Source organism: Microtus oregoni, unplaced genomic scaffold (genome assembly GCF_018167655.1).
Source record: "Microtus oregoni isolate MIOR12 unplaced genomic scaffold, Mior012 000001F_ref0000356, whole genome shotgun sequence".
NCBI lineage: Eukaryota > Metazoa > Chordata > Mammalia > Rodentia > Cricetidae > Microtus > Microtus oregoni.
The window spans coordinates 93,749,048-94,325,763 of NW_024543060.1; the positions used below are offsets into that span (position 1 = coordinate 93,749,048).

Consider the following 576,716-nt stretch of genomic DNA (forward strand, 5'->3'; position numbering starts at 1 on the left):
TGATTTATCAGTCCTCACACACCTGTGAGCCTTTGTCAATTCTCCCAGTGTGTGTGTGTGTGTGTGTGTGTGTGTGTGTGTGTGTGTGTAATCTCTTATTCCCATTCCTGCATTCAGTCACCCATCCACAGACTACTGGGTGAATTCATTCTCCCGGGTCAGCTCCTCTTTCCTCTGTGACAATATCCTCTTCTCTGCCTTTCATGCATGCATGGTTCATCACACCTCCCTGCCACACTTTCATAATGAATGTGTCTTAGTCAAGGTTTCTTTCTCTGTGATAAAACATCATAATTAGCCCTGTACCTCCAGACCCAATCCACAGGGTCATCCTTAGCACTGCTGTGGGATAATGGTCTGTACCCTGCCACTTGTATTTTAATAAAACGCTGACTGGCCAGTAGCCAGGCAGGAAGTATAGGTGGGGCAACTAGGCAGGAAGTAGAGGCAGGGCAATGAGAACAGGGGAATTCTGGGAAGAGAAAGGATGAAGTCTACACTCATCACCCAGATGCAGAGGAAGCAACTTGAGAACACCTCACTGAAAAAGGTACCAAGCCACATGGCTAACACAGACAAGAATTATGGGCTAATATAAGATATAATTGTTAATAAGAAGCCTGAGATAATTGGCCAACCAGTTTATGATTAATGTAGACCTCTATATGTTTCTTTGGGACTGAATGGCTGCGGGACCAGGCGAGAATAATGCTGCATAGAACACCAGTGGCAACCTCCCCTCCCCCATCCCCACACTTTCTATGGATCCCACAGACACCCCCCCCCATGCTCCCTCCTCCCACCCTATTGTTGCTGTGTCCCAGTGCCCAACTTGGGTTGACACTCCCTTCTCAACCACAGGCCACTTGAGATCAAGGGGCTACAAGTTGGAAAGGAAAAAGTCAAAGTATCATTATTTGCAGATGATATAATAGTATACATAAGTGACCCCAAAAATTCTACCAAGGAACTCCCTCAGCTGATAAACACTTTCAGAAAAGTGGATGGATACAAGACTAACTCACAAATATCAGTACCCCTCATATATACAAATAACAGATTGATATAGAAATCATGGAAACAATACCTTTCACAATGAACTCAAATATTATAAAACATCTTGGGGTAACTCTAACCAAACAAGTGAAAGACCTCTATGACAAGAACTTCAAGTCATTAATGAAGGAAATTGAAGAGGATATCAGAAGATGAAAAGATCTCCCATGTTCATGGATCAGTTGAATTAACATTGTAGAAATGGCAAACCTACCAAAAATAACCTACAGATTCAGTGCCCAGCACAATTCTTTACAGACTTTGAAAGGACAATGCTCAACTTTAAATTGAAGAACAAAAAACCCAAAATAGCAAAATGATCCTAAACAACTAAAGAAATGCTGGAGGTCTCACCATCCCTTATTTCAAGCTCTACTACTGAACTATAGTAATAAAAACTGCATGATATTGGCATAAAAGCAGAAACTTTGACCAATGAAAGTGAATTGAAGAACCAGACACAAATCCATATATGAACATCAGATTTTTTTTATAAAGAAGTCATAAATACACACTGGGAAAAAAAAGACAACATCTTTAACAAAAGGTGCTGGTCAAGCTGCATATTTTCATGTAGAAGTAGACAAATGATCCATATTTATCACCCCACACAAAACTTAAGTCCACGTTGATCAAAGACTTCAATATGAAACCAGATACCCTGACCCTGATGGAAGAGAAAGTAGGGAATAGCCTTGAATGTATTGGCACAAGAGACAATTTACTGAACAGAATATCGATAGCTCAGGCACTAAGAGTAACAATTAATTAATGGGACCTCATGAAACTGAGAACTTTCTGTAAGGCAAAGGACACCATCAATAGGACAAAATGACAACCTACAGAAAGGGAAAAGATTTTTATTATCTCCACATCTGAAAGAGGACTGATCTCCAGAATACACAAAGAACTTAAGAAATTAGACATCAAAATAAACCAAATAATCCAATCAAAACATGGGATGCAGAGCTAAAAAGAGAATTTTCAATAGAGGAATCTCAAACAGCTGATAACACTTAGTCAACATCCTAGCCACCAGGGAAATGCAAATCAAAACTGCTTTGAGATTCCATCTTATACCTGTCAGAATGGCTAAGATCAATAACACAAGTGACAGCTTGTGTTGGAGAGGATATGGAACAAGGGGAACACTCCTGCATTGCTGGTGGGAGTGCAAACTTGTATAGACACTATGGAAAACAATATGACAATTCTTCAGAAAATTTGGAATCAATTTACCTCAAGATCCAGCTATACCACTTTTGGTTATATATCCAAAGGATGCCCAGTCTTACCACAAGGACAATTGCTCAACTATGTTTATTACAGTTTTATTCATAATTGTCATAAACTGGAAACAACCTACGAGTCCCCCAACAGAAGAAAGGATAAAGAAAATGTGGTACATTTACCCAATGGAGTATGACTCAGCTATTTAAAAGAATGACATCATGAAATTTTTAGGCAACTAGATAGAACTAGAAAAAATATTCCTGAGTGAGGTAACCCACACTCAAAAGACAAATATGGTATGTACTCACTTATAATTTGATATTAGCCGTTAAACAAATCATAGTCAATTTACAATCCACAAACCCAGAAAAAAATTAAGTAAAGAGGATGGCTATAGGGAGTATTCATGGATCTCCCTGGGAAGGGGAAATAGAATAGAATTTATGGGTGGACTGAGGGCAGGTGAAGATAGAAGTAGGAGGAATCAGGTGGGGAGATGGGATGGAGGGAGAGAGTTCGGGGAGACAGCAGGAATTGGGGGGCATTTGGGAGTGATATGGAAACCTAGTACAGTGGAAACTCCCTGGAATCTATGAGGGTAACCCTAGTAAAGACTCTTAGCAATGGATGATAAGAAGTCTGAACTGGCCATTTTTTGCGGTTATAAAAGCCTTCCAAAGGTATGACGAGGTTGGATTTGGTTGAGTTGTTGGCCAAAGGAATCCCATGGAGACCCCCAAACAATCCAGGCTGGTGCCTGGACAGAAGGTCTTTCTCTAAAAACTGAAAACAGGGCCCCAGTTTCTGAGGACAGCATCCACACAACTCATTGGATGTAGAAAAGGTTGCAAATGTTTCTTAACTTCTACATCAGTTATGAGACCTCATATGGAGTTGTAACCCTTAGCTTAAGAAGCTATAACCTAATCAATATTTAGTTACCGATTTACTGTTGTTGTCTTCTTCTTACTGGACATTTTTTTGGCTTCACAAGGAATGACTTTGTCATGCCAGCACTTCTGATAGCAACTGACGCAGGGCAGGCAGTGCGTAAATATTGAATGATTGATTGGATGAATGATTCACTGTCTCCTTCACAGGCTATGAATTGGGTCACATATTCCTTACAGGATCCTACTTAACTCGGGACAGTCCTGAGACCTTGGTATGTGATACACATGGCCCTGCATTGCGATTGCCTCTTTGCTTCTCTGTCCCTTCATCAAGGGGGTGTTTTACTTCTGAAACTTCAGAGTCTAGCACAAGGCTTAGCTCAACGTAGACGTCCAGAAATACCTTGTTGAGACAAACATACTCTCCAAGGAAGGAAAACATTGTACTCATTGCTATGTCACCTATGTTTGGGATGTAGAAGTAACTAATTGTTTGCTTGTTGAATTGATGCCACCCCGTTTTCCTCGTGGCTGAATCACAGATGCCAATCGCAGCAGTGGTGTAGACTTATTTCAATGACAGCCAAACTAATACACACTCTGACTCTTGTTTGGGGTGCTTACAATCTGAATTCACAAAACCACATGAATTTAGAACAAATCCAGCAAGGTGACTTTTTGGAGGTGGTCAAGATGGAGGCACTTGTGAGAGCCCTGTGCTCAGACAGAAGGAAGGACCTGGCCAGATAAGGGTTAGACCTTGGGAGCACTCTGAGTGAAGAGAAAGAGGTGGGGGTGCTTGGTTAATGGAGCTGAAAGTCTGGTTGGTGGTTTGTAGGTTTAGCGGTGAGATTGTGGACCTGGGGTGATGCAGGCAAGTCATCCTGGGAATAGCTTGTACAGGACAGAATAGGGTGATTAGGAATTGAAGGCCCCCAAAAACAGTGTGATAGGGAAGGAGGGGCCCCCAAGGCTGTTGCGACTCTTTCTTGGGCCTTTGGGTAAAAAGGAAAAAGATGTCCCTGGTTGGAACCATGTGGTGTTAGTGGAGAGCATATTAGAAAAAGAGAATAATACCGTATGGTTTGGGGGGAGTGAGGGCTACCTCACCTTTCCTTTGAGCTAGTGATTTTTCTCTAGCGCATAAACCACCAAACCCACATAGCGGGTCTGTGCTTGGACTGGAATTTCCTGGAGGGCCATGAGGGTTGGAAAATGACTCTTGACTTATCGCCTAAGTCCATCTTCAGGTGTAAACCTACCCAGTTTGGCCAACCTGCTTGCATCTCTCACCCAGTTTCCCAGGAGCCTCCTCTGTGCATCTAACATCCAACCACAGCGGACCCCCCAGTCCCTAAACATGTGGATAATGTCCATCTAACCCCACTGCTCATGCTGTTCTTTACCTAGGCTGCTGAAACTGTTCCCTAGAGGTCTGCTCTGTTTTATTATTTTTGCTTGTTTGGATATGTATTTGCGGTGTGTATGAAGGTGAGTATACATTGCCACAGGTGTGGGTGCGTGTATGTGTGCACTTGTATGTACAGGACCAAAGTGATATCAAGTGTGTTCTTCTCCACTTTATTTACTTATCATGTTCAGCTCGCCCAGACAGGGAATCCTGCCTCTCAAATGTCGGGATTACAGGTAGCCACTGCACCTGCCCAGCTTTCTTTCTTTCTTTCTTTCTTTCTTTTTCTATAACATTAGGGTGTGTGTGTGTGAGTGAGAGAGAGAGAGAGAGAGAGAGACAGAGACAGAGACAGAGACAGAGACAGAGGAGAACAGTTTATTGGATTGGAGTTGATTTTCCTTCCATCGTGTGCGTTCTGGGGATTGAACTCAGGTCCTCAGGTTTGGGAGCAAGTGCCTTTATTCACTGAGTCACCTCACCATCCCCTGCCTAGTCTTTTCATAGACTTGAGGGATCCGAACTCTGGCCCTCCCACTCGTTGTGCTTTATTTACTGAGCCATCTTCACAACCCCCTGAAGGTCCAAGTTGAACATGTCCTTTCTGAAGCCATTTCTGACTTCCTTAAGCGAATCTCATTCCTTGGTGAACTATACATGAAAAAGTATATTTATTTTTGTGCCTATGCTTACTTTCTTGAAAAGCGTCTGCCTCTCCTACCAGAATGCAAGCACATAGTTCAAACGCTCCAGACCTGGGACACAGTGGTTGATTGATAAGTGTGGGAGAACGGATCAATGAGTGAATAAAGGAAGTGATAGCTCTTATCTCATTCTGGATTGTAACAGTCCATGACAGAGATGAGTAGCCTAGCATTATAAACCAGTAGAGTACAGACACCCATCAGATGTTGGGTGCAGTCTTGCAACAGGGGCCAGGAGATTAGGTCTGGGTCACAGGGAGGATGGGACAATTTGGAATAGTGACACTGTCAGGGCACAGAGTGGTGGTTCTATTAGACTCTGAGACTAATAGACTTTTTGCTGTTTTATACTGGTACGGTCTTGTGAATCTAGTTTATGTTGCAGTCCTGCATAGCTGGTTTTGATTCTGCAGAGCGATCCTTAGGAGGAGCAGGACGGAGACTGAGAGGAGATGGTGATAGGATGAAAGGGAGATCCAGCTGATGGGAAGGCCTCTGGCCAAGCAAGGGGTTATCTGATGGTCTGAGGAACCGTGAGGAGGGATAAACGGGTGCCAAGCTTTCATATAGTGGGGAGCAGGGGACATTAACAGCATCCTCTACTCAGGATGTAGGCAGACCCAGTGACTTTCTGATCTTCCAGGCTTTCTAATCCTGCAATTGTCCTGGTGGTTGGGTGGCCAAGGGATCCTGGAGAGCTGGGAGCATGGAGCATTGGGTACAATGTTTGCTATGCAAACACAAGGACCTGAGCTTGGATGCTTAGCTCCCCCATGAAAGTCAAGTGTGACAGTGTACATCTGTACTCCCAGTGCTTACGAGGAGATGTTGTGTGTACAGTAGAAGCAGGAGGATCCAAGTGTAGCTGAAATGTGAACTCCAGATCAGTGAGAGACTCTACCCAAAAAGTTAGGTGGAGAGAGATAGGAAATACCCAACCTGTTACCTCCAAAAGATAGGAACACAAGGGTGAGAGAGCACACCCATACATATACACAGCATAGCGCATGCATGCACACACACACACACACACACACACACACACACACACACACACACACGGGAGAGAGAGGGGATGGAGAGGGAGAGGGAGAGGGAGAGAGATTGATTGATCGAGCAATTGATTGATTGATTCTGGAGTGGAGATTATCCCCAGAGGGATGGGACGATGAGAATGTAAAGGATGTCTCAAGACCTCAGGTTGGTAGCCATTTACCAACTGGTACAGGATATTTCCATGTCTTACCAGTTGGAGGGGTCATATTGCTGGTGATCACATTAATATCACTGAAGGCCAAGACTAAAGCGGAAATATCAGTCTGAAATGGGCACCAGAGGGATTTTTGTCAAAGAGCAAATAATTTTTCATAGCAGTGAGAAGCCATAAGAGCCTAAACCAACGTGACTGTATGAAAAGGAGGGAACAGGACCTCAGTAAGATTTTACTTAGATAAAAGAGGCTCTAGAAAAGATTGGAACAAAAGAATAAACAAGCTATGCATACATACACACACACACACACACACACACACACACACAGAGAGAGAGAGAGAGAGAGAGAGAGAGAGAGAGAGAGAACATTTGTATGTGCACTTATGTAGATATTGCCATGTAAAACATCTACATGTCTCAGTATCTAACAGGGATAAAAATAGTGACAAATGAGTGTATTTTTAAAAACCAATCACAGAATTCACAAGGTAGATACTGTTTCATCTCCAATTTAAATGCATGGAGATGGAGATTTATAAGGTTTGAATGACTTATTCACCCCATGTGCATCTGAGGATCAAGTCTTGTTCTTCTGGTTCCTAATTCTAGTGTTATTAATTTCTTTTTTTAATCAAATGAGCTGATAAATGCTAGATTTTCATTTTTATCCAGAGATTTTTTTTTTTTAGGTGAGAATTCCTAGGTGACATCTTCAGTGTGGAGAAGCTCAACCAGCACCAGGAGGTTTTCAAGCATTTCTGAGCAACTCTCTCTTATTTTTCCTTGGGCACAAATGGAGTTTTAAGTCCTCATCCAGAGGTAAAACAGTAAAAGCTGTTTTGCCCCCTTGGTTAAAGTAAGTGTCTGAATCGGTGTACTTGGATGGTGATTCAGGAACTCAAATTGTGTGTAGAAAAGCATATTTCCCCTCCAGACATCTTAGGAGAGAATTAAATTACTGAAGTAGAAAGGGCTGGACTGTCCATAACTTTCAGTTGACTTGTTTGTCTGGGATGATGATTTATGGGCAGAGGAGGATAGCAACCCTGTCAGGCAAAGCGATGACTCTGGAGAGGCTAAGTAATTTGTCTGACAAGTAAGGGCAGGATGAGCTGCCTGCTCAAGAAAATGACCCAAGAGCGCTCACAAGCCCTCCCAGCCAGTAGCCTATTTTGCTTCTCAGGAACTGTTCCTTTCTAAGACTCAGAGCATATTTCCATAGCAATATTTCCTTGCCAACACACAGAGAGAAAAATGCCCCTAGATTAAATGGTGTTATTCCCTAACACCAGGAGCAATAAAACACCAGTACACTTAAAAAAAAAATTCTGGATGCTCACAGCTCAGCTTCTCATTGCTATTATTGGCAGGAACCATGACGGATGTGGAAACCGTGATTAGGGGAGCGAGGAGTGAGCCAAACACAACATTCTCAACAGAGGCACACGTTGAAAACTTGAGTTCAATGGGTTGGAAGATGTCTCCACTAGGGTATCCCAACATCTGGGTTAAGAGAAAGGAAGACTGTTTTTAAAAGTGTAAAAGAAATATAGGCAGAGTTGGTGGATCTTTCAAGGGATTCTATCCTTACATCCATAGTATAGCAAGATTTCCAGGAACAGGGGGCGCTGAAATTTTCTGCCAAGTTGTTCCTTTCTAAACACGGAGTTTCACACAGACAAGTTTTAGGGTTCAGACGAGTGGGAGGGCAGGTTTGTGGTAACAGGATCCAGGTCGCCAGTGTGGTTTGAAACACCGCACCAAAGCACAAAAACCAGAATGGCTCCTTAGTCCTAACCACAATGACGAGGGACAAGAGAATTTTCTGCCGCTTGCTAGATTCCTCTCTGAAATGGAGGATAAAACAAACAACCAAAAAACCCAAACTCCGTATCACTATGAACCAAATCAAGTTAGACCTGTAGTCCAGATCGACTCTTTCCTATTCCTAGGGCCCTTCAGTCTTCACTAACCCTCACCCCTAGGAGGGATCCGGGAAAACAGGTATGACAAACACAGCATGAGAAACTCTAGGCAGACACCAGTAAGAATTCAGAAAGCATGACAGCTGACTACTCAAGTCATGTCTGCATTGAAGGTCCCCGTCCTGAGTTCCTGGGCTAGCAGAGACCTGAAGTTTTGTTTGAGATTCTTACCTCAAGCTCCAGAAGTGTCCAAAGTTGGGGCGTACCTTCGCTTCCCTTCGGCTTCGAAACAGGAGTGTTCTCTACCTTGAGCCTTGATCGCCGCTGCCGAAACGTCAAGATAATTAAGTCTGAGTCACCCCAGCCATAAACTTTTTTTTTCTTTCAGATGACTCTTTCAAAATGTGATACGTAATTGCTTCACTATGATTACCCAATGGCATGAATGAATACTACAGTCTCTATCTAGATGAATAGACAAGGCCACCCATGCAATCATCACCTTCCTATAACACATGTGTGTTCACACGCCAAATACACACACGGCATACTAATGAAAGTGTTGGGCTATTTTAACCAGAAAGATTAAGAAACGACTTCTAATGTATTTTTAAAAGGTGTTTATACTTGTTGAACTGACTCAGGATGTAGCTCAGTAGCAGAGCGCTTACCCAGTGTGTCCAAAGCCCCGGGTTCTACCCCCAGTATCTGGGGAAAACATGATAATACTGAGAAGGAAGACGGGGAAGAATCTCCTTTGGTGTGACAATAAGCCAGGTGGGGGGCCGGCTCCACTACATAGGATATTGTGTGGTGATCATGAGATTCGGTCTGAAAGCATGTGACTTGATAACCAGTCTGGCCTAGCTAGCGTCTTTATCATTCAAGGCAAGACCACAGATGGCATCTCCAAGGGTTTGCTCCCTTTCAAATGCCACAATGACTTCCTGTCCCAGCATTTCTTTGATGCAAGCTGTATCTGGTTATCAGCCGCTGTATCGCTGTGGTTTACGTGACTTAGCCAATGTATTTGCTTTTTTCTTTCTTGTAACAGATCTCCGTGTAGCCCAGGCTGGCCTCAAATTTACGATACTTTCCCAAGCGTGAGAACTACAGGTGTGCATCACCACACTTTGCTAGTCAGCGCGTTTTGAATGACTAGGGATTGGATTGCATGATATGTAATAATTTATTCACATTAAAAGTTTTTTTGGGCAAGATAGGTTTACCGTCTCAGTTTTTCCAGGATGTGTGCTTTCAGTATTAAAGTAAGGACAGCTTGGGCCAAATCCAGATGTTTAGTTTCTCCAGAGAGAACAGCAGGCACATTCATTTAGCAATATCCCCACTATTGATGAGTTTCCAGGTTTATCATAAAAATTACCTTGAGTTCTAGTTACCTCCTTAACTTGATTTTTTTTTAACCCTGGTAAAATGTGGTTCTGCCTGAACCAACTCTGTATATCAATAGGGAACACCTGCAACATGATAATATGCTGTTAATGCGATAAAATTTTAGTGGCCTTGCCAATGGTAACATAAACCTGGAGACAGTCATCATAGACGAATCTACAGATGAATCTACTTATTCAGTCAAAGAACATTTGTCAAGGACTTATGGTAGGAATGAGCTTCTTAGGAGAAAAGACAAGCAGAGCCCTGGCTATGATGCAGACACCTTCTAGCAGACAGGAAACAAAATGATTAAGAGACCAATAAAAGCGAAACTGTACAGATGGTAGCATGTACTATTCTATGGTTTGCATGCTGAATGTCCCCTCTGAGGCCCGTGTATTAAAGACTGAGTTGTCAGGTGGCGTTATGGGGAAATGCTGGAATTTCTGAGTGGTGGGACCTCATAGGAAATTCTTAGGCTATTGGAGGTACGCCTTTGGAGAGGACTGGGGACCTGGGATTCTCCCCCTTATGTCCTTCTAATTTTCTTCTACCACAAACTCCTACCATGTCACAGGCCCAAGTCAACGGTGTCAAACTGTCACAGACAGGAACCTGTAAAACGGTGAGTCAAATACACCTGTATTCTCTATAACGTAATTGTCTCAGGTAATTTTTTTATAGTGATGGAAAGTTGACTAACGTACATTATGAAGGAAATAAGGGCACGTAGCCGGTGAGGTAACCTTATAATTGGCAGAGTGATGTAGCTGCAGGAGGCCAGTTTGTCGGGATGGTCCAGGCTGGCTTCTCTGAGGAGGTAACACGTGAACTGAGCTGACTATTAAAGTCATTGAAGGGAAATAGTGAAAGGGGAGGGGGCAAAAAAGTGAGCCAGGGGAGTGACGTGAGGATGGACAGAGTGGTAGGCATAGTAATGGTGGTGAGAGATGTGTGTGTAGTTTGAGTTCAGGGGAGAGGTCTCTGGAGTCATCACCCAGAAGTGAAGGACATCATCTTGGCATAGGGTCCTGTGATGCATAATGGGAGAAAATGCCAGGCGCCACACAGATAAGCACACGAAACTGTACTGTGGCCCTTTTTAATGCATTAGAAAAAAAATGCAGTAACTGGGTATCAAGATGTAGAAGAATCCAAATAGATCCATATCTATTGCCAAGTACAAAACTCAAGCCCAAATGGATTAAAGACCTCAACACAAAACTAACCACACTGAACCTCATAGAAGAGAAAGTGGGACATACACTTGAATGCATTGGCATAGGAGATCACTTCCTAAATATAACCCCAGTAGCATAGACACTGAGAGCAACAATTCATAAATGGGACCTCCTGAAACTGAGAAGCTTCTGTAAAGCAAAGGACACGGTCAACAAGACAAAATGGCAGCTTACAGAATGGGAAAAGATCTTCACCCACCCTACAGCAGACAGAGGTCTTATCTCTAAAATATACAAAGAACTCAAAAAACTTAACATCAAAAGAACAAACAATCCAATAAAAATGGGGTACAGACCTAAACAGAGAATTCTCAATAGACAAATCTCAAATGGCTGAAAGACACTTAAAGAGATGCTCAACATCCTTAGCCACCAGAGACATGCAAATCAAAACAATTCTGAGATTCCATCTTACACCTGTAAGAATGGCCAACATCAAAAACACTGATGACAACTTATGCTGGAGACGTTGTGGTGAAAAGGGAACACTCCTGCATTGCTGGTGGGAATGCAAGCTGGTACAGTCCCTTTAGATATCAGTGTGGCAATTTCTCAGAAAATTAGGAAACAACCTTCCTCAAGACCCAGTAATACCACTTTTGGGTATATATCCAAAGGATGTTCAATCATGCCACAAGGACATGTGCTCAACTATGTTCATAGCAGCATTATTTGTCATAGCCAGAACCTGGAAACAACTTAGATGGCCCTCACCATGGATAAAGAAATTGCGGTACATTTACAAAATGGAGTACTACACAGCAGTATAAAATAATGACATCTTGAAATTTGCATGCAAATGGATGGATCTAGGAAAAAAAAAACATATTGAGTGAGGTAACCAAGACCCAGAAAGACAAATATAATATGTATTCACTCATTTGGCTTCTAGACTTAAAGCAAAGAAAAAAAACCAACCTACAGTCCACAACCCCAGAGAACCTATACAACAAAGAGGACCCTAAGAGAGACAAACATGGATCTACATAGAAAGGAGAAAAATACAAGATCTCCTGAGTAAACTGGTTGCATGGGGTCACAGGAGAGGATAGAAGGTGAGAGGGGAGAAAGGGAGGGGAGTGGAGAAAAATGTATAGCTCAATAAATACAATAAAAAGTGCAGAAACAGACATGAAGGATGAAAGATGTCACATATCCTAAGGAAAAAATTCATAAAATGTCTTTAATCATTTCTGCTCTCTCTTCTGCATCTTCCTAGACTGGCACCGACAGTTTCTTGTTCCACCTCTCCCTCTTGAAGAGGAATGCAAATTTGTCTCCATGGTTACAGTCATTCCCTCCGTGTCTCTGGGGTATTGGCTCCAAATGCCCTGCGGTCCCCAAATCTGCAGATGTTTAAATACCTTCTATCCAGCAGGATAGCATTTCACATAATCCAACCACATCCTTCTGTGTTCCTTAAATTATCCCTGGATGCCATGGACCTCAAAAGAGCAACGTAAATAGTTGCTCTCCTGTGTCGCTATGGCGACAGTGAAAGCAAAAGTCAGGGCAGGTGATGTTTTTTTCCCAATTATCTTTGAACTAATAGAAGCGGAAACACAGATAAGGAGGGCCACATGCACTTTTTATAGCTATCCTTAATTTGACAATCAACAGATGCTTTCTTTTTATGTGACATTTCCCTCTTAAATAAATTTGGAAACATCTTAAGTAACAACTATTGGGGGTTGCAGACCCCTAGCCCCTTGACTGTCTTTGCCTGTCTCAGATCCTTTGCCTGCTGGAGTGAACTGAGCAAAACAACTTGTCTACCTGTGTCTGCAGCTGCTCTGAGCACGAGACCCTGATGGCAGGGAAGTGGGTTCAGGTGAGGCCTTTGACTGAAAGATCAGGAGAGCTAGGGTGTGGCCAGAGCCCTGTATAAGCTGCCTCTGAGCACAATAAGGTTGGCATTCTTGGCATTCTTGTATCAAGGATGATTCGTGTCCCCGTGTCTCTGCCTGTCTGTGTGTGTATGTGTTGAAATCTCCATCCTGGTTCCCGGCTTGTGTACCGTAGAGGATAGAACAGGAGTTGTGTTTTACAAACAACAGCCCTGGCTGTCCTGGAACTCACCCTGTAGACCAGGCTGGTCTTGAACTCACAGACATTTACCTGCCTCTACTTCTCTAGTGTTGGTATTAAAGGCATGGGCCACTACCATCAAGCTATAAATAACAAGTTTTAAAAGGTCTAAGAAAGAAAGAAATTAGTTTCACTGCTTTTGGAAAGGACATTTGAGATCTTGTTTGGAGGTTCTAGCAGGGGAGCGCAGCTACTTGTATACTCTTGACTGAGGATGGGTCCTCCTCTATTGGGGTGAAAGACCCTACAGACCCCCTCCTCAAAACCCGCAGCTAGCATGCTCCCGGGGGAACGTCCTGTTTGTTTTAAACAAATCTCCGGATCAGCAGCCAGCCTGCTCCCGTAAGAACATCCCATGTGCCTGAGAGAACAGGAGATAGAGATAGGAAGACTGCAAGGCAAGATGTCAATAAGATAGGATGTCAACAAAGCAGGTTAGCTATAAGATAGGAACAGGATGATTGTTGCCAGGCATCCATGCTGAGAGAGGAAACCTTTCATGCCCCCCCCCCCCCCCCGCCCTGCCGCATTCCGATAACCACGCTTTTGCTTCTGTAAACTTGCTTCTTGCTGACACCCATGCTGAGAGAGGAAACCATTCATGCCCCCGCCTCATTCCGGTTGATCGATAACCACGCTCTTGCTTCTGTAAACTTGCTTTTTGCTCTTCCCTATAAAAAGCCCGCCCTCCAGTTGGCAGGTGCGCAAATCTTCCGAGAGATCTTGCTGCCCACAGGTACCTGTGTGTACTCAATAAACCTCTTGCGATTTGCATCCGTGTGGTCTCGGTCTGTTCCTTGGCGTTGGGGAGGTCTCCTCCCGAAAAGAGGTCCTCGTCGAGGGTCTTTCAGGGGTAAGGTTGTCCTCTTTGACCAAGCATGTAGCTTTGGGAGGGATGCAGTGAGGGAGGAAGGGGGCACCCGCCTAGCCAGCCAGATCAGCTGAATCAACCCTGGCGATCAATGGGGTGACAGATGTTGCAGCCAGATTGCCTTCACTTCCAGAAAGGACATCTGAAATCGGCTCAACTAGTTTTCTACTCTCTTCAAGGAATCATTTTAAGGCAAAGCTTCCAAATTCATCAAGAAAACAGCAAAAGCCAACAGCATTCCATCCAATTCCTCCCCCCACACATTTAAATGAAAAATTTACTGGTAATTCCTGCTTATTCAGAATACTGATGTTTGTAATTTAAAACACCATTGTTGACAGGACTTGGTCTTTTTAGATCGCAGGAGACTTTGAATTGAAGCTCCAGAAGGAAGACAGTAATTAACTATGTAGAAGTAATCATTCATTAAAGAAAGACGCCGAGATCCAGTTAGAAGGAATTAAGCATGCCTGTCCCTTGTTCCTAGGTTATATAGCATATCGAATTTGGTGCTCTGAGCAAAGCAACCAGCATCATTATCAGATCAGCTGTGCGTGCTCGCAAGAATGCATCTGTTTGAGGCCAGCCTGGTCTACAAGAGCTAGTTCTAGGACTGGCACCAAAGCTACAGAGAAACCCTGTCTCGGAAGACAAAGACAAAACAAAACAACAAAAAAAGAATGCCTCTGTTAACTGTTCCCTCAGAGAAGGGAGTTGGAGAAGGTCACTGGACCTTCACTTGAGGTCCCAACTGTCCATCAGGACATCTGTATGTAGCTAGCTAAGTTGTGCTTACCTGGTAGCCTTAGGGTCTCAGGAGGTATGGAATATATAGGTTGGGCAAGACCCATGCTCTGTAAGAAAGCTTCATAAACTCATTGTTTGCCCAGGGTGAACACTGGCTTCTTCTGAGGACCGGTAGACATGTTTTGTGTTGACTTAAGGAAGGAATTATATTTCTGTTTAGAAGGAAACGGTGCAAACTGTTTATTAACATATTTTTTTGGATTATTAACATAATTTTTATTGGGTCTTTTGGAATCTCACATCGTGCACCCCAATCCCACTCATTTCCCAGTCTTTCCATATTTGTCCTCCACCCTGTAACTCCCCCCCCAAAAGAAAATAAAGAATAAAAATTAGAAAAGAAGCAAAAAAAAAAAAAAAAACCCACCCACCCAACCAACCAAATAAGCATAAAACTGGAATACCATCTCACAGACCCCTCTGGAGACCGGCCTGCTGCTCTAGCGACCACAGCCTTCAGTGTATGGATCATTCTGCTCCTCATTCTTTTCTGCCTCTCCATCACATAGTCTATCGTCGTAGTGGCATTGAAAGCTGCAGTGTATCGCGCAATACACCCCTTTGTCCAAACAGCTTTACTTGTGAATATTCATTGCAATGAGTTATTAGTTATTAACGTTCACAGCCTCTGCCTTCTGCTACCTCTTTAATACTAGACCCTCACAGAGACTCTTGGATATCCTGCTGTTTCCCTGAGTCATGGAGATCCCGTGGCTATGGATCTACAGACTGGCCTCTTCATGCCCTCCAGTAACTCATAGATGGGGAGGGAAGATGTTGGGGTGTGTTCGCTCAAAACTCTGGAAATGGGTCTGGGTGATAGTCAGCCTGCCAGCTCTCCCACCCACACCATGGGGAGGGCGGCAGCTGGTGAGGAGTGGGACCAGCACTCTCTCACCCTCACCACCAAGGACCACTATCCCAGGCCACCTAAGTGAGGGGCAGGACTAACTCTCTCAGGCCCATGGGTCCACGGGTGCCGGGTGCCGCCACGTGGTGGCTACGAGAGGAGGAGCCAGCTCAGTGGGGTCCTCAGGCCGCTGTACAGATCCGCCGACACTAGCATAGCCTTTGTGCTGGCACCAGCCACGGACATCAACACAGACCCAGGACCACGGACCCAGACAGGGCTTTCGGTGGCAGTAGCCGCATAAGCCTGGGCATCTCCATGGTCTCAGGTGGCAGTGCACGCCTCTCACATCAGGCTGTTCCTCACTGTTGTAGTGTTTCCAGTTCTGTCTCTCTTCCATCTCTTTACCACATACTTGCTTGCTTCCTGGAGGCATCCACCCAGCGATGCCTGGGTGAGGCCCAGAGTCTCAACACTTCCTAGATTTTTTTTTTTTAACTTGAAGACAAATCACACTGTTTTATGGGATGGGACAGGGTTATATGTATATGGGGTAGGAGTGAGCCAAAATGGCCAGTTTGGAGGCAAAAGGCAGTTCCAGCTTTGCTCCCTGTTTCCCCACACCTGTGCTAATGAAGTCTGATTAAAAGGGAACCCCAAAAAGAGACATAGGAGATATATGAAGTGTGACCTATTATTTATTGTGTATTTGTTATATTTTGGGCACTTCTTATATATGAGCTTCCTAAACCTCTGTCAATGTGAGGAACAAAGACGATCTCCATGCTATAAATGAAGACCTTGAGGACAAGGACCGATGGGAGATTTTTGAAACCTGTTAAAAAAATTAAACATTTTTTAATATGTAATTTTACCACATTAAAGTTAAAAACCTTCCTTTTAATTTAAACAGAAGCTGGGCGGTGGTGGCGCACGCCTTTAATCCCAGCACTCGGGAGGCAGAGGCAGGCGGATCTCTGTGAGTTCGAGACCAGCCTGGTCTACAAGAGCTAGTTCCAGGACAGGCTCCAAAGCTACAGAGAAACCCTGTCTCGAACCCCCCCCCCCCAAAAAAATAATAATTTAAACAGAAAAGGGGAGGCGATGTGGGATTTCCCTCTGTATGCTGGGATTACCATTGGTTAATAAAGGAACTGCTTTGGGCCTATAGAAGAGCTATAGGGGAACAGAGCTAGGTGGGAAAAACTAAACTGAATTCTGGAAAAAAGAAGGGCAGAGCCAGAGAGAAGCCTTGTAGCCCTGCTGGAGACAGACACCAGAAGTTTATCTGGTAAGCCACAGCCACATGGTGATACATAGATTAATGGAAATGGGTTAAATTAATATGTAAAAGTTAGCCATTAAGAAGCTAGAGCTAATGGGCCAAGCAGTGATATAATTAATAGAGTTACTGTGTGATTATTTTGGTTCTGGGCACCTGGGACGAACAAGCAAAGAGCAGCCGGGAACCAACAAGCGGCCTCCCTCCAACAAAGGGCTGTGTTGAAGCTTGGCATCAGTGCTTACATTCAAGACATAGGTGTCTGTTACACTATGCGGGCATTTTAGGAAGGTCACTGAAGGGCAACCCACAGTTCAGGGCATGGGGAAGGCGGGGGAGAGAGGAGGATGCTGTTACTTGGTAACCCTTCTTGTTTCCCCACCAGCTAATTGAATTTGTGTGAGTAATACAGATTTGTGTTTTAAATTACTACCAGAGGAAGTTGCCTGGAATTTGTTTGGCTCTTAAGAGAGATGGATGAGTCTACAGTCTGGGTGAATGAATGATCTTGCTGCCTGGCATTATCTCCACCTTTCCTCCATGTTTTGTTTTATAGGTCACAAGTGTTTGAAATAACATAAGTGAAGGGTTTTGGGGAGAAAAGGTACAGACTTTACCTGTGGGAATATACAGAGTCTGTAAGCGTAAAGGCAGCGAGAATTGTAGGCCAACGGGGCATTCTAGTTAACTTTCAGGGTATGGGCTAATAATTCTGAAGACACTATGCATGTATGGCAGAACAATTAGGCAATAAAGTAAACAGATGGCAGATAATTGTAGCCGGTTCTCTTATAGTTGGACTGGGAAGTTGGAGATAAGCAGGGAAGGATGCTGCTATACAGAAGGCTGGTCCAGCTCTCAAGGGAAGATGCTGCTATACAGGAGGCTGGTCCAGCCCTCAAGGGAGGATGCTGCTATACAGAAGGCTGGCCCAGCTCTCAAGGGGGGATGCTGCTATACAGAAGGCTGGTCCAGCTTTCAGGGGCAAACCATAATTAAAGGACATCCTGTGACTCAGTTAATCCTCTCCTTGTTGTTCATCTCTGTGAAAACTGCAGGGCCATCTGATACCCAGAAGGAAAGTGCCTCAGGTAGCTATGACTGCTAAAACTCTAGTGAAGAAAGCCTGATACTCCCAGAAATGCAGTAACCCCACTCCGCCCTTTAAATATGCCAAACTGGAAAAGAAAGCTGTTTTCTCTTCCAAGTAAAAGAAACCCAGAGACCGTGTGACCCGTGCATGTGCCATTGTTCTGCTCTGCCAGGAACTCCAAGTTTTAGCCTGTGCTACACTGGCTGCGGCAGGAGGAGGCTGTGATTCACATGTGAACGGATCAGAGTTGGATCTATCATAATATGTATGGTTACATATAGAAATACATATTCTATTATGGAAATAAGATATAACCTTGTTCAGTTAGCCAGGAAGGCTCAGAAGCAAAGACGCTCCATTAACAGTGAGTATAATTATTACCCAGATCTTGGTGTCAAATGCCGTTCTCCAAACAAACAAACAAACAAACAAACAAAAAATGAAAGTAGGTAGGGATTCTCAGAAAAACAAATTGCTGGTTTTGGTCCTAGGGCAGAAAATATACAAAATTATCCCATTGCACCTCATAGCTACAGGAAGTAAGAAAATACTCAAAAATGGAATTGAATAAAATAAATGAAGGAAAAATACAGAGATGGAAAAACGAATACAAGAACCAATGGAAGACTCATCTTCCAGTGGACAGAGCTGGGCAGCAGCAATGAAAAATTAATTTTAGACTATGATAAATTATGTAAAGTAAGTATTTAATTCACACTAGTACAATTGATTGGATAAAAAAAAATAAACAAGCCCTCTCTCTTTCTCTCCACCCCCTCACCCCTTTCTCCCCTTTCTCCTTCCCCTCCATAACCCGTCTAATAAATATCTATTCTAAAAAGAAAAGAAAAAACAAACAAATGTGCTATGTAGACCAAGCCAGTGCAAAATGATTGATTGATTGATTTTTGAGACAGAAGCTTTCTATGTAGTTTCTGCTGGTCTGGAATGTAGATCAGGCTGGCCTCGAACTCACAGAGGTGATCCTGCCGCTGCTTCCTGAGTGCTGGGATTAAAGGCATGCACCACTATGCCTGGCTACTATTTATATGAGGATCACGCAACCCAGACTGATGGGCTTGCTAAGTAGCCAGGGATGACCTTGAACTCTTGATTTTTCTACATCTCCCAAGTGCTGGGACTACAGGCATGCACCATTATACTTAGATTGTGCGATGCTATTGATCAAACATGGGGCTTTGTGAATGTGTGGCGAGCACTTTGTAAGTGAGGGCACAGGAAAGAAATAACTGAAATGGCTGCTCCATGACTGGGGTAAGGCTTTTCATTGTGAATAAGAGAGAGAGAGAGACTATCCAGAGACATTTGGAAGAGTCCAAAGCAGAGAGAAAAAGAAGTAGATGGGACATGTCCAGGGCTAGGGAAGTGGAGCATGGAAAAGCCATGTGTGTTACATGGAGGATGAGTAGTTTTGGTGAGGGAACCTTGTGAACTGGAGCAGCCTGGGATGTTAGGGTAGAGGACATGGTGAGAAGAGCTAGTGTAGTTGGAAATTTCTGTACTGCCTGGTCCCTCAGCTGTTCAGTCCCAAAGAAACACACAGAGTCTTATATTAATTATAAACTGTTTGTTCTATTAGCTCAGGCTTATTATTAACTAGCTCTTACAACTTAAATTAACCCATAATCCTTGTTTATGTTTAGTCACGTGGCTTGGTACATTTTCTCAGTGAAGCATTCTCATCTTGCTTTCTCTGCATCTGGCAGGTGACTGCATCTCTGCCTTTCTTCTTTCCCGAATTCAACTAGTCCAGTTGCCCTGCCTATACTTCCTGCCTGGCCATTGGCCAATCAGCATTTTATTAAATCAATACAAGCGACAAGTCTTTACAGTGTACAAGAACATTAGCCCACAGCATTCCCGGATGCTAGTGTGGATTTTTAAATGCATAGCAAGTGTGTGTGAACAGGGACTCAAGGAGACAGAAGGACAGTGTGTGCTTTGATAAGCAACCACAAGTTAATGTGGCAGGACAAATGGAGAGCCATTTGTCCCCTTGCCAGAGTCAAGGGACTATAATGGAAATGACTCATTTTGGCATACAGAAACCTGTTTCACAAGTTCCTGAGGAATGCTAAAAGTATCTGCCAGCAATCCTATGATTGCTAAGCCAGCATGAGCCTCATGAGTCAAGATGATCATTTTGGACCAAGTCAATAGGCCTGCTCTTTTGGGGTGCTTGTGGTTTTCCTTTGGACCTAACATTTACCAACTGAACTATATCCCCAGATTAAGTCTGAACAATCTATACAGATACCCCACCTGCAACGCGTTAGAAAACAGCCCCTATTTTAAAGTTTAAAAAATATTAAGTGCATGAGTGTTTTGTCTGCATATCTGTGGACTATATAGTTTTCTGGTGTCCACAGAAGGCAGAAGGGCACATTGGATCCTCTGGAACTGAAGTTACAGATGGCTGTGAGCTGCCATGTGGATGCTGAACATTAAATCCATGTCCGCCAGAAAAGCAGTCCGTCCTCTTAACCACTGAGATATCTCTATAGCCCTACAGGGTGTCAAGCCCCCATTCCCCCCATACCTTTTTATGGGAAATCACACATTTCAGGTCAGAGCACGGCGCTAGAGTGCACCTGCCAAATTCAGGGTTTCTTATCAATATTTGGACAGCCTTCCTTATGCTTCTGGGAAATTCTAATAAGCTCTGCCTCCCCAAAGAAAGTCAGATTCTAATTTTCAATCTCTTTTGTGGTCAGGATTCAGGAATGGGGCCCAAACTTCCATAGAGCACACCCCTATAAACTCTTGATTGGAAAGAAAAGTGAGGAAACAGAATCTTTTTTAGAAGTGTCATTTTGTTGATGCAGGAAAAAGCAAACAAAAAAAAACCAAACAAATAAAAACAAAACAAAAAATCACAAGGTGTCTGCTAATAGCAGAGACGGTTTCAGCCACACCCCTGTGTTCTCTAGCAGTGGTGACAACAGTTTTGTCCAGTAGTCCCAACTTTGGTACCTTTCTTATCAGGCAAGGTCTTAGGTGTGGTTATGAGTTTTCTCCAATTCTCCCTAAATCCCTTGGGCCATATAGTATCCTTTTCATTCCTTCCTTCCTGGGTAGTTGCCCCCAAAGTCAATTTCCACTGGCTAGAATTGAAGACCTTGATATTAAAGACTCTCTTACAACTCTTCAATGGCTTCTCATGTATTCTAGAATTTGTCTTAAACCCTTTGCCTAGGCCAAGACTATATCTTTCATAAAAACTGGTTTTCTATTACAATCAGTCTCAAATCAAGATCAATATATATTTATAATGAATATCAATATTCATGCTTTTGGTTTGATATTCTTATACTGAAATGTTGGCTTGTAGCCAAAAAAATGATAGAAAAAAACATTACTTTTGAGGCTGGGTCATAAAAGACTTATTCATAGCTTCTGTCTTGGTTATTCTTGGGTCACTTACTCTGAGGGAATTAGCTATCATGTTATGTGGACATGCAAGCAGATCTCTGAAAAACTGAGGCAATAGGTTGAATAATGCTTGTAGTTGAATCTTCAGGCAGACCTGGCAGGAGAGCCCGAGAAAGAATCACCTATCCATACTACCCCCAAGTTCCCAATCTACAGAACCTATGGAGAAACAAATGTTTTATTTATGTAGGCTAGTAAGCTTTGGGGGGCAATTGTTAGGCATCAAGAGGTTACTAAGACACTGTGCAACAAAGACCAGCAACTACAAGCTGCTTTAAATTTTGCTGAAGCTTGAGGGAGGTAAAGAAGGTGGCTTCAACTTCAAGTATCTAAGAGCAGTGCCAAGGAAGAAATGGGACAGGGATTATTAATTCCACAGAAAAAAATGTTAACCCCACAGATTAAAGGAGAAAGACCACCAGTCCAACTCATGATGGCCAAATTAATTAAAGCAAGCTTTTTTTTTTTTTGGTTCCTGTACATGGGTCTCTCTCCCTAAGGGCAAGGTCCAAGAGACCAGCATTGGACATGGGTACGAAAAAAGTTGTTAGGGGGTAGGGGCTTTCCAAATGGGGGATTTGGCAGGCAAGCAGGTGGGGTTATAGGAGAGAACACAGGGATAACACGTTGGCCATAACAATCTTCTTAAACAACAACAACAACAACAACAAAATGGTTGCAAGTGGTCATAATAACCCTCTGAAACAAAGACATGATTGCAAGTCCTGGCACAGGCAGTACAGAACCAGTTATAGTTATGGTTACAGGTAGGGACATAGCCTAATCCTCGAGAAACAGAGATTTAATCATAAACAAGAATGAGCCTAGTTTGTCTTTACTATAAGATGGCTTTCAGACCTAAGATGGAGGCAGGCTGGTTTACCAGGATTTGCCCTGGGAAGTGAAGAGCTATACTGTTGATGTGGCGTTTCAATGCTCTGGGAGAAACCAAAGACTTAGGCTCAGTTCAAATTTATATTAAATGAATGTGTTCTTGGGGCTAGTAGGACGGCAGCCATAGAGCTAAAACAGCCTGTGTGTGGAAAGAAGGTAAAGGTGGGATTTTAAAACTGAAGTCAGAAAGGTGTGCATTACAATCATTCATGGAACTTACAGCTGGGCGGGAAAATTGTTTTACTTCCCCCAGTTTGTCTTACTTCCCCACTATATAGTAATAAAAAGACCACAGCGGTAAACAAGTTTTACAGAAGCAAAGGCAGCTGTTAATAACACCTCACAGCCCATTATCCTATTCTTATCTCAACTGAAGGCCACTAAGGTCGCCCAGGCACTCCAGACCCAAATGGCCCTTAAGGGATGCCAGCTTCCATGCTAAGGTTCTTTAGACAGCACAGGAAACCTGTGTCAGGTTTGAGCACTCTAAAGACTGGGATAGAGCAGTTCATTTCGGGGCCTGCAAAAACACAGCGCCACCAGGTTAGAACTGGTAGTCAGGTCCTCGCACAGTGGGCAGCGGCCCTCGCAGAGATCCTGCAAGCAGGGAAGCGCGCAGGTTATCTACGCGCCTAAGCGACTCAGCGCTTGCGCCGTGGGCATCTCGCTCCCAGGGGGCGCCGTCGTGCGCCGAGCCACCGATGGGAAGGAAGCGAAGGCGCTCGGCGCTCCACTCGCGAACTGGGCAGTAGGGGGCGTAGTCGAGAGCGAGCGAGGCGAACGCTTTCGGTTTCTCCTCCGCTCTGGTAGCCGCTGCCGCCGCCCGAGGCTGGCGGTCCTGTCGCCATGAAGCTGCGCGTGCGGCTTCAGAAGCGGACCCAGCCGCTGGAGGTGCCGGAGCCGGAGCCGACGCTCGGCCATCTGCGCGCGCACCTCCGTCAGAGTCTGCTGCCCACGTGGGGGTTCAGGTGAGCGGGGTCCCCGATCGCGGGCCTCGGGGACAGAGGAGGGGCGGGGGGGGGGGTGGTTTTGGGCGCGCCTGGCTGTCACGTGAGGTCGCCTGCCGGGTCACCTGTGACTGTGGCGACCGGCTGCTGGGCTGGGTGCTTGCGGGGTTCCAGCTCAGGGAGACCATGGCCCAGCCTCCCCGGGCTGCCGCTGTCGTCCCCGGTGAGTGTCACTTCCGGGTTTGCCCCCCCCCCCCCCCCCCAGTCACCGGGAAGGCGGGAAGCGCTAGCTGCGGTCGGGAGTGGGGAGCCTGCGTTACACCCTCCCGATGAGAACCGACGGAGCTTGAATTCAGTGGCTAAATTGGAAAAGCATCGCGCCTGAAGTGATGAACTTCTTGCACCCTAGGCCGCTGTCCTTAGTGCCACTGCTTAGGGCAACAGTAACTAAAAGCATTGCTGAGCTTGCCTATGCCAGACTGCTGTAACTTTCTCACTGCAACATTTTAGGAAGTACGCGTGCTTCTAAAATAGAGGCATGACCCCAGAAAAGTTTCAGTTTGGTGGCAAGTTGAAAAAGGATTAAGTTCTATTTCTGATTTTTGGTATTGCCGATGAAGCTTCTATGTTTCTGAAGCTATTTTTAGGTCATAGACAAGTATATGAACGAGTCACTTCAAGTGGTGAGCTAGAAATTTGAACTCGGGAATAAAATGTTTTAAAAAGATAAACTCTGGCCCTTTCCGTTAGTTGCATTTTTAATAGCCTTTCACTTTATTTGTAGGAACTTGAGTAAAATGAGGTCCTAGACTGATTTCCCGTCCTCTCACCTCGCCCTCACCCCAGATTAAGATCTTGTTAGATTAAAAGTGAGCCTGAGCTCTGGCTATTCCTAGCACTCAGAAGGCATAGGCAAGGGGATCTCTTTGAGTTCAACACCAGCCTGGTCTACATAGCAAGTTCCAGACCAGCCTGGGTTACATAGTGAGACCCCAACAAATAAAATAAAATAAAAATGTTAGCCCAAACATTAAAGAGCCATTTTCACATTAAAAGGATTAAACAACATATTGTTGTATTTCCACATAATGATGACTTACACTACATCCTGGTGTAAAACTGAGTGTTTTATGTGTTGGTAACAGTTACCCCTTCACACATGTTGAGACTCCTATGTTTAAGGTATTTATAAATTGTATCACTCTTCAGTTAAGTAGGGTCATCTTGAAAAGCTGTGAACCCAAGAGCCCCACCCAGCTAGTTTCTCTTTCAGGCTTGTTTTCAAAGTTGAGGTTGATTAGTTGGATGGAATTTAGGCCTAGGCAGATTGTGAAAGTAAATTCATTCCTTTGAAATTTTGTTTATTTGGGGAACAAAAGGGAAGCTTTCATTTGTGTCCATATGATACAGGTGTATTCCTGTAGAGCATTTTCTAACTCAGCAGACCAAAGATTGACATAAAATAGACTTTGTAAAGCTTGGATTTCTGCAGTCGCACTTTTTGGGTGAAATGCATCCATCAGCCCCATAACTTGAGAAAATAAGACCTTGAAAGCGCTTTAGAAAAGCAGGAGGGAAAACTGGCATTTCTTATGTTCTCTACAAAATGATTGTTTGTTTGGGGAGTTTTTCCCTTTCTCTTCCAAAATGGTGCTTTCAAGGGCAGCTGGCAGATTTTCAACTTTCTGTTTATCAGAGCATTTGCAGGCAGCAGCGGAGCGGCTGATTGTCTAAGGAGGGAAAATGCTTTTGACTCCAGTAGTGTCTCATAGGTGTGCGTAAGAAAAAAGAACCGGGCTGGGGAGTTGCTAACGCACAGCCGCACAAGCCTAACACCCTGAGTTTGAATTCCCAGCTCATCTGAAGCTGGAAGTAAAGCTGTGGATTAAATTGATGTGTTAGGCTTAGGAAGCACTTCAACTTTAAAGCTGTTGAAATACTGAAAACTGCATTCTTTAGAATCAGTGAAAATGTAGGTTAATGATAAGTACTACATACCGCTGGCTAAACTTATAGAAACCTATTATTATTATTAAACTTATTAGAAACCTATGACCTGGGCATTGGATGAGAAGAACAAGGAATTTAGTCCCCTGCTTTTATTATTATTATTATTATTATTATTACTTAGTGCTTTTGGGTACACAGCATGTAGTTTAGTGTATTCCAAATGTATTGTTTGGAATAGTGGAGTAGGTAGCTCTTACTGTGCTCATCCATCTTTCTTGGCAGTTCTGATACCCGATTTGCAATTACATTGAACAACAAGGATGCCCTCACTGGAGATGAAGAAACCTTGGCTTCATATGGGATTGTTTCTGGGGACTTGATATGTTTGGTTCTTGAAGATGACTTGCCGGCACCTAACTTACCTTCATCTACAGATTCAGAACCTTCCTCACTCCAGGATACTGACCAATCTTCTCAGGCTGCCAGCTCATGTCAGGCTAGCATCCCCGATGAACGGCGGAGCGACTCTTCCCATGCACAGGCCACCCAGTTTGATGCCTGGAGTGCTGACAGTGTGGTGGGTACTTTACACAAACTTACAGTCATGGAGGGATGCAGCACAGTGTGGCAGGTGCAGTAATAAAGGCCGTGGCATCCCTTGGGTCTGTTGAAGTGGGAATGCTGCAGCGGGTAGGGAAGGGTTGGTAGTGAACAGATGGAGAGCCAGGGAACAGGTAATGGGGGGCCTTATATGCCTAGGCATTTGGACTTATGTTCTAGGCCTGCGCTCCTCAGTCTGTTTCTAAAAAACTTGTTCTGTGAATCTGTAGTAAGTGTAGCAGAGATGCTAAGTGAAGAAGGAGAATGCATTGGTTAATTGCACACATTGCGGCTGTTAGAAGTTTCGGGACTTTTCTGAGGTTAATGCTGGGTCCTGTGAATGTAGGTTCAGTTAGACAAACATAGCTGCAGTATTTCCTCACTAGACTGAGCTGACTTTCCCCTAAGAGCATATCAGGGACACAGTCTTACGGTACAATTGTGGGAAATATCGTCTGTCTTGAGGAAATCCTGGTACGTCTTAAACTGGGGCATAAGACATGATTGGATTCTCAATTTCCAGGGAAACTGGCAGGAGTGTATGGTGTATATGAGACGGGGGCGGGGGGGAGTCAGGCACTTTGAGGGGGTGCTGTTCCTTGAAGTCGGGACACATAGAGGGGTCTGAAGCACCTATGGCATAGGAAACACAGCTTTAGAGAAATGATAGTAGTTGGAGCTGTGAAGACACCACATTTAGGTACTGTTTTGCAAGTGTGGAGACTTAGAGATGAGTTCCAGGTTTCTAGCCTGTCAGCACAGAGGGAGTTAGGGATCCAGGATGGGGGTGCAGGCTGCAGTCTCCTTTATCTACGAGAGCTTCCTTAAGATGGTGCCTTTTCCTGAACCTCATGCTGTGCTTTGGTTTAGAGCACTATTTGCTTAGTTTAGGATATAGAATGTCCTGTGTAAAATTAATGAATTTATTATTGCCATCCTTTTTAGGAAGGGCCTAGTCAAAATGTTGAGGCTGTGTCAATTGAGGATGCCGTGGATATGGAAGAGGATTCTGGTTTCCATCCATTGGAACCAATGCTGTGTAGTGAAGTGGAGGATGGCCAGGTGCCACATTCACTGGAGACTCTGTACCAGTCAGCTGGCTGCTCCAGCATCAGTGATGCCTTGGTAGTGCTGGTGCATCTCCTCATGCTCGAGTCGGGCTACATACCCCAGGTAAGCCCCACCCAGGTGCCTTGTGAGGTCTCCCTGGACACCTGAGTCGGTCTTGTGGAGGTCCTCCTTCCTTTATTAAACGTGGTTGGTTGTTGAATGTAAAATGCCAGGCACAGGAATGTTGTCATAGGTACTCTGTAAATATGCCCTTTCCCTTTTCAGCCTTCATTTCTTTTGTTAGCGTTTAGTATCACAGAGGTAATAGTCACTGGCTTTAAAAAAGACAAAGGTTTATATATGCTAACATTCAGATAAAATGAGCTGGTGTGGACCGAGTATGACCAAATGCTGACTAAGAGGCTGTTTCATGTTAATGGCTTTGTGCTGTGGTTGCTTATTTCATTCAGCATGTGTTTGCTAAGCATCTACTCCTGCCAGTCGTTTTTTTCTCCCTGTTTCAGGTCTTTGTTCTCAAGTTACCTTTAGTCTGAGATTAGACAAGAATTAGACCATTATAGTATATCATGTAAGAGTCCCAGGGAAGCTCAGAGAACAGTTAGCACTAAGCATGACTTAGGATCTTGTCAGAGTGCAGGTTCTGCACTGGTAAACTAGGATGGAGCAGAGCCTTTTGCACACTCCTGCGTAGCCCCTGTACTGCTGTCCTGTACACATTCCCTGGGGAACACGCGGGCTACAAAGTTAAAAACAAGATCATCGTATGCCTGTGCCAGAAACTAACACACCAGATACTGTCCTTGTCCTCAGAGTTCTCAAATGGGTAAGGAAGACAAGAGAAATACCACATACTAAATAACAGTGTAAACTGATGAAAAGCCTAACAATGTGCAGTGACAGAAGTGTGAATAGTGTTAGTAAATAGCAGTGTTTTCCAAAGTGGGCTGTGTGGAAGAAGTGACACTCAACCCGGGATCGTGAATAATGGCATGGCTTTGCTCGACAGAAATATGAGCCTTAGAACAGAAAAACTAATCCTTATTTCTATGATGATATTTTATCTATTAAAACAATTTTTTATAGAAAAATATTACAACATACTATTCTCCGATAGTAGCAGTATTAATGATGTGCACATTCTGTTAAGGAGGCTGTGCATTTTTTTAAAAACGTGTGGGATGATGTGTGTATGTGGGGCGTGTGCATACCATACTATATGTGTGTGGTGTGTGCCTGTGGGGCGTGTGCATACCATACTGCATGTGTGTGGTGTGTGCCTGTGGGGCGTGTGCATACCATACTATATGTGTGTGGTGTGTGCATGTGGGGCGTGTGCATACCATACTGCATGTGTGTGGTGTGTGCCTGTGGGGCGTGTGCATACCATACTATATGTGTGTGGTGTGTGCCTGTGGGGCGTGTGCATACCATACTGCATGTGTGTGGTGTGTGCATGTGGGGCGTGTGCATACCATACTGCATGTGTGGCATGTGAGAGCACAGTTCCGAGGAGCTGGTTCTCCACTTTCACCTTTATGAGCGTTCCATGGCTTCTGTGCAAGCACTGTGCCTACTGAGCCATATCAGTGGTCCATGGGGGCTCTAAAGCTTGGTAAGACAGAGGTGTTTCTGATTTCCAGGTTTTTTAGTATAGCACCTTTTAAAATAATTTTTCCTTTCATTTCATTCCTCAGGGCACTGAAGCCAAAGCAGCATCAATGCCTGAGAAGTGGAAGTCAAGTGGCGTGTACAAGCTGCAGTACACACACCCTCTCTGTGAGGAGGGAGCTGCTGTGCTCACCTGTGTGCCTTTGGAAAGCCTCATTATTATAAATGGTAATGCAGCCCTGCAGTCATGCTTGCTGGCTTATGAATTACATACATCGTGTCTTTTAGATGTCTTATAACCGCATTAGTGACTGACTGCCAAGAAATAGTTACGGGTCATTCATAACTTAACTCCTCTACCACTGGTGACGTGCCTGGAAGGATTAAAAATGTGAGGTTGATGTTGGTTTAGGACATCACCCTTTACTCTTGTGCTGGCCCCCTTTCTTTTAAAACATTTATTTGTTGTGTGTGTTTGACCTGCATGCGTCTGCACCACATGCAGGCAGTACCTTCAGAAGCCAAAAGAGGGCATCAGATTTCCTGGAACTGGAGTTGCAGATGGCTGTTAGCTGCTATGTGGGTGCTGGGAATTGAACCAGGCTCCTCTGGAAGAACAGTCAGTGCCTGTAGCTAACTGCGGAGCCACCTCCCCAGTCCCAGCCCTTCCTTTCAATGTCTGTCTTGAATCCTTCATTCTGTGAGAGCTGTGATGATAAGAATGAAATGAGTGTATAAACTATAAGGATGGCGTTTTGTGCATATCTGTGAATTCTTTTTATTTAAGTCTTGATCTGGGTTTATGAGATCTGAGGTTCCTGTTTATCCAGTTTGGCATCTCTGTGACTGTCAATACACAGACATGCTACTGAGATTTTTGAGGCCTTAGTATATGCATAACTTAGCTGCCCGTCCTCAGAAAGTGCCCTGAATAAATAACCTCTCTGCTTTCCTCTCTTCTTCAGTGAGGTGGATTTCATTTTAGCTGAGATGTCACACAGGCCCTTCCTAACCACTGCTGGTCTCTGGAATGTTCTCAAGGTCTCACATATTGGAGATCCATTTGGGTGACCATGTTCTTATATTTCGATTTTTGTTTTATTTTTTATATTTTTGAAATAGGGTCTTAGGTTGCTCAAACTGGCCTTCAACTTCTGTTCCTTCAGGATTGTGTGAGGACCACTCCACCGGGCTAACACTGTTTAGCTTTTGAGTTATCTTTTCGGCTACTTAGAATGTAATGTTGGTATAACAGGTTGTATTGCTCTGCTGCCCCAGGTCAGCAGTGTTCTGTGTCCTGCAGCTCCTTGCTTTTGCTGAGGTGGTGTAAGGTAGAGTCCTGCCCCACAGAAAACTTACCTGTTTTGTTTATTGAGGTTCTGTGTTAGAAAATAAGCTTTCTACTGAAAGTTGTTTTGGAAGCTAACATGGCATTTTTTATTTTAGAAGTAGATATTTCTCTTCGGTGCCTCAGCATTTCAGCTTTAACAGCTGGTGGTCCTGCACATTTGTCAGGATGTGAGTGTGATGGCGTGAAGGCCAAGTGACGTCTCTGTCAGCTCTTCACTGGTAGCTTATAGAGCTTGTAGTGTGCGTTCTGTGCTCAGAGCGGTGTTAATTTCTGATTTATGGGTCACAACTTGGAAGATGGACGTTACCAAACATAAATAGTCTGACCTCAGTTTCATAGAAAGGTACTGATGAGATGCATCTCATCCCCTCTCTTCACCAAATATTTTGATGATTTCTTAATTTCTGCTGTTGTACTCTTTAATTCTTTTCAGATCAGTGACCTGCAGGCTCTCTCAGTCACTGGTCATCCAGGCTCAAATCTTTGAAAAGGGGCAGTGTCTCTAAACCTTCCACCCAGGGCTTGACTTGGTGCACATGTGCACTAGGCCATCACTAGCTCTTTCATGAGCTGAGATGAAGTGTGCCTTTGTACACAGAACTGAACTTGAACCCTCTGGTGATGTCAAGAATATTGGTCTTTGGGTCTAGACAGCGACGGTGCTGTGAAAACTGGCAGGATCCTGTTAATGAACAGGATTGGCTGTTGCCACGGGTTAAGAAGAAATGAATGGTGCTTTAGTGACTTCACTGGAAATAATGGCCTTCTGTGCTGGCCTGCCCTGCCTCCTGTTGACCTGTTGCAGACCTGTCGATAACTAGTTAGCCACTGTTGGTGGTGCTGAGCGGACTGTGTGTGAAGATGCTCACTGTAGTCTCTGAAGGTGGTGTGGAATGCTGATTTCTTCATGGCAGGTTTAGACTTCTGACCTTGCTTAGAGAGGAAGAATGTGCTCAGAACAGTCTGTGTGGAATAGTCTGTCTTTAGTCTACAGAGGCGAGGAAATGAAGGCCTGCACTACAAAGGGAAGTGACAGACTGCTTTACCATCTTTTCTTTTATTTACAGCTACAGTAAAAATCAGTGGTGGGATTAAAAACGCGAAGTCAGTGCAGCTGCAGCCAAGATCCTACGTGTGTGGAGTGGAACCAGGTGATGTAACCACGACTTAACTTTGGAAGGAAGCTTTGGGAGGCACTGAAAACACAGAGCCCAAAAGATTATGTTGAAAAGGATGGCCATTTCTAAATGAGATTAGAGCAAATTCCAAAACAATGTTGCTTCTAAGGATTCAGATGGGTAGGGCTTAGGGATGTAGCTCAGTGGTAGAGCAGTTGCCTAGCATATACAAGGCCCTGGGTGCTACTCTGCACCACAGATACAAAGGAAAGAAAGAGGAAGGTTTATTACAGTCTGAAGAATTTGTTTCTTTATTATAATTCTTCTGGTCTTTGAATACAAAACTATATTTGTAGCTTTAGAGGTTCCCTCCTAGTTTCTTGTGTTAACCCTTGGAGATCTTTCTACTGTTGTGTAACTGATACAGAGAAGATCTATGTTTCATGGAAGTAATTCAGTGTGGCTTCGTTATTGAGTATTAATGGAAAAAACCTGTTTGAATATTTTTACTATACACTTGACATACATGCTACTTCTTAATGAGATTAGAATTTTCCTAAAATTGTGGTTCCAAGTATGGCTTTGCCTATATTCCATAAAATTATTAATAGATGCAAAAAGGTCCAATTTCTCTGTTTACTGTTTCTGGTTAAACCTTAACTGAGAGACCAGGTGATCAACAGGAGTGGTGGGTGGAGAGGAATGAATGGATCTTCCTTTCTATTTTGTGCTGAGCACGTACCATCCCTGTAGTCTGGGAGGCCGATGGGAGGAAGGAGTACGGCGTGTTCTTTAGCTCTGGCTGATGCACACCAAGATGGTGGCTTTAGGCCAGTCTCTGGTCAGCCTGTCACTTCCTTTACCGCCGCTCCTCTGTGGGCTCCTCGCCCCCTTGTCCTCTGCCGTACAGTCACACTTTCCTGTGAAGTTTTAGTACCACACACACACACACACACACACACACACACCGTCCTTAAATACTGTAGCCCTTTTGATTCTACACTTGGGTTCAATTAGTACTCTCCAAGAACCAATTTTTGCTACCATTGGGATGATCTTGTCGCTACCGAGAATGAATTGAGAATGTGTGCTACAGTCACGAGTGTGTAAATGCGCGTTCTATCATGATCAGAAGCTTAAACGTTCCTCAGCACTGTTTATCCCCACCCTAGGGAGGGCCTTGCTCTGAGTATTTCGTACCCCAGCACAGGCTTTATGCTCAGATTACAGATAAGGAAATAGTCCCTGAGAGGGCTAAATCATTTCAGTGGCCGAGACCTAAGTAGTAGAGGAAATCAGGATTGGAGTAGATTGTCTGACCATTAAGTTTTTAAAAATCTAACCTTATCTAGGGGTCTAGAGCTCAGATTCCTGTTCTTGATCTGGTATATATGAAACAAAGAAGCAAAAGGGAGGGAGAAAGTTTGTTTCTCTGGAAAAGTTTATAGACTTCAGTGAAGTACTTTTGTTGTAGCTCCTAAGTTTAGACCCCTGTCACAGGCTTTTTCCTTTGAGCCACCAACCAACCAGCTACCAAATCATGACACAGAGACTTATTATTTGTTAGGAATGCTTGGCCTCATGTTAGCTCTTAGTTTAATTTGTTTCTTTTTATGTTTTGCCTGGGGTTTTTAATGTTTCTTTCTGTATATTCTACTTTTTTGCTTCTTGTGATCTTTAATTAGATTCCATTGATGAGTGTTTCTGTTTTTATGCCAGTGCCATGAGGTTTTTATTATTATAGCTCTGTAGTACAACTTGAAATAAGGGATAGTGAGACCTCCACCACTTCTTTTATTGTTCAGGATTGGTTTCTTTGTTTGTTTTCGAGACAGTCTTTCTCTGTCTCAAAACCCTAGCTGTCCTGGAACCAGCTCTGTAGGTCAGGCTGGGGCCTGGTACTCCTGCCTCTGCCTCCTGAGTGCTGGGATTAAAGGTTCAGGATTGTTTTAGCTGTCTTGGGTTTTTTGTTGTTGTTTGCTTGTTTTTGGTTTTTCCATATGAAGTTGAGAATTGTTCTTGCTAGGTCTGTAAATAATTGTGTTGGGATTTTGTATTGCATTGAATCTATAGATTGCTTTTAGTAGGATGGCCATTTTCACTATGTTAATTCTACTGAGATTTGCTGGTCAGCTGCGTGACGTCACCTATTAATGTTTGCACCTGAGATGGGCTGGTCAGCCGTGTGCTGTTCCTCATCTTCTAGGGATTCCGATTCCCTTTATCTGTGGGGGAGTTACTCCTGAATGTTTAATACTTGGATCTTGTTTGACACCACTTCAGGGTTGTGTGTTGACTTGTACTTTGTAAACACACTCCAGGGGAAAGTGCAGTCAAAGTGTACAAAGATCTTAAGAAGCTCTCTCGACTCTTCAAAGACCAGCTGGTGTACCCTCTTCTGGCCTTCACACGACAAGGTGAGAGATGGGGGTCACAGGAGGGAGAGGGTAGAAGGGGAGCGGGAGGAAGGGAGGGGAGTGGAGAAAAATGTATAGCTCAATAAAAACATAAAAAGTACAGTTTCAGATAAAGCTGATGATCAAGACCTATCACCTTCTGAGAGAGAGGCAGTGACAGCTTTTGATGAGCATGTGGGGAAACCTAGATGTTCTGTACTCAGTAACTCCCGTTGCTGCTGTTCCCCATCTAGTACTGAACCTTCCAGATGTATTTGGACTGGTCGTCCTTCCGCTGGAGCTGAAACTGCGCATCTTCCGACTCTTGGATGTTCAGTCTGTCCTGGCTTTGTCTGCCGTCTGTCATGACCTCCAGATTGCATCAAACGACCCTCTGCTGTGGCGGTGTTTGTATCTGCGGGATTTTCGAGGTGATTTACATAACGACATGTTGATGGGAGAAAGGCTCCTTGTCACCGTGGTTGCCATGGTATTACTCAGCTGGCTAAAGTTTTTAAGTAGAGTTTTTTCCCCTGCTGTTCTGTTTATCTACAGCTTGTTAAAGGAGTAGCTTTTGAGAGAAGAAGCTCTGGCTTCCTAATGTTGGCCTGTGCCACAGATACTCTCTCTACTCCTTTCTTTCATATTTTCTGCAATACAACCCTTTGGCCCCAGTAAATTTATGTTAGGATACAAAATAGAAGACAGGTTTATTCCATCTGAAAGAGCATTTTCAGTCTCTGACTTAGAATAAACTGCACTTCTATACACTGCCTTATGGGACCAGGGTCAGCTCACAGCTGCTCACCTTTGGAGGACCAGGGTCAGCTCACAGCTGCTCACCTTTGGAATGCTGTTCTGGCTCTTTGTTTGTAGTGGTCGCATTTGTGACTAAATGGTCATTGCAGCAGTGGTCAGACATTAGATCTTGTACACCAGGATTTCCAGGTCAAGGCCAGAAAGAGCCTGACTGTGAGCTTCTCTTCTGCCAGTACTGACTTGTTAGTGTTTGAAGCTGTTGTTTTGAATGTAGGGTGGTCGAAAGTTGACTTAATGGGTTAGTTCACAAGGAACACCACCACCAAGGTAGAAAAAGAGAAATGAGCTACATCAAGTAGTATTTACTTGCTACGTGGTTTCTGTCAAAAGCGTTTTAATGAAAATGAATGCGTTGTTAACATACTACCTTAGCCGTGGAAATCTGGTGTGTAGACCCCCACTCCCCCTGACAGAATGTCATAGAGTCATTTAGATTCTTGAACTTTAAGAAGTGAGTGAATTAGATCCTTCCTTTTCTTTTTGGATCTTAAAGTCTTCATTTGACTTTGCTTAAAGCCCTTAGAAGTAAAACTTGAAGTGTTCCTTTGTGACAGTAGGCAGCAAGTGTGGTAACCAAAGAAATCACAGTTAATAGGAAGCACAGGGCCAGGGATGTGACTCAGTAGGTGGAGTGCTTGCCTAGCATGTACTGGGCCCTGGGTTCCATCCCCAGCAGTGCATAATCCAGGAATGGTGGGCATGTCTGTAATCCCAGCATGTGGGAGGCTAAAAGGCAAGAAGGTTTCTGTAATTCAAAGTTGGTCTGAGTTACCAAGTAAAACCTTATCTTAAAAAGAAAAAAAATCTGATGAACAAGTAGTTAAAAGACACAGTAATCTACACGGAACAGGTGACAAGGAAAGCTGACTACGGAGTAAAGTCACATGAGAGGAGCAGACGCCCGCTCACCTGCGTGTTTGACCATGGTGTGAAGTCATGTGAGAGGTGCAGACACCCGCTCACCTGCGTGTTTGACTATGGTGTGAATTCACGTGAGAGGTGCAGACGCCCGCTCACCTGTGTGTTTGACTATGGTGTAAAGTCACGTGAGAGGTGCAGACACCCGCTCACCTGTGTGTTTGACCATGGTGTGAAGTCACGTGAGAGGTGCAGACACCCGCTCACCTGTGTGTTTGACCATGGTGTGAAGTCACGTGAGAGGAGCAGACACCCACTCACCTGCGTGTTTAACTGCTGTTGGTCTGTGGTTCGTTCCTGACTGTGGTGTGCAATTGTATGGGAGTAGAGCAATGGTTCTCAGCCTTCCTAACACTGTGACCCTTTAACACAGTTGCCTGTGTTGTGGTGACCCCCAACTATAAAGTTATTTTCGTTGCTACTTCATAACTGTAATTGGCTACTGTTATGAATCATAATGTAAATATCTGTGTTTTCCAGTCGTCTTAGGTAACCCCTGTGAAAGGGTCATTCAACTCCCAAAGGGGTCATGGCTGCCATAGGTAGAAAACTCCTGGGCTAGAGAGCTTTCCTAAACTTCCAAGCTAGATAATAAGTTGTAGAGATGCCATGGGCAGGTTTTTCCTGAACTCCTCATTGGACTTGAAGTTGACTGATTTTTTTCCCCTCATTTCATATATTTTAAGTACATTTAAACCAGTTCTGTGTGTTATTGTCACACTCTTGGTAGTGAAGCCATGTAGAGACTGGCGGGAAGGAAGTATATACCCACTACAGAAGAAGGCCTGGTCAGTTAGACTTCAGTAATGAATGTGGGCTGTAATATATTTACTTAAGAGAGACTGCCAAGCTGAGCCGGTACTCCAGACATGTCTTAGGGGCAGCTGGCACAGCTGCATGGGCCTGCAGCCTGCAGCAGAAGACACTTATGGACGAATGAGTGGCTGTCCGCAGTGTCCCGAGGCATCTGCCTGAACTCATGGGGCAGTGCACAGGGCAGTGGTGAGCAGCTGACTGACGCACACTAGTGAGTGCAGTGCTCGTGTCCAGATGCCTCCTGTTCCTCCTCACTTGGTGGGCAAGTCCAGGTTCACTGTAATACTGGATGCATGAAGTGGTTTTAATTGTTTTTCTTTGGTTTTGGTTTGCAGATGGTACTGTCAGAGGTCCAGACACAGATTGGAAAGAAGTAGGTATTTTTAAATATGAAGACTAACGTTTATGACTCAAATAACTGAGTCAATAGAGAAAGGTGTCTTTTCACTTTTAATGTGATGTGATGAAATCAATTTAAATTTATTGTTAAATATTGCTACTGAAAATGTTTTCAATTTTAGGCTTAGTCCTTGTTTTCTTGGAACTACAAAGAAAAGTCTTAATAGTTTTTCATTGAAATAGGAAACAGGCTTATTTTTTTTTTCACAAAAATAATTCTGGCTGGGCAGCGGAAGTAAACGCCTTTAATCCCAGCACTTGGGAATCAGGTGGCGGATCTTTGTGAATTTGAGGCCAGCCTGGTCTACAAAGCGAGTTCCAGGAACAGAGAAAAGCCTGTCTTGAAAAACAAAACAAAAAAATCTGTCATTGTTGTGTTTAGGAAATCTAAAGCTGTTAGATAGCATGGTGAAAAGAATAAGAGACATGGTATTTTTTGTTTTGTTTTGCTTTTTGTTTTTCGGGACAGGGTTTCTCTGTAGCTTTGGAGCCTGCCCTAGAATTAGCTCTTATAGACCAGGCTGGCCTCGAACTCACATAGATCAGCCTGCCTCTGCCTCCCGAGTGCTGGGATTAAAGGGGCGCCACCATCGCCCAGTTAAGAGACAAGGTTTATCTGCAGATTTCGATTGTAAAAACCATTGCTAGGCCTGATAAAAAACTATTTGGGATGAAGGACTAAAGAAAATAATTGAATGAAAGTCCTTAGATGCTTGCAGAGTAGACAGAAGTGTTCTTGAGTGTGCGTCCTGCCCTTTAACAGATCCTCTTATTATGTTAAATTGAAATCCACTAGGGATGAGAAACATGAAATCGCCTGTAGTAGCTGACCACTCACATGTCTCCCCTCCCTTTTTTCTACAGCTGTACAGAAAGAGGCACATACAAAGAAAAGAGGCTCAGAGAATGCGACACGCAATGTTCCTGCCATCGTCCTCCCATTCTGTCCCATTCTGTCCCATTCCTGTCTACCCCAGGGTCACTTTTCCCCCTTCACTGCTTCCTCCAGGAATCATTGGCGGTGAATACGACACAAGACCTATCCTGCCCAGTGTTGGGGACCCTGCCGGCTCACTCATCCCAAGGCCAGGGGAGATACCTAACCCATTTCAGCCGCTCAGACCACGATTTGATCCTGTTGGCCCACTTCCAGGACCTGACCCCCTCTTCCCAGGAAGAGGTGGCCCCAACAACAGATTTCCCTTCAGACCCAGCAGAGGTCGACCGGCTGACAGCCAGCTACCATTCATGTGACCAATTTGGAGGCTTTGTTGAAACCACACTGCTGTTTCCTTGGACGGTGACCTTGGCTGTCAGTTTCTGGTTGTGGCACCAAGGACAAGGTTACTCAGAGCCGGGGTGACTTTGGGAAGATTGACTGCTGGTCCCTGCTCTGGAATCACCTCTGGGATGGAGCTTGTGGTACTGATTATATTCTGTGCTAGATTAATAAAAGTAAAAATTATATGGTGGTCTTGACTTTTGTTAAAGATACATTTAGTAGTCAAGCCTTATTCATACTGCTAATTTTTATATTTGAAAATTATCGGGGTGCTTCTGAGTGTGAGGAGGTGACTTATTACAGGTGGTATCTTTGTTTTGCAGAGATGTCAGTCGGGTGAAAGCTGAGCTTACACATCCTAATAAAAGCTGAACTAGTTTGCTTGAACTACCATTTCTTTTTGAGCAGCTTTTCTGGATTCTGTGAGGAACTTCTAAAGCTCTGAAGGCCATTGGGTTGGTACAGACTTGTTCCCAACTAGGATTTCCCTGTTGTGTTTGGTATCTGAGATCCTGGGTCTTGACAGCAGAGTTCTGCAGGCACTTTTACTGGAAGAATATTGTGCTTTTAAGACTTGAAATACTCAAAATTCAACATTTATTTATTCTACAAGAAAAGGCCCAAACACAAATGACTTTCACAAATAACTATAGGAACATGCTATAGTGACAAGTTTAAATCGAACTGCTGCACAGGGATAAATGCCATTAGCGTCTGCAGGAAATAGGACTAGTGCCACTGTCTTCTGATTTTAAAAACCTGTTTTGCATATGAGGAAATGGCTTAGAATGTATGCTGCAGGAATATTAGTCCTGTGTTCAAGTGAGACTTTGCTACACATGTGTTTCGAGTCTTTGCATCACAGTGAAGAAAATTCAGTCTGATATTTCTATAAGCTACGTGATCTTTAATGAAGAAGAGGATCTGGGCTGCTTAGGTTTCTGTGTTCTATAGGACAGTCTTCTTAATGCCCACCGAATACCATAGGCTTCATTTGCGTATGGTTGAAAGGGTCACCATGAAGATTCCACTTCAAAACACGTCTTTGTAGCTGGACGTTGTTGCCCCATGTAGTGTGTGTGCACGCGTGGCGTGGGAAACGGAAGACCAGAGCACCAAATGCAAGTTTTCAGAACACAGCCATTTCCAGATAGGCCCGGGAGCCCCTGATGGTGCCGGTCCACCCTCACTCAACTTGACTGGTAGATGTTGCAAGTTTGAGTTTAAGGTGCTGAAAGAGTGCTCTAAATCTAAACGTAGGCACCTCTCAAAAATTCTTATTAAAGAGTCCTCAAAGCATTTTCTCTTGACTAGCAGCTAATTTTATATTTAGAAGCTTAGAAAATCTTGCATCCTTGTCTTTAGACTGTGAGCTTTTGTGTATTGCTGATAACATAATGGGTGGAATCCTGACTTGGCAGCGGCTTCTTCGCTCTGCGGCTTTGTGATGCCATCTCCATGCATTGCAACGGGAGCAGGACAGCCTAGAAGCCTCTCGCAAGTGCTTGAGAATGGTGCAGCTCCAGTGCGTTGGCTTGTAGTAGCCTTCCATCTTTCTTGGCCTCTAAGTTCTCCTATAGTCACCTTTTAGTAATGGGAGCTTCTCCTCCCCTTACCACTATAAACAGAAAATGCCCATTGAGCATGGCTGGTAACTCAGTCCTGGCAAGAACCCTTTCCAACTCTTGACTCCCTGTGTAAAATCCTGAATTCTCTAGCTCTTTCCTTCCTTCTCAGTTTCCGAGGCCACTGTTTAACTTGATGGCTCCTTAATTCTTAACCAGTCGAACCAGATACTCCTCCCTTTCCTTCTTCTGTTCAGAGTTGGTTCCCAGGTCTGTTTTCCTCCTACTCTGCTGATTTGAGCCTTGGAGAAGAGCTGGGCAGGTGCTCTGCTGTGCCCTAGTGCGGGTAAGGCTCTGTCAATACTGTGCACAGATGAGATTATTGCAGTGTGCTAGGCAAGTCATGGAAAGATGTGTGTACACGTTTGTCCCCCTTGGCCTGCGGGAACTCTGTCTGCTCTACCTTTCTCTGCTTCCCCAGTGTTGAGATTACAAGTGCTCACCACCTTGCCCAGCTTTTCAGCATGGGTCGAATACAGGTCGTTGGGCTTGCACTGCAAACACTTGATTGAACTGTATCTCTCCAGCCCCTAAAGACTTAATTCAAGCTGACTTCTTGTTTTCTCTACTAGGAATCCCAAGTGAGTTATAACACTTATTTCTGTAGTAAAGTGCTGAGTGTAAGAGGTGTTAACTCGAGTCTTCTTGAGACTCAATGAAAAGTAGGCGGTTTTGTTTTTTTCCTCTGGGTCTACCAGTTAGATCTGATTATGAAGGCTGAGTGTGCATGTTTCTTCAATCTCAGCTCATGTTCTGTGGGAACACAAGAGAGCTTCTGTGTCCTTTACGCTCTGCGCTTGACAAATGGACCAATCAGCCTTGCTTGTTGTCCAACCTTCCCCTTTGTTTTCACTGCAGCCCAAAGTGCTGCTGCTTATGAAACTCTAAATATTAAAACAGTTTAATCAGCTGCTAAGGTCTAGGATCCAGCTTAGTTGTATCAGCCAGCGTGGCTCTGGGATAAACTAGAGATACATGAGCAAGGGTTCTCACAGTGAATGGGCTGGTCCCTGTGACAGTAATGTTACCACTTGTATGTGCAAAACTTGCTTAATCAACACCTGTCACTAACCTGCAGCCACTCACACTTCTGTTGACACAGAATGAACCACTAAGCTATAACAAAGGACAAGGTATTGACTGGCTGGTTGCTGGGAGCTGGTACACCCTGTCCGAGGACTTGTTTACAAAGCTGAGCTATGTTTGGTTGGTACAGTCCACACGGCTCTCATGTAGAGAGCCACTTTCTTTCCTTTGCTACATGAGTGCCGGCAGTATGGTCCTGGATGCCCACTGCCACCTCCTGTGACCCACGCTGACCTTGACAACTCTGGTCTCCAGGAAGTTGTGTACCCTAGGAATATGCTCCCCAGGGGCTAGTGTCTTCCTCTCAGTCTTTCTGTTACCCTTCCTGTCTAGATGCAGTGCAGAAGTCTTTGGGGATGGCGGGAGGGGAGAAAGAATCTCCAATCTTAATCTGTCATGTACATGTCACTGATTTCTTAACTTTGTAGGAGAGTCACTTGAGAGTCCTGAACACCTGTCACTGAACTGCACCAAGCTCCTGTGCCAGATCCCAGGTGCTCAGCCAGCTTGCTTCTTTGGGGCGTGTCATATATATTCACAAGAGAAATTCCCGGAGCAGCGGCTACTCCGCGACATGGAGTTTTTAGCTGATTTTTTTTTCTTTATGAACGTGAAGAACTGCCACTCTTGATACTCCAGGAATACAGTCATCTGCATCCTAGAAGTGAATACAGCAGCCAGGAGGCCTTGAGGGGTCATCTGGTCCTGGTGACAGGCAGCCTGGAGGAAGCGTGCCGTGGCTGTTTTGAGGTGTCCTTTGGGGCTGTGTTTGGAAGTCCCTGGTCACTGTATGTAAACTGAATGGGTCTTTGTTGTGTTTCAGCTTCCTTAAGTCAGCGTGGAGGGAAAATGCTCTTGTTTGGGTCAAAATTGTAAAAGCAAAACCCAATTCATATAACCTTTCAGAATCTATTTACAGTGACTTCTCCCCTTTCCTTTTGCCCTTATGCACCTCTAAATGTCATAATTATTGAAGGCTGAAGTTTTGGGAGCAACATGTACTAGCTTACGGGTGAAAACAATCCATTGGAGATGTGGCCGACATGGGACCTGTATATACCCTTTCCCTCTGTTTCCATTCCCAGGCCAGTTGGAAATCATTCGGAAGTGCTGGCTGCAATCTAGTGTTACACCAGGGTCTGGCTAGACATACCGGCTTGATGATAAAAATCAGAGTGTCCGGCCTGATGCAGATTTTGAAAGACATTTGTGTTACTGCAGTTGGGATTCTGGACGGATGCCATTGAATGCTGAGATGTTTTTAGGGGCAGAGTCAAAGTGGGGACATTTTGGCCACATGGTCATTTATGGAGCTGCTAGTTCTGTCTAGCAAAGGGGCAGGTCCCTAGCAGGGCTGGCAACTGAAGCATATCCATGTCTGCCCTGCTTAGGAACAGCAGCCCAGCCTCAGCTGGCCTCCAGAACACCCAGAAGCTGACCCAGCCGTAGGTTCTGAGCATTCTCACTACACGTTCATACTCCTGTTATCTGAAGCAAAGGTTCCTCTGCCTTTACACCTAGTTCTGTCCAGGGCCGTGGCTGTCACTTTGAGAAACTTCTTGCTGCCTGGTACCACTCCATGCCTGCAGCTGTGTTTTATTATTGAGACATGGGTGAGGCTACTATAGAGCGACGGCTGCCACAGGTGTTCCCCGTGTTCTTACCTGCCTAAAGCATGGCTTCTCCGTGATGTTATCTTAGCAGTACATCTCTCTTACCCTTTTCCAGAATGCAAGGTCACCCGCCAACACACTCACACATGTGTGAGGCTGTTAGACTATTACCAACTGGGGCAGAGCTTTCTATAGGAGCAACTTCAGCTATCTTTGTCAGGAGCAAAGGGCCCAAGCCCCTTACTTCTGTGAGGCTCTTGTACTGATTCCCTCCACATGGGCCTCATGAGTGAGCCCTGGCTTCTCAAGGTCTGATATAGAACAGCAGTCTTACTGAAGCAAGCCATCAGGGAATACTATGAAATTAGGTAATGGGGTTTTAAGATGTTACCTTTCCTTTTTCCATTCTTTCTCCCTTCACTTCCCTTACCTTCCTTTCTTTTTGTTTTTTGTTTTGGTTTTGTTTTTTTGAGACAGGGTTTTTCTATGTAGCCCTAGCTTTCCTGGAACTTGCAGAGTCTGGCTGGCCTCGAACTCAGAGATCCACCTGCCTCTGCCTCCGGATTGTTGGGATTAAAGGCATGTGCCACCATGCCTGGCAAGATGTTACATCTTAATGTGTTCATTTTGGTCATTAACCAGGCACGTGTATGTGTGTGTGTGTGTGTGTGTGTGTGTGTGTGTGTGTGTGTGAAGGAGGAGGGAGGAGGGTGCTGGGGGACCTGAAAAGGGCACTCACATCTCCTGGGGTAGACAATCAGAAAGCCAACATCCATCATCTTCTCTAGAACTCACTTTAGCAGACTATCTTTGACAGTCCTAGTCTTACCTCTGCCCCATCCTCCTTTCTACCTCACCTAGCTTTTTCCAGAGGTTCTAGAGAAAGATGCAAGAGCTAAATAAGAACAGAGGAGGAGCAGGAAGCAGCAGCAATATTCTGTGGATTCGTTGACTGACCTTTTTTTCTTCCTTTGGATAACCTACCTAAATCATGGCTGGGAGTGCTGGCCTCAAGACCTCCTCTTCCCTCATCAGGGAGTGGGTGAGGGACAGGAGAATCTGCTGACTGTTGTGCCAAGTGTCTTTCCTTGTTCTGGGTCATCATCCCCATCATCCTCGAGAAGAATTCTGGAAGCTTTTGCCAGCCTCTTTCTGTGATCGAAGAGCAGTTGAGCAAAATGAGGGCGAAGTGGGCAGGGTGGGTGTAGGCAAGCCCCAGGGACCGTCCTGCACACACACTGAATTTAGGAATAAAAGAGTTGGGCTTGGTTGGTACTGGGAAGTGCAGACCTCCAGCCGTTCATGCCTCACTTCACACCACAGGCTAGTCAGTTCCAACTAGGCGAAGCCCTGCAGTCTACAGCTCCAAACCATGGTCTCAGTAGTCTCTGGACCTTCACAATGTAGAATCACATCAGCTGTTTATTCCTCCAAACCAAGGATGTGGAAAGAGGCCAAGGAGGGCTTCTGAAATAACCAGCGTGCTTGCTCTTGATATTGACTTGATCATGAGGGAGGAGAAGGCAAGGAGGAAGAGGATGACCCTGAGGGCCAAATGGATCTCTGCAGCCAGGGCCAAAGCTGCCACTTTTGATGCTGAGCTGATCCCTTCTGGAAACCAGCTTGAAGATGCAATTCTGCAGAAATGCAGGGTTCTAAGTGAGCCAAGGCAGGAGAGGGTCTCTACCCTTGTCTTTGCTACTCCAATCTGGGCTGGGAGGACTAAGAAAAATGATGAATGCTTGCTGGATGTGGTGGTTCATTCAGGAAATCTCAGCACTTGGGAGGCTGATAAAGCAGAAGAGTCACCATGATTTTGAGACTTGCTTGGGCTACGTTCAGCCCGAGTTGCTGAATGAAACTCTGTTCCAAGAAAACAAGCAGAAAACTCCCCAGAGACCATAGTGGCTGCTTCTGTGTTCCTGGAGACCTGGAAAAACCTTAGATGATCACCAAGGCTATGCAGAACTTGAGCATAACCAGAAACTGCTCCCGTTAAAAACCCTTCCCTCCCTTGCAGCGTGCGGGGAAGACACACCTCAGGTGGCTGAGGGCGCTGTGCAGATCTGCATGGCTGTGTTCTGATATCCTGGGTCGTCTCGGGATCAGGATGCTGCTGCTGCAACCTACAGTGTTTCTAGCACCAGGTGCTTGGTGATGCGTTCCGGGAGCAGTCTGGTGCAGGGGAAGGAGCATACGCGCACTGGAAGGGGAGTCAGGACCACTTTGCCTAGCTCTGCAGCCAACCATCTGAGTCATAATGGCCGAGACCAGGTTGGAGTGGAACTTTTTCTGGAAGAGATTCCAAAAGGCTTCAATGTGTGTCCTGTGTTTTGTGTTCCACAAAGAGAAACACATGCACTGTTTCTGAAGGTTGTCCCACCAGACCTTTTGTAAACGCGGGGGCATTTACATTATTTACATTACTGACACCTTGTTCAGAGCAGGTAGAATGCTGAACCATATAGAACCCCTCACGATGTCTTCTCATGCAACAGGGAGCTACCCACTCCCTTTGGGTTCCCATCTAACCTTGAGGGAAAAGCAAATTCTGTGTGAGGTCAAAGAGACACAATCCTATGACCCTCTTCACAGGGGGCACAGGCTCTTCTCCTCTGGATTCCTGCTGTTGGCTCTAAGCCTGGGTAGCATTATGTGGGGGTCCCTCTACTCTGTTCTGAAAGGCCCCACTTGTTGCATAGGGTCTAGCTTCTTTCTTTCGGCATCAAGATCCCTAGGAGGTCCAGCTGCGATGGGGCCTTTGTCAGCCTACTCCCAGCAAGGATGGCACTAGCTTGCTCTGGGTGGGTAGTAGGCTCCTAGGCTGGGCTTCCCTATTTCTGTCTGCAAAAACACCATTAAAAAGTATTGCCTCTTGTGTTGCTGAGGTCCAACTACAATGTCTGCATTTGATGGAGGTAAGTCAAGGCTTCGAAGCGGGCCTCTGCCCAAAGGCAAGCAAAACACTAATAAGAATGCAAAACCAAGCCACACAGATATCTTACTGGGTACCGTCAGCAGGGGAGCAAGCATATGGTGGGTGTAGTGATGTCTTATCTGTCTAGAACGTCCGCCCTGAGGAGCCCAGTGGCTCTCAAGGCTACTGCTCAGTCAGGTGGCATTGGAATGTCACGGTCAAGGAGGTGGGAATGCGCGTAGATCATCAGTTCCTGGGTCAGAGGCATCTAGGAAGTGTGTTTCCACCAGGAACCGAGGCTGAGAAGGAAGGAGCCAGAGAAAGTCTCCAGTCATCGAGTCTTCCTGCCTTCCTGCTCTTCAGCCCGAGGAGGAAGCTAGTCGGAGAAGAGGCTGGCAAAGGACTTCCTCAGGTTGCGGATGGTCTCAGCCTTAGCCTCGTCTTCACTTGGGGTCCCTCGATGGGAGGCATCTGACGTACTGAGGCTGTTAGTCAGGGACTGAGATTTGCTGAAACAGAAAGCAAGAGTTTGGGGATGGTCATGGCTGGGACTCTCAAGGGAATGAGTCTGGAGCCAGCTGTAAAGTCATCAAAGGATGTTGAGACCTGAAATCAGGCATCACAGTGTGTATAGGATGCTAGCCTAGAATTTACAAGGTGGCGGGGGGTATCACATTCATTTTCTTAGGTCTAGAAATCGGGGTTTCCAGAGGCAAGTACGGCTTGGATAGACCTTCCAGCAAGAAGTAGGGAGCCCTTACAGCTTCCATTCTTTCCCCCATCCCAGGCTGCTCTCTAATTTGTCAGCCATAGTGGGCCATACCAGGTTCTAGTTATTCTCAGAGGTCCCAGCGTTAGCTGAGAAACCAGATAGTCCCTGTTCTAGATCCCCTGTCTCAGCTGAGGGATTTTCCAGATAGGAGAGGCCTGTGGTCCTGAACATGAGTATTGCATTGGTTGTTAATTGATATAGGAAGGCCCAGCCACCGTAAGTAGCGCCATTCCCTGGACAGGTGGCTTTGGGCTATGTGAGAAAACTAGCTAAGCAGGAGTCAGTGAGCAAGTCAGATGACAGCTTCTACTTCAAGGTCCAGTCTGAGTTCATTTCCTGATTTCTCTCAGTGATGAACTGACCTGGAAGCTGAAACAAATCCTTTCGTCTCCAAAGTTGTTTAGAAAAAAAAATTCAAGATTTTTATTTGTATTTTATGTGCATGGGTGCTTTGTCTGCATGTTTCTCTGTGCATTACATGCATGTTGGAACCCATAGAGGCCAGAAGAGGGTGTTGGATCTTCTGGAAATAGTTACAGATGGTTATTAGCCTCCATGTGGGTGCTGGGAACTGAACCCTGGTCCTCTGATTGAGCGCTCTTAACTACTGAGATACTTGTCCAGCTCCTCTAAAATTGTTTTTTTGTCAGAGTGTGTTATCACAGCAACAGGAAACCAGAATAACAGGAAAATGATTTTTTTTTCAGCTACATAAATTGACATTTGTTTGTTACACAGCAAATGGTGACCAATACAGGGATCATGAGGACGTGGTGGAGCCTAATCTGTACTCTCAAACTGCGTCCCTGCTACACAAATGCCACCCTATAGGTCCACTTTTGGACCTTGGATTCTCAGCCAGGCTGTGGTAGGTTCTTTGTTCCTGATCCTGAATCAGCTCATCTTTGGATATACTCTAACTCTCCTCGATATCCATTCAGACTCTCAGATACTTACTTGAGGTGGGGGTGAGGTGGTGCTGACTTTTGGGGCTCTTCTCCCTGCTGGGAGGTGCTGCGGCCCTGCACGGGTGGCCGGGGATATGGCTTGGTGGCCTGGTTTGGAGAAGTGCCACCAGATGCCCGGGATAACTGCGGAGAGCCTGGGGACCTCTGCTGCTGTGGAGATCCTGACTGAGGGCTCACAGGCTGCTGGCCTTGTGGGGAAAGCCTCTGTTGGGATGGACTTCTAGATCTGGGAGGCTGGGGAGACTGAGCTTGACGAGGACCCCCTAGAAGCCAAAGAAAGAGTTAAATTTTAATTTGTTTTGGGAATAAATGTAGCTGTGCACTTAACACACATGTTTTTATAGACAAGTTTTTCAATAACTGAAAACAACATAGATGCTAGATCTCAGGGAGGTGGTTAGGAATATCAAGAAACAGCTATATGGCAGGGGACATAGTTCACTTGGTAGAGTGCTTGTTTAGCATACACGAAGCCCTATAATTGATTCCCAGCATGGTTAGGCATGGTGGTGCCTGCCTGTAATTCCAGTATTCAGGAGGCAGAGGCAAGAAGATCAGGAGTTCAAAGTCATCCTTGATGATGTAGAGAATTCAAGGCCAGCATGGGGTACCTAAGACCCTGTGCCAGAACAAAAATACCCACAAGAAAGCATCTATATGGTGGCGTATGGGCTGATTGTCATGTGCTGTGTCAGGGTACCATTAACCGACCTCTTGACAGTATGTGCCACATGCACACCACTACACGGAAGGAGAAAAAGCCGTTTATAAGGTCGTGTGTATTTGTTTCTCATTGCGCACTAATGTATAGAGTAATGTAATAAAGAAACACTGGAAAGTTGCACATTAGAACAGGCAGGTCTTACATGTATGGATGGGTTTGTGGGGGCAACTGCAGCACGTTAGGGATTTGACGTGGTGTTATAGACAGAAACATGCTTTCTTAGATTCAAATGTTGATGCCCTAACCCTCAATGTGGCTGCATTTGGAGAGAGGGACTTTAGAGAGGTAATGAAGGTTAAAGGTCATAGGGTGAGGTTTTGATGCAGTGGGTATGGAGTCCTTATATGAAAAGGAAGAGGAAAGCAGGAAGATGTGGAGTCAAGTGTAGTGACTCAGGAGGTTTTGGCAGGAGGACTGTGTCAAGTTTGAGGCTAGCCTTGGCTACACAGCGAGTTTCATCTAGTCTGTTTAGAGTGGGACACTATCTGAGACACCAAAATGAATTCCCTCTTGGTATAAGACATAGATCTTGCTCTCTTTCTAAAGGGGGTAAACATAAGGAAAATACCGACGGACTCTTGTCTCTGGAAGGGAGGGAGGGAAGAGCAGGGCCCCAGGCAGATGGCAACAGCCCTTACTAACCACCAGGGGATACTGGGTAGGAACACAGTTGGGAGCTTTTCAGAGAGGCTAAAGATTGACCAGGAGTGGGGGTGGGAGACTTAAGATAAAATCCAGGCTTTAAGTAAAAGTGTCACGATTTTTGTACGCTTTTTTTTTGTTTTCTCCACCCAGTGCAAATCAAACAAAACATCTGATTTCTCCTTTTATCTTAAGCCCTCCATCCCCACCCCCAGTTGATGCTATCTTGGAAAATCTGTGTCCTTGTTCAATAACTCATTGAGTATTTCATGTGTTTCTACTTTACCACTGGGATCCATCGGGAGATACTTGGTTGTTTCTTACAGCTTTTTGGCAAAGCAATCAACTTAGTATTTTTTATTTGAGCATATACTATATATATGTATACATACATACATAAAGTTTCCTATGCACAGAATTGACCCTAAAAAGATAAAATTTATTAAAAGAAAACTTCATGTTTACTGAATTTGAAAATGAGTTCAAAACAAATTAATAATGTGATTCTAATTGTTATTTTTAGACATTGGTAAAACTCTCCAAGTAGTTTCATTGACAAACTGGCCTCAGAGATTTCCGCTATCTCCATCTCTCCATCTCTAGGATTACTCTGTCACACTCAGGTTTTATTTTATTTTATTTATTTATTTTATGTGGGTACCGGAGTTCAGAGCCATGTCTTCATGTTCAGAAGGCATGCACTTACCCACTGAGCTGCCTCCTCAGGCTCTTTTGAGACAGGATCTCACACTATAGTCCAGGCTGACCTGGCATTGAACTCAATTGATAGTCCAGAATAGCCTGAAACTCACAGCAATCCTCCTGCCTCAGTTTCTTTTGTGCTGAAACTCATCAGGTCAGGCCTTGTTTGTTATATTTCGAGAAGACTGACCACAGATACTGATGATTAAAACACCAACCTAACAGGTATTTTGACAAATACGGTAACTTTTAGTCCACAGTTAAATATAATTTTGATTATTGTATATGCATTTGGAGTATATTGGAGGGTTGTCAATTTCAAAGGCATTTATATGAGAAAGTAAACTCATCTGGAGGGTTATGTTAAGTATAGGAAGTAATGGGGAAAGTAAGGAAGGAGAGAGAAGGCTGAAAGGGAGGCAGGAGGGGGAGAGGAGGGGCCTCTTTCATCCAGAGCTGTGGAAGAGGAGGAGACCATCTGCTGCCCAAGGTCCACTGCTTCCCAGAAGCAATGAATCTCTAATAGATACGATTAGAAAGTCCAGGACAGGATGGAAACGCCTTCTGTCGAGATTGAGAGAAGGCAATCTCCATGCCAAACTGCTCTGAAACCCAAGCTGGCCCAGAGCAGCCAGGCTGAGCACACGGATCTCCTACAAGGGTCACGGTTGGCAGGTGCTCCCCTTGAGCCCGTGCGTGGGAAACCCTCTACACCTGACCTCCCTCCAGTAAATCTTTAGCTATTCTCACAATCCTTCCTCCTCTTGTTATCCAGCTGGGATTCACCCTCTGACAAACTGCAGCTTTGAGGAAAATGTCAGCAGCTGCGGGTATAATCTGGGTATCTTCCTTTTCTCTTTCTCACTCTGGCTGGTTGGCTCGTAAATGTATGCTCAGGCACCACTAGTGGCTACAAATAACATTTCCCAGAAGGTTTGAAAGTCCAGGCTTGTAAAGCTGCCATCTCCTCACTGTGCCTTCCTGGGCAAAGCTTCAATTTCCTACTTGGGAAAAGGGAGACACTGAGGCTTCCTCTGTAACGTGGCTGGGCGGATAGAAATGAGCACAGAAAGGAACGGCCCTAGCACAGGGCCCAGCACATTAAGTACTCGACAGTCCCAACAGTCCCGCTGTTCGCTCTTTCTAACTCCTTCCTGACCTTAAGGGGACAGCAGCCCTCCTAGCTTCCTCATCCTGCAGACGGAGGGAGTGTTCAAAGCTAGAAGATAAAGTGGGGTTATGAGTAACCCTTTCACCAGGGTCGCCTAAGACCATCAAAAACCACAGATAATTTATATTATGATTCATAACAGTAGCAAAATTACAATTATGAGGTAGCAACGAAAATAGTTTTATGGTTGGGGGTCACGACAACATGAGGAACTGTATTAAATCCGTAGCATTAGAAAGGCTGAGAGCCACTGCTCTGGATGGTCTCCAGCAACGTGTTTTTATTGGTTCAATTATTATTTAATTACTCTGTGCATCAGCACACACCCTTGGATGTGCAAGCAGAGTCAGAGGACCTTGCGTGTCTTCCTCTATTTCTTCCTAGATTACACCCCGTAGACCAGTGGTTCTCAACCTTCCTAACGCTGAGATCCTTTAACACAGTTCCTCATGTCGTGGCGACACCCCCCCCATAAAATTATTTCATTGCTGCTTCATAACTGTAATTTTTCTGCTGTTATGCACTGTAACGTATATGGCTGATATGCAGGATATCTGGTATGTGACCCCTTTGGGGGCCATGACCTACAGGCTAAGAACCACTGCTTTAGACGGCATCTGTTATTGAACTTGAAGCCTGCCATTTCTGCCAGACTAACCAAGAGCTGTCTGTTCCTCCCTTCCCCTAGTGCTGGAGCTACGGGCGTGTTTGGCTGTGCCTAGCTGATTTCCCCGAGTGCTTGGGATTTGAACTTAGGCCCTCACATCTGCACAGCAAATGTTCTTACCTGCTGAGCCCCCTCTCTAGTGTTCTGCCTGGCATTTCGACATTCACACTGATAGAATGTTTCTCAGTGGCTTCCCGAGTCTTACCTTGGGGAGGCGGCCTTGGCTGGGGCTGTCCTAGCTGAGGTCCCAGCTGGCCTTGCCCTGGAGATTTTGCAAGTTTAGTCTGTGGACCCTAGAGCAAGAGAAGAGAAGGGAAGCCTGTGATAACGGAATGTCTGGGTGGGAGTCGAGGCCTTATACAGTTTTTTTCAAAATAATCACTGATGTAAAACACATGATGTATGATTCTTCAGTGTATAGATTTTCAGCATAGCCATGGAGGATGCTGTTTACACCCCTGACCTCCTAGTAGCCAGCCCCTTGAGTTTAACTACTACTCCTGTGTTTATAAAGGGATGAGTTTCTATGGGATAAACAGGGATTGGGGTTGGGGGAGGATTTGAAACTAGCTTTTCCAGAAAGCTGGCAAGCTGGTAAATTCTGTGATGAATGGTTTGGTAGTCCCCAGTGGGGCCTATGCAGGGGAGGGGTAGGAGCTTGCTGGGTTCGGGGATGGAGAAGGAAGAGACACAATAGTCTTTATGGACTTGTGCCCTGAGAACACAGGATATATGTGTACATGCATTCTTGCATACACAGTTGCACACATCCAAGCTCAGGCCCAAGATAGAGACACAGAGATGAACACTGTCAACAGTATGGGCAAAGGCTCATGGAACTGGAGTTTTCTTCCCAGGACATAGGAGGTGGAAAGGAGACCCTGCACTCCTCTGTCCCCATCCCATTCTCCCCCATGATGCTTTCCTGGGGTTATCTCCAATAAACCCTGGGGGTTTTCATTCCATAACCTCCTTTGTTCTCAAGAGAACCTTACCCAAGGTCTCAGGGGTGAGGGCACCGTGCCCCCTGGCACCAGGAGTTGGCTCATCTTGGAGACAACAAGGTCGGCCATTAAATGCTTGTCCTCTTCGACATGCTCTCCAATCAGAGGCATTGAACTGTCCATGACCTAGGAGGAGGGAAAGGAGGCTGAATGACTCTGAGTTAAGATGGCTTGACCTGGCTTCCTGGTCTAGGAGTGTTGACTCTGGGCTCAGGAAGGAATGACCACTAGGTGGCAATGTCCTCCATGCAAACAGCCCAGCTGGCCCCTTCCTGTTGTCCAGTTCTGTTTCCTTCTCAACAGACTCCTGGATTCAGTTCAATTCAGCCTCCACATGCTGGAGTCCAGCAACGTGACCAGGGCCAGGGTAGCATGCCTGACCTTTTCTGTATTTTTCTTTGGGGGTTGGTCTCCGCCCCCTCATTTCCCACCCGAATTTCCTCCCAGGGTTGGGACTTGCCCCCTAAGGTTGAAGATGTCCTCAGAGCTGGAAACAGCAATGGTGGGGGCTCCATCACAACAACAACCAAAATTTTGACATAGGCTGAAAGTGACCCAGGGTTCATAGAGAAGACAGAAGAAGACAGAGGGTTGTTCCGGGGACCCTGCAGGATGCAGGCTCGAAGGGAAACACTCTTGAAACCAGGCTGTTTTTGGGAAGAGGGATGGCAGCCCTGGGAGTTCATGTTGGGCTCGTCTACTTTAGTGATAGATAGGAAACTGAGGTTCAGAGATGAGAGAGCCAGTGGACCAGCTGAACACTAGGCGCAGGCAGTTTGGCAGTCTTAAGGGAACACAAAGACTTTGTAGACCTGTGATAGAGCTGTGTTGGCCACCTGCAGGAGCCCAGTCTTCCTCTGTCACCTGCCTCACTCTGTAAAACCCTCTTTGGCCAGCTCTAGGGTAATCATACAGTCTCATTCCCAGATTCTGTACCCAACTTTCTGTACCTCCTCCCCACCTCAGTCACCTGGCTAACTCCTTATCCGTCATGAAACACCTAGTCAGCCCTTCCTTCTAGAAGCCCCTCAGGGACCACACAACTTCCTAGGAGCCCCTCTGTGCCTGGGTCTTTGCTGAACTCACGTAGCTGTCCCTTTAGAAAAATTAGTCTCAGAACTATCATTTGCCATCCCTAAGCCCATGAAGTCAGGAGTGGCCTGTGTCCTGGAGAAAGGGGTAAGCGTGTTCACCCTGGGAAGGCCCTGATAGTACAATTTCACTAAGCACTGATGATATATGATGATATATATTCTAAGAACCAGGTATAGATGACATCAGCTCTATCTCAGAGCAGCACTCTGCAGGGCTGGGCTTTTTGGTAAGATGCTTGGGGCCTTCACTTCCATCCCCAATACCTGCAATCCCAGCATTCAGAAGGTGGAGGCAGGGGCACGAGACGTTCAATGTCTTCCTACATATAGAAGTTGAGGGTAGCCTGGGCTACATGAGACCCTGTCTCACAACAACAGGTCTTTGAGGCTTATGGTTACTCTGATTATTCTCACCAGAGTGATGAGGGTCAGACGGGGAAGTTCTCACCAAGTATTGGATGGCTCAGTGGTGAGACTTCGGACATGGCAGTCGGGGTTCCAGGTCTGTGTTGTGCTATGGGTTTGCTTGGGTCTAGTGTCTGTCAACTGTAAACTAAGGGTTCCGGCAGCTGCTAAGACCCTCCTGGCTGCGGCTTTCAGTGGACGGTGGGTACAAGCACCCAGTGTGCCCCGGGGACTGAAAAGCAAACTAGGGCATGGGTGTGGGTCCCAGAAGGTCCTGCAAACTGTCCCCAAATGGAGCTCTCTGCGGTGGCTGTCCTGCCTGGGTCACAGGTAATCTCCATCACTGGTTTCCCCAAAGGTCCTGGGCTCCCAGCCTGGCCTGTCTCTCGTCCCTCACACCCTGCCCACTGCTTTCTGCCCTGGATGTCCCCCCACATTCTCTGCAGTGGAAAACAGACATGACAAGGAGCCAGAGGTCAGGAACTGGAGTCCCCACAGTGGACACAGCCAGAGGAAGTGGACACTCACTCTCCCCAGGGAAACATTTTTTCCCAGTGAGCAAGGTCATCCTCTGGGCCAGGTCAAAGAGGACGAGGTTCAGGGTGTTTCCCCTAAGCGCCCTCACTGAATGTGCCATGCAAGCCCTGTGCTCTCACGCAGAAGTGACTGGGAGACAGTGGATTTCTATTCCTAGGAACAGACTTCCTCTCTTCCTGATTCCATCCCAAACCTCAAAGGAAAACAATTCTCTAATGTTTCTAAGGGGGAAAAAGAATCCCAAATCTGAAAGCCATCTTTTTTTCTTTGTTTTATTGAGATTTTTCTGGAACATTTTTGAAGAGTTGTTTTCTTATGTTTAGAAGACCCAAATTGACTTTTTTGTTTGTTTGTTTTTAAATGTGAAGCATCTTTCATCCTTGACCTCATCCCTAACCCCAAGTGTCTGGAACTGGGGCCTCTGGGTATAGATTTTTGTGAAAGTGGAGGGATGTCAGAAGCTAGAGGTCATGTGTGTGTGTGTGTGTGTGTATGTTTGTGTATGTGCATATGTGTATGTATGTGTATGTGTACATGTGTATGTGTTTGTGTGTATATATTTGTATGTTTGTGCATGTGTATGTATTTATGTATGTGTGTATGTTTGTATGTGTGTGGTGTTAACTGAGAGAGGAGGGAAACAGTTTATATTTTTCTTCTCACTTTTTAAAGATTTATTTATTTTGTTTGTATGAGTGTTTTGCTTGCATGTATGTATGTACATACATATTCCAGATGGCTGTGAGCTACCATGTGGATGCTGAGAACCAAACCTAGGTTCCTCTGCAAGAGCAATAGGAGATCTTGGCCCTCATTCCTAACGGGATAGCAGCCCTTTCCTACTCCCCTGCCCCATCTGAGCCCTGTTCATTCGGCTTCAAGCCCGGTGCCCAGAGTGAAGAAATGAGTGTGTGTGAGCCCGAACCAGAGTCATGTCTAGCGTCCTAGGGAGGAAAGGTGATGCTGGGTGGTTTGCCAGGAGTTGCTAATGTCCCAGGTGAAGAGGACCTCCACTCACTTCTGTTCTGGGAATAGTCAGAGGAAGAGTATTCTCCAACTCGAGGCAAGGATGGGATTCTACATATAGATGCCACTTACTGGTGGTAGCATCCAGCCTTTCTGGTGGGCCAAGTAGTGAGACTGTCTCTAGCCCTGGGCTCTCGGCTTCCCCAACCCCCACTGCCAAGGCAGCCCTTCCATGACCTGCTGGTATGCCTTTCTAAGGTGCCATACTCCTACCCATTCAGTTACCCGATGCTCTTTGCCTGTTTGTTGGTCCTTGGGCAGTGGGACAGACATGAGGGACTAGAGGACTGACTGGCTACTGTGGTCATCCCAGCCATGTGCCTCTCAGAGCAGCCCACATAGCTGCAGGGGAAGGGTGGCTACGGGGCTCCCCTCACGTGTCTTGGCCTAGTGTCGGCCCATTCCTCCCTTGCCTCATGGGTTGAGAAGTGAGCCTCATGGAAGGAGTGGGCAGAAAGGACCACATATGACTGTCGAGCTGGTAGCTGAGATTGGAGGGGAGCCTTGAGGCCACCAGGGCGTTTCAGGTTAAAGCTGCAGAAGTGCTGGAGGCTGGGAGATGGAGGAGAGAGGAGAAGGAGCCCTTGAGGAGAGTAGGAAGGGGTTGTGGAGGGAAGAGGCTACTGTGGGATGGAGAGATGCATGGGCTGCAGAAGGGTCCTTAGAGCGGTTCTGGATCCCAGTGCCCACCTTTGAACATCTTACAATTCTATTTCTGGCAGTTGCATCTGTCCCTCCAGCTACACTCTGTACAATGGGTGACCTTTTGCTTAACAATGCTTTGCCATTTTTTTAAAAGTTATCTTCTCTTGCAGCTTGCTAATTTTGCTATGCTCAAAACTGTGTCTCAGAATTACCCAGTACCTGGCCTAAAGAATCCTCTGGGGCCCACGTTTGTTGAAAGAACTTAAGGATAGAACCTTGCATGGTGGTAAGGGAATTGCATTCATATCATGTCCTTGAACACTGAGGACACTGGACATGGGCACAGAATCATGTAGAGTCTTAGCCTGATAAGCTGGGAAAAACTGTGCCCCGAGTTCTGGACTCTGAGGTCAGAGTGCTGAGCAGGAAGGCTCCCAGTGTTGCTGAAGCTGAGGTGGGTGCATGAAGCACTCTGGGTGACTCCCTATGCCCTGAGCTATGTGCGGCAGGCCAGAGCTGGGGGTTGGTTAGCTAGGAACTTTTTCCTTCTGGGATGGTCCAGGCTGGACCCTCCCGCTCCATTCCTCACCTCGATGATATAATCTCTCCCATCCTTGCTGTGGACAGCCTTGACAGCACATATGTCTAGGCCGCCGAACATTTCTGAGCAGCTGTCCACCCATAGCCTGTACCTGCAAAGACAGACAGACTGACAGTGAGCATGGGGTAAGAAGCAAGGCAAGAGGTCAGAGGGAGACAGAGAAGGAAGACCAAGGAGTGGGGGCACTCAAGAAGCAGGGACAGAGGATGAAGAAGAGAAGGAATAAGAACCAGGAGGTCTCGGAGACCCATGGACACCCTTTGGCTGTTGTCCCCAGACCTCGACTCTGCAGCAGCAGGAAGCTTGCCTTGCCCCCATCCAGGGCCATCCTGACACCCAGCCACCCCTGCAGTCCTTTTCCCTTGGGAAAGCAGCTTGAAGGACTCTAAAAATCCCTCCAGGCTACTCTCCCTGCTCAGAGCCCCAGCCAGACAAGAGCCTGTGGGGGACAAAGGACCTCATTCTCCTGGAGTTGGGGTGGGAGGGATGTGGGGGCAGGGGAGCTCCTTCAGACAGCTCCTGACTTTCCTGGGGGCCTGGCCTTCTGGACCAATTGCTTTTGTTCCTATTCCCGTGACTGAAGGCTGCAGGGCCAGTTTGCTTTGCTGGGGACAGATCTGGGCTGTGAACTTTGACCCTGCGACAAGGGGTTGGTTGTATCTGGGGAGATCTTCTGGGCATGCACTTGGCTTTCCTTGTGGACTAGATTTGGTGGCCACAGGGGACTTTGTGTTAATGTCCTTGCTTCTCTCCTCACTCTCTGAGGTCATGCAGGACACTTGGCTCTCATATCTATTTGTGCATTTGAGCCACGTGACCTGGATGAGGAGGGAGCATGGCTGACAATTTCTAAGAACCCACTCTTTGATCGTATCCACCAGGGCCCACTGAGGCCTAGAGAGAAGGTCTCTTTCTGAGGTTATGCAGCAGGGCAGTAACATGGTCATGGTCACCTAGATCTCCAACTGGAACCCAACCCTAGTTAGAGAGATCCAACAGCAGCCAGGAGCGTGCTGGGAGTAAAAGGCAGGATAAAGACCCCTTACTGTGCCTGGCAGGCTAACTCCTCATTCTTTCTAATTCTAGCTCAAACTGATCAAGGAGGGAGGGTTGAACTCATTGCTTTCAGGAGAAGATGCTGAGGCTGAGAGAGTAATAACTAACAGTGTGGCTTCCAGTCCCAGATCGTGTCTGTGTCCAGGTTGTAAGCAAACCTCCTCCTTCCCTTCATTTGGAGCCTGCCACAGTGTGTCTGTTTTTACTTGACATGGAGGAACTGGGGAGAGAGAGAGAGAGACAGAGAGAGAGAAAGAGAGAGAGAGACAGACAGAGAGAGGGAGACAGAGAGAGACACAGGGAGAGAGAGACGAGAGAGAGACAGAGACAGAGAGAGAGACAGAGAGAGAGACAGACAGAGAGAGGGAGACAGAGAGAGACACAGGGAGAGAGGGAGACACAGAGAGAGAGAGAGAGAAAGAAAAAGAGAGAGAGAGAGAGAGAGAGAGAGAACACATATTGAGTAGGAGCACATGTATGCACAAATTGCACATATGGGTGGCAGGGCCCAAAGTGAACCTTGGGTGTTGTTCCTCAGGAGCCCCCTACCTTGATTTTTGAGGCAAGGTCTCCCACTCCATACGGAGCTCGCTGAACAGTGTAGCTGGCTGGCCAGAGAGCTCCAGTATCCTCTTGTTTCTCTCTCTCCCCAGTGTTGCATTCTGCCACACCCGCCTGGCTTTTTAAATGTGCAATCTGGGGATGGAACCCATGCCCTCATTCTTGTGTGGTAAGTGCTTTCTGGACTGACCTATCTCCCTGGCCTGTGCTATGAGTGTTTCTTATTAGTTTCTCGGTGATTTTGAACGAGCCTTTCCTTCCTGATGCCTCTGTTTCCTTCATTTGATGCTTCTTGTGCTTGGGGCTCCAAAGATAATGCAGATAAACGGGCAGCTTCTGGACTCTACCCTGCGTTATTGAGTGGTCTCTACCTATTCTCAATGCTGCATACAATGCTCTGACTGAAGCACAGCCACATTTGGCAACAACATTGATCCCTGGGGCTGTGAGAGGCTTCGGGAGCCAGGTGTTAGAGTTACTGTATTTGGTGTTGCCTCATGGGACACAACGTGCTCAAGGAGCACTGTGCCTGAGACACACTAATGAGTCAGGTTCTTCCCAAGAGAGATACAAGTCTAGACTTAGGACTGGAGGCAACTAGTTTCCAAAGGTTTTTTTTTTTTTCAAACAGTGGACATCTAAGTTACGTGTGTGCATCACCCTAGGGCCAGAAACCCCAGAGGCCAGGAAATATGGGAAAGGTCCTCCCTTCAACCAGGTAGACTAGCACTAATCAAACTGAATGAACTGTTCAGGAACCACGGAGGGCGTGGGTCTGCTTAAGGGGCTCCAGAGACTTTGGAAGTGTAGGAATGGGACCAGGGAGTTCTGCTCAGGCCATGGGCACAACTCACGACTGTCTGAGGGACAGTGCATGTTAGGCTGAGCAGACCCTGTCCTGTCTTCCAGGTTCCTGTTGGAGGGACCCTTGTGGCCTGAGACAGAGCAGAGCCACGGGATGGTGATGTGCTGGAGGTCCCCACCATAAACTTCGGAGGCCAGGGAGAGGGTAGGACTTCCTGACTGCGAGAGTCATGAAGAAGAGGGCACTGGCTGTCCATGAATGCCCCCGCCTGGGGGAGGGGTGTGCCAGGTACTTGGCACAACCTCACAAGATTAACTGGTACAAGGGAGTTCCCAGATGACAGCTAGCATCTCCAAACTGGGCCTGCTGAGAAAGGCAGGTATCCACCCTGGCAGGGTCCTCTGCCATGGTTAGCCTTTCTAACGGCATGCAGATTTACCTTCATTTTTCAGAACAAGTTCAGAACTGTCTGTTGGCTTATCTAGAAAGGGCAGAGGGTACCCACCTTGGTTCATCTGGCTTCCTGAGCTTATAGACCCTGAACTGGAGGTTCCACAGGGGCGGGGCTAATGTCTCTCTTCCCCACCACCTCCTCCAAGGCCGAGCTCTAAAACTAGTGCACAGTGACTGCTTGTGACATTGTTGTTGAGATGAAACAAAAGCTAGCTCCTTCAGGGGCCCACTCATTCAAGCTGGTACCTAGTCCTTCAGGAACCACGCTCTGGTCTCTCCTTCCCTAAATTTCACTGGGTGCCCCTTCTCCTCCTTTCTTCTCCAAGTGTTCGATGCTCACGCTGCCCTAACATTATTGTGTTCATTTGCGATTGTGTCATCCCTTAGACAAGCGGGGAAAGGTGGCTGTCTTTCACACAGGTGGGGCAATTACTTTCCTTCCTACTAAAGACTTCTCAGTGTGTGGCATTACATCCTTCCTGGGCCTCAGTCACTGTTGCTACAGAGGAAGGCTCCACTCCAGCCTCTAGAGTCGTAATTTGCCACAGGTTTACTCAAACACAATCCCACAGCCTTCTCAGCCCGTGATTGGCTTAGGGATGATCCTATGATCCCAAGCCTGGCTAAGCAGTCAATAAGGTTCCATTTCAGGCTTTGGATGAAATGACGGAAAAAGATGGTTTCTTTCTGTCGGACTTGACCCTGAGACTTTAAGCCTAGTGATGCTGTGAACCACGGTTGGAGAAGTTTGAACAGACACAACCGTGAAAGAAATGATCTCAACGGAGATGGGGTCTCAGGTCTCTCCCGAAAGCATGCCTCTTGAGTTTTCATCAACAAAAGCTACATCCCCAAAGCTCAAACTAATGAGCTATGTTCTGATGCTTACAGATGACCCCCATGGTTCTCAGAGGAGAGAATCGAGTCAGCGCCCTTTGCCGTGGCCGCTTTTCTGCTCAGGACACTGGCATGCAGTAGGCTCTCAGTGTTTACTGACCTTAGAGAGCATGCTCTGGCCACTACTGCTGCATGCTTGCAGGCAGTGTTCGGTGAACTCCTAGGGAAGGAGTGTGACTGGCTCAGAGAACAGATGCTCAGACCTCTCTCAACTGAAAAGGCTACACAGCAGTGCCCGACGGGACGAAGACCTATAAGTCCCTCAGCTACAGTGCACCCCAGAGTACACACAATTTATGGGGAACTGGCTTTTCCTTCTTCAGAAGGTCTGAGGAAGGCCCATATCCATATTTTGATGTTTTAATACAAATGTTTTCTCCCAGTTATTTGCAGGCAACTGGGGACTGATGAAGGCTTCAGTCTCTTACCTAGGCAGCAGAGCAGGACCCAGAAGGTCTCAGGACTTGAAGCCAGGATCTCAGTGTTCCTCTCTTACCTCTGGGACGCAGGGCAAACCACTTCCCTTCTCTGAAATCTTATCATCTGTAAGCATTATTTTGGCAGGTGCCCTGCTGTTGCTGCTGACCATAAGGGACAGCGAACTGGCAAATGGCTCTATGGGACACTGGTCGGAGGTTGGAGTGCCATTCTCATGGATGCTGGTGCCTCTCTCCACAGAACCTTTGTCTCTTACCTTTCCGTCATGGCCACCTGCTCCAGCATGGCAGAACCTGTGTTGGCCTTCCAGTTTCCAGAGATGGAGGTTCTCCTGGGTTAGAACAGATCACATTGAGGATATTAGGGATCTCTGCCACTAATCTGCTTTTCTTCTTCACTTTGGTGGTTAGCAGATGTTGTTTCAAACCTCTGGCCCATAATATACACAGCATTACTTTTGTATCTGTAGCCTGTCCTCAACCTGATTTTTCTTTCTGTAATTTCCATTAATGCTGACTGATTTATTTATTCCTGGATATTGTGTATTGTTTGCCAAATGTTTTTTAAATTTAAAGATTAAACTGTGTTTACTTATATTTTTGTTTATTTATTTTATGTTTTTGTGTGTGCTTTGTTTGCATGCTGTGTTCCATGTGTGTGTAATGCCCACAGAGCTTAGAAGAGAGATTCAGACCCACAGAAATTGGAGTTATGGAAGTCTATTATCCGCCATGTGGGTGCTGGGAAGCAAATCCTGGCTCTCTGTAAGAGTAATAAAATGCGTTTAACCGCTGAGCCATTTTCCAGCCCCCAGGATTAAAATTGAAATATAAAAAGGCTGCTCAGATAAAATGGCACAAACTTTGGTGCCTCAGTGTTCCCACTCCAGATCCCACATGGTAAGGCTTGACTTTTAGCATCTTGTGGTGCTATTGGGAGGTGTGGGAACCTTCAGCAAGTGATGCCTGGGAAAAGAATGTTAGGTCTTGGGGGGTCATGCCCTTGAAGGGACCTAAGTCCTTCTTGCCTCTTTCTTGGCTTCCTGACCACCATAATGTGAGCAGCCCCCTTGTTTGTTCTACCACAGACTCAAAACAATAGGCACAAGTAACCATGAGCTAAACCCTCTGAAACTGTGAATCTGAATAAACCTTTCTTCCTTTTAAGTTGATCATCTCAAGTATTTTATTACAATAATGGAAAAATGAGTAAGAGGCATGACCTCTTGCTTTTGAGGAGAACTAGGGCAGTGTACCACCTAGTGATTCTGGGATTTTTTTTTTAAATAGGTTTTTAAATGTAGGGAAAAAGATGATCTTAGGGAGGAAGTGATTACTTTCCCATGGTGAAGAGTTGGGAAGCCCTTGTGACCTCTGCCTGCTGTGCTGCTCTTCTCAGCTTCTTGTTTGGACTTTGTTCTCTTCAGCTATAACTGTCTTTCTTCTTATTGCTTGCCCATGTATGGCTTCTGTCCTACACACTCACTCTCCCCTTTGCCCCTTGTGGCCTTTATTACCACCTTTCCTTCCTAAGCCCTTGCTCATCTTTCAGGCTTCATTTGAATATGACTCCCTTGCAGCACACCTTCTTGTTCAGTCCTTATATGGCTGTCCATGCCCTGCCCTGCTTCCCACTCCTTTTCTCTCCCTGGCACTGTGCTCATCTAACTGTCCTGATGGGGGAGAAGCTCTAAAAACAGAACATGCTTTGCTCTGTCCTCTGGGCATACAGTTCCAACGGGACTCAGCATGTAGTAGGTGCCCCGTAGTTACTGACTGGGAGAGGGATGATGTATGCTGGGGAGAACCTCAGACACTTATGGATCCCTGTAAGCAGGTTCCCAATTAAATATTCTGTTTTATGGGTGTCTTCATGATATCTCTCCACAGCAATAGAACAGTAACCAAGACAGCTCATCTCTGAGAAAAGCCTAGGCAGGAGCTCAAGCAGGAAGCTGGGAAGAGGAACTGATGCAGAGATCACTGGGGATGCTGCTTACTGGTGTACTCTTTCAGTTCAATTGCCTTTCTCATACATCCCTGGCCCATCTGCCCAGAGATGGTGCCACCTACAGTAGGTAGGGTCCTCCTCCGTCAATCAGTAATCAAACAAACTCCACATATACACACTAACACGGCCAATCTGATGGAGGCCATTTCTCAACAGAGTCCTTCTTCTTAGGTATGCCTAGGTTTGTGTCAAGCTGACAAAAATTACAACAACAATGCTCACAGGGTCAGCCTACATCCTGGATATGGCTCAGTCGAAGAGTGTAAAACTGTACCCTGCTTAGGTTATTCCCTTCCTGCCTTTACTGGGTTTGAGCCAGAGGACTGCCATGGCGAATTAGCAATGGTTATGGGCTCCAGGGATGCAAAAGAAACCCCAGAGTCACTGGATGAGGCCCCAGAACCTACCTATCCATTGAGATCACCAAATGAGGCCCGAGAACCTGCCCACTGAACTATGTCTTGGCAGGTGAACAGCATTTGGCATAGCGAGTTGATGGTGGAAGAGGGTAAGAACTGAAGAACATTGTGGTGCTAACATTTCTAATAATATGCCACGGGCAGCATCTCCGAGTCTTTTAACTTCTTCCTTGGTAAAATGGGAATAACTGTAGACCTGAGTGGGGTCCTACGCGAATGAGAGGAAACATTCCCGTCAACCTCTCAGCACAAATGGCTGTGCTGTTATTTTTAGCAAGAAAAGATAAAGAAGAAGGCATTCCAAGGGCTGAAACAGCAGAAACTCAAGCCAGATTACTCTCATTCCAAAGAGGGCGATAACTGGGAGAGCTGATACCCAAGGACAGCTTTAGACATCCGAGCTGTGTATCCAAGGGCTTTATAAGTATCAGCTTGTATCAGCCCCACTGAAGGGGATGGCACCAGAGTTATCCTTCTCTCTTAACGGCAGATGCCCCAAAACTGCACTCCATAAACCCTTGACTCCATGCATAGCTCATGGAGTACATCACACATGTTTGGAAGGGCTCCTGTCCTTGACTTGAATGAGATGCAGCCAGTGGGATGTAGGATGAAATGGAGATTGTTGTTAAAGCATCCACCTTGGCTATAATCACCTTTATTTATTTGGGCTGATGTAAGGGAGGACCATTAGCTGTGTGATTTATAGACAATGACTCATTTCTTGTAGTCTGGAGGCATGGAAGTCCAGGTTCAAATTGCCTAAAGGTTCATGTTTGATGATGACCCATTTTTTAGTCTGTGCCTTCTTAGCATGTCTTCATGTAGCAGATGAAGCAAGGGGCCCTTCAGAGTTCTTTTTTTTTCCTAAGAACATTGCCTTAATTGTTAACTTGTTACAGCCTAGAATCACCTGAGAAAAGGCATCTCAGTTGAGAAACTGACCAGATTGGACCAGCCTGTGAGCATGTCAGTGGGGATTGCCTTATTGTTAATTAATATAGGAGGGCCCAGCCCACTGTGGGCGGCACTATTCCCTAGAGAGGTGGTCCTTGGCTGTATAAGAAAGCTAACCAAGCGTGGGTCTATAAGTCAGCCAGCAAATAGCATTCTTCCAGGGTCTCTGCTTCAAGTTTCTACTTGAGTTCCTGCCCTGACTTCCCTCAGTGATGGAAGGGAAGTTGAAATAAATTCTTTTCTTTTTCCCCTAAAGTTGCTTTTGTTCAGAGTGCTTTAGCACAGTAGCAGAATGGAACTAGAACAAGCACTGGTTGCTTTCTGGAAGGTTCTACCCTGATGATATAATCCCCTCTCTGACCCATTTTCCTAAGATAATCTAGAAGGGGTGGATTTTCAATATGAATTTGGGGAGAGGGTACTTAAGATCAAACATACAACCTTGGAGGTGGAGGAGAAGCTTCTGGCTGAGCAACTTTGGACAAGAGTGAAGACTGAACGTCATGATACTTTCTACAAGCCTGTGCTGGGGTTGGTAGAGTTGTTTCCCACTGTTTTAGGCACAGTTCACATGGATGGGAGTCAAGTGAGTGACAGACGGGGGAGAGTCAGCTTTTTCTTAACCGGCAGAGGAAGAATAGACAGCAATAAGGAAGGCACAACTGAGCCACATGGTACTGGATGAAAGTCCAGACAGCAGTATGACTTCATTAGAGGGTTATACATGCAGATGGATATATAGAGAAATAATCACAGATGCTTGTATCCAAGCGGGCAAATATGCATATGTATGTCCCGGCTGTGCATTAGGAGAATTTGCAAGCAGTGACACCTCTGTGTTAGCAAGCAGAGAGGCCTGAGTGCAGAGCAGGATGTGGGCCAGAGGAGGGTGAACGGTTATGGGCAGGGAGGACATTCGCTGCTCAAGTGTGGTATGAGCCCCATCCCTTGGCTGTGGACCAACCCAGGGTCCAAGAATCTCTGTAACCAATGACAAATTGGAGCTGTCAGGCCAGAAAGGTTCAAAGAATGCAGCAATGAGGTAATCCTCAGAAAAGAAACTGGGGCAAGGTGACATCAATGACAAATGCAAATTCTAACAAGGAAAGAAGGAAGGAAATGACACCACGGTGCCTCAAGAATGCCTGATTAGGGGCGGCGTGCGAGGGTGTGTGTGTGTGTGCATGCGCATGCGTGTATGTGTGTGTCTGTATGGGAGATCTAATCACTGAGACACTCCGAGAGAACATGTGAAAGCAGTAACAGCTCTGGCCTGCCCTCGGGGAAAGAACTGGGTGGTTGACTGATAGGATGGAAGAGAACTATCCCTTGGAAACTGGCTTTATCTCTTTTTTGGGACTGTGTCCTTATTGGTCAATTACATGTGTCTTTTCCAGTGTCTCAGGAAATGGTACAGTTGCCACCAAGGGCATGGGTCTCAAAGCCTAAAATCTCCCCTATCCATACACACACACACACACACTCTCTCTCTCTCTCTCTCTCTCTCTCTCTCTCTCTCTCTCTCTCTCTAATATATACATACATACATACACACACACACACACATATATACACTTATACATATATTGTACTTGTTGAGGCTGGGGGGAACCCTGGGTGTCATCCTCAGAAATCTGTTTCCTTTGCAACAAGGTCTTTAATTGGCCTGGAGATCACCAATTAGAATAGACTGACTGGTCAGGGAACCCCAGAGTGTTTGGATTACAAGAGCTTATGACCATACCTATTACTTTTGTGTTTTGAGAAAGGGCCTCACTATGCAACTCTGGTATCCTGAACCTACTATGTAGACCAGGCTGGCCTCCAACTCACAGAGATTCACTTGCCTACCAAATACTGAAACTGAAGGTGTTCACCACCACACCCGGCCTCATACCTCATACTTTTATGTGGGATCTGGAGATTGAACTCAGATTTTGGTGCTTGCAAACAAAATGCTTTACTCATTGAACCAACCCCACCCAGACCTATTTAAAATCACACACACACACACACACACACACACACACACACACACACACACACGTGAGTGAGCATGGAAACCAGACATCAATCTTGGTATTGTTCATCAGGAACCATTGACCTTGGTTTTTGAGACAGAGTCTCTCACTGTGACCTGGGGCTTGCTAACTATGTTAGACTGTCTGGGTAGTGAGCCACAGGGATCCTCCCCAAGGCTAGGATTATAATCATGCACCATCACATCTTTTTAGATGGATGCTGGGAATCGTACTCAGGTCTTTATGACCTATCTCCCTGGTCTCTACCTGGCTCTTTACACAAAGACATGTTTTTCCAATGGGCAATCCAGGTAGCAAAAGGTCATGGCAGACAATGCATTCGCAAATAGGCACAGCTTTGATTGACTTGACATCTTAACAGAAGCAGGTGACAGCTTGGCTTGCCCTCAGGATTCTCAGGCAAAAGCTATGCTGCACAGATAGACAACACATGGACAGACAGACTGTCCAACTGTCCATGGCTGATCACTGCAGTTTCCTGTTATGGAGCTGTGCTCACAGTCAGTGCTGCATAGAGCTGACTGTTGGGTCTCCTCGTCTGAAGTGGAACCAGGAACAACATTCCAAAGTGAGGGGCACAGAGACCCAGACACAGGTAAGACCTTTTCAAGAGACAGCCTTTCCTCCTGCTCTAGAGTCCCACTGAAACGGATGGCTTCAGTCCCAGGTTAGCTCTTCATTTGCCGACTCACCTTGAAGCAAATGCAGGGGGCTGCCTTTGTCACCTGGCATTCATAGCTCTTCCTTTAGAGGCAGCACCTCCACTTCTGCCCGGTCCTGATCTTGCTCAACTTGCCTGCCTTCCTGCTTGGATTTGCCATAGTGGTTTTCTGCCTCCAACCAAAATGGAAGCGACAGATCACACTCTGAGATAAGTGCTTCAAAAAGACTCTAGTGAATTCTTCATCCATCGGCCCCGTGAGCATCAACCACACACACTGCTATGTACATGGGGCTGCCCTGAATCCCAGTGCTTTCGAAATCATAAATTTAGCAGGATTTTGGTTTGTTTTTTTAAACTTTCCAATTACCCATGATTTTCTAGTGAATTTCCTTAAAAACAAAACATGTAGGATTCAGAAGCAGTTTTTGTTGCTTGCAACCAGAGAATTTGGCGTGACTTCCTAATGAGACTTGTAGGTTCCAGAAAATAACAGATTGCTTTTCCATACACACCAGGCCATGCAGCTTCATACCGAAGAGAATTCCAACCCTTCAGCAAGGACTCCTTGATTTGCACAAATCTACACACACACACACACACACACACACACACACACACACACACCTTTATAGAGAGGTCTATCAGGCTAAGTTGCAATAGAAGCAAAGGACAAACAAACACAGCATCATGGTAGAAGCAGGACACTCCCACCTTCCTCCCAGTCCCTGCCCACTGACTCACATGTATGCCTTGTAGTTGGATCCGATCTTCTGTATGCGGATGTCATACTTGGAGTCGATAAAGGCTTCAGTGGTGGCATAGGTTTTGGCCATGGCCACCACACTAGTGATGTCCTGGTAGGCATGCTGGTTTTCTACTTTGATCTGTGGGGTAAGGGGGATATGTGAGTGTGGCTGCCCAGGCCAGGACAAGGTGCTCCATCCAAGAGAAGGTCACCTGACTTGCAGGGACATAGACGCAGGAGGTGAACAATCCCACTACCTGCTTTCCCAAGGAACAGAAAAGGAAGGGGCTGGTTCCAGCTGGGAAGGCAGGGGCTCTTGAGAGAACAGGTGAGCTCTGAAGAGGTTCAGAATGATTAATACTTTTATTTTGCTTGGACAAAGGGTCTCTCTATTGAAGTCCAAATGTTCCCTATGTTGATTAGGTTGACCCCAAATTTGTGGAGATCCTCCTGTCTCTGCCTCCTGAGTGCTGTGCTGGATTAAAGGCATACACTACCATGAATATACATTCCGAATGTGTGGCTGACTGGCGATGTGGAGGGCGGGGTCATAGGGAACATTAGGGCCTCTAGGGAAGAATAGCTGGTCACCTGGTTGCTGGGGATAGGAAAGTGGGCACAATGGTTGGGTGGCATCCTAGGGAACAGGTCCTGCTAGCTTTGATCAGATGCGCAGGTTTCAGGCAGAAGGTCCAGATGCCACAGAAAGAGATCAGTATTTAAAGGAGCAAGTGCCTTAATTTGTGTTTTCAGAACAATCACTCAGTTGTGTAAGGGGTTGAATGGGGGAGTGTGGTAGGCAACAGAGAAACCAGTTAGAAAAACATGGTGTGTGTGTGTGCCTGTGTGCATGCATGTGCTGTGTTTGCATGTATTTAGTGGATGCTACATGTATAGTATGTTTTTGTACACTCATTGGTATTTACTGTGTTTATACCTGGTGTGTATAGAGTAGTGTGTACGAGTGTGTGTTTGGATATGTACATGCAGTGGACAGGTTGGCTTTGTAGTTCAGAAGCTTGTGGGAGACACTTGCCCTGTTTACTGGGTTGAGGCCAGGACCACAGAGTGGTGTCTCGAGGTAAGAAAAAAGTCTCAAGAGAGCTCCCAAGACCAAGGGCAGGGTAAAAGGTCAAGGCTCTGTGGCATCAAGACACTGCAGAAGCTGAATCTTAGAGTCTGTGAAAAACAGGGTGGAGTGCCCCTTCCAGGTGGCCACAGGGTGCTACTTGTCTAGACTGGTCTTCCTGGCTTCCTCACATTGTCAGTGGAACATTCCAATGCTGGATCAGAGGCAGGTAGAAGCCCCAGAGCGCTGAGCGCAATGGCAGTCTGTCTGGATGGAACAGGAGAAGAGTGGGACTGACCCTCAGGAGTACATTCTTCTTCTTTCCCATGCTCCCTGCTCTTTGCATCTCTGCTCTGAAAACACTATCGCTTCTACGGTATCTTCCATTCACATTTGTAACAAGTGTACAAAGGCACCTGCAGGGGCAAGGCACGCCAGCTACATATATGGTCTTTCTGCAGAGCTGAATCTTAGAGTCTGTGAAAAACAGGGTGGAGTGCCCCTTCCAGGTGGCCACCATGGTACGGACTGAGTTGTCTTTATCCAAAGTCAGTGCATCTGAGCGCGGTGCCTACAATTAAATCCTGACCCAAAGGCCCAGCTTTGTTACTAACCAGCTCAGGCCTTTGCAGGTACAGACTTTCTTTTCTCCATGAGGGATTCTAAATAAGCAAGCCTTGGCAAGCCTTCTTTCCTCTTCACCCTTGAAAAACACAGCCTTCCAGTAATGAAGCTCAGGCACATGTTGCAGAGAAAACAAGGTCAGCCAGGAAGATGTCCCTACGTACAACCCACTTTCCAGCTCACAGCCTCCCCTTCTCTTTCCAGCTGTAACAGGGGCAGAAGTGTACCTTGTTCCTTTGTCTTAGGTCTCCCGAGGCTCTGATGTCTGGCTGTCCCTACTCCTTTTAGCAATAGGACCCTTCAGTTTAAGCTGAGCATCTGGTCTCCAAGAAACAGATGCTTTCCTTCTAGTATCCTTTCCAAGTGGATGTGGTGAACTCTTTAAGTTCTAGCCAATGAAAATCAAGTAGCTGTGGTGTGAGTCACCTCTTAGTGGTCCCTGAATGTTGTATGGAGAGGTGGAGAGGGCCCCTTGTTTGTCCCCCCCCCCCCTGCTAGCTTACACCTGAAATAGCCACAGAGAAACTGTATTAATTAAAACACTGTTTGGCCATAAGCTCTAACTTCTTAATGGCTAACTCTTACATATTAGTTTAACTCATCTCCATTAATCTTTGTATCGCCACGTGGCAGTGGCTTACCAGAGATTCTAACCAGTGTCCCTCTCTGGTGGAGGATCCATGGCTTCTCTGACTCTGCCCTTCTTCCTCCCAGCATTCAGTTTTGTTTTCTCTGCCTACCTTAAGTTCTGCCCTATCAACTAGGCCAAGGCAGTTTCTTTATTCATTAACCAGTGAAAGCAACACACACACAGAAGGAACTCCTACACCACCTGAAGGTGAAGAGTCCTTCCTTTCCTCTTCCCTTCTTCCTTATGGCTGTGATACAGATGTGATAACGTGAGCAGCAGCAGTCACAGAAGTCATGTGTTGAGCGTGGTGGAGTGATAACATGGGGGGAACCTGGGTCCCCAGTGTTGTAAACCCCCCTCAGTACTTTGTACCGACAGAATCTTGCAGAGAGAGCAATGAACTTGGTTAAGATGCTGTTGCTTTGATTTCTGTTAAAGAAGCTGTCATTTCGTTTCAATCTCATGTTTGGTACATTTTTCATGATGGGACAAATCCAAAAAGGATCTGCCACCTGCTACTTGGCACTTTGGGTTCTCGCCACTCTCTCGGATGACTCTGGGTCTTTGTGGTCTTCTTCGCTCAAGCCATTGTCCTCAGGTCTAATTCTCTTCCATCACACCAACGTTGATTCAGCCTCTGTATTAGTTACTTGGAGCACTGCTATGTAAAAAACCAACAGAAGCAACCTGAAGAAGGAAGGGTAGGCTTATTTTGGCTCATAGTTTGAGGGAAGAGTCCATCCTGGCTGGGAAGTCATTGTGGAAGAAGCATGAGGCGGCCAAATCACATTCCCTCTACAGCCAGGAAGCAGAGTTCTGAATGCCGTTGTTCACCTTGCTTTCTCCTTTTTATCCAGCATGACAGTTAGGATAAATAGATGGATAAATTGAACCTCAATGAACCTCATCTAGATAATCCCTCATAGACACACCCAGAGGTTTATCTCTAAGATGATTATAGATCCCGCCAAGCTGATAAGCAACATAAACCACCCCACCTGCCTCGCTGGAGATCTGTAGAGTTCTTTGAGTTGCGTCCTGCTCTGGGTAGCATGAACTAGGAAAAGCTTTGAAGTTTGGTTTGCACACCACTGTTCTTTCCTTTCTGGTGCCTCCCTTACAGTTGACAGTGCCTTGTCTCCCTCCAGTGCCCTTTGGATGGTCTAGGGCTTCATCCTTAGTCAACGTGTGGGTTCAGGTGCAGGGATTCAAAGTTATCAGCATGAAAGATCCCAGGAGAGAGCTTGTTACAGGGAGGACCTGTAAAGCACAGCCATGCTTCCGTCACCAGTGGCTTTGGAAAGAATAGAGCTTCTGTTCCATGGCTTCCCAGACCACACAGGAGGCATGCATCGTAGGCTGCCTTGGAGAGGTCTGCTGTCCACAGCACCCTTTCTCTTCTGACCCGAAGACACATGGCCATCGGAATAAATACCGCACTTTCCCTTTCCCCAGCACCTTAGTGTGTCCGTGTGACAACATCTTGGTGCTTTTGTGTCATCAAAGAAGGGGGGGGGGGGTTGAACTGTAGGCCAGGGCTGGCTTTCCCCTCGCTCTTGTCCTTTTCCTGCTGGCTGGGATGTGGCCCACCATTGGCTTCATGGATAACAAGTGGATGATTCACATGGTGGAAGGAAACCGGTCCCTCGAAACCAGGGAGGCTCCATACCAACCCTGGGTTTCTTTTTACCCAGTTCCATTAGGGGAAACAGAAACTTCTAGTTTGTTTTGACAATTAGACTTTATCTCAATCACAATCTAAACCTTAAAGCGCACCTCGGATTTTGTTCATAGTGGGGACAAAGAGAACCAAAAGGGAAAGTGTCGATAATTATAGCTTCAACAGTGAGCCAGTGCGTCAGCCCACCTTCCTGTCTGAATAGTTGGGGAGAGGGGGAGTGTCACTCATTCTGCCCCCTCCAGAGCTGGCATAACTCTTTCTGGGTTCTTTCAAAAGAGTCAAATGTCCCTAGCAACAGGCTGATCTTTCTTTTCTTTGCTTTGCTTTTCTTTTTATTTCTTTTCTTTTTTCCTCTTCCTTTCTTTTTGTTACAGAGTGTTCCCTAGACTGTACAATGCTGGGGTTTCAAAAAATAAAAATCCTGGCCCTGCCCTGGGTCTTCTGTGCCTACCTCCCTTTAGATGCTGAGCTTCTCGGGGATGGACAATGATTTTTGTTCAAAGTCATAATATTCATGCGTGACACAGTGTCGGTGTTAAAAGGTGTTTTCTGGAAGGAATGTAAGAAGCTGGAGGGAGACTAGAACTTAGAGTTGGGAGAGTATCATGGCAGTGGAAGACATCCGTGAGTCAGAGAACGAAAGAAAGTGTGCTTTGGGGGTGTACATTTTTTCCATCAGGGATGTGTGTGTATCCACAGTTGGTGCTATGAAGCATCCTCAGTCATGGTCCACATTATTCACAGAAGTCTCTCAATCAAGTCAGAGCTCACCCACACAGCTAGTCTTGCTAGCCAACTTTCTCAGGGCTTTCCCATCTCTGCCTTCAAGGAGGAGCTCCTTGATGGAATTACAGGCAGGCTGCCACGCTCACCCACCACTTACAGGGGTTCTGGGGATCTGAACTCTAGTCCTCACGGTGAGGCCTTAACCATGGACCCATCTCCCCAGACCCACACTGTACAAGTATGTCTTTTTATAAAATGAAGTTTTTCGGATGTCTAGGCTGGATCGACCCTGTTAGAGGGTTATAGCTTCTGTTAGACATTCCTGGGGACGAAATGGAATCAGGGATCCTGGAGAGGACTGAGGGATGGTCCTTAGGCCGGGGATGGAGGGTGTTGAGGGCCATGAGAAGCACAGCTGTGGGAGGTAGAGCTGAGCCCCGAACAGGGAAACTTGGTACTCTGCCCAATTCACTGGCTGGAAAAGTCTCTGAGGGTTCCCAAAGATGTGATAAAAACAGGAAGGCCCAAATGAACTGTGATGCAAGGGGACCCATGTGCTGCACAGAGTGTGGGGCCAGAGAACAACTGCAGAGATGCAGCCTCCCCTCCCCCTCTCGCCTGCACCCCTGCTCTTGTCTCCCCTCCCTGCCTCTCTCTGCCTTCTCACGTCTTCCTTCCTCACCCCATCTTTTCTCCCCTCTGAACATCTTTCTCTCCCTCTGTTATCATGCTCCATCTTCTTGTCTAATTTGTTTCTTACGGTTGCTCCTTTCACCCCTTGCTCTCTTTCATCTTCAGCTTGTCTTTCCCTCTCTCATGGCTAGGCTCCCCCTGCTCTCTGTCTTCTATGACCTCTCTGGCTCTCCTGCACACCGTCTCCAGCACATTCATGCTCAGGGTTTCCCCTGCCTATCCCTGACTGCCTGTAAAAGTGCCTTTCTTCTCTCATGTGCATGTGTATATGTATATACATGTGCACACGTGTGTGCGTGTGAGCGTGTGCACACACACACGGCGTCTTGAGGAGAAACTAGGAAGGAAAGCATCCAAAGACAACAAGAGGAACTGCAGAAGGGCCAGGATTCCAGTCAGACTCTTCCAGCAGGAAGTCTGAAGACCTGAAACTCCAGCACGGGACAGGAGGATGATCTCCATCCCCAAAGGACTGTTCATCACACGCTCAGATATCTCCAACGAGTCTGGGGCTTGTGATGGTCCTGGCAGCTCTACTTCTTCTTCAAGAGCCTCTACCTTGTTTTACTATGTGTTGGCCCAAGAATGAATGAATGGTCCAAGTGGGTGGTCTTGACCTCTGCCTGTGTCTGCTCTTCATCTACGTGAGGATGATGACGGAGACGGATTGTGGTGCTGAGGTTTACAGGCTAAAAAAAAAGTTAACTCATCAAAAAAAAAAAACCCTAGAAAAGCAGTGATTCCCATGGTTACTTGAAATAATCCTGTGTGTAAGCCACCATGTGATATATTGTTGAGTCACTTCATTGTCAGTTTTTAGAGATTTGACTCATTTTACTTTTTAATTATGTGGTCATATGAATGAGTAAGTCTAATCGCCATCCAATCCTCAGGAGTATGCCTTTGGCTGTTTGCTTAGAGTAACGCGGTGTTTTGAAGAGGAAGTGTCCTCCCCACAAGCGCGTGTGTTTGCATCCTCAGTCTCCAGATAAGGTATGCAACTTAGCTGGCTGACATGAGGCTACAGTGGTCCAAGAACACAGTAGATGCTATTTAAATATGTAAACATATTTTTGCAGGGGTGAGACTAGAAAGTTTATAGCCAGTCCCCATGTGACCTGAGATCCCTACTCTCTAGTCCGTTACTGAGAAACTAGAGCAACAAGAAAAGACCAACAAATACTTATACAGATTTAAATAACATTTACTGTGATCTTGGACCTCTGCAATGAGCCTCAGCTTTCATGATTCTACACAGCAAAGAGGTGAAATGGGATTTGGATAAGTGTGGGGGAGGTAAGCTTGCAACTGGAGGAATGATGGTAGGAAATGAAGTGTTTATCTATGGTTCTACGCCAGCAAAACCCCTCAGCAACTATCCAATTAAAGTAAACCAACTTCTGTTGAGCCCCTAGAATGTGGTAGGCATTATGCTGGGGAAGTCCTTGGACAATTATTATAATTTAATTTAAAATCATAAACTTCTTACAACGTAGTTACTATCTCACATAAGAATTAAGAAAAGCAAAGTTCAGAGAAGTAACTTAAGGAGCGGCTGAAAGCCCGTCCGAGACAGGTCCACCAAGGTCAAGAGTGACGTAGAGCTGAGAGCAACGGTTAACGTTGGGAAGACGGATGAGAACACAGGAGCTAAACACTGACTGGGAAAATGCAAAACTGCCCTCTGGAACTGGAATAGTCAGTCATCCAAGTCCAAGGAGAGATGTGGACTTTCAGGATTTCATGTATGACAATGACCTGGAAGAATTATCTAGAGGCAGGTAGCTCCATATGGATCTCAGCAGGACAAATACTGTGTTAAGCTGCATTAGTAGAAGCAAGGCAGTTAACAGGTATCATGTCCCATAGATAACAACAGCCAGGCTCCTGCCTCTCTTGTACACCCATACTCCATCCCAGTACCTGTTGTCATAAACACTGTTATCCCCTCTAAGTTAAGGGTTTTGAGTCCTAATTTTAACCAACTGTAGCTTGAAAATATTTGGCCCAAAATTCTGTTCCTACTAAATACATAAAACCTTTTTTGTCATTATTCTTTAAACAACAACAATAATTTACCAAGTATATATCATCTTAGATATGAAAAGTAGAAGTGATTAAAAGTATGCAGGGGTGTATAAATGTGTGTGCTATGTGCCAGCATGAAAATATTTTAGTAATGTCTTAGTCTTCTTTCCTACTGATAAAATGCCCTGGCAGAGGCAACTTAAGGGAGAAAGGATTAACTCTGGCTCACGGTTCGAGGTACACAGTCCTGAGAAAGCAGCTGCTCAGGCCATGTCCATAGCCATACCTAGACAGCAATGGGCGCCTCTTAGCACTTAGCTTGCTTTCTCCTTACAGTTCAGGGTTCACTGCAGAGGGAATAACTCCACCCACCATTAAGATAGGGCTTCCCACATCAATAAACTTAATGGAAATAGCCCACCCAGCCATGCCCAGATATCCATCTTCCTGCGACCCTAGACTCTGTCAAGTTGACAGCATTAACCATCATGATGAAGAACGTGAGGAGCTATGAATTTGGTGTCTTTTGCTACAGAACCAATCCCTCATGGGTTCTTTCAAATACTATATATGTGTGTGTGTGTGTGTGTGTGTGTTAATTTAGTCATTAAACAATCAATTAACTCCCTGTTGTTCTCCCTGAATGGTTACAGATGTTTATAGCCATCAACTGAATCACAAATTTCACCAAAGATCCCTGTGTTAAAGGTTTCCTCCTCAGCCTAAGGTGCTATTGGGAGGTGGTAGGACCTTTATGACGTAGCCTGGTGGGAGGACTTTAGGTCACTGTGGTGTGTCATGGAAAGGATATTGGAATCCCAGCTCCTTCATTTCCCTGTGTGTTTCCCAGTGAAACCACAGTGTTTACCAGGTGAGTAGCTTTCTCTCGCATCCTCCTACCACAATGCACTGCTTCACTACAAGCCCAAACAGCCAAGGCCTGAAACATCCACAATTGTGAGGCAGAATGGCCTTTGCTCTTTTAAAGTTGATTATCTCAGAAATTTTTTTTGATAGTAACAGAAAGCTGACACACAGTGGTTTAAGCCAACCAACTGTTAGTGGCGTGATAGAAAACGGGGAGAGGATGTTGTGGAGTAAGATAAAGCAGGGTGCGGTGGATGAGGGATGCTGGGTGAGAAGAGGAACCACCCAGATGATGGATGAAGTCAAGTTTGAACAGAGGTCTGAGCGAAGTGTGTGTGTGGTGTGTGTGTGTGTGTGTGGTGAGCCATGCAGGCTAGGAACAGAACACTTGTTTGTACAGATGCATTCCCAATGGAGGGAGGGGCACAGAGCTACATCCAGAATATGCTGAGTGATTCTGGGGTCCATGGAGTCTGAGATGTTTTAAGGCACTAAAATGATCTAGAGGCAGCTTACATTTGGAGGACGTTAAAGAAGAAAATGCCATCTGCCTTGCTGCCTAATCAATAATTGGCACAAGGACATGGTTCATAGATATTTGTTTAACTTGAACAACAGCAATTTAACAGAGCAGAAACTGTATGTCCTTGGTGGAAGGTATGTAACACATTCTTAAAAAATGAATAAGGAATCTGTGTATGTATGTAGATGGATATTTAATGACTACATTGTGGGAATGATAATGGAAATGCTATTTGAAAAGCTCCAAGATAACAATAATGTCAGCATTATTAGGAGTCGAGATCCTCCCTTCCCCTCACTACCTCCTGCTATCCCTCCCTCTTTTCCTTTCCCCCTCCTTCCTCCTTCTTTTCCTGCTCCCATGTCTGCCAAGTGCTACACCACACAGTTATATCCCTAGCCCTAAGTGAAAAAGAAATACAATTTGAAAATCATAGAAATTAAATTAAATCTCTCATCTAAAATTTGAATTGAAAATGTCAGTGTAGATTTATGTTCTACTTTTTCCTATGCCCTCGAAAAGACCTAGAAGAAGTGGCCAGCAAAATAACAACAAACATGCTTAGCATTTTGATTATGGTCCTTAGAAAAATGTTGTTATCTTGAAAGGAGCCATGACTGACCCCAGGATTTAGGTAAAAATATGTGGTGAGCTGGAAGCATCTCATCATGGCAAGCAGAGAGAAGCAGTCAAATCAAGATCACGAGTCTTCCTGAACAATTTCTAGAAACCAAAGATGGATCATTTGAGTGCCAAAAAAATAACAAATTCAACAGATTTAAATACATCGAATTGTTAAAAATCCATGACTTAAAAATAAGTGATGGTCACCTTTGGAGTTAACTAAGGCACATCATTATTCTGAAAACTGGGCTAGTAAAAGGATGAAGAAATCTTCTTTTCTGATACTACATGGAGGGGTGAGGACCAAGGAGAGCATCCTTTGGCAAAGCCTAGCAACATTGCACCAGGGCAACAGTGGTAGATGCCCAGACTGTTCAGAAAGGATTTCTGGAAATGTCCTACGGTATGGGGCATGAAGACAAAACCTGAACTTACAGGTCAGCTTAACAAGAGAAAGAACTCCTCAGACAGGGCTGTGTCTCAGGTACGATGAAGGATAATGTCCTTACCCAATCAAGGAGTGTACTCTTTTCATCTCAGAACCTGACTTGCATGGCATCTCGGGATCTACCTGCCCAGCTCCCAGGGAAGACAGTGACATCTTCATGGGATGCTACCAGCTAAACTTGGAATGTAGGAAATGGTATAGAAAAAGTACCTGTTTTCCATCCAATAACTAAATGACATAGAAAAAAAAACCCCAGTAAGAACAGAGGAAGAGGGGCTGTTATAGTCATGCTGGGTGTGAGAATTCAGGCTTTGTTTGGCTACAGCCAGAGCAAGGGGGCTACAAACATGGTGGTGCCTGCCTGTCATCCCAGTACTTAGAAGTCTGAGGAAGAATTAAGGCCAAACTGGGCTGCGCAGTCAGTACCAGGTCAGTTAGGGTTACATAGCAAGATTCTTATTTAAAACAACAACGATAACAAAATTGGCCAAACAAAAGATCCAAATGAAAAGGGGAGCTTTTGAACACTGACTGTATGTTAAGATTGTGGATTATTAGGTTTTAGGTGTAATAGTGGCATTCAGCGATGCTACAGCAAAAAGGAGCCTTTATGTGTTAAAAATACATTCTGAGCTATTTCTGGATAAAATGACATGCTATCTGGGATTTGCTTTGAGACAATCCAGAGAGCCATAGACACAGAAAGAGGAAGGGTGGCTGCCAGGACCGAGGCGATGAGGGGAGGGGGGGTTGGTAGTGACTTCTGATGGGGGAGGAGCATGAAGATAGAGTTCCAGGGTGCTCACGGCTCCCCATTGAGCAAACACCAAGAACAAAGAAACTCCAGTGAATCGCATACTTTAGAAGGAGAAATTGTATGAGAATCAGATCTTGGGTTTTAAAAATGAAAAAGTATCTACTGTTTGAGAGGAAATGAGGGTGTGTCTGTGAAGCAAATTTGACCATGAAAGGGTTCTGGTGGAAGCTGAAGACTGATTATTTTCTCCTCTTCTGTGCGTGCTTGAGAACTTCTATAATAAAGATTTAAGAACAAGTAGGACGGAAAGAAGACAAAAGAGGTGAGGATATAAAATTATAGTCAGAAGGAGGTTAAAAGGGCAAATGGCCAAGTCTGGCAGCGGGTGTGGGCCCTTCTTTGTGTGTGGCAAACAACAGTTAAAAAAAAAAAAAAAGCAACTTGGGTCAAACATGATCCAGTTCATCTAGGATGTCTAGAGAAATCATAGCCGTTCCAGCAACACAAGCAAAATGACATCCTTCCATGTTTTCCCTGGGGGAGGGGCAGCTGTGCCTACCTCCCAGGGGTTCTCCAGTGACTTCAGTCTTACCCTGCAGACACCTCTGGTCCCTCTCTGTTCCAGTTGCCATAAGAGAACCTTGCGTATTATGGTCCAAAACAGGGCTGGCACGGCTGGTTCTGGTGAGGGCTTGCAGTTCCTTGCCTTCTTGCTGGGTTCTCACAGGAAGAGAGTGGGAACAGGCTCTCCAGTGGCTCCTCTTAAAGGAATACTAAACTCAGTAGGAGGGTCCTATCCTTCTACACTCAAGCAAACCTCTCAAAGGCCCCATCTTGCAGATACTATTATGTAGAGGCTACAGTTTCAGCGTGAGTCTGTTTGTGCATGCAAGTGTGCATGTGTGTGTGTGCATGTATGTGTGTATGAGTGTTTTTGGGTTTGTCTGTGTCTCTCTGTGCGTACATGCATGTGTTCATCAGTGTGGAGGTACACAGAGACTAGAAGACAGCTTCAGATATCCTTCCTCAACCTTGTTATTTTGAGAAGGAGTCTTTTCCTCTGGAACTCACCAGGTAGGTTGAGCTGGCTGGCCAGAGTTCCAGGGATCTGTCTGTCTCTAGATCTTCCCGGTGCTGAGGTCACAAACAGGCACTACCATACTTCACTTATTTATTATTATTTTTTAATGTGGGTTCCGGGGATTGAACTCAGATCCTCATGCTTGCAAAGCAAGCCCTTTGCTGACAGGGCTATCTTGCAGCTCAATGTGAGCTTTCTTTTTCCACGGCTCGTTCCAAAGCATCTCATATCCTCCTGTCTTTTCCTTAAAGCACCACTCAGGGAAAGCTGCTTTTAAGTGATCAAGGGAATGGAATTTTGTAACCACTTTGATCCACCTTTCAAAAGGTGCACTTCTGTAGTTGGAAATATATTACACATATATGATCGAACAAGGGCTACAATAGAAAAGAAAATCTGGAAAAAGATAAAGGTCTCCATCCTATGAGCCCAAAGCAGTCACCTGCTGGTAATATTTCTTTGCACGTCACTGGAAATAGAATATGAATATTCTCACTCAAGGAGATGAAAAGTGGGTCCCTCCCATCTCTGAGCTGAGCAGAGGAGACAAAGGTATCACCTCCCAGTGTGTGCTGGGACAGAGAGGGCTGTGTACCAAACAGGTACTTGGACAAGATGGCTCTGGAAGTGGGAGAGAAAAGACTATGCAGAGAACAAGGTGTGCTGCTTGGCCACCCCCACGGTTGCTGAGCGCTTCAGTGGGACCCCAGCAGAACTAAGGAGCTCTGTGCTGTGGGATGGGGCTTGTTGAACTGGTGTGGATCCCCCCAGGCCATCTGCAGAGGAGCAGAGGAGCCACTGGAAGTGGCCAGCACCACTGCGTATCTAGGCTCAAAAGGCAAAGCTCACATATTTTGATGGTGTCCTCCCATGGTTCATAGGTGGGCAGCCTGGTCCTCATTGTGCTACTAGGAAGGTATATGAGATGTGCAGCCTAGGAGGGGGTGATTGGGTCACTAGAGGAGATGCCCTGAAAGGGTTATGGTGGTCATGTGATCCGTGAACCAAAGGTTAGCATCTGGAGATGAGACTCTGCGGGACTGTTCCTTCAGATTCTGTAGGCAGGGGTTAATGCCCTTCTTTTGTGACTCTGGTTGGTTCTGGAAAGAACAGCAGGGGCCACTCCCTGCTCCCTAGCCATGAATTCCTCCCATCAGGAGTCATCAGCTCAGTATATGGCTTTTGAAGCCTTAGACTTGCAGTGACTTTTTATTTTAAACCAATTACCTAGCTACAGATATGTTGTACTGCAGTTGAGAAATGGATTCAGAGGTTGATCTCTGTCCTCCACATGTATGTGCACCTGTACATACATGAATATGTACAATCTCTCCCTTCTTCCTGTTACATAGGTTCCATGTAACATTACTGTCAGCCCATACTCTTACTTTAGCTCAGAATCAGTCCTTGAGCTTAGAAGACCCCAAAGCTTAGAAACCGAAAAGACCCCAAAGATCCAAAGCTAGGAGAGACATACAGGAGTTATAAAAGCCCTAAGTCAATGATTCCCAAACTTCTGGGTGTGTCTTAACCAATTTGGGCAGTTTTTAAAAAGCATTCTTTGACCAAAAGATATCAGTTTCATTTATGAAGGGATTAAAGCTAAGTAGTTTAACAATTATTTATATCTTGACTACCTGGTAACTATTCCAAGAAATCCCAATGAACATTATGCTTCATTTCTGAAGATCTTGCAATTGCTAACTTTTTCTACTAGACCACGGTCTGCACATCCATGACACAACACAGTATGCCCAATAAATAGTTACTGTTGAAGTGAAGGAAGAAAGGAGCGAGGGAGGGAGGGAGGGAGGGAGGAGAGAAGAAAGGACTAAATTGATGCCTTTCCTTTCTGGGGGATGGGAGAGTTAGGAACATAGGAGAAATTCTTCTCCCCTTCTACAAAGGTTACTGAAGGTTGGGACTTTGTGGGGTGGATCCGAGAAGGCTTCATAAAGGACTTGGGACTGGAAGATAGTATGTGTTCTCATGCTGTGAAGGAAAACCATCTCCCGTAAGCTCACGTGTTTATTTGAACACTTATTCCTCAGCTGGTGGCACTGTTTTGGGGGAGTCTCAGAAATTTTAGGAGATGGAGCCTAGATGGAGGATGTGGAACAGCTGGCTCCTCCTCTGAGCTCTCTCTGTCTCTTGACCCACTGAGATGTAACTGTGTGGTGAGTTCCACTGCTAAGGACTGAGCCTCAGCTGCCAAGCCTTTCCCACTGCGTGGTTTGAAGGAGAACGGCTCCTACAGGCTCATGTTATTGGAATGCTTGGTCCCCAGGGAGCAGAACTGTTTGAAAGGTTTAGGAGGCAGGGCCTTGTTGCAGGAGGAAGTGTGTCACTGGGGATAGGATTTGAGGACTCAAAGGGATGTAAGCTCTCAGCCCTGTTCTTGCATTCCTGGCACCATGCTTCCCACCATGATGACCACGGATTAACCTTTTGAAACCATCAGCCCGCTCTCGATGAAATGCTTTCTTTTATAAGAGCTGCCTTGGTCATGGTGTCTCTTCACAGCAATAGAATGGTAACTAAGACACCCACCATGACTGGGTGGTGGGGCAATTAACAGCGAGCTAAGACAAACCCATCCTCCCACAATGATTGAGGACAACTAAACTGAGCTAAAATAAACTCTCTTCCTGTAAGTTGCTTCTGTCAAACATTTTGTCACAGTAAGGGAAAAGGTAACCAAGGGCCATTTCTGCTCAGAAAATCCTGGTGGAACTGTGAAAGGGCCATGTTGTCCTTCACACGTCACAGACAAGGCCCAGACAAGCAAAGGGCTTATTTGAGGTCATACAGCTTGAATTCAGAGCCCTGTGACCTGTCTTCCATACTAGGACTCTAGCTTGAAGCAGGTTCTCAAAGGCAACTTTTCTCCTTCTTATCCCTCCCCCATTTACTCATCTGGCTCTTTTGCATGCTGCACTAGATAGGTTGAATGCTAGCACGGTGTTAGCATCTGAGAGCTTCATGGGGCAGGTGCCCAGTCTCTTCCTGGAAGGACCTAGGAGGTCAAACTCTGCCAGCCAAACTCCACTGCCAAAGCATCCTCCAGCTGGAATCACAGCCCTGATGACTCAACTCAAGGGCCCCTTGGCCAAGGCAGCCTGTGCCAGAGGACCCCAGTGTGGCTGAAGATCACCGCTGACTCATAGGGCAGGCTGCCACCATCCAAATCACCCACTCCACCTCTGGCTGGAGAGGAAGGCTGGGGAAACTGGGGTGGGACCCTGGGCTGGGGCATGTGACTCAGCCTCTGTATAAATAATAATAATGACAACGGTCATAATAACACCAATGATGGATGATGTGCTTGATGAGTGCTTTTCATGTGCCAGGCACAGTCTACAAGCCTTATAGTAATTCATTTCGTCTCCGTAAGAACTCTATGCGATTACTACAATTATTCCCATTTCGTACATTAAAAACCGTGTCCCAGCAAGGATGTTACCAGCTAAAGGACTCAGAGTTGGCACACAGAAGCACTGACATTCCAACTGAAGTCTGTCTGACTCTAAAGGCCTAGTTATTCACTGAACAAATATTTATGGAGCCCCAGTTGCGAGCCAGGTATTATTATAGGAACTGGGGGTGCAGTAGTGGGGCTGGGTGGGATGACCATCCATAAATAAATACACAGTAGTTAGGTGGAGATGAGCGTGGATTGGGTTGAGGTGAGTCAGAATGGGGCTATTTCATATGGAACTTGTCGGAGCACTCTCTAGTAAAGAGACATTGAGTCTTTGTATTGGGGAACTGAGTCCATTGCTTATAAGAGATATTAATGACTGATGATTGTTAATTCCTGTTATTTTGTTGTTGTTGTTGTTGGCAGTGGTGTGTACTTCCCTTCTTTTAGTTTTGCTGGTGGGAGATTATTTATTTCCTGTGTTTTCATAACTTGTGTAACCAAGCAAGACTTCCAGTGGTAGTACTGAAACATCAACCCAGCCACAAAACCTTCAACCTACAATTTGACTTGCCTGCAAGACGTGCTGGGGTAATGGTGGCACAGAACCTGTGGGAGTGGCTAACCAATGACTGATCCAACTAGTGGAAACTGACAGGCTCTTCATTATGGTGAAAAGGGTGACTTTGGTGTGAGAAGGCTAAATCAAGTGCCGAAGAGGAGGGAGATAGTTTAGAAAGCCAGCTTAATAATACAGGGAGAGACGACAGGGGCTTGAGCAAGGCCAGCCGGCCCTGGCACTATAGTGAAGAGGACCCAGAAGGGACTTGCTGATGGGCAGAAGGTGCGGCATGATACAAAGGCAGGTGTGAGGGATGATGCTACGTTTGGAGCTGGGGCAACCGGAAGGACAGATTTCCTCTCCCTCCCTTGGCTCTACTCCAGTGAGACAGGCCGTGGGAAGTACAGGTTTGGGGGAGAAGCCAAGTAAGCGTTTTTGTTTTGTTTTGTTTTGTTTTTACTGTTGAGGCCTGTATGGCCAGCTCTGTGTGAGAATCCATATTCTTCCAGCTCTTTTGGTCCTGGTAGATATGAATGAATGGAACCCATGTAGCTTACAATGTTGACATTAGCCAGCATAGCATAGAGGAAGCGTTCAAGAGTGCAGGTGTTCCTAAAGCCAGTGAGCTCAGATTAAATGAAACTAAAGCTTCAGTGACTTCCCGAGGCCCGAGAGCCCCAAGCTAGTTTCAGATGGAATTTCCTTTTTATTTTCTTTTCTCACTTCTTATCCACAGTGGCCTAGGACTCACTATGTAAGTCCAGGCTGGCTTCTAACTAATGGAAATCATCCTGCCTCAGACTGTGCTGGAATTAATGACATGAAGTCACCACATACCCAGTCTGGGATGATATTTCTTAGAGCCCAAGTAATCTTGTTTCTTATGGTCAAAATAATTGATCTAGGATGAGTGAATTCACTGGTTACTGGCTGTCAGGCCAGCTTTGCTGGCTTGTGAGTGTTCTTGTTGAAGTTCCTGTCTGCAGCAGAATGTTTCACTCTGGGGGAACTTGAGTACCCCAAGTCCGTTTCTTTGGGAGCTCAGTGCCTTTGAGTTGGGGAGGAGCCTTTGAGTGAGGAAAGAGATAACCAAGATAATCTTATTTCCAAATTCTTGCAGCCTCATTCATTGTGAGAGAACACTCACTTGCCTGCTACTTAATCCCACACACACTCAGAGGGGGAGCATTATTTTATTGATTGGAGGAACTTGAAGGAGAAACAGACAAGCACAGTTCAATCTAGTCTTCTACTCTTTCCTTTGGTATCTATCTTTCCCAAGGAGACCATGATATCTGTTTTCTTCCTCAGATTGATCTTGGGAAAATGAAGGCTGACATTGGCCAGGTAGAATACCATAATTATGGTAAAATGGAAAGTTTCAGGTAAAGAGACAACACTGTCATGGGCTATCAAGGTTTTTCTATAAAAAGTAGCTTTTACTTTTAGTCTTTGTAACTACCCTAACATTTGCACAACTACGTTCCTGTTGCAATGTGCTGCCAAGCTTAGCTGACCTCAAACTCACTCTAGACCTTCCTGTAGGTATTGGATGGGATCTGATCTCTTTGACACCTAGGGCAAATTATTACTTGATATAGCCTACCTACTTAACATCTATCTCTACTGACACATTTGTTGAATGTATTGATCTATGATTTTCTTTATTCTGTGGCTACATTTCATATAACCCCATCCAGAGTGGAACACACCACTCAGGGTTAGTTGAATTCATATTCTCGGGTCATCCTCATTTATATTTGCTTTGGATGACATGTTTCCTTTAAGTCAGACAATTTGGGCACCCAACATGGAAACCAAGCAACATTCATGCACATAAAAGGAGTTTCTGCGATCGAACCCAGATAATAGCAGAAGCTCATTTTGTTTCCTGAACACGATGCCCTCTCAGTGGACGCTGGAGGCTGTTTTCTGTGTCCTAACCTTCCCTTTATTTGGTTACTGGTCCTTGAGTTTATGGGGGTGGCTGTTGTTATCTGAATATCCTTTTGTTTCCAAACATTTACCAGAATCTTCGTTTGCCACCTAAAATTCCTTTTCCTGTTTCCTTCTCTTGTTTATTACAACATTGCCCATTTTAGCACAGAAATTCCATGAGTGCCTGCTCATAAAGACACTGACGGTAAGAGGTCTTCGTTTCCTCCAGATCAAGAGAGCATGAAAAGGCATGATTAGATGGCCAATTACTTCTTTGTATTTTGTGGGACAGCTGGAGCATGTTTATATTAGGTCTTTCCTGGAAGTTTGGTAGAATTCAGACGTGAACCTTGGATTGTAAAATGGTATATTCACCATGAAAAGCAGTTTGTATGTACATATATACAACACAAATGAGTAAATGAACATCATAATTAAAGACATTATGTTCTTTTTTAATCTTTTCTGACCCTAATATTTGTTAGAGTCAGGATGAAAATGTCATGGGAACAGCACTGTCAGAATTTAATTCAAACTCAACAAGGAGAGGAAGACTTGAAGGAATCCCTCCTTCCCTTGTGTGAGTTCTAGGGACTGAACTTGGTTTTCAGGCTAGGTGACTGGGGCCTATACTAGCTGAGTTATCTTGCTAGCCCAAGTAATTACCTTTAAATGCCTTTTCCCAGTTTGAGATCTCTTGGCCCTATTATCTAGCAAAGAGAAATGGCCCGTTTCTGTTGGTAGGACATTTCCCTCTAGCTACTAATTCCATTTCTCCTCCTAAAAGACTGTGCACTATGCGCAACACCCTGGCCCGGGACAGCTTCTCTGACCCTAAATGGAATCTGTTTCCTATCCTTACCCACTGCTCCCCTGTAACCACTCCTCCTCTTAGGACAGGAGGACAGCGGGCTCCATGAATGACTCCTCAGGGTGGGTTGTTCCTTCCTCAAAGCTATCCCGGTTCAATCTCCCCTCTCGTCTGAGAATCTGACCTTTGGCAAGGAATCACGTGCAGATTGGAGAGGTATCACTCACCCGTGAAATGAACCCTCTGGGATGGACCAGGTTCTCTTCTAGCCCTTGCCTGTCTGTCAGGTCTGGCGTGGGAGTGCCTGGCACTGGAACGACTGCTCCTTTCCAAGCCTTATTCACTCTGTTTCACATCCCTCCCTGTCTTGCCTGATGGGTGGGAGAACAAAGGTGACTCAGTGCCTCTTAGGCTGAATTCGGCTTGTTTGCAATAAAAACAGAAACAAGCAGAAGGTGGCAAAGACTGGTCTGTGTTTCATTTAGAACTTTTCATTGCCCCAGGTTACATCTCAAGGTGGCTTCCCTGGGCCATCAACTTGGGCTTTCCAGGAAAGGTCACAGAACCCTCCAGAATGAGAAAATAAACACTTACAACAAGAGGGCCCCTGGAAGGTGTGGGTCTCTCACAGCCTGGACTCTTAGAGCTAATCATAGCAGTTTAGGTGAGAAAAGTAAATAAAGAAGGTGAACTATTAAATACCTAGATCTGCAAGGACCTGACTTGATTACAAACACTAAAAAGAAGAAATTAGCCAAGTGTAGCTTCTAAAACCAGCTCACTTGTCTTTCATGAAATGAGGGAGTGGGTTTCTCCTCCATTTGTGGAGCGGTTGCCAGTGTCTACCTGAGGGGAAATGTAGGCCATGGGATCAGCGAAGCAAGCATGTGCAGTCCTTAGGGTGGGATTTAGTACATAGCATACAGCCAATAAACCCGGGCAGGGAAGGAGAGTCAGGTTAGAATGGTAACCACCAACTCTTCCAAATGGGACAATTTAAATTGGCATAAATCCTTGCAGAAAAAAAGTAATCCGAGTTAACCATATGTCAAACACCAGCAACTGTCCTATTGTTCCTGTTTCTGTATTCCTATCTTACAAGGTATTTAAAACAAATTTTTGCCCATGTGTGCATGTGTGTGTATGTTTATATATGTGCATGCTCATGTGTATGTATGTTCATACATGTGCATATTTGTGTTGTGCACGTGTGTGTATGTTTGTCTATGTGCATGCTCATGTGTATGTGTGTTCATATATGTACATATTTGTGGGGTGTGTGTGTGTGTGTGTGAAGGCTATAGGCTACCATCTGGGGTCATCCTTAGTAATGTCCTCTATCTCCTTTGAAACAAACTCCCTCATTTACCTGGTGCTCATCGATTCAACCTGGCTGGCTGACCTTGAACCTATTTTATAAAGACATTGTGTTAGCACATTTGTTGTTGTTGTTGTTGTTGTTACAAAATGCCTGGCAGAAGTGACTGAAAATGTAAGGTTTGTATCGGCTCATGGTTTCAAAGAGTCACAGTCCACCATGGTGGTGCAGACATGGAAGTGGGAACAGCTTGGTCTATGGCGAAGGCTTCTTTTTGTTCACATAGCATGTGCCAGGAAGCAAGGACTCTAGCCTATAGCTAAGGGCTCCACAACTTTCAGCAGAGCCCCACAAGCTGGAGTCCGAGAATCCCAAACACAAGCCTGTAGGGGACATTCTAGATTCAAACCACAGCAGCACTAATCCCATTCAGGATCCCTCAGAACCCAGGCACCTCTCAAATGCTCTCATTTCCCAGTACCTCGGAGGTGACATGGGGGGGGGTCACCAAATAAGCATCCAGACCACCTGCACATGGCAAGGTAGGTAAGTAGGTATCAGGCAGATAGCCTGCTAAAGGACAGGCCAGGAGAGAGTTGTTCCATCGCCCACTGCTAGCATGCTTAGTGATCTTCCAAAACCCATGAGTCAGGCCAGGTTGGGAAAACTGCACTTAATGCACACCGGGGCTTTACTAAACCACACCGTCTTCCCATCCAGTTGTAAGAAAGAAATCAGGTGAGACTTGCAGGCTCCAGGTGATGCTGACCTAGATTCAGATCTTAGCTTTCCCATTTAAATGCTGTAACCTGGGATGAGGCGCTCCCCCTCCCTCCTCCATCCCCCTCCTCACACACACAATCTCTGTATTTCTCCAAACTGGTGGTCATTATATGTATGAAAGTTTTAGAAAATATGGATTCTCCAAGACTGGAGGCATCAACATGAACATTGGTTTGGGCATCAGGTAACTGTACATTGTGCAGTGTGGGACACTGGGAACTTCCTCACTGATCCACACCTCACTTTCCCCATCTGCACGTGGAGTTTATCATTATAAACATGCCTCCGGAGTGACAAAGAAGATATAGTAAAACCAAATACGTCCACAAAACAACCAAGGCCAGCTGTATGTAACACGTCCATAATAAAGGTTCTCCAGTAGTTATTATTTATTTATTGTAAAGTCCAATCCACACTAATAGCATCTAAGCCATTTTCTGCACTGTCTTTATTGGCATGAGTTTCTCTCTTGTGTGCCCTTGTTTTGAATGTGGGTTGTGCTGAGGACGAGGTAGGTATAGCGATAGCTGGTACTACCTCACAGGGAAGCTTCTACTGTCAACTGAATATGGTAGTGTAGCCCTCCCTATGTGTTTCCCTGCCTTTCAGGGAGTTATTAAAAAGATACTGACTTGCTTTCAAAAATGGGAGTGCTTGTCTACAGCCAAAGATAGACAGAGGCGTGGGATTTCTCCTTGCCCGGCTGAACTGTGGAGATATTAAAGCCATGTAAACATTTTTGAAAAACAATACAAGTGTGTGTGTGTGATTCATTGCATAGAGTTAAGATAGTGATAATGCTTGGAAATTGGGAATCTATAGTCAACTGAACATCATAGTTAAGTCCTCCCTACATGTTTCCCTGCTTTTTGAGGAGTTGGTGAAAATATAGTGACTTGCCTAAAAAATCATTTCCCCTCCCTCTCTGATTTAAGAACTTCCTTTGAACTTAGAGCTGAAACTGCACAGGTTTCTCTCCCAGCTGGGGAGGGAAGAGACTTCAGCTGGTGCTGGGAGGAGAGGAGTGGGCAAGTGTTGTGGCTGAAATCGTGGGTGTCCTGCCTATAAAGGCAATGTAGGGAAGAGGCCCAGTGTGTGAGAAACTTTCGAAGGCATCAGGACAACTCTCACTTTTAGTAGATGGGGCAATGGACACACAGGTCAGACTAGGTGCCATACAGTGTCACTTTAAGCCAAGAATAAGGCAGGCATCACGTATGTTCAGGACCTGGGTACCAGCTCTCTTCTGCCAGTGGCCCTCAGTGCATGGTGCTGATAACCGCAGGGTGATGCAGATGGACACAAACCCACATATGACAGACTATTAGCCTGGCATGCATTTCCGCGTGCATTAGAAAATTGGATCGGGTTGGAAAACATAACCTATCTATTCACAGTGATGCACACCTTCAGATCCAGTTGTGTGGGAGGTTGAGCTGGTGGGGATGGCCTGAGTCCATCATCTGAGATCAGTCTAGACAGCATTGTGAGATCATGTCTCAAACATTCTAAACAAAATCCCTCCAGTACCTATGGTATTGTGTTTTAGTGGTGCTGAGGTTGGAGCCCAGATATTCATCCATGATTGACAGGATCTGGATCATGACTGTTGGGTGTGGTTGCGTATGCCTTTAATTTCAGCTATTGGGAGGCAGAAGCAGGTGGATCTCTGTGAGTTCAAGGTTAGCCTGGTCTACAGAGCATGATCTAGAGCAGCCAGGGCTACACAGTGAAATGCTGTTCTCCAGCCCTAATATGTCATTGAAATGTATCTTGGTGGTGGAGTGCTTCCCCAGTGATCAGGTAGCCTGTGGGGCATGGAAGCAAAAAACACAGTCAACAAAGACAAAACGACAGCCTACAGAATGGGAAAAGATCTTCACTAACCCCACATCAGATAGAGGTCTGATTTCCAAAATATACAAAGAACTCAAGAAATTGGTCATCATGATATGCAAGATATTCGTCAGTATTGCTCAAGGATAGGGTCATTTCAGGTTCCCTATCCTCAGCTGCCCAAGGAACTAACTGGGGACCTCGGCTTGGGCATTTGGGAGCCACTCTAGGTTCAAGTCTCTTGCCAACTCTAAGGTGGCTCCCTTAACTAAGAATTGTGCTTCCGTGCTCCCCTATCTAACCTTCCTTTATCCCAATCCTCCTTTTTCCCCAAGTTCCCCCCATTCTCCCCTTCTCCCTTTTCTCTCCATATCTTGCATATCATCATAGAACCTTCATCTGGTGATGGATGGAGATAGAGACAGAGACCCACACTGGAGCACTGGACTGAGCTCCCAAGGTCCCAAAGAGGAGAAGAAGGAGGGAGAACATGAGCAAAGAAGTCGGGACCACGAGGGGTGCACCCACCCACTGAGACAGTGGAGCTGATCTATTGGGAGCTCACCAAGGCCAGCTGGACTGTGACTGAAAAAGCATGGGATAAAACTGGACTCTCTGAGCATGGCGAACAATGAGGGCTGATGAGAAGCAATGGCACGGGGTTTTGAACCTACGTAATGTGCTGGCTTTGTGGGAGCCTAGCCAGTTTGGATGTTCACCTTCCTAGAAATGGACAGAGAGGGGAGGACCTAGGACTTACCACAGGGCAGGGAACCCTGACTGCTCTTTGGACTGGAGAGGGAGGGGGAGAGGAGTGGGGGGAGGGGGAGAAGGGTGGGAGGAGGGGGAGAAGGGTGGGAGGAGGGGGAGGGAAATGGGAGGCTGGGAGGAGGTGGAAACTTGTTTTTTTTTCTCCTTTTCTCAATAAAAAAAATGGAAAAAAAAGAAAGAAAAAAAAAAGAAATTGGTCATCAAAAGAACAAATAATCCAATAAAAAATGGAGTACAGACCTAAAGAGAGAACTCTCAACAGAGGAATCTAAAATGGCTAAAAGACACGTAAGGAAATGTTCAACATCATTAGTCATCAGAGAAATGCAAATCAAAACAACTCTGAGATTCCATCTTACACCTGTAAGAATATCCAAGATCAAAAACACTGATGGCAACTTATGCTGGAGAGGTTGTGGGGTAAAGGAAATACTTCTGCATTGCTGGTGGGAGTGCAAGCTGGTACAGCCCCTTTGGATGTCAGTGTGGTGATTTCTCAGAAAATTAGGAAACAACCTTCCTCAAGACCCAGCAATACCACTTTAGGGTATATATCCAAAGGATGCTCAATCGTGCCGCAAGGACATGTACTCAACTGTGTTCATAGCAGCATTGTTTGTCATAGCCAGAACTTGGAAACAACCTAAATGCCCCTCTATCAAAGAATGGATAAGGAAAATGTGGTACATTTACACAATGTAGTACTACACAGCAGAAAAAAAAATAATGACATCTTGAATTTTGCAGGAAAATAGATGGAGCTAGAAAACATCATTTTGAGTGAGGTAACCCAGACACAGAAAGACAATTATCACATGCACTCACTCATAAGTGGTGTTTAAACATAAAGCAAAGAAAACCAGCCTACAAATCGCAATCCCAGAGAACCCAGACAATAATGAGGACCCTAAAAGAGGCTTACATAGATCTAATCTACATGGGAAGTAGAAAAAGACAAAATTTCCTGAGTAAATTGGGAGCATGGGGACCTTGGGAGAGGGTTGAAGGGGAGAGAGAGGCAGGGAGGGGAGCAGAGAAAATGTATAGCTCAATAAAATCTATAAAAAAACCCAACAAAATGAAACCCACTAGCATAGATGACACCTTGCACATACCAAGGGCAGATGTGGGTCTGGGATACTTATCTCAGGGCAACAATAGCATCTTGGAATCATGTGGCAGGGAAAGATGTGTTACTTCTTGGGGTTTTTGCTACTAAATTTTTGAAATACAGAAGTATTGTATTAAGCCAGGGATTAGTAAACTTGTTTTGTAGCGTCCAATGGTAAATATTATAGAATTTTCTGGACACAAAAACTACTCAAGTATGAAATCACAGTGCAAAACCAAGCTCTCCATAATGTGCTTACCAAAAGTCATGGCCAAGTTACAATAAAACTTTATTAATAAAACCCACTGCATGTGAGAGCAAGATATGGATGCAGTAGAAGTTTGCTGAGCCTTGTGCCTACTAGAATTTGGATCCAAAATGCCTCCCACAGGCTCACATTTTGGATGCTCAGCCCCCATCTTATGGTGATATTTTGAAGGCTGTGGATCCCATAGACGGTGGGGTCTGGCTGTCAGAACAAAAGGTCACTAGGAGTCGGTCTTTGAAGATTCTAGTTCTTTCTGGTTTTGACTCACATCCTCAGCTGTCAGGTGAGGAGTATCTGACACAGGCTTCCACAGCTAATAACCCACTCTGTCTTGATGGACTGAGACCCTCTGACACCATGGATTTCCCCTCACAAACCTTCCTTCCCTTAAGCAGCTTGCCAGGTTTTTGTCACAGCTGCAAGAAAAATAACAAATATATTTGCAAAAATAGTCACTAAACATTTACTGGCTTCTCAGCTTAAAGTAAGTTGGACATCACATCTGTCAATATTTATTGGATACGTGCAAGAGGCCTACCTTATCCTTTTGGATTGCTATAACAAAATGTACTCACTCATATTTGGTTTCTAGCCATAAATAAAGGACATTGAGCTTATAATTCATGTTCCTAGAGAAGCTAAATAAGGTGAATCCAAAGACAAACACATAGGCATGCTCAGGAATATTAACCTTCATCAGGTGATGAAAGGAGACAGAGACAGAGACCCACACGGGAGCACCGGACAGAAATCTCAAGGTCCAAATCAGGAGCAGAAGGAGACGGAGCACGAGCAAGGAACTCAGGACCACGAGGGGTGCACCCACACACTAAGACAATGGGGATGTTCTATTGGGATCTCACCAAGGCCAGCTGGCCTAGGTCTGAAAAAGCATGGGATAAATCCGGACTAGCTGAACATAGCGGACAATGAGGAATACTGAGAATTCAAGAACAATTGCAGTGGGTTTTTGATCCTACTGCACGTACTGGCTTTGTGGGAGCCTAGGCAGTTTGAATGCTCACCTTACGAGACCTGGATAGAGGTGGACAGTCCTTGGGCTTCCCACAGGTCAGGGAACCCTGATTGCTCTTCGAGCAGATGAGGGAGGGGGACTTGATCGGGGGAGGGGGAGGGAAATGGGAAGCGGTTGTGGGGACGAGGCAGAAATCCTTAATAAATAAATAAATTAAAAAAAAAAAACAAAATACCTTTGGCTGTAAAATTGATGAACAGAAGTCCATGACTCACAATTCTGAGACAGGAATATCCAAGATCAAGACAAGGAGACTCAGTGTCCAATAAGGGTTTTATAGATGAGGCTTTTCCTGAGTCCACACACTGCAGGAGGGGAAAGGGCATTTCCCCTGCCTCTTTCATGACTCTATTCATGAGGGTGGTGCCTTCATGATCTAATCGCTTCCTAGAGGCCCTGCCTCTCCAGCGTTGCTTTGGGTATTGCATAAAGGCCTAACTTAGGACATTTGGAAGGATGCCGCCTTTCAGGCCTTCACAAGCCATTGGTCTCAAATCCTCAAAAGCCTCTGCACCTACTCTGAGTCTTCTGAAGTCCAGGGGCCAGAGATCAATGTCACACCCTGCTTCCAGGGGTGGGAAAAGGTGGGGGACCACCATGATGGGAAGATAATGGACCATGTGGGAGCTAATTGTCCTGCTTATCAGGTTGGGCTCCTTTCCTCTTTTCTCCTTAATAAATCAGATAACTGTGTGCTAGTGATGAGTGCCCGGGTCACCGATTCTTTGGGCCACATTTTTACTGCAAGTTGCTGACTGTAAGACTGAATGGAAGGGAAGGGAGTCACCGGACAAGTGTCAGCCCTGAGGGTTAACACCTCCTCCTCCCAGCTCCTGCCCATTGTGCAGGGTGAAGGACTGGTTTTCAACTGTCCAGGGCCCTGGACTAGGCAGGGAGAGAGCTGAAGAGGTAGTAGGGTAGGGTAGGGTAGGGTTTGTGTGTAGGTGTGTGGGGGGGTGCAGCTTATATGTCCTTGGCTTGTTATCTGACAGGTGGCAAAGACAATCAGTCTTAGAATTCAAGATGGTCTTGGACAGAGTTCTGGTAACTTATATCTGAGTGCTAAGACTGGCCTGTGGCCATTTTGATGCAATTCATGAGTTAAAGATGATGTCTATAAGCCCAGAGCAGTGGCATAAGACTCTGAAGAGTGGAGCAGGAGAATCACAAGTTTGATGCCGGCCTGAGATGAACACATACACACACATACATATATATACATACATATATATCATAACCTTGCCACAAAATAAAACAGGTAAAACAGAGATGGTGTTTACATTTTTAAATACTTGAAATAAATACAAAGATGGACAATATTCCATAATTTATGAAACTGAACATAAAATAAAAATTTCCTTGTATGTATGTGTATGTGTGTGGTATATGTGCACACACTGTGTGTATGAGGTTGGGTGGGTATGCATGCATGTGCTAAATGTGAGTATGTGTGTATGTGTTGGTTGTCCAGACACAGTTCACCATTTTTGTTTGTTTGTTGTTGTTGTTGGGATTACAAGTATGTGTGCTACCCTACATGGTTCTGGGGATAGCACCCAGGGCCTTGCTTCTGCAGCAAACACTATATGGATTGCACCATCTCCTGGCCCTGAAATTGAAATGTTAATGTCCACACATAAAGTTCTACTGGGAGACAGCTATACTTATTCACCCATATGTTATCCATGGCTGCTTAAGTCTACAAGGGTAGGGTGAGTAGCTGCAACAGAAGACACATGGTCACTGGAGAGGAATATGTAAGCAGCTGACCAAGATCGAGGACTAGAAGCATTGATATCACCTGTGGGCTTGCTGAAACATGAAAGCCCAGGCAGTACCCCACAACCCTACTCATGCTGCTGGCAGGCTCTGCATCTTAACTGATCCCCTGGTGATCTGCCTACCCAGGAAAGTTTGGGAAGCATCTCCAATCTAGAGGAGGCAAGCCAACATCTTTCTAAGAGTGCCTGTGGGATAACCCCTCATCCAGTTAGGGGGCTTATTAGGGTCATTCACAAGTGAGAAACAAAAAACGCCAAAGTCCAGTGCTTTCCCAAGGTTATCCACCTTAGAGGCATCTGAGCTGTGGCTTCACCTTGGGCTCTGCAGCCCTCAGCATAGTGAAGACAAATCCAAACTCCATGCCTATAATGTGAGACAATTGGAGGCATCAAGCTGGCAGCCTAAGATTAACAAGTGGGGAGCAGACATAATAAGAGAATGAGAAGGATCTGATGTCTACAGACTTCCTGGTCTCCCAGTCTTAACTGGCCAGAGTTGAGTTGTAACTGTCCTATCTGATGGCATGGCCTTTGGCTCTAGGTTGCCAATATCTTTGATTCACTGTGGAACTCCTGGTCCCTGAGCCATCTGGGATTGCATCCTATGGTCTATAACCACGGTCATGCACGTAAGCCATCTGGACGTCTTGTTAGGCTGTGATGCTGGTGGAGCATGGCTGGGGCGTTCTGCATTTGTGAGAGGCTCTAGTGTTGCTGCTGCTGCTGCTGCTGCTGGTGATGGTGGTCCTCCTATGAGGCACACTAAATTGACAGGGCTGTGGAAGAGCTTCAGAATCAGACACACCTAGCAGATGACATCATCCTGACAGATGCCAACACTGCTGACCCTTGTCTCTGAGGTGTCTGGAATCCCCAGATCCCTTCAGCTTCCAGTGGCATCTTTGTATTTACACCGCCACGTTCAAGTACCACGATGTGGAAAAGGCCGGGTAGCATTCATTATCTCAGAATTATCTTCTTTAGCATTTCAGGCCTCACCCTGGAAGGGGTGTTGGTGGGATAAATTCTTGGGCCTGAGACCAGAGGTCAGGACAACAGACACAGGTTCTACCATTGCTGCCCCAATTGTCAAGAGGCTTAGTGGAGTCTGAGAGTGAGAACAGGCTTTTCCTACTCCCAAACATGCACGTACAGACTCCCACACATAACAAGCCAACATTCTATCCTCCTGGCCTTCCTGGAAAAACAAAACCGCCAGCGTTCCCAAACTCCAGCTCTTTCCAAGAAACCAGAGATGTGACGGGTTTCCCTCCAGGAAGCTCACAGGGCAACTGTCTGTGCTGAGACGCCAGGAAGCCAGGTTGTCGTCTGAGGACATAGCTTCTCCTATGGGCTGATCATAAAACCAGGCTCTTCCTGACAGACACCAGGCTGTTCTGTATGGTTGGTAGAACTTCTGGAAGCTAGCCTCCTTGAGCATGGGCACCAGAGCACAAGGAAACAGTGTGGGCATGTCATGTGCAGGCCTTGTGAGAGTAACTTTTTGGTTTTAGTTTCTCTTACCTGTAAAAATAAGTTTTGATTTTGCTCTCTCTCTCGCTCTCTCTCTCTCTCTCTCTCTCTCTCTCTCTCTCTCTCTCTCTCTGTGTGTGTGTGTGTGTGTGTGTGTGTGTGTGTGTGTGTGTGTCTGTGGTACGGACATGCATTTATGTGTGTGGAGCCAGAGGTCAGCCTTAGAAACTTCCACCTTGTCTTCTGAGATAGGGTCTCTCGATAGTCTGGAAGCAAGATTCAACTAGACTTAGGTCAGGGAGCCACAGGGAGCTGCCTGCCTCTGTCTCCCTGAACTGGGATGACAAGTGTATGCCACCATACCTGGATTTAAAAACAAAAGCACAGATTCTTGATCCTCATGTGTGTAAGGCCAATGCTTTGCCAAGAGAGCTACCTCTCTAGCCCTGCATTCTACAGTCTCTCTAGTGTCTATGACTGTCTAATGGGGGGGGGGGGGAGGGTGGGAGCCAGTGTTCGTGTGGAACTCCTCTTTCTGAGGGCCCCAGAGAGAAAGGCTCCTGCTGACTTTTATTATACACAGTGTCCAGATATGCTGGCAGACACTGTCAGGAGAACAGAAACCAAAGAGGGAAATTTTATCTGCTTCAGTGTCCCGACTCTTCTCTGCTGCTAACCTGTGACCTCAGTAAGATGAACCTTGGGAACCCTGGGAACCTGTACACATCAGGGCTTAGATCTAATTCCCAGGAAGGTTTGGAGGCTCAAAGAATGCATCCTGGCACACAGATACGTTAATGCGCGCTTTCTCTCCTCCTTTGCTCACCACCAAAATCTGCTCTGCACTATCTCAGTGAGATCGAAGTCCTGGGAAGTTAAGACATTTTCTTAAGTTCCCAGAGATAGCAAATGGCAGAGGCAAGCTCACCACCAGGAATACTAGAGTCTGAAACCATGTCCCTCCTCAGCCTTCCTCTCCACATGCCATTTTCTGCTTTTGATGTTTTTTGCCTTATCAGCTCTTCAAGTGATGGGTAAGTAAAATCAAGGCTCATGCACATACAACAAAACAGCATTTATGTTTAAATAATTGGCCCAGAGGAACAGTGCTGGCCCTGGTGATGCAGGGGTCAGCAGGACAATCAGGGTTTCTTGAATCTAGGCTGAAGCTCTTTCCAGTGAACCAAAGATGATGCAAGGATGTGGGAAGTGGAAGATAAGATGCCGCAGAGGAAGACTGAAGCCTTGAATCCTAGGTTGGAAAATGAGCTCCCTCCTGATCTAGATGAATTTGTCTTCAACATGACACATACCAGGCTGACAGAGCATTAGAATCCCGTCCCTGTCCCGTCTAGGTCTGAGAGTTTAGAAGGGTAGTATTTTGCTGGGTGGTGGTGGCGGCGCACGCCTTTAATCCCAGCACTCGGGAGGCAGAGGCAGGTGGATCTCTGTGAGTTCGAGGCCAGCCTGGTCTACAAGAGCTAGTTCCAGGACAGGAACCAAAAAGCTACAGAGAACCCTGTCTCGAAAATAAAAAAAAAAAAAAAGAAAGAAAGAAAAGAAGGGTAGTATTTTAGTATCTAAAGGCAGAAATAAAAGTAAGGGTCTATAGGTTGTGCACATGGTCATGCATGAGATACATATGTGTATAAATCCTCCATGGATTCTCCTCATTCATGGAAGCAGGGCTCTGGTCTTTCTTCTGCATGGGGTGTCACTCAGCCTTACAGACTTCTGCTGACCACAGGTCATGGTTCTCCTTTCTGGCAGACTCCCGGTGGGAGAAGAATCTTTGGATTCCTTAACTGCTCCCCTGGACCCAGTTCCTCCCTCTCCAGCATGGAGTTCTAAGCCCACCTCCTCCCATCTTTAGAGCGACCATGCTGGGAAGGCTCACCGAAGGGAAGGGATCTGAGTCCAGGTTGCTCAGAGCTGATGATGGCAGCGAACTGGGGCAAGTGGGAGTGTGTGAGATGCTGGGGTTGCTGCAGGCACCTGGCTGTCCGGAACACACAGAACAGCTGCAGAGTGCATTAGCCTGTCACTCACTGCTTGGGGCTCCTTTAATAGCAGCAGCACTGCACATGCAAGGGAAGAGTTAGGTCTTCTAGTTCCCTATTGTCTGTTACCACCTCAGTGGCCACGCCCTCCACTCCCGAGCTCAGCCAGACTGCCCATGCCTCAATTTCCCCATCTGTAAAATGTTAGTCTCAATAGTACCTTCCTTACAGAAAATAGTCAATAAATGAATACAAAACCCATCTGTCTGTCTGTCTGTCTGTCTAATTGTTTAATGTCATCTATCACTTAGACTAGTTCTTGGACAGAATAAAATCAATATGACATTAGATTTTTTATTATCATTATTGTGATTATGATAGTCTTTCCTTACCCATAGTTTTGCTTCCCACGGCTATTTGTGAAATTTGAAAATATCAAATGGAAAATTTTAGGAATAAATAATTCCTAAGTTTTTGTCACATGCCATTCCGAGCGAAATGACGAAACTGTGTCCCAGCCTCCTCCCAGCTGCTTCTGGTGTGAGCCATCCCTCTGTGGCATTCCACGCAGTATATGCTACCTTCCCGTGAGAAATTCAGCAGTTCTCAGTTGTGAGAACTACGACTTAGGCTGATGGTTCTCAACCTGTGGGTTCCCACCCCTTTGGGGTTGGCCAATCCTTTCACAGGGGTTATCTAAGACCACCGGAAAATTGCAAAGTTACAGTGATGAAGTAGCAATGAAAATAACTTCATGGTTGGGGGTCACCACAACATGGGCAACTGTATTAAAGGGTCGTGGCATTAGGAAGGTTGAGGACCACTAGGTTGGGTACTACCATGCTTGGGGGTCAAGTGAACCTCATTCTACTTTATGATGACCATGAAATACACAAGAGTTATCAATTTGCATATGTCAAAGGGAAGTCATAAAAACTGTAGACATAGGGTTGGTACTTTTGTGATTTCAGGTCTCCATTGTGGGTGATAGGACATATCATTCCTGGATAAAGGAGACTTCTGCATTGTATTGCATTGCTATCACAATGACTACATATCTGTCTCAAAAGTATGAATGGGGCCAAATATCTCAACTTTCATTTCTTCTCACTTTGGGGGATATTCTATTGCTGTGTGGCCTGAGCAAGGTGTTGCTCCTCTCGGAGCCTCAGGTTCTTGTTTTCTGAGAGGAGTGCCAGAATTCAAGTTCAGACAGGGAGAAACTGGGAAAGTAAAATTTAAGGCAAGGCTAGGGTAGGACTAGCTCCTTGTGCTGGAAGCTGCTGCCTGTATTTTGACCCAGAATTTAATTAAATTCCTTCCCTTTTTGTTTGTTATGAGCAACTGCCTGTTTCAGCTCAGTAAGTGCTTAATCAAAATAATAGTTCATATTTGCTATGGACGTTGAAGCTCTCTTGCAGTAAGTGTATACCAGCTTTATCTGCCACCCTCCATAAATAATACATAAAATAAATACAAATTGATATATCAATTCTGGTGTCATTACAATCCAAGGTGGGACTTTACTGTCTCTGTGTTAGAGGAGTGGAAATTGAAGTACATGTAACCAGTGCATGGGAACTCCAGATTCAGGCCAGAACCTTGTGAAATACTCCACGTGTATTCCCCCATACCACCTTTGGGACTTAGACTCCACTCTTGGTTTGTTGAGGAAAAAAAAATCTCACTATGTTCCCTAGGCTCGCCTCTAATTCCTGAGCTCAACCCACCCATCTGCCTCAGCCTCTCCAATTGATGCCTTGAACTTGTTTTCCAATGTTGATGGTGTAATAGTTAATGTTCTCATTGCTGTGGCAAAATGACCGGCATAATCTACACCAGCAGGGAAGGGCTGATGCTGGCTCACAGCAGGGAGGTCACGGTCTCAGGAGCTTGACACAGCTGGTCACAGTCAGGAGGTGGAGAGAAATGGCTGCTTAATTGACTGTTTAATTGACTTCCTGCTTTTTATTCAGTGTGGGACCCCAGCCCAAGGGAAGGTGCACTCACTCCCAGGGGCGAGTCTCTGTCTCTAGGTAAACCTTTCTGGAGACCCCCCTCACAGACACATCTAGAGCTGTATTTTCCATGACAATTCTAAATCTCACCAAGCTGACAAGGAATATGAGCCATCATGGATGTGATACATTGTGCTATTCTTTTCAATTGATTAAAACTATAGAAATTCATCAGTGAACAATATAGGGCCATTTTTTGTTTGTTTCTGAGAAATGTCCCACTAAACAGACCAACTACGTATGCAGTAGGCTAAACTATGTAGTCTCTAACTTGTAGCGACCCTCCTGCTTCAGTATCCTGGGTTTGGGGATTATAGTCTTGAACCCTCATATTTGGGATTATGGTATCTACACTGGGAGTTACCTGTGAGACACAGAAACTATTTTCAAACTCTTTGCACCTACATATTAGTCTCAATCTTAGGGGTCCAGTGTCTGAGGTTAAGACACTGCCTGGGTAATGGTAAGAACCTTCTGTTGAAGAGGGAGGGCTTTCCAGTTTTCTGATATTGCTACAAAGTTGCTCCTTAAAGCCTGACTGACCTCTGTCTCTGCCTCAGCCTTCTGATTGCTACAAAGTTGCTCTTCGAAACCTGACCCTGTTCTCTGCTTCAGCCTTCTGATTGCTACAAAGTTGCTCCTTGAATCCTGTCCCTGGTTTCTGCCTCTGCCTTCTGATTGCTACAAAGTTGCTCCTTGAAGCCTGACGGTGCCTGTTCTCTGCCTTGCCTACTAGATGAATATAGCGTCCTCCAGGTCTAAGTGTCTTTGTCCATGCCCGATGCTTTAGAAAATGCTGCTTACAGTGCCCCTAGTCCTCCTAGACTAGACAGCTCTTCCTTTCATTAGTTGTTCATTACTGACCAACCTGTCAATATTCTAGCTGTGCGCTCATCCTTCACTCTGGAGATGATGGTTTATGTCTCTATCCTCCAAGCTGGTTATATTGTAAGACCTTATTCCAAAATGTAACATAACTATGGAAAAGGACACACAACACAAAGGGCAGTTCTGTGAGTAGTTACAAAACAAACATCCCTGTAGGATCAACCAAGTCAAGAATGGTGCCCATTTCTACCTCAGCTCAGACAGCACTTGTCTTCCACCCTGAAGGTAACTTCTACCCTGACTTTCTTTTTTGCAATGTTGGAGATGAACTGGGGCCTTGTGCAGGTTGGGTAAAGATTCAACTACCAATCTCCAGATCTGCCTTTTTTTGGGTTTCCTGGACGTTTTATCACCTGAAACTATCCCAGGGAACCTATAGCTCCCTGAAGGCTTTCAACTTCACGTGAGTGAAATTATCTAAATCAGCACCCCTTGGTTTCTGACTTAGTTCTGTCAGTGGTGTGTGCATGAGGTTCATGCATGCTGTATATGTAGTTTAGCTTGCTGGTATTGCCGAAACATCCTGCTTGCATGAACACACTGTGATTTTTGTCTACTGCTGACAGATGAGTTTTGGAAAATTAACATCAAAGCTACCATAAACTGCTTTGGTTTGTATATGATGCATTTAGAACTAGATACACCCAAAGAACTCCTTTGTCTTCGACTTTGTAGACAAGAGGTTCTGTGTCCTTGCCAACACTTGGTGTTATCAATTGTTTTGTTGTTAGCTACTCTGATGGTTATATATTTCATTTTCTCAACAGATGATAGAGTGAGTGTAACCCATGCATATTTGGCATTTGCTGATGGTTTTGGCAACTTGGCACTCATTTGACTCATCCTGAACTTGCAGCCAAGGGATAAGAACTTGTAGTCTCTGGAGCTGTTCAGTCATCTCTCTCCTGTTAACTTCAATTGGGTTTGGGGTCCTCAGAACAGGTCAAGAATCCTTCATTTTATGGACAGCTACTATCCACTAAGTGCTCCCTTGTCTATGCACTGAGATTCAACTTCAGAGTTTCTCCTAATCCTTACACTCAGCACGTGACATTATTTTCACTTTACAGAGAAAGGAACTATGGTGGGGAAGGCTAAATAAGGTAACTTACAGCATCTCAACTCACAAGCAGTGGAATCTAGGTTCAAATGAAGATCCTTAGCTGCTATGATGTGCTGCTTCCAAAGAGGAAAACATTGAAAACGTAACAATGTAAAGACTATAAAAATCTGCATCTGTGAATGCTCACATCCCTTATATAAAATGACACAGTAGCTGCACCTTCTGTATATCTACAATATGTAGCACCTATACACAGTTGCCACACATTTAGTAAACAATGGGATGAAAAATAGACATTTTCAGTACAGAGGCATTTTTTTTTCCTTTTGGTTTTTTTTTTTCAAGACAGGGTTTCTCTGTGTAGCCCTGGGCTGTCCTGAAACTTGCTCTGTAGACCAGGCTGCCCTAGGGTTTTTCTCTGTGTAGCCCTGGGCTGTCCTGAAACTTGCTCTGTAGACCAGGCTGGCCTGGTCTATATTCATTTCTGGTCTGTACTTAGCTGACTCCACAGTCCCAGATCCACTGACACGGAATCTCCTCTAGACTTTGAAACATGTCAGCCTCTACAATCACCACAGCACCACCTGGGCTCCAGGCTTGTAAAATTTCAACAGGGGAAACAAAATCATTTTTACCCAAATGAAACGATTTTTCCTTCCATTTGACACTGCTGATGTTCGGGGCTGTGTAGTTCTTCGAGGTGGGAAGCTATCTTGTGCCGTGTGGGGTCTTTATCAGTGCCCTGGCTTCCTCCTGGTAGGATCCAGAAGGACCTATGTTCTCCCAACTGTAACAACTAACATTGTTTCTAGACGTGGCCCAGTGTCCTTTGGGAAGTAGATCCTCAGCTGCTTATTTCCTCTGACTTATGGAAAGCCCACAGTGTACCCCACCCCATCCTAGTTCTCTTTCTGTTGATGTGATAAACACCATGCCCAACAGGAATTTTGGGAGGAAAAGGATTTTTGGCCTACATGTCTCAGTCACAGTCCATCACAGAGGGAAGTCAGGGCTGGAACCAGGAGGCAGAGACTACTAAGGAATGCTGCTTACTGGCTTTCTCCCCACTGCTTGCTCAGTTTACTTTCCATTACCACCCATGACCACCTGCCAAGGGATGGCACTGCCCACACAGATCATAATCAAGATGATGCCCCCTTGGACTTATCTATAGGCTATCTGATGGAGGCAATAATTTGGTGAAGGAGGTCCTTCTGTCTTTGTGTTTCTTTCATTGGTAAATAAAGAAACTGCTTTGGGCCTGTTGATAGGGCAGAACCTAGGTAGGCAGGGAAGACAGAACTGAATGCTGGGATAAAGAAGGGTGGAATCAGAGAGACGCTATGGACCCGTGGCTGGAGATAGATGTGCTGAGACTTTGCTGGTAGGCCACAACCTCGTGGTGATATACAAATTAATAGAAATGGGTTAAACTAATATGTAAGAGTTAGCCAATAAGAAGTTAGAGCTAATGGGCCAAGCAGTGATTTAATTAATACAGTTTCTGTGTGGTTATTTCGGGGCTAAGCTAGCCGGGTGGTGGGGACGAACAAGCAGCCCTCTCCTTAAAACATGTTAAGGCTTCTTCTTCCCAAACGACTTCAGGTGTGTCAAGCTGACAAATAAAGAACCCAAACCCACAAAACAAAAACTAGCCAGCACACCCATGATTTTACCCTGCTTGTCTAAGCACCCCCAAATTCAGTATTTCACTAGATTTTGATTTCTTTGCCCCATGGAAGAACCCATGTTCTTTGTTTTAATGCAAGGGAGTTAGCCCATCTCTATCTTATTTCTGGTTTATTGGGATTTTTGACCTCCCAGGTCCACCAGCCTTATACAGCTTTCCCATGCCATCTTGGCAGCTTGATTGTGTTCTTCTCAGTGGCACAGTCTTACTCATCACCACCATTGACCATTATTTACTTGACTTTTGACATCAAGTGTCAACTCATTCAGACGTCTTTCCCATGTGGTTTGGGAGGTGAATGGCTCGGGAGGGCTCTGATGTCATGAATGAATTAATCCACTTCTTGAATTTTTATGATCATGTTGTGCTCTACTCAGAACATTTCCATATTGTGTTAAAAAGGGTTCTTTCAGCTAGCCCCTGCCTGAGAGAATCCACTGTGGCAGGAGACTCCATGTGCTAGGTGGGATTGAGTTCTTCTTTAAGCTCTGCATTCTTTCCATCATACCCCATGTATAAATATTCTCTATTTATTTACTATTGAGATAGGCTCTCATTGGGCAGCTCAGGAAAGTCTTGCACTCATGACCCTACTACCTTAGCCTCCTGAGTACTTGAACTATAGGTGTCATCACACCTGACTTATTCCTTACTTACATATGAGATGGTTTCCACAATGTTTTGAGGGCAGGGACTGGGTCCTATTGGTTGTCTGACTCCCAGTGTAGAACAGGCAGAGGTCTGTGGTGTACCACACGAGTACATGCGCTTGAGGGTGGGTCAATGATTGCACCCATTGGGTCCTGAATGGGCTTTGCAAAACACCAGGGTCATTGATACCTCCTTACTAGGCGTCTTCAGAACATGCTTTTCCTGCTGGTCTCCAGCCACCCATCTCTCTTCTTATGAAAAGGTACAAAGACGAAAGGAGCTACGTGTTGTGTTCTTTACCCTCTCGGCATAGACATGACATCATCTGCTCAGTCAGCTTTCCCAGAGTGTTCTTTGCAACTTTTCTCATTTTACAACTACGGGGAAGAGCCCCCTTTCCTCCGTGTCAGCATTCTTGAAAACCCATGTTTACTTTGGTCTATGTCACCTTCTCAGTTTGGAGACTGACTTCCTGACCTTTGGGACATCCCTCTTATTGACGCATGACATTCAACTCTCTAGGCATTTCCTTATTTCCACTTGGTGCTTATTTTAAGCTTTAGTGATATAATTAAGTCCTTGGGAATCCTCTGACTTTACTAGAGTTGTTCAAGATGGTGATGGTGGACAGATGGCATGGGGCAACGAGAGAAACAGGCTCGGGTGACAAGAACTTGGTGGCTCTTTGGACATGGAGAAGGTGGAGATGACTCATGTTTCTGAGTTGTTTGTGCTGGAGATGGAAGATCACCCCGGGGCTGGGATGTGCTAGTCAAGCACTCTACCTCTGAGCTACCCTCACCCTTTGGTTTCGGTTTTGAGATAACGGAATGACAGGTTTCTGCTCCAGATATGGAAGTCACAGGAGAGGAGGAATAAGAATGGAGTGGGGGGGGGGAGATAATGGACATTGTTTGGGATGTTACCATGGAGACAAGGTAACAAAAGACAGGAGGTAATTGGAGATATAGGAAATATGACTCAGGAGGTATTGACGTGAGGGTGACAGCCGAAGCTGAGGGAGTGCTTATGGCGCGGCCATGGTCAGGGATGGCACAGGAGAGTTTGTCCTTTAAAGACACTGGAGACAGAATCATTGAAACTGAGGAAGAAAGCCAGGAGAAGAACCTGAATCAGAGGCCACTAGGGAAAAAGTCTGGGGATAAGAAGGGATGCTCAGAAAGCTTAAGTGATATAAAGACATCCGTTCAGGACAGAAGAATTAGCATGGATTAGCGTGAAGGCCATTGGGAACCATGGGGAGGGCACTTTCCACCCAGATGGTGGGTGAAGGAGTGGGCAAAGAAGGGATAGGCTTCTAGAGGAGGATCCACCCATCCACCGGGCCTCATTATTAACATTCAGACATTTACTCTGCCTTCTCCCAGAGACCTAGCAGGACAAGTCAGCAGCAGCAGCCAAGATGCTGTAGCTGTAGCTACCACAGTTACCAAGTAGAGCACTCTCCCTAAGTAATAAAAGGCAAGCCCTTCCTGACCCCCACTCCTCCTGCTCCCCCGTAAGAGGCCGGCCTCTGCGGGTCCCCAAATAAACTTCTGTTGCTTGCTGTGACCTTGTGGTGTCCCTCAGTTCCAACCGCCAAGGTTGCCTTCCTGCCGCCCTTAAATTATCCTGTGGATGTTCCAAGGAGTCTGGACAGAGGTACATGGTTTGGATATTAACCCCCCTCCCCAAACTCAAGTGTTAAGTGTGTGTCCCCACTGCAGCGATTTAGAAACAGAGGCTCAGGAGGGAAGATTGGGTCAGGAGGGCTCAGATCTCATCAGTGAATTCATAGCCTAAAGGGTTTGAAGGGCAGTAGCTTTGTTACTCTCATTCCTTTGGCTGCCTTGACAAGAACAGTTTTGAGACAACACACCCTCTGTGCTGTGGTAAACTGTATCAGCATAGGCCCCCAAACAGGGCCAAGTGGTCATGAATCAAAAACTCTGAAACAGGCAGAAATAGTCAGACAGACAGACAGACAGACAGACAGACAAACTTCCTAGAAGCTCATTTTCTTACACATTTTGTCACATGGACAGTAGGCTGATGCGCTCAGAAAGACTCACTTTAGAGGCTGTTCATTAGAACCATCATCTCACAGATGAAGAAGCCCGAAGGGGCTGGTTTAGAACTTGCCCCACCCTCCCCTGCCTCACCCTAAACCTTTGACCCTCTCCTTATGCCACCTGAATTTGAAGAGCACAGGTAGGAAGGGATCCGGGGGGCAGTCTGGCAGGTAGAGAAGAATATAGATATAAAGTGAAGAATTGTACAGCTGTCTGAGCTGGTCAAGGCAAGACCCCTCCCCTCCTTTGTCATTTAGTTCTTGCTGAGGCCCAAGAGGTATCTTGCTATAGCTCCCCACTGCATACAACCCTAGGATTGGATTTGGATTGGATTTTCCTCTTGTCTGGGGCCCACCCATCTCTCTCTCCTCTCACGGGAGATAGGTACACGAACCCAAGCTATCTCCCAGGGGATATGACGTTGAGAATAGAGACCTCAGTCAGGGGTCCAAAACCAAGTTTAGCTTTGAGACTTGCAACTGAGAGGCTGACTTAGAACAGCTGCCCTGGATGTCATCTGTGACTGTTTAAAGTACTTTGTTTAGTTTGGCAGAAGCCTGCTGACTCCAGGGCTCCTGCTGGGAGTCCTGTTTGCACTTCGGTGGTGCTAGCCCAGCAGGTGATAAAGGGACAAATAAGACAGGAGCTTATAGCACTAGAAGATGATAGCTACTTGACACAAAAGAGTCATGGTCAGCAAACGTTTTTCCTTCATGTCTCTTAAGTTATAACCGTGGAGAACTGTAAGTTATCAAATGAAGGTGATGTTCACAGCTCAGGCTGAGGAGAGAGGCAGTCAGTGTAAGCTCTGGGGAGTCAGCTGGGAGCAGAGGGAGGTGGATTGTAGATTACTTCTAATACTCTCTTCCGGAGACTGTGCCAGTGGGGAGGGGCAGCAGATAGTTTGGGGGAGCCCCGGGGGAACTACATCAGTGCAGGAGGAGCAGCAGGTAGTTTGGGGGTGTCCTAGGGGTCTGCATCAGTGGGGAGGGGCAGCAGACAGTCTGGGGGAGTCCTGAGGGCTGTACCAGTGGGAAAGGGGCATCAGGTAGTCTGGGGAGAGGTGGCTATATTGACTGAATGCAAAGCACTTCTCAAACCTTACCTTTCCCATGCCAGCATGGGCATGTCCCAGCTTGATCACCACGGGGAAGGGCGGGGCCGTGAGCTGAAAGACACAAGAGGAAATCACTCATTATTACTCTCAGAGCATTGCCATGGGGAGGCTCTGGGCTGTCTGTTCTGTAGGAAGGTTCACTCACAGAATGTTGTCAGGGATTCCCACAGAAAGCTCTGCAGGTGTTCAACCTGTGCTCCAGAACACCTGTGCGCACCTGGGCTCTCAGAACCAGCTTGCCTGGGAGCACCCAACAGTCTGTAGAGATAGAGGTGTTCCAGACAACTGATTTAAAATTCTGACTTGCCAGGCAGTGATGGTGCACACCTTTAATCCCAGCACCTGGGCGGCAGAGGCAGGAGGATCTCTGTGAGTTCGAGGACAGCTTGCTCTACAAGAACTAGTTCTAGGACAGGAACCAGAGCCACAGAGAAACCCTGACTCGAAAAAAAAATTAATAATAAAAATTAAAAAATAATAAAATTCTGGCTTTACCCTAGTGCAGCTGCATGCAAAACATGACATGGATCCACGCCCGTTTCCTCATTGGCAAAATGTAGACGATACCAGTGTTCACACATGGAATGGTCATGAAAATGACAGGAATTCTTTCCTAGTTTATGTTCATGGATGCTTTGCCCACATGTATGTATGTGTACCGCATGCGTGCCTGGAGCCCACAGAAGCCAGAAGAGAGCATTGGGTCCTGTAGAACTGTAGTTACAGATGTTTCTGGGTTGCCTTGTAGATGCTGGGAATCGAACCCAGGTCCTCCGGAAGAGCAGCCTATGCTCTTAACCACTGAGGCATCTCTTCCCATGTCGGGACTTCTAAAGCTTTGGATTCAGAGGATGGCAGCTTCATTTTCCTGGCACACTTCTGCCTCCCATAATACTCCAGTGCCTGGCAAGTCTCCTTACAACTCCTAGCTTTCTTCTGGGCACTGCAGGAGTTCAAGGCCACTTTGCTGCTAGCATTTATCAGTTATGTCCTATAGGCACTGTGCTACGTAGCCTCACCACAGTGGCTTCTTCGGAGCATTGCACTGTTTTCCAGGCAACTGTCCTCGCCTGCCTGGTGCCCTCTTATATTGCCGGTCTCTCAGACATTTCTAATGCCAACACAAGGCTGAATACAGAATCTGTGCTTCAATCTGTTCCGTCAGCATCATTTTCTGGAGGGGTGTGGTCCTCTCTCCCTCTGATAGAAATAAAGAGTGCCGGGAGGAGAGACCGAGAGGAAACCAATGCTCTCACATCTGCGCTTTGATTTGTTCCTTTCATGTCATTCCTATGTCGTCTGAAGAGTGTTTGCTTGGTTTGTAAGAGTCTATTCTGGTTTGCTTGAGGTCAAAGTTTATCTCTCCTTGCCACATAGCAATGATGTCAGTCTCTTCCTTTTGGATCATGCTGTCCCGCAACAGGGGCCATCACATCCCCTTCTCTAGGCTGTACAGATAGTCTGTCACCCTGTCCTGAGGTGTTCCCAGCAATGTCCCCTGGGAGCTCATCTTTTCCCTTTGGGTGTCTACGACACAATCTTGCCCAGTGGTCATCTGTGGGTCACAAAACCACTAAACGAACTTAGGTGCAAACTTGATTGTATTAAGACAAACCTAAGAGATGAATGGAGCACACTTCTGAGTGTGTTTGTGAGTGTTTCCAGAGGTGACTAGACCGTGAGACTTTGACCTAACGGATGATCTATGGTGGACTAATTGATCAAGGTCAATGGACGACCTTGGCGGACTCAAAGCAGGACAGCACTGCTGGGAGCTGGTAAAACATCAGTGTTGGGTTCTTGTTGGAGGACAACACCCTTGTTCTTGGGAACTACGTCCTGCCCCGGCCCCTTACTATCCCAGTGCCACTCTGTTCCCTCTCCACGATACTGGGAGCCATTGCAACACCCCCTCCCCACGATGGACTGACCCATAGGAAATGGTGAACCACAATAAATCCTTCCTCCATTATGTGTCTGTTTCAAGTATTTTGTACTAAGAATGAGAGAGGAAAAAAAAAAGCAAGGTATACATCATCTCATCATCTCCCACAATGCCTCTTGAGGCAATCTGAGGAGGCACTCAGTATTTTTACTATCCTGGGTTTTTTGTTTTTCCATATAAAGTTGATTATTGTCCTCTCAAGATCTGTAAAGAATTTTGATGGGACCTTGATGGGGATTGCATTGAATCTATAAATTGCCTTTGGTAGAATTGCCATTTTTACTATGTTGATCCTCCCAATCCAAGAGCAAGGGAGATCCTTCCATTTTCTGGTGTCCTCTTCAATTTCTTTCTTCAATGCCTTAAAGTTCTTGTCAAATAGATCTTTCACTTCCTTGGTTAGGGTTACCCCAAGATATTTTATGCTGTTTGTGGCTATCATGAAAGGTGATGCTTCTCTGATTTCCCTCTCTGCTTTCATTCAGTATTATTAATATTGTTGTTGTTGTTATTATTTAAGCATTTTACAGATAAGAAAATTTTGCCAGCCGAGAGCTGAGGACTTCAAGTGGGTTCAGTAATTCCCAAGCTCAGTTTGGATAATTTTCCCCCTATTTCAGCCTAAATATTACCATGCTCCTGTACTCAAGGTGATCCAGTTTGTCTTTTTAAATAAAGAAGTAACATTTGATTTTGATACCAAAAGCAATATTCAGTCAGTGGAAAAGTTTGGAAATAAATTGCAATAACTTATTAAGTATAAAAAAGGGCAATAACAGTTGTCCCAGACTTCTTGTCTGCTGGTCTGAGAAAAAAAAAGCCCAATAGTTGCTTTTTATTTGTTCTGTTTTTATGAAATTGAGAGCACAGTGCATATCCAATTTTATTTCCCACTCTTTGTACCCGATAATAAGCGGTGAGAACATTTCTGGTGGTTATTATTTGTTGGTTTAACAGTTATAAAGTAATTCCCATCTGAAAGAGACTTCAAGAGCAGCTTTGGGCCATCACGTTGATGAAACAAAACACTGCCCAAGCAATTGAAAACCATGATATGATTCTTTCCTTGATGTAAGCCATTCCCTCCCACCCTAGAGGGAACCAGTGCACGGATTCTGTGTTTATTCTTCCCCTGCATCTATTCATAACCTTAACATCATATAATTTCTAACAAACATTGTGCCTCTTTAAACTTCAGCTTTTCTGCTTTTTTTTTTTTGAGACAGGGTTTCTCTGTGGCTTTGGAGCCTGTCCTGGAACTAGCTCTGTAGACCAGGCTGGTCTCGAACACACAGAGATCCGCCTGCCTCTGCCTCCTGAGTGCTGGGATTAAAGGCGTGTGCCACCATCGCCTGGCCCAGCTTTTGTGCTTTAAAAACATATTCTTTTACAATTTCATCCACACATGTACCACATACACATGTGTGTGTGTGCACTTGCACTAACTCTGGGAGAAAGAGGGAGAGGTACAGGAAAACTGGGTGATGGAAAAGGAGATTAGAGGCTCTGGCTCCACAATGCCAGCTGATCTGGGCTGGGACAAGATGAAATCATAACCCAAGGGAATCATGACCACACCAGGAGGAACACTGTCTGGGAGCTCCAAGTTGGGTAATTCCAGTGTCAAGACTTTGTGATGGTTAGCCCTGGTAGTGAACTTGAATGGACTGAGAGACACCAAAGGAGTCAGTAAAGCACAGCTCTCTCTGATGTGTCTGTGAGGGCATTGTCAGTCAGTTAGATTGCAAGGGCTATGACCTAAGCAATGGTTAATCTATTGATGGATTCAGACTTTGAAAGATATAACCTAAAGGCAGCGCTATATTCTTATTGGCTAACTCTTACATATTAATTTAACCCATTTCTATTAATCTGTGTATTGCCATGTGGCTGTGGCTTACCAGGTAAAGTTCCATCTGGCTCCAGCAGGGCTACATGGCTTCTCTCTGACTCCGCCCTCTTCCTCCCAGCATTCAGTTTAGTTTTCCCCACCTAGCTTTGTTCCCCTATAGCTCTGTTATAGGCCCAAAGCAGTTTCTTTATTAACCAGTGGTATTTACAGCATACAGAGGGGAATCCCACATCATGCTTCCATTTCCCAGTGCTGGGACTACAGGCACCTGCTGCTACACTCAGGATTTTCTGTGGAGGATAGGGATCTGAGCTCAGTTTCTCAAGCTTATGCAGCAAGAACTTCACCATCTTCTCAGCCCATCTTTCTGCCTTTGTCATATATTTTTCTGGCATCTGTTATTCATGCCTTTTCTAGCTCAGATGGCCAATCTCACCTGCCTAGGTGCTTTTGCGTCTTGCTCACACATCTGTCTTTGTACATACTTGTTGCATATAAATAGTTGGCATTGTATTTATTTTTTCAAACATATCTCTTTCTCACTTGCTTTTCCAATGCTGGAGATGGAGCCCAACGGCCTGCTTTGCCACTGAACTACACCTCTGCCTACTCTTACAACTCTGCATATTATATCATGCACATGCCTTCCATCGTTACAGGCACAGTCCTAACACAGTCATTGCAATAGCTGCACCACATTCCATGTGCATCTGTGTTGTCTGAGGTTTCTGTCCTGTCTGGTTCCCGCAATCGTTAAGTCCCAAAGAAATCACAAAGAGGTCTACATTAGATATAAACTGATTGATCCATTAGCTCAGGCTTCTTATTAACTCTTATAACTTATATTAGCCCATTGTTCTTGTCTATGTTAGCCACGTGGCTTGGTACCTTATTTGGCGGGGCAGTCACATGTTGCTTCTTCTGTGGCTGGGTCAGGACTGCAGACCAAGCTTTCCTCTTCCCAGAATTCTCCTGTTCTCATTGACCTGCCTCTCCTTCCTGTCTGGTTGTCCCATCTATACGTCCTGCCTGGCTACTGGTTAATCAGCATTTATTTAAAATATAAGTGACTGAATACAGACCATTGTCCCACACCACATCTGTCCTGCAATACTTGAGCCACTTTCCTGGGGATGAACTAAGATGTGTATGGTTCTCTCTCTCCATCTCCTTCTCCTCTTCCTTCACTGCTACTTCAAACCAAATCCCACTAAACACTTTTGCTCACACGTCCTTTGAACTATATTTCATCTCCAAGGGGCTAGACTTGGAGCTTTTCAAGGAGAGATATGCAGAATTTAGAGACATTGTGATAGATTTCTGTAGCAAGTCATTTGATCTCCAGAAATGAAAGTTCTGAATCATGTAAAGAGTCTGCCCATGAAAATGACATCTCCCTGACTAAGATGGTTTTCCAGCCAGGAGTAGAACCAGGGACCACTTGTGTAATGTGCCTTAGCTTCTCTCCTTCCTCACCACTATAGATGGAGAACAAGCCACTCAGCCCTGGCCCATGGCTGCTCATTTCTTCTGCCATGTTCCTTCCCCTCCATACTGTGTCTATGGATCCCAAGGGCTGTTCCTATTTCCACCCATTTGCCACAAGTCAGCCCCTCCCCAAGCACAGACAGGTCACAGAGGACAGAAAACATCTTGTTGGCTAGGCTATTTTTTCTCTTCCCTTCACAACAATAGCTTTATTTAGTTTCCTTGGGGATGGCTTCTCAGGGACCCTTTTCCCGGTCCCATGGCCCCAGACACTCCAGAGTTCAGCACTGCCCCATGGCAAGAGGCCTGACATCCTGTTAGAAAGGGGACAGATCCATCTTTGAAAAGAGATTCTCCACCCTGATAAGGCCTTACTCAATAGTACCCAAATAAGCTAAAATAAGTGGGGCGGCCCTGTGTTCTTGCAGGGTGTTCCCTTGGGAAGATCGGAGTCCAACAGGCTTAGCCAAGGCCAGCATTCTATCGACGACATCCTCACGCTGAAGCTGGAACTCTACAGTGGGTGCTTGGGGATGGTCTATGCAGCTTCCTACCCAAGGCATTCCCTCTATACTCTGGGTAATGGAGATTTATGCATGTGAAGGTTTGCATCCTTGCTGAACATTGCTATGGCTTGAGTATGTCTCCAAGGGTTCATGGAGGAAGCCTGGTCTCTAGCTTTGTGTTGAGGCATCAGGACCTTTAAGAGGGGGTACCAAGTTGGTCTTTGGAGGGGGGTTTTAACTAGTTATGTGGGGCCTGGCTAGCTCTGCAAGGCGGGGTTGTGGAAGAGCTCAAACCAGGGCCTTCCCTGCTGCTTTAGCTCCCTCCCTCATCATATGATCACACACTGTTCTGGTTAGAGTCATGCAGGAAAGGGGAGCCACAACTGAGGAGTCTATGTCTGTTATCGATTGTGGTTGAGACCTGAAGACCGTCCTAAGGTACAGATCTGGCCCAAGAAGCCCAGCAGACACCTCAGACTTAACCTCATAGCCAGTGTTCTGACATCCAATCACAAACAGCAATCACAAACATCTCCAGTCACTTGTCCTGCCATGCACCTGGATGCCTAAGATAGGCATGGCACCTCCCCTGCCTTCCTTAATTCTAACACTAACCAGGTCCAGGGTTGGCACTCAGGAAGGCCTAGGAGGTGTTTGCTGAGTGCCTGTGGTCTCTCTGCTCTGATAATTCCACCTCTGTCTCACCCTACCTCCCACTGCTTTTAGTGTCTTGGAAAAATACTGGGAGAAAATTTGGAATAATTAAACTGATCATGCCTACCGACAAGCAAGCATTCCTTTCTCTTACATTTCCTGTTGCCCTGAGAAATGCAACGGCCAGAAGCAAACCCACAGGCTGGCAGCATCTGCCTGTGGACAAGCTCTCCTTGTTTTCTCACCTGTGTGAGCTTAGGGTTCACAGTAGGCTCAGGCTGCCAGGATATTACCCTTACCACCTCAGGGACTCTCTAGGTGCTGCTCACATGGAGAGGACATCCTCAGTGGAAGAGTTTGTCTGAGGGAGGAGCCAAATGATCCTGAAGGGGCAGGATACAGGAGACCACCTTCATGCTCCTGAAGATAGGCCGCCTCAGGATCCCCAAACTTCTGGGCTGCCCACGGCTCTTTCCTCTCCTTTCACCTTCTTCCTGTCCTATCCTTTTATTTATGTTTAAAATTTTTTTTTTTCTTTAGCCATGGTCTAACTATACCACATATGCACCCTATCTTCCCACAGGAGTCTCTTTGGGAAGGTTTTTTAGCTTCCTTGGTTGGTTTGAATAAAAATGGCCCCTCTAGGCTCTCTGGGAGTGGCACTATTAGGAGTGGTGGTCTTGTTGTATGTAGGAGGTGTGGCTTTGTTGGAGGAAGTGTGTCACTGGAGGTGGGCTTTGAGGTTTCCAATGCTCAAGCCAGGTCAGTGTGCCATTCTTTCTGCTGCCTGTGGATCAGATGAGGGACTCTCAGCTGCCTCTCCAGCACCATGTCTGCCTACACACCACAGTAATTCCCCTTCACATGATAATGGATTAACCCTCTGAATGTAAGCCAGCCCCAGGTACGTTTTTTTTTTTTTTTTAATAAGGGTCTCCATGGTCATGGATGTTTCATCACAGCAATAGTAACCCTAACTAAGACACCCCCTCACCTCCCAGGTGCTTTGTCTGTAAAAGGAATGAAGTGCACACCATTGTTGTGGGATCCGAGTCTGCATGTGAACCACACGTTTGGATTTGGACCCCACGTAGTTCTCTGTGGGCAACAGAAATGGCATTCCCTGAAAATCAACCCCCAATACCCTAACCTTACCATCCATTCCAGCTAATGGACATTGTTTTAAAGATTTATTTATTTATTTATTTATTTATTTATTTTTTACTCAAGCAGTCTTTAATGCAAACTGTATGAGACGCCCCTACTCCTGAATCTTCTCAATTGTTTCTTCCTTATATTTGCCCTTCTCCTTTCTTACTTGTCGAGACTTGGCTTTCCTTTCCAGGATCTTCTTTCGGTCTTTGTCCAGCTTTAGCCTGGTGATCACCACCTTGCTGGGGTGGATGCCCACGTGGACAGTTGTGCCATTAGCCTTTTCCCGCTGCACCCATTCAATGTAGATGACGTATTTCTTCCTGTACACTTGGACCACTTTGCCAATCTGCTGGCCTTTGTAGTGTCCCCGGACAACCTGAACTTCATCATCCTTTCGAATGGGCATAGAGCGAACATTGTACTTCTGTCTCGGCTCTTTGGAAATGGGGGAAGACATGATCTTCCTCCGAATGTGAGAAGGTGCATTGAAATGCCGTTTGCGGTTCTTGCTCCGGTCAGAGGTCACAAAGGGATTGAACTTCATTTTGGCGGCTGCAATCCAGCGATGGCCGAAGAGGAAAGAGCTAAAGTTTTATTTATTTTTCTTTTAGAGAAGGTCTCTGGGTCCCACTGAGGCCAGGTTGGCCTTGGACACCTCCTGCATCCATTTTCCCAGTCATGTAACATGCCTGGCTCAATATTTGGCCACGTTGAGGCTCAATTCAGGGATTTCATATATGCTAGGCAAGAATCTGCTGATGAGTTACAGTCCTGATGTAGGAAATCCTTCAGCAAGTAGCCTTCAAGTTACCCGCCCACTTGGGCGTGACCTCTTATACTATACATGCCGAGGTTACCTTTTAGTGTCTTTCATAGGGAAGAGACAACCGAGACCCAGGCAGAGGCTAGGGCCTGTGCTGAACGGTGAGACAGGTCTCCGGCTAATGAACGTTTTAAGAGGATGTCTGATTCGAGAAGCCATATCTGTTCTGCGTCTCCTGGTGGCCAGCTGTGTTTTGCTGCAGCCTTATAGTAGACACATCCCACTTAATTCCCATGAGCCTCATCACAGTGTTGCTACTTCTGACTCATGAACCAGAACCCTAAGACCTAATTAAACAATTGTTCAGCTGATGCTGAAGCCAAATCCATGCTTGAGGACTGAACTGTTTCTTACATTGGCCCTGAGTCATAGGGATGACCCAGACCCTACTCTATAGAGAATCATGGGATGAATGGAGCAGTGGATCACACAAGAATGATTTCAACTCAGCTGCGTAGTCCGGCTGGCTGCTTCAAGAGGAAAGGAGTATTGAAGAGGTTATCACAGACAACGAGCAAGATGGTATTTGGACTAGATTTTGCAGATAGAGTCAGTTTGCCTAATAAAGAAAGGGCCATTCCAGGCAGAGGTATCCATGAGGAAATGACATAAAAGTGAAACTTCAGAAGGTTCAGGAACCATCAGAGCCAACCATGGAAAAATCCTGCGAGGGAGAGGCTAGCCAGTATCTAAGCTCAGTGACGACCTCACTTTGTTACTGCTCTCTCTCTAAATGAGGGTAGACACATAGTCACTGAATTCTCTGCATGTTCAAGGGGTTTATGCTAAAAATATGAGTTTATAAAATGTACACATTTAAACCAAACCACAAATCTGGTTACTTTGTTTTGGCTGCCCGCCTCCCTGCCTACCCAAACCTAGAGTTTCCAAAAATGAAGTCTTCTCTTCTTCTTTCAGGAACACATGTTGAAGCGTTTTCAGATGAAAGGACAGAATGTCTTGAGCTTTCTTTAAAATAATCCCGTGCGGTCTGGATGGGGAAGTGAGTCTGGCGTGGTCACAGACGGGGTCTGAACTGGAGCTGAGCAGGGGCGCAGGCATAGTGCGGGGGCTACTTTGTGTTCATGTGTGTCTGACCATTTCCATTACAAGTCATTTTATGTGTGTATGTGTGTGTTCATGTTTGCACACATGTGTGCACATGGAAAGCATCTTCCTTAATCTTTCTCCACCTTATTTTTTGAGACACGGTCTCTCAATGAGTCTGGAACTCACAAATTTGGCCAGACTGGCTGGCCAGTGAGTATTAGGATCCTCCTGTCTCTGCATCCTCAACTCAAGCATTGTGTGTGCCGTCATGTTTAGCTTTTTTACAATGATGCTTGGAATCAGGTCCTTATGCATGTGTGGCGAGCATTGTACTAACTGAGCTACCACTCCACTCTCACAGACCATTTCTTTCAGGTTCTCTCTCACTCAGTGTGGACCCCCAGAGTCCCAGAATGAATATCATAGCTAGGTAGGAGTACAAGTGATGGAGTGGGTGAGCACAGGGCATGGAGCCAAACCAAAAAAAAATTGACTCAGTGGCTCAGGCTGCAACCTGCAGGTGGTAGGCACCAGACAGAGCTGATACTATTCAGTTTTCACTCAGGAAAGGGCACCCAGAATACTGATTAGCAGGAAGGTAGCAGTAATGGGTAGGAGTCAGGAAGGTCTGGGAACAGATGAAGAATACAGCTGAGGCCTGTAGGTTGAGTGTTGGCAGTTTGCTGTCTACTTCACATTGTCCCCAGGTTGTGCTGGGGTGGTGTCCACGGCTTAGGATGGAGGCATGAAGCTCCTAGTGTATCTTTACATCATCACGTCTCCAATATAAATAAATTTTAGAACAGGCAATTACCTACTGGACTTGAGGCTGTAGTCTTGTCCTCCTGGATACCTCTGAGATAGGACAATTACAGGTTCAAGGCTTGGAGTCTAGAGAATAGGTGATGCCTTGTGATGATAGGTTCATGAGAATTGCCCACTGGCCAGACCAAGTATGACATCTTGTCCTGCCTCTGAGCCCTTCCTCGTTCAGACAAGCTGCCTGATGGCAGCTGGCTCTCTATGAATAGAAAAACCCAGGGAAGCAGAGGCTTTCTCAACTGCCAAATGAATGAGCCAGCCCAGGTCTGACCCAGCCTAGAGCAGCCTCTCCATAACTGTCTACAGGCTGGAGGGAATGGAAGTGAGATCACACCAGTGTCTGAGGAGGAGGGGCGGGGGGCTCCGTTCTCCCCTAGGATAAAGCCATTTCCTCTTAGCTCCAAAGCTTCAGAGAGGCTTGGCTTCTGAATTAAATTCCAAGTGGAATAGGGCTGGGCAGAAACAAACCATTAATATGTCAACCCTTTCAACTTAGGTCTCCATCTTTCTCTTGGCTCCTTAGTGTGGGGTTTCCTCATTTTAGATGGATGGTGTGATTCCCTCCATTAGGGAAAAAAACCTTCTAGATGCCTTTAAATCAGGCAAATGAGTATGGGCTCCCTGTTTCATTTTGAAGATGTGGGACATGCCAAAAGGTTTCTGGACTGAATATTCAGTGACTGCATAATGGACCAAGGGATAATGGCCAAAGCCCCTAAATCACTCACCAGACAGGACAATCTCAGCCACTGGGACTTGGAGACCCCTGGCAGCACTGTGAGTGGAGTCCCCAACACATGGAAAGATGACTGGCAGTGGGAGATCTCAGCAAGAAAGTAGGCTCACACTCGAGGAACTGATGGCTCTGAATGGACCAGAATCCTTTAGCTCACCTATCTGAGTGCACTCAAAGATACCTCTATCTAACCTAGGGACAAAGGAAACTGAGGCCCCATCTGTAAAGTGTTGCGGGGGTGTGGATTCAATATTAGCACTTCCTTTCTGAAATTTAGTGTACCCACTGGTAAAACAGGTCTGAGTTGGAGAGTTTCAAAAACATGGTGTGGGGGGGATGGCCTGGTGATGGCCTGAGAATCGGTAGGTGGGCTATGTTTCCTCACTCACATCTTGTTTATTATTTCAGATATTCCTATTTTTGATAGCCTCTCTCTCGGCAGGACCATTCTCAGGAATGCCTGGGGTCTAGAGCTCTCTTTCTCTCTTGCTCTCTCTGTCCGTTTCTTTCTCCCCATTTGCATGTAAAGGTGTGTGCATATATGTCAGTGCATGAACTTGTAGAGGTCAGAAGTCAACCTCGAATGTCATTCCTCATTATCTGTCTGCCTTGTTTTTGGAGACAGTCTCTCCTTGACCTGGAGCTCCTCAGTTAGGATAAGCAGACTGGTCAGCAAGCCCCAGTTAGCTGCCTGCCTCTGCCTCTACAGTGCTAGGATTGCAAACCCTTAAAATGTGGATTCTGGGGTTTGAACTCAGGACCTGTTGTTGCATGGTGAGCATTTTCATGGCTGAGTTATCTCTAGCCTTAGATCTTTGCTTTTCAATGTGCAGTTGTAGAATCTGTAGATCATCAATCACATGTCTCATTTACACTCCAGATTGAGGGCTCAGGTCCTACATTTTAACAGGATGCTCAGCTGATGCAGGTGCAGGTTTGAGATTACTGGTCTACCTAACTATGTTGGTAGCTAAATCTTGTTACTTCTGAAATTGACCCATTTATAAAAGGAACGGGATTAATCTATTGACTTAGAGAATTAAATTCCTATGAAGATCAAAGCCTGTTAAGCCTGAGTGAAGGCTTACTTCCGAGCTTTGTTTTTTAAACTTGCACTTCCATTTTCTTATTTCCAAAGTGTTCTCTGCCTTTCCTTAAATCTTTCTAACAATAACTATGGAAGCACCGCGTGTGGAGATAAAGGATTTGAACTGGAAAGAGTGCCATGATCACAGCCTTGGGCCTCAGTTTTCTTCTCTAAGGAGATCATTGTGCAGACTGAAGCACATGAGTTCCTTCCCATGCCTGACCTTGGGTAGGAAAGGGTCACTTGCCATCAGGTCGGGCAGGGGACAGCTCTCAGCAGCTCTGTCTAACTGGAGGCCCAACAGTGCTGGAGTAACTTCTGTCTTTCTTCTCCAGCAAGCAGAGAGTCAGTCTCAGGGCATCTCTCTGTGCTTCCGGCTCACATTCATCCTGTGCACGCTTTAGGGTCTACTCACTCATCACACCCAGAGACTCATCAAGATCTCTACTAGGATAGCCAACTTAAGAGGATAGATCCGAGACCCAGAAAAATTGAGAAACTCAGAACAAAGATCCCGACTAAAGCCCTCACGAAGGTTCTAAGGCACCAGGACCTTGCAGGGGGAGTTGAGGGTGGTAATATTGGCTCCCACACCAGCTGCTTGCTTCAGACATTTCACTGACATCCCTACAAAAAGGCTGGACCAAACCCTGTACGCACATGGCTGGGATGGAGACAAACCTCATAAAAGGCCCTGTTTGCTTACACTCTGCACAGCTGGGCTGGATGAGTCCAGCTATGTCAATAGCTTTGGAAAATCAGCAGGCTGGAAAAGCCCGCTTTGTCTTGAAGAGTGCTCCCACTCAGACTTCCCAATGCCAAAGTCTCGAACTTGTGGCTTCAATAGAAAAAAATCATCACTTATAGAAATCTTTCTCAGTTCTCTGTGTAAAGACCCAACTGGGAAGGGTGTGGGGCTGGGTTTCCTCTTTCCTCTCTCATTCTCATTTTAGGGAGACCCACCTCTCCTAGCTGGGAGAATCAGATGAGCAGAAACAGCAAGGCTCTGACCACTGATGGCTCCTTGTTCTGGGATGCTGGGGGCTGTGTTCAGAGTACCCTCCGTATGAGAAGAGGTCTAGCTCAGGCAGGGTGGCTCCTTGGCTTCTGCTTCACTTCCTTTGCCATTCTTCTTCTCTTTCTGTTTTTCAGAAGTGAGTGCAGGGCCTCATGGGTGCTGAGCAAGTACACTGCCACTATCTAAGTTCTTCCTAAGTTACACAGCCTGGCCTTGAACTTTCAACCGTGCCTCCACTCCACAGTAGCTGGGATGAAGGCCTTCACTACTCTGCCAGTCTCTTTCTTAAAGTGAGCTGGGGTGTTCTTGTGGAAGATTTAGAGCATTGAAAAGTTTTTGTTTTTGCTCTGTTTTATGTTCAAGAGGAAACAGAACCATGGTCACTGCTGTGAGAAAGTTCAGCTTAGAGCATAGCAGAAAATCCCTACTCATGTGTTTTGGTCATCACTGACTGACTTTGCAACTAAGTGCCAGCGATTTAGTGGCTGTGAAGGAGACTTTCTTTCATGAGTGCCCTTCCCCAGAGTGGGACCTCTCTTCTGCCCTTCACTTTGGCCATGGAGCAATCGGTAAAGGCAGGGCTGGGCTGGGTATTTGGTGGAAGAAGGGTGAATGGAACCACAAGCAGAAGCCTGCCAAAGAGCAAATGCAAACATGCCCCCTCCAGCACACAGTGGCAGTCTGTCTAGAGATATGTCTCTCAAAGCTGGGCATTTGAGCACTTAAAAATCAGTTGGTGGCATTGTTTGGAGAGGTTCAGGTGGCGCAGCCTTGCTGGAGGAAGTATGTCACCAGGGCCAGGCTTTGAGACAAAAAATTTCTTGCCACTTCCCAGTTTGCTCTCTCTGCTTCATGCTCATGGCTGATATGTAAACTCCCAGCTTCCTGTCCCTTCTCCTACCACCATGCCTTCCAGCTGATGGCATGTTCGCTCTCCATCTTAGCTCTCTGGAATTGGAAGTCAAACAAACGCTTCCATAAGTTGCCTTGGTCGTGGTGTTTCATCACAACAATAGAATGGTAGCCAATACAAAGACCCTGTTGTTACCCCACTGCTCTGGTTTGATTTCTGCTGTGATTAAACACTGACCAGAACAACCTGGGGAGGAAAGGGTTTGTTTAGTTACATGTTCCAGTTCATCCTTGAGGGATGTCAGGGCAGGAACTCAAGTAGGAGCCATGGAGGAATGTGCTTACTGGTTTGCTTAACATAATTTGCTCACTTTCTTTCCCTCCCTCCCTTTCTTTCTTCCTTCCTTCCTCTTTTTCTTTCTCTTTTCCATTTTTTTAATTGAAAACATTTTAAAATTTAAATGTGTTGATCCTGTTCTTCCCTTTTCACAGGTCAATGCAGATCCTGTCCCCCTCCTTACCTACCCAACTCTAAATTCTTTCTCAAAACAAACAAGCAAACAAAGTAAAACTACAAGCCCTCAAAAACAAGGAAACAAAACAACACTCAAATAGAAAAAGAGCCCCCCCCAAATAAAAACCCCTGACCAAATTTTAATCAAATAAGAGCACACAATAACATGTAGTCCATTATTTGTCGGCTACACACTACTCCTGAACATGAGGCGACCCTGGAGTGGCTGATGTACCCAGTGTCACTCCACTGGAGAGAACCGGTTGTCCCCCGCCCAGCAGGTATAAACGACAGTTCAGTTGTTAACCTTTACCCTAGTAGCTAGGTTTTCATTCATCCATCTTTTAAAAATATAACAAAATAAGATAAAACAAAAGCTATCCCATAGTAACTGGATGGGACAAGGCAACAGTAAGAAAAGAGCCCGAGAGAAGGTACAAGAATCAGAGACCCACTCACTTGCATAACTTGGGAACCTCATAACAGTACTAAACTGGAAGCCATAATGTATACAAAGAGTCCAGACTCATGCAGCCCTGTGAACGCTGTTCCAGTCTCTGTGAGTTCATATGAGCTTTGCTCATTTTGATTTAGAGGGCCTTGTTTCCTCAGCATCCTCCATCCCCTCTAGTTCTTGAGCTCTCCCTGCCTCTTCTTCCACATGGTTCCCTGAGCCCTGAGGGGAGGGATTTGTTGGAGACATCCCATTTAGACTTGTGTGTTCCAAGGTCTCTCACTCTCTGTGCAATGTTTCTTGTGGGTCTCTATGTTTGTTCTCACCTGTTGCAGGAGGAAGCTTCTTTGATAATTCAGCCTGCTTTCTTATACAACCCAAGGCCACCCGCCAAGGGGTGGTACTGCCCACAGTGGTCTGGACCTGCGACATCAGTCATTAATCAAGAAAATGACCCCACAGATTTTCCCACGGGACCATCTGCTCGAGGCAACTCCTCAACTGAGGGTCTCTCTCTTCACGTGACTTTAGCTTATGTCAAGCTACTCGGCATACTCACCCAGCCTGGCTACCAGGCAGGCGCAGGTGAGAAACCAGGGTTCTTCTCTAGATCCCCGGAACCCACGTGTGCTACAGCCCCACCCATTGTTTCAGTTCACATTGATTGATCTCTCAGCTCAGTGCCAGGGATACATCAGTGACCTGGCCCTGCCTTTGTGGAACTTAGTCCAATAGAGAGACGCTGTGACATCCTTACACAGAGGGAGATACAGGGAGGCCAGATGTGCAGAGCATGGTGGGGGGACAGGGAAGGAGGCCCACCTGTCCTCAAGGGTTTCCCTCAACTCCCTGAGGAGATTCTGCTCAAAGTAATCATTTATGCCTTAGCACGAGTCCCACGATTCCTGACTTCAAGGACACTGCAGCCTTCTAGATCCTTAAAACTGCTATTTCTGTGAATGAAAGCTGCCCCCCCCCCTGAAGCTGCCCTTTCCATAATCAAGGCCAACTTCTTCCAAGACTGATGGTTGCATTTCTCAAGTACAGGGAGAGTGACATCATCGTTCCTTCCCCGGCTTGGGGATTTGATGGTCAGCATGAAGTCAAGGCTTGGAAAGGTGCCTGCTCATTGCAAACGACTAGGGGGAGGCCTGGAGTGGGTGTACTGGAGTGGAGCAAGCTGCTCTCTCTCTCTCTCTTTCTCTCTCTCTCTCTGTGTGTATGTCTCCTTCTCTCTCTCTCTCTCTCTGTGTGTGTCTCCCTCTCTCTCTGTCTTCTTTCTTTCTGTGTCTCCCTCTCTCTCTCTCCTCTCTCTCTGTCCTCTCTCTTTCTCTGTTCTCTCTCTCTCTCTCTCTCTCTCTCTCTCTCTCTCTCTGTGTGTGTGTCTCTCTCTCTCTTTCTGTGTCTCCTCTCTCTCTCTCTCTGTGTCTCTCTCTCTTTCTGTGTCTCCTCTCTCTCTCTCTCTCTCTCTCTCTCTCTCCTTGTCTCTCTCTCTCTCTCTTTCTGTGTCTCCTCTCTCTCTCTCTCTCTCTCTCTCTCTCTCTCTCTCTCTCTCTCTCTCTCTGTGTGTGTGTGTGCCCCCAAAAGCTGGGAGGGAGGCTTTCTCTCTAACTGTTACCCATACCTGGCAGTGCACAGAAAGGACACAGAACAGATATTCGGGAAATGTGTGGAAATGATTGAGATGCTGATGTCTATCTCTATCTGACCTGGAGAAATGATAAGGGAGGATACCTGGTTGGTAGGTATGAACTTCCAGGCAAACGTGCTGTTGTGGTGTGTGAATGCAGTTTGTCCTACCCAATGCCACGCTGAAATGTGTTTGTCACTGTGGCTGTGCTGGGAGTTTCTGAGAGGAGATTAAGTTTTTAGGGGATTAAAGTGTTTCTCTTGGGACTAGGTTAGTAACTGAGAGTCAGTTATAACATGAGCCACCATTAGCACCACCTCTTCAGCCCACTGGCCACACTCCCCTGGCCCACCTGCTTTCCAAGAAAGGGCAGGTGAGCACCAGACCCTTGCCTGGACTTCCCAGTTGCTATTGTTTAATGCAAGATGTCCCCCGTAGGCGCATATGCTTGAACAGCAGTGGCGCAACTCTTTAAGACGGTGGAACTGTTAGAAGGTGGGGCCTCGCTAGAGGATGTGGCTCTCTGGGGAGGGAGCGGGCCTTCCAGCAGAGGCCTGTCTGTGTTGGAGCCTGATGCTACCAACCTCTTCTGTCATGGCAGAAGCCACCATGTCTTCCCCACTGTGATGGATCATATCCCCTGGACTGTGAGTCAAAATCAATTCTTCTTCAGTAACTTGCTTCTATCAGATATTTTGTAACAACAACGAGTTAAGGAACTAATAGACCAGCCTCTGGATTAACCTGTTTACTTTATAAATCACCAGGTTTAACCTGTTTACTTTGTAAATCACCTCGTTTAACCTGTTTACTTTGTAAAATCACGTGGTCTCAGCCAGCCTATTCTGGCAACAGAAAAAGAGAGTGCATTTTCTCATTTACCTAGTTGGAGGAAGCCCTCAAAGGACACATCTGTGCCTCACGCAGGCTTCCCATTCCCATGGAAGGTGCGTCACTGACTCCTGGTTTGGGGCGCAGTGAGCGCGGCAGCTGCTCCTTGTTTCCGTCCTCTGGGGCATATTATATAAATGGGTGGTGGCAGCCAGTGGGCTGGTGGTTTCCTGCTACAGCAGCCAGGCTGGGTATCCAAGCTGCCAGCGTTCAAGTTCATCGCGGCCTTCCGAACATTTGGGAACACAGGAAGCGCTGCAATTTTTAAACTCTCTTTGTTTGCAAGAAGGGTCTGGAGCCCATTGGGAGGATGGAAAACAAAACCAGGAAAGCAGATGACCTGCTTTGCAGAGGCAGCGTGTACCTTCCCTTATGGCTTCTGTGAGCCCCACTGCACCCTTGCTCCTATCCATGCCTGTACATCTACATGCCGTACATTGTCACAGGTAAAATACAGCATCTCCTCCTTTTACCGTCCTTCATTAAGAGGGATACAGATTATATCTGATACAGAAAGACACAGAAGCATCACTGATGACAGAGGGACACCTGGACACACAGACAGGCAAATGCAAACACACATAGACGTGTGGAGCTAGCCATGTGCAGACAACCAGACATGCACCACCACACAATGACACACAGACAGACACAGAGACATGCTTAGACTGACATTCATTCCTGTGGAAAGAGTTACACACACACACACACACACACCACATTTTCCAAGGAGTCAGGCAGCCTGACTTGTCCTTGTTTTAGCCCTCAGGGGAGAGTAAAGAGGCAAGATAAAGTTTCCTCCATGTTCCATGGTAGACGAAGCAATGAAGTTTAAGACTTTTCTTTCTCCCCTCTATAGTGTTTATGTGTCTACCAGGTTCCATTCAATGTCTGCCCTTATTTAATTTACCAGCTTGAATTACTTTATGAGGCAAACAGCTTATGGTGAAACAGTGAGGGGAGGCCGGGTATAGTGGTGCACAATTGTAACTCTAGTACACAGGAGGCTGCTGCAGGAGGATTGACAGTTCCAGGCTGGCCTCAGCTACATGGCAAGGCCCTGTCTCAAACAAACAGACAGACAGACCAACAAATATAAAAAAGGCCCAGAGGATACTTCTACCTAGAAAGGACATTTATCCCCTAAACAAACACAAAACTCAAAACATTCCCGTAATATCCATCTTTAGCTCTGAGCTCAGATTGATTGTCTACTTTTGGTTTCTGGGAACATCTCTCTCTTTTAATGTGTTCTGAATTCTCTGAGGTGTGGCATCTTTCTCTTTTCGGAAAGAGAAGCTTAGGTCCTCCAGGTGAGCTGAAGGCTCTTAGGAGAGGGACAAAGACCTAGAAATCTATTCCCAGTTAGCAGGAATCATTCTGCTGTGCTCGAGCCTCGAATTCTCCAGGCAACAGAGGAAGGAGAAGGAGCTGGGAACCCAGGCAGAGGAAGGCAGAGCCCACACATTGCAAAGGGCCCTGTATGTTCCTTTTTCCCCCCAAGACAGGGTTTCTCTGTAGTTTTGGAGCCTGTCCTGGAATGCTTTTGTAGGCCCTGTATGTTCTTAAATCTGCAGTGAGGGGACCCAGACAGAGGACGACCAATTCCATCGCAAACTGCCCTGTATGCCCTTAAATCTGCAGTGACGTCATGCATTCAGGAATCACACAGAGTTTGGATGTAGAATGGGGGCGAGTGACGTAGGAACTGCTGTCCTGGAAGCCAGGATGAAGCCCTCCCCCTCCACTGGGAATTTTCTCAGACCTGAGGAGATTGTGAAATGAACAAAGGTCCCAGCAGCCACATCTAGATCTCAGGCAGGGGAGGAAGGACGCCTGGCTGTCATCTGGGCCATGTATGGGAATGAGTTAGCAAGCCCCACAGTGCTTGAGCAGCAGAGACTCTTCCCAACTCTGTAATATATCACAAGACTCATCAGTAAGTCTGTGCCAAACCACTGGATATGACATTAGAAGAGGCTCAAAACTGTGAACAACCCTGGGACCACCAGCTCAGGTCCTGTTTGAGCGGGTAGCACTGTGTGATGGGAGGATGCTGGTGGGCCAAGTGTATTTTCTGGACCAAGGAGCAGCCCGCCCTTCACTGCCTTTCCTGTCACCTCTGGATTGCTTTAGAGAATTTAAAAACTTTTTTCTTTATATTTTTTCTCAGAGTTACTCAGGGGAAATCTCTTTTCAATCTTCTTTTGTAGTCAGTTTCTAGTCAGAAGAATCTCTCTGCATATGCTCCATCCAGACTTCTTTGTACTGAGGGTGCCACTGGCTAAGAGAGGCCACCCAGGGGTGAGGAAGGCACATGCCCTGGAAGGACCAGAGCGGCTGGCTCAGTGTCAGGATCAAAGTAAGGAGGCTGAACACCTAGTCTGAAGAATACATGGAAGTGAAATGAAATAAAATGTAAGAAGATACCCCCAAACTCGCTAATGCACACCAGTCTCTCTCTTTCCTCCTTCTTCCCCCCTCCCTTTCCTTCCTTTCTGGCAGAATGTCAAATCGCCCACACTAGGCTCAAACTCCCCATGTACCCAAGGATGGCTTTGAATTTCTAACCCGCCCCTTCCAATGCTGAGAGTGAAGGCATGTGCCACCACACCTGACCAAATACATGTTTACTATGTCAACATCATATTTTTTTTCTTTTTCTTTTTTAAATTTATTTATTTATTAAGGATTTCTGCCTCGTCCCCGCAACCACTTCCCATTTCCCTCCCCCTCCCCCGATCAAGTCCCCCTCCTTCATCTGCTCGAAGAGCAATCAGGGTTCCCTGACCTGTGGGAAGCCCAAGGACTGCCCACCTCTATCCAGGTCTCGTAAGGTGAGCATCCAAACTGCCTAGGCTCCCACAAAGCCAGTACGTGCAGTAGGATCAAAAACCCACTGCAATTGTTCTTGAATTCTCCGTATTCCTCATTGTCCACTATGTTCAGCTATCACCATGCACAAAACTCAAGTCCAAATGGATTAAAGACCTCAATATCAGTCCGAACATACTGAACCTGATAGAAGAGAAAGTGGGAAGTACTCTACAGCACATGGGCACAGGAGACCACTTCCTACGTATAACCCCAGCAGCACAGACACTAAGGGCATCATCGAATAAATGGGACCTCCTGAGGCTGAGAAGCTTCTGTAAAGCAAAGGACACTGTCACTAAGACAAAAAGGCAACCCACTGACTGGGAGAAGATCTTCACCAACCCCGCAACTGACAAAGGTTTGATCTCAACATCATATTTTTAAAGGTGGAAATCGGTGCAAATTAATCCATGGTGGACCAAACAGCAATGTTTTTGAGTGACAGAATCTGATGCTTCTGTAGTGCTGTCCCAGCTCCTCGACTCCTCAAAATATTTTTCAGATTTGGATCTCAACAGTAACATGCACATAGCTAGAACGTACTGAGTGCTTCCCTACACTCACAGACTCCTACAGAAGAGGGGGCTCCCAAAAGAGCCAGGACAAATAGATCCGATCTTCACCTCGACAGCATCGAGAAGTCGCTGAAGAAATCTAAGCAAGACAGGTATTTCCACCAGAGCAGAAAGATCCCTTATAGGAACATCCCCCCCCTTCCCCTGCTTAGAAACTTGGTGGATGTTCGCTGTTGCCAAGGTGAAGATCAAACCTCTTTGTTATGCCTCGTGGGGGTCCCTACTCTTCCACAGGAAACCATATACAGGAGTGCTGGGCCTAAAGGCTCAATCTGTATAGTCCGTACAGTCCAGTGTCTCTTTGGGCTGACCTTGGCTTTGGATTTGATGACCCCCCTCAACTTCCCTCAATCCATTGCTAACCCAGTCATAGGGCATTGTCAAATGCCTTCAGAGCCCAGAGCATCAATTGTCCCCACAACCCACACCCCCAGCAAGGAAAAGAGAATAATTCAACACAGTAAACAAACTGCACAGGTTTTAATGCACTGTCTAGGACTCTGGGCTTTGGAGGATGGACAAGCCTGGGAGAACTGAATCTTCCCTGGTGTTGCTGTAGTTCATTTGCTTTTTCTTAAACAGTTACTATGTGTAGGGCACTATTATACCCAGTATCCCTTTTAATCCTCCTGGCATCCTGTGAGGTGAGTACTGTTAGGATGTATGTTTCACAGATGAAGAACTGAGGACGAGGAAAATGATGGATTTGCCCCAAACTATATAACAAGTGGCAGGCAGTTCAGTGCTGGACCCAGGGCAATCAGGTTCATCCCTTCCAGTGTAGAGGCTTATTTGTGTAAGCCAGAGTGCTTCCTTTTTTTAATGTCACCAAAGGCAAGCTATGAATATGAGGTGAGGAATGTGCTTTGTGCGCTTTGATTTATTCCCTAGGAAAACACGTCAGATATCTAAAGGTCATGTTTCTGTCGCCCCTTCTACTGGTTTGCCAGGCAGAGAGATGCTGGGGCCAGCAGATATGGAGAAGCTGCCCTGGGAAGATAAGGGTGTTGGGGCTGTTCTTGGACCAGTGGCTTTGTTGTATAATCCAGGAATACAGGAGGAGGGTGAGTGCCTGCCCCATATCACCAGACCCTGCATGTCCCAGCAGGACTGCCATAATCAAGACACGGCGTGAGTGTGCTGTGTTTGATAAGTCCCAGGTTAACAGGAAGCCGTTGTGTGATATTGGCTGACACACCTCCCCTTGGGGACCTTCGTTTTTTTCATCCTTGAACTAGTTGTGATGGGGCAGATGAATTCTGGAGTTCCTTCCTGCTACAAGTGCAATGACCAGGATTCTGTTGTTCTTTGTTCCAGGGTTTGGAGCAGGAAGAGTTTGGCTTAGCTGGAGCAGAAGCCCTTGGCAAACACCTTCCTCAATTGGTACCCTTTTATTTATTTCTCAGTATAACTCAGGGGTTGATTGCATTACTGGTAGAGAAATGAACCCCAAATCAAGGGAAATGACCATCCTTGTGTGTTTTCTTAATCTCATTTTCTACTGATGGATTGGTGTAATGCATACAGTGTTTTCAAGGCTCAGGGAGGCCGCTGCAGATAGGTTTGGCTCTCGTCAGGGGTTACAGACAATGCCTTAAAGCTCATCATCTGGCCAGCTCCTAAAACCTTCTATAGTGGTTCAGAGTGTTTCTTATGAAGTTACATCGTTTGAGTTCCAACCCAGCTTATTCTCAGAACGTTTTACGACTTCAGGTGAATCTCTACCCTGTATTTGTTTGCTCTTCTGGACAATGAGAGACATCATAGTGTCTCTCACACCAGACTGCTGTAGGGATGAGTTGACTTGACTTCCTCTGCACTCTGAGTGCTGGACCCAAACCAGAAGAGAAGCATCAGCCGAGGCTTTGGATGCTCATTTCTGTTCTAACCCCATGATTCCATCAGTTTGGTATCATTCCATAATTCTGGAGTGACTTGTCCCAGGCCAAATAGTAGGAGGCAGGTCACTCAGCTGCTGATGAGGGATTTCGCAAGCCAAGGCCAGGCTATTTTCCACTCTTCACGGCTACTTTCTACTGCTCCCTTAGGACCTCCTCTGGCATCACCTCCTCCCAGCAAACACTTCCTGGGTTCCCCCACACTGGGCTTCTATTTGTTGTAGTTTGAATACAGTTTTGAATGTGTAGTTTGAAGACTCCTGTCTTAGAATACTTGGTCCCCAGATGGTGGCACTGTTTGGGAAGTAGAGCCTTATTAGAGAAAGTGGATCACTGTGTATGGGCCTTGAGGCTTTAGAGCCTGACTCCATCTCTGTGGGGGCTGAAAAATGCAGGCCCATCCCCACCTTCTCTGACAGTCAGAGAGTTTGGAGATTGACAAGCATAGTTGTGACGTCCCAACTCAGGATGCTATTACTTGGTTCTTTGGAAATTAATTACTATAGCTCCATGCCATCCTGACAGGTGGTCAGGATATGCCAATGTACTTCTGCTCCTTCTTTTGTAACTGTGAGGTCACCTGGAGAGGGGCAATCTTCAGCATAGGTGAGCTAGAGCACCTTCGTTACCTAGACAACAGAATGCTAATGATTTGATGTCTCAGGGTGATAAAGTGATTGGCTGTGTGAGTTATCCTTTGTATTGTGTTAATAAAGTCCTTTGTTTCCCCCTCCCTCGTTTACATCGGGTATAAAAGCTGTGGAAAAATAATTGCACGAGGATTTCAGGATTTTAGTATTTCAGTCACTGGAATGCCCTCTTGATACTTTCTATGGTTTCTGTCTTATTATTTTTACGCGTCTTCATATTCTTTACTTATATTTCTTCAATTCCCATGCTCCTATCCTGGTAAGAAGTATTTTTGTCTGTCGAGGCCGGGCCTCAATACATCTCCTGTTATTCTCTGCTTTCTGAGTACAGATACAATGTGACGAGCGAGCCTTCTGCTCTCTCTACCATGCTTTTCCTGCCTGCTGCCAGGTCTTCCCCACCTTGGTGGACTGTGTCCCTGTAGAACTGCGAGCCACAATAAACCGTTCCTCCCTTAAGTTGCTCTTGCCATGATATTTTATCACGGCAACAGAAAAGCAATAGATACACTATTGAGTTATTTTTGCCCACCTCTATCTACTCTCCACTCTGAGTAGAGATGGTGTCTGTAAAGGAACAGTCATGATGTTTCCTACTCCTTACTGTTATCTATCATCTATCTATCTATCTATCTATCTATCTATCTATCTATCTATCTATCATCTATCTATCATCTATCTATCTATCTATCTATCTATCTATCTATCTATCTATCATCTATCATCTGTCTATCTATCATCTATCTTTCTATCTACCTACCTATCTATATCACCTACCATCTTTATAAATCTTTCAATCATTCAAATATCTATCATTTATCTATCTTCTATCTATCTATCTATCTATCATCTATCTACCATCTATCTATCTATCTACCATCTATCTATCTATCTATCTATCTATCTATCTATCTATCTATCTCTATCTAATCACCTACCATTTTTATAAATCTTTCAATCACTCAAATACCTATCAGCTGTCTATCATCAGTCATTTATCTATCATTTAGCTCATCTCCATCCATCCATTCATCTATCCATCCTGTTTATTGTCCATCGTCACAATCCGGTATCTCCATCATATATTTGGAGGCCCATTACATGGTAGATGAGAGAAATGAATCAGAATTCCCAGAGCCCAGGATAGAGGAAGCTATTTATTCATAGTGGACATGGGTCAATCACTGCCTTCACTTTCTCATCCCAAATCAGAACATGTCCACATGACAAATATTTGAAATAGGGACGCCCTGGAATATTGAAGCAAATATTTGACAGTTACTTTAAAAATACCTAGTGCAATCCTGGCTTCGGTGGCTATTGGATTTCCTGGAATCCGGCTCAGGAGCTTGGCTGGGGTGCTGAGGGGACACAGCAGTCTGCATGTTTATATGTTTCAAGTGCCAGGCCTGTAGCCTGCCCTGTTGCCATTTCAGGGATGCCCATTTGTCTCCACTGACTCCTGGGGATGCCTTTCCCCTTTCTAATGTTCATAGGGTAGCCTTCCCTCTTTGGTTGGGAGATGTCAGAATGTGCGGCTTAGTACTGCACTGAATGCTTTTTTAGTGTGACTTAAGGACCTGCCCCCTTCCCATTTGACCCTGAGCTACCTCTTGCATCTCACCCTTTCCAGTACCTCCTTTCTATGATCTGGGTGTTGTAGGGCCACAAAACCCATGGGTTCACCTCTAAACATGCAGCTTCTTCTTGCCTTTCTACCCTTGTGCCCATGGGTCCTCTGCCTGAAATGCTGTCTCTCTCCTTGCACTGTCTTCCAGTCTATCGAGGGCTCACCTCCTCCAGGAAGCCTTCCTTGGGATGCCCAGGCCCTGTAATCACATCCTTACAGCATTTATTCTAGATCTCGACATAAGAGGAGAAGCTCGGTCCTGCCTCACCTTGGTGTGCCATGCTTTGTGCAAGCCCATGGGAGGCCTGTTCTTTTCTGAATGGAGATGAAGGAGGAGTGGATAGGCAGTGGTTAGAGGAGAAAGAGGAGGTGACAGGAGGAGAGGAGGGAGGGGAAACTGGTTGGTATGTAAAATAAATGAAAAATTATTTAAATAAAATTTTAAAAGGGGGTGGGGGAAGAAACCACAGAAGGGTATAGCGGAGTGGGAGAGGGTCCCCCAATCTTCATAAACACTTTCGTATTTTTCAGGATGCTTGATTTTGGCTTTGGGTTAGAAAACAGTCTTAGACAGGGTGCTGGACAAGCACTGGGTTCTAGTCAGGAGGCTCTGATTTATCCCTCACTTCCATCTGGGGCTGCCGCACCCCTCTCTCTGCAGCAGCAGTAGCCACGACAGTTCTGTGGGCTGATTATTGAGGACTGCATGTGGTCAGGAGGCATCAAACATAGCAGAAATCACTGGGTAAACTGTGTCACTGTTGGTAATGCTGCTGGAATCACAGGCAGAGAGGCAGCCCACCTGCCCTTCAGAATCTCCAAGGAACTGAATGTCTATGCACTTCCCTGGGTCTCTTCCTAGGGTCTGATTTGAAGGGTCTAATCTGCATTTTATTCAGTCATTCTTGACCTAGAAGTTTGGCCCATAACTATCTCCTCAAAAACATGAAAATGCAATGTCTACATAGAACTTGTTCATGAATATTCACAAAGGCATTTTTTATATTAGTCAAAATATGGGGCCTGCCTAAATGTTCATTAACTGGTAAATGAATAGCCAAAAATACAGCTATCCATACAAGGGGTTTAAAAATGGTTGCGTGTTTCTGTGAACACACTAAACACAATTGCACTGCACAATTTACATGAGGCGGTGTGAATTATATCTTAACAAACCTCCTACAGAGAGCCTAAATGATTGCCCTCACACTCGGTGAAGAGACCTCATTATTGGAGCCTATTTTCAAGGATGCAGATTTTCCTTCCTTTGCTCTAAGGATAGGGACTCCCACTTCCAGAGCATGCCCACCAGAAATTCTCACGGTGTTGCTGGATAAGAACCCTCTCCATTTTCCAGAAGGGTTTTTATGAACACAAAACTGTGAAGGGATGTAACCAGGCAGGGTCCCATCCCAAGCCTTCTTGATCAAATGCCTTATCAAACAATAATGAGGATGTGTTTCAGCATATAAATATTTCTTAAAACACTTAAAACGGCATTTTTATGTTGATCCAAAACATGCAAGATGAAATGTGTGCAAATCACAATTATACAGGTTAGTTTAAGCTGGGCATGGGACTCATCTGTAATCCTAACACAGGGATGTTGAGGCTGGAGGATAATGAGTTCAAGGGCAGCCTGGACTGCCACAGGAAAATCACATCTCAAAACAAAAAAGCTCAAACCAAACAAGAAAAAGAAAAAAAATGAATGGTCTATGGGGATACCTTCTGTGCAAGAACAAGGACCCAAGTTCAAATCCCCAGGAGCAGATATAAAAATTCAAGCACAGCAGCATGCATCTGCAACCCCAGTGTTTGGGACGAGAGGTGGAGGGGCAATGGAGAGAGGAGTGTCCCTGCAGCACATTGGTCTGCTGACCTAGCTCATTTGGTGAGCTCTGGGTTCAGAGAGAGGCTCTGTGTTCAAAAGTAAGAGACCAATCAGAGAAATTATCTGACACTGACCTCTGACTTCTACACACATGTGCGCACACCCACATTAATAGGGAACTATAAAACACGCACATACACACACCATGGCAAGATGATCTTAAGTAAAAGTCATGGAGAAACTTGTCTCAAGGGATAAGAAGAACAGAGAAGAGTTTAGATAACTGGTCCTCATCCTTGCTTTCTTGCTGCCGGCACATCTTGGCCCCACAGTGGATTCATTGCAATCTTCTGCTCAGGGTCCATACATAGATCCTTGAGATCATGGATGGAGGAATGGGTGGCCATAATGGAAGGGGGGAGTATGGACAGGTATATGGGTGGGCATGAAAACCAAATAACAGAGAATAGATGGAGAGAATGGAAAGACACCAGGAAAAGCAAACAAACAAATAGCTCAGACCCCAAGATTCTAAATTTCCTACATTTTACTATCAGTGTGACTGTGACCTTGAGTTTAGCTTCCTTCTTTGCAGAATGGGAGTACCCACACTTTTCCTGCCACACTGCCAGGGCCACAAGACAATGCTCTCAGAGAGGACAGGTGGCAGGAGGGACATTAAAGGAAAGAGAGAGAAAATAGAAACCATTTTACAAAACATACTGCGTATCTACTGAATTCCAAGAACTTCAGGTAGGGACCAAGAGATGGAGTTTACCTTGAGTCTCCATGTCTTAAGGAGTCTCCAGTTCAGTGGGAGGGGTCAAGCCATACAAGCAACAGTCTAAGCACAAGGTCATGCATGTAGGACCAGAGGTCGATGGGGCAGAGAGGAAGCAGAGAGGGGCTAAGGAGGAGGGAGACTCTTACTCTATCCCTGCGGCCACAACTGAGAATAGGTTCTTCTAGGTGCCAGGTGGCAGCTGTCCTGCTTGCTGGGTCAGTGTCAGAGACAGTGGAGCTGCCTTTTCAGCAGGCCCTGACTCCATGGAGCCCTCTCCATGAACCTCTTCTAGCCCAAACAAGCATGGAGCTTGCCAGACAGGCTGGGGACAGGACAGACACACAGACACATGCACAGGAAACAGAGCCAATGGTCACAGATTATTTTTGTTTCTCCCTCTCCAGCGGCAGCAGAGCCATCAATAGCATTCCATTCCCTCCTAACAAACACAGTTTGTGTACTGGAGACTGCCAGGAAGTGAAGAAATTCCCTTTGGGACCCGCAGGGGCCTCCTTCCTCCCTCTATGCCCAAGCAGGAGGCGTGAAGCCTGTGGAGTTGCAGTCTTTGATGGCTTTCTCTGCTGTTTCTGACTGTTCCTGGGAAAGGGAGGGAATGGCCCAGAAAGTTGTTGAGGTCTTGTCATATATATATAGGGAACAGAATTCCAAGCTGGGGCCGAGGTAAAAACACAAAAGAAAACAAAATGAGTGTTTTATGATATTTCTTCCTTCAAGACATTTTTCTTAGAAAAATCAAGAAAAAGAAGCGAAAAAAGAAAAAGCAAACACAAAATAAAAAAAATACTACAGAACCAGGAAAAAAAGCTATAGCCCCCCTTAAAGTCAAAAAATAAAATGGAGATAAAGGGCTAGGGGTGACAGGAAATTCCCCATCTATCAAATTCAGTTGTGTAATCATTTACTCTGGAAGTCACGTGTGTGTGCGTGTGTTGTGTGTATATGTGCATGTATGTGTGTGTGCACGTATGCATGTGTGTGCATTGTGTATGCATTCATGTGTATGTGTGTGGATAGATGTATGTGCATGTATGTGTGTGTATGCATGTGTGTGCATTGTGTATGCATTCATGTGTATGTGTGTGGATAGATGTATGTGCATGTATGTGTGTGTATGCATGTGTGTGCATTGTGTATGCATTCATGTGTATGTGTGTGGGCAAATTGTGTGTGTATGTATGTATGTATGCATGTGTGCTGAACACTTGCAAAGCTGTTGGGTGACATTAGCTGGTTTGTGTTTTCACTCTGCAGTGCCCTTGTCTTTCCAGCACTGCTGCTGTCCTGTGGTCACTGTTTTGGGAAAGGTCTGTACCCCGTTGCTCTCCAGCTTTTGATTCAAAGACCCAGTTCCTTACAAAAAGTAAAGTAACTCTTGACACAACAGAGATTAGATTTGAGAGAAATGCTGATGCTGAGCAGAAGGCTTCTCACTTCTGGTATGGGAAAATAGCTCGTTGGCTGTGGGAAGGGAAGATGCACAGATTCCCATAAGAGGAGAGTTTGGGGTTAATTTGTGGGAGATGTAGCCTGGTTTAGGTTTCGTATAGATACAGTGAAGATCAAGTTCAGAGACTAGTGTAAACATTAAAGTGAGCAAGTGTGACCTCTCAATTACCACAAAGACACCCCTTTTACCGCCAAGGTCCTACACAAGTTATTGATCACCTATGCCAATAGGAAGACTGTAAGTTCTCTCTTTGGGGTGAGTTTGGTGGACATGATATGAAATGAAGAGGCCCAAGATTATGGAAGAGAGTTAGAAACAGAAACAGCTATTTCCTGGCCTATCCACTAGATCAACATCACAGCTCCTAACTCCTCACACCTATCTGCACACCATTTGCAAGGTGACTGCTCTGCTTGGAATACTGTTTGTTCCTCCTGTCCCATGCTGGAAGCTTGTATTAAATCTGAGGGGTAATGGAACCTTCAGGACGTCAGGCCTCAGAGCTGATTAGGCTCCTGTGGGTGCTGTCTGGGGTTGCCAAAAAGCAAATTTGTTTTTCTAGGTTTGTTCTCCTGCTTCATGTTTTGCCTTGTGACCTCTCTCTTATGAGCTTCTGTCCCATGATACCCTCTGTCTCATGGCCCTCCCCAGAAGCCATGTATGCTTTTGGTGTGTGACACCTCTTGAACTGTGTGTGACCTCAACAGACCTCTTTCCTTTATATCATCCCCAGTCTTGGGCATTTCATCACAGCTCCACAAAATGGATAAGACAGAGACTTTGCCATTTCTTCACTTGGAGTGTAGATCTCTCATTTTTAATTTGGGGCTTGGCTCTGTCCCTTGCTTGGGACCATGAGATGGAAACTGTGCTTTAAAATGTGATTTTGTATTTGGGCACGGTCCTCTCCTACTTCTACTGTTGACCTGCTGAAAGCATGTCCTGATGAGCTGCTGGTCCCCTTGGAGCCAAGCATAAAGTACCCAGTTACTGTCTAATCCATGGGAGCAAGGATAACGAGATGGCTGGGAAGATGAACCAGTTGGTAAAGCACTCGCTTTAGTTTTATCTGTAGAACCCATGTGAAAATCCAGGTGTGATGACGCATACCTGTAATTCCAACACCAGGGAAGTAGTGACAGTAGGACAGTGATGCTCACTGGCCAGTCAGCCTTGCCTAACTGGTCCAGGCCAGCGAGAGACTTGACTCAAAAGAGGTGGATTACATTTCTGAGGGTAACACTTGTGGTTACACATACACATTTATGCACACGTGTACACATGAATGCACACATGCAGACATACATGAAAAAGGAATATTTTAAGCTGCTGGAATTTGGGGTGGTTTGTTAAACATCAATATAATGACATATATACTTTTGACATACTTATGACAATAGATGTTAGAGCCTCCTACTTTGTTTCAGGCACAGGAATTTTGGTGTAGTCCAAGTTAATCTCTGTACTGGATATTTCTATGTCAGCTTGACGAGAACTAGAGTCATCAGAAAGGAGGGAGCTTCAATTGACAAGATGCAGAGGCCATAAGCAAGCCTATAGGTCATTTTCTTAATTAGTGATCGATGTGAGAGGCCCAGCCCATGGCTGGTGATGTCATCCCTGGGCTGGTGGTCCTGGGTTCTATAAGAAAGCTGAGCAAGTTGTGAGGAGCAAGCCAGTAAGCAGCACCCCTCCATGACATCTGCATCAGCTCCTGCTTCCAGGTTCCTGCCTGTTTGAGTTCCTGTCCTGACTTCCTTTGATGATGAACTGTGATAGGGAAATTTAAACCAAATAAACCCTTTCCTCACCAATTTGTTTTTTGGTCACGGTGTTTCATCACAGCAATAGAAATCCTAACTAAAACAATTTCCAAATATTCCTCTTTCCTAACGAGGAGGTTGAGGCTTTGAGCAGCCTCTCTGGTACAGGGTGATGCAGGGAGGAACCATCAAAACGTGGAGGTAGCCCTGTTATGCCTCCATTCTATCAGGGAGGAATGAGGCAACCAGAATGGAACACAATGAAAATAAGTCACAGCTGGGCTCTGGGCCAGACTCATCCATAGTCATCCCTGAGACCGCAGCAGCCACCATGACAAATCAGGACAGTGACATCACAGGGTGATTCAGGCTAGAGATGGCAGGACAGGGAAGCCCTGGAGAGAGCCCTGGTCAGCTATAAAACCTCAGTCTAAATAAGGACAGGGCGGTGACATGAGTAGACAGGGATGGGCCACAGAATTGGGTGGTTTGGGACAAATAATAACTTGAAACTTATTTTGGAAAAAATATTTTCCCAAGTGTCTCACCAGACCCTGTGGGAATGAGGAATTAGCAGGGAAAGCCAGGAGGGAAGGTTGACGGGGTTGAGAAAGGGGCTCCTGACCAGCTTTGATTTCATGAAGCACAGAGCAACAGATATTCTTGGGAACGAGGACTTACTCATCCACCCGGTTCTGTGAGTTATCCCTGTCTAAGGCTGACTCAGTCTGAAACCCCTCTACTCATCCCCAGTGGCGGTGACAACAATCCTTCACTTCACACGCACCAAGGGAGAGACACCCTTTTTAATGCTGTTCGTCTTTATTGACTCAATCCTTACAATGAGCTCAGGGTTAGCTACTCTTATGCTCTCTGATACAGCAATGAAAGAGAAAACAATGGCTCATAGATAGAACTGACATAGTAAAAATGGCAATCTTACCAAATGCAATCTACAGATTCAATGCAAGGCCCATCAAAATCCCAACAAAATTCTTCACAGAACTCGAAAGAACAGTACTCAACTTCATATGGAAAAGCAAAAACCCAAGGACAGCCAAGACAATCTTGTACAATAAAGGAACTTCTGGAGGCATCACAATCCCTGACTTCAAACTCTACTACAGAGCTACAGTACTGAAAACAGCCTGGTATTGGCATAAAAACAGACAGGAGGACCAACAGAACCGAATCGAAGACCCAGATATTAATCCACACACACACACACCTTTGAACATCTGATTTTTGACAAAGAAACAAAAAGTATCAAATGGAAAAAAGAAAGAATATTTAACAAATGGTGCTGGCATAACTGGATATCAACATGTAGAGGAATGAAAATAGATTCATGAATGAAAATAGATCCATATCTATTACCATGCACAAAACTCAAGTCCAAATGGATCAAAGACCTCAACATAAAGCCAACCACACTGAACCTCATAGAAGAGAAAGTCGGAAGTACACTTGAACACATTGGCACAGGGAACCACCATCTAAATATAACCCAGCAGCACAGACACTGAGAGTAACAATTAATAAATGGGACCTCTTGAAACTGAAAAGCTTCTGTAAAGCAAAGGACATAGTCAACAAGACAAAACAACAGCCTACAGAATAGAAAAAAATCTTCACTAACCCCACATCAGACAGAGGTCTGATCTCCGAAATACACAAAGAACTCAAGAAACTGATTATCAAAAGAACAAATAATTCAATAAAAAAAAATGGAGTACTGACCTAAACAGAGAACTCTCAACAGAGGAATCTAAAATGGCTGAACGATGCTTAAGGAGATGTTCAACATCCTTAGCCATCAGAGAAATGCAAATCAAAACAACTCTGAAATTCCACCTTACACCTGTAAGAATGGCCAAGATCAAAAACACTGATGGCAACTTATGCTGGAGAGGTTGTGGGGTAAAGGGAACACTCCTGCATTGCTGCTGGGAATGCAAGCTGGTACAGCCCCTTTGGATGTCAGTGTGGTGATTTCTCAGAAAATTAGGAAATGATTTTCCTCAAGACCCAGTAAAACCGCTTTTGGGTATATATCCAAAGAATGCTCAATCATGCCACGAGGACATGTGCTCTCAACTATGTTCATAGTAGCATTATTTGTCATAGCCAGAACCTGGAAACAACCTAAATGCCCCCTTCGACCGAAGAATGGATAAGGAAAATGTTACATTTACACAAAGGAGTACTACACAGCAGAAAAAAATAATGACATCTTGAATTTTGCAGGAAAATAGATGAAGCTAGAAAACATCATTTTTAGGGAGGTAGCCCAGACCCAGAAAGACAATTATCACATGCACTCACTCATAAGTGGTGTTTAAACATAAAGCAAAGAAAACCAGCCTACAAATCACAATCCCAGAGAACTTAGACACAATGAGAACACTAAGAGAGACATGCATAGATCTAATCTACCTGGGATGTAGAAAAAGACAAGATCTCCTGAGTAAACTGGGAGCATGGGGACCATGGGAGAGGGCTGAAGGGGAGGAGAGAAGCAGGGAGGGGAGCAGAGAAAAATGTAGGGCTCAATAAAAATCAATTAAAAAATATTCCTCCTTTCCCAGCCCCTGAATAGCTGGGATTATGACTTGGACCACCAAACATGGCTTGGGTTTATCTTGACAAGCAAAAGAGAACATTTTCATTTCCTCCCATTGCTTTATTGTGTGTGAGCATAGCTATATATCATCATCAAACAAAAAAATCATTTTATATCAGACTATTTCTACACATATTTGCAAAAGCAAAAGTAAACAAACAAATGGTGTCCATGGATGCCATCCAGGTTGACAGCTGAGACTGAGGGTTTAATGTTCCATTTCAAGTCCAGCAACAGGAAGGCTGCCTCGCGCTGAGTCCCCTCCCCCTACCTCACTGTGTGCACAGGCCTCTGAGTGTCTGACCCTAGCAATATGCTCCAGGAACTCCTGAAGTTGCTTCCCTTCTTAGCTCACTGGATGTGCTGTGTGCCCAGACTCAGGAGCGTGCTCTTCATGCTGTTCTATGCACTGGGCCATCCAAAGACAGTGACTTCAGCAGGGGTACCAGGATCTGCTATGTCCACCCTTGGCAAGGCTGACTCATCTACTGTGCTTCTGGAATTGTGGTTCCATCTGGGCCAAAGATTGCGTCTACCAGCCAGGCCTCCAAGTAAAGCTTGGGGGTGCAAGCAGGGCTGAGCAGCCACTAGGGAAGGAGGGACTGGTGGCTGTCTGTCCTGTCAAGGATACTGCACACTACATGGGGTGGGGACTGGTGGAAGTCTGTCCTGTCAGGATACGCTACATGGGGAGGCTGGTGGATGTCTGTCCTGTCAAAGGATATTGCACACTACATGGAAGGCTGGTGACTATCTGTCCTGGCAGGATATGACATACTTTGTCCTGGGCTTCTCACAATGCCCACAGACATCTTTAAATAAAAGATACAGAACCAAAGAAAGAAAGAAAAGGAAGGAAGGAAGGAAGGAAGGAAGAAAGAAAGAAAGAAAGAAAGAAGCAAGCTCTGCCTTTGACTCAGAGAGAATGTTTTGGACTACTGTGCTTTATGTTTTAGTGAATATCATTGTAATGACTCAGGCTCATCATTAAATGAGATAATGTTCACCAAGCACAGAGGCCATTGCCAAATAATTAAGAAGTGCTGTACTATCATCACAGTATTGAGCATTCTGCTACATGAAACACTCAAAGCAGGGTGACTTTTAAAGATAAGAGGTTAATTTTGCTTCATAATTCTGGTCCAAGGGTGAGGGGTTGCATGTGGTGCTAGTCTTACTATTGGATGCATACTGAGGTACCACAGGACACCGCATAAACAAAGACAGAGGCATGCATATTTCTGTGTCTTGCTTTGTTCTTTTAAAACTACCAGGATTCCATTATGATGACTTTATCTAACCATAATCTTCTCCCAAAGGCCTCATCTCTAACCACAATCAATTAAATTTCTATATTCGTAACAACAACTGACAGAGGGGATGAAATTTCAACACGGGAAGTCCTGGAGGGCACTTAATCCATATCTAAACCAGAGCGTTGTGATGTGGGAGTGACATATATCAATCTGTTGATTTCATTGGTTAAGTAATAAAGAAACTGCTTGGCCTCATAGGTTAAAACATAGGTGGGTGGAGTAAACAGAACAGAATGCTGGGAGGAAGAGGAAGTGAGCTCAGACTCGACAGCTCTGCTCTCTGGAGCAGACACCATGCTCCCCTCTCCCGGATAGACAAGATGTGGATGCGATAGCTCTGCTCTCTGAGGCACATGTGATGAAGCTCCGACCCAGGATGGACGTAGGCTAGAATCTTCCCGGTAAGCGCACCTTGGTGCTACACATTATTAGAAATGGGCTAGTCCAGGTGCGAGAGTTAGCTGAGAAGAGGCTAGATAGAAATGGGCCAAGCAGTGTTTAAATGAATACAGTTTGTGTGTTGTTATTTCGGGGCATAAGCTAGCAGGCAGCCTGGGTGCTGGGGACGCAGCCCCGCCACTCCTATTACAACAGCTTTGCATATTGTCTCACTGGCACACATCTTATTCCATTACCTTATGGGAACTCCTTCTGTGGCCCTGCTTAGGGAAGTCTTAGTGGAGAAAAATACTTTGGTTCACGATGAAACTAAAAGGTGAGTTCTTGAAGCCTTAGAGTCAGCTGGATTCAAAGTTTCACGGGTGTCCGGGGAAAAGAAACCAGGGCCATGGCCAATATCAAGGGGTTTAGGACAAGAAATAGAACAGAGAAGGCCAACAAGGTTTCTTCATTCGGAAGTGAGACCTCCTTCCCAGGGTCTCTCTAGAGGTACTGTATAGGCAAAACCCATCACGCTTGATAGAAGAGCCCTTTTGTGGCGGGGACATGAGAAGTGGGTACACCTGCCAACGGTGATATGCAGGGCTAGTAACCATGGGAACAAGTGACCCAATGGCAGAAGACTCAGGAGAAGTAGTGCCAACAGATGACTATCAAAAAAAATCTGAGAAGGGCCAATTTTTTTTTTTTCGTTTGTACCCTAAAATGTAAGGAGGTCTTCAGGTGACATCAGATCAGGATGCTTGTCATCATTACTATTTCACCGTCTATTGAGTATTGAAAGAATGGAATGCTGAGCGGGGTTAGCTTCTTCATGGCAGCTCCTCCAGGATCAGTTCAGCTTGGGAGCTTCTTGGATTACGGGAGGAAGAATCTCAGTGAGGATGACCACTGCCTACACGACGCCACCTGTGCTCTTCGTGATGCTTCTTGGGAAGGTGCTGTAGACTCTACAGTCTGTTCTGCCTGTGTCCTGTCCATGCCTTTCACCCCAGAAACTGGTCAATGTCTAGAGATGTTCTCGAGGACCGGCTACTGACATATCCTGGATCTAGGGTCAGGATTTCTAGGCATCCAATGATGTGACCACTGGAACATCAAAGAATTGCCTTGTGTAAAATGTTCACAGTGCCAAAGTGGAGATACTTGTTCCCTGGACTGCACGGTCTGTTGCCTTAGTCCTAAACACTGTCAAGGTTGAAATCTTATAAAACGATAGGGATAATTGATCTTTTATACACGTAGTCATCAAGACGGTTCCGTTGGGTCGGTAACTAGCATCTGGTATCTACATCCTCCTACACAAACTCAGTGCAGAAGAGATAGTCAGATTGCCTCACAGCTGGAAACAGAGCTATACACGCTTCAACCCTTGGGCAGGCCTGAGTCCGGGATGTGAGCATCTTCCCTGAAAGTGACTAATATTTTTGGCTTTAACTATCCCGCACCCTGGTAGCTTAGTTTTGAGGTATTATGCAATTGTCAATGCAAGCATGGAGAAGTAAATGAGATTTATACCCAAATCTGGTTTGACAAAAGCCACACTTGTTGAGTGGGTGGGGGGAACCACCATTCAAACCTGAGAAGCACAGTCTCTGGCTGACGGAATTCATGCCATAACAATCTATCGCACATGGACAGAACCTCAGAGCAGGAAGCGACGTCAGAGACTTTCTTGTCAAAATCCCCTTATTTTGCATTTGAGAACTTGAAGTCTGTGAGGGAGGAGAGACTACCCTAGAGTCACATCCTGGTTACTAGAAGGGAGGAAGTCGGAGCAGGACACCCCAAATACCTTGTCATCTCCACCATAATGGGGTTCCTTCCAGGTTAGAAGGCACAAGAAATACGGTTTCCTAGATTTTCAGTTTAAACTCCACGATGAACAAGAACTTGACTCTTAGAACCCACACATACACATGCTTGTCTTTTGTCCAGGCCCAGAGGCAATATTGAAATAATTCCCTCTGTGGTTGCCTCGCTCTGAACATAAACATATGCCTACCACACACACACACACACACACACACACACACACTTTTTATCCCTTTCCCGGAATGCCTTAATGATTTCCATGTAACCAATATGCTGCAGCTGCTGGCTTTCTCCAGCTAGGCCTTAGAAAACCATCTGTTATCAAATTGTCTTTCCATCCATTTTTTTTCCTCAACCCGGAAACATTTTGTTCTCTTTTACTTGGAAAAGGGAAAAGTAAGAGAGGCTAAGATGGTTCTCTTATACTCAAGAATTTTGTATCAATGGCAAAATGTCATACCTAGAATCCCTGCCATGGTATCAGATGAACCTTGATCTATGCTTTTCCAATTTAAAAACAACAACAACATCTGAACAGAGTATCAAAAGCACTAGAAAATATAAGAAAAGTGTGAGGGGGAATATTTTTTTTAAAAGTAAAAAGAAATTCCAGGACTCTATTTCCAACCAAAGATACGATGAGTGCCGGGTAAGATCTGGGGGGATCAGTATCTAGGGGTGGGGGAGGAAGGGGCTGAAAGAGGAGTCTACTTTGCTCACGCATGGTTGACAACATATGGTTGGGAGATACAGGAAATGAAGTGTTGGGAGGCAGTGCTCAGAGGTGGAAAGTGGGTTTAAAGAAGATGTCCAGTGGCCGAGGTCAAACGTCAGCTGCCATTTGCTCGTTTTGTGACCTTCAGAAAAGCGACGGGCCTCTGAGCTAATGTTTTAAATTTGCGGAGTACCTTCCCCTTGGGTGACCGAGGACTGGAATGGGTGATCATTACAGGCGTGTATTGGCTCCCTCCTTACTCCCTTTCCAGCCCCTTCTGTTCTGGCCCAGGGGATGTAAGAAGTGAGTGTGTTTTGTGAACACTGAATGTATTAGTTTCTTCTGTGCTGCTGTTAAAAAAAAATACCTGACAGAAACAACTTAAGGGAGAAAAGTTTAATTTGGCTTCAGTTTTAGAGGGATTTAGTTCACCATGGTGGGAGAAATATACAGCTCTGACCGACTCCATTTCCAACTTGGGGTAGTTTACCCCTCTTTAGGCAACCTTGCTCCTGGGAGGTTACTGTATTGATACTGATCTTAACAGACACCTGATCCACATAGCACACTACAGCCAAGAACTTTTGGACTTCAGAGATCTTCTTGCCTCAGTCTCCTGAGTAGCTGGGACTACTGGTATACAGGATCACACCAGACAGTATGAGCAGCTTTGTATGCCATAGTAGGGGAACGGGTCAGGATTCTTTTTTTTTTATATTTGTTTATTTATTATGTATACAATATTTCGTCTGAGTGTATGCCCGCAGGTCTGAAGAGGGCACTAGACCTCATTACAGATGGTTGTGAACCACCATGTGGTTGCTGGGAATTGAACTCAGGACCTTTGGAAGAGCAGGCAATGCTCTTAACCTCTGAGCCATCTCTCCAGCCCCCCCGGGTCAGGATTCTTAAACAGCAAGCAATCAGAAAGCAGGTCCCACCTTCTAAAGACTCTGCAGCCTTCAAAAGAATACTATACTTTGACGACCAAGGGCTGAGAACATGAGTACCTGTCCATCACTGTCCTGTCCTGGCTTGTGCTGTGAGGGACATTTCATATTCAAACCATAACAACTACACAGTACCATTGTTATCTCCTGGACTTTATTTATAAATAAGCCAGTCTCAAGTATTTTGTTACACCAGAGGAAATGCATTGAGATGAAAACCCAGCTCTGCCACTTGGTGGTTATCTGGGTAATAACTAACATCTTTACACCCAGCTGCTTACTCCACCCATATAATGGGGACAAGGGCAGTCAGGAGGACATGAGAACATGCTATCTGGAAGTAGCTGCTCTATGGATGATGTGCAAACATTGGACTCACTCCCTCTGGGAAGCAGATTTTTATTATCTAATAAGTACGGTGGTTTGGATGTGGTTTGAGTGTCCTCAGGGAATCATGTGTTAATGTTTTATCACTGTGTGGTATGAGGACAGGACAGCTTTAATTCACCAATGGCGTTTGGAGGTGGGGGTTCTGTGACATGAGTAGGCTTTGACAAGACATCAGGGCAGGGTCTACCACTGATTTCTAAGAAGAGAGAAAGAGACCAGAAGTCACACACCCACATTCCTGTCTCTTGCCGTGGGGTAACATGCTCTGCCTCAGGACTCGGCCAGTAAGCAATCATCAGATATGGGCCATTGATCTTTGACCAAAACCCTGAGCCAACATTGGGCTCTGGTCTTTGTAATGTACTCATCATGTGTTATCCCATTACAGCCACAGAAAACACAGCTCTACAAGGAAGATTCAGGAGCCTCAAGTTTCTGGAGGGCAAGTCCCACACCCTCTACAGCACAGCAGATATGAACCACACACACACACCTATCAGGGATCCAATCTGTCTCTCCTGTACTTGATGCTCGACTCTGACCAAAGAAGGCTTCATTTATTGGTTTGTAAAATGGATAGAGAGCAAAACCCACCTCACTGACTGTCGGAGGCTTAAAGGCAGCGTCATCTGTCAAGTATATGGGAAGAACTCAATAAACCTCAGGGGCTGTCACCAGGCTTGAGTGTTTTAAATCTGATGCAGGATTTTCTCGCCTTTGCATTTCCTGGGGTGGAAACTTGTGCTTTTCCTGGGGAAGATGACTATTGTGACAGCCATGGAAGATAGGACCAATGGCAGTTAACTGTTGACATTCAGAATTAGCATTTCCAACAAGATTTTATTTTATTTTATTTTTTTGAGATAGGGTTTCTCTGTAGCTTTGGACCCTGTCCTGGAACTAGTTCTTGTAGACCAGGCTGGCCTCGAACCTACAGAGATCCTCCTGCCTCTGCCTCCCGAGTACTGGGATTAAAGGTGTACGTCACCATCGCCCAGCTCAAGGTTTTATTCTTAATGTTTCTAAATGTGTTTGTGTGTGTGTGTGTGTGTGTGTACATAGAAGCAGAAGAGGGAACTGGATCCCTTGGGACTGGAGTGGTGGTTAGTTGTGAGTTCTAAAGTTTGTTTTTCCAGGATCCAACCACAGCTCAGTCCCTTCCAGCTGTGTCATGTTGAGGGAGTACCTCCGAGGACCTCTTTTTCACTAACTTGGTGGTACCAACGATTGTACCCTCACAAGCCAATGTGACTTAGCACACATCAGGCATTCAGAAGATGGGGCTGGAGAGACAGCTCAGCAGTCAAGCTATTGCAATAGACCCAGCCTTCACAACATTGTTCTCACGTGCACACACTCTCCCCTCACCCCCTACACCCTTGGAAATAACAAAAATAAATCTTATAAAATAAAACAACAAAAAATATCCAGAGGAGACTTGCTGCTGCGATCAATCCGGGGGGTCTGTTTTTGCTAGCATCCTTTCTCACTACGCCCTGGATGTCTGATCTGCAGAGATGTTGCACTGACTAAAATGAATGATGCCATTCATCCCAGTAGGCCGTGGGCTGAAGAACAAAGGAGAGATCCTGCAGTCTTGGGCATAAACAAAGACAGTCAGCGAAAGTGTTGTGTGGCCGGAGACAGCCCTCAGAACGTTTCTGCCTTAGTCCATCCAGCTGCTAAAGCAGCACCACAGACTTGGGAACAAGACAAGCTTATCTTTCACAGGCCCAGGGTTTGGGACTTCAGGGTCAAGAAGCTGGAGGATTCTCTGCATATCAGGGGCTGCTTCCTGGCTCATAGATTTGCAGATGGAGTCGCATCAGCATGTTTTCATGTGGCTGGAGTGTGTGTGTGTGTGTGTGTGTGTGTGTGTGTGTGAGAGAGAGAGAGAGAGAGAGAGAGAGAGAGAGAGAGAGACACAGATATATGAGTATGCTGGCTTCTGTGGAGGCCAAAGGTCAACATCAGGTGACATTCCTCAAGCTCTCCACCTGGATTTTTGAGAGTGGGTCTCATTAGCACCCAAGGTTTGTCAATTAGGCTTGCCAGTGAGCACCTGGGATCCTGGGTCTCACCAGTGCTGGGATTACAAATTTGCCCCGCCATGCCCAGCTTTTCCACATGGGTGCTGGGGACTGAGTTCAGATATTCATACTTCACAGACTGAACAATTTCCCCAGGTCTTCTTGGAGATTTTTTTTTATAAGGGCACTACTCCCATTCACAAGGGCCTCAGCCCTACATCTGAATCACTTTTCAAAGACCTTATCTCAAATTCCGTCTTTTTGGAGAGGAATAGGTGTCAATATATGTGTTTGGCAGGGACACAGCATCTGGTCTGCAACATCTTAAAGGATTCTGGCTCACACTCATCTTTGCATCCCATGGGTCTCCTGACCTACTGTGCACTGTGCTATGAGGGTCTGACCTGGGGAAAATGGTGTCTATTTTACTTGCTGTAAGTCAACGTTCTCTACTTCAGCGTGTCCTCTGTGGAGTGGAAACTACAGCAAAGCCCTGGCCAAGGCAGAGTGGTGGGGAATCCAGAGGACGGCTTTAGCACCTACCTCCGTCCTGCAACAGAGCAGAGCCTGGCCTCCTCCGCACCCCCACACCCCCAGGGCAGTGTTTGCAGCTTATTCATCCCGACCCTCCTATAACAGCGTGCAGAAAGTGTGTGGTCCTCCCAATACTTGATGGATGGATAAAATGTGAATTGCTTGTTAAAGTCCTTGAAAAGGATTTGAGGACTGTAAGGAAGGTGTGGGGGAGGAGGGAGAGAAAACAAGAAGGGGTAGGAGCTGAGAAAGGACCTTTCTGTTTTGATTTGCAAAGAGGGTCTGAAGAGAGGAGACAGAATAAAGGCAGGGACTAGGAGAGGGAAAGTAGAAGAAGCAGGGCTGAGGGTGGGGGCAAAGGGCTCTACGTGGGCTGGCTGGTTACTCCCTGAGCTCAACCACGTGACTTCCCTGAACTCCAGGTGGCTGAGTGGGTGAGGAATGGAGCTGTCAGCACCTGGGAAGTCTGAGGAATCCAGCAGTGCAGCAGAGCTGAGTTTGTGTTTGCAAAGTGAAAGGCAGCATCCTAAAGGCTATGGAGAAGAATTCAGCAAGGCAGAAGCCGGGCAGTTTCTACAATTGCAAAGTACCCATTCCTTCCTCAGGAAGAATCCAAGGCATTGCAATTTGTGCATTCTAACTGTGAAGTTGTCCATCTTAGGTATCCCACAACCAGCAGATGACAGTGCTCCCCTTTGACGGACAGGGGCATTAGGGGTGCCATTGAGAGATTGGGAGTGATATATTGGCTAAGAAGGAGACGGAGGGATGACTGGATATCATAGACTGATCTTCAAGACTGAGCTCCATTTGAGGAGGAGTAGAGAGAGATGTAGAAGAGGGAGAAAAGGGACATGGTGCATGGAGTGGCAGCTGCAGGGATTACTGCTAACACATGGCCAGCAGATTACTTGCTGGGTGCTATTTGGAGGACTTTGCATGCTGAATCTCAGAATTCTCACAGCAACACAGTCTGAGTGTGCTTTTGGGATCCTCCACTCATGGGAGAGGAAACACAGTCTGAGAGTGCTTTAGGGCTCCTCCACTTACGGCCCTGAGAGTTCAGTGTTTTCTTTAAGGTCCCAGAGATAATGAGTGGCAGCAGGCCTGAGACTGGAGAAGGAGAGCGGTAGTTAGGTCCATGCCCTCACTGGCGGAGATGCTCTGTAAAAAGCTCTCCCACAGGGTGTAACCTTAGGGGAAGGTCTGCTTCCTGTTTCCTGGCTGCTTTGCCATGCTTCTTACTTAAGCATTGGCTGACCCTGCATGGCAACCCTGGGCCAGTCAGTTGACCAATCCACCAGTCCTGGTTCTGAGAGGAGCCGTGTGACCCAGAAAAAGTCACCTTCGTAGGGACCCATGAGAAAAGAGAAGCTGCGCTGGGCAACATAGACAACATCTGCACTATTCCCCAGCTAGCAAATGCTTGCTCTTTCTAGAACCTTCCTTGTGTCTCCTTCAGTCACCAGTTCAGTGATGACTCATACAGCAAGGACAATTAGGGGTTAGGGATCTTAAGAGTAAGATGTGGCTCCTCTGTTAAACAAGCTGCTTCTCCAAATCGCCTTCTTTTCCAAAATTAATTAATTAATTGTATGTCCTGGCCACAGTTTCCCCCTCTTTCCTCTCCTCTCAGTTCCTCCCTCGTTCCCTCAGTTCCTACCCCCCCCCCCCAATCCACTCCTCCATTTCTGTGCAGAAAGGGCAGGACTCCCATGGATATCAACAAAACATGGCAAACCAAATTACAGTAAGCCTAAGCACTTCCCCAAATATGAAGGCTGGACAAAGTGACCCAGTATGAGAAGTGGGGTCCCAGAAGCCAGCAAAAGAGTTAGAGGTAGCCTCTGTTCCTACTGTTATGAGTCCTTCAAGAGGACCACGCTACACAACTGTCACATATATGCAGAGGGTCTAAGCCAGACCCATGTAGGCACTCTGATTGTTGATTCAGTCTCTGGGAACTCCGTTATCCCAGGTTAGTTGATTCTGTGAGTTTTCTTGTACTGTCCTTGACCCCTTTGGCTCCTACAATCCTTCCTTCCCCTCTGCTGCAGGATTCCCTGTGTTCTACCTAATGTTTGCTTGTGGGTGTCTGTTTCCATCAGTTGCTGGATAAAGCCTCTCTGATGACAACTGGGCGAGGCACCAATCTATGAGTGTAGCAGAATATCGTTAGGCATCGTTACATTGACTTTTTCCCCTTCAGTCATATGTTTTTGGGTCACCCTGCCTGTGGGTACTGATGTTCCATGCAGTATCAGGGGTGGGTTTATTCTCCTAGCATGGGTTTTAGGCTAGACCAGTCATTGGTTGGCCATCCTGGTGCTCCATGCATTATCAGGAGTGAGTTTATTCTCCTGGCATGGGTTTTAGGCTAGACCAGTCATTGGTTGGCCATCCTGGTGCTCCATGCATTATCAGGGGTGAGTTTATTCTCCTGGCATGGGTTTTAGGCTAGACCAGTCATTGGTTGGCCATCCTGGTGCTCCATGCAGTATCAGGGGTGAGTTTATTCTCCTGGCATGGGTTTTAGGCTAGACCAGTCATTGGTTGGCCATCCTGGTGCTCCATGCATTATCAGGGGTGAGTTTATTCTCCTGGCATGGGTTTTAGGCTAGACCAGTCATTGGTTGGCCATCCTGGTGCTCCATGCATTATCAGGGGTTGGTTTATTCTCCTGGCATGGGTTTTAGGCTAGACCAGTCATCCACTGGCCACTCGCTCAAACTCTAGGCAACCCTTATCCTAGCACATGGCTGGGTTGGTGTCCCAGTTCTTCTATTGGAAGCCTTGCCTGGTCACAGGAGATGGCCAGTTCAAACTACCATCTACTTTTGCTAGGAGACTTAGCTGGGGTTGTCCTTAAAGATTCCCTGTGCTCAGTTTTTATCTGACCCTGAAATGCCCCTCCTTTCCAGTAGTGTCTTTTAGTACTCTCTCCTTGCATATCCATCACCCTCCCTTATCATGTCCCATCCCCTCTTCCCTATCTGATCACTCATGTTCCCACCCCCACTCACCCCCAGTCCACTTACAAAGTCTATACTATTTCCCCTTCTCAGGGAGATGGGTGTTCCCTTGCTTGAATCCTCCTTGTTACCTAGTCTCTCTGGGTCTGTGGACTGTAGTTTGGTTATCCTTTATTTTACAGCCAATATCCTTTTATGAGTGACTACATACCATGCTTGTCTTTATGGGTCTGACTTACCCCACTCACAATTATTTTTTTTCTAGTTCCTTCCATTTGCCTGCAAACGTCATGATGTCATTGGTTTTAACAGCTGAGTAATACTCCATTGTGTAAATGTACCACATTTTTTATCCTTTTTTTTTTTTTTGGTTGAGGGACATCTAGGTTGTTTCCAAATTCTGGCTATTACAAATCAAGCTGCTATGAACATAGCTGAGCAAGCATCCTTGTGGTATAGTTGTACATCCTTTGGGATATGCCCAAGAGTGGTATTGCTGGGTCTTGTGGTAGATTGCAAAGCCACCTTCTTAAGGGGAGTCTACAGACAGTTGAAGACAGACAGGGGCTCCTTAGAAGTTTCTCTTTTCACCTTTTACCTATAACTACCAGCCAATGAGCAGGCACACCAGTACCAGTTTCTGTTTGGTACTGCTTCCAAGTCACCTCGTCTCTACTAAGTAGCCCAGAACAGTAGCTATGAACCGGACCTGACTCAACCTGGCCACCAGGTGGCAGCACTCCTGCACTTCCTCAACCTGCAGAGGTTGCTGGGAAACTTTACCCCCTGTCATCCTGGAGGAGAGACCCCACTTTACAACGTGGTAAGTCTCATCTCCGTGCAAGATAGAAACCTTCAGAGAAGTACATATGAGATGTGGGAGTAAGGATGGTATTAAGGAGGAAAGGAGTGATGTCTGGGCAGAGGAAAATGACATGACATGCTGCCTTATTCAACGCCACAAAACATTCTGGATGCCTTCCCTGGACTCTCCCCAGTCCCAGGTCTGCATTTATGATCCCCCTGTACCACCCCCTCATAACATTTGCCATACTCAATTTACATCATCCGCTTGTCTGTATCTCTTACAACTGGGATCACATCCATTTCCTCTTGGAAACACTGGTGCCAGCACAGAATCTGGCCCTGAGAAAGCATTAAAGTTCTTTGTTGAGTGAATGAAACTTACTCTACAGACAAATTCAAAACAGATTTCTTTGGGCACCAATGCCCTGGAGAGGAACTCCTGGACCACTTATACCCACATCCTCAGCCATGGAAATTTCATAGGAAACCGAGAGATGCCACTCAAGGTTCCTTAATGTGAACCATGGAAGGAGGAACCAGCATCAGATTCACATCTGAATCTGCCCCCAAAGATGCTCATGTTGCCTTTACCATACAGACTAACAAGGCAGAGAAGATGGTGATTCTGAACTCAGCTGAGCCTGGAAACCATTGTGAAGAAACATATAATCTGTGTTTTGTCTCAGTCCCATCTCTAACAAGGGAGAAGGGCACGAGTTTTAGAGTCCACCTGATGGAATAAGCAGCTACAACCTGCTTGTCTATCACCTTTATTCAGGTTCCTATTGTGCTGTCTGGACCTTCACCTTCTCACTGGAACCCTGGCAGGGAGGAAAGGTGAGGGCACTGCAGAGGGGCCCAACCTCCTTGCAATCCAGTCGGCTGAAGGCAGCCCCTCTTGAAGGAAATGATTCAGAAACCACGGTGGCCTGGCAGCCACTGTAATTCACAGTACATCAATAGGGGAATTATGTGCAGGACTGAGAATACCAAAGCTCATTTCTTTATTTCCTTTCTTTTTTTTAAAAAAATTTTTCCGTCTCCCTCTTTGGCTACATAGAGCAATTCCATGGCAGCCCAGAAACACGTGCTTCTCACCAGTGGTTTGGGTATTATTACCGTGGAAAAGAAAACAAGACAGAGGAGACTCAGGACATAAGGGGACTGCAGAAGGTACGCACTGGTGTGTGTGTGTGTGTGTGTCTCTCTCTCTGTGTGTATGTGTGTATTTTGACACATCTTTCTTGTCAATGCCTATATCCCCAGAAGACCTGGAATGGCCAAGGAGAAAATTTAGATCGGGAGAGAGGGTTGAGTATGCCACTTCCAACACCTTTGTCTATCAACAGGCAGAGTGAGGTCCTAAAGGGGATGAGACTGCCTTGTCCCATGCCCCGGTCAAGCCATACCTTGTATCTGGCTGAAGAAACCATTATACTTCAAATCTAAAATTTTAGATAAGGCATAATTCTTTCCCCATGAGTTGTAAAAATCAGATTTTATGTCTAGTTTGATACCCACTGACTGTCCTTTCCTTCTTGTTTTCTAGTGGAGAGAGACAGTTCTGTATGTAGTCACGGGTGCAGGCATCCGTACAGTCTAAAGCGGTTTTGTAGTTCTCTTCTGATTGGCTGTCTCTGTAGGGTATGACACGGGTGTCCTTTAGCTTCTGAGTACATCACTCTATTTCCCCTTTCTACTTCACCATCTTCTCATTTCTTGAATCTCTATCTCCTACATGGAGCTCTGTCCGGGCCCCCTATTCCCTGATCTTCATACTCCTGAGTTTATTGGTTCAGTGATCAGAAGTTAGTTCAAGTTTTCTAAACCTCTTCAGCAGCCTGCTGAGTCTCTTCTCTGAGAGTCACATGTGATCACACACCTGCACTGGATACATGAAACAGGATTTGCCAGTTCATCCCTCAAGCTTGTTGGCTACCTGAGTTTGTTGCTAAGCAGCCATGTGTACAGTATAGTGAGAGTTGGAAACGCCATAGACTCTGGGAGGGATGACAGTGCCCTAACTAAGTTACTCAACTCCCTGATTTCTTCATCTGCAATGGGGGAGAGTAAAAATACCTACATCTCAAGGCCTTCATTAAGAGGAAACAGGAAGATACCACACCGTGAGCAGAGCACACACACAGCACAGGCTCAGGGCATGCCGAGCTGCCTTTTTCACCATGCATGTGGGCACACCTCCCACTTGAGCGACACTTCTCACCATTTCCCATACACATCTAGGCGCAAACTCCTACTAAGTGCTGAGATGGAGGCCAGCTACTGCTTCTCTTAGAAGGCAAAAGAAGCTCCCCTTCTGGTTCTTAGGGAAAATGACGTTACTGCCCAGGGAGCTGATAGTACTGCATCCCGGCCACCCACCTCTCTAGTTTCAGCAATCCTACTCTACACCACCCGCACAGACCTGCTGAGAAGGTGATGCTGGCTTGGATCATGGTACTCTTTCATGTTTGCTCAGTCTTTCTGGGAGATCTGGTATCTGTAACTATTTGTATATCTATGTATGTATTTATGCATTTATCTATATATCTATCTATGTATCATCTATCTATTATCTATATATCATCTATCATCTATCTATCTATCTATCTATCTATCTATCTATCTACCTATCTATCATCTGTGTGAGTGTGTGTGTGTGTGTGTTTGTGTGTGTAGAACACTCACGTGCATGTGTGTGCATATGGTTAGAAGACCACCTTTTGTGGTCAAGACTCTTAGGCATGGACAATAACTGATTCATGTTAGATCATATTATCCCTGGAGACCAAGCATCTGTTGCCAGGAAACAAGACACATATTTAAAGAGCTGTGGTTACAGAATGCAAGCTTTAGACAGCCTGCATCGAATAGGGGTGGGTCACTTTTCTAAGGAGGGATGAGGTGAGTAGCTGGGGAGTGGGGAGCAAGGATACTTGGAGGGTGGGTGCACTTCCAGAAGAGAGATGCTGATATCCCACCCGCTAGGTGACCACTGACAGGTTTCCAGGAATGGTGAGACAGTTTGCTTGGCAACAGGGCAAAGAGTGGTGTGTGGGTGGAATCTTGAGGCTCATTTCCAGCCCTGGCACCATAAAGCTGTCAGGTGTGTCCTTTCCTCCAGTGGCGGCAGTTTCTACACTTGTCAAGAGAGGATGGAGTGAGTGGGTCAGCCCTTTTCAAGGGAGTCTCCCTCTGCTGAGGTTCTTGGGGTACCTGTTAGGATGCCAAGTATCCCACCAGGTCTCCCACTCCCTGGCAGATGCACCTTCTCTCAGGTACATTGACATACTCACGTCCACATTCATAATTGCTCTCACCCCACCTACGCTGGCTAACTTTATGTCAACTTGACACAAGCTAAAGGCATCTGAGAGACGGGAATCTCAGTTGAGAAAATGCCTCCATGAGATCAGGCTGCAGGCAAGCCTGTAAGGTATGTTCTGTTTTGTTTTGACTTTTTTTTTTTTTCGAAACAAGGTTTCTCTGTAGCTTTGGTGCCTGTCCTGGAACTAGCTCTTGAAGACCAGGCTGGCCTCGAACTCACAGAGATCCACCTGCCTCTGCCTCCCGAGTGCTGGGATTAAAGGCGTGACAGAGGGCCAGCCCATTGAAGGTGGGCTGGTGGTCCTCGGTTCTATAAGAAAAGCAGGCTGGACAAACCATGAGGAGCAAGCCAGTAAGCAAAACCCTCCATGGTCTCTGCATCAGCTCCTGCCTCCAGGCTCCTGCCTTGCTTGAGTTCCTGACCTGACTTCCTTTGGCGATGAACAGCAATATTGACGTGTAAGCCAAATAAACCCTTTCCTCCGCAAGTTGCTTTATACATGCATACACTCACATACATGTGCTCTCCCTCACACACACACACACATACACCAGCACACCCAGGGCATCACACACCCCACTCACGTGCACTCATTCTCACACAGATACCCACCTTCACTCACACATCTCATGGATTTTTTTATTTCCCAGGGTTTGAATGTCTTCAGTGTCCCTGACAATGGCTAAGCCTTTCTGCCCCCAGTCTTGATCTCATCGATGTGGCACCTTTAAATATATGTGGATTGGGGATAACATTTAGCCGTAGAATAGTTTTGGTGATGGTACTGTAGAGGTCCTGGGAAGGGCTCTTCTCAGGTCCATGAGGGGTAAGCCCCTTCTCTTCTAGGGCAGGTGTATGCTTGAGACTTGCCTGGCGCTTGGGTCATCCTTTCTGTCCCTCTGCCGCTTGGACTGTCCTTCACTGTCCCTCGAATCTCTCTGGAGGACACTGTGCCCTGCTGCCTCATGAGAAGCAGATTCTCCCAACACAAAGCCTGACTGTCTGGAGCTGGCACCTTCCTGTGTGGGAACCCAGAGGCACTTTCAACAGCCCTTTCTTTCTCCCTGAGGCCTGGGAGCTGGGGAGGCGCCAGCTGGGTGGCTCCCTATTAAGAAACTGGGTGGGGTTGGGGGAGCTTCGGTGAAGAAGCCAGGCTGGTCTCCTCCCTAAGAATTTCATATAATGTAGAAATGGCGAGAGAAAGAAAGCTTTGTGTAGCGGTGCCTCGCTTCCCATCAGGACATGGGCCAGCCAGCTAGGGACACTGGTCTGGGCAGAGAGAAGCACCTAGTTTGGCTGGCGCCTAAGTTCTCTCAAGGGCCACATGTGGTATGTGAAGGGGGACATGAATTCTATGGGGCATCTGGTGTGGCTTCCTTTATGGATAACTCAAAATCCCTGATAAACTCCCCCCTTCCATTTTCAAGAACATAATATTGATTTATCAAAGCAAACAAGATTTCTTGGGATGGGGATGGGAGTTGAGATATTTCTTGGCCAAAGGGCATGTTTTGAAATGGGGGTGCTCTTGCAGAGCTGGTAGGGGAGAACAGGTTTTTCTTTACATTTAGGGTGTTGTGTGGGTGACAGAGCAATATCATTCCTCATTGATATCTCCTGCAGGCAGGGACTCCACAGCATAGAGTCGCCCCAGTCACAGATGGTAAAACACAAATGGTCACATTTCTTATCATAAAGCACCAGTCCCTGTGCCATCTCACACTGAAGAAAGGGTCAGGTACAATCAACCAGAAATTTCCCTCTCAACTACAAAAATCTCACCCCAGCAGGGAAGGAGCCAAGCTATTAAGAAAATACACACAACCCCCCCCAAACAACAACAACAACAACAGCAACAACAGCAACAACAACAACAACAAAACACCCAGGAGGGAACATAGGTTCCTATCAAGTGAGCATGGCTTTCAGAAAGAAAGAGTTCCAGACGGACTGGGATTAGGATAGTCAACAAGAGAGGAATGGACCTGAGGAACTGTGTCTGCATAGCTGAGCTGCGAGGAAAGCGGCAGGAGTTCGAGAAACATAAGGCAGCTCAAGTTCCTATGTGTGTGAAAGGGAGAGAGGATGATGTCAGAGAAATGAGCTTGGTCCTGAACATGTGGACAGGGTTGAATTTGGTTCTGGTGAGGACCGAGCTCAGCAGTGGCAGGGCCAGGCATGAACTAGCCTAAGGAAGTGAGGCTAAAGGTGAAGACACCATTGCTGAGGCCCAGGGGAGAGATGAGAAGATGTGAGCATGGATTGTTACAGGGAAACAAACGGACTTGGATAGTGTGAGCATGTTTAGTGACAGAGATATGGTAGATACCAGAGGGCTAGGCAAGTATGGAGAGCAAGGGATGGGAAGAAGAGGCCTGAGGACTGTCAGGATTTTGGCTCAGTAACTGTGACTTGGATCATTCAAACCTGAATGGAGCCGGTTCTGCAGCCCATGTGCTCCCAAGGAAAAGCTGTCAAGTCATGGGGAGAGGCTATTCCAGAAGGACGGTGGCCTCAAAGAACTGGACTGTGGGTTTCATGTTTGTCAGTCACTTGCATTTTTACAGTGGGGCTTGTTCCATTGAGCAGAGATCTTACTTGAGTGGTTGCTAGTATACCCCAACTGCTAATGTCCAGGTTGGGCCACAGAAGAAACACGATAAACCTTTGCCACCAGTGAAGACTATAGAGGCTACAGATGCGAGAGGGTGGAGAGTCACCATTCCTTCATGGCCCAATGACCGCGTTATTGAAAAGTGACCAGGACAGTAGGTGGTAGAGGTGAGGATGGTGGCATGTGGAAGCACCTATAAATCCCTGGAGAGAAGTCGGAAGCTGGATCAGTGCCCAAGTGCCCTGCCGCATGAGGACCATGGCGGAATGTCCATAAAGAGAAAATACTTGTCTTCAATTCTGAGCTCAGCTGTCATTGCATTGCCATTGTGTGGTCATTTCCCTCTCAAGGCTTCGACGGAGCTCTGGGCCTCCAAAATGAACATTGCAGAGGGAGTGGTGGTGTGAAAATGGGGGATAAAATGGACCCTATTCTGACCACGATCTGACAGGAATCTCAGTGTGACCCATGTAAGACCTCCTCACGGGACCCTCTGCAGCCCTGTCCTGTTACATCCTATTAGAGGCCTCACTGTTCACAGTCCTTTATCAAGGCACCCGCCCGCCTTTGCAGTGCTGAGTGCTGGCTTGGGAAGGAGTTCCAGTGACGTCCACAGAGCTTGCCAACCAAGGTGTGTCATGGGAAGTGGAAGTCAGATTTTCCCATCAGCAAAGGCCTTGGGTATTTGGAAAAGCCTGGCAAGAGGCAACAGGGCTCAGACATTTTGGCACCAACAAGATATATCTGGAATTCTGTCAGAGAAGTGCCAACTTGTCCCAGGGAAGTTCCCTATCTGCAGAAGCCTGGAGGTACCCGGAGAGGCTCTGTGCCAACCTAACATCTCAGTTAGGTGTCTGTTTAAAGACATGTGCCAGCCGCAAACAGCTTCCATTTTCTGACGTTCCCTGTGTTGCAGGCCCCTTGCTTCAAGCTCTGCCTGATCTCATTTGGTGGCCCAGTATCCATACACAGGACAGGGATTAACCCCCCCCCCCCCATGCTTGCAGGCAAGAAAACTATCCCAGAAGTCAGTACGTGACAGAGTTGCAGTACTTCTAGTGTAACTGAATTCAATAAGTACATCTTGGCCACACTTGTATGACAAACACTGGTGGTGCACACACTGGGCTAGCCTTCAGTGACTCACTAGGAATTTCAAAATACCCTGAATAATGCTAAAGTATAGAGTTCAATGCGTGGGCTCAGAGGTTCAGAGGCTCAGGAAAGGAAGGGTGTTACGGTTTACTGTGGGGCGTTTCCTAAGGGCTCATGTGTTGGGAGCCTTGCTTCCAGTGCAACTGTGCGGAGGGGTGGACATTTCAAAAGAGCTGCCTCATGGGAGCTGACTGGGCTAGGACCACTTTGTGAAGGGACCAATGATGGTCTTGTGGGTTAAAGAGTGGAGCGTTCCCTTAGTAGGAGGTCATCATATACCAGAGGGCTTTATCTTTCCTGGTCTTGTGCATCTTCATGTACACATATGACCCTTCTGAATGTGTTCTTCTTCTTCTATTTTTCTATCAGCTTGTGACCAGTCAGGGAATCATGATGAAACATGGTTGCCCTGCTCTTTAGATTTTTCAGCCACTAGAATCATGAGCCAACTATTCATATGGTATTTATAAAATACTGTCTCAAGCATTCTATTATAGAAACAGAAAACTAAGAAAGACAGCGGCACAGACAAGAGAGCTGACCTTCCCCCTTATCATCTGCAGCACTCAGAAAAGTGGGCCCTACTCCTTGCCTAAACAGCACAGGAGAGCTAGCCCAGTGGTTGGAGGTGAGGGTGATCCAGCCCCGATGTTGTGAGCAAGGGAGAGCTGACCCCATTACTTATCATGGCAGCATGGGAGGAGGAGAGATAACCCCCCGCCACACACACACACACACACATAAACGCCCGAGACAGGTGGAAGAGCTGGCCATGGGGTCATAAGAGTGGGAGAGTTGTTCCAGCCCCTCACCAGCTGCAGCACTCAGGAGAGGGGCATAGGTCACAGGGGCAGCACAACAGTGCTAGCCCTGATGGTCTAGGTGTGGGAGAGTCAACCCCGAGGGCATGAAAGCAGAACTGGTCCCACTCTTCACTTATGGCTGAAAGAGTTGAATTAGCCAGGGCAACACTGTAGAGCTCACCCTGGTGGTGAGGAGACAGAGAATGGGCAGGTGGACCAGTCCTGCAGCTGCCCAGACTGGGATCCAGGGTTATGGCTTGGTCTGCCCCAACATCCACCCCATCTCTGATCTACTGGAGCACGTGAAGGAACCTGACTCGCAAACCCAAAGTTGCAGGATCTCCACAACACAGGGCAACTGATACCCAAGAAGAGTCCCAGTGTAGGTCCATTGATAGTGCAATAAAAACCACAGGCCTTGAACCAGACCAGTAACTCTTTGCAGTGAAGATTTGCAAGTAAATATTATGGACAGCAGGGTTTACTGTGTGACTTACTGTGCCACATTGCAGCTTCCATGACAAGATTTTTAATATTTTTCCTTTCTTCTTCTTCTTCTTCTTCTTCTTCTTCTTCTTCTTCTTCTTCTTCTTCTTCTTCTATTTCCCTTTATTTTTTGGGGGGGAGTGGTGCAGGGGCAAAGGGTGGATGTGAAGGAATGGGAAAATGAATGGGATCAAGATACATGACATAAAAGACACATAGAATAAATAAAAAGAAAGGGGAAAAGTATGACAGAGGCTTCCACTCTTGAAAACTAGTGGTAGTGGCTATTTTCAAAAGGAGGTGTACTTCAATTAGCTTCTGAATAATGAACAAGAATGTGCTGGGGAAGAGTCCTACAAGTGCACTAATGTACTAGGAGGAACAATATTCATACTCAAGTGTTTACTGCACCGTGTTCGTTATTGTACATCACATCAAATGTCCAAATGTTCATTAGTTGCAGAAATGACTGAATAAATCCAATTACATCAAGGAACAGAAATCACCAAAAGGAATGCATTATAGTTATATTAAACCCTAATCACTGTTCCCAATGCTCTGGAAATGTCCTAATGCCGTCCAAGCCACCAATCTCCTTATTCTTATTTTTCTCCTCAGAAGCATTTATCTTTGGTCATGCCCATTTTGACACCTCCTTGTTCACAAGTGCACCAGTTTTCCCTTCATTCTTTTATTTTCTTCCCCCATACCTCTTTTTCTTCCATTCATAAAGTCAGCAGCTACCTTAAGGGTACAAGGTGCCACTACTCTGGGACAGGCATGAACCGCCACACCTCGTTATTATCATGTGGGTTTTGAGAGATAAGAGTCACGTTTGCAAGGCAAGCACTTTACCGACTGACCCATTCTCCTAGCCCAAGTCCATCAGGTTTCCTCTAAGTGACACAGCACAGACCGGGCAGCTAATGACAAGGATTTGTTGTCTTATAGCACGGAAGGATGGAAGTCTAAAGCCATGAAACTGAGGAGGCCACAGTTAGAAGCTAGTAGGAGCATCCTTGCAGGAGCTTCTGCTGGGTTGCTGGTCACCTATGGCAACCCTTGGCTTGCATCATCTTCATTCAAATCTCCTGCTTTCAATGTCACATGGTGTTCTATGCTGTTACTGTCACATGACTCTTTGTCCTGGGAGTATAAGAGTCATAAGGGCTTAGGGGCCAATTTATTCCAGCCCAACCTCAATCTGCCATGATTCTGTTTCCAAGTAGGGTGACAGTCTGACATCAGACTTCAACACATACACAAACAGCTTTGGAGGTAGAAAACATAATTCTATCTAAAAAAAAATACCCTTCTCCATTTTTCACTCATGGTTTTTAAGTACATGTGTAAAACAAGATCTCACTTCAGTCTATGGAAAATGGATTTCTGGGTCCTCTTGTTTTGGGGTCTTTCAGTAAATATGCTGATGTAAGGGTTTTTTTTAATCCAAATTGTTTTTCTGCTTTTGTGGTCTTCAACCAGTATTCACTGATTTCTAAGGTTACACCCTTTCCCCTACCTATGGGACCCCAAGAAGACATCATCTATGATGCTCTTACCTCCTAAAAGTAGTAGTCAGTCAGAATGTTGCCTACATCTAGGTATAGTAACCAAGCCTATGGTGGATCATATGACCCAAGAAAGACAGTCAGCCTTCTATAAAATATTACGATGTGGCATCAAGAGAGTGAGGTCCCTTTATTTTGAACACAATTCAGTCTGGTAACATCCTTGTCATCTGTTGCATAAAATGAACTTCTCTAAAACCTGAGGCACATGAACAATCAGAGCAGAAAGCCCAGGGAATGAGAACATGTCAACGACATCATTTTAGCTTTTGGGTCTGGCCCCTTTCTAAAGCCATTGCTCTGATGCCGCTGAGATGCAGAAAACCAACAGATTTCTTTATTTTCACGCCACTACTTGGAATTGGAGTTTCTGTTTCTTTCAATTAAAGATTTTCTAATTCAGCTGCCTTCCGCCATCACCAAGTCCTTGCTGAAGGAACAATCATATTCCCAAGAAAAATCACACTTCAGATAAACTCTTCACAGTTCAAGGCTCTTTCCAAGGGGCTTTCCTGCTATCTAAGGGACTGGATCATGGTTCCTCCTCTCTGAACTAGATACCCTCAAGTGGATTACACACGGGGTCAAGCGTCTCGGACACTGTGGGCATCTGCTGAAATTTATGTGCCTCCTATGACTACAATGTAAGAAGAGAATCCTTAAAGTAGAAGTCAGAAGGCGTAGGCGTCTATGCCAGCGGTTCCAGTAATTAGCTGTGTGCCTGCAGACATGGAACTTGGGTTTTCCAAGCCTCAGTTTCCCTCTTGAACAGGCACACTAATTCCTGCCTCGCCTACCTCCCAAGATTACAGAGAGGATGAAATGAGAGTGTAAGTCAATAAACCATGAGTCAGGGGCCAGATAAACATTTTTTTTTAAAGTAAAGAACAAGCCTGGTCTCACTGGAACATGGCCACACTCCACTGCTGACAGACTGCCCACAGCTGCTTTTGCACAGTAACCAGGGTGGAGTTTCATCAGTGACTTTACGACCTGCAAGCAGAAACTAATGTCAAGGGCCTTTTCAATTCTGTTTACTATCCAGTTTGCAGTTAGTAACTCCTCTCTGAATGAGGACTCCATAAAAACAAGGCATAGCTTCTATGATCAGCAGGATTTTCTTGTGGGTCCCACTCTCTCCACCCAGAAAGCTTCCCAAAGTGGTCCCACCTGGTCTTGGCCATGTGTGATGGTTGATGCATGATGAAGATGGGAACAAACTTTCCGGAAAGCAATTTGACAGCGATTGTGGAAGACCTACATACACCATCCCCTTGACCTCATCATTGCACTTCACGAAGTTGTCTGAAGAAATGATCAGAGTTTAGATGTGTCTAGAAATCCAAGATGTGACAGTGGGGTGATTACATATATTATTCAGCAAATGATACCGCTATTCCAAACCCTGTTTCAAAGAATCCTTAATCGCCTGGAAAAGTACTCCTGCCGTAAAACTCGCACCAGAAAGGATAACTTTATTTAATATGATCAATTGTCAAAGCAAGTCTAGCAAAAAGCATACCCCAGTTTCATGGTGATTTTCTCTGTGTGGCAGAATTACAAGATACCTTCACGATGGTATTTTTCTGTCCATTTTCTTTTTAATCAGAGAAGGAATAATTTAGCAAATAATTCCTGGTTGGAGAACCTTGAGAGGCAGCTGAGGATGGATTAAGCAGGCATCTGTGTGAACTGAAAAGGGGAATAAATGGGCACCCAGGGGAGGGGGAATCTGCTTTCTTCCAAGTTCCAGCAGCCACTCAACTCCACTCACCCTGACCTTGTGCGGATTTGAGTTACTTGATGTACATGAACAGTTCTCCTAGTCACCCATCTGAACGCCTGCTCTTGGAGTGTTTCAAGAACTAAGGGGCTTAGGACCTGAATGGATGTTACTGACTGAGCTTGACCAACTGCTTTCCCTGATCTTTGTGAGCCATCAAACGAAATGCCAGAAATGGTATCTCCTGTGTACCATCAGCTCAACACCAGCAACACAGAAATGAGAAGGGGCTCAACTGACCACCTTGTTTCTCAGTCATGGATTCCCCTCCCCCCACTCACAATCCTTGCTCTCTCAAACTTTCCTGACCTCGGGAATAGGCACCAGAATTCCTCCATATGCCCAAGCCAGTGGATGGCATGGGTTTGATCCCTGGTACTCATCAAACATGAAGGTTCATGAAGTCTGCTCACTGTAGATTGTCTCCATCCTGTTTCTTTACATTGTTTCCATCTCGAGTCCATTGTCCTCAACTGGCTACCTTCCTGACCAATCTCTGATGGTGTGACTCTGCTTAAACCTTTCTTACCTTCCAAGACTTAAGACAAGATACTCAACCCCACTTCCCTCTTGACCTAATGCTCCATCTCTCTGCCTCTTGCTTCTGACCACTCATTCCCTCTAACCTCTAACCTGCTGTTCCTGTCCTCTGAAGGGCTTTGTCCATGGGATCCTACCTGGCTTCACATCTCTTTTCATTGTTAATCCAATCAAATTCTCAGAGTCTCAAAACAGTGCTGGCTCCACCCAAGTGCTCTACAGGAGCCAGGCATTGCTGTGCCTGTGTGTATATTGTGTGCATACATACAGAGGGCAGAGGTCAACCTCAGGTGCCACTCCTAAGAAGCAATCCACTTTATCTTTTTTAGATTAGGGCCTCTACCTGGGACCTGTGGTTCACTGATTAGATGAGGCTGACTGGTCAGTGATTCCCCAGGTGTTCGTCTCCCAAGAGCTGAGATTACGAGTGTGTACTAATGCCTAAATTTTTACGTGGGTGCTGGACATTGATTGAACTCAGCTCTTCAAGTATGCACAAGGTGTTTATTGACTGAGCTATCTCCCCAGGGCTCCAGTTACTGAGACTCTCACGGTCCTCATCTCAGTCCAGTGCCAGCGTCTGGAGGAATCCTTCTAGCAAGTATCCTGAGTTCTTCTTCATAACAGTTAGGGGGCCCTATAATGAGCTGCTCTTACTTTCCTCCTCTCCACTGCCTCTGGGAGACTTCAGGGTACCCCAAGGGCAGGCTGAATCCACAGAGAGTGTCAGAATGCAGACCATCATAACATACAATCAGTATTCATGGAATGGTCCAATGCTGACATCTATAACTGTGTCAACCATAAAATTTGGCACCTTTGTCCCTGCTAGCATATTGGGCATGTTACAGATGAGGCAACAGAGGGTCCTAGTCAATAAGCAATTCTATAGATTGTGACACTGGAGAGTATATAAATAAAACTCCAAGTCCTTAGCATGGCTCCTTTTCCAGTGTTTTTCCTCTGTTGTTTGGGTGGATGTTTTCTCGCTTTGGAATGGGTAAACATAAGTGTTTTTCAGCATGAATCTTGCCCCAGGGAAAAGTTGCTTGGTTAACCTCTTGGGAAAGAGAAATACTTTTGCCTTTGTTAGCTGGCTCTGGGCAGCTGAGAGCTCTTTATCCTCACTGTCTGATGCTGAGGACATAATGACCTGCCTCCAATCCCTTTTAATTATGGGATTTCTGATAGGAATTTGGAAAACAACTTCTAATTCCCGAGGCTTGGATGCTAGCTCATGGTTCAGTTCCAAGGTTCTTACCAAGCATTTTAAAAGACTTTTCTCACCTGCCCCTCTGGGGAAGAACCCCAACCTGCTCTCTTTCCTCCCAAATCCCCCACTGGGGGCTGCATACCCATGCTTGGATCATGGTCTCCTTGCTAGATAAAGGGTCCTCCTCCCTGCTGGGCTGCATCTCAGTGGTGGTGGCTGTACTGAAGCTGCTCTCAGCAGGGGAAATACCTGGGCTGGTGTCCAGGGACAGGCAGCCATGGGCGGGGCCCAGGAGTGAGCCAGGCCAGTTGGCTTGATCTTCTTGTATGAGTAGAGCCTTCAGTAACCAACCTAAGATCCTTAAGCATCAATTTCCTTAACCATCAAATGAGAGTAGTAGTGTTTACCTTTGGAATTTTTGTGGTGAAAACACCTAGCAAGCTATTAATAGACAAATTTTCCAGGCATTGGAGCACACACCTATAATCCTAGAACTTGAGATATAGAAACAGGAGGATCAGAAGTTCAATGTAGTCTTTGCTATATGGAGAGTTTGAGACCAGCCTAGGCCCTGTACAAGAACCTATGTCAAAAAGATCAAAATTCAATCCACCCTAAAACTGACCAACCAACAAAACACATAGACAATTATTTTCTTCTCTCCTCTCCTTTTTTTTTTTTTTTTGGCCAGGTTGGTGTAGCTCTCTCCCAGCCTTCACAGACACCTCTCTTTCACAGGCAAAGAAAACCTCATACATATAAAGTTTGGAAAAAGTGGTGGTTGGGGTTAGACAATTTTTACTTCAGCATAGGGCAGGGCTGAGCCCTTGTTGTATGGCTGTATAAGTATCTGTGGGCTGTGGGAGGGAGTGGCTTTGCACACTAGAGCCACACAGACATGCTTCCAAGCCCAGATCCTTCAGCTCTGTTAGTCACTAACAGCTAGCTGACAGTAAGGCAGGAACGGTGGTTCCCGTTTCACAGGCTCTTAGTAGGAAGCCCTTCCCTCTGCTCATCAGCCTCAGCTCTGGAATCTCCCACCATGAAGGGTCAAGGAGGGCCCTACCCTGGTACTGAGTATATTCCCAGGAGTCTCTTGGTGAAGCACAAGCAGGAACTAGAGGTCAATAATCTATTCTCCCCGCATCTTTTAACCTTCCGGATCCTGCGACCCTTTAACATAGTTCCTCATGTTGTGATGACCCCTAACCATAAAATTACTTTTGTTGCTACTTCATAACTATAACTTTGCTAGTTATGAATTATAATATAAATACCTGTGTTTTCTGATGATCTTGAGCAGCCCCGGTGAAAGGGTTATTCGAACCCCCACAGGTTGAGAACCACTGTTTTATTACAAAGTTCACAGTGGTTCTGAATATCTATCATCTATCTATCTATCTATCTATCTATCTATCTATCTATCTATCTATCATCTATCTATATATCATCTATCTATTCATCCATCTATCTGTTTATCTGTCTTGTACGGGAGGAGAGGACCAAATAGGAGTGGGGGCTACAACAGAGAGACAGACATTGGACACCTAGGGTTCAATATTAAGATGGAAATACACAGGCATACACATACACACAAATGAAAGATAATTATTTTTTTTTTAAAAAAAGATGGCCATGATAGATGGCACCTTGAAGTGCGAACGGCATTCTCCCCAAATCACCACCCCCACTGCTTATACCCTGCCTCTATCAGCATGCCAAGGTTTCCCTCCCTGGACTTCAGACCCCTTCCCATAGCCAAGATGACTAACATTAAGACCCTCATGATGGTCAGACTGTCTCTCATAAGAATTTATAACAAAACAGAAGAAATCTAGTTGAGTATGTCCTGCCAAGGGAATTGATACCACCTTAATGTGACTTTATTTTTTTCTCTATGACATAGAGAGGAAGACAGAGGTGCTCAGCAAAGGGTTCTTTAGGGAACAAGAGCATGCATGGAACCCCAAGTTGATTGCCCTTTGATTCAGAAGGTGCTGCAGACCCCTTGCCTACTCCTGAGGGAGGCAGGTCCACGGATGGAAAGCCAAGCCAAGCAGGATGTATGTGAGGTCCCCAGAATCCACCCTGTACCCTACCTACTGTGAGCTGGAGCTAGCGGGTGGCTAGGATAATAGCCTCTGGTCCTTCACACAGAAGCCTCTTTTTCTTCCTTCAGGGCATCTCAGCACACACTTAGGTCCTTCGAGGGGCACTAAGCCTGCAACTAACTCTCTCATATACCTTGCACGTACGTGTGCTCAAACTGTCCTGCAAGTACTCCTTCACTGTTGAACATGACCCTTACCTTTCTTCCCTACCTCAGAAAGAGGCGGGCATTCTGTAAGGTCCCCGTCATGTGTTTCCCACCCTCTGAAGCTCTTTCTAAAGCCCTCCTAACTAATTAGTCCTCCCACTTAGCACTCAAAGACCTCTGCTCATCTTGCCACTGACATGTATTTTGAGATTGTGCTATACTTACTTGATATTTAAGGTTACATTTCTAAAATCCATGGGTGATGGGACTTTGTATATTATACTGTTAATCGAAGAATAAAATCCTTCTGTCCCGCAGTTTTCCAAGCACCCATTCCTCAAACATAATCACGATTATCAATTTATTTGGCAGGCTTTTGGAAGTTTCTCTAAGTGGAAATCAGAATGTTTATATTGATAGTTATTTGACCCAAATGGGGTTACACTGAGTTAGTTACTTTTCTGCAAATTGTGGTTTCTAGTTTATTTTCACAGAAAAAGCATACCCATTATGTGAATGCTCTGTTGGATGTTTGTTCTAAAATTTTATTCTCTTCTTAAAAAGTAAATTGTTTACTTTGCTTTTTATTTATTTATTTATTTTTTGCCATTTGTTTCCCATGGTCTCCTTTGGTTTGGCTTGTGAGGCTTCCTTTGTCCTCCTTGTCCCTTCTCATGGTTGGAAGGTTATGGTCTGTCTGAGTAATTTACCCTTGTGTTTCAGACCGTGAACTCACCACCCTATTTCTTGATTTGTGTATTTCCTACCCACAGAGCTCCGCTAAGGCAGATGTAGAAGCTACAGCATGTCTCTTTCACTGCCCTTGCCCGCTTTTATGCCATTGTGGTTTGGGGCCATTTGCATTCTGCCTTGTTACCATAATCCCCACAGATGTTCAGCCTTTATATTCGTGAATACCATGTTTTCCATACATACTTATATTTCAGAAATTCGCTGAGATTCCTAATTTGATCTCATTGATGTATCTTGTGGGGGACTGTATGTTATTGTCAAGTCTTTGTTCCTCCACCTCCATCCTCGCATGAACTCTGCAGTGCTGTGTTTGGCTTCTCTGGACCTGGACTGGTAACGTTTAGGATATGGAGAAGTGTTTCTCAAAGGCCATTAGTAAGTAGTGGGATCTCTAAGAGATGGGAATAAGTGAGGGGTCCTTAGGTCATGGGGGATGTGTTCTTAAAAGGGACTGAGGCCTCCTGGCCTTTATCTTCCTACCCTCTCTCTCCTGCTTCCTGGCTTGCAATGTGAGCACTTTACTCTGGTAGTCTTCAGAACTGCCACATGGCACCTCCAACAGGGGCCTGAAATAGTGGATCTTCTCAATCTCATACCAGAACCTTGAGCCAAATAAGTCTTAGGTTTTTGTAAATTAATTATCTCAGGCATTTTTGTGATAGTACTATGAAAGTGACCTACACAGGGAAAGCCTGTCAACTATTTTCATACTTGAAGACAAGAAGGCTGCCAATCAATTCTCAGGATGTACTTATTACCAACAATGATTTACTGTTACCACATCTTTTAACGTTAAGGGATAATAAAGTCCTAAGAACAGTCAGAGATCAGCTTCATTTTTTCTTTAGGATGTCTTCCAATTTTAAGTTCTGATTATTCTTCATCAAAGTTCTACAATATATTAAGGTTACTTTTAATTCTGTCAATTCAGAAAAAAATTCTTCTATAGTATCTTTGAATATGTTTGTCTCTTCTTGTTCCATTGTTTTATTCAGGAGCAACTGGCACGCATATGTGAACTCACACTTTATAAGTATGGCTTTCTTACTGGTGACTTTCACTCTCTTTATTATCTCTCCCTTTATTTCATTTTAAAATTTCTTTATATTGCTATCTCTGTTTCCAAATAAACTCTATCTTACTGATGTTATTTTCCCTCTATAATTGTTATTTTCAATTGCTTTGTTTCTATGCTGGCTGATTGCTCACAGCTTTACTTTGGGAATACTTTTTGTTTGTTTGTTATTTCCTGAGATATATAACAGGCGTGAGCTGGAGCTGAAAGCCACTTCCCATTGGATCTGTCATCTTAGAATGTTACCAAGTACGCTCTGCCTCTAAAATTTGTTACCAAATATGTATCTCCCCAAGGTTTCAAGCATTACCAAACATGAAGTCAATGTGAGTCACAAAGATGGCCCCTGGAGCGCAGACCCTCTGATCACAATTAGTGGCTATACATCTCATGTGGTGATAAGCTGCAGGGCTGAGCTTGTTCTTCGTTCTCTTACATCTCACTTCCAAGACCTTTACGTAATGAGGACCTGGGCTGAAATAATAATACTAGCTATCCACACAGCCTGACCTTCATTCTTGCCTCTCTGTCCTCCTACTGAATGGAAATAAGTTGAGATGTGGCGACCTCACTCTTCCAAGGTCTACCTACATCTCTGTTCCTTCTCTAATACATGATTGTGTATTCATCTTTAAAGGATAGTGCTATTTTTTTCCTATCAAGAGAACCTAGCAGCCTACTTGACTTCTATTATCTTCCAAAGGTCTGGTGTATAGCAGATATGAATTCTACCCTGTCATACTTAGTGTGACATCAGAGTCTGTGAAAAACAACTCCATCTCCAAATGCCGATGGATTAACATGATACGAGCTCATTTATTACTATTGTATGAGCCTGTTGCAGTTGGTTCTGATCGTCAGGTGACTTAGCATATGCTGAATCAGAGGTCTGCAATTTTTGTTTTTCTTTCTTGTGTGTATGTGTGTGTGTGTGTGTGTGATCTCTTAGATCCAACTAAAGAAAGGAAGAGGTAAAGAGGGGAGGAGAAAGAGAGGATGAAATGTGAAGAGAGGAGAAGAGAAAAAAGAGAGGAGTAGGGAGGAGAGGCCCAGAAGTGACATCCATCACATCTGTTCTCATCTGCCTATGGGAACCCTTCACAAGCCTCAACTGATTGGAAATGGAAGGCTGGGAAAGGTGGCTCCCAACTGAACAGCTGCTCCCTATCCATTTTCCACTATGAAAAGACTCAAATGACCACTAGTGAGGACTTCACCATCTCAGCCTCATTGCCATCTTCACCTTCCTTTATTGAAGATGGTACAGTCTTCATTACTTTTACCCCTTTTGTTGTTTCAAGTGGATTTAGGAGTAAGCATCTTTTTAACTCATAAGTATGTCTCTCAATCATCTTTGATTTTTTTTTCTCTAAACCAGAAATGTTACATCGGTGTTTTTCAGCACTCAGCAAGATGGCTGATAGCAGCTATTAAACCAAGGTTTCTTGGATGAAAGAATGAGTAAGTGAAAGCTGCCCCCCCCCATGTGCCCCATTCTCAAGTTATTCTTTTTAGTCGCTCTTTCTTTAGCTCAGGAGAGTGATAGGAGAAGCAGTCAGGGCTGCCTCCTTCTCTTTCCCACTTGTCCCTCCCGTCCTTCTTTGACACAAGCCTTTCATCCTGTCTCATTGCACTGATGGACCCCACCCTAGAATGAAATCTGGCGGAGCCTGGCTCGAGGCTTAGCAGGGTTCCTGTTGCCAAACAAGTTGAACAGTGTGCCTCCCTGCAACTTGGCTGTAAGATTTGATACGGGGAGAAAAAGAAAACCTCTGGTCTGTCTGGGTAAACATTTTACTGGTGAGATGGCCAGGTGCTCTGCTGTTCCAGCTGGTGCTAAATGTCACAAGCATTACACAGGTCTGGGGTGTGGATCAAGTATGCATAAAGAAGTCTGCTTTGTCTGAACTCAATGGGTCACTATGTCAAAATCCCCTTTCCGGAGCCAGTTATTTTTGTAGAGTGGACAATACCCATGAAAGAACATCCACAGAGTCAGATTAGCAGGGAATAACTAGGAGCCTGACCCTGGAAACAGGTGGACTGTGTTGATCATACCTTATACTACCATTTGCCAGTCCCGTGACCTTTGGAAAATTGAGCAATTAGAGTTTCAATTTCTTCACCTATAATAATATCGAAATAACTATCCAATTTGTCTTGTTTTTAGCAAGCAGAATAAAAAAATCTTGGTGCAAAATATATATTTGGTATTTTACAACATGAATTCATCTAAACACCAAATGGACATAAAGCTTTCAGCCCCGAATCTAGTATATTCTGGGTGATCAGTGCAGGTTTGGTTATGTCAGTAACGACAGGCTAGCTTTGCTAGGTTGTTTGAATAAGAAAACTCCCCAAATCTTTTACCATGAGACAACGAAGGTTTGTTTCTCACTAATACTCCCTGTTGATAAAAGGGCAGCTGGGAACTCTGTTCTAGGTCATCCTCGGGCTGTTAGGACAGACACCACCACCTAGAATACTGTCAGTCAGTATCCATTGCAAGGCAAAATACATTCTTCCACTCTGTGATTCTGGGTTTGGTCATATGACTTCCTCTGACCAGTGTGCTGCTAACAGACTTAAAGCAAGTAGAGACCTGAACATACATTTGCATGTTCCTATTAGGGGTCTTCTAACTCTATAGCAACTTGAGAGCTTGCCTGAGCAAGCCTGCTGAAGTGAAAGAGATACATGGAACAGAGCTGAGATTCCCCAACTGCCCAGTCATGGCCATCCCAAATCAGCCAGACATGTGAGTGAGACAAATAAATACCGGAAGAGCCTCTCAGCCAACACCAACCACCTCTAGATTTATGAGCATCAAACACAGTTGTAGTAGAGGTTGTGTATTGTTATATAGAATAGATAACTAATACACTGTGTTTCAAGCTCCCCAGTATGTGTGTGCGCAAGTGTGTGTGTGTGTGTGTGTGTGTGTGTGTGTGTGTCTACACCTCCTCTGAGTCCTCAGAGGAAAATATACATGTTAGATTTTACTGAAGACCCCAACAGTAGGCCTGAAGGGGGCTGACATAACAGAAACTTACAAATCTCCATTTTTCTTGGACTCTTGTCTTTGTTTCTTAGGCCAATAGGTTCTGCACAGCTTCCCCTTCTTATTTACCTTACACAGTACATAATTCTGCCAGGTGCTATCTACCATTGCTCTTTACCGTAAAGTTTCTCAGCCTTTTTTTTTTTAATAAATTAATCCACTTGTCCCAGATAGTCAGTATCTACAGACTTGGAAAGCCCCTCAATTATGGGATCTACACTCAAGAGTAAATATTTATCCTTTGTGTACTTGAGGAAGATCTGGAACATTAGACTTCTGCAAATACTCACTGAGATCCCATGAGAAAGTGGATAATGTGTTTCGGGATGGCAAGGTGACAAGTTGTCTCCTTTTTTATTTACACAATGTCCTGAGGCCTGGACAGGTCATCAAGGCCCAAGGTCAGAAAGCTTATGAGAGGTCAACTGTCGACAAGCATCTGGAAGTCTTAATCTTCACTGGATCAGACACCCAGCCTTGGCACTAGCCACTCTGAAACTTGGCCTGGGTTTATACAAAGCTTGGCCCAGCATCTTCAGTGGCTTCATTGAGCTTGGCAGGACACATTGACAGAGTTGGGCCAGACAGGCTGCAAGACAACACCCATAACTGTTCCACAGGCAGTGGTGTCCTGACCACAGACCACTTGTCTTAGGGGCTTTACCTGGTGGAGAGCAGGGTGTGGGTTTGTTTCTGAGTTATGCAAACTGAAGTTGGTTGTGACAACATAGGGCTCCACACAGCCTGCTAGACTCCCTTGAGCTAATGCTTGCTGGGCTCTATTCAGAACTGCGATTGCCAATGGGTAGAGAGGTTTAGTATCCACCCCTGCTCTTTTAATTCCCTCTGTATAGGAGTGTCCTACCGTGGGGACAGCAGAGCAGAGACGGGTGGTGGTGCCAAGGGGAAAGGCTGGTGGAGAAACAGCTTTGACAGAGTTTCAGGTAGTTTGTGTGTGCATGCACATATGTGTAAGTCTGTGTGTTGACGACTTGTGGGTGTTGTGCCATGTAGCCCTGCTGTGTGATTTTGAATAAGTCGCATCCTCTCTTGGGATTCTATTTCATCTTCAAAGGATTTACAGAGAAAAAGAAATATGAAGCACATTTGAAGGAAGTAGGATTTTTGTTCTGGAGAAAAACAGAGGGCCAGTCTACCTTTCACTTCAATTCTAAGATTTTTAAGCACCTTGAGGAAGGCTCAAGACTATACTGCCCAGCATAGAATTTTTTTTTATTCTAACAAATGGAAGAGACCTTCAGGGTCATTTTCCCTACCATCCTCTCAGTTCCAGAAAGGGACTAGAGAAGAGAAGGTACTTCTCAGTCACACAGAGTGAATTTCAGACCAAGGACATGGATTCTCTAATCCACAGAATAAAGCTCTTTCCAGCACAAATGATATTTTCCACCTATAAAGTAAATACACTTTTTAAGCTCTGACACTTTTGGATGTTTTATCTTTTACAATAGAATTTGTTCTTTCCTTCTTCAAGCAACTTTTAAGGTTAACTCAGGGATTGACTATGGAAATTAAAGTCTTAGGTTCATGAGAAATCTGTGAAATTCCAAAGGCATAAATATCCTTTGGAAAGCCTAGAGATTCCTTTCAGCCCAAGCCTTGGACCAACAGTATTCCACTGAAATGGAGATGGCCTCCTACATAGTTGGTACCAATTTCAGCTCGAGGATGGAATATCTGAGTTGACATGATCCACCCCATTATGAAAAGGGAGAGTTATGACCCTCCCTACTGGTGACTAACACGCTAATGAGAAAAGTCTGCCTGGAACCCCAAAACCCAACAAGAACAATGAAACTTAAGACAATTCTTCAAACAGCCAGAAGGCAAATGGGAAACTTAGAGTATGGAATAAGGACTTGGAATGGAACCATGGAAACAGCCATTGTCTCATTGATAGACACTTGGTGAGTACCTACCAGGTGCCAATTCATGTGCCAAGTACTTGTGAGTTACAGGGAGGAAAGCATGGCAAACTGGCCCTCTGGGGACTCATAATTTCAAGAGATTAGGCAAATATCCCATGGATAATACTCTGGAACATTAAGTGAAAAGAAGTCCCACATAATATTGTTGAGCAGCCTAGTCCAGAAACTCCTTTGAGCTTCAATCCAGCAGCCTTGCAAGCATCAACTATCTGTATGTCTCACAGGCATGAGCACATCTTCAAAACGGAGCTCATGGTCTTTCACCCCAAATATCTATGATTCAGTTATTTTAACTGATACCATAATTTACTCAATTGTTCATTCCATCAGTCAAGGCAGGTCCTTGATAAGCACCTGCCAGCCAGCCACTGAATTTTGTAAAATTTAAATTCATTTCACACATGTCTCACTCTGTTCCTCTTCATTATGGCTTCCCCAAACAAGTCAACATCTTCTGTTGCTTCAGAAGATTCAGGTATGACCTTGATTGGTGCTTTCAATCCATTCTCTATGGAGTAACAAGTCTGTTTTCTTTAAATACACATCTGATTCGACCATACTTCCGTTTAAAACATCCCAGTTAGAATTTGTGATTCCACTGTGAATGGCAAACTGTTGTGGGACACCCTTCACCCCATACTTTGCAGACGCATACAAACGGAAAGCAAAGCAAACCACGTTTTTAGAACATAGACAACAGAGCACAAGACTGTGACTTCTGCACTTATCTTAGCAAAAGGCTGAGAAGGGATAGAATTGTGTTTTCTGAAAGTGAGAAAACAAAGACCTATGACTGTGTCAGTTCATTACTTGGGAATAGCTTCCAGGCTGTAGAATACAGGATGGAGGAGACAAAAGGAAGGTAACAAGGCAGCCAGGCAGCCTTATTGGACTAAGATGATGGAGACTTACACTGAGTCATTAGAACAGCTAGAGTTTCTGAGCAGAGTACTGGAGAGGAGGAGCTGCAAAGAAGGGAACAAAACAGATAAAGAGAAGGGAAGAGAGAGGAAAAGACACTACTAATATTTTCAGAGATGTCCCCTTCCTCTGAATACAGATTTGAGCACGCACAAAATGAAATTCCATGACTCCAAAGGAGGAAATAATTCTTTGGAGAGAAATAGGTCAAAGCAATGCCCAGGATCAATACAAGAATAAGAATAGCCAGGAAGTGGTGGTGCATGCCTTTAATCCCAGCACTCGGAAGGGAGATGCAGGGGATCTCTGTAGTTTGAGGCCAGCCTGGTCTACAAGAGCTAGTTCTAGGAAAACTAGGGCTGTTATACACAAAAACTCTGTCTTACAAAACCAAAAAAAGAAGAGGAACAGAGAGAGAGAGAGAGAGAGAGAGAGAGAGAGAGAGAGAGAGAATAATTTTGAATCCAATAGCCAGAATGGAGAAATCTTATAATTTCTAGGAATTGGGTAGCATCTTCAAAGGTGACACCTTAGTAATAATAATATATTACTTCTAAAATAAAGTCTGCTTTAAACATGTCATAACAAAGTTTTAAAAAAGTCTTCTAAAAGATAAAAGTAATCCAAAATTGCATAATTGATCATCAGAATAAAATTCAGTGCTCTTGAAATAAACAAAACAAATCTACCATTCATCAACATAAAAGTCATATTATCCAGTATCCAACCATCTGTGGTGATTTGAATAAGAATGGTCCCCATAGATTCATATTTGAATGCTTGATCATCAGGGAGTAGCACTATTTGAAAAGATTAGGATGTGTGGTCTTGTTGGATGAATTATGTCACTGGCAGTGGGCCTTGAGGTTTCAAGGACCCAATTCAGGCCTGGAGACTCTCTCTTTTCCTCCTGCCTGTAGATCCAAATGTAGATTTCTTAGCTTCTTCTCCAGCACCATACCTTCCTGCATGCCACCATGCTTCCTGCCATGATGAGAATGGACTAAACCTCTAAAACCATAAGTAAGCCCCAATTATATGTTTTCCCATGAACACTAAGACAACATCTATGTAAAAAAGAAGGAAAATAGGACTCAACTGAGAGGAAACTCAATCAAAAGAATTACACCTAGAGATGATAAAAATGATAACATCGGGCCAGGCAGTGGTAGCATATGCCTTTAATGCCAGGACTCAAGAAGCAGAGGCAGGAGAATCTCTGAGTCTGAGGCCAGATTGGTCTATAGAGTGAGTTCCAGGACAACCAGGGCTATGCATAGAAATTCTTTCTCAAAAGAAGAGTAATGTTCGCAGATATAGATTATTAGTTAGAAGTCTGTCATGAATCTTACAAGTATGTCTGAGGATACAAAATGTGTGAGAAAGAAAGAAATTGAAAATGTAAAAGACTGGACATGTGTACAAGTGGATGTGCACAGGTGTGTGTAGAGGCTGAAGTTGACATTGGGGGAAAAGAATAATATCTGTAATGAAAATTACCACCAGATTCTACACTGTAGAACAAAAGGCTATTGAACTTAAAACTATAGCTTGGGAATCTAATATCAAGTAATAGGAAAATGAAATAAAACAGGGTTGCCCTGAGATGTGGTGATGAACCAACCTGACTCCGTCTTAAGATCAGACGCCATCTTGTTACAGTGTTAAAATAAGTTCATTCTTGTTTCCTGTACAACTTGAGTTTGAGCATGTCTTGACCCATTTTCTGGAATTTGACATGTTCCACAATCTATATCCTAATCTCCACTTTGATAAGAGAAATGTTCTGCTAAATAATTTTGAGATGTTCTATTAAGTTCCTATATAACCAAAATCCCTCTGGAAATCCTCCAACCCCTTGAAAAGACCCCTTGTCTTGCAGTTCTTGTGCTATATAAATTTCACTTTCTCCCAAGTTCGATGCTGTTCTTTCAAACCCCACTTTAGGAAGACATCCCTGTCTGACTGAAAATAAAGCTTGCTTACTTCAACTAAAAGAATTTGGGTAATGGTCTTTACTCTCATTTGGCAGAATTAACAGCAAAATAAGAGGAAGCAGCCTAATATATATGAAACTGGAATACCAGAAGAAGAGGAGATTGGACAGAAAAGTTGTTGAAAATAATTAATTGAATTTTTTTCTTAAAATGAGGTAGAAAACTGAAGTCCCCAAAGCTCAATGAATGTCAAACAAACAATGACAATCATCAACAACTAAAACAACAAAAAAGGAAATCATGCTAAGGAACTTACTATCAATTTTTCGGAAAGAAAAAAAAATGACTAAAAGGAAAATTTAAAAGCAGCCAGAGGAAGCAACTGTGCCTGGAGTGGAGAAGAACAGAAACAAGACCAGGGGTAGACTTTTGGCTGGAAATCATGCAGGTGAGAACACACTATATTTTAAGAGCTGAGGCTGAGAATGGTCAAATTAGAATTCTGTGCTCAGCACTAATCCTTTAAAAAAATTTTAAGGAACAAAGAGACTTTCACACATCCTCAAAAACAGATAACTCATTTGTCACCATGTATGTATTGGGTGTTAAAGTGTATCTTCAGGAAGAAAGAATTGGAATAAAGACAGACTGAATAAATAGCAGAGCAGTGGTAAGGAGAGGGAGCAAGTAAGAGCAGCCAATCTGTTTTCACCAAGCTGCTTAGGAGCCCTTGAACCAAGGCTCATTTGGGTCCCTGACTCGCCACTCCCCTTTGAGCTTCACTGTTCCAGGAGAGTCCTACATCTGGTGCCAGACCTGATCCCCCTTCTGTCTGCTTCCAGATCTCTCACTTCACTGCTGACCTGTCCTCTTCTTCCCTAGCCACCGTCCTTCCCAAGACAGCTGGTATCTCTTGCATACTCAGCATTTTACTCCTTCTAGTTGTCTTCCCTGCACTGTGTCCTACTCCATATCAACCACCCAGAATGGAGGCTAGCTTGCCTTTAAGATGATCTTACTCTGCAGCCTAGTATTATTTATGCTCTATTTAGTTCGTACTTTTAAAAAATTTTTGCATAGGCACCTATTCCATCATTGTAATGATAATTATGATGTTGTTGATATCAGTTAAAACCTATGATGAGTAATGATTGCATAAACAAATACATAAGTGTCCCCAATATATTTCAAACAGCACAAGTTTTGATGAACTGTGATACGAGCATGTTCCTGGTCTCCCTGGAAGCGGCTGACCAGGGACTCATGTTCATGTAAGCTGGGAAAACCCAGGCCATATGTGAGAAGCCTTAGTCATCACATTCATCCAAGACCTCAACTAGGAACCACCACTGATTCTGAGAAGCGTGGGCTTCTGCATTTCTTTTCCCGAATACTCTTTCTCAGAAGCTCTGAAGCATTCCCTGACCCTCATCAACCACGCTGCCAATCCTCACCCTCACTCAGGACCGCTGTGGCGTGAAGAGGTCCAGCCAGAGGGTACTAGAGTTTACTTTTTGGCTATCCCCTTACGGATCCATGTCCTCTGAGACCTGGTGCCACTTCCTGTGATGTCTGCCTCTCGGGGCTTCTGAGAGACTCAAAAAAGATGAGAGGAAACCTAGCATGAAGTGGTCACATGTCCCCTTCTCTGCTGTTCCGATGACTTCTATGTATCAGTAGATTGGCCTGTTATCTCCTGATGATCTTTGGGAAAGTGTCCTTTCCCCATGTGTCTTTTCCCCCTCTACATGAGTATGTGTCTGCCTGCGTGTGGACTCACTTGTGTGAGCAGGTGCACATGCATATGTGAGTATGTGCTGCATCTATGTGTGGAGCCCTGAGGGTTGACATCAACTGTCTTCCTCAGTCACATTCTACTTAGGTTTTTGAGCCAGGGCCTCTTGCTGAACATGGAACTCACCAATTCCAACTAGCCACCTTGCTCTGGGGATCCCATCTCTGACTCGCAAACACAGGAATTTCAGGTGGCTGCCACATTTCCTTGGATTTTTTGTAAGTTTTTAGGAATCCGAAGACTGTGGGTAAGTGTTTTATCCCCTGTGCCATCTCCCCATCTCAAAGGACTGGCCACTGCAGGCTGGTGGAAGAGAAGGCCTATAGAAATGATGCCTCAGTTCTGCCAGTGCCCCTATGTTGGTTCCTTTAACCTTTCCAAGCCTCTGTGTCCTTATATTTTAAATGAGCATAGTTGTGCCTAATTTTTTAGCACCAGTGTGAAAATAAGGAGCAAATATGAAAAAATATTTTGTAACCTGCTCATGATCTGGTGAAATGAGAAACTCAGGCTTGAAGTCACTATATGATGTCTTTCACCTCCCTGTCTAGGGTATTGCAGCTAGTATCCACATCTGTAAACTGGATTACAACTGCATTGTATAATTGTTAATGTGTCTAATAACAAAAGGATGCTGGCTATCATCTGTGAAGCATGTAATCTGCAGCAGGCAATGCTGGACCCAGCAAGAGGTTGGGTGAAATGGTCGATACGGATGATAAAGAATATTTCTCACTAGTGCTGTTGGGATATGTTGGTGTGTGTGTGTGTGTGTGTGTGTGTGTGTGTGTGCGCGTGTGTGTGTGTATGTATGTATGTATGGTTAATAAAAAGCAGCCTGGATAGCAGTCAAATGTAGAATGATCTTAAATGATCTACAGACAATGCCGTCCTTCTTTCCTATGGCTACTTCAGGCAGCCTTTCCTCTCCACCCCAGTGCTGGTGGAAGGCGTTGTAGTGAGCATGAGACAATTCTCCACAGCTTGTGACTAAATAGGGATGCGGAGGTACACTCGATGGGATGTTCCGAGAGGGATACAGTCCCCAAAATATCCTCTTTACCTAATGGTCTCTGGTAAAGCACTGAGGAGCAGGAATCTCCCTGGGTCCTTTGGCGATCATGACTGGTAGTGGGTTGGGAAATGTGATGTCCTGACTTTTTCTTTTTTGGTAGTAACTTGTCTGAGCCGGAAACTCTGGGTCTGCTGTGGCCTTCTCATGCTGCCTCCCTCTCTCATCCTCACTTCTTTCAAGAGAAGAACTCCTAAAGTCTGGTGTGATGGTGCATGCTATGATCCCAGCACCACTGAGGCAGAAAGATACCATGAGTTCAAGACCGACTTGGGCTACATAGTAAGACCTCATTTCAAAAACAACCACCTCCCAATAAATAACAAATATAAAGAAAGGCATCACGTCCTCTCCACAGCCCAGGGCACACCTTAGAAACAAGAGGCATGTGTTGTGCTGGTGGGGAACTCTGGTGTCTGCCACTCAGGTGGCCTTTGAGCCAGTCATTTCTGGGTGTGCACGACTGCCAAGGGTGACTCCATGATGACGGAATTTTACTGCATGTTCTTTGGCCCGAATCGAATTTCTTGGGAAATGGTGCATGAACATTGCATCAGGAGGAAAGTGCCCCCAGGCTCAGTCAGGCAACGACAGGACATGGAGCCAGCTCCTGATTAGTGGCAACATGCTTTGGTTAGGAGCATCGAAGAGCTGATGCCCTGAAGCAACAGAGCTCTGACCTCCTGGAAATGTCCCAGCTGAGGCTTCATGCTGCACCCTAGAAAGAGGCCTCTTGTAGGACCTTCCAAGATGAAAGACATAGCATTTTCTGGATAATTAGGGCTCTCATTCTCTTCCCCTGCCTTCATTCCAGTTATTCAGGTTTACTGCGAGAATTCCCCAGAATGGCTTGAGGAGAACCGAGCAATGACTGGAGGATGAGAAGCAACCATTCCACCATCTGAATCTGGAACCAAGCCTCAACATTACTTTTCCATAAATACAATGTAAATGGAATCAGTCATCTTTTTTGCTTTTAGAAGAACACAACCCCAGCGGATCTTTTGGGGCCTAAATCCAAACCTCTACATGTTCTAAAATTAATGAACCAGAACAGAAGTAGGAAAAAAAAAACCCTTTTTGAATAAAAACACTATTTTATCTGGCTTGTTGGACCAGGATTTGTTTTCTGTCTCTTTAAAAATGGGAAACCATCCAAATGGGAAAATACCACTCAACACACAAAACACTAGTAAAAACATAAGTTCAAAGATGGATGTCACCTGTAGCTCCTACAGTGGGATATTCCGAGCTTTTTCTATAAATAATAATTTCATTTTTGTTTAATATAAGTATTCTATGGGACTATTTAATTACCTGTTTTTAGGACTATCTAATAGAAGAGTTCTATGTCAATATCCAGAAAGCTGTCTTATCCTTTTTAATGAGTCTTAGTAGTGACCAACATTTTATTGGTTAATGATAGTTTATCTTGATAATTATCTATTGATGGTTATCAGGTTCCCTCCATAATTTTACTTTGCCAAATAATGTTACTGTGAATATTTGAATTGGCGAGTTTGCTTTAGACTTGAAGTGTTTCTGAAACAAAGAGGATACTTATCTATCCCCTCCTCCGTGGAAAGTCATAATTTTATTTCTTGTCATTGGTGATAAAAATGCTATCTCTCCACACCCTGGTGTGCTAGTTGGCCAGCACCATAAATAAAACTCCTAACACAGGCCACTTAAGGAAGAAAAAGAGGGTTATTCAGGTCATAATTTTGGGGGTTTGGGGTGGGGTATGGCAGTGCCACCGACTGAGTTCTGGTGAGGACCTTGGGACTAATGGTGAAGGGGAGGAGTGAGAGCAGATGGCCATGCCTGCAGCCTGGAAGCAGAGCAGAAGGAAGACCAGAATTCCCTCTTCATAGCAGCTCTGCTACAAGACTACCAAGAGGTTTCCCGAGAACCATCTGCCATGCCAGGAGCATATTACCAGTGACTACCAGCCCCCCACTAGACTCACCTGCCCATATCCCTACCTGTGGAGACCACATCTGCCATCCCTGAACCTCTGAGTGGGTACAAACCACAGCACCTGACTCAAAATAACCTGTTAGAGTCGGGTTACTCTAATGGTCCTTCTACATCTCCAAAAAGAAAGACCCCACCCACAGTACATAGGGGAACCAACTGTCCCACTTGGATAAGTTTAGAGAAGGGGTCCTCAGACATGACAGCTTTAGTTTTAAAACAAGGAAAGTCCTGAGTAGGGTGGGACAAACTGGTCACCATGGGCAGTCCATGACTACACACGGCTGTGCACACAGGATCTCTGTGACTGCTGCACAGGCTCCACGCTGTCTGACACCTGGCCTGAGGTGGCTAGATTGGAGCCCATTACGTTCCTTCCCTTGAGAATTTGCTTTGAGAATAAAGAAATTGTTTCTCGGTAGCAGGAACTAGATTTGAAGTTTCAGTAACCCTAGGTGACGTAGAAGATTTAGTTAGTCAAGCACCAGCTACAGAGATGGGGAGAAGAAAGGGAGAAAAAAAAAGAAGGGAGCTGGTTGTTAAAGGGAGCAGGAACTTGAAATAACTGACTTCTCCATGCAGAAGCAAGACTCTTCAACGCCCCTATTCATCCTTCCTGTGGCCTCTCCATCCTACACTCTCCCTGTTTCCCTTGTTCTTGTGTGCACAGGTGCACAGAGGACCAAGTTCAACATCAGATATGAACAACGTGTCACATTGCAGCTTCCACGACGAGATTTTAAATTTTTTCCCTTTTTAAAAAAAATTCCTTTTCTCTCTTAAATTTATTGGGGGGAGGAACAGGGGTGGAGGACAGGTGGGAAGGGATGGGGAAATGAGTAGGATCAAGATACAAGATGTTAAATACATATAGAATAAATTTTAAAAATAAGTCTTCTTTGACTTCACTGGAGCAGAGTCTGAATTGCATGCAGAACCCTCTGATTCTTTTCCAGCAGGCAATTTTTCTCCTGGGATCCTACATCTCCTCCTAAATGCTGGACGTACAGATGGGCTACAACACTCGCCCAAAGTATATGTCAAATTCAAGCTCTGGCTCCTGCTTTTTGCATGACAAACTCTTCAACCACTGTGTTACCTCTCCATCCATCTTTTTTTCCCCTTTTTTAAGACATGAAGCTACTCTGTAGCCCAGGCTTGCCTCAGAGTCTCCTACTTCTGGCCTTTATAGTGCTGGGTTTACAGGTGTGAGGCCACACGCAGACCTAAGGCCTTTCCTGCTCTCTTTCTCTGGATGGCTGTGTGGCTCTTCACAGTAACTACTGATAACCCCCCTCCCTCCTGCTGTCATCTGAAGGAATCTCAGTTCTTAGTCAGCCTGTTCCATCCTCCAGTGTGTCATGCCAGGCACTGTTGCTCCTGCCAACAGATCAGTCCACAGATCAGAGCTCTCATGATCTGGCTAGCCTGACTGGTCCAGATGGGCTTCCTGTCTGATTTTGTTGGTGGTTGCATGTATTGAACACTGCCAAGCTGAACACTGTCTTAGAGTCTCTGGCTTCCAGGAGTCTATCTATCTCAGGCCAGGAGCAGGTGAAAAGGGGATCCTCTCATGGAGTGTCTGCTACACCCTCTTCATGAGTTTAGCTTGGCAACATGCCTTTCCTTGCCCTTCTGGCTTTTTAATGCTAGTCTGATAACCTTATCCAAATGTCTTGAGTGGGTAGGATTTCATCTCCATGCCTCAGTCAAGGCACTGGTCCAGGACTTTTTCCTCTGCCAGGGACTTACTGTCATTCCCCTCCACCCCCCAACAGGGGGATTCTCACCATTAGATTTTGGCAGCAACCCAGAGAGATCTACCTTATCATTTTCATATCATGTAACTGATTCTTTGCTCACATAGTTTCCACCTCTTCCCAACCCTCCTGTTCATCTTTATTCATAGCCTCACACTGATTTGTGTTTCCACTCTAGACTTACTGTTATTTAAATGTAAGATGCTACTACGCCTCATGTGTTTGAACTCTTAGTCTGATGATGTTATTTTTGGAGACTATAGAACCTTTTGGACTTGGGTCCTAACTGGTAGGTGATGCAAGCAGTAGGGTCTAAAATAGAGGGTGATACCCAGTCCCTTCAACCCTGGGTCCTTGCTTTCTGATCCACTGAGATGTAGCAGGTCATATCATAAGTTTCTGCCACCATGGCTGGTGCCCTAGCTGCCATCATGACTTCTCCATCACACACTTTTGAGTCAGAAAACCATTATTCCTTTGCTTCTTGTCAAGTGTTTAGTCACTGTGATAAGAAAACCAGGGCAGGCTGGACCTTACCGTTTTCATATCACGTAACTGATTGTGAGTGCTTCTTTCCCCTGCTAGACGTTGGTGTGCCTGCTTACTCTGCCTCTGTTGTCAGAAGACAATGTCTCTCAGCTGAGTTCTTCAAGTCTGGACTATCGTTTGCATCTGAGATTTCTTTTGGAGGCTTGGCTGCCAGCTGATGGGCTGACTGAAAAGTGATCCTGAAGGCTCATTTGGTCGACTCACTGAATAAGTCATCATCAATGGATTGATGTTTTCCTATAGAGTAATAATCTGATGTCATGTTTGAGATGGTAGAAATGTAAGGTGGCAGGGCCTAGTTGGAGGAACAGGCTTTGGGGGACTAAATCTTGTCATGGGTTCTTTTCCCCATCTGTCTCTCTACTTCCTGGATCCCTTGAGGTGAGCAGTTTTGCTTTGTTTCATATTTTCTTCTAAAACTTTGCCTACATCTCAGGCCCAAAGCAATGGGGCCAAGCAACCCTGGGCTGAAACTTCTGATACTGTAATCCAAAGCAAACCTTTCATTCCCTAGGTCATTTGCTTCAACAGTGAAAACCTATCAGTGAACTAATGATAGGGAAGACCCTTGATGCAGTGTAGGGGGCTTGGAGTCTTTCCATGGTTTTCCTGGGCTCACTACTGAGCTCGGCAGCTTACCAGATCACTGATTTGTGCTCCAGTTGTCCTGGGAAATATGACTTCCTGCAGGGCTTGACCTCTGTTGATCTTCTCAGTGTTGTCTTTTTCCTTTCGCTCCTCGAACTCATCTTCAACCCCACCAGGCTTCCCAGCATTCCTGAGTTAAGCCATCTCTGGGTCTTCATTCATGTTGGTCACTGTGCCTTTAATGTGCTTTCTTTTGTTTTGTCTGCAGCCAAGTGAAATCTCTGATGTGATTTTAAAGTACCTCCCAGGCTGGACTCGTATCATCCTCCCCTGTTCCTCCTTTGACACACATCTTCTAAGTGGCTCTTTGTTTGCTTGGATGCTCTTATGTCATGACTTCCTCCACTTGAAATCATTTTAATTCTCACTATCTTCAAAGATAACATCTTGGTCTATCTCTATACCCAGGAACCTAGTAATAGAGCCTAGGCGCACATTGCTGCAGCTGCTTTGTGCACGAATGCGGAGGATTGAACTTGGGTCTTCATGCGTGTGTAGTAAGATCTTTACCTACTGAGCCATTTCCTTGTCCCTTCCAGTGCCAGGTTACATTTAAGTATCACCTAGGCTCTATTACTAGGTTATTTTGACCCTCATTACTCATTCTAAAATATTCCATTAGACATATTTTAGGGAGCACCAAAATTAGGCACCAACACCAAATGAAATCATACCAGAGAGGAGAAGATGCTGATAGGTCATCCCTGTGGAGGTGATCTTCCTAGGCCCCGGCTGTTTGTCACTGGAGCAGAGGCACCTCCAGATAAGCACAAGGGACACAGAGGGAATGGTCTGACCTGGCTCCACACATGACTCGGGACAACGTTCTTCCAATGCAGAACATCTTTCCTCGATTTCAGTTGAAATCGCTTCCTTAAGACAACAAGGTCTGCGGATCTTTGTGTTTATTGAAAACAGCATTGCAGAACAGCTAAGGGACCCTGAAGAGACCACTTCCCTCTGGATCTGTCTCCCTACCTGTAAAATGAGAATTTGTCTGGATGATCTCTAAGGGCTCTTTTGTGTGTCAATGGTTCTTCATTTTGGCTGGGGATAGAATTGCCTTGGGGAAATGAAGGGGGTGGGAATCAGAGATTGGCATGTTTAAAGGTGCTTAAGAGGTTCAAATATATGGTATATCCAGGGCTCTCAGTATATGGAATATATATATGGGGGGAGAGAGAGAGAGAGAGAGAGAGAGAGAGAGAGAGAGAGAGAAGGAGAGAGCAATAGAGGATTATGGACCACCTAGGACTTTCAGTTCCTGTTCTTCTATTTTCTACAAGCACCTTTGACAACTCTAGATTACCAGACTATAGGAATAGCTCATGACTATCTGCTAATTGTTTGACAAGCCTTTCTGAAAGTGTTACTTAAATCTTGATGCCAAAACCACCACAAAAAAAATTGTAATGTCTGTTGGAAAAAGGCTTCATGCTGGCTGTAGGGTGGACATTTCTTTCATCTCTTCCCCAGTGAGGTCACACTTGTGCCTCTTCTGGTACTGGGGGAATGGCACAACATTACAACAGTAAACATAATGCACCCAGCATCATGCACGGTCATGACAAATGCCCAGTTACTACTCATCCCCACCCATGATTTATTAAAGTATCCTTGCAGAGAACAGCATTCCCCAAGTATCTTCTAAGGAACACGACTTCCTGCCCATGATGTTTCCCATAAGATGAGATTTAAAGGGATTTTATGGTTGAATACATTAGGAAAATTTTGAGTCCATACTGTTTTCTTGGGCTAGTGTTCAGTGACATGTGGGTAAACCAGCTCTCTGAAAACACGAAAATAAAGCCACAGATCTGTAGCATGCGCAGCTTTCCGTGATATAAATACTCCTACCGCAGCCGAGTTCAAGTTACCAAAGTTATAGCCCTGAGCTGTCCCAGCTGACTGGTAAAGTAGCTGCCGTGTGTCATAGTCTCCACGTGCTCTAGAATATCCTGCTTAGCTTTATTTAGTTCAGTTTTTCTGGAGAGTTTTTGACCACAGAACTCCCTCACCTCTGGATCCTCTCCTCTTATCCCACAGGACCAGTGTGTCCTGGGAAATAAATTTCAGAAGTGTTGGTAGGAAGTATCTTACTTTTCGCTTCTGAAAATGTTGATTTTCATTAAAACAGTGAAAATGTTTTTGCAAATTAGGGGCAGTGAGCAAGAAAAGGAATGCAGAGAAGACACAGCCCCCACCTTTATGTGGGGGTGACTGACACATGAAGTGAGCATAGAAGGACAGACTAGATCTAGAGATGGGGAACCTCTGAAGAGCTGTAGCTGTAGGGTGAGACCTTCGCAGGAAGTGGCTGTTGGGGCAGGGGAGAGCACGTGAGCTTTTGGAGAGAATCAGAGGGCAGAAAGAGCTACTACATGGGGGAGGAGCCTGAGCAAAGACCTGGACAATAAATATCTTCATTTCGTTGAGATTTTTCTTGGGGCAGATGGAGTGTCGTCTACACAGATCACAGCTTCCGGCTAACTTGCCTTGGCTCTTCATGTTTGCCCTCAGGCCCTGTCTCTGAAACTGGGCACATACCCCTGCATTCACCTGTGTGAGTCCAAGGCCTCCAATCACACAACTACATTCATGGGTGGTGGTACCTCTTGAGGACTTCAGAATTGAATTCTTTTGGGTGAGAAAAGTTAGAAGCTAGAGTCCAACATTGAACAAGAATGGTACTGTTCCTCCTCCTACTCAGCAACCTTTAGCCCTTACCCTTTAACCCAGAACCTTGTGAACAGCTGGGATACCTTGGAAGAAGCAATGAGAGATGCTCCTTTTTGGGGTGTTAATGCTGTTTTAAGTGGACAGTTACGCCACACTGTTCCTCACCCGCCATCACCATGTGGGATGAAGTTTCTTATCTCTCCAAATGAAAACTTAGCCCTCTCAAATACTTACACTCATTGACATTTTTGCTGTTATTTATACATCACGGTTTATGTCTGTATTCATTACTTTTCTTGTCTCTTGAACCAAATACCTGCCAAGATCCATGAAGGAAGGAGGTTTTTGTTTTGTTTTGTTTTTTGTTTTTGGCTCACAGTTTGAAGGAATACAATGCATCATATCAGGGAAGGCACGGTGTGGGGGACAGAAGGTAGTTGACCACATTGCACCCACAGTCAGGAAACACAAAGATGAAGGCTGATAATTGGCTTCCTCTCTCTATCTCTTTTCATTTAATGTGGGACTCCAATCCCTGTGGTGGCGCTCTTTACATTCAGGGTGCGTCTTCTCAGTAAAGCCTCTCTGGAGAGGCTTTCATAGGAAACCACTGCAGGTGTTCCTCATTAGTCCTATTAGTTTTTCTCCACCCAATCAAGCTGGTAGTTTAAGTTAACCATCATATGTTCACAGTTCTCAGTTAACATCAAAACACATCATTTCTAAAAGTGTCCCACCTTTTGAATTCCCTGATATACAGTGTCATTTGCAAAGTTCATGTTTGAGCATGGCATAACTGTGGTACAAAAAAATAGTCAAACTGACCTCCTAATGTTTCAGTAAGTTCTCGGTTTTGCGTTGGGCCTCATTCATAGCTGTCTTGGGGTACTTGTGGCACGAAGGCTCTGGGTTGCATAGCTCTACAAATTTAAGCCGTAAGATCTGAGCACTGGCTAGGCAGTGGTGGCACGCGCCTTTAATCCCAGCACTTGACAGGTGGATCTCTGTGAGTTCAAGGCCAGCCTGGTCTAAATAATTCCAGGATAGGCTCCAACGCTACAGGAAAACCCTGTCTCAAAAAACAAAAACAAAACATCAAAACCAAAACAAACCCAAACCAAACCAAACAAAAAAGATCATGAGCACTGTTCTAAGAAACTGATGTGTGTCAAGTTAGCTACTCCTGATATAAGCTTATGTGATAACTGTATCTACTTAGGAAGATACTGAAGCCAAGATGCCTAAAACTGTTGAGCTAGCAAGTAGTAGACTAGAAAATAAACTCAGATAGATCTAACTCTAGGCTCGCAATGTTCTATTCCTGTCTACTTTGGGGCAAAGACAAGTCTCAACAAGAGCGAACCCCTGGAAAACCCCATGGGGTTCCTGGTAGATGAAGGAACCCCTGGAAACCCCTTGGCTTCTGAGCTTAACATCATCTATGTTTCCCATTATGGTTGGAATATGAAATGCCCCCCTCCACCTGAAAAACTTATGCATCTGAAAACTTGGTCAAACATGGTGGGTTTTTTTTTTGCGGGGGAGGGTTGTTGACCCTTTAGGAGGTGAGGCCCCGTATCACTAATGTCTGCCTTCCTCCAGCATTTTGCTTTCTAGTACCGAGAGGTAAGGAATCTGAATCATATTCCCACTATCATAAACTCCACCTTGCTTTCTCTGTCACTATGAAGTGCGTCCTCCTAAACCATGAACTGAGAAGAAACCCTTTCTCCTTTAAGTTGCTTCAGTTGGGTGTTTTATCACAACAGTGAAAACCTTACTCCCTAGCAGAGTGCTTAGGATTGCCAGACATTGCGTGATGAAGCCTATGATGAGGCCCTTGCATGTGCTGGGGCTGGAGGTGGCGCTTCAATATCTGAAATGTTAGCTGGACATACCAAGAAGGGGTGGGACCAGATCTGACAGTCACAGACTCTGTAGTGGTGCTTTATCCTGGAGGTAATAAAGAGGGCACTAAGGATGGTGTAAGGCTTGGACAATATAAGGTCTTGGATACAAGACGTAGCTGACAAGACAAAGTCTTGGCAAAGAGAGCTCACTCTACTCACAACCCTAGAGCCATCTGAGCCACTGACAAGCATAGTCATGCTGGGGAGCGGGGACAAAGGTGAAGGTTCTTGGCAATAAAGACAGATATTTGGAATCTGACTGACAAGGCAAGTTGAAGACCCTTCACTAGAGAACTGAGATTAAAACACAAAGCTTTTGTCTTCATGTCTGTGTGGAGACCCCTAGTCACTGACATTCCTGTCTGTGCACACAGGCGTGTGTGAATCTGTGAACACTCACAACATTTACTGATGTTGCTCACTGTAGCTGTTCCAGATACACTCACTTCAACAAGCTCAGACAGAGACTAGAGGCAACTCATTTCAGTTGTTTCTTCAGCCTTCTTGGTGTGAGACTCACAGGGTTCATTTGTGTAGCATGAATGTGTTTCACTGCTGCAGCAGAGAAGAAGAGAAGGGATTGGACTGTGGGATGCCCTGTCTGGTTGTATCAATCACTACAGGGGTGTCCACACCTTTTCTGGTCCATGTTACCCTCATCTTGCTCTCAGAATCAGCCCAGATTCTTCCCCACCAAATAAGACCACTAGTCTCCTGGATCCTCCATACTCTTAGAAGGATCAATGATCTGCCCTTGATGCTCTGCCAAGGAAAAGACTGTAGAGTCTTTCTTCGAGCGAGGAATGGCTGCTGATGGGACCTGAGGCAGGGTGACCTAAAATAGCCAAACATACTATGAGAAAAAATTGAAATGGAAGTCTGGAAGACTAACTTGTTCCAGGTCTTGCATCAGGTTCATGATTTTGTCAAACAAATATTCATCATGTGTTTTTTTTTTAAGGGTGGGCCCCTTGTACCTTTATCCTCACAGGTGAGATATTATGAATATAGCCTAAAATCATGAGTCTCATGATTATTGCCATTTCATGAGGCAGTGGGTGTGCTGAGTGATGGGTGAACAGAGAATGAATTATGACAGGAAGGCTAAGTAGTGTCTCTGAGGAGATAACTTCCAAGGGAGGCTGCTCCAGGTAGGGGACAACTTGTACAAAGTTCCCATGGCGAGAAATAAGCTTGGCTTGAGAAACTGAAAGGGGGTTACTACAGAAAGCATAAGAGAGCAAGACGAAGGAATGAGATGAGCTCAACTGGCCCCATTCATCCTGTAGGGCCTAAAAACCAGGAGTTTAGTATAAATATTGACTCAGTAAAAAGCCATAGAGGTTTTAGGCTGGATACTGACATTAAGTGATTTCTATGAAGAGCTTTCTGGCCAAGTCAAGAATCTATCTAATGGAGTCAGGAGGCAGTGCACAGAGCAAGGCTGGCTAGAGACTTATGGGGTAAAGGAAGTAAAAGACGCTGGTGATACCTCCATCTGTCCCCTGACCATGATGGTGGCAGCACAGTGGACAGAGATGGCAGGGTCAGGGATTGTTTGGAACACAGGGAAGACTGACTGTATTCTGCCTGTGATCCTGGATATAGGCTGTGAAGAGGAAGGAGGGCTGGATGGTTTCGGCCTGAGTGGCCTGGGTCTATCCCCACGCCACTCATGAAAGGAGGAAGACCAGGGAAGAACAGAGCAGCTGCGACAGAGAAATCCAAAGGGCTGCCTGGAGTTCAACTAAAAAGGCTCTCTAGATACTCAGGTAGCTGCAGGCAGAGGTCTGAGAGAGTGGCCAGGGCATGTTTTTTTGTGGGTGTCACCAGTATGTAGCATCTGCATATAAACCACAGGGTCTGAGTGTGTGCTTCCTCTCCTGGGGCCAAGTTCTCTTGACAACCTAATTCAGTGCTGCTAGGACGGGTCTTTCTTGACCTCCACCCCACTTCCAGGCTAGAAAGAAGGCTCTGGAATTTTCATGATTCCAGTTAGGCCTGCCTTCTGGGACCACCCAGGGTTATGGGGTGGTGGTGGGCGGATGGGGGAGTGAATACTGAACTTCTGAAGGAATAGAAAGTCAGGACTCCCCAGAAGCAGGAAAAATTACATCTCTCATTCTTATTCCAGGATAAATACTTTGTGGGATTGGTACTCAAAGGGGATAATGGATTCCATATCCACGTTGCTCTTAGGGTGTCATGACTATAAGATGTGACATTGTTGTCATATAGCCATACCTGTGTGGTCATGGTAACAGCGTATATGACACAAGAGCAGGGAAGATGTGGTTACCTCTTGGCATGTTGATCTGACACCCCTCATGGCTCCACTCTCCCTGTCACATGTGCCTGGATCAGTCCTCACTTTCAGATATGAAGACTTAGGTTTTACAGCGGAAGGTTCTAGGGGAGTGACTTCTTAGGGAAACAGAAGATGCAAGAGGAGAAGATGCCATCTTTGAGTGACATCCTCAAAGGACAGGAGGCACTGAATGATTTTAGGATGACTGTAAGACCTTGGTACCAGCTAAATCAGCCTCTTCCAAGACCCCCACTCTTACACAGTCACTGCACAGGACCTCCTAAAGAAAATGTCTCCCAAAGGCTTTATCTAAACGCAAAATGATACTTAATTGCCGTTCTCTCTGGCTTCGACTCCCTATTTCCTGGACTCCAATAAAGGAATCACCAGCTCTGGCTCTCTCTCTGTTTCTTTATACCTAGACTCTTTCTGCCTCAGAGGTGTAGTCTACACCCAACACAGGCTAAGGAGCAACCCCTCCAGGCCTTTGCAGCAATAACTTCACGTAATTTGGCTCTAAGCTCACGCCTCACTTGCTCAGCTAGGCTGACCATTAGCATGTAGCTCTGCATGTTTTCCCTTTACCCAAATATCCACAAAGAAAACAAATATAGGTGGCTCATCTGTAAGATGATCTCAGGATACACGGCATCAGAATAGGGCAAAAGATACAGAGACAAGTGTGCTAACAGGAACCTGAAGCTCAGTCTCACTAGGAGCCACTGTGGTGACTAGAACAGGTATCAGAGTTGACCCACAGAGGTGGAAGTTAGAGCAAGTGGCCTTCATCCTTACACAGGCCAATTCACCCACCCCCCAATGATCCCCACACGTGTGCACACCAATCCATGTATGTTTCAGAAACATTCACTCAGCATAGATAAAGCTCTCAGAAGAAGGACGGGGAAGGAAGCAGGGGTGAAGGCCTAGGATCTGACTAAAGAGAGTACCAATGAACTCCAAAGAGGATTAGAAGAGCTGTGGGGTGGGGCTTCCCCATCCTGGCCAGTGCTTTTCCAACCAGCCTGTCTTCATTGTCCCTATTAAGTTCCTGTCTATGTCTGAAGTCTTCTTGCTAGTTAATTCAGCAACCTACTTGTTAACTTCATGTTTCCTACATCCCCAGGTACACTACCAGCTACACAACAACAGGAATCACACACTCTTCTCTCTTCAGGCCCTAGTACAAAGTGGATCCTCAATAAATATTAGTAGAATGAATGAATGAGTCAGTGAATTAATGTGTCAATGAATGAATGCAGTACTCTATTGACTAGAGACAGAAAACTGAGTGCAATTGGGTAGGAAGCTGACCTCAGACAGCGAGGTGGATGATGGACATGAGCAAGCAGAAGTAGACAAAAAGAACAAGAAGACTGTGTGGGAGGAAGGGGTGACAGACAGCTAGGAATAATTCCAACTGATACTTTGCTGCCCTCCTTTAATTTCTGTTATTGCAATAAAATACCCTGACCCAAAAACAACTTAGGGAAGAGAGAGTTTATTTTCACTCACAATTCTAGATTCTAGTCCACCATAACGGGAAAGCAATGCTCAACTCACCAGTCTAGGACCCAAGCTTAGGGTGTGGTGCCACCCACAGTGGGCTTGGACTTTTCACATCAATTAAGATAATCAAGACAGTTCCCACAGGGGCTAACCTGATCTAGACAATCCCTCATGGAGACTCTCGTCTCAGGTTATTCAAAACCGACAATTAAAATTAACCATCATGGTGTCTTTATGGAGGTGTCTTTGCGGGGGCCTTTCAAAACAACTAAGAAATGTATGGGGAATGAAGAATGAGATCCTACTACCAAATTTGGGAACTTTCAAGCCAAGAACCATTGCTTTATTAAGAATACTAGCTGAGCATGGTGGCTTACACCTGTAGTCTTAGAATTTGGGTAGTTAAGGTATGTTGTTATAAATTCAAGGCCAGACCGGGCTGCAATGTGAGAACCTGACTCAATAAGGCAAAAGGGGGAAGGGAGGGAGGGAGGGGGGGGAGAGAGAGGGCGGGAGGGGGGGGGAGAGAGAGAGAGAGAGAGAGAGAGAGAGAGAGAGAATATACTTAGGTACTGATATTTGTACAAGCACTTCTTTTAATGAATGAGAGTGGGCTCAAGGTCACCCTCATGACATCACTATTGCTGACTAATAATCCAATCTATTTTCCTGAGTGGGAGAGATGGATCTGAATTTACAGTCTGCACATACTCATTTTAACAGTGTTGCAGGGGGGCAATGTGCCGAACACCATGGCAATCCCTGCTTCTCCGCTCGCCTTAAAGAGCAACCTTGGGCAACTTATACTACATTTTGAGCCTTGGTTTCTTCTTTCTACAAAATGTGGGTGATATATTACTGTGGGCCTTAGTAGAGTTTAATAGTGTGCTGGCATTTAGGCAGTATTTCATAGATAATGACAACTTTTTATTATAATAGCATGAGCAATCATGGTATAGATGATAACTATAGAGACTTAGACCATCCAAGATGGCAATGCACCAGGCTCCACCTGGCTAGGTAATAATTGCCATTGTAATCATAGCACATTGGTATTATGCACATCATCTTGTCTAATACTCTTAACAATGGCATTGCCTCAGACAAAATATCCGTAATGATAGCTTCTATTACTATGTGCATATCTTGAATACATTTTCTCTCACTGGCCCAGCTGAACCTACTGTGAGCTGGCTGTATTATGTGGGTCTAGTTTGGTCCCATCAGACATTGCCCCTGAATGATTCTTTATCATTTTGATGCTTATTAAGTAGCCACCTGGGTGTGCTGTGTCTTCCATGTGTTTCAGAGAAAGGATGGTTTATACACACAGTGGCTAAAATTCTCCAACCTCAGCTGATTTTTTTTTTGTCAATCAATAGATTTGCATTCATTTCATCTTGATTTTTTGTCTTCCTTTTTTGGTGTGTGTGTGTGTGTGTGTGTGTGTGTGTGTGTGTGTGTGTGAGAGAGAGAGAGAGAGAGAGAGAGAGAGAGAGAGAGAGAGAGTAAGCATACACATGTATGGACATTTGTGTAAATACAAGTACATGTATGAGCATGGGTTCCAAGCGTGTAAGTGCACACGGAAGCCACTTGACAACCTTGAGTGTTGTTCTTTAGGTGTCATCTACCTTGTTTTATTTGAGACAGAGTCTCTCTCTCGGACCTAGAACCCACCAAGTTGGTGAAGCTAACTAGCCAGTTAGCTCTAGAGTCCACCTGTCTCTGCTTCTCGAGTACTCTGGTTATTAACACACTACCCTACACAGATACTTTTCACATGAGTTCTGGGGGATCACTTCACCAACTGAACTATCTCCTCAGACTATAACCCATATCTTAACTGGAGATGAGACACTGAAAATGTCTTAAGAGTATTCAGGTCAAAGTGTTAATTGTGAATCCAATGTTATCCTTAGACAATGATGTGAGTTTGACATTTACCATTAAATGGTGGGTTTGCTGATCAATTCTGGTTTGGGAATCTGCAGAACCTCAGAGCTGTGGTGTGATCCATGTGTATTTTCAAATGCAGCAGGTGGCCAGCAGGATGGATATTTCAGCTTAATTTCAGAGGTCTCAGTACTTGCTGGCCCAGGGCATTTGGGCCTGGAGTGAAACACACAAGGATGTGAAAGAGAGGAAGGGTCACACTATGTCCTTCAAGGGCATGCTCTTAGTGACATCACTTTCTTCTACTAGGTCTTCCTTTATCAAGGTTCTACCATCTCCTTGTCATGCCACAGTTCACCAACATACGGCCTCTATGAGACACTTAAACCATAACAAGCAGTGTCTCCACCTAGAGCACAGCTCCTGGCCTTCTCTCAGGAGACTCCTCCTACCCTTCATGTGTCCCCATCACCTTCCGGAATGGTCTTTTCTGACTCTTCCTCTCTGGCCTCAGAGATCTTTAGTTTTTTTTTTTTCCTTTTCTCACTCAGCGTGTTTGCACGTGTCTGTCTTCCCTACTCTAGTCTCCCAAACAGTACAGATCACATCTGATTTGTCTATTTTGCTCTTCCCAGTGCCTAGCATGAAGAGAGTTATCGAGAAACTGGGTCCACTGAGGGCTGGGGAGATAGATCTGTTGGTAAACTGCTAGGATGCCAGTTCAAGCTCCACAGCTCACATGAAAAAGAAAAGTTAGGCACAGCAGCACACGTGTGATCCCAGGACTGGAGAGTGGAGGCAGGTGGATGCCAGGCACTTGCTGACTAGCCAGCCTAGTTTACTTGAGGAGTTCTAGGCTAGTGAGAAATTCTGTCCCAAGAAAACAAGGTGGGTAGCACCCAAGGAACAAAAGCCAAGGTTGTGCCCTGGCCCCCACAATCACATGCACACTGGCATACACGCTAGGTGCATATGTATGCATATGTTCAGTGATGGTGCACACAGTCCCACGTGAGGTAGAGAGTCACGGAAAAGGCTGCGAACAAATGCCTCTCATCTGCCCCGTGCCTCTGTTAAGGCTTCCGATGACATCTTGGGGTTGGGATTCAGGAAATATGGGAGGATCTCTACGCATAACTCCACTGGGTGACCTTGAGAGTCATTTCCTGTTTCTGGCTGTCGCCAGCCCCACAATCTATAGATCTGGGATGAGGCTGCCAGCCAATGTTCTGAGGACATTGACTGAGGACAAGTGAGGTAATGCCCACTAGAGGTTCTCAGAAAGAAAGAGTTCCATAAAAGCCTGTGTCTGGACTTTCAGATTCAGGACACAGCCCAGGCTCTAGGCTTGGCCAACAGTGATGCAAAGCCTAGTGGTGAGGTAGCTTCCAAGGCAGGGGGTGGGGTGGGGTGGAAGAAGCTTGCCAGCAAATGTCATGGCACTCTGGATTTATATCTAAAGAAGGTGCAGATTCAAGACAAAGGGTAAACTCTTGTGGGCTAAACCCTTCACTGCCAATGATAAGGGCCTTGACAAGGTTTCCAGATGTTTCTAAATATATTTCTGAGATATAAGAACCCGTACAATGGTCAGAGGTAGCAGTGGCACCTTTATATGACCTCTCTGAACACAGTCAAGACAAAGCAAAACAAAACAAGGATAGCAGAAGGATAGCACCTAGTTTCCATTGCTCAACTCTATTATTAACAGCCTCTCTGGGTCTCAGTTTTCTTTTGTGTAAAATGGGTTCAGTTACAACCTGCATGGAGAAAAACCCTCCATAAATGTCAGTTGTCCTTACATTATAATTACTGTGTTGTCTGGCTTATATTAAGTCCCTCACCTGCCACCCCACCCCTGCCCCATTTTCAGGTTCTGGGTTTGTGGCTGAGTCACCCAATCGCCCCGTGTTTCCAATCCTTCCTATAAAGTGGGGGTCACGGTGGTGGCTCATCCTTTGAGATTGATCTTTGTGGGATGAGGCTGTTTCTCAGTGGTGAAACTATTTACTCATGACTGTGCATTTCCTGAGGGTGGGAATTGTATCCATCTATTTCACTTTCCAACTTGCTTAGGACATAGAAACAGGAGCCATGTTTACTGATCCTCTGCTAAGGGTCAGGCATGCACTTACCCTTACTCCACTACCCTCTTCCATGCCCCTCTCCCCAGATGATTCCCTCCCCTCCTGCATGTATTTCATTATCCAAATTCTTATCTTCTTTTAGATTTTTTCTGCCCCTTTCATGAGCCCTTTTATAGTTTCTTGACACCCCCATATACACACACATATATAACTTTAAATCTAGGTTCTACACATAAGAGAAAGTGAGGTATTTGTCTCTCCAAGTCTGGCCTACTTCATTTAACAAAGTAATCCCCAGTTGCATTCATTTTCCTGTAAATACCATGATTTCATTTTTCTCTATGGCTATACAAAGTACTGCATTTTCCTTGTCCATCCGTCTTGGTGGTTATCTAGGCTGGTTCGGTTTTCTGGCCGTTGTGAATAGTTCCACAATAAACATGGATATGCAAGTATCTCTGCTGAGACTGAAGTTCTAAAGTCATTTCCTGACATCTTAAATCATCCACTGAACACAGTCAAGAGAAAGCAAAACAAAACAAGAAAACAAAACAAGGTTCAGAGAGGTCATACAAATTACCCTGATTTCACTGCTGGGAACTGGCTCAAACTCACTTTTTCCGTTGCTCAACTATTAATTAACAGCCTCTCTGGGTCTCAGTTGAATATGGAAGACTGTCTCTCCCGGCTACAATAATGCCCTCCAGGAGAATTTGCACTACAATACTTGAGGAAAGGGTGGGTCCTTCGAGTGCCTGAGGGTAAGGAGGATCAGGGCACTGGCAACAAATGATACCCCATTTTCTTCAAAATCAAAGGCCACCGAAAGAATCTTGATAGACAGCTTGTATTGTAGCAGCATCAATACAACTTAATCTTGCCTGACCAGGATCTGTCAAGGGGGTGGGATGGGAAGAGAACAGCCATATTACACAATTATGATGACGCACAGGCCTTTCTTGGGCCTAAAATGCTTCCCGAGTCCTGAGGGGAGTCTCATCAATGCCTCATTGTGCCCACAGAGGAGGAAGCAACAAAGACTTCTTATCTTGCAGCTCGCCACGCCAGGACATTCTGGGCTGTTGTGCATTCACTTTTGGTGGGTTGGCTTCTGGTAGCTGGCTCTTGGTCGCTACTGAATGTTTAATATAGGAAGTCCAACTGCAGTTAAACCTTTGCCATGTCTGTGGCTTTCTTCAGGCGACATTCTCAGATCTGTACAGTTCTGTGTCCTGGCACCTGGTGTAGAGTTTGGTATGGAGCCTAAATTCTCAAAATGCTGAACCAAAGGCCAAAAGTTTGTCCAAGTATAAAATGAATGACCAAAGTCATGAGATGCTGCTGGAGTTATCAACATGGTTACACCCTATTGGTACTGCCAGGGTGATGATCTGTGGGACTTGGAGACTGGCCTTACGGGCACTGGGCAGTGGACTTCCTGAGGAAACTCTGGACAAGAGGGAGGCAGTATCGGGTCATAGGACCCAGCTCAGTCCAAGCCTTGTTGAGAGAACCAAGGACTGACAATGAGTCAAAAGGGCCAGAAGCCAGGATGGAGCAGAGTAAATTGCAAAAACACTGAAGAGATGTGATTGGAGTGAGAACAGGACCAGAAATAAATGAAAACTGTGTAGGGCCATTGCCTCCATGATTGGTAAGTGGAGAGAGAGAGAGAGAGAGAGAGAGAGAGAGAGAGAGAGAGAGACTGGTTCTGTTGCCTTAAATGGCCTGAGCTGGGTGAACAGATGCAATCCCCCGTCTGACGTCTGAGTGACAACAGCTCAAAGATGTCTCTGCATGTGGGAGCAATTTGAAAAATTCCTGAGACCAGATTAAGCTAGTTAGTTAACAATATGCATGGATATATATGTATGTGGGATCTGACTAGGGAAGGGTTTTCAGTCTTTGGGCCAACAACCCCTTCCCAAATTATCGTAGCCGCCTAGATTCACCTCTAATGCAGGGGATAGGTGGCAAAGCAGGGTGGCACCTCCCTTGTGTTCTTCACACACACCACAGGAAGGGAAGGGCTGCTGGCCCAACACCAGTTAAGTTTCCCTTGGAACTTGAGATTGGTGGACAGAAAGGGAGTCAGACAGACATAATGACAGGCATCCAGACAGTCTGAGCAGCTGGCCACGCAATGACAACCATGCTTCTGGCTGCCTGGTCTGAAAAGGAGAGGAAGCCTATCAGTAGAGAAATAGAAGCATGGAGCATATGTACAGAAAGGGATGGAGATCAGAGATGTAAGAAGGTGCCAACAGTACTTCCTGGTTCCAGGCTATTTCTGGACTGACTGCTGCCCCTGGATTCTATGAGACCCTTCCCATATGTATTGGGAGAAATCCTCTTTTAAAGATGCCTCCACTGGTCTCAACTAGTTAGTTATCCAGAGTCCTAACACCCTTCTCTTCCGAGACCTTTCATTTCTCCAGATAGATGGGGTTTTCTCTAGCCATTCTTCTCTACTTCTACGACAGTGCCTATCTCTCTGAAAGGACTAGGAAGAGCTCAAGGACTTCCTTGGAGTTGGGACTCTTGGTATGATTTACATTTCCTTGAGACAAAAGTGAAGGCCTCTCTAGCTGCCTTCACTGATACTACTGGGTTGTTTCTAGAGGTACTTGCTTCTGGCTGTGCTAGGCTGTGCTGCTCTGTGTGTGCTAGGCAGACAAAGGTATGAGGTATCTGCTTTCCACAGGGCCATGCCAGATGGACAGGGTTCAAATCCTAGCTCTGTCACTTCTAGTTCAGAGAGTTTGGGCAAGTGTCTTAACTTCAGCAGAGAGAGATGTGTTTTATTTTCATCATGCTGGCTTACAGTAAGGGCTAAGTGGATGCATCATCATCAGCTGACAGTCCACCACCTCCCACACTAATTCATGAATCATAGCCACCAGCCCCTCGAAGACAGAGAGGCCATCAATTCCCTGCAGCTTAGACTGTGCATGCCAACATTTGCATTCCACTGTGAGGTAATATGTGTGGCTCCCTCCCATTCATGCCTGGAATCTTGTACCCTTTCTGCCCACTCAATTCCTGGGTTTACTGACAAAGCAGAGGGGCCAAGCCAACTAGCTCAATGGCAGGAAACAGGGGCCAGAACGTGCACAGTTGTAGCAGATGCCCGGAGGAAAGGGACTAGAGCAAAGGGCTCTTGTACAGGATGTGCTATTGATAGGCAGGACAGGGGCATCTCTGGCAGCTTTCCAGAATCAGAGTTACAACTTGCCTCGTCCAACCTACTCATTGTCTTGTTTTTGTTCTTTGTTTCTATTTGCTAATTAATTGTACTTTACTCGGGTATAATTTACACGAAATAGGAGCACTGGTTGTGTGTGTGTGCATGCATACATGTGTGGTCCATGCAGGTCCATATGAGCTTTTATACATGTGCAAATGGAGGACAGAGGACAACTTCATGTGTCATTGCTCAGGAATGTTGCCCATTGTATTCTGAAAGAGACTCTCATTGACTTGCAATTCACCAAGTAGACGAGGCTGGTTGGCCAGCAAGTCCCAAAACTCTGGTTATCTCCATCCCTCCAATTCTGGGATTACAAATGTGTTCAGCCACATTCAGCGGCATACATAGGTTCTGGTGATAAGGCCCATGCTTATGAAGGCAAACACTGTGCAGACTGAACCATCTTCTCAGCCCCTGAAGCACTGATGTTAAGTACTTAGGTCCATGACTGACTATTGACAAGCAGGTATACTCATTGTCATTGAAGTAATCAAAATATGGAATATTTCTGTCACACACACACACACACACACACACACAATTTTTATATGCTCCAGATAACCCAAGCTTCAGGAAGCCACTAATCTGGCTTTTGGTTGCTATAAATTGTGTTATAGTTTCTAGATTTCATCTAAGTGGGATTATTTGCATCTGGCATATTTTTCTCAAGATAGAATTGTTGCTATTTGTTTTCTCCCTTTTAAAAAAAAGATTTATTTATTTATTAGGTATACAACATCCTCCCTCCATGTATGCCCACACACCAGAGGAGGGCACCAGATCTCATTACAGATGGTTGTGACCCACCATGTGGTTGCTGGGAACTGAACTCGGGACCTCAGGAAAAGCAGCTAGTGCTCTTAACCACTGAGCCATCTCTCCAGCCCTGTTTTCTCCCTTTTGCTGCTGACCATTATTCCATAGTAAAAGATAACACCTCCCATGTTAATGCCATTACCTAGCATTTTTGGACCAGTGTCAGATAATGCATTGCTAGTACTTGGAATAGGTTCTCTCCAAGTCCCCACAACAATCCTATGTGATGGGTACTGTCAGCACCCCCTTCCATCCTTCCACAGATAAGAAAACTGAGCATTAAGAGGGACAATGTAGGGGCTGGAGAGAGAGAGAGAGGGAGAGAGAGAGAGAGAGAGAGAGAGAGAGAGAGAGAGCGAGCGCTATTGTTAAGAGTGCTTATCTGAGTTTGGATTCCAACAACCACCTTAAAATCCTAGGTATGGCCCCCACTGGCCTGTAACTCCGGTGCTGTGTGGGGCAGAGACAGGCTCAACAAGCCTAGCTCCAGGTTCAGCGGAAGACCCTGCTCAAATGAATAAGTGAGAGAACAGGATACCTGACATCTTCCTCTGGCCTCCACTCTTTCAGGGCTACCACATACTCTCCATTCTCTAGAGGAAGTTAGGAACTGATATGTCTCCTTTATCTATCCCATGTCCCTATTCAGAGACAATGGAGCCTACACGTACAAGACGGACAGATGGAGGAGGACTTCTTGACCTATATCAGATGTTTCATGAGCACAGAATGAATCAGTAGTTTACCAAGTCCATTGCCATGTCAGGAAATTATAAGCTGTGCAGTAAGCTGTTAATTCTGTCTAATAATATAGTAATAATAACCACAGCTCCTCTATGTTATTTTAGGCTGGCTCTAGACCATGATGGATGAAACTGTGCTATCTTCATTTGTCAAGTCCTTGGATTTTGGCAGCTTATCTACAGACTTAAGTGGTAAATTGTCTCAAGTGGGTACCGGATTTGCTCACATCAGAGGATGGACAGGCCCTCTCTGGGAAGCAAGGTCCAGGAATTATGTTACCAAAGCTAGTACTTGAAGTGGTGTGTGTCTAACATATGTCTGTTCCCATGGGTGTGGACACTATGCCACTAAATAGAATCCACACTTATTTCAAGAAGCAGCAACACGGGCACAGAGAGAAAGCAGGCATTGAAAAGTGAGGCATAAAAGCTCCTCACAGGTGGAGTCCCTTTGCCTGGATCCGGTTGATACACTCAGAGGGCTAAATAGAATCTCTTACTGTCTGACTTTCCATGGAGATGAACCCCATCAAGTTAGAGCCCGCTGGCTTCCTGTGACCCTATGAGTCGGTGTTTAAGTTCACAGGCACAGCTAAGCTTTTAAGGAGGAGATGTTTGGGCCAAATATGAATATAGGAGGAGTAGCTGTCCAGAGAAAAGAAGATAGAATATTCCAGAACAAAAGAACAGCAGGCAAAGCTTCTCACAGGTAGAGTCCCTTTGCCTGGATCCAGTTGATACATGGGGTGTTCAGAAGATAGAACATGGTTAAAAATGGCCACAGGACACAGTGTAGTTGGAACATCCAGCAAGTAATGAGAAAAGGCTGAGACTTAGATGGGGACCATACTGTGGGGGTGTGGGTCATGGTGTAAGTGAAGCTTCTAACCTTTGTGTGGGATCTAATCTGGGTCGTCAAGGAGACTGTAACCTGCAGGTAAGCGGCAGGTCCCCCATCTAACTGTCCTGAGGTACTTAAGGACACACCCCCAGCAAGGCAGCTTACTCATTTTCCTTATTTCTTAATTGCTTATAATTTTTGTCAGGAAAGAGGGACATTACTTGTTGTGTCCTCTCAATGTCCCCAACAGCAAGCAGGTACTACTTTCAGCTCTGCTACCAAGATGAGGAGATCCATGCTATAAGATCTGGAAGTTTTAACTCTGGCCATATCCAGGATGGATACCTACCCAGTCCACACAGGGTCAGCCTCCCAGCTATGCACATATTCATGAGCTTCTATACTGCCAGCCAGTTAGCTGGTGCTCTCTGACTTCCTGCATGCCCTCTTCCCCTGTGATCCTTAACCATGAAGGATAACATCAAGTTCACTGGGGGCTTCTGGACCCCACCTGTGATTTGTAGCTGTTGGTTGGTTCCTGAAGCATGCCATTTGTTTAATAATTTAAATGTCAACACAAGTTATTTAGATGACGGGTAACAGAATTAGTTTGAATTTATGCTCAACAGAATCTTGGATTAGTTTCACAGCGAGAATAAGTGGGGAGCATTCCTGCATAAGGCTAACCATGTGGGCACCTTGCAATTAGTTTCAGAGGACACAGTTTGATAATAAATACTTGGAATTTACATAGAGAAGAGTGACAGGGATAAGGGGGACTTGAGACTGAACCATACTAGGAAAGACTGGTAGAATGAGGGATCAGGCAGAGGCTGCATCTCAGAGGCAGTATGTTTGTCTACCATAAGCAAAGCCTTTGGGCTCCATCTCCAGGGAACTGCTCCCAAATAAAATTAGGGATGTCAATTTGGAGAAGGGAGCATTCAGGGAACAGAAGAACTTCAAATGTGTGAAGAATGCCGCGTGAAAAGGCTAGACCCAGGAATGGAGCTAGCACCAGTGGGAGGGATTAGCTGTCAATGTGGCCATTGTGTGTTTACCTGTTCATTGGGGAAATGCCTTCTGGCTACCTCATTTATGCAGTTGGTAAACTGAGCCTAAGAGGAGCAGTGGGGAACAGAATAAGGAACTGTCACTCATATGGGAGGCAGACATAAAACTACATGATCACAATGAAAATTAGAGAGAGGTGTTGATGGATGGAGCTTTGGCATCCTTTGGGGGAGCTTGTCAAGCTCCTTAAGCAGAGGGTTTCGACTGGAGAATCTATGGGTGGCTGTCAGAGAAGAAAATATATGGAGAACAGCACAGGCAAAGTAGCCAAGTCGAAAACTAGGTGAGACCCAGGCTATGTATGGAAAGAAAGGTAGCTGACAGTGATGGAGGACCTCTTGACCTGAGAGGTCTTGAGAGTTTGTATGTGAGCCTGGAACAAGCAGAAACTGTGAAGACTAGCAAACAGAGATGATCAGTCAGGGGGTGCCTTTGCAGCTTTGGAGCAGTTAAGGGAGAATTTTGTTTGAATTAGAGACATTCAGAGTTGAGGTGGAGTCACCAGAGGCATTGGGGGGGGGGTACAGGGAGGATAACTTTGGAGATATCTTAGTGTCCAGAGTAATCACATAAAATGAACCACATGTTCTGTCCCAATCTGAACATCTCTGAGAGTTAAAGCTCACAGTTCTATGAGTAGCGGTCAAAGGGAACCAATGGAAATTTGGGGCACAGCAGTGGAGGCACTATAGATAAATACTTCAATTTGACTCTTGACTAATTTTATTTCTGGCAGCTGGGAACAAAGGAGACACCATCTTTCTATCCTGGACACGAAGAAAAGTTCCAAATGTCCTCTTTAAAAGCCCTAGAGTGGGGACAGAGTTTGTAACAGGCAGGCACCCCTTGACAAGAGCTGTCCTGAGCAAATCATCTTGGTGAGGCCATTTGGTTCTCATACAAGCATGTATAGTCTTAGATATTTGTTAGTCCAATTTTTACAGGTGGGGAAACGAGATACAGTTTAGCAGGCCACCATAAGTGTCAGAGCTAGGACTGACTCCTGAACAGCCTGACTGGGCATTCTGGTTTTTAATCATTGTATTACACTAGGGTCCCCCTTACTTCATGAGACAGGCTGTAAAAACCCATAAAGCACAATGCTTAGTATTAGTCCAGCTTTCTTTGACAACAGTTAAATTAGCATGAGACAGGTGTCACTTTATGGGTAGATTTTCCACATTGAAGCCAGAGCTTCCCAAGGCTCTGTTATTGATCACATAATGAAATGCTCCAAGCCAAAGGTTTCAAACTTGAACCCCATAACCAATAATTAAACTACCAAGAACTAAGAGAAAACAAATATGAAATCAGATTTTAAAGATACTCATGTGTCTAATTTTCTAACTAGAAAATTTTCATTTCACCAAACAGGAAGTTAGAATAGAGGGTCTTGGTCTCCTGATTCAGAATACTACTGGACCCCAGCTGGAACCTTCACAGATATTCATGGAAACATCTGGAAGAGTGAGGGGCAGAAGGAAAAAGATCTGTCCCAAATCAGAGCTTTATTAGCTCATTAGCTCAACAGTCAGGAAGGGATGGGAAGAGAGAGGATGTCCATCACCATGGCAACCATGGGAGTGCCTATTCTGTGGTGATACAGACATCTCTCATAATAGAGGATGAAACAGGATGGAAGAAGAAAAGCTATTCACTCAAAGTCACTGAGATAAGAAGCACAGAAGGTGTAATTTGTATGCAGGTCAACTTGAGTTTTGAGCCCGTGTCCCTCCAGTTAACTATATGTCTTCCTGTTTCACATTTGTGACCTGTTCCCTTATGTGCAATGTAAAAATTAGACTTCAAGTTACCCCCAGAGTACGTTGTGATTAAAAATAATCCATATCTCATCGAATCACAACATTAACAGCAATGGTAACAACAAAAGCAGTAACAGTGAACAAGGAGCTGGTTCCAGGACCTCGTCTAAGCATCTGATGCATTAGTCACCTGTAACACCCTGTCATGTGCAAACTCCATTGATAAGAGAGGAATCAAATAAATCAGTCATTTACCCAAAGCAACATGTTAATCACCCGTTCAACAGTGAATAAGAATAAGTCAAACTCTTCGAATGACCCAAAGACCTCTATAGTTGCTTGTAAGTTGGTCATTATGAGATGATCTAATTTTACACCAGATATTTCAGACATAAACACACACACACACACACACACGATATTTCAGACAGAAATACACACACAGCACAAATGTATAATTCATCAGAGACTTTGGGAATTATAGGAAACAGATAATAGATTCCTAAAGGTCCTGGGGAAGTGACTTGCCCATGTTGGAAGTCACAGTAGTAAGGTCCAATTGAATTCTGATACTGAATCTTCAGTGTGTCGACTACCCAGCAGTCAACCCTTGGCTAGCTCTGTAGACAATCCCAGGTCATTCTGTTACCATCACTCATCTAGTGACTGGAGTCTCTTCCGACAAGGGCAATGACCACAGGGCAGGTAACCTGTTACCCAGGGGGTTGCATGCAGCGCCCACAGCCAAGGAGAGCTAACAACGAGGCTCAACATGAACTTGTAGATTTACTTAAAACATCATAATGTTTTGTGGTGATTTAAAAATAAAAATTGGTACATAAACTTTGTAGATGACATATCCAAAGGTTGGACACACCTGCAAGAGGCCCCATGAGCATATCGTCAATGAACTAGGAACCTCTCTCTTCTTAAAGATGCCATCCCTCAATATTGCAATCTGAGGACTAAGCCTTTAAAACACGTGGATCCTTGGATGACACCTGAACCATATCCAAATCACAGCATCAAGGAAGTGATAAGACAAGAGATATAGAAAGCAGTCTGAATGCGAACCAGAGCAAAGGCCATAAATATGTGGGGGCTAGTGTCTGAAAGTAAGCCAGCCTGTCAGGGCACTAACTGGGACTATAAGGACCAGCTAAGGGCAGAGAGCAGTGGGTGAGAGAGCCCTGGGAGTGTGGGGTTGATGGAGGAAAACTTTCTGGGATGGGGACTTACGTTCACTGAGTTCCCAGTACCTGCCAAGCTCTGAGCTAGGCATCCCAGAGATTCATCTAATAAAATATTGTCATATCTCTGTGAGGACAGAGATGTCACAGCTATCAGACAATGAAGCTTCGAATCAGCACCCAGTGTAGGAAATCCAAGGGTCCATCAGGCATCTCTATGAGCCAAGAAGAGCTAGAATTTGAAGTCTACAGAAATGAGGGTCATATGTGGCGTTCTTCCTCTCCCTCTGAACTCTCAGCTTCTCCTGCTGCCTGAATAAACAGAGAGCTGGAGCTTGGCTTTTTGCTCTTACCGACTCTGTTCCCTCATGCACACCCTCCACATTCTTTGCTTCAGTGAACTATGTAATCACTGTCCATCTCTCCTGTTGCAGACCCCAGCCAGAGGGTGGGCTCCACTCCCTCACCCCAGATGCTCACAGAGAGCTTGGGAGGTGGGCTGCTGCCACCCAGCATCTCCTGTTTATTTTCTAGAAATCCTCATTCCTGTATTAATAAGGAGGTATGCACCTCAGTGGTTTTCCCCTATTGCTGCTTGGGAATATGGGGCTGGGAACTCAGCAGGAGCTGCAAGAGGCAGCCTGTATTAGCAGAGCAAAGGGTCCTGGTATCTCTGAATACCTTGAAGGGAAAGGGACACGGGAAGGACAAAAGGATGAGAGTCGGGGATGGAGATACACACAGACACGGGGGGGGGGGGGAGGGAGAGAGAGAGAGAGAGAGAGAGAGAGAGAGAGAGAGAGATCGGTAAGTGATAAAGAGAGATGGAAACAGGACAGGAAATGCTGCCAAGTGTTGTGGAGAGCTGGAGGAGAACAGAGACCAGGCAAAGACAGAAAAGAGACAGCCTCCAGCCATATGCCACCAGCAATCCCAGCATCTTCCAAGGAAATCTCAGAGAAGAAAAAAGAAGAGAGGGCCAGGAAGAAGTCAATGTACAGCCCTTAGCTCCCAAACAGACTCTGCAGTTTGTAAGCAGATCAAGATGCTAACCCAGGGTACTGTGACTTGTGGAGTCAATTTCTAGTTTCACAGTCACACCCCAAGGATTTGTGTCTGAACCTCAGTTTTCTTACCTATTAACCAGGCTAAGTGAAATCATTGTTTCACAGGATTTCTGAGAGGCCTGAGTGGGATATAGTACCTGGTGCAAACTGTGAAGGGCTGCACAAGGTCCACTCCGGCAGCCTAAGCAGCAGGCTAGGGGTTTGTGAGACCCCTCCCCCCCAGCTCACTGTGTTTTAAGAACAGTCTGTACCCTTTCTTGAAGGTTGGTCTGATTGGTAATGAGCACTCAGAAGAAACACCAATCCTCACACAAGCGTTGCCCAGTCAGGCCAGTCAGTCCAGCTGGGCATCTGTGAGAAATCACTTGAGCTTTCTGGCTCCCTTAAAGTGACAGATGCATTTCATATTTTAAGGACCCCATTAGCTTGTAGAAGGGGTCTTCAAATCTATGTTCCCTGGGATGATGAGACAATACAAGGTGCCCAAGGGTCCATCATGCAGTAAAGGCTTCATACTCAGACATGACTGAGTGAGGGTCAGGTCCTCCTCCCATGTTACCTCCTTCAGGAAGCCTTCTCTGTGCCTTTTCTAGGCTCCCGACATAAATACGCAATTTTGGGTCTATGCGATATGCCAGTTTCGTGGTTCCTGGGGGCAGAGACCACTTCACTTATTTCCAGGTACTCAATGTTCAAGTCCTGGCACCTGGCAGAGATTCAATTGGGTGTTCATACACTTGTATGGTACTGAATTTCAGCCTGCATTCTTTCCCATTAGGCTAGACATTTTCAAGGAGGAAGGGGTGGGGCCAGGCTCAGCTGCCTCGGGCTTTGGAAACAACCTTTGGACAATCTGTGCTGCGCTGAAGCCTTTTGGGGAGCCAAGTGAGATTCCAAGGCAGATGAGGGCCAAGAAACAAAGTGAGGGAGGCTTCCTGACTAGAGAGCGGCTGGGTGGGATGGGGGACAGGACCAGGGGACAATCCTAACATCACAGCTCATATTTCTCAGGTATTTAGGTTCCGTATATTTCCACGTGTTCTGTCGGAGTCTCATAAGAAAGCTAAGGGCAGGTTCAAATCTACTGTTTTCTCTTCGGTATGAGCAAGACAAGGCTGAGAAAGAAGTCGTTCAGCTGGATTTGAGGCCAGATCATTGGACTTCAGATCCGGTGTTGGGAAGTGCTGCCTGGAATGCTGGCTTCTTTCCTCTGCCTACTGTAGTAGTTCTTTGCCCAGATATTAAAAAACACACATCACTGGGGCTGATATTGATTTTTACCAAGCACTGTATCAAAGTGATTTCCTCTCATCTGACCTGTGATTCCATGAGATGTTCAATGAGTAACCCCATTTTACAGATGAGGGAAGTGAGGCTGAGAAGGGATGAAGCTTGGAAGATAACAGTCAGCAAGTAGACTCAACTTAAACCTAAGCACCCAGTCTGGAGTCAGTGTGTCCAGATGCCCAACATTCTGCTGAGTTATTCCTTGAAGGAGTCACTCATTGAGTAGCCCCCAGGGTTCAGTTATGAGTCCCTCGTCCACTGCCTAAGGAGATGTATGCTGCTCACTGCATCCCTCCACATTTGGAGATGCCCTGTCTTTGACCTTCTCTGCCCACTGGCTGCTGTGCTTTGTCTCTGGCTTGGCCACAGGAAGGGTGTACTAATGATTCCAGTGTATAAAGCTGGGGCAGACTGAAGCTAGCTGATTCAGGGCGGAAGACAGGACTTGCCCTCCCTAGTTGGTGCCCTTCGTTAGTAGTAAGACAGCCAGGAGAGTGACTTCTCGGGTCTTGAGAAAACTTGGCACTGGGTTCAAACAAAGCTAGAGTCTAACCCAGCACCAAAACTTAACATCTGAATGACCTAGATTAAGATTGGTGACCTCTGGAGAGGGGGAAGTGAACACCAAGCCCCATCCTTTACCAAGAAGCTACTTGCCATTGGTACCTGCTGGGAAAAGGGAAAATCAGTTTTCTCCAATGGAGTGACACATGATATACAAAACCCAGGACAGGCCCCATGCCCAGGAGTAATCGACCAAATCAAAATGGACTCCACATTTTGTGTGCTTTTTATTTTAGTTTGGTATTTTCTTTTGTCTTATTGGTTTTTTATGTTTTGAGTTTCATATATTGGTTTGGGGTTTTTATTTGGGAGAAACCATATATTTGTATTGGGTACATAAGGAGGTAGGGATATCTGGGAGAAGTCAAGGGAGGAGGAAGAATATTATCAAATATATGAAAAAAAATTATTTACTTTTTAGTTTTTGAGACAAGGTCTCTCTACATAGCCCTGGCTGATTTGGGACTCAGTATGTAGACTAGGCTGTCCTGTAGCTCACAGAGATCTGCCTACCTCTGCCTCTAGAGTGATGGCATTAAAGATACACCCAGCAAATTTTTTTAATAAAAGTATTTATAAAAAAAACATAGCTACAATGTTAAAAAAAAATAGGTGGACTCACTGAACCTTTGCTTCTCCATCTGTAGCAAGGGGATATAGTATGATTCTCAAAAGAGGATTAAATAGGACAATAGGTTGAAATGTTTAAGTGTAGAAGCCAGCCTTGATACTCAGTAATCTGCCATTCAGCAGAAGGTGGAACAGGAGAAGAGGCATGGGACTCCTCTCCTTGAAGAAGTGAATGAGATTCTCATTCGCCCAACATTTAACACTGCTCTGTCTGGATCATAGGAGTTGGTCATTGAAGCCATCATGAGGAGACCCTAGAATTCTCTGTCACTGAGGAGGTGACCAGCTGTCATAGATAAATCATGGTGCAGCTCTACACAATGGCCTCACTGGCGTCAGAGTGGACCAACTATGCACAGGTGGACTTGGGGCTTTTCTTGCACCAGGGTGGGGTAGTAACTGGGTGGCATGGGGTCAGTTTGCATGGAACATTAACATAAACCTAGTTTCTGTAGCATACAGCATCTGTGACTCCTGTCCCCATCAGTCTTTTATACTCATCTCGTGGCATGCCTCTAGCTTTGGGAACAAACTCAAACTCCATTATGGGTGACATGCTTGGGATCCCTTTCCTGGGCTTGGTTTGCTGAAACTTCTGTGATAGTTCTGTCCCTTCAGCCCACCTCATCTCTATGTATCTGTTTCTGCTCAGTTGTCTTGAACTATCACACGGTAAATGTCTTGGTTCAAAGTGCCACAAGATATGATCATAGGGTAGGTGGCTTATAAACAGAAGTACTGGAGTCTGGACAGAGCAGGCTAGATCACACTGCTTCTAGACTGCTGAGAGCTTCTTTCTGGCTCCTAGATGGCCATCTTCTTCCTGAACTACCTGGAGATCTCTTTGGGATCTTTCTTGTAAGAACATCAATATTGTTCCTGGGGGTACTGAGTTAGCTAGTGAACAGTAACAGATCAAAAGCCTTTGACATATTCAATACAAATGTGATAGTTTGTTTTCAGATACATTTGAACCTTGGTTAGTCAAATATTCTGTGGAGCTTGAAGACACAGAGGGTCATCGTATTGAAAGCAGGCAACGACAGAAACAGGACAGGGAGTTCGTGGGCAACTACTGAGCAGCTGAGAGATAGCTGAAGGCTGGGGAGGCTTTGTCAGGGGAACTATAAAACATAGTGGTGGGTTAGATTGGGGGCGAGGAGGAAGGTGAGATAAGGAGCATTCAAAAAGAACTCCAGAGTTTGAGACTGAGTGCACAGGTGCCTAAGCTAGCACTGAAGGAGAGGCTCAGGGGGAGGCAAGTGTAGGGGGAGGAAAGTTAAACTGTGGGTTGTTGTGCTGGAATGCTGATGAGAGGCCAAGGCAGACTGTGCACACAGCTTCAGATTTGGCTCTGACTTGCAAGGCCTTACACTGGTGAGAGGTGACGTTGGTGATGGTGCATCAGGATAGAGAAGGTATGACAAACATTGAGCACAGACTGCAGGCCTCAGCCTGGGTGAGGAAGTGGCAAAGAAACCTATAACCAGCACACCAAGGGTGAGAGATGCTTTGGTCTCTCACTTTTGGCCATTAGACTATGGAAATAAAGAACCCTCAAAACGGAATTACCCCCAAGAATTGCATTCTGGAAGAAGTGAAAGTCAAAAGCCTGGGCCATCCAGAGGGGAAGCGCACGAGAGAGATTGGCGACTTGTCAGACCACCAGTAGTTGACAGCCTCCTACAGAACATGCTTCAACTTCCGTAGGTACTCAATGAGTTGAACACCTTTACCCATTCAGTTTCAAGTGAGTGTATGAACACAACTTCCCTAGGCAGTGCACAGGAAGAGTTCTTCCTAGATGAATTCTTGCTGAGGGAACATCATAATAAACTTTTATTAAGCTATATGTTAAGTTTCAGGCTTCAAATTGGGTTTAAAAATTCCTGGCTATGCTGGGGCTGCTGTTTCTTGATTATCCACTAAGTTTAGAGCACACCCTTCTGTTTCCTCTCCAATCAGGTTCCCTCCTTGCTACTCAAATCTCACTACTATGTGAGCTCGCCTCTCCCATGGAGCCACAGTTGACAGAGTTTGTAGGATTCTGGGTCTAGCCTTCTTTCAAAACTTCCTAGTGCAAGTTTTCACGTTTCCATCCCTTATCTCCAGCCCCCTATGTTTCCACATTTTTTTCTCTACTATTTCTCTTTAACTCATTAAGTTGTGTAGACCACTAATCCTGCCACCATTCCTACTAACTTCCTGTTTTCTGGGCCCTACCATCTGCCAGTTCCCTGTTGTTCCTTTCAGCCAACTTCATCTAAAACCACACAGCCACCAGGCAGACAGGGTGCCTTATCACTCTGATATCAGCAGTCCGTACAAATGCCCATCATCTGTCCTCCCCTAGACCCCTGGTTTCTTTGTCAGTGGCTTCTGTGTCCAGGAGAGGCCCTGAGCAGAGGTGGCAGCAGGACAAGGCTGAAGTGCACACAAGAGGTAAGTGCCATGCTGTGCTTTGGAGAGAACACATGAGGAACACATGGGGGGATATGGAGGGAACACGTGAGGAGCTGACCCCTCTGGATGGCAATTGTGGGAAACAGAACTGGATGGAGAGTGAGGGGAAGATCTGGGACCCATTAAGGAAGAAACTGAACACTCTGGAGAAAGCTCTGGCTTCCCTTGGAGCCACTTAAGAATGAGAAGGGTCAGGTTAGCCTCAGACACCAACATTCCCTTGGGAGTAGGCCCTACCTCCGGGGAGCCAAGAGGCAGTTTGGCCAGGGTGAGACACCATGTGACAGGCCTTCCTACTTTGTCCCAGCCTGCATCTTCTCCAAGCAAATTTAACACTAGGGCCTGTTGAGACCGTGAGGTCGGGATGTGTGGGAGGAATGAAGGTCATTATCCTTTGGGGTCTCCCGGATGCTGACCATGTGACTCTAAATCAGGCAGGCAGGCTCTCCTACTCAGTCTCAGAAAACAACACCAAGGGGTCACCATTTGGCCACTTCCAAGAATTCCTAATTCTTGACGCAGGCTGTCTCCAGAGACCACAGCTGCCCTGTGATGATGACACATGGGAAGTTGCCTTAGGAAGGGTCCTAGGAAAGGTTCTTAGGCTAAAGGATTCCCCAACAAGGGCTTCTGCTGGACAACCAGGGACTTCCCAGGTTCACTGAGGTTCACTGGCTCCCCAGTTTTCAGAAAGAGTCCTAGCTTCCCGCATCGAAGGTTTCCAGCACCTTTCCATTCTCATTAGCTGGGTCATCTATGAGCCTCAAACATTAAAAACATCTTTATTCTTGAGCATTTACTTGTGTCAGACATGAATAGTGAATAAGTTATGTCCTCCTTTCACTTGTTTATTCAGCAAGTGGACAGAGGGGTCCCCAAGGCGAGGTGCTGCCCCTGGCCTTACCTATAAAGGAAAGAGCAAGAGCATGCATGAGCTGCCTTCTAGGAGCTTGCATTCCAGTACAGGACTACACTCCATTTTCTGCATGAGAAGCTGGAGGCCCAGAGAACACTGAAGGCAGCAGAGTGGTGACATAAGCAGATGTGTGTCTAACTCCTTTAAAAGCCAGCCCTTTAAGTCTTATCCCTTCTTGCCACCAGTTGAAGGTCATGAGCCATCCAGAACCTCTGAGACTTTCTGCAACTCTTTCCAGACCCTGGAAGCCTCCTCTTTCCTTTTCTTGAACTCGATTGAGGCTCTTGTTTTAATTTTTAAAATTTCCTCTCTCAGTTTTAGTAAGGTATGCTCAGTGAGCAAAAAATCTATATACATAAGGTATACAATGTGATGTTCTGACATGTGCACATATTTTGGAATGACCACCACCTTCAAGGTAATTAAGAGATCCAATACCCCACACAAGTGGTGAAAATATTTAAGATCTTTCTTGGTATGATGGTCAACCTTTATTGTCAATTTGACTGCATTTAGAATCACCTAGGAGACACAACTCTGGGTATCTGTGAGGGTGTTTCCAAAACAGTTTAACTAAGGAGGAAAGACCCATTCTGAGTGCCAGCAGCACCATCTCACAGGCTGAGCTGAGCACCAGCATGCGTGTCTTTCCACCTTCTGACTACAGATGCTACATGACCAGCTGCCTCACACTCCTGTCACAGTACTTTCCCTAGAATGACCAAGTATATCCTCAAATCATGAGACAAAAGAAGCTCTCCATCCTTACTTTCGTCAGGAGTGTGATCACAGCAATGAAAAACAGAACCAGTACACTCTGCAGATGTCGAGTTAGTGAGAAAACAGTCGTTCACTAACTGGTCACCTGGTAGGATAACAGGTGACCACATTGTACCGTATAACCATCAGGCTCTTTAAGGTCTTTTCATGGTCCTCTTCTCTGAGAAGCCCTGTCTGCTCCCTTCCTCCCAACGCTCTCAGGTTCATAGCCATTAATGGAGTTGCTTGACCCCTTCTTTGACAATCATCTTCTCTAGAATGTGGGTCCCGTGCACAGGACTGTATGTCCTTGGCTGTGAACGATCTATGTGTAGACAGCAAGCTGACCGTGCTTAGGTCCTGTTGGTCCAGTTTCCCTTTGGCCTAAGACAACTCTCTGAGGCTTAGCTGGGAAGAATGGGCAAAAACAGTCTTCTGAAGGCAAGTTTTGATTTCTGTTGACCTCAGTTATGGATGGGGTTCCCAGAGAGTCCTGAATGGGAAGGAGCTGGCAACTGAAGGCTCTGGAGTCAAGAGGGCCAACAAGTGGGCACTCTGGGAAGGGTTTGCCCCAAGACTATGACCTGTATCTACTCCCCATTTCCTGCTTTGCCAGTCATCAATTCTTGGACTATTGACATCTTGAAGTCACTGAATCACTTCTGAGAACACATTCCTCCACCCCTTAATGGTTTGGCTCAGGAACAAGATAAGCAAGGTGCTTTGGGATTCGTTTGTGTGGTGACTTTCCACATCCCCTCACTTTGATCTAGGTCACAAATTCCATCACATTGTCAAATGCAGACACTCAAACCATCAATGCATCTTCCTTGCTGGCTGAAAGGGAAGTTGATGGTACCCATGTGTCCTGGGCCAAGGCTTTGTCCTGTGACACTAGACTAAGAGATCACTTTCCTTGGCTTCCTAGTGAGTCAGGACCAGAGAAGCCTCCAGAAATTTTCACTGTTATAGTCATTTTTATCTTCACGAACCCCACAGCCGTCCCAGTAAGAGAAGTGGAAACTCCATTGTGTGGTCAGGAACTCCTAATCTCTGAGCAAGAACATTGTGGAAACTCAGGCTGATTCTATTTCTGTCTCTCCCCAGCCTCTAAGGGGATTGAAGATTAGGGAGCAGAACAGAGGGTGAGTCTACAGAAGCCAGAGAAGGTGGGGAGGGTGGAGGAAGAAAACCAACTTCTAGCATGTGCTGAGAACCACAGAGTTCTGGTATTTTTAGAAGTGTTACTCGCTAAGTCTAAAACCCCAATGATGTAAGATGTTTATAATTCTGATTTCACTATGGATAAATCTAAGGCTTAGAGAAATAAAATAACCTTCCCCAGAAGGCATCTTCCATTCACACCAATGGATACTCAAATCACTCTAATACCTAAGGCAGCAATTGCTTGAGAAGGAATCTAAGGATCCCAAAACACAGAGCTATAGATTGTTACACTGTAAATACCACTCCACCCCCACCCCCGCAGTTTTCATCTGAGGGGATCCCTTTGCAATGCAGAAATAAAGGACAGGGAGGTTTGCTTTGCTTTCAACATCAAGACATGGCAAGATCTGAACTCAGGTCTTTAGACTCCGCCTTCAAGGTACTATCCATTCACTCATTTACTTGAAAGACAAACCAGGAAATCACTCTCTAGGTCCATCCTAAATCCTTCAAGTACAGCTTCCACTCTTCTGACCTCAACAGAAGAACAGGGAGAAGCTTATCAGTCTGTTATGATCCCTCTTTGTGCACCATAGCAACCCAACCCTCATTTTACACCCCAGTGTCCCAGACAAGGAGTTCAGTAAAACAGTGCTTGGTTAGTGACAATTCAGGCAGCCAGATGCTTCTGTCATTTCTTACATTTTTTGGAAGTCACTTGCTTGTACTTCCTGCTTACTCAGTTAATATTATTTCCTTCTTGGGTCTCTGATGGAGTTAAAGACTAGACAGCTACAGTTACAGTTTTCCTTGTTTAACTGATGTGCAAAGCAAGTTATGATAGAAAGTAAATTAAGTACAAGACTTTGAACTCACCAAGACGGGATAGATATGAGTATTTTCTCTGAATGTGTCAAATGCAAATGGACTAGACATTGTTGATGTATTTATTGCCTATATATGTTGTATATAATTATTGTATTTATTTTATGTAGTTTTTCTTACATTAGTTATAGCCTCCTTTTATATTTTAGACAAAAGGGAGGAAATGTAGTGATATTTTACTTGTATTTTAATAAATAAAGCTTGCCTGAAGACCAGAATGCCAAACAGCCATACTAGCCAGTCATATAGGCCAGGCAGTGGTGGCACACACCTTTTAATCCCAGCAGCCACACTAGTTAGCCACAGAGGCCAAGTGGTGGTGGTGCACACCTTTAATCCCATCACTAGAGAGGAATACAAGACAGGATGAGACAGAAACTTGCTCTCTTTTAGTCTGAAGATTTCATGGAGGTAAGAGTTCTCTAATGGCTTGGCTGCTTTTCTGACCTTCAGGTTGAAGCCCAATATCTGTCTCTGGGTTTTTATTCATCTTGTTATATAGTGTGCTTGGAATTCCATCCTCAGTACCTAGAGGAAAATTCTACAAATCTCTTCTGATGCTTCATGAACTGTGTGAACTTCCCTTTACTGCAAGTAAAATCTACAGTTATCTGTATGTGCAATTTTGAATAAAAATAGCATACATTAACAGTGATAGGAGACATCAAATATGAAAAACATCATAATGTGAATAAAAATAACACACATTTCTATTTCTCAATACGTTCCCACAGTCCCACTGAAAGGCATACTGAAGGGGCCTCTGCTCGTATTTGTGGACAGAACAAATGTGCACCCATGGACAAATGTGGGTTGAGACAGTTCCTTGGTAGCTCACTTGCCAGAAGTAGAGATGTTACTAGTGATGTGAAACTTTTTAATTGATCAAAACTTTTTGGTAACTTTTAAGCAAACACAAAACAAAATTAAACAAAACAAACCAGAGTGTGGCCCTTCCTTTTATTCATATGGTGGCTGCATTGTGGGGAGGAAGTGGGTATTGGACATTTTGTGTTAAGTTTAATCCAATGTGAGGTTCTAGGCTCAGTGAATGGGGCTTTTCATCTGTAAAATCTAGAGGCCCCGCCCACGTCTCCATGGGGATAGGACAGGTCCTGGCTATGCACACTTATTGTGTATGTTCTTGGTCTCACCCTCCGAGTTTTCTCCATTATTCCGTTTTATGTCGCTATAACAAAAATCATTGAGACTGGCAATATGTCAACAAGTCTTGCTACCCAGATTGCTCTGGGATCTCCGTCTTTGCCTTCCAAGGCTCAAGTTATAGGCAGGTCATCAAGCCTGGCTGGCAGTGATGTGGGTTTCTGGGAATCTGAACTCTGGTCCTCACACTTGGGAGGCAAGCACTTTAACCACTAAGCCATCCCCCCAGCCCTCGGTTTTAGATTTGATTAATATTTTGATTTTTATAACTGTCATTACTAAGAATGCCACTTTTTAATAAATATGCGGTACAAAATGGCAGAAGAATTTTTATGGCCATTTCAGAAATTATTAGAAATTCTGGCCTAACCTCAAGGTAAAAAACCATTGGAATAATTTTTATGAAACTCATGTCAGTAATAATTTAAAAAAATCAAATGCTATAACAGAACACAATTAATTTGATGTTAATTTGATCCTTGCATGTTAGGGAACGAAGGAAGGAAAGTATTAAGTCCTTATTCTCTGAAATTAAACCATTATGTTTCTTCTATAAAAGAAAATAAAAAAGCTTTGTATTACAGTAAAAACACTGCAGCTCATACAGTGGTCTCAGACCTGAGCCGTGTGGGGTGTTCCAGATCGTGCCCATTAGCACTGCATGGTGTGATGGTGTCCATAGTGCGAGTGGCCCATGCTGTGCATCTGGAACCAAGACTGCAGTGAAGGAAGTCATGCAATGCAGCACAGGTGGGCACATCAGGTTTATTAAAGGATTTGAATTAATTTTTGAACACTGCATGCTCAGATACTTTTATGGCTATCATGTTTTTAAGTCTAAGAAGCTAGGAGTCAGTCTAAGCTAAATACTCTCCCCAATCTGAGACTGCTGCCTTGCATCTCCGGGGATGAAGGGAAGAAGCCAGGACTACCAAGCACTTTTCCCTAAGTGTTGCCATAAGGTGCTGTCCTCACAGCGGGCTGAGTTGTTAGGCAGATTCCCTGTGAGAGGAAATAAGGAAACAGGGTCTGGTATGATCAGCAACTCTCTGTGGGCCTTAGAGTGGATATGAAGTAGAAGTGATGTGTCCTTCTGCTGTGAAAGGACAGACTTATAGAAAGCACATTCAGGGATGGAGAGATGGTTCAGTGGTTAAGAGCACTGTCTACTCTTTCAGAGGTCCTGAGTTCAATTCCCAGCACCCACATGGTAGTGAATAACTGTCTGGAACTCCAAGATCTGACACCTTCACAGACAACCATGCAGGAAAAACACCAATGCACATAAAATAAAAATAAATAAATTATTTAAAGAAAGCACATTCAGGTCACCCTAGGGTACTACTAGGCTAGCTTGTCATGTCCACACCAGCTTCCGTCTCCATTGCTGAGGCTCAGTAGGCTTCAGGAATGAGCCTCTCATCACTGGGTAAGAGGGGCAGTGTTCAGACAGACAAGGAGAGAAGAGGAGGGAATGTGTCAGAATGGCTCAAATGTCATGAATTCTAGAATAGTTTGGACCTGAGACAATGGATGGATGTTGTGCTACTGAAGATCTTGAGTGGACTCCTTTCAGGGGATGACAGCTAAAGTGATGGGCCAGGAGACCTCAAAAATAGGTAGCTCATACAAGGGTCCAGGAAACCTGGTATTACCAATTTGAAGACTTTCTACAATGTTCCTCTCAATCTCCTATTACATCTCTCAACCCTTTCAGTCCAACAGGAGTGCCCTCAGGGTGTCTGGGGTTCAGGAGCTCAGCCATGCAAGGGCAGCACTTGAAGGTCAGGAGGTGGATGTTGGGTCTCAATTCAACTGCTGATGAAATACTTCAGGGAACAATGGGTCTCTGACTCTAGTCCTAACTCTTCCTTAAAGTTTCTATGTGTTCCGGGGCTGGTCTCTGCAGCTATCCCAACTCCATTTTCCATATCTGCCAAGTGAGGGGCTTGGACTCAGGAAATGGATGAGCTCTCTGTCATGTTCTTTGCACGGAGGGGAAGAGTCAAGCCAACATTGACGCAGAAGAGAGAATCAAGAGGCAGTCCGTGGAAACTACATGCTTAAAACACAAGAAGGAGTGTGGGTGAGTCCCAAAGGAAACCATGTAAATTCACAAGTTCACAGGCCCATGGGCATGACACGTCTTGTTCTACTTGAAAGGGAGGAGGAATCAAGGTTGATCTACCCAAGGAGCCTGGGATGTGAACAGCTTGTTCCTCAGCCCCTATCTAAGGGAAGGGGTGGATTCTACAGTGTGGGCGCCTCTGGAATGAACAGGCTGTCGACTCCTTGGTGATGGCAGCTGCTTTCTGTCAGAGGAGGAGGCAACATAATTCCTTTTGAGGAAGATTCCCTTCCTCCACTTATTTATTTACTTTTGCCGAGTGATTCAGTGATTCAACCTCAAAACCAGTCTCCAGAGGAAGGCAGGAAGAGCCCAGCCCTCAAACACCAGTGTCCTCGTGAGGTTTTGCTCTGTGGAACTTTCCTTAAAAATAACCACATCAGGAGACTGTCAGGGTGGGGGAACCCTCAAACCACCCTGTGGGGCTTATGAAAGACTCAGTAGCCTGGACTGGGTCTCTCAGGAGCCTGGCCCGAGCATGTTTTCTCCACAGAGAGCTTGAGTGGAGGTCTGAACATTTGAGTCACAATCTCAGATACCAAAGGGTGTCATCTGCCCAAAGAAAGAATGGCAGTGGACAGAGATGTGGCTGGAGTGCATAGTGTCATGATTACCCTTGAGGCCTAGGAACTGATACTCTTTGCCTCGTCCATGTTCTGTTTCTCCAGGCTGTAATTAATATACTCACTCCAATTCTCAGCATAATGGTATTGGCTCCATTATTTCTATGTGAACAGCAACCACCCAGAAATGGATCTCTTTGTTAGAATGCATCCAGATTGGAAATGGTTCAAGTAGACAAGAGGTTGTGATGAATGCAGTGCCAGACTGGAAATTACTTTAGCAGACCTGGGTTCTATCTCAGATTTGATGTGTTCAACTTTATAGACCTTCAATGGGTCACTTTTCTGAGGACATGAAGATTCCTAGTAAGGAAAGCCGGGTGCTGTAACCATGAAGTGAGAGAAGACCAAAGGAGAGATGGGCAGAGTAAGGATGCACCCACAGTCATAAGGACTGAAGGACATGATTTGGTCCTCCACCTCTTGGCTGGATGATCTAGGCTAAGCCAACTCTGTGTCTCTGAGCCTCCCTATGTTCATACAAAGTAAAGAAATGCTACTTATCTCTAGTGGCTACTGAAAGAAAGAGCGGTACTTGGTGAACTGGAAGGCTTGAGTCAAATGTGAGATACTCTCTTTCTGGACTCTTAGGAACAATGGCACTAACCCCATATTTACCAAACTGTTGGCTATTGTAGCAGCACTAATCATCAGCTCTGTCTTCAGTATTTTGAATGTGTGAACTTTATAAACTCAATCTTTATTTTAAAAGGCAAAAATGTATTTAGTAAATCAATAAAGTAATTAGTACTTTAGTCTTTTTATATATCGTGGGAGTTCATTAAATCATCACAATTACTCTACAGTGTTTACACCTGTGACGGCTACTGTTGGTTGGCAACATGGCAAACCTAGGAAAAGGACATCTCAATTGGAGAATTGCCTCCATCATATTGTCTTGTTAGCATGTCTATGGAGCATTTTCTTGATTTCTAATTGATTTGGAAGTACCAGTCCACTATGAGTAGCCTCATCCCTAGGCAGGTGAGCCTGGGCTGAATGGAAAAGGTAGCTGAATGTAAACCTGGGAGCAAGAACCAGTAAACAACATTCCTCCCTTGATTTCTGTTGCTAGATATCTGATTACACTGTGTAAAGATATATCACTGTGACTGGTTTAATAAAAATCTAAAGAGACAATAGCTAGGCAGGAGGCATAGTAGGGACTTCTGGACAGAGAGAGCTCTGGAAGGAGCAAGGTGGGGTTGCCAGATGGACTCAGATGGAGTAAGACATGCAGGAGAAGAGATGAAAGCCATCAGTCACGTAGCAGCACATTGACGAATAGAAATAGTTTAATTTAACCAGTGTGACAAGCCTAAGCTATTGACCAATCTTTCATAACTAAAAATAATTTCTGCGTCTTTTTTTGTGTGTGTGAGCTGGCAGTCCAAAGAACAATCCACCTATAGGTTTCTGCTGCAGGGTCCTATCATGAGTTCCTGCTTTGACTTCTTTCAAAGATGTACTGCAACCTATAAATTGAAATAAACTTTTTATGCCCCTGTTGTTATGATGGCTTTCACAACATAGAGCAAACTACGACATTCCCATTTACTGATGTGGAAACTGAGGCAGAGCCAGTACTCAAATTCAGATAGCCTGCTTGTGTGTCTTAGCTATGTAGCATTGTCTTGGGGACTCAGATCACTAAAGAGACTATCAGGAATGACCTAAAGTCTAACAGATCCACAGGAAACCAATGAACAGCTCTAAAATCTTTATTTCCTTGAGTAAAGAAAGCCCAGGATCTGAAAATGAAGACAAGAAAAAGGACAAAGAATGTCAAGGAAAATGGAGACAAACAGCATGGTATGGAAAAGCACCTCTAAAAGTAGGGCACATTTTTAAGAGGAGGGAAGTCACTACTGACGTCCAGGGAGGGTGTTTGATGTCCCTAAAATTGGAAGAAGAGGCCCCAGTTACTACTCAGCTTTCCTGAAGAACTAGCAGAGTGGGGGATGGAGAACAGAAAGAGGATTCTGGTTCTCTGTAACAAGCAGGTCCTCAGGCAGGAGCCTGGCAGGCGTGGTCACTCCCTCATGGACATCACTCCCACCCATTTCTTTTTTTGCAAAAGAAGCAGAGAACCCTCTGAGGAAATCAGCTTGGGTAGCGTCAGAGGGCAGCACCCAACAGCCAAATGCTGCAGCGGCTTTCAGGTCATAAGAAATGGAGGGGAAACAAGACAGAAGGTAACCTGGTGGCTTGGAAGAAGTCTGGCTGGAAGTCAGGAGCCTGAGCTTGCATCCTGGGTTAGGGTCTGAGTTGATGTTATCCCCCAGGAATACTCCAAACAGGGACAGTCACCATACATCTCTGAGTCCTGGTGTTGCCACTATGGAATTGCTGTCTATGTCTTCTATTAGAGACCCATGAGAATCTGAACTGAGATACTTGGATACCGTACAAATGGTGGGAACAGAGAGCAATGGGAGAAATCATTCTTATTCCTACTTCTTCACCTTTCCTCCCTCATGGTCCTTCCCTTTTCCTAAAGTCTTTCCCTGTTCACAGCTGATGCAGTAAACAGCATGCCCTTACTTGGGAAGCAGGAAGTTGCTCTCCACCCCTACTCTCTTTTGTCCTTTGGGGGACCACCCTCCCCCCCTGCTGTTTAGCTTCCTGCTTCCTGAGTGGTGCAGGGACTTGGTCGCTTGTTGTCCTGAATTAGTTATTTTATTCTCCATTTAAAGGGTAGAGTCACATGAGTTAGAATGTGTATTGTGAGCGTGGGCTGTGAGTGAGTGTGGGTTGTGTGAGCCACAGGGCAGGAATAAACACATGGAACCAAGGGGAAAGGCAGGGGTAAGGGTCACCCAGAACAAGCCAGTCCCAAGAAATTAAAATTAGCCCTGGGAACTGGAATGCTGGGTTCTCCAAGGAACAGCAGCTGTGAAAAAAAAAAAAAAAAGTACAAGATGAGGAAATAAAATACACTCTGCCCCACACCCACTGCAGACCTCGCTCGCTGGCCCACCACATCTGCCCTGGGGTCTCCCCCAGCTTTTGTCCCCTACCCCCACCAGGATATCTCTGGCCAAGCCTGTGAGGCTGAGCAGTGAGAATTTCCTTCTCATGCTGTCATTTTCCTCTCTGGTAACCGCAGAACAATGTGGCCTAGGATTCCTGATAGGACAAAGTTTAATTGGAAACAGGAAAGCCGAGGACAAGTTTGGGTCTGGGATGGCGATGATATGAGAAAATGACAGGCCAGGCCGGGCGAAGGGGGTGACAGAGCAGGACGGTCACATGGCGAGGATGGGGTGTGCACACGCTGGGAGTTCCCCTGGGAGCAATGGACACGTGAGGGAGAACTCAGGCCTGGCTCTCAGGGGGAAGTGGACTGGGTGACCAGGAGGAGAGAGGAGACTGGGGGACTAGGGAACTCTTGCACGTACTCAGAGTGGGCAGTGTGGGTGCCGTGGTTTCTACGGGATGGAACTTCTGCATCAGAGCTCAGTTTTAAAGGTGTTTGGGTTTAAAAATGAGGTTAAAAAATGATAAGGAGATGGGTAGCAATATTCCAGAGCCACAGTTCTGCCAACCATCTGAGGTAGGAATGGGATATGAACACGTTGGAAAGTCACAGCTTCTGGGAGGGATTACGTGAGAGAGGCTATATTCCCAGGACTGCTTGTATTTTTTGTGCCCCTAGCATGAGCCCCTCAGCTTTGCTGACTTCTGCTACTCATTGTCACCTAGTATGGAAGCCTCCAGAAAACAAAATGCGGGATGCTTTATATTATTTTCCTCATTGCTATCACAAAATAACCAAGGAGAGCAACTTAAAAGAGACGATATTTATTTTGTCACACTATTTCAGACATTTTAGTCCAGCATTGTAGAGGCATGATAGACTGGAGCATCTCACATCACGGTGGCCAGGCAGGAAAAGAAACTGTCTGCATCAGTGCAATTCCTCCTTCGGGGAGCAAATTGGTTCCATGGCTTTCTACTCCTCTTTCACAGGCTTACTCCACTTGTGTGGCAATGGGCTACAGGGGATTGTGTACGTTCTTGATAAACTCTTGAACTGAAGAATTAAGAAGATCAATTCAAGAAACTCATGCACTATAGCTGGACGCGGTGGCACATGCATAACTCCAGCATTCAAGAAGAAAAGGCAGGGGGATCACCGCATCTGAGGCCAAGCTGATGTGCATAACAAGTTCTAGGCAAGCCAAAGCTACACAGTGAGATCTTGTCTAAAAACAACCTCAAGCCAAAGCAAGCAACCAAACAAGAGAAGCAAAATTAAAGCATGCATAATATGAACTCAACTCCAAGAGAAGTGTGGATATGTCAGGCCATTCTTATTGCCTCTCCCTTATCATGTCCCTCCTCATTCTGTTTTTGTGATCATTCCTATAGCTCTCCTTTACTGCCAGATCAAAACTAGTCAAAGGCATTTTACACACGCACATACACACACACATGCCAAATACCATATGACATGGTCATATGACTATCATACGGCCATTCCTAACTCCTGTATAGAGCCAATCTTGCCCTTTTCCTACAAACATCAGTCTTATGTCATCTAAGTATACACACCTGAACTAGAGAACCATGCAGCTAGAGAAAAACTGCAGGACTCGGGACTATGCCACTGACCTAGTACACTTGCTCAGCTTCTCTCTTCTCCCAGTGTTCCAGGCATGACTTAATCTGTGTTTTCTTCCTATGCTCCATGTTCATCCTCTTCTAGATGCTCAGGAATAAGATTTTGTTTCATTCCACTGAAGCATTCTGAGCAGTCAGAAGAGAATTTCCAAGCTTCCACTGCTACATCCTGCCACTGCCCAGTATTTAGACCCCAAACACTCCTCATTTCTTTGTTGAACCTTATGTTGCTCCTATGGAGATGCCTAGCTTATGTACCATCTTTAACTGATTCTAGGGTATCAATCCACTGATTTCTCTGACATTCTATTCTCACTATATCCACTTTCTTCTACCATAACCACCACCATTTCTCTAGCATAACCACCACCATTTCTCTAGCATAACCACCACCATTTCTCTACCATAACCACCACCATTTCTCTACCATAACCACCATCATTTCTCTACCATAACCACCACCATTTCTCTACCATAACCACCACCATTTCTCTACCATAACCACCACCATTTCTCTAGCATAACCACCATCATTTCTCTACCATAACCACCACCATTTCTCTAGCATAACCACCATCATTTCTCTACCATAACTACCACCATTTCTCTAGCATAACCACCACCATTTCTCTACCATAACTACCACCATTTCTCTAGCATAACCACCATCATTTCTCTACCATAACCACCACCATTTCTCTAGCATAACCACCACCATTTCTCTACCATAACTACCACCATTTCTCTAGCATAACCACCACCATTTCTCTACCATAACCACCACCATTTCTCTAGCATAACCACCATCATTTCTCTACCATAACTACCACCATTTCTCTAGCATAACCACCATCATTTCCCTACCATAACCACCACCATTTCTCTAGCATAACCACCATCATTTCTCTACCATAACTACCACCATTTCTCTAGCATAACCACCACCATTTCTCTACCATAACTACCACCATTTCTCTAGCATAACCACCACCATTTCTCTACCATAACCACCATCATTTCTCTAGCATAACCACCATCATTTCTCTACCATAACCACCATTTCTCTAGCATAACCACCATCATTTCTCTACCATAACCACCACCATTTGTTTACCATAACCACCACCATTTCTCTACCATAACCACCACCATTTCTCTACCATAACCACCACCATTTCTCTACCATAACCACCACCATTTCTCTACCATAACCACCACCATTTCTCTACCATAACCACCACCATTTCTCTACCATAACCACCACCATTTCTCTAGCATAACTACCAACATTTCTCTACCATAACCACTATCATTTATCTGCCAAAACTACCATCATTTCTCTACCATAAACACCACCATTTGTGTACCATAACCACCAACATTTCTCTACCACAACCATCATCATTTTTTCTGCCATAACCACCATCATTTCAATATCATAACCACCATAATTTCTCTGCCATAACCACAACCATTTCTCTGTCATAACCATCATCATTTCTCTACTAGTAAAATCATCAAACACATCCCACCTTAAAATACATGGCTTTTCATGACTCACCAATCCTCATCTATTTTTTATTGTATTTTATAGAAAAAGTGTACATATCTAGAGATCTGAACTTGATTCCTCTCCTTTCAACCCATTTGCTATCACCACCAATGTCTCCATGTTGTAAATTTACCAATTTTTAACTCTTATTTTATTTAACAAAGCAATTGCATTTGACATAATCAATCATTCCACATTGAAACACTTTCTGTTTGTTTGTTTGTTTTTTCAAGACAGGGTTTCTCTATAGCTTTGGTGCCTGTCCTGAACCTAGATCTTGTAAACAAGGCTGGCCTCAAACTCACAGAGATCTGCCTGCCTCTACCTTCTGAGTGCTGGGATTAAAGGCATGTACCATCACCACCCAGTCTGAAACACTTCCTTCACTTGGCTTTTGGGACACTGCTGTCTCTATCTCTTTTCTTTCTGTCTGTCTGTCTGTCTCCTCATCTCGCTACCACTGCAAACCTCTAAATACAACCTTTAAACATTGGTGCACCAGGCTCCCCAGCTCCTTTCCCCACCACATTCAGTCCATGCTCTTCTCATTGAGTCTTAGGAGTTTAGACATTGTGTGTGTGTGTGTGTGTGTGTGAGAGAGAGAGAGAGAGAGAGAGAGAGAGAGAGAGAGAGAGAGAGAGAGAGAGATTTCCTAAATAAGAACAGATTTATTTACCCCTCAACATCTAGGATGTCCAGAGATGTTACCAATGTTACTAGTACCAGTTTTTCCACCTGTTCTACCTGAAGACTTCCCACTTTGGTTTATCATCCTCAAAGTCTGGAGTCATCCTAGATTTTTCTTTTTTTCTTTTCTCCATTAGAAAATAATATCAACCACACCTTCAAAATAAAATAGAACTGACCACCCTTACCATATTTATTGCCAAAGCACCATCATGCCTACCCTGAATTATGGCCATGGCTTGCATCTGCTGCCTGAGTTCTCTTCTCATAGCAGACAGTGATGCTTTTAGATACAGCTCATTGCTACCCCTCTGCTCACAGTCTTTCCAGTGATATCTTATCTCATAAGCCAAATTCCTTAGTATGGACCACTCACATGATACCTGTCCCAAATATCTCTAATCACATCACCTGTCCTTACTCCTTTGGCTCCACTTCCTGCTCCTTGTACAAAGCAAAAACATTCCCATGCCTTTCCACTTGCTATTCCCTTGCTTTAAAAAACCACCTTTCTAGTTATCCACACAGCTCTTAGCTTTACCTTTATTCATGTCTCTACTTCATCAGAGAGACCATCACTCACATATCAATTAAAATATAGAAATCACCTTGTTTGTGGCACTCAGGCCCCTACATTAAATAGGCACATGACCCCCAGTTTAGGCTCTGAAATGTTCTCTCTCCTCTGCAAGGTAGCTCTAGTAAGGATACCTACTTTCCAATGACAGTCTGAGCATTGAATGAGTTAACCTATAAAAGGCATGTGAAGTACAACATGGCACATGAAAAGCATCAATTCCATGTTGGTTAACATTATCATTCTTTCTGGGAGCCAGTCTGGCTCCCTGAAGATGTCCACCAAGTCGATACAAATATTTTGAAAAGCTGAACGTCAGAGAGAAAACATTAGCTCGCCGAGTGACAGAGGAAGTCATTAGAAACAGCCCTCGAACTCCAGGTCCCTGCATTGTGCATGCCCCTTGGCCTGCCACACAGTGGGATCCTCTCCAGCTGGTGGAAACTGCACTGGGTGGGGAATGGACTCCATAGCAAAGCCTGCTACCTGCTAGCTGTCTGACACTTACACATCATCTCATCTTTCTACGCCGCAGTTCCTCAAAATGAATACAATAACTGTCTGCTTCCATTTGGGGGTGTGTAACCAGACACTGGTGCCCAAGAATGCTGATGCCCATCACCCGGGAACGTGACTGGCCACTTCACATACCCGTGAAAACATGATGTGCTTGTTTTATTCATTTTTGAGCTTGAGGACCAAGTAAAAAGATGCTCTCTCCACATGAAGATGGCTGTGGGCCTGTGTGTTTCTCACTCATTCTTAAGGTGAATTGTCATTCACCACACGTTTCTGTTAGCTTTACTACTTAAGAAGGGAATCTGGAAACCATTTTGTATCTGAATTTCCATGGTAAAAGTTGGGAGGGAGTTGGGGCGATGCTATTCTCAGGGCACTGGTGTTGAGAGGCGAGCATACACACCCGTAGAGGAGCAGAGGGGAGGGTGACTGGTTAGACAAGGCTGAAACAGTATGCAAAGAGCAGTAGAGCCCAGGAATAAAACATGGAGCAAAGCCCTCTTAGCACATCCGGAAAAGACATTAAGCTTGCAAAACAAGGTGAAGAAAGGATCCAATATGGAAAACAGACCATTTCTGCTTAAAAAAAAAAAAAAAAAAAAAAAAAAAAAAAAAAACAAGAACTCTATCACTTTTTTCCTGTTCCCGAGGATATCACTGGGTCACAAGAGAGAGTGAACAAGGTCAGAAGACCTAGCAATGTTGCAGATGGCGTTATTTTTATTTCCTCTGTGCAGGAAGGTGGGGCAGGATAAGGGGGCAGAGTCAGTCCTAGGAAGCAGCTTAACACAGTGAGGAGCACTGGAGAGGGTCAGATGGAGTGAGCCCTGGGACTTCCGGAAGGGCTGGAATATGTCATTCTAAAACAGGATGGGCAAAACCTTTCCTCAGCAAGGCCATGGGGCACATGGAAAATGGCCCCTAAGGACATGGGGTACACTGAAAACAACCCCTAAGGTCATGGGGCACACTGAAAATGGCCCCTAAGGACATGGGGTACACTGAAAACAACCCCTAAGGACATGGGGTACACTGAAAACAATCCCCTAAGAATACTCATTCCCTAATCAATGACACCTGGGTGTTTCTATAACATTGTGAAAGGGTTCCATAGAAGTGATTAAATTCAGGATTTTGAGACAAGATTGTCTTGAACCCGTGCATTTACCATTACAAGAAGAGGAAAAAGGAGATTTTGGACATAGGGAGATGGGGCATGGTGACCATGAGGCAAGAGATTGGAGAGACAAAATCACACATTCAGGAACGCCCTCAGCAAACAGAAAAGCAGCCAAGGCAGGAATAAGTCTGCTGAGGGGCTCTACTAGCGCCTGGGATTCTGCCTCATGAAACTGACTCTGGATTTCCGTCAACTATAAATGTGAACTAGAAACTTCATGTTGTTTTAAGTCACACTTCCACAGTAGTTGTTACAGTAGAGGCCAGAAACGAATACAAGTCGGAGAACAAATATCTGGGTCACAATAACCTGACTCTACTCTTAGGTTACTGAAGCATCCAGAGGCAACACACAAACGAGCCGGTAGTAGCCAGCATTGCTACGTGTGAGTGCAGTATTGGCTTAGCTTCAGCAAACTGAGAGAGGAGCAAAGACCTGAGAGGGGGAGGACCTCTGACTTCTTCAAGGAAGCTGCAGTTCCTGATTATTACAAGAACTCATTTCACTTTAATTGTTGGTAGCTATTTTAAAATATTCTCAATGCCATACAGGCTGAATAAAACCCATCTGTTTGGCCACATCCCACCCATGAGGCTCCAATTTGCACCCTGTGGTCTATTGTGTGCTTGACTCTGGGCTGAGCATTGAAGACACTGTGTCTGTCCTACAAGCTCATGATGAGGGACGGAAGCACACAAAATTACTGGATCTCTGGTAGAACTGGGCAGAGTCCAGGGGTTGGGGAGAGGGACAATGGACAAGAGACTTTCTCCCAGGATCAGAAGAAAAAGGACAGTGCTCTAGCTGATGCCCACACCAAGTCTTCCATGCTCAGGTGGGACTCAGAAGTGGGCCAAGCTCAAAAGGGAACAGATGGTATGGGCACCAGCTAGAGCAAGGACCAAGAGGCCTAAGGAAGGGGATCTGAGGTACAAGACAAAGGCAAATTCAAGGTATATCAGAAGGGAGAAGAAGGGAAGGACTTAATGCACACATGGCTGATTCTGAGCTTATCCTGAGCATAAGGGAAGCTAAGGGTGCTTGGTAGGAGTTTAAATGTGGTCCCCAAGGAAATAGTCAAGCCCTAGTCTGCCTTACAGAGACACTCTGTAAGGGTGTCTCTGGAAACTGACTCTTTGCAGATGCCATAGAGTTAAAATGAGGTCACATTGATTAGCATGGGCCTGAATTCAGTGATGGGCGTCCTTAAAAGAGGAGAAACTTTGGACGTAGACACAGAGAGTGACGTGTGACCAAGAAGGCAGTGATTAGAATCAGGGAATCAATATCTCCTAATCAAGGAAGGCCAAGTGTGTAGCATTTCCAGAAGCTGGAAGAGGTCAAGGGTCATTCCTTGGAGATTACAGAAAGTCACAGCCCTTCCTCCTCTCACTGTGAACTTCTGGCCTCCAGAAGCATTCTGCCACCTAGTCTGTGGTATTTTACTACTGCAGCCCAGGAAAAGAGTATGTGCAATATCTCAATAAGCCTTTAAAATGACGAACGCAGAACTTGGGAGGTAGCTTAGTGAGGTGCTGGCTTTGAAAACTTGAGGACCTGAGTCAGATGCCCCAAACCCACATTTAAAAAACAAAACAAAACTGGTGTGGTAGCAAATGCTTGTAATTTCAATACCAGGAAGGCAGAGACCTGTGAGTGCCAGGGCTTCCTGGTAACCCAGTCAAGCCTCAGGGGCCTGTTACAGGACAATGAGAAATTCTATTGCAATAGAAAGATGCAACATCTGAGGTTGTCTTCCGCCCTCCACGTGCATGTATGCATGCCTGTGCATGCAAACACACACAAACACACACACACACACACACACACACACTTTCTATGTGCTTAAGTATTCATTCTATGTTCACAGTAGCCTGAGAAGCAGACACTGGTATCTCCGTTCAGCTAGAGAAGTGATTAACTTGCCTTATGCAGCTGGTGCCTGACTGAGCTAGGCTGGGAATGAAGGGGTCTGGCTCTGTTCCTGCCCTGGGCCACCTTAGCACTTAAGTAAATACTCTCTTGGGTCACTGATTGCCATCCTCCCTGTGCACTACTCTCGACAGCCTCCTCTGGGGTCCCATGAGGATTAAATGGAAAGAAAATATGAAAAGTATTTAGCAAACTGCAAAGTGCACTCAAGGAGGAGGTGTAAGAATGGGGCTGCATAGATGGTTCATTGATTCAGAGTGTTTACTGTCCAGCCAGTGAGCCAAAGCTCAGCTCTTGGGTGGCTCACAATGACCTCCAGGAGGATTCGATGCATCTGGCCTCTGTATGTGCATGCCACACTCATGAGCACACACGCTTTTGTGCATGCACATACATGCACACACATACATACATACACTTAAAAATATTTTTATTTTAATTTATATTTATTTATTTTATTATATTTATTTTAAATAAATATTTTTTTAAAAAGCATTCAAAGTGGAGGCCAGGCCTTCCAGGACATGGTAAATCTGCCCTAACTATTGCTCTGAGATAGGTAGAGGCACCAGTGTTAAAAAATCCCCATCCCCCAGTACACACAGAAAAGTTCCTAAGCCCTTACAGAAGCCACTTCCCAGGACCCCAGTGATGACCATGGCATGATCCCTAGTTTCATGAGGCCATTTCTTCAAAGTTAAATCCAGTCTCCCAGAAACCACACCCAACTACCTTCCCTACAGATTTTTGGGCTCAGATCCAGTCCCACCTGAACCACAGAATGTATTCAGTTACAGTGACTCCTTCATCTTACTGAGGAGGAGACAGGCAATGCATTAGCTTTTTTCTGTTGTTGTGATAAAAAATACCATGATGGCAGAAAGCAATTTAAGGACAAGAGAGTTAGCTTTGGCTTATGATTTCAGAGAGATAGGGTCCATGGGGGATGGGAGACAGGGCATATAGCAGGAGCAGAAAGCTACCTCATTCACATTTTCCATCCACAAGCAGGAAGAAGAGAGGAAGAACAGAAGTGGGCAGGGTAATAAACCCTCAAAGCCTACCTGGGTAACACACTTCTTCCATCAAGGGTCCCATGACCTCCCTACACAGTGATACCAACTGGGGACCATGTGTTCAACTATATGAGCTTAGGGGTCAGAAACACCTAGAGACCTGTCTAAGACCACACAGCCAGCTTTTTCTGCCTAGCATGTCATCTCTGCCTGGCTACGGTACATTTAGCCCCAAGCAACTATCATATGAGGAGACCCTGAAGAAGCAGCTGGCATTTGGACATGTTATACTTCATTGCTATGATCTGGTACCAACCAAACCTTTCATTTTCTAGTTATTTTCACATAGCAGCACATTGTTGGTATCCCTGCTTTTCTCTTCACATCTCCACGGTCTCTGGTATTTTCCACCTAAGTGTTAGCTGAGAATTGTTGGCTGGGGACCCCGGAAACTGTCCGCATCTCCACCCTTGGACATCTTACAACAGACAGCTTTGCAATGAAGGGATTACACCTGGACCTCAAACAGCTACTGTTTTTGTGACTGGCTATGAGCCTGGTGGTTAAAGTGACCTTACCAATTTGGAATCTTGGCTCCACATCCCAGCCGTGTGACCTTGTACAAGCTGCACGGCCTTAGACTAGGTAGGTACTGAGCTTCCTCTACTTGGTTTCTTTGGACTTAAGGTTCTGATTATTTGGGATAAAGAAGAGAGTAAAGAGAGTAAGCGCAGGGTAAGTGCTTAGTGTACTTGTCAGTGTACATGAAAAGCCAGGTTTGTCCCTGTCTCTGTCTCTGTCTCTCTGTCTCTCTCTGTCTCTCTCTGTCTCTCTCTCTCTCTCTCTCTCTCTCTCTCTCTCTCTCTCTCATGTGTGTGTTTCTTCTCCACCATCTCACTTTACTTCTCTTGTCTTCTTCCGTCCTGTTTAAAATTTTATTTATTTATTTACTTATTTTTATCAGCCAATGGCCTTTGGAAGAGACAATGGGATTCTAGAAAGTCAATGAACTAACACCTTATTATCTTCCAGGACCCAGCTTCATAGACTGATGGAAGCCAGCTCTGTTTGAAAGGTTAAAATCTGAAGCCGAAGACACCAAGCTGTGTAAGACACTGTAGTTCACATTCTTGCCCAAGGCCCTGTAGCAGCAAGCACACAAGCTGGGAAGCCATTCCTCCTGATTCTGTCATCTTTCCTTGTTTCTCTGTTGTGCTAGTATGGTGCCTTATACAAGTTTATGCTCAACAATTTCCTTGTATGATGGACTAAGTAGAAGTTGAAAGTCCAGATCTTAAAGCAGGATTGAATGGCTCTCTGGATCCTGCCACAGATGAGCTGTGTGGACTTAGGCACATTCTCTAATCTATCTGGGTTTTAGTATTTGCACCCACAAATTAGGAAGGGTGGATATGCTGACCCCATGGGGCTAGGCTGAGACTTAAGGGATTTATTAGTGTCTGGGCCATAGTATGCACTAGCAAGGTACCAGTTATTAATTTCATTGCTAACAGCCCATAGTATAATTGATATTTAATGGTATTCTCTGATGGTTTCCCTTCTCTGGGGCCTGCCTGGGATTCCTATGTAGAGAAGCTTATGTTCTGGGTGGATCTGCAGCAACACACACTTCCCTTCCCCTCTCTCTTCAGTCGATCACAGAATGACCGACCATTCTAGCAGTGCAAACGAATGGACTCCATACCTCACAGGGACACTTTTCTCCCCTTCCACCATCTCAGAGGGCTGGCTTTCCTCTTGCAATATTGTTTCTGAAAGGAACATTCCATGGCAAGAAGGAAAAGAGACAGGACTCCAGGCTGTCACATACCTACAGAAGGATGCTGGTTTCCCTCTGTCTGTGAGCCTGGAGGATGGTCCAGGTGGTTGTTTCTCCAGTTTCTGGGAAGCCATTCGAATCTCCTATAGTCGGCAGGACTGGACGCTTGCTCAGTTAGCAGGTTTGGGAACCAAAGACCCACAGGGAGAGGTGCCCTGTCTTAGCTCTCAATGGATGCTAGCCCTGACCCTGGACCACTTCTCAGTGTCCTTCCTATATTTGGGATCCTTTGGATGATCACTAAGGTCTGTCTTGTCTTTCACTTCTGCCTTGATGACAGGTCTAAGTTGCCTGGTTGCTTCTCCCAGGGGTCCGTGATGCAGCATGGGGCCTGCGTACAGTAAGACTGAGAGAGAGCAGCCTGTAGTATCCTCTCAGAGAAATGGGGACAAATCGGCTTCACTAAGCAGAATATTCTTGTTTTGGAGCCTGGGCAGCTGCTTCTTCTAGACCTCAGAGGATGAAATCCAGTGGGCCCAGAGGTCCCAAGGTTTCAGGAGAATTTGGGAGTGTGAAATGTTCTGAATGTCTATCAAAAAACAGTGCTGTGCTCAAACCAAATCAAGCCCTGAGGCTGTCAGTTTAATTAAAACAAACAAACAAAACATCTGATTTAAAGAGAGCTTAAGAATGTTTACTGCCTCGACCACAGCAACTGTTTACAACTACTCTCTGAACTCAACAGTTTCCAGGGATTTCTGCATTCTAATTACTCTGACTGGAGAGTGGGCTCTTGTAACCCTCATGAATCTTGCTCTTGGCATTCATATTCTGTGTAATTCCCCTTTCCTGAGTGTGGCAGAGACTGTGGCATGAACAGAATACAGCCAGGGTGACAAGATATACGTGGTTATGTGAACATGATTGCAACGCTTGCGCCTTGGGAGAATTTCTTTCATTCTGGCTTTGAGGAAGGAGCTTGTCACACAGAGAAGGTGTCTATGGACCACAACCAAGGGGAAACTGGGTATTTTAATTATTTTTCTATTGCTGTAATAAAGCACAATGACCAAGGCGACTTGTAAAAGAAAGCATTTATTTTGGCTTACGGCTTCAGTGTAGTCAGTCCATGGTAGCATGTGAAGGAACAGCTGAGAGTCACATCTTGACCCACAACCATGAGGCAGAGAGAGAGAGAGAGAGAGGGAGCGCACTGGGAATAGCAGGAACCTTTCTAGACCTCAAAGCCACTCCCCAGTACCACACCTTCTCTAACAAGGACACACCTCCTAATGATTCCCAAATAGTTCCATCAGCTAGGGACCAAGTATTCAAATATATGAGTGTATGGGGCCCATTCTCATTCAAACCATCACACCGAGGAACTCAAAGTTGTCAACAAACACATAGGTAGGGAAATAGATCCTTCCTCATTGGAGTTCCACAGGAAATGGGAGCCCTGGGTACCACCATCTTGATTTTAGTCCTATAGAAGACCCAGTGAGGCAATGTCTGAACTTCTGACTCACAGAAGTCAGAGGATAAAATACAGTGTTGTAAACCACAAAGTTCCTGATACATTGCCACACAGCAATGTGGAACTAGTGACAATGGAGGCTTGCCTCTTACCTACCAACTTTTAGAACTCTACAATACATCCCTGGCTTATGTGAGACCCAAGTCCTTTGGTAGAATCACAGCAGGCCTAAGCATATTGCAGGAGGTGTATATAATGCCAACAATTTTCCCCTTGGTACAAGAGAATACATGCATGCAGATGGCTTTCACTGGCACAAATAGAGGTTTGAGCTCCTAGTGTATACAAGTCACTGGTCAACACCATGTGAGGTAGAACTAAACACCCCCAGTCATTGGGAGTGGTGGGAAGACCCACTGGTAACGCCGTAAACTTGGAATCCTCCTGTCTCAGCCTCAGGAGTAGTTGATAATACAGACATGGACCACTAGGCCTAGGTTCATCTAACTTTTAAATCAAATACTAAGTGGGTTTTTACTGTAGGATGTGATACACTGGCAGTATTGGAAAGGGAAATCTTATCACCTGAAATTCTTTATCAACCCTAGGCACCATTTATCATACTTTCAAGAGTAGCCCTTGCGGGGGAAAAAAGAGTAGCCCTTGGTGATCTTCTTTCTCAGGGGAATACGCCTGGGTGCCTGTCCAGGGAAAGGGGAGAGATGTTGACACAAATTATGACCCCTTTCACTTCCCCTCTCCTCTCCCCTAGCTAGATGCCAGCACCTCTACCCTGCCAAGGCACAGGCATCATAAGACTGCCAGCCCCCCCCCCCCCCACACACACACACACAAGTTGGCTCCAGCTCCAGGCCTCTGAGCCGCCTTCAAGTTACTGTAAAAATGCAAAGTATTCGAGCCATTTTAATTACTGGGAGTTGCATAAGCCAGAAACACGTTTGTTCAAAGGAACAACAGGCCAAAAGGAGAAAAAAAAATATTTTCTCCATGCCCCAGGCTCTCCCCTCCTCCTCCCTGTCGCCAGCCTCCAATCACAGGCTCCCAGGTCTCAAAAAGCACGTCAGGCAAATTCAGTCTCTTCTAGCGTGTATTGATAAGACATCAAATTCTTTATTTCCCTTGTAAATACCTGAAGCAGAAACATTTCCAGGTTCCTTCAAGCAGTTTGGAAAGTTACTGGTCATGCTTCTCTGGACAGGCTGAAGACTTCATTGGACTCTATATCATCCATGGAGAGAGTGTAGTGATAAAGCAGAGACCAGTGGGCAATGTGGGTCTCTTTGGGCACTAAGTCAGGGGGCTTTCCGCTCCTGAAGTATGAGAATGACTTCATGATATCATTCTTATAAAAGGAACAACCCAGGCACAGTATTCCAGCAATTCTCTAGTGTGGAAAGGAAATCCCTAGAGTGTTGTTGCTGTGTGATTAGAGAACCCTCCAATTCCTCTTGATTCTTCAGTAGCTTCTGATCAGTTTGTTACCCCAGTGTGCTAAGGACGTGCTGTGTATCAGACATTAAATTATGTGCTCAGAACTGAAAACTCAATTAGCCCAAGACAATCCTGAATAAAGACGGGCAGGACCCAGCAGTATGGGTTGAATGTGAAATGACCTCCACAGGTTTGTCTATTGAACCTTTGGTCCCCAGCAGGTATCACTGTTTCAGGAGGTTGAGCAACCTTGGAGACGTGGGGCCTACCCAGCAGAAGTGGATCACTGAAGGCAGGCCCTGCAGCTGATACCCGATCCTGGTTTTGCTCTGATCCCTCTGCTTCCCAATCCTCCAAAACATAACAAGCCACACCACAAATTCCTATCATTGTGGAGAAAGTCTCTCAGAAACCATACCTTGCCTGCCTAGATGGACCCATGCTCCCTGAAATCCGAGGTCAAAACAAATCTTTCCTCATTTAAATTGTTTCTGCCAGGTACATGGTAAGGAAAAAAATAATTAATAAGCCCAGAGGGTGACAATCCAAACACAGTGTGATAAGATTTAAGTTGGGTCACCATGAATAAATGCCATCCAGGTCAGGAGGGAGACAGCGTTTGATGACAACCCTGACTGAATGTTCAATGATGCTAAGCTAGTGCCAAGCATTCCAACACATCCTTTTGATGTCTCAGTTCATTTATTCATGACCTCTCAAGATAGAGACTAATGTTATCCCAATATTACAGACAAGGACACTGAGGCACAAGGATATAAAATGATTTACCCAGGGTTTTACTGTTAGGAAATAAAAGCAACAGTGAACCTATGAATATCCAACAAGTGGCTCTCTGAGCCAAGAAGCCCTGGTTTGCAGTGCTGACCAATTTCTGTGGTGTAAACACTCCCATCACAGTCAGTTCCAGGTTACCTTGTGGTGTCACCGACTGCAGAACTGAGAAAACGCACAAGAGCAGAGCACTGTGTAATGCCACTACCACGTAGAGAAAAATCAATGGAAATAACTTCTGGAGTGCTGACCTTGAGGCAGTAAAATGCATACACTTTTGTCTTCTGACAACTTGACTCATGGTTTCTTCTCTTTTTAACCTGAAGATGTTGGGGGAAATGATACTTTCTCAGTAGAAACCATACTCCAGATTTCCCATTTTTCATCATTTCCTTCAGAGCTGCTGAAGCTCAGTAAGATTCTCTCTTGATACGCTGGGCATGAACAGTAAACACAAACCCTAACAGCATCATGACAGTGAGCTACTAACTCTCTGCTACGTCTTTGTGACTCAGCTCCAGCGTTTGGTGGGTCAGGTATATCACATGCAGTTGGGATTATGACATTTTAAACTAATGATGAGTTTATTTGGATATATCCTCATTGTAAGTCAAGGAGTATCTGTGGTTAGGAAGTGATGAAGTTTAATGTTAATTGCCCTTGCTTTGAATACAAGTTATTTAATTGTTGGTTTTTGCAATTACAATTTTAATCATGACTATGTTTTACAACTGACTCAGAGAACTGTAAAAAAAAAATGCTGCCATGGATTCTACTGAGCCAACGTCAGATAGCCCTGGCATACCCCAGGGACTCCAGGACCCCATTCTTCAGTACCCCAGCAAGCATGAGGAGGATGGGCGAAAGAAGGAAAAATGTTAGAGAAGTGGAAGACTCTGAAAAAAAAAAAGCCTAAAAGATGGATATGAAAGAAAGAAAAACAATAGCAAAATGTCTTTATTGAGCCTCGGTTTCCTAGATTGGCATATAGCGTTGGGGAGATGTCTCAAAAGACAAAGGGCTTACTGTGTAAGCATGGGTACCTAAAGTCAGAGCCCTAGCAGTAATGGAAGAAAGCTGGGCATGGCACAGGCCTGTAAATTCAGTGCTGGGGAAACAGAGATAAACAGTTCACTGACTGGCCAGCCCGCCTGAATCAGGAAGCTCCAGGGTCAAGGAAAGACACTGTCTCAAAGAATAAGTTTGATAGTAACAAGAGAATTCTTGTCAACCTTGGTTCTCCACACCATGTGCAACACACAAACACACACGTAAAATATCTATTATTTACGGTAGGGAAGGCTGAAGAAGACATGAAAACACAAGCTCTTTGTAGAAGTTTATAAATAATGTTACCTCGTGCCTACAACACACTTTGTGAATGGCCTCTTGGGCAAATTCATTGTCATCAAGAATGTCTTGAGAGACACTGCTTTTAAACACAAGGCCCCATGGTCAAATTCAAAGAAATTTACATGACAGGCAAGAACAGGTTGTTCTTCTAGAAGCTTCCAGTTTTAGACATTTCGTTTTCCATCAAAAGTACCTGCAAACAATTCAGAAGCCAAAGAATTTCAATATTTCCAGAGCCAAAAATGTCTGTGGAAAGATGAAGGCATGACGGATCTTAAGCAAAGGATTAAGAGCAGAGTGACCCCGCAGTTGGGGCTGTGAGTCCAGCATCCGTCAGCAACCAGTGAGATGGACTTTTAGCAGTGGACACTGCTTCTTCCATCAGAAAGAAAATTAAAGGGGTGGTTGCTGGCTTAGGGAGTAAATGCACTTGACCCTAAGCCTGACAACCAAAGTTTGATACTCAGGATTCATATGCTGGAGAGAACCAACTCTCACAGGTTATCCTCTGACCACTACATGTGTGCTATTGTACACAATAAATTTAAAAATATATAATTAAATGTAAAGAAAATCTCAAAGGGTTTTGTCCAGAAGTTCCTCTTAGGATGACCTCAATCCATATTCTAATTCCATACCCACCGACCCAACATGCTCTCCTGGTGAGGTGGCATGGGGCTCTCTTCAAGTATCAGAATAATAAGGGGTCCCTTCGACATGGGGTCTCGGCCTACCTCTTAATCATCAGTCTTGTAGGAGTAAGGGCAGAGGAATTGTGGCTGGCTGGCTTGCTGATGCGTATGAATTAACTGGTTGTACCCATGAGACTGCTCACCTCTAGAAACCTCTCTGTGAATCTGAGTTCAAGGAGTTGGATCCTCGAACCTTCCAAGGTGGATTTGTGATGGCGATACTGATACCCCCCAAACACATACATTTCCCCTCAAGTCATTGGTCAGTCTCTTCTTTCAGTACCTGCTAAGTGCCTACTGTGTATAGGTGCCACATTGGGCATTTGAGAAGCATCCGGGTATGCTCAGCTCTAGGGAAGAATCAGACATTTTAACCAATAGGAAGAGCAGAGAGTGAGAGGGGCCCAGATGAACAGCTGAACAACGCACTGCAAGTGGAGCATGAGGAAACAGGAGAATCAGCAGATATTCAGAAGCTGGTGGCTCTAGCTGATTCATGGAAGATAAGGTGGAGGAGGGAGGGCAGGAATCATAAAATGGTGCAAGATGGCACTGAGGTAACAGAGATGTAGGTCTGTCTGCAGCTGTGTAACTATGGGGTGGCAGTCCCATGATGTTCTACATGAATGATGTCACCTCCGGTTGCAGCCTGGTGTCATGGGAAGAAGCAGGCCAAAGAGGAGCTTGTACGTCTTTGGAGTTTAAAACTTTATTCGGAAAGCCATGGGATGTGAATTGATCACTTGAAACACAGCCTAGCACGACTTCGGGGTTATATTGAGATGATGGTGGGTAACCGCAAGGCAAGAGAGGAACTGGGTAGAACAGGACTCTGGACAACAGGGCCAGTTATGGGTCTGTTGACAGTGTCTGGAAAGACTCTCCAGGGTACAGTCAAGGGTGGGAACAGTGGGAGTGGGAAAGGCGGATGGCTAGGAGAGATGTCCCGTTCAAGACTCTCTAGGACACGGTGAATGGTGATGTCATTAGAGGGGATGAGTCATGCTGGAAGGGACAGAAGGAAGAAGACAGTGAGTTCAGGACAACTGGAGTCTGATTAGGTCATGGGATTTGCAAGTGAAATTGTCACGGGGGGGATGGACAGGGAGGTCAGGAGACCAGAGGGACACCACTATCTTGTCAATCTCATTCCGCTGCACACAGCACAGTGGCCAGTCAAGGCCAGGAGAGAAGGTGGAATTCGGCAAGGTGGCAGGGGAGGTTAGAAGGGAAGGCAAGAATCCAAGCACAGAAAACAGAAGAGCGGGGAGTCTGCCACCGAGGGAGAAGGTACCTGAAGAGAGGTGGAAAGTGACCGGCCAGGGGGCAGAGGAGCTTCCACAGCCAGGGTAACAAGAAGGCTGTGACTCACAGTGTCACAACCTTTGGGTTCTCCACCATAAGACAAGCCAGTTCCAGTTGTCAGATTAGATTCCACCAAGGTGAGCTCACAGTACTTCTGCAGAAACACGATCTCCAGCCCGGTGTTGTAGGAACCTGACCAGTGTCCATCCTACCCTTTCCCTGAGCCCCAGCAGTGATGGCTGGCTGAGACAACCCTGTGTGGGTCTGAGCCCCATACCTTCAGAAAAGCCACCGAGGAGCTAGCTCCTCATTATTAACGGCAAAGCGCAGGAACCCCAGAGGCAGAAGGAACGCATTAAACCAGGCTTGTGGGGAAGTTCTCCACCACCTCACATTATCCTCTGCAAAAATAATTGACTGCCTCAACATACGGTCATTAAAAGAAAACCAAGAACTGGAATATTTAACTCTACTTCCCATTTCCCACCACCCCAGAAAACACAGGACACAAAATGTCTCTACCGCACACATGTGTTTTCTGGCTTAAAATTCCTGGGAATAGCTGTCTATGGAAAGAAATGCGAAAACCTCAGCATTCACGTGAACACAGCCAGGGGTCTTCACTTCCCTGGCAGGGCTGGGGGGTGGGAAAGCTGGGGTGAAGAACGCCCTCCAATTTTACTGCCCTGAAATCAATTCCAGATGGAAACCGGGAAAGGTGTTTACTCCCCGCTGGTACCAGACACAGAGTGAAGTTGAAGCACCCACCTTCTTAGGCTCCTAATTGCCCCATGTTGGGCAGCAGCTCTGCTGAGGGTCTGGCTACGGCTCCTGGTGATGGGTGGACCAGGGTGTCTGTTGCTTGGAAAAGGCTATTTTGAATATAATGACTTTCACATGGACTGCGGGTTTGGGGAAGGCATTGTAACTAGGGTCTGGGGAGGAGGGAAGCTGAGGTACCTAGGCTTGTCGGTACCTTCTCCGCGTTGAACTTCCGGAGCGCCACTTAGAATGAGTAGCACGGTGGCATCCTCAGCTGTTTTCCCAGACCTCCCCCATGGCCCCCAAATCAGTGATTCACAAGTAAGCCTCAGCCCAGGGGTAGAATAACTTGGGCAGCTGTGTACCCAGACGGGATGCTGACTGAGAGCTTTGTGGCTATGATACGGGAAGGCTTCAACTTCACCCACTCAAGGTCCCTCTCCTGGCTTCTCAATGAGACTGGCAGGCTGAAGGCTCAGAGAGCCATGTTTTCTGGCTTACAGCGCCCCCTAGCATTAGTCAGCGGGATAAACTCAATGAGCTCCTCCAAGCCCAACACTGGGCAGCTGGACTAGTAGGGACATTTAGATCCAATCAGCTATAACTGATCTGAACCCTGTTGTCAAAGCTCTATCCTTAGGGGCCTTACACTTCAGGAAGGGAAACGGGCAGATGAACAGCCACATTGGAGTCAGCTACAGGGGAAAAGAACAGAATAAGGCATGGTGGGGAATCCTATAAAAGGCTGAGGCTGAAAGGGCATAAAAGTCCAGTAAATTTTGTTCCAGACCCTTTAATGCTTCCAATCCAAAAGAAAACCAGAAAGATGAATTGGTAACTATCAGAGGCTCTACTCAAAAGAAGACCCCAAATTTCCCCTGCTCTGTCATCATCACAATCTCCACTGGCATTCTTTGTTTTAAGCCCTGTGCCTTGGAAGACAGAGTAGGAAGGGAATGCAAAAAAAAAAAAAAAAAAAAAAAAAAAAAAAAAAAAAAAAAAGACCTAGCGTGTGGTGGATGGGCCTCAGTCTTGGGCATGTTAGTTTGGTGTCAAACCTGCTCACACGGTAAGATCTATTTTCCCTACACAGCCATTTACCTCACTTTTTGCAAATCCCCCAGGGAATAGAAGACTTCTTTTAAAAAATCACTAAAGGGGCATCTTGCTGGGAACCATAAAGTTTAACTTTATATCTAATAAACATGGAGATTAGTGTCTGCACAAGGGAAGTGACCTGTTGGAAACACAAACACAAACCCGCTTAGTCACATAGCACTATATAATGCTGGTCGGCTCAGAAGGGTCTTTTGGTGTAGCCAAGAACTCCTAAGCAGTGTAGGTAGCTCTCAGTGAGCCAACTGAGGGGTGTGGAAATACATTTATCACATGTGCTATCAAGGAAGACTTAGCCATGTAGATGTGATGCAGGTAGAAGCCGAGGAATCAGTGTTCACAGCATGAACTTGGCTCTGCCTGTAGCTGACTGTGGGAAGCTAGGGAAGTTCTTTCCTCCTCGAAGATGAGCAGTCTCTGAGCAACTTCATATCTCCCATACAAGTCCAAGCAAATGCCTCCTATAGGCTCTACCCTCTGAAATTCGATGCACAGGAAGCAAACAGGCCTTCACCTTCCCTAGAAAAGTTCCAACAGAGGGACCGGGTGAGCCTAGTAGGTTGAGAACAAGCCAGGTGCTTATTGAAGCTTCTTCCGGCTCCCCCTAGATTTGCAAATCTGCCATTGTTCTCAGCTACCAGAAGAAAGCAGGAGAGCCATTATCTTCACTCTTACCCAAGCTCCAAGCCCACTCAATCTTGTTCACTAAACAGACTAGAAAAATAAATCCTTACATATTATTAGTCTGGTGGACAACCTAATGTCCAGATTGATGACTACAAGGTCCACCTGCTTGCAAGACCCACATGAGGACTCAGGGAGCATCCTCTGTCTGGTTCCCAGGGTTATGACTAGGCTGGTGTTGCAGAGGTGGAGAGAGAAGGTCATCTCAGTCCAGGCAGAAGAGAAGACTCCTGACCCAGGATGCTCTGTGTGTTCTTGGAAACCCCTAAAATCTGAGCAAGCCAAAGTAGAAGAATCAAGAGGAAATGAGCCTAAATTAGAACCTTTCAGAATGGAAAATAATCCAAGGACACCTATACTTTGAGCAGGAAGTAGCTGTGGGAACAAGACACACTTCAGATGGCCTCTCTGAGGAATCTGCTCTGTGACATGTAGCAGAAAGTAGTTGCTTGGCACTTGTCTTGCATTCCAGAAAAGGCTCTCTCTTGGAGAAAAAGCACATGGCATTTTGGACAAAATGGTCTTGTAATAGGGAAGCAGAGGAGAGAGGGCCTCTAGTCTGTAAGATGTTTATCCCAAGTGGATTTGTCTACAAGCTCCTCTAAAACCTTCCACATGACCGGCACGGTGCAAGGTTCAGCGAATCTCTCAAATCCTACCAAGTATGCCCTCATTCAACCTAGTTCCTCAGAGTGGCCCCGTAGTGTCGAAGGCTCAGGCCTCAAGTGGTTACTGGCTATATCCACACTCAAGTCTCCTGGGATCTTCTGAGGGCTAAAAGGCATCATGGCCTAATGTGCCAGGCCTCCAAGTGCCAGGAAGGGGAATAATATAACCATATTCCAGGAGATGGGGCTAGAAGAACAATAAGGGGGCCATGGCACCGTGGAACAGAATGAAAGAGGTGGGGGCTTTCAGAGCTGATTGGGGAGAAGACAGAAAGATATGGGAGCTGAGTCCTCTTCTCTATAGTTAGAACGGCTTGGAAGAGTTTACAGAACATTCTGGGAAGCATTTGGGAGGCTGAGGCAGGAGGGTTGAGAGTTCAAAGCCAGCCTAGACTACATGATAAGACCCTGCCTCAAAGTAACAGCAGTGCCCACACCAATAAAAGATACAAAATAGTCTAACAAGGGAAGTACAATCAAAAATAATATTATCACAATACTCTCTGTTCTGTCATTAAAAAGAGTCTCTTGGGGGGACAGTCCAAGGGGTTCTCTTGCATTTTCCTTTTTTGTTGTAAGTTTTCAGCATTTCTGTACCTAAAACACACAGCACCTTCAAAATCATAATAGAACATAAGGCAGGAAAGAAAAGGAGATTGCAATAAGAACCCTGTCAGTTAGATTGAACTGCTGCTAAGGCCAGGGGCATCTGTCTCTTTTGTATGAGCAGGTGGTGAGAGAGAGAGTGACAGGAGTGCCCCCTTTCTGGGCCTGTTTCCTCAGCTAGAAGGTGCATGTGACACCTGTTCTTGCTTTCCTTACTAGAAGGAATAGAGTATGGGAATCCTGTTTTTAAAAACATATAGCATAGGTCAGGTGTGGTACTGCATCTCCGTCAATAGCAGTGGGGAGCCCAAGGCAGGAGGATCTTGGTTTCAAGGTCAGCCTGGACGTGTCTCAAAAAGACAAAGCAACAATAGTGTGTGTATACCACACATGCACATATCACAATCAAGAGGCCACTTAAATAACATTACCAATACTCTTCGTTTATAGTTAGTTATCCAGGATCCGGGATAGTTTTCTCCAGGATCTGGTTTTATTCTACTTTTGGATTGCTTAACTTCAAAGTTCCTTGCTGAAGGAAGGACTGCTGTTGGCCACCAGTGAGACTCCCCGTTTATTCTATATTCTGCCCTTCAAAGGCGAGCCAGGCCTTTCCACTTGCTCGTCTCCTTGCATGATGTCAGCGCAGAGAACTCTTCTCCTACTGTCCCACAGAAAGCAACACCCTCTTAGTCATTCTGACCTAGGTCTGTATCTATTCTAGCTTCCTCGTAGCTCTAGTACAATCACCCTGGCTGCAAGGGCTTTGCTTGGAGTCTAGATCAGCGTTCGGTGAATGATTCCACGGTTCCATTTACCCCCAGTGACAACTACCATAGCCAGTTCCAAAAGGCAGAGGGGTGGTGGTGGGGTGGGGGTGCTGAGAAAATGTCATCTACCCAGGTGTTTCCTCTTACTCTCTGCTCTCTCTAGGCAAGGTAGAAAGGTGAAATTTTCTTCGAGGCTTCCTTCTAGACTTTTTCCAGGAGGCAGGATCAAGGACTCTACATCGCGGGGCCACCTGGGTCCCAGGGAAGGAAGGGACTGTGCTGCCTCTCTGAGTGGCTGGGAGTGGAGACTTGTTTGGGTCGAAGGAGCTCGGGAGTGCCGGTGGGCGTAGGGCAATGGGGCCGTGGGGCACCGCTTCAGCGCACACTGTCCCAGGACGCGCCCAGCCCACCCACTCAAGTGCCCACAACCGCATTATTCCCTATAAGGATCTGAACAGTCCGGGCCGGCCCCTCCCTGTCGCCCCGCGCCCCCCGGCCCCGCCCCTTTTTTGGAGGGCCGATGAGGTAATGCGGCGCTGCCATTGGTCGGAGGGGGCGGCCCCCGAGCTCCCGAGGGGCTGGGTCCCCCTGGTGCCCCTATATCACTCTGCAGCCCTGGACTCTGCGCACAGTGGGCAGCAGGCAGCCACCAGCACCGGGAAGCTTCTTCTCCCACTTCTCCGCTCTGGTTCCGGATCCTTCTCCCGGAGGCCACTCACTGGCTCTGCGGACGCACGCTCCAGCCACCCAACGCCAGTTCGCGGAGTCCCAACCCGTCCCGCTGAGCAACTTGGAGGACACTTTCCCGGAGCTCAAAGTTGCCCAGCGTGCACGGTCAGATCTGGCGAGTGAGCTCGGACTGCAGTATCCGCGCCAGCACTCGGCAACTTTGAAGAGAAGAGCAGCCGTCCCCGCAGCGGACAGCAGCAGCTACGATGATGACTCCCTGGCTTGGGCTTGTCTTGCTCCTGGGCTGCTGGAGCCTTGGGCACTGGGGCGCCGAGGCGTGCACATGTTCGCCTAGCCATCCCCAGGATGCCTTCTGCAACTCCGACATAGGTAAGCGCTTTAGGAGGCACCAAGCAAGCTGCGTGCCGTAGCAGGCGACTCGGTTTCCTTGGGCAGGGAGTCTGTGTGGGGAGATGCCTTTTAGAGGGAACCCAAGCAGTGTCCTAGTGGTCTCTGGCTGGCAGGAGTGAACGTGGTCCCTGCTTGACATCTAGAAAATTTCCCCATTGACTCTTGCAGAGAAAGAGCTGGAGGAGCAGGGCGGGAGAAGGTTCTGAAAAGTTGGAACGCTAACGGAAGCGCTGGGAGCTCGAGTACTCTTTACAAGAAGTTGCCAACTTGTGCGGGTCGAGTTGCGAGAGAAAACTAGCTTTCAGAGATTGCTTATCGCCCGCGCCCTTGAACTTTATTTTTTTTTCCTTGAGATTCAACCAGCGTAGCTGCAGGCTCGCCCAGCAAGTGCTGGGGCTTCTTGCCTGCCAAGTTTGGGTGGCTAGAAAGGGGGGCGGAGGGGGGGGGAACCACACAGAAGAAAACTGTAGGTTTGACTCCCTCCATGGGAGAACTGCATCTGAGTGTCGATAGGTGGCTTGAGGTGACTGTAGGGGATCACATAGCTGTGAAAATTCACAGGAAGGTTATTGTTATTATTTTTTTTTTCTTGAACGTACGTGATGAGGGAGAGTGAGCAAGGGAGAAAGCAGATTTGTCATCAAAAGAACAAAGATGCCAAGGTTCTCATCACTTGTGATGTGATAATTTTCTCAAAGAGACTGTTTGCTGATTAGAGAGACTTGATAAGAAGCAGAGCCCACTGTCCAGATGGCCTGAAGAGTGCTGGGGACGCTTGTGTTTGGAAGAGGAAACTAGAAAATCTCCCTTTTCTCCAGCCCCTAAAGCACCCGGTCCAATATCCCTGCTGTGAGTTTGCAGGGCAGGGGTGGGACACGAGGCTGTCCTTGGCCTGTGTCAATTCAGAGGTGAAAAATGGGGCATGTGTGTTTAAAGTATGGTCATGAAGGAGAAGGAAATTTTCCACTGGGTCTCGGGTGAGGGATTCCACTCTGCAAGTGTGCTGTGGTGAGGAGAGGGAGGAGTGGTGACCTGGCAGGGGAAGCAACTGAGGTTGGAGAGGGGCCAGGCCAACCTTGGGGGAAATCTGGGAGGTGGCTATGGTGGCCAGGTCAGTGGACTTGGCAGCCCAGGGTGTTTGTGTGACCTGCAGTCACCCTTGATGGAGGTTTCCTGGGACCCGCAGGAACACACCCTTCACCCTTCCCGGGTCCTTGGGATTGCTAGGAAGCATCCTTTAGATTGCTGGAGAGGCCTGGAAGGTTTTCTCCTGAGTGTGGTCCCCACCCAGATTCCTCTGAGCTCTTTTCTCTGCTCTCACCAGCCCGGTGACATTCCCAGCTAGTTGGTGCCAAGTTCTGGTTTTGCTTAGCCTAGAACATGCTCCTAGCCTGTGAGCTAGCAGATGGAATCGGGGTGTTAATTTCTGCTTTACAGCGGGCTGAGTGTGTTCAGCTTGGTTTTATAGGGGAGAGAGGAATCTCATCTCTATCCCAAGTGCCTATAGCCCAGAGGTTTCTACACTGAAGTTCATGGGAAAGTGGCAACATGAGCTGGTAGATCCTGTTCCCAGTGGGCTTTTCTGGAATCAGCTCATTGCTTGCTTAAGGACCCTACTGTATGTAGGGGTCTTATGAAGCTTCTTATAATTTCTATGGCTTTATTCAAGAAACAGCTTCCTCCTCTTAATACACTTCCCAGAGAAAAGTTCAATTGCTAAGAAATATGCCAAGCACAGAACAGTATAGTAGCAAAAAGAAAAAGAGAGAGAGAGAAAGAAAGAAAAATCATTGCTCTGGCAGGGATCCAGACTCACTCAGCCTTTAGCTTGGTGCACTGCACAAGGGATGAGATAATGCTTTTAAAAATGGGAGGTGTGGGTGTGGGCCTCTGGCTTGTTGACCTGCCGCCTGACAGCAGCAGACACTCTGCGGCCTCCAGTAGATGGCTCCCAACTGTCCTCTGGACGCCGGAGCCCCCTAAGTATGCTCAAGATTGCCTGCCACCTTCCTCTTCTAGAACCTTCCTGCATGGATTTCTCTCATCCTGGCCAGATGCCACGTTGCCAGGGAAGGCACAGCATGTCTGGCTTAGCCCTTCATAAGCCCCCCATCACCACCCAACAATGGCCTTCCCTCTCCTGTCTCTTTATCCATGGGTGTCTCTTTTTCCCTTTCTTCTCCAGAGCCCAGGGGACTGGCACAACCCTTTGGGTGAGGAGGACTTAAAAGGTGTTTCCATGGCAACTGCAGGCCCATCACCCTATCAAAGTGTTTAGGAGAATGAACTACATGGAGGCTTATCAGATACTCGGTGGGGCAAAGAAAGGGACTTGGCAGCAGTCACCTCACTTGGGGCCCTCTCCTTACCAGGCATTGCCCCTGAAACTCCTTCAAAACATTGACTCAGAAAGGACGGGGGTGGGTGCTGGGAATGAAGGAGGTAGCCCTGGCTAGGCTGATCTTGCTCTGTCAGCCTTAGTTGAGGAAGGGATGGGTAATGCTCACAGTGTTCTGAACATTGGAGTGGGGTGGTGTATGTGTGTGTACCCATGTGAGTATGTGTACCATGTGTACCAAGGCTAATAGTATCTTAGGAAGCCTGGTCAGAGGCAGATGGCTGTTGGGCAAGAGGAAAAGAGAAAAATCAGGCAGCTTTCAGACCTGTGCTGGGGTGCAAACACTTCAAAGATGTTATCTTAGCTTCTCAGCAACCTTAAGTGTGGTTGTTGGATCCATTTCTCAGATGGCAAATACTGAGGCCAAACAAAGTTATGCTTATACAAGGCCACCCTGCAGTGGGGAGGCATGGAGTTAGTCAGTCACACCTATGACATTTTCCAACTCCCCTTGACCCCTTGACATCCTAAGGCAAGAATGTGCCCCTAGAATCCAAAGGAAAGGAACAGATTAGGAAAGTTTTTCTCAGAACTTTGAAGGCAGCTAAAATGGCCAGGGGCTTTAATTAAGTATCATGTTTGCCAAGGAAGAATTAATTATCGTTTATAACAGAACAAAAAAAAATGAAGAAATTCCCTATGTTCTTTGGTTGTTAGAACCAGAAAAGATTCTCAAAATCATTAGGCTGAGTTGAAAAAGTGACTGGCTATGTCACTGAGGCCAGCGAGCAGTGGGGCTGATATAAACCCAATTGATTTGTGGGAGACAGTTAGGGATTCTCAGAGGAGGTGCACGCACGAGGTGTGAGCCAGGGAAGAAATCTGCAGACTGGGTTCCTGGTGGGTGCAGCAGGTGCCCTCTGGTCTGTCCCACCCCATTCCATGGGGACAGATAAGACTAGAACGGCGGCCTGGCCGGGAAGGGGCTGTGGTTCTGCTGGAATAGCAGGAACGATTGAGCTCGGTTGCTGAATGGCACATTCCAACAGGTTCGTTAATGAGAAACAAAACAACACAATTCGAGTCACTTTTGTCCTTTACCACTTCAGCCTGTGTGGATACGAAGTCAACTCCTGGGTGGTCTCGAGAGGCTGTGTGGGATGGTGGCAGGGCACAGCTGGGCTCAAATCCTCCCCCAGGGTCTTGTTGGCTTTGTGTTGAGGCATTTATTTTGTGGGTCTGTTTAGCTTTCACTCTCCTCATTATAAAAAGACAGAAGGAATTTGTACCTTTTCAGACCATTTTTATTCATGCTTTTAAACTTAAGGTTACAATGATGAGTGTATCTTATGTTCTTCTCTTTTTCTGTATGTCATTTATCCATTCATTTCTGTCCACCTATATGCCTATTATCTATTGCCTTTTATCTATCACTGATCTCTCTCTGTCTTCTTTCTATCTATCTGTCATTATCTTCTGTCATCTATTTATCTATCATCTATCAATCATTTCTTCATCCATCCACCTATATAAAAATCAGAGAAAGATAAAGTTCTTATGGATCACTGCCTCAATCAACGCTACTTCCTTCTATTTTATATCACCTGTAGAAAATTTATGATGGCTTTCCTCCATTAAAAACTTGAAGAATACTGAAATGCCCTTAGTGCTGTTTTCATTCAATAGTGTGCACCAGAGAGTTTTACCAACTAATACGTGCATAGGTTACTTTATTCTTCTCTCTCTAGTATTCCATAGGACTATACTTTTTAAAACCCAATATTGAGTTAAAATAGTGATTACTGTGTGCTAGGCACCATTCTAAATAATTAATATGCATTAGCTCAGTCAAGTCTTTCAGCAGTCCTAAGAGACAGATGGACTGTTGCCATCTTCATTGAAGAAACTGAAGCACAGAAAAAATTAGGTAACCTATTCAATGCTATATCTGGTAAATAACAGAACCTAGTATTTAAACCAATGGAGCTCACCTCTAAGGTATATCCAACTACACTATGTAATATGTATACTACTATAAGTGATGATATTACTATGATAATCTAATATCCCTATGAATCTACCTTCATTTATTTAGATATCTCCTCTTCATGGATATTTATGCTTCTAACAACTTCTCATCCTTAGAAGGGTGTTGGAACAAGCAGTCATGCTATTGTCTTCTGCTCTGTGCATGGATGTTTCTCTATGGCAAGTGTTTCTCTACGGACGTGTTGGCTGGAAGTAAGAGCACTGTGTGTTTTAGTTTCTGCTGCAGTCTATGCTCTGCAGCTGCTGCGTGTTGACTGCACCTTTTAAATGTGCAGCTGGAGGGATGGGGGATGGGCATGGAGGCGATGTCCCAGGGCTGTGTTAAGGACACATTCAGGCTTCTCACAAATGGAAAACAATTTCAGACATTTTCTTGGTATTCTGAGGACCTCTGCTCTTGGATAGCCTTTTTATCTTCTTGAAAGGGAACAAAATTAAGGCCACTTAGGCCAAGTTAATGGGATCATTTTTATATCAAGAATAGGCCTTAAGTGGTAGGCCAGTCACAGCCCTCGGCTGGCTCTTCTGGAGTACTCTAGTCAGAGATGGCTGTGGGGTTTTGCTTTTATAATAAGTGGAGTGCTTTTCATTATCTAAACTTGTTTGGCCTTTGGTTTTTGCATGAACTCAGGTTCAAAAGTGTATGTGTGAAACCCAGGCACAGGGTTCTGTCTCCCTGTTGGGCTCAGGGCGGCCGTGAGAAGACGGATCCCTTTGTTCCCTCCTGCACTCATTACTGCATCTGGATAGTGCTTGGATGGGAGCAATAAGATGACCACGAGGATGGAAGTGAATAGCTGAGGCCAAGGCAGAGCGGCTGGCAGAGAAAAGACCCTGGGGTCTTGACATCATGATACCTTTGAAAGAATGAATTCCACTGCCCTTATTGAAATTCTTCAGTGGGTTAATGGTATAAAGTATAATAAAATGGCTTTTATGAGGACCAATAACAGGCCCCACCCACCTCTTCATTGGTCCTTCCTGCTCTAGAAAATCATGTTTTCTGCCTGGCTCTTGACCCACGCTGTGCACACCCTCATGAACTTGTATTCCGGGTCTCACTTGGTCCCATTTTTCTTCTATGGTACGGGTGCAGAAGAACCCTTCCATCTCACCTAGAGTTCAAACCAGCTGCAGCATGACACCGTTTCTGCTAAAAGCCAGCTCCTCTGAAATTGCATGAGGCATGACCAGAGGGCATCATTCCAAAGCCAGAACCACATTCCTGTTGTGTATTACCCTGAAAGGGAGGCACCTGATTCGTTCCCTGCTTGTGTGATAAAGTCTAGCCCCACCATCTAGTGGAAAGAACATTACAGCATCCTCCTAATCAGACCTTTATGGGGCGGGTTGGCAATTACATTCCACGGCACTGGGCTGGGCTCCTTCCTCGCATACCAGTTATTTGTAAAGTGGGGGCTTCCCTTCCCAGCTACCCGCTCAGTAGCTTCAGGCTGAAGAGGGAACACTACCTACCTATGATCACATCATCACAGTGCACCCCGAAGCCTGTGTTCGGGATCATTCTTTCCTGTAGACTTATTTCCCCTTCTCCTATAGACTGAGGACCACAATGCTCTAGAAGGGGGGAGGTTCTCCTCCTTTTGCAACTTTTGGTGCATTGGTCTCTGACTCACTGTTAAGACGCTCAGGGCAGTCCCTTCACCAGTCTCTTGGGCCCCTGCCTTTCCTCCTGTCCTCGATTTCGTTTTAACATTAGTTACTTGGGGCTCCCAATGGAACCAAGCCTCAGAAAAAATTTCTGATTCCCAATCCAGCACTCTAGTCTTTGCTTCAACTGTCTCCATTCTGCTCAAGATCGAAAAATGTTTTAAAAATCCATTTTTTTCTTCAGCGGGTTCTGTTTTTGGAGAGTTATCACAACTTCATTCAACAAACACGTTAAAACAGAAAATTGCCACAATGCTAGCAGTTATGGTTGGACATCTTGGGTGATACTAATTAATTGCTGAGATTAATCCTGCAGAGAAGTCTGTTGAACTGGTCCCTGTGAGACCCAGGTTAGGACATGGGAAGTGGCAAGCGCAGAAGGCTACGCAGGTATGGTTTCATCTGTCAAGAGGATTACCTTCTGACCTAGACCTCATCACTGAGGGTAGGCCCATGGACTTTTAGTTCGTGAGAATACTGACTCTTGTGAGATCTGCTTAGAAAGTTCTTTGACCCAGTTATCTCATCTGTGAAATTGGGGAGAACTGGGGTTGGTGGTTCCATGAAATAACTCATAGCAAATGTGTAGCACAGAATCTCCTGTAAAGACTGTGGGGGGGGATAGGTAGGGGGTCCTGTCTGTCTGTTATGTATGTATACCAGTGTTCTCATTGTCTTTTTACTGAGGAAAGTGGGACTCTGAGGGGTGATAGGATATTTTCATTGTCACATACAGATAGCTGAGATTCAAAACCATGGTTGATATCTCTCCCTTATCCCAAATTCAGTATTCTCTACTTCCCTAATGGCCTCTGACAGGACACAGGTAACAAAGCTCCCAACACCGGTCCCATGATGTTAGTTTTAATTCTTCAAAGGATTCGGAAAGCAGGGTGGTAGAAGAGTCACTGTTCCCATTTGATGGCTGTCAGTATTGAGAATTGGTGTGGTAGGGCAGCTTCACAGTATAGCAGATGTATTGGGAGTAATCCCATGCCTTCTGAAGGCCAAGTCAAGGATCAGGGGTTGCCCTTGCCCATATAGACATATATACATTTCCTTCTGATAGGCAGAAAGAAGTAGGAGATAATGGGGCAGCCAAAGGGAGGGCCCTGGAAACTGGTGATACTAAATTTGGTTGGCAAGTCACAACCTCCTGTCTCTGCACTGCTTGGGTCTAGAGAGGCAATGCCTTCTCCTATATGTCAAGGTGGGAAGACCTGAGATCTACTTTCCCCAGGCACTGATCTCTTACCTGGACAGGTGACACACTGACTGTGTGTGTCTGCTCCTTTGTACATAGGTGTTACTGCCTCTGGTGTGCCAGTATTCTAGGTCAGTTTCCCTTGGAGAGGGCTGTCTAGTGGAGTTCAGGACCGAACACCTAGTGTCACCAGTGACAGTCAACAAGGGAGGTTCATCAGAAATATGTTCTGTCAAGATCAGAGCAGGATCTCGAATGTGGTGAGGATTCTGCCTGAACATTGCTGATGGGCTCAGTGATCTAAGCGACTAGCAGACTTCAGGTTGGAACACAGCTGGTTTACCACAGCTGCCTTGTCGACTTAGCTTAAGGCTAGAATTCCGGAACTGAGGTCACTTCAGGGTCTGTCACGGACAGCTGGAGGGCAGGTAAGAGGGCTCTGCTGCAGAAAGGACTTTTCCCACTACAAGACTAGCTTAGACATAGGCCTTTAATTGAAAGTGGCATTATCTCATATAATCCTATTCACTCCACTAGAGAGAGAGCTGGAAGACCCAGGTCAACCATGTGACCATTGAACAATACCACTCTACTTTCCTCTCTAATGGTGACAGGCACCCAACGGACTAAGATCTGTGATAATCCTAACAGGGAGCTGCCTGGAGGACAGTTCAGGACAGTTGCTCACGATGGGGAAGAGCCTACGTCTGCGGTGGGTGGGCCCCTTTTTAACCCATTATCTTCCAGCTTGGGTTTCTCAAATTAGTTCAGGTCACAAACTTGATTCCTACAGGGACTGGCCAGAAAAGGAGGGTGTTTGCATGTCAAATACATGAGTCTATTACTCATTTCAGCTATACATATAAGGTTCTCCAGTCTCTGTTTTCCCATGTTTGTCCCCAAATACATGTATGATAGCTTTGAACACCTCCTCTTTGCCTTGGTATCAGGGGGGCAATGGAGAGTGGTGGCAAATGTGGTGAACTGAAAAATCCATGTCCCTTGGGATGGGGACAGTTTGGCCAGATGTCTAGGTTCTTTTTTTTTTTTTTTTTTTTTTTTAATTTATTTATTTATTAAGGATTTCTGCCTCGTCCCCACAACCGCTTCCCATTTCCCTCCCCCTCCCCCGATCAATTCCCCCTCCCTCATCTGCTCGAAGAGCAATCAGGGTTCCCTGACCTGTGGGAAGCCCAAGGACTGCCCACCTCTATCCAGGTCTCGTAAGGTGAGCATCCAAACTGCCTAGGCTCCCACAAAGCCAGTACGTGCAGTAGGATCAAAAACCCACTGCAATTGTTCTTGAATTCTCAGTATTCCTCATTGTCCGCTATGTTCAGCTAGTCCGGATCTAGGTTCTTATCATAAGCTAGAAACCCAAAGTGTTAGTGTGAAAGTTTAGTTTTTAAGGGTCAGTATAATGAAAAAGAACAGACGTGTGCTCGGGTGTATACACACATGCACACACAGATTCAACTGTAAAGGTTCTGGTGTTAGATGGCCTGGCTAAAATCTTGACGTTATTACTTGTTGGTCACATGTCTTAGGCAAGCCAGCCCATCTTACGTTAGCTTATCCTATCTGTAACTCTGAATTTACAAGAAAACCTTTAGCTTCACAGGTTTGGGGGAAGAGTCATGGAGATAGCGGAAATAACAGACTTGGCTCACAGTTTAGCCTGTAGTGAAGGCTTGGTAAATACCAACCCCCATGATTATGACATGGTCTTATTGCCTTCCTTACATGGGAACAGGGTCTTACTCACTGGGTCACAGTCTGATGTTTGTATGCACATAGTGAAGACATCGTGAATGAAAGAGGATGTTCGAAAAACAACAGCATCCAGCCTTTCTAGGCAATAGTGTCCTCAGTTCAGGGTTGGCAGGGAAAAGAGAGAATATCAGTTTTTGCTGTTTTGGGCATTGGCCAGCTCAATAAGAAACAGCTGCTGTGTTAAACAACAGAGATCAACTTGGGAAACACAACAAAAGGGGCTGGGAAACGGCTCAGTCAGTAACGAGCTTCCGTGGAAGCACAGATTCCCAGAACCCACATAGAAATCAGTGCTATTGTGATCTTCAAATTCCAGAACTGACACAGACAGAAAGATGCCTGGGGCTGCTGACCAGCCTGTGCAGACTAGCCAGCGAGCTCCAGGTTCAGCAAGGGAACGTGTCTCAAAAAATAAGGTGGGCAGTGATTGAGGAAGGCATCCAACACTTCTGGCTTACACATACATACACATAGACATAGACAAACAGAGACACACACAGAGACACACGCAGACACAGACACACCAGACACATGTGCACACACACGCACACAAAGATAGATGAAAAACAAAGGGGCCATTTGGAGCTCAGATGTTGAGGTGGTGCCGGCCTCAAGGGTGTTTTGGCAGATTAATGGGTTTTATATATCTAGGCTTTTAAGCCACGGGAGATTCCTAGAGACTCCTACAATTTAATGCTCCACCTGACTCCCTATTTTTTTAATTTAACCCTAAATAGTTTACATTCCCCTGGGTCTCACTCTGAGAAGCTTCATAGCAATAGGTCCCAAGCAGAGAGAAATCCTCGTCCATCCTGAGGCAGGGGCATGGAGGGTCACCCATACTATTTAAAGCTTTCTCACAGTAGATACATTATAAAAAGAAAGAAGGAAGTGATAGTCCATTTAATCCTGTATTTACCTAATGTACCCAAAGTACAATCACCTTACCACGTAATCAATTTTCAAATGACTTCCGAGATTTCCCAGTTTTTCAGTGAATGCTTTAATATGCACTGTGTGTTTTATGTTCAGCACATATCAATTGCAAGTGGCTGCACTTCAGCTATTCTAGCAGCTGCCCCTGGATAGGGACCATCATAGCAGCCAAGGTACTGTTAGAATACAAGGTGTCTTTTTCCCTGCCTCCCTTGATTGGCAGGTTGCATGCAGGGATGCAGAATTCAGGGTGCACTTGAGCTAACTACAGAGGCTACTGATTCAACTCTGGGGCCATGAAGGTCTTAGGGTAGGAAACTCATGTCCTGTCTGATCATTTAGAAGCTCTATGACCCACTTCTTGCATTTGACTAATGAGGAAACTAGGTCAATAGAGGTGGAACAATTTAGCTTTAGAGACAGATCTGGAATAAAAGCGATATTTGACAATATTAATGTATCAATTCATTTTCATTTGCTAAGATTTCCTCATGCTTTATCACTTTTTACCACCCTGAGAAGTTGGGACTTTTATTCCTGTGCTGCAGAGGAGGACACTGGAGCCAGAAGAGTTAATCATCAAAGCCACAGCTGTTCTAATAACCACATACTTATGCGTATAAATTCTATTGTTAGCTGTAAACTAACATGTTCAGAATTAATATTGCTGTCATCATTATCCCACTTTACAGATGGGAATACTGAGGCTGGGCAAGGCTGGATAGATACCTTTGCTAATCCTGAAAATCATGAAAGACACTTCCACAATTTTGAACCAGTTTTGAAGGAAGCTTTAATTAAATAATGGTCAGGAAGATGAACTCTGGTGAGGTCCATCCCTGGGTTCTCAGGGAATGGCTGAGTCCTGTTTTAGCAAAGCTCACGATTCACTGCATTTCCCATTATGTCCAATCAGGGGCAAGCATACATCCTGATGTGTTTCCTGCCTACGTACCTCCTACCTGTATCCAACCATGTACATCGGGTGTAGTTGACCCAAACAAACTCATTTAGGGGATTGAAAACACATGGCTGGTTAGTTCCCCAGAACAATGGCTCTCAGCTTTCCAGGAAGTCACTTTGGGCAAGTGGGGCTTACAGGTTAATTTTAGCCCTTACTTACATTTTGATACTCGGTCACATTGCTGTGTGTTTAACTACTCCATCCTCCAGTTGTGCTGTTCTTGGTTCATACATCCCCCCCTCCTCCCGAGCTCTAGGGACAAGAAGAACAGGGGGTTGGGATTGGGGGGAGGAATCTGACTTCCTGGACTGTTTGAAGGGCACAGGCAAAGCAGGTACCTCTGCTTGACTGGTTCCCCAGGTTGCCTGGGCTCAGGGAGACCAAATGTGTGGCCAAGTTCAGCAGGGTGGGAAGCACACTTCTCCATCCCGCCTGTGCTGTTGGGGCAGTTGGGTGAGGTCAGCATATCAAGTTGGAAGGTATGTGTCTAATTGCAGAGGGGGAGGTGGAATGGATTAACACTCCTGAAATAGACGTCGGAAAGCTAAGAATAGCCCTGCTGCCTGGAAATCGCTTGGTATTCCTGACTATAGGCCATCATACTCAGTAGCTGCTCAATAAATGTGGGTGAACTACAGGAACACTCAAATACTAAAACTGGACCATTGTAGGGGTATTATGACAGTAACACTGTGCTCTGTATTAAACAAAGAAGAAGTTCTGCCCAGGATTATCTGGGTTTCTTGCAGGCTGAAACTCTTCGCTAACCAATTCTACTTGCTAACTTTGGTTGTCATTAGATTTAATTTTTCATAACAGTTTCACTTCGGACACCATGCAAATCAAGTTCACTGTGCTTTTGGCCTTGCTTCTGGCAGCTCCAGCTACCCTTCAAGATTGAAAACAGGAGACTGTCTTTCCTTCCCCAGCCCCTCCCTGCAAGTTATCAAGAGTTTGGGCTGGGTGTGGTAGCACACACCTGCAATCCTAGCACTCAGGAGGGTGAGGTAGGAGGATCGTGAGTTCCAGACCAACCTGAACTACACAGTGAGTTCCAGCCTGGGTTGCATATTAAGATCCCTGCTGTCCCTGCTCCCCCAAAGACTTTGCTGTTCTACGAGCAGTTTGCAGAATCCAGTTCCTTGTAGCTTCCTAATGTCCCATCAGACCGGGAGCAGCCTCTGAAGCTCTAGGACCCTTCCTGAAACCAACCCGCTGTCTGACTCAGAAGAGTGGAGGTGGCCGTTCAGGCAGAACTCCAACTCTCTTTGTAGGTCATCATGTAAGCAGTGTGGACAGGAGCAGACAAGATTTCCTGAGCTGTGGGAAGCTTTAAATCAACCCTGTTTCCCAAGGTGTTTCTCAACCCCAGCAAGATTCTTTGGAAAGCTGTTTTATTCTGCTGCCTCCTGGGAGATGCACATGATCATTAGCATAGTAAAGGTCCCGAGAAGTCCTGCTGCAGGATAACCAGCTGTGTTTAAGCCAGTAATCCAGAAACCACCTGGTCAAGGTACTGAGGTTTCCCAAGGGCGCTGCCCAGGTGAAGATTCACAAGGTTAACTTTGCGCTCTTGCCTGCCTTGAGGTTAAGTGGCTGATCACTTTCACCTCACGTATTGCAAGGGAAGTAGCTCATATGGGGTTGCTGCGTGAAGAAAAAGGCTGCAAGCTTTGTGAATGGTGGTCTTGGAAGGTCAGGAAAGCCAGAAACAAAAGGGACAAGGGAATGGTGGCCACTGAGTTTAAGACTTGCTCGGCTGGGTTTGGGGCACACGTTAGGTTTTTAAATTAGCATGTTGGCCAGCTTTCCATCACTGTGACAGGATATGTGAACTAATCAACTAAGGAAAATTATTTACTTTGTCTCACAGCTTCAGAGGGTTTAGTTCACAGTCACTTGGCTCTGTTGCTTTGGGTCTCCGGCAACAAAGTAAGGATATCATGGTGAAAAAGTGTGGGTCAGAAGAGGCCTGTTTACTTCCTAGTGACTGGAGAGAAAAAAAAAAAAGAGAGAGAGAGAGAAAGCAAGAGATGAACACCCCAATACCTTCAAGGGTTGCACTCTAAGAACTTAAGGTCTCCCTTCAGATCCACATTTCTTAAGGTTCCATAACCTTCCAATAGTGTGGACTGAGGGATAAGCTTTTAACACATAGGTGTGTGTGTGTGTGTGTGTGCGCGTGTGAATGCGTGTGCGTGTGAATGTACATGTGTGTGTATAGGGAGCTGCTCCAGATCCAAGATATAGAAACTAGTAAATTTCTTAGATTTGCAGGCTTGATGGGAGAACAGTGTAGTTGGGAGAGGAGAGGTCCAGGGTTCAAGTCCTGGGAGGAGAAGGTTATGAGTATCAGAGGGGCTTACAGTTGTGGTACCTCCCTGGGCCCTTAATCTTGTGGCCATGATCCTATTACAGACAGGAGTACGTGTGGAAATCTGATTGTATGATAATACAATTTACAAGAATTTTAGACATTCTCCCCAAGGATGTTTATAATCATGACAGCATTTGTCTTAGAGAATTGAGCAGCGATTGTGTGAAGATTAAACAGCTCCAAATAAAACAAAACAACCTCAAAGGAACCTAACTTTATCCAAAGTTATCTTGGAGTAAATGGCTCTGATGCTCTGGTTGAGAGGCCTTGAGATGGGCAGTTAGGATTCAGGCACCGAGAGCATGGCTCACACCACAGCAAGGCTGGGCATTTTAACATGTGAGTACATTCATGCTTGAGCCCTGAGAACTTTAGTGGGTTAAATAGAGTGGTATGGAAAAGGGGTCAATGCCACAAGCCTGGCTCTGTCCCCACTGCTGTGTTACTCTGCATAAGTTACCTCCCCTTAGTGCAGTTAATAGTAAGTCTGAGTGCCTGAGTGTTGACTATTAAGATTCTGACTTTTTACTCAGGAGACGAAAGCAGGGTAGGGCACACAACAGCCGGAAGAGGCTGGGAATTTGTCCATTTTATGCTCTCAGGGCCTGGGTTGGCCCTTAGCTCCTATACATTAACTTGGGGCAGGGGTGCAGGCAAGTGAGCTGTGGGCAGGACTGGAGCTCACAGGAACTGGGCTAGGACAGCATGGGTCAGGCAGGCAACAGGTTCCAATCTAGTGGGTCACTGGGCACCATGCTTTTCTTCCCCTCTTTCCTTCCTAATTTCCTGTCCCCTCCTCCTCTGACACAGTTATAAATAACCTCCAGGCTGGTCTCTGGGCTGAGTATAGGTGATCCAGGGGAAAGTGAGGGGACTGGGGGACAGGGCAGAGCTGAATCTTGCCACTTAGTCAGGGGGTCACGGGGTTTCCGGTTGCTCAGGGGAATTTTGGTTTCTCATTTTTTCCCACTACTGAGTGAGGGAGTAAAAGCAGACATGATCTGTGCTGGCACCAGGAGGCCTGGCCTCCTGAGCTGGTGCTGGGTTACACAGGGAAGAGCTGCCTCTCTGCTTGCTGCAGGTCTCCCTGCCAAGGGGCTGGATGGAAGCTTGAAAAAGGAGGCATCTCGGGACACACAGAGGAGAGGGGGCCAAGCCTGTCAGGAGCTGAGGGCTTCTGCCCCACCCTAGCCTGGTCTCTGCACGTGCAGAAGCTGTTCCTCACTTCCTGCCTTCTTCCTCAGCCACCAGGCACAGTGAGACTGCTAGAGGGAGGTGGGGGCATCTCTCATCCAGCTGTCTCCCATTTGGCTGGGTGTATGTGTCGAAGGCCCTGCTAACACACAAATGAAGATTTCCTGAACATCTATTATGTTCTAGGCAAAGCGCTGAAGTCTTTATGAAGATATTGCTGTCACCCTGTATTCCAGAGGTCCAGCCTGTCCCCTGTGGTATGGGTCTGGCTGCCTCCCTCCCCAGTTCCATCTTGGACAACTATGCAGGCATGAGCAAGGCATCTCTATTTGGGTGTGTCTCTTGATTCCAAACATGCAGGACATGCAAGGTTTCTGTGGGAGAGAAGGCATTGACTTCCTTGTACTGTATTTTTGCCTGACTTCCCCTTCTATTCATGCCCAAGGGAACTGTTGGCCACTATGATTATTTTCTACAGAATTTCTCTTCCCATATGGTTTTCTAGAAGAACTATCAGCCTGATTTCTGGCCCCTACCCACAGTCCAAAGAAATCAGGGCCTTGAAAGCATCTTTTCATGTGATATGTAATATACTGGCTTCAGCTGGCTCCAATGCCCAAGGCCATTGCTACTTTATCTGGGGATGACCACAGGCCATCTCTCTGCCATTTTCTCCTGTCTCCTCTGAGCCTGTGACCTTGTCTCTGCCTAACAACCCTCTTTCCCAATGCTCTGGCACCATATGGGAGCCTGGCACACCATAGCCTATAGTCAGAGACCAACAGACTCCCAGTTCATTGACTTTTTTTTTCTGTTAAATCTGGTGTACTTATTGGATAGGGTCAACTCTTCAAGGTCAGCTGAGTTCAGTCTTGGAATTTCTGGATTCCATAATACGCCTCTTTCCCCCATGACAAAGGCTCAGAAAAAACATTTCCAGAACCTGGCTACTTCCAGGAACCAGGGAGCTCCAGAAGCTAAGGTGAGGTCCAGGGCCTGGGACACATTCTGGGGTGGAGGAATGGGAAGACCACACCCACATATACTTGTTCTTGGAAGCAGGGAATAAGGGGACTGCTAAGTTGAGCACTGGCTAAAGAACAAAGCCAGATACTCAATGTTGTCAGTACTGATTTCATAGGTGATAAAGGTAAGGAAGCAAGATGTTATTAATCTGCTTCAAGGTTCCTGGGCCAACCTGGCCAATCTGAGAAATCCAGGGGGCGCCATGCTCTTCCAATGCATCTCCGTCCTAAAGAATATCCCATTCGACGCTCAGGATCTTCCCAGTGCAGACATAAACATGTGTGGAAGTGCCGCTCAACCCGTTCACATACATGCTCACTAGGCATTAATAATAGCAATAAAGAAGAGTCCTGCCTGGGTGCTCTCCTGCTGATTGGGAGAGAGATAGTGAAGGATGCAGGAAGAGGAGCTGGAATGAGAGATACTTGGGGTTGAACCCCAATGCTGCCTTTTATCACTGGGAGAGTAAAGTGAAGTCCGAGCTTTAGTTCTGCCAGTGACAAGATGGGAAGGGTTCCGTTCATAATCCAGGACTGGCTGGTGGGAAGGTAGGTAAGATATGACATTCATGACCATGGGCCTCAACAAAGGTTGAGCTGAAGCTGCATCTGAGGAGTGTGCCCCTTACTTTCCAAAGAAGGTATGTGTTCTCTTCTGGTCATTAAGGCCTTCTCAGTGCACTAATGGTACCAATAAATGTCACAGATAGTTACCACAGCCCTGGTGAAGGTAGACTTTAAGAATACATTTCTAGAGGCAAGATCAAAAAAGGGCAGATGGTGGGTACAGAATGTAAGATTCGGTGCTCCGGGATTCTCTGGTTCTGAAGTCACAGAAGCAAAAATTCGTAAGGGAAACAATGCCTCAGGTTGAAACCGCTTTCCTGAGGTCAATAGCTAGTTGGGGAGGAAGGGAGGCAACTTCCTGTGGTTAGATTCCTTCCTGGGCCTTTACTACTGTTACATATAGCACTTCTAGGTACGGCATCCCCGTCAGTGGAGAGATACTTTTAGGGACTCATAGAGGAGAGCCTCAGATGGCCCCTGATACTCACTATCTCCCACTGCCGACTTCTGCACCTGCAAAAAACCCTAGGTCCCCTCCCACCTGCCCACCTTCCTCCCACTTCTCAACTGTTAGCTCATGCCAGGTGCTGATGGCTATTGGGGGTTTCCAGATAATGTCTCGGGACTTGGCAAAGCTGTAACGGGAATCCTGGTACTTGGTGTTTTTCATACTCATGGATATGGATCTCACCTTCACAGGAAGCTGATAACAAAAGTATAGCCAACTTGGAAAGTCATCCTGGTGCTGTGTATCCAGGGCTCTGGAAATGTGTATATTCTTTAACAAAAAATTGTGTTTCTAGAAGTTCGGTCCAAAGAAATAATTGGGCAATGCCTAAATGTCTCTTGCAGGGAAATTTCTTAACTATGTATTGTTAACAAGTGGGCTGCCAAAGAGCCAGAAAATAGCCTGAGGTAGTTCCTCTATTTAATCAACACAGGAATAGCCTTGGGCACATTTTGAATAATAGAAGCTGGTTTGTAATAATAATGAAAGATAGGAATATGGATATAGATGCTTAGAGAAAAGGCAGAATGTCTGTTTTGCAAAACATCAATACTGTTTATTCTTAGGGTGTGTAGTTTTGGATGACTGTCATTTTGGCCCACATTTTCCGGAAAATGAAATTTCCTAGCAGTGACATATCACTTTCATAATCAGATAAAAGAACAATGGAGGGAAAGCAAAGCCTCTGTGGATCTCTGTGTGTATGGGGGGGGGGTCGAGGACTCCATGGTGGGTGGAAGCCAGTACAGCCTACTTTCTGGGGTGCTCCTTAGAGCTCTTGGGAGGGGGGCTCTCAGACCTTATGTTTCCTGAGAGCTCTGATGACTTCTACGGAGCTGAAGACCGTGTGGCTCTGTCCACAGGACCTTCCACAGGAGACTTCCAAATGGAATAGTTCTGTGGGGGCTGTAGGGGGCTGGTTTCCTCTGCTTCTCTTCTAAATGGGCCAGATCTGTGACTGGGAGTTTGTCAAAAGAGAGGCAGGGAAACCAGGCTCTGGAGTGCAATAGAAGTAGCCAGGATCCTGTGGATTGGCCCAAAGCTAGCCCAGGCCTAGAGGAGGGCAGTCTGGGAAAGGGTGAGCACCTGCCATCAGGGACAGCTTGGGGAGGAAGGAGAGCATCTCGGAGAAGCATGAGGGACGTTGAGGGCTGGGCTCTGGGTAGACAGCACGGTGACTGACTGACTAGGGCCAGAGAAAACTTGGCAAACTCTCAAAGGGCTAGTGAGAGGCCACTTGGGAGCTGGGCGGGAACTCTGGATTCCCACGAGAAGACCAGGGCTGGCCATTAGAGAATCCCCACTGTCACTGGCCTCAACCTAAGAGCCCCACCTCCACACCTATACGGGTGAAGGTCCTCTGTGTACAATACACACGCACACACACACGCACACACACACACACACACACAGAGAGAGAGAGAGAGAGAGAGAGAGAGAGAGAGAGAGAGAGAGAGAGAGGCAGGCAGTGGCACTCTTTGTCTTATCAAGTCAACACAAAGGGCAGCAAAATGCTCTTGAACCCTTTTCAGAATGTATGTACCACCTGCCTCCAATGGAGCCAGTGCCTTCTTCATTGACGTTGGGACACACTATTATATTTTTATTTTTTGTTGAGCAGCTTAAATTGAGCAGTTGGGTGTAGGCGGAGTCGGGTATCATGCAAGAAAGCTTTGTGTTGGATAGGACTGGACTTACATTAGCCATCACTAGATCCCTGCTTGGAGTGAGTGTACCTGGGAATCACAGGCTGGGGGAACTGATCTTTAAGGTGGAGGATATATGTTTATATACCTGCATACTGCACAATACACAGTATGCATTATAATAAAAACATTTTTAGGAATAGCTAGGTTCAGATTGGCCGGGGGCATGTAGGACACAAAGTCTGCTTTCATTGGTTGAATGGGGTATTAACATGGCCCCCTTCACAAAAGATATCTACATCCATTTCCTCTATTCTCATTTAGGGACCAGTGTTGCAGGCGATTGCCTTTGTGATTGAGCAAAGAGAAGAGAGGGCAGCTTGCCTTCGCCCTGAAAGGGATGCTCCCTGTACGCTCAGCATACTAAAACCGTCCACTACAGGCAGAGGGTTTTATGAGTGGAGGATCAGGAAGGCAGAAAGGAACTTTGTTTGGGAAGGTGGCCTCTTGCTGTGACTTTGTGACATAAATGAATAGGCTCCTGGTGGCCCCCAATCTCTCCTGGGATGTTGCCTCAGACTCTGAAATAACAAAAGGGGTCCTGTGGCACCCACAAGGAATATCAAATACAGCCTTTCCTTCAGGCTTGTCACCAGCTGACTAGTGTGGGTGAGAGACAGAGGCTGCAGGTAGGGGACTTGGAAGGCAGGAGTGAGTTTTGGGGACCTGAGAAGCTGTGTTAAATGATCTGTCAGCTACTCTGAGTGTCACCTGAGATGTCTACAGAGAGGTCAGCTGATGTGAGCCAAGGACCCACTGATTTGGATTCAGAGACTACTAAATGACTCGTTTAAAGACAGGAGATAGGGTCTAGGTCCAGGTAAAACAATCAGATAGGATGCCAGGGTACATGAATGTGTTCATGTGCATATAAACATTTAGGTATGTATATTTATGAGTATACACAGACATTAACATATATGATGTCTATCACAGAGTTGTTTACAAAACTATCTAGCAAGCTCTTGGGGCTACATTATATGAATGCATGTGTTTGGGTGGAAAGAAAACAGATCACCAACAAATATGTTCTATATGATTCCTTCAGAGGTGAAACCATTTCTGCACATGTGCAAGCATGGGCCAGTCCCAGCAAAAAGTTTTGAAGGTACCCTGCAAATGCCAAGTCTTAGTAGGTATGCTGTTTTTATTGTGCTGTTTTCTTCTGCAGTTACATCATTGTACAAAAGAAACAATACAAGAAAACAAGAAGCAGACTGGAAAGCTGGGAGGGAGAGAGTGTGGATCAACAGCTACTGTAGAAAAAAACAGATACCTCCAATCCCATTTTGCTAAATGTTGGGGAATCTCAGTATCCCTGTTGCAGAGATAATAGACGATTCAAATCCCGAGAAACTAACAGGTTTTTTTGTTTGACACGAGCTAGTGCATACAGGTCATCTGATTAATGACTGTCTTCCAGCATTTTAGATAATATAAGATTTTAGAGGAATGAAGCTTGTATAGTGTTGGGCTCTGCAAATATTTGCTAAGCACCAAGGTGTCTGCCCCTGAGCCCCAGCCTCGGGAGGTGTGAATGGGTGAGTGATCCGAGCACAGTTTTCTAACTCCTTTCCCCTTCCATGCGTGACAGACAGCTCTAAGACACTGCTGTCACATCCATTCATTCCACTTGTGGGAACCTAGCAACGCTCCAGCATGCAAGCCAGCACTCCATACCCCCCCATGGAAAGAGAAGCATGAAACCCATGATGCTGGGGTGGGCTTCCCTAGGGTGCTGGGTTCTCTAGGTCATTCTCCTTCTAGGGGGCACTCTGAAATCGCAGACCCTCAGCTAACCTGATCTCCAGCTCCCCTGTGCTTTCTTCCTAGTCCCGAAGGGGAGGTCAGCTGGGGAGGTGAGCTCGTGCCACGCACTTAGCAAATGGTGTCTCATCGGCATCAGCCTTGCCACATTGCTGGGTGTTAGCTTACCCCGGTCCAGCACTACCAGCAAAAGCAGAGCCAGGCATAGCCTCACCCAAAGCTCCCTGTTTAAATATGTGGATTCATCTGGACCGGGACAGCTGCATCAGGCGGAGTCGGCCACCCTACCCTGTTTCCTTGAAATCCATCCGTACAGGAGCACGGCTCCAGCTAGCCTGGTGCCAGGCCCTGCAAGCTCCTACTTGTACAAATGGATTTTCAAACATGTGGCCATCTGTACTCTGCCTGTGCCTCTGCCTTTCTAGCAGAAATCTCCTAAGAGGGTTCCAATGACCCTAGAAGGTGGGGAGGGAAAAGGTGGTGATGATGGCTATTAATTTCCTTGTTTCACTCCAGGCCTCGGCAATCCATTCTCCAAAAGAGTAGCCAGAGCAAGCTGTTAAAATGTCAGCTTTTTTAAAGCTCTCCACTGGCTTCACAACTCCTTAACAGGTTCTAGAAGGTTCTATGGGATCCGATTTCTGTCTCCTTGGCTCTTTTGCATTATGGAGGAACTATGTCTACCCCAGCCATTCTCTATCTCCCTTTCCCCTTTAAAACCTGGTATTGTATTGGACATTTGTTCATTTGTTCTGTCTCTTCTACCATAGTAAGTGGCAGGAATGTAGAGATCTCACTTCTTAGACAATTCCTGGAACTCTGAGCCTGACTAAAATGCATGAAATCCATGTTTTGACAGAAGGGTGAAGTTGGGACTCAGATGGATCAAGTGTCTTGTCTTGGGTCCTCAGCAGGGGAGGGAGGTGGTGCTAGGCCCACACTTAGCTCCGATGTTTAAGTATCTGAGTGGGTAAAAAGCCAAGCAGGAGAATTCTAACACAGCCATTTAGGGGCAGACCGCCTTTGAGTCAGCATTCTTTGTGGACTGGAAGCAGATCTTGCAGACATCCCAGACAGACTCCGGGAGATTCTGCCACCTGTTGACTGCTGCCTCAGAATCTGAAGCACCCATTTCTGCTTCTCTATGGGAGCTTTCTAGACCACAAGCAGTACCATTTCAACTCACAGACTTTAAGAACATTGCTTCCCAGCTGAGGAAGCAGAGATGAGAAGTGACTTGCCTGTGGTGACCTCAAGAGTTAGAAGTCCCAGGCGGCAGAATCAAGGTTACTTGGATTTATCTGGGAGTCCAGGGTCTCCGGGCTGGACCTGGGAGAAGCAGCATTTTCCTCACGCTACATTTTCCTTCTCCATGTTTGGTGCACCAGCATACTAGATTTAATGCTGGCACCAGCAGAGGGGAGTGGTGCTGGCACTGAGAGGCACTGGGCATCCTGGGGGAGTCAGTCCCTTGAGGAAACTCAAGGGGTAGAGGGAGGACAAAAATAGCATCTTTGGGGCAACTGGCCCTTACCTTCCCACTGCTCTAAGGGTAGCCTTGAGGGTTGAAGAAGACCATGATCTCACTCCCTAAAGTAGACTTAAACTTAAATGAAACAAGTCACAAGTCACCAAGCCGACCCCTCCAAATATACTGCTAAAAGGGGCCATGGACAAAACAGGATCTGCTAAATTCAGCCAGGCAACTCTCAGTAGTCTGTCTAGCCACATGGTTGACCTCGGTCTTCAGCCAGAGAGGCAGGAACTAAATTGAACATTAATCTGAAGCTACCTTTGATCTGAGCCAGCCTTTCATGTTCATGCCTGGTGGATCTAAGCATGACACCCTCTCTTACTTTTCCTTTTGGTGCCCAAAGACGTCTGTAATTGTTACCAATCAGTGGATGGAGCAAGGAAACATGTTCCCCTTTTGCCCAGCTGGTTCCCAGTTGGCACTTCATTATGACTAAGATAAAGTTGGGGTGGGGAGTGAAGTCTGGCCCTCAGGCCTTCAGTTTTTCATTTGCACCCCTATGCAGGCTTGCCAAATGCGCCCGTTAGCCAGCATCTTCATAGCCGCAAGGCCACTGGCCTCCTGATTCAGAAAGAGTGGTCCCGCTTTCCCTCAGACCCTAATTGGTCTGGGTCTGGCCTTCGCCTCCCACAGAATGCTGGCCACTGGCTGTTCCTTCCTCCAGCCAGAACAATGCCTGGCTCTAGCGACTGACCCTGGCCCAAGCAGGCCTGCCAAGACATGGCTTTCAGGCCTAACTTCGTACATCAAGATTGGCTTCCCACACCCACAACCTTGTTGGAAGGCAGGTTTTGAAAGGGCTAACCACGCACTAACATACTGTTTTGGATCCACTCAAATGCTCCGTACTTCCAGGAAGGACCAGGATGCCACCTGGAAGACTTGAATCACAAGTTAGCATTTGTGTCCATGTTTCCCCTCTCTCCTCTTGCTGGGCTTTTCTGCGCTGTCCACTTGGATGGGTACCAGTCAACGTCCCTTGCTTCCACCTGACCTGAAATCAAAATGTGCTGGCCCAGAGTAAGTGGGGCAACCACCGTTCCAAGAGGGGGGAGGTTTGCAGCCAGGCTGTGAGCCTGCAATGCCCCATATGGGGCTCCACTAGCTCTCTGCATTTTCTTTTCTCTCTCTCTTTTTTTAGAACTTGTTGGTTCTCTTGCTTACTGCCCTCTAGCTTCTTCAAGGCCTTGGGAAGGGCAGGCTCTTCCAAAATAATCAATGCCGCTGTTTCCGTTATGACCTGCATCTCAGTGCTCACAGCCCAATACGGTGTGAATTCACACCTCCGTTTTCTTTTTTCTTTTTCTAATTGAAAATAGATTCTTCTCTCATACAATACATCCTGACCACAGTTTCCCCTCTTTTCACTACTCCCTGCTTCCCTCACCCACTTCCCCTCTCCCCCAAATCCACCCCCCTGTACTTCCTCTTCAGAAAAGACAGCCAAACAGGATAAAACAAGATAAAATAAGACAAAGTCCTCATATAGAGGCTGGACAAGGCACCCCAATAGGAAGAAAAGAGTCCCAAGAGCAGGAAACCAGTCAGAGATATATTGGCTCTTTTATATCCCACAGTTAGGGGTCCCACAAAAACACCAAGCTAACAGCTATAACACATATAACAGAGGACCTGGTGCAGACTAATGCAGGTCCTGAGCTTGCTGTTTTAGTCTCTGTGAGCCCATGTGAGCCCTGCTTAGTTGATTTGGAGGGTCATGTTCTCCTGGTGTCTTCCATCCCCTCTGATTCCCTACTATCTTTCCCTCTCCCCCTCTTCCACGGGGTTCCTGGAGCTCCAAGGAGAGGGGTCTGATGGAGACCTTCAATTTAGACTCTTTCCAACTAATATCTGCACCCACTCCCATCTCTTGCCTCTGCACATCTCCATTTTTAGTAGGTAAAATGGGTAAGGTAGTTTGTCTGAGAGAAGGTGTGTAGTCATAGCTGCTTGGGAAGTGGAATCAGGCAGACCTCAAGTTCAAGATCAGTTGAAGTTATATGACAAAACCCGGTCTCAAACTGAAATGATTTTTTTTAAGGGGCTGGGGATACAGCTTCATGGTAAAGAATGTGTCTACCATAGGCAAGTCCCTAGATTCAATTCCCGATAACACACACACACACACACACACACACACACACACACAAAGTAGTTATAAAAGTTGGAATTCAGGTTCAACACAGGTTCTAGGTTATATAAAATACATATGTCCGAAATACTTGATCTCTACACTGCATGCACCTCACACAGTAAGAGGGGCTGCTAAACCTCCAACAGGAAATATCTGGAGATTCCTGGAAGCTACCAATCTTCCTCCTCTTCTCCTTCTCCCCCTTCACTTTTTTTGTCTTCTTAGCACAGATTGGGTGTAGGTACTTGGGAGTAGATAAACAAATTCAAGGACTTTCTACCAGAAAACACCAGAGACAACTGCGCCCCTGCCCCCATTTGTATATTTGTCTCACTGAGCCTGGAATCCTGCTGTTTCCAGTGTCCAGCCTGTAGAGCCAGTTAGGCCCTGGTCCTCCAGTGCATGCATACCCCTCTGCCCCAGATCTCCAGGCCTAGGACCCTGTTACACACCCCCTCTGCTCCAGCTATGCAGGCCCAGGACCCCCAGTGCACAGCTCCCCCTTTCCAGTTCTCCCAGCAGATTCTGCAAGGTGTTTCCTGAGGATCCTGTTGGGGTGCTCTGCTGGCACTGAGAGAATCCACTAGAACATTGGGAGCTGCTACCCGCAGCAGTGTTTTGTTTATATTTTACTCTAAAAAAATCCCAACCAAAGGCACAGGGGTGGGGAGATAGGGAAATGAGGACAAGAAGTATCCACAGAATGAGACTCATTTAATCTTCCTTGTCGTTCATAAATAGAAAGTTCCAAGGCAAGGATGTGAGTAAAGCCAGCTCCTGGCTGTTGGAGGAAAACAAAAACTGAGATTCCTATGACCCTGTTGCATCCATTGTCCCTCAAGAGGAGAGGCTGAGGCTGTGCTGAAGGGAGCTCACTCCTGTTTTCTCTGAAGGGCTCAAGGAGTATGGCAAATAAGCCACCCAGACTGTGCTGCTTTTCTGGGAGAGGTGATTAGTAATGGTTGTCCCCCTGCCATTCCACAAGGGAACCAGAAGGGCCTGAGGTGAGCTTTTAGCATCACTCCAATCAGACTGAGTCCTTCCCAGCAGAGTTTCTGGCAGCATCGTGACCAGTCTGCAGAGTGCTTACTGCTCATTAGCAAATGGTCTCTGTCACTCTGAATGGCAGAGGGACCCAGTGAGCTGATTAGGGACACTCCGTATTTACTTCTACCCAAGTTTCTGTATAAAACCTTGAAGATAAGATCAAACACATTCCTATGACTTTAATGTTCAGAAATGAGGTTCTAGAGGATGTAGACAATGATGAAATGAAAGTAGAACCAAAGGAAAATGCCCAAATGAGAAAATTCAAAGGGACAATAAAATAGGCTCGGTCCCTAAGATAGTAAGTGACAGTGGAGTGTAGCCTTTCCAACTTGTTATTTGTGTAGAATGAAGGGCTATGGAAAGATATTGGTAGGCAAAACTCACACAAAAAATGAGTGGAAAACAAAGTGAATGTAGGTCCCAAGTAACCACTACCCCAGGGCTCTTCTGGCCACTCAGAGTTTGTTGTCCTCAAATCCTGTATTTCTACACCCAGCCAAGCAGTTCCTTAGTAGTAACAGCTAAACGCATCCAGTCACATCAGAAGTTAAGATTTACATACATAACAAATTGTTTACACACAAGGTTTTATGTAGACAATGGTAACGCCTTGGGTTGAGTGACAACGTGACTGACAAGCACTCTGAGCAGGGAAGATTCTATCTCTCTCCCCTTGCCATGATAGATGCTGCTCCTCCTCTCCCTCCTCTCATCCCCTCTCCCTGGCAAGTCTACATTCGTCTGCTGCCATGGCAATTAGAGTTGAAGAATACAAGAGAGAAGAGAAGGATGGTGGGAAGACTGGCCAAGAGGAAGACACAGAGAAGGGACCCTTAGAATCTGTGACACCTCTATCCTAACAAAGACTTAGACAAAATGAGAAGACTCTTCTGATAAGTGTATGCCTATGAGGTCAGCTAGTTAGAAAGTTACCACGGGGAGATAATACGATAGTCAAAACATGGGACAGCCTGACCCAGGTCATAGATGCCATACGCTGTACAGATAACTCTGGGATGGGCATGGCAAAGAAAGTTAAAGGAGTTTATACTTAGTGACCCCCAAGTTCTATCCATCCTTTGAAATGTGCCCTGCTCACTGGTGTCCAAAGAGGCACTTCTGAAAGGTTAAGTAAGTGTGGCCCAAAGATGATAAACAGGGACTTTAGAGTCAGGTCACCTGGACTGTCATGCTGGGTCCCCCACTTCCTCATTAGATGAGAATCCCTTATTCCCATAAACCTCAATGCTATGAGATGGTGCTAAGGACAGCACTTACCCTGTGAGGTCTTAATGAGGCTTATTAAAATGGGACAATCCATATAAACAACTCTGCTTTGACTATGACTATGCACAGTATCTGCATATAAATAAGGGCACCTGTTGTAACTGATAACAAAGTGTTGAATAAGGGCTATGCTCAAAGCCAGCAGATTTCTCATCATTAGGGAAGGTTGCCAAGAGTCTCCAGGCTCCAGTGAGTCACTGGTGTTTTAGGTCAATGTTAGGTCACATGTGTTCAGCTGCTGTACTCCTATTGTTTATTGTGGAAGAGCATGAGTGTGGTATTGGAAATGTGTCCTTCTTTGCTGTGTTGTTGCACTTGGGAACATCTATATGCAGTGGTTAAGGGTGGTTCAGGAGTAGCTTAAGCCCCCTTTGTAATATCACTTCGCGTGGACAGGAAGAGTCGGAAGCTATGGGTCACGTGTGGTCATGTAGGTCACTTAGGCGAAATACCGTATGACTTCAGCTATGCAGTGAAGGTGCATGGGAGAAGTGATGTGTGCTTTGCATATTTTGAGGGTGCTCTATGCTGTGGCAGTTGCCGAAGGAGTCGAGATCCTACTGCCCAACAATAAGGTGTGGTCAGAATTGTGCTCAGATGATCATGTTAGCCCTCTTTCAGAGTGCATTTGTACTATAACTAATTGGGACAAATCCACTCTGTACAGCTCACAAATCCAGGTACCATTTCTAGAAGCTAGAATGAATCCACATGCGCTCCTCCAGTTTGCAGTAGAGAGTTCTGAGACACGGCAAGGGTTTGAAGAGGCCGATTCTCCCACAAAGTTCTCAGTAGCAATGGCTTACTTAAATCCTTCCCTGGTCAGTCTTGGAAGTCTCTCCTCATTCTTCACGTCTGATGCATCTGACCTTTTGGTTGAGCACTCCATGTTTGCTGATTGTTGAGTCATAGAAAAGGGGTGAGCTCTGTGGCTGGGCACATCTGTATATAATTTCTAGTTGTATGACCTCTGACAAGTCCCTCAACTCCCCTGAGTCTTGGTTCTTTCTGTATCCAATGGAGAAGGAGTATGTATGTCATCTGTAGGTGTGTGTCTTGCACACTGTTGTATTTCACCATCAGACACAGTGTCTGGCAGGTGCGTAGTAGACCATTAGATAGACCATCAGATATTCATATTTATATTATATTTATGTACTTATTTATACAGGAGATATTTACTGAATGCATAGAGATTCAGGTGCTGTGGGTCCTGTAGAGAGGATAGTCATGGACTATACAGTCTTTTCTCTATCACGGACCCTTGTCCTCCTCAGTTACACTGACCAGGCCAACAAAGATTGCTCAAAAATACCAAAACTATGGTGGGAGCTGGTTTTATAATTCTGTCATTATCCACCATGACCAGAAGAGGTGGCAATTAGCATTCTTTACATATATTTTGTTTAAAATAGGTGGGACTTGAAGAGGCACTCGGAGCTTATCTCAGAGAAACATTCCTGCACACCCTTGATGATAGCTATTTCTGATTAACACACTTAAGAGTTTTTCTCATGCCTGTTCTACCTGACTATTCATCACCACCTGGATATAGGGACTGTGAGCTGGTGGGCCAGGACCAGTATCACCTGTTTCCAGTGGGATCCGCCTAGCTGTTTCCATTTACTATTCACAACCATGCTGGCTTGTTATAAAGCTGGGAGAAGCTCTGATGATTAGAGAAGCTACCCAAAGGACATGTTAAAGTCACACCAGGGTTTCTTGACATCTGTGCTATACAAATATACTGCAGAAACAGAGCAGACATTGCTGAATTCTCAAACCAAGTAATGCCTCCTGCCTCTCCCAGTGCCTTCTGGGAACAGAATTGCTGTCTGCAGGTCTGGTGTGCAGAGGGGAGGTCCCTTGGCTTAATGGTGGTGCAGTTCCTAGACCTCTCCCAGCATCCCTCAGCTCTTCTAGCAAACAAAATCCCAATTAGGAGAAAAAATCAAATGCTATAGACAGCTCCTGAGACGCTGCCAGCTGTTCTGCTCTCACAAACGACCCGACCTGAAAGCTCAATGCTCTGAGAACCGTTGGAGGGCACGGTATTTTTCTGGGCACTGCTTCAAAGGGGCTGTGGTTGAAGACCAGGCTGCTATTCTGGTGGCCGCTTGTGTGGGATAAAGTTTCCCATGGGCCCATGGGGAGGGGCTGGAGCCCAGGAGGGAGGGTGGGGGTGGTCCAAGCCCCCCTTGCCAAGTGTGAACCAATGGCAAAGAGCAATGGGCAGTTCTGAACCCTGAGTGCGTCTGAGCTTGGCAGAAATCAGTGTGCACCCTAGACACGTCTTCTCTGTCCATAGCACAGATGACCAACCAAACACCCAAGGCAAACCCACTTTAGAAGGTTAAGGGGTTTGAGTTGGGCGAGGGCACTGGAGTTGCGGGGAGCTGTATTAAACCCTAACTTTGAACCTCAACAATGGAACGCAAACTGGAAGGAGCTCATTGTGGATTTGATACAAAGAGGGGCATGTAATACCCAAACTAGTTTCTTGGGGTTTCTCAAGGCTTTTTGAGAGATAAGGCTCCCCTGGGAGTACATGTTCTAAAAGATGCCTTTCCTTGATGGATCAACAGTCACCGGGGAAATCAGTCTCATTGCAGGCTGTGTTTTCTGTTACTCTGTAGGCTAGGATCTCTAGTCTATAGGTATATCTGCCTTTACTTACTCCTCCCCTCCACCAACAGACCCATTCCTTTGTGGTTCTAGGGACTTCTCAGATGAAAACTGGAACAGGATGCCCTTCTAGCCTGGGGTTCTGTTCTGTAATCTCCTACTTCCTCTTTCTTGTCTTATAAGACAGAAAGAAAGTTCCTGAAGGTAGGAGCCTTGTCCACCTGCTTATTGCCAGATCTCTAAGGCATGCTGTTGGATCATAGTGCTTTATATGTTTCTGAATAAATCCTGACCAACGAACAGATCAATCTCAAGGGCTTGTCATAGGCGGAAGAGAAAGAGGGGAAAGGGCAGAAAAGAGGAACACACTTTGGAAATGAGCAGAAAAACGTGATGGAATGTCACCCAAAGGGGCAGCTGAACTCAGGTCTCCTCCCTGTCAAGAGGGCTGCAAGGGAATCAGCAGTGGCAGTCCTGGAACATTCAGTGGGAGCTTCCTTTAGGTTCCTGAGCCCGAGTCTCTCATGTCTCCCTTGGTTTGGGTGCAGGCTTCCATAGAGATAGCAGGTTGACTGAGCCCCACTCCCTCCATAACAGCATCCCCTGGCTCACTTCTCTTGAAGTGTGAATCTTCCCTGTTTGGGACCAGGGTCTCTTCTTGGGCTCTCAGACCACATTTCACACACTTCCTTCTTGTCTAAGTAGCTCTTAGGAACGGGGACCCCTGCCCCTCTTCTCCAGGAGGCCAAACGGGAAAAATAATCCTGTGTTTTTCTCTTACCTTACAGTCCCTCTCCAAGTCTCATTCATTCCACGAATGTTTTTGAGAACCTGCTGCTTTGCAGGCTTGATGCCAAGTGCTGACACTCCAGGTTGTCCCTGACATCTGGTTACTAGGGATGCTGCTGAGTTCCCAAAGAACTGATCACATACGAGCAACTAGCCAGAAGGAAAGAGGGAATTGGAATAAAAGAGAGTATATGGGAATAGCTTTGCCTAAGGAGACAGGAGGCTTCAGCATTTCAGTTGAGGAGACTGATGTGTAGGTAGGGACATGGAAAGAAAGTAGAAGCCCAAGTGGCATCTTACGGTGCTTTGCAAACCTACATCACAGAAATACCATGTACCTTCTCAGATATGAGGTCCTTGCTCCCAGCTAAGTCAACTCTACATTCAGGAATCAGTCATCCATAACGACTTTTGCCCTGTCCCTGGCCAAATGATGCATATCTTTCTCCCAAATTGCCAGTGGCCCAGGAAACAATTAAGGGGGACTGCTTTTAAAAGCAATTGGATTAGAAATTAAACGCATTAATCCCAAATCTGAGAAGATGCCTGCGGCCAGGAACCCTTGCTTTTTGCCTCTCAGAGTTTCACACCGAGGTCATTTCAGGAAAAAGGGAGCATTTTGGAGGTTTTGCTTTCTGTTCCTTTTGGGTGGCCTCCAAGTTTCAGGCAGCCTGACCTGTGGACCTGGATTCTCTCACCTTCCTTCCATGGCCCCTTTATTTCATGCACATACAGCGTCACCAGGAGCTATTTCCTGGTTCCTGGCTAAAGCAGATTACACAGTGCATATAAGGCAAGACCCTGCACAAACCCTCCCTTTCCATAGAAGCCCCCAAGAACTGAGGACTGAGCATCCCCAGGTCGAGGTTGCCTAGGGACCTCAGAGCACAAAGAGGGTACCAGCCATGGAGTACTAAGCCCTGGGAGCTCTGGGGTGGGGAGGTTTTTAATGGCATTCCCTGAGAAGGAACTGGACTGAAATGATTTGCAGCTTTCCAGATTTTTAGAGAGTGTGTGGATTGGGTTTATTTTTAGCCCCAGGCATTCATTCTTGCCAAAAAAAAAAAAAAAAAACCCTGCTTAAATAAAACCAAGATTAATATTTTTACTTAACGGAAAGAGTTAGTCAGGACAGTCTTTGAACTGGAGTCTGCTTATCTTGATGAGGAGTGCAGTAATAACGTCTGGCCTTGGCTTCAACATCAACAAAAAGGGCCTTTGAAACTGACTAGGAAGCGGCCTGGGGAACCAGGAGAGGATACAGGAAGTGCCTGTTTGGGGGAGTTCATGAGGGAGGGGTGTCTTCCTGGAAAGTGGGAAGAAGGCCCTGGTTTTTACTAGGGGCCAGCTGCAAGTTTGCCTCATTCCCAGCCAGTTCCTCCCCCTCCCCCCACCTCCTCTCAAAGTCTGGTCCAAATTTCTGCTTCCTCTGATTTCAGCTGTTCCAAACAAGGTGTCTTCTGCAGGATGGATCCAGAACAGATGTTTCGATGCACCTCCCCCAAGGCAGACTCCACTCCCTTGTGCACTGGCCTTGGTTCCTGTGGTTCCCACCTCTGGCTGTGCTTGCCATACTTTCTTATTATTATGTGTGTCTCCTGCCTCTGGACTTGGAGATCCTAGGGGTCTCATCTATCTCATTACACACCCCACCCCCATACCCCCTACCCCCCACTCCTTTACCCCCGGTCAGGCACAGGCCTCAGTATGGTGGATAGACAGAGGTTTATCTGACTTACCAACTGAGAATTGTCCTTATCCCATTTTGATGTCTCAAAAGCTAAGAAAGACTTGGTTGTCTTAGGCAGCTTACACAAGAGAGCTATTTGTTTAATTTTAAGTCATCCTCTTTCCGTGTGGCATTGTGTATGTGAAAATCACATTGGTTAACTTCATGTATCCAGCCCAAATGTATTAGAAGCCTGTGATGTTTTGGTCTTCCTGAACGTTCTGAGAGGAGCAGCTGATCAAACAAAGCATTTACTTTGGGAGCCCACACTCTACTGGGGAAATATAGGTCAGCAAGCACGTGACCTGAGGGTGCCAAGTGTCAGTCAGGACCCAATAAGGCTAGAGCATGGTGGGGTGAGTGTGGGCTTGAGGAAGGGTGTGCAGGGAGGCATTAGACATTAGAGATGGCACCCATGACCAGGTTGTAACAAACAGGCGATGAAGGGAATATGCATGAGTGAAGCCCGGGTGTCCAACCTTAGCAACTGCAAGGGTAAAGACTGTGGGGTGTGAGTTTGGAGTAGTGGGCTTAGGACTTGACCAGGCTGCCCTTCCCTGAGATGGAGAAGGCCCCCAGAGGCCTGGTTATGGGTGTGGCCTATTACCAGGAGCTTTGTGTTGGACTAAGTGGTACCTCACATGGCTTAGTAGAATCCCAGGTGTGAGTGCCTTAGTATGAGGCCTAAGAGCCACGGAACTCCTGGGTTTGGGGGCTCCAGGTGGGTAGGAATTCACTCACAGGCTGTATAGAAAACCACAGTTGGAAGTTCATGATTGAGAGCACATAGTTGGTTGGACTGAGCCTCTTGGATGTTATGGGTAATTCTGACAAACTGGCTTTGATGAGGTGGGAAGAGAACCCAGGGTCCTATGAGGGGAGGAAGTACCTGTGAGATTGGTAATCATAACCCACTATTTATAAGCTAGGATGGGAAGTGGCTGCATTGACTGAATCGACATGCCTGTGCCTCCTGCTCTTTCAGACTGTGTTGCTAGCGGTCTTCTTGGTCTGAGCTTCTGACTTCAGCCTTTTTAGGGAGATTTTTAGAGTTTGGGTCATGACACCCACAAGACTGAGAACCAGGAAGATGCAGGGGCTTCTAAGTCCCCTTCATCTTCATTCCTGCTGTCTTGTCCTCAAATATGGATACATTAAGGGTCCCTTAAGGAGCAACAGGTTCCTGAGGACCTTGAAAAGGATGAGGGCAAGGGGATGCTATGTATCATCAGGGGAAGGCTTCTGTTTTCCTCTGAAGAACCAAAAAATATTACAAATCTGTAAGTAACTGTCCATCTCCCTGCCCCTGAATCACCTGCTCAGCTCCATGGTTGCAAAGTGTTTTATACATACAAACACATTGTCCTGTGATTGGGAAGCACAGTAAGCTAAATAAGTGATTTACCATTATCTGTTGATGGTGATTATTAGTAGATTCTTGTTATTAATAAGGGAGAGGGGAGGGAGGGAGGGAAAAAAGGAGGGAGGGACAGAGAGACAGAGAGAGAATGAGAGGGGTAGCCTTAAGGTTGATTGAGTTGATGAAGGTTTGTGGGGGACACATCAGACATCCCCTTTCAAGTCCCATTAGGGTTGACAATGGTAATAGAATACAGTTATGAACTATTATGCAAAGATTCAATGGCAGTCTTCTTTCTTGGGGCCACTCTTCATTTTCCTCCACACTGAGAGGCAAAACAGCTCAGTAGGTACCAATAACAGGCATAGGAATTCCCATCCTACAGAGTCACCCCGAAGGGAACACAGTGAAGTATACACAGTCCTTGGCACATAGGGCACAGTCTGTCAATGGGAGTTTCTATCAATATATTCTAGTTCCTTTCTTCACTACGCTTGCAGGTGCAATGCAAAGAGATGCAGGAACTGGTGGGGTGGGTGGGCAGCTGGATGAGCAAGGAATCCCTGCTCTGCCATTCTTGGACAGCTTTACACAGAGTCCTGTCTACCCTGGGGTCCACATTTTCAGAGCCAGCCACTTGGCTCCTAGGAGAGAATAGATGGAGTGGTATAACTTTTGATGGGAGCCTGAGATAGGTGACCCCCATTAACTTAGGCCTTTGTTCCCCAAATTAGCCAGACCAGCAGCCCCACTGCTTATCCTTCCACCCAGTCAGTAGGAAAACCTGTCTTTTAGGTCAGGGAGAGGAAGGTCTTGGTTTGATTGATGGTGGTTGGATTGGTAGAGGAGGGTGGAAGGTTGTGGAGAGAGACATGGGCCGCTCCGGGATATCCTGTCCTTCTCTGAATATGTTGATTCTAGCAGATGTGTGATTCCTAGAGATGCACCAGGGATGTGCTTGCCCTGGAACTATTACTGTTTAAAGTTTGTGCTGCTGAGGTCCCCATTGCTAACGAAAAAGGGTGGGCCATGGGGAGGAAGAAAAGTAACAACCTCACATGCTTGGAAGAGCTGTACTCTGCCTTGGTTTTGCAAACACTGATCAACCTTCCCAAAAGAGATACACTTTTATGACTTCTTTCTCAGGACTCAACATACATTTGTGGATCTGTGAGCCAGTTCCCAAGCACCTATAGCCTGCTCTTTTCCTTTTTGTGGCCTATAGATTGGAACCGGGGCATTCTGGGCAAGTCTTTCTATCATCCTTCTACACCCAAGCCTCTAGTCAGTTTCTTAGAAACTTTGTGTTGAAATATTATCGACTCCTTAATTAACCTCTTCCTATCTCTTTTAATCTCCATGTCTTCAGAAGCAGAGAACTCAGACGACATAGGGAACATCAGAGGTTGAGTCAGGCAGGGCCTCCACCCTCTAGTCTCTGGCAGCACTTATGACCCTCGGCGATTTGTTCTCTGGTGCTAAACTCCACCTTGTCTCCCTACTAGACTGCAGTCTGTGGAAGCAGGAAATTGGGCTTGTATTTCTTGCTATCATCCCTACCAAGCATTCATGCTTCCAGACACCAGCCTAGGCCATGTCCAGGCTGGCTCAGCTGCTGGAGGACATTGGGTGAGTGGCCACTCTCTGGCAGGAATAAAGAGAACCTGTGTCCAGCATGGTCCATCTCAAAGCTGCCATTTGAAAGTGGAGGGAGAGGCTAGATGTAATGTCAGCTCTAAGTCTTCTGTTGCTGTTGAAGTCTTGGACACCCACCAACCTTCTTGTTCCCCATGGTCCCTGCCTCGGCCAGTGGACTGCCTCCAGGGAAGACCTTACTGCCAAATAGGAAAGCACAGAATAACACACATCCAAGTTGCACAGGACAAACTAAAGCAAATGAAGTTATAATAATTCACGAGCCAAATAGGTAGATTTGGGGCTGGCAAGCAATTTGACTTGGAAGGGCTGTGTATCTATTTGGGAGTACAGGATGTTGTTTAATTTTAGTTCCGCTCCAGAGAAAACACTGGTGTGGCCTCTACCCTGGCCATCTCTGCTTCTGCCCCCGTTTCTCTGGAGCACAGATACCACCTTGTTTGGCAGGTGCCACTAGATCACTGTTGGGTTATTTGTAGTGACAAGACTGATGGTAGAGATGCTTCAGCCTGAAGGCCTCATGCACATTAGTTCTGGGTTACCTCAGGTCTGTCTCCCTACCCTTCTCCATGATTTTTACAAGGCTGAGGTATCTGAATGAGTTTTCCTTTTGGCGCAGCCAGGAATCTCTCCTCTACCCTAATGCCATGGAAGGTCGACAGGTCTTAACTGATTGGGCTCTAGGGTAGACAAATACCAAGTGAGGTTCTGGTGGTGGGCTCAGTGCTAGTGGCAGTGAGGAAAGATGCGTGGTACTTGGGGTGGATCACATTCTGTCCTTGGTCCTCATGGCAACTTTCAGACGACTGCTTTCATCACTCCCAATTTATGCATTAGGAAACTAAGGCCAGAGAGATTTAGTAAATTACCTATGGTCACATGGCAACCGTGCTGAGATTTGACTCCATACTGGAGCTTGTCAAGCCCAGGTCTTTATGGTGTTCTTCCAGTAATTATAAGTGTGTCACTTGTAATCAATGTGAGTGGCATTAGATCAAGAAAGAGCTGTAGTGAGGCTGCATAGTAATAGTAGGATTTGAACTCTGATGTAACTCTCTGAGAATAAAAACTCTGTGTTTTCTCTAAACTGTCCCCAGATGAGAAACTTCCAAGCTCAGGCCATTTCAGGGTAAGAAAAGATTTGGCTGATCTTTTGTGCAGAAGCTTCCAGAAGTACCCAGATTTATAGAGCAAACTTGCTTAGGACATTTTATGTCTAAATCAAGGTGAGCTCTTCACAAAGCCAGGAATGGCTAGATGCTGCTATTTAAAGAAATCTCTCTTGCCGTTTTCCTCTTAGGCAAAACCTTACTCCCTGGTTTATCATCTGGGAAAATGAAGCTGCTGAATATTAAGTCAATTCAGTTCCTCAAGAAGGAGAATCAATTGTCAAGTCCAGGTGATCTGCCTTCTGCCCAGCAGCAGGGCTGCCCCAGCATGCCCCTGAGGTTATGGTAGATGAAAGAGTCTCTGGGGGCCTCTGGGAAGATGGCCTTCTGCCTGATACTGATGGTCTTGCAAAATGAGACATGAGAAATGGAGGCAGAGCCTTGAGGGATGTTATTCTGGAACCTTGTCAATGTCTGGCTTGTACAGCAGACCTGGAAAGAGCCACTCACCCCCTCTTAACTTGAACTGCCTCAGCTCTCGAGCTGTTTTTGCTGTGGGATTTGTATTGCTAGGATGGTAAAAAGGTCTAGAAGGGTCATTGATTCATTTAGGTTCTGATTTCATATCTAACCACAAAAGTGTGATCCAAGAAGCTGTAGAGGGATGGGAACTTCGTTCCTCATGAATGTGTTTGTAAGCAAGAAATACAAATATTATGGGATATCTACAATGTGGGTGTGGGGGGAGAATAAGGAATCCAGCAGAAGTGTGTGTGTGTGAGAGAGAGAAAGAGAGAGAGAGAGAGAGAGAGAGAGAGAGAGAGAGAGACCCTTTTACATGTGTAAAGAGTATTCAATTCAACAATCATTTTTTGAATATTTACTCCAAAAGTGGGTTGGAATGAGTTGCATGTTTGCTCTACGTCTGACTGAAGGAGCCTGAGTTTGGAATGTCAATAGCATCTTAGAGCTGAAGAATCAGTAAAAATGCCTCCATTCTGCAGTGCCCTAGCTTCTGCTGCTGCGCTGTCCCCCTGCAGTAGCTCCCACCTTTCACGAGTTCTTAGAATCGAGGGATCTCCCCCACATCTACACCGAGAATGACCCACTTTTTGCAGGTCTCGTTTCCTCATTGATGGCTCTGCGTGGCTGGCATTAAAAACCCCTGAAGACTGCTTAGGAGAGAAAGGCTGTCTTTACAGTCTAGTAGAAACAGAAGGGACTGTCTCTTAACCAATCAAGTCTCACCAAGGAGTGCCAGACCCTGCACAACTGGAGATGGCATACTCTGATTGTAGGAGAAAGTTGAGAAAGTAAATAATGACTAATACTGTTGAGTATAGTAGGTGTGCACCAAGGATGCCTATTGTAGCAGTCCTTCTATTTTTGATGCCAAGGATGATGATTCTAATAGCATTTATCTAAAGGTACATCAAAGGCAAGGATGTGTTTCACCTGCTTTGTTTCACCTAATTGCTCCAGTTCAGAGGATCTGGACTATTGTAAATCCTGTTCTAGGGATGAATCAAAGTTCCCTACTTGTCTTGTCACAATACCCATGAGCAGTGGGGCTGGGATGGGAACCACTCATTAGGTAAGCCCCCTCAGACCTAGACTTGGTTGCAATTCCTTGCTTAGTGGTGGGCCCTGTGGGCAATCAGAATGCTAACTTGGGGTGCTGAGGGAGCAGGAGTTCATCATATCTCTGTGGATGGGCCAGGACATAAAGAACTCCTGGTGAGATAGAGGATCAGGAAGAGTTCTCCTTCCAGGTGTGGCTCAGGCCTTTCTAACCCCCTTCCCTCTCTGTCTTGCTCTCTCTACAGTGATCCGAGCCAAAGTGGTGGGAAAGAAGCTGGTGAAGGAGGGGCCTTTTGGCACACTGGTCTACACCATTAAGCAGATGAAGGTGAGTGACATCATCACTGGCCCCAGGAGAGATCTTGGGGGTTTGCCAGAAGAGTCATGGCCAAGGGAGGCCAAATGGTTGGAACTATAATGTGTGTTGGCTCAGTGTAGCCCCAGGGCGCTGCTGAGGCAGCAGGAAGAGATGGTGGCTGCTTGCTCCAAAGCCAGCACAGGCAGATTCATTCATAGGTCTTTGTAGGGCGGCTGAGCCTTGGAACCAGATGGCAGATAGCTTTGTTACTTGTTGACTGTGAGACCTCAGTACAGTTGCTGCCCTTCTTTGGCCTGTCTAAGACCTACAAGATCATAATCTTGGACCACGTGGTCCCTAAGAACCTTTGTGAGCTGAGTTGTGTTGTATCCACAGAGCCAGCCCTGTCACTAAGGTTACATGTTAGGTGTCCTTTCCTCCAGTCTTCACACTGAATGAGTGCTGGGCACAGGGCCCCCTCTCTGTTTCCCAGCTTTGGTTGCCTGCCTGTATTATATACAGTCCATTAGGAATATTTGCTAAGCATATTCATACCATCAGACCATTCACCAAAGCCCATGAATGTTCCTAAGTATGCCAGGGTAGTCCAAGAAAAACAGAGAACCCGTGTCCTGGCCCTGTTTCTAATCCTAAAGAGCCCACTGACTTTGGCCTTGTGCTTTTCCAGGCCATACTGTTACCATTGATTGGTAGTGCACTGTTGGGCTTGGCACCTCATTGTTCAAGCATCCTAATGGGTAGGGTCTTTTCTAAGCAGGAACTGACAGTAGCTGCTGGACTCATGTTCTTATGTTTGCCTCGATGGAACTGAGGACTGGGGCTTCAGCTTGAATAACTCAGCTGTTCCTCGGCCCCTGTGCTTTTATAAAAGCGCCTTGCTATATGCAGATTCCTGTGTTTGCAGTCTGTGAGCCCACCAGGCTTCTTGTTTCTACCTTGGGATTGTAGTTATATGCAGGGAGAAGAGACATGCACTGACAACTTCAAGATGGGATGTGCTGAAGTCCTTGTGAGCTGCTACCTCTTTACTCATTGCTAGTTTTTGCACCCTTGGATATTAGGGAGTGTGTGGGGGGGGTCTGACATTCAGTAGGCAGATCTTGGAGAATGCTTCCTATCTAATAAAAGAGATGAAGGTGAGACCCAAAGGTCTGAAGAAAAATCCACAGAAAGGACAAGTGTTAAGGACCAGGTTGGACTTGACTTGGGGTTGAGGGGTGATTCACCCCTAGGTGGAGCCCAGCTATCCTAGAGGCTGACCTTTAGGCCTCTTTATTCCCTCCAGAGGCCTGTGGCTAGATGCACTAATTCTGTGGAACCTGTTGCTCTGGCTTCAATTGTGGAAACACTCCCAGGCTCTTGGTTATGTAATGTTCAGAGTCAGCCCTGGCCAGATGCCCTTGGCTGCCTGGGCTTGGTCATGAGAGCAGCGTATGTCTTCAGACAGCTGGGAGGCCAGGAATGGGTGGAGGTGGGAAGCTCCTTTGCAACCTCTGGCACTGAGGAAAGGGAAGCCAGAGCTTCTGGCTGCAGTGGATGCCCCTTCCCCGCCTGCCCTGCTGCTCTGTCCCGAAACTTTGAGGTTGCTGCAGAGACATAGCTGCGGGGCAGGAATTCCTAAACTGGCTTACCTTCCTTCCTGCTTTCAGGGTGTAGAGGACCAAGTTACCAGAGGCCTTTCTGTGGCAGAATGTCCCTGGTGTGTGTCACACCCACAAGTGGGAGTTGTTTGGAGGCAAACTAACTTGTACTTTCACCCACCAGCCAGCCAGCACACCACTCCCAGGCTGGCTTGCTCAGACTCTCTGTTCACTGCCCTTCAGCTGGGCATCCAATGTAGGGCTTTTCCCCTTATTCCTGACGAGGTTCAGTGGGAAGTGATGTGCCAAGAGTCGTGTATTTAATTAAGGGCATATATGAGTTTCAAGTTGAGGGGCTAGGGCACCTTTCCTAATTGTGTGTGGTTCTTGATGTGCAGCCTGCAGAAGGTATAACAGGAGATTCTTTGGAGGGCAGCTTGTTTCTCAGTCTTATCTAATGTCTTTCATTAGTTCTAACTCTGTTTCCAGCCCTGAGTTATGACCCACAAACTGGTCAATGCTTTCTTTATCTAGAGATACCTTCTGCCTTCCTGTCAGAGCAGGTACCAGTTGGGAATGGACGTCTGCCCATTCACCACCATCCTCCTCAGCCTCCTCTGTGCTTAGCACTGGACTGTAAGATGGGGAGACAAGGACATGCTTGTCACAGTTAACATGATGTTAGCAAGTAACACTTGGAAGTAATGTAACAGTTAAGATTATATGAGTAGAAAGTGACAAACTATAGGGTCTTTACCACGGGGGTCTTGGAGGACAAGGAAATAACAAAGTAGGGACCTACAAGCAGACTGAATGCTCATTTCTGCCTACTGTGGGGGCTTCCCTCACCTGCTCATGTCTAGTTCCCTCGGGGGACTTAAAAGGCCAGGTTGCCAGTTCTTTATCACATGTTCTAAGTGTGGTTGGCTGGGTGGGAAGCACATAGTGTTTGGGAAAATCACTGATGGACTTCTGGTGATGAGGAAAATTGAGAATGTTCCCACTGGCCCTAACAATAAACCCAAACTGCAAGTGGTAATCTCACAGTGTGGGGAAATGTAATCTAGACCAAGACTGAACCAAGTCTTCTGTGTTGGGTGACACTCTCCCTTGAGTCAGACAAGCTGGACTGACCTCTGCCTCCACAATGTATGAACCAGGAAGTATCACAAATCAAAACCAAGATCTTATTTAAATTTTGAACTGTAAATAAACGATTTAAAAAAAAAAAAGGCCAGGTTGGAGTTGCTGGTGTGTGATCTAACAGGTGACTGGTAGAGAAAGTGAGTGACAGCCAAGCCTGCGAGACTGGCGTTGGTCCCTAGAGGTTTTGTATTGTGGATTAGACTACCCCAAAGGATCAGACACGGAAGCCAGGCAGCCCTGGAGCAGGACTGGAGGAACTTAGAGAACAGAGGACAGAAAGTCAGCACATCTAACCTCTGGGGGCAGGCACACAGCCTTCTCTTGGACATACCTTGAGTGCACACAGACCCATAGTGTGGGAGTGAGGGGGGTAAGGCTATAAGAATATGGAGGGAACTTATTGTAAACCCGTACATAGAGGTTAGCCGGGATTGAGCTGTAGTGCAAATGTGGAAGTTTCCAGAACTGGCCTCTGTCATTTGTGGGGACCTTATCTCCCATCGGGACCATGGGAAAGCAGTTTGTTTTGCCAGGGGCTATTGTTTGTACAGCACTGACTTACTTTCAGGCAGGCTGCAAGGGACAACACGTGGGGGACATTATGTCCCAGTTGGTCCCAGGGGGACATGTGCTGGTCATATGCTTTGCCTGTCCTAACTGGGGGCAGGACGGATCTGCTGGGCAGCTGGAATGTGCTGGGTTCTTTCCTCAGCAGTTTGTCTAAGCAAAGAGAGCCAGCAGGGCTTCCTCCAGCTGCAAGACCCCCTGACCTTCAGGCCTCAGGGAGCCATTGTCCTCCAAAGCCTGAGACCCTTACAGTACAAGATCTTATCTAGCGTTTGCTGGAACCTTCTGTGTTGTCAAGCTCCATTGACTAAATGCTTAGTAGAAATATTTGCCAAAACCCAAATCCTTATGAGCAGTTAGTTACCTGGCACAGAAGTCAGTGAAACTTGTTCTTTTATAGGTCATGGTGATGGTACCTCATTCACATAAGAGTCTTAAATGTGTTTCCTGTGGAGCCTGAGTGGCCGATACAACCACCATCTAACAAGCCATCGACCTAGTCTGACTCTCCAGCCCTGATCCCCCATGGTGTAACTGAACTGCAGAAGGGGTCTACTCCAACCCATCAGGACAGTGCACTTTATAAACAAGGAGAGGCCTCTGGACTGTGTAGCTTCAACAGATGGCTTTGTGCCCTGCTACCCTTTGGCCAATTAGAAGATGAGGACTGAAAAAGAGCCCATCAGGCTCAGTGGGGTATTTGTGAGGCACCAGTGGAGTATACTGTCTGGCTTGTATTAATTACCTGGATAATTAATAGCTCATGCTAGGGATATTTTTCTATTGTGAGGCTCTTAGGGGAGGACCAGCGACAACCAGGCATTCAAGGCCCCTTAAAAGGTAAGGATCAGGCCAGGTCTGAGTGTCCGCCTCCACCTTCCCTGGCTCACAGTTGATTGCATGAGGCCTCAGTAGATCAGGACTTGTGTGACACAGATGGACTCATTCTAGAATTGCAGAATGTAGTCAGTCTCTGTCAGAGTCACAGCAAGTACTCCAAGCACATGCTGACAAAGGACCCACGGGAGTTAGAAATAGAAGAAACTGCTCATCGTGAGGAACCCTGGGTCCTTAACTTCAAAGGCCGAAAGGGGAGGTGGTAACAGGTAACCTTTTAGACCACAGACCATGGGTTGTCTAGCTGGACTTTTTGTTGCTGTTTACCAACCGTACGACTACAGACAAACTTGTGAGCCTGTCCAAGGCTCCTGTCTCTCAGGTCCTAGGCATTAGTGCCTAGATATTCTAGCAATCTCCTAAATTCAGTGTTGTCACTAACATTGGGCCCGGATCTCTCTGTACCCAAGGCTCTTCTACATATCACAGGAAGATTATCAACACCCCTGCTCTGTCCACTCTCCTGCCATTGTCTTGTGTTTCAAATGTTTCCAAGGGAGTGTAGCCTTGCCTCTGGTTTAGAGTGACTTGATTCAGCCACCTAGATGAATTTTACATGGTTTAGTCTAGAAATAAGAATATGCTTAATTAAGAAGTTTTGATTTTTTTTCACATTCATGTATATGTGATTCATCTTGCGTAAAGGAACTCAGTGCCACCCCGGAAGCAGAGTAGAGTTTTTGGTACCCACTCTCCAGGCTCTTGTGAGGATGCTGCAAGGATGCTGCTATGTATGATGTCAGTGTGTCACAGAGATGTCATGTGAAAGACCAGCTGGTGGGCTAGCTATCACCTTGAAACTGGCACGGAGCACATGGAACTTTTCATAATAGCTGCTTTGGATCTGTGAAGGGGTATTGTAGTTGAGCGAAAAATAGGTAGAAGAGTAGGGTAGGGCAGCTGAATGAGACATGGACCTGGCCCAGGGAAAAGAATAGATGTCCCTTCTCTGGTGTGCAGGGAACCCTGTGGTGGTGAGTTAATAGCCTGCCACTGACAGGCTGTGCGGGGGATCCAGAAACTCATATGCTACACAGCAGCATGCCGATTGTGCCTGGGACCCTTTCTCATGATCATGTTCCATTTTGCCCACAGATGTACCGAGGCTTCAGTAAGATGCCCCATGTGCAGTACATCCACACGGAAGCCTCTGAAAGTCTCTGTGGGCTTAAGCTAGAGGTCAACAAATACCAGTACCTGCTGACAGGTAAGAGTCACTGGGAGCACCAAGGCACTCTTCCCTTGCTCTGCATCTGCCACAACCCCACAACCCCGAGTCAGTGGCATCCTGAGGGTCATAGCCATGTGTCTCATGAAGTGAAGGGTCTATCTTGCTTACCCAGTACTGGCTGGCAGCCCTGGCTCCATTGTGTACCTGCCTGTGTCCTGATTTTGTCTTGATTTTGTGGTATCTCGGCTTTAACACAACTAGAAAGCACTTGTCAGTCAATATGTCTTATGCCATTGGTTTGTCTTATGTCACAGACCGCTCTCTAGGCTGTCATTGTAATGGCAACATGCAAAACCCTACGGAATCTGAGACCTGATGGCTTTGAGACCGTCAGCGTAAAGCTCAATATCTTAAGATCCAGTATCATTTGGAAAACGGGCCAGAGTTCATGTCTGAAGGGGTTGGGGAAGGTATCACCAACCCAGGGTCAGTGCCTGGCCCTGGCAGTACAGGGCTCTGACTAAATGCCTATTCCCCTGCCTCCTATCCCACTTCAGGCCGTGTCTATGAAGGCAAGATGTACACAGGGCTGTGCAACTTTGTGGAGAGGTGGGACCAGCTCACACTGTCCCAGCGCAAGGGGCTCAATTACCGCTACCACCTGGGTTGCAATTGCAAGGTGAGTTCTGTAGGGTCAGTCTGGAAGCTTTAGTTCCTGCTGTGTAGGGACAGAGAGCCTACTGGGGGTAGTGCAGGTATGGTAAGGAATGCTGCCCCGAGGCAAGACAGGCAAGGAAGCTCTGAAGAAAGCCTTTGTTTGTTTTCCCTTACTGAATGGTGCCTACTTGGCATCTGCTGGGTTATGAGGGCTCTTCAACATCTCAGCCCCTCCCAGATGTTCAAGGCTATGATAGGTACAGGAACTTTCCCTGGAGGATTCTGCCAGGCTGTCCTAAGTAGGTTCACTCTGACGACTGACTCACTGGAGTCCCTGCCCAGGTGGGCAAGCTGGCTGAGGCTTGCTGACATCAGCTGCTGCTTAACACCGCTCTTCAACTGGGTCCAGTCCCTTCCCCAAGTACAAAGCCATGGGAGGGAGTTGAGTCACTTTCTCCCCTCATCCCCAGAATAATCTCCTGTGCTCTTAATTACTTAATTGTTCATTATACAGGCAAGAAATAAGGGCTCAGAGATCTTTGCTCTGTGATCCTGGGTTATATAGCTTGCTGAGTCTGACTTCCAACCCAAGGCTACTGAACTCTAAAGTGCATTGCTTTCATCTTTCTAATTCCTTCATTTCCTACAACAGTGGCAGTCTCCCCTTCCCACATCTAGTCTGGGACTCATACATTTTGTGACCTGGAACAAGCTGAGTCTCTTTATTTATAGAAGGGAGTTAGAACTGCACCAAAAGTTTAGAGGGACTGTTTCTGGTACCCAGCAGATACTCAAGAGTGTGAGCTAGTTGCTAGTGTAACTATACTGTCAGCATTAAAGAGCAGGAGCCCCAGAGTTTGAATCCAGGCTGGGCCTGCCATGGTGCAGTACCCTAACTATGGCTTGTGTATCACTGCAGATCAAGTCCTGCTACTACCTGCCTTGCTTTGTGACCTCCAAGAATGAGTGTCTCTGGACCGACATGCTCTCCAATTTTGGCTACCCCGGCTATCAGTCTAAACACTACGCCTGCATCCGGCAGAAGGGTGGCTACTGCAGCTGGTACCGAGGATGGGCCCCTCCAGACAAGAGCATCAGCAACGCCACAGACCCCTGAATGCAGACCTGTCCCACCTCACCTCCTTCCCATCCCACTGAGCCTCCCGGACACTAACTCTTCCCAAATGATGACAATGAAATTAGTGCCTGTTTTCTTGCAAATTTAGCACTGGGGACACTTAAAGTCTCTGCTGTCTATGGAGTTGATTTGGAACTACCCTCCTGGCCCTGCCCCTCCCCCTTCTTTTTTGGTTTTGACATCACCCATTTCTAACTGGGAATCTCTGGTGCCAAGCCAGAAAGAAAGAGCACGCATACTCCTCTTCTTCATGATATATAATCTATATTTTTTTAGGAAAACAAAAATTGAAAAATTCTATGCTGTTTGGGCATTTAATAGCTACTCCTTTTTCTTCCTCTCTAGACCCACATCCAGTTACACTTCTTCATCCTAGTATACAAAGAGTATAGATAAGGAAGTTGGCACAGGTCCAACTGTTTCCCAGTCAGTCAAGGACAGCAAGCAGACAGACACCAGGTATTTGAAAGACCTTAACCACAGAGGATAGACAACTGTGTATCTGGATCAGATGGTCTGTCTGTTCGTGTCTGCTTGTCGGAGTGAGGGAGGGAAGGGGCAAATGGCAGGAGCAGGTCTGAGGTGACACACAGTTCCCCAGCCCTGTGATACTTGGGTTGATTAGATCTTTCAATCCCGGAGCAAGCATATGTCAGAGTAATAGAGCTTTCTGAGTTCATGAAGACTTAAGCATCTGCCCGAGTTGAACATGTCTGTCTGTACAAAAATTCAGACAAAGTGTTGGGACGAACATATTTTCTTTCCTGCCTCCCATGAGAGACATCCTCCTGGGAATTCTTGGGGAAGTTTGGCTCGAAGCTTGCCAATGTATAATCTGAAGAAACATACACCAGACACTATCCACAGATATAGTCAAGTAGATCTGGGTAGAGGATACTATTTCCAAAGTAGTGTTTAGCTCATCTAGGGGGATGTGTTTATATCCACATTTTCATATACCCATAGGGGATTATGAGCTAATTTTTATAGGACACAGAATTCTATTCGATGCTGTTAAATATGCAAATCGTTTAATCTCTTTTCTTTTTATTGTTTGATGGGAAATTGTGACATTCCAAGTTGACTTTTTTTTTTCCATTTGAATTAAAATTTTGAAACTCCGAAAACCCTCAACACCCTCTTGTCCCTATAACTGGGGTCATCTGACCTCTCACCTCCTTTCTTCCTTCTGCTTAGTGTTTGGGTGCCCTTCACTTAATTGCCTTACTGGCCATCTGATGGCAGGTGAGTGTGAGAGCAGGTTAGGGGTCTCCACACGAGAGGGACAGTTGCATAGCGTCCTGCTTCGGTGGAATGCCTCCTCTCCTGGATCTGGGGACAGCATACTCTTCTTCCCCAGCTCAGGAGTGGGTGAACATTACCTCCTGAGGTGGTCACCTCTCAGAATGAACACGGTTGGTCACTGAGGGAGCCAGGCTCTGCCATCAAACTGTAGGCCTCTTTTTGTGTTGTATTTTTGTTTTTAAAATAAAACTATAATATAAATTTTCCTATTAAATAAGATTATTTTAAGTTTTAGTGTCAAAAATGCATTGCCGATAGTAGATGATAATGTGTATTTTACAGAGTCTGAGGTGGTGAGGTGGTGACATTTAACACAGTTACTCTGTCTCTTTTCAGATTATGGGTATTTATCCTCTATTAGTATCATATCTTCAGTTCATTCCACATTAGGAGATGTAGTTACCAATTATAAGTAGAAAGAGAGAGAAAGAAGCCAACACGTTCCAGCGTCTGCCCCCCCAACCCCACCCCACATACACCTGCTTTGGAGCAGGAAGACAGTTCAGGCGATGGGTGTCAAGTTTCCTCTTGGTTGATTTCATTTCCCCTGTGCTCACAGGGAACAGAAGGCACAACCCTTTCCACGATGTGGAGCAAGAGGAGCTGAGGTCAGCAAGCCAGTGGTTCTTCAGGGGTGACTTATTGTTTGGGGTTCTTTGCTTCAACCTTAGAGTCTCCTAATATGGAGTTCCCAATTTACCCAGCTCAAGTGCTCTCCCATGTGCGCACGCGCGTCTCTTCCAAGAGGCCTTTAGCCATTCTCAATCCTGTGTAATAACCTCACTCCTAGAGGGAGAGACCTAAGGTGAGGCCTGAGGATGAGACACCTGATGCTAACCCGTTAATCAGCTGGCAGAACCGTGGCCGCAGTTGGCTGTGGAGGCCCTGGCGAGAAGTTCTGGGCAAGGAGGGATTCTGGAAAGTCACGTCATCGGAGGGAGGTTTTTGAGCTTTCTATAAGCTATAGCTTTGTTTATTTCACCTGTTCACTTACTGTATAATTTAAAATCATTTCTGTAGCCGAGACACTTTGGTATTTCAATCATATCATGAATGTTTTATTTTGCTAAAATCATGTGACATGCGTAGGCTGTCAGTGTACACTGTGTCTAAGAGAAGAAAGAGAAAGAAAGAAAGGAACCCCCATGCCTTTTCCTGATTCAAATTCTACAGTAGAATGGAGGGTAGAATACTGAGACGCAAGCATTCAGCTAGACTGGAGTTCAAGGAAATAGAAGGTACTAGAAGCAGCCTCCTCCAGCCTCCTCCCCCGTAGAATCCCAAGGGTGGGAAGGAGAAGAAGAAAACAAAACAGAAACAAAAGCACACTGATGTCCTTGTCCTGTATCAGCTACCCCTGGGTCACCTGCCACCCACTTCCCAAGACCCTTTCTCCTGCTCACCCAGGAAGCTATGGTTTCTGCAAAGTCCGTGACCATGGCAACTGTGACACCAAGCTCTCTTTGTCTCATCCAGGCATCTTTTCTTATACATAGGCTTTTGCTTCCCAGGACTGCACTCTACTGTAGCCAGGGTGGGGAGCATAAAGAAACCCCAGTACCTACCTTCTCCAGTCCTAACCCTGCCAAACAAACCCTGTTTCATGTTGTGCTTCTTAAACAATAAGAGACACACAAGGACTTTTGGGGATAGCTCTTTCTGGGAGAAAAATGTGGATCCAGGAAGCATTGCCCTTCCTTGCCTCACACCAAGGGGCAGTAGGTGGTTGGCTCCCAGCTACTTAAAGTTAAAAACATCACTCTAGTATTTGTATCAGAGAAAAATTAAAAAAAAATCTAATCTAATGGCAGAAGCACAATGAAATGGGAAAAGGCAGGAGAGGTGGTCTCAACAGACTTTAGTTGGCTATTTAGATTGAGGAGGAGAGGACCTAAGAACATGACCATGCTCGGATGACAGGGGTACCTTAGATTCTCTATGACTACTTTTCCTCTAGCCAGTTGGCTGCGCTGAAGCCCAGTAATGACGAAGAGACACCAACCAGAGAAAACCCTGTCTAGAAGGAATGTATTTGTTGCTAAATTTTGTAGCACTGTTTACAGTTTTCCTCCATGTTATTTATGAATTTTATATTCCGTGAATGTATATTGTCTTGTAATGTTGCATAATGTTCACTTTTTATAGTGTGTCCTTTATTCTAAACAGTAAAGCGGTTTTATTTCTATCACACACCTGCTGTCTCTTGCCTACTTGTGTCCTGTCGTGGTGGGTGATATTGGTATCGAAAAGGATCTAGCAAGCAGGTTCTGCCTGTCCTCCACACTCCTGCACACAACCCCCTTCCACCCATGTCTATAGCTCAGGCCACCTTAACTAAACCCCTTTCATGGCAACAGATTTCAAAAAGAGTATCCTTAGCCCCTTCTGGCTGCTAACCCAGCATGAATTTCACTCCTTCACCCTACTGGCAGGATCCAGTGCTCAAAAAAGATTTTTTTTATCTAATCACCTGTGGGTGAACAGGGCTGGGACCTGTCTCAGCCTAACTCATGTTTTCCTCTGAGAATTCCACGGCCAGGCCGGAGTGAGAGTAGAAGCTTGCCGGCAGCCATAGTTGATGATGGTGGTGTAAACGAAACCCTGAGTGAAGCTCCTAGTTGGGAATGCCAGGAATTCCTCAGGCCCTAGGACAACTAGGGAGCTACTCTCCACTACATAGGGCCACCTAACTGTGAGCCCTCCCTCGCCAGTGTTCCAGGTCATGGTCTTTGCCCCTGTTTGAAAAGCACCCACCGTATGCCAGGCACAACATTTAACATAGACTTTCACAGATCCTTATCAACCTGCTTCTCTACCACTCTCAATGAGACTAAATTCTTGTCTAAAATCTAGTCAGGGTGGTGATTAGCAACCAACCATGCTTTAAAGTCAAACCCTGAAATATCTTAGTTTGTTTATACATTTTCTGTGTTATTCATACCTTGCCACTGTAGTGATCAAATACCCGGAAGAAATATTTTGTGTGTGTGTGTGGAGGGATTTATTTTGCTTTGGTTCTTAGTTCACTGTGCCCAGGAGTGTAGGGATAAGTCCCGCCCCTTAGGGGGCGTGTTCGCCTCGGGCTAATGTCTGCCTATAAATTTGGCGAGCAAGCTCCGAGCGCTCGCTTCTGCTTTCCTGGTCTCCACAGGAACGGTGGTTCTGTAAGTCTATTTCTACATTAAAGCTATATATATATTTTTACACTCTGTCTGCATTCATTTACGCCGTTACATTTTGGCGTCCAACGTCGGGCTATTTTGCCCCCGACTCAAGCGGGTAGCCCGCTAGCTAACACAGCACCCTCCCCGGTGCTGTTTTTCAGTTCGTGACTCCGGCCCCAGTGCCGAGTCCAGTGCCGAGTCCGAGACACACTCGGCGACACAGGCCCATTCTGCCTGCCTTGGCTAAGTTTTGCAGCGGAACCCCACTGCCTGAATTAGCAGAAGCTCAAGTAATTGCGGTTTTGCAACAAAAGCTGCCACAGCGTCAGATTTGGTCTGTTACAAAGTGACTTGGCCGGTTGTGGTGGCCCACGCCGGTAGGATTTGCTGAAGGAGGCAGAGGCAGGAGGATCACAAGTTTGAGGCCGGCCAGGCAGTGGTAGAGCACGCCTTTAATCCCAGCACTTGGGAAGCAGAGGCAGGCAGATCTCTGTGAGTTTGAGGCCTGCCAGGCCTTGGTAGTGCACGCCTTCAATCCCAGCACTTGGGAGGCAGAGACAGGCGGATCTCTGTGAGTTCAAGGCCAGCCTGGTCTACAAGAGCTAGTTCTAGGACAGGCTCCAAAAACACAGAGACCACCACTGGCAGGAACCGATCATTGCAGGTAAAAAAATTTTCTTTTATAAATAAAATGTCTGAACACATTACTGTTCAAGAATTTAATGATTTTTTTAATTGTACCATGTGGGAGATTTTACAAGAGGTGTCTATCACCCCACATATATGGATCCTTCTGGGATTCGTAGTTTTCATTGGCACCAAATGGTTTGATAATAGAAATATGATAAAGTCTTTACGAGACGAATCCAGGATTCTTAAGGTAGAGATTGAACGCTTAAAAACAATTGAGAATGACAACAATCTTCTCAAGAATCAGTTTGAAGTTCTCCAGGCTGATAACAATCTTCTCAAGAATCAGTTTGAAGTTCTCCAGGCTGATAACAATCTTCTCAAGAATCAGGTTGAAGTTCTCCAGACTGATAACAATCTTCTCAAGAATCAGGTTGAAGTTCTTCAGGCTGATGTTAAGGAGAAATTCATTACTATGGAAGAGGGAACAGCTGATCTGAACCATAAGATTCAGTCCCTTTCTGTAGGAAATGAAACATTAACTGAGAGAATCAAAACTGCTGAATGTGACAATCGGATTTTGTCTAAAGCTTATGACAGATTGACGGAAAGATTGTCAATACAAGAAGGCACGGTTTATGCCATAAAAATTATGTCCAAAGATGAGATGTTATCTCTAACGGACAAACTTCATACATTAGAATCCTCAATGAAGGCTTTGGAACATAATTCTGGACAGGAGATTCAGACATTGCAGAAGGCAATGGTGAATAGAATTGAAAAGATTGAGGAATTTCTAAATTCTGATGAAGAAGAGCAAAGGGTAGAAAGGAAAATTTTAACTACATCTGTGGGTAAGTCTCTCCGGGACAATTTCCACAAAGCTCTACCTACAGCTCTACCTGCCTTTCCCGTAATAACAACAGAGAAGGTGATTGGTTCCAAAAACCCTAGGGTCATCAAGGAGGATACATGGGAGCCTGTGCGTATGAATGATCTCAAGGAAATAAAACAGGCTGTCATGACTTTTGGGATGCAAGCCTCTTTTGTTAAAGAGATGCTAAGATCTTGGGCCACGACAAGCAGAGCAACCCCCTCAGACTGGCTCCAGCTGAGCTCTGCGGTACTGGAGAGTGGACCGCAATTGAAATGGAAATGCTTATTCAGGCAAGAGGCTAGACTCTTAGAACAGCAGGAAAAAGCGAAGGGAATTGACATTTCCCTAGATCAAATTCTAGGTGAAGGGCTCTTTTCCGATCCTCAGGAACAAGCTAATTTGGATGAAAACACACTCTCCATGTGTACTACAGCAGCCTTAAGGGCTTGGGACAGGGTACAAGACCCAGGACAGAGAATGGAATCATTTGTCAGAGTTAAACAGGGTCAGAGAGAACCCTTTAGTGACTTTTTACAAAGATTAACTAAGGCTGTACAAATAGGAATATCTGACCCAGAAGCAAGACGTATAATGATTGAGTCTTTGGCTTATGAAAATGCAAATGTGGAATGCAAAAGGATTTTGGGTCCTTTAAAGCTCAGATCAGCACCGTTGGAAGAATGGGTCTTGCATACACTCAATGTTGATACATTTGATTATGGCACTGAAGCATGGGTAGAAGAAGCAATTTCCAATGGTAAAAGGAGACACCAGAATACCAAATGTTTTAATTGTGGAAAAATGGGTCATATTAAAAGGAATTGTAAACAACGGATTTTCAGAAATAATAATAATAATAATAATAATAATAATAATGCATCTTTCAGAAATAATAATAATAATGCATCTTCTAGAAATAACAGAAATAGGAGGACTCAGCCTTCAGGTTTATGTAGAAGATGTGGAAAGGGCAGACATTGGACGAATGAATGCAGGTCTACAAGAGATAGACAAGGCAACCTGATACAGCCGGGAAACGTGAGAGGGGGGGGGCCTCACAGGCCCCCATGGCAAACATGGTTCAGTCATATCCAGTTTCTGCAGAGAACGTGCCTCATCAGGACAATTAGGAAGCCCCATGCCTACTGTTACAAGCAATAATGATCAGAAAGATAAGTTACGTGTGTTTTGGCAAACTTCTATAAATGATCAAAGACCTAAACTGAGAGTGTGTGTAAATGGCATTTTTATTACTGGCCTGCTGGACACAGGTGCTGATGTAAGTATCATTACCCCAGAATCTTGGCATCCGTATTGGCCTCTTCAGAATGTAAATGTTCAGCTCCTGGGAATTGGAACCCTATCTCAAGTAAGGCAGAGCACGAGATGGGTTGAATGTATAGGGCCAGAGGGACAAATAGGAAAATTAAAGCCATATGTAGCCAATATTGCAATGAATTTATGGGGTCGTGACCTATTACAACAATGGAATACCGAAATTAACATTCCTGCTAAATCTAGAGCCTATATTTCTGAGAATAATATTAAAAGATATTACAAACGGAGAAAACCGGCCATTCGGGCTGTACAAGAACAAGCAATTGATGTCCCTTCAGAGATACCAACAGCCTTGCCTCTAAAATGGTTGACTGAGAAACCAATATGGACAAAGCAATGGCCTTTAGCTGAGGAAAAGTTACAGGCTTTAGAACAGCTGGTACAAGAACAATTAGATGCTGGACATATAGAAGAATCTACCAGCCCTTGGAATTCTCCTGTATTTGTGGTTAAGAAAAAATCAGGTAAATGGAGAATGGTGACAGATCTCAGGGCCATCAACAAGGTTATTCAACCTATGGGCCCTCTGCAATCTGGAATTCCTTTGCCCTCTTTATTACCAAAAGGATGGCCTCTCATAGTTATTGATTTAAAGGATTGTTTTTTCACTATACCTTTGCAAAAAGAAGATAGAGAAAAATTTGCCTTCACAGTGCCTACTTATAACAATTCTCAACCTTCGAGGAGGTACCACTGGACCGTTCTCCCCCAGGGTATGTTAAATAGCCCCTCCCTGTGCCAATATTTTGTGAACCAACCATTGCAAATAATACGCAAGAAATTTCCCAAATCTATAGTATACCATTACATGGACGACATCTTGTTATCCGATTCAAACATGGATACCTTGAACAGACTGTTTGAAGAAATAAAGATACTTTTACCTAAATGGGGATTGCAATTAGCTCCTGAAAAGATTCAGAAGGGAGATTCTGTTAATTATTTAGGTTATAAAATAGGTTTGCAAAAAATTAAGACACAAAAAGCACAAATTAGGAGAGATCGCCTACGGACTCTTAATGACTTTCAAAGACTGTTAGGAGACATTTCCAGTCTACGACCAGCTATTGGAATAACACCTGATTTAATAATTCATTTGAACAAAACCTTGGATGGTGATAAAGATTTAAACAGTCCCAGAGAATTAACAGCTGAAGCAGAAAAGGAACTGACAATGATTGAGGAAAAATTACAACAGGCACATGTGGACAGGGTGAATCCAGAGCTCGATTGTATTCTCGTCATACTACCATCAAAAATTTCTCCTACAGGAATTTTAATGCAGAGAGATGATATTATTTTGGAATGGATTTTTTTTACCACATAAACCAAGTAAGAAACTGAAAACTTATGTGGAAAAAGTCTCTGAGTTAATTATAAAAGGCAAGCTGAGACTTCGTCAACTAGCAGGCATAGACCCAGCAGAAATTATAGTGCCTTTCACTGCTGATGAACTAAAGAAATTATGGGAAGATAATGAACCATGGCAAAGAGCTTGTGCTAATTTTTTGGGAGACATTAATAACAACTATCCAAAAAGCAAGCGGCTTAACTTCATAAAGAGAACTTCTTGGATTCTTCCTCGAATCGTCCGTGATGCTCCAATAACTGGAGCCCGTACATTCTATACTGATGCCAATAAATCAGGGAAGGCAGGTTACAAATCAGAAGACTTGGATAAGGTGGAACAAAGTCCGTATACTTCTGTCCAGAAGGCGGAATTATATGCCATTCTTATGGTGCTAAGGGATTTTAAAGAACCTATTAATATAGTTACAGATTCACAATACGCAGAAAGAGTTATTTTACATATTGAAACTGCTGAATTTATACCTGATGATACTGAACTAACCTCATTGTTCCTCCAGGTTCAAGATTTGATCAGGAACAGGCTTTGCCCTATGTACATAACACACATCCGATCCCATACGGGTCTGCCAGGTCCTCTAGCACAAGGTAATGCAGAAATTGATCAATTATTGATTGGTAGTGTGCTACAAGCCTCTGAATTTCATAAAAAACATCATGTTAATAGCAAAGGTTTGAAGAAAGAGTTTTCAATTACATGGCAACAAGCTAAGGAGATTGTAAAGAAATGCCCTACTTGCTCTTTCTATAACCAAACGCCACTGCCTGCAGGGGCTAATCCAAAGGGCACCCAAAGGAATGAAATCTGGCAGATGGATGTGTTCCACTTTGCAGAATTTGGCAAATTAAAATATGTACACCACACCATAGACACGTATTCAGGTTTTCAATGGGCTACTGCCCTGAGCTCAGAAAAGGCTGATTCAGTAATCACACATTTATTGGAAGTTATGGCCATCATGGGTATACCTGCGCAAATAAAGACAGATAATGGTCCAGCATATGTATCTAAGAAAATGAAACGCTTTTTTGATTATTATAATATAAAACACATTACAGGTATACCAAATAATCCTACAGGTCAGGCAGTTATAGAAAGATCAAATCGTACTATAAAGGATATGCTGAACAAACAGAAAGGGACTGAAAATACCCCCAGAAATAGATTACATAATGCTTTACTAACCTTGAATTTTCTTAACGCTAATGAGAAAGGAACGACAGCAGCAGAAAGACATTGGATAATGGAAAAGTCTGCTGAACTAAATCAACCGATTTATTTCAAAGATGTGCTGACCTCTCAGTGGAAGCCAGGAGATGTGCTACGTTGGGGAAGGGGTTTTGCTCTTGTTTCCACAGGAGAAGAAAAATTGTGGATACCATCAAAATTAATAAAGTTTCGATTTGAAGAGGAGAAACCTCTTGGAAAGGAGAAATGACAACTCATCCACAACGATGATATTCATACAGGTGGTAAGAAAAACATATAGAATGGGGGCAGGGTTCTGTTCTTATCTCCACAGGAAAACACTCATCTTTGAGAAATTCAAGGGACCCTGGATGTTTGGATACTGACAGATGGAAAAATACCTGCCCAATAGGAAATATCAAGACAACTGAATGGGTTGTGTAAGTAATATTAAACCATATTTCTAAATTTATAAAGCTGGTTTTGAAGTTGGACTCTGGCTCAGTCCCTCTCCAATTCCAAGCCTGTTAGTAAGAGAAAAACCCAGAGTTTCTGGAGTTTCTGTCTCATGTCAAGAGCCATGATATGGGACAGAAAGAAATATGAGTTTAGAAAACATCTTTGCTTCTCTTCATATCTATCATACTTTTCATTGAATATATCTATCATGTCTTTCATTGAATATATATATATATGATTAATGTTTAAGTTTTTCATAATGAACAATGAGTTTTTCCTGAAGTGACATTTGAAGTTTCCAGGAAGAAGATGGGGCCCCATAACAACAACTCCACCTGGTTGATATGACGTCATGATACTGATAGCGCTACTACAAGACCTGCTTTTGGTACCAGCTGCACAAGACAGTTCCAACTTGGTTAGCTGAAATGGTGCACATCTTATACAACATTTTGGCCAGACCTGCACGAAAATACTCAGAGACTATTTGCAATTTTAAAAGACATTATCTTGAAATTTAAGCATCATTTTACTTTCACAGGATCCCCCAGAAAGAACGTCGCCCCTATGACAGCTGGAAGTAATTCTAGAGAACGACGTCCCCTCTCCCAGTAAAGTTTGCCCTTGGGTTTAGGGACATCATTTAGGGGTTGATTATAATTAGTATATGATTGAGGGTTGGGAGAGGAATTTTATAAGCTCAAGGATCATTTTGAAAAAAAAAAAGAGGGAATGATGGGATAATAGATTTATAATTGTGAGTTACTGCTTTTAGACAAATATATTGGTATCAATTCTTGTATAATGAAACAAAGTTAAATTATATGGACTATTGTACGCATGCATGTTTCTACCTCTGTTTAAAACATTTTTATGTATTGACATATATTGTATTGATATATATATATTGTATATATTTACCATATTGCAGTGTACATTTCTACCTCTGATTAAGATACTTATATAATATTTGTGTATTGATATATATTTACCTACTGCAATGTATATTTGTACATTGTTTATATTTGGAGGTCATTGTCCTCATTTGTTTCACAGTCGTTTATTGTCTTAGTCTTTAAGTTAGATAGATATTGAGAATTATATAGACTAATTGTCATCTAGGTTTGTCATTTATAATTAGACTAATCAGGTTCTTTAGATATATAGAGATTATACTCAGTATAGATAGATAATCTTCAACCTCTTCAAAGAGCTGTAGAATATGGCCTTTAATCTAACTCAGAGTTTCGTGATAGTGAGACACAATTGCTCCTGGCAACACCGCTCTATTCCCGAGAGAATGTTGAGCACCAAAAACACTCCACCTGGAGCCTTTCTATTTTGGCAGAACTGGCCTTTGGGCAAAGAAATGCCCATACCTCAACCACTGACACAGATACAGAGCGTGCATCAATGGATAAAACAGGACTGTCATATCCTGCCAAGACAGGGTAAGATAGTTTTGAAAAGTTCCTTGCCTTTAATAATGGTATGTCAGTTATGTTAGGCCTTAGCCAAAATTGGTTGACTCAACGTTGAAAACGAGACTTTGGGTGATTGCCCAGGTAGTCAGTTGTCTCTGTCAATTGTTGCACATTTTGGATATATCTCGTTTGTTGAGTAGTGTTTATTCCCTTCTCAGATCTTTGACTGAGTTGAAGATTATATAATTGTAGTTACTCTTTACATTATTTGGACTCCTTGAGATAGAATGTTTAGCAAAGCTTTTGTTCTCAATATTGTTTGTTATATTTATTATTTGTTGTTATTGTATGTAGTTGTATTTGGTTTAGTTCTGTCTTATTTAGACAAAAAGGGGAGATGTAGGGATAAGTCCCGCCCCTTAGGGGGCGTGTTCGCCTCGGGCTAATGTCTGCCTATAAATTTGGCGAGCAAGCTCCGAGCGCTCGCTTCTGCTTTCCTGGTCTCCGCGGGAACGGTGGTTCTGTAAGTCTATTTCTACATTAAAGCTATATATATATTTTTACACTCTGTCTGCATTCATTTACGCCGTTACACAGGAGGTTGTGATAGGACCAGCAGCTTTCATCATGGTAAACCAGAAGTAAAAGAGAATACCTACACCCCAGCCTTCCTCCATTTCCTTTAATCCCATCTGGGCCCCCATCTTCATAGATGGTGCTTCCCACATTTCAAGTTGGTCTTTCCTGGCTCAGTTAATCCTCTCTGGAAAGACCCCAACAGACACTGAGAAAGTAATCTGTGTGTTTTTCATTCCAATCAAATTAATAATTCAGATTTACCATTACACCACTCAGACCAACCAGACACGCTGGATTCTGTGACTGATGGGTACATACAGTAGAGAGACAACCCCAATGAGAGCCAAAACATCATGGATTCTGTGAGTAATAGGTAGATACAGTAGACAGACAACCCCAATAAGTTCCTCAGACATCATGGATTCTATGACAGATGGGTAGATACAGTAGACAGACAACCCCAATGAGAGTCTCAGACATCCTAAATTCTGGGAGCGACGGGTAGATAAAGTAGACGGACAACCAGCAAGAGCCTCTTGACTGACTAGATTGCTTCCACTGAAGCCTGCAGTCCTACCTGGCAGTGTCTTCAAACAGGCTTGTCCAGTTCAACAGTCAGAGCCTAAGATTCTACAATCAGACCCAGTCCCTAGTACAATGAGTACATTACTCTTGTTCCCTGAGATTCCTATTTCATGCAAGGCCAAGTGAGCTGACCATGCACCAATCACATAAGCAGGCACGATGTAGGCTGATTCCAGCAGCTCAAAACTTTTCTACCAAAATTCTAACTGTAGGCATTAGTCTTAAACCTTCCAAATAGTACTAAAGTTACAAACTCTCAGGTTGGCCCTAGTAGACTCCCAGAGATAACACAGGTGCACCTCAAAGAATGGAAATTGAACATATAAGTACATTGCTCTTTAATAATCATTTCAAATAAAATAGCACATATTTTATTAAAATTACAGTAGAAACCGGTCCCATGAAAAATTGTGATGAAGGTAACATTTTACTATAAAAATATTTTTGTCCTTTATATTCAACCTCTGATTCCAAGGATGCCAGCTTAAGACGTCATTTGATGTGTCTCACAGAACGCCAAATACCTTTGTTAGTTGCCCTACTGCCTGAAACTCCCCTGGAGAAGCTGAACCTTCCCCCAGGGAACACTAGACATTTCCACAAGCACAGGACATGAAGGCTCCTATGTGGAGACCAGATAACCAGGGAGCAAGCCGTGAGCTGCCCAGAGCTCGGGAGACAGACATGTAAGGTCATCCCACATCACGAAGAAAAGCAGAGATTAAAAAGGCACTCACCATTGGCTTGTGGTTGGGGAAAAATGTTTGCTCCACGAGTGGAAACTTCTCAGGACCCAAAGAATGGAAGATCTTAATGAGCTGAGAGAACTGGGAGAGAAAAGGAGAGCTCATTCATTACCCAGTCAGGGTTTCCCCTCAATCCTGACCTTCAAGCATTTGTCCTGGGCTGAGTTCTAGAAGCTGTTGCTCACCGCTAGGATAAAAAGCCAACTTCCTTGGCTGGGTGTCACCCCCTCTTTTCCCCCTTGTGCCTGCCCCTGAGCTGGGAGGTAGGCAGGTCACTGGCTTCACAGTTCAACTACATTTTACGAGCACTTAACTGCAAGCTTGACCATTTCACACAAGGTCCTTGTCCCCAGCACAACCTGTTGGGGGTTCTGCCATCCTCTGCCTGCAATGCCTGTATTTCAAGGATAGCACTGTAGGTATTTCATGATAGTCACTCACTCTGAGTCTAGACACTCTCATTCAGATTTTTACTGTTACTAGCTCTGAGACCTGGAGGGGCAGGTTCAGAAACCCGTTTCCTAAATTGTAAATGGAGAATATATATAAAAAAATCTCACTCACTGGATTGCTAGGACACTACTGCCTAGTTCATGGGGGTGATTAATGTTTTTGCTTTTACAACTCTATGTATTCTGAACACGCAGACAGATCCCCACTGTGTATCACTTATTTCTTACTTCCTAATTGGTCCTCATATTAGCTTGTGCTTCCAGAGTGAGGGTCAGACCCAGTGGTCATCACACAGTGCCATGCAGAGCTCACGTGGCATCTGGCATTATGTATGATGATTAGGACAACACTCCAAGTCTGCCAGGCCAAGTCTAGTGGAAGACAGGCAATGCTACAAGATTGAGATGCTAAGGTGTTGCTGATGGGGAATTTGGGACATAGAGGAGAACATGGGTTATCAGGAAGGCTTGTTGTACCTATCCTGTAAGAGGAAGAAGGGTACTCCATGTGTTGAAGGAGATGACTGTCTTTGAAGGTCTTCAATGGCTTCCATGGCTGTGGCCTCAGGTGCAGGGGGATGGTGAGGAAGCAGGCAAAGGGTGGTCTATCACAGGTCATCATGAGCTTTAAGAGGCTAGGCTAGGATCTTACTCAGAAGGCCAAGGAGAATTACAGGTGGATATCAGAAGGACAACTTGGACTTTGCAAACACAGGTACATGGTGGCTAGAAGAAGAGCCATATTCTGTGCCAGGAAAATGCCAGGATCTTAGACAAAGAAATAAGGAAGCTGGGGAAATGCCTGATTTATACTGGGCTTCTGTGCACTCTTGGGGAATAGCCCACACATGTAACACAGAACAGAGTCATTCCAAGACGGGCGGTGGTGGCGCACGCCTTTAATCCCAGCACTTGGGAGGCAGAGGCAGGCAGATCTCAGTGAGTTCGAGACCAGCCTGGTCTACAAGAGCTAGTTCCAGGACAGGCTCCAAAACCACAGAGAAATCCTGTCTTGAAAAAAAAAAAAAAAGAAAGAAAGAAAAAAAAAAAAGGACAGAGTCATTCCAAAGGCTTGTAGAACTGTTCAGGGGTAGCCCTCATTTTATAGACAAAGACATTGGAGTTCAGAGAGGAGTATCACTCCATAGCTAAGCTGGTGGGTTTTGAAGAAGAGCTGGAGCACTTACTGCCAGCTACAAGGGCTTCAGCTTCCTTTTTTGTACAGTGGGGATATCTGGGATGTGGGTATTGGGGTTGAGCACACGACATAGTGAGTGCTAATGAAGTTGCTGCTTTCAAAACCATGGCCTGTTTCCTTCTCATGACACTCAAATCTTAGACCCCATGAGCCAAAACCCTTAGCTATGACACAAAGAGACCATGGCAGGATGGCAGCAGCCAAGACTATCCACACCTATTAAATTAATTGAGTAGTCATTCATTAAATCCTAAGAGCCATCCCAGCCTAGACTTAGTCCATGTGCAAGAGGCAAGAATTGCTGTACCATTTATTGTGAATATGCTGTATACCAGCTAACATTACAAACATTTTACATGCCCCCATGGAAAACCAGAAAAACCCTATTATCATCTTTTTTTTTTAAAAAAAAAATAAGGACACTAAGTTCAGAGAAGCTAATGCAAATTGTTGAAGGATACACACAAGTGGAGAAACTTGGCCTTGGTCAATCTATCTCAGTGCCCAGACTCTAATCAGTGCTTTTCACTCCAAGGTGATGGCAGACAGGTAGCCAAATGGGTGGACCACAGAACTGAGACATTTCATCACATTCTATCCACACCTCTGAGCCTCCTTCATGTTTCCCTGAGGTACGCACCATAGGACAGATGACACAGCTGTCATATTTGTTAACAGACTGTTTCACTAGAATGGTAGACTAAGGGGCGGGTACTCTGGTACCATCACTGTGTGGTTCTGCATAGCTTGTGTTAAGGGAGATAAATGACAGATAAAGGAATGGTGTCATTTAGGTCCAGAGCCATGTGTGGAGTAATAGAAGAGAGGAGGATGGGCATCTTAGGAAGATCCTTTTGTTTTTGTACAACACTTGAATGGAAACTTGAGTAAAACAATTGAAGGCTTGAGACTAGTGATCAATGGGGAGAAAGCAAATGTGGGAGTTGGAGAAAGAGGGTTTCAAAGTTCAGTTTTACCATTCACTAGTCTTAAGTTCCCAGAGAGTTCTGAAGTGAAGCCTTCTCCTCTGTAGGATAGAGCAATGGTGCCATCTTTAACTACAGTGATAGGGTGGGTACCCACAACAGTTTTCTGGTATTCAGTAAGTGTTTGATAACTTTGAAGAGCAACAATAGGAAAATTATATTAAGATGTTAAAAATAACAAGATATATTTGTTTGTTTGTTGTTTGCTTGAGTCAAGGTCTCCCATAGCCTGGGCTGGCCTAGAACTCTTGCTACGTAGCCAAGGATGACCTTGTCTGATCCTCCTGCCTCTGTCTCCTTAGTGCTGGGATTATAGGTACATCAACATATCTGGTTTACACAGCACTGGAAACTGAGCCCAGCCCTTTACCAACTGAGCTATATCCTCAGCAAGACTAATATTACTATTACATGATCCTGTATCATAATGTGTTATACATAATATTTTCCAGGCTGTAATTCCCAGAAGAGACCCGGGGTCAAGTTGTTTAAATAAAGATTCTTCTGCTTGCTGAGGGTCTGTAAATGGAGCCATTTACAGGCTAGGAGACTACCTCACGCTCCCCAGTTCCCTCCACGTAGGCTGTCTTTCACCTACCACCCAGGGCTTGCTGCAGAAGTTGTATACGGAGTAGAGAGAGTTGACAGCAGGAAGCCCTCCATACTGAAGGCCGATGACCAGGCTGCGGTAGTCCTCAGCCAGGGCCATGCTGTAGGCATGCTGTCGAACCAGGATGAAGTCCGGTTTGAAGGACCTGCCAAGAGAGGGACAACAGTTGTATTACACCACATGGCAATATAACCAAGGTTTGCTGGTTATAGCCCTGACCCTATGTGGTTGCTGTCCATAGGAGCTCTCAGCTGAGAGGGCAGGTAGGGCTGGTAATACCTCACAACTACCCAGCTGCAAACCAGATGAGCTGAAAAGAACAGATATTTTCTTGTGTTTGGGTTTTAGGTTGTTTCCTAGATTCCTATTTAATTTACAACAAAGAGAAACATGTCTCAAATAACTGAGCAACAGAATAAATTTTTTGCTAGGTTCTGAGCAACGTACAGGATACATGCACTCCCTTGGGTATTGGATGCTTCCGGCTCCTATTTCTCAGAGGTATATTCTAATACCCAGGAAGATGCATAATTGCTCAAAGTGACATGTTGCAGGCAATTGGCAGGGTTATGTCTATAGTTGTCAACTCTCTGGCAGCTTGACTTCTTCCTTGTAGATTTCCCAACAAACTGGCCTTGTGCATTCTAAGTAGTAACCCCTAGTAAGTGGCAAAGATCAAGGGTACACAGGTTCTTTGCTGGGTCCCTCTGGAGACAGGGTCCTGATGAATGCTTCCCAACAGAGTTGGGGGAGAGCTGGGATATGCTCCCCTCGCCCAACTTTACAGCAGGGAGGATTTGCAACTCTGAGAAATTAAGTCCCCAAACCACAAAGCTGGTGAGCAGGAGAGTTGCCTTTGAAGTCTGCCATTGGTTTAAGTCCTTTTGCTTTTTACCCCACACCCTGGCTCCTGGCAGATTTACAGTGTTTTAATCACACTGTCAAAGGCCAACTTATTTCTGTGCTCCTTATTTCTAAGACACATGAGAAACCTAGCCTCACAGTGGGCAGAGGGTGGACACTCAACACGGCTCCATTGATCTGTCTGTCTCAATTGGAGTCATACCCTTAACTTCACAAAAACTGTCTCTTTAAAATGATTTAAATATAAGTTAAAATAACTCTCAGATGGAAGGACTTGCTCCTGCCAAGGACAGACAAAAAGAATGTGCACAGTGCAGACTCATCTTGGGTCACGTTGACCTTGGTTCTCAACAGATACCCCAATGTCTGGCACCTCTAGGGCAGGTATGTGACAGGTAGGTGTGGTAGAGATACCTATGAACATCAGCCCCACCCCGTCAAAACAAATGCTAAGTGCTAACTTATCTCCACAGGTCACTTAAACCAGACTGTGGTATGTGTTCAAGTCTGACACGCGAAGTGTTTATGGGAATGGTCAGCCTTAGTGTAAGAAAGTTAGTTAGACTCTGAAGTGCTGGAGAGATGGCTTAGCAGCTAAGAGCCCTAGCTGCTCTTCCAGAAACCTGGGTTCAATTCCCAGCAACCACATGGCAGCTCACAATTGTCTGTACCTCCCGTTCCAGGGGAATCTGACACCCTCACACAGACATACGTGCAAGCAAAATATAAAAGCACATTTTAAAAAAGAATCTTAGAATAAGAGCAACTGAGATGGAGGAATGAAGGTGGATTTGATGGCAATCAGAAGCAATTGCATGAGAACCATTTTCTTCTTTTATATGATTTACCAAAAAAACCCATGGAATGTAAAAAGAAGTAAACAAATTGTTGGAGATCTTACAAAATGCAGAGAAAATTCCTAACAATCTTTATATATACATTTTGATTCAACTATGTATTTTACTATACACAGTGTGCACTCATACACATAATTGATTTCATGCTTTCTATCAGTTATGACTTTGAAATTTTCTACATAATACAATGACATGAACAGTTCCTCTATGAACAAAATACCTATAAAAACAAATTTCTTTCTTTTTCCTTTCTTCCGCCCTCTCCCCTCCTACAGCTCCTTCCTCATCATCTTCCCTTCTTTCCTTTTCCCTCTTGCTCCTCCTTTTCCTCTGTCCCCTTTTCTTCCCCCCTTCATCATTGCTGGGAATCATATTCAGGGCCTTGAACATCTAGGCAAGCACTCTGTTTTCTTCCTTTGGTAATTCCCTCACACTAGCCCTTAAGGACACCTCCCCACAACCACTTTCAAGCTTCATTTGCCCAGTTTCCATCTCAGGACATCTTTGCCAGTCCCTTGGGGCATTTTGTTTTGTTGTTGTTTTTTGTTTGTTTTTGTTTTTATTTGCAGTCCTGGGGACTAAATCCAGGACCTTGTGCCTGTTCTATTGAGCTATATCCCATTAATTTTATTTGTTGATTTATTTATTTGAGACATGATCTCACTAAGTTGCTCAGACCAGACTTGAACTCCCTCTGTAGCCTAGGCTTGCCTTGAACTTGTCTTCTTGCCTTAATCTCTCAAGTAGCTGGGATTACAGGCATGTAACAACCAGGCCTTGTAACACTGCAGTTATAAGAGTTTCAATCTGATGAGTGACATCCCCTAAAAGATACCCTGCATCTCTCTGTTGTTGGACTTTGATGTTTTTAATCAATCATTTGCTTTGTCATTTTTATATGTATCTGCTCACATCTATCCCCATAAAAAAAACTCTCCCCTTTATTCCCTTATAAGGCCTCTGCAGTAAGGATACTGCCTTTTCTCTATGAAGTGTGTTGATATTTTTTACTAGGTGTATCCTCTTAAGAAGGCACATGAATGTATTTACTTCACACTTCTATCCGCTATTGCCGCTTAGAGGGTCCAGACAGTTAGGCAGAACCTAACAGACTTCCTGACAGAGTGGTCTCCATTGTAGACAATGACAGTCTCAGTGTCATGTCAGGGATAAGGTTTCCTTGAGGGAGCAGTCAGCGATCACATGCTAATCATCCTCCTAGCTTCTCTAGCTGTGTGAAGAATTCATCACAGGGACAGAACCAGGAAAATACAGTCAAACCTCACCGCTTATGAAGAGAGTGGCCAGACCAGCCTCCAAGAACAGAATGGTGTTTTTAAGAAAAGACTTTATTTTTAATTATGTGTCTGTCGGGGGTGGTATGCAGACAAGTTGTGCATGTGGATACAGTGCGTACAGAGGCCAGAAGAGGGCACCAGTGACAGAGTGCCTAGGAAGAGCAGGGTTCACGATCAAATTCCCTCCCATTTGCAAACTGGATTACTGTGGACAGAACTGGTTTTAGATTAGGACCCGTGAAGAATGAATGAATGAATGAATGACCTTATCAGACTTCCTGGAGTTTCTGTCTGAGAACTGTAAGGTAAGGAAAGGGGTTGGTCTGCTAAGAAGTTAGCTGATGGAGACCACCTCTCTCTCTCTCTCTCTCTCTCTCTCTCTCTCTCTCTCTCTGTCTCTGTCTCTCTCCCCTATCCCTCAGGGTTCAAGTCCTGTGCCTTTTATGTCTGGGCAGGATGTCTGACAGTCAGTCCCATACAAATTTTCACTGGAGACTCTTTCTGGGTCCCTTCTTATTTTACCCTTAGACTTTAATATCAGGTCTTGGACCCAGGTATGGCTTGGAAGTGGATGTCAGTGCTCCAAGAAAACTGAGGATGACAGATAACTAAATGGTAAGGATAAAACAGATGGTACATTGATGAGGATTACCAGGGGCTTGAAGCAATGTCCAGAGGTAGGGAGCCCAAGGCTGAGTCACTCTGAACCACTGGAGAAGTGTCGTAATTCCTTCAACTATGTGAGTTCTTGCAGTAGCAAGAATGGATCCTGACAGGGCTTTGCCGGTGACCTCAGCTAACGAGCAGGGGCCTCATTTTTCTCAGCTGCTTCACTGAGACTGAGCAACTATCCCTTGTTCTTCAGCATCTAAGTTGGCAAAGGAGGAAGATCATGCTGACTTGAAGATCATGGCCTGGCCCATCACATCCATATCTGCTCCTAGCCAGGTCTGTGAAGGCTCCAGACATTCTGATCTCTGTACACACCAGCAGAGAAACTCCAGGTTTATTATGGACCGTCTCCACACTCCTTAGAACCTTCTCTACCCTGCATCTATACATGTAACTTGGTGCACAGTCTAGGGCACAGGGACCCAGGGAGCTGTAAACCAGCAAAACGTAGGAAGGGGAGCTGAGCATCAGGGCTGTCTGTATTCCTTAAGGCTCATCGTAACTCTATCTTGCTGCAAGTGTAAATCATAGAAAATGTGCATGCTGTACAGAGGGTGGGGATTGGACCCACCAGATGGGAGGACTTGAGAATTAACAACGCTTCCTGGGGACTGCAAAAAATTAGTCCAGGCCCAAAAGATATTAGGTGGCAGTCAACCAGAAATCTGGCAATGAACAGAAAACAGGATACTGCAGCCAGGCTGGTGGGGCCCACGGGGAAGCTGCCAGTTACATGTGCCAGTGGAGAAGGGACTTGGAGAAGCTGATGGGCAGCCTGCTCTCCTGGATCTCAGAGGTTATTAAAACACAGGCAGGGGCTGTTGGGGGAAGCAGGCTTACTGTATCTATTCTCTTAGTCTCTTCATCCTGGGCTCTTCTTTTTCTTTCATGTTAGAGAATGTCACTGGCTTCATTCTCTTCCTCCATCCTTTATCCTGGGGTTTCTACCTATCCTTGGATGAATCTCATCTCCCAAGAGCATGGAAGTACTGATCCCTGTTACCTGTGAAAGTGAGCTGATATGGAAATAGGGTGATTGTTGATAGCATTGAGCTAAGATGAGGTCTCACTGCAATGGAGTAGACCATAACCTAATGACTGTCTTTGTAAGAGGAATCTATTCATACACGGGAGAGAGAGAGAAACAGAGACAGAGACACAGAGAGAGACAGAGAAACACACACAGAGAGAGACAGAGGAAGAGAGACAGAGACAGAGACAAACAGAGAGAAAGAGACAGAAAGACACACACACACAAACACACACACACACACACACACACACACACACACAGAGAGAGAGAGAGAGAGAGAGAGAGAGAGAGAGAGAATAAGAACACCAGAACACCAATGATAAAGGAACCAAAGATGGCAATGATGCTCCATAATCCAGAACATGCCAAGACTGCTGACAACAAACAAAAGCTAGCAAGAGGCAAGAAAGGGTTCTCCCTGAGACCTCCAGAGGACCAGATGCCCTGAATTCAGACTTAGAGCCTCCAGAATTAGAAGTAGATATATCTGTCATTTACGCCAGAGCTATGTTCCATGTTCAGCAGTCTCAGCAATCTAATGCCCTGGGAAGCCCTGTATTCCCTTGTTCGGGCAGCTTCTAACTAAGCTTCTCTGATTTATTTTGTCATTACATCTAGACTTCCATGCTCCTCTTTCCAAAACAGCAGCCTTGGAGTAGTCTATTCCAGGGGCCAAAACAAAATACCACAGACTTGGTGGCTTATAAACAACAAAAATTTATTTCTTATGGTTTACGAGTCAGTGACTAGTAAAGCCCTACTTTCTGGCTCAAGGCCAGGCCTTTCCCTTGTGCCTTTACCAGGCAGCATAGGGAGGAGAGAGGCAGCTCTCTAGATCCTCCTGGCAAGGACATTATTCTCACCAATGAGCGATGCATCCTAAAGACTTTGCTAACTCTCCAAGGCCCCATCCATCTCCAATACTAGCACATGGATTTGGGGGAAGATGTATGTTTAAACTGTAGCAAATAATAAACCCAACAAGAATACCTTTATGAAACTATGGAAATTAATGTTCAGTTTTTTCTATTATACAACATACCCACAAATACGTAGGAACATGGGCAAATGAACATTCACCAAAATGCTAACCTGCGGCTGTCTTCATTCTGATAAAAAGCTCTAACAGTGATACTGTATCACAGGAAAATCTATACACTGACACGTGTATAAAACTATCTAAAAAGATAACTTGTTTTATCACTAAAGCTTTGAAAGATAATGTCTGTGGGAGGAAAAATGGAAAACTGTTCATTTGGTAAAGAGGCAGGAGGCTGGGTAGTCCTTTAAAATCTCCACTTTTCTTGTAATTTGATGTTAACCAAAGATTATGGTTGTCAGGCATCTATAGATGATGGGTAGGTGGATGGACAGATAGATGATTATACTGCCTGTATTTAGCGGTTAACTTGATACAACCTAGATTATCTGGAAAGAGTTATAATTGAGGAATTGCCAGATCAGGTTTGCCTGTGGGGCATGACTGTTTGATTGATTGTTAATTGATGTAGGAAGACCTAGTTCATGGTGGGTGGCACCATTCCCTAGGCTTGGCCCTGAACTGTCAAAGAGGAGATAAAATGAGCTGAGTACTGGGCATCGAGTAAGCAATGATCTATGTGTTTGTTTTCCTCTGCTCTTTATCATGGATGTGATGTTTTAAATCCCTGCATTGACTTTCCTGAAGCAATGAACTTGTCCTGGTTCATCTTAATTGTCAACTTGATACACCCTAGAGCCACCTGAGAGTGGAGCCCCAGTTGAGGAATCGTGTAGGTAGGACGGGTCTATGGGCACAGATACTGTCTTGATTATTGATGACTATAAGAGAGCCAAGGCCATTGTAGGTGGAACCATCCTTAGCCAAGTGAATCTTGGCAAAATAAGAAAACTAGACGAAACCGGGCATGGTGGCACATGCGTTTAGTTCCAAGCAAGGGAGGCAGAGGCAGGCAGATCAGGCCAGCAAGCTCTAGGACAGCCAGGGCTACACAGAGAAACCCTGCCTCAAAAAAAAAAACCAAAAAATAAGATAAAATAATAAATAAAAAGAAAGGAAAAGAAAGCTAGATGAGTAAGAGCTCGAGTCAGCAAACAGTGCCCCCCTTTATTTTCTTTAGGTTCCTACCCTGGCTTCCTTCAGTGATGCATTGTGACCTGGATTTGAAAGACAGGTAAGCGCTTTTTTTCACCATGTTGCTCTTGGTCAGAGTGTATGATCTCAGTAACACAATGAAACTAGGACTGTGACCTGAAGGTCTAAGTTAGACAAATCCTTCCTCCTCTAACTTGCTTTAATCAGGATTTACCACAATACACAGAAAGGAAATTAAACAACGATAGACAGGCAAGAAACAAGTCTCTTCTGCTGTCATCCTAGCTAGACACTTGCCTTGTTTCATTGTTAAACCTATTGGGCATGACAGTCTGTGTCAGCTGATTGCAGTCCTCATGCCCCTCTATTGCTTTCTACACTCCAATGGCATTCATTACCTTTTCTACCTAGTCAAAGTACACTAGGATCCCTTCAAAATGCCAAGGACATATAAGTTGAGGTAGGAAATCCATGTCATCTCGCTGCCTTACTATTTTGTTTGTTTTGTTTTATTTTAGTTTTTTTTTTTTTTGAGATAATGCTTCACTGGATAGCCCAGGCTGACCCGGAACTCACTGCATAGCTTAGACTAGCCTCTGACTTGACTTACAAAGAACTTCCTGTCTCAGTCTCTGAGTGCTGGGCTAGTTGGCACGAGCCGCCATGCCCAGATGCTTCAGGGACTTGAGAACATATGTTTAGGCTGACGTCTGTGACCTTTCTCCAGTGCCTTGCTGGGGTTGAGCACACAGGTACTCCCAAGGTCCATATCAAAACAAACAAGGGACATGGCTTCATGTATTAGTATCCTGGTACACTTGAAAAAATATTTTAAAAATGATCAGAAGACAACAAATAATAAAAACACTGGTATAAATCAAGCCCTCGTCTAGCCCCTGCTCTCCTTGGCTTGCAGTGTGCAAGGGAATGTCATTTCTCCTCTCAGAATCCCTCTTTCCTCACTGGTAGAGTTGAGCTAGGAGACTCTCTGAGGGCCCTTCCTGGGTTCTCCATTTTGGGAATTTAGCTTTTCCCTCCTTCTCCCTGCATCTCTGTCCCTTGCTGCAGTTCATCGTATTGGGACCGGGTTAAGAATGGGCAGGACTCACTTGTAGGATGCTGGCTGAGGAAGCAGGGTCTTATACCCTGTCCTGGGTTCTTAGATGAGGAGCCCAAAACAAAGTGGGGGAGCATGGGACTCAGCAGTGAAGACAGAGATAAGGAATTCTGTTGGTGAACACGGCTTTTGGTGGGAGACACAGGGGACCTGGAGCATAACTAACACCCCACTTGAGGCATGAGGGCTTGGTTGCTGCCACGGAAGTCTGTGACTGACTCTCTAGCAAGTGTGTGGGGTGTTAGCCCCTCAGTCGTCTGGGGATGTAGTTCTCCTTAGCTCCAGGCAATGGAGAAGACCCTGGCTATAATGTTACTAAATTGTGTTACTTTCTGGATGCACTGGCTGGCACAGACCTGAGCAGAGAACCCATCACTTTGGTAAAGCATTCATTTCAACTCACTTTGCAGATGAAGATAACTGAGACCTGGGGTAGTTAAGTCTATTCCCAGGACATGAAACATTTCTATACACTAACCATGATTCATAAACAGTCCCCATTCCTAAAGAGCAGGACCCATGTCTGAAGGACCTCTGTTTCCCTAGGTGTTGAGGTATGTCGGTCAGGCAGCCTGTGAGATGTGGTTCCCCGGGGTTGGGGCCTCCAGAAACGGAGAGGTGGAGGGTTCAGTCTCACCCACGTGGGCCCCCGAGCAGCCCATTTCTCCTCCTACAGCTGTCTTAGCTCTAAGGGCTGTCATCAGCCTCCTGTGCTGTGGGCCTGCTGCCAGGCCGCTGCTGCCGGGGAAGGGGACATTATTCATCCAGGAGATAAGGCAGCTGATGAGAGGTGGGCCCCCCGGCAGCTGTTCCTTCTCAGCGTGGTTGGAACGGATGTGAGAGATACAAAGGGATGTGGGGGGAGGTGGGACCATTTTGAGATAAAAAATAATGGTTTTGATCTGGAGTGACAGGAGAGCACATTGCAGATCGGAGACAGGAGCTAGCAGAGATGTGAGGCACAAGCCCTGGGCCTTCTCCCATGAAGATCTATGCCAACGAGTCGCATGCATGCGACTCAGCAATGTGGTCACAGAAAACACACACTAGTGGGTACAGAGTCCTAGAAAGACACACATCTCTACCCTTCAGGCTGGACCAGAGGCTCACAGCTGCTTCCATGCTTCCTGTCACATCCCTAGATATCCCCTCTTCCCTCATGGCGAGCTCCTTCAGGGGGCAACGTCCCTCTTGAGAAACAAGTTGGGTCCTTGTCTGTTATATAGAGAGCCATCAAAAGAGACCCCAAGTGTTTCCTCAGAGATGGGAGTTTGGGAGGCTGTAGTCTGTCCGTGAAAGGACAGTCTATCCCACACTCCCCACTCCCTCCTGGGCCCGAGGTCACCTCCTATCCTGATCACAATAGGGTTTCAGAATCAAGAGCAATCCACTTTGCCACTCAGCCAACACCAATGGCATAGCTCCTTTCAGTTCTTGGCAGGGCTCAGCCAAAAAAGACACGCACAGGGTCTGTAAAGGGATCCTAGATAAGGTGTTTTTCTCTGTTAAAATACTTTAACATATGCAGGAGCATGTTCAGATTCAACAGACTCAGTCCTGGACCCAAGAGAATCAACAGTTAATGCTGGTGAAGCATTGAACACTTGTCTTCTTAAGAACGTTTAATGAATCCCAGCAACTACCATTTGAGGTAGGTGAAGATAACAACAAGACCTCACTTGTAGCCCAGACTGGCCTCCACCATCTTACTCCCTTAACCTGCTGAGTACTGGGATGACAGGTGTAAACTACCACTCCTGGCTTTTAAACAGGACAATGGCATGGGGGTTGAGGAGTTCCTGTGATCACCCTGCAGAGTCAGGTATCCCACTCCATCTATGAATGTTTCTTGCAGAAGTCCCAGTGCGTTCTCCACGTCTGGAAAACTTTGAAATTTTTAGAAGGATCTGCAGTAAATATGATGAATGAAAAACAAGACACTCCACAAATCTGCATGCTCAGCTTTCAGTATTCGGAATGATTCCAAACTCTAAAATGTATCTGAACACTTGAAAAAAGGGTTAATGTTGGCACCGTTTCTTCTCAGAAGAACTTTCCCCCTTCCCTCTTCTGTTTTTGTTGCTGTTGTTGTTGTTTTTGTTTGTTTTTCAAGACAGAGTTTCCCTGTGCAACAGTCCTAGCTGTCCTGAAACTAGCTCTTGTTGATCAGTCTGGCCTCAAACTCATGGGGATTCACCTTCCTTTGCCTTCCGAGTGCTGGGATTAAAGGCGTGCGCCACCACGGCATGGCCCATGGCTTCTCTGCATTGTCCCTTCCTTTATTTGTTCCGCCCCTCTTCCATGGCCCATAGCACACACATCCTAGCTGTAGTTTTATCTTCAGTTTCTTCCTGCAGGGAAGGATGACAGCTGGCTTTTTAACTGCATGTTTAGAAACCTGCCAGTTCCAAGGAGTTCAGAGATGCAATAAAATGATGAGATTAACGGGAGCAACTCAGGGGCAGTGATGGGTGAGGGTGGCTCAGTGCAGAGGAAGGCTGTGGAGGGGCAGAGGACGCCTGTGGGCCCTGCCCTGCTGAAAACACATGGCAGTGGTTTCCACGACCTCACCCAGCCAAAGGTTCCAGCATAAATGCTTCCAGATGCACCTTACACTGTGGACAGGAACTCCTTAAGATGGGATCTTGGCTGAATCCAGCTTGAATGCCCATCAGAGAAACAGCAGGAAGGAGCAGCTCTGGAGAAAGCCATCTGGGCTCACCAGATGTTTCTGGAGTGGTGTCTCTGCTGATTTGGTAGCTGACAGATCCAACTCTTCCAACACAGGGACAAAAGAACCCTTAGTCTTAGCTAGACAACAGAATCCCTGGGACACCTTTGAAATTATTCTAATCCAGCCCTTTCTCCTCCTCCTCTTTCATTCCCAGGTGTTCTGATTGACAGTCAATGGCCACCCGGGTGGGGGCGACCCTAGAAGATTTTGGTGGAGGGCTAGAGAGAGGGCTCAGTCAGTATAGTGCTTGCCTTGATCTCCAGACCTATGCTCAAAAGCTTGCGTGGTGGCACACACTTGCAGTCCCAGTACTGGGGAGACAGAGACAGGTGGATCCCAGGAGCCAACGAGTCTAGCCTAATTGGTGAGTCCTCTTGCCAATGAGAACCCCTATGTCAAAATACAAGATGGTCAGCACTGCAGGGATGACAGCTGAAGTTGTCCTTTGACCTCAACTCTCATAATATGCCAACACACATGTGTGCTTATACATACATACCACGTGACAGAGGCATGAGCATACATACAGATATATACAATCCATATACATGTTTGTGCACCACCAGGCACACATAGAGGTCAGAGGACAACTTGAGGGACTCGCTTCTTTCCTTCTACCACGTGGATCCCAGGGGACAAACTCACGCCATCAGACTTGACTCACACAAAAGATTTTTGATGGATCTGAAAAATTCATTACAAGTGACATCATGGCCATGCTGACGCTGGAGTGCAACACATTACTCAGGACTTGGTGGTGAAGTCAATGCTAGCAAGCCTCTGTACCTGAAGCCGCCATGTGCACATTTCATACTTGGAGACGCTGATGGACGAGTACGGCCCTTCTTCCATACTGACCATACTTCACTTTTATTGCTATTTTGGAGTGTGCCCCTTCTACTCATGACAAAAATTTACTATGAATAATTTTAAATAGTCTGCCCTGTTTTTCTGGCAACTGTTTCACATGTCTACCAACACGACATCTCTTTGTTGCAGCAAGAGGCCACGCTGAGCGACTGATGTGTCGGAAGGTTTGTGTAAGCAATTTCTGCAAAGCTTGTTCATGGAAAGATTCCATCACGTCTTGATGGTTCAACTGCAACTGACTGGATTTAGAATCACCTAGGTGATACAGTTCTAGGTGAGGACATTTCAGAAAGGTTTAACTGAGGAGGAAAGATGTGCTCAATCTATTCAATGGAGGCGGAAGTCTGCTAAGCACCAGGGCTCATCTCCCTCTCTTCCTGAGGAGATGCGACGTGACCAGCGGCTGTTTTTCCCACTGCTGTGCCTCCCTATGATGAATGGCATCCGCTCAGGCCATGAGCCAAAAAAAGAGACCCTTCCTTCCTTCCTTCTACAGCTTCTGCCCAGCATTTTGTCACAGCAACGAGAAGCGTAGCTAATATAGTGTCCTCTTCACTAAATGATGCATGGCCATGACTGGGCGAGGTGAGTTTTCCAGTGAGCTTAGGGGCATTTCATGGCCATGGATCTAAACCTCTTCTGTGTATTCCTGTGACCTTTGCTCTTACATACCAGCGGATGGTGGGGATTGTTTCATTTCTATACAAATGGACAAACTTCTTTATTTTCAATGGCATCTAAGCCTGTGGCTCTACTGTAAGTTATTTAACCTGAAAGTGACCTTAATGAGCTGAGGGTGGCCTCGGGAGCTAGGATGGCTTTCTCTAAGAGCTGAGAGGAGCCTCCAGCTAACAAAGAGCGAGGAACCACATCCTCAGGTTCATGGGTATGAGAAAAAAATTCTTCCTTCAAGCTGAATGATCTTGTAAGTAGCTCCTCTGCCTGTTCACATCAGGGCAGAGCCCCTGCTGGCATTTGTGTTAGAGTCTAGTAGAAAACCCAGTCGAGCCTGCCCAGAACTCTAATCCACACAAGTCAGCAGACAAGTACGTGATGTTTTAAGCTGCTACATTAGGTAAAGTTTAACTCTGCACGAGAGACAGTCACCTCCAGTGCTTCTGAGCTGTCCTGTCTCTCAGAGGACACACATGGATATGCTACCTTCAGCTTACAGATTCACCAGCTGATGGATATCTGGTTTGTCCCTAGCTTGGGCTTGCTATGAATGAAGCCATTTCAAAGATTCATATCCATGCCATTCAGTGGGCATGCTTTATTTCTCCTGAAGAAAGTTCTCATAAGAGAATGGATCCTGCAGTGCATGCATGTTTAACTTTGTAGAAAATCACCCAAGCTCGAGGCTGGAGAGAGGGCTCTGTGTTTAAGAGCTCTGGTCCTCCTACAGAGGACCAGAGGTTCCAAGTTCCCACTGGTGACTTACAATCATCTCTAATTCCAGCTCCAGGGAATTCAACACTTTTCTCTGATCTCCATATGCATTTGATGCACATACATACATGCATGAAAATGCACACATAAAAAAATAAATACATCTTTGAGAAGCTACCTATCAGGTTGTTTTCCATAGGATGTGCACTACTTCACAGTTTATGGCTGCATATGTGAATCCAGTATCATGCATTATCACCCACAGTTTGAATCATCCATCTGTGAAATCTGCTACCTCACTATAATTTCCTTTGTCACCTTCCCAGTCAAGTTGCTTTGACGTATTTTCTGTCTAGTATCTACTGAAATCTTAAGATTTTTTCTTGCCATCCACAGGGATGTTTTAGGAAAGTATTCCGAATGAAATATGACTGTCATTTAAAATAGACACTAGATAAAAGAGAAATAATATTTTGGTACTTGTGTGTATAAGATATACATGTACATGTTCTTGTATGTACACTTGTCTGTGGGTGTGTGCCTGTGGAAGGTAGGAGTCACTGCCCATCTTATTGCTTTCTGAGTCACAATCTTTCTCTGAACCTGGGGCTGAGTGCCTGAGTTATGCTGGCTGAACAACAGGCTCCAGGGATCTGCCTGTTTCCATCCTGGATTCTAGGAAGCATACTTGGTGAGCCCTCTACAGAATCATGTAGCTTTTATCTCTGAGTGACCTTGAAAATAACAGCAGCAAGAACTGGGGAGATGGGTCAGTCTGGTAAAATGTCTGCCGTGGAAGCATGAGGACCTGAGTTCAGATCTCCTAACACCCATGTGAAACCCAGGTATAGCTGTGCACACCTCATTGAGTCATTGAATCTGCAGTGTGCCTTAGCCTTCCCATCTTTACAGTGGGTATCTGGTCAGAGCCTGCCTCGTATGCTGCTATAAGCTTTCAGTGATAATGTGCCTAGCATGTAGTGCTACATAGTGTTGATATATAAGTAATTAAAAGAAAGGAAGAAAAATGGTTACGAATCACAGACCTGAGGAAGACGTGATGGGGCGGGGAGCTAAGTGACAGAAGTGATGGAGCAGGAATGATGAGTTCCCAGGGCCAGAGCCAGGAGAGGATCTGGACAGGCAGCACAGCCTAGTTTAGGGATTGACGATGACATCAGCCTCCAACACTGAAGGCAACAGAAACCTGGCCCCCTAAAGTGGTGCTAGCCCTGAGCATCCTCCAAGGACAAGGGCTGAGGTCCCCAGTTCTGCCAGACTTGGCACCTGACGGCATGCCCCACACCTCTATTTAAGGCATCAGAGCCTCCAGTGTTGCAATCTGAGGTCTGTGAGTATGTCTGCCCAGCTGTCACAGGGTGGAAGGTGCAGGACACAGCCCAGTGGGTGCCAGGGGAAGCTATAGGGCTCGGTAACTGCTATCCACCATAGATGCTAAAATTAGTACACCTTACTCCTTGTTACTTCTGTTGACCCAGCTCAGCTCACTTCTCTGTCTCCAGCTCCAGGTCAGGCTTTGTGTGGCCTCCAGAGAAGGGTGACTAGTGCAGAGGCAGTGACTAGTCCAACTACCTTCTTGGGGTCCAAATGTTCCCCTAAGTGGATAAAAATATATTGGAATTCAATTTAAAGAAAAAATATCCAATAGCAGAGCAAAGTGTGTGTGTGCTGTGTGTATGTGTGAGAAAGAGAGAAACACAAACACACACACACACACACACACACAGAGAGAGAGAGAGAGAGAGAGAGAGAGAGAGAGAGAGAGAGAAGGAACACCCACATTGCACATCCATCTATGTTCTGTATTTCCAGCATCACACACACACACACACACACACACACACACACACACACCAGTGCATCTATTTCTTTTTTTTTTCAGTGCATCTATTTCTAAATAAAGTAAAATTACACATTATGTGTCATCTTGAGACATTTTGTGCCTGGCTCACTACTTCCAGGGATCTTTGCATGCTAAAATACAAGCAGAATTGAATGCGGATCAGGCCCTATGGGAGGAAAGCACTGGCTCAGACGCCTAGGTCTGAACAGAGGCCCAGCAATCCCTGAGAGCCCTACTTTGATTCACAGGTGCTCGGGAGCTAGGCCGATCTCCCAGGAGCATTGGGAGTCCATCCCTGCCTGGGAACCAGATCCTCACACATGTAATGGCTGACGCTCCAAAGGGTAACATTTGTGACAGAACAGAAAAAGGATGTGGGCATCTCTTTAATTTTTGATTAAATCCACTTAGCAGCTCATTACAAGAGGTAAGAAGCTCAGACCTCATTTCTTTCCAGGAAGAGTTAGACACATAGGTAGAGCTATAGTAACATGCTAGCCAAAGACACCAGGCATCTCAGGGCTTTGACCTCAGAATTTGAGACTAATTATAATACACAGTAGCGAATGATAAATTCCAAAGCTTTTTTTGTGTAACTCTCTGAAGGAAGAACAAATGCATAGACTCTTTCCAAGTTAGCTATGAGTTGACTCTGGAACATTTGGTGGTGGGGCTGGCTCCTATGTCGCTGATAAAGCCCTTGGGGTCCCCCAAAGGCTACTTGAGAAAGAATTAGAAGACACATTCTCTAACTTTACAGTTTGGAAAGATCTAAGAGGTATTGTTATGTAGCAGCTCCAAGCCACATCCTTTCCAGGGACACAGGGTGACCTATGCCCCATGCCTCTCCAGCTTTTCAGATGGAGACTGTTTAGTCTACCCCCATCTCTGAGATGATGCACTGGGCACTGCTGTAAAGAGAACATGTTTCTTTGTTTTTCTTTGACTGCTCTCTTGGATTGGGGAGGTTGCATGGGGCTCATTCTGGACCCCTCATGGGACAAACTACCTGCCTCAGCACTGAGCTCCCATGGTGCCTTGGGAACATGTGTACCTGGATCCAGGTGCTGTGAGAGATGCAAGGATACCAAAATAGCATGTTGCTGTCCTTGAAGGCCTCAGGTTCCTGAGGTATTAGTCTCTGTCTTTTGAGAGCCCACTTTGGCATGCACCCCCTCCTGTGGACAGAGGAGCTTGCCCAGGGACTGATAAGATCCTCACTTTCCTGAAGTAAACTCTTAGTTATGACCATCCCACCATGATACACTGCCAAGGCTCTCGGGGGCTTCCTGAAAGGCAGGGACTGCCATGCTGCATCTTCCCCTTCTCTCTTACAGAAAAGACAGTCATCAAGTAGTGGATCAATGAGACAGGAGTTCAAAGGAGAGCTGGGCAGCCTATGCTGAGCTCTGACTTAGCTGCTTCCCAGCGTTTCATCTCAGGCCGGGACATTCAAGCTCAATGACTCAGAATTCCTTTGGAAAACAAGGGTAACAAGACTCACACGAGGCAGTGGATAAGATGGTTGAATGAGTGCACAAAAGACACCTGACATGCCATCAGCACACAGTGAATTCTAACCACATTCTCTGTTTGTCCTTGAGGTTTGAGGGTTTGCCTGAGCTCCAGTTTCCTCATCTATATAATGGAGAGAATAAAGCATCCCCAGGCTTACTTACTCTGTTTTCCTCCTTTGGCAATTGCCCCACACTGATATTTATTCACTGCCATCTGTGCACCTGTCAGTGCTGCAGGTGCATCTGTGTCAGTGCTGCAGGTGCATCTGTGTCAGTGCCGCAGGTGCATCTGTGTCAGTGCTGCAGGTGCATCTGTGTCAGTGCCGCAGGTGCATCTGTGTCAGTGCTGCAGGTGCATCTGTGTCAGTGCCGCAGGTGCATCTGTGTCAGTGTTGAGGGTGCATCTGTGTCAGTGCTGCAGGTGCATCTGTGTCACTGTCATCTGTGCATCTGTGTCAGTGCTGCAGGTGCATCTGTGTCAGTGCTGCAGGTGCATCTGTGTCAGTGCCGCAGGTGCATCTGTGTCAGTGTTGAGGGTGCATCTGTGTCAGTGCTGCAGGTGCATCTGTGTCACTGTCATCTGTGCATCTGTGTCACTGTCATCTGTGCATCTGTGTCAGTGCTGCAGGTGCATCTGTGTCAGTGCTGCAGGTGCATCTGTGTCAGTGCTGAGGGTGCATCTGTGTCAGTGCTGCAGGTGCATCTGTCAGTATCTCTACTTTTAAAGACACCTGAGGCTTAAGAGAGTATCTAGCATACAGTAGGTGCTCAATAAATATGCAACGAATGAAAGAGCAGTATCTTTGTCAAGACTGAGCCAAAGGAGGTTAAGTTGGTGTGGTGAATGACATTGTCAGTTTGACAGGATCTAGAATTATCTAGTAGGCAAGCCTTTGGGCATGCCTGTGAGAGTATTTCCCGATTAGACTAACTGAGGTGGGAAAGCCCAACCAAACTACAGGAGGTACCGTTCCCTGGGCTGAGATCCTAGTTCTGCATAGAAAGGAGAAAGCTGAGCACTGCATTCCTTTCTGTTTCCTGATTATGGACACAATGCCACCAGCCGACTCACACTCCTCTTTCCACACTATTTTTACTTTTTATTTTGAAATATGGTCTCCCTAATTTTCCCCAGCTGGCTGTGAACTTTCAGTTCTCTTGTTGCAGCTTCCTGAGTAGCTAGATACAGGGCAGTGCCCCTGGGTTCAGTTTAACAGTCAAAGCTCTGGCAATGTCTCTGGGACCTTTTCCTTCTCCTCCAGAGTTGACACTGCAGCTTAAGGTGAGGTTGGAGTAAAGAAGACTCGAGACTTGCAGGCACAGTCCTACGTCCCAGCGGCAGCCTCCACGGATAGCGGCTGCGGCCCTCAATCCGCTCCTGGTTACTGTGGGCCTCTAGGCTGAAAAGAATGTGCCATACAGCGGGCAGCCTTCCAGCGACCCAAGAAGGGAGCCTCATCCTTTCAGGACGTCTCGACTACAGATAAAAATCCTTCCTGTGTCCCAGCTCATAGCTGGCAGAGGCCACTGCCAGTGACTGATGGCAAGGGGTGAGTTGTCAGAAAGATGTGTGTGTGAACGGAGCATCGGCGAGCCAAGGCAAGGCATGCATTCAGGAAGCTGGTGGGAAGCTGCACAGTAGCACAATGCTTTGTTGTGCACCTACTATGTCCCTGGCCTTGTGCCAAGCATTCAGGAGGAGACAGTGAAGTCAACAACAGTTTAACTAGACCTGTGTTTACTGCCAGAGGGCTCTGTGAGAGAAATGATTTCTCTTGCTCTCTGGCTCAAGTTAGGGCATATCCAGACATCATATCCTCAGTTTAAGGATGGGGAAATAAAACAAATTTGTTTAAAGCTCAAAGAGAGGCAGTGTATAGGTACTTATTGAGGCTGTTTCCCTTGAGTCCTAGGTATCCAGCTGGACTACACTTCCCAGCATGCCTCAGGGTGGATTGCAGCCCACGTGACTATATTCTGGCCAACTGGATGAATGGAATGCTTGAGTAGTCTTTGTGCAAATTGAGTTTCCCACACAACTGTAATCCCCTTGGCAGAGAGGCAGAGACCAGAGGCTTCTCCAGCCTCACTGGCTAGTCAGTTATGCTAATCGAGTTGTTGTGCTCCAGGTTCAGTAAGAGACCCTGTTTTTGGTTTGTTTTATCTATCCATGCTCTTCCAAAAAGCAGAAAAGTCCCTTTATGCAGGCAACATCTTAGAGAAGCAGTAGGACCATCTCTCTGCACGTTACAGCAATGGACTGTGGCCCACCCACTGTTGGGGGCTTTTAGGTGGGATAAAGAGCCCTGTCTGGTATGGGATGGATTCACTTTGTTCCAGGTCCAGTACTCCAAGTCATGGACCAGGTCGAGAGGACCAGGCAGCCAGTCTCCTAGGCCTGTTTAGAGTCTAGATGGGGCACCCCAGTGGCCAGCTGCTGACCCCGTGGAGCTTGGAGTTCCTAGCTGGTTAGAGCAGGGTGAGGAACTAGTGACTGCAGCTTCTAACTTGTTCTACCCTCCCCGAAGAGAACAATTTCCAGAAGTCAGACACTTTCTGTGTTATTTCATTTAGTCTTAAAGGGGACAGAAATATGTTTGTTTTTAATAAGAGAGGACTGAGAATTTCTGTCTTTGCTGTTCACAAAGTTAGCATACAGTAAGCAAATCCAGTGGCCAAGGACCCGCAATATCACAGCGGCTCACACTTTCATGGAACAGGGAGGCCCAGACAGGTGCAGAGTGTGGAGGTATGGAGGCCCAGTATGAGGAAGGAGAGAAGTAAGTGAGCAAAGATGATCTCTATCTCCCGCCACCTCGAACCTTGACTCTTCAGGTTGAGACCGTCTCCTGAGCTTGCATCGTATATGTAATCTAAGAAGCTCAGCCGTCTTATGGGCTGCGTTCTCTCAGGCTGAGGAATAAGAGTTCATTCATTCATTCACCCATCTGTGGATGGGGAGGGGGTGCCTTTTAGGCTGCATTCATACAGGAAACCCTGGGAAATCAGAAATTGGTTTGGAACCAATGGCCAATGTCTTAAAGTCCTAGACCTCTGTTCCCATTCTCTCTGGGGGTCAGGCTCTACTCGGAGATTTCCGTTAAACACAGGCTTAGGGGTAGGAATCTGCTAGCTCTTGGTGCTAAGGCCGGGAACCTGCACTGTCAGATACTGCCATGCTCACCCCGATTTAAGAACCGGAAATCCCTTTGTTGCAGCTCTCCCCAGTTCTTCCGTGACCCCCAGTTCATTTATGCCATCTTGCCCATCAGTGACCCTTGACCCCAGGGGAACACATAATAGAGTACTTATTCATACGTTTTGTGAGTCCCAGGTTCGCTCTCCTTAGAAGTAGACACTATCATTCACTTACTATTATATAGCAAGAAACCAAAACACAGAGCTATGAAGCTTTTCAGAAGTCACACAGTAGGTACTTGAGTTGGACTGTCAATTTAGGCAGTCTGATTCCCACACCGGAGACTCCATTGTTGAAGACCTACTGGGTACTGGAAGCCACGCCCACTCCTTCTCAAAGTCAACTATGATTGGTGGAATGACTGCTGCATGTCATTGTTGACACCCGGGCCAGGTGGCTCTAGGACTGAGGTGCTCACCCTGGTGCATGAAATTTAGCTTAGCTGTCAAAATTTCAATAATCCAGATAAATAATATTTTAGAAAAATGGTAAAAAAAATAAAAAAAAAACAAGCCAACAAGCTATGCCTGTAGCCTGGGCTGCACGAACTTACAAAGTGTCCACAGCTATCTGTGGTGGTGCACTCAGTAGGATTTGTTAGAAGAGTCGGAGGCAGGAGGAGCGTGAGTTTGAGGCTGGCCTGGACAATGGATTTATAGTCTGGTGCGGTGGTGCACAACTTTAATCTCAGCATGTGGGGGGCAGAGGCAGGCGGCCAGCCTGATTTACAGAGAGGGAGAGTTCCAGTACAGCCAGGGCTACAGAGTGAGACCCCGCCTTGAAAAACAATCAATCAAAGAAGAAGTTTTTATCAGAGGAAGATAAACAATGAAGCATGAACTGCACATTCATGCTTAACGGAAGGGTATGTAAATGACCTCACTGGATTCTTACTTTTGTTTGCTTTTTGAGATAGGGTCTTGTTTTGCAGCTCAGACTAGCCTGCAACTCTCTGTCCTTGGCCTCACAAGTGTTAGGACCACAGGCATGCCGTTACCCCCAACTCCTCAATGAATTAGTGACAGGTGTGACCCGGAGGTAGTATCGCCCCTATTGCTATTCATACACCCTGCCCTTTTGGCAGAAATTAATTATAGATGCCTGGTATTGCTTCTTCAGGAGTTGTCTGAGTATCTTTATTTTCTTCTTAATCTCTGTATAAGGGAAAAAATCAGTCTCCTTCCCATTTACAAAACAAAGATTAATGTCCTAGACTTTACATAATTTGTCTAACATCAACCCGGCCAGTAGGGGGCAGAGCTGGGCTTTGAAGCGCTGTCTGGCCCATTCCAGGCAACCAGACCTTTAGCCCAGGACACATTTGGCTCAAGTCTCTTTTTGTAAAAAATGATTCTATGGACAGGAATCTATATCCATGCATATGGTTGATGTGTGTCTGTTTTATGTTCACAATGACAGGCAAGGATGGGGCCCTTGTGGGCTGTCATCAAAAGCAGATGACATTGCGCCTTAGTAGAGCGGGTTGGTAGATCCAACCTCTAAACCTGTCTTTATAGGAAGCTCAGAGTGGAGCCCTAGCTTGAGGAAGAATGGAAACAGAGGGCTGGGGCTTTGGAACCTGACCATAGGCACTGATGTCCCAGTTTTCCAGGCGTTCCCTCCAGATCCACAGATGGATGGGTAAATGAGGCCTCAGCATTGTGGTGAGGCTGGTCAATGCCCTGCCTTTCAGTCCAGCCCCTCATAGGTCAAGATTCTTGGGGTCTAGTTGCTATGGTTAAATGCCTTAAAGGTCCTACGCCTAGTGGTAGGGTTTCATATTTTTTTAGGATGTCTTCATTGTCTCTGTGTTTAGATTAACACTCATCTCAAATTCAAGTTTGCTGCCTAGTTAACATTCAAGTTAAACTGCACTGCCCTTGACCCCAAAGGTCAGGGCTGCAGTCTTCCGACCTTCATCATAAGAGTGAGGATTTGAGAGTAAGGGAACCCGTTCCGATTCCACTCTCTTACACACACCACTTGTGTGACCTTGCACAAGCCCCTTCCCCTCTCTGGAGTCTAGATCCTTGTCTGGGCAACATAATTTGCCTTTGGCAGGTGTCTGGGAAGCCTCACTTGAAGCACACAGGTGACTGTGATCATTATAGTCACTTCTCGCTGAAGGAGCCCAGGTCCATTCTGCACATTCTATTCTTGTGTTTATTCCCAGAGCCTCGAATAAACAATGCCTTCATCCGGTTCTTAAACGATGCTCCGATTCCAACTCGGCATCTACCTGCTCCCACAGCTGGATGTGGTCAGCTGTCTCTGGCTGCTGATCTGAATCTCCAAACACGTTTGGTTTAGCATTTATCAAGTACATCCCAGGAACCCTGGGTACCTGTCAGCCCTTCCTACCCTGTGGGCTCAGGTCTGACCTTCCATCACATCCAGAGAGCAAGTCAACAGAGGGGGGCAGCCTCAGGACATGGTTGACATGGTTTTGTGATGTGGAATGGCAGTCTCTCTGGCAGGGACAGGTGCCGGTCAGAATATGCACGGGGTTTGAAGAGGGCACTCAAGTCACTGTCATTCACAGGTGCTGTGCCCAGACACTAGAGGACCACATGCGGGAATAAGGGACTCTGAGAAAAGTATGCTCCTGGCAACCCATTCTGTCGCTGGGAACAGCAGGTGTATTTACTGCAAACACTCAGCGCCCAGGCTGACACTTATTCCTCTACCCTAAGCTTCTGGAGTTAGTGCAGAGCTTGGATTTCAGATCCCAGGTCACCAGCTCAGCAGTTGTGAGACCCCAGACACATTAGCATCCCCATACCTCAGATTTGTCAACCTGAAAACTTGATTGTACAGAGGATTAAAGGCGGTAATTGTTATTAAAGTCCTCAGAATAGGAAGAGGCACATGGTACAGAGTTGATGGAAGTAATTTTTATCAAGACTGCCTGTATTATACCCAGTGTTTATGGGTACCATCCTATAAGCTCTGGGAAGTGGAACAAGGTGGTGTCAGGTCATATGTATGACATAGAGGGAGGACCTGAATCTAGGTCTGCTAGGTCTGCCAACCTAAACAGCTTTGCTCTTGACTCTAGGGGTCAAGGGTCCAGCCCAAGTGACTGCTGAGGAACTCTCAGCCTGAAAGAAAAGGGAGTCACTGATGTTGCCGATGGTTTGATTTAGAGGAGAGGGGAGAGGGCTGGATTATATATATATATGTATATATGTATTATATATACACATATATATATTATCTCCAAGCCGTTCCTTCTGGGTCATAAGGTACCTCTTTGTGAATTAGGGGAAAAATGAACAGGGACGGATGGTTTATATTCTGCCCCATCTGGATAGTGTCAAATGCCTTGGCACACACAATCTGGGCAACCTTTAATGACTGCCTGGTCTCTCTGGCCATCTTTGTATCTGCTGCAAAGTATAGGGAGAGAATAAATTTGAGGAAAAAAAAGACAGTCTGGGAGGCAGAGAAAGCTATACAGGAAGGCAGCAAACGCAAACCATGGGGTGACTTTATCTTGCTAGCTTTCTCCCAGCACGGAGGGTGCTCATGAAAGTCGGCCTTGTGGCTTGCTTTAGGGAGCTGGACCTGAGCCAGGCTGCCATGTGGGGGAACAAACAGTATGACCCCCAAATTGCAGTACAACCACCTTACAGTACTAGAAACGGTGAAAAGCTCTTGCTGACCCCCTGACCAAAAGACAGGGCAGTCAACAGCCCAGCCATAGGTCAATATCCTAACACCCCATAAAACAGCATGGTGGTGCACACCTATAATCCCAGCAATCAGGAGGTGATGACAGGAGCATCAAAAGTTCAAGGTCAGCCTCAGCTACAGTGCAAGTCTGAAGCCATTCTGGGTTGTATAAACCTCTATATCAAAAGTAAATAAATGAATAAACAAAATTATCGAGATAAAGGAAGGCTGCTAGGAGTTTCTTTAGAGTAAACTTAGGGCTGGTGTGATAGTTCAGTCAGTACAGTGTTTGTCTTAAGAGGTCTTACATGAGGTATTCCCATGTTTGTATTCCCAGTGCTAGGGAGGCACAGACAGGCAGATCTCTGTCTGGGTAAGCAGGTCTGGCAAGTTTCTGTGAGGGATCTTGTCTCAAACAACAAGGTATATGACATCTAAGATGTTGAGGCTGTCCTCTGGCATTGTGCTGGTTAGTTTTTATTGTCAGTTTGTCACAACATAGAGCCATCTGGGAAGAGGGAACCACAGCTGAGGGATTACCTCTCCAGACTGACCTGTAGTCATGTCTATAAAGGATTATTTGGATCGATGATTGATGTGGGGGACCCAGCCCACAGAGGGTGACCTATCCCTAGGTAGATAGGTCTAGGTTGTACAAGAAAGCTAGCTTGGTGTACCAGTGAGAAAGACAATAAGGAGTGTTTCTCCGTGGTTTGTGCTTCCTCCCTTAATTCCTGCCCAACTTTGTGATTTTTGTGCTGGTTTGTTTATATCAACTTGACACAGGTTAAAGTCATCTGGGAAGAGGAAGCCACAATTGAGAGAATATCCCCATCAGACTGGCCTGTGGGCAAGCCTGTGGTTAATTTCCTTGACTAATGATTCATTGGGGAGGGCCCAGCTCACTGTGGGTGGGGCCGTTCCTGGGTAGGTGGTGCTGGATGCTGTTAAGAAAGCAGGCTGAGCAAGCCATTGGGAATCAGACAGTAAGCAGCATTCTGCCACAGCCTCTGCATCAGTTCCTGCCTTCAGTTTCTGCCCTGACTTCCTCTGCTGATGGACTGTGATGTGCAAGTATAAGCCAAATAAACCTTTTCTTTCCCAAGTTGCTTTTGGTCATGTCTGTCTGGTTTTTTTTTTGTTGTTGTTGTTGTTGTTGTTGTTTGTTTATTTTTGTGCCTGTGCTTTTTTTTTTTTATCACAGTCTGAGAAACATTGACTAAGGCAGACCTGGAAGTATAAGCTAAATAAGCCACTGCCTCCTCAAGTTGTTTCAGTTCATGATGTTTGTCATAGAAAGTAAACTAGAACAGGCCTTCACAGGCATGCATGCACATATATGCACACACAGATGCACATATATACATCTTCATATACAAGCATACACACAGAGAGATAGAGATAGAGATAGAGAGAGAGAGAGAGAGAGAGAGAGAGAGAGAGAGAGAACACTTAAAACTTCCAGCCAGGCGAAAGGTTCAAACCAAGCACTCAATCAAGAGGTCTCAAGAAGCATGCTGTTCTGTGGGCTGCAGCTGAGTGCTGCAGTGTGGAATACCACTTGACCTTTGTCTCCTTCAAGGGCCTTCTAGCCAGATGAAGGAGAGGAATCAAGGGGATTTTCAAACACAGGCTCTAAGAACAAGTTGTTCATCATTCAGTAGGATGGTACCAGCTCCAGTTCTGGGCACTAGAGATGGAGTGAGTCACAAGACAGATACCAAATGATGCTTTGGTACTGGAGGGAGAGAGAGACATGCAAACAGACAGTACGGCAGAGGTGAGGGCCATTAGGCTAGGGGGCAGACCTGGGCAGAGAGGCCCTGGCTAGAAAGGGGGTTCTATAGGAGTACGTGGTAACATTATCTATCTCCAAAATGAAGAGAGGAGTGAGCTGCAGTGATTGTGGCAGAAAGGCTTCCCAGCTGGAGAGAGCAGAGATGAAGCGCAAAGACCCGAGGGGAGAAGATGCTTGACCCATTAAGACAAGCAAGGGACAAGTATGCTGGATGGTGACAGAAAGAAGATGTAGAACCCACACATTGACTTGGGAGGTCACAAACACTGTGTGCTTTTCACAATGAGGCAGAAAGGAAATGTCAAAGGGATTTAAACATACAGCTGGAATCTATAATAGCTTCCAAAGAGTGCATTTAGTTACTGTGTAGAAAAGTTGTAGATCTGTGGGCACTTAAATTCTTTGGTGTTTTGATCAAGAGATGGGATCTTCTTAAATTTAGGGGTTCCGTGTACCTATCTGTGGATACTAGAATATGATAAATGTAATAGTGTATAACTTCTGTCATTGCATTAGATACAGTAATGGTTAGCTTTAATTACAAGCTTGACACAATCTAGAATCACTTGGGAAGAGAGTCTCAGTGAGGGTTAGCTTATGGGGCGTTGTCTTAACTAAGTTAATTTCCTATGGGAAAACACAGCCCAATAGTTCTGCGAGCAGAACTATTCTCTAATCAGGGGGTCCTGAACTGTATATGAGTGAAGAAATCTAGCCAAGCACGGGCAAATGAGCATGCCTGCATTCATCTGTCTCTGCTCTTGACTGTGAATGTGACTAGCTCCACGTTCCTGTTACTATGACTACTTCCCGGCTATGACGGACCATAAACTGGAATTTTCCCCCTTTCGTTGATTTTTGTCAGAGTATTTTCTCACAGCAACAGAAATGAATTAGGCCAGATACCTCTGTGCGGGTCATTCTTTTGAAAACATATTGCCATAGCAGAGGCCCAGCCCAGAGGACGGGAAAGAAGCCCCAATGCCATGCAGAGGCAAAAGCACGTAGAGGAGCCGTGGGACACCAGATTGAGAATGTAGGCTGAGTGGGCTTCCCAGAACTACAAAACCACAGGGCAACTGAATCACTGCAAGGAGCAGAAGAACCTCTCCACCGAGATTTCCAACCCATAGAACAAAATAAAATAAAATGGCCAAGAGTTTAGACCCAGAGATTTGAGGACATTTGTTACACTGTCATAGGATGACAAACAAGAGGTCTGGGAGAAGCAAGATCCTCAGGGGTCTTGACTATAGTTGTAACATCAAGATTTGAAGTTCCTGCCTTGACTTCCCCACAGCTATGGACTGTAACCTGGAACTGTAAGGGGAAATAAATCCTCTTTCCCCACTACGTTTTTTCTTTTTTGGCAGGCTAATTTATTGCAGCAACAGAAATGAAATCAGGGCCTTTGGAAACTCTGTATTTACTTTTTGACACTGGCTCCCCTCTAAGCCGTTCTCCTTCAGTGAAGGGCACTTTGCCCAAGAGCCTGTGAGGTACTGCAGGACCAGGAGGAGAAGTTCTACAGAAGAGAGGTGAAGGTATCTATTCCAGAACACCAGCAAACAGGCCAAATGACACAGAAACATTAGTGACCAGCAAAACAAAAAAGTATCCCAGGAAAACTGCATTTTAATATCACCTAATCTCAAACATTACTGTATAATTTATCAAGGACACCCCCCCACCACCACCACCACCACACACATGCCTTCTGCATTGAGCGTATCAGCTCGTCTTCAGGGCTGGCTATATCATCTCTTTACAGGGAAGCAGGCTCAGAGGGGCAGAGTCATTGGTCCACAGGCCCCCACCCCATTTGCTTTAACTTTTTGGAGTTAATTTTTCTTGTTGTGGCTAATAAATTACCATTGCCAAAATTTCCCCAGTCCCATTCGCTTTCTGACTGTGAATGTAAAGTGGCTGGCTGGCTTAAGCTCTTGCAGCTATGGCTTCTTTGCCATGATGAACTGAATACCCTTGGAGTATAAGTTAAACTAGATTCTCCTTCCATTTTTTTTTCTTTTACTGAGACAGGGTTTCTCTGTAGCTTTGGAGCCTGTCCTGGAACTCACGCTGCAGACTAGGCTGGCCTCGAACTCACAGAGGAATATCTCTGCCTCCCTCGTGTTGGGATTAAAGGTGTGTGCCACCACTGCCCAGTGACTCTCCTTCCTTTAAGTTGCTTTGACCAGGTATTTTGAAATAGTCATGAAATAAGTAACAAACCCATTATGGCCTGGTATTTCTGCCCAGGCTCACGTTGTCTCTTTCTTGTGTAACACTGCCTGCAGCAGTCGGCTGAGGCAGAAGGGGCCTCCTTCCTTCCAAGACTGCTATACTGGATCTCACGGTGACAAGGTATGTCAGCCTCTGGATCTAAACCATATGATCCCTCAGGGTCAGAGTTCAAGGGTGGTGTCCTATCACAAACTTCCTGCCTGGTGTCAACTGCAGTTAAGTTTCTCATCAGTGAATTGTTCACTTTACCACATTTTCAGACTCTCATTTGTGGGAATTGCCAGCTAGTTATGGGTTGACGTCAGCTAAGTCAGGCACTGTGCCAGGAGCTGGAGCTACAGTTCAGAAAAGCTGTCTGTCTCTAAAGAGGTGCTCAGGAATAGATCAACTCAGGGAGATGTGGAGAGTAAATAGTGACTATCCCCCAGGAGTCTGTCCCAGTATAGGACAAGCACTCAGCATATTTTGTATTATGTAAAACCAGAGGTGTCGATCCATCAGTCACCTTGAGTGGGGATATACAGGCCTGAAGGGAAAGAAAATGTGATACTGAGCCTAGAGAATAGGGAGCTTACAGTCTGGCAAGTTTTCACTGAGAAGGAGATGTCTGGTGGCAGATTGGAAAGAGAACAAGGGAGCTGAGGGGGTTTCCTGACTACAGAGGTGTTTCAAGAAGTGTGACTAGCACATACAAAGGTTGTGCCCCAGACAGCTTGTGATATGGCTCAGTCGACAGAGTGCTTGTGTTGAGTGCACAAGGCCCTGAGCTCTGTCTCCACGCTGAATGAAGAAATTTAGCATCCACATTCTGTCCAATGAGAGGCTGAGGCCCTTCCTCCAGAACCACAGAGCTCACTCTGGTCTCTCTCTGGTTTGCTTAAGTCAGTTCTTGAGAGAATTATCTTTGCTTGTCTGCCTCAGACACCAGCTGGCCTCCCAGAATCTGTTGTTAGGATACATATCCACAACTTAAATATCAGCACATGGGCTGTTTGCTTCTCAAGAGTATCCTCTCTTTCCAGTAGTGAATGAATGGAGGGCAGGGAAGCCCGTGGGTAGAGACAGATTTAGAGGAGTCCATGAACACTCCCCACACATTCAGGCGCCTTAAAGGGAAAGTGGGAGCTGGGCTCTGTGTTATACTTGCGAGCTCTGCCTGATGCTTGGTGAATAAATATCTGGAACTTAAAATTCAAAGTTTGGGGAAGGTATGTGTGAAATAAATACAAAGTGTGTGTATGTGCATACGTGTGTATACAGTGTGTAAGTGTGTATGCAGTGTGTAGTGTGTATGCAGTGTGTAAGTGTGTGTATGTGCATACGTGTGTATGTAGTGTGTAAGTGTGTATGCAGTGTGTAAGTGTGTGTATGTGCATACGTGTGTATGCAGTGTGTAAGTGTGTATGCAGTGCATGTGGGAACCAGAGTCTTCCTTAATCACTGCCCACCTTATTTTGGAGGACAGGGTTTCTCACTGAGCCTACAGTTTGCCCATTTGTCAAGACTGGCTGGTCAGCAAGCCCCAGGGATCCCCTGTTTCATTTCCCAGTGAGGATGACAGAGACATGCTACTGTTGTACCAGTGATCCATGTCGAGCTCCTCAGTCTTGTGTGGCAAGCGCTCTACTTACTGAATCAAATCTCCAGACCAGTTTTTTCTCTTTTTCTGAAATGTTTAGAGTTCTCAGAATAGATTTTGGAGAAGGTTGTGGATTAGCTGGCTCCAGCTCTGACATTAGGGAGCTCAGACATATTGCTCTCCCTTCCTGCACAGGGCGACAGTTTTCCCATCTGTACAAGGGGAATTGTGCACAGACAATTATGAGAGGCAATTTGAAATCTTTATGATCTGATGAACTGTCCCCTTCTAGCTAGGATAAATTCAGGCATATCTCCCTTGCCTCCCAGCAAATGGTTAGCTTGGGACCTGAGAACCTTTGATGGTTTTCCTTGAACTGTTGGCTCCTAACGCCTTACGTTTCCCTCTCCACTGTCTGAGGTCTGACCTTCTAATGATTGATGCACATTATCAGCGGCTGTGGTTTGAATGGCTGCCTGCCATTTAGCATTGCCCAATGCCACAGACTCAGAGTTGGCTTGCATCATTAGCTTGGGCCTCATTAGTGTCTGCCTCCTTGGGTGCTTTGCATTCTTGGTGTCTCTCAGAGTTTCAATTCCATCTGTCTGAGTGAACACGGCCGCCCCTTTTCTCACTGCTTGGTGGAGTCAGGCTCCCGACTGAGCCCAGAAGAGCCCTGCCATCCACAGAATGCGATTTCAACACACCCCGAGCTGACCCTTGCCTTGCTTTCTAAATAGAATTAGCTTATTTCCTTAGGAGCGTCAAGCATCTCAAGCTGGTTGGCCATGCACCTCTGGTTTGTGTGCCGGCCAGAGAGCTGAATGAGAAGGGCTATCAATTTAATTGCTGCAAAGACTGATGGCTAAACTACCAATTAAAACGTATAAACCGATATTGGAATCTGACCTCAGGAGCAGGGGCTCAGTGAGATTATTCACTGAAGAGTCCACAGGTTGCTCTCTTTTCCAAGACTGGCCCCATTCTTTTCACACTCCTCCATGTTCTGCTCGGAGCCCCAGCAAGCCTGGTTTGGTGGGTGGCTCCAGCCTAGTTCTCCTGCCTTCTGGCCTGTGCATGGCTTTACTATAGTACAGCTCTAGCTAGAGACTGCAAGGCAGAGCACGGAAAGGGTGGTAGGATCTCTCCCCAGTGCTCACCTGTTGGCATCAGGCTGTGCCCTGTTCTAAGTCATTCTGTACCGCATAAAATAGTGGTCATACTGGCTGCAACTTGTTGTCCTCAGAGACTCCGTTTTAAATTAGATTTTGACTTTAGTTGCTCTGAACAGAGAATTCATTTGCGTTTCTCACATATGTTATGCAACTCGCCTGGAGGTTGTTTTGTAGAGTTGGTTTTTGTAATTTTGTGCACTAAGGAAGCATTTGAATAGACACACAGAGGCAGGATGTTCCACAGTGGGCGTAGAGCAACACAATCAGTACACACCATCCACAAGGCACACACTGACAAATGACTTATTCCTAAGAGTAGAAAGGGTTTTAACCTATAAATATATGTAAGAATATAAAGCAAATTGGAACTATTTTACGGTTGCAATATGACCATATGAGCATATATGAGCCATGGGCATGTTTAAATCATATCAGGAAAGCCAGGCCTATGAACTTCTCAGGTATACCAGACTGAGAACTGGGTACACCTTCCTACCAGGATCCCATAAAGTGGAGGACACCTGAGCTGTGGAGATAGTTCAGTCAGTAAGGTGCTTATTTTGCAAGCATGAGAGAGCCTCAGTTTGATCTCCCAAACCTACTTAAAAAGCTGGGTGTGGTGGCATGCACTTATAATCCCAGCACTGGAAGGCAGAGGCAGGAGGATTTCTGGGGCTCTTTGGTCAGTCTGTTCAGCCAAAAGACCAGTTCATTAAGAAACCCTGTCTCAAAAGTTAAGGCGAAGAACGACAGGCCACGCCTTCCAGAAGACCATGAAGGCTGCCAGCAGATCTTATCTGCTCTCTCTGGTCCCCAACCAGATCCAATCCGTCAGACTTGTCTCTAGTGTAACACAACACCAGCTACAGCCTCCCTTTCCACCCCTACCATGCCTCCTGTGGATTCCACAGACAACTACTTCCTGACCTCCCTCCCCTGACTCCTGGACTCAACACTGTGTCCCAGCCCCCAACTCCAGCAGACGCCCGCTGCTCAACCATAGACCATGCCTGCAAGAAGACCAGCTAGGCTGCGCTAAAACCTTTTGCAGCTCAGATGGTTTTGGATTTTAGAATATTTACATATATTTACATGTATTGCATATTTACATATCTTGAAAACAGGACTCAAGTCTAAACACAAAATTCATTTGTATTCCAGATACACATTCTATAAGCAGCCGGGGGATGATTTTGTGTACATAACACACATTAACCGTGCAGAAGTTTCCACTTGTGACGTCATGAAGGAACTCTAGTAAGAGTTTTAAATTTGGGAGTATTTAGGGTTAGGATTTTCAGACTGGGATGTTCTACCTGTGATGGTATGTCCCCTCTCTGTCCCTTCAGCCCCACACATTCCTCTACAAATGGCTCCTTCATTAAAGTCCTTGTATTTAAATAAGTCAAGAAGGGGTGAATTCTGTCTCTCACCTCATACAATTTCTGATGTAATTCCAAGTTTCAGAAATGGTGCCCAGGGCATAGTGATTCCTTAATAAATATTTATGGAATAAATAAACTAAACTTTTCACATACACTATTTCATGTGGTGCTCACAAAAGTCACAAGCTGTATGAGTGCCCTTTAAGGTGTGGAGTTGGGGACTCAGAGTTCTGGCCTCTCCAGTTCTGACCTCTGGGTGTAACCAGCACTGGACTAACCCGCATCAGCTCTGTCCCTGCTCCGCCCCTGCAGAAGCTTGCTTGAGTTTGGATCTGATTTGTCCCTAAAGGTCACATGCTCATAATATGGTCCCCAGCCCTTCATGGTGTTGGGAGGTGGTGGAACCCTCAGCAGGTGGGGCCTAGTAGAAGGAAGTTAGGTCATTGGCCTGTGCCATGGAAGGACATTGGGATTTGGTTCCTTCTTATCCTTGTTCTATTTGTTCCACAAGCACATGAGGTGGTGATGTCTTCTGTGTCACATATCCACCAAGACTTACTGGATGCTACCATCTCCAAAACAATAGGGCCAAGCAACCACAGACCAAAACATCTGAACCTTCCAGCCAAAATAAACCTTGCCTTCTCTTAAGTGGATTAAACTTAGGTATCTCATCAGAGTGACCGAGCGCTGACTAACCCGGATCTCAGGTTCTTGCTGCCTTCTGTCTAGAGATCTGGAGTTCACCTGTGCTGGAGTGGGGGGAGTGGGAACAGATGCTGGGAGGAAGACAGAGGGAACTGTAAGGGAGTTAGAGACACCTGGGGCTGCGTCTGGTATTGCATCAGAGGCCTGGTTCAGATTCAAGTGCTGCCAAGCTCTGGAAGTCTGATGAGGAAAGCGATTCCATGCCTCCAAGCGAACCTCTGCTGCTGTGACTTGGTTTCTCCCTCTGTAAAATGGGCTAATAATTGCCAGCATTTAATTTAAGGATTATCCTGGTCTAGACACTTCTGAGGGATTAGCACATACCACCTTGTCTATTCCTCACTGAACTCTGGGAGTAGTTGTTAGAATTAAGTGTTCCAGAGAAGGTGTTACCCACAGTCACACAATGCCCTCACCCAGGCTGAAGAAGGATACCTACCGCCAAACCTCACTGTCCCCTAGTTTCTTTGGTCTATCTTATAGGGTTGTGGGGACAGAGAAGCTTCCATTTGGCACAGGGATCCATCAGTAAGTGGCAATGACTTTTCCCGTAGATCCTGTCTATAAGTCAGACTCTTGGGTCCTTTCGAACAGCTGCTGACCTGTCCTCTTACGTACTGCTCACAGTGGGGGGAACTTAACACCTCTTTAAACAATTCTATGCAACACTCTCCCTCTTATTAAAGAGGGCAATCAGGGCAGAGAAGCCACACACAGGCTCTGGAGTCAGACTGGCTGAACTCCACCTCTCACTGGCTGGACACCTGGATTCCATTACACAACCCAATGGTTTTTCAACCTTCTTATCTATAAAACTGTGATTTAATAGCACACACCTTATGGGGTTGTTGAAAGGATAAAATGAGTTAATATATGGTAAGTGCTTGGAACAGCGCCTAGCACATAGGAAACGCTATAAAAATGTTTGTTAAATAAATAAAAATTCATGAATTTTGCATGTACTGTTCAAACTGGCTTCAACTAAAAGGGATTGTTCTTGGCTCAAGTCTGAGGAAGAGTGTAGACTCAGTCTTGAGTAACATCACCAGGTCACTGTCTCTCTTGGCTGTGGTTTCCTTTGCTTTGGCTTTGGTTTTGGCAGGTCATTCACCCAGAGAGACAGAGAGCCACCAGCAGCTCCAGGCATCTACCCTACCAGCTCAGCATCTCTGGATGTCCACCCCAGCAGCTCAGTAGCCCCTGCAAACGCATGTCCCTGCTAACCAAGAGCTCTAGAAAAAGTCTTGTGAGAAAATCCTGTTGTCTCACCTTGAGTCCAAGCTGACAGCCCAATAGACCAGGGCTGGTCATATGTTGTCAGCTGCACACACTGCCCAGACAATGGGGTAGAGAGGGGTCATTGTGGTGGGAAATTATCTAGGTACTGTTTCACAGAACAGAAGAGACAGGTGCTGGAGACGATTAGCAGTGGTTTGCGGCCACCATCTTGATCTCTTGGAATACAAGAACCTTAAGTTCTTTGTGGAAACAGAAGCAACAGAATACAGAGCAACAGAAACGTGTTACCGAGACTAGTGCACATGACCATGGAGAAGTCCCCTAATATGCCATCTATGAGCTGAAGAACCAGTGATGGGGTTCAATGAGTGTGGAGTTCTGAGAAGCAGGGGAGCCCATGGTGTCATTCTCAGGCCGAGGCCCAAGCCTGAGAGACCACTGAGGTAAATCCTAGAGTGTGAAACTGTCACAACTGAGAACTTTGATGACAGAGGACAGGAGTGCAGAAGACAGTCTCAGCTTGGCCTTTTGTGCTCTTAGCTTGGGCTCTGTGTGGATAGGATGGTGCCTGTCCAGATTAGTAAGATCCCATCTTCTTTACTCAGTCGACCAGCAAGATTCCTGCTGACACCTAGAGATGATGCTTAGTACTATTTGGGTTTAGGCCCTGCTGACATATATAACAACCATGGCCCCTGGGCAAGATGCCTATTGGCATTTCCAATAGGACATCTAAATGCCTCTGAAAGGAAATACCACAAGTCAAGAGTGCAGCTAGGGCTTGTCATGGTCCCACATGCATAAGGAAGATTCCATTGCTTTCTACCTGTAGGTCACAGTGTAAATCAAGCTGGAGCTTCCTGGTAAATGAGTACTTATTAGACAAGGTTTGTATCAAGCTTGCTAGACTGACACTCCACCACTGCCTCTGACAGTGTGTCTCCACTACAAGGTCCAAGAAACCTCTGGGCAAAGAAGAAGCAAGGCCATGACTTCAGGGACAGGAATATGGTAAACTAGGAGGCAGGACAGCGGTTCCATGGTTCCCCATTGACAGAGTGAACATAATGGGGTCGTCAGTAGAACAGGGAAGAGTCTCTTTACCTACCCACACAGAGCCACTTTATAATCACCATTCCTACCCTGCAAGTAGTTTATTACCATGATCACCTAAAAACAACAGCCACCCACATACACTCTCTTCTTTCCTTTTCACCTCTTGCAGCCGACCTTACTCTGGGATCATTTTTCTTTGTGCATTTCCCTTAGTGAGGATCTGCTCTTCGGTTTTTATTCATTCAGCGTTCCCTCAAGGTGGAATGAAAGGCTGGCACCTCATTTTCTTCACTACTCTGAAGGCATCCTCACCACAGCTCTTTCAAAGCTATCACTCTGTTATTACAATAAAAAAAATTACTTCCCTAATTCTGTCTAATCTCAAGAATTTTTTTTTTAAGTCTTTCTAAAGTTGCACGGACATGTTGGTTTAGAATTCTTTTTCCTAATCCTGCCCCAACTGTATTGAGCTTCTGGCTTGGCACTGTGCTGGAGGTATCATCCCTTGCACTCCTGCCTCTGCTTCATTCTTTTGTTCTTTTGCTTTCCTTCTGACCCTATGAGTAAACGAGCGTTATAGCATATGATGAAATCTAGCCTACTCTTATGCACTCCTACTGTCCTTTGCTCTGTCTCCTTCAGGACAATTTATTTAATTCCATGAATGATTCCTCAACTGTGTCTAATATGCTGTTAAACACAACACATCCAAACATTTTGGCAATTATAGTTTTCCATTTCTAGAAGTTCTATTTTTTTAGAGCTGTTTATTTAAACTCTTTAATATAGTATGTTTTGGTCATATTGTTTTTTCCTCCCCCAACTCCTTCCAGATCCTCCCTCCCTAACCAACTTTGTATTTTTTTTTCTTTTAAAAGATAAAACCAATCCAAAACAAATTTTAAAAGCACACATAAAAGGACACAGTAATAACAATTAAAACCAAACCAATCAAACAAACAAAAACATAGAGTCCATTTTGTGTTGGCCAACTATTCCTTAGTATGCAGCCTGACCAGTGGTGTGGTTGCACTTAGTGTCACTTCACTGAAGAAAACAGATTTTTCCTCTCCCAGCAACTATCAATTGCAATATCTTTTTTTTTTTACTAGGTGTAGGACTTTGTGTCCACTTCCCCTTCTCTGTTTTAAGGCTGGCTACTTAAAATAGAATCCATACCCTGACTTTTGGTTTAATCTTTATTTATTGATTGATTGATTGCATTTTTGAGACAGGGTTTCTCTGTAGCTTTGGTGCCTGTCCTGGAACTAGCTCTTGTAGACCAGGCTGGCCTCGAACTCACAGAGATCCGCCTGCTCTTGCCTCTCAAGTGCTGGGATTAAAGATGTGCGCCACCATCGCCTAGCTCATACACTGACTTTAATGAGGCCAAGAACCTGAAGTTAGATAGGCCATGGATCCTAGGGGAAAATCTACTAGAATCATTCTGCTAAATGAATAGCAATAAAATGACTCTTAATGACACAGTGCTATATCCATAAACCAGTGCACTGCTGTACCCTCATCAGAGAATCTTTTTTTTTTTTTTTGCTGTAGAGGTAATTAACACAGAAAATCGCATGTGGAAGGGACAACATGCAGAGAATGAGGGCCTTTGGCACAGTCAGCTCTAAGTGGGGTGTATGATATCCCTTCCCTCAAGGAGTGGAGATCTGTATTAAAGAGGAGGCTGAAAGACTGTAAGAGCCAGAGGTGGCAGACAACTTCAAGGAAACAGCCCTTGCTATAGACAAGAGGGCTGATGCAGATATTCACCCACAGGCACTGTGACAGTACGTCGTAGATCTGAACAAATTCAAGCTAGAATGCTTAGTTTTTATAGTTTCCTGTTTTCTGCCAATATTTTCCAACTTGATTTTCTTTTCCTCTCGACAATTACCACTTTCTTTTTTTTTTACTAATCTGTGTCTGGCAACTGCAATGGCTACTCTCTCTGAAGTCTAGCTTCTGTGGTCCACTACTCCTGTTTCTGCTATTTCCTGACACTAATGCTACTTAATTTTGACCATGTGCTAGCTATTGCATAAAGAATTCTCCAAAGCATAGCATGAAAGTATGGTGGTTTTTTGTTTGTTTGTTTGAAGATAGGGTTTCTATGGCTGTCCTGGAACTAGTCCTTGTAGACCAGGCTGACCAGGAACTCACAAATATCTGCCTGCCTCTACCTCCTGAGTTGTGGGATAAAAGGCGTGTGCCATCACCACCTGGCCGAAAGTGTGTTCTTTTATAAAGAACTTATACTTCTGGCGTGCTTGACATGAACTGGCATCAAGTTTAATATCCAAGCTTCCTAGGTCTCAATTCAATCTGTGAGGGCTCAGGTACTCTGGTTTCCTGTTCACCTTGACGGTGGAGTCTGTTGGGATCTCAGTTCATTACTCTCTAAGACAGTGGGGCGCTGAGGGTTGACTTCTTTTTCCCTTTCCCTCCTTAGCCTATCAAAGCCAGTTTCTAATCTGGACACCAGCATATAGTCAGCCTAAAGATACGGTGGCTTTTGTCCTTGTGGTCGTTGCTTTTTCCATCACTGTGACAGAGTACCCGACTGAAGCCACTTAAGAGAGGCAAAGCAGATTTTGGATCACAGTTTCAGGCCATCACTGTGGGGAAGGTATGACCTAGTGGCTTGTGGGAGCACAGGGAAGCAATCTTCACACTGTAGCCGGTCAGGAAATGGAAAGAGCTGAGTAGAGCTGGGTAGAACTAGATATAACTTAAAGCCCACCGTGGTGACCTGTTTCCTCCAGCTTGGCCCCACATCCCAAAGATTCTGCTAAACAAATGACATTCAAATGATAACTCTTATTTATCTTTCTGGGCCTCCCTTGTTTCATTATAATCTCTCCCTGGTAATCCCCATCGTCACGCCAACTCTATGAAGGCTTCTAAAATTACAATTGTTGGAAACTAGTTTTTAGTGGTGGCCTACTGGAAACAGGAAGTCACACAATACCTTCCCTGCACTAAGGAAACACGCAATAAATGATTGCATTAGCCAATCGTTTCGCTTCCCTCAACCATGCTCCATTGCTTGTCTGTATTTACCTGCAAGGCTGTTTTTAACTTGCAGAATTCTCATACCCTCTCCCCAGCCCAAGAATAACACCTGTACTATTGTTTGACAAGATGCTACACATATGCTACCTTTCCCCCAGATGGTTGTTTTCCCTTTTTTTTTCCAGACCTGAGTGTCATAACTTACTCATTTAGAACCCCACACATTGGCCTGTGCATCTCTTTCCCAGTGCCTAGCCACATTGGGTTGCATTTATGTGATTCTTATCTCTCTGGTGGAGATGTATTTGTCATTTCTGACTTCTGAAGAATCCCCTCACTTCCTGTCCAGATGAGCACACATCCTACACAGCTTTCTGGAGAATCTGATACACAGGGTTTCACTCTGAATGCTCTGTCTGCTGTGAACCTGAGATGGAGTATGTTCTGTGGATAGGCTGCTCTCCCACGTACCACTTCGGGGAAACTGGCAGCCTCTGGCTGCGGTATTGCTCTCTCCACACGTGTGTGAGAAACAGTACAACAGGAACCAAACACAGGCAGAACGGGGTCACAGCGCCACAACCAGAACCCATGCCTTCACCCCAAGCCTTCCTCCTGGGCATCACCGTTCCTTCTCATGCGCTTGTGCCGTTAATCATTTCTGCTACAGGGGCACCTGGGACTCTTTGGAAATCATTTGGTGCAGGGATGTATACGAGGCACCTGAAAGTGGCCACAGACAGCAGGCGAGGCGGGGAGAGAGGTGTGTGAAGGTGTCTCTGTGAGGTTTCTTATAAACACTTTTCAGATGGCTTCTGTGGCTCAGGTTTGCTTACCTCACGATTTTGGTGCCATTTCTCACAACTTGCATGTCCACCATGCAGCCTCCGGTAACATAAGCAGCCAGGTTCAGCTCAGAGAACTCAGCCTGGAGGAGAAAGCAAAACAAACAAACAAACAAACAAAAACGAGACATCAAACACTACCAGGGTAGGATGCTTGTGTTTACTGTACATTTCTATTATTATGCAGTACACATTCAGGTTCATCTCAAACTTAGCAATGGAATTTTTATCTCTCTTTGAAAGAGGAAGCCGAGAGGCAGGTGACGTGCTCAGGACCACATGATGAGCACATCAGTTAGAAGCCATGAGTTTCTGATTCAAAGGCCCACTGTCATAACCACAACTCGCTTCTGCCTCCCTGGAAGCAGCCACTCTCAGTCTGACTAGAAGATGCCACTGTTAACAGGCTGATTTCCCTAGAGCAGTCAGTTCTGTGCTATGCTCTTTGTCAGCCCCATGCTGCTGATTCCAAGGCTCAGGTAACAGGACTCCTTGAAATTATCTGCCCAATATCCCTCTCTTAGCAACGGCCTCCTCCCTCATCCCACACATGTAGCTACAGTGGAAGCAATATGGCTGTGTCATTTTGATCACCTTTGACGGGCAGGCATCTAATACAATGTGAGGGAATGACAGACTCCTATCTGAGATGTTAAAACTACTGAGCAAGATATGGTGCTTTGAAAAAAATGGGCCCCAAAGGGAGTGGCACTTTTAGGAGATGTGGTCTTGTTGGAGGAAGTGTGTCACTGTAGAGGCGGGCTTTGAGGTCTCATGTTCAAGCCATGCCCAGTGAGACAGACCACTTCCTGTTTGCCTGATCATCAAGATGTCGGAATCTCAGCTCCATTTCCAGCACCAAGTCTGCCTTCATGCCATTACGTTGCACCATGATGATAATGAACTAAATTCCGAAAATGTAAGCCACCCTGAATTAAATGTTTTTCCTTTATAAGAGCAGTCATGTTCATAGTGTCTCTTCACAGCAATAGAAACCCTAGCTAAGACACAAGACATGAAGTTTGTTTCTAGGGGGTTGTATCTCTTTGTTGTCTGTTTTGTTTCTTGGCATAGGGTTGTATAAAAATGAATACAGGCTGACCTCAAACTCACTTCACGGCAGAAGATGACTCTGAACTTCTGATCCTCCTATGTCACCTCCTAAGTGCTGAAATTACAGATATGCACCACAATGACTTGTTTAGTGCTGTGGATGGAACCAGGGGCTTTGTGCATGCTAGGCTAGCACTCTGCCAACTGAGCTACATCCCCAGCCCATAGGTAGTTTATATCTTTAATGTACAAGCCTGGTGCTACTTGGGATCATATTTATTACTAGCTGTGTTAGGGAAGCGTGGGAAACCAGAGTGTAAGAAACTGAAGAACAGGAGGAAGAGTGGGGGGAGGAGGATGAGACAAGGAAGAAGGAAAGATATATCACAATCACCAGGAGAGGGTGAGGGGGACAGAAGCAGGAGATGGAGAACTCTCTTGATAGTCCTGTCTGGTGTGTACTTTCGTGCTTCCTCATCTGTTTAAGGCATTAGTGAAATTGCATTGCGTTTAACCAGAGTTCTGTGGAATAATGCGTATCTTTGGCTACACTGTATGCTCCCTGGAGATAGAGACATGCTGCTATGACTATCTCTATCATATGTTTAGAATGCTGTAATGACGATTCCCCTACTGGGTGTTTTAAATGGCAGGAACTTACTCTACAGATTTGGGCTAAAAGTTCAAAATCAAGGTGCTGGTTCAACTGGTTTCTTTTGAAGGCTTGTTAAGGGTGGGTCTACTCTAGGCTTCCTCTCTTGAAGAGCACCATTTCCCCTGAATCTCTTCTCAGTGTTTGTCCCTAATATCTAAATCTCCCCTTTTATAAGGACATCAACCATATAGCTTCTCACTCTAATGACCTTATTTTTGATTGATGGCCTCTTTAAAGGTTCTCTTTCCAAGTAAGGTCACATTCTGAGGTACTGTATGTTAGATTTTAAACTATGATTTTTAAAAAGTTTAACTGTATTTATCTGTTCTTTAAGAATGTCAGATATGGGGCTGAATGGATGATTTAGTAGTTAGAGTGTTATTGCTTTTGCAGAGGACCCAAGTTTGATTCTAAGAGTCCACATCAGGTGGCTGCAACTCCAGCTCCAAGGGATCCCATGCCATAGACTCACACATATACTCATAACAGTCACTGGAGCATGGATAACCAACCATGAGGCACACTCCTGGGGAAAAAAAAACTGTTTGTCCCTTAGCAGCCATCAATTGCCAATAGCTCTCATCTGAGTGTAGTCCTCATGAATCCCTCCACCATCCATAATGTAGTGTTGACTGGCCTGATCTGGTGTAGATCGTGTGTAGGCAGCCCCAGCTGCTGTGAGCTCATGAGTACAATGGCCCTATCATGTACAGAAACAGTATCACTGTTAAAATCTTTCTACCTCCTTTCTATGATGTTCATCTTAGGGGAGTGTGATATAGAGATGCCCCATTTGAATCTGAGCACTAAACAGCCACATTCGTTTGGAATTTGGCTAACTATGAGTCTCTGTGTTAACTGATGCCCACTGTAACAAGGGACATATCTAATGAGGGGTGATAGCTGCATTAATCTATGAATATAAAATTCATATATTAATTTTATTAATTAAAAAAAGCAGATTGATGCTGTTTTCATTGAGAAGTACAACAAAAGTAGGGTTCCCTCTAGGGTATATGATCTTTCCAGCCATTGGGTTCCAGGTCAGACTTACAGTATCAGGTATAAGTTCCTTTCTGTGGAATGACCTTAAATCCAAACCAAAGGCAGCTGGTTACCCAGATAGTATTCATGCCACTATGGCATCAATGGGCACATCTTACCAGCAGTTTGTTATTGAAGCTCACAGAAGCCACAACTAGGTAAGACTTCTGGTGACCTCTCTCTCTCCTTCAATAGCCTGTAGAGCACCTCTGGCATGGTGAAAGATATTTAGCAGGGAGGAAGCTTCTATCTTGGTATCACCTTTATTTCTTTTGTTCTGTGACAAAACTGTGTACGGTCTTCAGCAATGGGTTCTTAACATCAAGCTCATTGGGGTGACCAAGAGTAATGGGAATTGTCTCTATTGTTTGTGGGGGTCTACTGGATACCCCCGATGAACAGGAGGTATCCCACACCTGGCACTGTTCTCTAGCCCATGAGTTTTGGTGATAGTGTCATCATTTAAAAGTAATAATACCAAAGTGTCTTGTTCACAGGAACAGCCAAAAGTCTTTCTTTGGATGTAATGAACCAACCTAACTGTTCTCACATTCATTGCTCAATATGTGCAAGGTTTTGGTCTAAGCATTTCACACACATAAATCTATGTAACCCTGGTCCAGGTAAGGAAGTGAAGGAAGACAGAGATTAGCTATATGCATGTATCACACAATGGGCAGCAAAGTCCAAGATTTAACCCTAGGCAGTGTTCTCTAGGGATTGTACAATAGACAATTTACACTTTATTGCCTCTCCCTGAAGTTGCACGAGGCCACATTAATGCTCAGAGATTGTAGGGCTTATAGTGTTTTGAATAAGAATGTCCCTCACAGGCACAGATATTTGAACTCTTGGTCCTGGTTGGGAGCACTGTTTGGGGGAGGGTGAGGAGGCATAGACTTGCTGAAGGTAGTGTGTCACTGAGGGTGGGCTTTGAGAGCTTACAGCCTCACATCACGTGCAGTTTTCTCTCTCTGCTTCATGCTTTCAGCTGAGGATGTGAGCTTTCAGTGTCTTGCTCTGCCTGCCATCCCTGCCTACTGCCACGCCTTCTCTTCATCATAGGGAACTCCTACTCTGGAGCAGTAAGCCAAAATAAACTGGTTCTATATGCCACTTTTGGTTGTGGTGTTTTAGCACAGCAAAAGTAAGTCATATATGGACCTTAAGCACTGTTTAAAGAGAACGAGGTTTTAGTGGGGGAAAATATCACTTTGTAAAGATCTAAACGTATCACCCTGCAGCTATTTATGAGGAACTATGACAAAGGGCCTGACTCTCTCTCCAGATGGTATTAAGGGAAATCAAGAACACTTATGTTTCTTGCTCTAATTAATAACCTCATTACGTTGTGGCAAGGTGAAAAGAAAAGATCATTGCTAATGAGCCCACGTTGGTAAACTGCGGTAATAACCTAGCTATTATGTCTGATGCCTTCCAAATTCAGCTCCAGATTGCTCAAAAATACTTAATTGGCAACATCAAGGAGAGTTTTAAAAAGGCTAGTGCATGTGTGTGGCAGGGAAAGAAGTTAAAAGGAAGTTGCAAAACAAGAGAGCTGGTTATTAGATATGTGAAGAAAAGCAATGAACCGAGAGAGGTACAGATCCAGGAGTTGTCTTGCTACCCAAAGGGAAAAAGAAATTCCTGGATATAAAAACTATTCAGGCTTTGATAGAAAAGTTAAAAGTAAGGTTCATCCCTTCACGTGCTCCCAATGGTTCATAGATTCAGTGGATACTGAGGTGGGCCAACTCATAGCCCCGGTTCTAGGCCTGGGGGGTAGCTGGGTTAGTCAGCTCGCTAACTTTCCCTCATCAGCACCACCTGGACAAGCTCTCCAGAACTGCCTGGGCTAGCTCACCCAATGCACCTACACAAGGAGCAGGGCCAGTTCTCATGCTCTTAGGGCCCCAGATCCAGGCGATCCTCACTCATATTACTAGGGCTAGCTCTACTGTTTTGGCCTGGCAAGGTGCAGGATCCTCTCTCCTGATTGCTACAGGGAGCATAAGAGGGGGATGGGCAGAGTCAGTTCTTCTGTTCCCATGGCCTACGGCTGGCTCACCTGCCACCCCAGCAACAGGGTCAGCTCTAGAGTACTGCCCAGAGTACAGAGGCCTGATCTCCTGTGTGTCTCCATGACACAGGACAACAACAGGATATCCATGAGGAGCCCTAGTGAAAGCCCAGTAACATTGGTGTAGCAGACACTAGAGACCTCAAGTCAGACCAATGACTCATGTCAATGAATGCTTGCAAGTAAACATGAATGGACTAAAGGGTAGCTGTGTATCTCAATGGGCCATACTTCAGCTTCCATGACAAGATTCTTCCTGTTGTTGTTTTTATTTTGTTTCTTTCTTTTGTTTGGACATTGGGTTTTGTTTTAAATTTTGTTTTAATTTGGTGGGAGGTTTCAAGGGCAGAAGGCAGATTTGAGGAGCAGGATAAGTGGGATTGGAATGCATGATGTGAAATCCACAAAGAATCAATAACAGTTGGAAGAAAGAAGAAAGGAAGGAAGGAAAGGAGGGAAGAAGAAAGGAAGAAAGGAAGAAAGAAAGAAAAGTTAGACATTGGTCTTGTACAGATTTTCATGTCTAGACTTATTTCCCAGTCATGTATTATAAACAATTAGAGAAGGTGAATGCCTGCATCACAAGGCAACAAGATTCTGTTATAGCACACACAGAGAGTTTAGGAAGCAAATAAAAAGGGAATTCCTCTGTATTTAACTTTCTAAAGCATCAACAGCAATGAGAATGCACACAGAGGTACCCAAGCACCTCTCCATCAAAATGGCTCTCTGGTGCTGTTGTAGGATCTAAGACAGTGGTCAACTTAGAAGAATATAATTGTTTTCATAGAGACTGCAGTGGACCAGATGCTATTTCCCAGATAATATACCAAGTCCTAATCCCTGGTACATTAGGGAGCCCTTTTAGGAAATAGATTTTTTTTCCCAAATGTAATTAATGTGACTATTTGAAGAAATCATCTTGGATTTAGGTGAACCTGAATTCTAGTGACAAACACTGAGACAATCAAATAGAAGGTAGAAGTCACATGAAGAACAAGATGAACACCAGAATGATGAAGCCACGGGAAAAAATGGCCAGGAGAGCCTAGTAGGTGGAGGGTGTCAAGGAAGATTGTCCCCAAAGCTGAGGGCGTGGGAGGGCCTGCTGAAATCTGAAGAAGACTATCTAACATCTAGATCTACAAGCTATGTTCTTTTAAGTCTTTTAAGTTTGTGTTACTTTTCCATGGCAACCCTAGGAGACAAATAAAATAACTGAGAAATGAATATGATTTCAGCATAGCAGGCAAAGCCAGAGGAGACCTCTCAGAGGTCAATGTGGTCAGTAGGCTGCTCTATCATCTCCACGAGAACTCGTGCATAGAAACATGCACAGTCTCTTTCTCCCTTTCTCTCTGTAATATAGCAATTACCCACTTTGCAAATTTTAAGAGAAACTTAAAATTTATGAACTAATTAACATTTTAATTTCATTTTTTCTTCAGTTGTCTTTTATGTGATAAAAAAAATGCTACACTTGAGGCCTTGTGGTACAGATTCATGTATACTCAAGCCACATGTGTATATAAGCTACCCAATGTATTAGCCAATGGGTTTCATTAAGTCCCCTCTAAATATCAGCTTTAACATTTGTGAATATAAATTTGTGAATATATTATATTATAATATAAATAATATCTATCTCTAAGATTTTGTGATGGTTCAAATTTCTGAGACAATTAGCATGTGGCTGAGACACGGGGCTTCTGTGAAGAGCTGCAGTTAGAATTATCTCCAAGTATTTCGTTGTCTTAGTAATTTGAATCGAAGGCATCCAGAATGGTAGAACTGCTGGGTGTGGTGATGCATATCCTTAATCTCAGCACACAGGAGGTAGAGGCAGACAGAACCTTGGGTCTGAGGTCAGCCTGGTCTACAGAGCAATTTCTAGGACAGCCAGGGCAACACTGAGAAACCTTTTCTCAAAAACCAAAACCAAATGGTAGAACTAGTAAAGCAGTAATATCTTCAAGCATTTGTGCGACAGGAGATGTAAAATACAGAGAATGTGTCATGGTTCGCCTTCACTGTCAACTTGACTGAATTTTGAATCCCCAAGAAGACAAACTTCTGGATGAGTCTTTGGGGTTATTTCTAGAGAGCTGTGACAGAGGATAGAAGACCTACCCTGAATGGGGTGGAACCATCCCATTGGTTAGAGTCCTGGACTAAGCTGATTAGAGAAAATGAGTTTCAGGGCTGGCTTTCTCTTTTCTGCCTCCTGATCCGTCCAGACATGAGCAAAGAGCCTTGTGCTTCTGCTCTTACTGCCAAGGGCTCCTCCTTTCACCATGCCTTCCCACCATGATGAACTATGCCTTCGTGTCATAAACAAAAAATAAAACTCTTCCCTTTCATTACTTGCTTTTAGTCAGGTATTTGGCTAAGCAACGGGGAAAGCAACTAATAACAGACTTTGGCTCATGACTACAATAAACTAATCAAGACTCTATTTATAGTCCCATCTTAGCCAAGGAGAACAGACAAAAGACATTTCAGTTTTCAGTCATCCTACAGTAAGTATTTCAGGACTGGGGTTCCTGCAGAAGTGATGTTATTATCCCTATAATCACCCAAGATCACTGCTTGGAGAGAGTTTCCTGGCTATAAAGCAGCAAAGGAGGACTCACACTGAGTTCAGCCATCACATCAAGACTGAAGCTCAGGAGAGCCACTGTGCATAGAATTTTCAGGCAGTATATAGGAAAATATGGAGCTACATAGAAAAAGAACTCCATAAGGAGGGATCTGGAGGTCTGTGGCCAAGCGCTGGTCTGACCCCGCATAAAAGGAAATACACAAGGCTGGGGGATTAGGAAATGGGACAACACATCAAATATCAGTAGGCTCAGCAGCCTGCAGAACCCACACAAGCCTAGGAACTGTTTGTATGCTTGATGGTTACAGTATAAAGACCTTGTGATATCAATCCGATTCTCAAGACTTAGTCGTAGGGCTGAGTCACTCCTGGACTAGCCTGCTTTGGTGCTAGGATAATGAACACTATGTCTCTAGTTTACATCTCTTTCATGATTAGAAGCACTGGATACTTTTCTTGGTGAAAATTAGAACTTCAGATACACAATTTGGCGAAGTATCCAATCCAATCTTAGCCACATTTGTATTTCAGTTTGTAACTATTATTAATTTGTCATAGATATGTTAAAATATTCTAGTGTGAAAATTTCAAAAATCAACAAATTATAAAAATATATTCTATATAAACATATCTTTGATGTATTTATCTGTATTTACGTTCTTTCATTCTGTGTTGCATCTTTTAACCTTCTGATTTTTTAAATGTAAAACATATACACACATATATATGCATAGTGTAATTTAATGATTTTTTATAGTTAGCTTTTTCATTATTGTTAGTGCAAACTTTTGTATATCTGAAGATTATAAAGACATCCTGCAACATTTCTTACTAGAAGCTCTAGTTTTATATGTCATATTTAATCCTGTGAGCCACATAGAATTAACTTTTGTTATGATTCGAAGGCTCAAGTTCTGACTTTTCCATTTGGTTAAGCAACATTTTGCCACCATTTGCTGAAATGCTCGTTTTTTTTTTGTTGTTGTTGTTGTTGTTGTTTTATTCTCTTAATAGAATCACATTTGTACCATTGTCAAACACTAAATTATTTCATTTGTGGCACTCTAACTTTCTTTTTGTGGCTGTATGGCACATGAAATTCAGACCACTAAGTGCTCTACCATTGAACTATATCTTGATATCCTTTTAGTTTTGAGACAAGGTCTCACCAAGTAGCCCAGCCGGGTCTTGAGTTCACTAGTTAGACCAAGGACTGGCCTTATATTTGTGGTCCTCTGACCTCAGCCTCTCAAGTGTCTGGGGTCACAAGCTTATGCCAGTATTCCCTAAATTCTCGGTTCTAATTTGTGATGTATGCTATCCTGAAGTCTGTTTCAAGTTGTCTCTGTTACTGTCGCTTTGGAGGGAGTCTTGACAGTGACCAATTGTATAAGAAGACAGCAACCCAAACAGAAAAAAATACCAAGACAATATAGGGTGACCACTGTGTCTCTTTAATCTATAGACTTCTTACATGCCCACTCTGTACTACACCAGGCCACCAGTTGACCTCAAACGTTCTGTCTTGAAAACATTGGTCAGACGGTTCCCCAGCGATATGGCTGACGACTGGACATGCTTGGCTTTGTATTTGCCTACTGATGCAGCTAACTCTCTCAAAGATCTGCATCTTTCAAAGGTTCAATGGACATCAAGAACTCCTCTTCAGCATAAGCCATGTGAAATCAATCCTTAGCAATGGAATGTGGTCTCTAAATGTTAGGGGAGGTGAACAGGTGAGGAAGCAAGCTCATCCTTTACTGAGTCATCACCTCGACTGAGGATAAGTATGTGTGTATCATCCACTACTGCCATGCTCACACATCCTGGAAGAAATTCTTGGCTTTATACATGAAGTTTCAAGCTTCACCCCAGTTCCAAACATTATCATTTTAGCTTCCTTTCTGCCTTACTGCAAACGTAAGCCAATGATCTTGTGAATAATGAAGTTATGTTTTGTCTATTTCTTGCTACTTAGGGCACATAAAAAATCTGTTTCCTTTATTTTCTTAAGGTTTATTTTAAAGAGTCTCTCTGGGTGTATTTGTTCACTTGTGTGGGGGAGCCTGAAGGAGCCAAAAAAAAAGGATGTTGGGTCTCTGAAACTGGAGTGAGAGGAAGTCTTAAGTCACTCAATGTGTGTGCAGGCCTCTGAAAAGAGCAGCAAACACTCATACTTGCTCGGCCATCTCGCTAGCCCCTCCTAATATATTACTTTGGAAATGAATATCATTTCAGTTAAGTCTGATTGTTGGAACTCTATCTGGAACTCTATCTTAGGAGGGAAAGCAACTGTGTGATACAGTCCTAAGAACCGGAGACATCATTAAGAAAGGTAGGTGCTAATTCTTTGATCTATAGATGGGCTGTATAAAGCACAAACAGGTTTATGAGTATTTTGTTATTCTTTAAAAAGTCGCCGGGAGATGTTTCCATCATTGATGCCAATGACACCAGAGCTTGGCTGCTTGATTATAATCTTTATTAAACATCTGCATGAAGACAGGGAGAGACACGGGAGAGAGATCAGCCTTGAACTTTGAATGAGAGCTCTAAGGCTGAAATTTGACACTGACCTTAGGCTAGGGTCTCACTCTTACCTAGCTTTAATTTGCTTTATCTTAAATCTGCAACACTGTAATTGGTGAAGTCAATTATCTCCATAGGCTCTTTCATTTTTATATAGTCTCTTTCTCAACCAGAATTTTTCAGTTACTACCACAAAAACAAAATCTGTTATGATAGCAACCCTGATGAGAAAGGCACAGCAAGCGAGAACAAGCTTTGTGAAGAATTGTTCACTGCTTTATGGTCATTTTTTGGCACACTGTAGATATTAAAACACACTTCTTTAATAAACTATTAGTTTTATAATTTGAATATGAGTTGGGGCTATGTTTGATTTTGATGATCAACTTGAAGCGATTTGGACGGGAGACACATCTCTGGGTATGTTTCTGAGGACATATATGGAGAAGATTAAACAATGGGATAACCATATTTCAGGGTGGGTACTTTCCAATGGGCAGTCCATGAACTAAGAGACCTGATGAGAAACCTGTATCCCCTTCTTCTTCCTCTCCCTGAGCAAGTACATCTGTCGCCGCTGATCCCATCCTCGGTGGTCATCAGATCCCAGGTTCTTCATCCTTTCAACTCAGACTCTATCAGCATTTCTTCAGTGAGCTTTCAGACCTTTGGTGCTGTACTGGTGTTGCTGAGGCAACAAGTTTTACACGTTGATCAGCTATCAGGTTCTCAGCCTCTCCAGTATGCAGAAAGCCATTTTTGGGCTCCTAGGCCTGGTGTGTAAGCCAATCTAATAAGTGCCCTCCTACAATAGGTACACCTGTTGGTTCTGCTCCTTTAGAGAACCCTGCCTACTGACAATGAGTCCTAAATAATCTGCTAAATAACTTGCCTTTGGGGACTATATTGCCAGAGGTTCTAGATAACAGTGATCAGGAAAGTATTTCTGGGCAGATAGTAGGGGGGAAAGCTCAAGATAAGGGTCAATGAAGAAAAGCATAGGTGAGGACGTGGGGTAATGAGATAATGGAATGGTGAAATGTCGTTTGTTGCAGGGACACTGACTTCGTTGGTAAGCACAGCGGAAGGCAGCTTAGAATGCTGTAATGGAGTTCAGTTCATGAAGCTTTAGAATTCCTGGGGAAGGAGTGGGCATGACCTTCTACATCATATTCATCTGCTGCAGCTGGACAAATTACTGTGAGTTCAGGGACTTGAGACAACACAAACTCATCTCATTGCTTTGTAATTCAGAATCTAGATTATCTTGGCTGGTCTTTCTGTTCTGTGTTGCACAAGGCCAAAGACAAGGTGCTGGCCAGCTGGGCTCTGACTGAGAGATTCGGGGAAGAAGCTGTTTCTGAGATATTGAAAGAATTCAGTTCTCAGTCACCACAGGACTGAAGTGCCATTTCATTGATCTGTGTACTACTTAAGATGGTGTTCCTGTCATCCTGTATCCTCGTCCTTCTTCCCTTTTCTTTTTGAGATAAGGTATCAAACAGCCCACACTGCCCTCAGATTTGAGAGAGAGCCAGGAATTACACTGATCTTCTTGTCCTTCAGTTTCTACCTCCCAAAATGCTAAAGTTGTGGGCATGTACCACCACACACAGTTCATAGTGTTGAGGATTGAACCCAGGGACTTTTGCATGACAGTCAAACATTCTGCCAACTGAGTCACATCCGCAACCCTGCATTCCCCAGCTTGGAATGAAAAACAGACTTTTTCTGATTTCTAATTCTGATACATCTTCTATCTCTCACCAGAGGGAGTTCTCTGTTTCTGAGGGCTTATGTGGTCCTGCGGTTAGACTGGCTTAACCTGGACTCTCCAAGACACTCCATAGCTTCAGGCTCATAACTGCAACCATGCAATCACATCTGTGTTAGGAAGTCGACAAACAATGGGTCTAAGCAGGAAAAGATTCTGAGAGAGTAGTGGTTTGATCTTGAGCCCTTGTAATATCCAAGCTCTGGTACAGATAATACATATGGTTGGAATCAGATCTACCAAGAAATTCTCTGCTGTATTCTTCTAGGAGAGAAGGAACATGTCCTGTTCCAAGAAAGCACAAAGAGATATGTATGCACGCAAGAACACATGTGTATGCACGTGCACACACACAGGAATAGAAATCGAATGAACTCAATTTCCTGTAAGGCCTCTGGCCATATTCTCATGAACACTGATACCTGACAAGGATGTCAAGCCAAGAAGATAATATGTCTGAAAGCAAGGGTTTTTTTCATGTCTTCTTACTGATAATTGCATTTGCGATGATAATCATGGTGATGACAGCATGGAAGGGGGGTGATTGCAGCTGTGATTATTATAATATGTTGAAGGATGTATCAGGCCAACAGATCAATGGGAAAGAATGAAATTGAGGCTTGGAACTGGATGACTGACTGGAATGTACAAAAGAAACCAAGAATGTGTGGGAACTCGAAGGTAGCCGTTATCAGCCTTGACCATGAAGCCTGACTGAAGGAGGATTTCGACACAAAAAGAAGTTGTCTAGAGTGCCTGAGAAAGGCAAGATGCTGGCAGACAGACTGGTCTGGAATCTAAGGTTAGCTGATAAGATTCTGGAAATTCCTGTCAGTTAGTGGAGACATCTCTGGTGCAGCTTGTTCCCTTGATTCTTACTTGGAATGTGCTCTGGTACAGGGCAGTAGGTATTCATGCACCTTGTAGGAAGAGAGACAGACAGACAGAGACAGACAGGTACACAGGAGATGGATACTATGCTCATGGAAGAGAGGAGTTCAGGCATTTCCCAGTGGCCATTTACTGTGACACTCTGCCTGTTAGACAACCTTTCTCGCTCTGTTTGACCAGCAGCTTCTCAGCACACCTGTGACTGTTTGCCAGGGGATAGAGCCAATGCTGTGTGTGTTCTGACTTCCAAACTTTGCATCTAAGGGTGTGTGGATCTGAGTGTGTGGCCATTGAATTCATTGCCCCTCTTCTGCCTTTTGGTGTTTCTCAGGTGCTATCTCCGTCGTCCATTCTTCTTTCCACAGCTCTGTCTTCTCAGCCACGTATCAGATGGAGAGTATCTTCATTATCTTGAGTTTCTGGTTCCCAGGTGACCCAGCTCTCCTGCTGTCTCTTTGACCCACGTGCTTGCTGTGTCCAAACATATTAGTTAACCAGAGATACTTCTGTTAAGATTTGGATTAGAGGGGCTGGAGAGATGGCTTAGTGGTTAAGAACACTTGTTATTCCTGTAGAGGACCTGGGTTTTGTTCCCAGCTCTCACGTGGTGGCTTACAACCATCGGTAATCCCAGTTCCACAGGATCTGATGCCCTTTTCAGACCTCCACGGGCACCAGGCACAGACATGGTGCACATGAGACATGCAGGCAAAGCACCCATATACATAAATAAATCTAGAAAAGGAAGTTGTTAGGATAATTGTGATTACAGAGGAGATAACAGGCTACAGTGCTTGGGGTTGGAGCTTATAGCAGGGGACTTGCATGGGAGCACTGAGCACCAGGGATTACCATGGGTTTGCTGAGACTCTCGTTACCTTAGTGACCTGAAGTGGGGTGACGGTGATTGCTAAGGGATGATTAAAGTATTTCTGAGTCCTTTAGCCAGTTATCAGCAGACTTTCATTCAAATCCAATACAAAGATTGATGTCTTACAAATTTCCAGGAGCAAAACTGGGTGTGAGATTCCTTCTATAGAGAGCAGCATTCTGTACACACAGTGACCTTCCCCAGTCCCAACGTTCCCTCACAGCCAAGACACTTATGCAAAGGACAAACACTGGCAATAAATAATAACTTTAAAGAACTAAGTATAGAATACCAAGCCCTATGGGGCTCACAGAGTCTTGTGATAGTTAGTTTTCACTGCTTCCCACCATTCCTGGTCCCCTACCTCTGAGCTTCAAGTCCTGTCCCCCATAGCAAAGCCTGTCTCTGGGCTCCCAATATGATAGCATCCTCAGGCCATTCAGTCCCCCTGTTCAGTGGTGCCCCTAGAGGTGGTCTCCCTTCAAAGTACCCTGCTGTACTCCACATCCAGTTTTCTTGTGTAACTGAAACCAAAACTACAACATAATTCACTCCAGACTTCAATACTTAAGATCCTCTCTAAGAAATACTTAATCGTCTTCAGACCAAGACAAGACCCCTACAGTGCAGAGACTGAGTCCCTCTGGCCTGCAGTCCTACCCTGTGACCTGAGACTGCCTGGTGTAGGACAGCAGTAACTCAGTGACAGGCATGAGTTGTGCAGAAGCCAACTTGGCTGATGTCAGAGATGGCACTCAGGAAGGCGGGGACTTTTCCTCAAGGACACAAACCTCACCGACACTTTATGGTGTGCCAAGAATTGGCTGTTATGTGAGGTGACTTCTGTTCTAATGTGCATACTGCAGGGCCAGATGTACAGACTCAGGCTTGGCCCCTGGCCTATGGTCTTCTCGACTTTTGCCATCTTCTGTGCCTCCACTTATAGCATCTATCAGCCAAGGCCTGGCCTGCTGGTTCTTCCATTCTTCCTGTTCTTCCTGCCCTGGTGCTGGCAAGCACTTGACAAGGTGCCAAGGCCTGAGTCTCTGCAAGACCTTCAGCCAGCAGTGCTGTTTCCTGTCCATTTCCCAATGCAGGCTGTATTTTTAGTTCCCAGGGCCCAGGGGCTCTGTGACTTCCTCAGAGAACTAACTAACATCTGAGGCTGAGCTCTCTCCACTAGCTCAGGTTCACCTTGTAGACAAAGGAGGCTTTGAAAAGTCTGTGCCCTGGCTCAACTGCCTCTCCAGATGAGGAGGTCCTACTTGGGAACAGGACTTGACATCTCAGGGAAGCCACAGGTCACTGGGTCAGGGGTACCGCATAGCCCAATGACTTCCTGGCACCAACTTCTATGTATTGATCAAAGGTACCTCCTGCCTACTCGAAAATGAGACTATCTCTGTGTGTGAGAATGTTGAGCAGGAACGGCAGGGGTGGAGAGGGAGAGAGACAGAGACAGAGACACAGAGAGAGAGAAATGTGTGTGTATATATACATGTGGACATGACAAGAAAGGTGGGGAAAGATAAATACATGAAAACATGTCAAGATAAATATTTAAGAAAACTGAAAAAAATAAAATAATATTCAACATTCCTAAATGTTTAAATAATGGAATATTTAAACCAAAACAGACAGTAGTGATTTGAAGTTTCAACATGGTACACACCCATGTTTTATCAAGTCAGATGCCACGCCACGGATCACATTATCCCCCTTTCTTGTTATATTGTTTTTATGAAATCTAGTCTTTCTGTGCCTACTTGTGGCCTGCAAAATGAAGGCAGCGGCCACGCTTATCCGCACCACCGAGTCTTCAGTGAATTAAACTGCGAGGCCAGCGCTATTATGTAGCGATTGCACCATACATTTCCTCCTTGACTTAGGAAGCAAAAGAAACTTAGGAGACTTGGGAGGCTCAGAAACTTGAGATTCAGAAGACCCCTGTGGAGAGGAGACTCTCTGGTGGAGCTGCCTACCATCTGGAGTTGGGTAGGGAGCACTAAAGATTCGGGTTTTGTGAATCATTTATCGCCTGTGCTGGGGTGGGCATTTTAGTCACGATGTTGCTGATGCGGCATCCATGCTCCCAGAAGTAACCCTGATAAACTCACTGGCTTGCTGAGCTAAACTTGGGTGAAACTGTCTGGTCCTTATCTGAGGTGGACAGACATTTATTCGTGTCACCCCAGAAAAAGGCACATAATAGTTGCCTAGGAGAGATGCCAGGCAGTGAAGGTCCCAGCTGCTTTAACCTGCACATCACAGTAAAATACCAGGTAATGAAGTTTAGTGGTCACAGATGTCACCTAAGCTGCTTAGCACAGTAATTTAACGATCTAGTGTCCTCATGGGTTGGTGGGAAAGCTGAGGGACATAGAGGACACATGACTGGGCTAAGGTCACATAGCTACTGGGACCTCTCTCTCTGATTCATTATTAATGTATTCATTTAACTAATTCACATTGGATGCTATTGCAGTCAATAAGGCTGAGAAGTGTTGGAGATCTGAGAGCGCTTTGACATCAGACATGGAGATGCAGAATTTGGAGTTTGCCTTGTTGGTTTTTTAGGTCTGGCTTCTTGTGGGGAAACACTATGCACCCTCCCCTCCCTTTGGGAATGGTAATATGTACCTTGTGCCATTTTATGTTGGAGGTATGTGATTTGCCTTTTGCCTTTTCTTTTACATGGCCTTACTGTTAAGAGATTGCCTTGAGTCTCAGGAGAGACTTCGGACTTTGAAACAGTGTTGAGACTGTAAGACCATGGGGATTGCTGAGGTTGGATTAAATACATTCTGTATGGTTACATGGCTATAAACTTATGGGGGCCCAGGGAGTGTTATGTGGTGGTTCGAACAAGAATGCCCCGATAGGGAGGTCCACATATTTGAATGCTTAGTCACCAGGGAGTGGGACCATTTGAGAAAGATTAGAAGGAGTGGGAGGCGTGGCCTTGTTGGAGGAAGTGTGTCACTGGGAGCAGGCTTTGAGGTTTCAGGAGTCCAGCGCTGCTTTATCAGCCTGCAGTCCCACGTATGTTTCCACGCCCTCCACTGTAATGAAAATGGACTGAGTCTCTAAAAGTACAAGCAACCCTCCGATTAATGTTTTCTCTTATAAAAGTCGCCTTGGTCATGGCGTCTCTTCAAAGCAATCGAGCAGTGACTAAGACAGCAAGGACAGAAACTGGTGATAGGGTTATAACTCCTGTCCTAGTGGGTCTTATACTATAGAAAGGGAAAGAGACCATTAACATGGATGGAGAGGAAAAGTAAACCTTGATAGGAAGACAGAGCCGGTGTATGTGGGGGTGGTGAGCGTCATGTCAAAGTGGGGGCATCACTGGAATTTGACCAGTGAGAATAGCAAGGGGAGGAACAAACCACACAGGTGGGGCATGTCTTTTCAGACAGAAGACCAGCCAGTCTAAAGGCCCTGGAGGCCAGAATATATGTGGCAAATTCCCAGACCAGCAAGGAAGCTGGACAGGCTAGAACTGGACTAACGAGGAAGCACGGGGAAGAGATGTGGTCAGAGATTATAGAGCTCAGCGAGGATATGGAATTTTATTCTGCAGATTGTGCAATGGCATGAGCCTTGCCACCCCCACCAGCATCTTCACCAATGAATATGGAAATTCCTCCTTCTTTGCCTTCATTATCACCACCAACACCACTACTCTTGGCAATATAAAATTTCAGAATCTGGTTTTAAAGCACAGAACCTCTGATTTTAAAGGAATTTTGTAATGACAAGGGTTTGATTCCACCCCAAACCCAGATGCACATTAGTGAGTAGGCCAGGTGGAATTTGATAGTTAAGAGTCACTGAGTCTATGAATGACTTAATTTTGTCCTGACAGTTATCCCTGCCTGTTCAGGCTTCTCAAGATAGCTGTATTAATAAGAAACAGCACCCAAGACTCAAAGTGAATTATCGATTGGCCTTTCCCTAGGTCACATGGAAAGTTCAAGAGGTAGGGGTGCTTTTGACAACGTACCCAAGGCAGAAAGGATGCTCAGCAGAGGAGAGAGAGGAAAAAGAAGAAAGATGGCGAAGAGGTGGAAAAGGGTTAACTAAATGCAAACACAGAAAATGTGAGAGGAGATATTTCCTTTCCTTGGCTCACACACACACCTGCCACAGGAAGCAGACACGTGCTCTCTGGGACCCAAAAGCTTGGCTGAACTTGGGCTTCAACAAGCAAATGAGCACTTCCTGGACACGGGATGGCTTAGCACGTCCCAAGCTAGTTTTCAAGAGCTACTGAATAGCCTAAGGCCCCATCTGTTTTCAATCTTGTTAAAAGGGCCTCATGCTCTGGCGCCTATTTAAAATAACGCACACATGGCGTTTCTAAGATGGGGAAGAAAAAAGGGCTGTGTTTCCCCCGCCAGCATAGCTTATGTGTTTACTTTGGAGCAAGCATTGGGAGTTCTGAGACAAGACATAGCTAATTTCTCTTTCTGAGGTTGATTTGCAAGTCTCTAGGCTTCTGCTCCAAGCATTTTAAGCAGCTCAGTTTGAACTTGTCATCCTTGCAAAAGGTCCACTGTGAAAAGATTCCAAATTAAGATGAGGCTCAGCAAAGGGGGAGCCCTGGGGCCACTTTCTCCTATGTAAATGGGCTGTTTCTTCATTTCCTTTCCCTAGCAGGGGCTCATGTTTCTGGAAGTTCAGGCCCTTTTCTTCCCAGCCACTCATTTTCTTCTCAAGAGGCCACAGGAGTTCCAGTATGACACTGGCCAGGTAGGGCTTCGAGCCAACTTGAAATGAATCCCTAAACAAAGATGGGAAGGGACAGTGCCAGTCAGGGAAGAGATCCCACCTGTGCTCAGCTTGTCCCATGTCAAGAAGCAGAGGTGAAGAACTCTGTCCACACTCTGAGGAAAGAGCAAACCCTCTATACCACCCGACAAAGGACATGCCTGTCTCAGAGGCTACGGCGAACAGGGCTGCAACTGATGAACATGTGCGAATAACTGGACCAGTCCTGGTTTTTGATTCTGGGGGTGTACCCATCAGTGGGACTGCAAGTGCATGTCCACAGATGGCTACACCAGAGCCCTCTGACTTTATAGAATGTCTTCACAGCCTCATCAGCTCCCACCCCTCTACGTCCTCTGCCCCTGAGTGAATAGAGTACAAACAAGATAAGAGAGAGAACAAAAACAACAACAAAAAACTCTCAAACAAAAAGATTCTGCCTGTTCTTGGTAAAATTACCAGTGGTAGAGGTTGTGGCTCTTTCATTAAAAATGACAGTAGAAGCAGTGACAAAATAAATAGGAAGGGTTGTGTTTTATGGGGTAATGACACCATCAAGACTCTATGGGTAGAAAAGCACTGGATGCAGTGGTTGTACTAATGCCCTTACTACTTCTGGTGGCTATAGAAGAATTATAAAATAGTCTATCAGTAATCTAATATACATTATTTTTGCATTAGGCATTATTTATTATTACTATTATAGTTGTTGTTATTATCATTTTGCTAGGCAAGTACTTTATCACTAGGCTATGACCCAGCCCTCCTTTAAATTTTATTTTTAAATTATCTAGGCTGGCCTCAGAATCACTAAGTAGCTCAGGATGACCTTGAACTCTCTATTGTCCTACCTTAGCTTCCTGAGCAGCTGGGATTAAGGATGTGCAACATCATGCTTGGCAGAATTAAATTTTATAATGATTTTTAAGTACTTAGTATGTACTAGGCACTGCTCTAAACTCAGTCTTAACACACAGCCAATGAGAATGGTTCTATCATTCTATTGTTTTATTTTTGTGTTTGCTTTTGGAGATAGGGTTCTATTGTATAACCCAGGATAACCTAAGACTCAATATATCAGCTCAGATTGGACTTGGGCTCATGGCAATCATTCTATCTCAACTTCCCAGGAGTTGGGATTACAAGCATGTGCCTGGCTTTATTGCCATGTTCACTGAGGGATCTAAGGCAGGATGAGATTAAACCATTTTATAGGGTCACATGATAGCTGGAGGCTCAAAGGATTCAGGACCTCACAGCTATGAATCAAACAGAACAGTGTTGTTATTTGTTTAACTTGATTATGTCTTGGGTTTTATATGAAGCTGAATGGGAAAGGCAAGAGTCCATAGTTGGATGTGGGTTGAGACCACAGTGAGTGTTTGGCTTTTGACAGGCGTTGTGACTATATCTTCTCTATGTTCTGATACTTGGATACCCTAAAGCTGTTTTTTTTTTTTTATTTGTTTGCTTGTTTGTTCTGATTGTCACACTCCAATTAACCATCAACCTGCCCGGATCACTTTTCCCAAGCCATCACTCACTGAAGCAACCAGGCAGTCAGTGTGAGTCTGAGTCCCCTGCCTCACCTGTTCCTTCCTGCAATGTCTGTCACAATGAGGCTTCTTGCCCCTGCTTCCACTGTTACCTTTGTGCCTGACCTATGCTAGCTCCGACCTCTGTTCCCCTGCTTTATATTGTCAAGGGACTGTGAGTATAACATCTCCTTTCTTCATGATAGTCTTCTACATGTCTATATGTCTTTCTAAATCCAACTGAAACAAATCACAGGTACCTTTGGAACAGCAGGATGTGCCCCACCTCTGTGGCCTGCAGGAATCTCAGACCTCTGAGTTCCTGATGGGCTACTTTCCTAGGAGCAGAGTGGGAGATGAGGGATTCTGCCACACACACACACAGACACACACACAAATGCCAAATGTGATCATACATACCTGGCTTTCAATTTCATCTCAGAAACTTCCTAGCTATGGGATCTTGGAGGGGAACTACAAAAAACTTCTGCCTCAGTGGCTCTTCCCATAAAAATCTTGCAAAAGGTCTCTGTCCTATCTCTACCTTTAAACTGCATGTGGGGTGTGAAGGGGAGAACGAATGTGGAGTTTCTTCAGAGTGAAGCCACACTGTCATAAACTGGACTCATATCTTCTATTCTTAGGGGAGGAGGGGGCTTCAGGCTCAGGAGTGGAATTTGGGTTCTTGGATCTGGGTAGTCTCTCAGCCCTGCTCCATGGACATTTTAAGCTGCACAGGGCTTCAATGGGATGTTCAGCTGCATCCCTGACCTTCTCCACGTGGCTGTTATAACCAAAACGTCTCTAGATATTGCAGAACATTCTCCACGAGGCAAAATCACTCCTCATTAGAAACTACTGATACAGGCAAAGAGATGAGCTAGGCTGTTTATCTCCCCATTTCCAGCATCTTGTTCTGTCTGTCTTCATCACTGCCTTCTTACCTCTCTTCTTTCCTACTTTCTCCCCTTTTTTCCTTTCCACCCCTTTCTCTCCTCATCTCTTTTCTTCTCTCTTTTCTTATTTTCCCTTCCCTTCCCTTCTCTCCCTTCACCCTTTCCTCTCCTTCCCTTCCCCTCTCTTCTCATCTATCGCTTTTCCCCTCCCTCTTCCTCTTCTTCTGTCAAAGATCCTCAACATTGCGCAAGCCCTTAGAGCCCTGAGGACATTAGAGCTGTGAGAAACGGGACCAGCAATGGTGTGACGGGCCGCGCTGGGTGAGAGACACTCAACAGAGTTCAAGTTTGTTGTGCGTGGGTTTGGCTTCCTTCCCGTTGTATAATTAATTACCAACGGAGCTCATCTGTCTAAGACCCGTCACGTTATCCACAATCTGTCGCTCGTGTGGCTCCTTCAAAGCTAGACTATGAGTCCACCTTGCTGCCAGCGCTCACTGCTGTGTGGACAGGTGTGTCATTGGCCTCAGCTTAGCTAGAAAGTGGCTGCTGCATTCATGGAGCAGCTGTGTGTGATACAGGAACAGGGCAGATGTGGGGTGGCAATGCTTTCTGTATTTACTAGTTCCTCTGTTCGTGAGTAAGTCAGGCTAGATCCAGAGTGCCTTCCTTTTCCACTAAAGCAAATCCAGTTCTGGCCACGTGCCAAACACAGGTACCCTGCTATCTCCACTTGTAAATAAAGAAACGGGAGCTCAGAACACTGAGCCCATTGCTACAAGTCCCACAAGGTGAAAAGGAGCAGAGCCAGAATCCAACGCGCTCCGTGTGCATCTCAGCCTGAATACATCTCTGCTCTACTGAGGCCACAAGACATTTCCTCCATGGAAACAAACTATTATGTAATAGTAATGGCAGTCATTTCAAATGGGCCTTTTTCCTTTCTGAATCCTACCGTTCTTTTCCCCCCACAAAATATGTACAGAGGGCAGTTCAGGGAAGGATTATGAAAAACCAAGAGTACAGAGAAACCCAATAGGGACAGCAGACAAGTATGCCAGAGACAAGGGATGAGTTAGCACTGGGAGCTAAGAGAGGGAGGGCTAGCCGGGAGTTTAAGTTCCACCTCGGATACACAAGTCTACATTGCTGAGACTCTGTGGAGCTGGTTTTACCACCTAAAGCAGAAAGAGTTCACAAGGCCACTGGAAAGAAACTGGGTTATAGATAGTAAAATCTCACCCATCTATACACCGTCATTTCTTTCCTTCCCCCGTCCCTACTTTCTTCCCTTCCTTCTTTTCTTTCTTCCTTCCTCTCTGTCTGTCTTTTGACAGTATCTCACTCTGTATCCAAGAATGGCCTTGAACTCCTGATCATCCTGTTTCTACCTCCCCAGTGCTGGGACTGTGGGCCTGCACCCCTACATCCAGTTTATATAGTGCTGGGGATGGAAGCCAAGGACTTTGTGTACATCAGGAAAGCACTCTATACCACCTGAACTGCATACCTACCGTGTTCTCTGTTTCTGCATCTACACACATTGGCATGCACACACACACCCCTTATATAAACACTTTTAATATATGGGACTCATTATTGTCTCTGTATTTGTATTGTGAAATATACTACACTCATAAAGCCCATGGAGAAAGAAAATCTACCTCTGAACTGATCAGAAACCATAAAACAGTTTCCAATCACACCATCCAGAATGCACCCTATCTCCTAAGCAAAGCAGGGTTAAGCCTGGCTAGTACTTGGATGGAGTAATCCACAAAAGAAAGAAGGGAGAGTCAGTTATAGAGAGATGGATAGAGGTGTACGCACAGGGCTGGCTAGCGAGGGGGACGAACACACGAATGAATGGTTATCTCTGTTGATAGCCGTTGTAGAGAATTAACATTTTTTGACATCAAGACACAGAAAATGTGTGAAAGCTTCAAGGGATAAGAAACCATGTAAATTAATTATCTGGCTTTTCCAAAATTGCCCATGGGGACCAGTAAGCAAAGAAAGGAAAAGAGCAAAGGGAAGACAGGCTTAGCAGAGTAGGAAGGGCCTTGGTGCTGCCTAAAGACTTTGGCCCTCAGCCCATAGACATTGAGGAGCCTGGACCATGGTGTGCCGCAGGAGCCAGGGGGAGACCAAAGCAATTATACAAGAACAAGCAAACTAAGGGGAGCCATCAAAATCTCTTTCAGTCCAATGAGTGAAAAGTTTAGGGCTCCTGGCAATTGGCGGGCCCAGAAAGGGGAGGTGTAGGATCTGGCTTCCATTGCTTTCCCTGGCAGCCACAGAGAGGTTGGGCCACTGTCTCCTCCTTGTCTGGATAGCAAGCAGGTCTTAGGTGGGGAGGGGCTGTCTGTTGGTACAGTTCCATCCCAAATAGACTGACAACCCAGTCACAAGCTCATGAGAGGAATCACAAGAGAGCTACTCATGGGGGAAAGGAAAATTCGAGTAATGTGGACACAGAAGGACATAAAAGTAGAAACGCAGTCTGTGGCACTGACAAGTCCATTTGTTTGCAAAAATGAGACACCAGGTGACTTAAGTGGACAGGCTACCGGCTGGGAAACCATCACAGTTCACCAGCTAGGACACGACCTGTTAGGAAAGGCTGGGCAAAGCAAACTCCAGGAAGAGCACAAAACTGACCTGTCGTGGCTCACTGTTCTTTTAGCCCTCATAGTGCATTTGGAATTCTCCTAGATGCACTCCTGGGTGCCCAGTGCTGGGCCTCTGCTGTTTCCTGCTCCGACTCCTTATCAGTGTTAACTTCCTTTCCTTCACAACCCCACAGGTAGACTTGGCAGGAAGAGATGGGGAAGTAAGGTTGATTTTATCCAATGGCATGACTTGGGTAAGGGGCTAACCCTCGAGGAGCCCCAGTTCCACAGATGCAGTGGTCATCACATCTCAGCTCAGCTGTCTACTGGTTGTGTGGCGAGTCTGAGTTCCATCAATTCTAACCTTGGGACTGGGGCAAAAGCAAAATAAATTATTTGTACAGATCAATTTCTTGGACTGCGGCTTGTCACACATTCTGATCATGATGTATGACTTTCTCTATGTCACTCTTACTGAGATAGTGTTTTATATGCATTTCAATACTGGGCAAAAGGAGATATGGAGCCCCTCATGGTTGATCTGAATTCTGCAGCTTCTTTTATTTTTCTCTTACTTTAAATAAGGTTGAGAATTAGCTGCTGAATTCGGACTGTGTACCTGGATACCAACTGCATAAGTAAGTGTTCACTGCCAGGAAATCCATTATAAGCTGCTGTCACCCCAGGTACTTTACCATCGTAGCTTTAAAAAGTGTGTGTGTGTGTGTGTGTGTGTGTGTGTGTGTGTGTGTGTGTGTGCGTGTGCGCACGCGCGCGCGTGTGCGTGCGTGCATGTACACACAATGTGGATATGTGGCCAATGCGTGTAGAGGTCAGAGGTCACCCTCAGATGACCTTCTCAGGAGCCATTGTGCAAGCCCTTTAGCAACTGAGCTGTCTCCCCTCCATACTATTATAGACTTCACACTGTCATCGATTTTAACAGTTAATTATGGAGAGACAGACTCTGATAGCCACACCTACTCTCCAAAGGGTAGAAGCCACATCTGTCTTCCCTCACCACTAAAGCTCTATCGCTTGGCACAGAGGAACACTTCTATTTGTAGGATGATGATCCCGCCCTGTGAGTGGCAGGTAGGTGAACCAGCAGTAACAAAGTTATCTGGTGAGCGTCATGGTAGACATGTGAACACAGCACGGCGAACACAAGAGGTAGAAACAAAGCCTGAAATTATGATGTACATAGAGAAGGTCCGGGAAGAGGATGTCCCAGGAAAGATGTATATGAGCCCAGGTTTGGCCTATGAATCAAAATGGCTTGGAGTCAGGAGGCCTGGAGTCTAAAATGGACTCTGGGAGAAAGGAGGTGGGAAGCCTCCTACGGAGGCTGGAGTTTGTGTGTCTAGAACACATCTCCAGGGAAGCAAGCATTCAGGTTAGAACTGTCCGTGCAGACTCTGGAGTCAGACTGTGTCACTCATAAACCCTGTGGCTTTGGGCAAGTCCTGGTTTCCTCACTTGGAAAATGAAACTTTATGGTACCTACTCACCACCGTGAGTTGATGAGCTTGAGAGAAGGTAATTTATATGAAATGCTCAGCTGGTGCCTTGTGCTCAGGAACACGGGGCCAGAGGCTGGTAGTATTGCCCCTAGGTTAAGTGCTATCATAGCACAACATCACCCTTGGAAATTCTCAGGGTACCCCGGGAACTTCCTGAGGAGGGGCCCAAGATAGGTTTGATTTATGTTGCATTATATTCCAAAGTCAGTAGTGCATTGGGAAAGCGCCTGTGGTGGAAGAGAGAGACACTGTAGAACATACAAACCCATTCTCAGATATCAGCTTCTAGGCATGAAACAGTGTGCCCAGATATTTCTATGCCTAAGTCCTGTTTATGTATCGGCCCCACTCCCTGCCTCAGGAGATGTGCTCAGGGTGGGCTGGGAGATTCCTTAGACAATGTAATGGATTCATTTCCAGTTTAGCATAACAGCCAGACAGAGTTCTGCAGTGAAGTCATCCAAGTCAATTAAACGGTGTTTTTCCCTGCTGGGCATTCAGAAATCCCTTTGGCTCCTTCTGGTTTTTTTTTTTTTTTTGAGATGTTCCATGATGGGTTCCACCCTGTATTAATTAATAACCCCTGGGGTTCTTACTAGAATACAAAGGCTCAAATCCGGTGTGTAAGCACACCTGGGTTGGGGCTGCTGGCAGGGCTGGGGAAGTCTGCTTTCATCCAGCAGCTGGCCAGACCCAGCAGTAGGGCTGGCAGGAAATGTGGAGTGGCCAAGCAAAAGTTGAAGGGCAAAGCTGGGGCAGACATATGAGGAAGAGCAAAAGGAGCTGGGGAGAGGGGGGCATGTACAGGAGTCACAGGCCTGGGATTTTAGCAGACTGGAAGATGGAGTACAGAGAATGGAGCTGAGCAGGGCAAATGGCCAGCTAAGGTGATACAGAAGGTGAGGTGGACAGTGGCTTGTTTCAAAACGATGCCAGCTCCACTCTATCATATGGGTCTGGATATACTCTCTGTGTGCTAGGGAAACCAAGTCACTTCTTTTCTTAAGTAGAAATGATAGGCATAGCAGGAAGGAAGGAAGGAAGGAAGGAAGGAAGGAAGGAAGGAAGGAAGGACACAGTGGTGAAACCTCCTTTCCACAAGCACCCACTTTTGAGCCTCCTCACTGAGGCTAGTAATTGAGGGAGGACTGGGTGTCTCCTTTGACAATGAAGTGCTGGGTGTCTGTCTCCAGCCTCGAACTGTTACTTTTACAGTCGTCTCCCAAACACACCATGATCATGTGCACTCACATATGAACATACAGTCTCATCATTCCACAGGTAAGTCAGAGCAGTGCTCACGCGCCCCTGCTGCCCCTAGGACACATTGTTCAGTTGCACAGTGTCTTGGTTAGGGTTTCTGTTGCTATGATGAAACACCATGACCAAAAAGCAAGTTGGGGAGGAAAGGGTAGTTTATATTTCCATATTGCTGTTCATCTTTGAAGGAGGTCAGGATAGGAACTCAAACAGGGCAGGGACCTGGAGGCAGGAGCTGATGCAGAAGCCATGGAGGGTGCTGCTTACTGACTTACACACATGGCTTGTTCAACCTGATTTTCTTACAGAACCACCAGCCCAGGGATGGCACTACTCACAATGGACTGGACCCTCCCCCATCAATCATTAATTGTGAAAACGTTCCACAGGCTTGCCTACAGCCTGGTATTATGAAGGCATTTTCTTAATTGAGGTCCCCATCCCACAGACACAGATGACTTTAGCTTGTGTCATACTGACAATGAACAGCATGTACAGCCTGTACCTAACGCCCCCATGGAAGAAACTGTTCTACACCTCCTTTTCTAGACTCACCTCCCATCATCCCTGTCCCAGTTTTACTTCTGTTGTGGTGACAAAAAGCAACACAGGAGAAAGAAGAGCCTATTGAATTTACAGTGTTACAGTCCATCATTATGTGGAAATCAAGGCAGGAACTCAAGCAGTCAGACACATCACATCCGTAGTTAAAAGCAAAGAAAGAACCAAAGAAACCTTGCTTGCTGGATAGCTCAACTTGATCTCCCCACTCTTTACAGCTCTGGACCCCCTGCCTAGGGGATGGTACTAACCAAACTGGACTGGGTTAATTAGGAATTCCCAACAGACATGCCCACAGGCCAACCAAATGTTGACATTCCTTCACTGAGACTTTCGTCCCGGGTGACTCTCAGTTATGTCAAGTTGACAGTTAAAATTAACCAGAACAATCCTTTCTCACGCACTCTATCATCTGATCTCTTCCCCATATGTGACAAGCCAAGTTATAAAATACGTTGTTGAGCTGGAAGGCCTAATGCCCACATCTGTCCATTGATTTCCCCTTAATTCTCTTCTCCAAACCTCGCCGATCACCTGCTTCTCTGTGAAGTCTTTCGTGACAATGCTGCACAGCTGGGGAGTCTCTGGGAGACATATGCCATGATCTCTTACAGTTACTTGATGACAAACTCCTTGAGGTTGGAGGAGTGTCAGTAAGAAAAGTACAAAGCAGGTGTTCAGTGTCTCTTGAACAAAGGTGCAGGCATAGATAAGGCATTCTGTGTATGTGTTTATTATATACCCTCCAAGAAAACAAAGGGCTTGCTGAGGTCTCCTTTTGGACGTCAACCTAATTTCCACTGAGGTCTCGTTCATTTAATGGAGGCAAGGCACATGTTAGTGAAGTGGAATGGTAGTAAGGAAAGCTAAATTACCAAACACAGTGGCTACCGGCCAGACCTATGAGTGTGGCGTTCCGGTGTAAGACAACAGACTCCAGGTAGGGGTGGTGATACACATGTAATTCCAGCACTTGTGAAGCTGGAACATCTTTGGGTTTGTGGCTGCAGTGAGTTCAAGAGCAGCCTGGAATACATAGTGAAACCTTGTCTCAAATACAAGGAAAGAAAGATGATGGGCCCCTTTGATTCTCACCCCGTTCATTGTGATTGGCACATAAATAATGCCAGAGATAAAACCCGACTCTCTCTTGTATTGAGCTCAAATGCTCAAATTACACCAGGATGATAAAACCTCCTCTAACAGAGAAGATGAGGCAGGCCAGAAGAATCATTCTAATGGCCAAATGGTTCCTGCTGTGTTTAGAATCGGGGCAGTGCCCACTTGATGGTTCTATCCTTTGGCCACCAGCTAGAGCTAAGAACTCCAACCTAGATCCCTCCCAAGAAGGCCATTCATAGGTTAGCGTGGAAAATAAGGAACTCATGAGGTGAGATTAATTTCTTTGTTATTAAAACCGTTAAGAAGGATCTCATGGCTCCTTAAAACTATAGGTCAAAAACCAAACAGCCCCCACTGGCAGAAAGGGAAAAGATGAAGAAAAAGCAATGGCATGGGAGATGAAAGCCTGGGTAATCTGTGCTTCAGTCTCCATCTGTAACATGATGAGTATGATATGACGGCTCTAGTCCCTTCCCCTCTATATTCTCTGCAGTTAAGACAGTAGATTGGGGGCTGGAGAGATGGCTCAGTGGTTAAGAGCATTGCCTGCTCTTCCAAAGGTCCTGAGTTCAATTCCCAGCAACCACATGGTGGCTCACAACCATCTGTAATGAGGTCTGGCGCCCTCCTCTGGCCTTCAGGCATATATGCAGACAGAATATTGTATACATAATAAATATATTTTAAAAAAGACAGTAGATTGGGCCACACTTCATCCAATCAGTTCAGGCTAACTCTCATCATAGAATCTGTATCTAGTATCTGATGGAAGCAGATGCAGAGATCCACAGCCAAGCACCAGGTCAAGCTCCAGGAGTCTAGTTGAAGGGATGGAGTAGGGATTATATGAAGAGGAGTGTGTGTGTGTGTGTGTGTGTGTGTGTGTGTGTGTGTGTATCAAGATCATGATGGAAAAACCCACAGACAGAGACAGCTGACCTGAGGTCTTGGGAGCTCATGGACTCTAGACTGACAGGTAGGGGAGTCTGCATGGGACCTAACTAGGCCCTCTGCATGTGGATGACAGTTGTGTAGCTTGGTCTGTTTGAGGGGCCTGGCAGTGGGACAAGGATCTATTAACCCTCCTGCATGAGCTGACATTTTCGAACCCATTCCCTGTGGTGGAATGCTTTGCACAGCAGTGGGAAGGGACGTGATCCTGTCTCAACTTAATGTGCCAGGCTTTGTCGACTCCCCATGGGAAGCCTTACCCTTGGTAATGGATGGGGAGTGGGTTGGGGAAGGAGTTGGAAGGAGTAAGAGGAGGGGAGGGAGGGGGAACTGTGGTTGCTATGCAAAATGAATTTAAAAATTTTTAAAAAGACAAAATAGATTGGGGGTCTGGAGAGACAGTGCAGTGGTTAAAAGTGCTTGTACATTACTTACGCTAGGTGGTTCACAACCACCTAAAATTCCAGCTATAAGAGATCTAACGTTCTTTTCTGGCATCTGTACATATGCACAGATACACACACTCACAGAGACACACAAATAAAAATATAATGAATTTCCCCAAATAAGTAGATTGGCTTGGATGATCTCCATATACCCTTTCTGACTTCACCCTTCCATGACTGTCACAGCATCCACTCGCTCACATCCATTCAAGAAAATCCCACCTAACACCTAAACCCTAACACCCATCAGATCCAGACCCCCCCCCCCCACTATGTGGTATCAAGGGAATATTAGAAAGTGCCAACTGAGTGTGAAAATATCAATGGGTCCTGTAGTCGTGTATTTAAAGAACCAAATACATACCACAAGAACTGCTCACATAGCCTTGCCCACAGATTATATGTCTAGGTTTTTAGTGTATGGATGCACCTTTACCATCTCTGAATGATCTAAAAGGAAAGGAAACACACAAACACACACACACACACACACACACACACACACACACAGTGCTCAGGACCAAGAAGTCAAGATAACAACTCAATTGTAAGTGTGCTTCATATATGGTGACTCATTTCAGTTTATAGTACTTGCTATGGCTACCGATTTACACGTGAAGAAAGTATTTGTTTGGGGAGGCTGCTTGTTTGTTTCCCCGGCCACCCAGAATCCAGAAATAATCACACAGAAATCTCTATTATTTGCAGTACTATTTAGCCAGTAGCGTAAGTGTATTTCTTACATCTATTTCAGCTGGTGGCTTATCAGAACAGGGCAAGGTGGGAGTTCCAAGCAGATAGAGGAGGAGAGAGAAGACATAGTCAGAGAAAAGCCATGTAACTGCCCACAGGAAACAGAGGAACCAAAACCTTGCTGGTAAGCCACAGCCACATGGCAATACACAGATTAGTAAAAATGGGTTAACTTAAAATATAAGAGTAAAACAGAAATACACTTAAGTTATTGGCCAAACAGTATTGCAAATAATATAGTTTCTGAGTGATCATTTTGTGGTGCTGGGCAGCCGGGAACAAACAAGCTGCTTCTGCCTACAGTACTTACTATGGCTACTGACTTACATGTGAAGAAACTGAGGCACGATGAAGTTCAATGACTCCTCAGAGTCATGTAGGAGGTTGTAAAGCTGGGACTCAAAGCCCCCTGATGGAGTTATAGAGAGTGGGCTTTGACACTCTTAAGGTCAAGGATCATTGTAACCTTTCGGATGAAATAAAGAACAACAGAACTTTGGACAGCAGAACTTTGCAGTAACGATCCAGAAACATTCAATGGGAAGGGCAACTAGGCTGAGTCAGGGGAAGGGTAGCCATATGCCAGAAAACATTACATATGAGTTTGGAATGTACCCAGTAGGTCAAAGGAACAGGGTGAGATGCCTGTAATTTTGGGGACCTGAGACAAGATGGGAAGCCAAAAGCTTTCTGATGACAACAATCAAGAACAACTATCCTGATACACACACTTTGATGAATATTCTGCTTCGGTTACATCTGACCTGATTAAACATAACTGACTTATACATTGTGGGATAAGGTCTGGCGAATTTACTGATTGAACTGCTTTCTCGGCAACAGCCATAGTTGCAGATTAAATGAGACAACACACAGCAGGCTCTTAAGGGGCACTCACTGTGCTGTGGTGCTTCAGTGGTAGTTGGCTACTCTTGTCACAGCTGCCACTTCTCCAGTTTCTAGACTTAAATTGATGGGCCTACAGGTAGAGCCAGGAAGCTGATAAACCCACACAAATCAATGTCATGGTTAAGGAGAGAAACAGTTGTTCATGTGATGAGTTATGGTTCAAACTAGTATGTCTTAGCACCCCACCTGTTTTTTCTATTTTTCTCCCTCCCCCACTTCCCAGCTGGTTCTTAAATTTGAAAAAAGGGCCTCCATGGAGAACTGCACACTTTTAAAAATAATACAAAACAGAATGTCTGAGGTCAGGGTAAGCCAAGCCAAATGAATAAACCTTGCGGGACTGTATTAACAAAGCAAGGCTTACCGCATCAGTGCAGCTGAACTCAGCTCTCCAGAGAGACGCCAAGCTCTGGTAAGTTTCAAACAAAGCAGGTATCAAACAGGAAGATGGAGCACCTCAGAGTTCCACATCAATGTTCCTGGCCAGGAACAGAGACCGCTCTACATGGGAAGAGCTTCAGCATCCAGGGGTTGAGTAGGGCTCCAGAAATCTATCCCTGAATAGATTCTTCCATCATCTGTAGGACTCCCCGGAGATTAAGTATCCAGTACCTATCAACATTGTAAGTGGGCTCTTGAAAGTTTGGCATCCTCTGGGATGTTTATTAAGGATGCTTTGAGAAGCACCAACACTGTAAGGAATGGAAAATATGGGTACAGGCTGGGGGAATAAAAGGCGAGCTACACAGACATCTCAGCGGAGGTCTCTATCAACACACAAGGAGCTGGGGCAGGATAGCCCTTCACGGCTGTCTCAGATTAGAATGAAGGGGCAAGGATCTTTATAGAATTGACTACAACTGCTCCCAGGAAAGACGTGTGACCTCAACCAGACAGCTCTCTTTACCTAAGGAATGTGTAAAAGAGGGATGATGGTTGAGGGCTAGTCCAGGAATAGCAGTTGGAGGAAAGAGTCCTTATCTCTGTCTATCCTTTTTCTATTTACTTTCATTTTTAAAGTTTTCTCCCCCCTTCTCTTTCTCTCTCTCTCTCCCTTCCCCCCCCTCTCTCCCCCATATCTGTGTGTACACATGTCTATACATGTGTACATGTGAGTGCATATGTCTGTGGAATCCAAAAGAGGAGTTTTAGGCAGTTGTGTTTCTCCAAACTCTTTATGAGCTACTTTCCTGTCGTTACAATAAAATACCATGATCGGGGTAACTTATGGAAGTTGGGGAAGATTTGATTTGGGTTTATGATTCCAGAGGGATAAGAGTGCATCAAAGCATGACAGGGAGACATGACAACAGGTGGTAGGCCTAGCGGCAGAAACGGGAAGCTCAGGCCCCACATCTTCAAGCACTAGTACAAAACAGAGAAAGCAAGGACGTGACACGAGGCTTCTACTCCCAAAGCCTGTCCCCACTGATATACTTCCTCCATCAAGGCTGCAACACCTAAACCTCTCCCAAACATTGCCACCAACTGGGAATCAAGTATTCATATACCCAGGTCTATGGGGAACATTTCTCATACAAACCATCATAAAGTCTGGTCTTCGGCAAGAGCTGTATAGGCTCTTAACTGCAGAGGCATTCTCCAGCCCCAAGTCCTTCATTCTTTAACATACACTGCAGCATCCACCACACGTTCCGATTTTGGATGGAGCCATTCTACTGGAAGGGATGACTTCTACAGACACACTACACAAATGCTTGAAGTAACATAGGTGTGGCACCATCTGTGATAGTATTTTTATGGAAAAGAAATGTTGGCATGTACTTATGACAAAATTCTAGGCCATCGTTAACAGGAATGAGATAGCACTACCTGCTTATTCTCATGGATAAGTTAAACGACAGCCAGGTGTGGTCACCCACACCTTTAATCCCAGCACAAGAGGCAGAGGCCAGGCAGATCTCAGAGTTCAAGGTTAGCCTGGCCTACAAGGTTCCAGAACAGCCAGAGCTACCCAGAGAAACCCTGTCTCAAATAACAAAGCAAAGTAAAACAACCACAAAAAAACCCAAACCCAAACAATAACTCCCCTAAACAAAAACAAAAACAAAAAATTAATTGAAAAATCGGTGCTGAGTGTAGATAAGTAAGAGAATAGGTATATATTTTGAGCCGCTAAAGGAGTAGATTGTGTCAGACTCTTCCTATTTAGCCCTACATCCATCCCTTTAGAGTCTTTCTTATACCACGAGAGTTCACAGTCCAGAGTCTTTTTGTCCCACATTCTTTTGCCAGATGTGTCCATCTTTGTTTCTACCAATGGGAGTTATTTATTCAGGAGCTGGAGCAAGGAGGAGGCGTCAACCTGTCTGCCAGTAACAATAGTTAAGTTAGACAGTCTGTAGCAATTCCCAAACCACAAGTGGGGATGTGGGTTCAAGCCCTCCCTGGACAGTTATGGCAGTGACAGCCATGAATAAAGACTGCTGTGGCACTGGGTAATGTGACTTCCTCTTTTGATCCAATTGTAATCATTCTTTATTAACTTCACCCCTCTGTGGAGTTACAGAATCACTTCTGTATTTTTGCCTGTTCTAGTCTCATTTCAGTCACCGTGATAAAATACTCTGATAAAAAGTAACGAGGGGAAGAAAGAGTTTATTTAGCTTATATTTCCAGGTCATCGTTCATCAATGAGGGAAATCAAGGCAGGAACCCAAAGGAAGGCCTTCTTGATAGTCTGCACAGAATTCCTTCTAATGAAAGAACTCACTTTATAGTCAAAAAATCTTGACAAGAACCATGAAGGAAACTGCTTGTTGGATAACAAGCAGACTTGTGTTTAGCTTTCTTTTGTAAAGAATTCAGGACCAACTGCCTAGAGAAGCAGGCTGGGCTCTCTGTACATCAACTATCAGTGAAGACAACCCCGATAGACAACCTTCAGTTCAATCTGATCTAGGCAATACCTCCATTGAGATTCTCTTCACAGATAATACTAGGGTATGTCAGCTTGACAGTTAAAACTAAATAGACGCAAACCAATTAATTTATGAACACACATTGTAACTTCGTTTGTTGGCATACGTTTACATATCTGAAACCTTTCTAGAAAATCCCCAAATGATAACGATTATTACAAGATCATTGGGGACAAAATTAGATGAAGACTTTTCTTCAGATGCCACTTGGTACCTTTTCAGTTTTTTCCCAAACAAAAACAGTCTCAGCATTTACTGTCACCTATCAAAGCAACAGGAATAGATATTTCAGACGGTGTTCCCAGCAGAAGACACCTTTAAACACATGGCGCCGCCTTCTCAACTGTCCCCATCCTTGACTATTTCTATTTGGAAATGGTTTGGAACAGAATAATATTATCTTCTTTTTAGTATGATCCTACACGGTTGTTTTCTTGACTTTTTTTTAAAGAATGAATTTCTCCTGCATCACCTGATGTGAGGTGCATGTACTTATCAAAGCTCTTCGAGTGTTCACCTGTCACACAGCCACACCAGAATCTGATTCTATTTTACAAGTTTGTGAAGGTGAGGGTGATGGGCAGCACCAACACCTTCTTCATGGTGACCGGGGGACACCATGGTGGAAAAAAAAAAGGCTACGTGAATAGGAAGGCTGCCTTAGAAAGCAAGTTCTGGGACTTCTTTTCCAGTTTGTAACATTTGAATCCATTACTTCTATCCCACAAGAAAAATATAAGAAACATCAGTAAAGGAACCTTTTCTATTAAGAATGCTAATTGCCTGTGAAATAGCCCCCTTTTTCAGCTGCCCAGTTTCTGCCAGAGTATTTCCAGCCCAGGAGACACCCTCCTTACCTACAGTACAGGTCGGCCCATGATTCACTTGTGCTGCTCCACGCTTCCGTGTACAGAACTGAAACCCATCTCTCTGCAGGACTGTACCATGGGCTCAAACTCTAACCTCAATGAAGCAATATAGGACGGTTTGGAACATGGGAACCTAGGTTCAGATTCTCTCTCCGTTACTCGTTTCTGCTTACTATTTAACCCTTCTGAGCTCTTCATCTTCTAAATGGAAACATCAAAGCACCCATCTCAAAGTGTTGTCATTAGGCTAAATTAAATTACTAATGCTTCTTCAAGTGGCAGATGATTGTGAATGAAACGGGCCCTACTGGAGACCTCTTATCCTCTGTGCTAAGCATCTCCTGTCCCTTTACCTAGTCTTCCTCCCATTCCAGCTGCTCTCCTGCAGGCACTCCAGGTTACAGCTGGTGATACGTCAAATCTCTCACCAGAACCTGCTTATAATACCATTTAAACATGTCTAGTGGTGTCGGGGACAGGTATGAACTGTCATCTTCTTGTATTCTAAATGCTGCCTTAGATCATGCTGTAGCGTGTAGTGGTATCACATTGAGAGTAAGAACCATGACTGCAGTTTACGGAGCACAAATATGTGCGCCAGAATTGACTATTTAGTCCATATAACCACTGTAGCTCGCTGGGCTTCAATTATTAGCCTCACTTCTCTGATAAGGAAATTGATACTTAGAGATGTTTTAGGTAGAAGGTCAACCTAAAGTCAACAGGGTGGAGCTGAGATTCCCATCTCCAGTCTTCTCTGCCGCCACAGCCTCAGCTTTCAGTCCACATTTCCTCCCACAAGCATTGGGCTGCATTCTAGTTAAATATTAGATTTTTTTTTCTTTTTTCTCATATGTTTTTCATAAGCTAGATCTCTCTGCTCCTGCTGCCTTGCAGCTGAGTTTTTGAATAAGATTTCACATTGCTTACTCATTCAGTTTGAGCACATCTAAAGAATTCAGCACATTCTTTCTCTCATTTATCCTAAATTATTCAACAAATGAAATGTGAGAAGTTATTATTTAGGAGGTACCAAATAAAGTCAATTGTGAGCCCTTCCTAGCCATTATATACTTCTTTCATGGTATATTCCTATCAACATCATGACTGTGGTGTTCAAACAGTTGCCAAAATGTCACATTGAACTAACTTCCAACTTCTACTATTTTATCTGGTTGACATCTGTTCTTGAAATTTCACCCTATTTTAATCATCAATGCCTACTGTTAATTAGGATCTATTCTTTTTTAAAAAAAGAAAATAGAATTTTAAAACTTATTTTCTTAGAATTTGACACATGTAAATAGTGTATTTTGATTGTTTTCACTTTCACTCTTTGCCCTCCTTCTCTTTCTCCTTTTCTAATCCACCAAGTATAATTAATTAGTGCTGTGCACATGTGCATGGGTGTGGGACCATCCTCTGAAGCATGGCCAACCTACCAGAGGCCATGTTGAGAGGGAAAACTTATTCTCCCATCCTCAGTAGCTACCAGCGGTCAATAGCTCCTCAGTGAGGGGTGAGGACTTACGCCCCCACACCAAACAATGTCATAGGTCAAGAATGTTCATACATTTATTAAGATATGTTAATACATGAATTGAAGACTAAAGTGTATGTAAAAATAAAATGGGTTGAGAGATTGAGGGTGGTTACTAAGTTAAGAGCGCTTGCTGTGCAATCACAAGGGCCTGAGTTCAGATCCTCAATGCCCACAGAAAATTTGGGTGTGGTAGCATACATCTGCACCCCAACACTTTTGGGGGAGAGACAGGTAGATAGGGTGGGAGGATAAGAAGGATGGGGGTTCACTGGCAAGTTTAGTCAATCAGTGAGCTCCAGGTTCAGTGAGAGACCTGTCTCCAAAAAAAAAAAAATGAGGTAGAAGGTGATGGAGACAGATACCCCAGATAGCCACTGTTGACCTCAGGCATTCACACACATATTCATGGTAGTGCAGCTGCACATAAGTGTGCACACACTACATATAACATACACACTGAGCTCGTCTGCGCTGGAAATCTGAATTCCCACATGTCCCAGTCCAAATGTCCTTGAGTGCCACCATGATGCTCATGGCTTCAAGGGGACCGGGTCATAATCAAAATACAGGTACACCTACAATATGTAAAACCACTATCAGTGTGTGTCTATAAGACATGTGCTAGACAGAAATGAATTTCATATTGTGATTCAGCTTCTCTTCTATGATATATCCTATCATGTATGTGCAAATACTTCTAAATCTGAAAAAAAAATTGAAACCTGAAAACTTCTGGCCCAAAGAACCTCAATCTGTACAGGTTCTGTAGGTTGAACACATGGAACTAATTCTCTCTCAATCATTCAAGAACAGGGACTTCAAGACAGGCTCAGATGTAAGCCTGTGGTTTATCCAGCGTCCTTCTCTTCCTGCTTTTCTGTCTGACACTGCTGGAGCAAGGCATTGATACTTCCATTAATACTGAGAAAAGACTGAACACGGTCATCCCAGTTCTTTCTCTCCCTCTCCCCCTTTCCTTGCTTCTCATTTCCAATTTTACCAGAGTCAGGGGGCCCACACCACTAAGTTTTATTAAAAGAAAAACTCTCTCAGTCTGTGGGTCTACTTAACACTAATCTATTCATCCATAGACTCTACCTCTTTGTCACACAGAGGGGTGACTTGTATCTGTGGAAAAATGCCCTGGCCTCAAATACAAACAAGAGAGCTTGGCAGGCCAAGCACCCTGGCCAGATACTCTCTAGTCCCACTAGGACACCACAGTAGGACCCTGCAGAGGCAGCGGGCTATGCTGGGTAATGGAATGCAAAATGATGCAGCTCTCCCCTTGATTCCCTGGGCCTCTGGATTCCTGGCTCTGCCACAGCCCAGGCAAGTGGTTTGGGAATTGTGGGGAAATGGGTGGAGAGATGGGGTGGAGGCTTCCTCTAAGCCAACCACAACTAACTCTTTGACTCTGTCCAACAAAGCCCAGACAGTACGATTATCTGGCTAATCTGACCCTTCATGGAGAGGCCAGCTTAGACTAAACAGTGGCTTCCATCCTAAAGCTTCTCTCGAGTGCCGGAGGATGAGTGTGAAGTTTCAGGGGGTTCAGATTGCTTATGTGACCCACCCATGGATCCAGTTGGGCCAAAGACAAGTCATTCAGACTTCAAGGAGAGTTTGAGAAGGAATGTCTTCCAGGGACAAATGCCCAAATGACATGCTAGTTGGTTTCCTGACTAATTTACTTTCTGGTTTTCCATGGCTGGAAATGAGAATGACTAAATCAGCCAACATTTTCCAGTACAAGTGCAGCCCCCACAGACTCCTGAAGTGTTACCATCATCTCTGTATGGGGGTATGGCAGGTGTCCCTCCCAGCAAACAGATCTGGTACCTGCCACTTGGGCTGAATGCAGAGCTAAGATACCAGAGGGAAATGAAAGCATGCCTTGGGGTTACCACAAAGGAGATGAAGTATGTCCAGCTTGGTTGGCAACGGAACATTTGCCAGATGGTTTACAGAAAACTGAGATTTGGGAAGAGAGATTAAAAAGCAGGGATTTATCACTCTTGGAAACGGATCTGCCAGGATCTGCGGAATCTGTCGGTTATTCCCTCTGCAAACATTTCCTTCCGTTCTAGTTTGTGCTGAGACCTGTGCTACTTAACAGAGGAGATCTGGTCATGGCCCCTTGCTGCAGGCAAATAACCCCACCCTAAATATATTGATGAGAAGGAAGGAGGGAGGTGCTGTGAAAGGACCCCTGAGTTCCTGATTTGGACAGGGCTCAGGGAGGGAGTCTCTGAGGAAGCCATTGTTAATTAAGCCAAGTCATTAAAGGGCCCAACTTGCTCTTCTGAGAGATCACTCTAGGGATAGTGAGATGGTTCAGTGGGCAAAAGTGCCTGTAGTGTAAGTGTAGGGTCCTAAGTTTAGATCCTTAGAACCCACACTAAGCTGGGAGCAGCTGCAAACATCTGTGTTCTCAGTGCTGTTAAGGAGGAGAGCTAGACCCAAGGAGCTCCAGAGACTCCCTGGACAACTAGCATAGCAGCAAAAAAAGAGCCCCTTTCTCACACAAGAGGGAAGGTGAGGCCCAACTCCTGAAGTGGTCCTCTGACCACCACATACCTGCATGGTACACAGGCTCCTGTATCACCATCACCACACACAGAGACACACAGACACACCCCAAAGACAGATCATCCCATCCTGGTTTTGGCATGAAGAATAAAATGGAGATTGGTAAACAAATAGAGCTATATGGTTGCCGATCAAAAGTCTGGATGAGAGCTGGAGGCCATCCAGCCAAGGTAGCATCTTGACAATTAGCAGTGGAGGAAGTAGGGAATCATGAGATATGGAGTCAAGAGGACATGGCAGAAGGTAGGTATGGTGGCAGAGGGAGGATGCACAGGCTTGCAGCTAAGGTGGAAGGTCCAGGTTGCACTCTGTTGAGAGGAGGTAGGGGGAGACAGTGAGTTCTGTACTGGAGTCAAACAGTGGGACTGGTGTCTCACCTCGCACTGGCCAAACTCCTCTGCCCTCAGACCCTCAACCTCACATGCTTCCCATGCCACCGGCTCCACTTATTAAGAACCCATCTACTCTTCAATCCAACTCAAACAGCACTCAGTCCTCAAAGCCATTTCTGTTTATGGACGGGACCACTGCTTCCTTAGTGTTCCCCACATGGAGCTAGCCAGCATAGCAGACGCTGACAAATATTTGCAAAATGAACAAAAATAGCCCGCGTTTTTGCCATGGAAGGAAAATTAGTAGACACTGGACTGACTTAAAAGCCACTGGATCATACTGAAGTTCAAACTGTAGGTGTTTTAATATGAAGCCAACTCCATCAATTTGATGCTCAATAGTTCACTCCCTTCTTCTGACTCACAGGGAAAAAATAGTGCAGGGAGCGAGACTGGGGAGAGAGGCCATTTCTGTTCCTGAGTTCCAAATGGAATTTCTTCCAGTCAGTTTTGTTCTTATTCACTGAAGGATGATGAGAAGAAGAGGAAGAGGAAGGGTTGTGGTAGAATGGAGTATGGTGGGGGGGGGGGGTGTAGGAGAGGGGGAGGAAAGGGAGATTTACTAACAACCACAACCACTCATAGCAAAAGAAACAGCAAGTGGACAGATGGGATGAGGGAAGGCTGGGAGAAGAAACAGGACAGAGAGGGAAGAAGAGAAAGGGAGAAAAATGAGAGGAAAAGGAGACAGAAAAGGAGGAGAAGAGGAAAAAGAAACACTTGTGATGTCCTGTCACTAACTCGTGAGTCCTCCTGGCCACCCCACTGTCACAAATTGATGCTACTATTACCCAAGAGCACAGATAAAGAACTGGAGAGGGCCCAAGTATTGCTCAGCCAGGACAACTAATTTAAGAGGTGGAACTGGGATTTGAACCTGGAATCTGACTCCAGAGCCCTTTCTCTGATGTGCTCTCCTAAGGTTGAGTATGGTACTCCTTCCTATAAAGGAGGGTCTCAGTTTATTGATTGTGGAGTCCCTGGTCAGAAACCAGGAGGAATGGAGTTAAGTTCTGATTTCCTTTGCAGTCTGACCTAGTCCATGTTTCTTTCTACATAAAACAAGGGACATGGATATTGATAACAGAAGTAATAATGAGAGATGGTATTCTCAATTCTGGTCTCTTTTGATGTTTCAAATAACTGCATCCCAGTTACAATAATACAAGAAAAGGACAGCACAGAGAGCGCAAATCACCTGCTTAACACCTAGAAACAAAGGGTCAATATTTAAACATGTGCTCTTCCACTATGGTGGTATGAATGAGAATGTCCCCATAGGCACATATATTTGGATATTTGGTCTCTGCTTGGTGGGATTATTTGAGAAAGATAAGGAGGTGTGACCTTGTTGGAGGAGATGCATCACTGGAGGTAGAATTTGAGTTTTTTAAAGACTCTCCATCCTCAGTGTGTCTCCCTCTGCCTCCCACTTGAAGACCATGATGTGAGCTCTCAGATGTTCCTGCCACCATGCTTTTACTCTACCATCACAGACTCCAGCCTTCTGAAATCCTAAACCTAATGAAATGTTTTCTATTATGAGTTGTCCTGGTCATGATACTTCATCACAGTAATATAAAAGTAACTAACATATCCACTATACTCCATAGTCAAAGTCAAAGGAGATGCCCTGGAGTCATGGGTCACAGATGGGACACATAGCTTCCCATCTGAGCAGCTACACTTGTCTCAGTTTTGTAGCATGGACTCCTTTTGATAGTTCTTTGAAGAACAGTTATCTATCTGTGATGGCTGTTCTTGGCTGTCACCTTGACTACATCTGGAATTAACTAAAACCCAAGCTGCCAAGTATACCCGTGAAGGATTTTTTCTTAATTAAATCATTTGAAGTGGGAAGACCCATCTATTATCCAGATCTTTGAGGTGGGAAGATCCAACTTTAATCTGGGCCACACCTTCTGCTGGCAGGCTACATTAAGGATGTGGACGAAGGTTGCTTGCTCTTTGCCTACTTGTTCTCAATCTCTCTGGAAAATCTATTCCCTTACTGGCATTGGAGCCTACTTCTTTGGAATTCTGGCATATTTTGAAGACCAGTTGAGACATTTAGTCTAGCACATGGAACTGGAGTCTTAGAACTTCTATTGGTAGACAGTCACTGTTGAACTTCGTGGACCACAGACTGTAAGTCACTCATGTGTGTGTGTGTGTGTGTGTGTGTGTGTACATAAATATATGTATATATGTTTACACTTACATATAAACTTATATAGTACATATATACTATCAATTCTGTTCCTTTAGAGAACCCTGACTACCTAAACCAAAAGGTTGAAAACTTAGTGGACCAGAAAATTCTGGAACTTAATGAGACTCCTAAGTAAAACCCAGGATTCTTCTGGCAATCTTTGTTCACTATGACCAAGGTTGCTCTTGGAAATGGCCACTGTTCAGAGAAAGGCAGCTGTGTGAAGAGCTAGGAAAGGGGCCACCACTTACCTGCTCCACTCGGATCTCAATGTCGCCATTCACTTTCTTCCCGTGGAAATACTTTGACCTGCAAGGAAACCAAGAGACCTGCTCAGTAAGGGTCCATTGTCCTTTCCTCCATTTCCCAAAGACCCTAAAGGTGGAAGTCAAAACAGTCTCAACCTGCCACTGTCCTCCCCTGACAACCCACTGCCTTGGTATTTAGAGATAGAACGGTGAAGGAGAGGAGAGTGGATGGGAAGAGAGGAGACTCGACCTCCTGTACCTCAACTGCAGCCTCTAAAATGAAGCCATGCTCCCAGCTTCTAGAATGATTTGAAAGACTCGACGAGACAAGGAGAACATAAACAGTGCAGTATTGATTTGATGCTATTTTATTAAATTGTACATATGTACTACCTCAAGGACTTATTGATCTGTTCCCTCATGTCTGTATCATATTCTAAATATCAACCACTAATTCTTTCATCCACTCACCCATCCTTCCATGACTCTAATCCACAAAGCTAATTATCACCATGAACTATTGATCAAGGCCAAAGAGTAGATAGCATTCTTATGACCTCACCCTTCCTTTCCATGCTGACCCTCCAACCTTATTCTCAATCCTTCTACTTGTCCACTTTCCTTTGTAAGCACCCTACTCCTGACCATAGTTCTTCTCCCTTCTGACATGGACTGTCTTTCCTACTGCTGATTACAAGTATAATTAACATCAGTAACGGTGCTTAATGTCTGCATCCCCCTGAATGACAGTAGGAATTCCTCAAGTCTGTGACTCATCATTTTATCCGTAACACCACCAGAATGTGCAGCACACCACAGGAATGCAATTGATTATCTGTTGAATTAATAAATAAATGAATGAATGTAGGGTTTAATCTGTGGTCTTTGTCATTTAATGTGGACAACTGCCATCATGAAGCAGGCAGTTTTATTTCTGTTCTATCAAGGAGGGAACTCAAAAGGCAGAGACTAAACACTTGCGCATTCTAAGGGGGATCTGCACCCAGGCCTTCATCCCTGTGTCTGTGCTTTCACTCAACCCTGCAAGAGTCAGGATGGAAGGGTGCTTGGGGGTTAGATATCTTTCCATGTGAAATGCGAAAGACCCAGTTTGCATCCCCATTTCCCACTGCTGTTGCAATGAAACAGATGCTTGAGACACTACATTAAACATGTCTACAAACCTTCTTAGGGCTGGAGGCAGCACTTTTCTTCCTCCTAACTCATTCTCTCCTTTTTTTCACAGCAGAAATGTTTATAGATTAGATAAACATTTATCTAATGTGGTCCCAACACTCCCCCAAGTAAGGTATGGCCACATGACCTCGTTCTAATCAATAACTTGAAAGTATTACATTCCAGAACGTTCTCTTAAGTTTCTTCATTCTATTCTCTCCCCTGGAGCAGGGATGTTGCTATTTTCTCAATCTTTGTTTGTGAAAGAATCCTTTCTACAAACTCTTAGACTGCCCAACTCTGTCTGTCTTCACAGCCCCCATCAATGTTCAGCCAATGCCAAGTCCCCAAAACGTCCTGCATCCTTTGCTGACAGCTTTGATGCTAGTGTCACTTCTTCTTACAGTGTAGACAGACTAAGATGTCACTGAGGCTGGGCTTTTGTGGAAGAGGAATGGTTGGTATGACCTGAAAGTGAGGGAGGTAGGCCTGTCTGTCTTCCTTTCCCTTCCTTTTGTTTTTTTTTTTTTGTCTGTCTGTTGTTCTGTCTGCCTGCCTGTCTTTTTCTTTCTTTCCCATTGACGTTCTTCAATAAAATGTGTGTTTAGCTAGCCTCCCACAATGCAGAATTTTATCACAAATCCTCAACAAGAGGAGTCATCGCATTCCATTCCACCTCCAGTATTTGTGGGGCCTGGAGAAAACAACAAATGGTCTATGAGGCGCATGACTAATATTTAAAGTTGATGAATATTCTAATTTCAGTTCTGGGGCTGTCGTACGAGATCTTACCAGAAGCAACTCAGAGATGAAAGGGTTTTTTGGCTTACAATTCCATGTTAACAGGCCATAATTTGGGGTAAGGTAACACATAAACGCAAGTAGTCATTGCACACCCATGGTTAAGGGTAAAAAGAAGATAAAGTCAACCTTGCCTGCTTGTCTTCAGCTAGCTTTATTTTGTAGGGAATGATGTTTTTCACAATTGACTAGATTTTCCCAACAATTAGGGCAATCATCTACAGACGTGTCCACAGGCCAATGTTACCTAATCTGTCCCTGTTTAATGCCTCAAGCAATTCTACATTGTGGCAAGATGACACTTAATACTAGTATGATGAGTAAAGTTAACAGTTGTCTAAATAAACTATCTGCATTCCTTCTTTGAGGACTACAACTCATAAGGTCGTATTGTTCTACCCAGACTATGGCAGCATCGCAATGGCCAGCTCTTGGTCCTCAGTCCTAATTCATATTCTTCCCTAGTTTCCCAGTTCCTCTCCACTCTGCCCCATAACCCTGCAGATTCTGGTGTTCTCTCCTTAATACTTGACCGTCTCATCAGCCCCAAGAGGGGATGAGGCAGGTTCACTCCCTGCATCTTGCACACAGAGAACTCACCTTTCAAAATCTCACAACTTTTCCAGTTGTCCCATAGTTTCAAATTTTCAGGATTCAACCCAGAGCCCCAAGTTCCATCCCAATGGGGACCCAGGCACCAGTTGGTCCACTTTCTCCATGCATTGTTTCATGGCTGGTTCCATGAACACAAACACACACACACACACACACACACACACACACACACACACACACACATCTCCTGTGATGCTTCAAAATGTCCTCTGCTTTTATGTTTCTGGCCTTTTGCATAGACTCACATCTCTGTTTTCCAGACCACTCCTCACCTTCTAGAGTCCTCACTTGCGATATCTGTTCTTTTGTTTTCTTTAGTAGACCTGGGCTGGGTGTCTCTCTTCAGCCACTGGGCACACTGAACTCTCAACCCTTATGGTACCATTCTGCCTTGTAATTCTACATTACAATCTGTCCCCTGCCTCCAGGCATCCCGTCTGTGAGCTCCTAGAAACCAGAAGCTCTGTCTCAATATTCATTCATTGCATGGAACATCACAAGCATGACAGGGCTCAGGACTGTGCTTCCCACTTTAGCCAGGTTAGCGAATGTTTCCCTTTTTCATGCGTTCCTTCTTTGTGACCTTTTATTGCCACCTACTGGCAAATCACTGTAATAACTCACACATCTACAACTTTGATGCTACGGGTCATTGTGTGGATACCCAACCTGCAGGACTGACCGCCTCGGACTTGATTCCAACCTAGAACCCTGCATTACATGCCACCCAAGCAGCGCTGGCCTCAGAGAGGCCTCACCTTCCCAGGAGTCTTTGGAATGTTGACTGCTGCGGCTGGCAGGCGGTCTCAGACTGGGGTGAGGGTCAGGCAGTCCGTCCCCTGCCTGGCTGGGAGTCAGAAGTCTGTCTCCTGATGGGCCACACAGACTGCTGCCTCCTTGCCGGGGGTGTGTGTGAGGGGTGGGGGTGGAAGGGTGGGCCCATTCAGGCTGGAGTTGCCTCAGAACAGCTCTGTCTGGCAGAGGGAAGGGGAGGGATGGCCCAGAATTCTAGATGCCTTGGGGGTGGAGCCCACTGCCTCTGCTGTTGACTGGCTGTTTGACCTTAGGCAGAAACAGATGGATCCATGTTACCCATTGGCTTTGTCTCCCACAAGCAGCCTCAATCCCACTGCCCTAATATGTCCATCCTCATAGCTCCTTGAATAACTCAGCCAATCAGTCAAGTCCGTGGTCCTGCCCTATGAAAGGGGTGGGAACTCTGGATTCCAGGAGGCTTCTGTCTCTGTGGGTGGCCTCATCTTTTACTGCCACATTAAAGGCACCAGGAAGGAGAATATTATAAACTGGGGCTGCCTGGGGTGGGAAATCCCTAGCTTGAGGCCCCGGTATGTGGTGGTGTGTGAGAGAGATTTATGAGGAGTGGGCACGGCATTCTTTTCCTGCTGCAGTCAGGGAATGAGCACAGATGGGATCTACCTGTGTCAGAGCAGGGTGCTCTGACAGACCCATCAGCCTGTGAAGCCCGTGAGGCGAGGTCACTTCTCTTACTTGAGCCCAGAGCTTGAGGATTCCTCTAGTCCAGCTAGCCAGCCGGGATCCTCCTCCAGCCTCCCTCAGTCTGGGATGCAGGAAGGGGCACCATGGCCACTCGTTTACTAGAGCATTGATGATTTAAATACTAGGGCTCTTACTTGTGCAGCAAGTTCTTTGCCCAGTGAGCCATGCCCATGGCCCCAGGAGGCCTTCTTTGCATTATTCTATAGTGATGGGCCATCTGCTCTGTGCAGAGTCTTTAAACATGAAGACCACAGGGATTACTGCCTCCTAGGAGGGTGTGACACACAGATAGGTGATAACCAGTTGCCATCAGCACAGGGATCCTGCTTGGTCCATAGAGGAGACACTCAGCCCAGCACTGGGTGGGAAGCAGGGAGAAACTAGTAAGGGCAACCATGCTGGGCAAGCACTGGGACACTACAGGGTAGAACTGGGGTACTGGGGTACCTCACATCTTCCTGAGGCACACACTTTTAAGTATGAAAGAAAAATGAGCAGTAGACACACAGAGAAAGACCTGGTTTTGGGGTGGGGCAGGATTTCTGATACCTGCTGTAGATGTTTTGGGACCACCTCTGCCTCCTCCTCTGAATAATGAGGATTTAAAAGATCAGTTCTAAAGTTGCAAAGAGGATTTACATTAGGACACAGATGCGAAGGCATGTGGGAGGCTGCCAAGACTGGGCCAGCAAGTTGCTTACCAGTGGTTGCTGCTGAGGGGGGGCGGGATAGGTAAGGCTTCACCTTGCTGGGAAAGAAAGTAGAAAGGGCCTGTTGGCTTTAGAGACTGACAGGTCCTGTGTAGCTCTGCTATTTATAACCTGATGCTACTTCAAGCAAACAACCACCCCCAAAGTACTAGTTTTCTCATTGGTAAAAACAATTAGGACAAAAATTACTACATCTGCCACCTGAGCAAGAATGCCTAAAGAATATTCTTGGTATATAGCAGGTGTTGCTAATGTTCAGCTCCTCCCTTCTGTTTTTCTTTTTGCATGAAGAAAGTCGAAAGATTTATTATCTATCTATTCACCCATGCATAGATTAACTATTCATCTGACTTATTCATCTAACTCATTCACCCATCTATCCACTCACCCGACTACTTACCCATCCATCCATCCATCCATCCATCCATCCATCCATCCATCCCCTCTCTACTTTGTGTTAAGCATCATGTTGGTCTTTGCAATTGCACTGAATGAAACATCCTGTCCAAGCAGAAAGGCCTTTATATTGTGCTGGAAGACAGTCCCTGAGGAGGACACAGATCTAATAGTAACCCTAACACTGCTATCCTTTATCATAAGTCCCTACTGGCAGATCTCATGGAATCCTTAGCCTCATTTGGACTGGATGAACTGTAAATGTTTACTTCTGTGCATCAGTGGTGTAGTGTATGTAAACATGAGTACGAATACGTGCAGATGTATGCGCACACATGGAAGCCAGAGGATGACATCGGACATCCTGCTTTATCACTCTATATCTGCCTAAGACAGAATCTCCCTCTGAGCCTAGAGCTAGGCTGGCAGCCAGGAAACCCCAGTAAGCCTCCTTTCTCTGTGTTCCCCAAGCTCTGGGGGTCACAGGTGTAAAGGGGACATACTGAGCTTTTTCTGTGGGTGCTCAAACCAAGTGGTCAATGCCATTTGCTGTGGACTCTAAGCTGTTTTTTTCTGGCCAGAAGAATTTTTTTCCACCCATGCGGTTCCCATCCACGTGCCCCTGAACTCACAGACTGGCTTGTCTTCCACGGGCAATCTCTGACCGAGCCAGGTCTGTACGCGATAATTAACTCATCAAAGATCTCTAGGAAGCCCAGACAGGGAGGCCAGGAGAGTGGACAGGAAACCTTATCCCTTTTCCTGCCATGGTAGCTTATTCCCTTCTGCCAGGGAACACACTAGAGGTGGCCTTCCACAGAACCTGGGGGAAAGATGTTCTGTCATGAGGTTGGCATCTACCCAGAGATTTGCCTCTGCAGGGGCAGGGCTGCAACCAGTGGGGTAAAGTCCAGAGGCGCCAGCTCTGAGCGACTATTGCCCAAGTAGACCCAGGTCTCTGAGGGACTCTATAAAAAGAAGGTCACTGAGAGGGCCTGGCCTAGAAAGCCATCCTGTGGAGAGTGAGGCAAGACTAGCAATGAAGCAGTGGAATTCCTCAGAGCTGAATAAGGCAAGGGCATGGGATGGGGGTAAAACAGAGGCCAGCGAGAACAGTAAAAGCTTCAGTTTAGAGCCTCCTATAAGAGCTTCTAGAGTAAGCTCTTTGGGGTCTGAGCCCTTGAATATTTTTACAGATGTGTACACAAACCAAGCTTGGACCCTTCTGTACAATGGGGTATTCACCCCCTCCCCACCACCCACTTGACCTCTGCCAGTTAACTCTACTTATACTGAGCTGTACTGGCATCCTCCAGGTACCAAGTTGAATTTCATCTCCAGCCTTCACTGCGCCAGAGGTCTTGGGCTCTATTCATTTAAGTCATGTGTGAGAAGTCCTCTGTTTTGGTAGTTCCTAAAGGTTGACTTTTTCATCATTATCAAAAAGCAGGTTCCTGGCTCCATTCTGGACATCTGGAGTCCACTGTAGTAGGTGACCGTTTCCCTTGGCCCCAATCTGTAGCCACCAAGTCCTTGCTTAGTAGTGGCTCCTCTTTTTGTATTTGCCTGTGTCTCGACAGAACCAAGCATCCTATACAGAGTCTTTGCGGCTTTGTCCCAAAGTGTCCCCCAAGAAATAAGGAGTGGACTAAGCCAGGTTTAATTTGCCCCAAGAATTTGTCTTCAAGGACCAGGACAAAGAAGAGTTGATGTATGCACATCTCTGGAGGGGCTTCACAGGCTGACTGCCTAGAACTCCAATCATTGTACATCCTTTTCCTTCTAAGAACTTCTCCACGTATGTCCCAATAAAGCCTCATTTTGCTTATGTGGAACCTGACCTGACACAGCTGGTTTAGGGTGGTAGCTGGAAACCATCATTCTAATGGGAACACTCATCTGGAGATACAATCTTCACCATCCACGTGGCTGCCTATCTAAGGAAACGGGCTCAGAGAGGGACGTGTCCTTTACCTGTGAGATCTCACAGCTTAGCCAAGCTCTTTAGAGAGACAGCAAAAGGAAAGAGATTTGGGGAGAAAAATTCTCCATATTCCCTTCTGTTCACAGAGATTTTCCTAGGATTTTCTAGCAGGGTTCCAAGGGTGAAGTTCTGCAGAGCAGGGCATGGGTAACACACTTTCTGTTTCCCCTTCCTCCCTCTCTGCTTGCAGGAGCTGCAGGGATATCAGCCCTTGGATTGGACAGCCTGAAGACCTCACGGAGAAGGGTCAGGACTTGAAAAATTCCTCAAGTCAAAGGGCTAGGGGCTTGGGTGCCACACAAGGCCCTCACTGTGTGCGCACATTGTTTCCCTGATAAAAGGGGCCGGGCCTGGGAAAACTGAGCTGTCTCCAGGCAACAGAGCTGGTGGATGGGGAATGTCCAGGCCCCTCCCCTCCCCCTGGACACTAGGGCAGGGAGAGAGGCAGGGAGGGAGGGGCAGAGGTGCAGGGCCAATGTCCAGCACAGAAGCCTACCAGGTGGGGTCAGGTGGAACACTGCAGTTAGTAGGTAAAGCAAGTAGCGGGTGATACCCCTTTTATTAGGCTCCCTCTTCCCATTTCACCGCAAGTCCCTCACAGTTCTCCACATCAAGCATTTGCCTTGTGGAATGGGGAGCCTTGTTCCCGCAATAGGCACGAGATGTTCCCACAGATAGAGGGTCTCAGCAGGGAATTGTGCATCTCTCCTTTAAGCCTCTTCCCTGACTTCAGGGCTGGCCCGATTGGCTCTCGCCGCATCTTAGAGAGTGACTGCTGGTTTGCCAGGGCCTAGACACCCCTCCTCCAGGGCTTCTGGATGCTGGCCCTCCAGCACAGCCAGCTGAACTGAAAAGCATGCCAAGCGGCTTCCTTCCCTCTGGCTCCCAGGGCTATTATATTCACAAGCAATTAGTAACTGCAATTAATTGTTAATAACAGTTACCATCCCGGGGCCTATTATATCAGGCTGAGCCACGTACCAACTCCACCCATGCCATTATCTTTAACCTTCATAAATTAACCTTCCTGAAAGTTAGCCCCAAATTCTGCCTTATAGGGGAGGGATGTGAGGTTGGGAGGTTGGACTTGACTAAGATCTCCTATGGGAGAGGGAAAGGAGGGGCCAGATCCCACAGTATCTAGGAATTTGGCTGGAGTCTGTCTTCTGCGCTTATCTCCCTTCCTGATGCCAATGACAGAGAACGCTGTGCTCCGAGAATGGGGCCAGTCAGGAGACCTGGTTTAGCTCCCCAACCAGAAAGCAAGACACCTCAGAGGACAGTCTCTTGCTTATCACATATCTGTGAAGCTAGGCTGTCTCATGTGTTTTCTTCTTTCCCGAGAGAAACTGGATACGCAATAAAATCTGAATTTCAGATGGACAGCAAATACATTTTTCATGATTCACAGTATATACTCAGGCTGGGTCATTAAAGTGTTAACTTGACAACCTGTGTTTTTATTTACTCAATCTGACAAACCCTACTTAAGTGGTAATCTTGATTGCCAATTTGACAGGCTTTAGAATCACCATGGAAACACACCTCTGAATGGTACCATCCTGTGAGCTGGATTCTCAGCTGGACTAAGAAGGAGAAAGCTGGCTGAACACCATCATTCATCTCTTCCTGCTTCCTGACACCTGATACAATGTGACTATCAGCCTTACGCACCTGTGGTCGTACTTTCCCACTGTGATGAACCGTCACCCTTAAAGTCTCAACCCACAAAATCACCTCCTCCCTCAAGCTGCTTCTGGTCAGGTATCTGGTCACACAAAGGAGAAAAGCCACTAACACACCTTCCCACAGCTCTGAGATCACACCCTTCCCCGACGCCTGCCCACAGGTGGCAAAGATAGAAGCAGAAGATCCTGACTACCATGGCACCAATTAGGCCGACTGCAAATCCTCGGAGAGACAGTCCAAGGTGTCTGGCTGTCCTTGTTCCTGGGGCCAAGCAGCCAGGAGCCGTCTGACATCTCAATAGAATGCTGGAGCCTTTCTTTTTACCACCCAGGGATGGCAGCAGGAACCTTGGGAGTAGCAAGAAAGTGTCGGGAGCCTTCCTGAATTCCACAGCACCAAGTGTCTTCCGAGAGAACCTTCCCAAGACACCACAAGCTCTAATCTTCCTATGGCAGAAACAGAAGCTATTTGGTGCCTAAAGGTGGAACTCAGAATAGTGAGACTCAGCTGGAGAAATAGCACGTGCTGCAAAATTCACGTGAAAGAGATGAGAAGGGGCTTCTTCATCATGTCCCCTCGAGGTCAGTGAGGTAGGGAAAGGGATGGTGCTAACACCCACTTTACACACAAAGAAACTGAGGCTCACAAGCAAGCTGGCAGAGACACAGAGAGGATGACGGTCAAGCGTGGGTCTTAATTCTCAGCTGCCACCTATCAGACCCAACTTCTCCAGAATTTATTCAATTTTCCATTTAATTCCCATAGAAAATAATGTCTGGCATGTGTTCCTGGAGGTGACAACCTTAATATCAAAGGGAAAAGAATGGTAGAGCCCCTGCCTGAGCTCCCTTGGTACTTTAAAGAGAGGAAAAAATATTCTGTGTGTCCAAGTGCAATTTCTCCACAAGGTTCACTTTGCCAGTCTGTGACCATGAGTGTCTGGATGTCTTCAAGGACTCCCATTCCTCCTGGCACCTTAACACTCTGTCTGTCAGGGTGAGGCCGCCTGGATGGGGCAGGGCACTTCCCTCCAGGGTGAGGCCACCAGGCTTCTGTGCTCGGCCAATGAGATGTGAATGGGGTTCTGCCACCATTCTCTCAGCTGGGCTGTCTGAGGCTGGATATGTGTGCGTGCAGAGGAGGAGGAAGCAGGGTCAGAGCCTGCGCACAAGCGGCACAGGAGGTCCTGGGCTTCAGGTGCAGCTGGGAGAACAGCAAGAACATAGTGACACCCAGGCTTGTCCTCAAATGCCCTAGCGGGATCCCAAGATGCCAGGAACACCTCTTTGGTTTGGGGCACTGAGCCTCAAGCTTTCTTACTTATAAAAAAACAATAGTATTAGTACCCACACAGCAATTAGGAAGACTAAATTAGAGAATGGGTAAAAACTACCTAGCACAATGCCTAGTGACGGGGAGTGCAGGAGATTGTCAGTGTTCGTCTGAATTGACAGAATTGACTCATCTAAAGTCACCCGAGAGATGGGCCTCTGGGTATGTCGGTAGGGAGTATCGAAATTATGTTAATTGATGTGAGAAGACCCATCTTAATTGTGGGAGGGACCATTCCCCGGGCAGAGGACCCCTAGACTGTTTAATATGGAGAGAACAAACTGGGTGGCAAAATGCTCTCTCTCTAACTATGGGTTCTACATAACCATGTTCCTCAAGTTCCTGAGATCCCCCTTGGTGAGGGACTCAGCCTGGAACTCAGAGCCGTAATAAACCAGTTCTTTCTTAAGTTGTTTTTGTTAGAGATATTAGTCCATCTATAAATGTTGTTCATGTAACAGTGGGGACAGGATCTGGTCCTCCGAGAGTCCCCAGTAGATCTTAACGCATCTTTACCCTTCTGTTTCATCCACACTGCCTGGCATCTCCATCATGCCGAACATAAAAGGCTTGGGTGGGAAGGCAGCTCCTGTTCCCCTCCCAGCCCAGCCTCTTGTTTGGACTCCTCAAGCAGGTGTGTAGATCTTCTGCAGCTTCCTCACCTGGAAAACAGCCCCTGGTAGGTCTACTGGGAAGTGCCGGTGAGCAATGCTATGTACTGATAGTGCCTATAACTTCTTCGGTGTAACCACTACTGCCTGGTTTCTATGGCAAACTAGTGTGGCTACTGGGATTAAAGGTGTGTGTCACCACTGCCTGGACTGCAAGGCTGACCAGCAGGCTCTTTTATCCTCCGATCTCCAGGTAAGTTTTATTTATTAAAATATAAATGAAATAGCGCCACACCTGTCACAAAACCATGCCTCCAGTAGTGTTGCCAGAGGTTCTCCAGTGACCCTTGCCCTGGCTAGGTTCACCTCTACAAGCTGCACCTCAAAGTGTTCAGCCATGAATCCTTGCAGCAAAGGTGGCTTTGTGATCTGAATTTCTTTTCAGAAAATACAAAGCACTATAAACCCAAGCAAAAGCCTGTGGTGGAAAAGAGCATGGGCTCAAAGGGACAGCATCTCCCTACTGGTTCTCTCCAGGGACAGGCTGCCAAACCGTCTTCTAAATATTTGTGTTTACACCTGTAGACTAATGCCGGTTCTCAGCCCTGGGCAGAGAAGCTCCATTTTTGCAGAAGACGCCACTTAATGCAAAGATTAATATCTGGTCTAAGTGATTGATGAGCATTCATCCCTAATTGGGGCATCTATATCATTTCCACATCAAGGCCTGGGAGTGTCAGAGGGAAGGGCAGATAGAACTGAAGACTAGGAGGGTGGGGGGAGTGTCATGAAACATTGCCACCCAGACACGACATTACTGTAACCATGAACACACAGCAGCTATGGAGACTTGTGTAATATTGGACCCTGCCACATTCCATCGTAGAGAGAAGAGGTACCCATAAGACCCCGCTCTTTCCTGAGGGGTTAATGACTGCTAATGGTTGCCATAAAGGGTCGTATCATTTTCTCCAAGGGTATTGTCACTGAGGGACTAGGTGGGAAGAAAATTAAGAAAAAATACAATAAAAGAAAGGCAAGGTCCCTTCTGCACTGTTCTAGGCAGTTCTCAGGTGGAACTGAGGGAGCCCGCGGGTTGAAATAACCTGCCAGCTGCGCTCCCAGAAAAGGCATGGGTTCCCGCAACACCCTCTGCTTGCAAGGAAACCTCATGAGCTAGATTGGCCCTGGCCCAGGAAAGGGAAGACAGCTTAGAGGGCTCAGCCTGAGAAGGGTCAGGAATGGGACAGCAGCGTGTCTGTGGGGATGGGGGTGGGGTCACTCTCAGCCCAGACAGTAAGTGCCCACCTCATTATCATCTCAAAAGGGAAGGAAGGAGCTGTGGGAGCTAGCTTCTTCTCTTTTCACAATCTCCTCCCCGCTAGAGATCTTCACACAAAGGAGGAGGAGCTGGGAAGAAGCTGGACCTGGAGGCAGTCGGCCAGGATACGCGGAACTATGGAACTAGCCCGACACCTGGTGGCCACTTTTGGTAGTTGCGGCCAGGCATTTTTGGAGAACTGTAGGCAGGATTGAGAATCTTCTGGTGTCTGAAAACAGTTTCCCTACATAGCCAGGGCTGGCCTTGAACTCACAATCCTCCTAACCTCAGCGTCCTGAGTGCACGGATTTCAGGAGTGCACCACCACAACCAGCAAGACCCATTTTAGGCACCCAGTGAACATCAGTTTGAAGATGACTGGGTAATGCTGGGTGGTTAGAAAGATTCAAGAAAGGAGTTCAAAGGAGAAGCTGATGGGTCTGTGGTGGGAAGTTTCTCAGTCACAAATATTCAATGACCGTGGAGCCAACTTCCAGGCGAGCCCACGAACATCAGTTTCTTTTCCCCACCAAAGGGCAAGAAGGACGCCAGAAACCAAACGCTGTTGTTCCAATTAAAGGGTGGAGAGACTACTTAGGCCAAAAGTGTATCTCCAGCTCCCACCCACAAGGGGGCAGCACCTAAGATTTATACACTCCTCATTCCTGTAGATTAAGGAGATTGATGACCAAAGACAAAATGTAAACGCTACTTGGATGGGTCCCTGCCTTGTTCACTGTGCCTTGCCACAATACCACATGTTCTATGGGTAGACATAGAGCAGTAAACCCGAGGCAATCACCCACAGACTAATCAAGAAGGCATGACCAACAGGAAACGGGCACAGGGGGATAAACCCTGCCCTTTCTGCACAATACTGGGGATAAAGACACAAGCTAAGAATGCCTGGAAGGTTCTGCTGTCATAGTCGGTGTCATGCAGAGGGGGCCACAGCCCTCTATAATAGCAAGCATATATATTTAAATGGCATCGCTGGGTACTTTCATATTAACTTAGGCATTACCGACTTCCATAAAGCCCCTTTATAACGTAGGTACTGCATTAGGCACAGCAAGTTACAAGAGCCACACAGCTGCAAGAGGGCTTGGGGGACAGGACAGGAACTCTGCCTAGCTGTTACCACACCACGGCACAGGATCTCCATTATTAAACTCCATTTTCAGACAGGAAGCAACTTTCTTAGGTAAGACAGCCAGTGCAGAATAAGGCCAGATGTCTGGTTAGGGGCCGTGGAGACGGCTCAGTGCATATACTGTTTGACTTGTAAGCAGGGGGACTGGAGTTCAGATCCCTGAATCCATGTACAAGCCTGGCAGGCTGGTGGCAACCGGTAATCCCAGTCCTCAGAAGGCAGAGACAGGAATCCCGGGTGGCAGGGATGGGGGATAGGGTAAGGGGAGGTAAGCTGGTTAGCTCATCCAGCAAGAATCAGTAAGCTCCTGATTGATTGAGAGATCCTGCCTCTAAACAAAGTGGAGACCAGTCCAGGAAGACACGTGATGTCAACTCCAGGCCTCTACACAGAGCGTATTCGTTAATACACAAACACGTACCCACACACACGAGGACACACATACACACAAGCACACACACACAATACAGATAGACTTATATTTAAAAAGTTGGATTAAATAGCAACTTGAGAACTTTGCTTCTTCAGAAAGGTCATATGGTTCCCGTGCTGTGTTTCTAGAACACTTGCAACACCCATATCAACCACTTTAAGATGTTTAAAGCATATATATAGAACTTCCCCGACCTGGGGTCTCTGTTTATTTCAGAGCTGTTAAATGTGGGGTTTGCAGATGGGGCTCTGTTCATATACGGTCCCGAGAGAAAAAGGTACACAGCTTCTCTTCGATGAACCCCTCCTTCTCCCAGCTAGCCTCAGAAACCATATAAGCCTTTTATAGCACTTGATTTTCTATTCTGTCCTCCCGAGAGGTGAGACAGCCCCATGCAGGCTCCATCCCTGAAGCTGCTTACCAGTCTGTGTGGGCATCATCGATCACCAACAAGATCCTGGGTCTCTGAACCACGGGTGTGACAGGAGTTGGTGGTTCCATTAACCCCGAGGGGGTCTGTGGAGTCTGTTTCATGGCACTGGAGAAGGAGCTGAACAGGCTGGATCCTGGAGAAGAGAAGGAGGCAGCCAGGGGCTGGGGGTGCCTCCTTTCAGTGGCCGGGGATGCTGGGGAGCTACTGGAGCTTTCTGGGCGCTGCAGGTCCGGCATGTAGCCATTGGGCAGGTTGGCCACAAAGCTGCTGTCAGATAGACGCCTCCGGAGGAAGTTCATGGCTGCGATAGATGGGAAGCCTCTGTCCACACAGAGGAACTAGGTGAGGCTCAAAGTGCAAGGAGCCAGCAACAGGGAGCAGGAGGTGTGGGGTCAGAGGAGCCCAGAGCTTCTACACACCAGAAGTGGGCTTCCCAGAATTCTGTTTACCTGTTGGAAACAATCCAATAATCACATTAGTGGAACCAAACGCCTCCCCTTTAAAAGCAAACAGATAAAGAACAGTTCCCAGCCCACTGCTGGTGGCTTTGCAAACTGGGACAAACTTTTAGAGACTATTTGGCAATACGCCTTAAAAACATACAACTTCCAATTTCAGGAATTCTACACTAAGAAAAATAATCTCAGTAACAGGTAAAACCCTCATGCATATATAGACATATCACAGCCTTACCAACACTTTAAAATACTGAGAAGCCACTCAGCATTCAGTCACAGGACGACACAGCCACTCAGTGGACTGTTTGTCCATTCAAAGAGGGTTCAGATGGAGCATCTTTAGTAACAATACTAAGTTTTGTATTGTAAACTTAAACACATCATGCCTGAGCTTGCTAGCCCATGCCAGCAACATTCACAGCTACAATGGAGGCAGAGACAGGTAGATCAATAGTTCAAGGCCTGCTTGAGCTATAGTGAGTCCAAAGCCAGCTTGAATAACTTAGTAAAAGCCTCTCTCAGAATTAAATGACAAATAAATAATAAAAATGTTTAAATGGCTGGGGCTATAGTTCAGTGGAGAGGGGCCGAGCATGCAGGAAACTCTGAGTTGTATCCCAGCAACTGAAAAAGAAATAATCATAATACAAAATTACATGTATAGAATAACTACAGCCATATAAGAGTATCACAACTTGGAAATTATAAATAAGTCACAGCAATGAATATATTTTGGTAACATATGTTATTTGACCTTTTTCTATTTATGTCTTCCAAATGTTCTTGAATGTATAATGTTGAAGATTGAGATGTCCCCCACATTAAGTTCATGTGTTGAAGATCTGATCCCCAGTGAGAAGAGATCTGGAAATGAGGCCTTTGGGGGGTGACTGGAATTGGGTAAGTGTTAATGATGGAAACACGGAATGGGAGTAGAACTCTTTTTATGAGGGACACCCTCTGCGCCTAGTAAGAACACAAATAAAGGCGGTCATCTGCAAGCTGGGAGGTGCCCTCACCAGACCCCACCATGCTACATCCTGCTGTCAGATGTCCGGATTGTGAGAAAATAAATTCCTGCTGTTTAAGCCATATGGTCTGTGGCGTTTTGTTGTGGTAACTGAAACAGACTATGCACGCAGACACACACGAACACACACAAGTTTCTGGAAATCATTTATTTCATTTGCTTACTTTTGGATTTGGTGTGCAAGTGTGTGTGTGTGTGTGTGTGTGTGTGTGTGTGTGTGTACATGCACTCCGTGGGAGCCAGAGAACAATGTGCAGGCAGGTATGCGTTCTCTCCTTCCACTCTGTGGGACTGGAGACTGAACTGTCTGAGCTCGAGCCATCTCACCAACCCAGGAATAATTTTTAAAACTTCAATGTTTATTTGAGATTGAGAATAAGGGCTACTTAAGCCACAAAACTGAACTATATGTTTCTGTCATATTTTTACATGTTATTATTGTAAATTTTACTTTTTTTTTTTTTTTTGGTTTTTCGAGACAGGGTTTCTCTGTGGCTTTGGAGCCTGTCCTGGAACTAGCTCTGTAGACCAGGCTGGTCTCGAACTCACAGACATCCACCTGCCTCTGCCTCCCAAGTGCTGGGATTAAAGGCGTGCGCCACCACAGCCCGGCTTGTAAATTTTACTTTAAGGAAAACTTAAAGTCTTTACAGTCCAATTCTTTGTTAAATAATAAGGTGGGGGTGGTGTTGGCCTGCTTCTGCCACCGCAGAAAGTTCCCCTGTGCCCCTTTCTGATCAAGCCACACCTCCTCAAGGCACTAGTGTACACTGTTGTGCCTGGATTTTTACCTGGGAGCTAGAGACCCCAATTCTGCTCTTCACATTTCCATGGGAAGAACCTTACTGATGACGCCACCTCTGTAGCCCTGAGACTAACTTTATGTCTCAGACCCATCTCAGTGATGTTCTGTTGCACTTGACAGAAACATATATTTAAAAATACTTCCATTGTTTTGTGTCAGGTTCCTCATAGGGGCCTCTCTTCCCGTAGCATCTTAAGTCAGGCCTATTGAAGAGTGCCACCCCAATCAACAACTGTCAGCAAGAATGAGAAACAGAACTGGTCTGAGGGAGGGGTGGGTATGTGGTACAGTTTCAGCAAAGCCTTGGGTGATCCTCTTGAGAGAAACTGAAACATCTCCTGAGTCCCCACACTCTTCCCTCTGTTTGTACGCTGCTCATTAAACCATTACACCCGCAGCTCTCTGCCTTAGTTGGAGCTGCTCTGGGCCAAGCTTTCTGTTTTACCTGGGCAGATGTGGGTGGCTACCTCCCCTTAACGCAGGGACTCTCTTCTATGTGTATCTACTTTTGGTTTCTTTCTAGCAACATCAAGCATTTTCTTTGAAACATTTGTGCAAAGTTCAATGTGAAGAGGCTAACCCTAACAAGCTACTGGTCACTCATGAAATTCAACTGCCTTTCTTTTTAAATTACCAGATGAAAAGTTTGTCAAATACTTCAGTTGAAGAGACCGTGCAGTTTATTTAACAATCTCTTTTGGGGGAACTCTGGTCTACCTTACACTGGTAGGAATTCAACCATTACCACCAAACTTGCCTCCTCTAAACTTTTCTGTCTGCTGGAAAGCCCTCTTTCCTTTTTATTCTGAGGTAGAGCCTCACTATGTAACCCAGCCTGAGCTTGAACTCTCAAAAACACCCACCCTCAGCTTCCCAAGTAACCGAGTTTACACGAGTGTCCCTCCAGGCATGCTTCCTTATAAACTTCTGATGAACCCTAACTACAGGGGTTCTCTTAACCCTTACCACTACAGCCCCAGGAAGATTTAGATCTGTCAAAGACAAGCTGGTAAAAGATGAAACTATGATGAATCTATGCTTGAAATCTGTGCTGATAAAGAACTTGGAGTGGCCTTGTGGAGAGTAAGGTGTCTTTAAATAGAATAGCTGGGAAGTCCTATATGAAGAAGTGACTTTTTTCATAACAGTATTTTTCTGGCAGATGATGTCATTTTTTGATACATATTTTCACTATGGGTTGATCAAATTAGGTAAACAAACAAAACTATCCAGGTACTTAGAATTTTGGTGTGGTGAAAGCATTTAAAATCCCCTTTGGCAGTTTGAAAATATGAGATATGTTCTTTAATATTTAACATCTGTAGTCCTTACAATGGACAGCTGAAGCTCATTCTTCCCAGTTTCAACTCTGATCAACATCACCCAGTGTCCATCCACATCTTTCCTCTACTTCTCAGAGCCATGGTTGGATGCTTTGAACTCTTAGATGCCCCACTTGAGGCTATATAGTCTGTGTTCTTCTGCACCCTGCTTACTTGCCTTAATATAGCATCTTCCAGGTTCATCCCTACTGAAAGAAACAGGAGTTCCCTCTTTTTAATGACCTAATAGTATTTCATTATCACCAACACCACACCCTCTGACAATGAAAGCAGGTTGATATCATACCTTGCTCATTGTTCATAATGCTGAAATGAACACAGGAGAGTCACTAGCTCTTTGCCAAGGTGCTTTCAGTTTCTTTGGCTATGCACCCAGAAGTGAGACTGCTGAACCAAACAATAACTCTATTTCTTGTTTCCTGAGGAGCCCCAACACTGTTTTCCATTAATGACTACATGAATTTACATTCTCATTCACAGTATACAAGTCTCCTTTTTCCATGCATTTAATTTTTAAAATTATATTTATCGATGCACATGTCACAACGTATGTGTAGAGGACAACTTGCAGAAGTCAGTTCTTGCCCTCTACCGTGTGGGTCCCAGGTATTTAACTCAAGCCATCAAACTTAGCGCCTTTACCCACTGAGCAATGTTGCTGGCCTCAGCACTCTTTCATATTGCTTATAATAAACATTCTATCACATGTGAGGTGTCTCCTTGTACCCATTTGCATACCCCAGATGATGAGAATTGGTCTTTGGTCATTTTGGGTCTTCTTTTAAGAAATGTATATTCAGGTACTTTTTATATTTTTAGAATAGGTTATTCGTTTTCTTGTTTTTGAATTGAGATCTTATACATTTTTGGAGGCTAGCCTCTTAACAGATAGATGTTTATAAATTCTGACTTGACTGTAAATGCCCAGCTTTATTCCTGGGCTCTCTGCCCTATTCCAGATCAATCTCCATTGCTGCTACAGTTTATGAACATTTACTTTTTTCCATTTTATGCATATGAGTGTTTTGCTTGCATATATGTACCACAGGTGCCTGGTGCTCACAGAGGTCAGAAGAAGGCAGCAGATCCTAGTAAGTGTAGCTACAGTTGGTAGTGAGCCATCATGTGGATGCTAGGAACTGAATACAGGTCCTCTGCAAGAGTAGCCAATATTCTTGACCTCTGTGCCATCTGTTGGGAACTATTTCATACCCTTTTAATTATTTTTGTTTTGTAATAGATTTTGGAGTCAGGTAGAAGACAATGCCTTCTGCTTTCTTTTTGCTCAAGATTTCTCTGTGTATTTAAGATCTTTTGTGGCTGGATAACATTTCTATTTTGGTCAGAGGTGACACTGGAATTTTGATAGGGGTTGTATTGAATTTAGACTGTTTTTGGTGGCATGGACATTTGATCAATATTGACACATCCAGTCCACGAACATAGGGGACCTTATCATCTATTTGGGTCATATTATTTCCATTAATATTTTCCTAGTTTTGTCACCCATATTTTTCACTTCCTTGGTTAAATTTATTGTTATATATTTTTGATGCTATTGTCAAATAATTTTATGTCATGAAGAAATTCTGCTGGTTCTGTGTGTTTTGCATCTTCATTGTAGCTTCATTGCATTTTAGAATCAGTTCCTTTGGGGTGTGTGAAATTCTCAAAAGTTTTCTATAAAGGAGACTGTGTTACCATAAAAACAGAGACAATTCCCTTGGAATGGTCATGAGTCTCCAAGATGAAGCGTGAAGAATGAGAGGACATGTATGTGCAAACTCCCTATGGTAGGAAAGGCATTGGTACGTCTGAAAAACAGAAGGGCCACTCTGCTTGGGGAAAATACAAGTTCACAAGAAACTATTTCGAAGAATAGAGGCAGATTAGATACCCGATCAAAAGAGGCCATATTGAAAATAATTCTGGCTTTGGTACACCGATGATAGAACCCTACAGGAAGGTTACAGAGAGGCGGGTCCAAGGGAGTCTTCTTGGCTGTGAGACACAGACTGTGGAGGATTTAAGTGACTGCTCTTCCTTAATCAGGGTTTCAATTTTCCGTGCTTCTAGCCACACAATGTTAGCCACGGCCCAAAGATTTTACATTTGAAAGCTCCAGAAACATACTATTCATGTGTTGTAAACTGCACATTGTTCAATGTGGTGTGGAAAAATCTCATACTACACTCTTCTACCCCACTGCCCAGTGTACACACACTGTGTAATGCTACCTCCCATCAGCCGCTTAGACCCCATCTTTTTTTTTTTTTTTTTTTTTTTTTGGTTTTTCGAGACAGGGTTTCTTTGTAGCTTTGGTGCCTGTCCTGGAACTAGCTCTTGTAGACCAGGCTGGCCTCGAACTCCCAGAGATCCACCTGTCTCTGCCTCTGCCTCCCGAGTGCTGGGATTAAAGGCGTGTGCCACCACCGCCCGGCTAGACCCCATCTTTTTCACCAGAATTCGATGATCACAATATAGCAACTCTTGTGTTTAAATGACAGGTATTTTTATTTAATGGCTGCAAAGTGCAAAAGCAGTGACATTGTCACATACTGGCCACTAGAGGGCGGGAGTGACCACATCAGATTAGAAAAAAAAAATCTCAAAACCTTTTCTCTGACAGCCTTGCAAGCTTAACTTCTCAGATGTTGAGGTGGGAAAGGGGAGTAGTGAGAAGGATGAAAATGGGTTGGCTCGGCTGTAGAGCCTGAAGAGGGATGATCACAGGGTCAGAAGCTTTGCATCAAAGTGGCAGCAGCTTTGTGGAGTAAGGAGAGTCATCCCACAGTCCAGGGAAGAGAGCAGGTATCTCTGTGCAGATGTGTCAGAGAAACTTGGGTTCATTTCCTTGCTCACTCTCAGGTGGGTTTATGCTCCTGGGTTCCCACCTAGGCTCCATCCACTCTTAGGCCAGAAACCTCCCATTTTGGCTTCTCCTTTTCCAGTATGGGTTTCAGATGCTCATTCCTTTTGTCTGGTCAATCCTCCTATTTGGTCTGCAAGATCCAACAAACTGACTCCAATGGCGGCTCTTACCCAGAACACATTAGTTAAAGAAAACACAGTCCCAACACTCTGGTGTTAGACACAGGCAGACAGAACCAGTTAGCCTGAAGGTTGAGCTGTTGGGTTCTGCTACTCCCTGCCCACAGTGTCTCAGAAAATTAAGTCATCTCCCCGTGCTTCGATTTCTTTGTTTGCAGAATTCGGGTGTTAGTGCCTACCTCATAGGGTTCTTATGAGAACTAAGTGACTAATTAAGATGTCTGAAACAGTGCCTGGAGTGAGCAACCAGAGTCCCCAGTGCACTAGGAGGTCCAACAGTGGTAGGGAGGGCAGTGGTGGGGCTGCAGGATTTACATGAGAGTGAGCTCACAGCTACTAATACCTAGGCCAGTGAGGCTACTGGTATTGAGCAGATCAAAATGGTGCCAAAGGGCTTGTGAAAATATTTGTCCTTTAAGTCAACACAGAGTAAAATGGACTTACTGGGTATCTAGTTCTATGAATTTCGACACATTCTTGTAACCACTGAAACTCAAAACAGGGTCCATCCATCATCCCCTATGAAACCTCTGTCCAATGCCCCTCCAAGGTCACTCACGCAGAGCTCTGCCCGCTGACCCCTGAACTGCCTACACTGGTAATTTAGATGAGGAATACGCAAAGCTCCCCTAATTTCTTAATCAACAGGGAAAGACAATGAATCCCAGAATGGATCTTCCTGGGTGTGCTTCCTGCAAACTGGCTGTTCCCTCCACAGGAAGTCCCTCCAGATGCCTGCCCAGCCCCCTTTAGGTATTCCTAAATGCCACCCTCTAGAAGAGGATTCCCTTGGGATGCCTCCAGCAGTACAGCATCCACCACTTCTATTCTGCCGACAACTTATTCTGCTTACTGTCTGCTTTCTGCTTGCACTGACAGAATCCAAGTGCCTCAAGATCAGACACCACTGTGTGACCCGTGCTCTGGCGTATTCTAAGCACGTAGGACAGTGCCGGCACATAGTAGGGTAGCAGTAACCATTGAGTGAGTGAATCTATATAAAATTACACGGACAAAGTTCAACTACCTCCATGGGTTTTCTGTGGAGACTAAGTGTGTCACTATACTAAAGAAAGCTCTCTAGGTTTCTGACACACACCTCAGCTAACCAAGCACCATGCTGCTGGAGGAGCAGCCATCTTCGGAGTTTAGTGGCCACCCCTCCGTGCAAACATACCCGGATTCATATCATGTCCCTCACTCCACCCACCCTCGGCTCCATGAGTGAACACTAAAAGGAATTGTTCTTTTTCTCCTGATTCCCCCCCCCCCCTTACGAGAAAGTCTCTGGTTAGAAAGTTTAAAAATTCCTAGGAGCAATATGGCCTGGACTTTACCAATATATTGATAAGTGTGGGTACAGTCAGTGTCTCAGGGGAGGTAGGAAACTCACAGACTGTTTTGGTTGAAGTTAAGAGACACTTAACCTTCTGGAGAAAAGGTCAAGTGCCAAGGGACCGGTTCCAGCGATACTAGCGGATGTCTTGGGACTTCGGAGCACAGAGCTAGACGTATCAGCATGAAGGTAGGTACCTGCTGATGTTGAAGAGTTCAACCCCACAGACCTTTCTCCTGAGAGTGGTGCAAACAGCACAACAAGAGCACTGTGGGCACCCAAAGATTTTAGCTTTGAAATGATCAATTGTAGCCTTCTGCACCCTCTTTCTCCTCTTGAGGAAGAGCAACCAAGGGTGCTGGGAAATTTTGTGAGGGGTCAGTCAAGTGAAATCTTTCATTTTTTGCTAATTACCATCCCCCTTCTGAAATACATTCAAATACAGACATGCCCCCAAACAATCTCAAAACTCAGGACATGGAGCCGGGCGGTGGTGGCACACGCCTTTAATCCCAGCACTCGGGAGGCAGAGGCAGGCGGATCTCTGTGAGTTCGAGGCCAGCCTGGTCCAAGCCTAGTTCCAGGACAGGAACCAAAAGCTACGGAGAAACCCTGTCTCGAAAAATCAAAAAAAAAAATAAAAAATAAAAATAAAAATAAATAAATAAAAAAGCTCAGGACATGGAAGTAAACATTTACATTTAATAAACTGAGGCATTTGCTAAATCCTGTGAAGATTACATGGCTAATATGACTGATCTATCTACAAAACAATCATAGGGTTTATCTACACAAAGAATCTGCAGAACCCTCTGGGCATCAACATCCAGGACTGGGGCCTATGCTTGAGGTTATACAATCTTCATGCCAGTTTGCCTCTGATTTATCCAAACTTCATTATCTGAGGGTCATGGCCCAAATCCCCATGGTGGGGAAAGCTTGGAAGCAGGAGTACGAGGGGGCTGGCCACACTGCATCCCAGTAAGGGAACAGAGAAGGATAGTTGCTGGTGCCTCTCTCTCTTTCCCTTTTAACTCAGCCCACAAAAAGGTGCTGCCCGCATTCTGTGAAACCTCTCTGGGAACGTCTTCATAGAATACCTTAAGGTGCAGATCTAAACCCAATTGAGTTGATAATTAAGACGAACCACAGTATTTACAAAGGATCCACTGTGGTTTGTCTACAAATCTGATTTGGGGAAACACTTCTCCAGACCACTGTCTGATTGCTAGAGGCTATGGATCAGATGCCCAAGTGGCCAGCCCTAGAAGAGAGAGTGTTGCTGGAGTTCCTTGTGACAAGTGACTGTTGAGAGCACTGCCATCTGGAAACTGAAGCTCCCTGCCTCGGCTCATCATTGAAAGCATCACTTTCAAATCACTGTAAACAAAAACAGAAACAAAGCAACAGAGGGATCTTTCACAAGTTGAGGACTGTGATGGTTAATCTTGTCAACTCAATGCGCTTTACCGTTTTCTGGAAACAAGCCTCTGGGTATGTCTTCAAGAGATTGTCTAGATTGAGTTAACTGAGTGGAGACCCACCTTAACTGCAGGCAGCACTGTTCCCTGGGCTGTGAAAAGAAGCTGGGTACCAGACTCCATTTCTTGCTGCTTCCTGACTGTGGATGCTATGTGATCAGCCACCCGACACTTCCGCTGCCACCTTTGCGGTGATGGACCATACACTCAAACTGTGAACCAGTATAAGCCCTTTGTTCCTTAAGCTGCCTTTTGTAGGGGTATTTATAACAACAAAAGAAACTAATAAGGGATGACTGTATAATAAGATCCTGATGATGGTGATGGTGCTTATGAATATGGTGATGTTGTTGGGGTTGGCTATTTATTGGGCTTGAGATCCTGGTTCTGTGGAAATGGTCCAAGAGATGGGGTTCTCCTTCCCAACAACCCAGACCAGAAGATGCTATCACCTCCATTTTTACTAATGTACAAATCAAGGACCAGAGATATTTTGGTCACTCAGCTTACCAGACACTGACCTATTAGCTCAAGTCACCCATCCTCCACCTATGAGTCAGCTGAGATATCTACTCAGTGTTGGCCACTATTGGCAGAGCAATTTAAAAACACCTCTTCCAGCTCTGGCAGCCACAATCTTGAACATCTAGCAGCCTTCCTAATTATCGCAAGAAGATTTAAGCCCTACCAGGCTTGAGGCCATGGTCCATGGGCATTCCACTATACCACGGTACCCTAGTTCCCTTGGAATCTGGCTTCTCAGGTGCTCAAGTTGGGCTTGACCATTTATGCAGAGGTGCTCCGAGACCCTGTTCTTGTGCTCCATTGCTCACACAGTGGTTTCACAACTGTTTCCCCTTCTCTAGCATGTCCTTCCCTATGCCCCTTGCGCTTTCTTCAGAAATTTATTCTGTTCATGCTCTCTGGGCTCATTGCCTCCTCTGGGAAGATTTTGGTGCCACTCACCAGTTACCAATTTGGTCTAAAGCTGCTTGCTATGATGCCTTCTGAATACACTCATCTTTGTGGGTTTGAAGAAGAGGTCCTGAGCTTGGCTCTGAGCACTAAGGTACCAAGGCTGGTAGCACATGTGGCCTTGGTCTTGTTGAATTGGAAACAGCATCAGGTAGAGAGGAGCCAATGAGATGCCTGTACTGCCAAAATTTGGAAATAAGTAAATAAGTAAACAAGTTAGCCTTCTTCTTAGAGACAAAGGGACCTCATGGCTTACAGTGTTCCTGAGAATACCAAAAATTGTGATGAGAAAATATCAGTTGCCTTGGAAATTTGCATGATGCTTCTGCCAGAGGAAATAACATATACATATAATGTGCTGCCTGTCATCTATCTCAACATCCACAGAGAAGATATATCTATATATTTATATCTCTATCTATCTATCTATCTATCTATCTATCTATCTATCTATCTATCATCTGGAGAGAGAGAGAGAGAGAGAGAGAGAGAGAGAGAAACACAGACATAGAAAAGTAGACATGGGCAGGAAGAGACACATGGAAAGACAAAGACAGACAGGGAGGTAGACAGATGGAGGCACACTCACCAAGAACACTCCTGATGAGCCAGACTGAGCCTACTCGGCCTTCAATCCTATACCTTCAGCTGCTGGCCAGGAGCCCCCTGCCTAGGGCAGGGAAAATGACCAATTGGCAATGCTCCTAAAGGCCAGGTGCCGGCCTAATGAAGAAGTTAGAAAATGCATTTGGGAAAGCAGACAAGGCATGGCTAAAAGTCATCCCGGTGAATGGGTCCAAACGGAGCTCCTGGTGTCCTGATTCACCCCTTCTTGTCCACTTCCACTTCAGTAATGACCCTACTCAGACACACAGGCTGACAATTCAGGGGTCTGCAATGCTTCTCTCCTCCCCTCCCACACACAGCCACCACCACCCAAAACAGTCTGATTCATTTGCTTTTTTCAAACCCATAGGCACAGTTCCTAGACAGATACAATTCTTCTTTGGCCTCTGTCCCTCACCCCCCGACAGTCTGTTAAGTCCTTTTGACCATTTTCATGCCCCAGCCCCTCTACCAAGTGTACTTTGGAATGTGAGACCCTTTCACATGCTTAAGGAGCTAACACAATCGGGAACCTCTCCTTACTCACTTTCCACACCAAAAATAAATTTCCTTTATTAGGGAATAAAGGAAATTTCCTCATAGTTTGAAATGAAATGCCCTCCAGGAATACAGATTGAACATTCTTTTGAGAGGTGCTGGAGGAGATGCCTAGCTGGAGGAAACCCACCATGAAGGGATATATCCCTGGGTACTGTATCTTGTCCTGGACTTCTCTTTTTCTTGCTCTGCTTCCTGGATGCAATGTTGTGAGCTACTGGGTTCCACCCTGCCTTTTCCATGGTGATGGAATGAGAACTCTGAAACCACAGGTCAAACCTCCCTCCCTCTCATTGTTTCTGTTAGGCATTTAATGATCACAGTGACACAAATGCCCCAATGACCTAAACGTCCCTACTAGAAGGCAGTGATCAGCCTTCCTGTCACATGACCTCAGGCCTCTATACTAGCCATTTCTCCTAAGATTTCTTCTCCAGCTCCTCCTTGCCACACATATCCTACCTTTATTATCGTTTTCTCATTGTTCTCTAGCCAGTCTGATCATGTCCTGTACTGTTCCAGCACCCACTGCTGCCCACAATACGACTATGCAGTATTTCCCATCAAGCACTCCCAGAAAAAAAGCTGAGATCTCCGTTCTCACTGCCTTGCCCAGGATCTGGCATACAGAGCCCACACATAGTGAACATGGAGTTGAAGTCTGTTGAGGATTTTAGGTCTGTGGGTGGTCGTCAGCGATCTCTGTCCAACTAGGGACAGGCATGGGAGGAAATGTCTGTGCAGTACAGAACCCCCACACTGTGGCATTCCTACTTCATGGCTGTTTTCCTGATGGGGAGAGCTACGGCTTGAGCATGGTTAGTCTCCACCAAAACTTTCCTCCCTGGGTAGTGCTGATAGGTAGAGCCTAATAGAAGGTGTTTGGGTCCTTGGGATGGAAGCTTCGTGAATGTATTAATACTGTCCCCCCATGAATGAGTGGGTCCTCACTCATGCAGGACTGAGTTAGCTGTTAAGGTCGTCTTTGTGTCCTTCTTGCCTGCAGGAACTTGCACCCCACTCTCCTGATGTGTGATGGGATCCACCACGCATGGATGTACTGTGAGGTTCTCACCCGGCGTAGCAATCTCATCTTGAACTTTTCTGCCCATTATTGTGAGCTAAATACATCTCTTTTCTTTGCAAATGATCCATTCTGAGGATTCTGCTACATCAGCAGAAATCTGACTGACGCAAGAAAACTGGGCAGACTGGTTTGTCCAGGGTCACAGCTCAGGAGAAGGACAGGTTAGACCAGAGCACTGGTCTCTTGAGTCCTTAACAAATGCATTTCTATGCCTCCAAAATCGCCTCAGCTAACACGCAAGGGTATCATGAATACTTGCTAGTCATTGTACCGTCTCCCAACAAGGAAGAATTATCTCTGAATCAGCAACTAGCACCCACCATGTGCCTGGTTATGAACTCTGAGACTGAACTAAAGACAACCACTCTCTCACTAATAATCCTCACCCAATGCCGTGGAATAAATACTATCACTGACCTCATTTAAAGATGAAAAACCGAGGATCAGGGGACTTAGTAATTTGCAAAATGTCATTTCCCAGTTCTCCTCCATCTCAGGTTGTAGACTTTCAAGCACTGAGACACCCTGTCATCTGCCCTGCCCTCCCATCTCCTCTTCTGGTGTCACATGCTAACAAGGTGCTCACTGGTAACTGCTGTCAATGCAGTACCTTCTCAGCCCTGCATTGCCCTTCACCTTGGAAAGCCAAAGTCTGGGAACTGGATCAAGAATAATTGTGTCAGATACAACAACTTCAAGGACACATTCCCATCTTGCAGGCTGGCAGCCTTTTTGCTGCTGAAAAAGAGACATGTGGGTAAGACTCGTGTGTGTGTGTGTGTGTGTGTGTGTGTGTGTGTGTGTGTGAAGGAAAACTGGGTGAGTACTATCACAGGCTCCTCATGATCAGGATGATCGTGTTGACAAAAGCAAACAACAGCAGCCAATGGTTAGACACCGCAAGGTCTTGTTCAAGTCTCTCTTGTGTACCAAACCCATCAGTCCTAGCAGATACAGGGGAACAGAACATGCAACTTTGGCACAAAGACTATTTTGAGCTGAAGTTAACTAATTAAGATCAAAGAAAGAGCTCCCCATTCTTACTCTGTTTGCCTAAAACCAGGGCACCCATTTGCCCACGACTCTCTGTCTACCAGGAAGTACATGAGTTAATTACTAGAGACAACTTTGAACCTTTACCAACCATCCCACAGACACAACAGGAATTTACCTGATAAACTTTACCTAATCAGCCTTGCTTTTTTTCTATTAGTGTCCCGTGTATTTATGGCCTGGTAAGCTCAGTTCTTTTCCTCTGTGTCATCAGATCTCTGAGCATTTCTGTTCTTTTGTTTAGATGTTCCAGGACTCAGGGTCCATTTACCTTCTCAGAGCTGCTCAAGTTCACATTCAAGTGCATGTGATTTACCACACAGTTGCCTCCCATCGCTCCACTGTGAGCTGGAAATGCAGAGAAGTTACCTGACCAGCTGCACACCATAGCTCAGCAGTGCTGCACGCTGCAGGGTACTGGATGCTTCCTCCGTGGTCACATGACTACCTGGACCACTGGCTGCAGAAGTCCAGCATCATGAGAAAGGATCACAGTACATATAGCTACCTTGGAAAGAAGGAACACATCCAAAATTTGAAGCACCCCACTGAACGAGCACCACCTTTGCACCGTAAAGAGAAACAGCCTCAAGCTGAACCGCCTCAAGTTGACTGACAGGCAAGTGCCTGTGTCCACTGCATGCCTTAGAAACTGTTTTTCTTTTGACAGTCTGTCCTTGGCTATTATTCTAAACCACAGGGTCCCAGTCAATGACCCTAAGATGACTTAGTTCTCAACCTACCTAACACTAAGGTACTTTGACACAGTTTCTCATGTTGTGTGACCCCAACCATAAAGTTACCTCATTGCTACTTCATAACTGTAATTTTGCTACTGTTGTGAATAGTAATGTGAATATCTGCTATGCAATCCACAAAGGGGCCATAGGGAAACAGGTTTTCCTTTCTCTACAATAATTCATTATTATCTGTGTTTTACATGCGGAAAGAACTGAGGCCCAGAAAGGGAGAGCTCCTTGCCCGATGGCCACAGCCCTAGGGTTTGACCAAGGGAGATGGTTTGGCTCCTGGATATGAGTCCCTCCCCCTCCCAGCTCCACCCTCTGGGCAAAGCATCCTACAGCCTGGATAAGCTTCTTTTCGATCAGCAAATGAAGGACTCTCTTGAAGAACACATGCAAATCTTTGTTTCCTAGTATTAACTGCCAGAGCCAAGCACAGCAAAAAGGTTAATTTTTCTGTCTTTGTTTATTTTGCTTTCTAATAAAACTAGTCATACCATATTAGTATAATTAGTAATAATGTTTACCGAAATTACTTTTAACTGTCTCACTATGCCAAAAAGTACTAGTTAAGCCCCTCTTGTGTATTCTCATATACTCCTAGCAATCGGACAAAGAATGTTCAGGCTTCCTGATTTTATCCTGAGGAAGCAAAGTCTTACCAGGACAGGTATTTTAACCAAAGAAACACAAGCCACCTCATAACTCAATGGCTGCTGGGATCCCAATGTCTAATTTTGTCCATTTACCAGTTAATCTTTCTTCTTCCTTCCTCAGAAACAGCTCCCCATGGAGGTCAGGGGAGGAGTTTCCTGTACCTCTAAAGTTACCGGGGGACTGGAAAAACCACTATCATGTGGATACCACAATAAAGGAATGTACAAATGAGGGGAGACATACTAAAATAATATGGGGGTTAAAAGCATGATCAAAATATACTGTATGAAAAGATTTCAATTTAAAAAAAAAAAGAACATGGGGGCAATTCTGTGCCCTGCTGACTCTCTTCTCATTGGGGCTTACTGCCTCCAGACACCTCCCTTTCCCTAGTGGTTTCCCTACCCCTGAAGTGGCTGAGACACATAGAAGAGCAAAGGACACCTAACAGGCAGAGTGTAAGGAGCTTTGGAATCCTGGCATCAGGTTTCCCCACCAGTAGCAGCGCTGTCCCGGAGGGGGGCGGAGGGGGGGAGGTAGGGGCTTTTCTCAGTGGATGGGCTGCCTGGTAGCTGCTTCCTGGGTCGTGAAGTAGCAGCTACCCTGAGGCAAGCCCTTGTCAAAATTCTGAAGGTGGGCTCAGATTCCTCTAACCAGCTCTCCTTTATATCCATTTAGTATTATTTTTAACACTATAACATTTTTATTAAGTTACTGAGCATTTCAGACACATGTACAATGTGTTTTGATTACATTCACCCTCCACTCCTTCCTCTAGTTCCCTCTCAGATCCACCTACACATTTTTACCTCCCCAAACCTCATGTTCTCTTCTTTTTTAATCCACCAGGTCCGTTGTGTGCTGTCCAAATAACTCATAAGCATGGGGCCATCTATCAGAGCGTGGTCCACCTACCAGCGGCCACAAACTTTAAGAAAACTCATTCTCCTCCCACAGAAGCCATCAGCTGTCAATAGCTCCTTAATTATGGGTGGAGGCTCCCGAGCTCCTGTTCCATGCAAGAATGCTGACTGCCTTCGTTTTGTGCGGGTTACTGCACCAGCAGTGAGCGCATGAGCTAACTGTCCTGTCACATCCAGAAGGTACTGTTTAGCCCTGGTCCTCCCTGACCTCTGGCTCTTACAATTGTTTAGTGTTCTCTTCCACAATGGTGCCCGAGCATCGTGGGAGAGGGGTGATATATATGTCCCATTTATAGCCGAGATCTACACAGGCACTTATTCTCTGTACTTTGAGCACTTGTGAGTTTGTGTTAACCACCATTGACTGCAAAAAGAAACCTCTCTGATGAGATCTGAGAGCTAGCTATTCTAGTCTCTAGGTATAGAATTACAAATTTCAATGGGAGTTTGATGCTATGTCTACTTAGCAAAATAGTAGTAATAGGTTCAGCCCTGGGATCTGCAGCAAAAATACAGATAGTTAAGAAATGGTTTCAAATGCTCGTCCTTAGCCATCAGGGAAATGTAGATTAAAACTACTTTGAGATTTCATATTACCTGAGTCAGAATGAGGAGGAAAGAAACTCTTTTCTCATGCACTGTTGGTGGGAGTGTAAATCAGTGTAGCCACTGTGGAATCAGCGTGGCAGTTGCTCAAACACTAGCCCCAGCTACATCACATCTGGGCATATTCCCAAAGGAATCTATTTCCTATTACAGAGACACATGCCCATCCATGTTCATAGATGCTTTTATTCACAACAGAAAGGACATGAAAATAACTGAGATGCCTATAAATCAACTTATGAATTGTTAAAGAAAATGTGGGGGCATATACATAATAGAATTTTATTCATCTATAAAGAAAAATGAAATTTGCAGATAAATGAATAAAACTAAAGAACATTGTACTTAATAATTTAAGAAACCCAGAAAGACAAATATTTAATGTTCCTGTTCATATGAGGATATTGATATTGAATCTTAAGATTTTTTTGATTTTAAACTGGAGTATCTGTAGAATCCAAGAAATAAGAAAAGGGCAAGAAATATCTTAAGGGAGAGGGGACAGTAAAACCTTGGTGATATGAAAGGGTTCTGTGCAGTGATTTTTTTATCCTAGATAAAACCATTCATCTTGGAGTGGAACTCATTAAGACATAGAATGTTTTAAACAGAAGTGAAATATCTCCTACATAGCTGCTTGTTAAACACAGGAAGTAAGCAACTCAATGTCTTCAGGAAGTCCCTGAAACTGACCAGATTCACTGGTCCTCCCTTCTCATACACATATTAGCAGTGAAGACTGCTGAGATGCTCAGATAAGTCAAGCAGCCTAGAAGAAATGAATCAGAGACAAGCCCCTTATCCTCTGCTTCTTGGTCTTGTCACTTCCAGCTCCTAATCCTTCTGTGCTTCAGTTTACTCAGCATACAGCAGGGATAATAATTCTAGCTCACCCCCAGTTTTGGCAAGAGTTAGACCAACCCATACAAACTATTCTTAGCTCACAGGCAGTGAGTAAGAAACCAGAAGCTCTGCCACAGTGAAGCATGGCTCTGGTTCCCTTGATGAGTAGGTAGGACAATGTGTGAAAAGGAGGTGCTGCAGCTGTCAGATACTTCAGGGAAAGCTGGAAGTGGTACCCGGTACAGTGTTCTGCCAACCTCTGCACACACCACATGCGGCTAGCTCCTCTTTCACAGCAGGGGGGTCCTTTCTCAAAAGCCGCTATTACCAGAGACTCTGAAGGCGCAAGAGGCATCCTACACGCCTGCTTAGAACATTCTACCAAGGCAAGTTGGTATCCATAACTGAGGGGCTGATGAACTGCTCCCAATGCTTCAGACCTATTGCTCCAGGCTGAGTCTGAAATCCGCTGAAAGGCAAGCTGTGGGGCACACCTGTGAGGGGTTGCCTTGATCAGGTTATCTGGAGCAGGAAGACCAACCCTAGCGGGCAGTGCCTTCCAATGGCAGTCCAGATACAAGGAAGTTAGAGGGGAAAGCTTTGCGTCTGGGCTCATTGTCCTTGTGTCCCACTAGCAAGTTCACCCACCCTGCTTGCGATGTTCATCTGCTCTGTTATTTCTGCTGCTACTACTCCCATCTGTTACTTCCAGCTTCTTTGGCTTTCCTACACGGAGTAAAGGCCAATGTCTCCTCAGGAATCCCCCAGCCCTTCAACAACAGGATGTGACTGCTGAGGCATCCAGCCCCATGGACCGAGCAGCTCCAGGGTTTTCAGACTCTCCAGTGTGAAGAGAGCTACAATAGTTAGACTCCTAGCATGCATGTAAGCCAAACTAATAAATAAATCCCCTTTTAAGACATATTCATTCTATCAGGTCTGTTCCTTTAGAGAATTCCAATTAATACACATCTCCATAGTCTCCTGTTTGGAATGTTTATTTCCCAGCTGATGTTGCTATTTCAGGAGGCTGGGGAACCTTTAGGAAGCGGGGCCTAGTTAGCTAAGGGGTCACTAGAGGTGAGCCTGGAAGGATACATCTGCTCCTGGTTCTGGCCTAGCTCTCTGTTTCCTGGTCTGCTGTGAGGTGTAGCCTCTTCCACAGATTCCTACTGTCATGATGGACTGAAACCCTTGAAAACTAGGGACGGAAAGCAATCGCTTATCCTTTAAATTCTTATTGGCAGATATTGTGGTCACAGGTGACATGAAAGCAACTGGTAGTCACATGCTCAAGAAAACACTGGAATCCAAGAGATCTAATTAATACCAAAAGCCAGAGCTCAGTCTGCAAAGTGCTTGCTGCATAAATACAAAGACCCAGGTTCAAATCCTCAGCAACTATGTAAAAGTCAGGTGTAATAGCACACATTTGTAACCTCTGCTCCTGATCTATTAGCTCCAGTTTCAGTGAGAGACCTTATCCCAAACAGTGAGGCAGAGCTGGAGCGATGACTCGGAGGTTAAGAGCACAGCTGCTCTTCCAGAGGACCCTGGTTTGGTTCCCAGCACCTATCAGGCAGCTCAAAACTACGCATCACCCCGGCTTTAAGAGATAAGATGTCCTTTCTTAGCCTCTGTGGAGACACAGACTCTCTCTCTCTCTCTCTCTCTCTCTCTCTAATAAATAAATAACAAGAAAAATAAACACAATTGAAAACAAATAGAAAACCTAAGAGGTATAAATTTGAACAGATATTTTACCGAAGATGATGTATGGTTTTGTGTGTCAACTTGACACACACTAGAGTCATCAGAAAGGAAGGAGCCTCAGTCGAGGAAATGCCTCCATGAGATCCAGCCGTTAAGGCATTTTCTAAATTAGTAATCAATGGGGGAGGGACCAGCCTATGGTGGGTGGTGCCATCCTGGGCTGGTGGTCTGGTTTCTGTAAGAAAGCAGGCTGAGCAAGCCGGGGAAAGCAAGGCAGTAAGCAGCTCCCCTCCATGGCCTCTGCATCAACTCCTGCCTCTAGGATCCTGCCCTGTTTGAGTTCCTGTCCTGACTTCCTTCAGTGATGAACAGCAATGCGAAAAGTATAAGCCAAATAAATCCTTTCCTCCCCAACATACTTTTTGGTCATATGTTTTTTTCTAAGCAATGGAAACCCGAAGACAATGAATGACAAGCATACACATAAAATGAATGCCCACATCACTAGCAAATTATAGAAATTCAAATTCAAACCGTGGTGAGATACCACTAAGCTGTTAGAATGGCCAAAATAAACAGTAGGCTCAGTACCAAGTGCTGAGAAGGAGGGAGAGGATGTCGAGTTCTTGGGCAGTGCTGACTGAAATGCAAACCAGCATTCTGGAAAAAATAGTTTCTCAAAAATTTAAACATAACTGTACCCTGAGATTGCTAGTTTGTTTTCCAGCCACCCAGACCTAAATAGTCACAAAAATATATTAATTATAGCACTGTTTGGCCTATGACTCAGGCATATTTCTAGTTAGCTCCTATATCTTAAATGATCCGATTTCTATTAATCTATGTATCCCATGAGGGTGTGGCCTACTGGTAAGGTTCTGGCGTCTTTCTCCATCTACATGGCATCTCTTTGACTCGGCCTACACTCTCTCCATATCTCTGTTCAGATTTCCCACCTGACTTTATACTGCTCTGCCATAGGCCAAAGAAGCTTCTTTATTAACCAACGGTAATAAAACACATTCACAGCATACAGAGTGGAATCCCACATCACATAACCTCAGTGCATGTCCTAGCAGCCCAACTCCAGGTATTTGTCCTAGGAGAGGGAGAACTTACACTCATACAAAAATCTCAACAAACAATAGTTTTATTGATAATCCCTCAAAGCAGCAGACAGCTTTAAAACACCATTTTAAAGGAAATAAAGCAGTGCCGGGGGTGAGCAGTTCTGCTTATGTGACCTTCTTGAAAAGTGAAGCCATGTACAACATTCTCTCCCTGTGTTTGCACGCATGCCCCCACACACGATGTAGATATATACAGGTGTTGGTGTCAGTGTGCACAGGAGACTGTGTGCATACCGGGAGGCCGCAGGTTGATGGTACATGACTTCCTCTATCACTCTTTATGTTTTCTGTATGTTTGCTTATGTTAGTTTTCTGAGACACGGTCTCTCACTGAACCTGGAGAGCTCACCAATTCAGCTAGACTGACTGTCCACCAAACTTCAGGGATCTGCCTCCCTCAACCCCTACCTAGGGTTGAAGTTATAGACAGGTACTGTTTTCCCTAGCTCTTTTTGGTGGTGGTGGTGGTTGTGGGGATGCTGCCAGCAATTCAAGCTTAGGTCCTCAGGCTTGCACAGCATACTTTACTGACCGAGTCACATCTCTGCATATGACATTCTTGACAAGACATAACATGGTGATGGAGATCAGATCTGTGGTTTTGAGATGTTAAAGGTGAAAATGTTTGTGACGTTGGCAGGACAGCAGGAGTTTATAGCATGTTACACCAGAACAAGATTGATTTTCCTATGGGAATATATATATATAATATATGTAATTATATATATAATTACATACATATACATATATACATAATATATACATTGTATGTATATATATAATTACATACATATACATATATACATAATATATATACATTGTATGTATATATATATAATCAATTTAAAGACTGAGTCAGGCAGGCATGATAGCACATCTCTGTAATCCCAGCACTCCAGAGCCTGAGGCAGGAGAATTGTGAGTTTGATACTAGCTTGGACAACACACTGAGACCCTGAATGACATTATTATAAAGCCAGTCAGTCGTCAACCCACATTGTCTCCTTGACTAAAAATTCTAACTTGGGAGTAGAGTTCAATTTCTCTTCCTTGACCCATAAGTCTATAGCACATTTGGTTCCAGGGACCCTTGTAGTGACATCTTCTCTAACTCTCCCTTCCCTGGCCTCTCTACCTACTATAAGAGTCACTCATTGTTCCCCCCACCCCACTTCTGACCCATTACTGAGCTTCACAGGGAGGTTGAATACCAGCTTTACAGGCAGATCTTCTCTAAGTGATTTTCCTGCATTGAAAGCTCTCTCTGTGCCTTTGTATGGCTTCATATTTTACCCCCACAAGGTTTATGACCATGTGATGTTATACAGTGGACAGGCAACAGTACTGTCAGTCACACAGAGTATATACCACCTAAAAACAGAGGGAAGGGGTCAGGATCTCCACTTGGGGAGGATGGCTCATTTAGGGATATTTTCTGCGTTATCCACCAAAGCATGTGATCCAGGAGAGTAAAGACCTCAGCTGACTCTCCAGTGATAGACACCAGTACTTAGAATGCCACTAACCCACAGGTAAGAACTCCTCAAATATTTGTTGAATGGATAAATGAATAAAACCCAAGAGATGAGCATTCAGCCATGAAATTCTCAATTCTCTGAAACTGATGTTATGTTTTCATTTTGTATCGTCCTTCAAAGTAGAGCAACCCCAGTTTAGAATAATTAATTCGGCCCTTGACATTTAAAACTGTAATCAGTCTGACATCTTCCTGCTAGAGCAGGAACAGGATCCAGGAAAGACCAAGGCTGGGCACTCAGGCTTTCTTAGAGTAACATGATGCGGAAGCTACCCAGAGGTGCTGCCTCCACGGACAAAAGGGAGGATTAGCACCAGCTTCTGGGCATCCTATAGGTTCTCAGTCAGCCCAGTGAGCCAGCCCGACACGTGAAGGAAGCTGAACACATGGAGTACAAGTAACAGACTCAGTGTCACACAAAGGTGGAGCACATGTGCTGTATGTTGAAGTCAGGTGTTTGTAGCCTTCAGTCCCATCTTTCATCCACTTGGGACTTAAGAAACAATGCTTATTCATGAGCGTAAATATCAGAGGAGTCTCGCAGGTTGTGCCAACTCTAAAAACAAAGAATCAACCTGGATACACACATGGCCTGGTTCTTCTCAAAGACTGACATCATCAAGTCTGATAGAGCAAGATGCTGAATACCACAAATATTTAATCGAGCACCTGCTCTTCAACAGGTCCTGGGCTGGGGTTTTCCCCCAGATACTGTCATTTGATTTTCAAGATTATCAGAAACACTTTCAGCAAACATGCAGGTGTTAGCACTGTTTATACACAGAGAACGACATAAACCCTGCAAGCAAGGATGCCAGGGAACTCCCTACTTCCAGCCATGCCAGTTCATAACCTGATAGTTATCTTGAAGACAAAACAGTATGCAGTCCCAGGAAAACCCATGCAGACTTTGCTTTCTACTTCTTTTAGGCAAGGTCAGGATAGGTACTGCTATTTGAGGCTATATGCACAAAAACCAGGTATAACACAGGATTTAGTGACAAAAATATTTTTAAAGGTATTTTTGACTGTATAGTTCTTCATTTCATACTAGGGCCTTGTAACCTAAAACATAAGATTAATCCCTCTATATCTTTTTTTTTTAATTTTTACTGATGATTAACCAATAAATCTGCTTTCTCAAAGGAAAGTTGGAGGCTATAGGGGTCCATTTGTTGCCAGAATTTCTGTACTCTGAGTAGTAAGAGCATGCAAGGAAGATGCTCCCCTACTGGACAGCTCTGTCAGCATCCTGCCCCTCTATCTGTTGGCTCTCCTCTCTCCTTCTACCCACTCCTGTGAGCTGTGTCCTCTGGTCCTGTGGAATAACAGCAATGTTTATTTCCTAAGATAACCTTTTGCTTATCTGAAGTTGCTCTCAGGGTGATGCTTTCTTAACAACACAGTGATTGGGCAAAGAGTCAAGTGTTTGTACTTTTTAATGTCTACTTGATGTGTTTTAGGTCTGGCTATACATCTCTGGTCATACAGGGTATCGCCACTTGCCTCTTCATTAGACAATGACAGCAACCATTTCTGTTCAGCATTTTGGAAGCCATACTCCAGAAACAAGTGAGTTAGTTGGAAAGACAAAGGACAGAAAGCATACATAGCAAGAGCTGGTGCAGTTGAATGGAGTATGAACCAGCCACACGTGTGGGGAAAGTGTCTCCAGCTACCCATGAGGGAAGATTGCTCACCTGGGAGGCAGAACCCACACAAAACATGGCTTGTGTCCTGAGCCTGCTTCAGAACAAGGACCTGGCCTCCTGGCCTCACATTATGGCTGCTCACTGCTCCCTATGCCTAGTGAGCACAATGCCAAGTCTGTGCATCTACTAAAGTCTTCAAACTCTAAGAGGGCATGGAAGCAAGAATGATTAGATTCAGTTCATCTCAAATTCCTCAACTGAAAGAAAAACCTCACCAAATAAAAACAATACAACTTCGTACCTAAGACAAGAAGACATGGTCCCTATTTCTTGCAATCTACGGACTAACCAAGTGGCACGGGACAAGTCACTTAATTTCTTTGAATTGCATTTTCTCAGCTATAGGATGAGGGTCCTGATCTGTAGAACATGAAGTTTCCTTCTGGTTCAGGTAATCTTCTACAGCTATTTCAGACAGTAAAGCAGACAATCCACAGTAATCTGGCTGGGTTGACCTATATCAAAGTTGGGGCACGGTTTCTAGAATGAAGAACAAGGAATTCACAAAGGCAGACAACACTACCACTTTCAGCGCCCCCCCATCTCCCGCAACCTGCTGCCACCCCAGGGAGTCTACTGGACGGATTTGGGTATCAGCCTTATTGTTCACTAACATGGTCTTGGGCATGTCACTCTAGTTCTGAGAGCTTTGACTTTCCACATCTGTGTGCCAGTGGAGTTCATCCACCCATTCCCAGGAATGGGAGAAAAACACAGTGGTTAACTATTGTGACTCCCCTGTCACCCAAAGGACACAAGCACCATACCCTTTGTTCGAACATGGTCTACTACCAACCTCAGCTCACACCCTCATTCTGAAGCTCATTCCTCTTGAAAACACAAGCACCGAGAGTAAGAAAGGCTCTTGCTCCTCCCCCCACCCCTGTGATGGACAAACTCAGAAAAAAACTGGTGACTTAGCTCAAGGACATGCAAAGTTCTTCACCAACAAAGCCTGGCCTAGAATGCAGGATACAGGACGGCAGACATCCAGGGCTGCATAAGACACCGTGACAACCATTTGTAGGTTCTACTCTGCATAAACAAATTTGGGATCACTCTCCTATATGAACACACGCGGAAAAGTAGCTGAACTTTTTACTTCTGCATGGGGGCAGTGGGGCGAGGGAAGGGGCATGTACCAGAGGGATCATGTAATAATCATGTGAGCATGGGACAAGAGAACGTCTCGAAGTGCCGAGTTTTCAGCTGGCAGCAGTTCCCAGTTGCTTCCCACATGTCTGCCCACTTCTGCTCTTTTCAGTTTACCCGCTGAAGCAGACAAGCACACACGGGAAGCCTTTCGGGACATGTAAGGAGGGGTGTCAAACTGCAGCAACAATCCAACAAGAAAACCATCACAACTGTGCTACCCACAAACTAAAAGGAATTGAGGCATTCTCTATCCCCTGACAGCCCAGCCTGAACAGCCGGAGAGTGCTTCCAAATTCATTCAGGCACATTGGTAGCTCAGGGGTCAGGGACCTGAAGGTTCTTGGCAAACAAGGTAAAAATCATCAGATTTCAGAGGAACCTTATTCCACAGCCTGCTGCGGCAGAGGGCTAAGGAGGGAGCGCAAACAATACAAGGAAAGAGCTGCTTTGAAACTGGCTCCTTGGCACACCAGCTCCCATCCTGGCTTGATTCCCAAAGCAAAGCCTTTATCTTTAGAGAGCATTTGACAGAAAGCCACACCAAGAACAAGCCTGATCCCAGCTCCCTCTGAGCACAGTGCCCTACCGGTGTCTGCCAGAACCATGTGCACTTCAGCTCACAGACCCAGAAAGGGAGATAGATCAGCCTTCCTGAGATCTCACTGCCGGCCAGTGGCAGCACCTTGGCCAGAGCTCGTCCTGACCTCTAGCCTAGGGATGTTTTTCCCTTTACTCAGGTGCGTTCTCTTCCCTCCCAGGCCCACTCCCTCTGCCAGATCCTTGGGCTCACCTCCTCCTTCTGAGGATCCCGCCAGGTTGAACAATGCTCAGAAGCAGATGGCTGTTAAACAATTCATTGGGGGCATGTGATGCTGTGCCCATCCCAGGAGGCAAGGAGAGGCTATGGCCCTGCAAAAGGGCTCTCTTTCATCTAAAGAACAACTCCTCCTCTTCCTCCTCCTCCCACTCCTCCTCCCCCTTCTAGGTCCTCCTCTGTAGTACTACTGGAACATGTGCTCTACTTGGGAGGGAGGCAGGAGGCGAGTATAGCTTTTATTGGAAAGCAAACGTCAACAGTGTGCTGAGCTCTGCTGTATCTCTTCACACTTAGGAGAGGAGGAATGAGAGAGAGAGAGAGAGAGAGAGAGAGAGACAGAATGAGAATGATTAACCCCTGTGTTCCAGCTCTGCTTCTCAGTGAAGCCAGAGAAACAATACACTTAACCAATGGAGTGCCGGCCCCAGGCATTACATCACCAGCAAGCCCCCTCATTGGCTAATAATTCCTAAAAGGCAAAATCCTATCTTTAGACGCTTAACCCCTTCCTAGTTAGCAAATCAAAAAGAATTTGGTTTATACCAGTGTTTCCCAAACTCGTTTTCATCTAATTCCTTCAAAGAGCTTTTTAAACATGAACTTTATAGTCCTATGCCTCAAATTATCCTTACCACAACCTTCAGGGGTGTGTGGCTATCTATTTTAACAGTAAAAAGAGCAGGGAACCAAGAGCACTTAGAACCTTTCCTTACTAAGGGAAGTGACATTTTTCTGAGTATATATAACATACCCAACACTTAGAGTCTCTTCCCACTCAAATCCTACCCTAGGCAGGGGACAACCCCTTTCACAAGCAAGCTTCAGTCAGGCCTCTTGGCACAGAGCTGCCATTCCAGCTACTCTGGAGGCTGAGGCAGGAGGATCACAAGTTCAAGGCTGGCTTGAGCTACAGAGTAAGTCCAAGACCAACCTCAGCAGCAGGGTGAGGTTGTGTTTCTCAAAATGAGAGGTAAAGAGGGCTACAGATGGGCTCCCCAGTAGGGCACCAGCCTACCCTGCATAAGGCTGTGGGGTCAGGCACCTGCACTGAACAAAAGAGATCCTAAGTCACTTGCCCAAGAGCTGGGGCTCACTATGAAGGCCAGGCTGTGAGTACACTGCGAATTTCCCACCTTTTTGATATCAGGTTTCACTCTATAATTTTGGCAGTCCTAGAGGTTGCTATTTAGACCAGGCTGGCCTTGAACTCACAGAGCTCTACCTGCCTCTAGCTTGAGTGTAGGGATTAAAGGCCTGCACCACGATGCCCAGCATGGGGTTCCCACTTAAAGTTAAACCAGGCCATTTGATTTGCATTTTGCATTTGTCTCACATGGTCTGTTTGTTAGATTACAGAAAATATTAGTATAGCTGATGAACCTGAAAAGAACTGAGAACTGGAGAGAAAAGTGACTTCTCAGACAGGTATATTAAGAGGCACCCAGCCATTCTGGAAATCACTGTTTCTCTCAAGTTCATTCTGTCTGCTTCTACTGCAAACCTCAGCCTCACCAACATGTTCTCCAGGAGGCTCCCTCCTGCTTCCTAACCTGGGAGAGATGCCCTTGCTGTGTGCTTCTCAGGTCCCTGCACCTGGGAGTTGCGTTGTTTGTTTACTGGATAAGCTCAGTGAGATGAGAGCTGTGTCTACCTTTTCCACCCACATATGCCCACAACAGCGCCTACCATATGTGAATACTCAGTCGTGGCTGACAGGGAGAGAGGGGCCAGCAAAAGAGGCTTGTGTGGATTTTTAAATGGCATCGTCGTGTTGGAATGAGAAAGGCAGAGGAATGAAAAGCCTGAGACCCACATGAGTTAAAGGTCTAATCTTGGGCATATTGATTGAGGTGGAAGGCATATTTTCGGATTCTTTGTCTAAAAAAGGACCACAGTTCCTTCTTGATAGGGTAGCCATGGGCATCCCATTAAATAATGGCCCACATCCTTTGTCACTAGAACTCATCTGCTTTATAATCTGAGAGCTGGCACCTGCCCTTTAATGCTACCCCTAACTCACCTGCTTGACTCTAACCCACATCAAATGCATGCTCTTCATGGATATATGATGTATTTGGGTAGTTCAGCCCCCACACAGTCTCTCCACTGTCAAAATGCCCATGCCACCTACCCCATCTTTTTACAAACTGAAGTGAATTTTACACAGTGCAAAGTTAAGCACTTTAAAGTGCATTGTTGAGGGGCATTTAGCACCTTCATACTGTAGACAGCCACTACCTCTGTCTAGTTCTAGGGTCTCACCATTGTTCCAAAGGGAACCATTTAGCCAATTCTGTTGTCAGACTCCATCCCTGCTTCTCCTCAGCCTGTGACAAATGCTGATTCCTTCCCGTGTCTGTGGATTTACAGATATATGGATTGCAGCACAGGGCAGCACTTGACTTCTTATGTCCACAGGCTCTGTGTGTGAGTATCTGTCTGTATACTCACCCACTCGTACACATACAGAGGCCATAGGTGGATGGCGGGATGTCTTTCTCTATTGCTCCCCCACCTTATTTTTTGAGGCAGGCCCCCTTTGAGCCTGGAGTCCACAGCTTCTGATAGGCTGCCTAGCCAGCAAGCTCCTGGTCTTTACCCGCTAGTGCTGGGTTACAGGTGCATGACATCACACCCAGCCATGTCTAGTAGCAAGCTCATGATCTCTACCAGCTAGTGATGGGCTACAAATGCATGACCTCACACCCAGCCATGTCTAGTAGCAAGCTCATGATCTCTACCAGCTAGTGATGGGCTACAAATGCATGACATCACACCCAGCCATGTCTAGCCATCAAAGTCCTGGTCTTTACCCGCTAGTGCTGGGTTACAGGTGCATGACCTCACACTCAGCCAAGTCTAATAGCAAGCTCGTGATCTCTTCCAGCTAGTGCTGAGTTACAGGTGCAGGCCACCACACTCAGCTGTTTTACATGGGTGTAGAAGATCTGAACTCAGCTCCTCATGTTTGTGCAGCGAGCACTTCGCCCACTAAGCTATTCCCATAGTCCTGTGTCTTCCTTCATTTGTTTACATTTTTTAATGTTTACAAGGTCCATTTATAGTGCGACATTATTATTAGCACTTCGGTTGTTCTATGACTAATAATCCATTGCGTGCATATGGTATATTTTGTTCATCCACCCACCCTGTGACACCTTTCATCCATCCAATCCTAAACCATAATAAGCCTGACCGTCACCTCTGACCCTTCTCTCTTCTGCACATCTCCAAACTAGTGCAACAGCAAATCCTACCCATTCTATGCCCAAAATAGAGTTCAAATCCTTCTGCGCTTCCTCTGTGCTTAAACAAAACACCCATATCTCACTCACCTAACTTCAAGTTGGTATCAATACTTCATTATCCTCTCTAGTTGTAGCTCCTGGGATACTTTTAAAACCGAAGCTAGATCATCTATTCACTTAACTATAGTAACTGGGCCCTGTTATATAGAGAGTTTGCCTCCTGGAGGCAAAGCAAAACAAGAAAACAACCAAACAAAAAACCTCAAACAACAACAACATCAAAATCAAACCCCCCAAACAAAAACAAACACACAGCATTATATCGGGTCATTCCTTAGGTTAAAATCACTCACTGACTTCACTGTAAACTCTGAGCTCAGTGTGCCTCTAAGGCTTGTTAGCAACTTCAAATGCATCTCAAGTGGCTTGAAGTAACCCTTGAGCTATGCTTCTGCTACAGTGTGCTGCATCCCTCCACTTCATGGTCCATAGGCAAGCTATTCCTTCTGCTTCCTGATGTTAGCACTTCTGAGTACCAGGTATCACCATAAACATCATATACACACACACACACAGAGAGAGAGAGAGAGAGAGAGAGAGAGAGAGAGAGAGAGAGAGAGAGAGAGAGGAGACCTTCCTTAATGACTCTGTGAAGCCAAATCCATCATTTTATTCTTCAGGAAATATGTGCTGGGATTGTGGGCATAGCTCAGTGTTGGGGGAGGGGCTAGCATGGATGAATCCTGGGTTTAGTCTCCATACCCCAACTATCCACACATACATGTAATGAAGATGCCTATGCTTAAGACTGTTGGGCCCTAGGATAAAATATATTTCTATTCCATGGAGCTGTGGTGTAGTGAGGAAGACCAGCACAGGGAAGAGAACAAAATTAAAAAGTGCTATTAAGGGAGAGGAAAGGTATCTGCTTCACATAGCATAGTCCTTCCAAGGAGGCCACATTGAAATGCAAGGCACAAAGAATCACTCAGTCAGAGAGTCTGTTTTTCCCCTCTCATATCCTGACTCTACAAAGCAGTGGTTTAGCTTTCAATATTTTCTTTCGAAGGGTTGAAGCATACAATGCCCATCATTCTCTCTCCCTTAACAGACACAGCTGTACCTCCCTGCCTGGGACAGCCCCTACCGTGTGGAAGGCTCTCCAAACAGGCTGATTGGATTAATAAGTGGTTGAATCAATGAGTGAGTCATCAATGAAAGCATTTCCTGAAGCTTAACAAGTGACATGCTGTGACGGATACTGTCACTGTTATCTTAATGGGGACTCTATTAGGCTTGAGAAACACTGGGATGACTGTAAACTGAGAAGAAAAGTGCACAACTCTGTGTGTTGCGGGGCAGCTAGGAGAGGATACACACACATAGCAAGCACTCAGCAGGAGTCCACAGTCACTGGGGACACCAGTAGAGGTGTCTCACGGTAATAAAAACCCAAGCCCAACATTTACTTTCAGAGGCTGTAAAGAATTGAAGGCCAGAGAAACAAGCACCAAGTGACTTCTATGTGTAAGGCTGGTCCAAACCATCCTCATCTTTCCCCAAATCCACCCGGTCACACATAGAACCGATGTTGTAGGAAAAGTCCCAGGCTGTCCCAAGACCAAGAAGCTTGTTATCACCTAATTTTCAGCAGCCACGGGTGTTGATTGCTCATAGATCACATTTAAGCCCCTATTTAGAAACTGTTCGTCTAAAGGAACAACTGAAGTTGCGCCCCTTCTTGGGAGCATTCTGCATGCATTGGATGGCTAGTCAAAAGCCTCAATGGATGGATGGCTTGAGCCCCCTTTTCTCCTTTATCCAGAGCCTCGTCTTATCACCCCAACAACTTCTCAAGGACCCAAGGACCCTGCTACACAGAAATCTTAATATCTCTTCCATGTCCACCCCTGTTTCTGTGACAAAATCACAAAGCAACTCAGGAAAGAAAGGGTTTATTGTAGTTCATGAGTCCAGGCTGCAGCCCATTTGGGGAGTACATCAAGGCGGCAGGAGTTCGAGGGAGCTAATCAAGCCATAGGCAAGTCAGAGAAAGAATAAATGCAGGCCTACTGTTCAGCTCACTTCCTCCACACTTACACAGTCCAGGACTGGATCCCAGAGAAGAGCACTGCCCACCGTGGACTGAGTCTTCCCATCAACTAACAGACATGCTCACAGGCCAATCGGATCCAGACAATCAATCCCTCACTGAGACTTTCCTTCCAGGAAATTCTAGGTTGCGGAAAATTAACAAATAAAAGTAGCATAGCACCTTTGACTCTGCAACCAAGGAACCTTGCCTGTGACAACTAGGCACAATGATGTTCTCTCTCCCTCCCTGTTTCTCCCCCCCCCCACAGAGTCAGGGAAGGAAGACAGAGAGAGGAGAGAGAGGGAGGGAGAGAAACACACACACACACACACACACACACACACACACACAGTACAGGAGAATTGTCTGTATTCTGTCAGTCATGTTTTAAGTAAATGCTGATTGGCCAGTTAGGAAGTATAGGCGGGTCAACCAAACAGGAAGTAGAGGAGGGGCAATGAGAATAGGAGATTTCTGGGAAGCAGGAAGCTCCCTCTGCAGTCTAGCTCAGACCACCAAAGAAGCAAGATGTGACCTGCCCTGCTGAGAAAGGTACTGAGTCATGTCGCTAACATAGATAAGAATAATGGGTTGGTACAATTTACAAGAAATAATAAGAAGCCTGAGCTAATGGGCCAATCAGTTTATAACCTATGTAGAACTGTGTGTGATTTTCTTGGGACTTATCGGCTGTGGGGTATCAGACAGAACAGAAACCCCAACAAGCAGGCCCTTCATGTTACAGAATGGCGCCCACGTGGATAACTGCATCCACACAAAACCCGAGAGAGCTTGGGAAGTAATTGTGGGCAGAAAAGAATAGAGTTCAAGGGTAGCCTGGTCAACAGAGTTATTCCAGGACAAAGATATACAGAGAACCTGTCTCAAAAAGTAAAAATAAAAGAAATAGAGGTTTAAATAAAGCTGCATAAAGATGGAAAACACACAGAGAATCTTGATACTGTATGCTATTATGGTCTCTTTGAATTGTTTGAATGTTGAGGAAGGAGTAACAGCTGCTAAAAGATATTTGCTTATAAATGTTGCTGAATTAATCCAATATAGATATTTTAAAATTGACTTCAAAATTAAAGTCAAAAGGTATGTTACTTTGGAGAAGAGATTTTGCATTTGTTTCCACAGAAAATGAGAGGCTGTGGATTCATTCTGAGTTAAGAAAAATCCAATTTGATCAAGGAAGACCACCTGAGAAATCTCCAGCAGGAACAGATGGCCCAGATGTCTGAGTTCTTCATCCAGAACAGGTTTAAGACTGCTGCCTGAGATGATCAAGACTCACAGAATACTCCAGTAAGGACTTGATTATAACTAAATTTTCTTTAGGTCCCCATAAGATTATCAGCACCCCCAAACAGCTGGAAATAGCCTGGAATACTATGCCCACATTCCCAAAAAATGGACTATGGATATTTTCTTGAGATAATGGGCCAATCATTTTATAACCTATGTAGACCTATGTGTGATTTTCTTTGGGACTTGCTGGCTGTGGGGTATCAGGCGGGACAGAAACCCCAACAAGCAGGCCCTTCATGTTACACACACACACACACACACACACACACTCTGAGAGAGAGAGAGAGAGAGAGAGAGAGAGAGAGAGAGAGAGAGTTCACAAGGCCGATAATGTCTTCAAGGCAAATAGATGAAGTGCCCTTCTGGTCTCACGTCCCCCTGAGCCTTTGTTGTTACTGCTATACCAGTATCTATATGGCTTTGCCTCCATAGGAACTTCTGGGACTTGGGAGATAGAACGGAGAAAGGCAAGCTCAAGTAAGGCAGAAGTCTGTACATAGGGCCAAGAGATCAGAGAGCACAGGTACTCTATGTAAGCCCCCAAGGGCAATCCCTAATAACAAGATATAGGTCTTAGCCTCCTAAAATGATATACAATGACAAGCAAGTTCAGAAGCAAGCATCACATGGCAGCATCTCCCTGCCTGAATCCATGCCCAGAAGCCAGGGGTGCAGGGCTCTTGGTCAGTCAGCCTTAAGGAGCTAGAGTCTTTGTAGCCAAGTTGGCCGAAAACCAGCTTTACAACTTAACCAGCTTGTGAATCCTAGCCTCCGCCACTGCCCACCCAGCCTCCTTCATCAGGGGACAAACTTGTTCCACCTGGAAGTTTATTTCCCACCCACAAGTCCTGGTCCTACTGAGTAATCTGCTGTTTGATTAGCTAATGTTCTGACTCCTTCGCTTCTTTCATCAGCACATAAGAAAATCCACCTGAAATTTGTGCGGTCCCTGCCGCCCCCGCCTATACAGTTTTCAGGCTGGCAAATTCCAGTCTCCGCAAGTCTGCACTGAAGAGCAACCTCCCAACCTTCCTGGGAGCATCACAATCCACCTATCTCGTGCCTCTTGCACGACATTACATTGTAACCCCTCCTCTCGTTCCTGTGAGCCCACCGCCCCCCATGAACTCCCGAGACTCCCTTTCAGGCAGCTAGAGCTAAGCACAATGTTTGGCACTCAGCCAAGTAAGTCGTGAATAAATAACCGGGAAGCTCTATCAGTATTAGTCTCTGTTCCTAGCCTGGCCAAGGGAAACCCTCCTAGGTTTCTTCCTGAGCTCCAAGATAGCTGGAAATAGGAGATCTTGGGACAGATCTGAGCCCCAGGCAACAGGTCGTGAGGAATCTGCATACGTAAGGCAGGTGCTGGAATCCAGTGCTGAGCACTGGCACCTGCAGCGGTTCTCAGCTTCCCGGAGCAAGCTCTTCCCGGGAGACGTTTGGATGTTGGGTGGAAACCTCAGAAGCCATAGCCTTGCGAGCCCCCGGCGGAGGTTGGGGGTGGGGGGGGGTGAGGGGGGTTCTAGAGCCAGGGCCCGGCAGCAGCAGCCTGGAAAGACAGGGTGGCGCTCTGGGCCCACGGCTCACCCACAACCCACCAACACGGGGAGGGAGCTTATGGGGACACAGCACCAGGATGCGCCACCAGTTCGGACTTGGGTGGGTGCTCCCTATGGCCAGAAATCTTACAAAGTCGACTTTACTGTATCTTACCTTGCCAGCTACGGTGGCCCGTGGGTACCTCCGACCGGCGCCGCCAGTTACAAGATCCGCGGACTTGCTGCAGCTGGGACGCTCTGCCTCTGCTCCTTACAGAGCACGAGCGCCTCCGCCGGGCAGCCTGGCTTCCCCGTGCCGCGGAGCCCATTGGCTGGGGCAACAAGACTCCGCACCCAGTCCCGCCCCTCCTGCCGCTCCATGTCCCCCCCTCCCCCCCAGGCTTTCCTCCACAGCCAGGTAGGGAAAGTTGCTGCAACAAGCAAGCAGTACTCTCGCTGGCCTCAAGTGGCCAAATGAAGTGATCTTTCTTTATCCCAGGAGTAGAGATGCCCCTCAGGGAGTGCGAATAGTGCACTTCAGTATCCTAGGGAGCCAGCTTTGAGAAAGTCACCTGGCCTCCCTGAGCCTTAGGAGGAGCTACTGAGAGGCCGGGCAGCCACTTGTCAGCAAATGTTACAGGATTACAAGCACAAGAAGCAGCAGGGAGCTAGGCTCTTACTCTGGTGTGGGTCTGGCACGAGGAATTGGTCATATACAAGTACACAAACAAAAGACAAAGTCAGCTTGCTGTAAGCTGAGAAGGGTGTGTAGTCAGAACAAAAAAGGAATGTCACTATATGCCAGGATGGTCTATGGAAGCATAGGTGTGAATTAAGACTACAAGGTTAAAAGTAATCCCAGGTAGAAAAAGAAGGCAACCAGGGAAATCTCAACCCTCCAAATTGGCACAGACTATGAGGGCATTTGGCAGGTTCAGGTTCGCGTCTCCTGAGTCATTTCTATGCCTCAGTTTTTTTTAGAAGGTCAAAGCAGAACACCCACCCCCAAGACTCACCTGCAATATTTTGTTTGCTTTTAGAGACAAGTCTCATTACATGGCTCTGGCAGGCCTGGAACTTGCTGTGTAGGCCAGGCTGGCCTCCAACTCACAGAGATCTACCCTCCTCTGTCTCCTGAGTGCAGTTTAAAGGTGTGTGTCATCACACCCAGCTCTAACTGTAATGTCTAGATCTATAACTTAGTTATTTTTTAAAAGATTACCGGTGCTCAAAATGCATAGGAAAAATGCTTGGGAAAATTATAAGGAGAATTCTTGTCTGGATAGGTAAATTTAAAGAACCTTACATTTCTAAGGAAACAAGGAATAGGGTGGAGGTTTAGATAAGAAGCTAGGCAGATTACTGCACAAATATTCACATTTTATTGCAATATAAATAAAAGGTGAAAATTAGATGCAGGAGAACATGATGATTTTTCACTAAAAATTCAATGTATGGTAGCCAGTATATATCAACAAGGGTTTTACATTAACATGTTCTCCCATCATGCATTGGAGGTCAGTGGCACCTAGCATTATTTATTTTTATGTACTGAACTCGAATAATGAAAAGGGCCTGGAAATGGTAGACACCCTCAGAAGAGGCACTCCCTCACCTGAGATGTTGTTTAAATTTGGAGAAACAGCATATGATCTGCTAAGTCACTGGGTTTTGTCTTGGAGGGTGTACGAGGACTGGGGAGGCAGAAGATGCTAAGTCATTAATACATCCGAACCTTTGTCAGCAGCAAAATGAGCAGTAGCTAAAAGATTGCTTTCTAGAAAAATGCCTGTTACTTTTGCCTCCACACATTTAAAATTATTTTCTTATTTTTTAAATATGTATATCTGTGTGTGGGTTTGTACACATGAATATATATGCCTGCAGAGAGAGGGTAGAGGCAGGGGCCTCCCTGGAGCTGGAGTTACAGGCTGGTGTAAGTCACCTCACTTGGGTGCTGAGAACTGAACTCAAGTCCTCTGCAAGAGCAGAATCTGCTTTTAACCACTGAGCCATATCTCCAGCCCCTCTACCCCCACATCTTGAGGGGAGGGTTCACTTTCACTCTGTGAAAGCTGGCAATTCCTCAGGCCAGAACCCTTCACAGATTGTTTCACCTACAGTTCACCCCAAATCCTGGGAGCAGAATGCTAGTTCAACCTATCGGATGCTCATCCCGGAGACCTTGTCTCCCCAGAAAAAGTGACAAAAAAGGCCACAGACTGGACAGGACACTGCTCAGGGTGATGGTGACCACATCTAAAGAGACTGGACCGTATTGCCATGAGTCATAGAGAGCAGCCTCAGTGCTCCCTAAATTTCTGCCTATTTCTCAAGCTTCATCCATATGGCTACCCCTGCACCTCACCCTACCATTTTTCCTTCGTAACTCTCCATCTCTGCTACCCGGTCATTTCTGTTGCTTTGAACCAAGACCCTGATGGATTCAGCGAGGAGAGATTGCCTCACACAATAGCAAAGGAACAGTTTAGCACAGGTATCTGCATACAAGCAGATGTCCACATAGTGACAGGTGTACACATTCCTTCATTACTCCACAAGAAATCACACCCCACAATGTGGTGGTAGTAGGAGCATTTGAAAATGATATTTACATTTGAAAAGAACCCAGATACACTATTCTTAGCAGGTCTAAAAAAGAAGTGAGCAAGTTCTTATAATACCCAAGCTATCCTAGAAATAAGCTCTCTCCTGTAAAGATTATAGCTTGCAAGTATTTCACATTTCGTATGCACAGATTGTAGTTGACAGAGTTGTGGTTAGATCCTGGGTTTACTGAGCTGTAGCTTGGCTCTCCTTGTCAGCAAGGGTAGAACTGTTCTATTGTCTATGCATGGAAATATTTTTAAGGTGACTGGTGAGTTTTAGTTTTCAATATTTCTTTCTAACCACTTGAAATGATGCTTAAGATCCAAATGATCAAAGATAAATTATGGGATGGGGAGATTACTCAGTGGATAGAGCATTTGCTGTGTCAGCATAAGTAACCAAATTTGCATCCTCAGAACTCATATAAAAAGTCAGGTTTGGCAGCACACCTGTAACCCCAGTGCTCCTAAGGGAAGGTGAGGGGTAAAGACAGGATTCCCAGAAGCTAGCCTGCTATGAGCACCAGGAAACAACCAAGGGACCATGGTCAAACAGGGTGGGAGGCAAAGATGGACCAAGTTATCCTCTGACCTCCACATGTACCCCACAATACACACGTGGAAGTGTGTGGCCCCACACAGCCACACAAGATTAAAAAGAGACACATTTCTAGGCTTAGAAAACAATGAGGTTGGGAACAATCATGATCAGAATTCGGAGGGGTAAATGTTGCTTTAGAGTTAGAATCTAAGGGGCTCTGGAGTCTATTCAAAGAGGATCAATGGTGCAAGAACTTTTCAATCCCATCTACTCCCATGCATCTTTACCTGGAGAGGTGGTTGGACTTCATTTCACCTCTGAGCCCTGGTAAGAGGAGGAGAGAGAAGAATTGCATGGGGTGCATGTTTCTTTTCTTGAATTTCAGAGTCAAGTCTCAGTGATGCCCAAGTCTAGGGATGAGGCAGATTCTGAGCTGAAGACTTTGGGAGGCTTTCTGCTAACTTGTGTGTATTGTGGAGTATTTCTGCTGACATTGCAAAGAATTGCCATGGCAACCAGTAAAAGTTTCCCAGTTCTTGCCTTCTCCCTCAAAGGAGGCAGATGCCAGTGGGTGTTCCTCTGTCATTAAGGATGTACAGAAGATTCAGCTGATCATGTCACTCTCAAAGTCCAATACATTGGCCTTCAAGTCTCACTCAGAAGCAGCTCCAGTGAGGCCCAAAGTGGCCCAGTCCTGTGGGAGAGGGGATGAAAATACCTTTACAGTTATTCATTTCCATGGTTGGCTTCACATTCCAAAAACCTATCAGGTTAAAAAGCAAGATACTTGAATTTGTCAGCTTTCACCCAAGCCAAGCAGCTGGAAGGGGGCCAGGATACCAGCAGGTACACATTGTATCAGTATCAGTCACTTTTTTTGTTGTTGTGAAAAGACACCAAGACCAAGGCAACTTGTAGAAGAAAGAGTTTATTGGGGGTTACAATTCCATAGCCCATCATGGTGGGGAGCATGGCAGCAGGACGGTAGGCAGGGATGGGAGCTGAGTCCTTAGATGGTATGAAAAGTGGTAGGTAGAGAGAGAGAACTGTTAGGGGAAGGGTCGCTTGTTTGTCCCAGCCGCCCAGCTAGCTTAGACCCGAAGTAATCACACAGAAACTATATTAATTAAATCACTGTCCATTAGCTCTAGCTTCTTTTTTTTTTAACTTTTTTTTTATTGAGAAAAGAGAAAAAAAAACAAATTTCCTCCTCCTCCCAGCCTCCCATTTCCCTCCCCCTCCTCCCACCCTTGTCCCCCTCCCCCCACTCCTCTCCCCCTCCCTCTCCAGCCCAAAGAGCAGTCAGATTTCCCTGCCCTGTGGTAAGTCCTAGGTCCTCCCCCCTCCGTGCATTTCTAGGAAGGTGAACATCCAAACTGGCTAGGCTCCCACAAAGCCAGCACATTACATAGGTTCAAAACCCCGTGCCATTGTCCTTGGGTTCTCATCAGCCCTCATTGTTGGCCATGCTCAGAGAGTCCAGTTTTATCCCATGCTTTTTCAGTCACAGTCCAGCTGGCCTTGGTGAGCTCCCAATAGATCAGCTCCACTGTCTCAGTGGGTGGGTGCTCCCCTCGTGGTCTCGACTTCTTTGCTCATGTTCTCCCTCCTTCTGCTCCTCCTTGGGACCTTGGGAGCTCAGTCCAGTGCTCCAGTGTGGGTCTCTGTCTCTGTCTCCATCCATAGCTCTAGCTTCTTGTTGGCTAACTCTTATATTAATTCAACCCATCTCCATTAATCTGTGTATCACCATGTGGCAGCTGCTATGACTTCTCCACAGTGATGAACTATAACCTAGAATTGTGAGATAAAATAAACCCTTTCTCTCCCCAAGCTGCTTTTTGTTAAGGTATTTTACCAGAGCCACAGAAAGGAAACGAGGATAATCATACAACTTACTCCAGAATTGTGACTCTTGAACGTGAAGCGCCTGGCAGAACCAAGTCTGTGGGAGTGTTTGAATTAGAACCACTCTGGAGTCTGAACTCCAGATGTGCTTGAACTCTGTCCTACTTACCACTCACGTACAAGTCCCCCAGGTTCTTTGGCATGGGAACCCTGCAAAGAGGCTGCCTTGTCCACATGTCCTTTGCTTTCCATCCTAAACCCCACATAGACATATAAGTCTGAGGGGCTGGAGACATGGCTCAGAGGTTGGGAGCATTGCCTGCTCTTTCAAAGGTCCTGAGTTCAATTCCCAGCAACTACATGGTGGCTCCCAGCCATCTGTAATGGGGTCGTGTGCCCGCTTCTGGCCTGCAGGCATATACACAGAATATTGTATACATAATAAATGAATATTTTTTTTAAAAAAAGACATATAAGTCTACATATATTGGTCTCTATGGGATGCTCTATCATTTCAACCAAACTCAGCTGCCCAAGGAAAAGCTGACCTCAGTGAAAGCAGATATTTTCTCCTCACCTTCAGAGAAAAAGTACAGTGGCATTATGGCAGCACCGGAGCCATACCATCTTCACGAAATCTTTGCTCTGCTGTTTTGCAGTTATACAGCTTTTGGCAAGCTTAGGCACCCGGTAGCCATAATAGAAGGGCACTAATCATACCTAGGTCCAGGATAGCTAAGAGACTAAGATCTGTAAAATACATCACTTTCCTAACACCGAGCCTGCATAAAATGAGTACTTTACACATATTATCCACCTTTCTTGCATCTAGATTATCAATGACTAGGTTTCTCCAAGTAGCACACATGGGGCGGGAGAGATGGCTCAGTGGTTAAGAGTGCGTTCTGCTCTTCCAGAGGACCTGAGTTTGGTTCCCAGCATCCATGTCTGGTGGTTCACAACTTCCTGTACCTTCAGCTCCAGGGAATCCAACGCTCTCTTCTGACTACAGACACATGTGTGCATGCACACACACACACGTAATGATAATAATAACAATAAAATAGCAACAATAATAGTAGTAGAAAACAACACCACTAACAAAGCCTCCTCATTTAATGTTCAGACAGTGAATAGATTTCCTGATCTGGATAATGAGGTTGAGTGACCCAAGGTATGGAGCTCATTATCATGTTGTCATCATTGCTGTCTTATTTTTCTCAAACTCAGCCATCATATTAGAGTTAGGAGTATTGTCTATTTAATAGTGTTGGTTATGCCTAGCTCTAGCTATTCCTCCAGGAGCAAGCTCTGTGTCTTAGATTTTTTTTTTCCATGCTAGAACACCATGACCAAAAGCAGCTTGGTAGGGGGAGGGTTAATTCGGCTTATATTTCACATTACAGTCCACCACTGAGGGAGTCAGGGCAGGAACTCAAACAGTAACCTGGAGGCAGGAACTGAAACAGAGGCCATGGGTGACTGCTGCTTCCTGGATCACTCTTGGCTTGTTCAGCTTGCTTTCCTATAAAACCCAGAACCACTCCAGAAAGGATAGTGCCAATGGTGAGCTGGGCCAGCCCACATCAATCACCAATCAACAAAATTCTCCATGGGCTTGCCTACAGGTCAGTCTGATGGAGAAATTTTCTCAGTTGAGGTTCCTTCTTCTCAGATGACTCCAGCTTGTATAAAATTGACAAAAAAGTAAGCAACACGCTACAGAAGTAATCACAAGTGATTCCCTCTGTTTCCTCTCTCAGTTTTCTCCTCTGTCCTTGAGCCTCATAGAAATAAGGAAGGGACTTTGGTATCCCATGAAGGCTAAGCTTCCCTAGCAGCCCCACATATTGGCAGGCAGAACTGTTGTTCACATCCTAGCAGAGGCCATGGATGGGTTCTACACACCGTGCTAACTCTTCTGTAGGCATCTGATCATCCGATTTCCCCAGCTGCCCTAAATGGTAAGCATAGCCTTTATTCCCGTTTCTAAGATTGTGAAAGAAGAGGCCTAAAGAGATACATGCTTGAGATAAGGTCACGGAACTTTTTAATAAATGGCCAGATTCATAAGCACATCATCCCGTGTCTCTAAGCACCATGCTCTATGTCAGGTATGCTCTGATCACCTCTCTGTGATATACTGTCTCTTCCAGAGACCCCCTGCCTGCCTGTATCCTGACTCTTGATGGTGCATCTGTTTTTGATTTCCTGTGATTTCTTCCTTCCCAGTTCTGACTAGCATTTCACTTCTGTGACCTTATGCTTTCTGTCTCAGTCTTCTTCAATAGGGGGTTTCTACTTCACAGGAAACTTCTGAATCCCTATGTTTTTGTTTTTGTTCTTTTTTTTAATCAAAGGCGGGTTACTCTCAAGGGACCACAGATCCTGTTGTAGGATGGCAGAGCTTGTGTTTTGGATTAGGACTGTGGGCACCATTCAAATTGTCTCCTTTGCACACAAGCTTATGTCCCTTCTGGCATGCTTTTCAATACCCATCTGTTCCTGGGCATGTGGCATTATTTAATCAAGAAAATATTTTCTCTTATTTCCTCTTCGGTGTGTAACTCCGAAACTCCCATGAGACTAGCATGCATCAAAACCAATTAGAGCCCATGGCAGCCTGGGAAGTGCTTACATCACATGGTCTGTCTATTTTATCTCTAGGAACCTCCTTATATGGCAGGTTCCATGATGTGCTGAAGTATGTATACCCAAGATAAAGACTTACCTTGCAGCATTTTATTTTTTGCTTTTTGCCATTTTATTTTATTAAACATTTTAGTTAGTATGCAAAAATGTAACATTTTCACACACATATATCATTATGTGTTATGATAATACAAGTATAAATTTCTATTTTAAAGAATAAAAATTATATATAGTCCAAAATTATGTGTATTGGGACCCTGCTTTTTTATGTATTGTTTTTTTATTGAGCTATACATTTTCCCACTCCCCTTCCTTTCTCCCCTCTCCTTTTCCACCCTCCCCCTGCCCCCATGTTCCCAGTTTACTCAGGAGATCCTGTCTTTTTCTTCCTCATAGGTTGATTCATTTATGTCTCTCTTAGAGTCCTCTTTGTTGTCTAGGTTCTCTGGGGCTGTGGACTGTAGGCTGGTTTTACTTGCTTTATGTCTAAATGCCACTTATGAGTGAGTACAAATTAATTTGTCTTTCTGGGTCTGGGTTACCTCACTCAGTATGCTTTTTTTTCTAGTTCCATCAATTTGCCTGCAAATTTCAAAATGTCATTATTTTTTACTGTTGAGTAGTAATCTATTGTGTAAATATACAATTTTCCTTATCCATTCTTCAGTTGAGGGGCTTCTAGGTTGTTTCCAGGTCCTGGCTATTATGAATAATGATGCTATTTAAAAAAACTGAACAAATGTCCTTGTGGTATGATTGAGCATCTTTTGGGTATATGCCCAAAAGTAGTATTGTTGGGTCTTGAGGGAGATTGATTCCTAATTTTCGGAGAAATTGCCATACTGATTTTCAAAGCAGCTGCACAAGTTTACACTCCCACCAGTAACTCCCACCATTACTCCACATCCTCTCCAGCACAAGCTGTCATCAGTGTTTTTGATCTTGGCCATTTTGACAGATATGAGATGGAATCTCAGGGTTGCTTTAATCTGCATTTCCCTGATGGATAAGGATGTTGAACACTTCCTTAAGTGTCTTTCAGCCATTTGAGATTCCTCTTTTGAGCGTTCTCTGTTTAGGTCTGTGCCCCCTTTTTTTTTTTTTATTTTTCGAGACAGGGTTTCTCTGTGGTTTTGGAGCCTGTCCTGGAACTAGCTCTTGTAGACCAGGCTGGCCTCGAACTCACAGAGATCCACCTGCCTCTGCCTCCCAAGTGCTGGGATTAAAGGCGTGCACCACCAATGCCCGGCTGTACCCTATTTTTCATTGATTTTTCTTTTTGATGTCTAGTTTCTTGAGTCCTTTGTATATTTTGGAGGTCAGTCTCTGTCAGATGTTCAGAGGAACATGTTTTGAATATAGGACGTTCTCCATAGGCCTATGTAGTTGAACACTTGGTCTCCAGCTAGTGAGACTAGTTTGGTAGGTTGTGGAACCTTTAGGAGCAGAGCCTCTCTGGAGAAAACAGGGATCGTGGAGGATAGGCTTTGAGTTGTAGTCTAGCCCTGGAGCCAGCTTGAGTCTTCTGCTACTTGAACCAGTGAGATGTAATCATCTGTGCCTTTTGCTCCTACCTGCACAGCCCAGATGCTTTAACCACTGTGTCTTTTTAACATGATCCTTAACCTTCTGAAACTACAAGGTGAAACGAATCCTTCCTCCTTTAAGTCGCTTCTGCCAGACACCTTGTCACAGTGACCAGAAAAGCAACCAACGCAGAAGGACTCCAAAAACGCGGTATAAGCATGTGTGCTTCTAAAAGCATTTTCTGGAGGTGCTGATATGCAATGGCTTGATGGGTGCTGGGCTGATGTGGGTGGGTACCTGCTATATGAACTGCTATTGTTTCATTTTTCATCAATCTAACTCTTTAACTTAGCTCCTAATTCATGCTCAGCAACACCCATCCGAGGATGAAGTTCATAATCCACAAGGACTATTATCCTTTGGCTCAATTCACCACCATGAAGCTTGTTCATAGGTCTAGGCATTAAACATTGGTCCTGGTGGCCCTGGCCTGTCCTCTTTGCAGCTGAACTCCCTGCCAGCGCTCTACACAGACATTCTGGACACAGAATAATAATAATCTCAAGGGATATGCACTTGCAATCATTAGAGCTCATGGTTTTGCCAATGATGGACCGTCATGTTGGCTCCCATCAGATTTAGACAGGTCATTCATTAACTAGCATTTTCGTCCCACAAAGTATAAAAGTTGTGGTGAAATGACTCCTTTGCCTGCCAGGAAACAGCTGAGTATTTGGGTATATTCTCCTTAGAATTTCTTCCCAAATCTTAAATAAGCGTTGTTGACCCCTTTCTTATTTGCTTTCACTAACAACGCTAGTAGAGCAGAGAATTTGTGCCTCCCCGGGGAGTGGTCCTGGACCTACTGCTGCCCCTGGGTAGTTATATTTTAAAGTTCAGTGACATAATTAAAAGAGATTTTAACAGAGTTTCAAATGATGTTTGGCTATCTTGAAGACCAATGAAAGAGATCCATTTCAGAGCCTAGAATCACTTTGTAAAATCCCCATTAAGCTTGTCCTTCATTCTCTTTCACCTCGTGAGTGGTCCAGAAGTCAACTGTCCTCAAATCCCAAGACTCCATTCACTCCTAACCTCTGCACTGTTCGTGTTTATTTTCTTTTGGTTTCCCTTTTGGATATCTTGTCCTGTTTCTCCATTCATATTCTTTAAAACTTTCTTGTGTATGTGTGTGTGTGTGTGTGTATATATAGATACATGCACGCCACAGAGCAGTTGTAGAAGTTAGAGGTCACTCACTCACTGGGAATCAGTTCTTTCCTTTCATGTGGGTTCTGGGAATTGAAGTGAAGTCTTCAAACTTGGTCGAGAGTGAACACCTTTACCTGATGAGCCATCCCAGTAACCCAAGAATTTCAGGGGTTTGGTGTTATTGCTTTGTGGTACTCAAAACTGAACTTAGAGCCTCATACATACAAAGCAAGCACTCTACCACTGAGCCATATTCCCAGATCCACATCCTATATATTCCTTTAAGTTTGCATCAAAAATCCACAAGGACTGCAATAACAACCCAAACTCCATTAAATCTCGAACAGGTCAAGAAAAGGGGGAAAAAAGGAAAAATTCCTTTATATGGGTAAGGTGGAAGATATAGAAAATGAGATGATACCCATGTGGACTAGTCTCATCTTTTTACGTGTGTGTCTGGAGGTTACCATCAGCATTACAGATCACAGCCCTATAGACTGCCAGGGCAATAGTGTTCCCTTGTGGGGCAGCACTGATGGTGTCTGGGCCCACTTTTCCTAATAGGAGCTTCTTTCCGGTGTCTCCCCCGCCTTCTCATTTTTTAAAGCTCTTCCAAACCCATTATCTACTCATCCTGGTGACTCATATTGTATATTTGTGCCCTGGACTGATGTCACCAGGATGTGTCTGGCTGAATCATGTGAGGTTGAGTTTAGCATATGCAAATGCTGGGAGAGAATACAAGGATGGGCTTCCTGACTCTGCACTTACATCCTCACTCTTGGACCTCATAGCCAGAAAATCCTGTTCCATCACTTGGACCCTGGTCTACCTCTTTCTACTCCAAGAAATTACATTCCTTTATACATCGTTATAAAGCAGAGTAAAATAGTTTTGATGTATTTTTTTTCTTCAGGAGTTGCCACCATAATATGTAAGGGCCATGATGTGAGAAAAGAGTAGCTTGATAATATATGGACATTGTCCCATAACAAGCAAATCTATGGTGATATTTTGTTTACCTTTTAATAAATAAAGTTTGTTTGAATATCAGAAGGACAAAACTAAGCCACTAGAGGTCAGGCAGTGGTGGCACACACTGTTAATCCCAGGATTTGGGAGACAGAGGCAGATGGATCTCTGTGAGTTCAAGGCCACCCTGGGTTACACAAGATCAATACAGAAACAGATCCAGGTGGTGGTGGCTCACACCTTTAACCCCAGTACTAGGGAGTCATATACCTTTAATCCCAGTACTAGGGAGTCATACACCTTCAACCCCAGCACTAGAGGGAATATAAAATGAGAAGAGAGAGAGGCTCTGTCGGTTTTAATGCGCTTGGACTGTTTAGTCTGTGGCCACCCAGCCTTGACAGAGGTAAAACTGCTCTAGTGGCCGAGCTGTTTTGCTTTTCTGGTTTTCAGGTTGAACCCCAACATCTGTCTCTGGGTTTTATTATTCATGCTACACAGAATTACAGAGGAGATATGATCCATTCTCCTAGGGAAATAAAATGTATACTTACCCGAAGGGTCTGTTTTTGTGTCTAGCTCTTATTGTATACCAGATACCATTCTAAGTGATTTATCCCCACTGATACTTTTAATAACAATAATGTACTTGTAAAAATGCTGTTTTTGCTCTTTCTGTTTCACTGATGTGGGATTCAATGCTTAGGGCTCTTAAGTAAAAAAAAATTAGTTAATATTTTCATTAATGTAACAAAATATCTGACAAAAATTTAAGTTAGAGTTTTTTTGGGTTCACAACATTAGTTGTCAGTTCATGATGGTGGGAAGGATGTGGGGCCAGACTATGGGATGGCTGCTCATACTGTGTCTGTATTTAGGAAGCAGAGAGAGAGATGGAAAGGTGGAATCTACTTTCTTTCCCATATCCTTCAGTCTGGGACCTAGACATGGAATAGGAAGACCTTCCTATTTCAGCTATCATTGAAAACAGCTTCACAGGTATGTCCAGAGGTTAGTCTCCTGTCTCTGTTCCTGTTCTGTTGCTGTGATCATACACCATGACCAAAACAACCTATAGAATAAAGAGTTTATTTTGGGGCTTACAGTTTTAGATGGTGAGTACATGACCCTCATGGCAGGGAGTATGACAGCAGGCAGGAAGTTATGGCCCCGGAGCAGTAACTTAGTACTTGTATCTTAATCCACAAGCTAATGGACTTTTGTGGGCTTTTAAAACTTTAAAGCCTTCCCCCAGTGATACACCTCCACCAACAAGGCCACAACTTCTATTTATTCCCAAACAGTTCCACTAACTGGAGACCAAGTATTCAAACATGTGAGCCTATGATGGCCATTCTCATTCAAGCTACCACATTTCCTATGTGATCTGAAATTCCATCAAAATTACCACTGCAAGAAACTTTTCCCAGACCACTCAGCAGAACTGTGTAACCAAAATTCAAATTCAGACCATGGATGAGTATATACTATACTATTAAGCACTGTATACCACCTTCTTTACTAGTCCAAGTAGCATTTTGAATTTTTCCAAAATAATGATGTCCAGTATCCTATGACTAAACCATCTCTGTAGCAACAAGAAATGGCCCGAGGAAGTAAAGAGATGTGTTAACTCACATCTGATGAAGATGGGATTGAGACCAGATCTTCTCATTCCAAATATTATGGTCTTTTAGCATTAGGATAATAGAAACATTTCTCTTTCAAAGACAAAGAAAATCTTTCTGTCTACATGGAGATTTCCTTAATTCTTTTTTTATTCAGAAATTGTGTTAGCTGAGTCAGCCACCTGTTTCTCATTTCCAGCCTCCTATTATATGAGACCATGCGGTGTCAAAGTCTTGTTATTACTCATAATTCCTCACTGAGGATCCTCTTCATATGAACAGGTGTCCAAAGCTCAGACCTGTCAATAACTTTCTATGATTACATAGCAAGTAAGTGTGAGGACCCAAATGATTACTGAAGGGATCTTAGAGAAGACGGGCTTACAGTGATCTTTACTACTTTAAAGGAGATCTTTATTTACTCAAAGAGATTTCCTTGAAAAGACTTGCATTGACTAGTGTCATAAATATGGATATGAGAAATCAAATCTGTGTCACCGTCTTTTCCTTTCAAAGATACCTCTTATATCTGCTCTAATGGATATATCAGAGATGCCAAACAAATGGAAAATTTCCTTCTGTGAGCTCTGGGTATTCTCCACCTAAAATGCACCAGCCAGACAAGATGACATCATTCAGATTGCACACGTCCTCAGGGAATGATTAACATGCTCACTGTGAGTGAATCACCTTCCTTTGGATGTCAGAATCAGGCAGGATCAAATCTAATAAACATTGATAGGCCGGAAAGGATGCTAATGTGTTCAAGGAGGTCAAGCAAGTCCACTGCCTGAAGCAGAGGCAGTAGAAACTCAGTTTTGTTTCTCCTCTGAATAACCTTGAAACTTCACCTTTTGCTTTTAATGTATTTTGAGATATTCAGGAAATAGAAAAAATAAATAATAACACAGAGAAGTAAATATATCTCTGGATGAAACTGAAATGATTTCATCGTTTCTTCCTCTACTCAGTCTTAAGAATTGTAAAGAACCACCACTGTGAACCGGATACATGCCCCTGGGGAGCATGCCATGCTTCTGCATGGTGCCAAACATGAACCACCACTGTGTACCGGATACATGCCACTGGGGAGCATGCCATGCTTCTGCATGGTGCCAAACATGAACCACCACTGTGTACCGGATACATGCCACTGGGGAGCATGCCATGCTTCTGCATGGTGCCAAACATGAAATCATTTCTTCAGTCACACCAGTTCTAGGAACTTGATTTGTGGCTTAAATGATGGTTCTGTGGTTGCAATGCTCCCTTACAAAAGGTAGCATTTCTGAAAAAAAAAACTGTTTCCTTTGTTTACTGTGTTTGTTTTGCTCATAAGAATATAGAACATTTATAGTTACCAGGTCTATAAATCTTCATGGAGTCTAAAATATCTGGTTTGGTCTATCTTTCCCCTTCTAGCTGGAAGTATCAGCATCTGCATTCTACTGTTCAGTCCTAGGAATGCATCCCTTTTTCCTTTTGAAACTTTTGCTTTCTTTTTCTTTATTTTCCCATTATATATTACACCCTGACTGTAGTTTCACCTCCCTTCTCTCCTCCCCGTTTCTCATTGCCACCTCCTTTCTTCCTCAAACCGATGCCTCCTTTCCCTTCAGAAAGGGCAGGCCTCCCAGGAATATCAACCAAACATGGCATATCAAGTTACCAGACTAGGTATTATCCCCTCATATTAAGGCTGGGTGAGGCAATCCAATAGGAGGAAAAGGGTCCAAAAAAAGCAGGCAAAGGAGTCAGAGGCACCTGCTCCCACTGTGAGCAATTCCACAAGAACATCAAGCTACACAACCCTAACATATATGCAGAGGACCTAACTCAAACTTTTCCAGGCTCCTTGATTGTCACTTCAGTCTCTGTGAGCCCCTGTGAACCCTGCTAAGTAGGTTCTGTGGACCATTTTCTTGTGATATCCTTGAACCCTCTGGCGCCTCTGATTTTTCTCCCTCATCTGTAGAATTCCTAGAGCTCCACCTAGTGTTTGGCTGTGGTCTCTGCATTTGCTCCCATAAATTGCTGGGTGAAGCCTCTCTGATGACAATTACGCTGGACTCTAGGGCTCCAATCTACGAGATAGCAGGGTATCATTAGAGATTATTTCATTGATCTCTCTCTCTCTCTCTCTCTCTCTCTCTCTCTCTCTGTCTCTCTCTCTGTCTCTCTCCCCTCCCTCTCTCTCTCTCTCTCTCTCTCTCTCTCTCTCTCTCTCTCTTGTTTGGTTCTATCCTAGGTCTTTGGGATATCCAGACTCTGTTTCCTGGCTATCCAGGCAGTGCATGGGCTCCCTCTCGTGGCATGGGTCTCAAGTAGCACCACTCATTGGCTGGCTACTCCCACAAATTCTGTAACACCTTTATCACAGCATAACTTGCAGGCAGGACAAAATGTAGCTCAAAGGTTTTGTGGCTGGGTTGGTGTCCTAATCCTTCCACTGGAATCTTTGCCTGGTTACAGAAGACGTCTTGTTCGGGCTCTGTATCCCCCATCACTAGGAGACTTTGCTAGGGTCACCCATATGGAGAGGTAGGTTTCTACTCTCCCCTAAATGCCCCTCAATCTCAGTAATCTCTTCCAGTATTCTCTCCTCCCACCCCCATACCTGATCCCTTCTGTTGGGGAGATCAGCAGTACAAGGCACCTATCCAAACATAATAAAGGCAATTTACAGCAAGCTTATAGGTAACATGAAATTAAGTGTAGAGAAACTCAAAGCAATTCCACAAATCAGAAACAAAACAAGTCTGTCCACTCTTTTCATATCCGTTCAATGCAGTACTTAATGTTCTAGCTAGAGCAATAAGACAATTAGAGAAGATCAAGGATATACACATTTGAAAGGAAGAAGTTAAAGTATTGCTATTTGTAGATGATATGATAGTATACATAAGCAACCCCAAAGTTTCTACCAGGGAACTCTGCAGTTGATAATACAAGGAGAGTACATCAACCAGTAATAACTGGGCTACTTTAATCTTATTCCCTGACCTTAAAGAGTTCTGCATTCAGCTATGTGCCTTTCTAAAACTTTAGATTGTCTTCTGGGGTTTTTCAACTCAAAGTTATTTAAGAAAACCATCTTAGTCTAACTTTCTTATTTTTAAAGCTTGGTTTCAGCTGTGATGCACTCCGAGACCTGTGAACACATCTCCCAACAATAAGGTTAAAAGAATTTAAACCAGCTGGGCTACGGAGACTCAACTGTTAGTCATTAACTTAAGTTACAACCCATGCTGCTCCTTAGGTAAAACTCAGACCCTGGCTGTGAAACACAGCCTTTTATTTATTTTTATTCATCAAAACTCTATGTAAGATATGATTATTATTAAATTAGTACAACGTGGGAGGTCATCTTCTTGAAAATCCACAGGTAAAAATGCCCAGTAGAACAGGATATTTTCAAGAAATAGACACACTATATTGTAGGCAGTGGAGATGTCCCTACGTCAACTCACACCATGCTAGGGACCAGAGAAAGAGAGCCACAGCAAACATGTAAAAATACAGCAGAAACAAGAGACATTCCGGGATATGCAGTCCCGTGGCCTTGCCTTAATGAGATGGCCCAATCAGAGCATTCCCTTCTGCTGGGCTGACACCTGGAACTTCAATCGCATCTCGCTGCCCCTTTGGCCAACAGCAGTTTGCAGACTTTAATAACACTGACTGATTTCCACCCAGCTCCTCATCTATCCTCCTCATTCTCCTCCACAGTCACCCTTCAGCTCTTCCATAACTATGGCTCCTGTAACTCCCTTGATCTCTTCCCTCGATATTCCCACAGCTGATTTCACTTCCTTCCTTTATTTGCCCCATTTTAAACTCACAATCTTCTCATGCCCTTATTTGGGATAAAACTTGTCCTAGAGCTCCCTGCCTTTCCACTCAATCACTGACCACATGGCCCTCTACTCTCCATTATCCTCATGAACTTATCAAGGATTTTTCTTTTTTCTTTCTTCATTTCCTTTTGGATTTTAATCTTAATTTTTTCACTCCCTCCTCCTCCCAGTCTCTCCCCCATCTCCTCTCTTCTCCAACTCACCACTCCTCCTTGCCAAGACAAGATGGACAGTCCTCCAAAATTCTCTGCATCTCAAAAATGTCTGTCAGATATTCTAGGCTTGTAGGTCAAAATTGGATGCTCCAAAATTACAGAAGTTTGGGTAACTGTCCAGGCATCCAGATGTACCTGTCATTAGGTAACATTTCCCTCTTTGGGGTCCTTGAAGGAGTTAAGGAATAAATAATTAGACTTGAAGTTCTCCTTAGTAGAAAGGACCAAGCTAAATTGAGTTTTCTGGTATAACTAAATTTTATGACAATGTCTTGGATGTTATAGAAACTTCTGAGAGAGAAAATAGTTTCTGCATTGATTTTTAAAATGATGATTATTAAATAAATAAATCAAATATTTAATAAAATTAAAATAAAAATTATGATTCATCATTAGAAATCAAAGTCAAAATCATGAAGTCTTTCAGTGTATTTAGTCCATAAAAGTGCAAGTATAAAGAAGTCTAAAATTATTTGTTTTCTTTAATTTAACTATTTTACATCCATGCGGCAGTGTCCCTCCCTCCCCATCCTGCCCTCTGTATCCCCATTCACCCCTCCTCTGTTTCTGTTCAGAAAGGGGCAGCCCTCACATGGGTATAAAGAAAGCATGGTATATCAACTTGTGGCAATACGAAATATTTTGAAACTATATTTATTTATTTATTGAGAATTTTATGTGTACAGACTAACTTTATTATTTCATTCCTGATTCCCCACTGATTTCTTTGTTGGGTACCACAGCACTATTCCCTCCCAACTGCATGTCCTTTCAATTCTTAAGGTGAACCTCTCAGCTCAATTGGAAATGCCCATGTGCGATCATGTGGTCCCATCCAGTGGACAAAGAGCAACATTGTAGCTATTGTCTAACTAGGAAGGAAAGGTGTTAGCTTCAACAAAGGAAACTATATACATACAGTAAAAACAATTTTGAGAGATAGTTGATTATGCTGGGCAAAGATATGTCACTGTGATTGGTTTAGTCAAAGGATAAGAGGCTAATAGCTAGGCAGGAGTATAGCAGGAACTTCTGGAAAAAGAGTTCTGAGAAGAAGAAAGAGTCGTCAGTCAGAAGCAGAGGAAGCAGGAGGGGAAATACAGAGTAAAGGTAACTGAGCCTTGAAAAAGACTGCAGATTTTAAAATACGGGTTAAGTTTTAAGAAAATGTTAGGAACAACCCTAAAGCTAAGATGAGGCCAAGCTTTCATAATTAATAATAAGTCTCAATTTCATTATCTATGAGCTGGCAGTCCGAAGGAAAATCTGTCTACAGTAACCAGAATATTTTGTAGTAAAACATCTGTTGTAAAGAAGAGAAAAGGAATAGAACCTGTTAACTGACAGCGTATACAGCCCTATCAAAATGTGGTGTTCCATTCTGAACAGAAGTGGGGAGGGAGAGGCAATTCTAAAGTGGCCCGAAGAATCCAAAACCAGAGAAGAGGCACAGCTCAAGTTTACAACAAAAATGAAAGAACGCCTGCTTTCTGAGAGCTTCATGTCTTCCCACGGAGTGAACATTGATGAATAAACCTGCCTTGAAGAACTCAGACAGGGTGAAATGAGGAGCAGGGCAGCTACAGCACAACATGAAAAGGCTGTGTTCTGTTTGTCAATGTTAGCCCCAAGATCATTGTGATATCACAGATAAACACCAGTTTCTTAAAGACACTGGCTTGACGGTGGATTAGTTGTCTATAAAACTGTCCTGGCATCCAGATGTACCTGTCATTAGGTAACATTTCACCCTTCTGGGGTCCTTGATGGTGTTAAGGACTAAATAATTAGACTTGAAGTTCTCTTTAGAAGAAAGGCCCCAGCTAAACTGAGTTTTCTGGAATAACTAAATATTATGACAATGTCTTTGATGTTATAGACTTCTAAGAGAGAAAAATTGTTTATGCATTGATTTTTTTTAATGATGCTTATTAAATAAATAAATAAATAGTTTGTTAAATACAGCAGTGAAATTATGATTCATCAATAGAAATGAAAGTCAGAATCATGAAGTCTTTCAGTGTATTTAGTACATAAAAGTGTAAGTATAAAGAAGACTAGAATTATTTATTTGTTTTCTTTAATTTAACTACTTTACATCCATACGGCAGTGTCCCTCCCTCCTCTCCTCCTGCTCCCTCCCCATCCTGCCCTCTGTACACCCATTCACCCCACCTCTGTTTCTGTTCAGAACGGGACAGACCTCACATGGGTATAAGGAAAGCATGGTATATCAACTTGTGGCAAATACGAAATATTTGAAAATATATTTTATTTATTTATTTATTGAAAATTTCATGTGTACAGTCTAACTTTATTATTTCATTCCTGATTCCCCCACTGATTGTTGATTTATTGGGTACCACATCACAATTCCCTCCCAACTACATGTCCTTTTAATTTTTTAACGTGAACCTCTCAGCTCAACTGGAAATGCCCATGTGCAATCGTGTGATTCCAATTCGTGGACAAAGAGCAACATTGCAGCTATTGTCTAACTAGGAAGGAAAGGTATTAGCTTCATAACAAGAACAATTCATCAGGACAAAGTCTCAATCCTGAATATCTATGCCCCTAATATAAAAGCACCCACTTACATAAAAGAAACATTACTAAAACTCAAGGCAGTCATCAAACCACACACACTAATAGTAGGAGGTTTCAACACTCCTCTCTCACCAATGGACAAGTCAATCAGACAGAAACCTAACAGAGAAATAAGAGGATTAAGAGAGATAATAAATCAAATGGACTTAACAGACACCTATAGATCAATCCACCCAAATAGGAAAGAATATACCTTCTTCTCTGCAGCTCATGGAACCTTCTCGAAAATTGACCACATACTCAGTAACAAAGCAAACTTCCACAGTTACAAAAAAATATTAGTAACCACCTGTGTCATGGGATCACCATGGATTAAAGTTAGAATCCAACAACAATGCTACCCCTAGAAAGCCTACGAACTCATGGAAACTGGACAGTCTGCTACTGAACCACACCTGGATCAAGGAAGAAATAAAGAAAGAAATTAAAGTCTTTCTTGAATTCAATGAAAATAAAGACTCAACATACTCAAACCTATGGGACACTATGAAAGCAGTGCTAAGAGGAAAGTTCATAGCACTAAGTGCCCACTTAAAGAAAACGGAGAAAGCACCCATTGGAGACTTAACAGCCCACCTGAAAGCTCTAGAAAAAAAAGAAGCAGACTCACCTAGGAGGAGTAGAAGACTGGAAATAATCAAACTGAGGGCTGAAATCAACAAAATAGAAACACAGAAAACAATCCAAAGAATCAATGAAACAAAAAGCTGGTTCTTGGAGAAAATCAACAAGATTGATAAACCCCTATCCAAACTGATCAAACGGCAGAGAGAGAACACACGAATTAAATAGATCAGAAATGAAAAGGGGGACATAACCACAGACACAGAGGAAATTCAGAAAATCATTAGATCTAACTACAAAAGCCTATATGCCACAAAATTGGAAAATGTAAAAGATATGGACACTTTTTTAGATAAGTACCATATACCAAAGTTAGACCAGGACCAGGTGAACAATCTAAATAGACCTGTTAATTGCGAAGTATTATTTATTTATTAAAGATTTCTGCCTCCTCCCCGCCACCGCCTCCCATTTTCATCCCCGTCCCCCAATCAAGTCCTCCTCCCTCGTCAGCCAGAATAGCAATCAGGGTTCCCTCCTCTGTGAGAAGTCCAAGGACCACCCACTTCCATTCAGGTCTAGTACGGTGAGCATCCAAACTGCCTAGGCTCCCACGAAGTCAGAACATGCAGTAGGATAAGGTGAACCTCTCAGCTCAATTGGAAATGCCCATGTGCAATCGTGTGGTGCCATCCAGTGGACGAAGAGCATCATTGCAGCTATTGTCTAACTAGGAAGGAAAGGTATTAGCTTCAACAAAGGAAACTCTATGGAGTAAGAACAATATTGAGAGATAGTTGATTATGCTGGGCAAAGATATGTCACTGTGATTGGTTTAGTAAAAGGATAAGAGGCTAATAGCTAGACAGGAGTATAGCAGGAACTTCTGGAAAAAGAGCTCTGAGAAGAAGAAAGAGTCGTCAGTCAGAAGCAGAGGAAGCAGGAAGGGAAATACAGAGTAAAGGTAACTGAGCCTTGTAAAAGACTGCAGATTTTAAAATACGGGTTAAGTTTAAAGAAAATGTTAGGAACAACCCTAAAGCTAAGATGAGGCCAAGCTTTCACGATTAATAATAAGTCTCAATTTCATTATCTACGGCTGGCAGTCCAAAGGAAAATCTGCCTACAGTAACCAGAATATTTTGTAGTAAAACATCTGTTGTAAAGAAGAGTAAAGGAATTGAACCTGTTAACTGACAGCGTATACAGCCCTATCAGAATGTGGTGTTCCATTCTGAACAGAAGTGGGGAGGGAGAGGCAATTCTAAAGTGGCCCGAAGAATCCAAAACTAGTGAACAGGCACAGCTCAAGTTTACAACAAAAATGAACTGAGCGCCTGCTTTCTGGGAGCTTCATCTCTTCCCACGGAGTGAACATTGATGAATAAACCTGCCTTGAAGAACTCAGACAGGGTGAAATGAGGAGCAGGGCAGCTACAGCACAACATGAAAAGGCTGTGTTCTGTTTGTCAATGTTAGCCCCAGATCATTGTGACATCACAGATAAACACCAGTTTCTTAAAGACACTGGCTTGACGGTGGATTAGTTGTCTATAAAACTGTCCAGGCATCCAGATGTACCTGTCATTAGGTAACATTTCACCCTTCTGGGGTCCTTGATGGAGTTAAGGACTAAATAATTAGACTTGAAGTTCTCCTTAGAAGAAAGGCTCCAGCTAAACTGAGTTTTCTGGTATAACTAAATTTTATGATAGTGTCTTGAATGTTAAGGAAACTTCTGAGAGAGAAAAATTGTTTATGCATTGATTTTTGAAAGTGATGTTTATTAAATAAATAAATAAATAAATAAATAAAATGTTTATTAAATACAATAGTGAAAATTATGATACACCATTATAAATCAAAGTCAAAATCATGAAGTCTTTCAGTGTATTTGGTACATACACGTGTATGTATAAAGAAGTCAAAATTATTTGTTTTCCTTAATTTAACTATTTTACATCCATACGGCAGTGTCCCTCCCTCCCCTTCCTGCCCTCTGTATCCCCATTCACCCCACCTCTGTTTCTGTTCAGAAAGGGACAGGCCTGATATCGGCATAAGGATATCATGGTATATCAACTTGTGGCAAATACGAAATATTTTGAAACTATATTTTTTTATTTATTTTTTCATTGAGAATCATGTGTACAGTCTAACTTTATTATTTCATTCCTGATTCCCTCACTGGTTACTGATTTATTGGGTACCACAGCACAATTCCCTCCCAACTGCACGTCCTTTCAATTCTTAAGGTGAACCTCTCAGCTCAATTGGAAATGACCATGTGCGATCATGTGGTCCCATCCAGTGGACAAAGAGCAACATTGCAGCTATTGTCTAACTAGGATGGAAAGGTATTAGCTTCAACAAAGGAACCAATATACATACAGTAAAAAAATATTGAGAGATAGTTGATTATGCTGTGCAAAGATATGTCACTGTGATTAGTTTAGTAAAAGGATAAGTGGCTAATAGCTAGGCAGGAGGATAGCAGGAACTTCTGGAAAAAGAGCTCTGAGAAGAAGAAAGAGTCGTCAGTCAGAAGCAGGGGAAGCAGGAAGGGAATACAGAGTAAAGATAACTGAGCCTTGTTAAAGACTGCAGCGTTTAAAATACGGTATAATTTAAGTTTTAAGAAAATGTTAGGAACAACCCTAAACCTAAGATGAGGCCAGCTTTCACGATTAAAAATAAGTCTCCATTTCATTATCTATGAGCTGGCAGTCCAAAGGAAAATTTGTCTAAAGTAACCAGAATATACTGTAGTAAATCATCTATAGTAAAAAAGAGAAAAGGAATAGAACCTGTTAACTGACAGCGTATACAGACCTATCAAAAAGTGATGTTCCATTCTGAACAGCAGTGGAGAGGGAGAGGCAATTCTAAAGTGGCCCGAAGAATCCAAAACTAGCGAAGAGGCACAGCTCAAGTTTAAAACAAAAATGAACTGAGCGCCTGCTTTCTGAGAGCTTCATCTCTTCCCACGGAGTGAACATTTATGAATAAACCTGCCTTGAAGAACTCAGAGAGGGTGAAATGAGGAGCAGGGCAGTTACAGCACAACATGAAAAGGCTGTTTTCTGTTTGTCAATGTTAGCCCCAAGATCATTGTGATATCACAGATAAACACAAGTTTCTTAAAGACACTGGCTTGACGGTGGATTATTTGCCTACAAAACTGTCCAGGCATCCATATGTACCTGTCATTAGGTATCATTTCACCCTTCTGGGGTCCTTGATGGAGTTAAGGACTAAATAATTAGACTTGAAGTTCTCTTTAGAAGAAAGGCCCCTGCTAAACTGAGTTTTCCTGTAAAACTAATTTTTATTTATTTATTTTTTTATTGCGAAAAGAAGAAAAAAAACATAAACAAAAAACAAGTTTCCACCTCCTCCCAGCCTCCCATTTCCCTTCCCCTCCTCCCACCCTTCTCCCCCTCCTCCCACCCTTCTCCCCCTCCTCCCATCCTTCTCCCCCTCCCCCCACTCCTCTCCCCCTCCCTCTCCAGTCCACAGAGCAGTCCGGGTTCCCTGCCCTGTGTTAAGTCCTAGGTCCTCTCCGTCCATATCTAGGAAGGTGAACATCCAAACTGGCTAGGCTCCCACAAAGCCAGCACATTAAGTAGGATCAAAACCCCCTGCCATTGTCCTTGGTGTCTCATCAGCCCTCATTGTTCACCATGTTCAGAGAGTCCGGTTTTATCCCATGCTTTTTCGGTCACATTCCAGCTGGCCTTGGTGAGCTCCCCGTAGATCAGCTCCTCTGTCTCAGTGGGTGGATGCACGCCTCGTGGTCCCGAATTCTTTGCTCATGTTCTCCCTCCTTCTGCTCCTCCTTGGGACCTTGGGAGCTCAGTCCAGTGCTCCAGTGTGGGTCTCTGTCTCGATCTCTATCCATCACCAGATGAAGATTCTATGATGATATGCAAGATATTCGTCAGTATTGCTCTAGGATAGGGTCATTTCAGGTTCCCAATCCTCAGCTGCCCAAGGAACTAACTGGGAACCTCATCTTGGGCACTAGGGAGCCCCTCTAGGGTCAAGTCGCTTGCCCACCCTAATGTGGCTCCCTTAACTAAGAATTGTGGTTCCGTGCTCCCCTATCCACCTTTCCTTTATCCCAATTCTCCCGTTTCCCAGGTCCCCCCTCCTTCCCTTCTACCTTTTCTCTCCCCATCTCCCCTTAACCCCATCCCCCCCCCCCCCCCAGATCCCATTTTCTCCCCGGAAATTTGGTCTACTTCCCTTAGCGAAGAGGACAACTGTATGTTTTTCCTTCGGTTCACCTTCTTCCTTAGCTTTATTAGGTTCACCTATTGTAGACTCCGTGGTCCTTATTTATGGCTAGAAACCAATTATGAGTGAGTACATCCCATATTCATCTTTTTGGGTCTGGGACACCTCACTCAGGATAGTGTTTTCTATTTCCATCCATTTGCATGCAAAATTCGAGAAGTCATTGTTTTTTACCGCAGCGTAGTACTCTAGCGTGTATATATTCCATACTTTCTTCATCCATTCTTCCATTGAAGGGCATCTAGGTTGTTTCCAGGTTCTGGCTATTACAAATAATACTGCTATGAACATAGTTGAACAAATGCTTTTGTCATTTGATAGAGCATCTCTTGGGTATATTCCCAAGAGTGGTATTGCTGGGTCCAGGGGTAAGTTGATCCTGAATTTCCTGAGAAACCGAAACACTGACTTCCACAGTGGTTGCACAAGATTGCATTCCCACCAGCAATGGATGAGGGTACCCGTTCTTCCACAGCCTCTCCAGCAAAGGTTATCCTTGGTGTTTTTGAGTTTAGCCATTCTGACAGGTGTAAGATGATATCTCAAAGTTGTTTTGATTTGCATTTCCCTGATTGCTAAGGAAGTTGAGCACGACCTTAAGTGTCTTTTGGCCATTTGAACTTCTTCTGTTGAGAATTCTCTGTTCAGTTCAGTGCACCATTTTTTAATTGGGTTAATTAGCATTTTAAAGTCTAGTTTCTTGAGTTCTCTATATATTTTGGAGATCAGACCTTTGTCTGTTGCGGGGTTGGTGAAGATCTTCTCCCAGTCAGTAGGTTGCCTTTGTGTCTTAGTGACAGTGTCCTTTGCTTTACAGAAGCTTCTCAGTTTAAGTAGGTCCCATTTATTCAATGTTGCCCTTAATGTCTGTGCTTCTGGGGTTACACATAGGAAGCGATCTCCTGTGCCCATCTGTTGCAGGGTATTTCCCACTTTCTCTTCTATCAGTTCCAGTGTGTTCGGACTGATATTGAGGTCTTTAATCCATTTGGACTTGAGTTTTGTGCACGGTGAGAGATATGGGTCTATTTTCATTCTTCTACAGGTTGACATCCAGTTGTGCCAGCACCATTTGTTGAAGATGCTTTTTTTCTTATATTGCATACTTTTAGCTCCTTTATCGAAAATGAGGTGTTCATAGGTTTGTGGGATAAAATCCGGGTCTTCTATATGATTCCATTGGTCGACTTCTCTGTTTTTATGCCAGTACCACACTGTTTTCATTACTGTAGCTCTGTAATAGAGTTTGAAGCCAGGGATGGTAATGACTTCAGACGATCCTTTATTGTATAAGATTGTTTTGGCTATCCTGGGTTTTTTGTTTTTCCATATAAAGTTGATTATTGTCTTCTCCAGATCTGTGAAGAATTTTGATGGGATCTTGATGGGGATTGCATTGAATCTATAAATTGCCTTTGGTAGAATTGCCATTTTTACTATGTTGATCCTCCCAATCCAAGAGCAAGGGAGGTCCATCCATTTTTTGGTATCCTCTTCAATTTCTTTCTTCAATACCTTAAAGTTCTTGTCAAATAGATCTTTCACTTCTGTATAACTAATTTTTATGACAGTGTCTTGGATGTTATAGAAATTTCTGAGAGAGAAAAATTGTTTATGCATTGATTTTTTAAATGATGTTTATTAAATAAATAAACAAAATATTTATTAAATACATCAGTGAAAATTATGATTCATCATTAGAAATCAAAGTCAAAATCATGAAGTCTTTCAGTGTATTTAGTACATAAAAGTGTAAGTATAAAGAAGAGTAAAATTATTTGATTTCTTTAATTTAACTATTATACACCCATATGGCAGTGTCCCTCCCTCCTGTCATCCTACTCCCTCCCCATCCTGCCCTCTGTACCCCCATTCATCTCTCCTTTGTTTCTGTTCAGAAAGGGGCAGACCTCACATTGGTATAAAGAAGCATGGTATATAAACTTGTGGCAAAAACGAAAATTTGAAACTATATTTTATTTATTTATTTATTGAGAATATCATATGTACAGTCTAACTTTATTATTTCATTCCTGATTCCCCCACTGATTACTTTGTTGGGTACCACAGCACAATTCCCTCCCAACTGCATGTCCTTTCAATTCTTAAGGTGAACCTCTCAGCTCAATTGGAAATGCCCATGTGCGATCATGTGGTGCCATCCAGTGGACAAAGAGCAACATTGCAGCTATTGTTTAACTAGGAAGGAAAGGTATTAGCTTCAACAAAGGAAACTCTATGGAGTAAGAACAATATTGAGAGATAGTTGATTATGCTGTGCAAAGATATGTCACTGTGATTGGTTTAGTCAAAGGATAAGAGGCTAATAGCTAGGCAGGAGTATAGAAGGAACTTCTGGAAAAAGAGCTCTGAGAAGAAGAAAGAGTCGTCAGTCAGAAGCAGAGGAAGCAGGAGGGGAAATACAGAGTAAAGGTAACTGAGCCAAAGAAAAATCTGTCTACAGTAATCAGAATATATTGTAGGAAAACATCAGTTGTAAAAAAGAGAAAAGGAATAGAATGAGTTAACACACAGCATATACAGCCCTATCAGAATGTGGTGTTCCATTCTGAACAGCAGTGGGGAGGGAGAGGCAATTCTAAAGTGGCCCGAAGAATCCAAAACTGGAGAAGAGGCACAGCTCAAGTTTACAACAAAAATGAAAGAACGCCTGCTTTCTGAGAGCTTCATCTCTTCCCACGGAGTGAACATTTATGAATAAACCTGCCTTGAAGAACTCAGACAGGGTGAAATGAGGAGCAGGGCAGCTACAGCACAACATGAAAAGGCTGTTTTCTGTTTGTCAGTGTTAGCCCCAGATCATTGTGATATCACAAATAAACACCAGTTTCTTAAGGACACTGGCTTGACGGTGGATTAGCTGTCTATAAAAAAGTTCAGGCATCCATATGTACCCGTCATTAGGTAACATTTCACCCTTCTGGGGTCCTTGATGGAGTTAAGGACTAAATAATTTGACTTGAAGTTCTCTTTAGAAGAAAGGCCCCAGCTAAACTGAGTTTTCTGGTATAACTAAATATTATGACAATGTCTTGGATGTTAAGGAAACTTCTGAGAGAGAAAAATTGTTTATGCATTGATTTTTGAAAGTGATGTTTATTAAATAAATAAATAAATAAATAAAATGTTTATTAAATACAATAGTGAACATTATGATTCACCATTATAAATCAAAGTCAAAATCATGAAGTCTTTCAGTGTATTTGGTACATGAAAGTGTAAGTATAAAGAATTCTAAAATTATTTGTTTTCCTTAATTTAACTATTTTACATCCATACGGCAGTGTCCCTCCCTCCCCATCCTCCCCTCTGTATCCCCATTCACCCCACTTCTGTTTCTGTTCAGAAAGGGCAGGCCTCATATGGGTGTAAGGAAAGCATGGTTTATCAACTTGTGGCAAATATGAAATATTATAAAACTATATTTTTTATTTATTTATTCATTGAGAATTTCATGTGTACAGTCTAACTTTATTACTTCATTCCTGATTCCCCCACTGGTTACTGATTTATTGGGTACCACAGCACAATTCCCTCCCAACTGCATGTCCTTTTAATTCTTAAGGTGAACCTCTCAGCTCAATTGGAATTGCCCATGTGCAATCATGTGTTTTCATCTAATGGACAAAGAGCAACATTGCAGCTATTGTCTAACTAGGAAGGAAAGGTATTGGCGTCAACAAAGGAAACTATGTACATACAGTCAGAACAATATTGAGAGATAGTTGATTATGCTGGAAAAACAAAAAACCCAGGATAGCCAAAACAATCTTATACAATAAAGGATCGTCTGAAGTCATTACCATCCCTGGCTTCAAAGTCTACTACAGAGCTACAGTATTGAAAACAGCTTGGTATTGGCATAAAAACAGAGAAGTCGACCAATGGAATCGAATAGAAGACCCTGACATTAACCCACAAACCTATGAACACCTGATTTTCGATAAAGCATCTAAAAGTATACAATGGAACAAAGAGAGCATCTTCAACAAATTGTGCTGGCAAAACTTGATGTCAACCTGTAGAAGAATGAAAATAGATCCATATCTATCACCATGCACAAAACTCAAGTCCAAATGGATTAAAGACCTCAATATCAGTCCGAACACACTGAACCTGATAGGAGAGAAAGTGGGAAGTACTCTACAGCACATGGGCACATGTAGGCTTCCGTGGTTGATAGACACTTTGCAAACGTGTTATTTGGTAGAGTGCGTCTCATACATAGGGTTATTGAGGCATGGAAAATGGCCTGAGCATCAGCAGATCTGGCACTAGATTTCTTGACTCTCAGGTGTATTTCATTGACACCGAACAATTTATGAGGCACCAAAATAATTTCAAAATTATCTCATGACATACACTTGCCTTTTCATTTTTCTGGAAGAATGTGCCATGCAGCTTTCAATATTTTTGTATAAATGGGGAAGAAGCAGTAAATTAGTCTGTAGTGATTCTGGTCTATTTGTATATAGGTCTTCACCGGAGTGTTGTGTACATTTCCAAAGGACTGCACGGCTCAGGTGCAGTCTCTGAAAGGCTATGAATTTGAAGAACTGTAGGCAGGGAGAAGGCTTGGAGGGAGGAAGGGAAATGGAGAATGATGCGGTTATTTATTCTATACGTTAGGACAATATACGTAACCCAGGTTTACTGTGAACTCCACAAGTAGTCCAGGATGGCCTTGAACTTGAGATCTTTTGCCTCCACCTGCCAATTGCTGTCACCACAGGTGTGAACTCTCATTCCTGCCACTGTGATTTCACTTTTATGGCAGGGTAGAGCTAGATTTTATATATATTTATATATATATATACACATATATGTATATATATATTCCATTTCTTTAATCATTTGCTTGTTGGTGGATGACTTGGCTATTGTGAATAGTGCTGTGATAAATGGGTGATTACTCACAATTTTAAAGGAGCCACTTCATAAAGGAGTGCTAGATTCAAGATTAATGCTAGTTCCATTCTGCGGGCAGAGACAACGATCTGCATTTGAGTGTCTTTGTTATGAAGTCAGCTGATTGAGAATGTACATGTGGGGCTAGAGGTGTGATTCTGCTTTCCTGAGGAAGAACAGAAAGAGTACCTTTCCTTGTGTATGGAAAGTTTCCCTTCAATGTCCAGAAAATGAAGGTGGGATCCCCAACTTATTTTTTTTTTCTTCAAAGTCTAAGACACTCCCAACTTTTGATTGAGATTTGCAATTAAGGAAGCTTACTGTAATGGTTCAGAGTGGCGTTGCACAATACAACTTCTTAAAAGAATGTTGGTAGTTTCACTTGGCGTCTTTCAGTGAGGGACCAGGTTCTGTCTTGGTACTGCAAGTACAACTTTGGGGCACGTGGGAGGCTGTCATGTAGAATATGGATATGTTTTGGCAGAATCCATAGCTGAGCATATGAAGATGAGCAAGGAGAACTATGTATGACCTTGGAGCTCAAGAGTGGAGACCAACTATGAAGTGATGGGCGTTCAGATCCGTAGCAGCATTACTGCAGCTATAGACCCAGATCAAATGGGACCTACATAGCAATGAGCTACAATAATGACTAGTTAGAGTATTTGTTTTCTTTCAGAAATTTCATCACTTTCATCCACAGTCCATGAAACATTGACCTGCATGTCCAGGAAGAAGACCATTGTGAGTGTTGGCATTATCTGCCACATTGACCAAGTAGCTGGTTAGTATTTACACATGAAACATTTACACATGAAACATTGACCTGTATGTCCAGGAAGAAGACCATTGTGAGTGTTGGCATTATCTGCCACATTGACCAAGTAGCTCGTTAGTATTTACACATGGTACCTGCGCATTTCTTAAATGGCAGTTACCCTCACATCCATGTTAACCAGCATGTATAAAAAAAGAGAGGAAGCAAATAGCTTCTATCCTGTATTATCTTATTAATCTACTATAATGAATATCTGATCTGGTCCTCTGTTGACATTGTAACCCAGCTCTTTAGAATGCTATGGACCTAATCGGTGCATTGGTAGACTACAATATGGCCCACACTATGGTTACAGAGATAGAGGTTGGAATCAGATATCGTGGCTCATTAATGACTTGAACTTATTATTTGTTTTCATTTTGTATTTTTTGAGACAAGTTTGACACTGTAGCTCAGGCTGGTATGGAAGTGACTCACCCAATTCATGAGCACATGCTTCTCGTGGTCCCTAATTGTACCCTTAGTTATAGAACTGAAGCTTCTGGGAATCTCAAGGAAGTAGAAGTTCTCAACTCTGAAGAGCCTCCAAGGGATTAATTTGTTTCTTCACAAACTTTTCTTGACTCTTCAGCTCCTTCAGGTATAATTAGTTGCTGAAGCCTGCTGCAGAGCCAAAAAGCCTGGCGCATATCAGAAGCAGAAGACTGGTGGCTGACCTCAGAGAATAGAGAACTAATTAGTCCCTCCTTTCCCTGGAGACCAATGTATCAGCAGAGAACATTTTCTTCTGAGCTCAGAGGCTGTTGTCTGAGTTATGGATGGCTGGTGGAAACAACAAATCGTTTCTCCGTTTATAGTAGTATCACATGTATAATTCTGCAACTTTTTATTCATAACAATGCATTTTGGAACCTTTTCCAATGTGCACACACATATTCATTATTTGTGTGTGTGTATTTTCAAGTAACCTCTATTTTACTTAATAATAGCCCTATTAATTATTTTTCTTTTATTTTTGAGAGTATAATAAAATCACATCATTTCCCCCTTCCCTGTTCTTCCCCTCAAAACCTCACATATAACCCCTTGTTCTACAAATTCCTGTCCTCTTTTTTTGTGAATTGTTATTATATAGATGTATACACATCTATAGACCTCAGTCTGTACACTGTTACTTGTATTATGCTTTCAGGCCTGACCATTTGGTATTGGATACCCAGTTGGTGTGCTCCTTCCAGGAGAGGACTATTTCTCCCACTCTTAGGATTCCTTCGTTGCCTGTAGTTCTTTCTGTAGGGTTGATAAGACAACACCTACTTTTTAATATTCACAAATATTTTATTTTATGCACATCATTAAGTATGGGTGTGCATACATTTATACATTTATATGCTTTTGTGGTAGGGGATATACATTAGTTTAGTTAGTATGAATGTTAAAGGCATTTCCTTCAAAAAATCAAAGCAGAACTACCAGATTATCCAGCTGTGCAACTCTTGGGACTGTGCCCAAAGGAATCTAAATCCTTATAAAAGAGAGAGATTTGCATGCCTGTGTATTTGCTGTGTGGTTCACAATACCCACGATGTAGAAACAGCTTAGGTTTTTGTCACAGATAAATGGGTGCAAGGGAGAAAGACAGAGATGAGGGGACAGGGAGATGAGTGGGATCAGAATGTATGATGTGAAATCCACAAATAATCAATAAAAAGTTAATAAACAAAACTCTGTCATGTGTGTATATCACATATATAAAGAGGAATCCAAATATATATAGAGGGAGGTAGGCATAGATATCACATTTTTCTGCACCCATTTATCTGTGACAAAAACCTAAGCTGTTTCCCCTACCACAAAAGGATGATACAGAAGGAGGAGGACAGAGGGATGAATAACACCAAAATGACAACTGTGATGCTGAAAAGTTCAAAATAAGCAGGCTCTTTTACCCTGCACTATAATGTCTTGAATAATTCTTCATTGTCTTAAGATTTACTGTTTTAATGATTATTTGTTTGTTTGTCTTTTCCAAAGACTTAAAAGTCTCAGAAGAAGAGAAAATAGATGGTACAATTAGTGTTTGGTAAGCACAGTTAAACAAAAATTCAGAAGAATCTTTGGTGGTGGCATAGAACATCTTTGTAAAAATTCACAATTTTAAAAGTATTATTTTGGTATTTTTTGTCTCTCCTTCCTCCTTCTCCTTCTATATCAGACCTCCTATCTTCTCAGTTCATATAAGAGCGTGAACAAGGCAAGTGGATGGCCCTGGAACTGTGACAGGCTGTTTGCTCTAGCACTTGGGGCTTTTGAAGCTTCTCTGTACTTCAACAACACCTGCCTCTGAGAAGCAAGTATCTGCAAACACTAACAAATGCCCACAGAGCACAACATAAAACCACTTACTCAATGCTTCCTTAAGCACAAAGAACAACCAGAATTTCTTACACTCACTTACAAAGGTGTGACTCATGAGTCATCAAATTGTGTTCTAACTTTTAAAAGGAGTGATGTACTTAAAAGCAAGATATTCATTTCCATTAAGATGCGAAAGTATATTCTCGTACAAATGTAAAACTACATTCAGTAGACTCTACTTGTCTACACTTTCAGGTGTCACAGTCCCAGTTATCTGTGGCTAACCTCAGCCTCCAAACAATCAGTGGGAAATTTCAGAAGGAAGAATTGTAGGTTATAGTCCTCAAGTTGTTTGACTGCATCCTAAGGACACGAATGCCCACTTTGCCAGGGTTGTCGCTCTGTATGCCTCTCAACTCGCAGTCAGATACTGTGCCAAGCCCACAGCCTGGCACCTAGCTCTTCCATTGCAGGAACTCTTATTTGCCCCATAGTGGTCCTAAAGAATAATAGTCATGTTGCAAAGGAATTGCCAGGATAAAGAACCTGGAGTGTAGAGCAACTCTGTGCTGTGTGACAGATCCATGGGGCAAACAAAGAAAATCAAATCAAATCAAATACCTCACAATCATATGTTTTATCTACCTTCTACTCACTGGGGTATACTAAACACCGTGAAAACATGAGCTAGTTTAAGCAAACATAAACATAACATGTATTTTCAAGAAAGGAAAAATTAGTTTGAAATAATAAAAACACATATCTGAAATTCAGTGACCTGTCTTTACGTTAGTAGATTAGTTTTAGAACTAAGATTTAAGGAAAACTGAAGTACAGGGCAAGTTACCTAGTAAAGTGCCGTGAATAAATTTTTACTACAATTCTTACGAGATTTTTTTCTTAGAAGGAAAAAGAAAAGAAAATCTTACTAAAAACAAAACCCATTTCAATAAGCACCAAAACCAAGACATATTTGTAATTTGTTTGTGGTCCCTCAGTTCTCTGGTTGCCTCCAAATCTTCCTTATGGCATTTTTCATCTCTGCATTCCTTAATGTGTAGACAATGGGGTTCAGCATGGGGGTGATGACTGTGTAGAACACAGCCACAAGCTTGTCCACTGTGTAGGTAGAGGAAGGTCTCATGTAAATAAAAGTGCCAGGTCCAAAGAACAAGACGACCACTGTGATGTGGGCGGCACAGGTGGAGAGGGCCTTGCGCCTTCCCTCTGCAGAATGGTTCCGCAAGTTCACAAGGATGGTGATATAGGAGGACACCAAGATAAGGAAAGAGATAATAGAGATTAAACCACTGTTGGCCATCACGATAACCCCTTCCATAAAGGTGTCAGTGCAGGCAAGTTTAAATAATGGCTGGAGGTCACAGAAGTAGTGGTCAATTACATTGGGACCACAGAAGGGCAATGGAATGGTGATGAGGATCTGGATGGTGGAGTGAATGAGGCCCCCCAGCCAGGAGCCAGCTACCAGCATGTGACACACTTGATGACTCATGATGTTCATGTAATGGAGAGGTTTGCAGATGGCCACATAGCGATCATAGGCCATCACCACAAGCAGAATGACTTCAACAACTCCAAATAAATGGGAGAAAAATATCTGAGCCAGGCAGCCCTTCAGAGAGATGGTTTTAATCTTTACAAGTAAGTCAGTGATGAATTTAGGGACAATGGTAGAGGAGTAACAGATCTCCACCAGGGAGAAGGAGCTGAGGAAAAAGTACATAGGAGAATGCAGACTCTTACTGATGTTGACTGTCACAACAATGAGGCCATTGCCCAGCACTGTGGCCAGGTACACAGGAAGGAACAGTACAAAGCATACCTTCTGCACTTCTTGATCTTGGAAAAGGCCAGTGAAAATTAACTCAGTGACATTATTTTCATTGGCCATGGAGTCAGCTCAAGTGTGTTGGATATCAGATAGAATGAAGGCTAGAAAAAAAGCCAAAAATTTTTAGGACAAATTAATTATATTAAAAGCATTCTAGAAAGAACAAACTGTTTTACTATAAGTTAAAATGTAACTCAAAATAAGTCCTTCTAACTTTCAGCCCAGGTATCTTTCTAATTTATCACAAGGAATTCTGAAGTTAAGATTTCAAGATATATTATAAGTAGATAGATGATAGATGTATATACAGAAACATAGATCATGTGTTTGTATTATCTTCATTGCATTTAATAAGTCTTCCTTTTGAGTCATCTCTTTGATACTGTGCTGATTGGAATTCTTTATATCCTTTTTTTCCTCAGAGAAGTACTACATCTGAAGTATAGACTTGGTAATTAATAAAGAGTACACATTTGTTAGCTCATGATTCTACAAGTTGGGAAGTACAAAGCAAACTCAGACTCAATGTATTGTGACATGACAGACATTATATGATGAGACAGACAAACATGACAAGGAAAGCTCCCTTTGGCATGCAGTCTTCAAGTCTGCAGAGTGATACATGTGCATAATAAGCTGTGGTGATTCAGTTACAACCAGACATCCAACTTCGAAAACCACAAACTCACCAGGAAACAAAGCTACACTTTCGCAAGAAATAATTTTCCTGTTGCTTTTGCCCTTTCCCAATGTCTTCCATGATATTTTTTCTCCTCAGTTGTCCCAGTCCTCACTGTACTCAAAGTAGAATCCTCTACATCTTCTTGCCTCAAGAAATATGTTTCTACAACAAATGTTCACATCTCTGAGAGTGTGGAACTAACTATATTTTCCACCCTGTTCCACAATTGTTTCCCACCATCTACCACCAAATCTACTGAGAGACGTTCATTTCAAAGAAACAGAGAAATTTCAAAATTGCTAAGTGGAATTAGGTGAGTGAAGCAATAGAGAGTGGATTCCATGGAGAAAAGAGATGCTGAAAAGGGAAAGGTTATGTTTCCAGACACAATAGTGATGAGGTATATATGAACTCACAGAAACTGACAGCATGTGCATGACCTGCATAAATTCAAGATAGACAAAATCCTGGCATGGAAAAAGACCAGTGGATGAAAAAAATCCCACCACAGACAAAAGACCTATTTGTAACTGATACCCACTGAGAGAGAGAAAAATCAGTTTTCTCCCATAGAGTGATACTGTGTATATCAACCATACTCCAAGTTCACCCAATGCCCAGAATTAATGAGGCAACACAAAACACACTCTATATTAGGAGGGGGGTCTTGTGGAATCTATTGTATTTGGGGTTAGGTTGTTGTTTGGTTGTTTAGTTGATTTTTGCTTTGGTTAGCTAATTTATTTTGGAAGAAAAAGAACAAAGTTGGATGGGTATGGAGATGGAGAATATGGGAGTAGGGGGACTGGAAAAGAATATGTTTAAAATATGCTATAGAGATGAATACTTTGCATTGGTATGGATCTTGGTTTATTGATACAAATTTAAGGTCAATTTTGTTATACGTATATTTCTTCTCTTGTTTAAGGTATGATGTTTTTGTGAAGCTCATTTAAAAATGCAATGCATAATTAAAAGTTATGAAATAATAGTCATTTATAGTAATGAAACTTTTAGTCGTGTTAGTTAGGTTTTCTAGATATATAGAGATATATTTCTGATGAATAGGTATTTTTCAAATCCTTCAAAGACCTAGGAATATTGCATTTAAAATGTTTTAAAAATTTAGGACGTTTTATGACAGTGAGACATGTCTGTTTCTGGCAGCACCAATTAATTCAGAGGTTGATTGCACTGTATGAAATGTATTAAATAAGTAAATAAATAAATTCAAAAGCAATAAGAACAGATTATAGGACCAAAACTGCTACTTTGAAAAGATTATTTATTCCTTCCAGTTGGGATGAAGCCTACAAACATTGGACCCTACACAGTTCTCCTCCTGTCCCTGACTTATGTGTGAGTTTGAAACACTTATTCTAAATTCATGTGCAAGAAGATATTTTTAAATCGGGTTTAAAAAGAATGAAAATGGCTAGTTAATGGGGGGGGTGTTTGCTTAATTCAGGGATTAAACCTTGTCAGGGTTATTTTTAATATACATAATCTTCCATCTCTCTTATCATCTTTGTCACCAATAAAGGTGTTTTCTGCTGTCTCAAAAGTTTTAGCTCTTATCACTTCATCTTTCATAAAGAGAGCTACCAGGAAAATTATAAGTTCTTCTAACTTAATATTAATTATTTTCATAATCTAAGGTTTCTCAGCAATTTACAACCTGTGGCCCGCAGGCTTCTTCTTAGCCTTGCTCAAGTCAGAGTTCTCTCCCCAGCATTCACGCTCACACTGCTCATTCCCAACAAGGAACCTCACTTAGCCAAAGTTCCCTCACTTGTCCCCTCCATCCCTAGCCATCTTGCAAGCCTGTTCAAATACTCTTTATTCAATGAGATTTTTCTGAAAACGACACAACTAACAATGCAACTTCGCTTCTCTGAGCACTGAATACATGCTAAAATACACAAAGATTTCTTTGTTCCCACAAAACAAATGCACATGCTTTCTGGAGTTCAAGGTTATTCCAGAATTGCTCTTAGTCAGTTTGTTCCCTTATCGTCAGTTCCCAAATAGACATAACATAGCAGTTGCCTAACACCAGGCATTTTCTCTTCCCTCTCTGCTCTGTAATCTTTCCCTCTACATTGCAATGAGTTTTCACCACTTTCTCATGCCTTCCTGTCCTTATGACATGCTACCATTCAAAACAACTAGCATGCTATTTTGTCATTGCAGTGTCCACGTTTCAGCTTCCAATAAAAGCATACTATTATATTACTCAAAATTAATTTTACTATTTTTATTAAATCTTTATTTATTTGTATCTTAGTGAATATGACTAGCTAGTATCTCCTTTTTAATTTTGTATGTTTGTGTGTGTGTGTTTCTGAAAGTATGTATGCATACGGAAAGCATTCAAGGGCCCTGCAAAGGTCAGAACAGAGCGTCAGATGCCCTGCAACTGGAGTTATAAGAAGTTGTAAGCCCCTATCAGGATTTCTTTATATTTTACATTACATTTCTTTTTTTTAAATATTTATTTACTTATTCATTATGGATGCAATATTCTGTCTGTGTGTATGTCTGCAGGCCAGAAGAGGGCACACCAGAAATCATTACAGATGGTTGTAAGCCACCATGTGGTTGCCGGGAATTGAACTCAGGACCTTTGGAAGAGCAGGCAATGCTCTTAACCGCTGAGCCATCTCCCCAGCCCCCCTACATTACATTTCTTGATTTATTGACATGTGTTGTACTCAGAGGACAACTTACAGAAGAGTGGCCGTGGTGCTCAGACGACAGCTTCCAGAAGTCAGTTCTCTCCTTTCTTTCACCCTCCGGGATCTATGTGGGGGAAATAGAACCAAGGTCATAACACTTGGAAGCAAGTGTTTTTATCCACTGAGCCATCTTGTAGCTCTTACATAGCGTACATTAAAAGTATATGTGTTGACTCATCCCATTTGTGATAAGAAACTTGTGAGCTGCCTCTGATTGTCATCATCTTTTGCATATGAAGAAATATGAACCCAGAAAAATGAATTAATTTGTATTTATAGCTTCTGAATAATTACACAACACCAGAGTCAGGAATTTTAAAAAGCCAGTAACCACAACACCTGTGCATTTTACCCAGAATCATACATCATTAGTAGCTACAGAGGACAAACATAATACAAACAGATGAGTTCAGTTTCAGTGAGAAGTCTGTAAGAAGTTATGAGAGTCACAAGAATATTTATTTGCCTATAAAAGCAGTGCCTCTTCTTTAAGGTTTGAAAATTATTCCTGATCCACCAAAGAAATACAAATATCTATACATACCATTTTAATTTAATACACCAATTTGAGGCATCACTCAGAGGCAGGAAGAAAGTTGCATAGCGTCCTGCGTTTCCAGGCTCAATTCCCCCAACAGGAAGACATCTGATAACCTATCTTTTTTAACACAACCTGCTCCTATTCAGCGCTGTCTTTTATATATTTAGTCCTCTCTCTCTCTCTCTCTCTCTCTCTCTCTCTCTCTCTCTCTCCCTCTCAATCTCCGTCTTCAACCCCCATTCATAAGGCATTGAGAAATTCCTCCTCTTTCCCCACAACGAATGACTCACAAAGGAAAATGGAAACCAGGAGGACAAGTCTAGAAAGTCACACATCAGCAGATGGACATGTAGTTTATACAGACAGGGGTATAGAAAAATGTGAGTTACCTGATACTTATTGCAGCATATACTCAGTGTCTTACTTCAAGTCACTTTACCTACCTTCAGGTCAAAAGACCTGGTGTGCTCCTTGCTCCTAGGAAGAGCAGGATTTAGACCACATGGATTTCATATCAATTGTCTCTAATTCACCACAAAAATCCTTCACTCCCATGGAACATGCTATGTCTCAAGGAGAGGCTGTGCTCTGGGAAAAAAAAACTATATAGGGAAGGAGCATCAGATTCCTCCTTACAGATTCTGTTTTCTTTCATAAGTGAAGTCCGTTGACTAATATCATCACTGAGCAGATTTCCTACTGAAGACCCAAACCAAGTCACACTCAGCAAAACTACATTAGCAGTGTTTTCTTAAACACTTTAGAGAATAATTTATAGTAATCTTATATTAACTTCTGAATGTATAAAAAAGGGAAGAGTCTGAGAAAGGTGAATTGATTTCCCAAAACCACACTCTGTTCTTTATTTGGTACTATCACAGGAAACAATTCTCTCTCCAAATCATTAGTCTTTGGCGATATGAGGTGGAAATGTTACTGCCTTTCAAAAGTTGGATCTGTCCCCTATGGAGTATTTAGAAAATAAAGTGATGACGAAGACAAATCACAAGGAAAAAATATTTAGACTTACAACTTTAGAATAAAAATAAAAATTCATGAGACTAGGAAATTCAGCAGTAATAAAATCCTGCTTTGATGCCTCAGTCATGTCTATCCACACAATGTCCAAAGGTTGTGATTAAATGCTCAGATTCTTGGACTATTTATGATGAATGAGGCCACACATATGATCAAGAGACCGACTTCCCCATGGATTTTCTTTTACCTGTAGGAAAACTTAGGCAAATAAAGAATGACTTAGGGAAAGATTCTAAATCTTTTGCAATCATTTTAATGTCATTTCAATATTGCTTTACACCCAACAAGGAGAAGGTACATAAAAAGTAAAGGTAATAGGGCTTATTGCCAATGGTTTCTGATTGATATAGCAGAATTTTTAAAAAGGAAGAGAAAGTCCTTATGCATTAGGTTTTGATCAGCTACTGAATAAGTAGACAACTGAGGACAGCCAATCCTTTTTACCACTTTTATATAAAGCTATAGTGTTGATTGACATTATTATATTTTCATCTTCTCATTCTCACATTTGCATATTTGTGTAGAACATACATTATAAAACTACCTGCCCCCCTTTCCTTCTGCCTCTGTATCTGTGAATGATAGTTGACTATACCCACTGAATATGTCAAGAATTGGACTCTGAAAGATAACATTCATCAACTTGTCCATCCAATAAATAATCCAGCAAAATCTCTAGCTTTATATAGTCCTTCTGCTTAGCAGGTGATCATGAGACAGGAAATCGCACAGGCTATAAATACATTCTTAGTTTAACAGTGAGAGAGCAAGACAAGCTGACTAGACATGGCCTGTGGCTGCTGCCAATGCTCCTTCTCTCCAGCCACCCTGACATTTGTGTGGGAATCTGGGAGTGATTAGAAAGGGTATGTGAGAATGAGATAAAGCTGGTTAATGAAACCTGAGGTTAGAGGCAGGTAGACACAGAACCATCAAGGTACGAGGATAGAGGTCTTGCCTCCAACACCGAGAAACCTACAAGTCTTAGGAAAACACACTTATGCTACCAACTTTCATAGTCATATGGTGTGTATCTATGTAGATTTAAGTAAGTTAAAATTAAATTTTAAGAATTCCAGGTTTTAGTGACATTATACATAATTTAGATGTCCATTAGCCATGTGTCTTTGACTATCATGTATTATCACAGACACACAATGTTTTCATCAACATATGAATTTGTCTATGTCTTGCCCTGCAGCCACAAATTCCTCTTGTATATGATCTCGGAGCCCAAAAGATACTTGGTAGAAACACAGCCTACTCTGGCATATCACAACTTGAGAAATCTGGGTGAATGGATGCAAATCAGTGCAATTTTATACAACTCCTAAGCCAAGACAGAGCAATTGTAAGATACACTCAAAACTTCTCATAGTGGGGAGAGACAATGGGGCATTGAAGAGATTGTGAGAAATATAACCGTGCAGATTAGCAAAGACTCTTTCAATTTCACCTCACTGAAAAAAAAATCAGTGGATATTAGAAGAAATAGCTGTGGGATGGTCACTCATAATAATGGGAAAGAGATATGAATTAAAAAGTTATGACCCTGTCCTTAATTCTTCAAGTGAAAATAGTAATCATTTCTCAACAAAAAGAAATGGTAATTTTTGAGATAGTAATAGTCATAAAATGGTTTGTATACAATGTATGGAAGTACTAAAGTATACTTTACCCAATCTTTCAAAATACTACCATGTCTCAAGGAACATACAAGCATGTTTCTATATATTCTTTGAATTTGCACTTGCTTTTTAACTATGCAGCCAATCAAATTCAGTGAGAAACTCAGACCTCTGTCCTTGGAGTATTTGTTTGCTGAGAGGAGTACAGCAGTAAAAGAAATATGCTCTTCTAACTACTCTTTTATTTGAAGATGCACCAAACAGCAAAATCTACATCAACAACAGACTAAGTTTTAAAATCCCTTTTCATCATTTATTACTCCATTCACTCTGCCTCTGGGCTCTTTCTGTCCCACAACTTCTTTATGGCATTTTTCACCTCTGCATTTCTAAGGGTGTAGATGATGGGGTTCAGCATGGGGGTGATGACTGTGTAGAACACAGCCACAAGCTTGTCTTCAGTAAATGTAGAGGAAGGTCTCAGATAAAGGAAGCTAGCAGGTCCAAAGAACAAGATGACCACTGTGATGTGGGCGGCACAGGTGGAGAGGGCCTTGCGCCTCCCCTCTGCAGAATGGTTCCGCAAGTTCACAAGGATGGTGATATAGGAGGACACCAAGATAAGGAGAGAGATAATAGAGATTAAACCACTGTTGGCCATCACGATAACCCCTTCCATAAAGGTGTCAGTGCAGGCAAGTTTAAATAATGGCTGGAGGTCACAGAAGTAGTGGTCAATTACATTGGGACCACAGAAGGGCAATGGAATGGTGATGAGGATCTGGATGGTGGAGTGAATGAGGCCCCCCAGCCAGGAGCCAGCTACCAGCATGTGACACACTTGATGACTCATGATGTTCATGTAATGGAGAGGTTTGCAGATGGCCACATAGCGATCATAGGCCATGACCACAAGCAGAATAATTTCAACAACTCCAAGGAAATGGGAGAAAAATATCTGAGCCAGGCAGCCCTTCAGAGAGATGGTTTTAATCTTTACAAGTAAGTCAGTGATGAATTTAGGGACAATGGTAGAGGAGTAACAGATCTCCACCAGGGACAAGGAGCTGAGGAAAAAGTACATAGGAGAACGCAGAGTCTTACTGATGTTGACTGTCACAACAATGAGGCCATTGCCCAGCACTGTGGCCAGGTATACGGGAAGGAACAGTACAAAGCACACCTTCTGTACCTCTGGATCCTGGAAAAGGCCGGTGAAAATTAACTCAGTGACATTATTTTCATTGGCCATGGAGTGAGCTCAAGCGTGTTGGACATCAGATAGAATGACGGCTAGAAAAAAAAGCCAAAAATTTTAGCACAAATTAATTTTACTAATAACATTTTGGAAAGAACAGACTGTTTTACTATAAGTTATAATGTAACTCAAAATAAGTTCTTCTATCTTTCAGCCGAGGTATCTTTCTAATTTATCACAAGGAATTCTGAAGTTAAGATTTCAAGATATATTATAAGTAGATAGATGATAGATGTATATACAGAAACATAGATCATGTGTTTGTATTATCTTCATTGCATTTAATAAGTCTTCCTTTTGAGTCATCTCTTTGATACTGTGCTGGTTGGAATTCTTTATATCCTTTTTTCCTCAGAGAAGTACTACATCTGTAGTATAGCCTTGGTAATTAATAAAGACTACATATTTGCTAGCTGATGATTCTACAAGTTGGGAAGTACAAAGCAAACTCAGACTCAATGTATTGTGACATGGCAGACATTATATGATGAGACAGACAAACATGACAAGGAAAGCTCCCTTTGGCATGCAGTCTTTAAGTCTGCAGAGTGATACATGCGCATAATAAGCTGTGGTGATTCAGTTACCAACCAGAGATCCAACTTCCAAAACCATAAACTCACCAGGAAACAAAGCTACACTTTCGCAAGAAATAATTTTCCTGTTGCTTTTGCCCTTTCCCAATGTCTTCCATGATATTTTTTCTCCTCAGTTGTCCCAGTCCTCACTGTACTCAAAGTAGAATCCTCTACATCTTCTTGCCTCAAGAAATATGTTTCTACAACAAATGTTCACATCTCTGAGAGTGTGGAACTAACTATATGTTCCAGACTGTTCCACAATCATTTCCCACCATCAACCACTAAATCTATTGAGAGATGTTCATTCCAAAGAAACAGAGAAATTTTAAAATAGCTAAGTGAATTTAGGTGACTGAAGCAATAGAGAGTGGATTACGTGGAGAAAAGAGATGCTGAAAAGGGAAAGGTTATGTTTCCAGACACAATAGTGACGATGTACATATGAACTCAGAGAAACTGACAGCATGTTCAAGACCTGCACAAAATCAAGATAGACAAAATCCCGGCATGGAAAAGGACCAGTGGATGAAAAAAATCCCACCACAGACAAAAGACCTATTTGTAACTGATACCCACTGAGAGAGAGAAAAATCAGTTTTCTCCCATAGAGTGACACTGTGTATATCAACCATACTCCAAGTTCACCCAATGCCTAGAATTAATGAGGAAACACAGAACAGACTCTATATTAGGAATGGGGTCTTGTGGAATCTATGGTAGATTGGGGTTAGGTGGGATTGTTACTGTTGTTGTTTGGTTGTTTAGTTGATTTTTGTTTAGGTTAGCTTATTTTTTGAAGAAAAAAAATACAAAGTTGGTTTGGTATGGAGAGGGAGAATCTGGGAGTAGTAATAGGGGACTGGAAAAGAATATGTTTAAAATATGCTCTAGAGATGAATACTTTGCATTGATATGGATCTTGGTTTATTGATACAATTTAAGGTCAATTCTTTAATATGTATATTTTTTCTCTTATTTAGGGTATGATGTGTTTGTGAAGCTCATTTAAAAATGCAATACATAATTAAAAATTACGAATTGAAAGATAGTCATTTATAAAAATGAAACTTTTAGTCATGTTAGTTAGGTTTTCTAGATATTTAGAGATATATTTCTGATGAATAGGTATTTTTCAAATCTTTCAAATCTAGGAATATTGCATTTAAAGTATTTTAAGAACTTAGGACGTTTTACGACAGTGAGACGTGTCTGCTTCAGGCAGCACCAATTACTTCCGAGAGGTGGTGGGCATTGAATAAAATGTATTAATAAATAAATAAGAACTAAAACTTTTGAGACAGCAGAAAACATCTTTATCACTGAAAAAGATGATAAGGGAGATGGAAGTTTATGTATATTACAAATAACCTTGACAAGGTTTAATCTCTGAATTAGGAAAACACACAAAGTTACATAGCTTCTTATGTTTCCTGGATCAGTTCTCCCAACAGGAAGACATCTGACATCGGATAACCTTGTTTTTTTTTTTTTTTTTTTTTTTTTTTTTTTTTTTTTTTTTTTTTTTTTTTTTTTAACACAACCTGCTCCTATTCAGCTCTGTCTTTTCTACATTTAGTCTTCTCTCTCTCTCTCTCTCTCTCTCTCTCTCTCTCTCTCTCTCTCTCCTCTCTCCCCTTTCCTCTCTCCTCTCTCTCTCCAACCCCCAAACATTTAGCAATTAAGAAATTCCTCCTCTTTCCCCACAATGACTGACGCACCAAGGAAAATGGAAACCAGGAGAAGAAGTTTATAAAGTCACACCAGCAGATAGACATGTAGTTTATACAGACAGGGGTAGAGAAAATAATGAGTTACCTGATACCTATTGCAGCCTGTAGACTCTGCTTCTTACTTCAAGTCGCTTCACCTACCTTCTGGTCAGAAGACCTGGTGTGCTCCTTGCTCCCAGGTAGAGCAGTATTTAGACCACATAGACTTCAAATAAATTGTCTCTAATTCATCATAAAAATTCTCCTCTCCAATAGAACATGCTATGCCTCAAGGAGCGGTTGTGCTCTGGGGAAAAAAATCTATATAGAGAAGGAGATTCAGATTCCTCCTTACAGATTCTGTTTTCTTTCATAAGTGAAGTCCGTTGACTAATATCATCACTGAGCAGATTTCCTACTGAAGACCCAAACCAAGTCACACTCAGCAAAACTACATTAGCAGTGTTTTCTTAAACACTTTAGAGAATAATTTATAGTAATCTTATATTAATTTCTGAATGTATAAAAAAGGGAAGAGTCTGAGAAAGGTGAATTGATTTCCCAAAACCACACTCTGTTCTTTATTTGGTACTATCACAGGAAACAATTCTCTCTCCAAATCATTAGTCTTTGGCGATATGAGGTGGAAATGTTACTGCCTTTCAAAAGTTGGATCTGTCCCCTATGGAGTATTTAGAAAATAAAGTGATGACGAAGACAAATCACAAGGAAAAAATATTTAGACTTACAACTTTAGAATAAAAATAAAAATTCATGAGACTAGGAAATTCAGCAGTAATAAAATCCTGCTTTGATGCCTCAGTCATGTCTATCCACACAATGTCCAAAGGTTGTGATTAAATGCTCAGATTCTTGGACTATTTATGATGAATGAGGCCACACATATGATCAAGAGACCGACTTCCCCATGGATTTTCTTTTACCTGTAGGAAAACTTAGGCAAATAAAGAATGACTTAGGGAAAGATTCTAAATCTTTTGCAATCATTTTAATGTCATTTCAATATTGCTTTACACCCAACAAGGAGAAGGTACATAAAAAGTAAAGGTAATAGGGCTTATTGCCAATGGTTTCTGATTGATATAGCAGAATTTTTGAAAAGGAAGAGAAAGTCCTTGTGCATTAGGTTTTGATCAGCTACTGAATAAGTAGACAACTGAGGACAGCCAATCCTTTTTACCACTTTTATATAAAGCTATAGTGTTGATTGACATTATTATATTTTCATCTTCTCATTCTCACATTTGCATATTTGTGTAGAACATACATTATAAAACTACTTGCCCCCTATCCTTCTGCCTCTGTATCTGTGAATGATAGTTGACTATACCCACTGAATATGTCAAGAATTGGACTCTGAAAGATAACATTCATCAACTTGTCCATCCAATAAATAATCCAGCAAAATCTCTAGCTTTATATAGTCCTTCTGCTTAGCAGGTGATCATGAGACAGGAAATCGCACAGGCTATAAATACATTCTTAGTTTAACAGTGAGAGAGCAAGACAAGCTGACTAGACATGGCCTGTGGCTGCTGCCAATGCTCCTTCTCTCCAGCCACCCTGACATTTGTGTGGGAATCTGGGAGTGATTAGAAAGGGTATGTGAGAATGAGATAAAGCTGGTTAATGAAACCTGAGGTTAGAGGCAGGTAGACACAGAACCATCAAGGTACGAGGATAGAGGTCTTGCCTCCAACACCGAGAAACCTACAAGTCTTAGGAAAACACACTTATGCTACCAACTTTCATAGTCATATGGTGTGTATCTATGTAGATTTAAGTAAGTTAAAATTAAATTTTAAGAATTCCAGGTTTTAGTGACATTATACATAATTTAGATGTCCATTAGCCATGTGTCTTTGACTATCATGTATTATCACAGACACACAATGTTTTCATCAACATATGAATTTGTCTATGTCTTGCCCTGCAGCCACAAATTCCTCTTGTATATGATCTCGGAGCCCAAAAGATACTTGGTAGAAACACAGCCTACTCTGGCATATCACAACTTGAGAAATCTGGGTGAATGGATGCAAATCAGTGCAATTTTATACAACTCCTAAGCCAAGACAGAGCAATTGTAAGATACACTCAAAACTTCTCATAGTGGGGAGAGACAATGGGGCATTGAAGAGATTGTGAGAAATATAACCGTGCAGATTAGCAAAGACTCTTTCAATCTCACCTCACTGAAAAAAAATCAGTGGATATTAGAAGAAATAGCTGTGGGATGGTCACTCATAATAATGGGAAAGAGATATGAATTAAAAAGTTATGACCCTGTCCTTAATTCTTCAAGTGAAAATAGTAATCATTTCTCAACAAAAAGAAATGGTAATTTTTGAGATAGTAATAGTCATAAAATGGTTTGTATACAATGTATGGAAGTACTAAAGTATACTTTACCCAATCTTTCAAAATACTACCATGTCTCAAGGAACATACAAGCATGTTTCTATATATTCTTTGAATTTGCACTTGCTTTTTAACTATGCAGCCAATCAAATTCAGTGAGAAACTCAGACCTCTGTCCTTGGAGTATTTGTTTGCTGAGAGGAGTACAGCAGTAAAAGAAATACGCTCTTCTAACTACTCTTTTATTTGAAGATGCACCAAACAGCAAAATCTACATCAACAACAGACTAAGTTTTAAAATCCCTTTTCATCATTTATTACTCCATTCACTCTGCCTCTGGGCTCTTTCTGTCCCACAACTTCTTTATGGCATTTTTCACCTCTGCATTTCTAAGGGTGTAGATGATGGGGTTCAGCATGGGGGTGATGACTGTGTAGAACACAGCCACAAGCTTGTCTTCAGTAAATGTAGAGGAAGGTCTCAGATAAAGGAAGCTAGCAGGTCCAAAGAACAAGATGACCACTGTGATGTGGGCGGCACAGGTGGAGAGGGCCTTGCGCCTCCCCTCTGCAGAATGGTTCCGCAAGTTCACAAGGATGGTGATATAGGAGGACACCAAGATAAGGAGAGAGATAATAGAGATTAAACCACTGTTGGCCATCACGATAACCCCTTCCATAAAGGTGTCAGTGCAGGCAAGTTTAAATAATGGCTGGAGGTCACAGAAGTAGTGGTCAATTACATTGGGACCACAGAAGGGCAATGGAATGGTGATGAGGATCTGGATGGTGGAGTGAATGAGGCCCCCCAGCCAGGAGCCAGCTACCAGCATGTGACACACTTGATGACTCATGATGTTCATGTAATGGAGAGGTTTGCAGATGGCCACATAGCGATCATAGGCCATCACTACAAGCAGAAGAATCTCAGCAACCCCCAAAAGGTGGAAAAAGAATATCTGAGCCAGGCAGCCCTTCAGAGAGATGGTTTTAATCTTTACAAGTAAGTCAGTGATGAACTTAGGGACAACAGTAGAGGAGTAGCAGATCTCCACCAGGGACAAGGAGCTTAGGAAGATGTACATGGGAGAACGCAGAGTCTTACTGATGTTGACTGTCACAACAATGAGGCCATTGCCCAGCAGTGTGGCCAGGTACACGGGAAGGAACAGCACAAAGCACATCTTTTGCACCTTTGCATCCTGGAAAAGGCCAGTGATGATCAGTTCAGTCACGTTATTTGTCTTAGCCATGGCTTCAGTTCAGGTGTGCTGGATGTTATAAAATTCTGTTGAGAAAAACAATTTTAACACAAATTCTTGACATGTATAGTATGGCAGATAATATAAAACAATTTACAATATGTATATAATTTATTTAGTCAATAAATACTAGTTATGTGTATATTCAAGGTATAACATTTTATATTATTTTAATTTGTTTACTTTGTAACTAGAAAATGAATATTCAGAAATTCTTATTTGAACATAGTAACACAAGAAGTAGAAAATTTTAGGGCTCACAACCATTCTATCAGGCTTTCACTCTGGGATCCTCATCATTTCCAGTGCGGTCGATATTTGGAGAGTCATTAGAGTTAGGACCCTATTTAGTGGTCTAACCTTTGGGGCACTCCTGTGCTCCCAAGTAAGCTCCTCTTACCTGTGAAGAAATCAAATTCCCATTCAATTGTGGGATGATCCTCCTTGGTGATTCTAAAACAGTAACTCACAGAATCCAAAAACCTAAAAGAACTTTTAAAATAATTAATTTTATGCTGTATTTTTCATTGGACAAAAATTACTAATTTAATTAGGTCTGCCACCCCTAAAATCATCAAATGCAGCCACTCAGTAAAAGTGAGCCTTCATAGGTCTAAGAGGAAAATGAGGTTGTCCAACACACAATGGCTATGAAACTCTGTATCTTATTTCTAGTCACTTTACCTTGCTGTAGATCAACAGGGATGCTGTGTTCTTTATCTTCAACAAGGAGTTAGATCACAGATTTTAAGTAAACTCATATTGTCTCCAACCCAATATGAAGCATGTCCCTGCTTAAATATGACATGAGTCAAATAGAAGTTTGATTTTGGAAAAATTCGGCTGGGAAGGAACAAGGAATAGTTTATGAGTCCTGGTCCTTGAGCAAGCAAGGTCCCTTAAATATTACCACCCAACAGATTCCTCATTGAACACCCAGCAAGCCATGTACCGATCATCCTCAGCTTAATATGTTAGAATAATGTGAAGTTGGTTTAAATGAATATCTCCTAAATTTTCCTGCTCATGGATGAAATGACAAAGGCTGAGAGAGGAGAACTGGCTTCCCAAAATCACCTTCAAATGATTTTTCCATGCACTAAATCAAGGACAATAGTCTTAATAGCATTAAATTTTCTGACTTTACTGGGTGGTAGTTGCCATTGCAATTCAAGGGCTTCACTTTCTCTCCAAGAATAAAAAATCATCACTAGTCTTAGTACCTATTAGAAAGGAATGTAACTGATACCTAAAGCTAATTACAAAATAAAGAGGAAATTCAGAAAGCTACATGAAGTTGAACATTTGAATGTAAAAATTAATTGCAAGCATAAGAAGCAGCAAAGAGAGAAATCTTACATTTTTTTCTTTTGACAAGAAAATCTAACCACTCATTCTTTATCCAAAGCTGTGACTACACACTGAGGTCCTTGCATTCTTTATAATAAACTAACTCATAGGCTATAATCATGGAACAAATGTCCCCCATGGAATTTCTTTTCTCCAGAGGGAAACTTTGAGACTAAACTGGAACAAAAAGAAAAGGTTTAAAATTAATCTCAAGTACTTCAGTGACTTTTACATGCTAGCAAGGCCCAAGGATTCTCTTATCTCGGCCTTGTACCCCACCTCCAAGTACTGTGCTGGGATTCAGACATGCACTTTACAAACTGAGCCATCTCTCCAGCCCAATAGTTCATTTATTTATATGGTGAGGGATATCCTATTGCAAGAATTCATCATAATCATATTTGTTTATCACTAGGTGTTGAATTGGTTTCATTTTGGCTAATATAAGTAAAATCTTCAAGAAACATTTTAAAATATAGGCATAAACAGATAAAACCACTTACTCATTTCACATGAAAATATAAAGTCATGTTTCTAATTCTAAATGAGAAAGCACTATTGTGACTGAACTTCAACTGGGTAAAGAAAGTGTATTATCCAGTGTATTAATCTTCACCACCAGTTTAGACACCACAATAACCTGTCATGACAAGCACATTTTACAAATTTTGGAGAAAAACACCATTTTTTTTTTACTGCAAATATTTAACAAAGACAGCTTCTTACAACAAGCACTCATGGTCACACATGTGTTTTAAATTCACCTTCCTGGTGCTAGGAAGGTGGGTCAGCGGTTAAAGGTACTTGGTGCTATTGCAGAGGACCTGGGTTTGATTCTTAGCAGCCACATTATGGCTCACAAACAACTGTAACTCCAGTTATGGGGATCTGATATCCTCTTCTGGCCTCCACGGGCACAGACATACATTCAGACAAATACCCATACATATAAATTTTAAAAATCAAAATTAAAAGAATTATACCTTCCTTAGACTTATTAAATGGAATGTTATAATATAGAAAATATTGGGTCTGACAGACCTTCACAGAAACTCAAATCCGTAGAAACACATTAGAGGATATGTACAGGTTCTCCTTAACTATTGAATGTTTTGATGCAATTATTCACTAATCTTTCCTGCATTCCTCTCTATATACAGTGAAATATTTGATTTGGTGTTTGCATATGTAAAAGTAATTATTTCAAAACATTTCTTCAATCTTAATATTTCATAGTCTTCTTATCAATTATTTATAAAACTTAAAATACTTCGTTTATTCTCACTTGATATTTTTACCCTTTCAGAGATTTTATTAGCTCAGTTTTGGACTCAGAAAACTTAGGAAAATAAAGGCTTTTTCTATATGTTCCCTATCCCAGTACCTGTGTGTTCACATTCCCCACTAGTAAAATCTCTCACCAGACACATCATTGTTACCCAAAGACTATAATGTATGTTAGTCTAGTCTAGCTGGTGCACAGTCTGTAGGCTTGTACATACATAAATGTATGATGACATACAACCATCATAATAGCATATTTTCACTACCCTAAAAATCTTCTGTGTTCACCAAGCATCGTGGCATTCATCCTTAATCCCAGCACTCAGGAGACAGAGACAGGTGGATCTCTGAGTTCAAGACCAGCCTTATCTACATAGATTTCTAGGCTTGGCAGGGTTACATAGTGAGACAATTTTCGGGTTTTTTAAATCTTATTACAGGAACCTTAAAACACAAGCAGGTATGGTCAAAAAGCTGTGTAATGGAATGTCATGCATTCATCACCCAACTTAAATGATTGTCCATTCAGGGATATTTTTAAATAAATAGTAGGGCATTACAACAAGTCTGTGGAGCCCTTTAGTTATAATATACAGGAGCATCCTATGCATTGTAGGATACTTCATGAATCTCTGACCTCGTGTCTTCTTAATGCCAGTGGCACTCTCTTCCCTGGCCAGACTGGTCAAAGGAAAAATAGCTTTAGGGCTAGAGAGATGGCTCAGAGGTTAAGAGTATTGCCTGTTCTTCCAAAGGTCCTGAGTTCAATTCCCAGCAACCACATGGGAATTGAATCACTACCATGGAATGGGATCTGGCGCCCTCTTCTGGCCTACAGGCATACACACAGACAGAATATTGTAAACATAATACATAAATGAATAAATAAATATTTAAAAAAAAGAAAAAAAAGAAAAAATATCTTTAAACATTATCAAATGCCTTGTACAGGTATAATCAGCCCTCAGTTGAAAGCTACTGACGTATACATCTAATTCAGCACAAGTAGTATCATCCCTTCTGCGCTTCCGAAATACCTGAACCACCTTTAATCATCTCTGATCAGTGGGTGAGTTTCATTGTTTCACATTTCTCACTGGTTTCTAAAGTTTTTTTCCCCACAAAGACTTTAGGGTCCTACTTCCAGTAAGACATTTTTCCTAATTAGGAAGGGGTGAGTATAAAGATCTCCAAGGGGTCCCCGGATCATTGGGCTACGGGGCGGCTCTGTTTAGTTGCTGAGGAATCCCATCTGGACGGGTGAGTGTGTGCTATCCAGGGGCGGATTGTCCCTGAAGAGAACACAAACCCCCCTCCCCAGCTCCTTCTGCAGGGCTGTCTTTCTTTCGCACCACCCAGCCCCCCAGCACCCCTCCCCAACCCTGCCCTGCTGTATGCTAGGACCAGTGCTCAAGAACAGTTTTAAGCTCCTACACTAAGGCTAACCACCCAGAGCGGTGAGTGCCTCCCCACCGGGCAGGCCCCAGGGTCCCCTGTAAGGGAGCCTGGGCACCTTCAGCTCATGCGCCAGGCTCTCCTGTGCTCTTCTGGATACCGCCCCTCTCTGCTCCGTTCATCCTTTTGTCCCGGACCATTGGGCTACCGGGCGGCCCTGTTTAGTTGCTGAGGAATCCCATCTTGACGGGTGAGTGTGTGCTAGCCAGGGACGGATTGTCCCGGAAGAGAGCACAAACCCCCCTCCCCCAGCTCCTTCTGCAGGGCTCTCTTTCTTACACACGACCCCCCCCCCCCAAGTCTTCATTTTCTGCAAGGTCCTTTGCTCAGGAACAGTTTTCTGCACCTACACTAAGGCTACCCACCCAGAGCAGTGAGAGCCTACCTACGGGGCAGGCCTCAAGGACCCCCGGTAAGGGAGCACATGCACCTTCAGCCTGTGCGGCAGGGTGTCCTGTGTTCTACTCATCCCCACCCTGCCCCCCAAGTTCCCCCTTTTGTCCTAGGGTCATTGGACTACCAGGCGTCCATGTTTTGGTGCTGAGGAGTTCATCTGGACTGGAACGGTTCCTGCTTCTACACTGAAGAGATACACCCAGAGAGTCAATCACAGCAAAGTCTGGACCAAGACACCAGGCCTCTCCTGCCTCCATTTGAAGGAAGAGATGGGAAGGCGCCAATGCAAGAATTCCTCCAACAACCTGAAAGGCAACATGACATCACCAGAATCCAGGGATCCTGAAATAAGAAGAATTGTACACCCTACTCCAGAAGAATTAGAAGAAATCGACTCAAAAATGAACTATATGAAAATAATAGAAGACCTTAAACAGGAGGTGAAAAACTGCCATAAACAATTAGAGATTACAAACAAAAAGGTAGAGGAAATGAATAAATCGCTCAAAGACACGCAAGAAAACCAAGAGAAACAAGAAAAAGCAATCAAACAGGTTAGGGAAGCGGTTCAAGACATGAAGAATGAAATGGAAGCAATGAAGAAAGCACAAACCGAGGGAAGAATGGAGATGGAAAATCTGGGTAAACGAACAGGAATGACAGAAACAAGTACTAACAACAGATTACAAGAGATAGAAGAGAGAATATCAGACACTGAAGATACCATAGAAAAAATAAACACACTGATCAAAGAAAACAGCAAAACCAACAAATTCTCATCACAAAACATTCAGGAAATTTGGGACACAATAAAAAGACCAAACCTAAGAATAATTGGAGTAGAAGAAGGAGAAGAAGTGCAGCTCAACGGTCCAGAAAATATATTTAATAAAATTATAGAAGAAAACTTTCCCAACCTAAAGAAAAATATTCCTTTGAAGGTTCAAGAAGCATACAGAACACTGAATAGACTGGACCAAAAAAAAAAAAAAATCTCCGCGCCATATAATAATCAAAACACAAAACATACAGAATAAAGAAAGAATATTAAGAGCTGCAAATAAAAAGGGTCAAGTTACTTTTAAGGGTAAACCTATCAGACTTACACCTGACTTCTCTATGGAAACCATGAAAGCCAGAAGGTCCTGGATAGATGTACTTCAGAAACTAAGAGACCATGGATGCAAGCCCAGACTACTATACCCAGCCAAGCTTTCGTTCACTATAAATGGAGAAAACAAAAATTTCCAGGATAAAAACAAATTTAAACAATACATAGCCACAAATCCAGCCTTACAGAAAGTAATAGAAGGAAAATCACAAACCAAGGAGTCCAACAATGACCACAATAACGCAAACATCTAGAGACCCTTCACCAGCACAACTCAAAGAAGGGAAACACACAAACTCTACTACTAAAAAAGTGACCGGAGTTAACAACCACTGGTCATTAATATCACTTAATGTCAATGGACTCAACTCACCTATAAAAAGGCACAGGCTAAAAGATTGGATACGAAAACAGGTTCCAACATTCTGCTGTTTACAAGAAACACACCTCAACCACAAAGACAGGCACCTACTCAGAGTAAAGGGCTGGGAAAAGGCTTATCAAGCAAATGGACCCAAGAAACAAGCAGGTGTGGCCATACTAATTTCTAACAAAGTTGACTTCAAACTTAAATCAATCAGAAAAGATAGTGAGGGACATTTTATACTCATAACAGGAACAATTCATCAGGATGAAGTCTCAATCCTGAATATCTATGCCCCGAATATAAAAGCACCCACGTACGTAAAAGAAACATTATTAAAACTCAAGGCTGCCATCAAACGGCACACACTAATAGTAGGAGACTTCAACACTCCTCTCTCACCAATGGACAGGTCAATCAGACAGAAACCTAACAGAGAAATAAGAGAATTAATGGAGGTAATGAATCAAATGGACTTAACAGACATCTATAGAACATTACACCCAAATAGGAAAGAATATACCTTCTTCTTTGCAGCTCATGGAACCTTCTCGAAAACTGACCACATACTTGGTAACAAAGCAAACTTCCACAGTTACAAAAAAATATTCGTAACCTCCTGCGTCTTATCAGACCACCATGGATTAAAGTTAGAATTCAACAACAATGCTACCCCCAGAAAGCCTACAAACTCATGGAAACTGAACAGTCAACTTCTGAACCATACCTGGATCAAGGAAGAAATAAAGAAAGAAATCAAAGTCTTCCTTCAATTCAATAAAAATAAAGAAACAACCTACTCAAACTTATGGGACACTATGAAAGCAGTCCTGAGAGGAAAGTTCATAGCACTAAGTGCCCACTTAAAGAAAACAGAGAAAGCACACATTGGAGACTTAACAGCCCACCTGAAAGCTCTAGAAAAAAAAGAAGCAGACTCACCTAGGAGGAGTAGAAGACTGGAAATAATCAAACTGAGGGCTGAAATCAACAAAATAGAAACACAGAAAACAATCCAAAGAATCAATGAAACAAAAAGCTGGTTCCTAGAGAAAATCAACAAGATTGATAAACTCCTATCCAAACTAATCAAACGGCAGAGAGAATATGCAAATTAATAAGATCAGAAATGAAAAGGGGGACATAACCACAGACACAGAGGAAATTCAAAGAATCATTAGATCTTACTACAAAAGCCTGTATGCCACAAAACTGGAAAATGTAAAAGAAATGGACACATTTTTAGATAAATACCATATACCAAAGTTAAACCAGGACCAGGTGAACAATCTAAACAGATCTGTTAATCGCGAAGAATTAGAAACTGTCATCAAAAACCTCCCTACCAAAAAAAGCCCAGGACCAGATGGTTTCAATGCGGAATTCTACCAGAACTTCCAAGAAGAGCTTATACCTATACTCCTTAATGTATTTCACAATATAGAAACAGAAGAGTCATTGCCAAATTCCTTTTATGAAGCTACAGTTACTCTGATACCAAAACCACACAAAGACTCAACCAAGAAAGAGAATTACAGGCCAATCTCACTCATGAACATCGACGCAAAAATACTCAACAAAATACTGGCAAACCGTATCCAAGAACACATTAGAAAAATTATCCATTATGATCAAGTAGGCTTCATCCCAGAGATGCAGGGCTGGTTCAACATATGAAAATCTATCAATGTAATCCATCATATAAATAAACTGAAAGAAAAAAACCATATGATCATTTCATTAGATGCTGAAAAAGCTTTTGACAAAATTCAACATCCCTTTAAGATAAAAGTCTTGGAGAGATTAGGGATACAAGGGTCATACCTAAATATAATAAAAGTTATTTACTGCAAGCCGACAGCTAAACTCAAATTAAACGGAGAGAAACTCAAAGCCATTCCACTAAAATCAGGAACACGACAGGGCTGTCCACTCTCTCTATACCTCTTCAATATAGTGCTTGAAGTTTTAGCAATAGCAATAAGACAACATAAGGGGATCAAGGGGATTCGAATTGGAAAGGAAGAGGTTAAACTTTCATTATTTGCAGATGATATGATAGTGTACATAAGCGACCCCAAAAACTCCACCAAAGAACTCCTAAAGCTGATAAACAGCTTTAGTAATGTGGCAGGATACAAGGTCAACTCCAAAAAATCAGTCGCCCTCCTATACACAAAGGATATGGAAGCAGAGAGGGAAATCAGAGAAGCATCACCTTTCACGATAGCCACAAATAGCATAAAATATCTTGGGGTAACTCTAACCAAGGAAGTGAAAGATCTATTTGACAAGAACTTTAAGGAATTGAAGAAAGAAATTGAAGAGGACACCAGAAAGTGGAAGGATCTCCCTTGCTCTTGGATTGGGAGGATCAACATAGTAAAAATGGCAGTTCTACCAAAGGCAATTTATAGATTCAATGCAATCCCCATCAAGGTCCCATCAAAATTCTTCACAGATCTTGAGAAGACAATAATCAACTTTATATGGAAAAACAAAAAACCCAGGATAGCCAAAACAGTCTTATATAATAAAGGAACTTCTGGAGGCATTACCATCCCTGACTTCAAACTCTACTGCAGAGCTACAGTATTGAAAACAGCTTGGTATTGGTATAAAAACAGAGAAGTCGACCAATGGAATCGTATAGAAGACCCAGACTTTAACCCACAAACCTATGAACACCTCATTTTCAATAAAGGAGCTAAAAGTATACAATGGAAGAAAGAAAGCATCTTCAACAAATGGTGCTGGCACAACTGGATGTCAACTTGTAGAAGAATGAAAATTGACCCATATCTATCACCATGCACAAAACTCAAGCCCAAATAGATCAAAGACCGCAATATCATTCTGAACACACTGAACCTGATAGAAGAGAAATTGGGAGGTACCCTACAACATATGGGCACAGGCGATCGATCCCTAGGTGTAACCCCAGCAGCACAGACATTAAGGGCAACATTGAATAAATGGGACCTACTGAAACTGAGAAGCTTCTGTAAAGCAAAGGACACTGTCACTAAGACAAAAAGGCAACCCACAGACTGGGAGAAGATCTTCACCAACCCCGCAACAGACAAAGATCTGATCTCCAAAATATATAGAGAACTCAAGAAACTAGACTTTAAAATGCTAATTAACCCAATTAAAAAATGGGGCACTGATCTGAACAGAGAATTCTCAACAGAAGAAGTTCAAATGGCCAAAAGACACTTAAGGTCATGCTCAACCTCCTTAGCGATCAGGGAAATGCAAATTAAAACAACTTTGAGATATCATTTTACACCTGTCAGATTGGCTAAAATCAAAAACACCAATGATAGCCTCTGCTGGAGAGGTTGTGGAGGAAGGGGTACCCTCATCCATTGCTGGTGGGAATGCAATCTTGTGCAACCACTTTGGAAAGCAGTGTTTCGGTTTCTCAGGAAATTCGGGATCAACCTACCCCTGGACCCAGCAATACCACTCTTGGGAATATACCCAAGAGATGCCCGATCATATGACAAGGGCATTTGTTCAACTATGTTCATAGCAGCATTGTTTGTAATAGCCAGAACCTGGAAACAACCTAGATGTCCTTCAATGGAAGAATGGATGAAGAAAGTGTGGAATATATACACATTAGAGTACTACTCAGCGGTAAAAAACAATGACTTCTCAAATTTTGCATGCAAATAAATGGAAATAGAAAATAGTATCCTGAGTGAGGTAACCCAGACCCAAAAAGATGAACAAGGGATATACTCACTCATAATTGGGTTCTAGCCATAAATAAAGGTCAGTGAGTCTATAATTTGTTATCCTAAAGAAGCTAGATAAGAAGGTGAAAAACAGCAGCCGGGCAGGCCTCAGGGTCCCCTGTAAGGGAGCCGGGCACCTTCAGCTCCGGCGCCAGGCTTTCTGCGCGCTCCTGGATACCCCCCCCCCCCTGCTCCATTCATCCTGTTGGCCCTGGATCATTGGGCTACCGGCGGCCCTGTTTAGTTGCTGAGGAATCCCATCAGGACTGGTGAGTGTGTGCTACCCAGGGGCGGACTGTCCCGGAAGAGAGCACAAACCCCCTCCCCCAGCTCCTTCTGCAGGGCTGTCTTTCTTTCGCACAGCACCCCTCCCCAACCCTGCCCTGCTGTATGCTAGGACCAGTGCTCAACTACAGTCTTAGGCTCCTAAACTAAGGCGACCCATCCAGAGCGGTGAGTGCTTCCCAGCCGGGCAGGCCTCAGGGTCCCCTGTAAGGGAGTCGGGCACCTTCAGCTCCGGCACCAGGCTTCCTGCGAGCTCCTGGATACCCCCCCCCCCCCCCCCCCCGCTCCATTCATCCTGTTGGCCCTGGATCATTGGGCTACCGGTGGCCCTGTTTAGTTGCTGAGGAATCCCATCAGGACGGTTGCGGAGGAATCCCATCTGGATGGGAACGGTTCCTGCTTCTACACTGAAGAGATATACCCTGAGAGTCAATCACAGCAAATTCTGGACCAAGAGACCAGGCCTCTCCTGGCTCCATTTGAAGGAAGAGATGGGAAGGCGCCAATACAAGAATTCCTCCAACAATCTGAAAGGCAACATGACACCACCAGAAACCAGGGATCCCGAAATAAGAAGAATTGTACACCCTACTCCTGAAGAAATAGAAGAAATCGACTCAAAAGTGAACTATATGAAAATAATAGAAGACCTTAAACAGGAGGTGAAAAACTGCCATAAACAATTAGAGATTACAAACAAAAAGGTAGAGGAAATGAATAAATCGCTCAAAGACACACAAGAAAACCAAGAGAAACAAGAAAAAGCAATCAAACAGGTTAGGGAAGCGGTTCAAGACATGAAGAATGAAATGGAAGCAATGAAGAAAGCACAAACCGAGGGAAGAATGGAGATGGAAAATCTGGGTAAACGAACAGGAATGACAGAAACAAGTACTAACAACAGATTACAAGAGATAGAAGAGAGAATATCAGACACTGAAGATACCATAGAAAAAATAAACACACTGATCAAAGAAAACAGCAAAACCAACAAATTCTCATCACAAAACATTCAGGAAATTTGGGACACAATAAAAAGACCAAACCTAAGAATAATTGGAGTAGAAGAAGGAGAAGAAGTGCAGCTCAACGGTACAGAAAATATACTTAATAAAATTATAGAAGAAAACTTTCCCAACCTGAAGAAAGAGGTACCTATGAAGGTTCAAGAAGCATACAGAACACCAAATAGGCTGGATCAAAAAAAAAACATCCCCTCGCCATATAATAATCAAAACACAAAATACACAGAATAAAGAAAGAATATTAAGAGCCGCAAAGGAAAAAGGCCAAGTTACTTATAAAGGTAAACCTATCAGACTTACACCTGACTTCTCTATGGAAACCATGAAAGCCAGATGGTCCTGGATAGATGTACTGCAAAAACTAAGAGATCATGGATGCAAGCCCAGACTACTATATCCAGCCAAGCTTTCATTCACTATAAATGGAGAAAACAAAATTTTCCAGGATAAAAACAAATTCAAACAATACGTAGCCACAAATCCAGCCTTACAGAAAATTATAGAAGGAAAATCAATAACCAAGGAGTTCAACAATGCCCACAATAACTCAGTCATCTAGAGACCTTTCACCAGCGCAACTCAAAGAAGGGAAACACACAAACCCTACTACTAAAAAAGTGACTGGAGTTAACAACCACTGGTCATTAATATCACTTAATGTCAATGGACTCAACTCACCTATAAAAAGGCACAGGCTAAGGGATTGGATACGAAAACAGGATCCAACGTTCTGCTGTCTACAAGAAACACACCTCAACCACAAAGACAGGCACCTACTCAGAGTAAAGGGCTGGGAAAAGGCTTATCAAGCAAATGGTCCTAAGAAACAAGCAGGTGTGGCCATACTAATTTCTAACAAAGTTGACTTCAAACTTAAATCAATCAGAAGAGATGGAGAGGGACATTTTATACTCATAACAGGAACAATTCATCAGGATGAAGTCTCAATCCTGAATATCTATGCCCCGAATATAAAAGCGCCCACGTATGTAAAAGAAACATTACTAAAACTCAAGGCAGTCATCAAACCGCACACACTAATAGTAGGAGACTTCAACACTCCTCTCTCACCAATGGACAGGTCAATCAAACAGAAACCTAACAGAGAAATTAGAGAATTAATGGAGGTAATGAAGCAAATGGACTTAACAGACATCTATAGATTATTCCACCCGAAGAGGAAAGAATATACCTTCTTCTCTGCAGCTCATGGAACCTTCTCGAAAATTGACCACATACTCGGTAACAAAGCTAACTTACACAGTTACAAAAAAATATTAGTAACCACCTGTGTCTTATCAGATCACCATGGATTAAAGTTAGAATTCAACAACAATGCTACCCCCAGAAAGCCTACAAACTCATGGAAACTGAACAGTCAACTTCTGAACCATACCTGGATTAAGGAAGAAATAAAGAAAGAAATTAAAGTCTTCCTTGAATTCAATGAAAATAAAGAAACAACATACTTGAACTTATGGGACACTATGAAAGCAGTGCTAAGAGGAAAGTTCATCGCACTAAGTGCCCACTGAAAGAAAACAGAGAAAGCACATATTGAAGACTTAACAGCCCACCTGAAAGCTCTAGAAAAAAAAGAAGCAGACTCACCTAGGAGGAGTAGAAGTTTGGAAATAATCAAACTGAGGGCTGAAATCAACAAAATAGAAACACAGAAAACAATCCAAAGAATCAATGAAACAAAAAGCTGGTTCCTGGAGAAAATCAACAAGATTGATAAACCCCTATCCAAACTAATCAAATGGCAGAGAGAGAATACGCAAATTAATAAGATCAGAAATGAAAAGGGGGACATAACCACAGACACAGAGGAAATTCAGAGAATCATCAGATCATATTACAAAAGCCTGTATAACACAAAACTGGAAAATGTAAAAGAAATGGACACTTTTTTAGATAAATACCATATACCAAAGTTACACCAGGACCAGGTGAACAATCTAAACAGACCTGTTGGTCGCGAAGAATTAGAAGCTGTTATCAAAAACCTCCCTACCAAAAAAAGCCCAGGACCAGATGGTTTCAATGCGGAATTCTACCAGAACTTCCAAGAAGAGCTAATACCCATACTCCTTAATGTATTCCACAATATAGAAACAGAAGGGTCATTACCTAATTCCTTTTATGAAGCTACAGTTACTCTGATACCAAAACCACACAAAGACTCAACCAGGAAAGAGAATTACAGGCCAATCTCACTCATGAACATCGACGCAAAAATCCTCAACAAAATACTGGCAAACCGAATCCAAGAACACATTAGGAAAATTATCCATTATGATCAAGTAGGCTTCATTCCTGAGATGCAGGGCTGGTTCAACATACGAAAATCTATCAATGTAATCCAGCATATAAATAAACTGAAGGAAAATAACCATATGATCATCTCATTAGATGCTGAAAAAGCATTCGACAAAATTCAACATCCATTTATGTTAAAAGTCTTGGAGAGATTAGGGATACAAGGGTCATACCTAAATATAATAAAAGCTATATACAGCAAGCCGACAGCTAACATCAAATTAAACGGAGAGAAACTCAAAGCCATCCCGCTTAACTCAGGAACACGACAAGGATGTCCACTCTCTCCATACCTCTTCAATATAGTGCTTGAAATTCTAGCAATAGCAATAAGACAACATAATGGGATCAAGGGGATTCGAATTGGAAAGGAAGAAGTTAAACTTTCGTTATTCGCAGATGATATGATAGTGTACTTAAGCGACCCCCAAAACTCCACCAAAGAACTTTTACAGCTGATAAACAGCTTTAGTAATGTGGCAGGATACAAGATCAACTCCAAAAAATCAGTCGCCCTCTTATACACAAAGGATAGGGAAGCAGAGAGGGAAATCAGAGAAGCTTCACCATTCACGATAGCCACAAACAGCATTAAATATCTTGGGGTAAATCTAACCAAGGAAGTGAAAGATCTATTTGACAAGAACTTTAAGGCATTGAAGAAAGAAATTGAAGAGGATACCAAAAAATGGATGGATCTACCTTGCTCTTGGATTGGGAGGATCAACATAGTAAAAATGGCAATTCTACCTAAGGCAATTTATAGATTCAATGCAATCCCCATCAAGATCCCATCAAAATTCTTCACAGATCTGGAGAGGACAATAATCAACTTTATATGGAAAAACAAAAAACCCAGGATAGCCAAAACAATCCTATACAATAAAGGATCTTCTGGAGGCATTACCATCCCTGACTTCAAACTCTATTACAGAGCTACAGTAATGAAAACAGTGTGGTACTGGCATAAAAACAGAGAAGTCGACCAATGGAATCGTATAGAAGACCTGGATTTTAACCCACAAACCTATGAACACCTCATTTTTGATAAAGGAGCTAAAAGTATACAATGGAAGAAAGAAAGCATCTTCAACAAATGGTGCTGGCACAACTGGATGTCAACCTGTAGAAGAATGAAAATAGACCCATATCTTTCACCGTGCACAAAACTCAAGTCCAAATGGATTAAAGACCTCAATATCAGCCCGAACACACTGAAAAGGATAGAAGAGAAAGTGGGAAATACCCTACAACAGATGGGCACAGGAGATCGCTTCCTATGTATAACCCCAGAAGCACAGACATTAAGAGCAACATTGAATAAATGGGACCTACTAAAACTGAGAAGCTTTTGCAAAGCAAAGGACACTGTCACTAAGACACAAAGGCAACCTACTGACTGGGAGAAGATCTTCACCAACCCCGCAACAGACAAAGGTCTGATCTCCAAAATATATAGAGAACTCAAGAAACTAGACTTTAAAATGCTAATTAACCCAATTAAAAAATGGGGCACTGATCTGAACAGAGAATTCTCAACAGAAGAAGTTCAAATGGCCAAAAGACACTTAAGGTCATGCTCAACTTCCTTAGCAATCAGGGAAATGCAAATCAAAACAACTTTGAGATATCATCTTACACCTGTGAGAATGGCTAAAGTCAAAAACACCAACGATAACCTTTGCTGGAGAGGTTGTGGAGGAAGGGGTACCCTCATCCATTGCTGGTGGGAATGCAATCTTGTGCAACCACTATGGAAGTCAGTGTTTCGGTTTCTCAGGAAATTCGGGATCAACCTACCCCTGGACCCAGCAATACCACTCTTGGGAATATACCCAAGAATTGCCCTATCATATGACAAAAGCATTTGTTCAACTATGTTCATAGCAGTATTATTTGTAATAGCCAGAACCTGGAAACAACCTAGATGCCCTTCAATGGAAGAATGAATGAAGAAAGTATGGAATATCTACACATTAGAGTACTACTCAGCGGTAAAAAACAATGACTTCTCGAATTTTGCATGCAAATGGATGGAAATAGAAAACACTATCCTGAGTGAGGTATCCCAGACCCAAAAAGATGAACATGGTATGTACTCACTCATAATTGGTTTCTAGCCATAAATAAGGGTCACGGAGTCTACAATAGGTGAATCTAAAGAAGCTAAGTAAGAAGGGGAACCCAAGGAAAAACATATAGTTATCCTCTTGGCTAAGGGAAGTAGACAAAATTGCCGGGGAGAAAATTGGGATCTTGGGGTGGGGTGGGTTGGGGGTAAGGGGAGATGGGGAGAGAAAAGTTAGAAGGGAAGGAGGTTGGGCCTTGGGAAAGCAGGAGGATTGGGATAAAGGAAGGTTGGACAGGGGAGCACGGAGGCACAATTCTTAGTTAAGAGAACCACTTTAGGGTTGGCAAGAGATCTGACCCTAGAGGGGCTCCCAGGTGCCCAAGCTGAGGTCCCCAGTTAGTTCCTTGGGCAGTTGAGAATAGGGAACCTGAAATGACCCTATCCTTGAGCAATACTGACGAATATCTTGCATATCATCATAGAACCTTCATCTGGTGATGGATGGAGATAGAGACAGAGACCCACACTGGAGCACTGGACTGAGCTCCCAAAGTCCCAATGAGGAGCAGAAGGAGGGAGAACATGAGCAAAGAAGTCGGGACCACGAGGGATGCACCCACCCACTGAGACAGTGGAGCTGATCTATTGAGAGCTCACCAAGACCAGCTGGACTGTGACTGAAAAAGCATGGGATAAAACTGGACTCTCTGAACATGGCGAACTATGAGGGCTGATGAGACACAAAGGACAATGGCACGGGGGTTTGATCCTACGTAATGTGATGGCTTTGTGGGAGCCCAGCCAGTTTGGATGTTCACCTTCCTAGTTATGGACGGAGGTGGGAGGTCCTAGGTCTTACCACAGGGCAGAAAACCCTGACTGCTCTTTGGACTGGAGAGGGAGGGGGAAAGGAGTGGGGGGAGGGGGAGAAGGGTGGGAGGAGGGGGTGTAGGGGGGGAGGAGGGGGAGGGAAATGGGAGGCTGGGAGGAGGTGGAAACTTGTTTTTTTTTTCTCCTTTTCTCAATAAAAAAAAGATGAAAAACATATAGCTATCCTCCTGGGTATGGGAAGTAGACAAGATTGCCAGGCAAAAATCAGGATCTTAAGGTTGGGGTGGGAGGGGGTAAGGGGAGATGGGGAGAGAAAAGTGAGAAGGGGAGGATGGGGAGAACTTGGGGCAACGGGATGATTGGGATAAAGGAAGGTTGGATAGGGGAGCAGGGAAGCAAATATCTTAATTAAGGGAGCCATCTTAGGGTTGGCAAGAGACTTGGACCTAGAGGGGCTTCTAGGTGCCCAAGGCGAGGTCCCCAGTTAGTTCCTGGGGCAGCTGAGGATAGGGAACCTGAAATGATCCTATCCTATAGCCATACTTATGAATATTTTGCATATCACCATAGAACCTTCATCTGGTGATGGATGGAGATAGAGACAGAGACCCACATTGGAGCACTGAACTGAGCTCCCAAAGTCCCAATGAGGAACAGAAGGAGGGAGAACATGAGCAAAGAAGTCAGGACCACAAGGGGTGCACCCTCCCACGGAGATAGTGGGGCTGATCTATCGGAGCTCACCAAGGCCAGCTGGACTGTGACTGAAAAAGCATGAGATAAAACCGGACTCTTTGAATATGGCCAACAATGAGGGCTGCTGAGAAGCCAAGGACAATGGCACGGGGTTTTGATCCTACTTCATGTTCTGGCTTTGTGGGAGCCTAGCCAGTTTGGATGTTCTCCTTCCTAGACCAGGATGGAGGTGGGAGGACCTTGGACTTTCCAGAGGCCAGGGAACCCTGACTGCTCTTCAGACTGGAGAGGGAGGGGGAGAGGAGTGGGGGGAGGGGGAGAGGAGTGGGAGGAGGGGGGAGGAGTGGGAGGCTGTGAGGAGGCGGAAATTTTTTTTTCTCAATAAAAAAAAAAAGATCTCCAAGGACTCCCCATTTCTTACTTAATCATGACTTCTCCCTTGGCTTTCCTTGGAGTGAACTTAAAGCTGAGCTTCCTGAGTTCTTAGTTCTCTGAGGAATATCTGAGAGGCAAATTTGGTTTGCTTTTATTTTAAATTCATGGGAAGTTGAGGCTGAGGATCTCCACATTTCCAAGACTAAGGCTGCATGGGGACATATCCTCATCTCGTTACTCCATCGAGGCAGAAGACTGGGCCACACCTGGCCCATGCATCTCCATCAGGTAACTGGGAAATTATCATGAGCCAGCAATGTTGTCACAATTGTTTGTGCTTATGTGTTAGAACATAAAATATCACTGTGCTCACAAGAACAAAGTAACTGAAACACTGGTGTGAGCTTTGTGGCCATAGGCTTAATTTAGCTGTGATAGTTCATTTGAAAGCAAAGGGAATGGTGCCATGAGATACATGGCATTTCTGAGAGTATGCCTGCATGAATATTTGTGAAAAGCACTGTCTGGACCCTGGGTGGGACTCCAGAATTAATAAGGTATGATATCATACCATAGAGGCTTTTCCTCGTTTGGTAGTTACTGAACACCTACAATGTGTGCAACACTAGACTAAGGAGACCAAGTTTAGATGCCAAATATTCATTTATTCTCCCGATGTTCACTGAATGTTATCTCTTGACATCAACTTCAGTGAGCATTGAAGATGAAATATAGAGCAGGGCATATGCTGCCCTTTGGGAACTTATACTGTAGTAGGCAATAAAATTCATTGTGATAAATGCTATGGTTACAGAATGTCCTGAGAGAAGGCACAGTGGATACAATGACCTATGAATGGGAGAGGAGATGTCTTATCCCTGAGAGATGCCCAAAAAATCAAGGGCTGGAACTTAGCTTGTGGGAGATTTGGGCAGGACCTAAGATTTGTGGTTTCTTCCTCTGAGGTATGTGCCATCTGCAGGTTATAATTTGAATCTTGAGTATCTGAAAACTTAAAGAACTCTGTAAATGTTACAGAAATTACTTCCTGAGAACAGCAATGGAAACCCAGCTCTTTTCTCCACAAGTAGCTTCCTGAGAGGATTGCCTGATGACCTGGGAATTTATGTCTGCTTTCTACCCTTTGCGTCTATAATTGTAAGGTGTATTTCCTGAGTTCCCTCTGGTCTGCAGAGGTCTTCCTCACAGGTCTGGATCAGCGAGGAAAGTGCTTTTGTGAGATGGGCAGAACCATCTAGCTCTAACCTCACGAGCCCTGGAGTCTTGCTGGAGTAAATACACACAGTCTCAGCTATGTTGGAAAAAGCATAGTTTTCAAGTCAGACATTGTGCAGTCTAAATAATGCTCGGACGTGTTACATAGCTGGGCCCTGAGCAAGGCTGTTGGATCATTGCTGCCGTTAAGAGAAACAGAGGAAATCAAAATGCCAGGAGAAAGAAGAAAAGTAAATGGATTGCAGTGAAGGAAAAAGAAAAGATCAGTAAGTAATCAAACAGAGAATAAGGACAAGAATTAGAAGACATACAGGCACAACCATGTCTGTGGTGAGTTCTGATCCCCTTGAGGTATACTGAACATCAAGGGAGCTACAGCAGGGTTATCTATTCTGAAAATAGTGGTACCGTGTATTAAATGGTTGAGAACTTGGTTCTGCCAACCAAAGAAAGAAATAACAAGTTAAGTCTTCAGGAGAAAAAAAATACTAGAAACCATTCAAAGGCAATAGAAAGACATGCAGCACAGATGGAAACAGTGTCCTGGCAGCCTCTTCTTGATGAGGAAATACAACTTTTTAATGCCTTTCCTTTTTGGTGTTTCCACAACTCTACATTCTGGATACAAAGTGACTTACTACTCATTGGATAATAGACATTCTTGCTGATGGACCTTGGCTTCAGGGTAAAGTCCAAAGTCCCTAGCAGTCTTTCACAGACTCATGGCATCTCTCCTATAGTATCATACTTTGCTATTTTCCTCACTATTCCTGACATAAAAACACGTTTGCATTTATCTCAGTCCTCATGGTATGTTCTTTCTTCCCCACATTACCAACTCCTCATTTTTCATTTCAGATCATACCACACAACTTGCGTCCTCATGGCTAACATACACAATGTAACTGAGTTCATTTTTCTGGGACTCTCTCCCAATCAAGAGGTACAGAGAGTTTGCTTTGTGATATTTCTGCTCTTGTACACAGCCATTGTTCTTGGGAATCTCCTCATGGTGGTCACTGTCGCAGCCAGCAGAAGTCTTGGATCCCCCATGTACTTCTTCCTTAGCTCCCTCTCCTTTGTGGAGATCTGCTACTCATCTACAACAGTGCCCAAACTCATCTTTGATCTCCTAGCTCAGAAGAAATCCATATCTGTATGGGGCTGCATTACACAGCTTTTCTTCATCCACTTCTTTGGTGGTATTGAGATGTTCCTGCTCACGGTGATGGCCTATGACCGCTATGTGGCCATCTGCAAGCCCCTGCACTACACCAGTATCATGAACAGACAGGTGTGTGCTGTCCTTGTGGGAACAGCGTGGATGGGAGGCTTTGTGCATTCTATTGCCCAGATTCTTCTCATCTTTCACTTACCTTTCTGTGGTCCCAATATCATTGACCATTATTTCTGTGATGTGCTTCCTCTGCTCAAACTTGCCTGCTCAAATACCTTCCTCAATGGCCTGCTGATTGTTGCCAATGGGGGAACACTGTCTGTGATCAGTTTTGTGGTCCTCTTAGCATCCTACGTGATTATCTTGTTTCATCTGAGAACTCAGAGTTCTGAGGGACGACGCAAAGCTCTGTCCACCTGTGGGTCCCATGTCACTGTAGTTGTCTTATTCTTTGCACCCTGCGTCTTTATCTATCTGAGACCGTCAGCCACTTTGCCTGTAGACAAGATGGTAGCTGTGTTCTACACAGTGATAACTCCCCTCCTTAACCCTATCATCTATTCCTTAAGAAATGCAGAAGTGAAGAAAGCCATGAAGATTCTATGGATCAGGACGGTGAAAGTAGATAAAAAATAGAGGCTGAGTCTTTGTATGGTCATGAGTTTGGAATAATGTTAAATTCCTAATTTGCAAAATGAGTAGAAATAATTCATAGGGCTTGATAATTCTAGAGTTGTTCTTTATGGTCCATCCTAAATTTTTCATTTTAAGCATCTGTAAAATATATCCTGCTAGGGCTATACTATAACACATATAGCCATTTTGGAATGTTTCAAATCTTTATCCCTATAAATAAACAGTGAACTTACTTTTTTTAAGAATATGAAGCCCTTTGTTTCTCTGTGAAACTGAACTGCATGCTGTGTGAAAGTGCTCCTCACAGAATCAAGATTTTGTAATTTGGTACAGTGGGTGACTGAGAAAATGCCTCCACAAGATCCAGCTGTAGGCAAGCCTATAGGGCATTTTCTTAATTATTGATTGGTGTGGGAGGGCAGAGTACACTCTGGGTGGTACCATCCTTGAACTTGTGGTACATGGTTTTCTAGGAAAGGAGGATGAGCAAGACATGAGGAACAAGCCAGTAAGCAGCACTCCTCCATGGCCTCTGAATTGGTTCCTGCCTCCAGATTCCTGTTCTGTTTGAGTTCTTAACCCTATTTCCTTCAACGATGAATAATGATATGGAAGTATAAAGCAAATAAACCTTTTTGTTCCCAAAATGCTCTGGTCATGGTGTTTTATCATAGCAATAGAAACCCTAACTAGGACACTAATTTAATGTAATTATGTGTGCAAGTGTGTATTTCTGTGCTTGCACAAAGCACAGTACGATGGGAGGTCAAGTGTGTATTTCTGTGCTTGCACAAGGCACAGCACGATGGGAGGTCAGAGCACAAGTTGTCAGAGTAAGGTCTTTCCTTCAATCAGGTGGGCCCTGAAGATCAAACTCAGGTGATCCTCCTTGAAAGCAAGCACTTTTACTTACCAAATCATCTTCATGGCCCTCATTTAACTTTATTAAACAACAGCAACAACAAATTAAACAAAATAAAAGGCAAAGCCACAGGATAAGCAATCAAGCTTTGATTAATCTTCCCTGCTTCCTTGACTTATTTTCTTTCACTCCATCAAAACTTGTGTAAATCTTGTGAACTCTACCTTCAGAATATATCTAGAGTCTTAATCTTTCCTAAATTCTTAATTGCTACTATTTTTATTCTAGTTATTCCAACGTCTCAACTGGAGTTTTGTGATGGCTGCTTACTGTATTTTTGTTTTGTTTTGTTTTGTTTTTCTTTAAATTTTCAGTTTCCCTTCGTTCTTGTAATGGCATCAGCCAAAGTTCCTGGCACGGGATTCTCTTTTCTACTACCTTTATAGTAGATAATATTTACCGATGTTTTATTAAAAATTAAAATGTGTATATAGAATTATGTCACGGTTTTCAATTCCAATCAATCAATCAATTATCAATGTGCCTTTCTTTGCCAATACCATGCGGTTTTCATTACTATAGCTTTCTAGTGTAACTTGAAATTGGGGATATTAACAACTCCAGCAGTTCTTCTTTGTTCAGGATTGTTTTAGCTATTCTTGATTTTTTTTGTTTCTGTTTCCAAATGAAGCTGAAAATTTTCCTTTTAAGATCTGTGAGGAATTGTGTTGAGTTTTTCATGGAGAATGCATTGATCTATAGCTTGATTTTGGTTAAGATGATCATTTTTCTGTATTAATTCTATGATTCATGAGTATGAAAGATCTTTCTATCTTCTGATACCGTCTTCAGTTTTATTATTCACTGCCAGCTTATGCTGGCAAGGATGTATTGTAAGGGGAACACTCAACCATTGCTGTTAGGAGTGCAAACTCATGTAACTACTATGCAAATCATTGTGGTAGTTCCTCAGGAATATGGGATTCAATCTATCACATGGTTCACTCTTGGGCATTTACCTGAAAGATGCTTCATTCTACCAGAAAGACACTTGCTCACTGATGTTCAGTGGGATTTTCTAATATTTTAGGAATCCAATTATGCCTGTTTTATTTGTGATGTAACTCAAAAAATTTAATTGAACCTAATTTGAATGTACTGAAGTATAAAAATTTTATTCTTGATGTTAAAGATATTATGAAACTCAGAATGTGAAATACATAATAATGTATAAAGAATTACAGGCTTAGATGATTAAATTTTTGGTGTGCTAGCCTAAATAAATCATTTATGTTTTCTCAAAAACTTAAAAGCGTTATTATTTGAGAGTGTCACATATAAATACAAAATGTATTTTGGCCATACCTAATTTCCATCTCCCCATCTCCTCCTAGACTCATTCATAACATATCCTTTTGTATCTTTATGTTTTCATCTTTCTGGGTTTTTTTTTTTGTATTTTTTTTTTAATTTAAAGACAGGGTCTCTCTATGTAGTCCTAGAACTAACTTTGTAGACTAGGCTGACCTTGAATTCAGATAGATTTGCTTACCTCTGCCTCTCAAATACTGGGATTCAAGGTGTATACCTCTGACACTTCTCTATTAAAGAAATATTCTATAAAATCTAATTAATTTGTGTCATATGTACTTGAGAGTGGAGCCATCTGCTGGACATGGTCAACCTATCAACTGCAACATCCCCAGAGAAAAATTCACCCTCCCCTAGTAGTTATCAACTGCCAATAGCTCCTAAATTAGGAGGACCTCATTAGCTCCTCCTTCATTCATATACTGGACCATTGACTGGCTTGATTTTTGGGAGATCTTGTGCTTGGAACCACAACTTCTGTGAGCTAAAGAGTGCAATATCCATGCCATAGCTAGATGGCAGAATTTCACAGGACTCCTCCCCATCTTCTACTTATCTTTCTGCCTCCTCCTCTGTGACGTTCCCTAAATTTCGGGACGGGGGTTAAAAAGATCCCTTTAAGGGTTTAATATTCACAGTTCTCTATTCTCAGCACTTTGACTTGTTATGAATCTCTTCACTGTATGTTACCCACTGCAAAAAGATTTTTATGACCATCGTTGAGAGTAGCCCAGGTCTGTGGGTGTATTAGTCAGGGTTCTCTAGAGTCACAGAACTTATAGAATGAATTTCTCCCCCCTCCATATATATACACACACATACATACATACATATACAAACACATACACGGGAATTTATTGGAAAAGACTTATGGGCTTCAGTCCAACATGGCTACGTGTTGTAAAAGGAAAGTTTACAAATCCTGTAGTTTCTCAGTCCCATGAGGCTGGATGTCTCAGGATGAGGATGGTCTGTGCGTGCCAGAACCCTGAAGAAGTAGGCTCCCGTGCCAGGGAAGTTATGGATGTGCTGACAAGGTGAGGACAAGCAGGCCAAGCACGAACGAACCCTTTCTTTTTACATTGTTCTTATATAAGCTTCCTGATGTATAGGTTTCCTCATATATAACAGAAGGTGTAGCCCAAATTAAAGGTGTGCCTTCCTGCTTCAAGATTCTGATCAAAGGCACATTGTCTTCCTGCCTCAAGATTTGGATCACAAGTGTGCTGTCCACTTCTGGATTTTAGTTCAATCCAGATATAGTCAAGCTGACAACCAAGAATAGCCATCACAATGGGTATAAACACAAACATAATATTTAGAAGGTAAGTTTGACTACATGACCATTTAGCAACAACAACAACGATGACCATAATAATTTTTACCTTAGGGTCTATGACCCTCCCAGCTATGGGCTTTTGATCAGGTGTGAATTCCCTGCAGTGGAACAGGTCTCAAATCTATTCAGAGACCAGTTGGTTACTCCATAGCCATCACGTCGCTATTGCACAAGCAGGCATATTGTTCCCGGTATGCCAGTATTGTAGCATGTATGCCCCAGCACCGGGTAAGATAACTGAGCCTGCATAGCACCTTCTGGAACTAGGAAAGCTATGCTCTAGGGAGGGCTTGAGATTCACTTATCTCTGTTGTTGTGCAAAACTGTGTGATGTCTTCCACAATAAGGTCTTCCCATGTGCTTTTCTCCACTAGTATTTTTGTCATATTTATTTTTTTTCTGTCCTTGAAAAGATTGAGTTGACTGTCTGGAATCATTTTTTTTTCATTTCCTCTCTAACTCAGTTATATTCTAAAAGGAAAATTAAGGATGCTGCATTCATGAGGTTTAGTGACTTTATTTTTATACAGTGTATTGTGTAGTACCTATAGCAGAATTTAGAACATTATAGAATTCAGTATTGTATTAATGAATGGATGAATGGACGGATCAACAAACCACCTCTGTTTCAGAAGAAGTTCGTGCTATATTTCATGACTGGACAACTGTTGTTGACAGAGGGAAAGAGCTACAAAGTGATTAAATGCTTTTATACACAGAATATACACAAAGGCATGGAGGTGAAGTTTGAGGGAAGGATTTAGCATTGATAGGCTTGGTAGACTCTTATGATGATGAGAAATTTAAATAAAAGAAAGTGAGAAGGGAAAGTGGAGTGGCATAGCTATAGGTGGATAGTGAGTCCAGTACTGATCACACCAGTGTCCAGTGGGCTTCTTTTCTTTCCTTATTCATCTGGAATTTATTTTCAGTTGGTAAGTTTAGTCAAATGGCCCCTGCGTGCCTTGCTTTCAACACTTTCTCTCTAGTGTGTTCTTTCTCTCTAGTGTGTGCAAAACAACATGGAAGAGCCGGAAAAAATAATTGGAATAGATTGAAACTTTTTTCAAGTTTATTTGGCAAGTTTTACTCTAGGGAAAAGAAATTCCATGGAGAAGTTGGTCTCTTGGTTATAACATGAGGGCTGATTTACTAAAAACAGTTCTAGTATGTGGGAATTCAATTGCAATGCTTGCACTTGGTGTGAGTGGGTAGTTATTTATTAAAACAGGATCCAGAGACTCTGAGTTTACTATTCTTAAGGATTTTGTTTCTTCAAAATTGCAAATCTAAGTGCAGATGCTGTGAATTTTCCCCTTTTGTGATTTAAATTAGACTCTGCCTACTGTGTTTTCTTTTGAAAAGTGGCCAGGATCCTTTTGATGATATGTTCCTCCTTAACTATGGTAACAATAATCACCACATATCACCAATGATAGCCTAGTACTTTTTGACAGAATGATGATTTCTAACATAGTACCCAGAAATTATTAGAGTGTGTGGGAAAGACAACTGTCTCCTCTTAGCCCGTGCCACCCCATGTACAAAAAGAAGGAGTTGGAACAATCTTTCTTTAAATTCTTTTCAGCACTACTCCCAGAGTGGCTTAGTTGAGTATGAGTGGAGGGTCTTCAATCAGCTGGGTGTGGTAACAGCCCACAGATCTTGCTTGCTCCAGGACCAGCATTTTCAGGCAAGAAATCCAGTTATTTTCCCACTCCAGTTTTCCTAAGTCCGAACAAACCGTGAGTAGTGATGTGTTCCAGCAGGGTTCCTAACATCATGCTGACTTGGAAGCACATTGAGTGTATTGGAATTCATGCTATTCATTTTTATTTGTTGTTCAAAGAATGCATAAGAACACAGCAGCTGTTCTGATATAAAGGTAGGTGGTGTGACTAGTGGCAAGGTGCAGAGTTTCTCAGCTGACATAGGATTTGGGACTAGTTAATTTTTTTTATTAGAGCCATAAGAATTCACTTTCGAGATGAAGAGGTGGTTGAGTAGAGAATAATGATATAAAATCCATAGCATGAAATGTGATGTTACTGAAATTCCTTTACAGTTATGTATACTATAATTTACTATCTGGGGATTGCCAGGTTGGCGCCTATATTGGTTGAGGTTCTTTACTTCATTCCAAGTACATTCATTCATTAGTACATCAAGGGATCTCATATTTTTCATTAGTCATGGTCTATATTCTATCATTTGTTCTAGAATGAAGCAAAGCAGGAGATATTTCTTACCATCTCAGTGGCAGAGGGAGTTTGAATGGGTGAGTGGGGACAGGGAGAGGAAGAACAGGCAGGAAAGAGAGAGAGAAAAAGAGAGAGGGGGTAATTTTCAGAGGCAAGGGTCATTCCCAAAGGAGTTATGGATGAAGCCTAGAACACTGTGGAGCTCCACAATTATTCTATCTCCAAGTGATGTCTTATATTTGTTCTAGTAAATTTATCTTAATTTCTGTAATTAAATTGTGTTTAAGCTCACAGAAAAGTTATGTGTTTATTTAAGTAAATACACCTAAAATTTCTAACAGTGGTCATATTTAATTTGAACTCTTATACCTTTGTCTATGGATTCTGTTAATGAATGACTGGTTCATTTCTTCTTTTGGTCACATAACAATTGCTTGCTTGCTCAGTAAAGTTAAGAGAGTATGCTTCCTATTTGGGTAGATATATAGTTCCACCATAGGTTTGGTATGTACTTAGATGATTTAGTTTATCGTGTTGTAAAGTGGCATCAGTTCATACATTCTATGTTTGTGGGAAACTTAGTATACCTGCTCCTGCCCCCATGAAAGCTGAAGTAATTCAGAAGGGAGGCACTTGAGTGAGCAGAAAGCATTGCCTTGTTGATGAAGATGATAAGGGAGATGGTGGTTTACATCTGTCCAAAGAGCTGTTGTGTAGTTTACTCATGAGTTCGAACAACATGTGCACACAGGCATGGCAGCATTGGATATACACAAACACAGAGATAGATGCTCCAAGGAAAAAGCATGCTATCTAAAATACTCGTGAGGAGAAGGAGCGAGTAAGGACCTACTGTGTATGCCTCGTCTCTTCTTCTAAGTCCACTCAGCTCTCCTATAGGGCGTGGCTGAAGTGTATTTTTACTGTAACAGGGAAGAAAAACTCTCTTCAACAGTCTCTACCAAGTTGTGTGATTGAAAATGAGTCTTCTTAATAAAAATAAAATGATTTGTTGTGTTTGGTGATTTACAATATGTAAATACTGTGGCTTTGACTGATAAACAGATATCAAGGTAGTGCTCTCGAATGCAGAGCTTGGGAAAGATTTATTAAATGGTTGTGATACACTGCCCCCCAATACTTGTGTTGGGTTAAACTTCTTTGCAACTCACTTGTGGAAGTGCCTGTGCATCCATTTGACAGTAGTTTGTGCTCTGGTCTTCAAGTCAACAACTAAAATGAGGCCAACCATAACTTCAACATTAGTACTTACTATCTCTCGTTTGTTAATCATCTTTCCAAGTAAAAAGAAATGTTGATCGATTTTTACAGGGTGTATTTCTTTTTATATATTTTGGGAATTTACTTGATAACTGGTGAAATATTTTCACATGCAATAATACATTAATACAACAGGAAATGGATAGTTCTTGAGAAAGAGAAGAAAGAAACAAAGAATAGAGGGGAAGAAATATGCCAATTCCCCAGAAGAAGAAGAGGTATCAAAATACAGTAAAGGAGTACAAATGCAGGTTCTTAGCATGAACGACTGCCCAAATTCAGAATACCTTGTCATAAATATGTACCAGAAGCTAGAAAGAATGGTCCTGGACTGAGAAGTGACCTTTGCCTATGTGGTTATGAGCAAGCAATCATTCCTCTAAATTTCTGTTTTCCAGTGATAAAACTAAGTAAAATATAAAATGTGAGAGTGCCATGTTGAATTCCGAATTATTATCTATTGGGTAAAGGAATGATTAGTAAGTGGTTTGCTGGTTTGCTTCCTCTGAGATCCTGTAAATTGTATAAACTGATGCTACATTTTTTTTTTTTTTTGAATTTCAGGCTGGTCCCTGCCTGATGTCCACTCCTGAACTGAAAACATGGGCAAGGCAAATAACGTGACTGAACTGATCATCACTGGCCTTTTCCAGGATCCAGAGGTGCAGAAAGTGTGCTTTGTGCTGTTCCTTCCCGTGTATCTGGCCACAGTGCTGGGCAATGGCCTCATTGTCACAGTAGTCAGTGTCAGTAAGAGTCTGCGTTCCCCCATGTACATCTTCCTCAGCTCCTTGTCCCTGGTGGAGATCTGCTACTCCTCTACTGTTGTCCCTAAGTTCATCACTGACTTACTTGTAAAGATTAAAACCATCTCTCTGAAGGGCTGTCTGACTCAGATATTCTTTTTCCATTTTTGGGGAGTTGCTGAGATATTTTTGCTTGTAGTGATGGCCTATGATCGCTATGTGGCCATCTGCAAACCTCTTCACTATATGAATATCATGAGTCATCAAGTGTGTCACATGCTGGTGGGTGTTTCGTGGCTGGGGGGCTTTTTGCATTCTCTAATTCAGGTTCTTATCACTATTCAGTTGCCCTTCTGTGGTCCCAATGTGATTGATCACTACTTTTGTGATCTCCAGCCGCTATTCAAGCTGGCTTGCACTGATACCTTTGTGGAGAGTGTCACCGTAATGGCTAATAGTGGCTTAATTGCTCTGTGTTCCTTCCTCGTCTTGGTGTCTTCCTATGTCATTATCCTTGTCAACTTGAGAAATCATTCTGCAGAGGGAAGGCGCAAGGCCCTCTCCACCTGTGCCTCTCACATCACTGTGGTCATCTTGTTCTTTGGACCTGCCATATTCCTCTACATGAGACCTTCCTCTACTTTTACTGAAGACAAACTTGTGGCTGTGTTCTACACAGTCATCACCCCCATGCTGAACCCCATCATCTACACACTCAGAAATTCAGAGGTGAAAAATGCCATGAGAAAGTTGTGCGTCAGAAAAACGTAAGGATGCTAGTCATGGGGAAGGGGAAGGGCCTTAGCCCTGCCTCAATGAGGGAAGAGGACAGTCCTAGTTGACTTCCCAGGGGAGGCCTTAAGTTCTCTGAGGAGCGTATTGGAGGTCAGATGGGGGGAAAAGAGGGGAATGGGAGAAGAAGAGGGAGGGGGAACTGGGATTGGTATATAACAAATAAACAACAAAAAAACCACCAGGGATGGAGTGAAAGACAGCTAAAAGAAGGAGCTTATTTTAAAAGACGTAAATTATCATTGGCATGAATCTATTTTCTGTGAGATATTATAAAATGGTGGTCATAGACATAAGGATACCACATTGCTGCTTCTGTGATTCTTATTAATAGGTCAAAACTCCATGGTAACCTAGTGTTGCCTACAAACACAATGCTGATCTGCCCCTCTGGAAGTTTATGGAACTTGATTATCTTCCTGATAACTGCTTTTATCATGCCTTGAGTGATTTGAATATTCAAGCCAAGTGAAAATGTAAAGCCCATTAAAAATTTGTAGTTTTAGGTAAGCCCTGAAAGCATACATACAAATAGCATTTTACAGACTGAACAGGTTATATTTAGGAATACTTATGTATATAAACACATGTGCATGCAATAATGATTAATGAAAAAAAGAGGCTGTGAATTTGAAGGAGAGAGGGGAAAAGTAAATTGGAAGGTTTGGTGGGAGGAAAGTGAAAGGGAAATGTTGTAATTATAAGAAGAAAAAATGTACTTTTTCTCCGAAAGAAAAAACATGTGTTTTAAAAAGAAACAGTAACAAATTTATGGGGTAGAATATAATAATCTCAATATATGTATGAAATGTAAAGTAATCTATCTGATCGGGAAAATTGTCATGTGTATCACCTTGACCACTTAGCATTTCTCATGTTGGAAAAATTCCTAATCATCTCTACTAGCTATTTTGAACATTTAGTTATCATTTACACCTGTAATAATTGTGAAGCAATGCAAATCATTAGGAGAAATTTCTTAACCCAGCTGCACCTAGCATAAGGTGAATATTTTTATAAATACCCTATGAATAAATTTACTCTTTGCTTTATTTATTTAAATATCTCAGGATAACAACGTAAAAAGAAAGGTCTTTACATTTAACTTAGAAATGGAATGAGCCAGAGGAATTAATCAGGAGATATTGCGGGATAAGGCTAACAATCTGATTATCCCTTCTTATGTGGAAAATGTATCATTTAAATTGCATCCAAGGATTTTTCTGTTATTCTGATTGCTTATTAGGATCTTGTATGATATACCAATTATGATCACTAGACAATTCCTGTGAACAATTTCAGTTCTTGTGACATTTTGGCATTTAAGAAATTACTTTAGGGCCTCTTACAATGTTCAAAATTTATAAATGAAGATGATACTAAAATAACATACACATTCCAATTTGATCAACACCGTTTGTTGATGATGATGTCTTTTTTCCAGTGTCAATTTCTGTCTTTGTTATAAAAAATAAGGTATCTATAGGTATGTGGATTTATGTCCGTATGTAGAAGATTTCGAATAGACCATACTTAGCACCCTGGACAAAACTCAACCCTAAGTGGATCAAAGACCTCAACATAAAACCAGACACACTGAACCTGATAGGAGAGAAAATGGGGAACAGCCTTGAACACATTAGCACAGGAGATGGCTTTCTGAACAGGAACACTGTCAATACAGGCACTAAGATCAGTAATTAATAAGCAGGTCCTCACAATAATAAAAAAATTTCCAAGACAAAGAACGTATCATGAGGACTAAGAGGCATCCTCAGATTGGAAAAAGATTTTTATTAACTCCGCGTCTGAGAGAGGGCTGATATCCAAAATATATAAAGAACTCAAGAAGCTAAGATATCCAAAACCCAAATAATTCAGTTGAAAATGGGGTACAAACCTAATCAGAGAATTTTCAATAGGAGAAATGCAAGCAGTTGAGAAACATTTAAGAAATGTTCAGCATCCTTAGCCATGAGGGAAATGTAAATCAAAAGTACATTGAGATTTTATCTTATACCTGTCAAAACGGATAAGATCAATAACACAATGCTGGAAAGCATGTGAATTAAGGGGAGCACTCATCTTTTGCGGATAGGGGTATAAACTTGTACAGCCACCATGGAAATCAGTATGACAGTTACTCCAAAAGATAGGAATCAATTCACCTCAAGATCTAACTATACCATTCTTGGGCATATACCCAAAAGACACTCCATTGTACCACAAGGAAACTTGCTCAGACATGCTCATTACTGTTTTACTCATAATACCTAGAAACTAGAAAGAAACTAGATGTCCCTTAACAGAAGAAGGGAGCAAGAAAAAGTGGCATGTTTACAATGAACTATCATTTGACTGTTAAAAAATAAATTCATGAAATTTGAAGGTAAATGGATGGATGAAACTTATAAAAACATCCTTTCTTAGTAGAGAGATGGAGCATCTTTGGTGCCACTAAATCTTATGAATTTTCCTGATTTTCTTTTTTGTATGTGTTGGTTGAAGCTGTAGGCAAATAGTATGTTTAATGGCAGCACAGAATCTTCGTTTTCTTGATGCTTCTGCTGTTTCTTGTTCCACAAGTGACCATCGATTTCCCAAGAAGTTGCTCTACCTGGGATGAATTTATTTCCTTTTCTTATACAGAAAACACTTGTAGAGTCCTCCTTTAAACCATCTGCTTTGCGAAGGATTGCTTTCCTTCTTGAGAAGAATTGTTTCCAAAATTTTCATTGCTCTATCAGTTTTTAGTATAATGATTATAAATGTGTTCCTCAAAATATAAGTTATATATTATATTTTTATATTATAAGGACTATTCATGGTCTCTTCCTAGTAGATGTGAATATCATAGCTAATGCTTTGTAACTATTGATATGTAAACAACTCTTGTGGCTGATGTGCAATTCTTTTTTTTTTTTTTAGTAAACGTGGGTTTTTTTTTATTGAGAAAAGGAAAAAAGTTTCCCCCTCCTCCCAGCCTCCCATTTCCCTCCCCCTCCTCCCACCCTTCTCTCCCTCCCCCCACTCCTCTCCCCCTCCCTCTCTAGTCCAAAGAGCAGTCAGGGTTCCCTGCCCTCTGGAAAGTCCAAGGTCCTCCCCCCTCCGTCCATGTCTAGGAAGGTGAACATCCAAACTGGCTAGGCTCCCACAAAGCCAGCACATTATGTAGGATAAAAACCCCGTGCCATTGTCCTTGGCTCCTCATCAGCCCTCATTGTTCGCCATGTTCAGAGAGTCCGGTTTTATCCCATGCTCCATAGTCCAGCTGGCCTTGGTGAGCTCCCAATAGATCAGCTCCACTGTCTCAGTGGGTGGGTGCACCCCTCGTAGTCCTCATCTTCTCCCTCCTTCTGCTCCTCATTGGAACCTTGGGAGCTCAGTCCAGTGCTCCAGTGTGGGTCTCTGTCTCTATCTCCATTCATCACCAGATGAAGGTTCTATGGTGATATGCAAGATATTCATCAGTATTGCTATAGGATAGGGTCGTTTCAGGTTCCCTATCCTCATCTACCCAAGAAACTAACTGGGGACATCGCCTTGGGCTCCTGGGAGCCACTCTAAGTTCAAGTCTCTTGCCAGCCCTAAGGTGGCTCCCTTAAATAAGAATTGTGCTTCCGTGCTCCCCTATCCAGCCTTCCTTTATCCCAATCATCCTGTTTCCCCAAGTTCCCCCCATCCTCCCCTTCTCCCTTTTCTCTCCCCATCTCCCCTTACCCTTAACCCACCCCACCCCCAAGATCCCACTTTTCTCCCCGGAAATTTTGTCTACTTCCCATAGGCAAGAGGATAACTATATGTTTTTCCTTGGGTTCACCTTCTTATTTAGCTTCTTTAGGTTCACCAATTGTAGACTCTGTGACCCTTCTTTATGGCTAGTAACCAATTATGAGTGAGTACATCCCATGTTCATCTTTTTGGGTCTGGGTTACCTCACTCAGGATAGTGTTTTCTATTTCCATCCATTTGCATGCAAAATTTGAGAAGTCATTGTTTTTTACCGCAGCGTAGTACTCTAATGTGTATATATTCCACACTTTCTTCATCCATTCTTCCATTGAAGGACATCTAGGTTGTTTCCAGGTTCTGGCTATTTCAAATAATACTGCTATGAACATAGTTGAACAAATGCTTTTGTCATATGATCGGGCATCTTTTGGGTATATTCCCAAGAGTGGTATTGCTGGGTCCAGGGGTAGGTTGATCCCGAATGATGTGCAATTCTTGATGCCCAAGCCTTACAGATGCTACTTGAACATTTTCACACTGAAGAGCACATTTTTTTCATTATTAAATTTTAAAGGATCTCTGGCTCTGAAATTCTTAGGATGTTTTGATTGTCTTCCAGCTATAGCCAGAGAGTTAAGGTGCCCAACTTCTGTGAACAACAGTTTTTATCTACATTTAGCAAGACAAACACTAGTAAGACATCCATATGATTATCTTGACTATTTAATCTGATAATATACATGTTGAAGGTTTTTTTGAGTGTCTGTGTGAATATGCATGTGTGTGTATGTATATCTGTGTTCACTAGCATCTGAAGGCCAGATCTCAACTTCAAATATTGTTTCCCGTGTGTTGATCTCTTGGTTTTTTGTTTGTTTGAAAACAGAATCCCTTATTTGTCTAATGTATGCTGATTTGGCTAAGCTGGGTAACCAATGAACCTTAAAATCTTCCCTCTCTCTTCCTATCTGGAACTTTTAAGCGTTCCACGTCTATTTGTGTTCTGGTTCTTAAACTCAGCTCCTCATACTTACACTAAGTACATTACTGAACTAGCTTGTCAAATCACATATAACACCTTTGGGAGTTGTGTGGCCTAAATTTGGACCAGCATATGAGCCCTTGTCCAATAGGTTCCTGCAACGTAAGACCTGTGGAGTCAGTCAGTCACTCAGCAAAACCAGTGGACATTGCCACGGAGCAGAATATTGCTGGGACCGTGAGGCCTGAAAAGCTCTCTTGAATATTGTTGTTTTTGAGAATATGTGCATATGTTTTTCACCTTTTACCTTTGTAATTACAAGATGTTTTGATGAACACAGACAAACACTTCCAATATGTATGTATGTGTTTTCCTATTTAGTTTTGATTCATAATAATAAACTTAACTCCACAATCCAACTAGACTTGGAGAGTGATGAGGATAATATAAATTCTAAAGAAAATTAGTGAGAGTGGTTGTTCTGGTTTGGTGAGTAGAGGGGGCAGAGATGCTTTCCTGAACTACAGAAGGAATGGTCTTGTGGGTAATATGTCTGAAAGTCAAAAGAATTAGAGTTGTCCATAGTCAGCAATGGAGATATTCTTTCTGGTCTTACCATTCTTGGACCCTAAACTCTCTGTAGCTTCCACAATGCTCATGTCTTCCCTCACTTTCGCTAACATCACCTGTTTGCCATCTAGCCACTCAGTCTTGGAATGCAGTTGAAAAACTAGGAACAGCTGGTGATTGGTCCAGCATTTTCCATGGGCAAGATGCCAGTGGCTGTTTGCTTCTTGCTGAAGTTCTCATCCTCAAATTTCTTCCTATAGATGGACATGCTACATTACAACATGTGAAGTTGTCATCCTGGAATAAGAATCTTGGAATAATTCTGTGAAAGGAGTGATCCTTTCTTTCTAGTTTTTAAAGCACAAAAATTTCCTGTTGTCTTTGGAGAACTGTCTCCAAACAGCTTGATGAAGATGTGGCCCAAGGGCTTGCTGTCAGCCACAATGTCAATGATCATGGTGAAGTTGACCATGGCTACAGCAAACATCAACAGGGGTGAGTGGTGCCTGCAAAGCCAATGTTTTCATTTCAGAAGAAACAGGGAGGAAAGAAGGTATGAGTATAGTGGCATAGTTCATCAACTGCTTACCCTGATTTAGTGCCTTTGGGCTATTTTATTCATAATCTGGTACTTATTTTCAGTGGAAATGTATGGGGGAAATACATCGAATTTGTTTCATTCATTACCTTTCCATTGCATCACTAAAATTGTATGGCTATGTATGTAATTAATTGAACCGTCTGATTTTGTCCTTGCATCATATTTCATTTGGTAAATTTTTACTCTAGAGAACAGGAATTCTATGGGGAAGTTGGTCTCTTGACTACAGTGTGTAGCTTCATTTATTTTAAATAGTTTAAAATTCTGAGTACTTAATCACAACTCTTGGAGTCTGAGTGAGGAGGTAGGATTCCTGCAATGCCTCTGGATCTTAACTTTTCAGGTGCTTTTTGTGGCTTTTATTTCTTAGATTCAAATATCATCATCTATTCTAACCCCTTGAATTTTCTTTGGGATTTGTCTTAGGTGTTATATTTGTTACTTTATAAAGCTCCCAAGACCACTGGTGATTTATCCTTGAGGATAGGTCAGATCTTTGAGTCATAGTTGTACCCACCACATAGTTCCTTTAAGGATCCAGATGTTATGAAGAAGCACTGGTTTTTGGGCTGGTAATTGGAAATAACTAGAATGTGGACATAACCTCTCTCAGTTTATGTCATTCCATCTATGAATAGGAAGTAAAATATCTCCCTGAATTCTTTCTGTATCACCCTTAGAAGGTTTATCTGATATTGATCTGGATTTGGTGCATCATGCAGTTGGTGAGATATCTGTTGGGTGGTGCTCTTAGTTAAATGACCTCATTTGCTAAGAACATGATTTAAAGGGAAGTATACAGAAGTCATCCCCATCTCACTGCATTATAAATTTCATGTTGGGTGCATCTTGGGTGTCTTTGAATTCCCTACTGTTCTACAATTTGTTTTTTAAGGCAGAGCAAGCACACAGCAGCGCTTCTGACTTAAACATAGGTGATCTGCCAGGAAGCAAAGTGCAAAGTTTCCTAGCAACCACATGATGCTGGACATGAATATTTCTCCCAGAATCAGAGCTTATTTGTTAAATGAGGTAGTTTCTTTTGTATATAAATTTTTGGAGACAGTTGTTATTTAAATTGATAATTTTACACAGCATTACAGAGTCTATTTTTAAAGTCCTTTGTAATTTGGGGGTTCTTGTGAGGTACCATTTGAATTTAAGGAAATTGGAGCTTATAATTAAAATAACAGTCCCATTGCTTCACATAGTGATCAGGCATAATTGACACACAAAGTTCTGCTTTCTGTTTTTTTCTCAGGCATGGTACCATTTGGTGTAATGCAAATTCAAAGAGATTATTTGATATATAGTTTCCATACTCACCTACTGATTTGTGCTTCCATATCTTGATCACTTTGTCTTCTCTATTTCTAGGTGAGGCACCATAGTGGACTGAAATGATGTATTTATTGTCTTCTATGGGAAGGAGTAGGAACAGAGAAGTGGGCATTATAGAGAGAAGAAATAAGAAAAGTCTCAGATGGTAGATAGGTAAATAAGAGTTACTTTTCATTGAGGAAAGCTACGAATATATTCTTCCTCTTGTTGACAAAGTTTGAAAACATCGGCCCTTACATGAATTTTCTCCTCTCTGAGTGTCTCAGAATGGTTCTAGTAAATTTACCTTTGTTTTTGTAATGAATCAGGAATATTTCAATAGAACATCAGGTAAGAGTTTTGTGTTTGACTTGTCAAATGAATACATGCCCTGCTTCTAATAGTTGGCCATTTTTATTTCTCTTTACTCACATGCCGCATACATGCCATGTCCTTACTATGTACAGTGTTGTAGTTAAAGAGCACAGGTGTGGTACTCTGGTTGCCAACTTTCAAATCCTGGCTATGCTGTTGTGTAAACCTAGACAGTCTAATTTACTTCTATGTGTTTATGTTTTCTCATTCGTAAAAAGAGAGAGATAATAATCACACCAATTTTACAGGTCTGTTGTACATGCTAAATATATTAATTCATATAGAGTACTTATAAAGGTGCGATATGCTAGGAAGTTTTCTATTAATACCAAGATTCAAACAATTGCAAAAAAATTGTAATTTCAACATTAGATGATTTATTTCTTAGTAAGGGATAAAAATACAGAAGCGGAAATAATAAAAGATCATATTAATTTCTTTGAAACAAATATGGGGTACTAATGAGACAGAATTCTACAGAGCTTTATTCTCATAGCAGTGATGTTCATTGTACAACTTAGAAGGAATACCAAAGAAAGAGGTAAGAGCATTTTAAGTTAGAATAAAGACTCATAGTGTTCAGATAGCAGATGACAATAAGGGCGCAAGGGGTTTACAGTCAGCTTAAGAAGGGCCTTACATTTCCTCTAAAGATATCAAAACTCATGCTAAAGGCAGTAGGGAATAGTTGGTAAGATTTAGTAGAGTAGAAATGCGGTTAGATTTGTATGTAAGGAAAATGGTTGAAGTATTTCCCTAGTGTTTAGAGAGGAGAAGATATAATATGAGATTGTGTAATTAATACAAACTCACTGAACCAACAGGACTGCAGTTGCTCCTAGAAGATGCATAGGACCAGAAGGGAAAAGGAGTGGGTGTTTCTGGTGCAATGAACAGTGTAGGTTTATAGAGGCAGAGAGGAGTCTGACTTCAAAATACATAAGTTGAAGTTTGTTGATCAATAAAAAGAATTGTTGAGGTGGCTCATATTTGAAAACCATTAAAACTCAGTTAGAGGGACTCATGCTTGCCCTGGTTATTTCCAGGTGACATGTCATTAAACACTAGTTAGAGGGAGTCAGGCTTGTCCTGGTTATTTCCAGGTGACATGTCATTAAACATTAGTTAGAGGGAGTCAGGCTTGCCCTGGTTATTTCCAGGTGACAAGTCATTAAGCACTAGTCAGAGGGAGTCAGGCATGTCCTGGTTATTTCCAGGTGACATGTCATTAAATACTAGTTAGAGGGAGTCAGGTTTGTCCTGGTTATTTCCAGGTGACATGTCATTAAATACTAGTTAGAAGGAGTCAGGCTTGTCCTGGTTATTTCCAGGTGACATGTCATTAAACACTAGTTAGAGGGAGTCAGGCTTGTCCTGGTTATTTCCAGGTGACATGTCATTAAACATTAGTTAGAGGGAGTCAGGCTTGCCCTGGTTATTTCCAGGTGACAAGTCATTAAGCACTAGTCAGAGGGAGTCAGGCTTGCCCTGGTTGTTTTCGGGTGACAAGTCATTAAACACTAGTTAGAGGGAGTCAGGCATGTCCTGGTTATTTCCAGGTGACAAGTCATTAAGCACTAGTTAGAGGGACTCAGGCTTGCCCTGGTTATTTCCAGGTGACAAGTCATTAAACACTAGTTAGAAGGAGTCAAGCTTGTCCTGGTTATTTCCAGGTGACAAGTCATTAAGCACTAGTTAGAGGGACTCAGGCTTGCAGCAGAGTGATCTGAGGAAGGAAAGGTGTAGTAAAGCAATTTTCTGATTTCCATTACAGGAAGAATGGGGCAGGGCAGCTGGAAAGTGAAGGACTTTGGTAATTTAGTTATCAGCTTTCTGGGTGTGAGGAGATGACCCCAAGATGGGGGAGGAAAGAACACACTTGGGATCTGGTATGCATACAGGTGAAATTAATGTGGTGTGCTGGTTGGATATGGGAAATGAGATAGGCATACAAATGACAGGTAGACACCAAAGCTCTAAAATCAGGCAGCTTAGAGGGTAATGGGATCACGAGAACACGTTCTAGGTCTTACTTGCTCTTAGAGGGTAATGGGATCACCAGAACACGTTCTAGGTCTTACTTGCTCTTAGAGGGTAATGGGATCACCAGAACACGTTCTAGGTCTTACTTGCTCTTAGGTCTTCTGTGAAAACACAGTGTAGCCCCAACATCTGCACTCCTAACCCGTCCATATCTTTTTGCTTCTGAGTGAAGGTGTGGTAAAGTGATTCTGCATTCTCCCTATTTAGCAACTTGATTTCTCAGGTGACCGGATATTCTTGGTGTTTCAAAAGCCTTGCACCAAATTATTGTTCTTATTTCATAGCACATGCCATGATGAATTTGAGCATATTCCTTGTTGTGTCCTTGAATTTAAATGTAATTTTGAAGTTGAATAAGGTTTCTTTAAAAGCTTTAGCTCTTTGAGTCAGTTTGTTTGTGGTTCTATGAATTTCTGACTTCTCTTTCTCTTCTGAAGTCTTGCCTTTTATTTCTGCCACACAGAGATATTCTTCCTAAAATATTATTGTGACTCTTGTTTGAGTAGAGAATATTTTCACATTTTTATGTATATTTCATGCTTTGCATTTTTTCCTGCTTTAGAAAGTATGAGAAACATTGTTTTGGTGTCTGATAAATTTGGTTTGTCATTTTGTTTATATGGGTGTTAGGCTAACTTAACAAAAATAGCTTTTGAGTTTGAGGAAGATTGCCTTTCTTTCTTACAAAGATGGCAACAAATATGGTCTTATATTAGTTATCAGTGACCTTCACACAAGGAAACATACAGCTATCTGCAGCAGCTTTGGATACATCCAACCAGCTGTGGCAACTTCAGGTCCCATCAAAGGGAACACTGTCTCTATAGCACTCAGACAGAAGTTGTCCTTGAAGTAGATTTGGAAGTTCATCCTGGAACATTTCACACAAAAAGAGGGAAAGAGCCCAGCTGGGTGTACCCAATATTTCCTTTCAAATTCAGTTTACACCTCTATGCCAAGGTATGGCTAACTATGTTATAGTTATGTTTCTACAGCATCCTCTGCTTAGAAGGAGACATCAGGGGTAGAGAGGACATGCTCTTCCACACACCTTTAGCAATGTTTTAACAACTCTTTCTCCTTAACAAAAACTCAGTTCTGAAATGTTGCTAGTTTCCAATGTACAAATACTGTCCCAACAACCTGATCCCATTTCAATCAACCAAGGTTACATCACTGAAAATGCCCTTGCGATAAGATGCAACCAAAGCCAGAATGTCCTGGTTTCTAGACACCACACTCTCAAAACTTGTATCTAGGGCCCATATCTGCTTACATTATTGGAGGGGGAAAGATTGTGTGTAGCCAAGGAAAGAAGACAGTGCAGGGGACTTTGGCGGAGAATGATCTGTGAGAAACTAAGTTCCTGAGGTGCAAAAAAAAAAAAAAAAAAAAAAAAAAAATGAGGAACCCGGGTCAGTCATAGATGTACCCAGGGGATTTCCTAGTGGGAGGGCATCTATTTAAATGCTATGCAAACGACACAAACAGGCTTTCCACGTGAGTGTTTCACTGCTTTTTGAATATCTTATGTGGATTAGAGAGAATCCCACAGTCAGAAGCACTTGTCTGAGTCTTAAGCTTTTCCACATTCTAGTGATCTTTAGCAAATAAATATTGATTTCTCTAACTATTCATTTTCTACTGATTTTCATTTTCTAATAATGAAAAGGAAGGTAATTAAAGTAAATTGTTAGATAGACAATGTTTAATATTCAGTAAGCTTACCTCAACATATTGTAAGCAGTTTTTCACTCTTTGATGTGATACAAACATTGTGGATAATGTCACAGCTATTGCTTGTTTTATTGCAGGTCCCTCAGCTACTAGTTTCTGGCATACTTGATCTGACGCCATGGTCAGCATTAATAACGTGACTGAACTGATCATCACTGGCCTTTTCCAGGATCCAGAGGTGCAGAAAGTGTGCTTTGCGCTGTTCCTTCCTGTGTACCTGGCCACAGTCCTGGGCAATGGCCTCATTGTTGTGACGGTCAACATCAGTAAGAGTCTGCGTTCCCCCATGTACATCTTCCTCAGCTCCTTGTCCCTGGTGGAGATCTGCTACTCCTCTACTGTTGTCCCTAAGTTCATCACTGACTTACTTGCCAAAGTTAAAACCATCTCCCTGAAGGGCTGTCTGGCTCAGATTTTCTTCTTCCATTTCTTTGGGGTCACTGAGATCCTCTTGCTTACAGTGATGGCCTATGATCGTTATGTGGCCATCTGCAAACCTCTTTACTACACAGCTATCATGAGTAGGAGCATGTGTCACCATCTGGTGACTGGTTCCTGGGTGGGGGGCTTTTTTCATTCCATAATTCAGATTTTTATCACTATCCCCTTGCCATTTTGTGGTCCCAATGTGATTGACCATTACTTCTGTGACCTCCATCCCTTATTTAAGCTGGCCTGCACCGACACCTTTGTGGTTGGGGTTATTATGTTTGTTAACAGTGGATTATTCTCTGTATTTTCCTTCCTTTTCTTGGTGTCCTCTTATGTTGTCATCCTGTTCAACTTGAGAAATCATTCTGCTGAGGGGAGGCGGAAGGCCCTATCTACCTGTGCCTCTCATATCATGGTGGTTGTTTTGTTCTTTGGACCCGCCATTTTCCTCTACTTAAGACCTGCCTCTACCTACACTGAAGACAAACTTGTGGCTGTGTTCTACACTGTCATCACCCCCATGCTGAACCCCATCATCTACACACTCAGGAATGCAGAGGTGAAAAATTCTGTGAAGAAGTTATGGGGCAAGAAGGTGAACTCCAGTGTGGAACAAAGTTAGAAACATGAAATTATAAACAGCATGCCTAATATGACAAGAACTTGAATCTGACTTTCATAATCAGTGAAGGCACAAGTCAAAATCTATATGCTCGTGTTTTTTTGTTTATTTGACTTCCATCATGTCATAGGTATCAGTATTTTGGAGTATTGGGCTATTTTACAACTCTTCTCTAGGGATCTGTAGTGTGTAAGATTGATGAACAGAACTTCTGTAACGTGTGTATGCAAAATGTAGCTCTCACATCAAAAGGAACAAAACAGGTTTTTTTTTTTTCTTGAGCCAATATGAATTAAGTGAGAACGTAGACTCAGGTTACATGAAACACTAGGTTTCACTGTGGTGACAGGTTCATAGAACCAAAAGTCATACATCAAGACACTTTTCAAATACATTGGTGAGAACTTCAGGTTGATTGGTTATGGAACACTGTGTGCATGAAATCTCTACTATAGGCTTCAGATAGTGTGTGCTGGCATTTTTGAGTTGGTGAAGTCGGTGGTCTTTTAAGTTAATAAATACCTCAAAGATTCATGTGATAGTCACTAGGACATTAGGTTAGCCACAGAGGTAGACAATGGATGGCTATTAATGACACTAAAGCTAGCTCATGATAATTTGGCATGAGTCTAACACCCCAGCAACCCATAATTATAAAATTCTAATTGATCAGTCAGATTTTTTTTTTTGGTTTTTTGAGACAGGGTTTCTCTGTGGTTTTGGAGCCTGTCCTGGAACTAGCTCTTGTAGACCAGGCTGGTCTCAAACTCACAAAGATCCGCCTGCCTCTGCCTCCCAAAGTTTTTTAGAATTTTAAACACGTGTGTGGCTTTCCTCTGGGAATTTTAATTTACAAATGAAATCCTACCCTGTCAGTTTTGTGACATTTCTCCCTAATGTTAGCATACTCTGGGATGTGAAAGGAACTTGGCATCTAATGACAAAAGTTCATATTTCACCTTGTTTCATACTTGTAATTTTGGAGGTACTCTTAGGGTACCTTTCCTGATTTTCCACATGTATTTCCTAGGCTTACAGTACTGAATCATTATCCTTTTCCTCACCCTCTACATCTGTGTTCTTTCCAGGTAACCTTACATGGCAAGTCATATATAACAGGAACTAAGCTATATGATGAATAAAGACATCAAGGTGATGCTAATAGTATTTACCATTTGGAAGAGGATTGGGTCAGATATGAAAATACCAAGAATCAAGGAAGGATTTTCTTAGCAGTTGCCTTAATTGAACCATAGATATTAAAATGGCATTAATATATTATCTTGTTTAAAAGATAATCAGCTTTATGTACTCCATGGGAATGTCCCAAATCTCTACTTGAAAATTTTATCGGAGTGATTGATATGAATTCTATGTGAGTAAATAGCTTTTGCATATTTCAAAGCCTTTTCACATTCATATTACTTCTTAAAATCTTCAAAGCAACTCTATGATGTTAATGGAATAGTAGTTAATCATTCAGAAAGTATAGCTTCAGATATTTAAATGCCATTTAGATTCAGTTTGGGTTGCGAGGAACAGAATCTAAAATAAGAGAGTTGTGAAGAAGTAAACAATTCAGCGTAGAAACATTCTCTCTCATGTCTGTCTATCATCAAGCCTTTCTTTTCCAAGTTTAGTTCCTGTCCTGAGATGAGTGCTGAAGTTTCATTCACAATGGGAGTATTCAATTGATACAGAATTTATATCCAGTGAAATTTAAAGATCTTAAGAATGCAATCCATTGATTATTGACAAATTTACACACTGTTTTCCTGATATCTAAGAGAAGACATGTGCGATTATCTTGTGTACTTTCATGTATACCACCTCCTCCTCACCAAACAGCAGTGGCTGCTCTAATTTCTATCATTAGGTGTTAGTTTAGCATCTTGTTGTATACACAGAAATACTTGGATGATGGTTTCTCTCTTTATATTGGAACTCTTTCACTGATTTTAATGTCTTTGAAACTCATTTGTACTATGGATTACAATAATTTGTTATTTTCTTTATTGAGTGGTGTGCCACTGCATGAATACATCACAGTAAATAAAAGGTGTTTTGTTGCTGGACATTGGTCATATTTCTAATATATAAGACAAAGAAGGGTTGGTGAAGATGTGTGCTATAAAGTAGTCCCATACTAGCTCAGAACTGAGTATAATAAATGACACTTTATTGAGGAGTAACCTTGCAGATCATTGTTCTCTGTATGGGTGGGGAACAGGAACTGAATAGAGGAGCAGAGCAGCCTAGAGAGAAAGAGAGAGGGCACACAAACTTCACAACTGCGTTTATAGTGTAAGAGACCATGCCAAGTGGGCTTGTATCTTAAAGGTTATATTGGCTGAAAGAGTTCCAACAACATCTTCCCCTTTTGTTTAAATAAGAGAGTTACAAGCCTAATACAAAATTATATACAATAAGAACAAATATCAAGTATAAAAATTAGAATTACAACCAGCACAAACAATATCAAGCAAGAAACATATGCTAAATGTTTCAATAATTATCCTATCCTAAGGAATCTAAGTCTTGTGTGAGAAACAGCTTGGCCAAGTCATGAGAGGAAAGTAACTACAACTATCTAGTCTTCAACCCCATCAAAGACCTGAGAAGGGAAATAATATTACTTGAGTAAACAGGAAATACAATCAAGCAACTTCCAAAATGTGCAATAAATGACAGAGACAACTGGCTACCTGGGCAATCATCCAAAGTCTCATTTGCAGTGTTGGAGCAACCAACTTTGGCTAAGGCCTAGAGTAACTGACAGACCATTTTCAGAGGCAGGAAATATTTCAGAATTGTCTTACGCTGTCTTGGCAAGGTTTGGCAGTCTTTTTTTCTTATATCCTGCTTGTCCTGCTTAGACACCATGCATTTTGTCAGTGGTCAGTGGCAGTTCTTTGCCCAAAGGCCAGTTTTGCCAAGAAGAAAACAAGTTTCAAGTGGAGTGTCTTCAGTGCCCAACATTCTCTCAGGAATAGATTGGTGATAACAGTAGTAATCATGTCTCATGTCAACAGAACCCTAAGTTATTTAAGCGCCATATTCTACAGATCTTTGAAGCGACTGAAGATTACCTATCTATGTGGAATACAATCTCTATATATCTAAAGAATCTGATTAGTCTAACTAAAAGTGTGACCAACTTGGACAGAATTATAAGGGCTTTGTTCCACCTTACTTAAGTCTTTGGATTTGTAACTTTTTTTTATTTATTTGCATCAGTACAAAATGTATAGGCTCCAGTTAATGGTGTGTCATGTACAATGTGGGGAAGAATTCAAGTAGTTCTTTTTATAAGGTTAATTCTGTCACCTTTGGGATAATTGCTATTAACCTCTCCTAAAAAATTGTGCAAGCTCTTTGCCAGGGTTTATTGCCTTCCCATAAATTTTAATTTCATCAGTAGTAAAAGGGACTTTATAATCTCTTCTGGGTCTATTCCTGCTAGTTGATAAAGTATGAATTTTACTTTTATTAATTATATAATTCAGAGACCTTTTCCACATAAGTTTTTAATTTTCTTTTGATTTATGTGGTAAAAATATCCATTCTAAGATAATACCTTCGCTCTGCATTAAAATTACTGTAGGGGAAATTCTGGAAGGTAATATGACTAGAATGCAGTTAAGATTTGGATCCACCTTGTCCACATGTGCCTTCTATAATTTCTCTTCAACCCAAGTTAACTCTTTCTCAGTATAAAATATCAATTTCCTGGGACTATTTAAGTCTTTGTCACCATCTAAGGTTTTGTTTAAATGAATTATTATATTAGGTGTTATGCCAACAGTGGGTAATAGATTGGAAATGTTTCCCAACAATCTTTGCAAGTCATTAAGAGTCTGCAATAGGTCCCTCCTAATTTGAACATTTTGTGTTATAATTTTCTATAAACTTTTATAAGGTAGGTAATTGGTAGAATCTCCTCTTTGCATTTTTTTTCAGGAGAAATTTGTAATCCCATTTAGGCAAAACTTTCTCTACTTCTTCAAACATTCTTTCTAAGGTATCTGCATTTGAATCAGAAAACAAAATGTCATTTGTTGTTGGAGACTGTTCATTTGTTCCAGGCCACTCAGACCCAAAATAATCATGCAGAAACTATATTATTTGCAATACTGTTTGGACAATAGCTTAGGTGTATTTTCTAGCTAGCCCTTATATACTAAAACAACACATTTCCATTAATCTTTGCATCACCACGAGGTTGTGGCCTACTGGAAAAGTTTTGGTGGGCTACAGCAGAGGCATCTGTCTCCTGTTTCTACTACATGGCTTCTCACCTGACTCTGGCTTCTTTCCTCCTCTATCTGCCTGGCATTCCCACCTTGCTCTATTCTGCTAAGCCACAGGCTTATTCATTAACCTATAACTAAACAGATAATGAATAAAGATATTTATTCATTAATGAATAAAAGCAACAAATAGAAGAACTTCTGACATCAGTCATCCATGTAATAGTAAATTATAGATTAAAGAAATTGTTTACACCCATAAATTCTCCTTTTCCATAACTTACTTGTATAAGACAACAACAACAAAAAAAAAAAACAAACCTAAGACCTAACAAAGGTAGTCCATATGCCTGATCACATTGCAAGATTACCAGTTATGTAAAAGTTCAAGCCACTGTCTTCTCTCCAAATCTTCCTAGTTCTGTGGAAATGTTTGTCTTTTTAAAATTTGCTGGCATGTATATTTCCTAATCATTAGTGTCATTTTATTCGAAGCCACCAGATTCAACTTATGATGGGTATGTGAATTATCATCTATTAACAGACCCTCATGGGTCAGTGTTCTGTGAACACTGGATAAATTCAACTGCTTTGTATTTCCCTCTATCTAATGTTTTCTATAGAGGTTTTTGAGGTTCTGCTTCCCATGAGGCATTCTGTCTTATTTGGAAGGGAAGAGACTACAGATCTCTGGGGAACTCCTTCCTCTCACCTGATCATGCCTTCTCCCTCGGTGTCATTTAGGCAACATGAACTTAATGCTGGGCTGTCTGACTGATCAGTTTTCTATGGAACATCTGGGAGGTAAGTCTACTTTTCTTTTACTTAAAAATCTGGTAGAGTTGAGTCTTTATACATATTTTCTGTATCTCCAAGTCTAAAACTGAAAGAGGAGCAGATGTATTCTGCTATTTCAGGGAGGTAGGGGTAGGTTATAATTGGCTTAGTGTTTATCTATTGGCTCACAAAGAAACAGTGTGAATTCAGAGACTTTTGTATATGTATAGTCAGAGCAGCAAGCTCAGAAGAACTCTGGTGTGACTTTAGTTTTTTGCTCATGGGTTTCTTTCACGTGTGGTTACTTAGTGTACTTTGAAAGAAAAGGGAGTGGTGCCATGGGATACATAACATACTAGCCATGAAGTAGTGAGAAAGAAATAGTCTCTACTTTAAGGAAGCTCACACTATAGCTAGACAGATGACTACATAAGTAATTATGATTCCGTGTGATTGTGATAAGTGCTGTCATTTCAAAATGTCATGAGATAAGAAAGACCATTGTCTGTAAGAACCTATGGATGTGGCACAAGAAGTCATATGATGATAGCTTAACTTGTACCAGGGGATTGGGAGTGGCACTTATCTATGGCCTCGATCCCTGAAGCATGTGTTATCTGCATGGTATTGTTTGGCATCTTAGCCTCCAAGAAGTTAAAGAACTTCCTAGATATCACACAGTTGACACCTGAGAAAACCTGAATGTGTGAGCCCATCTTGTGAGCAGTGCCTTCTACCATGAATGGGCTTTTTGGTGTTCACCCTTTTTTACTTCTGTGTTTCTACTAGGGTGTCCCTTTGGGCCTGTAGTGAACTAAGGAGGCGAATCTTTGTGATATGATTGGAAGTTATCTGGCTCCTATTGTCAGGTACCCTGGATCTTGCTGTAGGAGAGACTCTATGGATGCATAAAGTAAGTCCTCAACTACTTTAGACAAAGTTTAGCAAGTACCAGGATAGTTTCAAGTCAGTTAGTGGCAGTCTGGGTGATTTCCTGAGGAGATAGATAGCTGCCTCTAGGAAATGCTGCCCCAGAGCATCAGTGGACACTAGGAAAACGATGTCAGGCTACTCACATGGGGGCACAGATTTAGAGGAAATGAGCATGCCCTCAAAGAAGAAAATTGTGCATGGATGAAACTATGGTGATGTCATCAAGTAAACAACTACATAAAGTGAGAATTTGAAGGAGAAGCAGAATGAAGATCACAGACTATGACTGTGTACAGGATTGTGGTCTCTCTAAGGGGTGTGGTGTGTCAAGGAGGTACACCATGGACATGTCTTCTGAAGACACTAATGAGTATTTAAGAGGTTGAATACCAGCCCCGCTTCAAACCAATAAATGAAAATGAGCTCGGAGAAAGGCAAAGAAGAAAATCTGTATAAGAAAACACAGTAAAGATGTTCAAAAGTACTAGAAAAGCATCTACCTTGGATGTGACGATTATCCTATCCTGGATGCCCCATGTTGAAAAATAAGTGGATTTATTGAGTTTTTAGTTGGTTTTCCCTCTTTGACTCCACTCTCTGCAAACAAGTCTATGCTCCTCAGCTGGCACATCCTTGATTATTGCTCATTGACTATAGGTGAAGTCTGAAGTTCCTACATCCCTTCTTATGTCAGGGGTAATCTTTTCCCACAGCTTTACATTTAGAAATTCTCTCCAGAATTCCAGCCATACACAATGCGTTAACACTTTATCTCTTTGGTACACTCTTCTTTCCATTATTAACTCCTACTCAATTTTAAATGCTTAGTTCACAGGTTTCCTGCAAAGGATTTTATTAAAAATTTAATTATTTTATGTTGTCTTTTGTATCATTTCAGATCATACCACCCAACTTGCTCCCTCATGGCTAACATACACAATGTAACTGAGTTCATTTTTCTGGGACTCTCTCCCAATCAAGAGGTACAGAGAGTTTGCTTTGTGATATTTCTGCTCTTGTACACAGCCATTGTTCTTGGGAATCTCCTCATGGTGGTCACTGTCGCAGCCAGCAGAAGTCTTGAATCTCCCATGTACTTCTTTCTTGGCTGCCTCTCCTTTGTGGAGATCTGCTACTCTTCTACAACAGCTCCCAAACTCATCTTTGATCTCCTAGCTCAGAAGAAATCCATATCTGTATGGGGCTGCATGACACAGCTTTTCTTCATGCATTTTTTTGGTGGCGCTGAGATTTTCCTGCTCACGGTGATGGCCTATGACCGCTATGTGGCCATCTGCAAGCCCCTGCACTACACTAGTATCATGAACAGACAGGTGTGTGCTGTCCTTGTGGGAACAGCGTGGATGGGAGGCTTTGTGCATTCCTTTGCCCAGATCCTTCTTATCTTCCACTTACCTTTCTGTGGCCCCAATGTCATTGATCATTATTTCTGTGACTTGCTTCCTGTGCTTAAACTTGCCTGCTCAGACACTTTCCTCATCGGTCTGCTAATTGTTGCCAATGGGGGAACACTGTCTGTGATCAGTTTTGTGGTCCTCTTAGCATCCTATGTGGTTATCTTGTTTCATCTGAGGACTCAAAGCTCTGAGGGGCGGTGCAAAGCCCTTTCCACCTGTGGGTCCCATGTCACTGTAGTTATATTGTTCTTTGGTCCCTGTGTTTTCATCTACATGAGACCTTCTGCTACACTGCCTATAGATAAGATGGTAGCTGTGTTCTACACAGTGATAACTCCCCTCCTCAACCCTGTCATCTACTCCCTGAGAAATGCGGAAGTGAAGAAAGCCATGAAGACTCTATGGATCAGGACAATCAAAGTAGATGAGAAATAGTCTGGATATTGGCTATCAGTATTGGAATGGTGCTGAGTCCAAATTGATGGGGCCCTGTGGGTGGAAGGAAAAGCATCATTTTAACTGAAGAACATCTTATAAAATACTTGTAAATTAGTTCCTTTTATAAAAATACCATTACATGACTACTTTAGATTGTTACATTCTTACCACTCCCCATAATACTGTAGCAAATATTTGCAGCAGAATACTAGATTATACTTATTTTAGTTTAGATTCACTTCCTATGGTAATTTTACTGTGACATAGGACAGAAAGATCTTTGCTTCACAAGGTCAGTTACTTTGAGCAAATTGTCTTACAAATGCAAGTGTGATAGAAAAAAAGCACTTCACTTGATAGAATAGTATCCTTTTTGGCTAAGAAATGAATGAATGGATAAACTATCTCACTGTATCTTGACAGATGCTTGTTAATTGCAAAAGGAAACATGTAACTTCTTAACTGTCTCTTACATAATTTCCCAAAGTGAACATCACTCCAGTAACAAGATAAACTGATGGAGCATAGCTCATTATATGGTGTGCTCTAGAGACACATAACATTATTACTGTACTATTATTTCCAAAATATGCAGCCCAAGTATAATTTTGTTATAGGTTAAGAGAAAATCAAACTGAATTGTGTTTTGCAGTATTGCTGGCATTTACTATTCAAAAAAAAAACACAGAGAAAGAAAGATTGAAAAATTGTTTCCCCTTCTTAACTACTCTCAAGGGTAGGCTGTATGCCCAGAAATAGATGGCCAACAGAAAGCAAACTCAGTGAGATCTTTGGATGTTTCTTGTTTCATAATGTGCCAGAGCTTTCTTTTTTTCTTTTTAAAAATTTTACCTCTGGGTGGTGGTGGCTCAAGGCTTTAATCTCAGCACTTGGGAGACAGAGGCAGGCAGATTTCAGTGAGTTTGAGGCTAGCCTGGTCTACAACGTGAGTTCTAGAACAGCCAGGACTGTTGCACATAAAAGCCCTGTCTACACACACACACACACACACACACACACACACACACACACACAATATTCTTTTAAATATCATAGGTCTTTTGCATATATATATATATATATATATATATATATATATATATCTTCCTGTTTAGTGTTTTTATGGGATTCCTAAGTGTTTAATGAGTGTGTCTCTGCTTCCATATCCGTGTCATTTGTCTTTTTTTTTCCTTTGGTTCTTTTCCTTTGTTTTGTCCTATTCCTATTTGTTAGTTTTTGTTTTGTTTTATTTTATTGTTATTCCTTCAAAACATGTTTGTTTTCTAATGAGAGATTGAAGAAGGGCATATCTGTATGGGAGGGAAGTTTTTTCTTTTTTTTTTGTAAAAGAAAAATATAATTTATTTAAATGATTGATAGATAGTTGTCATTATAGTATGTATATGTAGGATCACATCCCTAAAACTACCTGCTCCCATGTTCACCTTCCTAGATATGGACGGAGGGGGGAGGACCTAGGACTTACCACAGGGCAGGGAACCCTGACTGCTCTTTGGACTGGAGAGGGAGGGGGAGAGGAGTGGGGGGAGGGGGAGAAGGATGGGGGAGGGGGAGAAGGGTGGGAGGAGGGGGAGGGAAATGGGAGGCTGGGAGGAGGTGGAAACTTGTTTTTTTTTCTCCTTTTCTCAATAAAAAAAATGGAGAAGAAAAAAAAAACTACCTGCTCCCATTAAAGATATAACAGGTACCATATAAATCCTGGATAACATTTCATAGCCTGTTATTCAAATGCTCTGCAATCAATAGAAGAATGGATAAAGACGGTGTGGCAATATACACTTTAGAGTTCTACTTAGCAGTAAAAAAATGACATCTTGAATTTTGCATGCAAATGGATGTAAAAAGAAAACACCATACTGAGTGAGATAACCCAGACCCCAAAAGAGGAATATGGTATGTACTCACTCATAAGTGGATTCTAGCCATAAACAAAGGACATTGAGTCTATAGTTCGTGATCCTAGAGAAGCTAAATAAGAAGGTGAACCCAAAGAAAAACATATAGTTATCCTCGCCAGGCAAAAGTTGGGAGCGGGGGTGGGGGTGGGGTGGGTTGTGGGGAGAGAGAAGGGAGAAGGGGATAATGGGGGAGAGCTTGAGGGAATGGGTTGGTTGGGGTGGAGGAAGGGTGGCTATGGGAGCAGGGAAGAAGATATCTTAACTAAGGGAGCCATTTTAGGGTTGGCAAGAGTCTTGGCTCTGGATGGGTTCTCAGGTGTCCAAGGGGATTTCCCCAACTAGGTCCATGGGCAGCAGAGGAGAGAGTGCCTGAACTGGCCTTCTCCCATAGCCATACTGATGAATATCTTGCATATCACCAGAGAACCTTCATCTGGCGAGGGATGGAGATAGAGACAGAGACCCACACTGGAGAATTGGACTGAGCTCCCAAAGCCCAGATGAAGAGCAGAAGGAGGGAAAACATAAGCAAGGAAGTCAGGACCGTGAGGGGTGAATCCACCCATGGAGTTGGTGGGACTGATCTAATGGGAGCTCACCAAGGCCTGCAGGACTGGGTCTGAACAAGCATGTGATCAAACCTGACTCTCTGAATGTGGCTGACAATGAGGGCGGACTGAGAAGCCAATGATAATGACACTGGATTTGATTCTACTGCATGTACTGGCTTTTTGGGAGCCTAGTCTTTTGGATGCATACCTTCCTAGACCTGGATGGGGGGGGCTTGGACTTCCCATAAGGCAGGGCACCCTGACTTCTCTTAGGACTAGAGAGTGAGGGGGAGGAGGTGGGGGGAGTGAGAGGGAAATGGGAGGATGGGAGGTGGTGGAAATTTTAAGTTAATTAATTAATTAATTAAAAAAAACTCTCCTAAGCACCTCTGGAGGTATTTCCAAAGAGAGGGTGGTGTCCACACATAGTTGTTTCTTTCATGCACTGCAGGTAATTAAAATCCCTCCAGAGGTGCTAGGAGAATCTTTTGATTGCAGAGCATTTGAATAACAGGCTATGAAATGTTATCCAGGATTTATATGGTACCTGTTACATCTTTAATGGGAGTGGGTAGTTTTAGGGATTGTAGGGATAAGTCCCGCCCCTTAGGGGGCGTGTTCGCAAAAAAATGGGAGCTGGGAGCATGGCGTCTCTCTGAGGCGTCTGCTCCCAAGAGGAGAGCTGTGGAGTCTGAGCTCACTTCCTCTTCCTCCCAGCATTCTGTTCTGTTTACTCCACCTACCTATGTTCTAACCAATAAAATGGGCCAAGGCAGTTCCTTTATTAGCCAATGACCTTCCTCCATCAAGGGATGTGATCCTACATACACATTCTATAATGATAACTATCTATTAAAGATGCCTTTTACTGCTTGGCGGACCACAATAAAATCCAGCTGTTAGTAATGGCTGTCTGTGGAAATCCTGTCTCGGACTCTTCAGGAAATCACATGTGGGAGCCTAGGGTTCCTCTGAACACCCTTCAACAAATGCCTACAGCTGAAGTTTCTTTTTAAACTGTTTATTCAGGAAGAAGTTAATTGAGTAGCAAGACTCAACTATGTCCCGAAAGATGCTTAAGTGAACATGTCACTACGATGCTACATGTTACATTTTATCACATGTAGATCTGTGTGTAAACCCAACTGTTGACAGAGGTTTCTCTCCAGCCCACTGTGACATAGCACTTTCCCTTTTCTTCAAAAAACAAAAAAACAAAAACAAAAACAACTGAATCTAATCTCCTTTGTTTAGCTTCTTCCTGACAATTATCCATAACAACTTCTAATCAACTCTCTAAAGCAAGAAAAACATCCATAATCCACTTTTTGGGAATGTGAACATTGTTTTCCAGGCTACTTCCTGCTGATTGGGGGCACTGATAAGCTTATGCAGCTTCCTAGCATTCTCTGTCTTCTCTGTTTCCCTCAGCTTCTCTTTGGGCTGTCAACAGTGTTCCCAGTAGTTCACTCCGGCTTCCCACTTAGGGATGCAAGCCTCAAAATGAATGTATTTCCATTCTCTACTTTTGAAAAAAAAATTCCTAATGATGATTCCTGGGTTGAACCTTGTGAGTCTTTCCCATCTATTTTTAATTAAAGGGAAAAAAAAAAGAAAAACAAATGGCTAAGAAATGGCGTGTTATCACACAAAAGAGCTTTTTTTCCCTTTATGAACTGATGACAGCTGAATATGATATATGCTCTGGATCACATCTCTGTAGACGAAGCAGTGGGATTGTGTAAATATTAGTTTGCTAACTTTGAAAATGACGGCATCTATCTTAGAGAGCATCTTTGGAGTTAGGAATTGCTCACTGAAGTACTAGGGATAAAAAGACATTGTGTGGAAGTTTTCAAAGATTTTAAAATATATACATTTGTCACAACAATTTATTAGTAACATAAAGTAGAGCAGACAAGGAGAGTAACTGTGATTGGCTTACATAACTATCTGGATAGATATTAATAAAAATTAAATTTGTGGTTTATATAGTATATATTGATAACAATAAACCACTACAGAAACATTGAAACATAAAAATTAGATTTAAAATAAATCCAATAAAATGTTTGGAGATGTGCTGTGATAATTGGACTCTTTATTTTAAGAACTATGGAACTATAAGATATACATTATATAATAGCATGATTTAATGAACTACTTTTCTTTATATTAGGCATAATTGACAATGATATTAAATACTTGAATAATATAATATACAAGCTGTATATATAATATCTTATTCATGACAGAAACATTAAATCTTTAGAACTGAACACAAATTATAATCTTGTGAGTAAGCATAACTGGGTGATTAAGCAAAATTAAAACAGATGAACTCTTCTGATTATATGCATTTATTGTATTTGCTTGAAGATTTAAAAATCAATATTTGAAATCTATACTAACAGTATTTTAAGCAATCTACTTTTAATATTGAATAATAAATACTTTTGTGGTGCTTCTGTTTATCACACGTGCCCTTTTGCCAGAACAATTACTAAACTCTTTAAAACCATATGTAGACTCTAAAGTCCTAAAATATGGAACTTTCTAATTAAACATAAAAAATATTCAAGGTATTTTGGTTATAAATATAGGTTATTAAATTTGTTTATGTCATGTGCTTAATTATTTTATTATTGATGAGTTAGAGATAGGATCCTAGATTTTAACTCAGAGCCTTGTATATAGTAGGGACAGGTTTTATTTATTTTGAATACATTTTTTTTGTTGATGTGCCAATGCAGATGGGGAAAATTCCACATGGTTCCACTCCTAGGTGAAGAGCTACATGAAGTCATTATTTTCTAAGGGTCAATTGTCTTCAGACACAAATTTCCACATAGGTTGTCCAATTCAAAGTGGTCAGGGTTGGGCATATAACATGAGTAAAGCTAAATGAACTCAGTAGGTTATATATACAGGTGTGCACATGTGTGTATATATATGTGTGTGTACAATGTGCATATATATGTATATGTGTATATATATATATATATACACACTTATGCATGTGTATATAACTGGGACAATTAAAAAGTGATTGTGATTTTGGGAGGGGTGTGGAGAACTTGGTGGAAAAGAAGGAGAAGGGTGATAACGATGCAATGTTCTCATGTATAAAATTTCTGGAAAATATAAAAGACTATTGAATAAAAAAGAAGTACCACTTCAATTATATTTTCTTAAGGTATACAACACCCTCTTTTAATGTATTTATATCCAATGAAAGTTTTAGTACAATGAAGAAAATTAAGGCTATCTATAAACTTTATTTTTATTTTGCTGTGAATATTTTTATTTATCAAAAGCCAACAGAGTCCAGCGCTGCAGACTTTCTCCCAGCGTTTGGTTAGGTTACCTCAGTGTAGTGGAAGAGACTTAGAAAATTTCTAGTCTAAGAGGAAATGGAATGAACCACATGCTTGTAGTTCCAGTCATGTTTGTTCACTGTTTTGTTTTAATTATCATTTTCTTGTTTTAATTGTCTATAGATTTTTAGCTCTTATTCTGTCTCAGTTCCAATTCTCTGTTACAAATTTATGTTCCAGTTCATTCTTGTTCTAATTATTCTATATTCCTTTCTTCTTCTCCTATTTCTTCTTCTTCTTCTTCTTCTCCTTCTTCTTCTTCTGATTCAATAGAATCATTTATGAGTTTTATAGGTTTGTGATTTTGGAAACAATTTTCCTTACCTTTCTGAGCTCTCTTTGCTTAGTCTATCAAATGGGAATGCCAGTTCTTGCAAGAGAATGTCACTTTCCCTATATGGGACATTAGAAAAGTAGAAAGATACAGAAATGCAAATTCAGTGTGCTGTTGCTTTGGAAATTACACCTTGTAGTAAAGAAACTCTACTCGTTCTGATGCCCCTTCACCATGTTCTGGGAATTTGTTGGGAAATGCTTATCATTGTAAGAATGAACAATTGGAAGACTCTTACAACAGATTTTAAGGGACAGCTGGGGTAGCTGCGCTACTATTTCCACATTACTCTCTCATCTTTACAATGATTGAGTAGATGATCTCAGAGATCATTCTATGTCCCGGTGTTGTTTAAAGTATGTGTGTGAGGTAACCTGGATTTCCTTGACTGAAGTTTTCCTGGCACTTGTTGATATCGTGGGTACAATGAGGTGTGACAGGGTAGCAGAGGCCACCTGGAGACCCCCTAAGGATGTCCTGGTAGTCTGAGATGGTGGATCCTTCTCTGTCACTAACCAGAGAATAGAGAAAGGAGGACCATTGGGGCCAGATCAGCTGAGACCAATCATGAGGGGCAAGTATAAATCTTGGATTTCTAATTGGATTAATTAGAGAGAGCTCTCTTAACTCTGAATGAAATAAATAAGAACTTGACTTTCGCTGTTGTTAGGGACTCCCTGGGCATGATATGCTCAGGGGATTCAGCTCTCTAATTTAAATTCTTCATTCCTCATACCTTAAATGGTTCAAGACCCTTCACCCAGCAAACATTTCCAACTTCCTTTTCATAGACTTTAGGGTAGAATTATCCCATTATATTCCCCTATCACTTTCTGAATGAGAAGGTCATTAAGTGTGAAGTTGACACACAGGGGTATCAGCATCAATGACAACTGGTGCGTCCCTTTGTGTGGAGCAGATTCCAAGTCTTGTATTCACTGAGATCTTCCATGGATGGACAGACACTAGGAGGTGGGGGGCTTTCAAACACTGACACATTTCTTCTACTCTTTCTTCTTTCCCTATCTCCTTAATTCTTTAACAAGATCTCACATATCCCAGGTTGGCCTTGTACTTTCTAGGTAGCCGAGGATCATCTTGAACTTCTGATCTTCCTGACATCACCTCCAAGTGCTGAGATTATAGGAATGAACCATCATATCCAGTTTTATGTAGTGCTGGAGCTTTTTGCTTGCTAGGTAAGCACTCTACCAGCTGTGCAGCATACCTAATCCCTTCATTGACTCATTTCATTGTTGATATCCCTGCTTCACAAGCCTTCATAAACAGAAAGCCTCTCTCAGAATTGCTCTCTATTAGCTGATGAGATCGCCTTATATATCATTTTGTTACAGTCTTGCCCATCTGGCTAAAAAGCTTGCAGCTTGACTTAGAGCAGATGATAGAGTTAGTTTTTTTTTTCAATCTTCTGGTTGAATAATTTGCAATGATAGTTTTATAAGTAATTGCTGCTATGTTTTTTAAAAATATATTCTTTTGAGAAATTTAAGTGCCTTGGCTAAGGCCTGACATTTTCTGGAGGACATAATGGTATTAACATCCATCATCTGAGCCTGAATGGAGATCAGCCTATGCAGAAACCAGATTTCGGAGTCTGGAGATGGGATGCAGTGATTGAGTGCTTATGTAGCATGAATGAGGTATTGGTGGTTATTGACAGTACTACAAAAAGAAAAAAGAAATAGAGCCAAATTTTGCTGAGGAATAATTTGAAAGGTTCTCAAGGAAATTGTTTATTGGGTGAGTTTAATTTAAGCTTCTATATTCATTTCTGATGAAAGCTACATTAACTACAAATCCTAGAAATATCCAGTTAGTTTTCTGCTTGATAAGAATCTTCACTTATCTTTTAGCCTTTTACTTTGCCTTCAACAATTAAGAAAATATAATTAAAATTATTTATACCCCATAGGTGAAATGTCATCATTGTTTTCCATGTTTAACTTGCCTGATGACCCTTTATGAAATTACTTCAAACACTTTTTTATTTCCACTTAGATGTTGGTTCTTTTATTGCTGTTCCACCCAAATACATTTAATTTTTAGCTTTTTAAGATCATTGTATTATAAAGATACATTAAATATCAATAATCTTAAATTGAACCCAATCTAAGCCAAACCAATCCAGTTCAGCCCAACCCAAATCAAACCAGGGATGGGAGATAGGTCAGTTGGAAAAGTCCTTGCCATGAAAGAATGAGAACCTGAATTTGATCCCCAACAACCAGGTGAAAAACAAGATGTAGTGGTGCTTATTTATAATCTTGGTGCTGAGGAGGCAGAGACAGGTGGATATTTCAGGTTTACTGGGCAGCTAATCTAGTAGAATTGACAAGCCCCATGATCCAGTGAGAGACACTGTCTCAAAAAAAAATGTGAATGGAACTTCTGAGGAATTTCACCTGAGAGTTACCTCTGGCCTTCCTACTCACCATTTCTGTGCATGGGTTGGGTAGAAGATTCTTGTATCAGAATCCTGGAACACTGAATAGTTCTAAAGGTAGTGCTATGCATGCCTGCAATGCAAGAGTACTTTAAGGAACTCCCCCACACAGATGCCAGGAATGGTGTGATAATGTAGACAGAAGAGTACTCAATTATGCTCTGATACAATATAATTTGATTTTAGCATGTATAAACTCTGGAGCCTGGTAACTTTTACCAACTGCAGAATAATTAGAGTTGAGAAATCACTCCTTATAGAATGTTGATCCTGTTCTGTTGTAGGGCAGGACTATGTCATCAGTTAAGTCACTATGAGTCAGAGATTCAAGATTTGGGCTGTATCATGTATATCTTCACTCCATTTTTGAGGATAGTCAGGTAATTCCTACATATGTAGATTATTACAAAGTCAAATTGCTGCCTGAGACTAACATCCAGCAGTAGGCAATTGCTATTTTAATCACTGTGTCATGGAATCTTTGCTTTGGAAAAACCCAAATCAAACATGGAGGGAGGGAGGGAGGGAGGGACAGAGGAAAGGAAAAGGGAGGGAAGAAGAGAAAGAGAGAGGGGGGAAGGAGAGAGGGAGGGAGGGAGAGTGGGGAGAAGACCAGACCATAAAGTCAAGAGAATGCCTCTCATTTCTAATGGATTCTAATTCTGATTTCTGTGATTCTAGGTTCTCAGAAACTGTGCTTTAAAACATGGCAGTTACAAGTAACATAACAGAAATAATTTTTCTGGGATTTTCACACAGTCAGCATGTACAGAAGGTTATTTTTGTATTGTTTCTTCTGATGTATATAGCCATTGTGCTGGGCAACGGCCTCATTGTGGTGACTGTTATGGCCAGTAAAGGCCTCTCTTCCCCTATGTATTTCTTCCTCAGCTACTTGTCATTGGTAGAGCTCTGTTACTCTTCTGTCACAGCCCCCAAGCTCATCTTTGACTCTTTGCTCAAGAGGAAAGTCATTTCCCTTCAGGGCTGCATCACACAGATATTTTTTCTCCATTTCTTTGGTGGCACTGAAATCTTTCTTTTGACAGTGATGGCCTATGACCGCTACGTGGCCATCTGCAAGCCTTTGCACTATGTCACCATCATGAATCCAAAAGTATGTGGTCTCCTCGTAGGGGCAGCGTGGAGTGGGGGCTTGTTGCATTCTGCTGGACAAGCGTTCCTCATTTTCCAACTGCCCTTTTGTGGTCCCAACATCATTGACCACTACTTCTGTGACGTCCACCCAGTGTTGAAGTTGGCTTGCTCAGACACCTTCCTCATTAGCCTGCTAGTCATCATCAATGGTGGCTCCATCTCAGTGATCAGCTTTGCAGTGCTTCTGGCTTCTTATGTGGTCATCCTGCATTCCCTGAGGAGCCACACGGCAGAAGGACGGCGTAGGGCACTGTCTACCTGTGCCTCTCACCTTGCTGTGGTGGGTCTGTTCTTCATACCCTGTTCTTTTGTCTATATGAGACCCTGCATCACCTTCCCTGTGGACAAGATTGTGGCTGTGTTTTATACAGTTGTCACACCCCTCTTGAACCCCATTATTTACTCTTTCAGGAACTCTGATATAAAAAATGCCATGAAGAGACTTGCATGGAGGAAGATAACTTGGGAAGAAAAGTAGAAAATTTGAGCAAAATAGGGACAGTAGGTGGGAAGTTGGGGATAGCTCAGGTCTCTCTAGATCTTTGCCTTGTTTGACAATGGCCTTATTGAAATTTCCATTTCCTCATATTTATGTCAATAGAAAAACAGTGAAGATATCTAGAGTGGAGTAAGAGGGATATTCTAGTGCCAGAATGGCCTTGAGGTAGATTGGCTGAACTTCTTCAGTATCTCAAGTAAGTCTGGGAAGGTTGAGGAAGGAGACAAAGAAAGAGGAAAATGAAGAGCCAGTGTTCATAGTTTTGTTCTCTGATGTGTCTCAAGTATCTAGAACATTTCTTGGCACTTTGTTGGTATTCCATTAATATTAACTGTTCAAATGAGTGAATGAATATATACTTGTTATGGAAAATGAAAACAATGAAAGCAACTAAAAGATGTTACAGAAATATATTTTCTTATCTTGGAACTTAGAAGTTGTGTAGTAACACAATACAAACAGAATTCAAAACTCTGAGAAAATAACAAAGCTATTGTAAATGATGAATATATGAAAGAATAAACAAATGTCATAGATTCAAAGTAACTACAAATAAATATAATATAATTATATTATATTCACCAAAACTAATCAGAATCATATCAAATGCTTCCCTGCACCTTGACTATTGTAGTGATAAAATGTGTGTGTATATGTCTGTGTGTGTGTGAGAGAGAGAGAGACAGAGACAAAGATAGAGAGAAAGAGAGACACAGAGAGATAGATAGAGACAGAAAACATGAATCCTTGACCCAAAGGCTGAGTTTCTTCTGGGTATATGAATCAATAACTGAAAATCAGAAAAAAAAATTTAAGAGTGCATCAGTACCTGGGGTAGTAGAATTATTGTAGGTCCAATGTCAAGGGCAGGTTGGTAGAAGGTTGAGACAAAGCAACTGAAATCCTACATTAACAGCACCTAAGTACTGCTTTTGAAAATAATTTCCCCTTTCATCTCCTCTCTTCCAACCATTCCATGTAGCATCATACCCCACTCCCTGTAAAATTTATGTCCTCTTTTTCTTTAATATATATATATATATATATATATATATATATATATACATATATATATATATATATGTGTGTGTGTGTATTTTAAAATAAATAAATACAGCCCATTCAGCCTATATAAATGTTAATTGAATTTATATGTTTTCAGGGCTGACCATTTGGTTTTGGATAACAAGTTGGTGTGCTCTTCCTGAGCAAAGACTATTTCTCCCACTCTCAGCATTCCTTAGTTGCCTGCAGTTCTTTGTCTAGGGTTGAAGCCTAGTAAGCTTTCCCTCTTCCATGCTGGCATGTCCATTGGTGTCATCTTTGTTCAGCTTTGTTTAGGCAGCCATGAAGGGTAAGACTTGATGGTTGTAATTTCTAGGAGACAACCTCACAACAAACTCCCTGCTTCTCTGACTCTTATAGGTTCCCTCTTCTACAATGATCTCTGAGCCTTAGGTACAGGAGTTGTGTTGCAGTAGTGCCTATGATCTACCTAGCAATGTGTTCTTTGCTATTTTGGCCATAACATAAATGAGTTGTGTCTCACGAAGTAGGTCTGAATGGTTTAAGAGATCCTTTTGCTATGTACCTTTGCCAGCATGTGTATCACCATGACATCTTTTGGTAGTTTCAGGCATTCATGCAATGTACATTCTTAGTTTACCTGAGAGGCTACAATAAGAACACTGGTTTGAAATAGCTCAACCACAAATATTTGTTTCTTATTGTTTTGCCAGCTCAAAGTGAAGGCAGCAGAAAAGTAGGTGTCTCTTCAGGACTTGTTTCAAGACACAAGGATACAAGTTGAATTATTTGCTCAAAGAGAAAAGCTAGGAATAGAGATCTGGGTGAGAATGAACCCACAGGCATCTAAGACTGGGCACTGAACTTTTTTTGGATGGTAAAGTGTGACTTTGCAAAGCTGGAAAATCCGGGGTCACAAGTTCTTTCAGTCTTTGTCCACTTCTCTATATTATTACACCTGGGCTATGGCCAAGACAGGGCCTCAAAGGACTATCGTGCTTAAATTACTGGTTTAGTGCCAACTTTTTCCAGCTTGGGAGGTGGAAGAGACTGTTTTCTTTTAAGAGTTGGGTCTTCATTTCAGACACCTAGGGAAGACATCTTCAACTTACTCTGGTTTTCAGAACAGGAATGAAAACAGAGTGACATTGCTCCTCTTCTGGTTGATCATCTATTACTGACTTAATCCAAGAAGTAAAACATTGGGCTTCAGGGCAGTATCTTTAGGGAGGAAGAACAGCCATCTATTCCCCCAATTCTCTTCTTACTTCTGGTTTCAGAGAGCCAGAAAAGCACAGTCCAGGGTGTAGGGCACCTGTAGCCAAGATGAGACTGTGTTGTAACATGAAGCATGTTGGGAACTACTTTTATAGTCAGAGCCCAAAATTACAACTGAAACTTCAGAAAATTTCAAACCTTCAGCACAAGGATAAAATTATTAGTTAAGACTTTCAATATTCACCACAAGTAAGTTTTTCTCTATTGCTGATAACTTTTTGCTTAGTTCTGTTTTATGTTTGTTCTTATATTATAATGCAACAACATAATTGAAAATTTTGTGGTATATATGTGTTGAATTGTGTGTGTGTGTGTGTGTGCATATGCACACACATGAATACATGTTCTTGTGAAAGGCAGAGGTTAATGTTAGAATTATTCCCAGTGTTGGAGTTGCAGGTGTGTGCTGTTTATCTTTTAACATGGATGGCAGAGAGCTGGACTTAGGTCCTCATGCTTGCACTACAAGCGTTTTACTGACTGAGTTCACTCCCCAGTTCCCCTCTTTGGCTATTAAAATAACTCTGGGTTTACTTTTCTCTTTAAATTTTTACTGAAGTTTCTGAAATTGTCTTTTATACTTGATATAAAGTTTAAATTTAGAAATGAGACAAACTAGTTAATAACAGATAACAACTTAATTTTTGTCCTTTCCTTTATGGACTTTTAAGGGAAAAACTGGGACGTGATAATCTAAGTGGTATTCTGAAGCTCAAACGTGGATGAAATCCTTTTTTTTTTCTTTTCTTTTTCTTTTTTTCGGTTTGTGAACAGGGTTGCTTAGACTATGATAGATTTCCAAGCCAGAAAAGAAAATAGTAAACTGTAACTTCTCACTGGATCTCTCTCCTTGTGGGAACTTTCTTTAATCCCAGATAGGCATTTAATGACTGCAACATTCAATACAGGAGAAGGAAGACCAGACGATGTGGAAGGAATGCATTTGATTTTGTCACTTGCTATGTCAGGATGTAAAAGAATCTTGCTAAGAAGGTCTAAATTGCTTAATTTCTGCTTTTATTAAGTTTCCTAAATCTTTTGGCTTTTGTTTTCAGTCATTCAGCATCTATTTCATTGCGAGCCATTGGAGATCTGGCAATATAGATATTTTAATGCAAATAATTCCTTGTGCTTTAATGATCCACAGAATACAAAGAGCTAGAATAGAGATACACCTGACTACTAAAGGAGCATTGTGGCTTTATAATATAGGGTAAGAGGTTAAATTTCTTACAGAGATGAATGGTATTGGCACCCAGTTTTAAAGAAATCTACTAGAATAGAAAGGTTATATAAGGCCAGGGTCATTTTTCAAATACTGTATTTGGAAAATTATGACTGAGCATAACTTTAGGGAGTGTGACTGTAACACATGGCAGAGTTCAAGAATGGATGCTGAAGAATAATATGGGCACACCACCAACAAAAACAACAGCCTAGTGAGGGGGCCAGAATGCTGGAATTTTATTTCAATGGTAAAGAGAGCTTTAGGAAATTAAAATGGGTAATAATATGATTGGATGACTGACTACCATGTTTACGGCTGAGCCAGAATTTGTCTGAGTGATAAGGTAGAAGAGAGTGCCTATGATATTACTGGAGCTTTAGCTCATTTCAAGAATTGACCTTCATCAAAAACTGAGGATGGTTGGTCCTTGGTAATGGTTTGTGGAATGTTTTAGAATTAATACAAGAATAAATGACTGAATAATGAAGGGATTCTCTCTCTGTGTGCATGCACATGTGTGCTTGTTTGCATATGTATTAGTATGGTACATTCATACATGCATGTGTAGGTGTGTAGAGGCAAGAGGAAGATTTCTCACTGGTATCTTACCCTCCTCTGTCTTTCAAAACTATTCTAAGAAGAAATTTGCTTTATTTAAAATGAAAAACTACCTGGTTGTAAAAAGGTCTAAATATTCTATGGTTTCATTGACTTTCACCTCAACAGTGTGTACCAGAATATTTTATACTTATTATACCAAGTCTATACAGAGTAACCCTGTCTATAAAAAAAATAAAAACAGACCAACCAACTAACCAATCAAACAAATAAACAAACAAAACCCCATTAAAATAAAAAAAAATGAGAACTGAGGTGATGACCCAGCAGGAAAAGTGCTTCCTATGTGAGTGCGAGGACCAGAATTCAGATTCCTATCACTTTAGTAAAAACTAGCAGATGTTGCCACAGCATGCCATATCATGCCACAGCATGCAGGAGGAAGAGAGTTCAGTATCATTAGGGCAAGTTGTCTAACTAGATTAGTTGACTCTGAAAGCTCTGGGTTCAATTGAGAGAGACTTTGTCTCAACATAAGATGGGGAGTGACTGAGAAAGACACCCGATGTCAACCTCTGCACAGACAGGTGAACAACCATATATGCATGCATGCATCTCTCTCTCTCTCTCTCTCTCTCTCTCTCTCTCTCTCTCTCTCACACACACACACACACACACACACGCTAAAAAGAACTGTTTCTTACATGCCCCAAGCAAAAATTGCAATAGTTGACAGGTATATATTTTACTTTACACTTACTTAAAGTAACTATCTGGAAATAACTCAATTTACATTACTAACTGGTCTTTATTAAGGGATCTAGAATTTAGATTAATTATCTTCCATAAAAACTGTTTTCCTCCAGCCACCAATCTCTTGAAATGTTTCAAAGAGACAGTAGCTGAACTTCCCAGGTAAGTCTCTGGATGCAGCTGGGACTTCATGGATAATCCACGCAATATCACAGAATTTTTCATGCTGGGACTCTCCCAGAACCCCCAGGTGCAGAGAATGTTGTTTGTGATTTTTCTGTTTGTCTATTTGGTCTCTATTGGAGGCAACCTACTTATAATTATCACAATCATTTTCAGTCCCACCCTGGGCTCCCCTATGTATTTTTTCCTTTCATATTTGTCCTTTATTGATACTTGTTATTCCTCTTGTATGACACCCAAACTCATTGCTGACTCCCTGCATGAGGGAAGAGCCATCTCTTTTGAGGGCTGCTTGGCCCAGTTCTTTGTGGCTCATTTATTGGGAGGAACTGAGATCATTCTGCTCACAGTGATGGCCTTTGACCGCTATGTAGCCATCTGCAAGCCCCTGCACTATACCACCACCATGACCAAGCACTTCTGTGGTATGCTGGTGGCAGTGGCTTGGCTGGGTGGCTTCCTGCATTCATTGGTTCAGCTCTTTCTGGTTCTTCAGTTGCCCTTCTGTGGACCCAATGTAATTAATCACTTTGTGTGTGATTTGTACCCTTTACTGGAACTGGCCTGCACCAATACATATGTCATTGGCCTGCTGGTGGTGGCCAACAGTGGTGTGATCTGCCTGCTGAACTTCCTCATGCTGGCAGCCTCGTACATTGTCATCTTGCGCTCCTTGAGGTCCCACAGTGCAGAGGGTAGACGGAAAGCTCTGTCTACCTGTGGGGCCCACTTCACCGTTGTTGCTTTGTTCTTTGTGCCCTGTATATTTATTTACATGAGGCCATCATCTACTCTGTCCATAGACAAAATCGTAGCTGTTTTTTATTGTATTTTGACACCCATGTTTAACCCCCTCATTTACACTCTGAGAAATGCAGAAGTGAAAAATGCCATGAAGAATCTCTGGAGAAAATGAGAAATTTTAAGTGGAGAACACAAGTTACAGTGGGGAAATAAATCATTGATATAAGAATTCATATTTTGCATGGGATCTAAGAGCAACTGTCAAAATTTCAGGATAAAACCGCAAGAATGCAGGCAGGTGCTAGCTACTTATCCCAAAATTCTGACAATTATTCAGGTCCTATACAAAATATGAATTCTGTATTCCTACCCACAGCTAGGGTCTGTGTTCAAGTTCATGGCCCATGTTGCCGCTAGGGCCCATGTAGAAGTCCAGAGTCTGGGTTCCAACCTGTGGTGCTGTTGGAGTCTGGGAATCATGCTACAGCCAGGGCCACACAGATTTGTGTGGCCTATAATTCCCTGTGGTCGTCTGGCTGCTGCCGAGGGTCATGTCTGGGTCCATGGCCCAATAGCAGCCAAGGTCTAAGTTGATGCCCTTGGCTTTTGTTTTCCCCAAGGGTCATGTGGTATTCCTGAGGTCAGGTTAGTCACCTGAATCCATGTTGCTGTCCAAGGACCATGCTACATCCGGGGCCATATAGATCTGAGTGGCACATAGCCAATGTCATGGTGACTCCATGCCAGAGCTGTAGCTGGCGGGGGATGTCTAGGTTTGTGGTTCTCTCTAGCCAGGATCTGGGTTGATATCCAAGGCTCCTGTGACCATTGAAGGCCATGAAGATGCTTGACGTCTGGGGCCGTGCTAGCGTCTGAGGGCCATACTGCTGCTGGGGCCATGTCAAACTGCCACAAGGGCCATGGTGAGATTCAGATCTAGCCACTGCCAAGGACCATGTCTGGGTCCACGGTCCCAATGTAGTTGCTACACTGCTGAGGTCTTTGTGAAATCCAAGGTCCATGTTGCCACCAAAGATCATATGGAAGCTCAGGGTTGGGGCTGCAACCTGTGGCCTTGTTGGTAGCTGGGGACCACACTGCTGCCAGAGACATCCTGATCTTAGTGGCCTGTCCTTCTACCTGGAGCCAAGATACTGTCCAGGCCCAGGTTGCAGCCCAGAGGGCCATGTTTTGGTCCATGGTTCAGCAGCAACTGGGATCTGTGTTTGTGTCTGTGGCCTGTGTCACCTCAGGTGGGGTAATAGGAACCATGCATAATGAAATCAGAGGACCATGTCAAGCCAGCCCCACCCTTTGCTGGATCTGGGAAAGCTGAGCCTACCTCTTGAAGGACACTGTAGCAAGAAAGCTAGTGTTGACCCTCATGGGAGATCTGGCCCCTGCACTCAGGAGAGATGACTCCACCCTTCACCACAGGCAAGGGAGAACTGACCCTAATGATATGGGTGTAGGAGAGCTGTCTCCACCCCTGGCCTGACTTGGGAGGCCCTGAGGGCCTGGACTGACCAGCTCAGTTATGGATTAGGCCCACAGTTGGGCCTGGGGCTGGCCCACTCTAACATCTACCCCATTTGGGATCTGCTGGAGCTTGTGAAAGGACTGGTCCTGTGGAACAATACCTGCAGAATCTCAATGACTCAGAGCAGCTGTGGAATAACCCGGAGTTCCAGTGAGAACCCAGTGACGACGGTGTGCCAGACACCAGAGGCCTTGAACCAGATCAGAGATTCATTGCAATGAACATTTGCAAATAAAGCTGATTGGACAAAAGTGTACACTGTGTGACTCACCATGGTTCCCAATGCTACCACCACCAATGAAGAGGTGTTAGAGAGATGGGAAAGATGAAATACTGAAGAGGGTTTTTTTTGTCTGTGTGTTTGGTTTGGTTCGACTTTTAAAGATTTGGGGAGATTGCTGTAGGGGTGAGGGGAGGATATGGGGGTACTGGGAGGTGAGTGGAATTAGGGTACATGATATGAAATTCCCAAAGAATCAATAAAGAAATTATTTTAAATTAAAAACCAAAAAAATTGCATGAATGTGTAAATGTATGCATATATCCATACTCACGATTATCAGATTAAATGATTATACCACAGCTCAGTTCCTTTTTAAGAGTTCACCCTAAACTGAAGAATATGGAGGGGCAATCTTTGTCTTCCTCACCTGTGTTTAAGAGGGATCTCCCACAGCCTGAGATACTTAGTGTCTGTGATGAGCAGAGTGGTTTTTGTTGAGGATTAGTAACCTGTTTCTCCATGCTGGATGATGCACTTGCATCCTTTAGTCTCTGATACTTCAATCTGCATGTTGCGCATCTCTAACATCTTGGGGTCTCCAAAGCGATCCAGGCTTCAATTTCACACCTTCATGAAACAACCACTCTAGGCCTCTGTTCAGGGACACCCTGCCACATTCCTGGCTTCAGCAGCTTTCCTTAGGCATAGAGGCAAATTTCATGACTTGTTTCTTTTATCTTTGACTCTAAAGCCAGAACCACATGGACAAAGATGCCAAGTTTTGCTGCTTGCTGGGGCTGGAATATAATCTCCTCATTCAATTACATCTTCACCAGTTTTCTGTCCTTCATTGCCTAACCTTGGCTGTGCTGAAACTAGCTCTGTAGACTAGGCTGACCTTCAGTTTCTGAAATATCCAAACTTTGATTCCTTTATGGCACTTTGTGAACTCACTCTCTCTAGATACTAGAAAGATGCTGGGCATCTTAAGAAGCAGGAGAGAAGTTTCTTCCTTAAGAGACCAAACTGTATTCACAGGGATTAATTAAAAGATGGTCTCCACATTGTCCCAACTTGTGACCTGAAGTTGCTTCTAATGCTGCTACAGCAGTTGATCCTGTGAGGGTGGGGTCATCACCCTCAGAGAGGCTGAAAGCATGTGGGGCTAAAAAATCCCCCTGTCATAGTTCCACCTTAAAAATAACCCCTTTCAGTCAAAGGGGAAGAGTGTTCTCTGAGACTGTGTGGATGAAAACTCTTTGTATAAAGCAGGGTGACCAAGCCACTTAACCCTTCAGTGATGTCTGTCTCCCTGGCCTTAAGCAGTACTGCCATTCTGACTTGACGAAGCTAGATGAAGCAGAAAGTTCAAGGTTATATGGCCAGGGCACAGCAGCAGAAAGACCTACTATCCAGTCATGCTTCTAATTCAAAACTCCTAAGCGACTTTGAAACAACTGCTCTCCTGAGTCTCAAAGCCACCAAGAGGATGAGATTTGGAAAGCTTTGTTCTTCATCAAATAAAAGGGAAGTGGTGATGAAAGATTTCTTGGCTATTTGTAAATGAATGGCTGACCCATTTTTTATTTTACATTTACTTCAATAGTAGCAGGAAGTTTTCAGCTAAGACAAATTTCTTTAGTTAATAACATCTGCTTTGTTGTTTTTTCTTTACTCATAACAATTGCTGTGTGTCATTATAAAAATAATTTAACTCTCTTCTAAGATTAGAAGAAATATGAAATTATCAATTTGAAATCACATGTCTGGGCTATCCTGGAAGATCCTTTATGAACTTTTCCAGGTTCACTAGTCTATGATATTGGGATATGAGAAAATTGTGGAGCTCCTGTGGTGTGCACAGATCAAGTCAATGTAAGTTTTATATATTCTATTTTCGTTATAATTTAAATTTTACTTACTTAGACACAGGTTCTTGCTATGTAGTCCTTGCTTGCCTGGATCTCATTGGGTAGCTCAGGCAGGCCTTGAACTCACAGCAATCTCCTGTCTCAGTATCTTTACTATGATAGTTATAGGCATGCATCATTAAGCCTGGCTTGATAATCTATTTTTAAAACAAAAAAAATCCAGAAAAAACCACAGGGGTAATTTTAGTAGAGGTTTTATTGTGTTACATGGAATAGGTAATCCAAACAGAAAAATTTATTTATTTTTCGTTTTTGTTTTTTTTAACTAGTTTTAAATGAATACTTTTCTCTACAGTCACAAAGATGAATCACAGAGATAAATGAACATGCCATTTTTATTTTGCTGCATATTAATTTACTATTCAGCAATATTTTATAAAATTCAGAGTGATTTTTTTTACCCCTTTTTCTGTTTGAGAATAAAGATTAGGTACTTTTCACATTTCATGTATATAACTTTGAAATGCCAGAACTCTGTCTGTCTTGATTCCTTTAGTCACACTAAGAATTGTTCATGATATTGATCATAGTAACAGTCACAGATATTATTTATTGAACATCGATCACATCCAGCTTCTTATAATCACACAGTATGCACTGCTTTCATGTCCTTTCTGAACATTTGGCTGTTCCAGATCTCTTTCATTTTAAAATGTTAGCCCTGCTTTGAATATTGATACACAATAATTGCAAGCAAGCTTGCTTTTATTTTATAGGTAAAAACACTGAGGCTTTGAAAAATTGTCCATTATCCATTAAGAACAATTGACAATGGCAGGATTCAAATATAGAGATATCAACCAACCAGTCCACAGTCCAGCCCACAGACACTGTGACAGGACGGCCTGGGTGCAAGTCTTACATCTGGCACAAATTTTCTATTTGTATTACTCAAAACAAAACAAAACAAAACGAATCTCTAAAAGCTAGGGGGATAGAGTGTAGTGAACGGGCTCAAGACAACCCACAGTTGTTATATGCAGTGTCTTGTTTTCTTCCTGACAAGGTGGGAACTTACTCTGTGGGCATGTTGTGAGGGTTAAATAATCTGATGTATGTAGTGCAGTTTGGAAAGATCTTGGGAAGGGCTAAGCTCATGCAGGTGTTTGCTCTGCCATTGCTGTCTGGGCTTCTGTCTAGAAAATTTGCCTTAAAGAGCAAGACAAGGCAAAAAATAAAAGATTATTTCTTAAATTTGCAGGAAAAAAGTGTGCTAATCAGAAAGGTCTCTTTTCACTGTTTATACTTTATTGCAAGGAGGTGAAAATTGTTTCTACAAATTTCAGGACTGCCTTGTAGTCATTGTAGGGAATAGCAGACTTAACTAGGTGGATTTTAGTAAGGCGAGACAAGCAAAACCCAGAAGAATATAAAACATGGAATCAGGGATAGTAAATTAGATTGGCTTCCTATACGCCATCCACAGCCTGGGATGGGGAAGCACAACAGTAAAGGAACAGAAGAGAAGAGTGGGGCATGCAAATCTCCACATTGGGTTTCTCTCCTGCTCCTCCTCCTCCTTCAGTATCAGCCAGCTTTACCATCAGACAGACTGACACAGAGGAAAGCAAGCATCCTTGAATAATCTTAGTGGAATGCTTTCATTTGAAAGGAGTGGATTACCAGATGTTGTCAGAGAGCTTAAATATTTTCTCAAATGCCATCAAATTGACCATGAAAACGGTCAGAGGTGCATCTCACTTGGAGCTAGAAAATTACTGGCTATTAAAAGTTCATTCAAAGCTGTAACTAAAGAAACTGAGATAATGAGTCATTATTTACAGCTAATAACTTGTGCCCAGTTAAGAAAAGGGCATATGCTAACATTTAATGAATAACAGAATAAATGTGTCTAAGATTTTTAGAAAGACACATGTTAAGAGGAGAGTGGAGTATTCAAAACAAACATTGCAACATTCCCAACCCCTGGAGTTAATTCTCTCACATATGTTTATTTTTACTTCATAGGAGACACTGCAATTACACACTCAGTACCCGTGGAGTCTATGGAAATACCACACAATATTACAGAGTTTTTTATGCTGGGACTCTCCCAGAGGCCAGAGGTCCAAAGAATTCTCTTTGTGGTATTCCTGATTATCTACACAGTCACAGTTTGTGGCAACATGCTCATCGTGGTCACTATCACGTTTAGCTCTAACCTTGCTTCCCCCATGTACTTTTTCCTTTCCAATCTATCTTTTATCGACACCTGCTATTCCTCTTCTTTGGCCCCTAAACTCATTGCTGATTCCTTGTATGAAGGGACAACTCTTTCTTATGAGGGCTGCTTGGCCCAGCTCTTTGGAGCTCATTTCCTTGGAGGTGTTGAGATCATTCTGCTCACAGTGATGGCCTTTGACCGCTATGTAGCCATCTGCAAGCCCCTGCACTATACCACCACCATGACCAAGCACCTCTGTGGTATGCTGGTGGCAGTGGCTTGGCTGGGTGGTTTCCTGCATTCATTGGTTCAGCTCTTTCTGGTTCTTCAGTTGCCCTTCTGTGGACCCAATGTAATCAATCACTTTGTGTGTGACTTGTACCCTTTACTGGAACTGGCCTGCACTAATACATATGTCATTGGCCTGCTGGTGGTGGCCAACAGTGGTGTGATCTGCCTGCTGAACTTCCTCATGCTGGCAGCCTCGTACATTGTCATCTTGCGCTCCTTGAGGTCCCACAGTGCAGAGGGTAGACGGAAAGCTCTGTCTACCTGTGGGGCCCACTTCACCGTTGTTGCTTTGTTCTTTGTGCCCTGTATATTTAGTTATATGCGTCCATCAACTACTTTACCTATAGACAAAAACATGGCAGTATTTTATGGTATTCTGACACCTATGTTGAATCCACTCATTTATACTCTGAGAAATAAAGAGGTGAAAGATGCCATGAGAAAGCTCTTCACACACTCAGAAATGCTAAGTACCTGAGTTCTAAGGAAGGTAATAGCAGGGACTCTACTTCTCTAAATGAAACAACTAAAGTTTGCTGTTTTCACTCCCAAATATCACCTTGTTACAGTTATCCATCCTACCATCATCATAGGCTTTAGGGCTTACAATCTTTTTGGCTGAAATTGCAGTTTTATTATGGACTTGCTGTTTAAGATATATGACCTGGATTTTCATTATTGGTTTAGAAATAAGAAAACTATGTCACCTGTTGTGGTCAATTGAATTTTCAAAGTTATCTAGTTTCAAAACTCAATCAGTTATTTTTGGGAAATTATAACCCATTATGACAGGGTTCTCTACTTTTTAAAGGTATTAAGTGTATATCTCAATAAACTTGGAAAATATGTGAAGACAATTTATGTTTCCCAGTGTTATTTCAACAAATGATCTAGACAAAACTTTTAACGCAGTTTCCAGACATACGAAAGCAGTATCATTGTCATTAAGTGGCATGACAAGTTGGGTCTGTGTGATAATTGAGCTACAGAAAAGGAAGGAAAAGCACATCTGAAAATCCTTGAGGCTTAGTCACATATAAAGAGTCTTGTGGGCATACAAAATCATATCCATCATCATCCTTTGTGACATTGGCAATATTGCTTTCACACTAGTTCAGACAGGCCAAGAGCTAGGCTCTGGAGACAAGCCAGATTCTCCGTCTTAGTTCCTATGCTTATTGCTGTAGTGATCATGAATAATCGACAAAAGTCTGTAAGTCCAAGTGAGATCATGTCTTACTTACCTTGATGTGTATGGTTTCTTCCACTTAGCATTATCTTTTTTTCTGTCTACTCATGCTGCAGCGAATGATAGTATTTTCTACTTTTTAAAAGTATTAATATATTTTATAGTTTGTATTTATTGTCAAAGATGCACAACCTCAGCATAAGACTAAAATATATGACAATGTCAGTGCTGCCAAGAACGAGGACTGGCAGCTATCTGACGCTCTGTTAGTGACGTAGCTGTATAGAAAGCCATTTGATGATATTTATCAAATACAGAAGTCAAGCTGTTTGATTTGCCTATAGGTATTTTTTTTTAACAAAAATCTCATGCATATACGTGCAGAATTACAAACAACTGTATTCACCACAGAACTGTCTTCTTTTTCTTTTGGTAATAAATAATAGATTTTGGGACAGGGGTGCTAGAGAGATGGCCCAGAGTTTAAAAGCACTGTTTTCTCATCCAGAGGTCCTGAGTTCAATTCCCAGAAACCACATGGTGACTCCTAACCATTATAATGAGATCTGGTGCCCTCTTCTGTCAAATAAGCATATATGCTGGCAGAACACTGTATTCATAATAAACAAATCTCAAAAAATAGACAAGACATAAACAACAATAACAAAATAACAAGACATAAACAATCAAGCAGGGGAATGTTTTAATAATATACACTAGATATGATGAGTTACTTTATAGTCATTCAAAGAAAATTAAATCAGGTCTATGTGCACCAACAGAGATGGTCTGGAAAGCAATATCGACTGAAAAAATAAGTTGAACACAGATATAATTAGTTATATTGGTATATGATTGTAAAACCAGCACTTAGGAGTAGGGATAGGAGGATCTTAAGTTTGAGAGCATCCTGGTTACATAGCCAGACCTTGGTGAAATAAAAAACAGAAATAAGCTGGGTTGTGGTATTACACAACTTTAGTCTCAGTACTCAGGAAGCAGAGGTAGACAGATTCCTCAGTTCAAGGCCAGGTTGGTCTACAAAGGAAGTTTTAGGACAGCCAGTGCTACACAAAGACACCTTGTATTGAAAAACCAAAAAAAAAAAAAAAAACCAAACCCAGAAATAAAATGACAAACAAATGAACAAAGAAATAGTGTGTGTGCATGTGTGTGTATGTATATGTGTATATACATGAATATGTATGTGTATATGTGAACGTATATGTCTATATATGTATGCAGATGTATATATGTATATTTATACATATGTGTGTAGGTATATTGTATGCATTATATGTTTATATGTATATAGATGTGTGTATGAATATGTATGTGCATCATACATGTATGTGTATATATGTGTATGCTATAATATTAATATGAAAAATTATTGAGTATTGTGGTTTATGTTTGTGTATATCAAACATGATTGAAGAAATGCTATCAAATTCATCATATTTTCTTTATTCAAGACACAGAAAATACGAGAAGATTTTTCCACATGTGAGCGCATTTATATATGATTAATACAAATGCAAAAATAAAATTAAAGAGACCTGGTACTCATTAGAATGTTGCCTTTCAACGCTCAGAAAATGACAATTGTCTTTTCTCTCAAAACAAGGCATTTTAATGCTTGACAAATTACTTGGAAGTTAAAAGCACTTACTTCTCTCACAACAGGACCTAGATTCAGTTACCAGCACCCACATGGCAACTCATAGCTGCCTGTAACTCTGGTTCCCAGAGAATCTAAAGCCTTCTTCTGACCACTTTAGGCAATAGGCATATATGTGGTACACATGCACACATTCAGACACTAACACGTACACATAAAATAAAAAATAAATATTAAAAAAATCCAAGATACTCTGTTGCAAGTCTGCTCCCATTGCTAAGAATTTCCCGTGTCTCCACACATTGAAGCACGTCTGCACTCATGACACATCCTGTCTGAAGTTAGCCTTCCTGCAGATCTCTCTACATCTCACCACCATGACTTCTTTACTCTTCAACCGTTTTTATTTTTTCTCTCTACTCTTCAATTACTGCTTCTTTGATATAACACCAGATACAGCTAAAAAGTTTGTAAAGCCTCTGCTGGCCTAAAAGGTGGTGACTACACCCTGGGTGTAAAGTGTTCATTCTTCAGCTTAACAAAGCAGCCTAGGCATCTACACCTTCCTAATGCTGTTTCCTTGCCCCCAGATGAGCACTTGTGCTTAGGCTACGCCCAGTATAAGGAGAGACAATATGCAAGGAATAATAACTGATGTTAATTGGAGCTTGGTTCATGTTAGACAAGGAAATGAAAGACTACAGACTTGAAATAAAGTAAAAGTTCAGTTTTAAATTTTGTGGAAAACATGCCAAGAAATGGAAAGAGAATAGCAATGCTTGAAACTTTTATGTACAACAGTCTTGTGGGCTGGAAAAGTACTTAAAACAGTGTTTTCTTCATTTCCCCAAAATAGAATTTGGAATTTGAATGGAAATGAGAGTGAATACGTGTGTGTGTGTGTGTGTGTGTGTGTGTGTCTTGGCAATAAGACACACACATTTACATACAATGTTTCACAAACACAAGAAGACAAACAATGGATATTCTCACTAATATATCAAAGTCAAAGCATTTGATATCACTGAGGTTGAGAGTAAAATATTCACAGACACTGGGCTGGTTGGAAAAGAGGAAGAATAAGATGAAATTAGATAACAGGAACCAGACTGCACTTATTTAGCAACAGTCGGTTCTAAATACAGTGGGTGACTATGCTCACAACAATTTGTCATGTATTTCATGAAGAACAACAGAGGAGTTAAAGAGTCTCAAAGCAAGTGGATGACAAATAATTTTAACGGGGTTGATAAACTTGCTATTCTGATTTGAATACTGACTTTGTTTATTGTATTGAAACCACATCATAAATATATATATTAATTATGCCAATTAAACTTTGAAGCAGAAGAAAATTGACTATCTTAAGTTTTATTAATTTAAGGAGAACAAATATCCAAGAAACAGCATCAGACATTGTTTTTAAAAACACAAATCACCAGGCTTATGGATCACCAGCTTTGCACATTTGACCCCAGAGCTTCTTCATAACCTTTTTGACCTCTTCATTTCTGAGGGTATAGATTAAAGGATTCAACATAGGTGTCACCAGGGTACAAAATACAGTCACGGCTTTGTCAGTGGGGAAGGAAGCCATAGGCCTTAGGTACAGGTATGAACAAGGTACAAAGAATAAGACAACGACGGTTACGTGAGAAGCACAGGTAGACAGGGCCTTGCGACGACCTTCTGAACTGTGATTCCTCAGGGAGTGAAGGATGACTATATAGGAAGCAACCAGCATAGAGAAAGTAAGGAAACACAGTGACCCACTGTTGGCAGCAATCAGAGGCCCAAGAATGTGAGTGTCAGTGCAGGCCAACTCGAGGAGTGGTATTAAATCACACATAAAGTGGTTGATGGTGTTGGGGCCACAGAATGGTAACTTGGCCATAAATAAAATCTGTATTCCTCCATGGATGAATCCCAAACTTATAGCAGCTCCCACCAAGGAAACACACACAGAACGGTTCATGATGGTCATATAGTGCAAGGGCTTGCAGATGGCTACATAGCGATCATAAGCCATGGCAATCAGCAAGATGATTTCAGCTCCTGCGAAAAAATGCTCAGCAAAAAGCTGAGTCATGCAGCCATTGAATGATACAGTGCTCTTCTCAGAAATTAAGTCATAGATCATTTTGGGTGCTATGGAAGAAGAGTAGAAACCATCTATGATGGACAAGTAGGACAGAAAAAAGTACATGGGAGTAGCCAGGGCCGGGCTGATGAAGATGGTGACTGAGATGAGCGTGTTACCTGCCAGTGTAATCACATAGATTACTAAGCACACAATAAATAAGAGTTTCTTCAAATTTTGATCTTGAGTCAAGCCCAGGAGAATGAATTCTGTGACATTGCTCATGCTTTCCATCAGTTTACCTAAGGCTCTGAGCATACAGTCATCTGAAAAGAAACCAGAGTGTGTCTCAGTGATGTTATTTTAAAAGAAACACTGAAATACTCCATCATCTCATTACCTCTGGTCCCTGAATCCGATGTAGCTGCACTTCTTCTTAATCCTGCCAATAGTATCACATCACATGCAGTAATAAAGAACAGAAGTAGTTTGCTTTATTTCTAATAAGTTTCCATGGAATAGTGACATAAATTACAAATACTGAAAGAATCCCCTTTTTCCTATTGGTTTGACTTGTCCAGCCTCAATATGAGTGCTTTTACCTTGTTTTATTATATACTGTTTGTCCTGTTGACATTGTCTATTGGAGCTCTGCTCTTTTTCTGAAGAGGAAAATGAGGGGGAGTGGGTCTGGGAGTTGAGTGGGGAGGTGGTTCATGAGCTATGAAGAGGGGGAGGAAGGAGAAAATGTCATTGGGATATATTGTATGAGATAATAATCTATTTTCAATAAGAAGAAACCCATTTGTCGTAATTAATGACATAGGACACAGTCTTCTGTAAGGCTATGACCTCTGCAAGGTCACCATTCTTCAATAGATGTCCCCACAACCATGACTACATACATGCATATATATTCATGTGTGAATAGGTATGTATGTATTCATGTATGTATGTAAGTATGTATAGGCAACAAAAATTTGACTCAGTGTGCTATTTAAAGTTTTAAGATCAAAAAAGAATCAAAAAGATGAAGAGTGGTCAGTGAGCAAGCGACTGATGCAAGCAAATATCATATTGTGTAAAAATATATCAGAGCAATGGACTGAGATCTCAAGGTCCAGTTGATAGGCAGAAGGAGGGAGAAGACGAGCAAGGAAGTCAGGACTCCGAGGAGTTGGTCCACCAACTGAGGCAGTGTACCTGTTCTAATGGGAGTTCACCAAAACCACCTGGACAGGGTCTGAATGAGCATGTGAGCAAACTGGACTCTCTGATTGTGGCTGACAATAGGGGCTGACCGAGAAGCCATTGATAAAGGCACTGGGACTTGTTTTTATGGCATGTTCTGGCTTTTGGGGACCCTAGTCTATATGGATGCATAGCTCCCTAGGCCTGGGTGTAGGATGGAGGACCTTGGACTTCCCACAGGGCAGGGTTCCCTGCCCTCTCTCAAACAGGGTGGGAGAGGGAGGAGGGGGTGTGGGAGAGCGGGAGGGGATTGGGAGGAGGGAAGGAAGTGTAAATAATTGAATGAAAAATGTAAAAAAAAGTTTAAGAAAAGATTTAGAGGATCATAAAATATTTGGGGCAATACTTTATTTTAGTAAGTGTCTACAACCTAAAAGCCATCATTCCAGTCTCCCTTACCATTCTAAGACTAAAGCATTTTCAGCCACAGCCAATGTGAAAGCAAGCCTACCTACAAAATATGCTGAAAATTAAAGCTCAAGAGATTTACGAAATAAATTTTTGCCTGGAGAGATGGGTCAGTGGCTATCTCTGGCTGCATTTCTAGGGGAATGGTGTTCAATTCTCTGCACCCACATGGTTGTTCAGAACCATGTAACTCTAGTTCCATGGTATCTGATGCCATCTCCTAGCCTCTGAAAGCATGTGTGACAACCAGACATACATGTGGAAAAACATCTACACACATAAAAGTAAATAAACAGGAATGATAAATTAATAATCAGTTAAAAGCAATTTCAAAGACTGTTCAGACATTTAGGACAACTGTAAGTCAATAGCTTGTGTCCATTCTGTGAAAATGTAGTCTCCACGTAGAAAGGAAAAAAGTGGGTTTTTTGTTTTGTTTTGTTTTTGCTTCAGAGGAGTATTTGAAAACCTCTTAAACTTAGGAAAACAGAAAGTTATTTGATAAACACTACTTTTCCTTCCTCATTCTAGCTGCAGTGCTGACCATAAAAATATCAACAGAGTTAATGCTGGTCTATTTCCTAACAGTCAACAATCCAGCATATAGAAAGAAAGGTTCACAAGCCTGAACATCTAAGTGAGGTGCTATTTAGACTTGACTGCTTCAGGGGAAGGGAAAGACAGTCTTCTGTAAAGCTATGACCTCTGCAAGGTCACCATTCTTCAATAGATGTCCCCACAACCATGACTACATACATGCAAATATATTCATGTGTGAATAGGTATGTATGTATTCATGTATGTATGTAAGTATGTATAGGCAACAAAAATTTGACTCAGTGTGCTATTAATAAAAAGGACATGGAATTGGGGGCATCAGGAGGTTGGGAAGGATCTGAAAAGAGTGTATGTTGAATATGATAAAAATATATTGCATGATATTTGATATTCTCATATTAAATATAATAATTGTTTGAACCCTTAAAACTTTATTGTCATAGAAAATAGTAAAAATTGCACTTTATGACTGTATTGGTAAGTGATGATTAGTTCAAGTTGAATTTAGATTGTATTTACTTATTTTTCTCATCTTAAAGAAATTGAGCATTGTGGAAATACCTAGATTTATTGTGGCCTCTTTACACTGTCCCTACTTGGCTTAATGTGCCAGACTGGTCGATTTATACATATTTCTAATATAAGATGACATATCCATCAACTGAACACTGGATTACGAAATATAGTTTATATCCTAAGAGGAAAGCTCATAGCACTAAGTGCCCACTTAAAGAAAACGGAGAAAGCACACATTGGAGACTTAACAGCCTACCTGAAAGCTCTAGAAAAAAAAGAAGCAGACTCACCTAGGAGGAGTAGAAGACTGGAAATAATCAAACTGAGGGCTGAAATCAATAAAATAGAAACACAGAAAACAATCCAAAGAATCAATGAAACAAAAAGCTGGTTCCTGGAAAAAATCAACAAGATTGATAAACCCCTATCCAAACTAATCAAATGGCAGAGAGAGAATATGCAAATTAATAAGATCAGAAATGAAAAGGGGGACATAACCACAGACACAGAGGAAATTCAGAGAATCATTAGATCTTACTACAAAAGCCTGTATGCCACAAAACTGGAAAATGTAAAAGAAATGGACACTTTTTTAGATAAATACCATATACCAAAATTAAACCAGGAACAGGTGAACAATCTAAATAGATCTGTTAATCGCGAAGAATTAGAAACTGTTATCAAAAACCTCCCTACCAAAAAAAGCCCAGGACCAGATGGTTTCAATGCAGAATTCTACCAGAACTTCCAAGAAGACCCAATACCTATACTCCTTAATGTATTTCACAATATAGAAACAGAAGAGTCATTGCCAAATTCCTTTTATGAAGCTACAGTCACTCTGATACCAAAACCACACAAAGACTCAACCAAGAAAGAGAATTACAGGCCAATCTCACTCATGAACATCGACGCAAAAATACTCAACAAAATACTGGCAAATCGTATCCAAGAACACATTAGAAAAATTATCCATTATGATCAAGTAGGCTTCATCCCAGAGATGCAGGGCTGGTTCAACATATGAAAATCTATCAATGTAATCCATCATATAAATAAACTGAAAGAAAAAAATCATATGATCATTTCCTTAGATGCTGAAAAAGCTTTTGACAAAATTCAACATCCCTTTATGATAAAAGTCTTGGAGAGATTAGGGATACAAGGGTCATACCTAAATATAATAAAAGCTATTTACTGCAAGCCGACAGCTAACATCAAATTAAACGGAGAGAAACTCAAAGCCATCCCACTAAAATCAGGAACACGACAGGGCTGTCCACTCTCTCCATACCTCTTCAATATAGTGCTTGAAGTTTTAGCAATAGCAATAAGACAACATAAGGGGATCAAGGGGATTCGAATTGGAAAGGAAGAAGTTAAACTTTTGTTATTTGCAGATGATATGATAGTGTACATAAGAGACCCCAAAAACTCCACCAAAGAACTCCTACATCTGATAAACACCTTTAGTAATGTGGCAGGATACAAGATCAACTCCAAAAAATCAGTTGCCCTCCTATACACAAAGGATATGGAAGCAGAGAGGGAAATCAGAGAAGCTTCACCTTTCACGATAGCCACAAATAGCATAAAATATCTTGGGGTAACTCTAACCAAGGAAGTGAAAGATCTATTTGACAAGAACTTTAAGGCATTGAAGAAAGAAATTGAAGAGGATACCAGAAAGTGGAAGGATCTCCCTTGCTCTTGGATTGGGAGGATCAACATAGTAAAAATGGCAATTATACCAAAGGCAATTTATAGATTCAATGCAATCCCTATCAAGGTCCCATCAAAATTTGAAGTTATGTTTCTCTACTAATGTCAATTTGGAAATAGCAGTATTCTAAGAAAGTCAACTGTGGTACAAAGCCTTCTTAGGGGCACTCAGAATCTATAAAGAAATGTGTTTGAATTTAAACTTCTAACATATCTAGTCTAGTGATATGTTTCTATTAGGCCAAACTGTCTGCCACACTCACATTTACAAATGACATAGCAGAGGCTTAGGTAACCATATGATATTACATAAATGAGAGAATTAGATAATATCATAAGCTTTTCATTTTTCAGAATAACTTCAGTGAAAAATAAGATGAACTTGTAGTTTTCATTGTCAAGCGACAGAAATTTTGAGGCTATAGCAGTGTATTCTTTTAAATGAACTATATTTGGCTTTTCAAGAGCTGTCAGTGTTCAGATTTTAATCTTTCTCTGTCCAATTTTTTCTTCTTTCCTCACTATCTGTCAAAAATGCCACATAATTTTTACAACATTTTGGCTACCAAGAAAATACATTTGGTTTTCAGGATGGCTAAGTCCCTGAGTGTCTCAATTCTTTTTATGGCTCTTGTAGATGGAAGCTTTGTTGCTAATAGTTCTCAATGGGTTTACTTCATTCACAAATCCTAACTTCAAAGTGACTTGTGGAAATCATGAACAGCGGGAAAACTTCAAATGGTTACAAGGTTCACCGTATACTTATGAGATGTTATAGAAATACCTTTATTCCCAATACTACCTGATTTAGATGAATTACAGAAAGTATTTTCTAAAGATAAGTTGATGTTATCGTGTCACACTTATGAATTTTCATAGAAAATACTAATCTTTAAGTGTATTAACTTATTCAGTGAGAATAAGTCAATCTATTTAAAAATTTAGAGGAAAAGATGTAGTTTAAACTGACCTGGGTGTAGTTGGTTGTGGATTCCTGTTTGTAGATTGAATACATCATTTTTTCCCTGGGCATATACAGCATGGTATTCAGTGAACTCCATAAACTGAAACTGGAATTAATATTTTTATAGACACTATCCAATTTAGATATTATTATCCCATTCAAAGCCAAGATTGCTCCAAATATAAGCTATGGAATAGACCTTGCAACATTTTGGCAATTCTAGGATCCCATTCTTTTGACCTTTCTCTGTTTTCTTATTAAATTCAATCAAAAGGCAAACATTATTGAAATCAGGACATATCACTATCTTCAACTAAAAATAAATAAGTAAATAAACAACTTGATTTTCTTTAAATACTTGGCTCGAGCTTTGCTTTCTAAGTGTTTATGAACCCTGTGCAGAGAGAATTCCTTTAATACTTAACTAAAATTCCCCTTTATCTCTGTCTTCATAGACACTCACCAACTTCAACTGCAGCTTTTCCTAAACAAATCTTCATTTGTTGATATATGCTTGCTTCAGTCGCTGGATCACTGACCACTCTTGATCTTTTTGATTCTTCCTTGATCTAAAGAAAACTTTAAATCAGCAGTTTTCAACTATTGGTTTGAGACTTCCTTGGGAGGGTTGCCTAAGACAATTGGAAAACAAAGATATTTACAATTCATAACAGTAAAACAACTATAGTTATGAAATAACAATGAAAATAATTTAATGGTTGGAGAGCACCACAACATGAGAGTTGCTACTGTATTAAAGAGTTGCTGCATTAAGAAGGTTGAGAAACACTGATTTAAATAGATTTTGACAGTCTGTAGAATCTGGTCATGCTTTGGCCTCTCAAGCACCCAGAGGATTGGTAAATAATTAAGGCTGAAGTCTTTGCCAAAGCAGCTGTCAAGATCTTTGGGTTACTCCCATTTGGCACCCACCAAGACCATTATCAAGGACTAGTTGTAGAAATGCATCTGGCATTAGGTAGAAATGTAGGTTGTAATTCAAAGTAAACTCAGTTGCAGAACTTTGGAAGCTTTCTTCTATGTTTTTTTTTTGTGTGTGTGTGTGATTGTGACATTGTGGAACCTGGACCATGAATGGAAATGTTAGTATTCAAAATTATGTGCTTGATTACTATTATAGATTGTAATATATTTTGTTTATTTTTTTTTACCTTATCAGTGACTGACTGAAGATATTAAATGGCAGGATTACCAGCATCAAAGATTGTGTAGAAATTAAGAAAAATCAAAGAACTGCCATCTTCTTCTGCTAAACCAAGGGCCATGTATCTTTTTCTCTTTACTGGAAGAGGATGCTTAGTGGTGCTCTAGATCAGTATTCATAGAGAAAGTCACACACCCAAGGATTTGTCTAAAATATATGTCAGTTAGGGGCAGAAGCACAGAAAAACTCTACAAATGAGATTCTACTATTTTCTCTTCTCCAGCTTCTAAGCTGATAAAGAACTGATTGTAACTGCAAGTGGAATCTTTGTTCTTTCTTAACAACTTTTGATTTTAAATAAAATTAGCAGATACTCCTCAATCCCAGGGCTCACAAGGCAAAGCTTTTGGCTCCATGACTGGCAGTCAGCCTTTCCTTTTATTTAGTTTGTTTCTGTGCCTTTGTTTGATATCAACCCCACTCATGAGGCCCTCTTCCTTTTTATTTCTAAAGTCATTATATATATATATATATATATGTGTGTGTGTGTGTGTGTGTGTGTGTGTGTGTGTATGTGTGTATGTATATATATACATGGATATGTATATAAAATCCATAGAATGCTATTTCAATTAATTTAAGTGCAAAGTTAAGTGACATTAAGCACATTCGTTATTGTAAGCCATCTAGATCAACAATTTCTAGAAAACTTTCTTGTTTTCTTATTTCTTAAGCAGATATTCACTTATCTTTTGTTTTGTAACTCCCCGGCAGATACTGTGCTAGTTTCTCTCTATATGAATCCATCCACACTAGGTACATTGTATATTGAAATAACACAGTATCTACCCTATGCACACTTCCTTGTGGGATGGTGGTGGTAGGGATTGAAATCATGGCTTTGTTGATAATAGCACACAGGTATTTTATGTGTATATCCTATTTCATCAATTCTAGTGAATTTTTGGTCAATTTGTTCTGGAGTAGGTTCCAGAATTATATTAATTTTTGAGATTGTCTCAGTAATAAAGGGTCTCCTGTGAAAGGTAATCTCAGAAGTAGATGTCACAGAGCAATTCTGCAAAATACTTATAGAAAAAGTTTTGCTTTTTAAAAATGTTTCATTTCAAGTAAGATAATCCAGACTCAAAAAAAAATCTTCTCTCTTTTATATATAGGTCTTTGTTGGTAATTATATGCATATATATACATATATATATGTATATATAGAGAGAGAGTGAGAAAGAGAGAGAGAGAGAGAAATCTATGGTTACAGACTTCGACATTGGACAGCAGATTACAGGAGGGAAAAAGGTGCTAATGAAGATTGGGGAGAGCAATATGGTAAAGGTGACTTGAAAGCAGCAAGCATTCTCTGAGGAATGGAAGATGTAAAGGGAGGGTCCTGTGCTAGGGGAATGAGAGGAAGAAGTACAGAGCAAACTGATTTATAATGCCATAGACTAAACTCATATTGTGTATGCTAATTAAATTAAAAAACAAAAACAACAAACTCGTTCTATACTTCTGAATGATAAGATGACACAGACAGGTTAAAAGTCAGTTACTGCCTAAGAGAGATATTTGCAGTCTATTACATAGCTGAAACAGTGGAATACAAAAACCACTTTTACAAAGATGAACTCAAAGTTAATCAACTAGTAGATGAGCACATGAATGATGAAGACTTTATAGTTCATAGACACACATATGCTAAGCATATTGTCAGAAGATGTGTAGCTTCAGTTCAAGACATTTGATATTGACAGTGGGAGTGTTGTTACGATGAGAACTGGCAGCTGTCTCTTACACTGATGGTAACATACCCACTACAAGAAGTCATTTGATGCTGCCTATGCATTAATTTTTATATTTTTATTATTTTTTCTTTAAATTATTGATTCACATTCTATATTGTTTTAATAAGTATACTTTAATTATTTTTATTTATAATCTTTTTATTATGGCCCAAATAATACTACTATTTTAATACTATTTTTTAATTTATTTATTTATTAAGGATTTCTGCCTCCTCCCCGCAACTGCTTCCCATTTCCCTCCCCCTCCCCCGATCAAGTCCCCCTCCCTCATCTGCTTGAAGAGCAATCAGGGTTCCCTGACCTGTGGGAAGCCCAAGGACCGCCCACCTCTATCCAAGTCTCCTAAGGTGAGCATCCAAACTGCCTAGGCTCCCACAAAGCCAGTACGTGCAGTAGGATCAAAAACCCACTGCTATTGTTCTTGAGTTCTCAGTAGTCCTCATTGTCCGCTATGTTCAGCTAGTCCGGATTTATCCCATGCTTTTTCAGACCTAGGCCAGCTGGCCTTGGTGAGTTCCCGACAGAACATCCCCATTGTCTCAGTGTGTGGGTGCACCCCTCGTGGTCCTGAGTTCCTTGCTCGTGCTCCGTCTCCTTCTGCTCCTGATTTGGACCTTGAGATTTCTGTCCGGTGCTCCCATGTGGGTCTCTGTCTCTGTCTCCTTTCATCGCCTGATGAAGGTTAATATTCATGAGGATGCCTATGTGTTTGTCTTTGGATTCACCTTCTTATTTAGCTTCTCTAGGAACATGAATTATAAGCTCAATGTCCTTTATTTATGGCTAGAAACCAAATATGAGTGAGTACATCCCATGTTCCTCTTTTTGGGTCTGGCTTACCTCACTCAGGATAGTGTTTTCTATTTCCATCCATTTGTATGCAAAATTCAAGAAGTCCTTGTTTTTTACTGCTGAGTAATACTCTAATATGTATATATTCCATACTTTCTTCATCCATTCTTCCGTTGAAGGGCATCTAGGTTGTTTCCAGGTTCTGGCTATTACAAACAAAGAACTCAAGAAACTAGACCGTAAAAATCTAGTCAACCCAATTATAAAATGGGGCACTGAGCTGAACAGAGAATTCTCAACAGAAGAACTTCAAATGGCCAAAAGACACTTAAGGTCATGCTCAACTTCCTTAGCGATCAGGGAAATGCAAATCAAGACAACTTTAAGATACCATCTTACACCTGTCAGAATGGCTAAAATAAAAAACACCAATGATAGCCTTTGCTGGAGAGGTTGTGTAGAAAGGGGTACACTCACCCATTGCTGGTGGGAATGCAAACTTGTGCAACCACTCTGGAAAGCAGTGTTTCGGTTTCTCAGGAAATTCGGGATCAACCTACCCCTGGATCCAGCAATACCACTCTTGGGAATATACCCAAGAGAGGCCCTATCATACAACAAAAGTATATGCCTATGCATTAAAAATGAGACTTAAATGTTTGGTTTTCTTAAATATTTTAAGGAAACTTCCACATGAATGTGCTACAGAAACATGTACAAGTGTATTCACCATATAATTTTTTTTAATAAAACATGTTTTTTGGGGGGTGATAAAAGAGAGAAACAGTTCAGTGAATGAATGCATCAGTAACATATAGCTGATATGGTTGGCTATTTTATAGCAATGCAGCAAAAGGGAAATCTGGTCTATACCCATCAATAGAGATGTGTCTGTAAAACAACACAGGGTGAAACAGTACCTGAAGGCTGATATAACACTTGTTATTATCCCAGCACTTGGGATGGAGACAGGAGGATCTTTTATTTAATATTAATTAAATTTATTCATTTATTTTACATCCAAAATGCAGTTTCCTATATCTTCTCTCATCCATTTCCCCCATATCATTCCTCCCCTCCCCTCAATCAACTCCTCCTCTGTTGCTGTTCAGAAAGGGGGCAGTTCTCCTATTGGTGTCAACAAAGCATGGCATTTCAAGTTGAAGTTGGACTAAGAGCCTCCCCTTGTATTAAGTCTTGCAAGAGTACCTCACAATTAGTAACAGGTTCCTGGAAGCCAGCCTTTAGGAATAGGCCTTGCTCCTGCCACTAGGAGTTCTACAAATATATCAAACTACACAACTGTCACCCATATGTAGAGGACCTAGCTTGGTCCCATGCAGGCTCCCAAGCTGTTGATCCATAGTCTGTGAGCTCCTATGAGCTCACATTATATGTTTTTGTGAATTCTCTTGTGAGTACCTTGCCCCCTCTTCCACCCCGGGTCATACAACCCTTTCTTCCTCTCTTCAATGGGATTCCATGACCTTGGCTGTGGTTCTCTGCATCTGTTTCCATCAGTCATTGAAGGCTCTCTCATGACTCTTAGAGTAGTTACCAACCTAGTGGCATACGATGGTCTGTCCAGGGTACATATCTACTATTGCTAAGAGTCTTAGCTGAGGTCATCCTCATTGATTCATGCGAGTTCCCCTTGCATCAGGTTTTTACCCAACCCTGAAATGCATTTTTTAAATCAATTTATCTATTTTATTACTGTCCTTCTTCATCAACCCATCCACCTGACCCCTCATGTTCTCATCTCCACCTGCTCCCTGTCTACTCAGGAGATCAAAAGAGGAGATTTTGCTTTTTATAACTTCATTAAAATGCAGGCTTACATTCACAAATGATCATTAAAATGGAAAAATAGAAGTAAGTAAATAAACTCATGAGAATGATGTTTATTTAAATTTTGTGTAAAATATACAGGGCGATGAAAATACAACAGTCATATTTGAGACATTTTATGCCACAACATTATTCTATGGTCATGGAAAGTTACTTAAAATAGTTTTTCTTTTTCAGCCCTTGAATCTTTGTCCATCAACTGGAGGATTTCCTTTCTTCCTCCTCCTCCTCCTCCTCCTCCTCCTCCTCCTCCTCCTCCTCCTCCTCCTCCCACTACTACCCCTGCTTGTCCTCTGCCTTTCCCCTTCTCATGGTGAACCGTGCATTCTTCCAGGGTACTCCTTGATACCTAGCCTCTCTGGAGCTGAGGATTGTATTCTGGTTATTATTTGCTTTATATCTAGTATCCACCTAGGAGTGAGTACATACCATATATGTCTTTCTGGGTCTGGATTGCCTCACTGAGAATGACTTTTTTCTAGTTATATCCATTTGCCTACAGATTCCATGATGTCATCATTTTTCTTTATAGCTGAGTAATAATTGTGTAAACATACCACATTTTCATTATCATTTCTTGGGTTGAGGGGCATTAGGTTGTTTCCAGCTTCAGGAAGTAGGATTAATGCTATTAACATAGATAAGAAGGTATCCTTGTGATATAATTGGACATCCTTTAAGTATATGCCCAAGAGTGGTAATGCTGGGTTTTGAGGTAGATTGATTCCTGATATTCTAAGAAATTGCCATACTCATTTCCAAAGTGGTTATACAAGTTTGCACTCCCACCAGCAGTCTGACTCCACATCTGCTCCAACATATGTTTCTTCAGTGGTTTTGATCATAACTATTCTGACAGGTATAAGATGATATCTCAGAATCATTTTGATTTATTTTTCTCTGATGACTAAAGATTTTGAGCAATTCCTGAAATGTCTTTTGGCCATTTGAGAGTCTTCTGTTGAGGATCTTTTGTTTAAATCTGTGCCCCATTTCTTAATTGGATTATTGGCATTTTGATGTACAGTTTTTTTTCAGTTCTTTATATATTTTGGAGATAAGTCCTCTGTCTGATGTGAGGTTGGTAGAGATCTTTTCCAATTCAGTAGGCTGCCATTTTGTCTTATTGACCATGTCCTTTGCTTTATAGAATATTTTCAGTTTCAGGAGGTCTCATTTATTGATTATTGGTCTCAATGTCTCTGCTACAGGTGTTGTGTTTAAGAAGTGGTCTCCTGTACCAGTGCATTCAAGGCTACTTCCTAGCAGTGGTAGAGGAGAGGAGATAGAGATGAGAACATGATGGAACAGGGATGGTTGAGGTGGGGAATGGATAGAGTAGGAGAACAATAAAAGAGATATCTTTATAGAGGGATCCATTATGGGGTTAGGGAGAAACCTGGTGCTAGGGAAATTCCCAGAAACCCACTAAAATGACCCCAGAGAAGACTCCTAGCAGTAGTGGAGAGGGCGTCTTAATTGGCACCCCCCAAAAGTCTTGTAATCATATTGGTAAATATCCTGTCATGATAGAGCCTTCATCCAACAACTGACAGAAGCAAATGCAGAGAGCCACAGCCAAACACCAGGCTGAGCTCTGAAAGCCCAGTGGAAGAGAGGCAGGAGAGATTATTATATGATCAAGAGGGTCAAGATCATGATGAGGAAATCCATAGAGACAATCTCAGAGCAAACTCCCTGATACTTTGGCTCTTATAATATTTCTACCAATTCCTTATTATATAGTTCATATGTATGTATTTAGGAATATATATGCATATACATATATGTATGTAAAAACAATTATTAAGAAAAAAGAGGTCATAAATTTGAAAGAGAGCAAGAAGGAATATACAGGAAGGATCAGAGGGAGGGAAGAGCGGGAACAATGATGTAATTGTGTTATATTCTCAAAAAACAAAATAAGCAATACTGACGAATATCTTGCATATCATCATAGAACCTTCATCTGGTGATGGATGGAGATAGAGACAGAGACCCACACTGGAGCACTGGACTGAGCTCCCAAGGTCCCAAGGAGGAGCAGAAGGAGGGAGAAGATGAGCAAAGAAGTTGGGACCACGAGGGGTGCACCCACCCACTGAGACAGTGGAGCTGATCTATTGAGAGCTCACCAAGGCCAGCTGGACTGTGACTGAAAAAGCATGGGATAAAACTGGACTCTCTGAACATGGCGAACAATGAGGGCTGATGAGAAGCCAAGGACAATGGCACGGGGTTTTGATCCTACGTAATGTGCTGGCTTTGTGGGAGCCTAGCCAGTTTGGATGTTCACCTTCCTAGAAATGGACGGAGGGGGGAGGACCTAGGACTTACCACAGGGCAGGGAACCCTGACTGCTCTTTGGACTAGAGAGGGAGGAGGAGAGGAGTGGGGGGAGGGGGAGAAGGGTGGGAGGAGGGGGAGGGTAATGGGAGGCTGGGTGGAGGTGGAAACTTGTTTTTTTTTCTCCCTTTCTCAATAAAAAAAGACAAAAAAAAGCAATAAAAATACAAATAAAATTAAGCAAAAAAACAACCAATAGTGACTTTGACTCAGTTAGGCTACTCATAGCCTTTTAGTTAGTTTATAAAGTCATAGACTTCCATATGGTTTTTCCTACATTCTTAGTTTTTGTTCAACCTTCTCCATCACACCCACTTTCCTCCATCCCTACCCCATTTAAATATTTCAATCTCTAGTATCTACATGTTTACATTCACAGCATGTGTGTTCTACTGTTTCTGCTCCCCATATCCCCTATTATCTCCACACCTTTTTTGTTTCTTTTCTTGCTTTCAGAGATCTATCTAAGAGATTTTAACTTAATACAGAAAAGCAAACATTCAAGCTAGGATTTCATGTGTAAGAGAACATGTATTATTTGTTCAATCTGGACCTGGGTTATCTCATTCAGTATAATATTTTTAGAATCAACTATTTATATAAATATTACTTATTTTCATGTTTCTTTAGTGTGGAATAAAATTCCAGTCTGTGTATTGCCACATTATTTATTATCCATTCATCAATGAATAATCATCTTGGTTAATCCTGTTTCTTAGCTAGTGTGAATAGAGAAGCAACTAACACAAAAGTACAGATATCTCTGTAAATGCCCAAAAGTGTTATAGTTGGGTTGTATTGTTCTATTTTTAGATTTTTAAAACCCTATCTAATTTCTCACCACCATTTGTTGTCATTTGTTTGACCTCACTGAAGTTGAGAACAGAGTAAATGTCACTACAAACTGAAACTGAGAAAGAGAAAGAACAACAGGATCTGGGGTAACATATTCCTAAATATGGTTTGATAGAAGTACATTATAAGCAGGCTAGGGTGACAATAATACATAATAATTTATTTTATGTTATGTATTATATTACATAATTATAATTAAATTATATTAAGTGGAACAGAATTTAAAGATTCTAAACACAAAGAGATGATAAATTTTTGATGTCATTGAAATCCTTATCATTCTGGGGTTTTCATATACATTATCTACATGTATTATTACACTGTTCCTATTTCTTTAGTACAGA

At 44.0% G+C, this 576,716-nt stretch overlaps 15 protein-coding genes across 16 annotated transcripts; 9 read left to right on the forward strand and 6 right to left on the reverse strand.

Moving 5' to 3' along the window:
- Positions 1-23,108: 23,108 nt before the first annotated feature.
- On the forward strand, positions 23,109-38,065 carry Fbxo7 (F-box protein 7). Of its 2 annotated transcripts, none has more exons than XM_041668782.1 (9): positions 23,109-23,376; positions 25,588-25,882; positions 26,851-27,078; positions 28,671-28,812; positions 31,003-31,086; positions 33,375-33,470; positions 33,704-33,880; positions 36,338-36,375; positions 37,266-38,065. In XM_041668782.1, the coding sequence occupies exons 1-9, from the start codon at positions 23,255-23,257 to the stop codon at positions 37,653-37,655; spliced, it is 1,572 nt and encodes a 523-aa protein (XP_041524716.1). In that variant the 5' UTR covers positions 23,109-23,254; the 3' UTR covers positions 37,656-38,065. The 2 variants fall into 2 exon arrangements, with proteins under 2 accessions (XP_041524716.1, XP_041524726.1); XM_041668792.1 differs by lacking the exon at positions 23,109-23,376 and adding an exon at positions 23,477-23,578 and having other exon boundaries at positions 25,740-25,882.
- Positions 38,066-38,193: 128 nt separating this feature from the next.
- Positions 38,194-437,831, reverse strand: Syn3 (synapsin III). Its single transcript, XM_041673952.1, has 14 exons — positions 437,740-437,831; positions 403,739-404,199; positions 389,582-389,639; positions 347,929-348,020; positions 309,695-309,851; positions 306,452-306,541; positions 107,278-107,340; positions 66,926-67,068; positions 60,349-60,423; positions 55,871-55,973; positions 51,566-51,700; positions 50,776-50,863; positions 46,654-46,927; positions 38,194-45,433 (listed from the first exon to the last, which is right to left on the reverse strand). The coding sequence occupies exons 2-14, from the start codon at positions 404,047-404,049 to the stop codon at positions 45,301-45,303; spliced, it is 1,722 nt and encodes a 573-aa protein (XP_041529886.1). The 5' UTR covers positions 404,050-404,199; positions 437,740-437,831; the 3' UTR covers positions 38,194-45,300.
- Positions 114,996-115,433, reverse strand: LOC121462407 (60S ribosomal protein L26-like). Its single transcript, XM_041673972.1, has one exon. It carries the CDS (start codon positions 115,431-115,433, stop codon positions 114,996-114,998), a length of 438 nt encoding a protein of 145 aa, XP_041529906.1.
- Positions 247,926-296,291, forward strand: Timp3 (TIMP metallopeptidase inhibitor 3). The gene is made up of 5 exons (XM_041673962.1): positions 247,926-248,367; positions 285,567-285,649; positions 290,926-291,037; positions 291,559-291,680; positions 292,578-296,291. The coding sequence occupies exons 1-5, from the start codon at positions 248,244-248,246 to the stop codon at positions 292,773-292,775; spliced, it is 639 nt and encodes a 212-aa protein (XP_041529896.1). The 5' UTR covers positions 247,926-248,243; the 3' UTR covers positions 292,776-296,291.
- A 33,323-nt stretch (positions 437,832-471,154) lies between the features above and the next one.
- On the reverse strand, positions 471,155-472,072 carry LOC121461519 (olfactory receptor 142). Its single transcript, XM_041672614.1, has one exon. The coding sequence runs from the start codon at positions 472,070-472,072 to the stop codon at positions 471,155-471,157; it is 918 nt and encodes a 305-aa protein (XP_041528548.1).
- A 6,892-nt stretch (positions 472,073-478,964) lies between these two features.
- Positions 478,965-479,891, reverse strand: LOC121461197 (olfactory receptor 142-like). Its single transcript, XM_041672113.1, has one exon. The coding sequence runs from the start codon at positions 479,889-479,891 to the stop codon at positions 478,965-478,967; it is 927 nt and encodes a 308-aa protein (XP_041528047.1).
- A 5,004-nt stretch (positions 479,892-484,895) lies between these two features.
- On the reverse strand, positions 484,896-485,822 carry LOC121458654 (olfactory receptor 142-like). The gene has a single exon (XM_041667954.1). It carries the CDS (start codon positions 485,820-485,822, stop codon positions 484,896-484,898), a length of 927 nt encoding a protein of 308 aa, XP_041523888.1.
- Positions 485,823-505,261: 19,439 nt separating this feature from the next.
- On the forward strand, positions 505,262-506,191 carry LOC121458643 (olfactory receptor 4X2-like). The gene has a single exon (XM_041667950.1). The coding sequence runs from the start codon at positions 505,262-505,264 to the stop codon at positions 506,189-506,191; it is 930 nt and encodes a 309-aa protein (XP_041523884.1).
- Positions 506,192-513,832: 7,641 nt separating this feature from the next.
- Positions 513,833-522,049, forward strand: LOC121463818 (olfactory receptor 142-like). The gene is made up of 5 exons (XM_041676314.1): positions 513,833-514,758; positions 519,135-519,208; positions 519,649-519,734; positions 520,471-520,562; positions 522,046-522,049. Exons 1-5 carry the CDS (start codon positions 513,848-513,850, stop codon positions 522,047-522,049), a joined length of 1,167 nt encoding a protein of 388 aa, XP_041532248.1. The 5' UTR covers positions 513,833-513,847.
- Positions 522,050-526,261: 4,212 nt separating this feature from the next.
- On the forward strand, positions 526,262-527,197 carry LOC121463825 (olfactory receptor 4B1-like). The gene has a single exon (XM_041676325.1). The coding sequence runs from the start codon at positions 526,262-526,264 to the stop codon at positions 527,195-527,197; it is 936 nt and encodes a 311-aa protein (XP_041532259.1).
- A 6,883-nt stretch (positions 527,198-534,080) lies between these two features.
- LOC121460334 (olfactory receptor 4X2) lies at positions 534,081-535,010 on the forward strand. The gene has a single exon (XM_041670684.1). The coding sequence runs from the start codon at positions 534,081-534,083 to the stop codon at positions 535,008-535,010; it is 930 nt and encodes a 309-aa protein (XP_041526618.1).
- A 9,354-nt stretch (positions 535,011-544,364) lies between these two features.
- On the forward strand, positions 544,365-545,294 carry LOC121461595 (olfactory receptor 4X1). Its single transcript, XM_041672699.1, has one exon. The coding sequence runs from the start codon at positions 544,365-544,367 to the stop codon at positions 545,292-545,294; it is 930 nt and encodes a 309-aa protein (XP_041528633.1).
- Positions 545,295-550,348: 5,054 nt separating this feature from the next.
- On the forward strand, positions 550,349-551,257 carry LOC121459374 (olfactory receptor 140). Its single transcript, XM_041669061.1, has one exon. It carries the CDS (start codon positions 550,349-550,351, stop codon positions 551,255-551,257), a length of 909 nt encoding a protein of 302 aa, XP_041524995.1.
- Positions 551,258-556,785: 5,528 nt separating this feature from the next.
- Positions 556,786-557,712, forward strand: LOC121459776 (olfactory receptor 4C3). The gene has a single exon (XM_041669773.1). It carries the CDS (start codon positions 556,786-556,788, stop codon positions 557,710-557,712), a length of 927 nt encoding a protein of 308 aa, XP_041525707.1.
- Positions 557,713-561,488: 3,776 nt separating this feature from the next.
- LOC121463833 (olfactory receptor 4C45-like) lies at positions 561,489-562,418 on the reverse strand. Its single transcript, XM_041676338.1, has one exon. The coding sequence runs from the start codon at positions 562,416-562,418 to the stop codon at positions 561,489-561,491; it is 930 nt and encodes a 309-aa protein (XP_041532272.1).
- Positions 562,419-576,716: the final 14,298 nt, after the last annotated feature.

What these genes read in the sequence shown, in the direction of transcription:
- LOC121459374 (XM_041669061.1), top strand. Translation starts at nt 550,349, where the DNA reads ATGGATAATCCACGCAATATCACAGAATTTTTCATGCTGGGACTCTCC.
- Syn3 (XM_041673952.1), bottom strand. Translation starts at nt 404,049, where the DNA reads ATGAACTTCCTCCGGAGGCGTCTATCTGACAGCAGCTTTGTGGCCAAC. An exon ending in TCTGCAGCAAGCCCTGGGTG is followed by an intron (nt 306,542 to 309,694) that starts GTAGGTGAAAGA and finishes TTTCTCTCCCAG; the next exon opens with TTCTCTCAGCTCATTAAGAT. An exon ending in GGAGAGATTATATCATCGAG is followed by an intron (nt 51,701 to 55,870) that starts GTGAGGAATGGA and finishes CCCTCCTCCTAG; the next exon opens with GTCATGGACAGTTCAATGCC.
- LOC121458654 (XM_041667954.1), bottom strand. Translation starts at nt 485,822, where the DNA reads ATGGCTAAGACAAATAACGTGACTGAACTGATCATCACTGGCCTTTTC.
- LOC121458643 (XM_041667950.1), top strand. Translation starts at nt 505,262, where the DNA reads ATGGCTAACATACACAATGTAACTGAGTTCATTTTTCTGGGACTCTCT.
- LOC121459776 (XM_041669773.1), top strand. Translation starts at nt 556,786, where the DNA reads ATGGAAATACCACACAATATTACAGAGTTTTTTATGCTGGGACTCTCC.
- LOC121461197 (XM_041672113.1), bottom strand. Translation starts at nt 479,891, where the DNA reads ATGGCCAATGAAAATAATGTCACTGAGTTAATTTTCACCGGCCTTTTC.
- LOC121463825 (XM_041676325.1), top strand. Translation starts at nt 526,262, where the DNA reads ATGGTCAGCATTAATAACGTGACTGAACTGATCATCACTGGCCTTTTC.
- LOC121460334 (XM_041670684.1), top strand. Translation starts at nt 534,081, where the DNA reads ATGGCTAACATACACAATGTAACTGAGTTCATTTTTCTGGGACTCTCT.
- LOC121461519 (XM_041672614.1), bottom strand. Translation starts at nt 472,072, where the DNA reads ATGGCCAATGAAAATAATGTCACTGAGTTAATTTTCACTGGCCTTTTC.
- LOC121463818 (XM_041676314.1), top strand. Translation starts at nt 513,848, where the DNA reads ATGGGCAAGGCAAATAACGTGACTGAACTGATCATCACTGGCCTTTTC. An exon ending in AAGTTGTGCGTCAGAAAAAC is followed by an intron (nt 514,759 to 519,134) that starts GTAAGGATGCTA and finishes ATTGTCTTCCAG; the next exon opens with CTATAGCCAGAGAGTTAAGG. An exon ending in AGCAGAATATTGCTGGGACC is followed by an intron (nt 519,735 to 520,470) that starts GTGAGGCCTGAA and finishes GTCTCCAAACAG; the next exon opens with CTTGATGAAGATGTGGCCCA.
- Timp3 (XM_041673962.1), top strand. Translation starts at nt 248,244, where the DNA reads ATGATGACTCCCTGGCTTGGGCTTGTCTTGCTCCTGGGCTGCTGGAGC. An exon ending in CTTCTGCAACTCCGACATAG is followed by an intron (nt 248,368 to 285,566) that starts GTAAGCGCTTTA and finishes CTCTCTCTACAG; the next exon opens with TGATCCGAGCCAAAGTGGTG. An exon ending in ACCTGGGTTGCAATTGCAAG is followed by an intron (nt 291,681 to 292,577) that starts GTGAGTTCTGTA and finishes GTATCACTGCAG; the next exon opens with ATCAAGTCCTGCTACTACCT.
- Fbxo7 (XM_041668782.1), top strand. Translation starts at nt 23,255, where the DNA reads ATGAAGCTGCGCGTGCGGCTTCAGAAGCGGACCCAGCCGCTGGAGGTG. An exon ending in CGTGTGTGGAGTGGAACCAG is followed by an intron (nt 31,087 to 33,374) that starts GTGATGTAACCA and finishes AACACACTCCAG; the next exon opens with GGGAAAGTGCAGTCAAAGTG. An exon ending in GTATCTGCGGGATTTTCGAG is followed by an intron (nt 33,881 to 36,337) that starts GTGATTTACATA and finishes TTTGGTTTGCAG; the next exon opens with ATGGTACTGTCAGAGGTCCA.
- LOC121463833 (XM_041676338.1), bottom strand. Translation starts at nt 562,418, where the DNA reads ATGGAAAGCATGAGCAATGTCACAGAATTCATTCTCCTGGGCTTGACT.
- LOC121462407 (XM_041673972.1), bottom strand. Translation starts at nt 115,433, where the DNA reads ATGAAGTTCAATCCCTTTGTGACCTCTGACCGGAGCAAGAACCGCAAA.
- LOC121461595 (XM_041672699.1), top strand. Translation starts at nt 544,365, where the DNA reads ATGGCAGTTACAAGTAACATAACAGAAATAATTTTTCTGGGATTTTCA.